Consider the following 528,367-nt stretch of genomic DNA (forward strand, 5'->3'; position numbering starts at 1 on the left):
ATACCTTACATGAGCTTCTCTTTGTCTCTAAGAGTGTCTTTTTTCCAGACACACCCAGCTATGCCTATGGTCCACATTAGCTTGTATATCACAAATTGCACTTTTCTGCTCTTCTCAATTAAATCCAATTTAGATGGTCTTTCTGGGTTTCTTTTATAGAAACAGATTGGATGAGGTCCACCCACACTGGGGAGGGCAATCTGCTTTACTCAGTGTATCAATTCCAACATTAACCTCACCCAGAAACACCCTCCCAGAGTCACCCAGAATGATGTTTAAACAAATATCTGGGCACCCTGTGTCCGTTGAGTTGACACATGAAACTAACCATCAAAAACACCCTATCCTATAGGTTGTTGTAAGTATGTGAGTGAACCCAAGTGTTTTGCATTGTAAGGCCCACCAAGTAAATAAATAAATTGTAACTATTCTTAAATCAGATACATATCCATCTAGGGGTAAAGAGATACTAAGTTTTTGTTGAATAACAAAATAGAAACATTAGCTAGATTTTGTACGCCTCTTTATATAATATCTTTACATCCTTAGTTTCACATAAGGGCCAAATAAATTTTCTCAGTCTTCCTCCTCATTTAGGAGTGAGCTTGGGGCTGGGGTTGTGACTCAGACACATGCCTGGCATGTGTTTGATTCTCAGCAGTGCATATAAATGAATAAAATAAGAGTCTATCAACAACTAAAAATAATCTTAAAAAAAGTATGAGCTCTACAAAGAAATGCTGTAGAGAGTGGGACACTTGCAGAATAGAGGAGGTAACGGAGCTTTTTCTCAGTTGGCGATAAATACAGTTGATAAAATGGAACCAAAATTTGTAGGAAGGAGTATTTAGTTGCCATCACCCACACAAATTCTCCTACTGTCCTGTGATTCACGAAGCAAGAAACCACATTTTATGAAAGGTGAATGCCTCTGAGTTATTGGACTTGTTGAGATCAATAAGGAAAAATTTCCATTCATTTGTCAAGTTTCTTTGTTTTGTTTTCTTTGTAATGTAGGATCCTCTCTGCTCTTATCCAAGGTCCTGATTGCTTATTAAAGGCATACAGAAAGGTAATCTCCATGAGGGACCTAGCAACCTCACCCTTCGTGGGTTTTCGTCAGCATGGAGAGGAAGATGCTCTGTTGGTTCGTTGTCTTGACATTTGGTTGAAGGACATTTGTGGTTCTGTAGAATACCCAGGGGTACTATTATGTTGCAGAGAGTGGTTTTATTCAGATAAAGGGAAAAGAGGGAATTTCAGGCCAAGTTTAGGCTTTGGTACAAGCTAATTAAAAAGCAACCACAAAGAAGAGAGAAAAGGAATCCTAATCAATGTGACTAGGAGGGATTCATCCTTTTTTAAATTATGTCCCAGTGTGGCTGATTTTCTAGAAGAAGAAAATCATGCTTCATAGTTTAAATATCATGAAATTTTATCAAATACTCATGTGCAGTTTATGAAGAAAGAAATTTTTTAAAGATGGAATTAAATAATGGCTCCAACTCCCAAACCCAATAGCCTCAGGTTATCATAAGAAAGATGATAAAATATTCATTTCTTTGTAATTAGTCTAAGTTAGAGGTAAAATGAGAAAAAAAAAGGCCTATAGCTTTGAAGTACTGGTTTGAAAAAGATGCTCTCTGCAGAAGTAGAAGAGTAAAGGGCTCTGTTTGATAAAGACCACAAGGTCATAAAACATATCTACTTCCCTAATCTGTTTTCCAAGTTTCAATTTGTCTGCTAGCAAATATCACCAATTAGTGCCCACTGCATTTAATCATATTTTATTATTATCTCCTATATTCTCTGCTTAAGTTTTCACAGTTTATTTTTTGTTTTCTTCAATTCAAAGGCAGAAATTCTTTGAAACTTAATCTATGCTACCCACCCACCCCCAATAATTATGGAGTGTTTGAGATTATGGCTGTGTTGTTACATCCACCATAAATGTAAATTTCTTAATCTTTTCTAAGTCATCACTGCTTTGAGAATTTGTGGGGAAAGTATGAATATTATCTCTAGGGGGAAAACGTCCATATTTGCAGAGATACTCTAAATTAGTATATAATTTTCAGGAGTTATTAATTCCTTAGAACACACCTATGGATTCCGGCTTGCTGGCCAATGATTCAAAGGTTGGATGACTATTTCCAACTTGGAATACAGGGTAGTGGAGATTCAAGATGAAAGAAAAACTTAATGATATTTTGGGTTTTCTAGATTTAAATACTCAAGCTTCATTATATTCAGAATACTAAATATACCCACATACAAAATTTATTATTATTATTGTTATTATTATTATTGTTAGAAATTGAAGGATTGAACCCAGGATCTCACACAAGCAAAGTACACATTCTAGCATCAAGCTACACCCCAGACCAAATATAATTTTAAAAGGATTATTTCTTGGTACTATACTTTTGAAGGGCAAATTGGTAATATTTATAAAAAAATCTTAACAATATTTGTATTTTAGACTCTCACATTTCAATTTTAGAAATTTATGCTAAGGATCAGAGACAAGGACAAAGATTTATGTCCAGGAAGCTTACAACAGGATTAGTTGTGACCATATGTGGAAACAACTTAGATGTTAAAGGGAAAAAAATGCAATGGATAATTCAGTTAATCACATTCATGCAATAAATTATATGCAACCTTCAAGAATTTGTAACAAGAACATTTAATGGCATAGAAAACTACTTAATATCTAATATCAAACTAAATTAGGTAGGAATGATTCATATTATCTAAATTAGGGAATTAGGCTGGGTGTGGTGGAACACACCCGTAATCCCAAGGGCTCTGGAGGCTGAGGTAGAAGGATCACGAGTTCAAAGCCAGCCTCAACAAAAGCGAGGTGCTAAGCAACTCAGTGAGGCCCTGTCTCTAAATAAAATACACACACACAAAAAAAAAAATAGGGCTGGGAATGTGACTCAGTGGTCAAGTGCCCCTGAGTTCAATCTCTGTTACCCCCGAAAGTAAAATAAATTAGGAAATTAAAAATGGATAGGAGTAGATTTTTTAAGTGAGTGTGTGTGTATGTGATGGGATTATAGGTTATTTAAATTTTTCTTCTTTTCTTCTTTGCCACAATGAGTTGATTTATTTCATCAGTCAAATAACTAATAATCACCTTATGCCTACTATGTACTCAGTTGTATGTTATACATATGACTAAGAGATGTTTACTGTTAGGAAAAAAGTATAAAACTAATGAAACCCACATTTTTAGTCCATAACATTCCTAAGACACCTGGAATTTCTCTGACATTGATTGATTTTCTATATATGTTTAATCTTCCCATTATCATGTAACGTCTTATAGGTAAAGAACTCAATTTAACACACATTTACTGAGTATTTCTTTGAGTTGGAGGCTGTTCTAGGTGCTGAACTCATCCACTATTTTAAAAATCCTCACTCTTTTCAAAGCCCTACAGAGTGTTTTTAAGTTTTTGTTGAATTCTGATGCCAAAGAGAAATACATTTGGACATCAACTGAATGATACCAATCTTAGCTATTCCCCTCTATAATTGGGACAGTAAATACCTAACGACTATAACCATGTTTCTTTTTTTTTTAATGGAACTAAAATGATCTCTTTATGGTAGAATTAAATGCAATATTACTGATAAAATTTCCACCATAATATCAAGCAAGTAGTTGACCTTAAAAAGAGTCTCCTTTCCATTCCTTATTTGTAGGTTGAACCAATTGGAACTGTTGAGATTCAACCACTTTTAACCTACAAAATGGTAGTTTCATATGATTCAATCTAGTAGTGAGTTTCATATGCTTAATCTAATAATAACTATAATATATTTTGAAGTCCTTGATGAATTATATGAAAAATTATAGCCATGAGTTGGAACAGAAAGGGAAGTGTTGATGTTATTATGACAAAATAATTCAGTGACAAATTTGGAGAATTAAATATATTGCTTGATTTTAAACTGAAATAGTATCTATGCCGCTAGTATTTTAAAAACAAAAAGCAACAAAATCTAGTAGACCATATATACAACTAGAATTGAGGGAGGTCTAATAAACCAAAATTGGCAATCCACAAATTTCCTAAGGAAAGTCAGATCTATTTGGCCACATAAAATTTTAAAATATTACATTTAAAGGCTATAAATAGTATTTATCATCCTTCATGGCTAGAATATGAGGTCCAAGGGAGAAGACATTTTTGTCTAATTTGTATGTAGAATGTCACATTGTAGGTATGTGATTACCAACTATACTACAAATGAATTCAACCCCTAGAGTAATAGATGTGGAACAAATGTTTGCAACAAAAGAACAAAGGGTTAATATTTCTAATGCAAAAGAACTGTATTGTGAAGACTTAACAGGAAAGGAAGGTGAGACTCCACAGGGCAACTGCAGGATCTAAATGTTCGTGGGATATATGAAAATATTCTCAGACTTATGTAGTATCACTACTGCAGACCGGTGAAAAATTAAAAAGTGTGACTACCTCTGTTGTTGATAATGGATGTTGGGGCTAAGTGTACCAACCTACAGCGCTGGGGAGAAGGTGAATTGCTTCTGGTATCATGGGTTCCTGGGTGAGGTGCTGACTATTGCAACCCGGGCCTTGCACATGCTAGACAAGCGCTTTGCACTAAGAGGTATCATTGGAATGCAATCTGACACTATCCATTAAAATTAAAAATGCATATACATTTTGGCCCACAAGTGCTTTTTCGAGGTGTCTGTTTTGTAGAAATGCAAGCACAAATGCGTGAGCATATTTTTTGAGGATGTTTATTAAGGCATGACTGTAGAGGAACAAAATAAAATGAGTAGAAACAGTGTAATTGCTCATCAGTAGGGGAATGGTTGAATAAATTACGGCACACTGCCGAATAAAATGTTAGACACTCACTAAAGAGTTATTAAGTGAGAAAAAGCATGATTCAAAAATATGTGTATGTTCCAGTTTCTGTAAAATAATGACAACGCATCTCAATGTGTATATTTATATTCATTTATACATTATGGATGCTTGTACATTATATATAGTCATTTATTTATGAGCATAAGGAATAATATGGAAGTAGATACAGTAGGTTGTTAATATGGATAACTCTGTGTCCAGGAGGAGATGATGTAGATGGAGAGGGCAGGATATGGGGCACGAAAAGCTAAACCAAAACAATGTAGTGCATTTTAAAAATCAGTATGGGTGATATGATCACCCAAGTTGACTTTATGAAAAATTGTAGGTGATTGTTTAATACGTACAAATACTTGCAAAAAATAACAAGAAAAACGAGGCAGGTGAGTTCCACTGAGCCCCGGGCCATTTCGGTGCAGTCTGCATGTCTAGGTGTGGCCATAAAGAACACAGCAACATGACACTGGAGGTAGAAAATAACATAAGGCGAGAGCTCCCGTTTTGAGGAGGGAGGGAGGGGATACACTTCCACCATTAGATAAATCAAAATGAATTAAATCAACCTGAAGAACGCCTTCCTGGAGACCATAAAAAAGTCAACAGGGAATTGCTAGTGGGAAAAAAAATGAAAATAGAAAATAATAAAACCACTGCTGTGAAGCACTTTTTTAAGAAGCCAGATTCAAGCCTCCAGTTACAGTTTATGATGGAAAAAAGCCCTAGAGAGGAGCGGAAGACCTGAGCTACATCTTACGTTGACCGACTTCTACGGTGTGTGCATGCTGTAAAAGTCCACGGGTTTGGAACACAGTGGGGATGATCATGAGTCTAGACTGAAGAATGGCCATGGCCTGATATTTATTAGTTCTACAACCATAGAATTTTGGAGCTAGTCAGACCATGGGGCAATTATACATTTGTGGATCCAAATGGTCAGGAGCTGTTTTATATTTTTATGGTATTTTATCATCAATAGCATAAAAATCTACTCTTTTAATCATTTCAGGTATATATTCAGTGGCCATAAGTATAGTCTCATCTTTCACCAAAGAATTTTTGCTTCTTGTTGTTGAGGTTTTAAATGGGGCCACTGGCATAAGCTGGGTAAAAGTACCCAGGATCTTATTGTATTATCTTTACAATTCCCCATAAAGTTTTGATTATTTCAAAGTTAAAAGCTACTTTTACTTCACAGGGGAGGCTGTGAAGATGAGTCTGAGGTTCACCCCTTCTGCACACCTTCACCACTACAATGCCGCTCAGTGCTTTACATGTTGTGCTTCCACGTGAGATTTTTGAAATTTCATGTTAAGAAATGGTCTCGTTACAAAATAGTTTCAAAAACTACTGAATTTTCCCCTTGATTTTATTGATGGAGAAGAAATGAATTTAATTTTGGAAGGCTACTAAGCTAGGAGATGTCTGGGCTAGGACTCAAATTTCCATATGTTGTCCTTAGCTTCAGAACTCCCTCCACTAAATCCACACTGGCTCTTTTAAATCAAAGGTGTTTTGATTTTCTTCCTGGCTCAGCCACCATTTATTATATTCTAAAATGAACATTTTCAGATGGCAGCACTGGTAACGTGTGTATTATAGAAATGGAGGAAACCCTAGTTAACTATAGACCTGGAGACTTCGAAATGTAGGATTATAACATATCTATTCCAACATATCTAGTGACAACAGCACATCTGGTCTGCGTCTCAGAGATATTTAGGATAAAAACAAAATGAATCCTTGCTTCTCCATTCACTCAGCAAATGTCTGATGAATGTCTTCTTAGTCCCAGGGGCTGTGATAGACACTGGGAATGAAATGGTGAAGAAAACAGGACCTGGTCTTTGTTCTCATGAGGTTAATACCTGCAAGGCTTTAGTATACTATCATCAATCCAATAATAAAAGTAATGAATAGATACTTCAAACGGAGGTAGAGGAGAGAAATGAAAGGAAACAGTACAATGTGTATGTACAATAGAAAAATGACCTAAAAATGGTCAGGTCAAGCTTTCCCAAAGAAGTTGTGTTTGAACTAATCCTACAAGATGAATAAGAGCTAACTGGGACATGTGTGTGGGTAGCTATTTGTAAAGAAAATTATAGTTTAACGGTATTTTATTGAAAAGATGACTTTGGTAAGAAAAGGTGGTGGTGTTCAGGGTCAGCCAACACAATGTGTTTCTGCTGCCGAGCTCCCCACCTCTCAACCACAGCAGATGTCACTGATCTACGACCACACTCTTCTGATCAGTCCTGATGCACCTTCTCCATGGAGGCTCCAGGCTCCCTTGACAATGAGACAGAATGGGCACTAGGAACGGTATTTGCCATGTTGGGTATAGTGAAAAGATCTCTGCCCCCAAATGTAAAAGTCAGGAGTTGCGGCTGGATGACATTATTATTATTAACATGAGTAATCTAAGGGAATTATGTAAAAGGGCCCATGTGGTGAAGCCTTCTTTCACTCCATCTCCCTCCCAGCTTCTGGAAAGGAGAGGAAGCCCAGAAAACGTGTCCTTGGGCCAGACCAGAATTTGTGACTTTTCTGAAGGATTATTCAAGCATTTTGCTGAGACTCGCAAAACTAAAGCGAAGAAGAATGTGAGTACAGAAGGTATTAAATTTCAACCCAGAAGGGCTGATATTAAAACTTTACAGAAATGTTGAATCCACATAACTTAAAATTGGTGAAAGCTCCTGGCTCTGCAGGTCACAGGGCGATGGCAGTACTCTCTGAACTGTGAAGAACTGATTATGCCTCAAACTCTGGTTGATTTGAAATATGACTGCTTTCTAGAACTTCTGTTTATTTTGTATCTTAAAATGCAAATTGATATCATTCCCCCACCCCACCATTTTTCTCCTAACCTCTACTTTCTATAAGGACACGAGCATGCCAACTGAAGTTTTGCCAATCTTGATACTCCCAGCGACTGGCAAAGGATTACTGGATTTCAAAAGGTTTTTTTTTTTTTTCTCTTTTGAATTTTTCATCTCGACACATGGTAATATTTTTAACGCTAAAAAATACCATTGCAAAAGATGTGTTACATATCGAATTTTCTATTTAAAACCACCCTGTTCCCTATCATTCAATACCTTCACTATCATATACCTTCACTAGTACAGTCCTCTTAAAATGGACCACACATTCCAAAGTGGACCTAACTTCACTTTGTCTCGTTGAAGAAAAAGACATTGCTGCTGGATGAAATTTTCATGCTTCTCACTTCTATCATCTTATGATGGAGAATTATTATGCGAATAATAATGATTGCCTTTAGCATTTGATTACATGTCTTCCCTGGCTAACCATTCTTTGACTGAAGTCTTTCATATCAGTGTCATGTCATGGGAGAGCTACAGAGATTTCAATTTAGCAAGCGGATGGATGCTAATGTTAATTCCACTATGAAAGCGTGTTGGCAAATGAGTCAAAATAACACAAGTGACTGGATGTTGGCACAAGTTCCTTTACTCCCAAAAAAGATGAAAGCCGAATCTTCTGTTTAGCTTTTGTAATTTCCATCTTCTTGTCTTTCCTCAAGCGCTCAGCGAGAGAGGGTGAAGCCTAGTGGATGGATAACAATTAGAGGTGGTGCTCACCAGTGTTGGAGATGAGAATGGAATGTCCCTTTTGGTGCAGGAATTGAGAGTTCAAAGACACAGAGACAACACACAGCTGCTCCTGTGCCTAAACACTTAGGAAGCCATACCCATCTGTTTATTTTGTATATTTGGTGTACATGTGTGTGTGTGTGTGGCGGGTGGGGGTGATGGTGGTGGTAGGTGTATAGTGCTTCATGATTTGATTATTGTTGCCCCACCTTCTCTCATTTGTCACACTTGTACCATTTTGATGTCACCTGCCTCCAAAGTTTCCTTTTGTGTTCATTGCTTCTCCCTTCTGCTGACTGCTCATCAAACCTCAGGAAAGCCAAAACATGTGATCAGGGTGTTCTCAGATCCCCATGATAAAGTGTACAAATGTAAGACCCAAAACAGCTATGGGCCTGTATGGAGCAGCCCTCTAGATTACCCGTAGGCATTTAAATAATAATAAAAATCTCCAATTTCCCTTACATTGCAAGTTGGGAGCATACAGAGGTCCCCCAAGGAGGAGGAGTCACAGCCACAGCTCCCTAGACCCTACCAGAAGCTCTTCTGCCCCCTGTTGGGAGTACTTGGTATCTCAAGGTGGATGGTAGGACTTGAATGTATAGAAATCACTGGTTTAAGAAGTATGCCTTGTTAAAGACAGAGTAATAAGATTTCAGAGACAAAATGATTTTAGTTGGTTAAGTGTTTTGATCGTTCCAACTGCACCTTTATCTTGCACTAAGGTGTTGTGCATGTTTTTGTCTCTCACCTTGACCTCTAATGATCACTTTTTGGGGGGTCTCTATCAGCAATACAACTGTGAACCCTTTCAGGTGTTGTATCTCCCAACATGACCTAGTATTCAGGGACCCTCTGTCTAGATGCTGAGCTCAGAAGCACTTTCCCACCTCACTTTACATGAACCTTGTTGATGGGACCTGCTGAATACGTCAATGTCAGTGTAAATTTTTTCATGCTGTTCACTTTCTGTAATCTTAAGATGGACAATGATGTGATTAATAATGATCACCATTAGCATTTGCTTACGTATTACCCAGCTACTCATTCTTTGGCTGAAGTTTTCATATAAGTGTCATTATGGGAGAGCTACAGAGGAGATTCCAATTCAATAAGTGGAATGGATGCTAATGTCCATTCCGCTATGAAAGCGTGTTGGCCAATGGTCCAACTTATACCATCAACTGCATATAACTGGGAAGATCCATGGATAAGGATCCATGCCTTCAATTAAATTTTTAATGTCTTTATTAACTCTAGGGGAGCTTATAGAAAAGAACACAGATTGCAGAGGTAGAACTGAGTTTCAATCATGAGCAATTATGATTTACAGTTGCATCACCTATGAAAAGGTGATGATAAAATAGTATTATTCACATCACAAGAGTTTTATGAGAGTGAAGTGATGGAGATAATACACTAAGCACAGTGCCTAGCACACCCTAAGTGGCTCCCAAATAGTAGACATGGTTACTTGTGTTATTATGTTTTGCAGTGGATGTCGTTGGCAGCTGGCCTTAAATCCATTGTCGCTTCACTTTCATTCTTCCTGACAGTGCCCCATTTATTCGTGTCTGCCTGAACAATGCCAATGATACATTTAGGGTGAGGAACTGATCCAGTTCTAGCTAATGACACATGAAGGGTGTTCTGCAGGGGGTAATAGAAAGGTTCCACTGAAAGATGTAGATGGAAGGAACACCTTGTTTTTTTTAGTTGGATGTTGTGGTGTCTGGATATAATCATTTAAAACAAGTCAGGGGAATTAGATGATAAGCTTTCCTCCTTCCCTTTCAGCTTGCTGTACAGCTGGAGAAGAAAGTTAAACTCGACTAGACGTGTCCCCCATGGGACAGGGTAGCCATACCCATCTGTTTATCTGTCTCCTAGGTTGAGCAGGGAACATCTGTAAGTAGATGGTTATAGTGTGCCCAATCAGAATGTAATAAGGTCTCAGGCCCTGAATTTAGATTCCGAGAGGTTCCTCTCCAGCCTAGAGCCTCGGTCATGTGCTCAACCGGCTGTAGCAGGGCTCTGCTCTATGAGTCCTGGGCATGTACACCAACAAACCCGGCAGGAATTTTGATTGTTCCTGCCCTTCCTCAGACATGGAACTGCCTAAGCAGAGTTGTTCCAGATCCTTCCTTAAGCCATAAAAATGCAGCCTAATCACACCAACTCCCCGACTCCTTCCTGTCAGCCTGGACACAAATTGTCTACTTATTCAGGCTGATTAGGGAAATGAGGTATGCTGTACAGATAGGATTTGCCAAGTCACTGAAGCTGAACCCTCTGTTTCAAGACTAATTTTTAACACAATTGTGAGGAACTATTGGGAACTGTGGTTCTTATTTTTTCTTTCCTTCACTCAGGGTCTAAACATATTTTACACATCTTCCTGATGATGTAGAGTCAACTTTCTGACCCTGTATGGCTGGCCACAACCCACTGTGCTTCCTTTGAGATGTTGAGCTTTGAGGCATCCGAGGGCACAGGACACATGCTCATGAAGTGTCAGAAGGCTGTGCTGAACAGAAGGAGCCCGGACCAGGAGTCAGGTACTTCTTGTCTGGAAAGTTAGATCCTCTTGGTGGAGAACGGACTGGGCTTGTGAGAGGCAGGAGCTGGACAGAAAGGAGAGGGAGTGATCTTTGGAATCTCCCTATGGTAAGGATTTGGGGAACGAGGGAGAAAACTTCCAAAGAGAGCCCTGGAAGGACTGAGATTGGGCGGCCTGTATGGAGGCCACATTGCTAAAATGGAAGAGTAAAGAGTGGAGTGGGGAGAAGGTCCCGGTATCCTCCTGATATGTCTTCTCCGTGTCTCCATTTTATTCCCACATGCCCCCCACCTCTCCCCACACACCTCAAGCCTTTTGATAGGTGAGGTTTGAACGTCTCAGTCCTGGGGTCCAGTTTCTACTCTGGCTTCTGGTCTACCCGACTTGTTGCGCCTCCTTCCCCTGCCCCTATCTCTCACCTCCTGGGTCCTCCTTCTGCAGACCAGGAGAGTGGGTCTGGGTCCAAGCCAGCCAGATACAAGGCTGTTGGATGTCACTTACTTATATACAGGATGAGTTCTTTGAAATTTCACAAAAGAGTCACTCCGTAAGTTTTAAAAGAGGAGAAACTAAATCTATAAACCAATTAAAAAAACACACACACACAACAACTTGTTAGCTGACCTGTAGGAATCTCCATTCTATCAATCTCCATTCTATCAAAAGTGTCACTTCTGAAAACTGCATTTGACCACCCTGTTATTACTCTGCACAATCAATTAGTGGGTACAGCCAGCAATGTAAAAATAGAATTGAATAGGGCTGAGGATATAGCTCAGTTGGTAGAATGTTTGCCTCACATGCACAGCACCACAAATAAATAAATAAATAAATAAATAAATAAATAAATTTGAATAGATCAGAAATTGTCAGAGTGCATCATACATAGTAAGAAAAAGTATTGTTGCATGAAAAGTTTGATTCTGTATATATCAAGTTAAATAAAGATAGGCAGGGAGAGAGTATATATATATGTAATATATATATATAATACCTTTCTCTCTTTTCATAGCCAGGATAAAGCATATTTTTGAGGATCATAAACATAACTTCTGAATTTGCCTGCATAGGTCTACTGAGTACCCATCCCAGGCTCAAGAAGTCATGCATCACTAAGACCCAAATAGTACACTCAGGCTCTGAAGGTGACTTCTACCTGCCATTCCAACAAGCATATAGCATTCTTCATCGATGCCACACAGTGACCATTTAGAATATTTATATGTTCTAAAATCCAATATGATTTTTACCTTGGCTATGAGGCTTATAGATTTTTCTGAACTTTACTGGTCAACCTGCCCTCATGATATAACCTTTCGTAACAAACCATTTGATTATGAGATATGCTCAAAGAACAGATATCAGTTTTCTATGAATGAAGATCCCCTTTTAATCTGCAACTTTTGACAGGCCAATCAAAGGTCCCCAACTACTTGAGTTTTTGTGAGTGTGTCATGATAGAAGTGGACAGTCAGTGGAGGGCACATCAAGCTCACACCTATTTGAGACCAAGCCATTCTCTTTATATTGCTTCTTTTTTTTTAAGTTATACATGGCAATAGAATCCATTTTGATATGATTGTACAAACATGGAATATATCTTATTCCAGATAAGATATATTCTGAATACACCCACAAGTCTGAGTGTGTAGAGTGAGTGGGATTCACTATGGTGTATTCAAATTAGTACATGGGAAAAATATTTATGATACATTCCACTATCTTTCCTTTTTTTCACGTCCCTTTCATTCACTTTTGTCTAATCTACTGAATATCTATTTTCCCCCCTCCCTCCTTATTATGGGTTGTCTTCTGCATATCATCAAAAATATTTGACCTTTTTGGTTTTCTGAGATTCGCTTATTTCATTAAGCATGATAGTTTCCAGGTCTTTCATTTACTTGCAAGTGTCATAAAGTTATTCTTCTTTATGGCAAAATAATATGCCATTGTGTAAATATACCACAATTTCTTTATCCATTCATCTGTTGAAGGGCATCTAGGTTGGTTCCATAGCTTAACTATTATAAACATTGATGTAGCCATGTCACTGTACAATGCCAATTTTAAGTCCTTTGGGTATAAACCAAGGAGTGGGATAACTGGGTCAAATGATGGTTCCATTCCAAGTTTTATGAGGAATCTCCATACCACTTTCCAGAGTGGTTGCACCAGTTTGCAGTCCCACCAGCAACATATGAGTGTACTGTTTCCCCTACATCCTCACCAACCTTTATTGTTACTTGTATTGTTGATTTTGCCATTCTGACTGGAATGAGATAAAATCGCAAAGTAGTTTTAATTTGCATTTCTCTAATTGCTAGAGATGTTGAATATTTTTTCATTTATTTGTTAACCATTCTTATTTCTTCTTCTGTGAAGTGTCTGTTCAGTTCCTTAGCCCATTTATTGATTGGGTTATTTGTTGTTGTTGTAGTTGTTTTTTTGGTGTTAAGTTTTTTGAGTTTTTTATACATCCTAGAAATTAATGCTTTATCTGAGGTGCAGGTGGCAACAATTTTCTCCCATTCTGCAGGCTCTCTCTTCACATTATTGATTGTCTCCTTTGCTGAGAAGAAGCTTTTTAGTTTGATGCCATCATATTTATTGATTTTTAATTTTACTTCTTGCACTTTAGGAGTATTGTTGAGGAAGTCGGTTCCTAAGCTGACATATTGAAGTGTTGGGCCTATATTTTCTTCTAGTAGGTGCAGGGTTTCTGATCTAATTTCTAAGTCTTTGATCCACTTTGAGTTGAGTTTTGTGCAGGGTGAGAGAGAGAGGAGTTAAATTTCATTCTGCTACATATGTATTTCCAGTTTTCCCAGCACCATTTATTGAAGAGGCTATCTTTTCTCCAATGCCTGTTTTTGGTGCTTTTATTAAGTATGTTTATGTGGGTTTGTCTCTGTTTTCTATTCTGTTCTAGTGGTCTTCATATCTGTGTTGGTACCAATACCACGCTGTTTTTGTTACTGTAATTCTGTTGTATAATTTAAGGTCTGGTGTTGTAATTCTGTCTGCTTCACTTTTCTTACTAAGGATTGCTTTGGCTATTCTGGGCCTCTTATTTTTCCAAATGAATTTCATGACTGCTTTTTTTCATTTCCATAAAGAATGTCATTAAAATCTTGATGGGAATTGCATTGAATCTGTATAGCATTTTTGGTGATATGGCCTTTGTGACAATATGAATTCTGCTAATCCAAGAACATGACAGGTCTTTCCATCTTCTAAGGTCTTCCTCTATTTCTTTCTTTAGTGTTCTATATTCTTCATTGTAAAGGTCCTTCACCTCTTTTATTAGACTGATTCTAAGGGTTTTGTTTGTTTGTTTTGTTTTGAGGCTATTCTAAATGGAATGGATTTCCTAATTTCTCTTTTAGATGTTGGAGTATAGAAACACACTTGATTTCTGGGTGTTAATTTTGTGTCTTGCCAAGCTACACAGGCTACAGGAGAAAATTTCAGGAAACAATTAATAGTCTAACTATGTGCTGTTGGTGGTAAGACCTGGTTTTCAGGACTTTGCAGGCAGCACCTGCATAGCGCAAGACCCATTTTTAGTGCTTAATAACAGAGTTATTTTTATGGTTTAGATGTGAGGTGTTCCCTAAAAGCTCACGTGAGACAAGAGCTTTAACCCAATCAGTGAATTAATCGTCTGATGGGATTAATTCAGTGGTGACTGAAGGCAGGTGGAGCATGGCTGGAGGAGGTGGGGCATTGGGGGTGTGGCTTTGGGGTATATATTTGTATCTGGTGAATGAGGTTGCTCTCTATGCTTCCTGATCATTATCTGAGCTGCTTCCCTCTGCCACACTCTTCTTCCGTGATGTTCTGCCTCACTTGGAGCCCCAAGGAATGGAGCCCACTGTCTATGGATTCAGACCTCTGAAACCAGCCCCCAAATAAACTTTTCCTCCTCTACCATTGTGCTGGTTGGGCCCTTTAGTCACAGCAGTGAAGAAGCTGACTAAAACAGTTTTGATCCTTTTAATTTCCTTTGATTATTCTTTTAAAAATTTTTTTTAAGTTGGAGATAGATACAATATCTTTATTTATTTATTTCTGTGTGGTGCTGGGGATCGAACCCAGTGCCTCACACTTGCAAGGCAGGCACCGTACCACTGAGCTACAGCCCCCAGCCCATCCTTTGGTTATTCTCATCACCCCTTACCAGGCACACTGTAGGTATGTTACTTTCTGTTACAAAAGGGATTCCAGATTATAGATGTCTCAATACAAAATCTTTCCCATTTAAGAATTAAATATTTCAACTTGAGCGTTTCACTATTGGGCCACCAATCTATTATTTTAAAATTTAAAATTTACAGTGTACATTACCACAAAAGAAGGAATATTATTGTAAATGGGGCTCAGATATTTAAACTCTCAGGGGTCCATTTCTGCTCACAAAGTTCTGAGTGACATGGATTCTCAGTTGGACATTTATCAAATTTACTGAGTCAGAGAAAAGGCTTATATCTCAGTGAGCTGACTGCATTTCAACAGCTTCCCCTGGAGCCAAGTTTCCTCACAACCTTTTCAATAAAACATTCCAGCGGCAGTCTTATTTATTTCTCTCCTTCCCACAGACTCAGGCTTCTTGAGAAAATGGCTTCACATTCGCTACTTCTAGTTCCTCACCTCCTGTGTTAGTTACAGTACAGGCTAAGTAAGCTGCTGTGACAAAGAGATCTGAAAATACAAGAGCTTACGTAACTCAGGGTGTCTTTTTTTTTTTTTTTTAATCATAGCATTCCTGAGGTGAGTGGTCCAGCCTTGCCAGGTGGTGTGGTCCATTTAGAAATGCAGGTACGCAGGTTCTTTTTATCCCCAGGCTTCTCCAAGTCCTAGAGCATCGTCCTCAACTCAGTGATGAGAAGAGCATGTGCCTATTACAAAGTAATATGCAAGAAGAAGGAATGATGATAAATGGAACTTGAGTATTTAAGTCCTCCTGGGTCCATCCTCTGCCCTTGAAGTTCTGAGTAACTTGGAATCTCTGGTGGACAGTCAGCAACCACTTTACCTGAGCAACTAACTAGCAGAATAGGGTTGCCATTAGGCGGAGTGGGAAGAGGACAGAGATGAGGAGCTGGCTTTGTCCTGTTAACATTAGAGCTGGCAGTGACACATCCGAGGAAAGAGGAGTAGGTGGTTAGAGAAACAATTGGGAGTTTCAAAGGAGAATTCCAGGCTCCAGATATTGTTCTTGGCATACCCCCACCCCACCCCCAGCCAAAAAACAAGCAGAAAAGATAATGGTGAAAGCAGAAAAGGACACTTAAATCGATGTGGCCCTATTAGGAAGGTGAAGTGAGATCCAGCATCTCAGCCCTGTCTTTGGGGTGCTGATGTGAGTGGAGATTGAAATAGAGGAACAATCGGGGTGGGGGTGGTAAGAGGCTTGAACTGTTGAGCAGTCTCTGTCCAGCTGTGGCCTGGGTGATCATGCTCTCAGCTCTGGTTCTGAAAGGTGGCTTGAAAGGCGTCCTTGTCACTGGAGGGGGCAGGTTGCTCTTGCTGCTCAGGGTGTTTATCCATCAGGCCTGGGATTCTGGAAGGGGGCAGCTCAGCTCTCATGAGACATTGCTCCTGCTGTTTCTGGAAGATGTCCGTCAGTGACTGAAGACTTCTAGCCCCCACTCCAGGGCTGTGAAACAGGACACAGCCAATTATGCCCCAGTCTTGGAAGGGACTTAGATAAGTGAGTACATTTAGGGCTAATAAACCATGTATTAGCTGTTTTTAAATGAATGTTTAATATGCCTACAAGCAGAACTGAGCAGATCACAAAGTTTTAAGGTAATAAATGAGATTAGATATGAAATGAAGACAGAGATGTCAAGCTTCATCTTACTTTTAGTTGCCTTTGGGGCACATGCAGGCTTAAGAGAGGAATCTCTGCTTGTAGCAAAGGAGGCCTCTCTGAGTCTCTGTTACAATACCATCTGAGGAGTCATCAGTCACAGGTTTTGATGAGATTGACAAGGGACTGTGCAGGTACTAAAAGAAAAAAGAAAAAGAAAAGGATCAAGACTGAGCCCTGGGTCATACCAAAATGTGAAGGCTGAGAACATGAAGAAGAATCAGAGAATAAAGGGGGGAAACTAGTAAGGTCCAGGAAAATCAAGAGAGTGTGGTCTCTTCAGAGCCCAGGAAAGAGCATGCATTCCAAAGGAGGGGGTACTGACTTGCCAAAGACTGCTTGTGAACCGGGTAAGGTGAGCACTGAGATGAGATGATTTTGCCTCTAGTGCAACGTTATCTTCAGAGCTGAAGTGAAACCCGGTGGTTAGGAGGACCCCACTTTACTGATTCATTTAATTTTTTTTCATTCTTGGATTAAAGAATAACGAGCACACATGTATTGTCCATACACGACGTGTGCCTTAGGTGAGTAATTTAAAAAGACCATTCATAAGTGGCATCATGTGCTTTTGATTCAATCCTGAAAAATAGTCCTGTTTCTCTTCCAAAGTCCCCTCCGTTCATGCCTTTTGCCGTCAGTTCCTTTGAGTTACTGGATGTAACAGCTGCTCAGATAACGACCCGACAGGTAGAACCAAAGGATGAAACGATCAGAGAAGACACAAACCAATTTGGCTAAGTGCTGGATAGAGAAAATGCACAAAGCCCTAGGAGTAACTGTGTCACAGATGAATATCTTCCTTGGGTTTCACGGGTCGGAGAGTAACAGCCTGGAGGATTTCCACACAATAGAGGATGCACAAGCTTTCGGTCCTGGTAATTCACTGTAATGAGGTGGAACAATGGCGTAATTTAGCCAAATCAGCTTTAAAATCGCTACACGTGCTTATGCTTATATAGAAATGAGCTTGCTTAACTGAAGCCATAACCACATGGCATGTGGGTCTGCAGTCAGGAGGGTGTCAGGAAGACCATAACCACAAGGACAGGACATCAAAAGTCCCCAGAGGAAACCTATAAGGCAATAAAGACAGAATGGGGTGTTGATCGTCTTGCTGGTGGGTGGTGATTCATGAATCACCATGTGCCCTGAGGAAGTAGGTCATGGATTCAAAGGACAGAAGCCTCTGCTTCTGATAAATACTCAGTCATTAGCTGCGTGACCTTGGGTCTATGTTTTTCACTTTCTTGGGTAAAATGAGGGAGTTGGATCAGACAGCCTTTGAGATCTCTTTCATTTCAAAACAAAAGTCACCCAAATTTGCAAAAAAAAAAAAACAAAAACATTCACTTTGTTTTCATGAGAAATTGCCTTTCCTGTCCCACCATTTTGACCCAGATGCATGCGTTAGTAAAGGTGTGGATGACTTTATTCTTGTAAATCTCTTGTAAAGAAAGCCACACATGCACACACTATTTTACAGACTTGAAGGCCTAACGACATGAAGACATTTGCTGCTATAAACCCATAAGCTCAGAAGGATTTGTTTCCCTTATGCCTGGCCAAGGCAAGACGGTGGATGCTGTTGCTAAGAAGTGGAAATACTGTGTTACTCGGCACACACACAGCAGACGTGTGGGGTCAGCTCAGTGGCCAAGATCTGACTGTAACAATACTCCTAGTGAGTGCAAGTGTGCAGCTTAATTTTTTCCTTTGTGATATTTTACATATCCTTCCAGATTAATTCTTGGTGGGCTTTGTGAATAGATGTCATTGGACCCCTGTGCTGGGCTCTGTGTTCATTGTCTACTTTGCATACAACATAGGGGAATTATTGGGCTGTTTGTTTATTTGTTTGTTTTTAAATTCAAGTTTATTAGTAAAATTCAGACAAAGCCCCAGTGGCACATCATTCAATTGTGGAAATTGAGAGAGCTTATAAAAGATGCATTCTTGAAAAATACTTTAGAAATACATACATACATATATATATATATATATATATATATGTATGTATATACATGTAAATATATAATCCTTATATAATAAGTATCCAAATTTATTTATATGATCCTAATATAATATATATCCTAATTTATTTTTCACCTTTAGAGATAAATTGGAAACTGATTATTAGAAAAATGAAATATCAACATGTGATATGGTGTGTTTTAATCAAGCACAAAGCAACAGAAACACCGTATAACCTTTAGCCGTCTACAAAACTCTCAACCATACATTGGGTTGTCACCTCTACAATAAACCTATATTATTTGGAGAAGAAAAACCAAATTTTAGAGAAATTAATTTGGGTCAATCAGTTTTATGACTCACTTATAAAACTCACTTGGTCCCAGCTTCCCTCTGGATTCTTTATGGGGACAACATAAATTTCAGGATGCTGAAACATTCAGATTGGAGGTTAATCAAAAGCTTTTCTATTAACAGTCAGGGTCCCCACACTGCTTCCTCGTTCTGTGAGAGGGTGTGTTTTTTCCAGTCAGCCAAACAGTTTCTGACTGCAGACCTGAGTTTCTCCTCCAAGCTGCGTGGGGTGTCAGGAGAGGATGGCGGAGCCTGTGTGGGTCTGCTCGGGCCACTTCCGGGAGTCCCCTTTCCTCCTTTCACTAGGAACAAACATGCTTGGTCCCTGGTGACCTCCAATCACTATTTGTCTGTGTTCCATGAGACATTAAAGAACAGATTCCTTTTATAGAAACGAAAAGCAGGCTGCAAGATTTCTAAATAAAGAAGACATTTAAATGGAAGATTTATAGAAACTACCTCGTCTTCTTTCTTTTTTTCTTTTTTGGCACTGGGGATTGAACCCAGGGTTGCTTAACTACTGAGCAACATCCTCAGCCTTTTTTAATATCTTATTAGAGACAGGGTCTCACTGAGTTGTTTAGTACATTGTTTTTGCTGAAGCTGGCTTTGAACTCGTAATCCTCCTGCCTCAGCCTTCTGAGCTACTGGGATTACAGGTGTGCGCCACCTGTTTGGTCTTCTTTCTTGTATCAGATATGCAGCCTCTTGTAGGAGGAAGCATATGTCTCTGTGTCCTTTCTAGAAAACATCCTGCTTGTTTCTCCCCTAGCTACATGGGAAAAGAAATGATCCCGTGGTAGTGAGATCTCAGGCCCCAGGGAGGAGATTTTCCCTCAGCTTCTCAAACACAGGTATCAACTGTCCCAAATTCATAGATGGACAATCCAATTGGGATTTGAATCCAGACTTTTTGACTCAAAGCATTCAACTGTCTCAGACATCCACAAATGACAATTATAAAACTCACTTGGTCCCATTTTTAGGCAACCAGGACCCTTTCATATCATCTGAAGGTTGGAACTTAACCTCTAAATCCTTCAGTTTAATAAGTTAAATAAGATAACAAATGACATTCTTTCTTTGAGCTACTTTGACATTGGTTTTTTGTCATTTGCCAATATATTTTCATAATGATATATGAGTTTTCCAAGTCTGCAACCAAGCATGTGTGCCTGAGAAGTAATAATAATAATTAACATGTTCTAAGGGTGAACCACATATCAAGTGCTATGCTAACGCTTTGCATATGTTTTCACATACCCTCAAAACAATCAGGTAGATATTGTTTTGTTGTGCTCATTTTCAAGATGAAGAAACCAAAGCACATGGCGTTGGTGTACTTCACAAGGTCATTATCTAGTGAGATTCTGAGCCAAGATTTAAGCCGTGGCAATCCGAAGCGCTCTCCTCTTATAACTGCATTAACATATTTACTTATGCATGTGGGTACACATGTGTATCTTAACTTCAGTGTTCAAGATAGGTCAGGGGGAAGAAGCTGGAGCTTAGTCATCTTCTGCAGAGGGACTGATTCCAGGATACCTAGCCACAGATCATGCTGAGAACTCCTTATGGGCAGAAGTGGCTGAGTTGAGACTTAGCCTATGGACCATGGATCAAAGCAAGGTTGCTTAGGGACTCGGAAAGTGATGTATTATAGCACTACAGGAAGCCCCAGTAAGACAAGAGGAGGATTTCTGGAAGTAGAGCCTAGCCCAGGGAAGGCCACAGGAATTAAATTGAAAGGTGTGTCAGTCTAGCCCCCTGGTGCCCACCCTGCTCTGTATGTACACTTTTAATTTAAGCAGTATTTAATTTATGGCTCTACATGATTTGTTTTATATCATCCATCATCTATTGTTAGGCATTCAGAATGTTTCTCCCTTCTAGTTATTATTAGTGATGCCACAGAAACCTATTTCAGAAATTCCCCAATTATTTCCTACATATAAAGTCCTTGGAGAAGACTTAGTGGATGAGAGAACACACATTTTCAATATCTGCGCTTGTTGCTGAATCATCCTTCAGAAAGTTAACCAGGAAACTTCTCTAGCATTCTCTGTAAATATATGCTTTATGTACTTTTGTAGTACTTATCAACTTTTTTTTAATCTTTGAAAATATAATTATAAGACATCTGATTTTAATTTGCTTTTTAAAAAACTGCACTTTTTTTGAGAGTCTTCCTATATTGGCCATTGGATTCTCAGACGTTTAAATTTTTTCTCTTATTTATTGTGCAGCATTGAATGTATTAGGCTATATTCTTTTCTTGCAAATGACAGAAATCCAATAAACTCAAGGGTTTATGGGATCTAGGAGTGCACCTGCTTTTGGGCAAGGCTAGATCCAGGATCTCAATTTGCATAATCACATAATCTCAATCTCTCTCTCTCTACCCCTTCTCTTTCCCCTCCCTCTCTCTCACCCCTCCCAATCCCCACCCATTTCCCCCCTTCCTCTCTAACTCTTCTCTTAGTCATATTCTCTGTGTGTAGTAGCAAAATAACCTTCGGCTTCCAGTTTTATAAGATGAAAAGAAAGTTAAAAATGAATGATGGTGATGGTTGTCCAACTGTGTGCATATAGTTAATAAAATAACTGTGTGCATATACTTACACATATACACTATTGAACTGTAGTATACTTAAAAGTGGTTGAGTTGGGAGCAGTGGTGCATGCTACATGAGTTCAAAGCCAGCCTCAGCAATTTAGTTAGCAAGGACTTCAGCAACTCAGCAAGACCCTGACTCTAGATAAAATATAATAAAAGGTCTGGGGATGTGTCTCAATGGTTAAGCACCCCTGGATCTAATCCCCAGTACCAAAAAAAAGTGATTAAGATGAAAAATTTTATGTTATATGCATTTGACCACAATTAAAAATGAAAATATTTTAAAAGTAAAAGAATATTACTCTATTATTTTCATTGTCCTTGCAACTAGTGATTCAGCAAAAAAAAATGTGGGTAGGGATTGGTGGGGGTATTAGTAATATTCCTTTCATTTTTCAGAATATACAATAGCTTAGAGCACTGGAAAGAGACCGATTGATTCATGGGGAACATGCCAACCCTGAGGATTCAGCCTGACTAAGGAGTGAGGTCTTCTGGTCATGTGCTTGAGGTAGGCAAGTTGAAATCATGCTATTGACAGTTTCATCTAGAAGTAAAGGATATTTTCCCAAGGGAAAATTATGCAAAGGAGAGAAAAAGCTTACTAAACTAACAAAAGATGACCTCTAAAATATTCTTTTTTAAAAAAAATGAGACATTTGCTTTTTTATTGCTTTGGAAAAGCTTTTACAAATTATTAACCTTTGAACTGTACTAGATAAACAGCATTTGTTTTCAACTTTTCAATTGTCTTTTCTCCTCCTATGAAAAGTTAACATTCTTGCACATGTCCTTATTTTCTTTTCTTTTCTTTTTTTTTTTTTTGGAAATGCACGCTGAGTTTTATTAATGCCTGTGATCTAATTGGATCTGATTAGAAATGGTTCGAAAATGAATAGAGAAAGAGGCGGAGATAATAAATAGGTTAAATTGTTAACAACGTTGAATCCAGGAGGTGGATAAGTGAGTGTTTATGGACTAACATTTCTACTTTGAGGGCAAAGAAGAAAGAATGAATCAGTCAACAGCTATGGGGCAAGTGAGCTCTGTATTGCACCTATCCTGCTCTCTGTAAGTCCCCCTGATGGTCTGTCCCAGTGGCCAGGTGGGGTTGGGGTTCTAGGTGCAACACTGTGGATTAAGCTTTGCATCTATTAGCCCTGGTGGTGTCATTGCTGTTGAAAGTCGTTTTTATTTTCAGGGTAGGGGTACCAGTGCCATGGAGAGGCCCTCAAAGCCTTACTTACAGGCAATCCTTGGAAAGATGTGCATGATGGTGGCCGTGGTGCTGCCCCATGACCCCCACATGCACTAAAGTACCATTTTTCATAGACTTCCATTTCGTTCAGAATATTTAGGTCAAATGAGAGCTAGCTTGTTATTAAAAGGGGAAAAAAAAAATCTTGCCCCGGAACTTGCTAACCTTGATTCAGATAAAGACGCGCAAACACTTTGGCAGAGTTCGCCCTGTTCAAAAGGAGTATAAAAAAAAAAAAAAAAAAAAAAAAAAAACTGGAGTCATCTTTGAAGAACACCAGCTTAGAGAAAGCAATTCTGACCCTGGAGGAAAACGATGAAAAGTTAGAGGATGAAATAACTTCCCAAGAATAAGGCTTGGATGAAGAGGGCTCTAAATACACAGAATGAAAGGAGCACTTAGTGGCTGAAATCAGGGGTCCATTCACTAGGCGAAGAATCAAGAGTCGCCACATCACAGGCACCATGGCCAGCTGAGCATCAAGCCAAGGAGCCCAGCCCCTTGGGGTCCCTCTCCCGCAGATGGACTTTTCTGTTAAACACGGTGTTTCCCTCTCCCTTCCCCTCGGGTCTCACCTGTCTGCCAGGCTATGTTCGCCCATTGCTCCCTCCGACCTGAATTCATTATTGCCAGTGGGTTCATTTCTGTAGGAGGACCTTCTTCCTCCTTCTGCTCCATCTCCCCTTCCTCTGGATTCCACACACCACCATCGCCTTCTCCTCCCGAAAACACAAGTGAATTTATTCAAGATTAACTTGGCCTGCAAACAGATCAAACACTGTACTTCTGGAACCATTCTGAAAAACTTGGTACCTCCTTTTGTCTCTTTTTTAAAAAAAAAAAAGTGGTTTGGGGCCAGTGGCTTGGGAGGCTGAGGGAGGAGGATCTCAGTTCAAAGCCAGCCTCAGCAAAGGCGAGGCACAAGCAACTCTGTGAGACCCTGTCTCTAAATAAAATACAAAATAGGACTGGGGATGTGGCTCAGTGGTCCAGTGCCCCTGAATTCAGTCCCCAGTAGCCAGAAAAGAAAAATAAAAGTATGGAGGTTATTTATCTCTGTTTATCATTTTAAGAAACTGCTGCTACCTGAAACATTATGGGACTCTGCTTCTCAGTGTCTTAAAACTAATATTTATATACCACTTGTGAGTATTACACCCATTTATTTTATCCTTTAAATATTATATTTTAAATTTAATCTCAACAATCATAGGAGTAATGAATGAACATGTAGTTCAGATGTAGGAGTTGCTTGAACTGACAGAATAGTTTTTATTTGTCCAGAGATGTATATATTATAGTCATAAAGCAACTGCAAATTTATTATTTAAATAAATAATCATCAGTAATTGGCCCCCATGAAATATCTGCATTCCCATGTTCATTTTAGCATTATTCACAACAGCCAAGATGTGAAAGCAACTTAATAAGTAAATGGCTAAATAAAATGGTATACAAATATACAAAGGAATTTTATCCAGCCTGTAAAAGGGAGGAAATCTTGCCATATGTGTCAACATGGATAAACCTGGGGGACAACGTGGATAAATCTGAGAACATTATACTAAGTGAAATTAGTCAGTAGCAGAAGAACAAATACTGCATGATTCTATTTACATAAGGTATCTAGAACAATCAAAATCATAGAAAATAAAATGGTGGTTGCCAGGGATTAGAGAGTCAGGGCAAAAGGAGTTGCTGAGCAACAAGTCTGAAGTTGTGGTTTAGCAAGATGAATAAGTTTTAGCAATATGCTGTATGTACAACATGGTGCCTATATTGGTCAACTTTCTGTTGCTATAACAAAATACCTGAGATGATTAATTCATAAAGAAAAAATGCTTATTTTTGGCTTACAGTTTTGGAGGTTTGAGTCTATGATTGGCCCCATTATTTGGGCCCGTGACATGATAACACATCATGGTGGGAACATGTGACAGAGCAAAATTGCTTACATCAATAGTCAGGAATCAAAAGGGAAAGGTGATGATTACAGGGTCTCACCATTCTCTTCAAGGGCACATACCCAATGACCTAAGGACCTCCCACACACTCCCATTTCTCAAAAGTTCACAACACCTCCCCAAAGAATCACCTTGGGTACAAAGTCTTTAGCATGTGAACTTTTGGGGCATACTTACCCCTGAACCATAGAAATGCCTATAGTTAACAATACTTCATTGTGCACTTAAAATTCAGTTAAAAGGGCAGATCTCTACACTACTGTTCTTGCTAAAATAGTAGGTAGGTAACAAATGATAGATAGATAGACAGACAGACAGACAGACAGACAGATAGGATGATTTAGAAGGGTTTTGTATGATAAAATCTATCAAAATATCAATGATTTTGTTCGCTTTTCTTCCATGTTTAGGAACATCCTTTACCTCTATGTTATGAAATCTTTCTTACAAATAGTATTCTAGAACATTTGTAATTTTGTAGCTTAATCCTTTATTGAAGTCATTGTGTGTGTGTGTGTGTGTGTGTGTGTGAGAGAGAGAGAGAGAGAGAGAGAGAGAGAGAGAGAGAGAGAGAGTGAGAGAGTGTTAAGGTAACACTAGCTACTGTAACATACAAAACTCCAAACTTCAGTGGTTCAGCAAAATAAAAATGTTATTAAAAATATTTCTCACTCACAATCCCAAATAGAGGCTAGCTGGATAGCATTTTGTATGTACATGCAAGCCTCCAGATTCCTTTTTTAAATTTTTCATTGGTGCATTTTAATTATACATAGTAGCAAAATTCATTATGCCAAATTCACACATGCACATAACCATCCTGGGTCTATGCCTGCCTTCAGGTCAATAGAATCCTCTCCAATATCCTAGGGGAAAGAATATGGCAAAGTGTTTATGAAAGCTTTATAAGGGCCAATCAAGGAAGTGATATTTGCACTCCTGCCCACATCCCATAGATTAGGACTCAAACCATAGACACAGTGAATGTCAAGGATTTCTGGGAATTTAGATGTGGTAACAGGAGAGAAAGAAAACAGGCTTTGGGGAACTCAGAGAATTCTCTGGCACAATGCTGTACCACTTAGATCTAAGATGAGAAATAGGGAGGGGTCTTTATTTGAAATTTGGGGCCACTTCCTCAATTCTCATCACTTAGCTTTAACTAATGTATATTTTTACCTCTCACTTGAGGTATTTGGTTGTTTTGGATTTTTAAAATTATTTTTGTAGATGCTGAAGGACCTTTATTTTATTCATTTATTTATATGCAGTGCTGAGAATTGAACCCAGTGCCTCACACATGCTAGGCAAACGCTGTACCACTGAACCACAACCCCAGCTCTTGTTTTGAATTTTTGTTTTGTTTTAATATAGGGTGAGATCACTTTATATAGTGAAATCCAATTTTTCCAATACCATCTAACTAAATAATATAAATATGTTTATAGTTCATTTTAAAATGGAAAAACATATCAAGTTTCCACAAGTCCTCTCTATGTTCTTCCAATGTTGTATTTGTCTGCTTGTTGTTCATTGCTACAATTTTTTTTTAGTTTTATTGATTTTATTTTTTTAAAACATATGACAGTGGAATGCATTACAATTCTTATTACACATATATACCACAATTTTTCATATCTCTGTTTGTATATAAATTATGTTGACACCCAATTCAAGTCTTCACACATGTACTTTGGATAATGATGTCCATCACATTCCACCATCCTTGCTAATCCCCTGCCCCCTCCCTTTCCTTCTCACCCCTCTGCCCTATCTAGAATTCATCTATTCCTCCTATGCTCTTCCTCCTTATCTCACTATGAGTCAGCCTCCTTATATCAGAGAAAACATTTGGCATTTGTTCTTTTGGGATTGGCTAACTTCACTTAGCATTATCTTCTCTAACTCCATCCATTTACCTGCAAATGCCATGATTTTATTCTTTTATTGCTGAGTAATATTCCATTGTGTATATATGCCACATTTTTTTTACCCATTCATCTACTGAAGGACATCTAGGTTGGTTCCACAATTTACTACAATGTTTTTAAGACAATAATTCTCAGGACTATAACACAATGTCCTCTAGGGCCAGGTCAAGGGAACATGGATGGCAGGCAGCCTGTTACTTCATCGTCCTCTCTGGATTGCAAAATTTCTAGACTAGATCTTCAGTTATGACATCATAATAGAGGTAGCATCAAGGCAAGCAAGGTGGAACACACGTGGTTTTCAAGCTACACAATGAGGATACAACAACTGGAGGATAAGGTGGGTGCACTTATTGAGCCATGACTGTGACAACCAGAATAAAGATTTTTTCTTCTGCCAGTGGAACAGGATAACATCTCCCATGTTGGTTTACAGAATTCAGAATTCTCAGTGACACATCATTTCCTTCAAAATCTGGCTCCAGCTACTTTTCCCAGTCTTGCTGCCAGAGCTCGCATTGTGCTCATGATCTCCGGTCCCTTATTTTACCTTGGTCAAGGCCAAGCACTTAATTTGCTCCCAGATTATTCAGCAGGGGTTGGGAAAATCCAGGAACAGAACACAAATATGCCTTTCTTTGGGTCTGCTGTGTTTCCCGCCATCATCAACATGGATCCTGCCTGGGAGATTTGTATATCTCAACTCACTATTTCTGAGCACTTGAGAAATATTGCATCAGCGAGCGCAGATACTGAGACTAGGGAGGGAGGCCTATTAATCATCTTCTTCCTTCTGAGAGAGTCCAGATTCTAGAACAGGTAGGGCACAATTCCTTCATCCTCTTTTCCTTCACTAGGTCATGGAGGTGAGGACAATGGCCTGATGTTACCTGAATATCTAGCATTAAAATCTACAAGGATTTACATTTAAAAATGCAATGGTGGGAGTCTCCTATTCACATCAGTGAACACGGGGTCCTTTATTCCCCTATCATATCACCATTCTGCGATATGTGTCTTGGAAAAAATGGGTACACAGTGGAATGTACTAGACTCAGGAACCACAAGTGTGATGATGTCCTTGTTGAGAATGTGGTTTCTTCTATGGAACAGAAACTGTGCACGGTCACAAATAGTATGGAGCACCTAGGGGTGGATAAGATTGAGCTGGAAGGTATGTGTCATATCTCGACCCTCATGCCTCTTCAAAATTCTAGAAGAATTCCTGCCCAATCATGAGAAAAAGGGAGTACGTGTCAAAATCTAAGATAAAAATCGACCATTTGCCATGCCCTTGGAGAATCGCAGGGAGCTCTGGATAAAAGGGAAATCTTCCCCAAAGTGTTTTATGAATAAGGATAAGAAACCAGGCACGAAGAACAGAAGCAGAAAGACAGAACACATTTGAATCCCTGAGTCTTTGTTTTGCTCCGGGATCATTTTCATTAAGGTCAGAGGTCACCCATCGAGGTCTCCTTTCTAGAAAATAAGATATGCTTGGGGTACAAAAATGTAGTCAGGTTGGAGAGTTCCCACATTGCCCCTGGTTCCAACATGTATTTCTTGGAATGTTCTTTTAACCTTCTTCAGTGAGAAGGAAAATGGTGTGGGGCCAGTAACAGTTGCTGACATGCTAGGGTTATTCTTGGCAGAGACCACGTTTAGCATCTTTCAACTTAGGGCCTTAAAATTCCTTCCAGGCAGAAGTCAGCTGGGTTCTGGTCTGGGAAAGCTTTGAGCTGCCTGAGGATATGATGCCGAGGAGAAATGACACAGAGTCACATGTGGGTCAGCAATCTGGGGCTGACTGAGGCGTGCGGCACCAGCACCTGACACTATTTTTAGGAATTTCAGCTTTCTATTGTTCTATTTGATAGCCATCTCTGTCTGGGTGTATTCCTTTGATATGAATTAAAAGTCTAAAATGAAATCCATTTTTTTACGTGTATGTTTACTGATCTTCTGATACTGCAGATATTTTTTATATCTATAAAATTCAGGTTCAGTTTTAATAATTCCCTTCGAGGAGAGGTCAGAAGTTCCTTGGCAGCCAACCTGAGGTTTGTCTTATCTCTCTTAGATGGTTCCAGGAATAAAGAGACTGCTCAGGCAAGTTTTGTGGAGTGACTAGTTGTCCTTATTCCAGAATATCTTTGACAGGAATAGAGGCCTCATCTTTCTAAAGTAGTTTGGATACCATTCAACAGATAGACTGTTTAACTAAGGGTCAGACACTTCACCCATATTTTTTTTCTTCTGTACTAACCAGCACCACCCTCTAATTCCGAGAAATGTCATAGTATAGCAGAAAGACCAGGAAATTTTGAATCCTGAAATTACCACCCATTATCTAGGAGAGATTGAAAGAATGGCTGATTTTTCTGAACTTCCCTTTTTCATCATGAAAGAGTTGATAGAAGAATTGACCCGCATGTACAGTATGTGAATGCGAGAGGTTTCATAAATTATATTTTCTCCCTCCTCTCCAGCCCAAATTCAAGAAGTACTGAATGTCAGAGGTGAAGGTCAATGTAAGTCCTGGAATAAACAAAACCTAGCATTCACTTAATCATTCACTCATTCACTCTATATTGAGTGCCATCTTGGTATTGTGCTGAGACATGGGAATCAGAGATCAGGAAGACTTGGACCCTGATATCCTACTCCCACCTCCACCCCTAGGGAAATTGGGCAGATGCCCCTGAACAGTGAACTAAGAAGAGCTCAGAGGCATCGCACTTGTGCAGTTTGAAAGGCAAAGTAGGACTTGGGTACCAAGGCCATTCCTGCTGGTTAGCATCCCCAGAGCCAGCCCTGAGCCATAGACCCCTCAGCCTCCTGGTGACGATGCAGGACCACTATTTTGCTGACTGACCCCTGCAGGGTTCCTGAGATGAAAGCAGCCTCACACTGCTCTGACTCATTGTGCAAACTGTAGGAATGGCTGAGACTTCCTTCTCTTTTTCACGTCCCTTTTCAAAAGCTTTTTGAGGGCGGATAAGATGACCTCAGACTAAAGCTGAAGGAGACCTGCTGGGTCTGCATGAATGTATTTGTCTCTTTCAGGCAGGCTGGGATTTAGCAGGGGAAGGTGACTGTGTGCTGCATGCTCTTGCCCAAGACATGGAAAGTGTTCATTTTTGTGTGAAATCACAGGAAAAAAAAAATGAGCGTGCCCTTTTTCTCTGGATGCTATAATTGATAACATCTTTAAGCTGTTTTTAGAAGCATAATTTTTGCTTCAGACCAATTAAAGTGTAAGTAGGAGAAAATAATATCATGCATTTTGTTTATGAAGGAAAAGCTTTCAGGGCAAGAATATCAGTTATTAAAGACTTACTAGTCGTCTACTAGTTGCTTTCCCTCAGTATGTACCTTGATCTTCAGTACCACAGTACAAGATAGCTACCAAATCTCCATTTTGTAAATTTGAGAGGTAAACACTTTGTCCAAGGTCACACCGTGAGTAAATGGTGAATCCAGACTCTACATGACTCCTAAGCCCATCACCTAGATGGCACTTTCTGCCCATGGTACCCAGTGCTAAGTAATATCAATAAAATATGTGCACAATATGTGGGATATAATTTATAATATCAGCATGGACAGAGTTCCACAGAAACCCAACCCTCAGAACAAATCATTCTCCAAATGGAGGCCATAAAATGCTTCATAAGTCTACCATCTCATTTCAGAAGCAAGACAATGAAGCTCAGAGGGGTTGTACCTTGCCCAAGGTGACAGAGTGGCAAAGTTGAGACAGAACTAAATGCTTAAGTAGTGCCTTTCTTACAAATAGGAACATGTCATCTCATTGTGCCCCAAAGTGTTAGAGCCTGCAGAGCAGCTAAGAATAATTTATAGGGTAACTAGACAGTAAAAAAAAAAAAAAAAAAAAAAAAAAAAGACTGACATTTGAAAGTGCTGAAAGGAAATTGCTTCCCAAGCCATTCAGTTTACCAGTTAACAAATGGCAGTTAACCCCTGCCTTGGGTCAAGTGTGAAATTAGAAGTTGAATGTGATTGTGACTCGATGATGCTTTAAAAGAGTTAATCTGTTTCCAATGCCAAGATGAGGGTGAGGAAGTTTGGGGAGCAGGTGGACTGGCAGTGTGGGGGATAGTAAGCACCCAAGCACTAGTAGATTCGTTGCTATGTGCTGACCCAGGTGCTTTCTCACCAATTGATGTGTCTGAGTGTTTGCAGCCATCTGCTGATTCATAACAAACCCACTCCAAAATTCAATGGCATAAAAACAACACTTAAAAAATTATGATGGATTAGGCAGGTCAAGAATTCAGAAAAGGTATAGCAGGGATGACTCACCCCTATTCCATGATGTACAAAGCCTCAGCAGGATAACTCAAAAGTCTAGTGGCTGGCTAGACACCTCCATCTCCACCTGACCTCTCCGGTGCACAGTCCGGCAGTGTCAGGGTAGTGAGACACTTTGTCTGGATGCTCAGAGTTCTCAACGATTAGGGCAGAAACTGCCAGTCCTTAAAAAGCTGGTACCAGGTCACATTTCTCATGACTTCAGCTCCATCCCACAGGCAGGGATTCCCTGGAGAGGAGCATGGAGGAGCAGGCTTTACCTAGTGACTATAGTAAGAGAAGAGGAATTATCACCTATGGGTGTTTACGTTCTCTTACCATAGTCATTAGGTGAAGCCTGCCAGAGGGGAGGTAAATTCTCATGCACTTTCAGCTCCTCTTGAGGCCAGAAAAGCATGTTCCAATAGCCTGAGGGCGGCCCTCTAACAAACAAAAAAACAACAACAACAATAACAAAAAAATGCAGTTTTAGGGAGTAAATACCATAAGGTCTGGCATGGTGGGTAGCTCTTGCCTGTAATCCTAGCTACTTAGGAGGCTGAAGCAGAGAGAGCAAAAGTTCTAGGACAGCCTGAGCAACTTAATAAGACTTTGTCTCAAAATAGGAAAAAACCTAGAATACAAAAAGCTGGGGTTGTAGTTCAATGGTAGCCCAATCTTGTGTCAATACCAAGTTACTGCCAAAAAAAAAAAAAAAACCTGTATAAGAATCCAGGGTGCAAAAAGACAATAAATGCATTGGAAGGGATCTAAGCAAAGCCACCATGTTCTATATAAGTCACTCAGTGTAGTGCATGGTCCATGGTAGCCCCTCAATAAATGGTAATGATTGTTGTTTGTTTGTTGTTTTCTGACACTGTTATTGGTATTATAAATTACTTCTGCTCCTCCAAATCCTGCAGGAAAGAACCTGGGTGAATAAAGTAAAATAGTTTCCTTCAAATCCAGGGCTCTCTTCAGCTTTGTTAAAGTCCCTCAGGCCCCATGACGGCTGCCTGTATCATCTGCTTCACATCACTGTTTTGACAAAAGGAAAGCTACCATTCAAATTCCAAAGCCAAGGTAAGAAAATAGGTTTCCATCTATTCATCTCCTTCCCAAGCCCCACAGCTCTAGTGATGTGTGTATCAGCCAAGCTGGCCCTGATCGGCCCAAGAGGCCTGTGCGATTTAGTCATCACCCTTTAGATGTGATAGTGGGGAGTTGGCACCAGCGTCTGACATTTCTCTGGAGTCACTTGGATCTCTCTGATGTCACTGCCTAGCATTTATTTTAGCCTAGTCATCAATATTTCAGTAACATGAAGGCAGCATATTGCATATGATCTTGGTTGCTTTTCTCTTTGAAATACCTTCAGAGCCTTGACTCAAGTTTATCCAGTAGAAAAATATCTTCAGTGTAGCTGCTGCTTGTGGTTCTTCTCATCCAGGAAAATCTCTTAAGATCTCCTTGTCCCATGGGTTTCAAAGATCATGGTGTTCAATGATGAATCAGCTAAAAGAGAAATTAGGAGATCCATTCCATTCAGAAGAGCCTCAAAAAAATATAAAATACTCCTGAATCTAACAAAAGAAGTGAGAGACCTCCACAATGAAAACTACAGAACACTAAAGAAAGAAATTTAAGAAGACCTTAGAAGATGGAAAGATCTCCTATGTTCTTGGATAGGCAGAATTAATATTTCCAAAATGGCCACATTACCAAAAGCATTGTACAGATTTAATGTGATTCCTATTAAATTCCAATAATGTTCTTCACAGAAATAGAAAATGCAGTCATGAAATCTATTTGGAAAAGTAAAAGGCCCAGAATAGCCAAAGCAATCCTTGGCAAGAAAAGTGAAGCTCCTCATAATACCAGATCTTAAATTATACTACAGAGCTATAGTAACAGAAACAGCATGGTATTGGCACCAAAACGTACACAAAGACCAATGGAACAGAATAAAAGACACAGAGACAAACCCACATAGATATAGTTGCCTCCTACTAGACAAAGGCACAATAAACATGCACTGGAGAAAAGATAGCCTCTTCAAAAAATGGTGCTCAAAAAACTGGAAATACATATGTAGCAGAATGAAATTTAACCCCTGTCTCTCACCCTGCACAAAACTCAACACAAAGTAGATCAAGGACCAGAAATCAGATTAGATCAGAAACCCTGCACCTACTAGAAGAAAATGAAGGACTCCAACATGTTAGCTTAGGAACTGACTTCCTTAACAAAACTCCTAAAGTGCAAGAAGTAAAATCAAGAATTAGTAATTGGGATAGAATCACACTAAAAATCTTCTTTACACCCAAGGAAAAAAATCAAGAACATGAAAAGAGAGCCTACATGATAGGAGAAAAATCTTTGCCACCCACAACTCCAGTAAGGCATTAATTTCCAGAATATACAAAGAACTCAAAAAGTTTAACACCAAAAAAACTAGACCAATTAATAAATGGGTAAGGACTCATCTCAAAAGAAGAAAAATGAATGGTCAACAAATATATGAAAAAATGTTCAACATCTCTAGCAATTACAGAAATGCAAATTAAAATGACATGAATATTTCATTTCACTCCAACCACAATGGCAATTATCAAGAATACAAGTAATAATAAATGTTGGTGAGGATGTGGGAAAAGGGTATATTGCTGGTAGAGCTGCAAATTGGTGCAACCATATCCACTCAATGTTGGTGGCTGCACAATTCACAGTAGCTAAGCTATAAAGCCCAACCTAGACGCCCATCAACAGATGAGTGGATAAAGAAATTGTAGTATATAAATACAATGGATTATTACTCAGCCATAAAAGAAGACTATCTCCGTAATGGACAGTATCATGTTAAGCGAAATAAGCCAGTCCCCCCAAACCAAAGGGCAAATGTTTTCTCGGATATATAGAAACTAAGGTGCAATAAGGGGGAAGAAGGAGGGGAAGAATACAAGTTCAAAGGATTAGACAAAGGGCAATGAAGGAAAGGGAGGGGCCATAGGAATAGGAAACACAGTGGAAAGACTCTGACATAACTTTCCTATGTATATACATGAATACACCACAGTAAATCCTACCATTGTGTACATCCACAAGGCTGAGGCCCTAATTAGAATAATATAGATTCCATGAATACATAATTTTATCAAAATACTCCACTGATATGTATAAGTAAAAAGAACCAATAAAAACTAAGAAAAATAAATCATGGTGTTATGGATTAAATAGTGCATGGATTAAATAGGATCTGATGAAGTTCAGATCCTATGTTCCTTGGAATATGACCTTATTTGTAAATAGAACCTTTAGAGAAGTAGTCCAGTTAAAATCAGGTCATTTGGATGGATCCTAATCCATACAACTGACATCCTTATAAAAAAGAGAAATCTGGACACAGACGAGGCAGAAATTGGAATGATACATCTACAATCAACCTGAGTTGCTAAGTCCTGGCAGAAGCTAAGAAGCGGCAAGGAGAGATTTCTCCCTTAGAATCTCTCCTCTGACTCTTTCTGGATGTCTAGCCTTCAGAATGCTGAGATGATAAATTTCAATTGTTTTAGATTACCCTGTTTGTGGTGTTTCGTTATGGTAACCCTAACAAACTAATATATGTGGAATCTCTGAGAACTCCAGACAGGTTGAAGGACCTTTACAAGTTGCTGCCCTAGTTCTCTGAGCCTTAGAACCTTATCCAGAAAATACAAAGAATGGAATTAACAGCCACAGCAGACTGTTTTACAAAGATGTGTACAACAATCCTTCATATCCCATGGGCTTTTCTCAATTGGTCATCTGGGCCCTTGCTAAGCCCTCCCCTTAATATGGTTGAGCCTGTGGCTCAAATGTAACCAACAGAATGAGGCAGAAGGCACTGCATGACTTTTGAGGCAGGACATAAAATCATTCACCCTCTCTCCTTGGACACTTGCTTGGCCTCTTGAGCCACCATGTAAGAAGCCAGACTCTCCTCAGGTTGCCATATTGGGAGGAAGCCTAGACCATGTGTAGAGGTCATAGATAGGTACTCCAATCTACAGCCCTAGTGGAGAGTCAGCAACTATCACCAGACACATCTATGAAGGTGTTCCTGATTATCCTAGTGGCCACTCATGAAGTCTCCCTGCCATACTCTTCCCATTTGGGACTCCAAATATCCTCAAACAAAATCATTTCTACTGGGCTCTTTCTAAATGCCTGACCCACAGATTCCATGATCATAATGAAGTGATTGTTCTATGCTGCTAAGCTTGGGTATAATTAACTGGGCAGGAATGTCAACTGGGGCATCAACTCTCCAAGGTAATTGCCAGATCTTACAGCTTAGAGTCTTAGAACTGGTCTGGAGTTTTCTGAGCAGAGCATAGAGAGACTCTGGGGAAACCAAGCCTGTCTATAAACCACATGAGGAGCTTGGGGTAGGCCCTGTTCCCATGGTCTTCTCCTCTCCCCTGCAAAGAGTTGAATAGCTGATACCAAAATAACTGTAAGCTTTCCTGACACCTTTGGTTTAATATCACAGCATCTCCATCAAGTGGGTGTGACCCTGCTTTCCACAAAAATTTTGAAGTATCTCTCATTTCACATTCTATTCAGTCTACAACTTCTCAGTAGCTTGTTCGATGGTTGAATTTCCTCTGTGCTCACTCCCTTAGTAACACTACATTACAATCATTTGGGATTAGATTTATTCATTCAACTTATTCATTTGTGTGCTCGCTATGTACAATTATTGTGCAAGGCTTTGGGGGCCATTGACAAGGTATACAGAGACAAATCAACCACTGATCTTGCTTTTAAAGGAATTTCTATTTGAATCAGAGATTAAGGTTACCCAAAGATCCCATTCAAGGTAGAAGGTAATATGCACCATAAAAGAAAGCAAAGAGGTGAAATTGCACTTCCTGATAGAGTGTGCCAATTATTCAGTTCTTGCCTCTCAGCTCCAAATCCACCCTTCCACCATGCTCTGCTTTCTGATATGAGACTACAAACTACATTTCTGTGGGCTCCTGGTAGGACCTGCCAATAGGGGGCGCCAGAGTCAGACTGCAAGCCTGGAGAGGGGAAAGAGATTTTCTTTGCAGGTTTGCTTTCTGTTCCTGTGAGCATCACCTAAGTGAGGCTTCTTTGCCCTAAGAGCTGCACTTTGACAATGAAAGTTCATTCCTGTAGCAGCGGCTGCATCAGTTTGCAGTCTCTCCAACATCACAGAGTTGCCTCATTGACCCTCTCAGTTCATGCTCATTCCCCCGAGTTCTGGAGCCTAGCCTCCCAAGACCCTCTATATTTGAATAATTCTGACCTCTTCCCATTGTTCCCTCAGTCCAAAGAGTGATTGCTGCAGTTGCTCTCTTAGTATTCCCTTTAACTTTTCTGTTGCCTTGCTTAAATTTCTTTATGTTAAATTCTGTTTACAAAACCTGGCATGATGTTGGTGAGCATATGGAGGAACTAGAATCTTTTGCACTGTTGTGGGAATATAAAATGGTGCAACCATTGTGGAAATTAGCATGGTGATTTATTAAATTAAAAATAGAATTACCATGTGATCCAGGAATTACCCTGGGTATGTACACAAGAGAACCAAAAGGCAGGTATTCAAAGATATATTTGTACAACCATGATCGGAGCAGCATTATTCACAATAGCCCAGAGATGGAAGAAATCCAAGTGTTCATGAGTGTATGAATAGTTTAACAAAATGTGGCACATGTATACAATGAAATATTATCCAGCCTTGAAAAGGGCGGAAATTCTGACACATGCTACAACATGCATGCACCTTGAAGACATTATGCTACAAGTAAGTCAGTTATAAAAAGATAAATACTGCATGTTTTCACTTCCATGATGTTTCTAGAATGGTGAACCTCATAGAGACAGAAAGCAGAATGGTGGTTTGTAGAGGCTGGAGCAGAGGAGAGTGCAGAGTAGTATACCTTTGAATTTTGCAAATGAAAAAATTCTGAAAGTTTGTTTCACATATGAGTATATTTAATGCTACTTAGCTATCCTCTTAAAAATGGCTACAATGATTAATGTTAAGTGTATCTTTCCATGGTGTAAAAAAAATTGGTATGATTTATGTCTTCTAAGTGGACACTAAATAGTGTGGCGATCAAGGAAATCTTTGTATTCATGGGAAAGATGGTGGTGGGGAGGGGTGGGTAATTGAATAAAACAACAGTGGCTTCACACCATAAAATGTTAATTGTTTGATCCTGCCACAGTTTGATGTGGCCAGAAGTGTGCATCTTCTCTATGGAGGTCACTCAAGGACTCGGCCTCTTTTTCTCATCTGAGACTACTGACTTCAACAAGTGGCCTTTAAGGTCACATTGAAGGAAAAGATGGTGTGTGGAGAACTGTCCAGAGGTTATATGGCCAAACTGGACATATAGACAACATATTTGCCAGATTTTTCAAGGGCCAGAGCTTAGTCATGTGACCTATGTGTCTAGGAAGGAGGTAAGTTAGTTTTCCCTGAAAGCACAAGAGGAAAATGAAATGAATTGAGCAAACACACAGCATGCCTGCCACAACTTCACAGAGAAATGTAGTATTGGGCTGAGCCCTGAAAATGAGTTTTATCCCATCTTCTTCCTCTGTATATTTCCTAGACATCAAGTTGCTTCTTGATAAGCATTTATTGTATAAATAGATAGTTGGATGAATCAAACTATAACTACCGAACTACAATGGGACTAGAAAAGGAGAACCGGTCTATTCTAATGTCCAGCAGAATCATTACCAGGTATCTTCTTCCAGGTTCTGAGAACGTAAGGCAAAGCTGATTGCCATTGCTCAATATATTGTTGTTCTTTCAGCATTTGACTGTCTAGGAAGCTGGTGAATGACTTGCTTCCACAGCTGAATGAGAAAATGGCTGGTCTTATGACCTAGCCTCACATGCTCCTAAATATCACCTGACTGACTACTCTGTTGGTCAAAGCCAAGAATCATGACTTCAAATTGAACATAGCCTGCTAGACAATGTTGAGTCCAAGCAAGAAGTCCCTTGCTGCTCACACTGATGTGTGAATTCTTGGTCTCGCCTAAATCCTGGCACAGGTGCTGGAAATGCTGAGAGTAGGTTGTGCCTATCTTGAGACATGCCTATCTTGATTCATGAAGTCTGTGGAAGCCTGCCCGTATATGAAGGCATTTGTTCTTTTCTTTTTTTTGGCCTGTTTGAGCACATATTAATAAAAATAAAGCCAATACAAGCAAAATGATGGTAATTAATGCTAATAAAGCAAAGAGCCAGATTGCTGAGTGCATCTGTTCAATCTGGCTTTTGAGTAGTTAGCAGGGGTTTTACCATGGGTAAGTGGGAGATAGTATATTTAGGGCCATTATCCTTTCCTAATGCACGTGCATTAGGAAATCTGGACAATAATGGCATAGTTTCTGTCCTTGGACTGGGCATCTGCCCAATAGGTTCGGTACAACAATATGATTTGGTCTAATTTTTTTATTATACCATTTCTTTCTTTCTTTCTTTGTTATTTGCTGTTGATCTTTTTCTTTAATTTATTTATTTATTCTAATTTGTTATTTGTTATTCTATTTATTCTAATGTTATGACAGCAGAATGCATTTTAATTCATAGTACACATAGTACACATAGACATGCACAATATTACATGTCTATGGTTGTACACAAAGTAGAGTCACACCATTCGTGTCTTCATACATGTACTTGGGGTAATGATGTCCATCTCATTCCACCTGACCCCCTACCCCTACCCTTCTCTTCCCTTGCCTTTGCCTTATCTAAAGTTCCTCCACTCTTCCCATGCTCCCCACCCTGGATCCCCATTATGGATCAACATCCTCCTATCAGAAAAACATTCTGCATTTGTTTTTGGGGGGGATTGGCTTACTTCACTTAGCATCGTATTCTCCAACTCAATCCATTTACTTACAAATGCCATGATTTTATTCTCTTTTAATGCTGAATAGTATTCTATTATGTATATATACCACGGTTTCTTTATCCATTCATCTACTGAAGGGCATCCAGTTTGGTTCAACAATTTAGCTATTGTGAATTGAGCTGCTATAAACATTGATGTGGCTGCATTACTATAGTATGCTGTTTTTAAGTCCTTTGGGTACAAACCGAGGATAGGGTTTATTCCTAAAGGTCATAGCTAGGTCAAATGGTGGTTCCATTCCAAGTTTTCCAAGGAATCTCCATACTGCTTTCCATGTTTTTTGCACCAATTTGTAGTCCCACCAGCAATATGAGTGTGCCTTTTTCCCCACATCTCACCAACACTTATTGTTGTTTATGTTCTTAATAGCTGCCATTCTGACTGGAGTGAGATAAAATCTTAGAGTAGTTTTGATTTGCATTTCTCTAATTGCTAGAGATGTTGAACATTTTTTTCATATATTTGTTAATTGATTGTATATCATCTTCTGAGAAGTGTGTCTGTTCAGTTCCTTGGCCCATTTATTGATTTTTTTTTTTTGGTGTTAAGATTTTTGAGCTATTTATATATCCTAGAGATTAGTGCTTTGTCTGATGTGCATGTGGTAAAGATTTACTCCCATTCCACTCTCAATTTACCTCACTGATTGTTTCTTCTGCTGAGAAGAAGCTTTTTTATTTTGAATTCATCCCATTTATTGATTCTTGATTTCATTTCTTGCGGTATAGGAATCTTATTAAGGAAGACATGAAAATTTGGGCCTACTTTTTCTTCTGTTTGGCCCAGGGTCTCTGGTTTAATTCCTAGGTCCTTGATCTGCTTTGAGTTGAGTTTTGTGCATGGTGAGAGATAGGGACTTAATTTCATTTTGCTGCACATGGACTTCTAGTTTTTGCAGCACCATTTATTGAAGAGGCTATCTTTTCTCCAATATACGTTTTTGGTGCCTTTGTCTAATATGAGATAACTGTATTTATGTGCGTTTGTTTCTGTGTGCTGTATTCTGTACCATTAGTCTACAAGTCTATTTTAGTGCTAAGACCATGCCATTTTTGTTACTATTGCTCTGTAGTATAGTTTAAGGTCTGATATAGTGATGCCACCTGCTTGACTCTTCTTGCTAAGGATTGCTTTAGCTATTCTGGGTCTCTTATTTTTCCAGATAGATTTCATGACTGCTTTTTCTATTTCTATGAGGAATGTCATTGGGATTTTGATTGAATTTGCATTAAATCTGTAAAGTGCTTTTGGTAGTATGGTCGTTTTGATAATATTAATTCTGCCTATCCAAGAACAAGGTATATCTTCTAAGGTCTTCTTTAATTTCTTTCTTTAGGGTTCTTTAGTTTACATTGTAGAGGTCTTTTACCTCTTTTATTAAGTTGATTTCGAAGTTTTTTTTTTTTAGGATATTGCAAATGGGGTAGTTTTCCTTGATTCTCTTTCAGAAGATTTGTCACTTATATACAGAAATGCCTTTGATTTATAGGTGTTGATTTTATATACTGCTATTTTACTGAATTCATTTATTAATTTATTTCTGGTGGAATTTTTTTGGGGTCTTCTAGGTATAGAATCATATTGTCAGCAAATATGGCTAATTTGAATTCTTCTTTTCCTGTATGTATCCCTTTAATTTCTTTTGTCTGTCTAATTTCTCTGTCTAATTTTTAGAGAACTATGTTAAATAGAAGTGGTAAAAAGAGAACATCCCTGTTTTATTCCAGTTTTTAGAGGGAATACTTTTAATTTTTCTCCATTTAGAATGATGTTGGCCTGTGGTTTAGCATAGATAGCTTTTACAATATTGAGATATGTTCCTGTTATTCCTAGTTTTTCTAGTGTTTAAACATAAAGAGGCGGTGTATTTTGTCAAATGTTTTTTCTGCATCTGTTGAAATGATCATATGATTCTTATATGTAAGTCTATTGATGTGATGAATTACATTTATTGATTTCTGAATGTTGAACCAACCTTGCATCCTTGGGATGAATCCCACTTGATCATGGTGCACATTCTTTTTGATATGTTTTTGTATTTGATTTGCCAGAATTTTATTGAGAATTTTTGCATCTACGTTCTTTAGAGATATTGGTCTGAGGTTTTCTTTCTTTGATGTGTCTTTGTCTGGTTTTGGAATCAGGATGATATTGGCCTTATAGAATGAGTTAAGTGTTCTCTTTTTTCTATTTCATGAAATAATTTGAGGGGTATTAGCATTAGTTCTTCTTCGGAGGTCTTGTGCTTTTCTTGGTTGGTAAGCTTCTAATAGTCTCTTCTATTTCAGTGCTTGAAATTGATTTGCTTTCCTAGTGTATATTATCCTGATTCAGTATGGGCAAATCATATGATTCAGATTTGTTGTACCTTTGATATTTCTATTTTATTGGAGTACAATTTTTCAAAATATTTTCTAATTATCTTCTGTATTTCTGTAGTGTCTGTCATGATATTTCCTTTTTACTCATGGATGTTAGTAATTTGAGTTTTCTTTCTCCTTCTCTTTGTTAGCATGGCTAAAGTTTTGTCAATTTTATTTATTTTTTTCAAAGAAACAACTTTTTGTTTTGTCAGTTTTTTCAATTGTATCTTTTGTTTCAAATTCATTGATTTAAGCTCTGATTTTAATTATTCCCTGTCTTCTACTACTTTTGGTGTTGATTTGTTCTTCTTTTTCTATGGCTCTGGAATGTAATGCTAGGTCATTCATTGTTGACTTTTTCTTCTTTTAAGGAATGAATTCCATGCAATGAACTTTCCTCTTGATAGTACCTTCAGAGTGTCCCAGAGATTTTGATATTATATCAGTGTTCTCATTTACCTTTCAGAATTTTTTAATCTCCTCTTTGATGTCTTTTGCAACCCTTTGTTCATTCAGTAGCATATTATTTAGTCTCCAGGTGTTGAAGTAGTGTCTATTTTTTATTTTATCATTGATTTCTAATTTTATTCTATTATGATATGATAGAATGCAGGGTAGTATCTCTACTTTTGTTTTTGCTAAGAGTTGCTTTGTGGCATAATAGTAGGGACTATTTTAGAGAAGGATCCTGAGAAGAAAGGGTATTCACTCATTGATGGATGAAATATTCTATATTTGTCTGTTGAGTCTAAGTTATTGATATTATTATTATTGAGTTCTATAGTTTCTTTGTTTAGCTTTTGTTTGGAAGATCTATCCAGTGGTGAAAGAGGTATGTAAATATCACTCAGAATTATTGTGTTGTGGTTTATTTGACTCTTGAACTTGAGAAGAGTTTGTTTGATGAAAGTAGATACTCCATTTTGGGGGGGATATATATTTATAATTGTTACATCTTGTTGATGTATGCTTACCTTGAGCAGTATGTAGTGTCCTTCATTATCCCTTTTGATTAACTTTGGCTTGAAGTCTACTTTATTTGATATGAAGATGAAAACCTCTGCTTATTTCCACAGTCCATGTGAGTGGTATGTTTTTTCCCAACCTTTCACCTTCAGTCAGTGGATGTCTTTTTCAATGAGGTGAATCTCTTGAAGGTAGCACATTGTTGGGTATATATATATATATATATATATATATATATATATATATATATATAAAATATGTTAGTCTATATCTTTTGATTGGTGAATTTCAGAATTTAAGCCATTAACACAGTGTTATTGTTGAGACATGATCTGTATTCCCAGTCATTGATAAATTTGGTCTTTTTGTTTATTTTTGGTATTTAACTTGACTTGGTTTCTCCTTTGATTGATTTTTCATTTAGTGTAATACTTCTCTTTGCTGATTTTCACTGTTGTTTTGCACTTCCTCCTCATGGAATATTTTGCAGAGGATGTTCTGTAATGCAGGCTTTCTAGTTGTAAATTCTTTTAACTCTTGTTTATCATGGAAGATTTTTATTTAGCCATCAAATCTGAAGCTTAATTTTGCTGGATATAAGATTCTTGGTTGACATCCATTTTCTTTGAGAACTTGATATACGTTATTCTAGGATCTTCTAGCTTGGGTTGAAAAATCTGCAGATATCCTAATTGACTTCTCCCTATATGTAATCTGATTCCTTTCTCTTGTGGCTAAAATTCTCACCTTGTTCTGTATGCTAGGCATTTTTATTATAATGTGCCTTGGTGTGGATCTGTTCTATTTTGTACATTTGGTGTCCTGTAAACCTCTTGTATTTGATTTTCCAATTCATTCTTCATGTTTGAAACATTTTTTGATATTATTTCATTGAATAGATTGTTCGTTCCTTTGGTTTATAACTCTATGCCTTCTTCTATTCCAATAACTCTTAAATTTGGTCTTTTTATGTCATCCCATAATTCTTGAATGTTCTGCTCATGGTTTCTTATCATCTTCACTGTGTTCTTTTCAAGATTATATATATATTTTTTGTCTTCATTGTTTGAGGTTCTATCTTCTGAGTGATCTAATCTGTTGGTGGTGGTTTCTGTTGAGTTCTTGATTTTAATTAACTCTTGTTTATCACGGAAGATTTTTATTGTTTTTTTTATCAAATGAAACATTAGATTTGCACATTATTATTGCCCAAGTATTTAACTCATTAGCTAATTCATCAATTTGATTCATAGTATATGGAGTAATAATTTTATGGGGAGAAATTCCAAACACTGCCTTTGCTGTTTTTATTCCTTTGAGTATTAATTGTCCTACAGCCTCAGGATATCTAGTAAGAATAGTGTTAGGAGAATAAGATAAATGTATCCATAATAATGGACCTTCTTGCCAAAATACTCCTGTAGGAATATTTTTTGTTGGTAGTACAATAAATAATAAAGGCAAACTTATATCAATTCTATCCAAATGCATATTTTCCATATATGTTTCAATGATTTTTAATGCCTTTCTTGCTTCAGGCGTTAACATTCGGGGTGAATTTGGATCTGATGGACCTTTTAGGATATCAAATAAAGGTCCCAATTCTCCTGTTGGAATACCTAGATAAGGCCTTATCCAATTTATGTCTCCTAATAACTTTTGAAAGTCATTAAGTGATTTGAGTTGATCTACTCGTATTTGAATTTTTGGTGGACGGACCATGGTTGAGGATAATAGAACTCCTAAATAATTAATTGGAAAATTTAATTGTACTTTATCTATTGCTATCTCTAGATTATAATTTTTTAATAAGTTTGTAAGTGTGGCATAACATTCTAGCAATGTGTTTTTAGCTTTGTGTGCTAATAATACATCATCCATATAATGAAATATTTGTAGTTCAGGATTTTGATTTCTAAGTGGCTGGATTACTTTGTTAACATAAATTTGACACATAGTTGGGCTGTTAGCCATCCCTTGAGGGAGTACTTTCCATTCATATCTCTGATCAGGACCTTCATGATTTAGTGCAGGGATAGTAAATGCAAAACGTGGACTATCCTCAGGATGAATTGGAATTGAAAAAAAACAATCTTTAATATCTATAACTAAAACATACCAAGTTTTTGGCAAAGCAGACAATTGAGGAATCCCCGATTGAGCAGGTCCCATAATGACCATTTCATTGTTAATGGCTCTTAAATCTTGCAGTAATCTCCATTTACCAGATTTCTTTTTGATGACAAAAATGGGAGTATTATGGGGAGATACAGAAGGTTGTATATGTCCTTCCGCTAATTGTTGTTTGACCAGATCATGGGCTACTTGTGTCTTTTCTTTAGTCAAGGGCCACTGAGGAACCCATACTGGTCTTTCTGATTTCCATGTAATTTTTATTGTCTCAGTGGCCCTTTGTGAAAATCCAACCCATGTCTGTCTGTTCCTTGATCTATTTGTATTGGTGCTGCTATACATTGTTCTTGTCTTTCTAATCTTTTTCCTTTCCTAAAACCTTGTCTAGCCATAATAGTGGGTGCATTTTGATTGATATTATTTGTTAATGTCAAACCTAATTGATCTAAGACATCTCGTCCCCATAAATTTACGGGAAGATGATCCAATACATATGGCTGTATAGTTCCTTCACATCCTTCAGGATCCTTCCAATCTAATAGCATTGCACTTCTATCGGGATTAGTCGCCACTCCTAGGCCTCGAAGCGATTGAGTGGCTTGTTGTAATGGCCAATGTTTTGGCCATTCTTGACGAGAGATGATGCTAAGGTCTGCACCTGTATCCAGTAGCCCATTAAATTCATGTCCTTGAATATTTAGTTTTAGCATGGGGCGAGAATCTAAATTTAAAGAAAGCATAGCCCAATCTACACCTGTGGAGCCTAATCCCTTGGAACCTCTTTCTACAACATGACTGGAAAATTTATCATGTAGGCTTGGTATTATTAGTAACTGTGCTATTCTATCTCCTGGTGAAATTACTGATATACCCTTTGGAGAACTGGCTATAATTTTTATTTCACCTTCATAATTGGAATCAATTACCCCAGGACTTATCAAAAGTCCTTTTAGAGTAGAAGAGCTGCGTCCCAATAATAAGCCTACTGTTCCTTTGGGAAGAGGTCCTTTTACCCCTGTGGGAATAATTTGAACTCCCATCTCTGGAGTTAGTACTGATTTGGTGGAGGCGCAGATGTCCAACCCTGCGCTCCCTCTGGTTTGTCTGATGAGGGATCTGATGTGCTGGGCACTACCCTGACGGGGTTGCTGGGGTTGCTGGGTTCCTCCAGTGCTCCATATATTTGTGGTTTGGGGCCCCGGAGCATTGGGGCCCCCTGTCCATTTTTTGGCAACGGAGCCCGATGCCTTTGTCCACGATATTGTGGATAAACACCTTGTCCTTGTTCGTTTTTTGATAATGGAGTACCCTCTATGGTGGTTTGAGGACGGTATTCATTAGCCCAATATAATGGAGTACCCTCTATGGTGGTTTGAGAACGGCATTCATTAGCCCAATGTCTCCCTCTACGGCATCGTGGGCAAATACCCGGTATTCTACTTGTTTGATACCTAGTTTTGTTAAACCCTCCTCCTATGGGGCAATTCCTTTTAAAATGTCCTGTTTGTTGACAATTGTAGCATGTTCTTGGCCTGGCATCTAAAGCCTGTTTTACTGCAGCTGCCACAATTTGCCCTTGTTCATTAATGTCTCTGGCATCTAAAACTTGTTTTACTGCAGCTGCCACAATTTGCCCTTGTTCATTAATGTCTCTGGCATCTAAAGCCTGTTTTACTGCAGCTGCCACAATTTGCCCTTGTTCATTAATGTCTCTGGCATCTAAAGCTTGTTTTACTGCAGCTGCCACAATTTGCCCTTGTTCATTAATGTCTCTACATAATTTAATATATGTGTTTAAATCTTCCTGTTTCCATGGTCTAATGATATCTCTACACCAACGATTCGCTTGGTCATAAGCCAGTTGTTTTATTAATGGCATTGCTTGTTCTGTATTCCCAAAAACTCTGGTAGCTGTTTGAATAAGCCTATCTACAAATTCAGCGTAAGGTTCATTAGCTCCTTGTATTATCTTAGATAATTGACCTTGTAAACCTCCAGGTTCTTGTAAAGTCTTCCATGCCCTAACTGCATCTACAGCAATTTGTAAATATACACCAGGATCATATGCATTTTGTTGCTGCCGATCCTCATAAGGTCCCTTTCCTAACAACATATCTAGATTTCTCTGAGGATAACCAGCTGCTGCATTTCGACTAGCCGTCTCCTTGCAAAATTCCTCATTGGCAACTTTCCATAACAGGTATTGTCCTCCATTTAGCACAGCTTTACACAAACTAGCCCAATCTGCTGGCGTCATGCTTAAGTTGGTAATGGATTCGACCAAGCTTATAGTGAAGGGTGCTTGAGGACCATAGGTTGTTACAGCCTCTTTTAGCTCCTTTACTGATTTGAAATTTAAACCCTGGTAAGTTCGCTGCCCTCCTACCTCAAATACAGGGCATACTTGAGATCCTGTCTCAGGATCCCAACTATCAACTGCGGGGGTTGGGAGTCTCTTAGCATATGGAGGTGGTGCTGTTGATTGGACACTTATGCCCTCTGGTGATAGAGTGCTGTTAGTAGCAGTCTCCTGTAGAGGTGGCGCTGTTGGTTGAACACTTACGCCCTCTGGTGATAGAATGCTGTTAGTAGCAGTCTCCTGTAGAGGCGGTGCTGTTGGTTGGACACTTACGCTCTCTAATAAAAGGGTCTTATTAGCAGTCTCCTGTTTTAACTTTTCCCCTGATAGATTTTTCTGCTCTAAACTTCCTTCCTCTGTCTCACTATCTCGAAAGACCTTCTCTTTTACTTGAATCTTTTCCTCTTTCTGACTAGCTCGAGCTTTTACTTGAATCTTTTCCTCTGTCTGACTAACTTGAGAGACTTCCTCTTCTACTTGAATCAATATGTCTTCTTCTTCCTCTACCTCTGTCTGAACTGAAGGCTTTGGACTAAGCAAACTAGATACCAACGTCCACAATGACAATGTGCCAACTGGCAGAGTCCCTGGGTTGTTCTTTTCTATTCTTTTTAAATCTTCACCATGATGGTTCCATTGTGATATATCTAACAACTCCTCCTTAAAAAGCCATGGGCTATATTCTTGTATTATATCAACGTATGCCCTGACTGCTCTTGGTTTTACTGGGAAGCTTCCTTCCTCTAACAATTTACTTAACACTCTTTCGGTTTGTTTTTTACTAATTGCTAATCCCGTATTTCTACTATAATACAACCCAACAAGATGACGCCAAACAAAACGGAGACAGAATCCAATAAAAAGGGAACCACACAAAATCATTATAACAGCCTTTCTATCCTCCTGACATATGCATCCGTCCTTTCTCCCTATCTGTTCCTCAAACGCAAATAGTTTTTCCTCAGATGTGAGTGGTTTTTCTTCCCTCTCACTCATCTCCAGGGACAGGCAAGTTAAAACAAAAACGAAGCAAAACAAAAGAGGAAACTTAGAATGGCTACCCATCCTCTCGCCCTGCCCTCAGGGGCGAGCAGTTTACTTACCCTCAGTTGCTCCCTTGCTCCCCGTGCGAGCCACCAAATGCCGAAGTCTGGCTTGGCACAAATCAGGAGCCACTTGTCAAAAAGAAACTAACTTTATTTTTAGAACTACAAACGCCAAACAAAACAGCTCCAGGGAAAAACCCTCAGAGCCCAACTGCCACCACCGGCTTCCACAAGCCTCTCTCTCCCACACCCGCCCCTCAACCTCCCCCAATCCTCCTCCTCTTGAGGCCGATTGGCTGGGTTGCGTGGGCAGAGCCAAAGAAGTCACCCAATGAGCAGCTCCGTGGAGGAGCCAATCAGCTAGATGTTGCTGGGGCCGCTGTGAGCCAATCATCAGCTGGCAGTCTGAAGGGCAGGGAAACAGCCCAATGAACATCACCGCAGAGGAGCCAATCAGCTAGATGTTGCTGGGGCAGTCTGAAGCTTGCTGGCAGCTGGAAGTTTGCTGGGGCCCCTTTGGCTGTGGCTCTCAACAATCTTGGTTTATTTGGGGCATTTTCTTCCCTTGTTTTTTCCATGTTGTTCGTGGGTTTTCCCTTCTAGCACTGTGGATCAGAGGCATCAGAGTTTTTACCCTATAGGATTATAGTGCCCCTGCAGGGTTCCAATATTTCTCCTTGATATTACTTCTAAGCTGGTGTCCCAAGCTGAGAGTTGCCCCATCTTAAAGATGGTGACAAAGGTGTCCCAAGATGGAGGCAGCTGCTTTCAGTGATGGAGTGTCAGGTCGGGTGGCGATGGGCGGTGTGTTCAGAGATGCAACTCTGTGGAGTGTCATATTGTGGCTGGTGGCTATTTCCAGTCCCTATGTGGTATCCTCAGGTGCAGGCTACCATGTGTAGGGAACTATGGCAGTGGTTTCAGTGTCTCAAGACGGAGGCGACCAGGGGAGGCCCATGGTGGTAGATGGGGCTCCACATGGGAGTGGTAGCTGGAGGTCCTGCACCATGGGCAGCGACCAGGATTCCTATGTGGGAGTAGCTGTTGGGACCCTCTAATAACTCACAGAGAAATAGTATTCCCACTATTTGAATCCCAGGTCACAGAGTGACTGAATTGGTGTAATTTTGGTGAGGAGATTTTTATTGATGTTCAGTATAAGTACTCAGTCTACATAAAGTCTATGTTTTAGTTATCTATTGCTGTATAACAAATATGCCATATTTAGTGACTTAAACAACAAACATGCTCATAGATTCTGTGGGTCTTGAGATCAGAAGGGCACAGTGGAAATGCTTTCCTCTTCTCCATGTTGCCTGAGACCCTAGCTGAGAAGACTTGAATGGCTCAGGAATGGAACCATTTGGAAGCCTCTTCATTTCCATGCCTGGTTCCAGGGCTGGTCTCAGCTGGGAACATCGGTGGGAACACCCAGCTATGGATCTCTTACAACATGGAAGCTGAGTTCTGAGAAGGAGTCATGCAGTCCAAAGAAGAAAATGAAAATCAGTGGACTTTATAACTTAAACCTCACAGGTCCCCAACACCACGTCCACTATTTTCTTGGTCAAAATAGTCATTAGCCGACCTGGATTGAAGAGGAGACATAGACACTCAAGACTGTGTCATGGCAAAGTATTTTCTGCAGCTTTTAAGAGCCACCACCCTTGAAGTCACTCAAATTCTTTGGAACCTAACTTCAAAATGTATACCAAAGCCAAACACTTCTTACTGCTTCCATTGTCACCACAGTGGTCCCAGGATTCCTACCCCAAGATTATTGCAACCAACTATTAACAAGAATCTTTGTTTCCATTTTGCCTCCCTAAATTCCATTTCCAACAGAGCCACAAAGCGATACTATTTAGCCTCATGGCATTCCTTGGCCTAAACCCCCAATGGCTCCCCACTGCCCTTGGAGTAAATGAATGTTGGTGCACAGACTGCACCATCTGGCTCCCTGTTACTTCTCTGTCATTCTTTCCTACAACTCTCCTCTTTGCTCCTAGGATTTCAGCCACTTAGTCCTCTTCTTTTCCTTTGAAACAGGAATATGATCCCATCTATGGGCCTCTGCATTGGCTGTTCCTGTGCCTACAATGCATTCCCCCCTAGATATCTGTCTGGATACCTCTTTCAGGGGTTGAATTACAAGCCACCTCCATGACACCTTGGCTCACCTGTCCTCCTGTATTCACTTCTGTCCTTTGGTTTTTCATAATGTCAATCACCACCTATCACAGGATAGAGTCTATTTAGTTTCTCTCTTTTTGTGACTGTTTTCCCCATTAGGATATAAGCTATGGAAGAACAAGGATTTTTATCCTTTTTATTCACTGTTTTCTCTCTGGAAAATAGAACAATACTTGGCACATAACAGATGTTCCATCGATAATTGGTAAGTTTGAATTAATAACAGAATTAATAATTGATAGATCTTAATGAATGAATGAGAAAGGAAAACACTTTCAAACTGCTCAAAAAACTGTTCTCGTTTGGTAAAATGTTTCCAAGAGTCTCAAGGAAAGGGGTTTAGCTCCATTGACAGAGGATTGGTAATGGCCTTCTTCTTACAGGGATAATGTCCCAGTTTGATATCAGTTAATTGGCTGTACTCCTTTTCCTTATTTATATGTGTTGGAAGGGTGATTTGGAGACATGGCCATGTAGCAAAAGGATTTATAGGCCCAAGCTTCCATTAGCTTGTTCAGTGATCAAAGGTAACTCACTAAGTCTCCCTGGGCCACAGTTTTCTGTTCTACAAGAAAAATGGTATTTCAACAAAATGCTCAAATCACTCAGGTCACTTCCAGATGTGACATTTAATTCTCTGTGTTTGCTCACAGGTCATTCTCCACTGAATTCCAGGGAGAACCCACAGATGGCATCTCATACCCTGGAAATGAGGAGGAGAAATCAGGAAAGAGAGAGAGGGTAAGCCAAGCATTCAGTGTAGCCCTGGGCACTGTGCTGGAGTGTTGGTGAAGGGAACAGCTCTGGACATCCAGTTCTAACCTTGGATGGAACAGGATATTGATCAGGGGTGAGTGTGACTGGGAAGGGGGTATAAGGGAGGTTTCTAGGATATAGAGATACCATCTTTTTTATCTCAGAGTTGGTGTGGTATGGGTGTGGTAGTCTGTGAAATTCCCCATGTTCTTTAGATACACTTTTATATTTTATTTTAATTTAATTTATTAGTTCTTTTTAATTATATATGACAGCAGAATCCATTTTTATATAATTATACAAGCAGGGGATATATCTTATTCTAGTTAGAGTCCCATTCTTATGAATGTACATGGTGGTGAGATTCACTGTGTTGTTTTCATATATGTACTTTTCTATGTGTGTGTTATACTTAAATATAAGGGTACAAAAAATCTCCAACCATGAGCAGTTTGCATGGATGGATAGATAGATAGATAGATAGATAGATAGATAGAAGGTGTCTTTTCTGTAGATAAGTATTAAGGAGAATTTGGACATTTTACCCTGGATAAAAATACAAAAATGACTATTTAAGGGTTGGGGCTATAGCTCAGTTGGTAGAGTACAGTACTTGCCTTGCATGCACAAGGCCCTGGGTTCTATACCCCAGTGCCACAAAAAAATAATAATTGTTACTATTTAAATGACAAGGATTGGCAGGGAGTGTTCTCAACTTCATATTTAAAAGAAAATTATGATGACAAATCTCAAAGCAGTTGAAATTGGACGCAGAGACACTCTTAAATAGGGACTCCCCTCTTCTTGACCTTCTTGTGCCTCCCTGCCCTTTCTGGTTTATGCAGAGCGGTGAGCCTGAGATGCTCCTGGGATTCCCGATACATTACCGGATTCATCCTTATTCTCATCACTCAGGGCATCATTTCCAATCCAGCCTGGAGATGCTTTCACAGTCTATTTCTGTGATTCTTTTGATCTGTCAAAAGCCTTCAGGACTCTAAAAGGCCATTTGAAAAGCAAGGGAGAGAGATGTACAGATGATGGCCTAAGAGGGAGGCCACAGGCCTTTCAGAAGAAATCCCACAGGTGAAACATTTACAGGTAGTCTTTTGAACCAATTGTCTGGGCAGGATTCGGTTACTAAGTAAGGTGTTTGAAGAAGGTAGTTTGATAATCACTGTGGAACTCCTAAAAATTTTAAAAAGTCATTTCTGACATAATATCTCTCTCCTATTTGACCCCTACATGAGTAAAATACCTTCTACAAAGCTCCCACATACAAAAGCTAATTGCAGCAGTCCCCCATCCTTTTCTTTTATTATTAAAACTTGGAGCAGCGCAGCGTTCTGATTAATAATCAAGCAGGAGTTAGCTGTTTGATGGGACAGAATAACTATTCTTTCATGCTCAGACTCATTCATGATATTCAGTCAGATGCTTCACCCTAATTCTCACAGCTCATCTTTGCTTCAGCTGCCTGTAAGGTTTTTATTATTTAGATATGGTATCAATGATTTACTACTGCAAAACAAATCACCCCAAAACATACAGGCTTAAAATAATAATAATCTTTTTTATTTTGCTTGCTAATCTGAAATGAAGGCAGAGATGGACAGAAATGGCTTATCTCAGATAAGAAGAAGGGCTGGGGCTATAGCTCAGTTGGTAGAGTACAGTACTTGCCTTGATAGAGCTGGGGTAGCTTCATGATAGACTGGATGACATATTTTCTTAATTAAAAAAAATTTTTTTTCTTGTGGTACTGGGGATCCTAGGTGTTTTGCAAATGCTAGACTAGTGCTCTGTCACTGAGCTACATTCACAGCCCTCGATGACACCTTTTCAAGATGGCCCACTGCTATAGTTAGGAGGCCCAATGTCTCTGAAAGGCTCTTGTGGTCCCCAGGGCAGAAGGTGGGGCCTAGTGGAAAGAACTTGCAATACTAGGGACATACCCCTGAAGAGGAGGGTGAGGCCCAGCTTCTTCTCATCCCTGGCTTATGAGGTGAGCAGTTTCACTCTACTCCACACTCCCACCATGACATACTATGTCACCACAGACCCAACCCCTGGGGCCAATCAATCATATACTAAAACTTCCCAAACTGTGAGCTGAAATGACCCATTTCTTTTTATATGCTAATTATCTTGGGTATTTTATTATAGTATAGGAAGCTGACTAATACACCGCGTTAGTCAGTTTGGCATCACTGTGACCAAAATACATGACAAGAACAACTTAAAGAAAAAAATTTTATTTTGGACTCACAGTTTCCAAAGTTCAGTCTGTGGCCGGCTAATTCCATTACTCTGGGCCTGAGACGTTACTAAACATCATGGCAGAAAGGCATGGTGGAAGAAAGTTGCTCAGCTCATGGTAGTCAGGAAATAGTGAAGCAAGAGAACTCAGGGAGAAGGAATAATCCCCAAAGACATGCCCCCAGTGACCTGCTTCCTCTAGCCACACCCAATCTTACTACCGTTACTACTCAGTTCATTCCAGTTATTAATCTATCAAATGGATTAATCCATGGATGAGGTTACAGCTCTCATGGTCCCATCCCTTCACCTCTGAACATAGCTACATTGCCAGACACACAAGATCTTTGGGAGAGATTTTTAGATACAACCAAAACATAAACCTATTCACATGATGGGCAGGTTGATATTGCTCATCAGGTAGGGATTCATTCAGGGTTGAGAGTCAAGGGACTCAATTCTTCTCTACATGGCCTCTCCACAAGGTGCTTGGTCTTTATTCTTGAGTTTCCAAGACATAATCTCCCCAAAGAACAAGATAGAAGTGCGTGACAGACTTTGCGATCCAGTCTTGGAAGTCAGAATGTCTCTTCTACCAGAGTCTTTTGGCTAAAGTAGTCAAAGCCTATGCAGATTCAAGAAGGGGAGTCACAGACCTCATGTGTTGATGAAGGAATGCCAAGTTCTGAAAGCACATCTGGGCTGGGAATTATTGTTGCAGCCATCTTTGAAAATACAGTCGGCCACAGATAGTGAAATAGTGGCTCCTCTGAGGAATGACAAGATGCTCTTGGGGGCACACGTATGTCGATAGGTGTATGAGACGCCACAAGATGCGTGAACTGGAGAGGGGCCTTTATTTCTCTCTCCTCATGGAGTCATGAGGGAATTTCCATTCTCCTCAACAGAGGAAGATATCAAAGGACTGCTTCGGACGTCTCTCTCTATGCTCCCTCATCTTTTCCACCCAAGGAACAAAGCTTGCTGCCAGGGCCACTTCATTGAAGCTTAGGGCTGGGTTTCTTCCTTATCTTTTCTCCCTTGATCCATACATTAGGTAGTTGGAGTTTGTGCTTTTTCTCTTCATGTGGAAAGAAAAATGAGTAGGTCCTGGATCAGTTCTAATAATAACAACCACAATAACAACAATAATGACAACACTACTTGGAAAACACCATTTCCAAATTCTTTACCCATATCCAAGTAGCAACTTAGGGCTCTATGGATTCTTTAAATCAGAAAAAAGGGAAGAAAAGATAAAAACTTGTTATATTTATTAATTCAATCTTGTGAGTAATATGGTGAATAATTACTCACTGCCTCAGTTGGCTTCTTGCTTTTCAATCAAGAACCCAGACCACCTAAAGAGCATAATTCACATCCCTAAGCTTCCAGTCTCTCACTTAAAATTATCCTCTCATACAAAGGTGTGAGAATTTAGAATTCAAAACTGAGTGTTGAACTGAGTGTTGAAGAGACGGGAGGGCATGTTGGAAAGAGGATTTTAGGGCTTGTCTTAACATCATCCCATCTGTTATAGTTTAGATATAAGATGTCCCCCCCAAAACTCATGTATTAGACACTGAAAGAAAGCTTAGAGGTGAAATTATTGGGTTAGGAGAGCCATAATCAAATCAGTGCATTAATTCAATTGAACGGGTGTTAACTATAGGCAGATAGGGTATGGTTGGAAGAGGTAGGTCACTGGGGGCTTGGCTTCGGGGTATATATTTTGTCCCTGGTGAGTGGTCAATGACCTGTGTTGCACCAGAATTTAAGGTCTGTGCTATCCACATCTCTTAAATCCCTCTTCTGAGATTGTGGACCTTGGAAGGAGTGGGCGGCTCTCTTCCCAGTTGACATCTGTTCTAGTAAGTTACTGTTCTGTATTGAGTGTCCCACCATGCCAGGCGCTGTGCTAGATGCTGGCTCTAGGATTGTAAAAAAGACCCCAAAAAACCAAAAAACAAAAACCTAGTCCTTGCTTCATAGAACTTAAACACCAAATGGATGAAGCAGACAATGAACCATAAACAGATTAAAAAACACTAATAACATATAATTGCGAACTGTGATGCTTTGAAAGAACTAAACATTAAGATAAAATAAAGTAAGTGAGGCTCAACTTAGATAGACCCAGCAGCTTGTCTTATTCCACTAATTTTTTGTGGGGCTCTCTCCCTATTTTTCCCATGCCCTGTACTGACTAATAACAATAATGGCAACAACAACAGCATCAAAAAAAGTACTACTCATAATAACAATACTTACAGTTGCATACCACCAACTGTGACCCAAGCATTTCTGCAGGTAATTTTCATGTGTTAGCTCATTTAATATGGTATTGGTCAATGACCTGTGTTGCACCAGGATTTAAGATCTGTGCTTTCCACATCTCTTAAACTTCTTGCATTCCCCCCATCCGCACGTACACAAACCCACCCACCTCCATTGGCTTCTCATTGCAACCTGATCTCTATCTGGTTGAGGAATGGAGAAGCATGTGATTCATACTAAGGGTCTCCTGCTAGGGGCTCCAAAACATGAGAGTTGGGACTACTGACCTCATCTTAGGGTGCTGCTCCTTCCCCTGTGTGTGTCCTACACAATCCCTCCATTCCCTGTTACCCTTTTCTTGCTTGATGTTCCCAGTGTAGGGCACAGATGCAACATTGGTCAACCCTATCAAGAAGCCAAACCTAGCAACATCCAGCTGGAAAGGCGGGTACCTTTTGCAAAGATATGGGAAATAAAATTCAGCCCGGAGATTTAAAAAAAATCACACATAAGAAATGAACATGGCCTTTCCAGTTTTTCTAACATATTTTTCTTTGGTGAAATCTTTTGCAAATGAAATATCATTTGAAAATTCCAGTACAGAAAACAGTTAGAGAGGGAATAGTCTTGGTCTACTCTTCTTCATGGTCTAGGGCCTTCGCATCTTTAGGGGGCCAGGTCAGCTCCATGGAACTCTGTGGTTGTGCAGAACTCAATCTTAAATACTGCACTAAGGAGCAATTCTGAGGAATTGAGTAGAGGACTGACATTTTTAAAAAGTAAATTTCTAGTAAATTATTTGTCAATTATAGAATCAATTTAATATTATAAAACAGAGTTAAAGAAACTCTTAACAGATTGTTGCAGGTTTCTTGATTTGTGGTGATATTTTTTCTTTGGATAGTATGTTCTGATGATTAGAAACCTGTCATGCATATTACTTCACTTGCCCTCACAGTATTACAGTGTGACATATAAGGGGACTGGCATAATCTTTACTGTATATTTGAGGAATATTTATTCCTAAGTACTGTATGAAAATATACAAACTAAGAGACAAAGTTAAACAATAAGATCCTTGTCATGTTTCCAGTTATAGGTTTCATGTGTGGACAGGAACAAAGGACAGATATAGTAATCCCCCTCATTTGTGGTTTCTTTTTCTTTGGTTTCAGGTACCCATGGTCAACCGTGGCTAAAATTTACTAAATGGAATATTTCAGGAATTAAATAACACATAAGTTTCAAAGCGCATGCTGTTCTAAGTAGCATGATAAAATTTTGCAATGGCCATAACCATCCCACCCCGGAAGCTACTGTATCCACATTGTATAGACTACCTGCCTATTAGTCACTTAATGGCTATCTTGGTTATTAAATCAATTGTAGTACTGCAGTACTTGTGTTCAAGTGACACTTATTTTGTTAATAAGCGCTCTAAAGCATAAGAGTAATGATGCTGGCAATTTGAATATGCCAAAGAGAAGTCGTAAAATGCTTCCTTTAAGGAAACCATGAAAATTCTTTACTTCATAAGGAAAAAAAATAATTGTATGCTGAAGTTGCTAAGATCTATAGTCCAATAAGGTATTTTGAGAGCAAGGCCATATTCCCATAACTTTTATTATAATACATTACTATAACTCTTTTGTTTCATTATTAGCTATTATTGTTAATCTCTTACTGTGCCTAATTTAAAAAGTAAACTTTATCACAGGTATATATGTACAGGAAAAATCATAATACAAACAGGATTCTATATTATCTGTGGTTTCAGGCTCCACTGGGGGTCTTGAAACATATCTCCCACAGATACAGGGAGACTATTGTAACATAAGACTTTATTCTTCCATTTGTTCGTACCAGAAACACTGAGGTCACTTTATCTTACCATCCTTCACAATGTTTGCAAAATCATTATACCAACTGTGCTATTATTTTAAAAAGTAACTTAAAGTTGACTCATTTTTCTTTCATTGTAATATCTATGAATATCTACCTGATTCTTCTTCTTTGCTGATACCCCTCAAATTTTTTTTTTGCTTGTACTATCTATCAAAATATACTCAGAGTTCATCACTGCTCCTCATTTCTATTACCACCATCTTGGCCCAAGACACCATGGTTTCTTGCCTGGATTGCTGCTACAGCTTCAGAGTGGATCTGCCCACTCCTGCCCTTCCCTTGAAGTTTGTATTCAATGAGGCAACCAAAATACTCCTATTAAAATGTAAGTTAGATAATATACTTCCTCCGCTCAAAAATGCTACCACAAATTATCATCTCATGTAGAACAAAAGCCAGAGTCCTTAATATTCTAAGTGTTGTCTGTGCTTTTTATGTGTAGCTATAATATATTCATTTTCATTGTTAGATGATATTCTATTGTAAGAAAATAACTCATTTTATAATCCATTCTCTAATCTATTGACATCAGGGCCCTTTTCTTTGTTTTCCTATTATAAGTAATTCTGCCGGGACAACAAATGCAAAAGGAAATTCTTAAGGATGTAAGGAAATGATAAAAGACATGAGTCAGAAATACAGGAAGGAATGAGTAATTCTGACCTCTATGGTCAATTGATTTTCAACAAGGATACCAAGAACATTCAATGGGGAAAAATAGTCTTTTCAGTAAATGGTGGTGGACAATGGGATATTCACTGCAAAAGACTGAAGTTGGGACCCTAAATCATACCATATACAAAAATTAACTCAAAATGTATCTATGGCCTAACATGAAGAGCTAACACTATAAAACTGTTTGAGGTGAATCTAGACATATATGTGTGACTGTGGGTTAGCTGATGATTTCTTAATCTGACACAAAAAAAAATAACAACGCAAAAAAAATTAGAAAAATTGGACTTCATCAAAATGAAAATCTTTGTACTTCAAAGACAACAGAGAACTATAGAAAATATTTGCAAATCACACATTAGGTAAGGGACATGTATCCAAAATAATCATAGAATTTTTCTTTTATTTTTTCAACAATAAAAACACAAATAGTCCAACGAGAAAAAAAATGAACATTTTTCCAAAAAAGATATTCAAGTGGCCAATAAGACACCACTTCACATCCACCAGGATGGCTAAAATAAGAGACAGTAGGAGACTCCAAGATGGCCGAGAATAGAGTGCATCACACCCCGTGTACCGCGTCACTGTGCAGGTGAATAATGAGTTAGAGCGACAACAAGCTATCCTGTTAGGAATTTACAGCAAAATAGGGGTGCACCAAAACCTAGAGGAAGGATTTCCAGCACCGAGGGCCGGTTATTGCTCTAACATGAGCCAATTGTGTGACCGGAGTTCCAGGCTGACTGATCCGCCGCCTATCGCATGGCCCACCCGCGGCTACAGAATGCGGAGCGCCGCTGAGAAGCGACCAGCAAGCAGAGAGAAACAGTGCTACGGATTCTGTGGAATCCTGCTGGCTGTGCCCTCACTGAGCTTCGGGCTGAGTTCGGGATTTGAGTCGGGGAAGGAAGCGGTCCAGTTCTATTCCCCACAACGGCAAGTCCACCAAGGAAGCCAGCGGCTACCATCTTGGAGAGCTGACGTCACCACCGCCAGTCTCCAACAGATGCAACAATAAAACAGGTGTGTGTTACTCAGCCCATCTCACATACAGCGGGGAATTCACATAAAATCTCTCCCAGGCTTTCCGGGGGAGGGATTATCAGAGCGAGCCTGCATAGAGATGCGGGGAAAGGTAGAGACACCTGACCTTCAACTCCCCCTCCCGTCAGCGGCAAAAACGAAACCTGTCTAGCCAACGCTGGGGGAGGGGCAAGCGGAAAAAATTTAAAAGATAGGGTGCCAGGGTTCCCAATAGCCACCCTCCACACCCAGCAAATTGCAGGCCCAGAGGACAGTTTGAACTGCCAAGAGGCATCACACAGAGGAAGGCCGGGCTAGCAGGGGAAACCAGGGCTAGCAGGAGAAGCCAGGGGACGAGAGGCCAGGCCCTCGTGACTGGGTGGCTAGAAATCGCCTGCCTGCCGGCAACTGACCGCCCACTGGCTGCCTGGGCGACCGGGCGGCTGGAGTCCACCCACCTACAGGTGACCAATTGCCCTCCCGCTGCCCGCGTGACTGGGCGGCTGGAGACCGCCCGCCTGCCAGCGACCACCTGCGCAACTGGGCAGCTAGAGACCGCCCACTGGCCGACAACGGCTCGCCCGCTGCCCGCGCAACTGGGCGGCTAGGAACTGCCCGCCCACCAGTGACCACCTGCCCGCTGCCCACACGACTGGCCGGCTAGAGACTACCCTCCTGTCGGCAACTGAGCGGCTGGAGACCGCCTGCCCACGGGCGACCACCCGCCCCCTGCCTGCGTGAGTGGGAGGCTGGAGACTGCCCCCCTGCCGGCAACCAATCGCTCGCCCACTGCCCGGGCGACTGGGTGGCTAGAGACCGCCCACCGGCCGGCAACCAACCGACTGCCCGCCGCCCGCAGGTGACCGCCCGCGGTCCCCGTGACTGGGTGGCTGGAGACCGCCCACCCGCCGGTGACCGCACGGCTAGACCCTGAGGTGCAGCCGAGCAAGTATGGCGCAGAGACTCTAGGAAGAGGTCTATAGCCAGGCCTTCTTGAAGTATCCAACCCGGAGCTGAAATCAACCAGAGACAGACCAGTCCCACCCCTCCCTTTGGACACCCCGGCAAGGAGCCTGGGGCCTGCCATAGCAGAGAGGTGACGTCACCGGAGTTCAGCTGTTGGAACTCCTTCCCAGTGGAATCCACTTTAGCAGGCATAGTCTACCAACACAAAGGAGAGACAACAGAGATATACAAAACCAAAACAAATTTATAGGAGAGAGCACAAACACAGCAATCAAATAGAGCTGGAAAGTAATGTGAACAACATGAAAAAACAAGGGAAAAAAGGATTAAAAACAATGCAGGACAACTTAAATCTACAGGAGGACCTAGAAGCATCAGAAACAGGGATAGGGAAAGAACTCAAGGCATACCTAACTCAGATAAAACGGAATATTAGAGAAGACATGAGACAGCAAGTCTAAGCAATGAAAGTATATTTTGAAAATGAATTAAACAAACAAATTCAAATGGCAAAGAACGAACTTTACCAGGAGATAGAGATCTTAAAAAAAATCAAACAGTAATCCTAGAAATGCTGGAAACTATAAACCAAATTAAAAACTCAAACAAGAATATTACAAATAGACTAGATCAAGTAGAAGTCAGAACATCAGATAATGAAGACAAAGTATATCAACTTGAAAAAAATATAGTCAACACAGAAAAGATGCTTAAATCTCATGAGCAATTTATTCAAGAGATATGGGATGTCATAGAGAAACCAAATTTGAGAGTCATTGGGATAGAAGAAGACATAGAGGTTCAAACCAAAGGAATGGATAACCTATTAAACGAAATAATTCTAGAAAAGTTCCCAGAGATGAAAAATGGAATGGATTGCCAAATCCTGGAAGCCTACAGGACCCCAAACATTCAAAACCGTAATAGACCAACTCCAAGACATATAATTATGAAGATAGCCAACATACAGAACAAGGAGAGAATATTAAAAGCTACGAGAAAAAGGAGGCAGATTACATTCAGGGGTAAACCAGTTAGGTTAACAACTGATTTTTCATCACAGACTTTGAAATCGAGAAGATCCTGGAACAATGTATTTCAAATGCTGAAAAATAATGAATTCCAACCAAGAATACTGTATCCAGCAAAATTAAGCTTCAGATTTGACAATGAAATTAAAATATTTCATGATAAACAAAAGCTAAAAGAATTTGCAGCCAGAAAACCAGCACTGCAAAACATTTTGAGCAAAATACTACAAGAAGAGGAATTGAAAAATAGCGCCCAAAACTAACAGCGGGAGGTATCTCAGTAAAGGGGGAGGAAAAAAAAGAGTAAAAACTAGCCAAACTAAAATAAATAAATAAAAAAAACATTACTGGACGTACAAACAATATTTCAATTGTAACCTTAAATGTTAATGGCCTAAATTCACCAATCAAGAGACATAGGCTAGTAACCTGGATCAAAAAAACAAATCCAACAATATGTTGCCTTCAGGAGACTCATATGATAGGAAAAGACATACACAGGCTGAAGGTGAAAGGTTGGGAAAAATCATACCACTCACATGGCCCTCGGAAACAAGCAGAAGTGGCCATACTCATATCGAATAAAATCAACTTCAAACCTAAGTTAATCAAAAGGGATAAAGAAGGACACTATATACTGTTAAAAGGAACCATCCACCAACAAGACATAACAATTATCAATTTGTATGCACCAAACAATGGTGCTGCAATGTTCATAAAACAAACTCTCCTCAAGTTCAAGAGTCAAATAGACCACAACACAATAATTATGGGTGACTTCAACACACCACTCTTGCCATTAGACAGATCCTCTAGACAAAAGCTGAATAAAGAAACTATAGAACTCAATATCACAATCAATAACCTAGACTTAACCGACATATATAGAATATATCAACCATCATCAAGTGGATACACGTTCTTCTCAGCAGCACATGGATCCTACTTAAAGATAGACCATATATTATGCCATAGGGCAACTCTTAGTAAATATAAAGGTGTGGAGATAATACCATGCACCATATCTGATCATAATGGAATGAAACTGGTAATCAATGATAAAAGAAGGAAGGAAAAATCCTATATCACATGGAAAATGAACAATATGTTACTGAATGATCAATGGGTTACAGAAGACATAAAGGAGGAGATAAAAAATTCTTAGAGATAAATGACAATACAGACACAACATACCAGAATCTATGGGACTCAATGAAAGCAGTTTTAAGAGGGAAATTTATTTCCTGGAGTTCTTTCCTCAAAAAAAGAAAAAAACAAGAAATTAATAAACTCACATTACATCTCAAAACCCTAGAAAAGGAAGAGCAAAACAACAGCAAATGTAGTAGAAGACAAGAAATAATTAAAATCAGAGCAGAAATCAATGAAATTGAAACAAAAAAAACCATTGAAAAAATTGATAAAACTAAAAGTTGGTTCTTTGAAAAAATAAATAAGATCGACAGACCTTTAGCCATGCTAACGAAGAGAAGAAAAGAGAGAACTCAAATTACTAACATATGGGATGAAAAAGGCAATATTACAACAGACACTACAGAAATACAGAAGATAATTAGAAAGTATTTTGAAACCCTATATTCCAATAAAATAGAAGATAGTGAAGATATCAATAAATTTCTTAAGGCATATGATTTGCCCAGATTGAGTCAGGAAGACACACACAATTTAAACAGACCAATAACAAAGGAAGAAATAGAAGAAGCCATCAAAAGACTACCAACCAAGTAAAGCCCTGGACTGGACGGGTATACAGCGGAGTTTTACAAAACCTTCAAAGAAAAATTAATACCAATACTTTTCAAGTTATTTCAAGAAATAGAAAAAGAAGGAGCTCTTCCAAATTCATTCTATGAGGCCAACATCACCCTGATCGTGAAACCAGACAAAGACACTTCAAGGAAAGAAAACTACAGACCAATATCTCTAATGAACTTGGATGCAAAAATTCTCAATAAAAATCCTGGTGAATTGAATACAAAAGCATATCAAAAAATTGTGCACCATGATCAAGTAGGATTCATCCCTGGGATGCAAGGCTGGTTCAATATACGGAAATCAATAAATGCTATTCACCACATCAATAGACTTAAAGATAAGAACCATATGATCATCTTGATAGATGCAGAAAAAGCATTTGACAAAGTACAGCATCCCTTTATGTTCAAAACACTAGAAAAACTAGGGATAACAGGAACTTACCTCAACATTGTAAAAGCTATATATGCTAAACCTCAGGCTAGCATCATCCTAAATGGAGAAAAACTGAAGACATTCCCTCTAAAATCCGGAACAAGACAGGGATGCCCTCTCTCACCACTTCTATTCAATTTAGTTCTTGAAATACTAGCCAGAGCAATTAGACAGACAAAAGAAATTAAAGGCATAAAAATAGGAAAAGAAGAACTTAAATTATCACTATTTGCGGATGACATGATAATATATTTAACAGACCCCAAAGGGTCTACAAAGAAACTGCTAGAGTTAATAAATGAATTCAGCAAAGTGGCAGGTTATAAAATCAACACGCATAAATCAAAGGCATCCCTGTATATCAGCAACAAAACTTCTGAAATTGAAATGAGGAAAACCACTCCATTCACAATATCCTCAAAGAAAATAAGATACTTGGGAATCAACCTAACAAAAGAGGTGAAAGATTTATACAATGAAAACTACAGAACCCTAAAGAGAGAAATAGAAGATCTTAGAAGATGGAAAAATATACCCTGTTCATGGATAGGCAGAACTAACATCATCACAATGGCGATATTACCCAAAGTTCTCTACAGGTTTAATGTGATGCCAATCAAAATCCCAATGGCATTTCTTGTAGAAATAGATAAAGCAATCATGAAATTCATATGGAAAAACAAAAGACCCAGAATAGCAAAAGCAATTCTAAGCAGGAAGTGTGAATCTAGAGGTATAGAGATACCAGATTTCAAACTATACTACAGAGCAATATTAACAAAAACAGCATGGTACTGGTACCAAAACAGGCAGGTGGACCAATGTTACAGAATAGAGGACACAGAGACCAACCCACAAAATTACAACTTTCTTGTATTTGATAAAGGGGCTAATAGCATGCAATGGAGGAAGGATAGCATCTTCAACAAATGGTGTTGGGAAAACTGGAAATCCATATGCAACAAAATGAAACTGAATCCCTTTCTCTCGCCATGCACAAAAGTTAACTCAAAATGGATCAAGGACTAGATATCAAATCAGACACACTGCATCTGATAGAAGAAAAAGTTGGCTACAATCTACATACTGTGGGGTCTGGCTCCAAATTCCTTAATAGGACACCCATAGCCCAAGAGTTAATAACAAGAATAAACAAATGGGACTTACTTAAAATAAAAAGTTTTTTCTCAGCAAGAGAAACAATAAGAGAGGTAAATAGAGAGCCTACATCCTGGGAACAAATTTTTACCCCTCACACTTTAGATAGAGCCCTAATATCCAGAATATACAAAGAACTAAAAAAAATTAAACAATAAGATAACAAATAACCCAATCAACAAATGGGCCAAGGACCTGAACAGACACTTCTCAGAGGAGGACACACAATCAATCAACAAGTACATGAAAAAATGCTCACCATCTCTAGCAGTCAGAGAAATTCAAATCAAGATCACCCTAAGATACCATCTCACTCCAGTAAGATTGGCAGCCATTATGAAGTCAAACAACAACAAGTGCTGGCGAGGATGTGGGGAAAAGGGTACACTTGTACATTGCTGGTGGGACTGCAAATTGTTGAGGCCAATTTGGAAAGCAGTATGGAGATTCCTGGGAAAGCTGGGAATGGATCCACCATTTGACCCAGCTATCGCCCTTCTCAGACTATTCCCTGAGGATCTTAAAAGAGCGTACTATAGGGATACTGCCACATCAATGATCATAGCTGCACAATTCACAATAGCTAGACTGTGGAACCAACCTAGATGCCCTTCAATAGATGAATGGATAAAAAAAATGTGGCATTTATACACAATGGAGTATTACTCTGCACTAAAAAATGACAAAATCATGGAATTTGCAGGGAAATGGATGGCACTAGAGCAGATTATGCTAAGGGAAGCTAGCCAATCCTTAAAAAACAAATGCCAAATGTCTTCCTTGATATAAAGAGAGCAACTAAGAACAGAACAGGGAGGAAGAGCACGAGGAAAAGATTAACATTAAACAGAGACATGAGGTGGGAGGGAAAGGGAGAGAGAAGGGAAATTGCATGGAAATGGTAGGAGACCCTCAATGTTACACAAAATTACATATAAGAGATTGTGAGGGGAAAGGGGGGGAAACAAGGGAGAGAATTGAACAACAGCAGATGAGGTAGAGAGGGATGATGGGAAGGAAGGGGAGGGGGGATAGTAGGGGATAGGAAAGGTAGCAGAATACAATAGTTACTAATATGCCATTATAAAATGTGAATGTGTAACCGATGTGATTCTACAATTTGTATTTGGGGTAAAAATGGGAGTTCATAACCCACTTGAGTCAAATGTATGAAATATGATATGTCATGAGCTTTGTAATGTTTTGAACAATCAATTAAAAAAAAGAAAAAAAGAGACAGTAAAAGTGTTGGTGAGAATATGGAAAAATTGGAACACTCATACACTATTGGTGGGCTTATAAAATGGTATAGTTACTTTGGAAAACAGTTTTACAGTTCTTCCAAAAATTAAACATAGAATTACCCTAGAACCCACATTTTAAGATATACTTTAATGAGATGCTTTGGTAAATGTCCTGTCATGAACATCACTTTTGACATTAATAAAGTAAGAATGGTACTATTTGTTGATAGTTTATATTTTCAGATTTAAACAACAACAATAAAATCCAAAACTTTGACTTTCAAAAAATAACGGTAAAAAAATAAAAATCAAGTCATGGACTAAGAGAAAATATTTGTGATATATCATATAAATCTGATAATAGATTATATAAAGAAAACTGAACAATAGGAAGATAAATCCATTAAAGGTAATCCCATTAAAAATGGACAAAATTCTGAAAGGACACTTCATAAAAGAATATGTTTGTGTATGTATGCATATATGTGTATATGTAGATACACATCTGTATATATATTAAAATCCAATAAGCAAATGAAAGAAATCATTAATCATTAAGGAAATAAGTATTAAAACCGCAACATGCATCTTTGCAAACTTTAGAATGATTACATCAAAAAGACTGATGATACCAAGTGTGGTAATTCAAATCTTGTACACTGTGGAAGTGTAAAATGATAAAATCACATTGAAGAAAATTTTCACAATGTTTTAATAAAATTAAACATATACCTACTTAATGTATCAGAAATTTCATTCCTGGGTATTTGCTTAAAGAAATGAAAATGTGTCCTCAAAGATTCATACAAGAATAATTACAGCAGATTTATGTATAATAATAATATCAAATGGAATGAGCTAGTCATAATTCAGTTTGATACACTTATGTAATAGAAAATTAATTAGTAATAAAAACGAATAAACTGCTGACATGCAAAACTACATGCAAAAACATGAATGAATCTCAAAAACAATATGGTGAGGGAAAGAAACCAACACAAAATAATGCAAATTGATTTCATTTATATGAATTCTAGAACAAGTAAAATTAATCTATGCTGATAGAAATCAGATCAACAGTTGCTTGAGGGAAAGGAATAACTATAAGATGTACAAAGGAATTTTTTTTGAGTTAGTTAAATATTCTATATTTTCATTTTGGACTTGGTAGCACAGGTATATACATTTATTAAAACTCATTGAACTGTATATTTAAAATTTGTGCATTTTATTATAAGCAAATTACCCCTCAATAGTTTATTTTTTAAAGTGCTATTAGAAATGTTTGTATAAATCATTTTTGCACATGCATGGTTGTTTTTTGTTGTTGTAGTAGTTGTTGTTGTTGTTTCTTTGTTTTTGCAGTGCTGGGGATCAAACACAGGGTCTCAAGCATGCTAAGTATGTACTCTCCCACTGAACTATTCCTCCAGTCCAGTACATGTATAACATTGTATTTATTATGCATATGCAAAATTTTTAACACTTGCCCTGAAGTTACAATCTCTATTTTCTTTTGAGTTTTAATATTTCAATTTTTATACTGTATCTTTCAATAGGGAAAGGAGACAAGTTGGTCCAGAACAGCATTTTCCAACAGTGTCATCTGGATCCAATGAGGTGGAGAAACACTTATTTTTTTAACTATAGTAGGCTCAACTTACTTTTTTAACCATAGCACTATTTAGAGGTTTAGTAGGCTAATGTTTATAACTATCTCTAAGTGGAGCATAAAGAATTCCCCATGCTTTTTGAATGAAACTCTCTTCAGGAGCATCTCTTGGAGTTGGTAAAACTCTATGAAATAAGTTTTGTTAATCACCGTTGCACATAACCAACCCTGCTATTGTAGTGTGAAAGCAACCATAGACAATAGGTTTTAAAAAATGGGAATGGTTTTACTCCAGTGAAAGTTCAGGGACACTGAAATTTGAATTTCATATATAGTCATGTACCACATAGTGTATTGGTGGAGGACAGACTACATATATAAAGGTGGTCCTTTACGATTGTATTGTCTATTGAAAATGGTGACCCTCTTGGTTTCATGAGTGCACATTAGGATGTTTGCAGTCACAAAATCACCTAATGGCACATTTTTTGGAAAAGTATCCCCATTGTTAAGTGGTATATGCACATAATTTTTACACCATGAAATATTATTCTTATCTTGATTGTTTTTTTGAACTCCTAAAAATATCAAAACCATTCTTAGAACGTGGGTTGCACAAAAACATCTGATGCTTGGATGCTAGAACTTATGACATTTCAAAGGAAGGACTGTCCTCAGTGGGATAGATGCAGACAAGGACATGAACTCAGAGACACTGTGTTCGGGAAAGAGAGGACACGGTGGTGAAGGCTGGCTTTATCACCTTTGGAATTCTGTCTGGGCTTGATGCTCCCTGTAATTGATATGAGAGCTTCAACTCATCAGAGATTCTTATTTAGACTGGGTTATCTACCTACAGTATTAATGCTTGGAGAAGATTCATCATGTAACTCAGCTAAATCAATGACTCAAACAACAGTTGGAAGATGGTTTGTTGACTGTTGTTTGAGACATTTCATCAACCCTTGTTTCCATCTTGTTACTTTCTCCTGCCCCCTTATAGATACCACTCAATTGTATTTTGACCCTCTTTGAAGGATCCTGGGATCATCACACTGTATATCCCACTTATCTATCTCATGGCAATGTGTGAAAGGAAGTGAATATTTTATTAGTTATAATTTCCATTCCTTCTAACAGAATGGATGCAAAAACATTGAAATACTTGAACTGACATCTCTTTTTTCTCTGTCATCATTTCCATACCATTCTGCCCACAGTCAGAATGTTCTGTTTGGTCTCCTTTGAGGATGAGAGAGCCAAAGAAGCATTTTACCTCTGAACTCAACTCCACCTCCACCCAAGGGCAAATCCAGTAGTTTAAATGGTGTTCTCCCCAGAGTTCATCTTGATGGTACATCGTGGCCCATGGTGCAACAGAAGTTTCTTTTCATTTTGTCCAGAACTGCCTCAAGTCCTAGTTTCACAAGTCTATCCTTGGTGGGTTTTTAAAAACAATAGTATGTCATTCCTGGTCACGGTGGCACATGTCTGTAATCCCAGCGGCTGGGGAGGCTGAGGCAGGATGATTGGAAGTTCAAAGCTACTCACAGCAACTTAGCAAGACCCTGTCTCAAAAATAAATAAATAAATAAATAAACAAACAAATAAATAAATAAAGTGTTGGGGTTGTGATTCAGTGGTTAAGCACCCTTGGGTTCAATCCATGGTTGAAAAAAAATAGTGTGACATGAGATTTGGGGGCAAAATAGCAAGCAGGCCAAACTTCAGGAGGTTGGCTAGTCAGATCCCCTTCTGAGACACTCCTTCTATTGCAAAGGGCATCAAAGCTGGTTAGTTCATGGAAACGAGTCTGGCTCTGAAAGAGTCTAGCCACAGGGAACAGTGATGCACTGATCTGGAAAATTGATCTATGACTTAGAGAGTCAGTGAATATATGGTAGAAGTGGACCACAGAGTAAAATGGAAGTAGAAAGTCACACAAATAGGAAATATAATAAAGTAAAAATGCAGAAACTCATAGTAGGAGCTTCTCCAAATACCAGTACCCCAGTAAGTTCAATTCCATGTTACCATGAGGCCTGCTGTGTAGTTCTCCCTGAATTAGCCTGCCACATGGCTGAGATTCTTGCTTTTGCTAATTTCCCTAGGTATTTTCATAATGAACTCACCTTGAACAATACTGACACTCTTTCTTGCAGAGAGAAGAGCCCAGCTTACATAGTTGCACAGAACAGCTGAAAAAAAAATGTTGGCTACTCTTCTTTCTTACTGCTACCTTAATGAAACATCTGTCCCATTCACCTGGGAGGAAAGGGGGTTGCCTCCTGATCTCTGCATCTCATCAGCTACATGTACCACGGGATTATTCTAGAGCTTCAGATCTTTAGCCTAAGAGTTGCTGCTGTAGGTGGATAGGCTTCGGCACATCTGCAATCTGGGGTGAGGTACTGTTCACAACTTTCTCCAGACGCTCAAAGAGGTCTATGACTCAAAACCGGTTATAGATAGAAAGGAAAATCTAGGCCTGTTTGGTTTTGATTCATGAGATTTTTCTATAGATCAAATATCTTGACTCTCTCTATTGAAGTATTTGGGTTAAATTTTGTAATTTCTCCAAATTCATTCTGAATAAACTGAGTTTTATTTGCTTGGATCTCTCCCAGCTTGACAATATTACTTTTATCTTAAAAGAAACAGGTACAAGTGTCTCTGTTTCTTTTTGATGCATAAATAAATAGCACTGGAAAAACATTCAGAGAGTCAAAATTTCATTTTAAGTTAGTGACTTTTTTTTTTTCCGGCCTCATAGTGTCTCATGCCAAGGCTTTCAAGTTGGAAGTATAACCACCTAGAAAACCATTCACATCTCCCTGTTTGTTCTGTCTCCTTCTCTCCACCCCCTCCCCCCAGTCACTGGATGTAATTCTAAATTCCAGGGCATGAAGGAAGAAAAGGGAAGAGCTAGTGAAGTCGATTCAAATAATCTATCAAAGATCGAATCTGCTAAAAACTCAGAAACAAAACTTTCCCATGATAGTGTTGAAATCTACCCCTAAAGAGAAAGGACAGACAGAGCTAGCAAAGCCATTTTTAAAAATTGAACATGGGAATAAAAATTCTTGAAGATGCCAAAAACACTCGAGAGAAAACAAAACAAAACAAAACAAAACACTGTCTCACGAATGTGTTAAAAATCTACCCATAAAATTAGACATTTTTAATTGAAATAATTTTGGGGACCCTGAAATAATCAATCCATATGCTGAGACATCAAAACATACTAAGAAGGATATGAGCTCAATTTAACAATAGAGAATAAGAAACATGGAATCAAGAGATGACTCAGGAAGAGGGCAGCCCTGCAGGATCCTGGACTCAGTATTCATCTCTCAAGTCTATGACCCATGCACGGCTTAGTGTCCATCAAAGGGAGGTCAGAGAGTAACAGAGGAAAGAACTTGGAATGAATGGTCAACTGAAAGAAAAAGTGTATGCAGAAAGCTCATGAGCCCCGTTGTCATGCAGACAAATCCTTGGCCTGCTTCCAAGCAGTGGCTTTCAGAACTTATTCTTACTCGTCTTCTTTTGGATCAAGGACAGTGATAGTTTTGTTTTGTTTTGTTTACAAGGCTTCCATGTTCTAATTCTTGCCTATTAAATTGTTTTTAAGAAATGTAAACATTCTACTTAGAGAACAAGGGTAAGTGGATTTTTTCCCCCAAAAGAATTTTAAAAATGGCTGATGATTCAACCTTAAAAACTATCACACAATGGATTTTATTGTTAAATTGTCCTGGTAATGTGCCAGGCAAAAATAACCTTGTTAAGGAACCCAAAATATATTTCTCCTATTTTTTTCCCTTTAGAATTTTTGAAGTGCAGCAAACATACTTGCTTAAGACATCGATATACAGCTTAACAAATAGCAGGAAAATGAATTCAGGTTGTCGTCTTTGTTTTAAGCAAGAGAACCTTGTACATGTCCCTCCTTATCATAATTTCTTTCCCTGTGGATATCACCATTCTTTTTTGCATTCCTGCCTTTACTTTTCTTTGTAGTTTCACTAAATGTACTTTACAAAATGACATGGTTTAACTCATGCTATTTTGAATTAGTATGTATTCTGTTGTGCTGGGCTAAACATTTTTGCTCAATATTATGTCTGTGGGATTCATCCACATTGCGGCAGTTTGTTAATTTTTATTGTTGTGTGGTATTCCACTGTGAGAGGATCCTACAATTTATTTATCTATTTTTCTGCTAATGGACACTGGGTTGCTTCCAGTTGGAGACTATTATAAAGCAATGTGCTGCAAACATTCTTATACAAGTCTCTTGGAGCATATAAGCACGGGTGTCTGTAGGGCATAGACCCAGGAATAGTCCTGCTGGGTCATGAAGGTGCTGGGTCTGAAGGTGTGTATACCTTCAGCTTTATTAAACCTCACCAAGCTTCTTCCAAAGTAGTTATGCCATGCTTAGACTTTTCTATTTTTAATTATTATAATGGGGTGCTCAAGTCACATGGTTAAGGATTGCATCTGGTTTTCCTGGCGAGAATTGGTTGGTAAATTGGTTTGGGGACAATTCTGTTTGCCAACTCTTGTTTTCCTTGATTAAATTTCCCCTCAATGATATACTACTTCAAACGTTATTTCTCTTACCTTTGCTCTGATAATACAGTCATCTTTTTATCAACCTTTGACTTGTGTCAATATAGCTATATGTGCAAGTTGCAATTACAGGACCCAAAAGAAAGCCAACATCAGGGAAGTAATTTTCAGAGGACATCATTTCCCTTGGGTTTAAAGCATCCATTTTAAAGCTTCTGTGATGTGTAGTACAATCTGGTTTTTAAAAATTCCTTATTTTTTAAGGCTATTTAAGGGATGCCAATGTAACAGAATGACTTAACGCAGATAAATGCCAAACTGGGATTTTAAAATACCAGTGTTTTCTTCTTTAAAGTTGGCTCCCTGCAGGATATTATGAGGATGCAAGCATCTCCATGGCAGTCTGTCACCTTGTGGCTCCAGAAATTGAAAGCTCATCATGTTCATGGATCAGCACTGTTTCTACTTATTAATATTTTTAGTGTCTGCCTTATAAATCAGGCACAAAATGAAGGGCTTTTAAAAATAGCCTTCTAAGTCTATCTGGGCTTCATATACTTTGCTAAAATGAGTTGTTGATATCAGCATCTCCATCCCCCTTGCTGTCCTGTCTGAATATGGCATGCACCTGGGTTGCATCCAGGATCATCAAAGGTCTCCAAAGATTTCGCCAGCACTGGCCTTGTCTTCTGAAAAACTCTTGCAATAAACATGATTTTATTCCTCCATCGCAGAACAGACTCTAATAATTCAAAATCAGAAACCAGAGTCTGGCTTGCGGCTAAATTTCGGTTCAGCTTACCTAAGCACTGTGCAATAATAAAGAGTTCTTATATAAAATGAAGTAAATCATTTGTATGTTCAATGTGAAGATAAAGATGGTCAGCTCAGTTAGTATTCTGGCATTTTGTACAGTGTTAGGGGTTTAGAGGAATATGCAAACATGGATGTGTTTTTTTGAGTTTTTCCTTGCTATGGTTTAAATATTTGTCCCCTCCAGGAATCACATTGGAATTTAATTGCCATTGTAACAGATTAAAGAGTTTGGACTTTTAAGAGGTGATTAGGCTATGAGGGCTCCACCTTTCGTGGGTGGATTTAATTGTGTTATAAAATGGTGAGTTTGGCCTGCTTTTGCCTCTTTGCCCTTCTGCCTTCCACCATGTGAAGGTGGGATGTGGTCTTCAAGGCATCACCTTGGAATCACCAATTGTGATGCATCTCGATGTTGGACCTCCAAGCCTCCAGAGCTGTGAACCAATGGATTTCCTTTCATTATAAATTACCCAATCTGTACTATTTTGTTATAGCAGCACAAAATGGACTAAGACAGTCACTTTATATTTAAATACATGATACTGTCTCAGACACCAGGGAGACTGACATCTAATTCAGATTAGACAACAGAGAAATCAGAGAAATAACTAGAGTGAATGGCAGGATGTATGGCATGCATTATAGGACTTTAGGAGCTTTGGAAAAGGATGAAGTTCACAAAGATCAGGAATAAAGTGAGTCCTGGAAGAGGGTTTTTTTTTTCCACATGATAATGTGTTTTAAATTTTATTTTAATTGACAAATTAACATTGTATATTTATAGTGTAAAAATGTTTGAAATATATATATACATTGAGGAATGGCTAAATTAAGCTAATTAACATAGGTATTGCCTCACATAATTTTTAAATTAAACTCTCACTATTTTCAAGAATACAACACACTGTTATAACTATGGGCACACAATAGATCTCTTGAACTTAATCCTCCTGTCCAACTGAAATAGTACACCCTTTGGCCAGCATCTCCCTAACTTCCCCTACAGCCCCACAGTCCCTGGTAAACACCATTCTACTCTCTGCCTCTGTGAGTTCACCTTTTTCAGGTTTCCCATTTGGTTTTCTGTGCCTGCCTCATTTCACTCAACGTAATGTCCTCCAGGTCCACCCATGTTGAGACAAATGACAGAATTCCCTTCTTTCTCAAGGCCGAATGGTATTTCACTGCGTACACATACCATAGTTCTCCATCCATTCGTCCATTGATGAGTGCTTAGGTTGGTTCCCCATCTTGGCTACGGTGCATAGTGCCACCATGAGCACTATGTGCAGATACCTCCTCAACATACTCATATCATATTCTTAGAATATTTACCCAGAAGGGGGACTGCTGCATCATCATGCTCACTAAACATTCTTAAACCTGTCAGAATAATCATGGGAGTAACTTCTAGAAAAAATTAATCCATCACAAACTGGGCATGATGGTGCACACCTGTAATCTCAGAGGCTCTGGAGGCTGAAGCAGGAGCATCACAAGTTCAAAGCCAGCCTCAGTAATTTATTGAGATACTGTCTCAAAATACACACACACAAAAATAAAAAGGGCTGGGAACATAGATCCATGGTAAAGGGCCCCTGGGTTCAATCCCCAGTTCCAAATAAATATAGAGGGGGAAAGAAAAGGACTGGAACACCAATATATGTCACAGACACCATGCTGAGCAAAAGAAGCCTCAGACAGGATACGTGCTGTATGATTCCATTCATGTAGAAACAAAAGGCGTATTAATCCAGACAGAGGCAGGTCAGAAGTTGTCTAGGGGCCAAAAGCAAAGGAGGGATTGCAAACGTGCATGAGCAAACTTAGGAGAGTGACCTCTTGATCATGGTGAGTTCAGGAATGTGCACAGTTGTAAAAACTCATCAAATCGTACACTTTAAGTATGTGAAGTTTCTTGTACCTAAATGATGCTATAATACATTTGATTAAAGAAACTAGAATTCCAAATATTCTCCTTCAAAAAAATTATATTGTTTTGACTTTTTAATTAGCCATAACTTTTTTTAAAGCTCTTCAATGTATTTGAACATGACTTCTGTTTTATTCTTTCCTATTAACAATGTTTGCTTTAAAATGTAATCCGATTGAGAATGGTAGAGAAAGGACAATATTTGTATGAATCGGGAAGTCCAAAACAATGAAATTATAGAGTTAAAATTATTTTCCCAGTCATTACCTGTTTTTTCATCTTTAAACATAAATGAATACATTCCTCTATTGCATAATGGGGTGACTAGAGTTCACAACAATTTATTGTATATTTTATAAAGAACTAGAAGAGAGGAATTGGAAGTTTCCCCAAACAAATAAATGATGATAATAAGTATTTAAGGAGAGGGAAATGAGCATTATCCTGATTTGATCATTCTTCGTTACATACAAATATCAAATTATTACATCATACACCCCAAACATATACAACTGTTATGTACCAATTTTTTAAACTGTAATTGCTTGCTAATTTATTCATTTTTATTGATGCTTTATAATTATAATAGTGGGATTTGTATTACATATTCATACATGCACATAATTGTTTGCTAAACTTAACCTAAAAAATAAGAAAAATTATTAAAAATGTTTTCGGAGATCCTATAAGAAGTTATCGTGGTTACTTTACCTGATCTTCTTCTGCTATCATGGAAAATTCAAATTGAATTAATAAACTGGATCATTTCCCAGCTAGTTTTTCTCCTACTAGGTATTTGCTGAGTTGGCAGGAAAATCTATCATGGTTTTGCTCCAACGAATTAAATGACAGCTTGTGACACACTTGTCACAGGAACCAGAGAAGCTGAGGAATGACATGCAAACTTTAAAGGGCTACCTTCACATGGGGTGGCAGTGGCTTTCCTTCTTTATGACAGTCTTTCCCCTTTCTCCACTGGAGGATGAGCCAATTACAGTCATAACTCAACAGGAAAGGCTCCTACACCTTTGATCATAAAAAGATTAATCACCGTTCTGCTAGTGGCTGTCTTTGCTTTGGTCAGATCAATTATTAATTCGTAAAGCGGGAGTTTGTCATTTCTTATTGAAATGCTGGCTGCAGAGATTGGTATACAGTGGAGTGGAGGAGGAGGACGGTGGCTGAGCCAGGGGGCTGCCATGTCACCATTATGAATATGTCAGACCCTCGTTTGAAGAAAAAAAATAATGCAGTTTGGAATATGCTGCACTTTTATACATTCCACTGGTGCCATTCAGGATGGCAGCCTTAAACCTCTTAGATGTACTATTTGTAGCATCCATTATAATGCATTTAGAGCAGTGGTATTCAATCTTGGCTGCATTTGTGAATCACCTGAGGAGCTTTTTAAAAATATCCAGGCCGATCCCTACCCCAAGAGAGTCTGACTTAATTGGTCTGGGATGAGGCCCAGGTAAAGATACTCTTAAAAAGCATTCCAGGTGTTTCAAATGTGCAGGCAGGATGAGGAACTACTGATTTAGAGGCAGGATAGTTGCTTTAAATGTTTTAAATAAATACAATATATAGAAATTTTTATCGTCTACATTAATCCAAAGTGTTTTGAAATGAGTTCCAAAAATATATTTGATCCAAAGATTTTTTTTTTGTAAACCTTGAAATTGTAAATAGGTGAAAATCAAAATAAGAGTGAGGTACTATTCCTCCCCACTGGTGAGCATTTCAAAGTTCAATGGTATCTACTGATGATAATGTGTGGAAATGGTAATGCTGGTACAACACACATAGGAGGGAAAATTGGTGCCAGTTTCCTGGAGGGCAACTTGGCAATAGCTATGAAACCTTGTACCAATTTGTCTAGCAATTTCACTGCTAGAAATTTACTTGCAAAATTTTACCAAGATATAGGTTTAGAAATATTCATTGTAATATTTTTTCAGGGCGGCGGGTGGTGGCTGCTGCGGGGTGTACCAGGGATTGAACACAAGAGCAAATAAGCCACATTCCCAGCCTTATTTTGTATTTTATTTAGAGTCAGGATCTCACTGAATTGCTTAGTGCCATCTTTTGCTGAAGCTGGCATTGAACCCATAATCCTCCTGCCTCAGCCTCCTGAGCCTCTGGGATTACAGGTGTGCACCACTGCACCCGGCTTTGTTGTAATATGTTTGCAATAATGAAAAAGTAGAGAAAGTAAAGGGTCCATCATTCAGGAAGTAAATAAATTTTTTAATGCATTAATGAGAGGGAAATCTATGTATGCTAAAGCCAAAGAATCTTTCAGATATTATTAGGTGGGAAAGAAAAACAAGGTGAAGAAAATTTTGTAGAATATGATGTCTTTTTTTTTGCAAATTTAAATAAATGTGATTTTAAGTACATGCTCCCAGATGCATTTTTTTTTCTTTTTGAAAGAAATGTGCTCATCTTTGGGAAAACAGATTTTAAGAGAGGTGGAAAACTTTCATTTTTATTTTGTCCTTTTTCTGTCCAATTTGAATTTTCCAACCAATTACTGATAGTCTATAGTTATTGGGCTGGTGGGTAATTTTTATTTTTCTTAACTTACCATATAAACCTTTTAAAGTGAGGAAACCTGGAGTGAGAGACCTTTTTAAAAAAGAAGAGAAAATATGAGTAAATTGAAATACAAAAGCACACGTCTTAAGGTCTATGCACCTGCTGAAATTGGGCCAGACATGTAGCTCTAATTTCTCTAGGAGCTAATAAAGAATGAAAACACCATCAAATTATCATAATTTATAACATGATTTATAGCAAAAAAACTATAACAAATCATATGATTTATAATATCTGCAAGATCTGTCAGGGAAGCCCAATAATTCCTGAAACTGAAGTACAATTTCTTTGATGGATCCTCAGGGAAAAAAACAAAATAATAAAACCTTAAACAGGGCTGGGGATGTGGCTCATGCGGTAGCGCGCTCGCCTAGCATGCGTGCGGCCCGGGTTCGATCCTCAGCACCACATACCAACAAAGATGTTGTGTCCGCCGAGAACTAAAAAATAAATATTAAAAATTCTCTCTCTCTCTCTCTCCTCTCTCACTCTCTCTTTAAAAAAAAAAAAAAACCTTAAACAGCTACCTATAGAAACATTGGGAATTTTGACCCATTTTACAGATGAGAAAATAGGAAGACTCCTCAGTTACCGGCCCTTTCTACTGAGACAGTAACATTATCAGCTGCAACAAATTATCCCTCTTCCCGCTAATGTTGCTACTGATCACAGGCCTCAGAAATGGATTTGGAAATGCTGGGACGTGGTCAGGGCTTCCTCCCCTTGCTGGTACCCTCCCCAGAAAATGAAACCCTCTTGTTCTCTTATAAGCAAATCTTCTGCAGTGCATTTGGTTGGTGGAGCCAAGGCCATGTCCAGAAAAAGGACAAACACCCATGGTGACAGTCAATCTTTGGTGTCAACTTGAATGGATTAAGGAATCCCTGGAAAGCTTGTGAAGCGTTATTCTGCGTATGTCTGTGAGGGATTTTCAGAGGTGATTGGTGTGTGAATTGTTGGACTGAGTGAGGAAGATCTGTCATCAAGGTGGGTAGGCACCATCCAACTTACAGGGGTGCCTGGATAGAATAAAAAGGCAGAGGGAAGACAAGTTCTTCCCTTCTGTCTGGGAAACAAACTTATTCTCCTATCCTTGGACATCAGAGTTCCAGGGTCCTTTGCCTTTGAACTCCAGGACTTAGGTCAGAAGCCTTGGAATTCCTCAGGCCTGCAGTCTCAGATTAGAGTGATGTCAGGCTTCTGTTGTGGAACTTATCAGCCTCCATAATCATGTGAATTGGTTCCCCTAAGTCTTTTTTTTTTCTTTCTCTCTTTCTCTCCACCCCCCCCAAGCCCTCCCCTGCCATCCTATCTGGTTCTGTATCTTGGGAAAACCCTGTCTAATATACCTACCAATTTCCAAAGCAGAGCAGAACAAGGATCCAGACCCATAGATCCAACATCACAGTATGTCTGTTTATGTTTTTGATTATACCTCTTGCTTGTTTGCTATCAGGTTAGATTCACCCTTTGCCTTAATTCTAATGTCTGCCAGTTCCAATATAGACCACACAAACAAGTCATTTAGTATGAATTAAAAGTTTGAACATAGCTTCTTCTATAGTCCTGAAGGCTGACAGGCCTTTAAACAAAATAAATACTGAAATTAAAATTCAATGCATAATAAAACCTGGAAACAACCCAAATACCTTTCAACTGGGAAACAAATAAACAAACTTTGACACAATATACAGTGTAATGCAGGGAAAAAAGTACAGGTTGAGTATTCCTTAACCAAAATGCTTGGGGCCAAAAGTGTTTCGGATTTCAGATTTTCTTGGATTTTGGAATATTCACATATACATAGTGAGCTATCTTGGGGACGGAACTCAAGTGTAAACACAAAATTTATGTTCCATGTATATACACATATCTTATGCACACACCCTGAAGGTCATTTTATACAATATTTGTAGTGTGCCTGCACTTTGACTGTGACCCATCACATGAGATCAGGTGTGGAATTTACAGCATTTTGAATTTGGGAAAGTTGAAATAGCAATGCTCAAACTATACTGATTAATGCATCAACCTAGAAGAATCTCAGAAACATCATGCTAAATGAAATAAGCCAGACTCAAAAGGTCACATGATTTCACTTATAGAACATTCTTGTAAAGGCAAAACCCATAAGAACAAAAACCAAATTGGCATTGCCAGGGGCAGAGGAAAGAGGAAGGACTTAACTACCAAGGAGCAGAGGGGAATTTGGGGGAGATCTATATCTTGATTGTGGTGGTGCTTATGTGACTGTAAAGGTTTGTCAGAACTTTCAGAACTGTTCATCTAAAAGGTCAAGTTTTACTATATATAAATGATTCTTTAATTTAAAAAACAAAATAATTCAATAAATAACACCTACATTCATTTATTCAGCAAATACTTATTGATCACCTACTATGTGCCAGATTCTCTTAAATGGTCATATGTATAAGCATACTAATCCTAATGTATACAGTGCATTGAAAATCATCTGAAGTACTCTATGGATTCCATAAGCTTCATTTACAGCCAAAAATGATGCGTTAAGAACTTCAGCAGTGATGGGAAATGATGGCAAGTAGTTACTTTAATCCATAACTGACAAACTATTGAAGTCTGGTGTGAAGACATATTGCTGCCAATAGACTTGACACCCCCTCCCCAACACAAATTTAGAAAATCATTTTTAGGTGATAATTAGCTATGCAAAACTCACATTTTGGTGTAAGGAGGCCTAAAATTTCTGATTGAAAAAAAAACTGGGGAAGGGAGATGGTGAGGGAGAGAGACAGAGAGGGCAGCTTGAAGCACTGAGGAGGAGAAAGCTGAGCATTGAGCCAAGAGTGAGGGTCAGGAGATCTCACTAACCCTACTTTTGATTGGGCCAAGGTCACGTTGCCTTTCAGGACTGCTTTCTTCCCCATCAAATGAATGAACTGGAAAGGTGGAACAGCCCTGACGGTACGATGCACAACTCCTCCATTAAGGACTTAAGAGCTGGACAAGTCAGTTGGCCTCTCCAGGCTTTAGTTTCTTGCTATATTAGAAGAGAGATGTAATGGTTGCCTGATAAGGTTGATGTGGCTGAACTGTGCACTTAAAAATGGCTAAAATGGCAAATGTTGTGTTATTTACATTTTACTACAATAAAAAGATTTTTCTTAAATTGAATTAAAGAGATTTAGATGAAATGACCTTTTTGGGTAATGTAGTTTGAACTTTCCTCTAATTTTTGGCATAAAGTCCAAATCCCCAAGCAAAGCCATTTATAAAATATATAAGTACTGGGCAAATATTTTTATTTATGGGGTCCCATCCATACAGTCATAAAAATCAGCATGTCATCACCTTTATAGGGCCCAATCTCACATGATCCCACACAAGAAATACTGCCCTTGTCATCAGGATCCATCTGCTTTTCAGACAGCCTTCTGGTCCTGTAGACCAGCCAGAGCCCAGTCCTGGAGCTCCAAGACACCCCCAGTGTATGATTCCTGAAGATCCTAGACCATCTATCAGACCCTACACATGGAGTGGAAGGTTAGAAGGCGTGCTGAAGGGGAGACACATCCATACAGGTCCCAGTCCGAATGATTGACATACCCAGCTGAACCAAAATACAAGAAAGGAGCTCTGAAAATCTCCAGAAAAACCCTCCAAAATGTAGGTGCCCTGAGGCATGTACCCAAGCTCAGGCTGGGGTGGGGGATAGGATCTTGGCCATGCTAAAGGGTGATTTGAAAGCCCTACTTGATCTGTCTCAAATATGCCAGGGTGCCACCCACCTTTGGACTATAGCTCCCACATATGGTTTTTTACTTGAAACACACGTTTCTCTCCCTAACCCTATGCTCATTACCCCATTTACTCAACAATCCCTTTTTATGTGTCTTAAAATAGAAAACACTGCCTTCTAGAAATCTGATCTGTCCCCAATTTCTGGTTTAGTGATCCTGATAGGCTAGATTTTTAAGATGGATCTAGGATCTTGGCGAGGCATAGGGGTGCATGTCTGAAGTTCCAGACACTCAGGAGGCTGAGGTAGGCGGATCACTTGAGCCCACAAGTTCAAAGCCAGCCTGGACAACGTAATGAAACCCCGACTCAAATCTTGGAATCTGTCCTCTCTTTCTCCTTCCCAAATCAATCCATCAGAGGACTGGGGCTGCAGCTCAGTGGTAAAGTACTTGCCTAGCATGTGCAAGGCCCTGGGTTCAATCCACAGCACTGAAAACAAACAATTTTTAAAAATCAATTCATCAGAATATTCAAACTTAAAGATAATCCCCCTCCCCCCAGGAATAGGACAAAAATTCTAAGTCTGTTCTGCCCTTTCTGAGGATTGAAGAGGGATGAGGGATTGTGCATTCTACATTCCCAGGAAACAGGGCAGCATCCAGAAGTAGGAAGGTGGATGTTAGCCTCTGACAAAGCTATCTTAAGGCTGCTCCTTCTACACATCATTCATTCATTCATTCATTCATTCATTCATCCATCTCTCCATTCATTCTTCAATCATGCAACAAAAATTTGCGGCTCCCTGTTACATTCAAGGCTTTAAACTGTGTCAGGGATGGGGATTAAACACAGTGATTCCTTCAAGATACTCATAGTATACTGAATATAATTCAATCTGGGATAGCAAAGTGTGGTATTTCAGAGGATCTTAGAGAATCCTGTGGTTGAGAACTTTCCAGACCATTTGCTATAGCACAATGTACAAGTACATGAATTCAGGCAAAAACTTGTTAAGAGAGCACCGTGCTTCAAGGGTTAGGCCATTCCCTTGTGCTGGGAACTAAAGGAAGCATGAAGTTTGAGATATTCCTTACATGAATCCTGAGACTGTTCCTATGCTTGCTACTTTGAAGCATTTTCTGTTAGGAATCAGAACTGTAATTGAGAAGCAAGGCATCCTAACTAGAGGTCTTTACTGCCAAACAACATGATTGAACAAGACATTTCAAGAAAAAAAAGCGGTGACAAGGTCATGTCCACAGGAACTTGACCCCAGACTAACCTCTTAATATGCCTCTCCAAAAACAGTGGTGGGGGGAAGCGGATGGTCTCTAATTTCCACCCTTTGAAACAGCTCAGCAGCAAAAGGAGAGAAACCTCACCCACAGAGGCACTGGGAAAACAGTGTGGATGGTTTGTATGATTAAGAGGCTTTGTTGAAAACCACTTCTGAGTAATGTCTAGCTCTATAATTGATTTTGGCCTGGTAAATAAAAGAATTTTGTCTCCTATTTGCCCCAGATAGCCTTACAAGAAGAATACCAAAGCATTTGTTTCATGGCTGATATTTCTACCTCTGTCCCCAAATAAAATAACCAAGATAGATGAATAGGCTGTCTCTCAGTATCGTGTGCCTGGAAATAAAGTTTTTCAAATCATCACCTCTTTTTACAATGGAATGAAATCTATAGGCTTCTCTACAGAAAAAAAAATGTACCTAAGTCCATACACACAAAAATTTCCACACAATCTCAGCAGCTTCAGAGAGCTACTTGAAACCTCTTCATGTACCCTGGGGTGGGGAGGGTCTGTGCTCCAGGAAATATTAAAAATGTAATTTACTATAAAAACGTCTTCAACATTAGCTGCATTGATTGATGAGTCCACAAAAATATTGGACAGCTGTTCTCAGACTAGAGGGTTGTGCAAAGTTCCAATGGCTGAATTCAATAGCTGTAGAAATAGACACGATGGTGATATCTAATTCTGTGGTGATATGAATACTATTTGTCCCAGCTGGAGTGGTTAGGTGAAATACACGATAACTAGTTACATATTAAATTTGGGTTAAAAAAGAATAAATGTTAGCATCATTATGGCCCATGCAAATTACAGAAGTATTTTGGGGTTATGCTAAAATTACGTGTTGTTTATGTGAAATTCAATTTTAACTAGCATCCTCTGTTTTGATTTGCTAAATCTGGCATCTATACTCCTGGTCAATATTATTGCAGTAGGATCCCCTGCCTTGGATTTATTATATTTCTGTTCCCTGTGTGGTCCTCTGTGTGGTTCTTTTGAAAATGGCCTCCCTTCTCCTTTGACAAGGACCTAATGATCATTGTTTATTGTCACCACGGTCAACAGCCCAGGAATAGTGACATCATGCCTATCTGTGTATGCACACACGTGTGTGAGAGAGAAAGGACAAAAGGGTGGTGATGAATAAATCAGGAAGAAGTTTCAGAATTGTGATTGTGAGATAAACGTGACTATTAGAAGATGAAATCTAACCTTCAGTGACCGAGAGAGTAGTACAACACAGAGAAATGACTCCTGGGAACAAGGTAGGACAAATCCTTGAGATTTATATAGTCACTACCTCCTTGCCAAAAAGGAGTTAACTCTGCAAATGAAATGATTTGGGAAAACTGCTAGCTGCCAATGCCGTACCCATTCTCTTCTTGATCTTGGTCAAGGCAGCCATGTATGTGTCTTACTAAAACACATGTTTCCCAGCATCTTTTGTAGCTGAAGCAGCTATGACAATTGCTGGCCAGTGATTCTCTAAGTGGAAGATTGCTGGGTCCTTCCTTGTTTTCTTGATTGAAGTGCTGCCTCCTCCTCATTCTTATTTCTTCTCTTTCTGTCCAGAGCGTGGAACAAGCCTGGGAGTGGAAGTCACCCTGAGCTCGGGAAGCAACCATAAGCATGCGACACACATGCTAAGCAAGAATGGCTAATCAGAAATGGTGGAGGAGTCTGGGATGTTGACAGCCTAGTGGGATCTGGGCTTCACTGCCTAATCTTTTTCAGGACTGACATCTTTGATCCCTATCATTGGGATTGTTGATAGCTAAAGTCCCTTAGCTGCAGATCTCCCAGGAACTGCCCTCAGCTGGAGACAGATAGATATGTCATCCCAAACCATGCCCCCTTCCTGGTGGGCAGACTGCATCTTGGATGAGGGGACATAAAGGCCTGTCCTTTAACCTCAAAACAGAAAGACTCTGAAGCATCATCTGCCGCAGTCCGGCTGGGCACAATTCAGGAGCCACTTGTCAAAAGAAACTAACTTTATTTTTAGAATCACACACGCCAAACAAAACAGCTCCTCAGGAAAAAAACCTCAGAGCCAAACTGCCACCACCGGCTTCCCACAAGCCTCTCACCCCAACACAAGCCTCACCACCTCCCAATATCCTCCTGCTCTTGAGGCCGATTGGCTGGGTTGTGTGGGCGGAGCCAAAGAAGTCCCCCAATGAGCAGCTCTGTGGTCTGAAGGGCAGGGAAACAGCCCAATGAGCATCACCACAGAGGAGCCAATCAGCTAGATGTTGCTGGGGCCGCTGTGAGCCAATCATCATCCGGCAGCTGGAAGTTTGCTGGCAGCTGGAAGTTTGCTGGGGCCCCTTTGGCTGTGGCTCTCAACAATCATCTTCACAGCTCCCCATAGGATTGGCTGAAGCCTGGTAATCAGAACCCTGTCCCAATCTTTTACCCCATCTTTCTCCTTTCCCCTTACCACAGGTGGTGACCCAAGAGCTCTTTCTAATAATCTTCCTGCAGCAGTCTCCATGGCACAGTCTGTTTCCCAGAAGACCTACAGCAACGGCCTTTCACACCATCGCACCAGGCTTGCTCTGGATTTCTTTTTACACGAGAAGATTAAAACAAATTTTGGACAAGCCACCAAGATGGATTTCTCATATACGTGCGTGGTCCAAAGTAATGTACACCCAATGTAGAAGGGCCTTTCATATCCTGAACTGTGAATTGAAAAGACTGAATTAAGGATTGAATCACAAGACTTAATATGTGTGGCTGAGAGCAAATTCAATATAAGCAAAAGTTCTGGATTGGCAGGGGGAAAAATAACTCCCATCTCATTCCTGCTTTGGAATATTAGGATGAAGAAAAACCATTCCCCGAGGCCACAGGAAAGGAGAGGGCCTTGTCATTTCTCTCCAGAAGAATGATGAAGAATGAACTCCAAATAGACATGGCTAGATTGAAACACAAATATTGGTTCAACAAAAGCTGGCAGTCCTCTTTGATAAAACATAGGAAGGCAGATGAAGAGTTGGTCAGCATGGTCAGAGCACACACTCTAGCACTGGGAATTTAGTGCTCAAATGTGGATTTGTGTGGGTATTGCTGGATTCCTCAGACATCGTTAGCTCTAAAGAATCTTAATGATTAGTCATGTTGAATCACAGAGACTTCATTATTGGTATAAACCCTCCTATTCCCCCCCCCCAAAAAAAAACCCCATGAAAACAAAAATAGCTAGAGATGAATAAAAAGTATATAAAAAAAATCAAAGCAAATGATTTCCCTTTCCTTGCAGTGAATGGAAAATGAGGGTAAGTACACCCTGGATCATCATTAAATATGAAGAAAATGAATTCTCAGTAAAATCAACATGGAATCCAGATCTCTTGAGACCACAGAAAACCTGGAACTTGTTATACCTACTGTCGGCATTATACCTATGTTGTTTAAGGTGAAATCTAGCAAATCTAAAACCAGAGAAAAAAAAATGGTACAGCAGTCCCAAAGATGTAATTAATCCTCACTCATAACCACTGCATCATTCCTGGCCGATTATTGCTTTCTCTTTCTGGGTCTTAAAATAAGTACAATGGACTCTTCAAAGAAGACTGTCATTGACATGAAAATTAAAAATGTGCACTTGACCCATATGAGTTTTGACTTCAAGAATATTTCCCAAAGTAATTTAAATCTAACGGCTTCTCAGACGTTTGCTTGTCTTGAGACGAGGGCAATGACAGCAGAGTTACATCTGTCAAATCATGGAAGTTGGAGCAAAAGCAGGATACATGTTTTAATTTGTGCACCAGGAACTTCTAGTGTAAAAGGTGAGATAGGTAAAGTAGGGGAGGAAATCGGGCTAGAATAAGACAGAAAAAGCTGAGGATTGTGTTGTTACTGGGTTGCAGCCTATTATTGCATTATGCAAGTGAAAGACCAATCCACATCTTATAACTTTTTAAGACATCTAAAAATTTGAATTTTTATGAGAATCTATCCAATTAAGAAAATGTCTACAACAACGAATGACCTTTTCCCATTGTCTGTGTTATGCAGATCTGTACTATATTGAATTTGGACAGTAACTGTAGTTCTTTAATTTAGGGTAGTTACATAACAAAACAGTACAGGGCCTAGTAGACTCAGGTCGATGGCTTGATCCAGAGACTTCAGGGATCATCAAGCCCATGTCTCTCACTCTCTTTCCTTTACTCTTATACTGTTTGATCTGTTCGTGCCTCAGTCCTGGGTGACAGAAGTGTTCCAAAATTTGCAAAGTTATGGGACTGCCTAAATTACTATGCCCAGGCAGGGCTTTCTTAATGCTGGAGCTTAAGTGAATACCTGAATGGGTTATCATTCATTAACTTTGATATTTGCAGTTACTGGTCCTAAGCTCGTATCACAGGCCATATTTGAAAGTGAGGTGAACCACAAGAAATCTAGAGCTCTCAGATGGCTTGCCCAGTCTTAAGGGTTAGAATTATGCCATAAAGCAACAAACACTCAGGGAATATTTATCATATTTCTTTGCCAAAGGCAGCACTAGAGGAAATGTGATAAGGAGATAGATAGCTCTCATGTTAGGGTTCAAGGCTAATTGTTCCTTTCATTTTAATTGTTTTTATCTTTTATCATTTGACAAATATATTTTTATTATCTCCATAATTCTTACATCACTTCAGAAGCTTATGAGTACTAGCAATTATGCCCATCAAATGAAGTAGTACTTTCTTCATATACTTTCCGGAGGTCAAGTTTTTATTGTTTTGTTTTTTTCCTGGTACCATGGATAGAACCCTGGGACACTTAACCACTGAGACAGGCTCCCAGCTTTTTTTTTCTTTTGAGACAGGGTCTCGATAAGTTGCTTAGGGCCTCACTAAATTGCTGAGGCTAGCTTTTAACTTGAGATCCTCCTGCCTCAGCCTCCTGGCGTGAGCCACCATGCTCAGTCCTAAAGTCAAGTTTTGAATACCCTCAACACTGTAGGATTCCATAATTGGATGGTCAATCTGTCTGTACTAATTCTAATGTTAGAGATTTTGGTCATCCCATTTCTTGGCTTCTACCAGTATCATATGGAAACACCACCACCAACAACAACGAAAAACTGTGGAAGTTTTTCATTTGGCCTTATTAGTTAAGTAGGCTACTCTCCAGGGAGTTGTTGCTTTCCAGCAATATAGTTTCCCTTCAAGGCACTTTTTCCAGGGTCACTGTAGCTCTCTAAAATCTCAGTAACCAGAGGAGCTAGTTTTATTTAAAAGGAAATTATATATATATATATGAAGTAGTTGGACACAATACCTTTGTTTTGTTTATTTATTTCTATGTGGTACTGAGGACTGAACCCAGGGCCTCACACGTGCTAGATGAGTGCTCCACCGCTGAGCCACAATCCTAGCCCTACATTTCTTTGGAATAATGTTCAACCTCGGGCTGATCGTTTGAGCTGTAGAGCCATATTGAATTGAGGTGACTGCTGGTCCTTCCTTTTGTCATAACCAATCATAAAGAGCAATTCTCTTTGTACATAGATTTTGGATTATTATTGTTTACTTTCTCCTCTATTTTTTGTCATTCAAACACTGTATTCTTGACACAATAGAGTGGTTCTAAAGTGTGCTCCTCGGGCCAAAGTATCAGTACTGCCTAAGAATTCCTTAAAAATGCTGTTCTCAACCCTCACCCCCAGATCTGTCAAACCAGAAAATCTAGCGGTAAGGCCCAACAATTTTGTTTTTACAGGCCCTTCAGGTGATTCTATGTGCCATCAAGTCTGAAATATAGTGATAGAAAAGATTTATATTAAAGGAATTTTCTACTTAGAAAAAAATTAAATACAAAGGAACATCAATGATATCATATAAATATACATATATATATATGTATGTATGTATATTTTGCTTGTTAGGATACATGGCTACAATATAATCTGTGGCAATGTGTACAAGGGGTCAGTCAATTGTATTTGAAGTAATACTCTGTAGGTTTGATGATTTTGCTAAAATTAGCAAGGAAGAAATGTGATCATGGAGAAGTGAATTTAACCTAAGGAGAAATTTAAACATTTATACATGCACATATTAGCAAAGAGTAGGAAGGGCCCTCAAAGGGAAAAAAAGGTAAGGGAATATTAATGCTAGAGATACTGGAGGTCATGATAAATCTCAAGTTGAGGGGGAAATCAGCAGAGGCACTCACAGAAGTTGAGGGAGGATTCTTTTAACACACGTATATTGAACTCCTCCCCTTGCAGCAGACATTGTTCAAGGGTCAGGACACAAGGATGGACAAGACAGAAATGGCCATTGCCCTCCCAGAATTTAATCTAGTGGGGATCATGAACCACTGAACCACCATTTGCAATGGAGTGAGATGGTGGCCCTGTTGGAGATGTTCAGTGTTGCCCCATACTTGGAAGTGAGAGTCGTGGTAATGACCATTACAATACTTCCAATGGAGACAGATTATAGAAAGCAAACTGGAGTAAACTAGTAAAGTACTTCTCTGAAGTCTATTTCTAGTTATCTCTCTGAGGTGGGAAGCATTCGTCTCTGAGGTTTTAACTGAAAATCTGTGTTATGAGGGCATGCAACGGAGGAAAGGAATCTTGAACTAGGGGAGAATCCAAACTCTTGGCAGAAGCACACGACTGAGTTTGGAGCCCTCTCTGAAACCAAATTTCTAGCCCTTAGGAAGAATAGTCAATCATAACATTGGTGAGGGTTCTGGCCAAGGGAAAATGAATCTTTTCTCTCTTCTTAATGAACTGGCTTTAGATACTCTAAGATTCTCTCAGGAGGAATTCTTAAGCATAACTAGCTATAAGATCGTATGAGAGTTCATAGGAACTTCTGTCAAAGCACTTTTCCTGAGATTAGCAGGAGATTGTTGATAGAATAAGGGAAAGAAAACAGAATGTAATTTACTGTAATTTATTTTGTAATTTTTAAACTCTACTTACTGAAAAAAAAAAGATCTTTTAAAGCAGGTAACACTTGTGAAATGATTCCTATGTGCCAGTCTTTCAGTTTGTTTTAAACCTGCAATTTTAAGTATAATTGGTCAATAAATTCTCAAGGGTTACTGTCAAGAGAGAGAAAAAATAAAACATGGCCACATAAAATTCTTATCAGAACTAATCAAAAATCATCTCACTAAGTTATTTTAAGTTGGGCTAAGTCATGAAGCTCATAGTTGAAATTGAATGTTTAAAATTAATGGTTGAGATTATATTCCTTCAGGTACCTCTTAACCCCTCCACATGAATGGGGCACAGCTATACCTTTGCAGACACAAGCTTCCCATATGAGTGACAGATTCCCCTCTCAGTCCTGATGGTTTGTCCGTATGCACTTGTTCAGCCTTGCAAAGGACCCTGTGAAGTAGAACCTTACCACTACAACCAAGAAATCGTAACTGGTCCATCTTTGGTGATATCACAGGAGAGGAAGTTTCCTCTCTAGTTTCTCAATATCTTAATTTGCAGCAAATAATTCAACCTGTGAAATATGCTCCTCTACATTCTTAAGCAAATCCTTTATCCCACCAAGATCAAAGTATTCTACTTATTCTTTGAGTGACTTCATCCCTTTGACATGTGAAAATAATCTCTTTTAATGGCTTTGAAGACACTTGCAGGGTGCTCTTGAAGTCTTTTTTTGGTTGTAGTTATTATTTCTCCTCATTTATAATTGATCAGGTTTTGTTATTTTCTTCACATGAACTACAGTTTGGAGGGAGGGATGCCCTCTTTTTTTCTCTGATAATTTGCAGGCTTTACCAGTTCCTCTCTTTTCAGTTCCCACCTCTAATGTTTATTATTTTTATTCCTTGTTATATACTTTTTACAAAATGCAAACAATAAAGCAGAGTGAATAGACTTTTCTTGTGGGTTATTGACTTTTTGCAATCCTTTACTTCAATTGTCTCCTAAATGGGGTCTATATTTATCATATTTCCCTTTTAAAAAGCCTAAAGTATATGTGATTTGTTTCTTGGTTCCCCTGTCCCATGAGGTTGTAGAATTTAATTATGTTATCACTTTTTACTTCGTGGTTCACCCACAGCGCTCTCTTGGGTGCATTTCTTTTTAGGATGAAAAGTTCCTTCCATTTTCCTTCCTTGTGGGATTTAGAAAGACATTCTCAATTTGACATCTACTACCCCCTCCCCCCCCCGCCACACCGCTCACCCCAATTCAGCAGTTGGCTACTATATGTTTGGATAATTAAATTCTTTCATTATTATCTGGACAAAATTTTTCAGGTTTCCCAATTCCATTCAGCACTTTTTCATCATTCCTCATGAATAATCTACAATATACATTTTGGGGGATGAATAAGTTTTGACATGGATTGTTTGGACAATTAAAAAAATAATGAAAATCATAAACTTGGCCACTGAGCCATATCTCCAGCCCTATTTCATGTTTTATTTAGAGACAGGATCTCATTGAGTTGCTTAGTGCCTCATTTTAGCTGAGGTTGGCTTCGAACTCATAACCCTCCTGTTTCATCCTCCAGAGCCTCTGGGATTGCAAGCATGTGCCACCGCGCCCAGAGAACACATATATTTTTGAGGGCCAGTTCTACGGATAAGCAGGGACCAGAATCAAACTTCATATGCTTATACGTTAGAAAAGGGTGGGATAGGTAGCGAACAAAGAAATAATTCATCAGATGTTTAAAAAAAATAAAGTACGATAAGGGTTTAAAGCAGCCCTTCTCTCTTAGTTCTACCAGAGAATTCAACTCCACTGCTCTATGCCACTCTCTGTATAGAATGAATTAGTTTCTGTCCTGTAATGAGAACAACATCAGCTGCCTCATCCTTGAACAACTCAGAAAATAGTGCTGAAGTCATTTTCTGTTATCTCAAGGAAGCCTAGTTGAGAAAAGCTGGGTTAGAGAGTGACAGTGGTGACAGACAGAGCTCCCTTGGCTCCTTGACTAGGGAAGGCCTCTTTCACAAGGACTTCTTTGGGTAGAGCCTGTACTTGGGGAGGGAAGGCCCTGCAGATGCAGGCATGGGGCCAGAGACAAGAGTGGGTTTAGTATTCTTGGAGAACAATTAAGAAGCTCAGTGGAGCTGAGTTATTGAGAAGCAGTGAGATACAGAAGTGGCTGCTGAGTGGGGGAAATATAGAGAAATATACCAGAGACATTTCAACTCAAGTCAATTCAACAGAGATTTACTCATCTCTGGCTCATAGCTGGGGGTGATTAAATGATGAATGAATCAGGGTCTCTGTCCTCCTGCAGCTTTCAATACAGAGTATATCACTGAACTTAGACGAAGAAAATATAGAGTGATAAATGCTACACCTTAATAATAAGCAAAGGGTTAGCCATGTGTTGAGTTGTCTCAGAAGCAGATGCTGATCCAAGCATTCAGGTGTAAGTGATTTGTAAAGCAGGTGGTACCAGGAGGAACTTGTAAGAGCCAACAAAGGGTAACAGACGCAGCCTGGACATGTGGGGAACTTTCTAGTATAAATGAACAATAGAATTTGCCATACTTTGAAGGAAAGGAGCAGGGGTTCACACATGCATACCTGTTACTCCCTGGCTATGGCTGTCCTCCACGGCGGTGTACCATCAGGCATTTTTGATTTGCTATCCAGGTGAAGTGGCTCCAAGGTCAAAGGTTAAATTTCTGATGATTAATGCCAAGGGAGCAGAGGCTGGGGAATGGGTGAACAGAGCTGGTAAAAGGGACCTGAGCAGACCTTGATGGGCTACCAACAATGTGCACCCCAGAGATAACATGAAAACCATGCCTCTTTGCTTGATTCTGTGTCCTCCACATCTAGTGTAGTTTTGTACTCGCCATAGAGAATATCCCAGAGGTGTTTCTAGGTGGGAATGAATGTTTGCACAAAAGCCATCCTAGGCCCAGGAATCATTCTTAAGAATTTTCGGGAATACTCTGGTAGAAGCTAAATGCCCTTATATTACATCTTTGCAGAAGATACTAAGCTCTTCTGCATAGGATGGCAAGTTGGTTGGAATAAATTTCTGAATTCCAGAAAGTATACTCATCAAAATGGCATATAAACATGAGTGTGAGCAAGTGAGAAGTGACACATATGAGGGGCAAGTATGGCATGTTTGATTAAAAATTATAAAAAAATTATCAGTGAAAATAATTAAGTTTTCAAGAAAACAAATCTAGGTGTGTTGGTGGCTAGATTTTTTATGACTTTCTGGACAGAAAGGAACTTTTAATCCTAGAGAACTTGCATAAATGTTGGATAAGAATTGGTACCAGTAAGTGGCACTGGGGTCAGCTATAAATCAGAGGCATCAGACACCAGAAATGACAGGGAGGTTCCCTGGGGACCAATTTTGATTGGTTGAAGTGGGATGCCAATAATCCTGGGTTGAGGAGTTTGAGGCTACATCTAGTTTCTAAGAATACTGATAATAGCTATTATTTGTTTTAACACTGCTATAGCACTTTAACTTATTTATAACTCATTCACAACTGTAAGAGACATTGCATTGCCATTATTTCCATTTTAGAGACAGAAAAATTGTGCAAACCACTTATCCAATATCTTCCAAAGGCCAAACTTTCCAGTTTTGCACAGATGGTAAAAGGAGAAGCTGGGAGTTTAACCTAGTTCATATGGCCCTAGGTTCTTCTCATAATCACTGTAGTAAAATTCAATTCCATGGTTGACTAATTCTGCCATATGTCCAAGAAGAGGGAGGAATAACAGATCCTGCATTTGCCATCCTTGAATTCTGGTTTTTGCTCCACCTTCAGGTATTAATTTTTCTTTCTTCTCCTCCCATATCCAGTCAAATTAAACTAGCTTTCCTTCCCCAATGTTCTATGCTCTTGTGCTAAGCTTTGTCTTCTTTGTTCTTTTCTATGGGCTATTCCTTCATCCTATGACATCCTTCCTTGTGCCATTTTCTGGTGGCCTAGTCCATTTGGGTTGCTATGACAAAGTACCATAGACTGGATAGTTTATAAACAAGAGGAATTAATTTCTCACAAGTCTAAATGCTGGGGTCAGGGTGCTAGCATGGTCAGGTTCTGGTGGGCCTCTTTGGGTTGCAGACTGCCTATTCCTTATGTCATCATGTGTCAGAGATCGGAGAGTGGAAGAAAGTCTCTGGTGACTTTATTAAGGGCTCCAATCTCATCCAACCTTATAACCTCATCTAATCTGAATTATCTCCCAAAGATTCTACCTTCCAATCCCATCACACTGGGAAAGGGGTGGAGGTTCAATGTATACATTTTGGGGGACACAAACATTCAGTCCATAACAGCTGGGTAACTTTTCAAGTTCTTGAGAATTTGGATATCACTTCTTACAGAAAGCCAGTCCTAATTTCATGAATGAGAACTGGTGGTCTTTCTACATGCTTCCTGACAGTGCTGTGTGCCCCACTTGGAACGTACCACTTTTTATTTTGGATTCTTATACCTTACTTCTCTTAAAAGAGAGGACTCATGTAGTGCAGATTTATTCAATGAAGGAGACCTGACTCCTTACCTTACCTCTATTCCAAATGACCTCTGTTGTTTTCTAAAAGTGACCTGCTTTCCAGGTCCAAATCTGTAATTGTATAACACAGATGTTGGATCACATGAAATTTCAGCTCTTGTTTGTTTTCCTATATCAATTTGGAACTTCCAAACAAGTTATTCAGTGAGAATTTTGCCCATTTATACTGTGTTTTCTATTACCTTCATACAGTTCAATTTTCTTTCATGGCTAAGTTTGCTAAGCATGAAATCTCCAGTTAACAGATCAACTTTCTGGGAGGGGGTTTCATCTGTATTTATAATGTTTTGTTTTTTTAAGTTGGGGTGGGTATACAGGTGTATATCATATTATTTACATGCTTTTAAAAGCTAAACTATTTTATAAAATATCAAAAGAGTAGTATATTCTTTTATTTTTTGGACCATAGAAAATATCTCTATATTTTCTATAAAGAATATAAATAAAACCAACTTTTCTACAAAAATGTCTTATGGTAGGTTAAAGCTAAATGGAAAGAAAATATCCAGTTATTAAAACATAGTACATAGATATACAATGTTCTCCTAGATGGATTTATATGACTCATAGAATCTTGGGTAATTTGTGGATCTTCATGAATGAAATCAATTAAGTTTAGAGAAGCTATTTATTGTTAGAGAGATAAAAATGTAATTAGTGATTATAAAGCAGTCTTTGGGGGTTCTGATTACAATGGAGCAATGGTGGATTTCTGGGAGTTGGCAAATTGGTAGGGTGGTTTATATCTTATCTCTTTCTTTTCTTTTCAAATATAAATCTCTTGCTGAGCAATTTCTGGGAGAGGGAAACTTGTTCGAGCTAACTCATATCACATACTAACATATCTATTTCCTGAAACAGGATAGTCAGGTTATGTATATAAAGAAACCAAAGGAATGACAGACAGCCTGGATGTTCTTTTTTTTTCAAATTCACATCCTCACTCAAGAACCTCTTTGCTTCCTGTTGCCTCTTTCTGCAATGATGACACCCACAAGGAGAAAAAAAAAATAAATGCTTTTTTCTACTTAAAAATTTACATTACTCATGCTAGTTAAGTATAAGTAAAAACTGTCCTTATTTTCCCCAATAGATAATGCTACAGGTTTACAAGGTGAGAACATTTCTCCCTCATTTGGTTGCTGTGAAATATATTTTTAAAAGTGTCGGAGGAGGGAAGCTAGTTTGCAGGCTCACACATAGGGCTTCTATATTTCTGGCATTGCAAATAAAATCACTCTTAAGCAAGATGACTGTTGTTGGTATAGTGTTCTGAGGGGACCTCAGTAATTCAGTTAAAAACTAGGTCAGACCCCACTACAGCGTATATTTCTCCATGGAAAAACAGTGCAGCAACTGAATTCCAAGATCTAGTTACTGATCACCTTGTTTGACAAAGTAACAGAATTTGGTAAAACTCCTGTAGAGAACTGAGAATCTCTTGGAATCCTCTAAAATAGATTCATTCCTTTATTTAGCTAGCATGACAAGCTAAACTAATAGCACAGCTGTTTTATTTGAGGGTTTGCTTGTATGTAGATGTTCTATATCAGGAGGTACACTTGGGTTCACATTTAACCAGTACTGGCTTCAGAATCTTTACCTAAGGACAACTAGGAGAAAGCTTTGGATTGGGCCCTGGGAATCTGCATTTTAACAGGTACCCCAGGCGATTCTGTCATACATTTTGGGAAAAGCCTCAGAGAATAACTCTTAATAATGCTCAAATGGAAATTGGTTTTAGTTAAGAAGAGCACTTAAGAAGTGAAGCAATAGATTTTTTCTGAAATATTTTGTCAGTCCACTAGAATTAAACCTAATTGTGGACCTAGCTTTTCAATTTGTTCCACTGAATAGTCCTTGGAGTATTTATTACCTATGAATTATTTCTGGCCTTTTAAATATCTATTTTCAAAATTATGGAAATGCTCCTCTGTTTACAGCATGCATATGTCTTTAGTGATTTGTGTTGCAGATTTGATTTTTTTTTCCTTGTTAAAGAATGAGCCCATCAATCTAGCAGCTTATGCAGGTGGTGTCAATCAAGGATATCAAATCACCTGTGATACTTGTTGAACTTAGAGCTATCCTTCCTCATCTCATTCCTCCTCTCAATCAGAACTCCTAGGCATAGGGCCCCATAATTTATTACCCTAAATAGCACGCAGTCAGGCTTGAGAATCACTAGTTCAATGATGCAAAAGAATCTTTCTTTGAGGTTTTCAAACCGATTGTTCTAGCTTAAGCATTCTTTTATTCTGGCGATGCCAGAACCATTGTTATGCTAGGTTCAACCGTACTCTCTGAAACTCCAGATTTGGTGTTATTTGGGCTTCACTTCAGGATGAGAAGCCAGAATTACCAGACACTGACAAGAGTGAAATTTTCTCTAAGTAGTAGTTTGATCACCTTGATGAACAGTGAGCTGTAACTTCTTGAAGCAGTGTTATACTCCTGAGCTGATGAGCTGGTGGAGGAAGGTATTGAAGAATTTAGCACTTAAAACTCTTGAACCTTGCTGGGACACTGTTAGGTAATAAGAGCTTGGTTATGCTCCATACCAAATGGATCTAGCTGGTTAGTCTGAAAACACTGAGGTTTAGGTCAAGTTTGAGAGATGGTCAGAGGCACTGGGCTTCCGGACTTGAAATTAGGGACGGAAGAGTGGACAATTTTTAAGATACCCAAGTAGGCTATCTTATAACCCCTCTGTTTATGCTTGAATTGTCCAAGGTGCCTCTTAGCTGCTTCCATGTTTCTCCTGTAGTCATCTTTGAGCTTGCCTATGTAGTTCTATGACAGACTGTATGTTTCTAGGAAGCAGGGTCCACTTGCATTGGCTTCTCTGCTCTCTGTCCCAGAGTCTCTCACAGACACCCATTGCTGATCATTGGAGCGAAGACCTAGTGGCCTTTAGATGAGCATTCTGTCTCTGCTTGTGGTTTCCACACTCCAATCATTAAGTTGGCACAAGTTGCTCCTCCACAGCCTATGGGTGGGTCATGTGGAAATTAAACACACCTTCCCTCAGCCATGACCAAACTATAGATGTCGTCAGGACATCCCATGTTTTTGTCAGTCACTGGAATACTTTTCCACTGGAGGAAGGACCAAAAAGATCATGAAACTTTCAAATAGCATGTGGAGGGGCTATCACCATCATTTTCTGACGGATGATCCTAAAATTGTGGTCCTCGGACCAGGAGCAGCGTCATCACCACCTGGAGACTTGTTAAAAAGGCAGACTCTCAAAGAGTCCCCACCCCAGACTTTTGGGATCAGAATCCACATTTTAACAAGATTCTTAGGGTGATTCTTACTTAAATTAGAATTTGAGAAATCACCTGACTCAGTAATGGATCAAGCGAGCACCACTCAGCCTGGAAAACAGAGACTCAGCCCTTTGTGCCAGCCTCGCACCGGCTCAGCGCGGTAGCAACCGAACCCCGAGGGACATCGGAGCGGGCGCTGCCGAGGGCAATTTGGTGATTGGCTGGTTTGGACACGTGACCGGCGCTGGGCCTTCCAGGCGACCGGATTGGCTCTCGCGGACGCTGACGGACAGGGCCGGGGCGGGCTAGAGCCCGGTCGGAGGGGAGCGCGCGGGGGCCAGAGGGGCGAAGGCGCGAGAGCGCGAGTGCGCGTGCGCGAGCGGCGGGGCTTTCTCCCGAGCCGTCGGAGGGAGCCGGAGCGCTTCTCCGGAGGTAAGCAGAGCCAGCGGCCAGTCCCCCAGTCTCTCCCATGCCCACTCCCGCAAACCGGGGGTGGGCAGAGCTGGGCGGGGCAGGGGAGGTCTGGGGTCCGCCTGCCCCAGGAGCCCGGCTGTGGGGAGGATGCAGTCCCAGCTCAGCCGCTTCGGTCGTTGCCTCGGTTTCCCTTTTCCTACCCTTTGATGCACCTCCCCATCCTCCCCACGGCGCTGCGGGTTCTGCCCGAGGGGGTTGCCCACCTGGCATTCTCGCCTGCGCCTTTGTTTCCCGCCCGGAGGGATGCTGGCATCGGTCCCCTCCCCAGGTAAAGGGTGCGGGTGGCGGGGCGGGGGCGTCACGGGCGCCGGACTTGGGCTAAACAGAAGGTGGCTTTCGTGCCGTGGGACCTGTCACATGGGAGAACAGTAGGGAAAAAAAAATGTACTGTCACTTTGGCCGAGCCCCTGGGACTCGAACTAATCCGGTGGCGGCTGCGAGCGAAGCCGAATTCCTAGCGCAGCTGTGCGAAGGAGAGCCGCCAGTCTTGGCACGGGTGGGGGCATCGTGGGTGCACGGAACCCGGGGTGCTGCTCCGAGAAGGCTGCCCGCTGGACCTGGAACGCCAGCTCTCAGCCCAGAGTTTCACCGAAATGATCGCCTTGAGCCTGCTGAAGAAATCCAGACATTTGTTAAGAGCCTAAAAAGAAACGAGAAAAAGAAAAAAGAAAAGAAAGAAAGAAAAAAATAATAAATTAAAAGCAGTTGGGCACTGATGGAGCCGGTCTCAAGGAGAGGCTACAAAAAAAGAATTACAGATAGAGCGTAACTGATGGCTGGTAAATGGTGAGGAGGGAAATGCCTGCAGTGAACTGCAGACCAGACCATCGCACTGAGATTCTTCTTTAAGAATATAAGAAGGGGGTGTGTGAGGGGGGGGCGTAATTTTCTGTAAATTTCTAGTGCTGCCCAAGTGACTACTTATTTTCAGCATGTTAATGGGCTATAGGGAGAGGGAAGGCAAGGTCTAAATTGAACCTACTCAGACCTCGTTAATTCTTTGAAAAGTGTATGTTTAAACCATTTGGCTGCCAGAAGAGTTGTGGTGAGGGAGGGGGGAATATCTCCCTTAAGTCATACTTTTTAAAATTTTAATATATTTACGTTTTAGATGTAGGTGGATACACAATATCTTTATTTCATTTTTATGTGCTGAGGATGAAACCCAGTGTCTCACTTATGCTAGCCAAGAACTCAACCACTGAGCCCCAACTCCAGCCCTTAAGTCATACTTTAAATCACACTTTAAAAGGGTGAGGGTGTGTCTAGGAGTTTAGGAGCTGGTTAAACTCTGCAAGGTATCCCCGACTTCTACTCCATCTCCCCAGACTGGCAATAGTAAGGGCATATGGTATATCTTATAGTGAAACATACAAAGTCCCTTCCATGTTCTACTGGTTAAGTATTTGGTTGGATATACCTGGCAATTATCTAGTAAGAAATGGTTCAACCATCAGGACTTACTCTGGTATGAGATGGAACAAGAATCTTCACCAGACTTCTCAGAGTCATCCTGATACCACTTCAAAGCCCTTTGGTACTCTATCCTTCCTACAGAGTTGTGTTTCTTTAGGAAACAATGTGATATTCAGACATCTAAGACACACCCCATACTTGTGAAATGTCTTCCTTTGCTGAAAATTCAATTTACTAAGTGAGTTAAAAAATCTTTTTTTGAGGAAGTGACACTTCAATTTGTTAGGGATATCAGCTTCAGGTTTATCAACTACAGCAAGTCATATTTTGGTGGTTTTCTGAGATGAAGGAATGTGAAAGAACAGAAATTGCTGTGAAGCTCAATGGTACTTCACAAATGACCCTTGTAAAGTGAAATACAGATTGTCACCTGATGGATTGGAACACAAAGCAGATTGGTGGAAGTATTTAAGAACTTTGTCAGTCTTTTTCTTTTTCTTTTTTTTAAGATGGTATGTAGGGAAGAGAATTTAAAGGGTGAAGTAGGTGGCATAGTTTAAGAAAGCCATGCACTTTTGTTTTTAGAGAAAAATGTATTTTTTTGTATATAAACTACACAAAGGGATTATGATGTTTGTTTAAACAGTGGCAGGGTTTCCAATGGTTGAGAAACACTCATTGGGTTATGCCAGGGCAACAGGAAGATTGGCAGGTTTAGTTCAACTCAAGGGAAGCAATATACCTCAGTGACCTATAGGAACAAGGTTTTATTCTCTGATTCAATAAAAGTCCACTAGTGTTACTTTCAAGGGAACAATGAATTTATTTCCTTTCTGCGCTCTGGGTCAGGGACAGGGAGGATGAAGAGCTAATGAGAGAGATTAAAGTCCCACCTGCATGCCTAGGCACTAATGTCCTTTGAGGAGGATCTGTGTCACATTGTGTAAATATAAGAGCCTTCATGTTGAAAAGCTCTGAGCGCCGTCCTTAGGGTGCAGGCTGTAAGATTAAGCTGGAAAAAGCGGCCACAGGTGGGGGCACTGGGGTGAGATCATCTGATAGGGAAGCACTGGGGGAAAGAGAGGCTGGAAATGTTGAGTTCAGTGAGGCTCTGCCGCTTGCCTTTGGAGCCTTGAGAGGGCATTTCCAGACAGAGCTGCCTCGGTATTAGTTATCCTGGCTGGGCTTCATATGGCTTCCAGAGGACCTGTGGTTCATATTACGGAGGGTCCTGTGGAGGTTAGGTGTCTCCCTCGGGCTGTAAGCATCAGTTTTTCTTGCAATGTGCTCTAGAAAAAAAAGCCTCACAAAGACAAATCTCTACTGCTGTTCTTTCCGTCCTCCCTTCATGTTAAGCACAGGCTTCAGAAAACAAGTTGTACCCTCCCTACCAGTAGATGGCACTGCTGCCTCTGGGAATTCCTGGAGAAGCTGGGCTATGGAGTGGTCAAACCAGCAGTGTGGATGGAGTCTCTAATCTGGATTTTGAAAGACTCTGCAAGCTTTCAAAGAGAATCTCAAAGAAAATAGTTGTGCCTGTGTGCTGGGGATTGAACCAGGGCACTGTTCAATCATCTACATCCCTAGTCCTTTTTATTTTTTATTTTGAAGCAAAGTCTTGTTACATTGCTGAGGCTAGCCTCCAACTTGGGAACCTCCTGCCTCAGCCTCTTCAGTGCTGGAAGGTGTGTGCCACCATGCCTGTATCAAAGAAAATGGTTCTGAAAGCCATAGCTCATTATATGAGATAGAGAGTAATGTGCCTTGTTGTGATTACTTTCCATGTGTTTCTGAGGGCAGAAGGCAGAGGGTAAATAGACAATTAAGCATCAAAGCATAAGTTTAAAAGCATTCTGCATGTGTATTGTTGGTTAATGAAACATATTTAGGTAATGATTTGATCAAAATTTCCAACAGTTTCATTATTTGTATTTATTTCATGTAAAGTTAATCTCTACAATGGATGGGACTGTGGAAATAGTCATATGATTTCTAAACTTGACCAACAAGCCAATAATTACATATTCTGAAGATAGCACTGAATGTATTATTAAAACTGCTGTGGAGTAATTACTAGACTTCAGGGCTGGCCACAGAAGCTAGGTCAAAGTTATTTCAAGTTTCTTTTAAACTTGAAAATTTCTAACAAGTTTCTTTTAGATTTTTCTTAACTAAAGCTGATCTTTCAAGATGGTATTAACCACCCAAAACTTGAACTTTGGTTTTATTAACCTTATTAGTGAGGGTTCACATATGTATCTTCCTTCCCCATTTTGAAATAATTATGCTTGTTCTTTGAGATGGATTTTTTAGACATGATATTTGAAGGAGGTAGGTGTTTTTCCCAGTGATAAAGAGGGCACAGTGCGACCAAGGACCTCAGCTCTGACCCTGCCTGTGCTACACCATGTTGCCTCTGAGTGCCCTTACCCCAGTCACCTGCTACCTTGTCCCTTCTAGGTTTAAAGTTATGGTTAGGTGATTCTCAGAAGACATTTCTGAATCCTCTGGAAATTTCTTATAGAGAAGCTTTATTCCTAATTTGGACCTAGGGTAAAAAGAAATCTTATTAATTGTTTCTTCCCAGAGAAATGGTGGTGCAGTGTCAGAATCTTGACAGGTCAGAGTTGGAGAAAATGTTGAAGATGGTCTAACTTAACCTGCTCATTTTTTTTTAGACGGGGAGTTTCAACTCAGAGGTGCATGAGTTGACCTCAGAAGTTGGTTTGTAGCAAAGAATCGGTTGGGGGGATTAGGACCCAAATACAGGACTCACTACAGTCTTGTCTTCTCCAATGTCACCTTCCTTCACCTGTGTCCTGTAATATCAGGACACAGAAAATGCTGTGTTGCAGGAATGGGTCAAGAAAGTCCTTTGAAGAATTTCTTGATACAGGATTTTAAAGCCCCAGCATGAATAGCTTTAGTATAGGCAGAAATCGAAGGTCAGGCTTTTCTTTGCAACTCTTTCTTTTCTTCACTTACTGACCCTGAGCAGTATTTAGCTGTGTATCAATGAGTTTTAAAACTTTTCTGCATATTCTTTCCTGTAAGAAAAAAACTTCCATCATTCTAGAATAGTCCTCCCCCAATCAGATATTCTTAAATTGGGTTCATTTACTCCCCAAATCTGTGTGGACAGGAGAGCATTTACATAGAATTCACTTAATTAGTAAATATTTTGTGCACTTTATCTTACCTGCAGTCTAACAGTTATTCTGAGAAGGGAATCCTTGGGCTTCAACAGTCTAGCAAAAGGGTCTACCACACAAAAATAAGGTAAGGAGTCTAGAGTCTAGAGTAGACTCTGGAAATTGCCAAGATGGAAGACCTCTCAGTTGTGGAACAAGGACATTATGGCGAAATAGTGTTGGGGTGGAGTCTAGGAATAAACATGTGGAAGATTTTAGGAACATTTTACCTTCATTAAAATGTTTGAAATTGGTCACCATAAGAAGATGCTAAGAATAGCATTTTACCCCATTTGAAGTTAATAATGGATATCCAAGTATTGATTTCCATTTTCATTCGTCATTCCTTGCTTAATAGGTACTCTCCTAATTTCCCTCAAACACTTTCAAGTTCACTTGTTTTATTGGTGATGATGTGCATACCAAGGAGCTCCCATCTCCCACAGTTAATTTTATTTCCACATATTCATTGCCTTTCTGATTTATGACTTGGAATTTTGACTCTCACTAGTGAGGTACTACATCTCATGTTCTATTATAAGTTCCTAGGACCCACCAAGATCTTAAAGATGCAGAATAATTTACATGGCAAGGAGTAAACAAAAATTCCTTTCATTCCTTTATTTGTACCTATGGTGTAACATGGAAACCAGTGATCCTCTTTAGCCCATTATTTTATTTCCCTTTACTATTTGCAATCCCTAATTCTCTCTTTTTACTAACTGTCACCAACTAGAACTGACTCAGAGTTGTATATTTTGAAAGTTAAAAAAAATGTGTTTTTCCAGAAGGAATGCAGAAGTTATTTTGTGTTCCACTCCCATTTTGGATACATGAGAAATTAATTTTGGCAGAGGATCATTGCATCGCAAAGGATGTTTTCTTGAAAATCTCTTGATTTGTGCCCTGTGACACTTTGCCGGCACTGAGACCTGTGGTGATCCTTGCAGGTGAATGCCACCTTCTGGGATTTTTTTTTGGAGCATAGGCCAGAGTAATATTTGTTCTTTCTTTAGCTGGATAATTGAACATTACGTATTCTTTAGGAGGTTATTGATTAAGTTCATGTAATAAAGAGAAAAGACCAATTTCTGTATTCTAGTCCTGGCACACTGCTAAGTGATTTTGAAATTGGAGCAGGGGCCAACACTGACTTCTCTGAGTTTCCTTGTCTGACCAAAAGGAAAGAGAGCAGTGACTACTTAAATTTTTTTCCTGTTTGAAAATTTTATGACTCTATGAAATTCTAGTCTGAATGCATCTTTAAAATGCTGGCTAAGCCAGGAACTCATTTACAATCTATTCAGGTGATTGTCACTGCAAGAATTCTTTATATCTGCAAGTCACTTTGTGTATAAAATTTATGAAAATATTCTCTAATCCTGCATCTCTTTTCTATTCAAAGTGTAGACAGAGGACGGCAGTGTTGACATCATTTGGGAACTTATTAGAAATGCAGTAGATCAGGCCTCACCCATGAAATTGACATCACCAAATCAGAATCTGTATTTTATCAAAATGCCTAGACTGTTTGCACACACATGAAAGTCTGAGAAGAGCTGCTTGATTTCATTTTGAATCTTCCCATGACCCTGTGAGGGAGGCAGGGTATTTTACACATGAGGAAACTGAGACCTAGAGTTAAGGAACTTAAGTCAAAGTTAGTGTGCTCATGTCTTACCCAGAACTCCCTGCTCTAACCCTTAAGTTGTCTTCTTGACTGGGCTGGAATCAGCTTTGTATGGTAAAGATTGCTAGTTGCTCAACCCATGGGATTAGGTGTGGCTGTATGATTGTATTTTAACCAACCAATAGAATGTGTGTGGAAGTGGAAAAAAGTGCTGTAAACCACTTTAAGCAGGAAGCGGAGACCACACACAGATGCAAATTCCCTTTCCCATTCCTAGCTGGCTAGAATGGAAAGAACCTCTTGGAACTTATGTTTTAAGGATGCAGACCTGCTTCAGCCTGTGTACCTGGATCACTGTATCATGCCACCCCACTAATTGACCTCCACCCATCCTGTATGCATACAGGAACCAAAACTGAACTTTGATTGTGCCCAAACCATTAATAGAGGTTTGGGTCTGTGTGTTAAGCACTTGGCCTACTCTAACAAACTCACTCAGACAGTGGCTTGAGACTTGAAGTGGTGGGTCCTTGTGTTAGGTAGCAGCTAGCAATGAGCAGTGAAATGCACGGCATGGTCACAAGTGTTCTTTACATTACTTTAGGGTCTTCTTTAAACTACTTCCAAAGTAGAGGAGAAAGCAAACGGTGGTAGTTAATTGTAGAAAATAAACAGGAGCAAAGGAGTTAATGGGAAAATACCTCAAAATAAAAGGATTAATGGGACTAATTCTTGATAGGGTCCACAGAAGATGGTCCCCAATCTCCTGGCAAACAGCAAACAGTAAACAGTAATAAATTTGGAGGTAGCGTTGTCTGCATTGTTGTTCTCTGCTCAGTGACGGCCCACTGTCTCTCTTGAGAGTGCTTTCTGCCTAAGCCTCACTTTGCTTTTACTTTACTTTCACCTATTCTCAATTCTCTTGCATAACTTGTGGTATTTGACTTCCAGTTTTCTTTTGTTGAAACACAAGGACCAAGGTTTGGATTTTCAGCTCCCTGCTTTCCTGTGGCACTTGGACTGACGCAGTCATGCATTTTTTTTACTTGGCAGTTGGTGATCCGCTGGTCGTGGACCAACATGCAGAAGTGAGCGAGTGGCGAACAGCAGAGCCGATGGGTCTTGAGGATGTAAGCGCGTTTGGAGGCTTCCACACCCTCTACTCCAGGGTAAGGCAACAGCGGCTCTCCTTGCCATCATTTCTCTGGCTTTGCCAAGTCACAGGGGCTCTTGTCTCATCAGGCTTCTGGAGTCAGCAAAGTGGGACGCCCTGCCTATGAAAGGCTTTATTGATTTGACTCACAGACACCATGCAAATCAGCAGTTATAAAGAGAAAACTGTGTTCCAGGTGATGCTGTGGATTCTGTGCGTGGAAATGTCTCAGCACAGGAATTTTTAGTGAGTTCATATGGGAGGTGATTTCTATGGGAAGGGTTACTGGGCCTCCCTGTGGGGTACTATCCTTGAAGCTATATCATATTGTTAGCTCTGCTCTCTCAGATTTCTCTTGCCCACTCTCCTCTTTCTCCATGGATCACTCTGCTTAACTTTTCCTTTGCTGATCATTTTTTTTTTTCCTCCACTGAGGAAATAGCTTCCTGGTCTGGAGCATATTAGCACTAACAAAGCACATGGTTCAGTCTGTTCCGCTTTATTTCATCCAGTGTCACCGGAAGCCACATGCCCATTCATTCTCCATCTGCTTGTAGCCCCGGGTGCATGTGGCCACATCATACCCAAAGCTGACTCTGAGTAATTGTTTACGCTGAAGATTTTCAAGACCATCAGAAGCTTCCACTGTTGAGTGTGCCTTTTCAGAGCCCAGGTGGAAATCCAGGAAGGAAGGGTTGAAAAGACACCACTGTCACACTGAGCTCTCCAACTTCTAGAGCTTAAACTCAAACCAAACTAATTGAAAAGAAAATTATGATTAATGCTAATCTAAGCTGACCTAAGGATGGATAATAAAGAGGGACTGGAAGTTACAAAAAAAAGGAGTATCAGCTGAAAAACCAGGTAGAGGATTGTTTTAAGCAGCTGGATTCAATACTGCAGAGGCCTTGCTAGATAATGTTCCATTACCCAAGCTCCAACAGAGGGCACCCAGAAAGGCTGATGTACTTAGGTACCTCATGTGGCTCAGTAATGAGTACAATTTACTGAACAAAATAGACAATTAAGGGCTGCAGATCTCTGGAGATTCCCATAAACGTACATCATTACTGCTCTCAAGTGAGGTGCACGATTGGAGATAAGCAAAACAGGGAGGGAGAGGCAGCTGCTAAGCATGCCAGCCAGGCGGGAGTCCAGGTGAGAGGCCGGGAGTCCAGGTGAGAGGCCGGATGCAGACCTCAGCAGGGGTCTGGAGGGTGCTCTCAAGAGGAACTGGCCTTTGCTAGGTTTTCTCATGAGCCTGAAGCCAGGCTTTGCTAGCCTCCCTCGTTGGCTCACATATATCTCCTATTTTAAAAGAGAGAGCACTTGACTGGCATGTTTCTATGGAAATGCTGGACAAGGATCACATTGTAGAGGAAGCCATATTAAACCATTGATGAGGGGCCAAAGAAAGTCTGCGGGAGATGCCGGGGCACCAGAGTTTTCCAGCCTTTGTGGTATGGATGTTTTGAAACGGGCAGTTCTAGTGCCAGCTGTCCTGTGTCATTGTAGGAGGTTTAGCCGCTAACCACGAAATGCTGGTGACTCCCCCAACTGTTATGACCCTCTAAAACATCTCCAAACATGGCAGAATGTTTCCTGGGGAGCTAAACTGTCCTGATTGAGAACCACAGCTGAAGAATACAGGGATTAATCTCGCTCCGAGTTTCTCTGGGACTGTGTTCTAAACGTTGAACTTTCTTTTGCTTCTGTTTCCCTGTCTGTACCTACAAACACCTGAATACCTTGGCAGCCCCGGGAAGTAATACACATAGTACTGTGTGACTGACTGACGACCCGGGGGCTTTGTAAATGCTTAACAACTTTCCCCCCCAGATTTTTAGGACCCCAGGAGTCACTCCTGATCCTTCTGATGGTAATGACAGGAACTGGGAGAGTTTCAAGAGGGCTGGGTTAGTCGTGGGGGAAATGATGAACAGTGCTGGATTTCTAAATTTCCTTGAAAGTGTCACCTTCTAGATCATTGCAGCAGTCTGTTCTGGAGGAAGGCTTCCCTTTGCAAAGAAAGGAAGGGTGGGTGAGGCAGAAAGGAGGTTGTTTAGAAGAGCAGTCAAGGAAATTGCATTTGGCAGTCAGGTGATCTCTTACTGTTAAAGTGACTCATGTATAATTAGGCCAAAGGACAGAAAGACATAACCTCCAGAAGAAAGATATTTTCCCAAATGACTGCTGTCCCAGACCAATTATTTTTTTTTGCAAGTAATGTAATAAAGACCAGAGACTGGAGAGATTTGCTTTTATTACAGAACCTTTATATTTCTATTCCTTCTTTTTTTTTTTTTTTGCAGGGGGGCGGGATATGGAAAAGGGTTATTGTCTTTAATATCTGACCTTGGAGGGATTAATAAAATTTTTAAATACAGCATGTGTTTTTTTTTTTTTTTTTTTTTTTTTTTTATGTTTCCAGTGCTATGTGTTGAAATGGTGAAGGAAGCTGTGATTTTGACCTCTCAAGATAGGGCCAGTATAGGGATTTGATGTAAACTGTCCTCGCATATTTGAATTCCCCCTTACGAAGTTTCTGGTCCCTGTGGTTATTAGACTTGTTCACAAAATTTATACCAACCGCACTCTACTCTGGATCTAATATGCAGAGAAGTCATTGTAAGGAGTTATTTGCCGTCTGCCATGCACTTATAATCCTGTATGTTAAGCAAAACTTTAAGAATGCTTGAGAAGGATTCTACGTGCCTAGATGAAAGAAGCACTTCTACGTGGAAAACATGTGACAAGTGAAAGAAGCTTTACTTTGGTAGGAGTAGGCTGATGTTTGATGTTGAAAGGGGCTTTTTTTTTTTTTTTTTTAGAGCCACTCAAATTGTGGTCCCTGGACCAGTAACATTAGAGTTACCTGGGTACCTATTAGAAATGTACAGACCTAACAAATCAGAATCTCTAGGAGTGGGCCTTGTAATGGGTGTTTAACAGGACACCCAGGGAATTCTGATGGATGCTAAAATTTGAGAAGCACTGCTCTGTCTGGTGGTTTCTGGTGTAGTAACAACCTACAAAGTGTGTGTGTGTGTGTGTGTGTGTGTGTGTGTGTGTGTGTGTATAGTGAAGAAACTCATAAAGTATTTTTCCAAGTGGTAAGAATGTACATGAAATTTTCTTGTGATAACCCAAATCATGTTCTAAGTCCTTTCCTATAATTATACAGCACAGTAGCTGCTACCCACATGTGGCTCTTTTGTTAAAACTGATTCAAGTTAAAATTCAGTTCTTCATTTGCACTAGCCACATTTCACATTGCTCTGCAGCCACATGTGGTTAGTGGCTACCATCTTGGACAGTGCAAATGTAGAGCATGTTCATCATGAGAGTTCTGTTGGCTAGCACTGCTTCAATTTATAAAGATTCCTATTTTGCTGGAAACCCACATTTGTAGTGATAGTTATTACAAGACCTCTCAACTCCATTAAAACAATTCTTTCAAAACCAAATGTTTCCTTCCTGGGAAGACTTTCAGTCTGTAAGTATACCGTGCTGAACTTTTTACCTTGCTACAGTATCCATCTGCTACAAAAAGTGCCCTGGGTCTGTCTGTCTGTCTGACATAATCGAGTACACTGACTCTAAAATATTTGCCCTTTAATCCAAGGCTGCTGAGCTGTCTCTTTCCATTTGGTCTCTCCGCGTCCTGACCCTCAGTGGTGAGGCTTGTTTGTACAGAATGTCTCTCTTGATATTGCTTAGAGCTTTGCAAAGAGTCTGGAAGAGGTGACAAGAGAATTTTCACCTCTCCCTCTTCTAAGCCCCAACTTGGCTCAAAAAAGTGTTTCATAAGAGAGTATTAATTCACAAGCTCAACCTCTGAGGAGTTATCCCCTGAAGAATTAGTCACTAAAGCAGATTTTCCAACAGACACATTACAGCAGACATTTACTAATTAAGCCCTTTAGCAACATGGAAGAATTTTTAAGTTGATATTATCTACTGATATTACCAGTATTGCTCAGAAAGTGTCCTTATTAGAACAATTGGAAAGATATGGAAATAAGACACACTTTTAAAAATACGTAATTCAAAGCTAACTAAGCCCCAAACTGTTTTGCATGGTAGAGGGAAGGAGAAGGAGTTTGTGTGCCATGAATATTATTGTTAGAGTGGGGTGGGAATTGGCATTGATTCTTGGATGGTCTTAACTGGTACTTCTGATGAGCTACATTTTATTGTCTCTCTCTCTCTCCCTCTCCCTCCCTCTCTCTCTTTCTCCCCCCCCCCCCAGGCAATCCTCCTGCCTGGGCTTCCTGAGTAGCTGGGACTACAGGTATGCACTGTACCTCTGGCTCCCTTTATTTTTAAAAAGACTTCATTTTTTTTTTTGACCCAGTTTTAAGTTTAAGCAAAATAAAGAGAAAGGTACAAGAATTTCCTCTATGATCTGCTTCTACACATGTGTAGTCTCCCTGTTATCAGTATCTCCTACCGGGATGGCACATTTGTAACAACTGATGAGCCTATATTGGCACATCGCCATCACCCAAAGACCATAGTTTACATTATAATTCACTCTTGGGATTGTGTATTCTTTGGGTGTGGGTCAATGTATAATGATGTGTATACACTATTATGGTAACATTTTATTTTATATTTTATTTTATTTTTTTGGTACTGGGGATTGAACTCCGGGGCATTTCACCATTGAGCTACACCCCCATCCCTTTTTAATTTTTATTTTGAGACAGGGTCTCACTAAGTTGCTTAGAGCCTCACTAAGTTAAAGAGGCTGCTGAGACTGGTGATCGTCTTGCCTCAGCCTCCCAAGTTGTTAGGATTACAGATGTGCACCATTGTGCCCTAAAAATACTGTGTTCCCATTCACATCTCCCTTCCCCACTTCACCCCACCAACCCCCTGGAAACTCTTGATATTTATTATTTTCCTGCTTTGGCTTTTTCCAGAAGTGATATAGTTGAAACTGTATAGTATGTAGTCTTTTCAGATTGGCTCTTTCTTTTAGTAATATGCATTTAAATGTCCTCCATGTCTTTTCATGGTTTGATAGCTTTTTAGTACCAAAGAACATTGGTTTATTTTTATACTCACCTGCTGAGGATATCTTGGTTGCTTCCAAGTTTTGTCAGTTATGAATATAGTTGTTCTAAATATCCATGTACAGGTTTTTGTGGACATAAGTTTTCACCTCCTGTGGGTGAATTCCAAGGAGCATTACCACATGGGAGAATCATGTGGTAAGAGTATATTTTGTTTTGTAAGCCAAACTCTCTTCAAAAGTGGCTGTACCATTTTGCATTCCCACCAACAGTGAATGAATTTCTGTTGTTGCAGCATTTGGAATTGTCACTGTTGTGGATATTGGCCATTCTAATAGGTCTGAGTGGTATTTCATTATTGCTTAAATTTCCATTTCCCTGATAACATGATATGGAGCATCTTTTCATGTGCATATTAGCCCTTGGGGTGTCTTTTTTGGTAAGGTGTCTATTAAGATCTTTGGCTTATTTTAAAATATCATGGTGTTTATCTTATTGTTGAGTTTTAAGAGCTCTTTGTATATTGTGTGTATCAATCTTTTTTCAGATATGTCTTTTGCAAGTATTTTCTTGCAGTCTGTAGGTTGGCTTCTCATTCTCTTACCATTGCCTTTCAGAGGGCAAAATTTTAAATTTTAATGAGGTCCAGATTATCAATTATTTCTCTTATGGATTGTGCCTTTGGTTTTGTGTCCAAAAAGTCATTGCCTTACCCAAAGTCTTTTAGATTTTCTCCTATCTTCTACACATAGTTTTATGTTTTGCATTTAAGTCTGTGTTTCATATTCAGTTTTGAAGGGCATTAGGTCTGTATCTATTTTTTTTCTTTTTTGCATATGGATGTCTGGTTGTACTGCCACCATTTGCTGAAAAGACTTTTTGCTCTATTGTATTGATGTCACTCCTTTATCAAAGATTAGCTGCTCATGTTTATATGGGTCTATTTCTGGGCTCTTTATTCTGTTTCATTGATTTATGTGTCTGTTCATTCTTTAATACCATACTCTATTGATTATTATAACTTTACAGTAAGTCTTAAAGTCATGTAATCTCAGTCCTCCAGCTTTTCTTCTTCAATATTGTGTTGGCTATTCCAGTTCTTTTGTTTCTCCATGTAAATATTTGGATCAGTTTGTTGATAGCCAAAAAATAACCTACTGGGATTTTTATTGGAATTGTATTGACTCTGTAGACCAAGTTAGGAAGAACTGACATATTATTAGGTCTTCCAGTCCACAAACATGGGATATCTCTCCATTTATCTAGTTGTTCTTTTATTTTTTTTTCTTTTATATTTTTCTTTTATTTTAGTTTTCCTCATACACTTATGTACTTTAAGATATATACCTGTATATTTGATTACTGGGGGTACTAACATAAATTATACTGTGTTTATTTTAACACATGGAGAATGAACAATATGCTTTCGAATGAGGAATGGTCATAGAAGAAGTCAGGGGAGAAATCAAAAAGTTCTTGGAAACAAATGAGAACAGAGATGCAACATATCAAAATCCCTGGGATGCTATGAAGGCAATTCTAAGAAGAAAGTTGATGGCATTGAATCCCAACATTTAAAAAACAAAACAAAACCACAAGTAAACAATCTAATGTTCCATCTCAAGCCCTAGAAAAGTAAGGACTAATTCCAAAACCAGTATAAGAGAGGAAATAATTAAGGTCAGAGCCTAAATTAATGAAATGGAAAACTGAAAAACACAAAGGATCAATGTAGCAAAGAGAAGATCCTTTGAAAAGATAAGCACAATTGATAAACCCTTATTCAAACTAACCAAAACAAAGAGAAGACCCAAATCAACAAAATTAGAGATGAAAAAGAAGATATCATCGGACATTTCTGAAATACAGAAAATCATTAGGAAAATTTCTTGCAAATCTATATTCCAATAAGTCAGAAATTGCAGAAGATACTGACAGATTTCTAGAAACATATGACCTAGCCAAATTGAACCAAAAGGATATAAAAAAATATAAACCAGCCAATATCAAACAATGATATTAAAGCAGTAATTAAAAGTCTTTCAACAAAGAAAAGCATGGGACCAGATGAATTCTCAGGTGAGTTCTACCAGACCTTTAAAGAAGAACTAGTACCAAACCTTCTCAGATTATTCAATGAAATATAGAGGGAGGGAACACTCTTAAAATTCCTCATAGAAGTAGAAAAAATGGTTCTAAAATTCATATGGAAGGATTAAAGACCCAGGTTATAAGAGCTGATCCTAAAACCACATAAAGGATAAAGGTACATTAAGGTAAGCAAATTATAGACTGATATCCCTCATGAATGTAGATGCAAAAATCCTTAATAAAGTATTAGAAATCTACATTCAAAAACACATTCTGAGAAGATAATACACCATGATCCAGTGGGTTTAATTCCAAGGATGCAAGGATCGCTCAACATACACAAATCAACAAATATAATTCATTACATAAACAGAATTAAGCAGAAAAAAATCCCCCACAAGTTCATCTCAATATATGCAGAAAAAGCCTTTGATAAAATGCAGTACCCATTCATGTTGAAAACACTGAAGAAACTAGAAATAGAAGAAGCTTACTTACATATATATGTAAAGGTCATATATATGACAAACTGAAAGCCAACATCATAATGAAGAAAAACAAAGCATTTCCTCTAAAATAAGGGATAAGACAAGGATGTCCACTCTCAGCACTCCTATTCAATATAGTTCTTGAAACATTAGCCAGAGCAATTAGGCAAGAGAAGCAAATAGTAAAAGAAGAAATTATATTATCTCTGTTTGCTGATGACATGATCCATGATGATTTAGATAGGAGGTGTCCCTCACAAAGCTCCTATATCAGTGTAGGAATATTCAGGGGCGAAATGATTGGATTATAAGAGCTAGAACCTAATCAGTCCATCTAGTTTGAATGAACTACTGAGTGGTAACTGTGGACAGGTAGGTCATGGCTAGAAGAAGAGGGTCACTGGGGGCATACTTTGGAAGGGTTCATCTTCCCTGTGACACCTTTCCCTTTCTCTCTGCTTCCTGACCACCATGGTCAGCAGATGTCCTCTGCTTTTTCCACCCTTCCACCATGATGGTCTGCCTCCCCTCAGGCCCAGAGTGATGGAGTTGGCTGATCGTGGATTGAATCTCAGAAACCTTGAGCCCAACATCAACTTTTCCTCCTCTAAGTTAGTCTTGTTTGGCATTTTCATCACAGAGATGTAGACCTGACTAATACATGATTCTCTAATGAGAAGACCCAGCAAATTCTACCAGAAGGCTTCTAGAGCTGATAAACAAATTTAGCAAAGGCACAAGATACAAGATCAACAAAATCAATAGCTTTTTTACATTTCAGTAATGAATCTACTGGGAAAGAAATAAGGAAAACAATCCCATTTACAATGACCTCAAAAATGTTTTAATAAGACTCGGGAATAAATATAATCAAAGAGGTGACAGATCTTTATGATGAAAGTTATAGAACATTGAAGAAAGAAATTAAAGACCTCAGAAGATGGACACACCTCCCCTGTTCTTGGATAGGCAGCATTAATATTGTCAAAATGACCATATTACTTCCAGATTCAGTGTGATCCCCATCAACATACCAATGACATTCCTCATAGAACTAGAAAAAAACCAGTCTTAAAATTCATATGGAAGGATTAAAGACCCAGAAGAGCCAAAGCAATACACTGTCTTTAATTTCAAATTTTCTTGTTCTTTGCAGGTATATAAGAATGCGATTGACTTTTATATATAACCTTGTATCCTGTAACCTTGCTAGGATCACTTACCTAGTTCCAGGAGAGTTTTTGGTGGTTGTTGTTCTTTAGTTTGTTTTTGTTAGTTTTTTCAGATTTTCTACATAGACAATTGACATTTTTGTGAACAAAGGTAGTTTATTTCCTCCCAATCTTTATACTTTTAATTTTCTTTTCTTACTACTTTAGTTAGCATTGCCTATACAATGTTGAAAATAAACAGCGTTAGAGACATCCTTACCTTCATCCTGAACTTAGTGGGAGAGCTTTTAGTTTCTTACCGCCAAATGATGTTAGCTGTAGGTGTTTTGTCTGCCCTCTTCTCTTCAGTGTAACTTTTCTTATCCACTTTTGCCCTGAATGTTGGAGGAGTATGGTTAGCATTTTGGTAGACTGTTGAAGTTTCCTGTCCAAGACAGGATGTTTAGCATCCCTGATCTCTAAATGCTCATGTTACTCTTAACAAAATAATTATATCAACCAAGTTGTCCCTCCACATTCCCAAATACTTATGCTTGAGAGTAAAGCTGCCTAGAGAGATGAATTTGGTGTGTGTGTGTGTGTGTGTGTGTGTGTGTGTGTGTGTGTGTTTGGGGAAGAAAAGAATAGCTGTTAGAGTCAGATGAAAGACCATGGGCCTCTTACAATGAGAAAGTAGTCTGGCCATTCCTCCTGGAGACAAGACTTATCTCAGAAGCAAGAAAATTGTTCATGATCTGTTGTACCCCCAAGATGTATCTGCACTACCTATTGTTAATTGATCCACATTTTACTTCTTTACCATTAACATGGCTCAGCATTCCCACTTTGGCTCTATTCCTGCTCCTCCTTTTTGTCTCTATAGCCTAGTTGACCATCTATGAATGGACCTACTCTGGAAGAAAGAATGAAGCATTCTACTGGTAAAAGCCCTCGTGCCTGGAAATCTTAGGGATGCTAATGTTCTCTCCTGGTCCAGACAGCTGTGGGTCCAGGACTACTTTGCTTCAGTAAGAAGTGTGGTCCTGATGGTTTCTCTAGAAGAGATCAGTGGAGAGAGCATGCTAGATGGATAGAACATGCATCACCTGTCTAGTTTATAGGCTCTGGGTTCTTAACTCCTAGAATTAATACAAACCGTTTTTATGGGTTATGAGTATCATAAAGAATTGAAAGTCTACATGTGTAGTAGCAATTGTGAAAAAGCCTGAATCCATTCTTTCCTTTGAGATGTTTGGTTATATTCCAGTGCAAAATGGTAGGGAAATTGCTGGGGTAGATGACTGGGAAATGGGGACTTATATTTTTCCATACAGATATATTATTTTTTTTTTGCATCTGTCAAATTTGATCTTCTCAGCCACACATGTATCCTGCAGGAATAATGGCTAGGTGACTCTCTAAATGTTGAAAGACGTTTTGACATCTTTGACAAGTGTTATTCAACAGCTGGGTTGGTAAAGAAAAATAACTTGATATTACTCTAAAAATAAATTGCATATTAATGTTGATATTTGGGGGGGATTATTACCTTATTAAAATGGACTTATAATTCTTTTATAGTATCTTGGGCTCACTTTCCCACCCCTGACTGTAGAGCATTAGCTTCATTTGCACCAGTGATTGAATGACAACAAGGGAATGCGTTCTGCTATTGCAGAAGGCTCCGTCTTTATTTATGATTCTGTGTCAGGGTAGGAAGGATGGTTCCAGCTCCATTTGGACTTACACAGCTGTAAGTGGTGTGATCCAGGGCAGCACAAACAGCTCATCATTTCATTGAATTCACTTAGGTCTCTAGCACTTCTTAAGTAACTGGATCATGGTGGCACCACATACAGAGAATCAGTATTTCATTAAAGGGATACAGCTTTTGTTCAAAGATAGTCCCAAGGAAAGGGAGTTCAACAGGGCTTCTTCAGCTACTGGTTGAGGGAAGAATCTAGTTTGTTATTGAAGGGTGATGAGGATCAACTGTCTTTCCCAGCTGCTGACTGCTGAAGTGAAAAGAGCAGAGATGAATCATTTGCTCCATTTTCTCTTTCTGCCTCTGTGAAGGTCCCTGTCCCCTCTATGGAGTTTTTTTAAATGTAAAGGGAAAATATAGAATTGTGCCTAATTAATTTTAACATATATCCATGTTCTTCTGAACAGGAAGATTTATATATAGATAACCACATGTTGCCAGAAGATTAAAATCTTCCATTTAAATTTTAAGGAAGCACTAATCACACAGTATAAACCAAAGATAAAGCAACTCAAATTTGTGCATATGCAATTTATTTTTGAAAAAATAAAACAAAATTATGTGAGTTCTCACTGAATCGGGAATTTATTTGCAGCCCCTTGATGAAAATTCTGCAGCAACGGTAAAGACATCTGTTCTCCCTTGAGTGTAAAGAGATTCTGAAAGATATCTGAGCGCTTGGCATCCTAAATCTTTGAATCGAGTCCTGCCACAGGCAACTAACTCCCTATTAGGTTACTGGGGGATAAATGTGCTCTGAGGCAGACAGGGACTTTGGGTGCAGATTCTAGAGGGCTAACATTGAAACCCCTCCTGTTGAGCTGCCCTGTTCTTCTTGTGGGCTGCAGAGAGAGGCCACCTTTCCCTCCCAAGCCCACTGAATCTTGGCTATTGCCTTCCAAAGAGGTGAAGCCGTGGTTGATATAATGTCCTCCAAGGGGACACATTCCTATGATTGCATACTTAGTACCCATCAGGCAGGGACGAAGGCAGACAGGAGCACGCTTCCCCTGGCCATCAAGAGCCATCCCCTTTTCATTGAAAAGAACTTATTGGACCACTTCTGAAAAATCTCAATTATTGACATTAGTGCAATATTTGCCAAGCATTAAATGGTAGGATGTTATTTAGAAACGCTCAACTTGGAAAACAGTGTTTTTACTTGGAGAAACGCATACTGCATATAAGTATGGTCCTACTGGATTTTAACTTTTAGTTCCTTATGGAGTGCCTCCATATGCCCCTTCATCTTTTCCTTCCTTCTGTGAACCTCAATTCTCTTTGTCTCTTTTCTTAGGTCTTATTTACAGAGTTCTGTGTCTCCCAGGTGGCTGCAGGACAGATGCGTGGGCATAAAGGCTGTCCTCAGGCAAACTCCAGCTTCCTATGTACAAGTTTATCCTTTACCCAAACTGGTCCTTGGTCCCATTCAGTCCTCTTTGCATAAAATGCCCCTTTCTTAATCTTTTCAGTGACCATGTGTCACTGAATAGATACACTTAGGCATGGTAGATAGACCTGGCATTACTATTACCAAACAGATCTATATTTCCATCCTGTCTTTATCAGGTTTTTTTTTTCCCAAGGTGACCTTGGAAAAAATGCATAATACCTCTCAGCCCCAGTGTTTCTATTGTTAAAAAGGAATTGCAATACCTACTTTCTAGGATGCTTAGGAGCATGGTAGTTGGGGTACTCTCCTGCCCACATCCTCTTTTCTGTCAGGCCCAGCACTCTGCACAGGTACTTGCTGATGAGCATTTCAGAGCTGGTTTCCATCACAGCTCTTGAGTAGCCATCCCCTACCCACTGCTTTCATACCTCCTATAGCCACATCTTTCTTTGATAAGACCCCAGCCCCAAAACACTATCGGGAAGCTCCTACAGGTACATTCTCTTCCCTCTTCTTGTGTTTGTGAAAATTATGTTCGGGGATTCTAATGGCATCCGAGTGTGTCTGGTTACATCAGCATGTCACGGCTACTCTATACAGCCTTGGGCACTGGTTCATTTTCTCAGTTGTTTCTTCTTGTGGAAGGTGAGATTTATCATGTAGATCAAGTGCTGTGGTCATAGCCATTATTGTACGATAATATCACTTTAAAATAAAGTTTTCCAAGGTCCAAACAACCGGCTTTTATTCTACACATCATTTAATAAAATGCAACATGACGTGAACAGGGCTGCCTGGGTAAGCCCTTTGAGTTTATTTAAACTTCACATTGATTCTCAATTATAACATGTTGAGCATGAGTGAACCCGTCAGCGTCCTCAGACAATGGAGATGCTCTCCTGGTGGCTCTGCTCATCTCTCACTGTCCAGATGAAAGCATCTTGGTGTTTCTTTTGTTCATTGCACTTAAAAATTTTTCAACCTCCGGCTCCAATGATGTGAGCCACCTGTGCGATCTGAACATTTTGGTTTAATCTCACAGCCTACCTCCTATCCTTTCTCTTTCTTTTTCTCTATTTTCCATATTTTATTCTGTATCCAATTAAGGCTTTTACATTGTTTTTTCCTCAAAGCAAGAATAGCCTAAGTACTTGTGATGTTTTTCCTAGTTCGATCTTTGGTTTTTAGTTAGTAACATGGGCTGGTAGTTTCGTGTACATGTGTGGTTCCCATTGGATGAACTTGGTCTCTTGTGAGTTTATTGATGAGAAGGCATGAGAATGACTATTTGGTTTCTTCTGCACTCTGTGGTTTTCACATATTATTAATTGAACCCTTAGTGGTTATCTAAATTTTGTGGTGCTATTTTCCCCTCAGGTGTTTGAGTAAACTGTTTAAAATGCCATAGGAATATTGGGGTGTGAAGGGATCTAGTAGTATATATTCTTCTCAGTTCCTTCTTTTGAGGAGGAGTTAAGGCAGATGGTTTTATTTTTGGCGTCACATCAGAAAGTTTATCTAGTCTAACTTTGTTGAATAGCTAGGCAGCAGGATCCCCCTTCCCCCTAACATTGTTACTCCATGGAGTAATGGAAGGGCTGCTTGATTCTGGGCCTTTTAGAGAGGGGAGGGGTGGGTGGTAAGGGTACACTGTGAGACTGGATGGCACAGGTGACTAGTTAATCCTTCTGAAGGGATTAACCCAAGCCTCACCCCTGTGTCCTTCCTCACTAGAAATATTTATAGTTGGAGCAAGTCATGCATTCTTGCAAGCAAGCGAGCATGCTGATTTTATTAAACTATTGATTTTGAATTTTTTTTTCCAAGTGTAGGCACCAGGAGCAGAAAAGTGAATGGCAGGAGAGACGCATGCAGCTGTTGTGCTGACCCTGGAGGGCTGAAGGTCCTGCCCCTCCTGTGCTTCTAAATCCCTGAACCTCCTGCCCTCATGGAGGCTCTCCCTGTTCTCTCAGGAATTAGGAAAAGACCCAGCCTAGGAGGGACTGACACCCCTCAGAGCTCCAGAGGAAAGCAGAGGGCTCCCTGTCGCTCTTCCCTGTTCACCTCTTAGGCTGCAGCACACAGGTGCTGTGAAAGGCAAATAGTAGGAGCCCTGGGTGTGGGAGGCTTTTAGCTGCCCAGCTGTCAGAATCCTGCTGCCATCCGCTGCACTTTCTGCCGCAGCCATTCGGTTGGGCTGCTAGGCAGGCCACTGAGTACTGCGGCTACTCACTTGTGCCTGCGGGCCTCTTCCCAAGGGCAGGATGTGGGGGCTGTCCCCTGGGAGCAGTGACTAATCAGTGCCAACCGCAAAGGCCTTTTCATGGTTTCCTGGGGCCAGCCTGTTCCTGAGCTCTGCTTCTCAGGAGGGTGACTTTGTACCAGGTTGGAATTTCCCTCTGGATCCTGCATCTTTGTATCCACAGTTAGACTCTAGACATGGTCCATGGCCCTGTGCTACTTTTGCATTCTCTGTCTTGTCGGCGCTGTGGAAGGCACATAGTGGGAGCCCTGGATTTTGGAGAGTGTCAGTGTTACCACAAAATATAACCAAAGACAGGGTGGCTGAATAAGGAACTTATTTATCTGTAACCATTCTGGAAACTGCACGGCTGAGCTCATGATGCCAGCACGGTCAGGTTCTGGTGAGGGTCCTTCTCTGGTACTTCTTATTGTATCCTCATATGACAGAAAGCAGGAGAGAGCATGCTGGGGTCCCTTTTATAAGAGTACTCATCTCAGTGGTTCCATCCTCATGACCTCGCTCCTCCCTCAAATCGACATCCTAATGCTATCAAGTAGGGTGGGGGCGGTCAGGATTCCGACATGTGAATCTAGGTGAACAGGAACCTACTAACACTCATCCATCATAGCCGTCTGTCTTACTCACTTCCTTTACTTACGCTCACTTGGCATCATGTTTTTACTCAGCCTGTGTATTCAACAGCTACCTGCCTGTTTCTGCTTGGAGGGGTATTTTTCTGGAAGGGCCCTTGTTCTGCATGCATTGAAAGCAACCTGCCTTCTGGTTGAATTTTGCATATCAGGCAGCTGCATCTTAACCTTGGCTGTTTTTGTAACCTGCATCTCACCAGTCCCACTTCAGACCCCCAGGGCTTCCATTTCTTTCACCACAGGAGATGCAAGGGGCCTAGGTTCTTTCTCATCCAGTCACTTAAATTAACTGTATGACTGTGGAGCAGGCACGTCACCTCTTGTGATGTGCTTTCACTCAGAGGATGTGAGTTAGCCTCATGATCAGATTCCTCTGCTCAGACCATTTGCTCAGGCCCTGGAGTCTCAGAGTAGAGTCATTGTTTTCATTAGTTGGTCCTCATGTTTAATGCATACAGTTTCCCCCTAGCCTGATCCTTTCCTTTGAGGGGCAGGGACAAGACCTAATTCTCATGTATCCTTGGTCACCCTTATTTTCCCTGTAGACCCAGCATAAAGCTCAAAAAAGTAGGTGATCCATAAAAGTTGTGACCTAATTAGGCCCACACATTTATAGAATGCAAGAGGAGAAATGGCCTTAATAACATCAGCATCTAAGCCTTCTTCTGGAGGTGTTCTGGTTTACTGCCTCACTGCTGATCATCGTGTTATTCATTTCCTCCTCCCTCTTTTCATCCCTTCTGTGCCAGGCAGTGTGTAAGGAGTGGGGGGCCAGGATCCAAGTGACCCCCTGGGTGAAGAGGACAGACATCAAACAAATAATTATAAATCTGATGAGAACTTTGAGTACCAAGAGCTACAGAAGCCCAGACTGCAGAGCTACCTTAGGGCCTAGGAAGGTTTTTATGAGGATGAGATGTTTAAGCTGAGCATTTTCAGCCCAGAGAAAGAAGGGATGGTGGGTACGAAGCCCATGTATAATGGAGCACAGCCCTCCCTGCCTTGGGATAACTCCTGTAAGTGTCATAGGGCGACTATGAAGGTACTCATCAGTGAAGTACTTTGATCTTCTTAAATCTTATTGGGATACATGGCTTAACTATTCCATGACTATCTTACATTTTGATAATTATTATGGTCAGAATGTTTGTGTTCCCTCTGCCAAATTCATGTGTTGAAATCTAACCCCAGGGTGATGGTATTAGGAGGAGGGGCCTTTGGCAGGAAAGTAGTTCATAAGGGTGGAGCCCTCATGAATGAGATTAGTGTCCTTATAATCCGAGGCCAAAGAACTGGCTTGCCTTCTTTCCACCGTGTGAGGATGCAATGAGAAGTCAGTACTCTGCAGCCTGGAAGAGACTTTCATCAGAACCTGACCATTCTGCCTCCATGATCTTAGACTTGCAGCATCCAGAACGGGGAGAAATAAATATTTTTTAAGAAAATATTTTTTAGTTGTAGATGGACACAATATCTTTATTTTGTTTACTTACTTCTATGTGGTGCTGACGATCAAACCCAGTGCATCATATGTGCGAGGCAAGCGCTCCACCACTGAACCATCACCCCAACTAGAGAAATAAATTTTTGTTATTAAAAAACACCATCTGGGGCTGGGGATGTGGCTTAAGCAGTAACGCGCTTGCCTGGCATGTGCGGGGCGCTGGGTTTGATCCTCAGCATCACATAAAAATAAGATAAAGATGTTGTGTCCACTGAAAACTGAAAAATAAATATTAAAAAATTCTCTGTCTCTCTTCTCTCTCTCTCTCTCTCTTGAAAAACAAAAACGCCATCTATGTACTTCCTCCTTATGTTTTGATAATAAGAAACCTTATGTGTATTTTTCCTTGCTTGCTAATTATGAAGAAGTATACAGTGTTTTAGAATTCTACCTCCTTCTAGAGTAGTTACTGCATCCTCTTTTGTTGGCTTTCTTAAACCTGTGATCATTTATGTCCTTTATAAACTCAATCTTTTTCAACTTCCCATAGATCACTATTTAATTCATTTGTTTATTTATATTTTAAAAAATTTTAAACCTTATCCTACAGAGTGATAAAAATGAAGGAACCACAATTTAGAGGAATCGAGAGTAACAAAAAGATAAGGGATGACTAAGGAAGAATGTTAATAAAAATTGTAAAATACAGAATAAACCTCAGAGGCTCTGAGACGAGCCCAGAGACTTTCCGCTTGAGAACTGAAAGAGGTTCTTTTGTCTTTCTTTCCTAACTCTTCCAGCCTCTTTGCATATGTGATCTCAAACGTGCCAACTGACATGGCAAACACTCGTCTTCCTACATTCTCACACACTTTTTATATGACATGCATGGGTAAAGGAGGGAGGCAGGGGACAGAGTCTGCCAGAGGGGAGGCGTCAGGAGGCATCTGGCCTGACCTGCAGATACAGTCGGTATCCGTATCATATTTGTACACAGAGTTCTATCAAAGAAAGAGAACTGCTTTTTTTTTCCATTCTCTATCAGTTTGCAAAAAATGATAAGGAAAATGTAACTTTTCCAAGATCGCACATGAGGATGCCTTAATCCTCATCCATCTCATTAATCTGGTTAATGGATTTTTGAGCTCTGAGAAATTGTCCTCAAAATGTAACATTTAAGGGCATTTTTTTCTAGGTAGTTCTGGTTTCATCAGATTCTCAATGGGGTATGATAAAATCATTATAAAGAAAGAAGATCCACATATGAAACTAACTAAAAAATATTTAACAAACATGTGAGTAGAAGTAAATATAGAACAGTGATTATAAAATTCAACATAATGGTATGGGCAAGAATGGGGCCTCCAGAGCACTGTGGTTGCCTGGGTCTGTGGTATAACTGGAAGGTGGTTTGACACCATATATAAAATTACAAAATGTGTATGCACTTTAACTCAGCAGTACAACTTCTAGTATTTGCCCAGAGCAAGTAATTGCATGGCTGTGAAAAGTGTCATGCACAGAGATACCCAATGTAGGTTTGTGTTACATAAGAAATTACTAGAAAATAACCTACATATCCGTTAATACGATACTTGTTATTAAACCGTTGAAGATGGCAACTGTGGAATATGGATGGCTATAAAAAATGATGTTTTAATGGGAAGATGTCCATGACACATTACTAAAGTAAACCATTCTGATCATAGAACAACATAAATAATACGAACCCACTGATGAAGACTGCTTATAAATGTGTTTGTGTAGACACGCAAAGAATTTTCTAGATTGTCCCAAGGAGACTTGTTATCAAGAAGCCATTGTGTGGATAAGTACCTGCTCAGGGGAGATCCTCATGACGGCTTGAGGATTCGAATTTATCCTTTTACCATGAGTGTTTATGAAAATATGAAAAAAAAATCAGTGAGTGCCTCACACTGAAGGAACAGCTTTTCCATAGTTGGTGGGCCTTTTGTACCATTTAACTGAGTGTTGCTACTGGTTTTGACACTGATTTTTAAAAAGAACTAGCAATTTCATTCACTGGTAATTCTTTAGATATCCTAAAAAACGTGCAATTTAAATCTGTTAGCATGGCCACTGAGGCCTCTGTATGGCAATGCTGGACAGGACGTCAGAGAATGCAATTTCTTGGAGAAAAGGTAACTTACTAGTTTTGCACATAATATTAGTGTTTAGTCATTCCTTAGTCCAGTTTTTCTCTTTCTTTCTTTCTTTTTTTTGATTTGGATATTTTCCTTTATCGGCAGCATATTACTTTATGACAACAGAAAATCATAACCTGTTGACTTGGTGTATATACAATATCCAGGAAAGCTTTTTAAAGTTTTTTTTTAAATAATTTTATTGATTCTCTTCTAACATCCTATTATTTAAAGTTGTCTTAATTTTCTTTAGACTCAGAGAATGAAAATAACTGTCTGCAACTAATGGACATTCTTTTGGTCATTATCCATGAGCCCATATTTACGTATCAGGGTAGCTTTAAAGGAAGTTGTTTAGTGAGCTTAAATCTGTAGTATATTCTGCTATCCATTCTCCTCTTTTAGTATTATCATATGTGTTCTAAGAAGAATCTCTAGGAGAATATTCTCACTGAGGTCATCTAGGCTACCTTAGAAATTGGAGTAAATCTTATATAAGATTTACTTTCACAGAATTAAATTTATTGTAGCCTAACATCTAGTGATGCTATTTGATGTCAGTTCCCTTCTACAGAGAATTAATCAGCCCCTGTGTATTCAAGAGGAAAGAAGAAGAGAAATATTAGAGATGGTGCTTCGAGGACTTTGTCGATTGCCTGGGGAGTGTTCAGGGCCCGCCTAGGTTCCAGCTCATGGATTTAGAGTGAGGACATTCAACAGGGTCCTGTGTGTTCTCCCGGTTTGAGTCACCTGTTTGTTGCTGTGACCACAAGGAGCACATTAGAGGAGGAAAGTTTATTTTGCCTCATGGTTTTGGAGGTTTAATCCATGGTTAACCGACTCCATAGCTCTGGGCTAAAGGTGGTGCAGCATATCATGGTAGGAGGGCATGGTGGAAGAAAGTTGCTCATTTTATGACATCCAGGAAGCAGAGAGAGAGTATGAGAGACAGGGAGAAGGTGGAGATGGGGTGGGGAGAGAGATGCCAAGGACAAAATATAAACCCCAAGGCACGCCCCCAGTGACCTGCTTTCTCTAGCTGCACCCTACCTGCCTACAGTTGCACCCAGTTAATCCATCCAGGTGTATTAGTCTGCTGACTAGGTTACAGCTCTTGTAATTGTTTGACCTCTGAGCATTCTTGCGGTTGTCTCACACACAAGCTTTTGGGAGACACCTCAGATCCCATCCATAGCACTCCTTCTGGCCTGCTTATGGATGTATGGAGTGTTGAAGTTAACCAGGCTATGGTTTTTCCAAGTGAACAGGGCCTCTCTAGAGTTGGGAGAGAGTTCAATATATGTGGAAGGGAATAGTGATGACATTTGCCCATGAAGTTTAAACTGATTAAAGAGATGAGACCAGGTAGGAGGGTGAGGGACAGTGGAAAGTGGTGGATCAGTGGGTCACAGCACTCACCGGGTTCAGAGATTTGTTGAAGCAGAGAACTGTCAGAGGGGAGATGGTAGTTGGGAGAGTAACATAGATTACTCAAGAACTGGTGTGTGACCTTGGAATTGGGGTGGAGGTCAAGGATGGAGAAGTGGGAGTGTTAAGGGATTGTCTATGTAGATAGTGAATTCTCCTATGGTCATAACCACAGTAATGATGAAGAGTGACAGGAACCCAGGTCTTCCCAGAAGGAGGGTTAGTGGGTGGTAGAGTCTGATGGTGCATGATTCAAAGCTCAGGACTTTACATAAGAGGAAGGAAGGAATAATGGTCTACATGTGCTAAAAAGAAGCAGTAAGGACACCCACTCCACCCCTAAGCCCCAAAGTTCAGGAATATGGGGAGAAAATAACCACCACAAAAGCACGCTTAGTGGGGGTGGCGAGCAGTGTCCTTGGGGAACATCCAGGTTTCGTTTAGACCAGGAAGATGGCGGGAGCATTCAGAGAAGCACTGGGGGTGTAGGGGCCCTTGCTGACTGGTGACTGCCTGTGAGTTCCAGAGAGCTCAGAAGAGAGGTCGCAGGCATTGCAGAGAGACAGAGGCAGAAGATAGGGTTAGGAAAAGGAATGTAAGGAGCCCTATGGTGGTTGACCTTGAGGGGTGACAAGTCCCAGGCTTCCTGTTGTGTCTGTTGTTGATGGGGATGAAAGCCGTGCCTGACTTAGTCCTGGTACTCCCAGGGATGAGTGTAGGGACTGAGATAAGGAAGGGCTCACTTTTGGGTCTCCTACTTGAGGGTGGTTGTATACAGATGAGGTAGAGCTTTTGTTAAGTCCAGTGCAGGAGGGGCTGTCTTAATTTTAAGTATCAAGCTCATCCTTACCCCACCAGGGAAGTACAGAACCCAGCAGAGTGCCCGGGAGGCTGCCCTGCTGTTCTCAACTCGGAGTTACTTCACGTGTTCCATCTCATAGGCATCCTCTCCTTGGACTGCACCATGTTTCTGCTCGTGACTGTCCATGGCCTGGCGAAGAGCATCCTTCATTCTTTTTTTACTTCCCATGTACCCATTGGTGTTTTTTGTGTTGGGACAGATGAAAGCTGTCTAAGGGCAGACTGTGCCAATGGTGCCCTTGAGGTGCCCTACAGGGCTTTATTCAAGACACTGTGTGGGAAGGCTCTGGGTCTCCAACCAAAGATCCCCTCCACTGGCCTCAAAACCATTCAGCTCTGCCTTCTGGTCAATCCAGAAGGGGTTCCATTATAGGCACGGAAAGAGACTAAACATATGAAGTGATATTTTGAGTAATCTGTTTTGGAGAAATTAATATGTGTTTTAATTCTTTGTGAGCACTGGATTTAAAATTGAGAATGACTCCTGGACAAGTCCTTACGTTTTCCTAGGGACAGAGGCTCACGTCTATTCTTTACACCAGTCTGTTGAGCGCTTCATAAATAAAGAGATTCAAGAAAGATTCTCCATCAGGACCTAACTTTAACTTTGATTCCTCTTTTTGGCTGCCTGGTCCCTTAATAGGGATATCACACAGAAAAAAAAAAGATCACTTTATATGAAATATGTGAGTTGCTGTCACCCTTCACTTTTCAAGGGCCACTTTGTGTGTAAAGAAACTTCTCGCATATGAATCATAATTTGCAAAACAAAGTAAAAGAACACATGTGAATATCAATTTTGGGTAGAGGGGAAAAAAACCCTTTTTCTTATGGAAAATTACAGCACATGGTAGAATGTTCAAAAATGAAGTGAAAATTTTCGAAAATGAAGTGACACTTTTTTAGGAAAAGTGTCGATGGAAGGAAATCTGTCCTGGAGATCACTTACCCAGGAGGGAAAGCGTCATCTGCCAAAACCAATGTATCGGACTTCTTTCCAGCCAGAACTTTGCCCTATACTCCCTCCCAGCTGTCAAGTCATCATGATCATCGCGCTGTCCCTTGGAAGATTCTAGAAGTCCTAAAATTGCAAGGTGAAATCAGATCCCCACCAGTCTGTAAACTCTAGAAGGCAGGGCCAGGCCTTTGTCTTACACAATGCCTTTGGGGAAATGATCTCACTCTTTGGGATGTCCTACATGACAAAGTTGGAGTGATGTGATCCTTGAATATAGATGTAATCAATGCATATTGAGTGAATTGATTGTCACTGCATTTCTACTGCATATTCTTTTTGGTGGAATCCAGAACTGTGGTTGTATGCAAGATATACTGATATAGAGACACAACACACACTGATGTATGCAGAGACACCCACAGTTCTCAATTAGCCAGAATGCCCTAGCAAAGGAAAATAAGTGGGTTTACTGTAAATGTAATTGCATTGTGCCAATTTTTCATCTTTTGCTTCACAGAAGGAATAACCAAACGTATCTTAGGAAATCATAAAATCACAGTGCTGGGAAGGAGTCTCTGACATCATTTGCTTCTGATGCCTTTAACCGAATCTCTCCACCTTCATCCTAGGTTTGACATTGTTTAGCTCTAGTTAATACAGAGGAAACTCCATTTTTTTCATGCTCCAGAAACAGGTTTCCTTCTTGCTGAAAAATGAAAGGACCTTAACACAGGATGCACATTCCTTAGTTAAGTGCTCACGTGCTGCATTTAATTGATAGCTCCTCAAAACCATTCAGCTTATTTTCAACAAGTTGTTTTATTCATAATTAGGCTGATTCTTTTTAAATTAAAAAAAATGTTGTGTCCGTATGGCTTTCTTGTGTTTATGCATATTTGTATGAAGCATTCTAGGAATAAAAGTATCATTTAAAAATGAAAATTGGAATACCAGCATGAGATTGTTTCTAAATAGTTCTGCTGTTTCCAGGGCTTAAAGTGGGTGGGATCACTCTGTTGGCTTTTTCTGTGTAATTGTGGGGTTATTGATGCATGGCAATTTTGGCTCTACAAACAAGTATGTTCTGGAGGTACTTTTGTAATGGCTGAGTGTTGTAAGTTAAATAAGAGGGTTCAGAATGCCCCTGATAGCTGTGTGGAGCTCCTCTGCCTCATCATGTAGTTTCTGCGAGTTGCTACTGTGGTCATAATTTTTTACCTGTGTTATGCTACAAGTATGTTACTTTATTTGGTGGCTTGGACATGACATTCCTCACTAGATTCCCACTGAGTTACTTAAACTCCTCCGTTGTGTGAAGTGAGGAGCTTGAAATTTAATTGGTGTTGTACTGGGACAGCCACCAAGATCATTCCCACTGCCATCTGGTACCAGTCCCTTTAGTGTCTCGTGAGCCTGGCTCTGAGATGATCTCTTCAATCTGTTTTGTATTACCATATTATTATTTCTAATGTATATCTCATTTGTTTTATGTCACATCTTGTTCTAGAAAGGTCTTAGGATGGTTCGCAGAGATGCATAAAATTATAACAGCTTAAAATGTAGTAGTGGAATGAAGTTTTGAAAATCGCAGGCTGTTGGGGCGGATATTTTTGATTTTGCAGGGACGACCTCTATGAAGTTTGGGGCTGCACAGTTGCCATTTGAAGGGATCACTACTCCAATACACAGTATCCTCTGTGTAAAAACAAACCACTCACCTTCCCTATTCTGTGGTTTGATCAGTGTTTTTGAATCTTGAAACAATTGTTATATCATCGTACATAAAATAGTAATTACAATGCATATGTAAAAAATAAATAAACTGGGTGCAGCAGCACATGCCTGCAATCCCAGCTATTTAGGAGGCTGAGACAAGGAAATCACAAGTTCAAGGCCAGCCTGGGCAACTTAGTGAGACCCTGTATCAAAAAAAAAAGAAAAAGTGCTGGGGATGTAGCTAAGTGATAAAGTGTTCCTGAGTTCAATCCTCAAAAATAAATAAATAAATTCTGCTTACCTTAAAAATGAAACACTACCCCTTTCTTTGAAGCCTCCAGCATGCCCTTTTCCACTTTCATTCTCCTTCCTTCCCCCTACTAGATGGAATTTGTACATTCAAATTTGCAGGTGTTCTTCTCTGTTCTTAAGTTTTAGTATCTATTTACCCTTAAGCAAAATTTAAACACCAAGAGTGTATTTTCTGTGATCTTTGCTTCTTGTGACCAACACTGAGATTCCTCCATGTGGAAGTCTGTACCTATTGTTGATCCGTTTTTCCCCCATGTGAGTGTGTGCTATTTATTCCCTTTTGAACAGTGAATGGTGCGCTGAGTGTTCTTACTTGTGTCTCCAGGTGTATGCCTCCTTTGTGTATCTCCTCCATAGGTACACACCCACATGACTTTCTCTAGGTACCATAATTGTCATAATTATCTCTAGGTACTATTATTATCTTGTTGCATCATGAGGACTGTGTGTATTCAGCCTTACTAGACCAAACCAAATTGTTTTCCAAAGTGCTCATGATACTTCATGTTCCCAGTAGTGAAATGGGAGCCCCTGTGCTCCACATCTCCATAATACTTGGTATTATCTGACTTAACCTTTACCATTATGGTGGGTGATTGGTGCATTCTTAATGAAGGTATTGCCAGGCCAGAAGCCCTGGCAACAGAAGTGAATGTCCTGTTCATCTCATCTGCCAGAACTTTTTCACCAACTTCTCTCTCTTACCCTGAAAAGATTGACTGTATCTTACCTGCTTCAGCTCCCTGAATGTTCATCTTCTACCACCTGCTTAGATTTAGAATTTAGGACATGTTTCCAAATGTCTCCAGTTTAGTTTTCTCAATTAAATAACTCCACACATAAATCAGTGTCATCTTTCACAGAAATAGAAACGATCCTGAAATTCACACAAACACTCCCAAACCTCAGAATAGTCAAAGCAATCTTTTTTTTTTTTTTTTGTAGTTGCATATTTAGTTTTTTGGTTTTGTTCCTATGGTTTTTATTGGTGCATTTTATTTATACATAGAGTGGGATTTGTTGTGACCTATCTGTCCATGCATATTGACAAAATTTGATCAGACACATCTTGTAGTACCTCCTGTTTCTTCCCTCTTCCCTCCCCATATCCTTTTTCTTTACATTACTGGTCTACCTTTTATTTTTTTAAATTAGTGCACTATAATTATACATGAAGTAGAATTTAGTGTGGTATGTTCTTATGTGGATATAGCATAATCTGGTCGAATTCATTCCCCAGTGCCTCTCCTTGCCCTCTCCTCCTCCCTCCTCCCTGCAGAAGTAATTTTGAGCAAAGAGAACAAAGTTGGAAGCATCACACTACCTGACTTCAAAATATACTACAAAGGAATAATACCTGAAAGAACATGGTGCTGGTATAAAAATGAAAACAATGACCAGTGGAAAAGGGTAGACCCTAGAGATGAACCTATTTGTTTATAGTCAACTGGTTTTCTATAGAGTATGCAAGAATACACAATGGGAAAAAGACAGTCTCTTCAGCAAGTGGTGTTAGGAGAACTGGCTATCCACATACAGAAGAATGAAATTGGACCCTTACCCTCACACCATATATAAAAATCAACTCAATTAAAGACTTCAACGTTAAGACCTGACACTGTAAAAATACTAGAAGCATTTGTATAGGGGGAGAAATTACACAACATTGATCTGATGATTTTTTTGGATTAGACCACCAAAACTTAGGCAACAAAAGCAAAAAAGAGACAAATGGAGATTAAATCAAACTAAAAAGCTTTTGTGGAACAAAGGAAACAATTTTAGCAGAGTGAAGAGACATCCTACAGATGGAGAGAAAGTATTTGCAAACAACATATTAGCTAAGGGTATAGAGATGTTGTTGATGACAAAAAACAAATAACCTGATTAAACATGGGAAAAGGACCTGAATAGGCACTTCTCAAAAGAGGGCATATGAAAGGCCAACAGATACATGAAAAAAATGCTCAACATCTCTATTCATTAAGGAAATGCGAGTTGAAATTACAATGAAATATGAGCTCACACCTGTCAGAATGGCTGTTATCCAAAAGATGAATGATAAATATTGGGAAGGATGTGAAGAAAGGGAAAGTGTGCATATTGTTGGAATCTGAATGACTACGGCCATTAATAGAAAACTATGTGGAGGGTCCTCAAAAAACTAAAAATAGAGCTACCATATGATCCAGTGGTTCCCTTCTGGGTGTCTGACCTGAGGACTTGAAATCAATGTGTTGAACATCTCCCTGCCATGTTCATTACAGTGCTATTTACATTAGCCAAGACAGGGAATCCACAAAAGTGTCCATTAGCAGATGAACAGGTAAAGAGAATGCACTGCATATATTCAAAGGACTACAGTTCACCTATTTAAAAAAAGAAGAAAATTCTGTCATTTGCAGCCATTGGATGAATCTGGAGGATATTATGCTTAGTGAAATAAGTCAGATAAGGCAAAAACTGCATGCTCCCCCTTATATGGGAAATCTACAACAACAGAAGTCATAGAAGCAGAGAGTAGAGGGGCTGCTGTGGGGGGCTGGGTGTGTGGGGAGTGGGGAGATGTTGGTTTAAAGGGAAAAACAAATGACATGTATTTGAAGTGATGGATATGCTAATTAGCTTGATTATCATTCCATACTATGTGCATATGTCATAACATCACCACATACCCCTTCATTATATATGATTATAATTTGTCAAAAATATTTTAAAATAATCTAGAACGCATTTTCAGATGTCTTCCATTACGGTTTTCCCAATTAACACATAAATCAAATAATGACTTGGTAGTGCACCTGGTCTGTGCTAAGTATGCTCTTTGTTCTCAGAGTACGTCTTTGTCTTGAGAGGGTCAGAGGGGCTTTAATTGAGTCAATGACAAATTGAGATGCTATGAGTGGATCATTGGGGCTGAGATGGGGAGGTATATGGGAATGTATTTCGGGTGGAGCAGCCAAGGGAGGCCTCTCAGGCAGGTGAATGTAGCTGCAGCAGAGGGTGGTGAGGGGTTAGCCATTAGTGTGACCTCTGTGGTGGGGGGAGGGGAGGAGAGACCAGCACTGCAAGCAAAGAGGGGACAATTGCAAGGAACTTGAGGCAGGATAAAACCTAGTTGGTTTCAGAATCTTATGAAGGCGCCCGTGGCTAGAAGGCAGATTCTGAGATGGAGAACTGTGGCAAAAATGAGGTTGGAAATTAAGAGACAAGATCGTGTAGGACCTTCCGGGCAGGGTAAGGAGTGTGAGTTCAAGCCGAAGGGCAGTGGAACGCTGATGAAGGGGTTGAGATGGGAATAGAGGAGCGAGGGTGACATAATCTAGATGAAGTGTTAAGATTGTATACATATGTCATAACACGCAGGCTGATTGATATGTGAAGACTCGATTGAGGGCAGGCAGTATGTTAAGAAAAAAATCACAAAATTGTAAACGTCCAGGGCGCCTGTTACCTCTGATGATACAAGGTGGGGTTTTTACCCTGTGGAAGTTGTCATAATCATTTGAAGGGGTGAAGCAAGCGCATGAGAAGAATGATAGTGCTGTCCACCAAGTGAACTGTACAAAGAAGCCAAATGTTCTTTGGAAACAATCAGAAAGGGCTTCCTGGGGCAGCTGTGAGATTCAGCATGGCCCTGGAAGGATGGGTAGGAGTTCAATCACAGGGAATAGGGAAGGCACTGTTTGGATGGTACAAGAGGACTGCTAGTGTTGCCCTGAGTGGGGAAAGCCCTTGAATGACCTCTCTCTTTTTTTTTTTTCCAAAAATAGAGAGGAGAGAGAGAGAGAATGAGAATTTTTTTAATATTTATTTTTTAGTTTTCGGCGGACACAACATCTTTGTTTGTATGTGGTGCTGAGGATCGAACCCGGGCCGCATGCTTGTCAGGCGAGCACGCTACCGCTTGAGCCACATCCCCAGCCCAAATGACCTCTCTTCCCCAAGGAGCTCAGCACTGGTGGGGAAGTGCACGGGTACACTTTTTACATCTTTATGAGAATGGAGCCATGGCTCTGGTTTGGACATCACTAGAGTTGGCTTCTTTACACACAATATCATCGTGCTTGTAACTGCAGATTTATTTTACTGGTCCTGATTAGTTTCTTATGGGTCTCTACTGAGTTACATGGTTGATTTTCATTGGATATTAGGTTTCTGCATGGAAGAACCAAAGAAGTCACTTGACAATTATGTATCTAGTGAATAAAGTAAGAATACTTAGTCTTGCTCCCTCAGTGCTCCTTTATTTTAGCAACATGTAAAAGTAATGATCAAGGCAACATGCAACTAGAGGATTGATTTATTTAGATTGGCTGGGATTAGCTTGGGTCCATTTTCCTGCAGAAATGTAAGGTCTAGATCCGTGCAAGTCGTTTTATTTACGACCCAAACCCTTTCCCTCTAGATCTCATCCATTATTCAATGCCTAAACTGCCTCCTAGGCAGGAGGTACAATTAGTGATACCAGGGGATGCTCCATTCTGGATTCTCAAGTCCTTCCTTATTTTATGATTTTTGCTTTTATACTATGTGCTGAGCTAGGAGTGATGCATGGTCTGTCCAGTCTTGTTTGTCTATCTTTCTGGTCAAAGTCCAACTGTAACATTGACTCACCTGACTTTTATGCTTCCAAGAATATCTACACAGTTCAATCTTCTTGTCTTCTCTGCTTTCCACAGCATTGTGTGCATATATATGTACATATATATATACATGTGAATATTCTTTTGAATTCACTGATTTAACATATTCTGTTTTTACTAACAAAACCTGAAATTTCCCTTTTCAAGAAAATGGATTTCCCTTTGCTGATTCCCAGCCCCCTCCACCTTTAACATATCTTGCTAAATGTCTTATTTTCCTATAAAAGCCCACTGCTACATTTGGCCTATTCTTCTCTCACGGCTCAGTACCACTCAGGATCTCTCATAAGTGGCGAAGGTGGTGTCAGTGACAGCCCTGAACAGAGCAGAGCACTTGATCCTCTCCCCAGCACCACCCCAGGCCCTGAGCGGCATCACTGGTGAACAACCCTCATTTCCAGCCTTCTCACACCACCTCTTTGCAGTGACTCAGGTCATTTTGTAGTCTACCACAGTCACACAAGTACAGAGTGCCCCATGTATGTGAGCTATTGTGCTTGTCATCTGGGAGACCTGTAGTCTTGGGAGAAGAGGGTTTACCTGATGAAGGAGGAGCGAGTGGATAGCACAGGCAGGAGTACAGAACCGGCTTCACCAGGCCACCTGTGAAGTTAAGCAGCTCAGCCTCAACAGGTGCAGGCCAGTTGCAGAGCTGGGGTGAATCTGCCACCCCTGACCTCTCTCCTCGCAACTGTGGACAGAGATGGAGAAGCTGGAGAAACTGAAAGTTGGATTTTCCTCTGGAAAAGGCTTAGAACTCTAATGCAACTTGGGAGCAAGTACTGTGAATACAGATGTAAGGAAAACACATAATGAACTCCAAAGAGTGTTTATTAAGAAGGGAGCATGATTTAAATCTCATTATTACATTTTATTGCCCGAACTCATTCTCTGTGACAAAGCATTGTCCACATCCTGGAAGGCAACCCACAGAATAAGCATTTTGTCGACCTGAGAACAATAAACCCTTTGCAGTGAATGCTTCTTCTGATTCTTGTTCATTTAACCACCACTTGTCATTACAAGTGAATTGTGTTTTGAGCTGGAGATGGGCACAAGGGACCCAGGTTACTGCAGCAAATCGGAATGTTCTGTTGCCTTTTTATTTGTTTATTTATTTTAATTCAAGATTTACTTCCCTCAGGGAGCTCACATGGAGGAGGGAATACTAGACAGCCAGCTAATGCAGATCTGATCTCCTTGAAGCTGGGAACTCGGGAATTCTTGTGGGTCCTTTCTCTTTGTTACCCATGCTTTATACAGTGCTTCATGTGCAGAAGGTGTTCAGTAGGATTTCACTGTTTTTCATTGTTGTTTGGAAATAACTTAAACATTTTAGGTCAGTTGCAGTGTATTACAGATGATACCCATATGTTCTTTACTTGGTATATTAGTTAGCAAGGGCTGTCATAACAAAGTACCAAGGGCTGGGCGGCTTCAACAGTATTTTGAATGTATTTTCTCATAATTCTGGAGACTACAAGTCTACAGTACCAATGTTGGCAGAGCTGGTGTTACGGTTTGGATGTGAGTTGTTCCCCCCAAAGCTCATATGTAAGGCGACACAGAAGTGTTCACAGGTGAAACGATTATGAGAGCTATGACCTCTTCTCTGCATTAATCCATTGGATGGGTTAACAATTTGAATGGACTACTGGGTGGTAGCTGTAGGCAGGTGGGGCATGGCTGGAGGAAGAAGGTCACTGGGGGCGTGTCCTTGGGGAGTGTATTTTGTCCCTGGCTTCTTGTGCGTATGGGGATGTTCCCTGCTTCCTGGCCACCATGAGCTGGGAAGTCATCCTCCTTCATGTCCTTCTCCATGATGTTCTGCCTCCCCTTAGGCTCAGAGCAATTCAGTCAGCTGACCATGGACAGAACCCCTGAACCCACAGAACTTTTCCTCCTGTAAGTTGCTTTTGTCAATGATGAAAAGCTAATTCGTGGTTTCTTCTCCTTGGTCTTCCTTCCTTGAAGGTCCAAATTTTCTCTCCTTACAAAGACATCAGTCATATCGGTTTAGGGCCTACTCTAGTGACCTCATTTTAACCTAATTACCACTTTCATGATTTTGTTTCCAAATATGATCACATTCAAAACTGAGTTATTGGACTTTTTCTTGTTGAGTTGTAAGAGTTCTAAAAAATATATATTCTGAATATTAACCCCTCATCAGCTATATGACTTAAAAATATTTCCTCCTATTCCATGGGTTGCTTTTTTACTTCATTGATTGTCCTTTTATATACAAAAGTTTTGATACTTGATATAGTCCCATTTATCTATTTTTGCTTTTCTTGTCTTGCTTTTGATGGTGTATCCAAGAAATCATTGCCAAGTCCAGTTGTCATGAAGGTTTTCCCTTAGGTTGTTTTTTTTTTTTTTAAATAGGAGTTTTGTAGTTTTAGATCTTTGGTCTATTTTAAGTTGATTTTTGTATATGACATAAGATAAAGGTTTAGCTTCATTCTTTGGTATCTTGGTATTCATTTTTACCAAAACTGTTTGTTGAAAAGACCATCCTTTCCCCACTGAGTATCCTTGGTACCTTGGTTGAAGATCAGTTGACCATCCACAGGAGGGTGTATTTCTGGGCTGTATTCCATTCCATTGTAGATACTTGCTTTCTAAGCTTAGCAGATCATGAGGAGAGTCTGGATGACATTTAGAAAAGGGGTCTGGCAAATGGCATATAAAGATGCAGTCAGTCCTGTTTCTGCAGGTTCTGCCTTCATGGTATCCATGGGACGTGGTTCCAGGATACCTCCACCCACCTCTGCAGATGCCAAAATATGCAGATAGCAAAATTGCAAATGCTCAAGTCTTGGATATAAAATGGTATAAGGTTTGCATATAATATATACATATCCTTTAAATCATCTCCAGATTAATTGTAATATCTATTTTAATGTAAATAGTTGTTATACTATATTGTTAGAGGAGGAGTAATGATAAGAAAAAAGTTGATACATGTTTGGTGCAGACAGTATAGTGTCGCAACCCCTTGCCCGCAAGGAAGACGCAACTCGGGAATCTTCTTTCAGCAGTTTATTCAGGCCCTTGATATTTCTTCTACTGATCCCTCGGATGCCCCTCCCAGCCTTAATAAAGCATCTCAAGCCCCAATGCGAAGCTGCCACATGGAACTTTCTCATAGGGTGCTGAAAAACCATGCGCCAACTCTCCCAAATAAGGAGTTGTTTGTCACATACCACAGCGGAGCCAGCGCCATCTTGTAATGGCGACCATAATCTGCATAAGCGGCAGAGGCGGCTCACCACAGTATAGTGCTTTTTTATTTTTAAAATTTACAGTTGGTTGAATCCACTAATGCAGAACCCATGGATATGGGTTTTAGACTAAAGCTTTAGGTATATAATTTAAAAAATTTTAAAATTTCTTCTAATTACTTACACATGACATACATAATTGGAGTATAATTTCTCATTCTTCTGGTTGTACATGATGTAGAATCCCATGAGTCATGTAGTCATATATGTACATAGGGGAATAATGTCGATTCATTCTATTATTCTTCCTACCCCCATACCCCCTCCCCTCCCTTTGCTCCCCTCTACCTAATCTAAAGTAATTCTGTTCTTCCCTAGCTATCCCTCATTGTGAGTTAGCATCTGTATATCAGAGAAAACATTTGTCCTTTAGTTTTTTGGGATTGGTTTATTTTGCTTAGCATGATATTCTCCAGCTCCTTCCACTTACCAACAAATGCCATAATTTCATTCTTCTTTAAGGCTGAGTAATATTCCATTGTGTGTGTGTGTATATATAACATATACATATACAACATATACATATACAACATATACAACATATACATATACAACATATACATATACTATATATATATAACATTTTCTTTGTCCATTCATCTGTTAAAGGGCACCTAGGTTGGTTCCATAGTTTAGCTATTGTGAGTGTGAGTTGAACTACTATAAACATGATGTGACTGTGTCACTGTAATATGCTGATTTTAAGTCCTTTGGGTATGAACTAAGGAGTGGGATAGCTGGGTCAAATGATGGTTTCATTTTATGTTTTCTGAGGAATCTCTATACTGCTTTCCACAATGATTCCACCAATTTGCCATCCCACCAGCAATATATGAGTGTTCCCTTTTCCTTACATCCTCACCTACATTTATTGTTGCTTGTATTCTTGAAAATTCCCTTTCTGACTGAAGTGAGATAAAATCCTAGAATAGTTTTAATTGCATTTCTCTAATTGCTAGAGATGTTGAATATTTTTTCATATATTTGTTTCTTGATTGCATTTCTTCTTCTGTGAAGTGTCTGATCAATTCCTTAGCCCATTTATTGATTGGGTTATTTTGGGGGGAAGTGTTAAGTTTTTGAGTTTTTTATATATTCTGGAGATTAATGGTCTATCTGAGATGCATGTGGGAAAGATTTTCTCTCATTCTGTAGGCTTTCTTTTCACATTACTGATTGTTTCCTTTACTGAGAAGAAACTTTTTAGTTTGAATCCATCCTATTTATTGATTCTTGATTTTACTTATTTTGCTTTAGAAGTCTTGTTAAGGAAATCATATTCTAGGCCACCATGGTGAAGATTTGGACCTACTTTCTTCTATTAGATGCAGGGTCTCTGTTCTACTGACTAAGTCTTTGATCCATTTTGAGTTGAGTTTCATGCAGAGTGAGAGACAGAGGTTTAATTTCATTTGTTACATGTGGATTTCCAATTTTCCCAGCACCATTTGTTGAATAGGCTATCTTTTCTCCAGTGAATATTTTTGGTACCTTTGTTTAGTATGAGATAGCTATTTATGTGGTTGATGAACATAGATGTAAAAATTCTCAACAAAATTCTGTAAAATTGCAAACAAAAACATACTAAAAGGCTAGATCAAGTGGGGTCCACAATCAAGTGGGGTTTATCCCAAGGATACAATGTTGGTTCAACATACAGAAATCAATAAACATAATTCATCACATCAACAGACTTAAAAACAAGAATCAAATGATCACCTCAGTAGATGCAGAAAAAGCATTTGACAAAATATAGCACCCCTTCAGTTCAAAACACTAGAAAATGAGGGATAGTGGGAACATACCTCAGCATTGTAAAAGCCATTTATGCTAAACTAAAGGCCAACGTAATTCTAAATGGAGAAAAATTGGAAGCATTCCCTCTAAAAACTACAACAAGACAAGGATGCCTCTTTCATCACTTCTATTCAACATCATCCTTGAAACTCTAGTCAGCAATTAGTTAGGACGAAGAAATTAAAGGGATATGAATAGGAAAAGAAGAACTCAAAGCTCTCACTATTTGCTGATGACATGATTCTATATTTACAAGATCCAAAAAGTTCCACCAGAAAACTTCTAGAATAAATGAATTTAGCAAAGTGGGAAGATATAAAATCAATACCCATAAATAAAATATATTCCTATACATTAGTGATGAATCTACTGAAAGAGAAATTAGGAAAACTACCCCATACACAGTAGTCTAAAAAACTAAAATAAAAACAAACAAACAAAAAATCCTTGGAAATCAATCTAACAAAAGAAGTGAAAGACCTCTACAATGAAAACTACCTAACACTAAAGAAAGAAATTGAAGAAGACCTCAGAAGATGGAAAGATCTCCCATGCTCCTGGATAAGCAGAATTAATATTGTCAAAATGGCCATACTAACAAAGTGTTATACAGATTTAATGCAATTCCTATTAAAATCCCAATGACATTCTTCATAGAACTAGAAAGAGCAATCGTGAAATTCATTTGGAGAAATAAAAGACCCAGAATAGCCAAAGCAATCCTTAGCAAGAAAAGTGAAGCAGGAGGCATCACAATATCACAATACCAGACCTTAAACTATACTACAGAACTACAGTAACAAAGATGACATGGTATTGGCACCAAAACAGATACACAGATCAATGGTACAGGGTAGAAGACACAGAGACAAACCCACATAAATACAATTGTCCAAATGTATTTTTTTTAAATAGGCTTCTTCTTCTTTTTTAAAATAAGAGGTCCAGTAAGATATAATACACATACCATACTATTCACCTTTTTGGTATATGCATAGATTTGCACAACCATTACCACTCTCTAGCTTCAGAACACATTCATCACCTCAAAAGAAACCTCAAACCTGTTAGCAGTCATACCCACCTCCAAGACTCTATCAAACACTAACCTACATTCTGCTGTTTGGATTTGTCTTTTCTGGACATTTCATATAAATGGAATTGTTCAATATTGGCCTTTGGTGCCTTTACTTTTTCACTTACAAAGTCCATTCATGTTTTAGGGTAGCATGTATCAATACTTCATTCCTACTTATTCATTTATTTAAATCAGTAGATACAAATGATAGATATTTATGGTAACCAACATGATGTTTGGAGATATATTTATGTTTTTTTTTTATTTCTTAAGAAAATAAGAATTTTTTCTTTCACCCTGTTATGCCAGAAGGGTGGAAAATTCCAAGAAACTCACGTACTAGCCTCCTGGGGTGTCTCGTTCTTCACAATAGAAACGTTCATTTATGCTTTACACTGCTTTTCCTTGTGCTCACCCTAGGGCAAGTCTGTCCTTGTGTCCCAGGGCTCTCTGACTGTGACAGATCCCTCTCCTCCTCATTCTGGACAGAAGAGACTTGCCCCAGCACCTGCAGAAATTGTGAGTCAGGGAAGAGATTGACAGGCAGTTTTTTACCCTGGGCTGAAGCTCTGTGGACACCCCAGTTCATTGGGTGGCTGGGATAAACACTGGTCAGTAACAGTGGCTAATGGTGGCTGGAAGTGAGGACCAGGACTAGTGGGAAGAGGACGAGAGGGTTAGGTTGAGGATCAAGTCTCCAAAAGAGTGGACAAAGGCCAAAGATGATGAAGCGTAAGAAAGCAATGAGAGAAGGAGCTCGGAGCATTCGGAGGGCTATGCTGCCATTTCAGGACACTTCGGGTCCTTGTCACTCTCCACAGCATTTGTATTCCCCTCCCCACGATGTGCAGATTGTAAGGATTCTAGATTTGCTGTAGTGCAGGCAGGGGACTCTGCACACCACACTGCTCTTTGAATTGTTGGCTCTTGATTGGGGGATCAGGAATGGCAGAGGAGAGGAGCCAAGTAGTCAACCTTGACTCACCAAGGTTGAAGCGCAGGCCCTGAAGCCCGAGTGAATTGCCCCGCATCAGCCGACCCGCAAACCTGGCAGCACCGGGCTTGACTGGCATCTCCAAGTTTCCCTGACGTGTGCCTTCTCTCCTTGGGTTTCCTAGTCATAAGTCTGGGAGACTCCTCTAGTTATTTAAGAGCTAACCTGAGAGGCCAGAGTGAAAGGTTAAGATGGAGAACAGGTTCAAGATCAGTAAAGGCATCAAAGTGGTGCTGTGGATCGCAGGCAGTGAGTGGAAAGACAGTCGAGGCATCGACTCAGTCATGAAGGCTGAAATGAAATAGCCTCAAATAAACTTTCCATTCAAGTCCTCTGCCCATTTTTTAATGGAGTAGTTCTTTGCTTTTGAGTGTTAAGAGATTCTTAAATATCATAGATATTACATTGTATACAACCAAAGAAACCATATGTGCCATCATATCTGTACCTTGGGTAATGATGTCCATTTCATTCCACCATCTTTCCTGCCCCCATGTCCCCTCCTCCCCCTCCCTCCCCTTTGCCCAATCAAATTTCCTCCATTCTCCCCATGCCCCTCCCCCCATTATAGATCAGTATCCCTGTATCAGAGATAACATTTGGCCTTTGGTTCTTTGGGATTAGCTTAATTCACTTAGCATGATATTCTCCAACTCCATCCCTTTACCTGCAGATGCCATAATTTTTTTCTCTTTGACTGCTGAGTAATATTCCGTGTGTGTGTGTGTGTGTGTGTGTGTGTGTGTGTGTGTGTATGTGTGTATAACCATTCTTTATCCATTCATCCATTGAAGGGCATCAAGTGTGGTTCCACAGTTTAGCTATTGTGAATTGAGCTGCTATGAAAATTGATGTGGCTACATCAATGTAATATGCTGATGTTAGGTCCTTTAGGTATAAACCGAGGAGTGGTATAGCCAGGAAAAATGGTGATTATAGTCCAAAGTTTCTAAGGAATTTCCATACTGTTTTTTAATTCAAAAATGCATTTACTACACCTAACTTACTAAGCATCATAGCTTAGTAACACAGTACACAAAAGAGTTTTCAGTTGCTTACCTTTGTTATCACTTGGCTTATTGGGACCTGTGACACCCCGCTGCTGCCCAGCATCACAAGAAAGTACCCTACTGGGGCTGATAGCCTGGGTAAAGATCAGAATTCCATTAAACTTGGTTTCTACTGACTACATATCACATTTGTACCATCATAAAGTCAAAGAATTGTAAATTGAACCACCATAAGTTGGGGATCATCTGAATATTTAAAAATACTGAAATTAGATTCTTGGACAGATATCTGCACCTCCATGTTCATTGTAGTGTTATTCATAATAACCAAGATATGAGGGCAATGCAAATGGCCATGGACAGATGAATGGATAAAGAAAAAACACAACACACATACACACACACACACACACACACACACACACACATCTTATTCCATCTTAAAATAAGAAAAGTCCTATTTGCAACAACATGGATGAACATAGAAGATATCATACCAAGGGAAATAAGCCAGTCACTGAAGGACACATAATGAATGTGTCTAAAATAGTCAAACCATAGAAGTGGAAAATTCTGCTGATGGTTGCTAGGGGATGGTGGGGGGAATAATAAATTGTTCTTAACTGGGTCCATAGCTACTGAAATGCAAGATGAATATATTCTAGAGACCTATTGAATAATGTAGCACCTATAGTTAATAATGTGACATTGTACATTTTAAAATATAATAAGAGGCTACATCTCATGTTATCTAACCCTGAACACACACACACCACAAACACAAACACAAGGAATTTTTTGGAGGTGATGGACATATTTAGTACCCTTTTTGTGGTGAAGGTGTCATGGGTGAATGCATATGGCCAAATTTATCAAGATGCATTAATTAAATATATACCTATATATTTTTGTGTATCTGTTATACTGCAAAGCTAAAAAATAATAAAAAGAAATTTTGCATAAAAGCCAGCAATAGTGGCAAGAGTAACCCTTTACATAGATCTATCATTTCACAGCTTTGCATACTTTGTTTTTACTTTGAGAAGTCAGGAACACCACTGCCATCCTTGTTCTGCTGCAGATGGGCTGAGACTTCGTCAAGGTCTCTCAGAAACTGAGCCTACACCTGGTCTTTCAGCATCTTGTTGCTTATTTCTGTCACATAATGCTGGAGATTGGTGAGGGAGAGCCTTGGACCAGCAGTTGACTGTGAACAGGGCAGAAAAGGAAAGGAGGTAAAAGGGAGAGAAAATCTGCAGAAGCAATGTATAATAAAAAGTGAGCTACCCTGCTCAGAATGCTTTATTTCCCCTAATCTTCGACTCTAAATTGTTCTCTTGGATTTTCCCATTACAAGTAGAATCAGAATGGTAAAACTGATCACCTGTGTTCTAGTTTGGCCATCTTCATTTGGCCAAAGCCCAAAAGATAGCTTTCCAGGTTGAGATATGAGGACCTAGGCAGTGGGGGCAGACCTGTTGGCAAATCTCTGCTCAGGGGAGGTGCTCAGCCTCTTGGGCTGCATGGTCTTCACAGGGCTGGCTGCAGTGAAGTCAGACATAGAGACCCAGATCAGGGAGATGCCTGCCAAGGAAAGGAAAAGACAAGCTGGACTGATCAGTCAGAATGAGATTGCAGCACCAAAGAAGGAAGGACAGTGTTCAGAGCCGAGAAGGTCAGGGGATGGCATTAGTTCTTCATGAGAGATGGTCATGCCCAGGAAAAGGTAGATGCACAGTGCAGAGTCCACACGGGGGGGGGGGGGGGGGGGGCAGGGGGAGGGGGAGGGGGCGGGGTGGTGGTGGTGGTGGTGCTGAGGCTCCTGGACCTTTCTGGGCTTTGACTTCCAAAACAAGACTCAGGCACAAGGCAAGAGGAATGAGTGGGTGGGTCTGGTCTCCTGTGACTGAGCTAGGAGCAAGCAGGGAAGGCAGTTGATGTTTCACACATTGTAAAATTTAAAAAAAAAAGAAAAGAAAAGAAAGTAAATTTTAAAAAGTAAAGTGAGTAAGGTGTTAGTCTATTTTGCAGAGAAAAGGTGCCCATTTGTATGTGTTTGTAGTGATGTCGTGTTTAAATATAACTTGTTTATATATATATATATATAAACAAATATATAAAACATTATATTTTTACATAAATTTTACATATATTTATATATAAATTTTATATACACTTATATATATAAAATTTTTTTTTCAGTCCTGGGGATCAAACCCAGGGACTCGCACATGCTAGTGAAGTACCACTACTGTGCCACACCGCCAGCCCTGTGTGTTTCTTTCATCATAGGATCAAGGGAGGTTGGTGAGGAGCCTGCTGAGTGAGAGGTAGGGCTCTGTCCAGAGCAGGGGCCAGGCAGCAGGGCCAGGCAGAGCATCCAGAGCACAGTACAGGAGGTCACGGTCCTAAAGCACCGATTCCTAAGAGTTGTCCTTCCCGAGAAGGTCAGCAAACTGTTCTCCCCGGGTGCTCCTTGAGGCGAAGGAAGAGTCTTATGAAAAACCTTGGCAGAAACAAAGGCAGACGGTCCCCCAAGAGGAATCAGTTGGGGTGGCAAGTCTTCACTGACCAGATTCTCAAGTGAGAAGGCAGAAGTGAAAACTCTTCCACTTTTCTTTCTTCCGGACTTTTGACAATCAGGTAGTTCCAGTTCCTTCAGGTCAGCTCCTCTGCAGGACAGATGACCCACCAGGAAAGGTCCCATGTGTGTAATGAATAGAAATCTGGCCAGGATTCCTCTTGCTACTGTTCGTCTCAGATTTGTCCCCATTCTGAATGTGCCAGAAGAGCGTCTTCCCAGGGTAGCCGAGGGACATTCGGAGCAGTCAGCCTGATGCTTCTTGTGTGTTGCATATTAAGACTTTTATATAAGGTCAAATCAACCTTTGAGGGGAAAACTCCCGAAAGGAAAGATGTAGCACAAGTTGGATGGGTGGGGGTCAGCAGAATGAGCGGGGGGGGGGGGCAAAGTAGGGTCACCTGCATCCCTTGGTTAAAAGTGGCAGAGTTGACCAGAAGCTGATCTCAAACCTTCAGCCTCCAGAATGGGGAGAAATCCATTCCTGTTGGATATTATCCAATCTCTGGCATTTTGTTACAGCAGCCTGAACAGACAAAGAACCTCACCATTGCCAGTGTCTAGAGATATATGGACCTAAAAAAAAAAAAAAAAAAAGTGGCACAGTTGCATAGCTCATGATGTGTGTATGGATTTCAGCTCTCAGATCACTGCTTGGGAACCTACCTTCCTCCTCTCAACCCTTGGGATCCACTCATATCAACCCAAGAATAGCTCTTGCTTTCCCCTCCAATTCTTAAGTCTGAGGAGACAGGCTACCCCAAACATGCAGCAACCCAAGTGACACTCGGCAAAGCTGCTCCGTAGAGCTGGCTGGAGTTAGATTCAGCCAGGCCTGAGAGACCCAGGAAACATTAAAACCATCATTATAAGACTTTGACTCTCTTCAGAAGCCACATAGTTGTTCGTGATATGTTTTGTTTTAATGATTAATAGTGACTTAATAAATTTAAGTGGTTAATTAGCTGAAATATAAATACAACTTAGGAAATAATTAGAAATTTGAAATATATTTATCTGGAGGAGTTGGAAGACTGGAATTTATTCAGTTAGAATAATTGCACCAAACAAGACTATAAATTATTAATTTATCAAGTGCAGAGTCTCTTCTCTCATATTCGCAATTATATTTATCCTTTTAGAAAAAAAACTACGAAGGGACTAATAGTTTTCAAGTGGTTTATCCATCAAATAGATGTTGGAATTTATTTTGTGTGCAGTTCTCTATTCACAATTGTGAGGGTGTCAAGATGCTTAGGGTAGGTCTTGCCTTTCAGAAACTTGCAGCAGCTAAATTGAAAAGAGAAAACAAACTTGAAAAATAATACTTAGTTGTATAACTGAAGACCACAGGAAGTGCCAGTGGTGTGTAAGCAGGTCCTAGAAAGCAGCAGCTTATGAATTTGTTTCTCATTTGCATAAAAGGGCCTTTGAACCTGCTCAGGTGTGACAAAATATGCAATGCATTTTGCATTTTTCTGGGGCTCTGTGCAGAGAATGGAACTTCTCAAAGCAGAATCTTACACTTCCTCTCAGTGCCCCTTGGGAATTGTTGAGAAGCTCCTGCTGTCTTTCCCTGTAGGGCCTTCTGTCCTTTTGGGCTGCTGTAACAGAATACCAGAGGTTGGATAGACTATAAACAGTAGAAAGTTTCTGGAAAGATCAGCGCACTAGCAGATGTGGGGGTCTGGTAAGAGCCCTCGTCCTGGCTCCATAGAGGCCTGTTTTTCACTGTGTCCTCACACAGAGGAGCCGGGCAAGGAAGTTCTTCAGCACCTGTTTTATAAGGGCACTAATCCCATTCATGGCTCATGACCTATCACTTCCCAAAGGCCCTGCCTCTGACTACCATTACACAGGGTTTTAAGCTTCAACATATGAATTTGGGGTAGGGGGTAACATTTAGTCTATGCTAGCAGAAAAGAAACCCCAGGTCAGGAGGGGTGACAGTTCCTTTAAGGCCAGAAGGGCCCAGGCAAGTTATCATTCTGAAGTGAATGACAGATGGGATAAGCATGAAGCTTCAATGTGGGGAAGAGTACCTGTCCATGGCTGGCATCTTGCTAGCCTGCTGAGACAGAGGTGCTAGGTATACCTTCTCTTCAAAGCAGGGCCTCCCCAGGAATGCAGTGGGGCCTCTAAGAGCAGGCTGAATGCTTTCTCTCTACAGCCAAAGACCTCACCCCAGCGCCTGGGTATGGGGCCTGTGTTTTGCACAAGTGTTTTCTAGCTGCTTGCCAAGGCCATGAATAACCAGAAGTGGACTATACCTACCTTGTCACCTGTTTTCATCTGATCCAAGAGAATTCCAGAACCAGAATTGCTAAAGTAAGATGCACAAGATTCCCTATACATCCCAAAGAAGCTCCAAAGCAGACTCCAGATCACGGACTATTCAACTACAGTCCCAAAAGTCATGACAACCACCCACAGAAAACAGTAGCGAGGTTTCCACTGCCCCTGCCCCAGCCATTTATATTCACTGTTGTAAAGGGAATAAGTAGACGTGCAGGGATGGTGGGAATTTCAGATTCTTTAGTTTGGGACTCATTTCCCAGGGCTTCTAAATACACGGAAGTATGAATCAAAGTCCAGGCTCCTCATCTTCACATAAGGGCATATGTGGGTCACCTTTGGTACATGACAGTGACTTCAGGGAAGGCAAGTTTAGTCTAATCCTTATTCCTCCTTCAAGATCCAACTCCAACACTTTCTACCCTGAGCTCTTTAATAAAAATTAATGGTCTTATGTATCATCCCATGGGCTCTTTGTGCATATCTCTCATGACTACATATCTGGTTATTCATGTGTCCAGTTGTTTTTTTCATTCAATTTTAAGTTTTTTAATGACAGCTCTGAGTGTGTGTGAGTGTGTGTGTGTGTGTGTGTGTGTGTGTGTGTGTGTACCGTCAGAACTAAAAATATACTCAGACCCTAAAATAGACACTCAGTGCCCTATGCTGGAAAAGTGTCTGTCTAGAGGAAAGTCTGTCCAAATTGTCATTGTGAAGTAATGGCATCTTTGCGTATGTTTAAATAGTCTATTATATAAAAGTACTGGGCCCTAATGCCTATGTGGGTGAAAGTTGGTGTTTCTGGTAAGTCTCTACACAGGCTCTCACCTTGTATAAGACAGAACTCATCCTCTTTAGCCCTTGCTCTGGGTTCCTTTACCTGGGAGGTGGAGTGATTGGATGAAGGGAACATGAGTTTTAAAGCTGACCAGGTGAGTGACCTTGGCTAAGGTACTCTCCCTTATTTTGAGCTATTAAATGGAGATGATCACAATTCCCTTCCACAGTTCCAAACGCAGGGTCATGATGGTGGTTAAGCTTTGTCACTTCTCATGCTTTTATCTGTACCCTCATTTCTCATTTGCATATTTCACTAGAAGATGACTGGATCGGTCAGCTCAGACGTCCATCCAAAAACACCATGGCGTGGGTGGGTTGAACAATAGGAATTTGTTTTCTCGTGGTTCTGGATGCTGGAAGTTCAAGCTCAGGATGCCAGCATGCATGCTCTGGAAGAGCCCTTTTCCTGGTTTGTGAATAATTGCTTTCTCTGTTGTCCTCAGATGGCACAGAGGGAGGGAGGACAGGAAGAAGGAAGAGAGGAGAGAGAGAACAGGTTCTTTGGTGTTTGTTCTTACAAGGGAATTGATTCTAGGGTGAGAAGGACCAAACGCCCCATCTCCAAATGTCACCATTAGAGCTTCAACTTGTGAAGTTTTCTGGGGACATAATTCAGTTCATACTAATGTTTGTGCCATTTTTTTTTCAAGCCAGTCTCTAAACTATTGTTCGTGAAACATAGGTCGGTAACCACTTCTTTGCAATTCAGAATAAAGTTCTAGTTTCTTCTTATGATTATTGAGGCCCTCAGACCCTACCCTGCCTATCTAATGCTTCACTGTTTTATCTCTCTGCCTTCTTGTTGGTTGAGTCCCCCACGAAGCAGACACCAACATGGAATTAGAAGTGCTGGAGAGGTAATGGATAGAAAGTTCTGTGAAAGATAACAGGCAGAGGGAGACAGAGTAGGCAGCTAAACTGTAGGTTGCAGCATCAGGCTGGCACCTGTGACTAGGAAGAGAAGATAGAGGATGATGGGGTGGGAAGAGCCTTGGACTGCAGTGCATCTTGCTGAGCAAGTCTTGTCCACCCATCAGGGACACACCTCCCAATGATGAGGAGGGAGCCATGCTCAGCTATGGGCTGCAGCTGCCTGAGGAGGTCATAGGCTCAGCTTGTAAGCTAAGGTACATGGGGAAGACACCCACACAGCAAGGAGCTGTTAGCTAACTATACATGTTGGACAAAGTTGCTCTAGAAAGGAAATTTGAGCAACACACTTCATGGCTGCTGCAGTCTGCTTCGTATCCTCTCCTCATCATGCCAAGGTCTTCAACAACCAACCACTCAACAGATATTTGAGTGCCCACTTTGTGCCAGGAACCACGTTTGCGGAGCGAAACCGGCTCCTCTTCAGCTTACAGTCTAATGGGGGAAGTCAAGGCTAAGTCATCATCATGATGGTTGCACAGTGACCAGCCGCACTTGTGTGCTCCAATGGAAAAGGAGATCATTTCATGGGAGTGGGTGATGACAAAGAAACCTGAAATTCTTGAATTCATGAATACACTCTTGCCCCTGTCATTGCGGGTATTGTTCCCTTTGCAATAACATCCTTTCTCTGATTTGCTTGCCCAACATCCTTCAATAATAACACAGATATAAGGTGACCAACGTCCTTATTTGCTTTGAACAGTTCTAGTTGTCTCCTTTTGTCTCAGGATAATTATAATCACCTTTTTTTTCACGCATAAAATGTCCCAGTTTGGACAAGATATCATGGGGTCACTTATTTGCCAAAATACTGTCCTAAGCAATTTATAAAAAATACTCATCCAGTGTCCATTATCCCTTTGAAAGAATACCTATGTTTACTGATTTTGCAGTGTAAGATGTAAGACAAGAGTTTGAGTAACTTGCTCAAGGTCACTGAGCCAGTGGTGCTGGCATTTGAACCCAGGCCGTCACCCCAAGTCTGTGTTGTCAATTATCAGGCCATTTTCTTGAGGTTTACTTGGGAACTCCTCCTGTCCTGTCCTGTCACACAGTTTTCTGTGTGACCCTTTACCCCTTGATGTGCCTCTGCTATAACACACTGTGACGACTCAGGAGACCTCACTACTCATGCGCCAACCCCCCAGCACCGGAGCCCAGTCTGTTGAACAAATGGATCCAGGCAGTCAGAGGCTCTTCTCTCAAACTGGACAAGGACCTTCAAAGTGAGTCGCTTTGTTCCTTTTCAGATGTTTTTTGACCTTGTCCATCCTTTGTGTAACTTTCTTCCTCCCCCGGCTTCATACTGTCCCCAGACTACCAATTTGAGAACTGTGGACTAAAAATGAGCATCTTCTTTGAAAGAAATCCATACCATAGTTCTTTGTTTTGTTTAATTCTCTTTGTGGCACTGCCTTCATTGGGCAATTTATATTTCTTTTCATGTCCCTGAAGTCATGTTTTATTTTTAGATAGTCTTAACCCAGAGGGCATTCCAAAGACAATGATATTTCTGAGTTGTTTTTTTTTTAAACAGAGGAAAATGTTAAGTTTTTAGAGGCCCATTTTGTAGTTTGCTAAGGGACTTTGAAAGGGATGGGAAAGTTGGGCAATTGAGAGAGAAAGGTGATTTTTTTTTTCACCTTGATTACCCTGTTTCTTCCCTTCTCTCCTTCCATAGTCCTGAGAGAATGTGAAAAGAAGCACAGAACAAGCAATTCTAAGAACTTTGTGATTCCCTTTTGATCGGAACTGAGACCTACCACATAAAATTCTTACAGTACTGAAGATGAACCTCCTCATGTGGTTCTAGGACATAGAAAAATGATTCAAGTTGCTATTTATCTAGGAAGGCATTGGTCATCTGCATAGTGCAGACCCCAGTATCTTAAGGAATAAGATTTTATTTTCAACCTCCTTCTTTTAAATAAATTAGAAAAAGTGATGAGGAAATTTTCAAATAGATAGAAACCGAAGAGAAGTATATCACGAACCACATGTACCCAGCTTCAGCTTTACCCACGTTCTGTCAGTCACACAGCCAGACTTGCCTCCCTGAGCCATGAAGGCTGTATGCTGTGGTGGACTGGATTTTCTTTCAACATTTGACTTTCCTCTTGCATAAACTCCTCTTATTCTCACTGAAAAGAGAAGTCAATCTGATCATCTTATTCCAGCCACTCTTCTCCCTTCTACTCCAGAGAAGAAACGGCATCCTGTTGTGCTTTGGGGTGCTGCTCTGCTGGTGTGTCATCCTGACATTGTACAGAGATCCAGGAGCAGTGGAAGGATGGGGTGTCATAGAACAAGGAAGGCAATGATGAGCTTCTGGAGACCCTTTTGGGCAAGTGGTAGAAGTAATAATAATTGTAGTTTTAGCTATTATTGTCATTATAATAAAAAAATTTATAAGCATAACAAATATATCATCTCATTAATTCTCACAGTGAGAAACCCAATGAGGTTCAAAAATCTGTTAGCATTCCCATTTTACAGATGAGGAGCTGAAGGCCCAGGAAAGTTGAGGTATTCCTGGAAACACAGTATGGGGTTAAAAGTCACTGAGACCAACTCCTCCATTGAGGAGTTCATATTGCAAGGGGCAATAGGGCTTCTCCAGGGCACACTGATAGTGGATGGGGGTGGGTGGGTGGAGAGACTCCCCTCCAGGAACCTGAGTTGGGCCTGGTGTGCTTCAGTTACACCATTCAGTTGTCTTCACTGACAGAAGCGCCTCATGACCCTTCTCCTACTATCTCTGCCTTCTAGGAATTTGAGTTGCTTTATTTTCTTTTATCCTAAATCTGCAATTTATTGAACATTGCAAGCATTTAGAGAATACAGCCCGTTCAAATTATAGTACAAAGACAGTGTAAAGTTAGGGGAAGATCTCTTGCCTCCTCTTCTCAAATTCCCAGTATAAAATGAATTGTTTTCATTTCTTTGTGTTTTTTTTTTTCCATTTCCTCCACCTACAGCCTCGAAAAATAGTGATTGATGTCTGAAGGGTAATTTCTTTCTCTGCTATCAAAGGCATTGCCCACTCTGGTGCTTATTCATGTACTTATTTCCCTTTCATAATGGGAAAAGACTGTACAAAGGAAAAATTCAATGAGAAAGAAGCCCTGAAACACATCACTGATTCTCAATCAGAGGCTGTGAGAAGAGATGGGAATAAGATTGAGTTATAAAGATTTCCCTTTTTTCTTTTTCTTTTTTAATGTATGTCACTACATTCTCGTGGGTTCTTATCTATTCAATATGTTACAATCAATTATAGTCATTGTTATTAGGACTAAATTTGGCCCCTTGGAGCGTCTTCAGTCTGGTTCCTGTGTCCTTTTGACATCGTCCCATTAATCTTTTAGTCCTTTCTTATTTTCTGCGGCAATAAGATATCTCAATAAGATGTCACATTATACTTTCTTGCTAGACTTATTCTTTTTTTTTACTGTTGTTGTAATAATCACTTTTGTTATTTTTTTCTTTTGTGGAAGAACAGAAGGAATAGTTTAGATGATATAGATTTGAGTACCTCTTGCAAAAACTTGAAAGCTTTTAGTTAGATCAATGAACCATTTGTTGGGGGGGGTGGGAGGAAAAAGCAAATTTCAACCTTCAAGAGCATTATTTTTGGAATGAAGTCTTATTTTTGAAATGGAATTTTTTATGTTTTCTAAATTGAGGGTTTCTATTTCTTACTAATTTTGCATTTTCTCTTGTTAAAATTCTTCCACTAAGTTCTCTCTTTGACTGCTGAGCCATAATTAAGAGAGAGAAAGAGAGAGAACACTGACATTGCTTACTAAGGAGATTGCATATGAAGAGAATTGGAAAGAATTTTTAGGCCTGACCTTGTCCAGACAGCGGTGAAGGGCATGCCTTGCCCAGTGGTGGCTATCCTTCACGGCCTTCTCAGCTTCCTGTGTCCAGAAGCCCTTCCTCTGCCCCATTCCTGCTGACCTATCTAAGATTTGCTAGAGGGAAAAGCAGTTTATTCACTCAGAGCTGGGTATGCCTGGAGTAGCTACCTCTTCTACCTAAACTCTGAAGCACTCAAGATTTTTTGTTGTGTTTTTACTGATTTCTTTTTTGCCACATGTCAAGTGAAACAAAAAAAAAAAAAAACACCTTTGTAAAACGAAGTAAGGGTTCAATGGAAACTTCTCCACCGTGGAAGCACGGGACCTGAGGCAGCAGAGAGGGTTCAGTAGTTGTTGAATACCTTCTACCTTATATTATATTTATTTATTCATTTTCTTGGTCCATTTTTTGGTGGTGGTGTTGTTGTTGTTGCTAAAACTGAGTCCTACAGATGAATAAAGAACAGAGATTTATTCTGCATGCTAAAGAAGGAAAAGTCCAAGATCCTGCGGGGCTGGCATCTGTTCGTCCCCTGGTGAGGGCCTTCTTGCTGTATCACAGTGTGGCAGAGGGCATTACCTGGTGAGACAGAGCCAGCTCTCATCAGCTCAGATCTCTCTCTCTCCTCATAAAAGCACTAATGCAATCATGGGGATCCACCCTCACAACGTCATCTAATCTTAGTTACCTTCCAAAGGCCTCACCTGCAAACATCATTAAAGTAGGACTTCAGCACGAGGATCGCGAGTTCAAAGCCAGCCTCAGCAACTTGGCAAGACCCTGTCTCAAAATAAAATATAAAAAGGGCTGGGGATGTGACTCAGTGGTGAAACTCCCCTGGGGGGGGGGCGGGGGGAAAGGAAAGGACTTTGGGGGTCGAGTTTCCACATGCCTTTTGGAGGGGCAAACCAGATCATGGCACTCATACAGGATATACATCTGCCTCATTTAATACACTTTTTTGTTGTTAAATACAAGACCAATATTAAAACTGCGTAAAATAATTGAAAAGTTTAATGATTGTAAGATGAACATTCTCTTCAACAGCATCTATATGAAACAGGCTCCCCCCCTTCCTTGGTCACATGAGGTGCACTCTGAGGTGAACAGGACACACTCTACTTTTGTAGATGATTTGGCAGCACCTTGTACTGCCAGAGGTCAGACGTGGGAAGGAGAGTGGACATTTCATTTAGTTAAGTTCACCTTGGCCTAAACCCAGGAAAGACCTTGTCAGCAGAAGGGAGAGCTGTTTGTCCACTGCCGCGTGCTTTGAGCACTGCTGTGGATCAGCCATGCAGTTGCACATCTTCTAAAGGCCATGGAAGGAGGGGTCTGTTTTGTAGTTTTAGATTACAGAGTAACTGGGAAAAAAATGCAAATGTTTAGAAACCCTTTTGGTTTGTCCCGGAAACTTTAAACTCCCACTTATAGGAGGAAACTTAAAATGTCAGGAATCCTTGAGGAGGAACATTGCACTTTCAAGTGTTGACTCTGCTTGATTCTTACTCTGGCAATCACCAGTGGTTAACGGCAGCCCTCATCTTCCTCTTCCCTGGGCTCCTCCCTCGTATTCTGTGGCTGTGAATCTGCCTCACATCTACTTGACCCACTCCCCACTCTCCAGGCCCCTGGTCTGAGTAGAAAGCCTTGTGAGATAGAATGCCACTACGGGAGATCCTTTGTTCCCCTCCAACCCACATTGTCGTCTTTCATGTTCTGCCCTGTTCGGATGTGGTCACCCTACATGATGGTTCTTCTGGAACTATCTCCCAGGCTCTTATGCACACAGGTGGTGGCAACGTGCTCTGCTGCCATCTAGCCTGGAGATCGGACGCTGGCTTCCACTGGCTGGGGGCTAACCAAGAGAATGTCTTTTTTGCTCTTTCTGATTTTGTTTCCTTGCTTGTGTCATGAACGTCATGAAGCTGTGGCATTATGACAATTAGACCTTGTTGTTAGTGTTGGGGACCAGATGATGGCTAGACAAGAGGAATAAAAACAAGACAAGCAAAAAGGCAGACCTACGTCTCTTTGACTACGGCCGCTATGCACGGTGGATAAATGACAACAATAACTGCTCAGATCCGAAGGAAGGAAAGAAGACAGGCATGGTCGTGGCTCTCAAGAGAGCTGTAGTTCTTTTAAGAGATGAGGCTCAGAGCAGGAGGAGCAATGCCAGAGAAGCAGTCATTGGGGCAGGCAGTTTGGGTGCACAGTTGACAGAAGGAAAGAAAAGGGCCTCACAGAGGTGGTAGAGCATGAAGTCCTGAGTGGAACTCTCAAAAATGGGAGGATTCATAAGGACAGGGAGGAAGGCTTTGACAGAGGAGAGCCAGGAGTTTAAAAAGCAAATGTACAGGGTGCCTTCGAAGGAACCCATTGGGAAAGTTGGGCTGGAGTCGAAAGAAGGTAAGACAAAGTCAGGACAGGTGAATTGACAAGGGTTGATTCGATACAGACCATAGATGACAATAAATGCCATCCTAAAGGGTCTGGAGGTAAGAAAGAATGTTTTAGTGAGGGTGATGTAAAATAGGCCTTCTAAGGCTATGCTGGTATAGGAACTAGGAACGGGGTGATCCTTAGAAGAGGGTTATTGTGGAGGAAGGTTGCTGCTGGGGCTGCTCTTTCGCAAAGTTTGGATTCCTGTGATTTCTTCCTAAGCAAATTCTAATTCATTTTTATAGATTCATGCTAGCAGTTCATCACACAAAGAAGGAATTTTGAATGATTCATGGTACAAAGTAGTACATTTACATTGTATTTTGAATATTTGACTCGGAATAAATAGAGGCATTAATAACTTTCTAAAGGACATTTCTAGGTGATAATAGACATTGGAATAGCTGCTTGCTAGATTGACTCTAAAAGCTATGGCATTACTCATGGGTATTGTGACAGACTGTGGCATTGTTGTTTGGGACCTATGAGGCAAGCTTGCTCTGTTGGCTGTCCCGTGGCCACAAATGCTACAAGCAATCATGCAATGCACGGAGCCCTGTCACTCTGCACATGGACACATGGGGCCATCACCATCGGAATGCTGTCAATTGCCTGGTCAACTTACCAGTTTACATTCTGTACCTTTTCTGTGTAATTTTTACAAATCATTATATTTTTGACTTCTTTATTTAAATAAATTTTATTTTTGTTCTTTTAAAGAAAATGCATGTAAATCTTTTAACTATTGCTATGATTCTTTTTTTAAATCAGCTTCTCAAACAGCTAGGATAACAGGCATATACCATCCTTGTATGTGCCTGGCTCAGTTTTGATAGCTTTCCTTGGTTGACTTTCATCCAGATGCCTCATGGACACTTTTGGTACTCTGGTCAGGTAAGTTTGGTGACAGCTATAGGTTGTCACTTTATGTGGATAGTAGCTGAATAGACAATGAACCCAATGAGACGAGGAAGGGAAGAAAAGAGGTGCAGGAGCAGGAGGGAGGCTGGCTTAATGAACGTCTACCCTCCTTAATCCTAGATTTGTACCAGACCTCATGGTTCACAGATGTATGCTCTCTCTCTTTTCCCGACTCAGAAATTGATGCTAACAGTCTGGTTGAAAATATTGATCATTTATAAACTGACCTGCTGAGGGTCGGTCTAACTATCTTGAATAGACTCAAATTGGATTTTTCAGCTGGCTACATCCAGCATTTGGTAAAAGTTCCATTTTCAGTTAAATGTGAGCTTAGCATGTGTTCAAAATGTAGAATTCATTCTACATATAAACCACCATGGACAAAAACAAAGGGCTTTCACCTAATGGAATTTAGAGGCATGTTCTTATGTCTGCCAGCTTCACAGGTTGAATATAAACAGCAGATTAAAAGGAGATGAAGAAAATTAAGGATGGAAGGTGGTGGCCAGTGAGTCTCTCAGGCATGTTCCCGAAACCCTGGAGAACCCAGGGCAAGGGCCTAAATGCTAAATGGAGCATCACCTAAGAGAGAGATTATTGCTTTTAAAAGATGTAGAGTCACCCTGAAATCTGTACTCCTTACCATTAAAACAAAACAAAACAAAACATAACAGAAAACAGAAACTTCATGGAGTCAGGAAGAAGGTTGTGAGTGAGTATTTCTGAACGCTCTGGCATTTCAAGGAAGCGATATCATTCTCATTGCTTGGTAGATGTAACAATTCTTGAAGAGAATCTTTTCCCTCCTTTTAATTTCAAGGGGAAATATCATATAACTGCTGTTTTCTTAGAGTCTAGAATAAAGGGACTTGAAATCCATCCATCATCGATTCCTTCCCATCTCTGCTGTGGACATAATGCCTTCTGGACAAAGCCATCAATGAGTTATTTTCTGCCATTGTAAAGAAATGATATGTTTGGGTATTGTCCAGCAAAGCTTGTGAAGTCAGTGAATGCGCTGCTGTTCTTACTGTGCTTCTACAGGAAATCCCAATGTTGTACCATGACTGAGACAAGGCAATCTCCCAGGCAGTCAGCATCCAGAGAAATGCCTTTGTTAACTGCGGATTTTTTTTTTCTTCCAGTATCATTGATATTCATGTAGGGAAATACTTTCATTTTATAAAATTAGGATTGTACTGTATATGAAGATATATATTCTACTTCTATAATTTTCCATCTCACTAAATATTACTTGAGAGCATACATTTTAAATGACTTACCTAGTACTGTGTTATATGGCTGTACTAGAATTTATTAATGTCCCCCTTTTGTATGATGGTGATTGTTGATTTTTACTTTTGTAAAATACTGATGTTCATCCTTGGATATTATATCTGGTGTTTGTGATTTTATTTTTGTGGGGTCAATCACTGTAAGTAAAATGAATGGGTTAAATATGCAGATTTTTAATAATCATTGCCAGAAGGCTTTCAAAAGGCTGACTCCAATTTATATCTCCTCTACAGATACGTGATAGTATCAGTTTCATTGAGCTCTGTCAGCACCGTTCCTGTTAAAAAAAATATTTTCTAGTTTCATAGATAAAACATAGCATCTTATTTTACATCTTGATACCTTGATATATTGAACTCTTCTACATATGTATTACTTTTGGCTTATCCTGTACCCCAGAAAGCAATCCTCTTTATGGATGGGCTTCCACAGTGAGCCTGGGGTGCAATCATGGTTTACAACTGTCCACAAACCCAATGAAGGGACATGCTTATGGAGTTGTTGACTAAATCAGTGGTTTTTGTGACTTTTAAATTCACATCTGTCATAACTTTCTGTTCCCTATTCTTTCCCTGTCATGTATTGATTACAGGGTATACTATGGTTTAGCAGTATTACGCAGCACTAAAAAATGACAAAATCATGGAATCTGCAGGGAAATGGATGGCACTAGAGCAGATTATGCTAAGTGAAGCTAGCCAATCCCTAAAAAACAAATACCAAATGTCTTCTTTGATATAATGAGAGTAACTAAGAACAGTCCAGGGAGGAAGAGCAGGAAGAAAAGATTAACATTAAACAGAGACATGAGGTGGGAGGAAAAGGGAGAGAAAAGGGAAATTGCATGGAAATGGAGGGAGACCCTCATTGTTATACAAAATTACATATAAGAGGGAATGGGAAAATAAACAAGGAGAGAAATGAATTACAGTAGGTGGGGTAGAGAGAGAAGATGGGAGGGGAGGGGAGGGGGGATAATAGAGGATAGGAAAGGTAGCAGAATACAACAGTTACTAATAGGGCATTATGTAGAAATGTGGATGTGTAACCGATGTGATTCTGCAATCTGTATTTGGGGTAAAACTGGGAGTTCATAACCCACTTGAATCTAATGTATGAAATATGATATGTCAAGAGCTTTGTAATGTTTTGAACAACCAATAAAAAAAAAAAGAAAGAAAACACAAAAACCTACAAGAAGAGCCAGGCTGATTCAAAAAAATAAGAAGTAAGCAAAGAACACAACACAACACAAGAGGGTCTCATCCTTCTGAGCACAGCCTGAGTCAGGAGGTCAGGCCAGGCCCTGATACCTGTGTGCTCAACGGGCTCCCAAGGTGATTGCAGTACACACCAAGGTGTGCAAGTCACAGTCACTTAACATGAATCAGGCTTGAATGTCACCTCCTTCAGGGAGCCTTTCTAACCTCCCTCTGACTACCCTCACCCTAATCCTCCTATTTTCAAAAACACTTCTTGTTTATTTTTATCTCAGGACACATCACCAAAAAAAAAAAAAAAAGAGAAAGAAAGAAAATAATCTGATGAATGGAATAGTTTTTCTTATGAATGAGTAAATTCATTAGTATCATATTTTTAAACTATGTGATTTTATTAAGTTAAATACTGCTCTCTACTAATCCACCAGCTCCCTATTCAAATTCTGTGACCTGAGGAAGACTGTGAGAGGTCTTGAAGTTCACTTTTCTCGGGGGGGGGGCAGGCAAAGCCTAATCAAACTAGGCTGGGAGAGACTGCAGGGTGCTTTCCAATTGTCTGCTGTCTCTTGCAGATTTCACCTATGGGCAGAGCGTGAACTGATGAAGAGATACAGAAGTTGGTTCCCCCACTTCTAGTGGTTTAATTTTCCATTTTTCAGCTTGATGAGGGTGTAAAAAAGTGATGTGCGTTCAGTAGAAAGTGACCTTCGGATTGGGAGTTCTGATCTTTCCTGGGTTGGCAGCATGCAATATGCTACTCTGGTGATGCTAGACAGTAGCAGTGACCCATAGCTTCTGGCCAGGCACCTTTCAAATGGTAGAGAAGGTAAGCCAGGAAGAAATGGTCCATCATTTGAGTCTTGAATTTATAAAGATGTGATACAAAAAAAAGTCAGCATCATTTGAAATCCATATTGACAATGAACTATCTAGGCAAAAGGCAACAGATTTCTAGAACAGTCTTGTGCATCAGTTGGCTGGCATACCCAGAGTGATGTGAAGCATCTCCAGTGATTCCCAAACTCCATGTCTATTAACTACAGCTGATATTTTCCTTTAGTCCCTTTCAAATACCCAACTGATATTTAAAAGTTTTTCATCAAATTTAAAATTTAAATTTATAATTTTTAGTAGGACAATGTAATGTATTAAAACATGAGGATCATTCACTTTGTTTTCTTTCCTTGTAACAGCAGCTGTGACACAGTGGCCATTATTACTACTTTAATCAGTTTTTTTGTGATCTATACTTTTATTAAATTTTAAATAAATTTCTTAAACTTTAAAAATTATTGATGTAGGGGATTGAACCCAGGGCCCTTGGGCATGCTAAGCACAGACTCTCCCGCTGAGCTATGTCCTTGGTCCCTCTTAAACATTTTCTAATCCTTATAGTCTTTTTTACCCCGTATTTAATTAGTTTTTAATTCTTATTTTAAAACCACAATTTTACAAAGTATAATCATAGTTACATTCAGACTAACTCAAGATTTTTTCACTTAAGCTTAAATCCTAAAAGACTTTCCCAGCACATAGTATAGTCTTAATGATGTTAATAGCAGCAAAATCATTTCCCATTACCTGTGCATAACTGCTTAGTTATTCCCTGTTATGTGTCCATGGCTTCTGATTATGTGCTATTTATTCCCTGAAGCTGTATTGACACGATAGTGTATTTATTCATGGAAGTATCAAATATTTTAAAGGGAAAATCAGTTTTAAGTAGAAGAAAACAGCACAAAGCTGTATAATCTTCTAAAACAGCTTGTTTATACATAGCTGAAAAAGTTACTCTGTCATTATCAGTGGCTTAGGAGGAAAAACAAAACACAACCCCAAGTTTAATATTGTGCATTTGTAGATAAGGATTTGAAAAATGAGCATTGAAGGTCCACTTGAGTGTGGGGAGCTGTCCTTGGTTAAAGCTGAACCTTGGGCACACTGTGCTCTTGCGGGGAGGCTGTGGGTGCTTCCTCCCACATGGCTTGTTCTAGGCCCTAGGTGGACGAATAGAAGGTCCAGAGGAAGATGATCTGCTCCTAGATCATCTTTCCAAAATCACATGCACGATCTTGGTAAATTCACTTTATTTCTCTGGGCTAGTTCCATTCTATGTAAAAACAGAGGCATTGGACCAGATAATATCTAAAATAATTGCCAACATTCTCTAATCCTGAAATGTAGATGTCCTATCTGCTCAAAGCTGCTCTGCGTGGCTGAGAATGGTAAAGGTTAATATGATTTACTGAGTGGAAGAAACTGAATTCCAATGGGGGCAAAGATTTCACATAGTGAATGGATCAGAAAGTCCAGTGTTGAACATTCCTTTAAAATGTTTTTATGCCATTCATAGTATTTCATGCTTGCTTTTCAGGCAGCATACCTTCATCAGCTGGAAATCTAGCTGTAAGTAGAGGTGCTTTTTAATTCGTTGAAAGCTTATGCGCTGCCTTGGTGGATGGCTGTGATTCCTTTTCTTCGGGTCCCCTTTTATCCTGCTGGGAAGTCAATCCTGGCCCAACCAGGAACCTGTCATTTGTATTTATAACTACAGTGATGATGGTGAGGGGAGTTGGCGCGTGAAGCAAGCACCTGGCTAGCTGTCAAGACCCCAGAAGCTCACATGGCTGTAATTCACAGACCAGCTATGTGTAAGGGCAGACGTCACAGCCCAGTGCTTTAGCCCTTCTCTGCAAAGCAGACTTTGCTCGTGATACAAAGACATGCAGGTCTGTGCTTCTTAACCCTCTCATCGTCCCTCCTGAAAAGGCTCAGTAGCAGCCACCTTTCCTCCTTCCATGCTTCTGTACATGTGTACACACATCCACAGGGCTGAGGGCCAGGTCATCATTCATGGTACACATGGAGACTACCAGATTGGCTCCTTTCAGGGCAGCTCAACTGTAGTCTCAGATCAACCCTTACCAGCTCTGTTGCCTCAAAGACCTTTTCGTCTGTAAAATGAGGGCTTTTGCTAGAGAATCACCATGATCCATAAAATTTATACTTTTAGAAGAGTAAGGCCTGATACCTAAATACATGTAGCCCCAGGCATACTGGGAAAGCCTGCAGGCTGCCTGCTTGTGGAATTCCCTCCTCTCTGTCTGCACACCTCACTGCAGCCAGTTGACTCTCCCTCTTTCCTTACCCTCCTCAACCAGGCTCCTGTAATCTGAGGCCTGAGACTCCTGCTGCCTCCTCCTGGCCTGGCCCCTTCCAGCAGGAGATTAGCAGTTTGATGCCATTTCTCCAGTCATTGTTCCCACTTTTTAATAGCCTAGCTATCCTTTAGCACTCAGGTTCAACGCCTTCTCCATGGATCCATGGGTCACTTCATCCAACCTTAATCTCTGCTACCTACTAACTTATCCCATGTTTCAATTCTTGTTATTTATTACTTCTTCCTTTGTAGATACAAATATGTATATATTTTTTTCTCTACTGGATTACAGTCCATTTGAGGGCAGAATTTGAATCCCAATGTCTAGATTGGAAGGAAAGAAGTGCATTAATTCATTGTGTTACCCCTTGGTAATATACTGTTTAGTCACAGACTCTCAATACATTTTCAGTAAGAGATTCTCAATGCATAAATGAATTCTGTTTTTCTGTTCACTCTCTTAGGCCCTTTTTAGATAATGTTCCTCTTAATTTCTGATTATTAATTAATGAGGAGGTTTTTAATGTCTAATAGCCTGATATTTTGTCACTGTAAAGGAATTCATGTTTTAGCAGCAGCTGCAAAGCCATGACTCTTCAGTGGTGTACATTTCAGATAGTGCACTAGGAGAGGGTTATGGGAACATGTGGACGCATGTAGTCAGGGATAGGAATTTCCCTTTACCATGCAGGAGGAAACTACTCAACCTGTGTAGAAAATTGATCTTATTTACATATATTAATGTTAAGCTATTATGCAAAATTCTACATAGAATTCTACATAGAATCCTTACTAATTGCAGCAAAGCTGACAGCCAACTGCCCTCCCTTTGTTCATTTAGAAATATCCTTCCTTTTCAACTACAGTGTTTTAACTTTTGCAGTCTTGGCCCTTCATCTGCAAGCTACCCTGGAGAAGGAAGACTGTCTCATAGTTTCCCTAAGAATAAAGATCAGGTCCTCAAAACATCACCCATAGAGTCTCCCTGGAGCGTGGGGAGCAGTGCTCAAATCCTCGCTCACATGCACTTTCAAGTTTACAGTGGTGGTATTATTTTTCAGCAAGATATAGAAACCAGGGGTACTCTTTGGACATCTCTGCTAAAGAACAGCATAGCTTTCTCATCTCTTCAGATTTTTAATGCTGAATGCCCTCACTTCATACAAGCACAATTCCGATGGCTCTGCCTTACCCACCAACATGTACTGTGCCCTTCCTACAGTGTATATGAAAACAGATGCCAGATGGTCAAGACCAGTGCACATTCTGAATGCCTTCTTGTTCTGCAAGTCTTGTTCTCACGTAATTCAGTCCATGCAGTTTTCTGTGGATTGTATTTCTCATATTCTAGAAGAATATCCAAGTGATTGGATCTCGTGCCCAACAGAGCATCATGGGTGAACTTACTACATAAATAGTTTGTGATGAGAAAATGGAGACTTACAAATATGGTGGCCAAGAAACCAAGCCCAAACCAGGCTTACCTGGAACAGTTGCCCTGGTTTCGTGGTCACCACATTCCAAGCCTCCTGCACGTTCATAACTGTGTATAACTAGATTAAATTAAGACTGAAACTGGATAAATTGGCCATTCCAGTAAAGTCACTGAAGTTATATAGAGGCCATGACCACGAGTCATTGTAGGATAGATAACAGTCTTTGATCTGTCTCTGGAAGGCGATGTGTTTACAAGAGCATTCACACGAGGTTAATAGCTCTGCATCTGTGGTGTTTAGTATTTAAAGCATCAAATTAAATGTCTTTTATTCAAAGAAAAATCTTAGCAGTGTTCCTTGGTGGTTAATGTGTTCCAAATATACTTGAGGCTTAAGGAGTAGGTGAAAAGTGAAAGTGGATTTCTCATGGTTCACATTTCTGATGGTAAAAAAAAAAAAAAAAAAAACCACTTGTCTTAATGTTCTTCCTGTGGTGATTCCAGGAGGCATTCTTTGATGCTCTGTGCTGTGAGCTCAGGCACCAGGGAGTTGACAATAACCCAGCCACGCACTTTACCAAGTATGTGAGTTGATTTTCAGTTTCACATTCTCTGCATGCTTATGACCCCTCCCGCCTCAACTATCATTTTTGAAGGAAGTAGGAAAAAAAAAATAACATGAGTGGAGTCTAAAAGGATAAAATTAGAAGAATATTGTGTATTTCATAGTTTGTTTGGTTTTTTGACCTGTAAAATGGCATGATGATATCTTCCTTGTAAGAGCTAAATGAGCCGGTAACATGCAAAGTCGTTTTGAAAATTAAAAACAGTCTTATGAATTCATCGTATTCTTCTCTTTTCTTGGCCTCCAGTATCAAGAGCAGCATTTCCAGTGGATTTCCAAGTCCTAAGGGTGGCGCAGGGTGGGAGGTAATAGAGATGTGTGGTTAAAACATGATGAGTGGGGTCGTAGGACCTGGGTTTACATCTTGGCCCTGCCTCTCACTCTGTGTCCTTAGACAAGGTTGGGAACCAACATAAATGACTCTGGGCAAGCATGTCCCTCAACTGGGGGAAGCATATGTCTCCTGGTCCAGTGAAGAGACATCTCCTGGCTGAGGGTATTGTCCTTGGTAAGGGAGTACTGCCCCTGTCTTGCAGAGGGAGTGGGGAGTATTTGTTCATTCAGAAGCTGGTTCAGTGGAGGTGAGTGAAAGGAGTCTCTGTTGTGGTCACAAGTCATGCCCCCACTGTGCTCTTGCAAATGTAATCTGTGAAAACCACTTAGAAATGCTTGGCACACAGTATGCCTTCAATGTATGTTAGCAGTCCCTGTCGCTGTTTTTGTAAAACTAAAGAATTCATGGGAGTGATGCTACAAATAATGTCATCACAGAATTCATAAAATGCTTCTATAAATAGTATCATCCCTCTTGCACACTCAGTAGAAGGAATTCAAGGGAAGAGTGCTGATGGGTAGATATTTGACTCTGCAATCTACCATTCACCTTCTGGGATTTTTTTTTTTTTTTACTTCTCTTAGCCTTGATTTCTCTTCCTGTGAAATGGAGTCACGAGAATGCAAGCCTCAAGGTTATTATACATATTAAATTACAGGATGCATGTAAAGGATGGCTCCTTGCAAATAATAACTGCTCGATAAATGTTGTCTATCAGCAGTTATTCATTTACAGACTTGAGTATGCAAAATAGAGCTTTATTTGTTGTCTGCAACTGAATTTTTCTCATTTCTTTTACCTCCATTTCATCTGAGGCAAAAAAAGTAAAAATAAACAAAACAAAAAAAAAACAAAAAAACAGCTTGCTACTTTATGACTGATTCACAACATTCAACCTTTTCCCCTCAACCTCTAATTTGGGTAAACAGTTGATTTAAGATGGTTTCCTCTTTTCTATCTACCTTTGAGTGAGAATCTGGGAGTAGGTTTTATCCTGACATGTGGGGCATCTCCACTCAAATGTAGGGCTCCAGTGACCTTTGGCCCTGGTGAGTACATGGCTGGAGATATTCATTTCCCTTCTGCCTCCTGCTCCATCAGGGTCGTGCAGATTCCTCTAGTTCTCTGGGGCCTGGTCCACCTGCCTGATCTCTGACACTCTAGGAAAAAGGCTCAAGGATCCCTGGCACCTGGCTGGAGAGCCGAGAGCCTGTGAGATGGGTACTAACTCACTTCCGTGCTCACCTGTGGAGCCACGGCTCCCCCATCTCTCGGGATCCCCAGCTGTCCTCAGAGCTGCTGCCTGCCTGGATTTCCCAGGCATCTGCATGCACTTCCTCGGAGCTTCTGTTACCTGAGGATCCATCCCCCACCCACCTGGACTTGGCTCAGAGAGCAGATGGGGTGGGGGCTCTGTTTCCTTCTCAGAAACCCACATCAGCACTGAACTGTTAGACTTGGCATTAGTTTTCTCTTGCTGTGACAAGTTGCATACATTTTGCAGCTCAGAACAATACCAGTTTATTATCTCACAATTCTATAGACCAGGAGTCCAGCTTGTCATGGCTGACCTCAGATTTTACAAGGTTGAAATCAAGGTCCACGTCTAAGCTCCCTAAAGTGTCAGCACAATCTAATTTCTTACCTTTGAGGGACTGAGATCCCCATTTCTTGCTGGCTGTCTCCCTGGAGTCACTCTTAGTCTCTAGAAACTGCCCACACTCTTCCATCTACAATGCCAGCAATGGAGGGTTGAATCCTTCCCAGCCCTGGAATCTCTCCAACCTCCCCTGCTGCCTCCTTTTTCTTGTCCTCATCTGGGCACGCATTTCTCTCACTGCTCTTCTGCCTTTTGAGGACTTAGGTGATGACATTGCACGTGTACCTGTGTGTGCACATCCACACACAGGTGCGCACACACACACACACACACACACACACACATACACACTCTGACAATTTTCCTGTCTTAAAGCCCATTCATTAGCAACCTTAATGATAATCTATCTGCAGAGTTCTCCACAGCAGCACCTAGATTAGTGGCTCATTGAATAACCAGGGCACGGGGAGCTTCACACGTGTGCTTGCACGTGCATGTGCATGCAGGTGTGTGAGGCATATGTGTACATCTTTAGAATTCTACCCAGTACACTCTCACTCCAGATGTCTGTTGAAATCCTCTATAAATGGTGGGATAAGCTAACAAGGAGCGTATTCTTCAGAAACCATCGCCTATGCTAGCCTCTCTACTTTTGGTACCTGAGAACTTTTAAAAGTGTGAAACTTTTTTCTGCACCAAGGACTCAAGATGTCCAGAACTAAAATCAATCTTTTTCTCTACCATAGCAGGTGTGCTCCATGGGCAATGTGGACAGAAAGGCCTCTCTGGCCCTTTAGGTGGTGGCTAAAGGACAGAGGAGCTTCTAAAGGCAGCCAGTTCAGTCAGTCAGACATACGTTCACTGTTCCGCACACAGCGTGGTGGGAGACCCTGCCTTGAGGAACTTAGAACCTGCCGGGTTATATTCCATTTAAACAAATGCTCATAACAAATGTTGGATGGAAAAAGGCCATGTAGAAATACACACAGTGTTGTCAGAGTCCAAGGGTAGAGGCTGAGACTTCCAATAGAGGTGGAAGCTTTTTACAAAAACGGTTTACAGGCAGGCTTTGAAGAACAGATGGTTACTGAGAGATCATTTTACAAATTTGCAATCTACAAAGGATTTTTCTATACTAGATTTTACTTACCATTTGCAGTTCTGTTTCATGGTAGGGATTATAGTATTTGTGTTACAGAAATGGGAGCTAAGACTGAGAAACTAGTTTGAAATCAAATCTCAGTCCTTGACTAATTGAGTTTGAACACAATTTCACCAACGCTCACTCTTGTGCTTTTGTAAAACTCTACCATGTAAAGATGAGCAGACGGAGGGGAAGCAAACCATGTAGAGAGAATCGTGTGGGCAAAGGCATCAAGGTGGGCTTGTGCAGTATGCATAGTGGGTGGCCTCCAATGACCTCCCATGGCCCTCACTTACTGGTATTCACGCATTGTGGTGAATAGGACTGAATAGGACTGGACAGCATAACCAATAGAATATTACAGAAATGATGATGTATGCAATTCTGAGGCTTGGTCATAACAGACATTGCAGCTTGCTTTACTGGGTCTGAGCAAGACAGCTGCCATGTCATGTGGATGCTCAAGCATCTCTGGGGAGGTCCATGTGGCACAGCTATGTGTGGAGCCATCTTGGAAGCATTTATTCCCATCCCAGTCAAACCTTCACAATATTTTGACTACAGTCCTGTGGGAGACTCTGAGCTAGAACCATTCAGTTAAGCTACTTCAGATTCCTGACCTACAGACACTAGTGATATAATCAATATTATTATTGGTTTAAGCCACTAAGTTTTGGACTAATTGGTTTCACAGTAAGAGATAGCTAATACAGCACCGGCTTTCAATGAGCTTTATTTAAGTGGTATTGAAATATTGTAAAAAACGTGCCTGCCTGTCTAAAAGGCTTTTCATTCTGAAGGCGTGAGGGAGCCCCTGAAAGGTTTTGAACAGTACAGTGCTTGGAAAAATAGGCTATTGGAGAGTCTCTTGAATATGAAGTATTTACAAACTAGCTAAGTTCCATGTCATGTGGCCCTGGAGAGCAGTCACTAGGAATTAAATACCCTCCAAATATACCTCATATTTTTGGAGTCTGAAAATCTTAAACTATGTGCCTTTTATTGCAAATGTAAGAATTCTACATTATTTTTAGATTTTTCAAATTCTTGTAGAGCTTACTAATCCTAGCGTTTCTACAAGGCTGCGTGAGTACCTGAAAGATCAAACGGCTTGTCACATGAGTGCCACAGGCAGATCTATGATCTACCACCAGGTTAGAGTACATGTGGCACATGATGGTTAGATTTTAAACAAAAATAGACCTAGCAGGGACAAGTGTGTAGAAGGAAAACTCTGACCTGGAGTCCCCATTCCTATCCTTCTGATGGAATCCAGTGACAAAGCAAATTTAATTTGCCAGCAAGACTTCAATGAAACTCAGTTGCCAAAAGAGTGATTGCTCATTAAGTTAGTCAGCTTTGCTGTCACCAAAATATGTGACAAGAATAACACAGGAAAGATAGGAAATGTTTGTTTTAGTTCATGGCTTCATTTTTTTCCCCTAAAAAATAGGAAATATTTGTTTTAGTTCATGGTTTCAGAGTATTCAGTCCATGGTCAGCTACTCCATTGCTTTGGGCCTGGGTTGATGCAGAACATCAGGGCAGAAGAGTGTGGTGGAGGAAAGCTGCTCAGCTCATGATAGCTGGGAATCCGGGGGTAGGGGGTAGAGATAAGAGGCTAAAGATAAGTGGATTAATCCGTTGATGAGGTTAGAGCCCTCATGATACAATCTCCCCCTCTGAGTCCTGCTGCATTGAGGACTATCTTTTAGATACATAAGCTTTTGGGGGAAATATTCCAAACCCAAACCATAATACTAAAGATTCATTAAAATACCCAGAAAGAATTCAGTGACACATTCTGAGCCTCTGAGACCTTCAGGGTTTGGAGGGCCTCTACATGAACCCTGTCAGTGAATAGCCATAGCCTTATCCTTGACCTTCTCAGGAGAGCAGATGCATGGAGTGAATGCTTAAAGTGAAGTGAAATTCAAAGCTAGAGGAATGGTCTAAATCCACATCTTTGGATATTGTTTGACCCTTCTCAAGTCTGATGATAGCCTATAAAAAGTTTGCCTCTGAAGATGACCTTTCTATATCATGGGTGCACTTGGTTCTGCAGGTGACCACAGAGACCATCATGCCTGGTTGGCTCTGCCTGGAGCTCAGAGACAGAAAAATACAGTGGAAAGCACAATAGGTTAGAGAGTCCAGAGATGGGCGTGCAAGTATCTCACTGTGCCGCCAACAACTGCGATCTTGGGCAAGTCATCGATTCCCCAGTCGTTAAGTTTGTGTCTGGACTCGGGAGTTTTCTTGTCCACAAAGCGAAAGAGGGTTGGGTTAGATGCTTTCTGAGGTTTCCTCTGATTATGTTGATCACTTGTGATTCTTTTTATGGAATACCTTCATCAAAATTGAGGTGTCGTATATCTCTGGGAAGAGTTGAGAGTAATAAGCTATTTTTCAGAGAAATAGGAAAATGTTATGGACAAATATGTCTCTTAGAAACTTTATGAACTGTAATTAGACACAATAAATATCCATTTGCTAACTAGTTTTCCAAGGTTTTTAAGATGAGTATAAATATCTATAATATTTTAATTTCTAAGATTCATAAAGGTTATAGTGGAAAAAAGTAGAGATTCTGCAATTGCATGCATTTGTAATGCATAAATCTGTGCCATACATATTGTTCAGTGTGCTTTATATTCTGTTTAATAATTGCAGTTTTAAAAGTCATTATGATTTATAGCATCTCCTGAACACTTGCAAGGGGTGCAGCCTTCTGCCTAATAATCAGAGCGATCTTTGCTTTGATGCAACATTCATATTCATCTGTATATAGATGATAGTGGTATGTGTATTTATATACTACTATATATAATGTCATACCAGGGAATTGCAATTTGTAACTATTATAGATTTCCTTTTCAGGATTGGTAAGTGGAAACAGGGACCCTTACAGAATCCTTAGAAGATACTTGGAATCCACTAATTAATCACAAATTCTCTATGCTAGCTTGCACCAGAATGACTTCTCTTCTTTACTAGGCACAACTGTTTTACCTAGTTTTTTTTCCTTCCCCCAGAAGATCAGGGCATGGGATTAGACAGGCAAGTAGAGAAGGGAAAAGGAAGAAAACCATGGAACCTGTCTGTCTTGAGAGCTGTGTAAAAATCAAATTCTGATGCTTCTGGAGTTGATTTGAGTGTGCAGTGGGGGAGGGAGGGCAGTGGTCACCAGGCACAGTCCTGTTGGAGTGTGCAACCTTAACTTCAGACACTTTTCGGAGGAGGAGAAATCGGCAGGTGCTGGGTGTGTGTAAGGATGTACTTCTACAGCAGTCCTACTGTGAACCCTGTTTACACACTCCAACAGCCACCCCCCCCCTTCTACACTCCTTTCATTCTAAGAGGAGGATTAGACATCCTCCATTGCTTTCTGTCCAGGAGTCCTCCAATTCCATGTTTGCAACATTTCTGGTTGGATCAGGAGTTGGCCAGGACCTCTAATGGGCTGAGAAATTGTCAGGCTTTTCTGGATAACTAGCATCTTGGTCTCGCGTAGCCAGAGAGTGGTGTGAATCCATTCCTAATCGAGATTAGAGAACAGGGCTGAAAGGATATTGGGATTCTTGAACCAAATCAGACATTTTCTAAACTCTAACTTGACACAGATATTGAAGCAAACAAAGTCTGCCTCCTGTACACTAGTGTAGGTATCAGGATGTCCTGGAGGGTTTGTTAAAATCCAGTTGTACCTTACTCCCAGAGTTTCCATTGTAATTAGCATAACTCACAAGTTCCCAGGTGCTGCTGCTGCTGCTGGTTCAGGACTCACATTTTAGAATCATTGTTCTACAGGTTCTCCCAGGCGAAAGGGTTTGAAATCACGCCTTAGTCCTTCTAACATTTCTCAGTTCTTTGACTTGGTGGGCACAGCTTCGCTCTGACCTACTACCCCTCAGGCCTGGGGTCATGTGTGTGTGCCCACATCTTGTCCTTCAGATCCAGGGTGCTCTGGACAACCAAGACTGTGTCTGAACTCTGAGTGCCCATCCAATCTGGATTTCTGAACACAGTCAAAAGCCAGAGATGCCGGGTGGAAGCCATAATCTCCTTTTACCTCTGTAACGCTATGGCTTACGCTTGGAAGTAAGTCTGAGGTGGGGAGTAGTCTCTCTTTTATTTGAGACTCAACACTCAGGAAGTTTAAATTACTTGTCCAGGAAGTAAATAGCAAAGCCGATGTTTGAGCCTGGGTCTCTGGCTTTGTAGCCTGATTTGCCTTCACTGTGGCTCTGTTTCTCTGAGGTTCCTTTCGAACTGAGGATTTTCTGCCACCCTCCCTCCTCATTATAAAGACCATCCTTTGAATTATGACTCCAGCATATATGCATATACTCACATGTATGAACACATGTACACACATGTATACTTTTGCTTCATTTTAGTATTTTGCACGTATTTTATCCTGCAATGCATTACGCATCTTAGCTGCCCGGAAGCAGTTTGGAATACGGCAAGGAATACATACCTGCCCCCAGCGTGGTGAACACCTGCATATATCCATTATCCATCCACTCACTAGCTGGCTTTTCCTCCGTAGCCTGTGTTCAGTCTAAGAAAATGTCTGTGTGTGTATAGCTAAGGACTTCTGCTAGGTTTTAATTATGCCTTTGACTATCAGTAAACTACCTCTGCTCGCTCTGCCCCTATCCAGTACCTCTCCATAGAGAAGGAGGAGATCCGAGCATGATTTAATTCTGGTGGAAGACAGTTGGCAGGTCTGAGCTGACACATTCCTCTGTTGGAAAACAAGAACAATCCCCGAGGGCTTTGGGAGTGTGTTCTGCAGTGAGGGTTTGTATGCTTTGTCCACATTAAAAACAATGCAATTTTTTTCCCCTTTCCTAAAGAAAACAGCCCGCCCCACCCCCATGCCTCCTCAGCTGCTCCACCAGTGGCTGAGAGGTGGCGGGGGGGGGGGGGGGGGGGGGGGGGCACAAAACTCTTTCTTTCATCTGTGGTAAGGCTGTATTGAAGCCCAGGAGCTGGATGCCAGGAGGAATGGTAACAAGAAAGGAAAAAATGGTGGCTATAGTACCCCCCCCAGAACAAAATGATCCTGGAAAAATACAAAAATCACTTGCTTTTGTTTGTTAAGTATCAGAGAATGGGAAAAAAATCATCATCAAATCTTGCTCCATTCCTGAATCTGCTTCCTGGTAGGGTGGCATTTTGACTTCTCCCTTTTGTCATGTTTTGCAGGTACGTAGGACATTTCCTATCCAGGAACCTCTAGAATAGCAATATTTGTTAAAAATCTGTGACAACTGGTTAGCTTCTGAGGAGTCTCACTTATGCCAACCCCCACCATTATCATAAAGGAACTTTCTGAAATTTAATAATGTGTATGGGGAATGACGAAAAGGTTGTTAGGAACCCTGTGCCATCTGGAGCCGAGAATAAGGATGGTCCACAGGAGTCAAGCCGCCCTCTCATGCAGTGACTCAGCAGACACTAATGTTCTTAGGGGACCTGGCTATCCAGCACCTGGATATCCCAATGGGAAACAACGGGTTCCCTCCGTGAGCAGCCACATCTCTTCAGCGGTTGAAAGCAAATTGTGTGAACATTAAAGCCTTAAGGGAGAAATCAGAATTGAAGTTGCAGAAAGATGCCATCAGTTCAGTTATTAAGTGACCTAAGCATTCCTGGGAAATTCCTGTGCTCTGCAAAACTCCTGTAACAGAAACCTTGCGGCTTATGGGGAAAGCAGAGTTAGTGTCACAACACTTGGAAATTCTGTCAGTGACCCATTACGACAAAAAGATAGAAGCCTAATAAAAATGGCTAACACATTTAAATGCCCAAGGGATACATCAGTACTGGAGTACGGCACTTTTCCTTGGAAGAAACCTTAAGTTTGCTTGCAGAAGGGTTGCAGCTGGTGGGTTCTGTGAAGTGGTGGAAGGAGAGTGTACTGAGGAGGGAAGTAGCATCGTATCAGCAGATGTGGATGGAGGCTCATGACAGTCAGAACTGGGTAGCTGGGAGGTGTCACCAGCATGTGTATGTGCTTCTTTCAGCCAAGTATGGTTTTCAGCAGCCATCTAGCATTTCTCATGAAATCCCTCATAAACACATTTATATCACACTCGTTTATTCTTAAGTTTGTTCCCTAATATATCAATCACACAGAACAAATTCATGTTTTCAAAATAAGCATTGTAGCACCATTGACTTTACTGGTCGATTTTCAGAAGATGATTGGATCTCTACTGCCATTTTTTTTTTTTTTAAATACCCGATGGCTCCATCTTTGGAGCCATCGGGTATTTAAAAATATATATAATGTATTTATATTCTCTTCCAAAATTTAAATAAATTTTAAAACATAAATAAAGACCCACTTCCAACCCTATAAGACAAAACAAATGTTAATTTTTTAAGGCCACATAAAAATCTCTCATGTATCAAAATGGACTTGTCAAGATGACGCATTCCTATGCCATCCCATCCCTACCCTTGAGCTGAGCCAAGTGGGGTTGAGTCATCGACAACAGGATGGTGTTCATTTTTTCCCTAATTATCTTCCCTGACTGAGAGCCTACAGAGGCAACTGTTGAATTGGCTCTGTATTATTTGGTGAAGTAAATATATGTTCACTTGTTCTGAGTCTCAGGGTGGTTCCCAAGGTCTCGGTTGTTGATTTCAGCATATGGCTGTGTCTGCCGGACATTTCTGAGCAGATCCTGTGTGGAGAATGTTCAGTGGTTATTTCTGGGGCTCACTGGGTTTGCTGCTTTTTAGGTTTACTTTGGGAAAAAGAGAAAAATCCACATGGGAAAAGAAGTAGCTTCACATCTTTGACCCTGTATTTACAGAGGACCCATGTCTAGACAAACTATAGTCAAAATTATGTTTTTGAAAGGAGCACTGAGCTATTTTCAATAGATTGAATTCTTGTTTTCTGGAGAGATGTGGCAGCTAGATTCTCTTGCATGTTTGAGTTTCAAAAAGATGAGCATCACACTGCTAATATAACTGCTAGGTGATGTAATAAAATAATAAATTGCACCACCAATATAGTTATGGTAGTAACAATATAAGCATGTAGGAATTTTTTTTTTTTTTTTTTGGTACTGGGGATTGAACCAAGGAACACTTAACCACTGAGCCACATCCCCAGACTTGTTTTTTTAGACTTTATTTAGAGACAGGGCCTCACCAAGTTGCTGAGGCTGGCTTTGAACTCATGATCCTCCTGCCTCAGCCTCCCAAGCCACTGGGATTACAGGCATACACCACCATGCCTGGCCAATTTTTTTGTTTTCAAATCTAAATTTAGACATTAATTACAAAATATAGGAATTTTTTTTCAAATCCATATTCGAGCTTCCACTAGAAAATCCTAGACTTTAAGACCAGAAGGAAATGTGCAGGGGATATTTGGTCCCACACATCATCTTATCATCAGGAGATTGAGGCTTACAGACATAAGCAACAGGGAGGGCCTAGTCAGAAGCCCCAGGTAGTTATAATTAAACAAGTGCTTAAATAGGAGAATTCCTAATGGATCTCTTTGTACCATAGTGTTGCTTTTGCAACTCAGTAAGCTTTGACCACTTACTTAGGATGCCAGGCAGCCCTCCAGTTGTTGCTGCTGGTCCCTTTAACCCAGCATTTGCTCCACCTCCTAGATTTGATTCCCTTGCCCTTTGGCCCCATTTTATTTTATTTTTTAAAAGCTGAGAAAAATGAGTCATTTATACTCCGGTCATGGTTACCATCAGTGATTTTCTTTCTTTGATTGATATCCTCTCTTACTTCCATGGGTAGGAATAAGAAGATTCCTTGCAGGAGGAGGACAGAAGCACCAGCCTACTTCATGCAGACGCCCATTTTCCAGCAGTGTGGTTTTATCTAGCCAGCAAAGTCCTCAGATATGCTACTAGAGCAACAAGGAGGACCTAGAACAAAACAACCCAGAAGACATCAGGGAAAAATGTCTGTCTTTTTAAGACTTTTGAAAAACTATATTGGGGGGAAAAAGGATTATGAAAAACGTTTAGAATTAAATACAATATTTAAGACATAAAGTATTCATCTGCTATTGTGTAGCCCTTACCCTTCAACATGGATTCTAAAAGCCATTGGTGCATGTTGGTCAGAGACTATTTTCCAGCGTCAGTTTACAAAAATTCCATATTCCAAGGAAGCCCTCTGTGCCTAGCTAGGTGCTAGGCCCTTAACACAGGGCCAGCGGGAACTGTTTAAACCCTAAGGAAACTTCACAAGGAAGGTACAGCTGTCAGTACCCCATTTGATGGGCTGGCGGGGAGTTAGGTTCAATGAAGTGACTTTTGAGCTGGACTGCAAAGCCAGGGTGTCTGCTCCTAAGATCACAGTCCTAGGGGAACATGGAGGATCTATGAGTGTGGGTTAGTTGTGACCTTTGGGCACGCACATCAGGGCGCCCCTGCAAGTTTGTTGTCCACAAGAGGGGAATCAAAATAACACGTCTTTCCCTTTTTCACAAGCTTAGAAGATAGGGGAGGGAAGAGGTGCTCGTTAACATCTACTATGTGCCGGGCTCTCTCCTGTTTCACGTACCATCATCCGTTGCTGTCCCTGATGTTGTTATTGTGTGGTTTTCATGTTCCCTGTTGACTGTTGAATCCCTGCCATTTTCAGAAGATGGATTCATTGCCATCTGTTCTCATGTGTGGGTTTTTCTTGTTGCCTGTCTTATTTAACTGATTCACTGGAGTTGGGGGGCGGGGGAGGTAAGGGATTATTTTTGAAGCAATACATGTTATTTGTAGAAAAATTGGGCAGAGGATTTGAACAGGCAGTCTACAGAGGAGGAAACTAAAAGGCCATCAAGCATTGGAAAAGATACTCAAGTCACTCATCATGAACGAAATGTGAGTTCAATCAATAGTGATCTATTTTGCATAGCAGCAGTTTAGAGAGTTCACTTAAACCAAGGGCTTCTGAGGCCTTGCTGGCCCCTCATGCATCGCTGGCAGTAAGTAACCCAGGCTGGTGCTATCATTTTGAAGAGTCATTTGGCACCACTTGTTTAAAGGAAGACTCATTCCCAAGACCCAGAGGTTATAGTCTTAGAAATATGTGACAAGTTTCTTTGAGGAGTGTGTGTATGTGTGTGTGACTAATAGGACATAAACTATTCACATTAGGCTATTGTGGTGATAACTGGTGGTTGGAAGTAACCTAAGTGTCCTTTACTGAAAGTGTGGGTAGTTAAAATTTGATGAATGTGCACTCAGCAGAACCATTGCAGCAGTTAGAAGCCAATGATTAGATGATTATTTATCCAACATGGGTGGATCTCAAGGGTGTAAATGCTCAGTGAAAAAAATAAGAAAAGCAATGAAATACAGTGGAGGACCATTTCCCTGAGTTAAAATATGCACATACAAAATGATACACATTTTGTAAGATTCCCCCATAAAAAAAAAACCTATTAAACACATCAAAATAGTTGTGTGAGGATGGTCCAAGGGATTAGGTTGTGGCGGGGGGAGTACAGACAAAAAGATGAGCAATAAATAGAGAAAGCAAGAGAGAATCTTGCAAGAACTAGTTAAAATAATGGGTCATAAACTGGGGATAGTGATTAACTCACTGAAAAGAAGAAAAAATGAGAAAATACAATCAGAACAAAAAAATCATCCATAATTCTACTGATTTTGCAGATACATTTTCATTTGAATGCAGTAATAGCTCATGGTTGACATCAAGAGCACTTAGCAGAATGCTTTGAGTTAGGACGAACCCAAGTCAGCTTATAATTTGACCGAATTTGATGATATAGTATTCACCCTGAGGAGAGAGCATCTCCAACTCAGAAGGTGTCTTAGAGATAATAGTCCATCTTCATAGTCAGGATGCAAAAAGAGTACATGTGCTCTTGGGGTCAGCTATGAGTTTTCAGTGCAATCAAAGGAGAAGATATCTGTATTTTTTATTTATTTACATTTAACTCTGGTAGTACTCATTTTGACTCAGTATCCCGGAAATGGTTTAAGGTGTGGTTGGACCATTTCACAGGGTGATAAGAACAGAGTGTAGCATCAAATGAATGCTAGTCCCAAATGGAGCAAGTGAGGTTAGAACTTAGTCTAATGTACCAGGGAACCATCCCACATACATTAGGGGTGAGTGACCTAATGACCTTTAATATGCCAGATGGGAACAGCTTTGGGTGACTGCTTAAAGCAAGGAAATCAGTAAGTAACAGAGTTCTGAATCTTTATTCTGTTTGTATGGGGACTATGAACAATCCTTAATGCAGTACATTCTTTCTGCCAGAGGTGCAAACAGTCCTGCCCAGTGAAGACAAGTCTATATAGGCTGCTTACAAAAACCAAAAGAAACTTCCCAAGGGAGACTCAGATCTCAAATCATTGCACTAAAGAGCTGAAAATCATACGCAGTGCCATTGGCTGTTGTTTCCATGGTAATCCCTACTGCCCTTGCAGGTCCTTCCTGATGAGATTCTCAACAGGTTGACTGGTAGTACATTTGCTAAGGTGTGTGGTGAGTGTGTCTGTCTCTGTTTGTATATCCACATGCATTTGTTTGCTGGTGGCTCAGTTGTCAAGTTTTACTCTAAATCCAAAATCAGAAGGCAGAAGGCATGAATGCCTTGCGTGCTAAATGTAGCCTCATGGGATTGGATTGGGTGCACAAGGTTTGGAAAAAAATCAAGGCTATCAGTCAAAATGCCCTTGAAGCCCCATTGCCGGATGCTGTTTCTTTTGAACATTCCAGTGGTCTTTGGAGTAATAGGCATGAGTGTGAGGTTTCTTCAATCCACAAGGTTCCATACCTGGGTAAGATGGAGCATTTCACCCTTCTTGGGGAGGCAACAGTATGAACTCAACAGGCTTCTGACAACCTGCTAGGTTTTCTGGTCTTTGGTGGTTGGTTGATCATGGCCAAATCCACCCAGGTACAAGAGCTATTTAATGGTATAATCCAAGACCATCTTAAGACTTTCCAATCCCAAGGCTTCCCCAAATCCAGACTGATATAATTTGTAAGATCTTTGTTCTCTCCCATGAAAAATTAACCTCCCTCAACTTAATGCATCACTTACATTTGAAGAGTACCATAAGTCTTTGAATGGAATCATCCTTTCCAAGAGGAAGGGAAAAACTAATATCCAAAGTCTTGGAGATAATTATGCTTTTGTATTAAGTTCTGTATTTGCAAAAATATTTTTTCAGTCGCCTGTCATTTATCCTTAGCTACTCATCTACTCCTGTCCCCAGTGAAAATCTCAAATGAACTAAGAAATCAAAATTCAGAAGAGCCGGTACATTGCCCCATGTGTTGCCCTAGAAATGTGTGTTTTACTTCTAGAGGGGCAGGTGCAGATCAAACTGTACCTACATCTAAAAAGTCAACCTAGTAAGTCCCTTGCAAGGCCAAGGGTTGAACCATGGGCGGTTCTTTTACCCAAGGTTCTGTTTCCCCCAGATCTAAGTAGATTGGATGCCAGGGTGCCTATTGATTAGTAGAAAGTGTGAAAGGCCATGTCATTAACTTAGGAAGCGTGGTGTAAGGGGCACCACCATGACCAAGAGTAGGAAGATTAGATTCAATGCTGGGTCTGTCATTTCCTAGCAGGGCAGCCTCAGCCATGTTGCCCTCACTCCTGCAAAAGGAAGGCACCTGCCGTCCCTGTCCCCAGGTGCTTGTATCAGATGAGGTGATGCTCTTCAACACTCTTGGCCACCTCCGAAGTACTTTGGAAATGTAATAGCTTCCTTGCTGGTGTCTGCTGATCACACACACAGGCTGGAAAAAGCATTTGCACATGTGCTTTTCCTGAGTCGGGGCTGTCAGGTGCGTCTCTCCCAGGCTTCTCAGTTTGGAAATGTGGTCAAGGTCTTTCACAAAATACCAGACAGGAGGGGAAAGAAAGATTATAGCAGAAAAGGAACGAGGAAAGGGGCAGGCTCTCCCCTCCACCCACTCTCGGCTCCATTCAGCATACTGACTTCATTCAGGGGTTCTTTCCTGCTTTGTATGCAAAGACAGAGTCTCTGTGATAATGTGGATGAACAGTGGAGTGTAAACACTCACTTAAAAATACATCCAGATGCAGCCCACAGAGCCCTGGTTCTCTCCTCAGAAACGCAGCTCATTTATACTCCATGAATTCATGGTCCTTAATAATTTCTCTAGGGTAAGTCTGAAGTTTACTTTGTTTTATCTGTGAAAAAGGGGCCCACAGAGCAAATGAGCAGGGTAAATATGTCTGCTAGGAAGCACGTTAACCTGCTTGAAAGGAAATCTGCTTTCAAATGCCTTCCTTGCATCTATTTGCATCCTAACTCTGTACTGATGATGAGTGATTTTGGTCATTAAAGTAGTCCCAGGAGGATTGCAACTTGGCAATATTTTATTAGCATTTAATTTGAATCACTCTAATAAAACTCAATTTCTTTAAAATTCATCCATAATTCAATATGTTCACACATATCTTCTATCAGTATGAATTTGTTATAAGGTATTATTATCATTAATTACATGCCCCCTAACTCCCCTAATTACTATCTAGTACAATTATATTTATGAACAAGATCCAGTAATAGGGATCCATTTTTCTTTGGTTTCTTAAGATTAAAAAAAAAATGTCCTCACACTTAAATAGCATCACTAAGGTTTGAATACAGAGGAGAGTTTGCCTATAAGAAACCAAGTAGGGAAGAATACAATTAGTTATCTCCTCTATGACCAGACCCCAGTGCAAGATAGAGGCCAACTGCTTTCCCTAAAAACTTGGTTAGGTTTCTGTACTAAACTTGAATCATGGAACAACTTATGCACCATGCTTGGCCTATAGTGAACACTGATTAAATGCTTAAGGCATGAGTGTGCATATATCTTTTGGGTTTTCCTTTGTGTTTCATATAGACAATATTTTAACATCAAGCACTGCATATTCTGTTAGAAGCTATGTAAGGGGATTATATTGAAAGCACTACCTGTATGCATCCCATTCATCCATTATCCCACCTACCTATCTTTCAAATATTTTGAGAGGTGGGATATATTATGGACCAGCCAGACATGGAGAAGAGAGGGAGTCCTTCCTCCCACAAGTTGCTTCTGTGTTTGCAAGTTCTACCCTAGCAGCCCTCTCGTGGTTAAAGATTGATGCCTGGCTGTTGTAACCCCTTGGTTACAACAAGGCAGGTGCCCGTGAGCTTAGTTGATCCCTGCTTTATGTTTGTGTCTTATTTTTCAATTTAGTTAGAATTCCATCACATCTAGAGTCTCTCTAGTACTAGGGATCAGTCCTAAATAAATAGAATAGCCTTATACCAAAGGTAACAGCTAGCATTTTTGAAGCATTTGCTCTATACCAGAAACTCTTCCCAGAGCACTTTATATGTTGACTCATTTAATCTTCACAATATCCATGAATGAGTTTTATTCCTATTCCTGTTTTATAGAGGAGGAAACTGAGTCACCCAGGGATATGTTTGGACAACACAATTTCAAAAAGGCAAACTGTTTCTCATGTCATTAAAACCTTTTTGGCATCCCCGATCACCCCACATCTGTATGTCACCTCTCTCGATCTGATATATCCATCCCCATTTGTTCATACAGGAGAAATGAGGCAAAGAGGGGTGAGTCTCTGCTCTTCATACTCTGCAGGTCTGGGTCTGAACAGCCCTTGAACCCAGAGCTGATTCTGTCCCAGAATCTGACCAGTAGAACTGAACTAAAGACAGCCAAATGGAAGCTTTAGAATTCCAAAAAACTTGAAGCAGTTACTGGAGGAGGGTAACAACTGTGTTTCAGGGCCACTCCATTTAACCTAGGATCCAGAGCATTCCAAATAAGCTCCAACTCCCCATTCACTTTCCGCTCCTTTGTTGAATGACTATCCAGACTCTGTCCTTAAAACAGCTCTAGAGCCGAAAGTCAAGTCACCAATCAAGAGTCAGTACTAATTGGGAAATAATTCACACCGTTTGCTACAGCAAAAAAGGTGGAAACTCCTACAAATGCACCTGTCATTTTGATTCCTTCTTGAATCATTTGTAGTACATTTTAGGGTCTCAGAGAAGCTCGTCTGTCTGTGAAGATGCTCTGAAGCGTCTTGCTTTACATATGAGGAAAATGGAGAGAGCAACTTCTTTTGACAGGAAACTTCACTTCTTGTTACTGAAAGCCGTCACAACAGTCATTATGTCTGGCTTTCAGAGATTTCCTGGAGTTAGCAGAACAATAGACAGTTAAAATGGCAATGTCAAGAGCGTTGGGGGGTTTTATAATAAGCACCAAGGGAAATTATTTTTTTTTCCTCTTGAGCTTATAAGAAAAAAAGGAGGAGGAATATTTGAGAGGTTGGGAATAATGTGGAAATGAACCTTAATGTTCCATTATTTAAAACAGAGTGTTCTTTCTAACCTTTGGAAATTGAAAAAAAATTAATTTTATGCCACTGTTCTCATCTTCTTGTTACTGAGTTGACGGTGACTAAGAGAAAATTCAACTAGCCCTCCCAGCATACTAATAAACCTCCCAAAGACATGTTTGCAACTTCTTGTCTTTCTCTTTGATTAAACATCATTCAAAATCCTTGAATCTAATTTATTGGTTCTTTTCTTTTTACATATGGACAGAGCTTCTCAGGCTTATGATTTCTAATTTAGTAGCAGGAATTATTTTGCTTCTTCCTTCCCCACTTAAGAAAAATAACTCAAGCATTAGGAAGAGATGTCTATTTTAGCATATTTGTTGTGTTTTGCAGTGTTTAGGGTCTCTGTAATTTTCAGTCTTAATTTATATGGCCCTGATATGATTTCTTAATTTCTAATAAAATTCTGATATATTTACCATGTCCAACCCAGTAAAAGCTCATACCCTGTGAATAGTTCATGGGAGCTGCTGCCCCCTCTTCTGCCCCCCTTCACATGCCACCAGACCTGCTTGTGGCTTTAGAGACCCCTGCTTTAGTTGCACGGGGACACTTGAATGGCAATGGTATGCTGTCATTTTTTTTTTTAAGAAATGTTAATACAAAAGCAATTAAGAATTATTATTAGCATTTCTAAAGTGTGAGCAAGACATTTTTGTTTTGAAAGTCTGCAGTTTTTAAAAAGTTACAAAATGAAAAAAGGGTAGTCCTTCCTATTTTCTCACTCCTTTCATTCCTTAGAGGTAGCTACTGTAAAATTTCCACATACCTGCCAGAAATGATCTAACACACTATTCACACACAAGCACACACCCATACATACATACATACATATATTCATACATCCAACACTCATCTGTGCTTACATAAATGTATGTATGGGTACATATGTGGATTCAGTTGTGTAACATATCTCTGGCATCTGCTCTTATTAGTATGAGTAGACTTTCTGTTGCTTTGTTGAATTACTATCCAGAATCTGTCCTTAAAACAGCGCTAGAGTCAGTACTAATTGAGAAATAATTCACATAGTTTGCTAGACCACCTTACTTTGAATGGCTGTATAGTATTCCATTGAAGTCACATGCCCTAATTGAACTTTGTATTCATCAACATTTAGGGTTTTCCAGATTTTTTTTCTGTTGCAAACAATCCCAGGACACATCTTTTTTTGCATTTTTGCAAATTCAAAGCAAGGGAATTACTGATGAAAAAGCACGTGCATTTTTAGCATCACTAAATGCTGCCAAAATTATCCTCCAAAATGAGTGGACTAATTTATACTTCCAACAATAGTGTATGAGAATGTCATTTTCTCCATATCCTCGTCAACACTGAATATGACAGAAATTTTAGTAAGTATGATAGGTGAAAATAGAATCAAAATTTTTAAATTTACATTCTTAGCCCTTGCTGTATCTTAGGTTCATTGCAGTGAATACTTACTGAGCACTTTGTGTCAGCTTTGGAGTTGGATCTGGTGACCAAGTATTGTCCTTGTCCTTAAAAAGTCATGGAAGTGACTAGGAAGTGATTAAGAAGACTGTTTTTTAAAGAAGAAATGCAAAGTTTGCAAGGATAGAGAAGTGGGTCTTTTGCTCACTGCTTGTAAAGGATGGACATGTCCACCTGCTGATTCTTGATTCTGTTCCCTTCCTAAATTGGCAACTCTCCCCTTCTGCAACGGAAGCCTTTCTTTCCTTGTGGAACGGTAGTGGCTGTAGGTAGCAGTAGAAATGCTTATGCAGTAGCTTCTCTTTCTCTCCAGGACCTGGCTTGTTTAGTTCATTGGTTGCTTTTAGAAGCTAACACCCACTGGTTGCTTCTGTTCTAGAAGAGCCTCAGGCACGCAGAGCACCCCAAGAGCTTGATAAACTGTCAAGTCATTGATTGAGCTGCTCTACCTGTATTGATTCTTTTTTAGAGGAAGCATTTCATTTTAGGAAACCCAAATTAGGTTATAGAACACTTTGAGGACTTCTTTAGAATTCACTGTGTGTGTGTTGGAGGGGAAATATGGACAGCAACATCGATCATCGCTTGGGACTTGGTTGGTTCCTGCTACCAAAATAAACTAGTGAATAAAATACAATCTGTAAGTGGAAATAACTAGTTGCCAGACTGTTCAGTTAAAATGGGAGGGTCTAAAATACACAGCATGATGGATGGATAAACCTGTTTTTTTGACAAGATGCTGCTATTGATAAATCAACCCTTTCTTACAGCTGAGGGTCAGGGAGAGCTGAGGTTCTCTGCTGGAGTTAGCTCAGGGGGAGAAACTGTTCACGTTCAAGCCATTGTTTCAGACCTGTGGACAATTTTTTTTTAGTTTTATTTTTTTAATTTTTTGGCTTTGGTCAAAAGGAAGTTCCAGTTTACCCAACAGACAGCTCTTTCTGTGCATGACAGGCTGGTTGGGCAGCTGCCCTTTCCACCATCAGCCAGGCCCTGAGAATGTTTGAAAAGATAAGAGAAAAAAAAAAAAAAGCCAACCCCTTTTCAAGGGGCTGGAGCAGCCTAGTAGTTGCTAGGCAAGTTAAAGTAATTCAGTGTCCTTGCCAAACGTCTGCCATGCACACGGAACTTTGAGGGAAGGGGAGTGAGATGGTGGTGCTTGTTGGTTGCCATAGGAATGTTTCCCTGATTGGAACAAGACCACAGAGTGGGGAGAGCAAGACGCCAGCCTCCACGCGCTTTCTGCCTGGGCATGGGAGCCCAGAGTGGGTGGTGGAGCAGAGGTAAGCTGGGGAAGGAAGGCGTGGAGCCCACGGTGAATCCTGGGATAGGGGTGGGGCAGTGTGTGAGGACAGGTCATCCTGCAAAGAGGAGAAGGGCCTGAGAAGATGAGATCCTAAACACCATGTGAATTTAAAAATCGGGGGAGGAGAGTGAGTGAGTGGCTAAACTCAGGGAGATTATGTGATGGGGCCTTCTGGGAGGAGAATTCCAATTAGATTCTGGAATAAACCCAGATTTAAAATGGATGGAGACTTAAAATAGTGTAATTTAGTGGGAAAAAAATACTTAGTTTGAAGGTAGGTATTCTCTATTTATGTAAATATTATGTCGGAGCATGCCATTATTTTAGTTGATAAAGCAAAGGTGGTAATTAGAGATGTGTTAATGAATGACACTGCTGGATTGATCAAGTGCTGATTCGCAGGTGGAAAATAAAGCACAGTTGACCAGAGAGTGGGCTGCTGAGATGAAACCTTCATGAGACCCTCTGACCCGGGCTCACTCCCGTTCGCATTGGATGGCAGTTTCCAGCATGACACCCGAGGATCTGAGTAGACAGGAGCAGTTGGAACTTTGAGTGTGTTAATTTAACTTCTCTGTAACTAATCAATTACCCAGATCCGAAAATGGGAGGTGATAGCCTCCCGTCATCTCCCTAGAGTGTTGTGAGCATGAGTGCCATCTCATTTGAACACAGTTTCTAGAGGGTAGTGTGAGATCCTAGGTGCAGAGGGTGATGGTGACTGTCAGGACGGTTTAGGCCAAAGGTTTTCAATGTTTGAGGTCACAATCTTGGGGGACTGTGTTGAACAGAGTTTTACTTGCACATAGGAAGTATGTATAAATTTGTTATTGCTTGCCTTATATTTGATTCATGTTCATAGGGAATTTAAAATTGTTTCTTCTTTGGAGTATGAATGCAGTATTAGGATTATTTACCACTTTCTTTTATTGTGGTTTCTTTTTTAGAGTCCTATAAAAAAAAAGACTAAAGAGGCATGATATTTATTCTCAAATATTTAAATTCTGGTGATGCACACATAGAAAGACTGCCACAGGACTCAGATCAGAGGTCTCTGTGGTTTGTTTCAGGGTTCAGTCAGTTTTTCTGGTCTGGAACCCTAGCATCATTTTTACTTTGGAATTTATCAGAAGCTGACTGATTGGCATAAGTTACCTAATTGGAGGGAGATTTGCAAACCAAATGCAAATTTTTAATTTACTGATAGAGTGTATTCTATTAAGAAAGATTATCCTTGGGCTTTTCAGGTGGTGTACCCTAGGGTGAGTTTGTAAGAAACTAAAATATGCAGTAGTTATAATCTTTAAAAAAGAATGTAGCAGGACACAGTGGTGTACTCCCAGCTACTTCGGAGGCCGAATCAGGAGGATTGAAAGTTTGAGGCCAGCTTTGGTAACTTAGTAAAAAAAAAAAAAAAAAAAGTTGGGGATGTAACATAGTAATACCCCTGGGTTCAATCTCTAGCACCACAAAGAAAAAAAAAATTCTTATTTAGACCCTCCAGAGCAACTCTGTCCAATAAAAGTGTATTGTGAACCTCGACTTTGAGCCTCAAAAGGAGTCCATATCTAAAATTTTACTTTAATTAAAATTAGAAAATTTGAACATTGAAAATGAAATTCAGTTCGTTGGTCACACCAGCCAGTGCTGCTCTTCTTTAGGCTGTGGACTTGACTCCCCATTGCTCAGACGGAGAGCTCCTGTGGGAACCCCTATTAGAGACAGAACCTCATTTTCTGAGTGAGGGACTACAGGCAAGTTCACACCCCGAAGAGGAAATTTCGAATTCAAGCCAAATTAGAACATGCCTGGCGAGGAGCTATCTGCTGGTGGACCTCCCTCCACCCGTGTTCCCAAATACACCCCTCATTGTCTTCCCAACAGATAAAAACAGGCCACCCTTGATGGCCAGCCTCCCTCATCCTCCTCTGGGGCTCTCTCATTTCCATGACATCAGTGGCCCTTTCCTGGATGGAGAGCCCCTTTATCTCTCTCATTGTTTCAGTTTCCACATTTGGCTCTAATTGCTGTTTCACCTTAGTGGAGCATTCAAATGTTCAGATTCCAGTTTAGCCCTTCATGAAGATCATCTCTGTCAAGGTCAAATGTGGTGGACTTCAGTGAATTTGAAAAAGAAAAAAAAAAAATGTCTTCCTTTACTCCTGGCTCCAGAGTTGTATGATACCTTGCCCAGAAAAAAAAAAAAACTCACTTGCCATTCACCTAGGTAAGTAGCTTTTAGGGAGCAAATCAGGGTTCTTCAATATAGTCATGCTGGGGTCGGTTCTTCTATAGGGAAGAAACATCTCTGGTCCTTAGACAGGAAGCATGAAAAAGTCCTTACATCCGGTGGGTAAGTAGGGAGTGACTTGGAAAGTAAAAAACTGTCCATACGTTCCAGAATTTTTGACTTGCACATGGCTTGGGTCTGACACAGGTTTGACTCCTTCTATAATAGTGACCCTGGTCATCAGTAGATGACAGAGCACAGAAGTCCATTATTTCCTATTGGGTATCTGCCATTTGCAAGAGACAGTACTGAGGATAATATTAAAATTCATCCTCCATGTCCTGGAATGTGTCAAGTTTGAAAAGCGCTTATGGGGCTCTTCCAGGTCTGGAGAATGAGAGCCTTGGCACTGAGATGGGCTCTTGTCCAAGGCAGTAACCAGTCCTTTCTCCCTTGGCAAGAAGCTAGTTTGGAAATTGGGAAATAAATACCAACCTGTTGAACCAACCTGTTTTAATCTGAGTAGGAATGCATACTGTACTTCTTTCTCATTACCACCAAACCAAACCACTTTAAAGCCAGCCATGGCTTCGTGGTATAAGTGTCATTTGTCAGCCTGGAAACCTTGGATGCCAGCCCCAAGTCTTTCTGCTTTGAGGAGTATGATGTCAGGAAAATCCTTGAATTGTTCTGAGCCTTACTTCTCACCTGTCGGCTGGGGACATTACACCGAGTGATCTTTAGATCACAAATCTGCAAAGCCACTTCCAACATCTCATGGCAAGTGGGTAGCAGGACTCTGATTCTAGAGTTTCTTGCTTTGCTGACCCCAAGGACCTTCACTGTGCACTTAGAGGCTGAGCGTGAACCAAGTAGAAGAATCGAGAAGGATGACCGGTTCTCTCTGTCTCCATGATAACCATTGATTTAGTCTGCTTCTATTTTGAGGTTGCTGTTTGAACCTCTAAAACCCACAGGTTACCTATCATTTTGTTTTGTTTCTCCTTGACATTCCTCCTTAATGTAGCAGGTCAATAATCGGCTCAGATATCTCTGTGGCATAAAGCTCCCCAGGGACCTCGGAGTGAAAACAAACAAAAACTAGTTCTTTGCTGATTGACATACATGGTAACAAGAGAAAAAGTGGTAGCTGAAATGCAACGTTAAATTGTCTCCCATTTTTGCCATTATAACAACTACGATAAAATGATGCGAAACAGGGCTCTTATAGCCACCCTTGTTGACATTCCTGATATAGGTTGGGGGCCCACTTCCCTGTGCTGGATCATCACACAGGTGGGTGCTGGGCCAGATGTCTTGAGAAGGCTTCCTTTAGCTGGGGGAGATCCAGATCCTGCATATTCCTTTAGCCTGTCATCTACCAAAGAAGTCAGGGATAACAAGGAAAGGAAAGTTGTGATTGCCTATTTTATATATATGCCTGTTGCTAAATAATTCACATAGAGTGGCTTATTTAATTCCATAACCATCCTGCAAGATAGGTAGGTGTTTGTCCTATTTTACAGATCCATAAAAGCAAAATTATATGGCTTGTTTGAGGCCACACAATACATAATTGAGCAGGAACTTTACTTAACTCTAAAGTCTGGTTACTTTCTACTGACATCAAGTAGCAGATGGCAACATGTAAACCCCAGAGATATCATTTTGGTTCTACTTTATTTGAAGATCCCCAAGGTAACCCTGTAGATACCAACATAAATAGAGTAAAATGAAAAGTAGATACAGAAATAGAGTAAATTTTCTTGGTAAGCAGAGGTCATTAACCTGAAGCTCAGAGATCCTTTGAAAATATTAAAAACAACAATACCAGAGAAGCTTTTTTCTTTTTCTTTTTTTTTTTTTTTGTAAATAACGGATTTATAAGCATATTCACTCATCATCATTGTTGGTTGGTGGAAAAATGTACTTGAATTCTAAAATCGAATTTAATTTTCAGGGATGCTGCTTGCTTCTTTGGGGGTGAAACACAGTGCAGTCATTTTGGTTTTTAAAGAAGCCATCCTGTTTGAACTGGTAGTTCTCATTCTTTTACCCTTTGGGGGCAGATGGGGTTTGCCATTTTCATTCAGTGTCCTCCTCACAGATATGACAGTTGATCTAGTTGTCTGCTGCTGCCTAGCCAACCACTCCAACACTTTGTGTCCTAAAGCAACTGGCCCTGTTTGTTTGGCTCATGAATCTACAGTCTGGCCGGGGCCCAGTGGAGACAGCTCCTCTCTGCTCCACTCAGCTCCATTCAGCATCAGCAGGGGGCTGGCAGGCGGGGGATGGAATCCTCTGCAGTTAGCCCATGGATGTCTGGACCCTGGACTGGGAACACTAGAGCAGCTAGAATCCTCAGGCATCTCTTTCTTTGTGTTCTCTCCAAATGCCAGCTTCAGGGTAGCCCAACACTGCCACACTACCTGTCCCAAGAGAGAGAAAGCCAGGCAGGAGACTTGTCATCTTTTGTGACCCAGCCTAGGAAACCACACAGCATCACTCCTCTGCAATCGATTTACTGAAGCACTTCCAGAGGCCATCCGGGTTCAATGGGAGTGGAAATGCATTCCATTTCTTAGTAGGGAGTTGGAAAGTTTCTGGGAAACCCTTGCAGTAGCCATTTTTGGAAAATACAGACTGCCACAGAGATGAGCCAGGCTGCAGGTTTATATGGTAGAAACCAGATGTCTCTCTCTCTCACCCAGGGGAGCGTGTTGGCAAGCAAATGGAATATAACTTATTCCACTATAATTTAACCCACCATAATTTACACTTTTCAAAAAAAAAAAAAGTAAATCACTCTATTTACTGTTAAAAACAAATTGCTTGTGAAACACCAGTGGATGAGCTGGGACTGACCCTATATTTTTCATCACTTTTGAGCTGATTCCTCTTTTGTATTCCTGAACTGGGATCCAATTTTAGATTCTGTGCTTTGCATGTGGAGGTAAGCAGCTGAGCATTTAGGTAAACAGCCTCGTGTTAGAAACCTTTCCATTTAAAACTAAAAAGTGAAGATGAGAACACTTACCATTGAATGTATCCTGAAAGGTTGGTTCCTGAATTTTACAGCAGCTGCTGCCACCTCTTCTAGAAAGGAAATGATTGTTCAAGTCACATTTCTCGAGGTTTACAAAAGCAGTTTCTTCTGTCAACCTCTATTTATAAAACATGGGAATTCCATGGGATGGCACAACAGGCTTAGGGACTTTGGGCATTAATTAGGTTAAGTTTGTTCTAGACCTTTTTTTTTTTTTTTTAGATATATTTTTGCTTGTGCATTATAATGACCCAGAATAGTATGGAGTTCATTGTGACATATTCATACATGCATATAACATAATTTGCTCTATTTTGTTCCCTAGTACCTTCCCTTTTCTTCTCTTCCTTCTTTCCCCTGGTCCTCTTCCCCTATTCTACTGGTATCCCTTCTATTTATTTTTAATTGTTGCATCATCATCATCACAATTTTATATAAAATGGGACTTATTGTGATATGTTCATACAGGCACATAACATGATTTGGTCAATTTCATTCCTAGTACCTACCTTTTCCCTTCTATCCCCCTCCCATCCCCCTCCCATCCCCCTCCCATCCCCCTCCCATCCCCCTCCCATCCCCCTCCCATCCCCCTCCCATCCCCCTCCCATCCCCCTCCCATCCCCCCTCCCATCCCTCTCCCATCCTCCTCCCATCCCCCTTCCATCCCCCTTCCATCCCCCTTCCCCCCTTGATCCTCCATACTAGTCTCTTATATTTTGTGAGATGCTTTTTTTTTTTTTTTCAGTACTACTGATTGAACCCAGGGGCTCCTACCACTGAGATGCATCCTTAGCCCTCTCTTTTTTTTTTTTTTTTTAAATTTTGAGATAGGGTCTCATTAAGTTGTCTAGGCTGGCCCTGAACTTGTGATCCTCCTGCCTTTGCCTCCCCAGTTGCTGGGTTTACAGGCCTGCACCACCAAACCCAGCTATGGGATACATTTTTTTAACTCCTTTTTTTTTTTTTCTCTCTAGCTTCTGCTTATGAGAGGAGACATTTGGCCTTTGACTTTCTGAGTCTGGCTTATTTCACTTAGCATGATGTTCTCCAGTTCCATTCATTACCTGCAAATGACACAATTTCATTCTTCTATGGCTTAGTAGAACTCCATTATGTGTATATCCCATATTTTCTTTATCCATTCATCTATTGATGGATTCCAAGGTGGGTTCCATAACTTAGCTATTATAAATTGTGCTGTTATAAACATTGGTATGCACGTATGCTAATTTAGTTCTTTTGGATAAATACTAAGTGGAATAGCTGGCTCATAAGGTAGTTCCATTCCTAATCTTTTGAGGAATCTCCATACTGACTTCCACAGTGGTTGTAACTAATTTGCAATTCCACCAACAATGTGTAATTATTCCTTTCTCCCCATATCCTTGTCAGCATTTCTTATTTTTATATTTTTGATACTTGCCATTTTCTAACTGTAGTGAAATGAAATATGGATATAGTTTTCACTGCTAGGGATGTTGAACATTTTTTCATATATGTGTTGGCCATTTGCATTTCTTCTTTGGGGAAATGTTGTTTAGTCCATTTGCCCATTCATCGTCTGGGTTATTCCTCATTTGTATTAAGTTTTATGAGTTCTTTATATATTCTGGGTATTAATCCTTTATCAAAAGAGTACCTAGCAAAGATTTTCTCCCATTCTATAGGCTCTCTCTTCACATTCTTTTTCCTTTGCTGTGCAGAAGCTTTCTAATTTAATACCATCCCACTTTTTGATTTCTTGTTTTATTTCTTGTGTTTTAGGAGTTTCTATTAAGGAAATTGATGCCTATTCCTATATGTTAGAGTGTTGACCCTATGTTTTCTTCTCGCAGTTGCCAAGCTTCTGGTCTAATTCCTAGGACTTTGATCCACTTTGAATTGACTTTTGTGCAGAGTGAGAAATAGGGATCTAGTTTTGTTCTTTTTTAGTTATCTTATCCAGTTTTCTCAGCATTATTTGTTAAAAAGCTTGTTTTCACTCCAACATGTTTTTGGCATTTAGTCAAAGGATCAGATGACTGTATCTGTGTGGGTGGCTCTCTGTGTCTTCTATTCCATTGCTCTAAATGCCTGTCTTTATACCAATATCATGCTGTTTGTTTCACTATCACTCCATAGTATAATTTGAGGTAAGGAATTGGGATACCTCCAGCCTTGTTCTTATTGCTCAGAATTCCTCTGGTTATGGATCTTTTACTTGTTCATATGCATTTTTGGACTGTTTTTCTATAGTTCTGTGAAGAATGTCATTGGTATTTTGATGGGGAATTGCATTGAATCTGTAGTGACCCTATTAACTATTAATTCTACCTATCCAAGAACATGGGAAGTCTTTTCATCTCCTAATGCCTTCTCTGACTTCTTTCTTTAAAATTCTATAATTTTCATTATAGATTCACCATGTTGGTTATTAGATTTATTCCCAGGTATTTTATTTTATTGGGACTGTTGTGAATGGAATCGTTAGTTCCTGATTTCTTTTTCATTGTGTGCATTATTGGTATATAGCAAAGATTGATTTTTTTTAAAAAAAAAGTTTTTGGTTGTAGATAGACACAATGTCTTTATTTCATTTATTTATTTTTATGTGGTGCTGATGCTAGAACCCAGTGCCTCCATTTAAAAGAAATATAAAATGTATAAATAATGCTTGAAGAATTTAAAACCTGAATGCTTACATGCACTCTACCCAAGTCAAGGAGTGAGTCATCACCTTTCCCACATCTCTGCCACAGGTCAAACCTTCCTCTATATCAATCATCATGCCACTTCTTCACAATATTACTATCTATGTGGTACAATCCTCATGTTGTTGTTGTTGTTGTTGGTGGTGGTGGTGGTGGTACTGGAGATTGATCCAAGGGGCACTTAACCACTGAGCCAATTTCCCACCCTTTTATGCTTTGTTTTGATACAGGGTCTCACTAAGTTGCTTAGGGCCTCGATCACTAAATTGCTGAGGCTGACTTTGAACTCAAAATCCTCTTGCCTCAGACTCCTGAGTTGCTGGGATTACAGGTGTGTACCACCGTGCCCAGCAATTTTTAAAATATATGTCTTTTATTATACAGTGCCTTTCAATTCAATTAAAAGCATTTCAGATTTTGGTTTGTAACTCAGTAGTAGAGCATGTGAATTCAATTTGCAGTACCAATCAACCAACAATAAAAAACAACAACAAAAACAACCCCCACATTTTATATAAAGAGTTTTGCACATTTAAAAAAATTCATTCCTAAATAGTTTATATTTTTTGTTGCTATTGATAATGGTATCTTTAATTACCTAATTATAGATAAACATGCAATAGTATTTAGATGTATATGAAACGAATGAATTTCAAGTTTAGACCTGGGTCCTGTGCCCCAAAATCTCATGTATATGTAAATTTTTGAAAATCTGAAATACAGAAATCTAAGTATTGGATAATCTGTATAATAATTTATCTTGTTTTATAGCTGCCTTTATATTTTTTTGCATCTTTGTTTCTTTGTCTTATCTGTATGTCCTGGCCAGGTTCTCTAGGACAATGTTGAATACACATGGTGATAGCTTGTACCCTCCTCTCATTTCTGACTTTAAAAGAAGCTTTTAAAAACTATTTATATAACTAAGTTTATAACTTTTTGTAGGGGTTTCTTTGTTTTGGTATATCCACTCTATCAGATCAAGGAAATTCTTTTCTTAGTTTACTGAGTTTTTACAATTGTGAGTGAATGTTGAATTTTATCAAACATTTTTCTATACTAATGATTTGATCATATAATTATGACTTCTCTTTTATTATTGAGATGAATTACATGAACCCAGTTTTCTGATAAACAAGCTTTTGATTCCCATGATAAGCCCAGTTTGGCCACTGTCCAGTTTTATTTACTAATAATCTGTTTAGTCATTATGTGTGTGGTGACCTTCAATGTTGCTTTCTCTGCTCGGACTTAAGACAGATCAAGGTCGCACAAGAGCAGGGAGTGTTCTTTCTCTGTGTCCAGAGTGGAAGAGTAAGACTGGAATTTCTGTTCTACCACTGTGTCATAGAATTTGCTAATATGATAAAGGAAAAGCTGTCTGAACCTAGTGGTTTCTTCGTAAAAATTTCTTAAAATAAAAGTTCAATTTACTTAAAGGGCCTGGGACTATTCAAGCTTTCTGTTTCGTAAGTCATTTGGTAAGTTATCTTTTTTCTAGATATTTATCCATTTCATCTAAGGGCTAAAGTTTAAAATATCTTTGTTTATTCGTTGTAGCTTTTATAGTTATATTTTTCTTATTAAGTCCTATGATTACTCATGTGAGCTCTTTTTCCTTGACTTATGATACCAGAGGTTTGTCTTTGTTTCTTAGTTTTTACTCAAACCCAGTATTGGATTCATTGGTTGTTCGTATTATATATTTATTTGTCTTCAATTTCTTTTTCCCATATTTTTATTTGTGCATTGTAATGGTACGTTAATGGTGAGATTCATTGTTACATACTCAGGTGTGCACACAATATAACATATAATTTCTTATTCTTATTTTCTTCTCTACCTTCTTAAACTGGAGGCTCACCTCATTAATTTTGTGTTTTTCTTCTTTTCAGGTCTGAAGTTTATAGCTTCAGATGTTGATATTAGAAATAAAGATATTGTGTCCACTGAAAACTAAAAAATAAATATTAAAAAAAGAAAAAATTCAAAATTTTTGTTTTCCCATCAATTTCTTATTATTTTCCTTTCTGCCTTCTTAAGTTGAGACCCACCTACCTCATTAATTTTGAATTTTTCTTCTTTTCTAATATAAACATGTTAGGTTATAACTTCCTTCTAAATACTGTTTTAACTCCATTCCTCAAGTTTTTATGTGAGAATTTATTCAGTACTAAGAATGTTCTAGTTTTAATTCTGAATTCATTTTGGGCTATTAGTTATTTTGTAATGTTTGTGTGTGTGTATGTTTAAATATGTGTGGGAATTTTCTAGTTATCTTTCTTAAATTTTAACTGCCAAAAATTGTATATATTTGCAGTATACAACATGATTCTTTAAAGCATATGTACATTGTGGAATGGCTAAATTGAGTGTATTAACATACCTTACCTCACGCTGATTTTTTTGTGTGTGTGGTGAGAACACTTAAAATGTGCTCTCAATGATATTCAAGAATACACCACATTTTTATTAATTATAGTCCCGTATTGTACAATAGATCTTGTGAACTTAGTCTTCCTGTCACACTGAAAGTTTTTTTAAAATTTATTTATTTTTTACATACATGATAATAGTGGAATGCATTACACTCATTATTACCCATTTGCAGCACAAGTTTTCATATTCTATATATAAAGTATGTTCATGCCAAATTATGACATTATACATGTACTCTTTTTTGACTTAAAATTCATAATATACATATATACCACAATTTTTCATATCTCTATTTGTATACAAGGTATGTCTCTTCAAACATATATTTTGTATAATGATACACTGAAAGTTTGTATCCTTTGGATAACATCTCCCCATATCCTACAACCCAGCCAGCCCCTAAAAACCACCATTCCACTCATGTTCAATAATTGAACATATAGGTGAAATCATATGGCACTTGTCTTTCTACGTCTGGCTCATTTCACTTAACAGAACATCTTCTACTCCATCCAAGTTGTCACATATGACACAATTTCCTTCTGTTTTTTCAGGCCCAATAGTATTCCATTATGTATTTTATACCACATTTCTTTGTTCATTATAGTTATATTTAAAAAAATATTTCTAATTTCTAAATGCATCATTAAAAGTACATTATCTTTCATTCCAGCCCTTTGTAATTTTCTGAGGCTATTTCTATAGCCTTTTCAGTTTTTAGAATTGTTTAATATTTCACTAATTGCTGTATTCAATATTCTTTGTATATTTTATATATTTAAAATCTATTATTGTCTTCTCTATCCTTACTAACATTTTATCTTCTGTCAACTACTAGGAGTGATGTACTGCAGTTTTTCCTCTTGTTGATGGATCTGTTTTTTCTAGTTGGCATGTGTGATACAAGGAAAACATATTTGGTCTCTGCCCCAGATCCTGATAACAGAACTCCTAAAACACTTGTAATTTCCCCCCAAAAAAATGGGGTGCTAGGAGTGTGTTTTGTTTTAACATTTGGTCTTTGACCTTGGTTCCTGGCACAGAGCTTCTAAAAATCTTTGTAATTTCCTGAGCAATAGGGATGGTGGGAGCATCTGACAGGAGCTCCTAAATCCCTTGGAATTTCCTGGGGGATAGTGTCTTTTATCTAATAAGGCAATTCTGGATGGGTTTCTGGATAGCTTCAGGATGTCAGCTGTTCACCAGAAAGACTAAGCAGTGATTAGAAGCTTGGAACTTCCAAGCTGACTCTAGAGAGGAGAGAGGGGCTGGGGATTGAGACAGCAGTTGATCATGCACATGTGATGAAGCCTCCTTAAAAATCCCTAGAGGACTGGGTGAGCTTCTGTCACGGTGAACACATCAGTGTGGGCAAACTCAAGGAAGGCATGGACATCTCCCCACCACGCTCTCCCTCTCCTTGCCCTATGCATCATTTCCATTTTGGCCCTTCCTAAGTTGAATCCTTTCTAATAAACCGATAAGTCTAAGAAAAGTGCCTTCCTGAGTTCTGGGAGCCTTTCTGGCACAGTACCAAATCAGAAGAGGGGATCCATCGTGGGAATATCAGAGTGATAGCTGGTTGTCAGAAGTACAGGCTGTGATTGGCATCTGAAGCAGAGAGTCTGTGGGATCTGACACTAACTCTCAGTAGACAGTGTCAGAGGTGAACAGAATCAAAGGATACTCAGTTGTTGTCCATGGGTAATTGGAGAACTGATTGAGGTGGAAAAAACTCACACAGGAGAGTAAGTGTTGTGAGAGTCTAGGAAATGGTTTTCTCCCCTTAACTGTGTCAATTTTTGATTTGCATATTTTGAGGTAATATTAATGGTCGAATACAGATTTATAATTCTTTTTCCATGTTTTAGGTGAGCCTTCCAAGCAACATATTTTTTAATTCATTCTAGAAATATTTAACTTTAATTGGATATTAGAGTCCAGTTGCATTTCTATTTTTAGGTTCTTTATCACCCTTTTATGTTTTTCTTTATTGATGTTTTCTATTTTAGCCTCTCTTTTTGCTGTCTTCTAAATTGATAATTCTTTTTCTCCCCATTCTAATTTCTCCCCATCCTTATGTGGAGGTCATGTGCTTTGTGCCTGCTCCCATGGAAGCTGCTGTTGCTATTGAAACACACAGGCTGTTCTGGAATGACCCACCCTGGTGTCTGAGAACCAGCCCCAAGGGGCCATGGGACCAGGAAGGAGAGGCAGATGGGCCTAGACTGCACTGAATGCAGTTTTGGGGGACCTTAGTGACAGAAAGCATGGTCCTTGGAAGCAGCAAGACCAAAGTAGATCCTGCAATTTGGGCTAGAAGGAAAGGAATATATATTGGTTAGGACAAAAGTGACTTCTGGTCAGAATATCCCTTGTGTATCTTAATAACAAAAAGTCAGGCACATTTCCGGCCCAGGGTCTGGCTGAAAAGTTCCACATACCTCTCTAATGCTTTTGTCATGGTGAACACATCAGTGCTGGGGTGTTGCAGATGTTACAGTTGCACAATTGCAGTGTAACTGGTGTACAGAGTTAGAGGCTGGGATGAAGGGTGAGCACACAGGGAAGGGTGTACAGGGAAGGAGCAGGAAGAGGCATCTTAGGAGAAACTAAAGTGCACATGAAAGGAAGGGAGGCTGGCAGTGTGTGCCTGGATGTTCATCAGCTCCCCAGGCTGGAACTTAAGTGAGATTGGTGGCAGATGGAGCTGGAGAGGTCACTTGGCTGGCGGGTTGTAGAGAGCCTTAAATACCAAAGTGAAGGCAGCAGAGAACGGGGGGTGGGAATTAAGCGGGGAGTGTGTGTGTGTGTGTGTGTGTGTGTGTGTGTGTGTGTGAGAGAGAGAGAGAGAGAGAGAGAGAAAGAGAGATGCACTATTTAAGAGTAAAACATGAGACTGCATGGAGGGCTATGAGCAATTGTCACCTAGGATGGCACTGAATAACTATGCCAGGGCAAAACAAGGGTAATGAAGAGAAGAGATGAGAATTTAAGAGACATTTACAAGGTTATATCTTAATAGCAGATTTAAGGCAGAGAGAAGTGGGGGATGTACTCCAGGGACTGGTTAAGAGGACGGCCAGATCCAAACACAGGAGGGAATGTTTATGTTTGGGACTGAAGAAAAGATGCCACTTGGGAGAGAGAGAGCAGCGAATGAATCCAGTTGGTAACAAAACTTTTGATGTGTTTTCAGGACAAACAGTGGACTGGTTTTAGAAGAATCGATATTTTTAAGAAATCAGGGATATCTTAAGTCAAGATGCCGCTGAGAACTCAGCAGCATTTTCTGGTAATATTTGGTTGTGGTCATGACTGCTTTTCTTTCCTTGACTTTCTGAATTAGAAAAAAAAAAAAAGAACTCTGCTTTTAAGATGCAAAGGGTCTGTTTTCAGCAGTAAATAAGCATAATTAACTGTTGGATTTCAATTACCTTCTAGGTCAGGAATTTCAAATGTAGTGCTGCCTTCGCTGTTGCTGGCTCTGAACTGGGGAGACCTCTCGTCTGGGAGGTCTGTTTTTGTCTTAGTTCTGTTCTCAAACTGCCAGATACATTCGAAAATGTCTACCTGGTATGACAGGAGCCAAAGAAAAGAAGGAAGACAAGGGAGGAGGGGAAGGGAGACAAATCCTTCATGTAATTAAAAAAGTCTTTGCGGGGCTTATGCTTTCTACCTGCTGTTTTGTAGCTAGCAAGATCAGATCCCCCCACAGAGGTTGCCTCCTGGCCTGTGAGCCCAGAGGAGGGCTTTCCTTTTGATGCATGGGTCATGTAATAATTGCAATGGGCACTGCTGAGAGTGGCCGGCGGGGGGGGGGGGGGGGAGGGTCCCCACCAGGGTGTGTGTGGAACAGATTTGCCAGCAGGTATAATCAGTCAGCATGAAAGTTGAACAGGACTCACTCCTGGAGTGTTCTAGCTGGAAGAGGCTCCCATCACCTCCAGGCATCTCTTGACAGAGGAAAAGGAGCTGGCGGGCAGAGGGGAGGGGGTTGGCATCTTGTACCATAAAGTGTTGTGTTTTTTTAAAAAAATGTTTTTTAATTGTCGATGTACCTTTATTTTTTATTTATTTATATGTGGTGCTGAGGATCAAACTCGGTGCCTCACACATGCTAGGCAAGTGCCCTGCACCTGAACCACAACAAGAGCCCTGCATAAAGTGGTTTTTATTCCATAAAGTGAGGAGAGTTGTATTCTGCCAGCAGCCTTGTGATCTGAAGCAATCCCCAGTCTCTTTAGGTTGGTGATGATGACCCATGAAGGCCCTGATGTGTGTGGATCAGCTGTTGTGAAACTATCGGATCAAGAAGTAACTCGGGGCTGGGGCTGTAGCTCAGTGGCAGAGCACTTGCCTAGCATGTGTGAGACACTGGGTTCCATCTTCAGCATCACATAAAAATAAACAAAATAAAGGCATTCTGTCCATGTATAACTACAAAAAAAAATGTTTTAAAAAAATGTAGTAACTCAGAAGGAAAATTGGCAAGTGAAAGGGAATCATACCAACCTAGCAGAAAAGTAGAACTTGAGGTGTTCAATGGCAAAAGGAGACCTGAAAAGATTGCTGGTGTAGTTGGACTTTACAGTAAGAGCAAGAAGATGTGTCCCTCCATCTGCATGGAATCGATGTTGATCGCTGTTCTTTATTTGCACCTGCCTCTGGCAAGGCACAAAGAAAGGCCAGTCACACGTGTAAACACATGTGAACAACTCTGGGTGTTTTAACCAAAATTTCCTCATTTAGTCTGTTGTGCAGTTAAGGAAACTCAGATGCTCAGAGAGACTAAGGAGGATGCCCATGACCCCTGAGCAGGTGTGTTAGGGCCATGGTTCAAACCTGGGTTAGAACTGCTGACAAAATCCATAGCACACTGCCTCCAGTACTTTTCCTCATTTGAGAGAACAGATGTGGTCTCCATGATGAATTTGTCTCACGCAGGTGCTTGCCCTTGATAGAGACACTGTTCTTCCACGCCTGCCCCGGTCCCCAGGTGCTGTCTGTCTTGGAGAAAAACACCTGAGGAAGGAAGGGGTGGCTCCTGGCACAGCAGCCAGCCCTGATTACAGCTTTTGCTTTGAACTCTTTCTTGAATTCCTGTTGGGTCATTTGTCAGCGATGTTTTTAAACTAGGACATTTTTTGGCTGTCCTTATCACAAGGACAATTACACAAGGTTCTGACCGGCAAAGATGTCAGTTGTCTAAACACGGGGATTTGTTCCTTCTTTTTCCTAGTGATTTAAAATTGACTGGCCGCCAAGAAAGAACCAAATGTCAAGCTATCAGGAAAGGCAGGAACATGTAAAGATTGTCTAGAGAGCAGGTTTGCTTGGTGCCAACCTGCAGAGGCTTTCTGCATCCTTTAAAGCTTGGGAATACCGAGCCTTTGATGCACACGGAATGTTCTGGTGTCTCCAGTGGATCTTACAGTCACACCAGCTTGAGCCAGCAGAATTGACAATAAGATGGCTCCGGGACACCAATGAGTAGCCTTTCATGATGGAAAGAAGCCTGTGTTGTACAGGTGAAAACATTCATAATTAATGGTTTGGGATCGTAATGGGAATGGGAGCTTATGTCTATGTCATGGTCATTGCCCCAAAGATTTATAGGTACCCAATTAAAAGAGTAGGTTATTTTGGGCACAGGCTGTCACCTTCACTGCAAATAAAATGAAAAGCCGGAACTAATTGTCAGGAGTCATGAGAAGGTGGAGCAGAAAGTGAGAATCAGAGGAGAGTAATGGGCACACCCCAGGAGGACATTCATGGGAAAGAGGTGGAGTTTCCCCTCCTGCCTGACAACCCACAGGAATGACTTCCTAGAGTCCATATTATTCTCTTCTTTAAAAGACTTCAAGGAAAAAAGGAGTAGAAGAAGGGAAGGGTGACTACATATAAGACCAAGATTGAAGAAGAGCCTGTGTCTTTGCTTCAGTCAGTTCAAACTTAACTAATTTTTGGTTGTTCATTTTATGCTACATTTTTCAGGTACATGGATTTTGGCAAAGCTCCAGGACCCATTTTTTACTAACTTCTGTTGGTGGTAGTGTAACTTTTTAAATCTCATGTCCTTAAAGTGCTTATGGTCTTTAGTTTTCCTGTCTGGAATGAAAAAGGTAATGTCAACAACCTGTAATGTTGTATATGGGGTGACCACAGGAGGTGAGAACATAACGAGTTCAGTTATAGTGTGATGTACTAGACATGCACTGATTAGGGGAAATCTGCTGAGAATGAGCAGCTCACTAAGACAGGGCTAGGAGAGATTTGCAAACCTTCGGTGACTTAGTGTCTAAGGGCTCTTGCAAAGGCTGCCTTTGGGTTGTTTCCTTTGCTGGATCCTCCTATTAAGTGTCTGACTGGTCTGCCATTTGTGCTTATCTCAACTAGTATCAAGAGCTAGACTAGTCTGGACATCAGTCTCTCCTGATCTTTCCCATGAGCTCTCTATTGTTTCTGACAGTGTCCTGGGTGTGTGGTTTACCATGCCCTGCTCCAGATAAAATCATACTTCTCCAACAGAGTGGCACACCCGCTGGGGCTAGGGTGGAGAGGAGGCAGTAGATAGGAGCAGTCCCAGGCTAAAATGTCACAGACTCCCCCTTTAATACTGAGAGTTAGTAGATTTTCTTGAATAAATTCTCATCCTTTTGTAGTATGCTTTTGGTCAATTTCCAGAATCTTTAAAAAGTTTGTTTTGGCAGTTTTCATCCAGTTTTATCATTGGCTCTTGGGGAAACAATTTGCTAAGCGACTCACTGAGCCATTTTTGAAATCCCACCCATTCTTTCTTTCTTTATGAAGCCTTCCTCAAAGCCTATTATCCAATTCCACAACTTCAAATAGTGCATGGACATTATAGTTGTAAGCATCTCAAGTCCTTTGGTTCTCTCCTGTTAGTTCTACAGGTACAATTTACTGTGACTTGGCCTTAAACTACACTGACTTAATGAACACAATCAGCTGCGTATATTTCAGTGTCATCTATTGGTAATTAAAGATCATATCAATAGGCATTATCCTGTGAGTGATAGACTATCTGTGAATTTTGTAATTCAGAGGATAGGTTGATGGGAAAGACTATTATCTACTGGGCAGTTTCATGCCATAATAGCCCTGAAAGTTTATGGTTTTTGTTTTTGAAAAACAAAACCTAAGCAGGTTACTGTTAAGGGGGTAATAAACAGTTTTAAAAGTATCCTCACAAAATAGAAATTAAATACAAAATGGATCGCTGTGATCTCAAGCTATTCCTCTCATTTTTCCTTTTCTAGTCTCTGCATTCTGTAAGAAGCCTTGAGCCTTAATCACATTGGAGATATAGAAAAACATCGCAGTCCCATGAAAAAGAATTAAAATGAAATCCAGTTCTGAGCAGGATAGCAATTTGTCATGACTACAAACAAAGTTTTAAAATCTTTTTCTATAACCATTACAGTGTGATATTGTCCAGCTTCACAGTCAGCTTTTATACCACTATAAATTAAGAATTCTATCAACGCAATTGTAGAGGAGAGAGAGTTCATTTGAGGGCTCATGGTTTCAGAGGTCTCAGTCCATAGAAGGCCAGCAATAGGCCTCAGGGCTGGAGGGGAAGCTGAACACCAACCATGGCAGAAGAGTGTGGCAGAGGGAAACAGCTCACATACTGATCAGAAAGCAGAGAGACACTCCACTCGCCAGATACAAATATATACCCCAAAGCCACGCCCCCAATGCCCCACCTCCTCCAGCCACGCCCCACCTGCCTTCAGTTAAGACTCAATTAATCCCATCAGGTGATCAATTCACTGATTGGGTTAAAGCCCTTGTCACCCAATCCTTTCTTCTCTGAACCTTCTTGCATTGTTTCACATACAAGCTTTTTTTTTTTTTTTTTTTTTTGCGGGGGGCGCGGGGTGGGGGGGGGGAGGGAGAACACCTCACATCCAAACCATAACAGATGTCAAACTTTTATAAATGTTTGCATAGCCCCTCCCTCTCAGCATTGCAGGTGCCAACCATAAGCTCCATCTTGGCAGTAAAATGAGCTGTGCATGCCACCTGAGGATGGAGGAGAGGTACCTAAACCAGGGGTTCACTCCCAAGGGATTCAGCTTACCAAATCACAGTGGTAAAGTCAAGATCGATAGCATACATCTAAGGGATATCCAGGAGAGCCCTGACTCCACACAGTCTCACCTGTTGAAAGAGGCAGGCACAGACCTCTCATGGTCAGGCTGGTTCCAGGATTATGGGGTACTGAGAGCAAGTCCCATACCTGGACAATGTGGTAGGCAGGTGAGAATCTTGAATTCCATTCCAAAGTAAAGCCAGGCAAGGGCAGCAAAATCAGCCTCAGGTGCTGCCTATTTATGGGATGGATCATTAATATCCAGAGGAAAATAACCTAGAACCATCCTGCTCCTGGTCCGAGGCCTTCTGAGCATACAGTTGGATGCAGTGAAAGGTGGGGATTGACCTGTGTAGTCATCTTCTTGGGGCCTATGGGTTCTTACTGTCTTTACATGGTGAGAATTAAACAGTCATTGATTGACTGCTGCTGGTATTATTAAGGGTGGCACCAATAGCACAGAAGCCTCAAATAATACAAAGACAAAATTTGTATTATTGCTGTTAATTATATTGCTACTACTAAAAAGAAAGGAACCCTGGGTTAGTGAAGATGATAGGGAAGTCAAGACTTAATGCTTGGCTCATTGAGATGCTAGAGAACAAAATCATGCAATTAGAATGAATGAATCTACATTTTCTGTGGTCCTAAACACTTTTGGGGTTTTTTTTTGTTTGTTTTTGTTTTTGTTTTTAGTACCAGGGACTGAACACAGGGATGCTCAACCATGGAGCTACACCCCCAGCCCTTTTTATTTTGAAATAGGGTCTCACTAAGTTGCTGAGAGCTTTGCTAAATGACTGAGGCTGACCACAAACTTGGGATCTGCCTGCTTCAGCCTCCCGAGCCACTGGGATTACAGGTGTGGCCTGCTGTACCCAACTGAACATAGAATATTTTCAGACAGGATTTCTCAACCTTGGAACAATGAAAACTTTCACCCAGATAATTCTGTGTGATTAAGACAGAGCAACATTCAAGCAGAAAGCCACAAAGAAAATACCAATACCGGGGAAGAGTAGACTCGTGTTGGATACCTGAAATGTGATTTTAGGGATTTGGAAAATGTTTGGTGAGGGACTCTGGTTTGGGACAGCAGATCCTAGTCAGGCCTCTGCCTTTGTGTCCCCACACATCCATCTGCCCTGAACAGCGAATGTTCTCACAGGTCCCTTACAGAACCCTATGCTTGCTCCCCTGGCTAAGCTGCCCTCTCCATCCCTCTGTCCATTCACGCTGCCCACCCTTGAATGCATCTTCCACTCCTGATTCTTCTTCAGCAACATTCCTTAACTCTGCTTTTTCTTCTTTTTTTATGTACTTTGAGAAGTATACTATATTCCAGACTTTCATACAATATCCATGCTTTCATAACAAGCCTAGTTAGAGCCTTGTCATTTTTCTCAATTGTACATATGAGGAAATTGGGGCATAGAGAGGTTATATATTGAATATACCCAAGATATAACCAACAAAGCAACATTCAAGCATAAAGCCAAGCTGGATGTAGTGGCACATGCTTGTGATCCCTGGGCTTGGGAGACTGAGGCAGGAGGATCACAAGTTTGAGGCCAGCCTCAGCAGCTCAGCAGTTTAGTGAGGCCCTGTCTCAAAAAATAAAAGGGCTGGAGATGTCACTAAATTCTTAGGTTCAATCTCCAGTACCAGAAACCAAAAAAAAAAAAAAAAAAAAAGGAAACAAGTGTGTATGTGGCCCTGAAATAATTCCTAATTCATACCCTGTCTCTGGGTATGTGCCTGAGGCATGGGCCTGTATCCAGGGAGTTTTGAATATTCTGGGCTGAATTAAAAAGAAGTTTAGTATTTGGAATTTGAATAGGTTGAGTATTAGAAATATAATACAGTCTGAGTCTTTTAAAATGAGAGCTTTTGAATTTGTCTTATTTTCAGATTTTGTAGATTAATGTAGTCAATTTACACTCCCCATGGTATTAAGTATAGTACATTCATGTGGTGCTGTTAAAAAAAAAAAAAAGGATGCTTTGTGTTTGTAGAGTTCATTTTTATTTGCATCATTGAATTTTATCCTAACAGTTCCAGGAGCAAAACTGCTTATGAGGCAGAAGAGTTGGCATTAATCTTTTCATTCATTTAAATTCATTATTGCCTTGTATCATCAAAGTTGTTATAATCCTATTTTATAGATGAGGAAACAGAGGTACAAAGAGATGAAGCCAATTACCTAAGGAGGCAGAAGCAAGCATTTAGGTGTGTCATTCTCTAGAGCAGCCTGGGTAGATGCTAATTCTGCTGCTCTGAATCGGGGAGGGAAGCTAGACAGTCAGTATGGCTCGCTCCAGCAGGGAAATCCCAGGCTCACCCTGGGCCCCATGGGTGCATCCTCTTCTGATACTCCAAGTCCTAGACATTCTACAAGGGAGAAGGCAGCTACCCTCTTTCCAGGAGGTGAGGTATTAGCAACTTCCTTGACCTCTTGGGAGCTACTGCTCTCTCACCTGTAAAATGCAATTCCTATGACCTCCTACCTGTGGCCGAGAACATTTTTATTTGAAGAAATTCAACTAATGGCCATCTTAATATTCTCCCCTCTCAGTCTGGCCTAAGACTCATCTGCTTTGAAAAATCTTTTTTTTTTATGAAAATATTTCTCTAATTAAGAACTTCCCTGATCTGAATGCTTGAATGAATCCCGTGGTGCTACATTAAATCAGAGATAAATGATATGAACTCATGTTTGCTTTAATGCATTTACAGATGGATAGATGCAAAACTAATATGTTTACCCAAGTTAATTTACATACGTATATTTTACAGCTGTGTCCCCTGAGAACAATGAGCATATCTAGTAACTCAAATCTTAATTTCTAAATATCATTTTCCAATAAAATGAACCAGGGCTACTTGTAGAAATGGCTGATTCTAGGGCTGAGAGAGGAAATTACAAGCTATAGCCCCTTGTAGAGTAAGAAACTGCTCAAGAAAAAAAAAATTCTTAAGGAATATATTAAAAGAACAGAGGAGCCCATCTGAAAGAACCTCTAGTTGTCAGAACTGCTACAAATTTAGCAATAAAATAAAGTGACATAGTGTTTCATCACAACTCAAGAATAGAATAAACAGCCAATGGACATGAATGTCGAAAAGGGATAGATATTCCCTTAAAAAACAACTTCAATTATCAGATGAGGAAAAAAGAAAATGGCACCATCGTAAATTGTCACAGGCAAGGTCCGTTGATGAATGCTGAAATCAGGGCAAAACTTTTACAAATGGTACCTCTCTGTAGATACAAAACAGTTATTACTACCCAAACAGTTATTACTGTGGTGATTTTAACTTAAGCTAACATTTTCTGATTCTTTTCCCTTTAATAGATGAAGCTTAATCCCCCCCACCCCCACCCCTTGAGCATGCTTTGGACTTAGGGATGCACTCTAAGGGGTAGAGAATGGAGAAGGGGGAGTTAGTAACTTGACAGTGGAGAAGGCCAGCAGACACCACCTTGCCACTTGATCAAAGTGTAAGTCATCACCGTGGACACAATGAGAAGGGTCGCCCACCTGTAGGGTGTTCTCCCCAAAACCCACAACCATAGATCAAGGGTTTACAAAATGCTGGTCAGCTCTTCAAAAATGCCCGGGTCAGGAAAGAGTGAAATCAAGGAAAGATCAGGAAAGTCATGGATTAAGAAGCTGAGGAGACATGATCACGGTATGCAGTGTAGGGGTCAACATTGGATCCAGGAAGAGAAAAAGGACTTTAGTGGAAAAAAAAATGGGGAGATTTGAAATAAGCCTGTAGTTTAGTTAACAATATTGTCCCAATGTTAATTTCTTAGTGTGTAATCACACCATTCTTACGTAAGACCTTAGCCATAAGAGGAAGCTGGGTGAAGCTATCCTGTAGTATCTTTTTTAACTCTTCCATAAGCCTCGATTATTTCAAAGTAAAAGTTTTAAATTTTTCTCATTTTGCATCTCTCCAGAAAAAAACACAGGTCTCTTTATAGACTCTACAGGGCCACAGTCTGCTTCCGTATTTCTTTACTACCAAGCAAGCTCTTTCAAATACATAGGTTGCCTGGTGATTGTATAAACACAACAAAGAAAAAAATCTGCATTTTGTAACCTCCTTGGTTCTAAAAATGATTTTTTTTAAAAAAATATATTCTTCTTTAATGAATGGATGACCAAATGAACAGAATATTGGACAAAACTAGGATGTTATTGAAATATACCCTATAAATATCTAATGCACGCAGGTTAGGGTATTTTGTCCAATCTTGCCTTACTTTGCAGTTGAGGTGGGCCCTTGGTTGGTGTTTTGTAAGCTCACACAGGAAGTGATGGAACAATGTCCGCAAGGACTTTGTCTTGAAAAGATAGGTCAGTGTTTATGTGTATTATTTTACTACAGATAAAATAGGATCTTACTTTACCCTAATTATTAAAGGATCAGATTTTTTTTATTAAGAAGAGCCATTACATGGTGTGTTTGAATTCCCACCAAATATTCTACCAGGTTATGAGGCTCAGCTTTCTATGCAGTAATTAAACTGTGCTGTGGAATGTACATTACCTTAAAAGTTTGCGTCTATTACTGTTTATTTTTTTGGGAGGAAGGGGAGTGATAATTAAAATGTGTATTGTAGCTGTCTTTCTTGGGGGCAGTAAGGATATGCACAGGATATCCTCAGAGCCATAAAGGCCGGTTTTGTTGTTAGTTTTGCTTCTAGGGATATTAATTTTTTAAAGAAATTATCTTCCATGAGGATACTGCTTGCATTATATCATTGTGCTTTAATTGTATGATGCTAACAACTGGAGAAAGTTCTGGGTTTCATTTAAAGGTCTCCTATGCATGCAAAAATCTGTATCATTAACATCATACAAATCTGTATCATTAACAGCAATGGGATTGCTGGATCATATGAGACTTATTTTTTTTTAAGTTTTTGAAGATGCTGCACATTTTTCCATAATGGCTGTACCAGTTCACTTTCCCACCATAGTTCTTCTCAAATTCCTGATGAAAATCATTCAAGAGGGGTTCTCAGCTTTCAAATGTTTGGGTAAGGATTTTTTAAAAGTCCTTACCCATTTTATATAAGCCCATTTTACGTCTGAGAAGAGAGATTATCTAAATCAGTTAAACTTTACTAATGTTGCTGCAGAGAGAAGTACCTCAAATGAAACAGTTCACCCTTGTTCTCAAGGCCTGCCAGCTTTACTGAGATATGACAAGTAAAACTTGCATATATTTAAGGTGAACAATGTGATGTTTGATACGTGGATATGTTGCAAAGTTATTGCCATCATCAAGGGAATCAACACACCATCACCTCATCTACTTATCATGGTTGTGTTTGATGAGAACACTTAAGATCCCGCATAGCAAACTTCAAGTACACATTGCTACTAACTGTAGTTACCATGCTATACATTCAAGCTCCAGAACTTATTCATCTTATAACTGAAAGTTTGTACCTTTTGACCCCAATTTCCCATTTCACCTACCTCCATCATCCAACATCCCCCATTCTTCTGTTTCCATGTGTTCACCCTCTTCAGATGTCACAAGTGAAATCACACAGTTATTTATCTTTTGGTGTGTGGCTAATTTCACTGAACATAATGTTCTCCAGAACACTGGCCATCACAAATGGCAGAATTTCCTTCTTTTAAAGACTGAATAGTGTGTGTGTGTGTGTGTGTGTGTGTGTGTGTGTGTGGACACACACATACATCATATGTTCTTTCTCCTCTGATGGACACTTAGGTTATTTCCATACCTTGGCTATTATGAATTCAAGAACATAAGAGAGCTGCTGTCTCTGAGGTACTGATTTTCCTTTTGTGTGGATCTACATCCAGCCATGGTATTGCTGGATCCTATGAGACTTATTTTTTAAGTTTTTGAAGATGCTGACACTTTTCCATAATGGCCGTACCAGTTCACTCTCCCACCAACAGCGCTCATGGTTCCCTTTCTCCACACCTTCTCTATCACTTGACTTTTTGATCACAGCCATGCTAACTCGTGGAAGGTGATGCCTCTCTTCGGCTTTGATTTGCATTTCTCTGGTGATGAGTGATGTTGAACACCTTCTCACCTACTTGTTGGTCATTTGTACATCATCTTTGGAAAAGTGTCTATTCAGGTTCTTGGCCATTTTTAAAATCAGGTGGCCTTTTTGCTGTTGAGTGGTACGAATTGCTCATATAGTTTGGATATCAGCCTCCTTGCAGATGTGACATTTGCAGATGTTTTTTTTTCCCATTCTATAGGTTCCTTTTTTGTCTTGTTGTTTCTTTTTAATTTGATGTAGTTCTGCTTGTTTGGTTTTGCTTTTGTCACCAGTGCCTTTTGAGTCGTGTTCATGAAATCACAGTTCATCTTTCTTAACCTCTATATACCCACAAGGTGTGATCTTGAAAGACCATGTAGATCAAGAACAAGGACAGCATGGTGCCTTTTTAATAACATAAGAATTATACCAAAAAACAAGGAGCTATTCAGTGATTATGACATGTACAGAATAGCTTTGAAAGTGAGGTGGGACCAGTAGCAGCATCTGTGAAGAGCGGTGTCTGTGGCACAGTGAACATCACTCTAGCAGGTGCCAAGTGGCAGGAGGACCAGGCACAGTCTAAGATGACTCCCATTCTCCTTTCCAGAACCCTTTAGTGCCTCCTTCTACTTACGGTGATGAAGTCAAGTGCCTTCACTTGGCTTCTGCAACTTTCCTTAACTGGCCTCTGTTTCCTCCCTGGACCTTGTTATCCCTCCCCAGGTGTATCGGGAGTGAGTTTCTCTCCATTTCTTCTACTGTGCCCTTTCTCTTCCTGGCCTGCATGTCTTCTTCACCTCTCTTCCCAGAACCCTTTTCTACTCCTTCACTCCTTCTGTTTCCTCACCATTTCCTCCAGGAAGTCCAGGGGACTCTGCCAGGTGCTCCTTAGATCATTCCCTCCCCCCATCTTTCCCACATGTTTTGTGTTTTTGAAGCCTGAATTCAGGGAATATGTTTGTCCCATTGCATTGCCAGCTCCTCACCCAGCTCATGGCACCAAAATGCCCCATAAATACTTGTTGAATGAATGAACGAATGAGCAATATTGAATCAGAACTAGGTTACCAAGGGGACTTTCCAAATTCCACTCCAGAGATCTTCAGTGGGAAAACCACCATGGAAATCTAACTATGATCCACATTTGCTATGAGGCATAAATTTTCCTTCTAGAATTATTTTGTCACTTATCTACCAAGAAACTCTCCAGAGAGTTCAAGTCTAGTAGAAACTTGAGGAGAAGTCGTCACTGGCCTTAAACCATGAGTTTAACCCTGGAAATAAACAGCAGAAACAAAGAGCCTATCACAAAACCAGATTTACAGAATATGACCTAATTTATTGAAGCATTTGAGTGACAGATCTTTCTTTACATTTGTTTGAATAGCAACAGAACAATTATGTTCAGTTTCGAAACACCGTTGATTGCAGGTTGTCACCAAAAGTGTGGTAGGTTTTAACTTTAAGCAGAGGTTTATCTGCAAACATTTCAGAGCATCCTGGTATCCTGCTGTTCACCTATCTGTAGTTTCTTGCAGGGCTAGGATAGAAAAGGGGGCTGAGTCAGGTCACAGTCAAATACCATGGCAAATGCCAACCAGGGCAGACCCAATGCTGTTGTGTGCCTCTGCACTGGACCCCCATCAATAGAGTGATGATGTATTTATTGGGTTATTTTTGAGACTTCAATTGACCGAAGCAGTATCTAACGTCTCAATTCCATGGGCAGGTTTTGTCATTTGAGTGCTTCTAAGGTACAAGCAGGACATTCATTCTCATCAGAATCTAGAGTTACAATTTAGATATAAGGGACAGAAGAAGGTCCTTAGCTCTTCATCCACAGTGCCTTTAAAGAACAGCATGGGTTGCTAAGGAACAGCAATAGCCCACTCTGGCACACACAATTGGTCTGCTGGGAATTCACATCACTGTTTCAACCAGGCTGTCTCCCCGGAAAGAGGCGACGTTTCTTGTTTGTTTCCTGGTATAATGGCAACATGCTGACTTCAGTTCACTTCATCTATTTTGATCGAGAGGAATCTCTGGTAAACCTTTACAAGGGCAAAAGAGAAGTAAGGAAGACATATCTGCTGTCCATTGAGCAATGACTTGATTCTGGAAGGAAAGAATAAAAAGAGCAAACCCATCTTACAAACCGTAAATCATGTTAGTACTTGCACCATCTGCATAAAGCCCCTCCACGTCTCTCCCCATGGTTAGAAGGGTCACGAGTTCCGCTTAATGGACAAGAAAACTCAATAGCTTACTTTGGAAGAATGAAAACTCTTAGAGCCTGAGGATCATGAAAATTTGTTGGAATTTCCAGACTCTTATTAAACCTGGGAAAACACTTTAAAGCTGTTTTCCAAAAATGGCCTTATCTAAGCCTTTTAGAAGAGAACCAATTGAATTTTTTTTTTTTTCACAGCGAGCATTTCCACCAGCTCTTAAAATTCACTCAATGTAGCAGTTTACGGTGACTTAATTAAAAAACAACTGACAATATCATTAAGCTGGTGAGCAAAATAGAACTAATTTCAGACTGGAGTCCTACCTCCAGGCTGCACAGAGCTTTGATTCAATATTTGGGCTTCTTTCCTTTTGTACTCGGGCCAGAATTTAACACTGGGGATTGGTTTGTGTTCTGTGCCCTTACATAGGTGGGTTTTCAGAATAGATGAAAACTAACCAAAGGAAATTGACCATGATTTGTGCAGAATCAAGTAGAATTATTGTGTCAAGCACCATTCTAAACATGATGTTCCTTCTAGCCACAAAAAAAATTGCATAAAACTCGCAGTCAAGAGACCCAGATCCCATCTTGGCTCCATAATAAACTGTGTGATCCCAGGCAAAGCCTGTGCATTTCTCTGGAGCAGGTGGATTCCAAAATTCCTTCCAGCCCTAAAATTCAATTACATGTTACTGTCTGAGCTCAACTGGCTCAAGTGGAAGCACTTGGCAAGCTTCTCAGGAAAGTAATAGCTGTAAAATATAGTGGGCACTTTGCATGTGTTCTCTGTGTTTGCAATGCATTATTTTACTCAATCTCTGTAACAACCCTGTGAAATAAGTACCTGTCAATCATCCTCTCACTTTTGTTAGGAAGGAAAGCAAGGGAGGTTACGCAGCATGCCCACAGGTCTGAGGTTAAATTAACCCAACTGTGCCCTATTCTATGGGACACCTGAAAAGCCTAAACTGACCTGTAAATATTCCACGAATGGTAACTTCAAAATAAATATGTGTGGTTTTAGAGTTCTATCCTTTTGAGATAGGTAATAGATAAATGAATAGAGGTAATATTTATTAATATTATGAATGATACCATTAGTATTACTAAAGATAATAAATTATATAATAAGCTCTAGATCATGAGTTCCAACCTATTTTAGTGCACCTGTGTCAATTTCATCAAAATAGTTGCAGAATTGAGAACTTGAGGCTTCAGGGGTTAAGATGGTCAGAGAAACTGTTAGGGGACCTGCTTTCACCCTGTCACCTCTGTTTTTCATTCAGAGTCTGGTGCTGATCAGGCCCTTGGCTTTTGAGTCCTCTGTCTAGTCTTGCCCAGGGCAGGAGCTCTGCATTCATTCCAGTGATTTCAGAAGAAATTCTGCCTGTAGGGATTCTACAAAAAATGACTGTATGAGGGAAAATGACTTCCGGTAGAGATCCCCATTTCCAGTGTCAAAAAACAAACAAACAAACAAAGACCCCCACAAAGGTAGTCAGCAGAGACTGTATGAAAAAAAACAACATGTTGTCCTAATGTGCTGCATGATTCAGTGTGACAGAAAGGGGAAGCACGTGTATGTAAAGTCCCACTTCCCATAGGAAAGCTTGTACCTGTGAAGGTGGGTGACACATGGATGACATCTCCATGTGCATCAGCTTTGAGCTGTCCCTAACTGTACAGTAGACTCAGCTTCTCCTTTCTCCTGAGATAGACCATAGCACAGCCATGGTCTTCAGAATATAGTGATTTTGTAGGTATTTGCAAGTCAACCAAGACACAATTTAAAAATTGTTTGCGTTTTCTGACTCTCCTCAGTTTGCTGTATTAAGTGCAGAAGACTATGTGACAGTTTGTCCCCAGGAAGCACAGAATTTAATTAGACACACAGTTTATGGATATGATATACATGAAGAGATGATCCTCTCACATAAGGTGTTTAATGAGTAGTGCAAACAGCACATTGGAATGTGCCTCATTCGGCTGCAAAGATGTGTAGCTCAATAGCCTTTTAACTAAAAGATTCAAATATGGAACTCCAAAAACTTTGACTTACTAATTATGTGATGTAGCAAGTCAGTCTCTCTGAGCCTTGGTTATCTCATTTTGTAAATGAGGGGGAATCAAATGAGAAAGTGAATATGAAGGAACTTTCCACCTTTCTCTGTAATGTTGTCATTTTCAACAGCAGTTAATGGTGTTCACCATAAAGATCCATCTGTGCTCTCTTAAGCATGTGGTGGAACTGTACTGCCTTGTCTCTTTTGCAATTAGGTGTGGCCATTTTACTTACTTTGACCAAAGAAATGTGGCCCTAATGGACATTCATCACTTCCAATTAAAAGTTCTCAAGAGCCTGTATGTGAGTTACCATTTTTTCTCCACCATTATGATTGTGGAAGCAATATCTAGCCTTAATCAACCTGGGAGTTTCTGGAGTGGCCATGATGAACAAGCCCCAGCTATTGGAAACACAAGCAAAAAATAAATGGGTCACGATAAAGTCATGTGACTTGGTTGCTTATTAATGCAACATAATCTGCTAGCTTGGTGGCTAGAATATGTGTCATTCATCCTATCACTTGGGTACCTGTATATTTAGGTGCTAGATACGGCATTATGGTACTATCTGCTACATCTTGGAGTTGTTTATATCTTTTTAAAAATCCAATTTTGCAAAAAAGATGTTGGCCTTAAACTAATCATGCCTTTCTCTCATCTTTCCTGTTCTGTATTAAGTTATATACAGACCAAGAATAGAACTGGGTTTTTCTATCTACTTCTATTCACTAAAAACATCTTAATTGAAGCAAAAAGTTACTGGTCAGGACAAGATTCCCGTATAGACCATAATCATAAATGGTAGAGTAAAACCAAAGGCAAATCACTTTTATTGTATATATTTCTTTTTAAAAACATGTCTTTAATTATTATAACAAAAAGTATACCTGTGTCTTATAACTTGGGGCAAAGTAAACTCTTGCACTAAAGTGACACATTTTTTTGATAGAAAAAAAAATTATAGGCCTTAAAGTCAAAAGGAGGGAGACAATCCCTAATTCAGCCACATGTGGTAAAGCATTGTTTGAGCCTTGGTGAGCAGTCCCTTCCTGAGCTCCAGAGAGTGCAGCATCCATGGGAGGAAATGTGAATGCAGTGTCCCCCTCCAGCAGTGCTTGGAGCCTCAAGGTGAGAGGCAGGAGATCAATTGTGAGAGAGTGCCCCTGCTCACTGTCTCCTGTTGACCTTCTCCACCTCTGGCTAATGGCAGCTAGCCCCTAATCAAAGATCGTGAGAAGTTGGCTGATACAGAAGAGTAACAGCTCAGCCCCCAAATATGCTCACCAGGCTCTAGAAATGCCACTAGCCTTTCCCAACCAGGAGAGTGTTGCAGCCAGGAGTGACCAAGTCACCCAGAAAAGGGCAGCAAAAATGAGGGTTTGCCTTATGGAAAAGAGGATCTTGCATCCATTGTCTCCCCAGATTTCACTTTCAGATGTCCACTGCCCCTCACAGACCATCCTCTATGGTTTCCTCCTGTTTGATGGAGCACGTGAGCTATTTCAATCATCCCCTGTCACACCCATTCACAGTGCAGAGTCGGAGCTCCTCACTAGGACATATTTTACATTTATTCCACCTGTAAACTAGTTGTTATTTGAGTTTTGCTAATGAAGTCAGGTAAGTCCCCGCAGCCCATTTCCTTGGGATTTAGATCTCCTAAAACACTTGACGGTGGTGCATTATTTCTCTCCGTTCTCCTTGGCTGCACTTAATCTGTGCTGTAAATGGCTCATTTATTTTCCTCCATCTGCTCTAGAGCATCTACCCCTTCGACTAGGCAATCTTTGAGGGCCCTGGTACCTTACCTGGCATCTCCCCTGGTATAATTCTCTCCAAGAGTAGGACCCCCAGTTTACTTACATTCAGTTTGAAGACCTCCACGGCAGTGCGCTCTGGGCCAGGCGCTGCTGGGGTGTTGTTAACTCAGACCTCGCAACCGCTTGCCAGCCAGTGGATTACTGTGGTCTTCTGCTATCTGCAGGTGAGAAAACGAAGACACAGTAGCCTTCTTGACTTAGCCGAGGGCACACAGCTGACAGTGGCAGAGCTGGGACCCCGCCCAGGCAGTGTGGCTCTCAGATCTCTTTCTTTAAACTGCTGTGCTGTGCCCCCTCTGCACCCTTTCACTTTGCTCCTGTTTTGGCTTCTTCATAACCTATGTGAGGTCTCTTTCCCGTTTTGTTGGGCTTTGTTTACAAGGACCCTCCTAGGACATGGGGAGAAGGTAATAATGGCTATACTCCTGATAGGGCCGCAGGGAGAGTGGGGGTTGGGGAGTGGGGGAAGGGCAGGCAGCAAACAGAGCGTGCCGGGTTCACTGGCACCTTCTCTGCTGCTAGCATGGAGGTCTGCAGCCATCTCCTGAGATGCACTTAGCAGGGTCTGGCCAGTCTGAGCTGGAAGCCCTCCTCCAGGGTACGTTGGCTTCTTCTAGGCCCTCTCTACCTCCGATGGGTCACTTCGCTTCAGGACTTCGCTGTGATGGCTGGTCAGGGCCAGGAGGCTTAGCACTCCATGATGAAGAGAAGATGGTTCTAGAAAGCAACACTGGTGGAAGAAGAGGAGCTGACACCATGCCAGGGGTGGTGGTGGGGTTACCTGAGGAACTGTGCTTTCTTGGTTAGTGGGTCTGAGTGTGCAACTGTGAGAGCATGGGTGTGTTTCAGGTCTCCCACTGAAGCCACAGCTGAAGAGTTGGCCTTAGATCCAAACATGCTCTTGTTCTGCCACCACCAGGAACCAAACAAGACCAGTGCACATATTGGGTTCCGCCCAGTCTTTGGACTTATACCTAAAAAGGTGAATGCTACTCCTCTAGATTTAAGTTAAAGATATTTCAGTCCCTGGGGCCAGGTTTCTTGATTTAGGACAGGGCAGGACATTCGACCTTCAAGTGCTTTCCATTTATACAAGACTGAGGGGCTTTGCCCTGGGTGGATCTGGTCAGTGGCCACACCTCGCTGTCACTGCACTGCCAACCTCTGCTAGTCTGGTCTCTGCAAGTCACTCAGCCCACCCATCGCACCCCACTTCTTACATGTCTGGGTTGGTCTACTGCCATCCTAAGCAAAGCCCTCATCCTTGTACGATTTCTTGTGCCTTTTTAATGTATCCTTTGAGGATTTGATGCCAAGCATGGTACCCAACATTAAAGGTACACCGTCCCCTGTAAGGGCCTCCTGACTGGCCCTCTTGCTTTCATGGTGTCCTCCCCCTGCCTCCAAAAGCAGTGCTCTATGATATTTTAAAAATGAAAATTCATTCATGTCACTTCTTAGCTTAAAATCCTCCAGTGACTTACGAATTTTTGTCAGATTGAATAAAGTCCAGACTTCTCACCAGAGCCCGCAGAGCCCTGCTGGATCGGCTCCCTGTGCTTGTCTTGGATGCCATTTTTTGACCTGCCTTTGATTCAGCCACACTGACCTGGGCCTTGACACTCCCAGCGCCCGCATTGGCACTCGTGTACAGCCCTTTGTTTCCTGGCAGGCTTGTCCCCTCCTCACCTTGTGGCTGGCTTCCTTATACCATTAGATCTCAGCCAACATCCTCCAAGAGGCACTCCTGAGCACCCCATCCAGAGCATCCACGGTCACTCCCTGGGCCTCCCATTAGCAAATCAGCTTCGTGAGACAGGAGTCTTTTATGTTTCCTTGTCTCCTGTGCCTAGAATAGTGCCTGGGACATTGTGGGGTGCTGTTGTTTACCGAATGAGGGACTCACATGATAAGAGCTTGTTATTAGCTGTTATCTGTTAGCTGTTGTTATTAATTGCATTAAAATCTTAATGAAATTGGGGTTCCATTTAGTCCTGGTTCTGTACAGGAATATGTTCAAAGAATCATTTATCCAGCAGAGAAATAAGGCTAAAGGTGAAAACATCGTTACTCAGTCCTTCAGGGGTATATATTTTTCACCTGTAACAAAATGTTAAAATCCTGTCTTGCCATCTCTGATGTAACATCTGACATGCCACAGCTCTGCCAACTGCATCTTCCTATCTCCCGGCCAGCCGCCCCCATCAAAATTGTCCTCAAAAACCTGCTGTAGCCTGGCTGAGTGCCTTTAGGTGTTGCAGTTGCTTTTTGTGTGTGTGTGTGATGGACCCAGTTTCCAATCAGCATAACCAGAGGTCAGGAGTCAGCAGGCATACTTGGACCTGGAGTGAAGTTGGTGGTGGAGGTGAAGCTGAGGACAGGCTGAACAGTTTGGGTTCCTGCTACAGGTGTAACCAAAAGGGGAAACTGAAGAGGTCAGCAGATTCTATATTGAATGCTATTTAAGGAAAACTACAGTAAATAGCTGTACTTAGGGAGCACTGAATTCTAGGTGCTTTTCTCAAATAGAGACCACGTAGATCTCCTAAGTCCTGATGTCCTACTACCGAGTTTTAAAACCAGGGTACAAGGAGGTCTCTATTATCATGGAGCAGGTGCCTTCACACCATGCGTGCACTCCCTAGCTTATTCCTTGGGACCTTATTGACTTCTGATTAGATGTTGTTATAAGCTTCTTTATTATTTTGTTTATAACTTCTGCTGATCAGAAACAGAACCTAAAAGGGAAGGGGAACTTCGAGAGACAAAGGACATGATACCAGTTGGTCAGATGCAAACAGACTAAAGTCAAGAATGATCTCATCCCACCATCATAACAGTGATCCTGATTCCCAAAGTGGGGGTCAGATCATGTTTTATCCCTAAATTGTTTCTCCAGAAATAGATTCTGGCTTCTAGAACCATCTGTGCCACTGTTCAGCTCCCTTGTATCCAGCACACATTTGCAAGGCAGAGTCTTCAGATGACAGGATGTGGTCTGGGGAAGGCAGGGCTTTCCTCTGCAGCAGATCTGGCTCTGCCAGAGCATCCTTCCCGAGCCCTGGGCTTCATTAGCACACTGCTCCAAGCTGACCTCCACTGACTCATCAGGTTACAGAGCAGAGTTGGGAATAGAAATTATTTCCCTGGGGGATCCCAGCTGGATAATAGCTATCATTTGTATGCAGTTAAATGATTTGCAGAGTAGCGAGCAGTCCAGAGCTCCCAGCTGCATTCTGTCTGTTTATTTCAGGCAGCATATGAAGCACTTTGTGGGAATGGTTTCTAAAAGGTAAGGTGGATGTGACAGTGACGTCTGGAGAGAGGTTTTTTTTCTCCCATTCCATGTAGATTTGGGTAGGAAGCTGGGTTTCGGGTCTGTTGCCAACCACAGGCCTGTCCATTCTCCCTCATTTCTACCTGCTGCAGCCTTGAGCCTCTGGATCCTGCCAAGGGAAAGAGGCAGCCGTAAATATTCATGAGGGACAGAGATTCAAGAGGCAGAGGTCAGGGAACCCTTTTGCCAAGATGGGCTGTTGGCTTCCTGCCTGGCTTTCCTCCTCCTCTATCTCATTCCTTTAGAGGAAATTAACAGATAACGGAGCCATTAGCTGCTCCCTCCAGTGGGAAGAGGCGGGACCATGTGGAAGGGGCGGGAGCTTTCCCGTGTGCTGCTCAAAGGTGCAGGACTTCCCTGCCTAACATACACCACTGATGGGGACATCGCCCAGATAATCCCCAGGCACCTGGGAGCCAAAGAGGATGGGACAAGAAGAGCAGACAATTAGAAGTGGCAATGATGGTGCTGGTTGGCCAGGGATGGGGGAGGGAGGTGTTCCCGCTTGTCCTCTCGAGGCTGTTGGAGACTCTGCCCATGATAGGGGACTCTGCCCCTCATAGGGGACTTTGCCTTACAGAGCAAAATGCAGTGAAACCTAAATCACAGGTAATTTAAAGTGTGATTAAGTCATTCACGGGCTCGCCTTGCCTCCTTTCTCCCAAAAGTCAGGTTTAAATGAGGCACAGCTGTAGCCTTGCAGGCTGTGGAGAGAGGCTATTTCAGCCCTTTGCCTCACCTAGGGACAGGAGATTGAGAGCTCAGTGGCCTGGACCTGTAAGCCTTCTAGAAATGTTGCCATTAGGAGGAACATCGCCTTCTGCTCTCCTCTTTCTCTTCTTTCTGCATCGAAATCGACACAGACCATGAATTTCCCACAGCTGACTGCTAGCAGAGGACCCAGTTTGTCCCAAGTTGGGGATTTTGCTCTGACAGCCCCATGCTTCTGCCTCAAGTTCCTGAGTTTTGAGTTTTTTACTGTTCTCTGGTAGGATCCACTGAGCTCTACCCTTCCCTGAGTTTCATCTTCCGAGCAGAGATGCACACTTTATCTCTTCATAACTGCTCATTCGTTCCCTTTCTTGGGAGTAGAGTTGGTGTCTTAAATTGGATCAGTTTACAGAGCAGCCACCACAGCTGTCTCTCTGGCTGCCTTTGCATCAACTGTGCTTGGTTCCCTTTTCTGCTGTGCTGCAAGGAGAGTGGAAGCAGATTCTAGAACAGGTCGCACTAAAGAGCGTCCTGAGAACCATCACATGTAAGCTCCGGGTCCGTACGCTAGGGACAGACTGCTGCAGTTGAACGTGATCCCTTTAAACTGCTCTTCACATGGACTCCAGTCACTTCTCTACCTGGGAAGGGGATCTAGTTCCTTTTTCCCTGAGATGCTTTTCAGGCCCTTGGGACTTGGAAAAGGCAATTATCTATCAAATACCAGATGGCTGCGTAGATTAGCCCTGATGAGTAAAAACACAGGGATGGGAACAAAAGATGGTGATTAGCTGGTTGAATAACAGCAGGCCTCTCTGTGCAGATGTGGGAACAAGGGCAGGATCAGATACTAGTTTCTGTTTTCTTGGGTTCATTAACAATGCATTCATTATTTCAATTCTGCTCTGATGTTCGCAGTGGAGAGATGAGGAGAAAGGGCTAACTTTCGTACTACAGCATTCTCATTTTTATTAAAATAACATTTTCCTTAAAATTTTCTGGTAAGAGATGACTCAATGTTATTTTCCACCCAGTTGTAAAGAATAGTGATGTGTACTTCCTGGGAGTTTGATTTTTTTTTTTTCAGAATTTCAATCTAAGTGTTAAAACTCAGTTTATATGACTACTGTGGAAAAATGGATATTTACCCTTCCCATATATGCATACCCAGGACTATGTCGTATAAAAAAGGAAAGACATTCGAGGCCACCCACATGATTTAGGCCACCATTAAGGTTCTGCTCATTGAAAAAAAGAAAGAAAGAAAAGAAACTTTCTAAGATGCTCTCTTATTCAAAAACGTAAGTTCAAAATTAACTAAGGTCTGAGAGATGATCACAGATCACAGGTCATTTAAAGTGTGATTGAGCCAAAACTAGTAAAATATGGTGCCAAAATGGTAGCTGTAAACACATTTAGTTCAAAATATATTCAATATTTAGAGGCACATTCACATTCTAAAGCATCATTCAGATCCCCTTAGTTATTAATGTTGTACAAGAACTAAACATCATGTTGCTTCTTCCACAAAGAAATTGTCAAACTATTAAAACTAGAGTTTTGGAAAGATCAAATCCACGATTGGCCAATTCCATGGCTCTGGGCCTAAGGTATGGCAGAACATCATGGTGCAACATGGTAGAGGAAAGTTGCTCAGCTCATGGAATCAGGAAGGAGGGGTGGGGAGGGAAGAAGAGGAGACAGGGAGAGAGGAGAGGGGAGAAGGAGAGGGAGGACCAAGACAAGGTACATAATCCCTGAGGGCACACCCCATTGACCTACTTCCTCCAGCCATGCCCCACCTGCCTACAGTTGCCATTTTTTTTTAAGAGAGAGAGAGGAGAGAGAGAGAGAGAGAGAGAGAGAGAGATAATTTTTAAATATTTTTCAGTTTTCGGTGGACAGAATATCTTTATTTTATGTGGTGCTGAGGATCAAACCCAGCGCCCCACGCATGCCAGGCGAGCGCGTTACCGCTTGAGCCACATCCCCAGCCCCTACAGTTGCCATTTATTCAAATTATTAATCTATCCAATGGATTAGTCCACTAATTAGGTTGCAGCTCTTATAATTTAATCATTTCACCTCTGAACATTTCTTGCCTAACATATACCTCATATTTAAAGCTTAACAAATACAAATGATTCATTCTCACAATTTCCTGATAGAGCATCATGAACTTCTTTATTTCAGTGCCATGTTTGCCACTTTTGGTGTGAAAAGTGCTTGTGAATGATATATGACTACAATCTTACTACTAAAGATTCTCTACAGACTTCAAGAATGATTACGATGATGATGATCATCAATACTTATGCATTCTTTACTGTATGTCAAACACTGCTCTGAGTTCTTTACATTTAACCCTCATGACAACTCTAAAAGATACAGTTATCTCCATTGTCCCATTTTTCAGAGGAGGAAATTGACTCATAGAAAATTGAGTAATTTTCCAGAAGACAATTAACTTGCAAATGGCAAAACCAAGATTGGACCCTGTGCCACAGTCTGGCTGGGCACAAAATCACGAGCCACCACACACCTTGTAGATTCAAACAGCAACTCTTTATTCCCGAAATCACACCCCAGCACTCTACACGCACGTTCTGGGGAAAATCCACACTTCCACTGGGCTCTGCATCCCAAAATACTCTCTGAATCCCGCAAGAACTCAACAGGAACTCAAGGAGCGGGTGCCTGGAGGCAGCAGGATACACCTTAAACACCCCCCCACCCGCAACCGCCCTAAACCCAGATCTGCCCTGGTCCTTGAGCAAGGTCACCTTTCATGCAATGTCACTGCAAATGACCTGGGTCATGCCATGAGTCATTCTTACTTAGCTATGGCTCTCAGCAATCCTGGGCAATCTGGCTCCAGAGTTCTGCTGCCAAGCAGGATCTTTTCCTGTTTCTCATCTTAAAAATTATTAAGCATTTACTGTTTACAAGGCCATTATTCACAAAGTCATTGGAGGTGATGTTGGAGAACATGAGATGCTTAGAATAGAACTCAGTGCCTCATACATGCTCGGCAAGTGCTCTACCACTGAGCCACCAACCCAGCCCCTGATTTTTTTCTTTATTTGTAGAGTTAGTAACCCTTACCAATTGTCTTCAGAGAAAGCAATCTGCATTAGGAGACTGGATACTTGAAAGCTACCTTCAGTCTAGTTATTGACCTAGGAAGACAGGTAACCACTGGAAGTCGATGGTGATGTCAAGAGAGGTGTGAGGGAGTCTAATCTGTGGCCGATAGCCCTCGCCTGAGCAGCCTTACCTGTGCCTATCACTCAGATTTCTGTATCTTTCTTCAACATTAGAAGAGAGAGACCCCTCCCAGCAGTCACTCAGGGGCTGTAGTACACTCCTGCATTGCTCTGAACTTCTCTTTTTCTATCAGGAGATATCTGTGTGTTTCATTTTCCTCAAGTTGACAGATTTCTTTCTTAGTTCTGTGTCTTCCAAGGACCAGACGTGCATGGTTTTGAAACCAAACCAAATGTTTCCGGTCATTTCTTTATCACTAATGTTGCCTTTCCTGTATCCTGGACTCAGACAGAGATTGCCTACTTAGGAAGAGACTCAATTACAAAGAGGAACACTTTCAGTCACATTTAAGTGGAACATAGAGGGCTTTTCAAAGAACAGGAAAGCTTGTTTGTGCTCCAAGAATATTAAATTCCATAGACAAAATCCAGGACACAAATTTCAGTTAAACAGAGGAGGGGAGGTTATTTATTATCACCATATTAACCTTGGACTTGGGTGACTGGAATAGAGATTAACCGGCTAGCCAACTTAAAGTCATAGTGAGCCTAGCTTTGAAAGTTCTGTTGCCAAGTAGCTTGGCAGTGATCAAAATTAAACTTTAATTGAATAATGGCTGATATTGAAACAGAACCTAAATATTCAGAGATGTTTCTTTGCCCAGAGCCTTGGGACACAGATATTTTAAGCCGGAGATACGATGGCCTTTGGCAGTAAATTTTACCGTTAAATCCCAAATCTCCCCCATTCAATACTCAGCCTTGTACCTCTCACCCTGTTGGGGCCACCCCAGCTGGCTTGTTCTGTCACCAAGAGGCCACTTATCTGTCCCATATGTCAAGGTCTAATAGTTTCTGCATGCAAGCTTTCATTTCGATTTTAATGGAAGCAGAGTTCTTTATTCCCAGTGGTAGATCCATTAACCAGACTGCATTGAAGGCCAGGAAGGTTAACTTCTTTCCCTTCAGGACTGATGGTCCCAAGTAGAATACAAAAGATGAAACTGCACTTTTATCTAGGAAAATGCATAAGTTTGATTTCTCCCCAGAGGACCTCTTTGAGTGTAAATGTGAATACAGTCTTAAAAGAGAAGCAAAAAGAAAGACCTGCTGGGGATCGCCCTTTAGAGAGAACAGCCTGAGATTCCAGTATGGATTTTTTCACTGGGCAAACACGAGGAATTCCAGGGTCATTGGGTGGCAGCAGTATACTGTTGCCACATTGAGCCTTTTATGTCTGCTGGCTTGATGGTTCATGACAAGGCATTTTCTTTCTATGTTTTAATGGTCTTCTGCCTTAAACACACCACAACCTGTGTTTATTTGTCTTTGGTGTGATGGAAAAATTGCTCCAGTCTGCATACTTTATTCTTCCAAGGCCAGGAGCACAGGAGCATCCTTGCCTGGCTATATGTGTGGTGGAATCCACTTATTCGTATAATGAATTCTTTGGGCGCCAAGGAAGATACCTCTTGATTATAGCTGAATATCTTTTGAAAAGATGGTATTTCTGCCAGAGATGGATCTAACTTAGCTTTTGTCAACTCTGGCACCAGGAACCTCACTGTCCTGGCTAGTCCATTGATCTATAGTAGTAACAGATGATGAGCTTTAACCAAAGGTAGAGGAGACTTTAGGATAATCTCAAGAATATTAAATGGGAATGTTGAACACTCAATGGGATGATAAGCAAGTAGATCTATAAATAAAAACAAATAAACAGGGATATTAAATGATATACCTCCCTCCTCCACTTAAAAGGCTTAACTTATTCCAAAGGCACATCATTCCTAAGGCACAGAGGACTTGTTGCTTTGGTACAGGAGTCTGAAAAGGCAGGGGCATTGAGAAGTCGTGTCCAAATCCTTCATCTGCATCTAGGGATGGAGGGGAGAAGCCTGGAGGGCCCAGCTCACCAAGTTCTCCTGCTGAGGAAAAGATTAGAGTCAGGAAAAAGATTAATACAAGGTAAGAGAGATAAAAGAGAAGCTTACCTCTGTCCTGGCCAGGGTAAAGATGGGAGGAAGGAGAATGAAAAGAAGATAGAAACAGACTGGACACAAGGGGCATCTCCAGAGTCACTGTGAGTTTTGTGTTGGGAGACTGAGAAATCCAGGGAAGCATGCTGGCACAGAATGCTCTCCTGCATTTTTGCTGGGCCTGGAGGATCCTGCAGGGGCCCTCAGAGCCAATGTGGAACAGTGTGGTTAGCAGACAGTAGGAATGCTGAGCAAGCAGCAACAGCAACACAGATGCTAGGTGGACTATTGGCTGGGTGTATGGCACAGACTCCAGGGTCTGCAGCCAGCCAGAGCCAAGGGGAAGCTGAACCAGTTAGTGGGAGATGGCCAACCTCCCTGGGAGCATCGCTGGAGGTAACAGAAAGGGCCAGCCTAGTACTCTACCATCGGAGACCAGAAGGGCACATAGAGACGAGAAATACGAGACATTGCTGCAGAACAGCAGGTACCAGGCAGTACATAAAAAGGGCACGAGCCTGATGCCCCCTCAACCCTCCAGACACTGGGAGGACTGAGCTCCTTTATGGGAGGAAGGGAAGCTATCAGGGAGTCTGAACATTTTCCAAAGCAACTGTTTAAATTATTGTATTGAACTAAAGTTTAAGCTGCATTAAGACATTTAGTTATAATAAAAGCTGTTACATCAGACAGAATCAGAACCAATTTTTTACAAAGTGGTTGAAACAAAATCATAAATAATTTATATGCATATGTATTAAACTTTTTATTTTAACTTAATGTAAATGTACATTAGCAGTCTTTTAGTGCAGGGCCAAAACCTTTCCTTTGCATATTGATCTTCCAGTTAGAATTCTGCTTCTTGTTTCTTGCAATAAACCATGCCTTTTGCATCATGGACAATTTCTAATTGTGTTTTCTTTACTGGGTCAAGAACTCTTTAAGATTTTGGCCGAGACATTTTGAGTGTAGAATCTTAAATTTCTTTTTATTTTATTTGCTCTTATGAGTTACACGTAACAGTTGAATGTATTTTGACAAGAATCTTAGATTTCTACAATTAAAAAAAATTCTTTCTGGTTACCTTGACATCTAATTGAAAGTGTTGGTCAAAGAAACTTGCCTTAATTAAAACTACCCACAGCATTCGACTGGATTTTCATACACTCATCTCTTTCTCGTCACAGCCTCCCCCCCAGCAACACACACCATTTTGTAGTATATATTCAGTTTTGTAGTTCAAATAACAAAATGGACATAAATAGACTTGGAGACAGAACGGACTCCTTGAAAGCAGGGTTCAACAGAACCCTGTTCCCTGTGAGTCCTCCGTGTACACAGGGGAGTGATGTGAAGGAATGAATGGAGGGTACTGGACAGTTCAAGTAGGTTAAGTGGAGGCTGGTCAAGAGTGGAGGTAGATGGTGGAACATTTTCTAATAGCAGATGAGAGCTCCAAAGAGAGGTCAGGTCATAAATGACATTTTGTAAATTATATTTAATTACATACGCTGTGGTTTAACTTCGCAACCCCATATGTTTATTCTGTAATAAGTTAACGAAGCCATGAATATCCATAGCTAATTTGTAAAAAGATCCTCAATGGAACATTGATTTTTTTTTTCTGCTGACCTTTTTCCATGATATTCTTGATCTCATGAATAACAGGCAATAAAGTTGTTCTTTTCTCGTCATGAGTTTATCCTTGTGTTTACTTACGAACCCCTCAAAAGTCTCTAAAAGGGGCTGGGGTTGTGGCTCAGCAGTAGAGTGCTCGTCTAGCATGTGTGAGGCCCTAGGTTCGTCCTCAGCACTACATAAAAATAAATAAATAAAATAAAGGTATTGTGTTCGACTACAGCTAAAAAAAAATAAAAATAAAAAATAGTCTTTGAAAAAGAATCTTCATTGCTGTATTTGTAATAAATACAAATTCTGCCACAAATTCTTCAGAGTTATAGCTATATGTTCTCCCACTTGGCCCCAGGTTGGTTTGTCTTAGCTCTGTGATTCTGGTTCTCTATTTCTCTAATATGTGTCCTCTTTTAACACGATGACTTTTCCACTCTGCCTTTAGACTAAATAACTCCTTGAAGCTACTTTTAGTGGGAAATGTAGCTCTCTGATTGGGGTCCAAGATGGAAACAGTGTTTTCTCCCATTGAATGGGCATAGGGGTATTTTTAGTTGATCACATTTCTGTCTTCCCCTTACCCTACCTCTGCTTCTGCCTGTCTCCAAAGGTGTTCCTGTTCAACCTTTCCATATCCAGTGTTGTACAAGCTTCTCCTAGTCCATGCTTAACTATCGTTTATCGAGGTACTAGACTAATCCCAACTCTCTGTTGCCACCAGAGTCTGCAGGGAAGCAGGTTGAAGGGACGTTCTACGTGTGTGTGTGTGCAGGCGCGCACACGTGTGCCTGTGTGTTTACCTGGTTTGTAGAACCAAAACTCCTACAGGCAACTCCTAAGGTGGAGCAGCCAGAGAAGTTCAATGAGTGCTCATTGAGTTGGTTCTCCAGCTGTAAAAAAAAAAAACATTCACCCAGTAGCCAAACCTTCCCTGCCTTTGGCCAATGGATTGAGGTCCATGCATTTCTAATTGGTCAAATTTGACATCCTTCCCAGGCTGGATGATCAGAGGAAATAACCCTTATCTATTTATTTGTTTCTTTCTTTCATTCTGATACTGTTTTCTTTAGAACCAACATTGTTAGGAACTGTTAGAGTAACTTCACAGTATTGGTTACTATTTGTGATTCGTTGGTGGCACATTCTTGAATTTTCCTGTCAAAACATTGGAGGAAGTTGTTGGTGAACCTCCCTGAAACCATTTGAATGGATATTATTGTTTTTGTTTCTACTGGAAACACAATTTGTGATTTATCCCTTGCTTTCCTACTTCTGAACCAAACCTATAAACTATGTCATGCAAAATAATTCTAAAAGGCACGGTGTACCAGCTACTGGGCTGGGGTCGATTTTTAATACCCTGAAAAGGCTTAGGAATCAAAACCCACTTTAAAACATAACCCATTCTCTTTGTAAGTAGAAACATAACTGTCAGCCGAGAGCATATTTTAACAAATCTCTGGGAAATGTGTCCTCTGTTGATTTGTGCTGTTATCCCTGGAAAGAGCATATAAGGAAATAAGTCTTTCCAATCCAAATTTCCTTTTGATAAAACCTTGGCAAAAGCCTTCTCTAATCCGAAGTTTTAAGTCTTTAAGAAACTTTTGCTGGATGATGCATGCTGCAAGGATATGATATTTTAAATATCACGTTGCATCCAGACATCTGAGAGCTTAGCATGCAAATTAGTACATATCCTTTCTTCCCTCCCTGTGTGTGAAGATGTATGGAACACATATATTCTGTCATGTCAAATCAGTCAGACGTATCAGAGAATCAGACCTTGGCACATCAGCCCTTCCAGTCATGTCTTCTCACATTGAAACGTGAAGAAATTGTGCTGTATTTTTATTTCAGGCTCTTCACTATTCTTTTATTCTACTGGGGAAAATTTCTTGAATCCACATGCTTATTTGTGGCCTGTAAATGCAGCTCACAAAGACTAAAGTTTTATCTCTGAGGGCCTGGAATCAGAGGATCCACGTCTGCCCAAAGAATATTCCCTTGGCTTTCATTGCATTTTAATATATGTGAGTGGGGGAAGGGATTAGGAGATGAAAATCTTTTCTGGCTGACTATCACATCTACACCTAAACTCATTCATCATCACCCACCAACTCCAATGTTCAGGAAACTTGGGCGGGATGTTACCCAGGAGAATGGTGTTACGTGGAGCTTCTGCAGAGTTAAGAGGCTGGGAGGAGAAATTCTGAGCCCTAGCAAGGCTGTAACTGACTCGTTAGCAGAAGGAGTGGTTTTGAATGGGATCCAGCAGGACAATGTGGCTGGCTTCCAGTTCCCTTGCAAACTTTGAGGAAACCATCTTCCTGCTTTACTAGGCTTTGCATATATCAGAACACCAGTTGTTGGAAAAGGAAAAAGATAAGAATAAACAACCAATATGCATATATATATGATCCCTTATGTGCTACTTCTTCCCCAGAGCCATGAAAAGCTGCCGTTAAACTTCATTCCGTTCCTGCCATCCTAGGGTAAGAACCACAGCTCATCTTTCTTCTTTTCTTGATTCTCACACCCCATTAAGATTGAAGCTAATTTGTCACATGGACACTGAGGAATGTTATTCAATGTGGAATTAAAAAGGGAATTTATAGAAAATAAAACCAGTAAGCCCAGAAGCCCTGACATTTAATTTTCTTGGAAACCGTTCCCATTGAACCCAGCCACGCTGCACACAACACATTTGCCAAAGGAAAAGTGGTGTTGTCGTGGGATCATCTCCTCATGTCCACTGCAAGTGAGTCATCTGAAAGAGGCTGGATGCCGTACTGTCCCTGTCCCTGACCCTTGTCCTCCCCCAGCCTTACCTGACATGACACTCCTGGGTTCCAGTTTTCAGAGACAATGTGTTTTGTCCTATTTATCTTGGTCCTTTTTTTTCCCATACAAATGGAATGTTTGAGGAAGTGGATGGGAGAGGCTTTTCTTTGTGCTTTTGGTCGCACATCCCAGTGGTGCAAACTGTAATCCCAGCTACTCAGGAGGCTGAGGCAGGAGGATCGAGGGTTCAGAGCCAGCCTCAGCAACAGTGAGGTGCTAAACAACTCTCTAAATAAAATAAAAAAAAAATAGGGGTAGTGTATGGCTCAGTGGTCGTGTACCCCTGAATTTAATCCCTAGTACCAAAAAATATATATATATTTCTTCCTGTCCTCAAAACTAGAGGACCAATAAACACTGTCCATTTACCAAAAGTTATTTCACAATCCCAACATGAATTAGGCAGGATTAGTTGAGCACAATGGTGAGCTGAGCTCCCAGAAGGAATGGTATTTCAGGAGCCATTTAGTTTCCTGTTTTAGATGGGGTAGGTAAAGCCAGTTGCTTTAACTAAAAGCCAAAAATCTCAATGGCTTGACATGATAAAAATATGCTTACTCTTCATGCCTTGGCCCGCTGCAGCTCGGCAGAAGGTGAGCTGCAGAGGAGTCCTGTACCATATAGTCATTTAGGGACTCAGAATTTATCTTTTATGTAGACCCTCCATCTTCTAAAACTCATCGTCCCTCTGCCGGGTTCTCTGTACCTACCCAGTAGGGAAAGATGATGGATAATGGTAAAGGAGAGGGTGGGTAGGGTTTCCAGGCCACTGACTAAAGCTCAGATGCATCCCACTCCCCACAACTGCAGGGCAGCTTTAGAAATGTGGTTTAGGTCTATGACCTGGAGAAGAGAGACCCGAGTCCAGAGAACATGCAGCATTGACTCCGCCTTGGCGTCTTTTTTCTTGCTACCCCACAACAGGATGTGCAGTCCTGATCCCAGGGAGAGCTTCCCATGATGTCACTAAGACATGTAATTTGGTGGATCTAGGCACACGCCCATCTGTTCCGATTTTATTCCTTGCGCTATTCTCCAGAAGGAGATGACCTTTCCGTACGGAGGGGATCTCTTCTGCTGTCCAAGGTAAATATGTATAAATACTATAGATTTAAGTCCAGTTCTTCAGGGGAGGGATGCCGACTGTATACATAGGAGACGTGAGGGGGGGGGGGAATCATCCATTCATTATCACCCTGGGGAAGGCTTTGAAGGATTTGAACTCTCTATCAAAGTTTCTCTGTAGGAAAGGGGAAAGAATTCTAGGGCTTTGAGATGACCAGAAAATGACCAGATCATCATAAAAAAAAAAAAAAAGCCAGAAGGATTTCAGCATAATGAGCGTGGAATCAAATGTCACCAAGACGTCTAGTAACAGAAACTTCCCTGACGCAAATTGGATGTGCAGTGTTCTAAAGAGATTCATTGACGTCTTAGGAACTTATGCCCAAACTCAGGATGTGAGGAATTCTCTACTCGAGTTGGTTCTTGATTAAGAAGGCATTTAGATAGATGAAAGATGCAAAAAAAAAAAAAAGAAAAGAAAAAAAACAACATATTAGCAAGGAACTGATAGGAGCTGAGGGCCATTTTACATGCACGTAATGTTTTGGCTTGTGAACTCAAATGTTTAGCAGACCTTTTAGCATAGTGTGGTGAAGGGGTGGATTGGCATTCTTATTGGGAAATGCAGACATTTCATGGGGCAAATCCTATATGTGGACAATGGGGGCCCCATCAAACATGGTGCTCTGTGGTTTTCTTGCAATCCTGTACCCCAAAAGAGATACGGAAAAGGAAGCATTCCTTTCTTATTGATTACAGTACTGACTTCCTGTGCCAGGAAAAGGCCAGCACTGCTAGAGGAATTTCATCCCCATGGCAACAGAGATCTCAACTTTTAACTTGCCATCACAGGAAAGGGAAATTGTCTTTTTTGTTCCTCTAGTCTTTAAGGATTGCGATGTTGCGAACATGGGGATGACTTTTGATCAAGGGGTTTTGTTTTGTAGAGCATCTGAGCCAAAGGGCTTGTGTCCAAGTCAAGGCCTTTAGGACTTTAATATGTCAACCCAGCTTTTATTTATACCAGGGCAAGAAACAATGCTTGGATCATGCAAGATATAGTTTTCCTACCAAGAAAATGACCTTATTTTTATTCCAGAGGTGTCTCAAGGGTAAGAAGGATAAGAAATTTCATTTGTTGAACTTCTCTGAATACTGCCAGGCCCCCAGAAATGGGGGATGGAGGGAGGAGCTAATTAAGTCAATCTCTGTTTGATGTTACTGTCTTCTTTTCATGCTCAGTCAATGACCTTCTTCTTCGATGAACCCTCTTAAGACAGTGGGCCCATCCTATAAAGCACACCTGATCACCGTGCTCTAGAAAACTCAGCTCCTCTATCAACAGGGCTGTAGAGAAATCATTTGCCATCTCTATTTTAAGAGCTTAAAATGACAGCGTGTTTGATTGGCTGTCCTTCTTCTGTAGACATGCAAGGCAGGGTCTGGCACTGGGGGAGACATGACATTTGCAGGTCACATAACCTGTGCTGGGTACCGCTCTAGCTTCTTGAAGCACTCAGAGACTCATGTGGCTTTTCTTCCTGGCTCTTGTGAACAAAGAGGCACACTGGCTTCTGCTGGGTGTCATTAGAGACAGTCACTTCTACACGAAGCTCTAAACTAAGAGCTCACACATTCTGTGACTGTCGGTGCCAGAAATGTTATGATTCCATCAAAGTTGTTTCAGGAGCTGGTATTTGAATTAAACAGTAGTTTTTTTTTTTCAAAGGAAAAAAAAAAAAAAAGAAGGAGCCCTGAAAGTGCCAATCTGGTTCTCTTTTTATTCTTGCTTAAAAACATTAAGTCATTTTTCATTTATAATTAATTGGAGAAAGTGACAGCATATACTTTTGTGAAGTACCATTGTGAGTAGAATTCAAGGATTGGAATGGGAGGTTCTGTAAGCAAGATAACCGTGTAGAGATGGTTCTTTTAAGGTTGGTGAGGGGAGGTAAAAATCATAGAAGGGACTCAGATTGCACAGAGTACAGGACCCCACAGTGTGTTAATAACTGGGTTTTACATTCACCAAAGTTTTCTCTCCCACTATAAATTATCTTTATTTAATGAGAAAACTTTCACCTACTTTAGCAGGAAACAGAAATGTTTTTAGAACATGTCTTTTGGGGGTAGGTTGATGGGCACCCTGGAAACAACTAGCCGTAAGACAGCAGTCGATGACAGTCACTCGAGTGTATGTCACTCTTGCTGCATGCTAACAAGCATGGGTCACAGCTCTGCTTGATGTCATCTTACCCTGAGAGCGAGGCTGATGATGTCACCTCTGTCTGGATCTCGGCCAGCTTTGTGGTGAAGGGAAAGAAAATTCCCTTCTGTTAATGGCACACGGGTTATTACAGTTTCCTTCCTGACTTCCTGCCTCTAGCAGGTGGAGACTCATACCCCTGTCAATGCCCAGTGGGGAGCCCCTGAAGAATTGCAGGTGTGCTGGTGTCGGGATCAGACTTGATTGTTAGAAACTAAGAGGTGGAAAGCAGGAAATCAGCAGGTGACCATTACAACTGTCCACTGCTAGACTCGGGCCCTGCTGTGAGTGAACTGGTAGGTGAATTAGGCTGCTGCCACTCTGTTCTTCAAAACCTGATTGCTGATGCACCCAGACTGCCTGAGTGTGTCTGTGTGTCTATGGGGCAACATGCTGGAGGGACCCAGCCTCTCACCACCAGTCTCTCTAATCAGATGAGTTTCCCAGCCCCGACCCCTATCTATCTGCCCCAGCATCTTTGCTTTCCAGATGGCCATTTTGCTGAGATCCAGGCATGTCCCCTGGCCACGGCTACACAGGTTCTAACAGATTAAAGGACCAATGCTTGAGTATGGGAGGAGGAGTGATTAGGCCATTACAGCAGCAAAGGAAGGACGTGTGAGACTTGTCACCTGGTAATGCACACAGGGGAAGGGTTTCAGCGGGGGTCACTGAGAGGAGAAGTCCATTACAAAAAAAAATAACGCTCAAGGATGCATTTGAAGTAGGTAAGAAAATTAGTGTATCAGCTTATTCTGATGGCTTTGAGTTTGAGGTTTGAGAAGGAAGGATGACTTTGAGCAGTCATTCAGCAGGCCAATGGTAAGCTCTGGAAGGAGTCCACAGTCAGAGGCGACTAGCAGGGAGGTAACTAGAATGTGAGAGTTTGGAGGGACTGACTAGGGAGGAAGTGAACAGGAGGAAGTGGGTGGAGACCTGGATGGGCAGGAAAGACTATCCAAGAGATAGCCCAGAAAGAGATAAGATCATAAACTCAGAAGGAGAGAAGAGAAAGGAATTAGGAAAGTAGAATAGACAGTGCTAGAGTCCCCTTTTATGTCCACAAGTAGGAATGAGCTTTCCGTGAACAATGATGATGCCCTTTGTGATAAAGCTCACATAGGTTTTAAAACATCCCCATGGATTCACCTCCAGTCTCTGTCATATGGCAAGACAGTGAAATAAAAATTTTTTAAAGAGAGAGAGAGAGAGAATATTTTAATATTTATTTTTCAGTTTTCAGCGGACACAACATCTTTGTATGTGGTGCTGAGGACTGAACCCGGGCTGCATGCATGCCAGGCGAGCGCGCTACACTTGAGCCACATCCCCAGCCCCTACAGTGAAATAATTTTTGCTCTCCATGTTGTACGTGTACATTCTCATCAGAGGGGATTTAGCCTCAAGGGGATGCAAGTTGGTTTGGGTGATTAGGAGAGGCCTAAGAGATAAACATATATACACCTCATAAAAAGTTAATTGTAACCCTGTCTTTCCTAGTGGGATGAATCCCTTTTTTTGGCAGGGAGGGGCATTTTTAAGTGTTGCATTGTAATGAGAATTTAAATAAATGTTCATTAAAGCCCCATATGACCCTAGGTGTTTTAGATATGTGAAGAATATACATGTGATTGTTGAGGGGGTGTAGGTTAAGGAGAAATTACGGTAGAAATGGATTTTAGTGGAAGTAAGTCTTAAAGGAAATACAATTGGGTCTCTGTATCCATGGGTTCCACGTCGGGAGATTCATCCAACTGTGGGTGGAAAATATTGGGGGGAAGAAGATTGCATCTATACAGAACATGTACAGACTGTTTTCTGGTCATTTTTCACTAAACAAAATAAGCTAATACATAATGGTATTATGGCTATTTAGATAGCATTACATTGTATTAATATTACAAATAATCTAGAGAGAAGTTCAAGTGTGCTAGAGGATGTGCATAAGTTATATGCAAACACTACCCAATTTTATATAAGGAACTTGAGCATCTGTGGATTTTGGTATCCCGGGGGTGTCCTAGAACCAGTTCCCCGTGCATACCAAGGGATAGCTCTATGTTTGAATTGCCAGAATAAAGGAAAGACGACAGTCCCTGTCAGGGATGTGGAAATTAGTGGTGAGAGGCTTAAACATCAGGGCGTATGGGAGGAAGCTGGGAAGGATACCAGTTTTCTAAGGAAGAAGAATGGGTTGGAAAGCAACAAAAACGAGCTGGGAAATGTGGTGTATTAGGCAAAAGGAAGCCTGACTGGATTCTTGAAAAGGAATCTGTGTGTGTTTGAGAAAGAGGGGTTTCCGAGGAAGAAGTCATTGACTTCAATAAAGGTAGAAAATCAGTGAGAAGTCTTTCTCACTTCAGGAATCCATTCCTGAAGTGTCGCTTGCTCTCACACATAGAGCATTCCTGTACTAGGAGAGAAGGTTCTAGAAAGGATTGGGGCATTGCTTTGTAAAGCACTTGTTGTGGTTAGCTATCAGGTGCCCTCCAAAAATTGTGAGGAACAATGCAAGAAAGCTTAGAGTCAAAATGATTGGGTTATGAGTCTTGACCTAACCAGTGGATTAATCCTCTGATGGGGATTAACTGGGTGGTAACTGTAGGCAGGTAGGGTGTGGCTGGAGGAGCTGGGTCCCTGAGGGTGTGCGTTTGGGGTTTATATTTAGTCCTTGTTGACTGGAGCTCTCTCTTTGCTTCTTGGTGATCATGTCCTAAGCAGCTTTCCTCCACCACTCCTCCACCATGATGACCTGAGGAATGGAGTCAGCCATCTAGGAACCGAGACCTCTGAAATCATGAGCCCCATATAAACTTTTCCTCCTCTAAAATTGTCCTTGTCAGGTCTTTTCATCATAGCAGTGAAAAAAGCTGATTAAAACAGCACTTTTTTTTTTTTTTAATGACAAAGGGAAGCGAAAATGTATGAATTCATTTCCAGCAGGGGTGGCGAAAGAAGAGGTAAATTTTTGTCTTTAAGTCAAAGATAAAAAGGCTTTTGAACCATTGCTCTTGCCCTTAAACTTAAAAAAAAAAAAAAAAAAACTGTAAGAAAAATCAGAGGAAAAAAAAAAGGTGATCCTTGTGGTTACTTTTAGAGACCCTAAAGAAACGGGTCTTCAGAGCTCATTCTAGAAGTAAAATGAGCTTATCAGAAGCCTGTGTGCTTATGGACAATACGGGCACTTAGTAGGTGTGAGTTTTCAAGGCTGGTTTTTAGGTAGTTCTGCATGCTTTTATTCAGAGAGAAGCAGCATGGTTTGAAAGAAGGACAGTGAGTTGAGCTATCAAAATCCTGAGTCGGAATCAAGGCTCTGCCTGCCACCAGCTAGTTTTATGACCTTGAATAACTGAAAGTTCTGAGCCCTCCTCCCCCCCCCAAAAAAAAAAAGAGAAGGAAAAGAAAAAACGAAAAGCAAGGCCACCAGTGCCTACTTTATGAGTCAGATGTGAAGCCAGCAATAAAACAGTCCCATCTGGAATGTCACTGGGCAGATAGTCACTGCACAATAAATGTCAACCGGCATTTGCTGCAGGCACAACATGGCACCAGAGGAGAGGGAGGCCTTAGAGGTACCTTCAGGTTGATTTCTCAGATCAGTAGGAATAAAGAGAGAGGCATGTTTCTTCACATTACTAAGCTCTTGTATAAAAATTGAGTTTATTATCAAATGTGTTAAATATAAACATTAGTTGGAATCAGCCATATTGATAAAATATTCAACTATTAGTTGGAATCAGTCATATTGATAAAATATTTAACTATCAGGCTAAATGAAATGCTGATGCTTAGGAATGGCAGGAGCGTTAATTCTCAACTCACACCAACCGCTACTTAATGCAGCCTCACCTCTTTTCCCATGAATTAGTAACATAAGTCATTGCCCTGGACCCTCTCCCTCGAAATCCTGTGGTGTATTTATGCCACTTTTGCTGGGGGCTGTTTTCTGGATTCATCAATAATAATGTTCAGGTAATAATTAAGCATTTCTCTTCCCTAGTTGAGTTGACTCATCTCAAACTCAACAGTGAGAAAGAAGTAAGTTGCTTTTTCTGCTTCTTTTTTTTTTAAATCAACTTTATGCATATCCAAACTGAAAGGTATCAAAAAAGCAAGTAAAAGCCCCATGATGTTTTTCCTCTTGTGCAATTCCACGATTTTATTTTCCAGTCATCAAGGAAGTTCATTCACTTTTTTTTCCAAATTCCCCCATCTCTATAGGCCGGAAAGCTGCCTGAATATGTGTGAGACAGAACATGGGTGAGACTGACTTTCTTCCTCATATGGAGCTTACCTTCAAGCCTTTGGAATCTCCTTCCTGCTTATAAACTCAATCTCATGATGAAATTGCAACTTCTTTAATCCTATTTAATACAGCCCAGACCATAAGAATACAAAAAAATTAATGACAAAGGCCTCTTCACATGTGCCATAGGAGTTACTGTGCACATTGATGGAGAAAATACATTCTCTGACCCCAGGGCATGAGCATTCTATGCAGATGTACCTGTGCAGATGCCTGTGTGTGTGTCAAAGATGACAAACAGCTACATAGCAATCAATTACATAAATTATGTCTGATCTTAAATGTGGAAGGAAGAAACTTGTTCCCATCATACCCTAAACATTTTAATCCTATTCAGAATAATAAAAGCAATCATTATAAGAATAGACAACCAATTATATTTAAACTTCCTTATAATGTATAAGCTACGTCCACGTGTATTATTTAATCTAATACAGAATGATGCCACCCATTTTTCAAGGTAAGCAACTGAGGCTCACAGAATTTAAGTGACAAATGTACAACCTCCCAGTCTTAAGAGAGAGACTAGACATGATCCAAGATCTCCTAGTTTTGCTCTCTATTCTTTCTCCATCAGAGTTATTGCTTTTCTCTTCTGAACATTTTCTTGACATCCCACCTACGCTTTGAGGTTCAGTTCAACAGCCTTCTTCATGTAGGATTCCCCAGTTACCCCCATTGGGAAGAAATTCTTCTTGCTCTCAGCTCTTATAGCCCTACACATTTCTGCAGTTAACCTACAGGACTTTGTGTTGTTCTTATTGCTATAGGTGTCATTACTATTCCCGGATGGTAAGTGCCTTGAGACCAGAAGCTATCTCATACTGCTTATTGCGTAGACCTGCAAGAAAAGGGCGAATGAGCAGTGAATGAATTGATATGAGTAAATGCGCATGCGATGTTACCAGAGTCTCTGCCCTGAAGCAGTGTCATGGTAACTCATCCCAGGATCGTAGAGCTGCCAGTTACGATGGGAAAGGAGCTCAGACATAAGCTGGGCCAAGCTTTGAATACCAAGACATAGGACATGGAAAAACATAGTGGGCACACCTATGGGACACTGATCTTCTCCTTACCTTTTTTGGATTTCTCTTTACATGCTGCTCTTTCTGCAGGCCACGAGACCTCTGGACCTATCAGGTAGAACTATCCCATGTTGTCTTTTGCTATCTAATTGTTCTTCTTCGGTTGGTGGCATGAAATTCCTCCACCCTTTTCCTTCTATCTATCTTTTGAATATGCAGTGGTTCCTAAGCTGTTGGGACACCTTTGGCCACACTGGTCTCCTGGTCATCTTCTACAGTTTTTCATCTTCTCATTGCTCTATCTTGCTGACCACTGTTATCTAATTGGAACAGCAGAGAATTATTTTGGAAGAAGAGAACACTGCTTTTAGGAGGGCTCCCACAGAGGTTTTTATCACCATGTAGCCTCTGAGCTTGGAAACTCCCAGCAGTATCTCAGATTACTAATCAAAATGGAAACCAAGTAGCAAGATAATTAAATTAGAAAATACCTACAAGGTCCCTTTCCAGTATATACAGTTTCTAAGGATGATGTGGCCATATAGATTGATGTGTTTCCTTTGGAAAATAATTCAGCAACATATGTCACAGATTTACATATGTTTATACCTCATTCGATGTGATGATTTCCTTCTGGGAGTTTGGTTAAAGGAAATAATTTCTAAAGTTAAAAATATGAATGCAGTGTATCAGGTAGGGAATTGCAATCACGAGTGTCAGAGATGCCACTGTAACAGCTTAACAAAATAGATATTGATCCTTCTAATGTAACAAAGAAAAAGAGACCAACATTCCAGACTGCTGAGGCAGTTCCATGGTGCCACCAACATCCCAAACTCCTTTAGTGACTTTGGTCCTACTCTTCCCCTGTGGTACTGTTGTGGGACAGACAGGGGTGGATACCAAGGATGTAGCAGGAAGTAGGTTTATTGGCTGCAGCCAGGTTCAGAGGGAAAAAGCTTTCACTTACAATCGATCAATCCCCCTGAACTCGGAGTTCAGGAAGTTTTAGAACTTAATACCCCGTGTATGGGGGGGGGGGGCTCAGAGGTTCACAATCTGCAGAAGTCCACATAGCAGGAGGTATTTTCTCATTCTTCTTGGCTCCCAACTCAGGCCAGGTTTTACAAAAATAACCCCCAAGGAAGCTGTCTGTGAAAATCAGTGCCTGGGAAAAGAGTTTTCCTCCTCCTTTCCCCACCAGCTGGCTTTCAAGGACCTAACTAACTTTGAAATGCAAAGGCCTCTCCGAAGCCCTTGGGTTAGTCTTTCTTATCACACTCTGCTTCTGCTGGCATATCCCCTGCCTGAAAATTTGTTTCCAGAAATTTTGCTGAGCGTCTATGAACAATTATGGTAAGGGTCTCCGGAGAAGCTTAATTAAGATTTTCTGTGGAGGAGGGGGTGCTACTACAAAGCAAACGTATCCCTTTGTCCCAGGTGGAAAGAGAAAAGGACAAGGGGTTGATAAGAAAGACTGACCCAGAAATCTCAGGTGGACTTCCCTTTATATCTCTTTAGCAGAATAGTGTTTCCCCTAACTGCAGGGGAGACTGGGAGGTTAAGATTTGGGTCAGCGGCTTTTCCAGGCTAACCAAAATTGGATTTTGTTAGTAAAAGGAAATTGAGAGTATGGCTATTGGTAAAACTAATAATGTCTTCCACGGTAATCAATAACAAAAATAAAATAATGAAGGCATATGTGTATCCGTAGATAACAGAATGATCTAACACAGAAGGTTACATAACCATATTAATTATAATTTGGTCAGGAAACAGAAACCACTCCAGATATGAAGAATGGAAACTTTTATTGCTCCATTATAGTTATACATAATGTTGGGGTTCACTGTGATATATTCATACATCACGTAACACATTTTGATTTCACACATCCATCCCCATCTTCTGCTCCTCGATTACTGGGCTTGTTTTCCTTCTATTATTATCATGAACCACCACCCCCACCCCTCCCCTCCACCACCTTGTTTCCACATATGAGAGAAAACATACAGCCCTTGACTTGCTGTGTCTGGCTTATTTCAATCAGCATGATGATCTCTAGTTCCATCCATTCGGGAAACATTTTCATACAGGGCATTAAAGGTATTTTGTTCTTGTTCGCAGTCCTGGGGATTGAACTCAGGGGCACTCTATGTCATTGAGCTACATCCTCAATCCTTTCTATTTTATTTGGAGACAGGGTCTTGCTAAGTTGCCCAGGCTGGCCTTGAACTTTCAATCCTTCTCCCTTAGCCTCCACAGTCACTGGAATTACAGGCATTGCTACCATGCCTAGTGAATTAAAAGTTTACATAACCTTTGGAAGGTGGGGCAAGGGAAGGGCAGGAAGGCCACTGTCTTAGCTTGGATCCTCCCAAAGAAGGGTCTGTGGTCAGGACTTACAAGCTGGGAGCTTAACTGAAAGATGATCCCAAGGAACAACAGTATGATAGTGAGGGGAACAGGAATGCCACCATGATCTCATGTTCCAGAGGCTGCACTGGGGAAGTAGAAACTTGATTCTATCAGACTCTAATGAGAAGCATTCAGGTGTCTTCCAGAATGGTCTCCCCAAAGTGTGAAAGGTTGGAGGGTCTTTATGTTAGCTCCCAAGACTTGCCCCCACCTCAGGAATAGAGCTCTGTCTTTCTGAGCTGCACACAGGTATGTGGGCTCAACTAATTCCACATGGCATCTGCAGTGTTGGAGGAACCTAGAACAGAGAGTGGAAATGAGCAGTTGCACCTGAACACTGCCAGCACGATGTGAGCTGAAGTGTATACAGAACTGTGTGGTCATGGCTGAAATCAGAGGTGAAGCCAAGAGGACAGGAGCCAGGGCACAGAGTTATCTGCTACGGCAAATTTGAGAAACTTGAACATGAAAGAGTCATAGAGGAACAGCCTGTAGCCCCATGGGTGGTTCTCTGGGGGATACTTAGGATCCTCTGGCAAAACCCTCTATCTCTTGCCCACCAGAGTCCCTCAGCTGCTACTAGAGAATGATGGTTTATTTTGCATGTCACACGGGTGTTTCTGATGTGGGATCCAATGGGAATCCTGATGGCAAGGGCCTCTCCACAAAGCGGTTTCTAGGCTTCACGCCCCTGAAGTGCAGGGGAGAACTCAGAAGGAGAGGAACCATCCGAAATATCGATAAATGATATCTGACCCACCAGAAACTGATGAATTACTTATGAAGATTTAATAAAAACATCTATAACCTGTTTGAATCATTTCCAATGTGCCTTGCTGGTGAGGGAGCCATGGCCACCCTGAGGTTAGGGCATCTATGGGGAAGGCCAAATGCACTTCACCTGATACTGGATAGATGAGGCCAACAGGAGTCCACTCTTCACGTTTACTCATAGCTTGGGGATGAGGGTGGTGGCATGAGCACTCAGGTTTTATACTATCAAGAGGGGATGGGTGTTCCTGGTTCCCTTGGGAGGACATGATACTTGTATGAATAATTCCACTGGCTGCTCCCTGTGATAAGGACTGTTTGACGGAGGGGACCTTATCCATGAAGCACAGTAAGGAAGGGAACTTGTGATTAGGCCATTTGAGGCTTTCCGGAATTTATCAGATGTCAAAGCAATGCCTACTATTAAGCCTTCATTTGAGGCCTTACACCACATACGTGACCAGCCATCTTCACTAGTCTGGGTGGAAAAGAAAAGGCACGTCTTTTTTAAAAATAATTAAGATCAAATGTCTCTCATTTAATCATCTCATTTTTGCAAGGCAGCCCTTTCTCCTGAAGATTTCCTCTCTTTGGTGGCAAGCCTAGGAACGTCAAGGCGTAACTCCATCCCGAGGGTCAGTCTTTGATTCAGTGCCCCCCTAGAAAGCAGGGGCTGGCTGTTAGCATTAGGAAATATTTGAATGAAGGAAAACAGTTGAAGGACCCAGAAAGCAAGCTCAGCCAAGAGAGAGAAGCTCTTCACTGCATTGGACTCTGTGGGGACTCGTCCCTGGCTGGCTGTCCATCAGTCCCTCTCCCACTGGCCCTGATGAAGAGAGGAATGCAGTCTCTCATCCTGGAATTGGAAACTCAGTTCTCTTCATCTCAGCAGCTACTGCCACAGCCTTTAGCAGGTTGAAGGGGAAAATGCAAAGAACCCAGAGCCTAGGAAACCTTGCCCAGCCCTTGGGCTCTTACCTGAATCACTTCCTGGGTCAGGAGTCCTAGGTAAGATTTTCTGCATTCCAAGCACATTGCTGTTTTATGTTCTTGTTTTCCTTCCACACACACGTTTTCCCCCATCCTCTGCTAACCATCCTGTTCAATAGGGTAGTCACCAGCCACATGGAGCTGTTTAAAGTTAAACTATTTAAAATTTAAAGTTTAGTTCCTCCATTAAACTAGCCATGTTTTTAAGTGCTCAATAGCCATCTGTCGCATGTAGCTGCTATAGTAGATAGCACAACTTATAGAACATTTCCACCATCCCAAAAGTTCTGTTGCACAGCACCACCTACATCAATGTTGTAGGATCATTCATTTATTTAACCAGTATACCAAACATCGACTGTGTGCCCGACCCTATTTTAAGAACTAGGGATACCCCAGGAGTCAAGGCAGACAAGACTTCTGCTTGCATTCTAATTTGCAAAGCTGCAGCTACATGTCAGTGTGTATCAGTGGCTGAAGGAGGGGCAGCACTGGCAAACAGATGGCTGATTGTTTTTTAACTTCCTCGTCCATCCTGAGTCTGATTTCTTGAGGCATAGCTCTTTTTTTTTCCCCCAGCTCGTAGATCTCCAAGTTTTAGACTGCTGATTTGCAAAGCAGAGATGGCTTACATATTTGATTTACCTTTAAGTATTGACTGTCATTGTTAAGTCTTTTAGGTAGCTTCTGGATGAGAGGTTTATTTGATAGTTGTTGTTCTAGGATTTAACCATTTAAATCAATTCTGGCTGCCTGTGTTTAGAATTTCAATTTGATGGAAGGTCTTATTCTGGTTGGGTTACCACAACAGAGACGAGAAATACATTGCAGGCACTCTTGTTGGGTTTATTCCTACAAAACCTGTGTTTTGACCCCTGTTCCATTGGGATTACTTATACGGCATCAACATTACTTTGGGAAGCTGAATCATGGGTAGGTATGGTGTTTCTAAATTAGCCATTAGAATTCAGATACACCACACTGAACGCTTTCAACAAGAACCATGAAGGCCAACACCACCAATCCATTTGAACAGGAAAATTGTAAACATCTCCCCTATTGATGAACTGACAAAATATAGTATATTTGCAGGGACTTTGATGATAGCTCATTCTTTTCCAGCTATCTCTTTTCTCATTTTATTGGCCCTTAAAGATGGGACTGATTTGTCCAAGGACAGTGGTTTGATGAAACCCTGCCATACCATTAGAAATAGAGTCCAGACATTCACGTGCATCAGGCAGGGGTTCTCAACTTTAGCATGCATCCTGGAGAGCTTGTTGAATCACGGATTGCTGGGCCCTGCCCCCAGGGTTTCTGGTTCAGTGGGTCCAGGTAGGGCCTGAGAATCTGCATTTCTAGCAGGTACAGGGTGCTGCTAATGGTATGAGGACCATACTTTTGAGAGCCCCTCTTATAAGCCATATGATTATACTATTGTGAAGTTCCTGAGAGCCAGCTAACACAGCCAGCCAGACTGGAGGTCTCAGGATCCTGCTGCACCTGTCTCATCTATCCAGGTCTGAACTTGGGTTTGGCACCACCTAGTGGTGGCTGTGTAATGCTGTGTAATTGTCATGGGGATTCTGTGTCTTGAAGCTGGTTGGGGTTTCTGGGACACTCTCTACAGCTATCTCATGGTTGGCAGGTGTTTGCTTTGTTATATTGATCTGAGAAGATTGAGTTTTAGGGATCTAGCCTCCATCCTTAGTTTTCTGCTGCTTCTCTACTGGTCTTGCCCTCTCTTGCACATATCCTGCTCCCCCAGCAGATGAGAACTGTAGCCCAGCTCTCTGAAGAGCTGGAGAGACAGTCCCCTTATATCCAGAATGGAACCATTGAGGGATGTTATAGAAGCCAGCAGTACATCTTCTGGTATTTAATATACTCACACTCTTGCCTTACTGACCTACCTCTGTGCTTTGTACACTTTTCTATCTCTACCTGTCAAAATCCTTTTTTTGCTGTGGGAGGGGGTGGGTATACTGGGGATTTAACCCAGGGGCAATTTAGCACTGATCTGTATCCTCAGCCTTTTTTTTTTTTTTTTTTGGAAACAGGATCGCACAAAATTACTTAAGGCCTCAATAATTACTGAGGATGTTCTTGAAGTGCAATCCTCCTGCCTCAGCCTCCCAAGATGCTGGGATTACAGGCATGCACCCCAACATGTGGCTCAATATCTATCTATCTCTATTAATTTCTAAACCTTAGCTCAAATTCAGCCTCCTTCAAAAACGGTGTCCTACCACTCTCTAGAAAATACCTTCTGTTATGGTTTAGATATGAGGTATCCACAAAAGCTCTTGTGCAAAACAATTCAAGAATGTTCAGAGGTGAAATGATTAGGTTGTGAGAGCTTTGGCCTTGGTTGATGAAGCCACTGATGGGGATTAACTGCTGGTAACTGGATGGTGCGGTGTGGCTGGAGGAGGAAGTTCGCCGGGGCTGTGACTTGGGGGCTTATATTTTGTCCCTGGTGAGTGGAACTCTGCTTCCCGGCTGTCATGAACTCCATCACTCCCTTCTTCCATGATATTCTGCCTTACCTCGGGCCCAGAGGTGTGGAGTCAGCCAACCATGGACTGAACCTGTGAAACCATGAGCCAATGAACTTTTTATCCTCTAGGTTGTTCTTGTCGGGTCTTTTAGTCACAGCAATGAAAAGCTGACTAAAACACCATCCTTCCTTCCTCAGAAAGGGACACAACCTGTTCATTACACCTCCACTGCCTTCCAGACTCTGCGTGGATGTGTTGTGTTGTTGAAGTCTCAAAACAACTTTGCAGGGCTAGGATTATGGCTCAGTGGTACAGCACTTGCCTAGCATGAGTAAGGTCCTGGGTTTGATTCTCAGCACCATGTATAAAAAAATGAATAAAATAAAGGTCCATCAACAACTAATATATATATATATATATAATATGCTATATAATATATAAATATATGTTATATAATATATAAATATATGTTGTATAATATATAAATATATGTTATATAATTATATATATATATAATTTTTTTAAACAGCCTTGCAGCATGTGCTTTGTACCTGTTTTACAAATAGGAATGCTGACTCTCCTGAAGGTTGGCATATTTTCTAGTTTTCATAAGTTCCAATATTAGTTGTCTAACTCAGGTAGTGGGGGCAAAGCTGGCAGTAGAGTGATTTTTGACAAAATATTCTCTTCCCTGCTAAAACATAAACTCTTTGAGGACAAGGGTCATGTCTCTGTTTTTTTTTTTTTCCCCTCAGACCCAGCCCCTGCTACTAATGGTTGTCACACTGTATTTTTCAAAGCCATTGATCTCCTGGCTTACCCCTGCGAGTTCTGTAGCTTCCCGCCCTGCTTCTTCTCTCTGCATACTTGGCTCTGGTCCCTGGTGGGGAAGGGGATGCCTTCAGTAGAGCTGTCCCCCTGCCCCACGGTCCTAGTCAGAATATGCAGTCTCAGTCTCTTTCTCCCATGGTGCAGTTTTGGGGGAATGGAGTGCTCCGCAGCCCTTCAGAACGAGCAATTTGGAGCAGAATGGCTTCAGCTTCGTGCCTGGCTGTCAGTCTGCAAGCCTGCTCCAGCTTCCCACACCCTCTTCACTCCCCTGAACCTCATCTTCTCCCCCATTCAGTCATTATCACCTTACTCTTGCAGACATCCCTATGAGTCAGGAAATCGAAACAGTGAGAGGTTTATCAAAGTCAGAGACTAGGTGAGAAACCACCAAGGAGTTTTAAACTGGCGTTGCTTAAAACTGGAACTGCATGACAGGCCGTGGATCTAAATATTTAAGAAACACTGACTCACTCCTTTTTCTGTTTTGAATATAACTTGCAAATGTGGTTTCATTTCTCATCCTACTTCTCTCGTGAAACTGCCACTTTCAGGAGAGAGAATGAGTGGGCCTGGCCTCACTGTGGCTCTGATTCTCTCGGAGGCTGGTGCTCCACCAGGCTGCACAGCAAAATCACCTGGAGGCTTCTCTTGGGATTGATTTCCTTGATCCCAAGGTGGCATGGCATGGGCCTTGGCATATTCCTCCTGTGTTCTAATGGTCTTCATTAGGTTCTTGGTTTCCAAACCTGGCTCATCATTATAGCAGTCTGGGGAGCCTTTTAAAATTGCCTCATCCCCAAACCTGGGAGTTAGAATTCCTAAGGAAAAGACCTAGGAATCAATTTTTAAAATATATTTTGACCATCAACTAGCTTTGGGTACCATCAGTCTTTGGGCTTCTAGATGGTTCTAGCCCTTCCAGTTGTCAAAACAAGGTGGACTAATCAACATGATCATTTAAAGCTACTTAAGTTCTTCACAGATGAGGCCAAATCAAAATTTTCCTCCTGGAGCAAGGCAGAAAAATGAGGCTTATCTGAAATGCATGAAATGTCATGAACTTCATGAGATGGAGCTTTTCTGTAGAATCTAACTTGTGCTTACTCCATACTCCCAGGGAATGGCTGAATCTGATGGCCCACGTCACTCTCACCCGTTTTTTTTTTCCATTTAGTTATACTAATTTTTAGCCCAGCTCTATGTTCAACAGACCACCTGCCTTACAGGACCACTTGAGTCTAATTCTAAAGTTTCTAAGATTAAAATAGAATCACAAGTGAAAACTATCTCCCTAGTAACTCAAGAATTAAGGAGTCCTTCAAGTAGGATGAGAGGCACTGAGGAAGGGGAACATTAAAAGAAAGGGGTTTGAGGTTAAAGGTCAGATTAAAATTGATCAATGACAACTGCACAGATTCAAAGGCACTGCCTCTTCAGAGCAGGCTTCCTGGATTTACATGTTCCTCTCACAGGTACAGCATTCTGGTAAGAGTCTTGCCCATTTCCTATGGCCTCACCCCTCAATTTTGCTGTAAAAACATCAACACATCTCTCAGGACATGTGCCTACCGCTCAAAGAAAATGCCTGTGTTTTTAGGTCCCCAGATTCCGTTTCTGAAGTTATTTCTCAAGCCCTGTGAAAAGAAAAAGAAAAAAGGAATGCATTTCCTGTGGACAAGAATATATATCTCTTTCATAAGTACTGCAGTCAAAATGATAGAACGTGCTCCTTTAGTATCTGACATCTCCACAATAGCATTTAATTCCCTGACCTCAATATTCAGTCTTTAACACCAAAACCATAAGAGAGGAAGTGGGATACATATTCTTCACCTTCCACGAGCACCTTCCTGTCTCCTCAAATGAGATAAATGGTTCTAATACACTTTAATTCCGGAAGAAGGAGGCCTATGTCATTCTAATAAGCCTCAAACACCTGGTATTATTTTTACACCATTGCTGGTTCCACTGGTGGTGGACACAAAACTCTCTCTCTCCCAGCAAATGCAAATAAACAGCCAATTCTCAGTCCTTCAGCAGAATTCACATTGATTGATTCCCTTTTGTAGGATTTTTCCTTAGCAGGAGACAGAACAGTTTTTGCCCTTCTGTTTGCAATTCAACATCTCAATGGATCCGACAACCTTCTCTTTGATCTTCCATTTTTCCAATAAGGAAACATGAAGAGAACAAGAGGAAAAGAGCTCTGTTGGAGGTATTTTCTTGCCTTTAAAGTGAGCCTGGCACGGTGGGTGGTGCATGCCTGCAATCCCAGTGACCGGGCAGGCTGAGGCAGAAGGATCTCAAGTTTGAGGTCAACCTGGGCCACTTAGCAAGATTCTGTCTCAAAAAATAAAAAGGGCCATGGATGTTAGCTCAGTTGTAAAGTACCCCTGGGTTCCATCCTCCAGCCCTGGGATAATTCGAAGAATATGTTTTCCTTCCGTTTTCCCAGTTCTGTCCTCAAATAACCAAAAGCAGCATACACCATTAGCTCAGGAAAAAGAAAGAAACATACAATGTACCAGGTACACAATAGGCACTTTAATTCATTTAATTCTCTAAGAAATCCTCTAATTTAAGCATTAGTCCTATTTATAGATGAGAAAGTTGTGGCTCAGAGAAATGAGGTGACTTTCTTAAGGACACACAGCCAAGCTACTAAGCCAGGAGCCTGTCTTTTCTATCTACCCTACCCCTACCTTGGCGCCTGTGAAACTCATTGAGATGCCTTCCCTGAATTACAATGTAACACAGCAACCCTAGCTTCTACTGTGGGAAGATAAGAAGCAGCCACAAGAGAACATTCTGTTCGTATTCTTCTTTTTTTTTTTTTTTTTTTTGGTATATTCTATACAACTGCTGCTGAGAATACTATTGATTATCAAAAGATCTAACAATCTTTTCTTAGATATTAGTGTCAGAAGTTTGTATTTATGAACAAAATTAAAATGCACTTCTGTTTATACAGCCAGAAATAAATCATACTGTCCTTTTCTTTAATATTTTTTTTTAGTTGTAGAGAGACACACTATCTTTATTTATTTGTATGTGGTGCTGAGGATCCAACCCAGTGCCTCACGCATGCAAGGCAAGCCCTCTACCATTGAGCCCTAGCCACAGTCCCTGATACTGTTCTTTTTATCTTTATTTTTAGGAACCCCCCAAGGGAAGTGTATTGTTCCATTCCACTCTAGGGTGAAATTAAGTTCTCCTTTCTCCACATAATTTTGAATCACCCTTTCTGAATGCATTATTGTGCGTTGACATATGATAATTCTATTGCATAAGTTTTATCTACCTGTAAGCTACATCAGGTTCTTTTCAAAGAACACAGAGGTGTAAAATACAAATAAGATCATAAATAACGTTCAGTTTGCATCCCAAAGAGGAATTTATAAATCCGATTTAAATAAGATACTAGATTGAATAAAAGGGGATACTTGGGAGAATAGTCTGAAAATCCTTGGTTCATTTCTGACTCAGGAGAACTGAGGTCTGGCCTGGTCTGTCAACTCCTGTCGGGTGCCACTTGCTAACTTGCACTGAGCACTTACTGGCTTAACTGGGGCCAGGCACTCGGCCAAGTGCATTACATGCTTTGTCTGAGTCTTTGCAGCAAGCCTATCTAAGTACCATATTTATCCCTTCTATGAAGAAAACAAAAAGGAAGAAAGAAAGAAAAATAAATCCAAGAATCAGAGACATCAAGAACTAGCTCAAGGGTACATAGATTTGTCAAGGTCAGTTTGACCTTGACATCATGGTGTCCTTGTGCTCACACATAACACAGAGGAGAATGTGCCTCTCTAGACTTCTGTGACACTGGTCACTTCAGTCCTTCCCCCTGCCCTTTAAGAAGCTAGATCCAAGATTTACATGTCCATCAGCTCTCCCATCTCCCTCGTTATTTTCTACAGCCTCTCTATACAGCACATTGGCCACCGGCTTAGCCAGCTCTTCCCTTGTCCTGGGAAGATACAGGGCCATTCCTGTTTCACCTGAGCTCTCCCATTGGTCTTGGTGGATTTTTCTCTATAAAGCATCCCACAACCTTCTATGCTTAGGAAACCAGAGAGCGAGTCAGAACTATGCTCAGGAGCCATTTTTAATAGAAAACCAGCAAAAAATGGAAAGGATATGGCCATAAATAACCACAGACGGGGCACTTATATACAATATGAGAGCTACTACAGGAGGCAGAGCACTGCTTTGTTAATCTTCACCTGGGGGGTGTGGGCTCGGGGTGGCTAAATGTTTTGCCACTTTGCATGTTAAAAAATGACTATTGAAAGCCCCCCCTCTTTTTTTTAAATGTGAATGGGATTTTTTCCCTCTGGATTTCTATTTTGGAGATTTTGCTGTTAGTATGCAGAAAGGCTATTGAATCTTTGTTAAAAAATTGCAACTTTACTGATTTCATTTATCAATTCTGATAGCGTTTTCAGGAGATCTTAAGGTTTTCTGCATGTAAGACAGTGCATCTGTAGACAGAATCAGTTACCTTCCTTCTTTGCAATGTGCATACATTGTGTTTCTCTCTCTTGCCTGATTGCTCTGATGGGGCTTCCAGTACTGTATCAAGTGGATGTGTTGAGAGTGGGCACCCTTGTTCCTGATCTTGGAGAAAATGCTTTCAACATTTAGTATGATGGTAGCTGTAGGCTTGTTGTATTTGGCCTTTTTTCTTAAGGTATCCCATTGTATACTTGACTTCTTGCAAGGGTTGTCTTCATTCTGTGGAGTGCAGTTAGGTTTATAGGCTCGCCTACATTGGTACATCCTTGTGTCTTAGATAAATCCCCCTAGATCTTGGCAAATGGTCCTTTTAATATGCTATTGAATGTGGTTTGAATGTATTTTTTGGAGGATTTTTACATCTCTGTTTATCAGGTGCCGCAGTCTGACTGGGCACAAAATCACGAGCCACTCAAGCAGGAACAAACTTTATTTTTTGAAACTGCCGCCAATACACGCCCAGAAAAAGCCGGATCCACACAGGCGGCGGTTCTCCCGGAACCCCAGAACAAGTTCCTCCCCCGGAATTCCCTCCTACTGTACTTCCCCAACCAATGGGAACTCTGCAGGAGTACCATAGCAGGCCTAGGTGAACAGCAGGAGTCCAATATCCATATGAATGCAAATCTTAATATAATCATATCATCTCAATGGCTAGCTGGCCTTACCTTTCAACCAAAAATGCCATGCATCATATTACTTGGCCGTGGCTCTTAGCAATCAGGGATGTTGGCTGGTAATTTTCTCTTCCTTTGGTATCCTAGTCTGCCTTGAGTATCATAAAATTAGTTTGGAAATTTTCCCTTTTCTTTAGTTTTTGGGAAGAGTTTGACTAGGATTGGTATTAATTCTAAATTAAATGTTTGAAGTACATTATGGCTTACATCTTTTCTGTGTCACCAAGAGACTCATGTGTGAGACAATGCAAGAAGGTAGAGGAGAAATGATTGGGTTATAAGAGTCTTAACCCAATCAGCGAATTAGTTGCCTGATGGAGATTAACTGGGTGGTAACTGAGGTGGTAGGTGTGGCTGGAGGAGGTGAGTCCCTGGGGGCAAGCCTTTGGGTATATATTTTTATCTGGTGAGCGGTCCTCTTTCTCTGCTTCCTGATCATGGTGTGAGCTGCTTCCCTCGGCCACATTCTCCTGCTTTGGTGTTCAGCCTCCCCTTGAGCCCTGAGGCATGGAGCCTGCCTTGTATGGACCAAGACCTCTGAAATAGTGAGCCCTCAAATAAACTTTTCCTCTCCTACAATTGTGCTGATTGGGTCCTTTAGTCACAGCAGCAAAAAAGCTGACTACAACAGAGGAGATGAAGCCCTCAGGTCCTGGCCTGGACATTTCTTTGATGAGGGAGTTTTTATTATGGATTCAATGCCCTCATTCGTTACTGATCTGTTCATATGTTCTGTTTCTTTATGATTTGGTCTTGACACGTGTCTAGATTGTGTGTGTCTAGAAATGTATCCATTTCTATCCAACTTATTTGTGTGTAATTGTTCATAGTAGTCTTAGGATCCTCTGTATTTCTGTTAACAGGTGTAATGTCTCCTCTTTCATGTCCCATTTTCTTTGAGTTTTCCTTTTTTCTTAGAATAGATAAAGTTTTGTCAGTCTTATTTATCTTTTAAAAAATACCTTAGTTTCATTGACTTTTTCTATTATTTTTCTATTCTCTTCGTTTATTTTTTTCTGATCTTTGTTATTTCCTTCCCTATGCTAACCTTGTGATTGTTTACTCTTTTTCTGGTTCTTTAAGGTATGGTGTTAGGTTGTTTATTTGAGAGCATTCTCCAATTCTGATGTAGGCATTTATTGCTGTAAACCTTTTTTATTAAAACATATTAATTGTACATATTAATGGGTTTCAGTATGATATTTCCAAACATGCATAAAGCATGTACTTATCAAACCCAGCCTCCCTTTTTCCACCATACCCTTCACTTACCCTTCAAAAAATCTGTAGGAATTACTATTCTACTTTCAGATCAACATTTTTTTTAGCTTCCACATGAGTACATGAAGTATTTGTCTTTCCATGTCTGGATTATTTCACTTAACTTAATGAATAAGAGCAATGGGAGTTGACTCCCTTATCTTGTCCCTGATCTTAGAGGAAATGATTCCAGCTTTTCCATTCAATATAATGTTGGCTGTGGGTTTCTCACATAGAACCTCTATTATATTGAGGTAATTTGTTCAGAGTCCTGTAAGCTTCTATACCACATGGTCATCCATATCTTTCCCAAGATATTTTTTGATATTATTTCAGTGATTAGATTTTCTATGCCCTTATCCTTTTTTCCTCTCACCTTCAGATATTATGAAAAGGCATTATTTAACACTGTCTTACAGGTTTTGAATACCCTCTTCATTTTTTATGCTTTTTCTTAATAGTGTTTTGAGGACTAGGATATTTCAAATGATATATCTTCAAGTTCAAATATCCCTCCTTCCACTTGATCTAGTCTGTTGTTGAGGCTTTCAACTGTATTTTTTATTTGACTTATTGAGCTCTTTCTTTCCAAGGTTTCTGTTTAGTTCTTTTTCCAAATGTCTATCTTTTTGGTGAATTTCTCACTCATATCCTACATCATCTTCCTAGTTTCATTTGACTATTTATCATTCTCTTGGATCTCATTGGTTTTTTTTTTAATAATCGTCCTTTAAATTCTATCTCAGGCATTTCATTCATTTCTATTTATTTGAAATCTCTTGCTAGAGAGTTACTATGTTCTCTTGGAGATACCATATTGCCTCGTTTTTGTTTGTTTTTATTTCTTGTGTTCCTCTGTTGTAATTTGTACATCTGGTAGATAGTTATCTCTACCACGTGTAGGGGGTGGCCTTTGTAGTAAGCAGTTTTCTCCTGAACATACCTCTTGGGGTGTTAGTTTGTTATGCCATGTTGGCTTCAGCTATCCTTGGGCACTGAAGTAACATCTCCCCAAAGCTGCTTTGGCTGTAATTAATAGACTTTGGGCACAGTGCATGTCATGGCAGAATCAGAATCCCTGTAGCCACACAAGAGTGGAGACACTCTATCAGTTTAGACAGGTGTGATACAGGCAGCAGGGGTGTGGGGTACTCACTGTGTGGCTACTCCTGTATGAAGTTAGTGGCCCCTATCAGGTGATGGGGGTTTCTCAGGCTTCTGATGCTATTAGCAAGGGCCTATGGCACTAGCAACCCCAGCATTAGAGAGTGCTTAAGGCCTTTATCTTCCAACCAATCAGTGATACCAACCCAGATTCTTCACGGGGAAGGAGCTGCAGCATCCCTCTGGGCACTCACACCCAGTGTTTCGCAGGCATTGTGTGGGGGTGGGCTGTGATCTGGACAGCAGAGTTCCCTCTGCCTCTTCAGAGGCACTGCCTGCTCAATAGTGGGGCCTCAGCCAGAGCTGGGCATGGTTCCTCTTGAGGACCCCCTTTGGTCATGTGTGCCTGGTGATGGGCAACAGGGGGAGTCATGGAATTGTTCAAGCCCCCTCCACCCAATCCTGTGGGTAGGACAGCAGCAGGAACTGTGGTATCCAATCCCTTTTGTAACAGGCAGAGGAAGGACAGCAGGTAATGGGAACTGCCTTGAGAATCTTTTTCAAAGCAAGAACACTATGCAGATTTCAGATTACTTGTGAGTGTCTGCCTGCAGTCCTGGCACTAGTAAGAGTCCACAATACAATTGGCGGTGCCTTTGGTCTAAAAGGGCAAGTGTCTTGATCTCTTTGTTCTTGAGGGTGGTGCTCTCCATTCTCCATGTGGCAACACCCCATCCCCTATAGTGCAGGGCACCCAGAAGGCTTGGGACACAGCTACCCTGCTGGACCAAGTTGGGTTGGCACAAGGCAGTTACACCTTAAGCCAGTATAAGAGGAATGTCTGCACAGTCCCAAAGATGAAAACATGCAGGGGTTTCTGACCTCTAGAACAGCCTAAATTCAGACATTAGCTCCCTTTTCGAGGTGGCTCCTGGCTACAGCAACCTGGGTGTTCACTGGGAGCTGATAGGAGATCCTTTTTCAAAGCAAGGATACTGTGCGGATATCAGGTTACTTATCTAAGCAGGCTGCAAGCCCATGAGGATCATGAAAATTTCTAGCAGCTAGGATTGCCAGCACCTACATGGGTAGAGTTTGATGCAACTGTTTCATCCTTATCCCTGCAAAGGGAGCAAGGTTGGAAGATATTGGGGTATTTTATTTCTATTACTATGCTGTTGTCCCAGATCTCTGAATCTTACAAGGGACTAGTCTCTCTGATTAGTTTCCAGTGTTTCTTCCATGGTCACTTACCTCACTATGAAGCTATATTCCTATTACTTGGGTTCCTATTTGTGGAAAGGGAGGTGAGTACTGGGCACTTCTGTTCAGCCAGCTTGACTGAATCTACCTAAACTTTGCCTCAAAGTACTCATGAGTTTTGGTATATTACATGTCCATATTCATTTTTCTCAAGATACATTTTGATTTCCTTTTAAATTTCTTCTTAGACTCATTGTTCAAGAGCATATTGTTTAATTTCCATGTATTTGTGAATTTTCTGAAATGCCTCTTCTTATTGGTTCCTAGTCTAATACCACTGTGGTTAGGTCAGATACTGGATGTAACTTCAGTCTTCTTATAATTGTTAGCATTCCTTTTGTGGACTAACCTATGATATGTCTGGAGAAGTCTCCCTGTGGGCTTGAGAAGAATGCATATTCTACCACTGCTGGGTGGACTGTTCTGTATGTGTCCGTGAGGTCCATTTGGCCTCAGGTAAGGCAGAATATCACGAGAGAAGGGCATCACATCATGTAGGGAAGCTGCTTCCCTCATAGCAACAAGGAAGTGGTGTGGAGCAAGAAACCAAAGGGAAATTATACCCTTCCAGGGCACATCCCCATGACCCACTTCCTCCTCCCACACCCCCCATGCCTACAGCTACCACCCAGTCAGTCATTCAATTGCATACAGCTCTCATAATCTCATCAGTTTACCCCTGAACATTCCTGTATTAACACAGGAGCTCTTGGGAGACATCTCCTGTCCAAACCATAAAAATTGGCCATCTTTGTCTTTTTTTCTTTTTTTAAAAAAAGTTCTGGGGTTAAACTAAGTCAGTTTTATCTAAGTCTAACTACCTCTGCTTTCTTTTCATTTCTATTTATAGATGAAAAATGAAATAGGTCTTTTGTGTTCTTTTTCTTTTAATTCAATTACTGTGTGTCTTTTGATTAGAGAATTTAATTCATTTATCTGAAAATGGTTTGTTTTTTCCCTGGGCTCACACATTGCTCAACACCACCACACTGCTGTCCACAGATCAGAGATAGGTGGCATGTGTGGGGCTATATTTCCCCCCACCTGAAGCATTTCTCCAGGACACCCTGGCTAGGTGTTCTATATTCAGTTCAGTTCTGACCCTGTCTACTTGAAGATCATAAAGTTTTGGACTCATTCCCACAAGGCTTTCCCCCAATTCAGGTGTCAGTCACAACTAATAGGCTGTCACCTGTACTTCTGTACTGTCACCTGTACTAACTGGCTATAAGTTAGGGCTCCCCCTGATACCCGTGTTGAGAATCAGGTTTAAGTCCTGTTCCCCCAGTGTTGAAGATGGAACACCTGAGAAATGCTGAGGCAAGTGCAGAAAAGAAATTTTATTTAAAGGTTAGAACATAGACAGACACTCCTCTGCAGTGGAGGAGGTCCAAGTTGATGCCTAAAGGAATAGGGATGTCCTACCCCTTTTATAGACTTCAGATTTCCTTTGTTCTCATGCCCCATCCACCTCTTATCTTACCTATGTGGCCAAAAGGTGGGAAAGGAGCCTTTGGTGGCCCAAGAAGGAAGGGAGCAGCCCAGGGGGGCATTCATTCATTGACAACTCCTTGCAGGGATTTGGAGGCAGGTAACCTTGGCAACGGTTGGAGGAGGGGGAAGTGCTCTCAAGGTATCAGCATTTTATTTCCTATGAATCAGCCCCCATCTTCCTGACCCAGTCATTCATTGCCAGCACTGACTGTCCTTTTGCCCCCTCCTTATCCCTACCCCCTGCTTGGGTTTGATTAATATGCTAGAGCAGCTCACTGAACTCAAGAAGGCACTTTAATTAGATTTTAAATAAATAAGTTTGATAATAAGATATAATAAAGGATAGAGATAAATACCCAGGTGAAGAGATAAAAGTGTGGTCTGAAAGTGTCCCAAGTACAGAAGTTTCAGTCTTCATGGAGTTGCAATAAGTTACCCTTTAAGTATGTATATGATGCCAACCTTGGAACTCTCCAGAGCCTTAGTTCAGGCACCTTTATGGAAACTTCATCCCGTAGGCACTTATTTTCTCTGTTTAGAGTGACTCTTCTGTCTCTAGAGAATGGAGAGTGGGGTGGGATGCACCAAGCTTATGATCTTAGCTTGGTCTTTCTGGTGATCAGCTTCCATCCAAGAGGTCACCAAGGGCCACCCCATCATTAGAGCAAAGGAAACTCCTATCACTCAGAAAATTTCAAATGCTCCTTTCACTTTGGAAATTACACAGGTCTTGGGAGCTCTGCCGGGAACTGGTGCAAAGATCAAATATTAGAACAAGAGATTCTCCTAGCACCCTTGTCTCTCAAGAAATTTGCAAGAGCCTTCAGAGCTTTGTGTAAGAGACTAGGAACAATATAATTATTTCTTATTACTTCACAGCCTTATGAGTGCCATTTTATTAATCATTTTCTGGCTGTTTGTAAATGCTTTGTTATTTCTTCTTCTCTTACTGTCTTCCATTGTGAAAACTGATTTTCACTAATGGTATGCTTTGATTTTTAAATTTTTTATCTGTTGTATATCTGCTGTAGGCTTCTGTTTTATGGTTACCACAAGGCTTACATAAAACATCTTATAACAGACTATTTTTACCTGATAACAATTTAACTTTGCATACAAAACCTCTTTACATTTTATCTATTCCATATTTTATGTTTCATTGTCACAATTCACCTTTTTGTACTATGTGTCCCACATCAAAGTATGATAGCTATTGTTTTTAATAGTTTTTTGTCTTTTGACCTTCATACTAAAGATATAAGTGATTTACGTACTACCGTTAATGTATTAAAATATTTTGAATTTGTGTGCATAGTCTTACCTGTAAGTTTTACCAGTAAGTAAGAAGTTTCCATGTTACTAGTTAGTGCTTTTTAAATTTTTTCCCCCAGCTTGAAAAACTCTCCTTGGCATTTCTTATAAGACAAGTCTGACAGTGATGAACTCCTTTAGCTTTTGTTTGGGAAATTCTTTGTCTTTCACTTCTGAAGAACAGCTTTGCCAGGTACAGTTTTCTTGTTTGGCAGATCTTTTTCTTCAGCCCTTTGAGTATATCATCCCACTCTTAGGCCTGGTCTATAAAGATTTCTACTGATACATCTGCTGTTAGCCTTATTAGAACTCCCTTCTATTTGGTTAGCTTCTTTACCTTTGCCTTCTTTGCCTCAGAGTCCTCTCTCTGTCTTCCATTTTTGATGTTTCAATTATAGTCTTTTAATAACAAGTCTTATGTAGTTCTGTTAGGATTGACTCTAACTGGAGACCTTTGATCTTCCTGCACTACTTATATCTTCCCAAGATTTGGAAATGTTTCTATTACTTCTTTACGTTTTCTCTTCCTTTGTGTCTCATTCTCCTTTTTTAGTCCTTGTAATTTGAGTATTTGCTTTCTTTTTGCTTCCCCATAAATTCCATAAGATTTCTTCTTTTTTATTTTTTTTAAGATTTCTTCTTTTCATTCTTTTTCCTTCCCCCCACCATGTATTTTCAAATACTCAATACATTTTTTTTCTCCTGCTCGATCAATTCTACTATTGACACTTGCTGTTGCATTTGTTTTTATTTCATTTGTTATATTTGGAGGCCAAAATGTATTTTGTTTTTATAATTTCATTATATTAAGTTCTCATTATCATAAGTTATTATTTTCCTGATTTCATTGAGTTATTACTCTGAATTTTCTTAAAGTTCATCAAGCTTCCTGAAAATAATCATTTGAATTCTTGGTTAGGTGGTTAATAAGTCTGCATTTCTTTAGGCTCAGTTACTGGTGCTTTATTTTGTTCCTTTGGTGGTGTCATGTTTCCTTGTTCTTGACCATTGTGACTGTGCATTGGTGTCTGCATGTTTGCATAAACAAGAGCTTATTCCAGTTTTTGAAGACTGACTTTGTTTGGGAAAGCCCTTCACCAGCCCGTCTAGAGATTCTGGGCAGGCCATCCTCTCTGTGGGAAGGCTGGCTGCTGAAATTCTTGAACATCCTGGCCTCGTGCCTGGTCCAGGAGATGGGTGATCTTGGTTCCTAGGTCCAAGTGGGCCTTGAGTCTGGAACCACTGGGGTGGACCTGTGATTTTGACTGCGGAGGTGGGCCTGGAGTCTGGGTCTGTGAGTGTAGGTTGCTTTGCCTTTACTCCATCCTTTTGGCTGCAAAGCTCTTTATTTTCTTAGGATTTCATTTCAGAAATTAGTTGTTTTTCTTAGAGCATTTAAATTATTTCCTGAGGGACCATACTGATGCAATTAATGTTTACTACTCTATGGTTAAAAAGAGGCTTTTGATGTAATCTAATTGTGGCTCACCATCTATCCAAAACAACACAATTGACCCAAGAGACTCTGTGAAGAAAGCATCATTAGAACAGTGAGTGAGTTCAGTCAGGTCACAAAATGAATAAAAAGAACTCAGTTGTTTTCACATGGAGGAAATTAGAAAATGTAATGAAAACACATTCTATCACAGTAGCAAAAAAAACAAACATAAAATGCCTAGGAATTAACTTAATAAGACTGTGGAACTTAAATAAAGGCAAACCACTACAAAAGTACAAAACTCCACAGAAGGACCTAAATAAAGATGAATTTTGAATACACAGTAGGCCATATGGTGCTTCTAATTGAAATAGCCTAGTGTAACCCAGATGATCCTGTGTCTCTCAGATCTACAGGCTACATTTTTTCTTTGGTAGCTGAATAAAATGACTATATTCCATGCGTTGTTAAAAGTCTATCACTTTTTCAAAAATCTCCAATACTTTTTTGGAGATTATTGATCAAAATAAACCACAATTATATTTTTTTGTTCTCCTGTTACTTGATTATCCATTTATTAATTCACTCACTGTTTATTTTTATGTACATTTATCGAGTGCTAACCATGTCCTAAGCACTCTTGTTGTTACCCACTGGCCATTGCTTATGACTGTTGGGCTGCTGCCTCTAAGAGATCCTTGTCTTGCCTTGGGACATTGCCCTGTCAATCACCTATACACAGCTATTTTGTGCAAGACTTTTCTGAGGTTTGAAGGATACTAGAGGTGGGTGAATATCGTGGGAGGGAAGGCATACTGATATAGCATCTATGTACAAATAGCATAAATCAAGAATCAACTAGAAATTAAAGTTCACAGGTCACACCCTGTGGGAAGCTTCTCACTTAATGCTTTGTGTTTGGGTCTCACCTGCTGCCATCTTTTGGAATTCCCTCTCCCCATCACTCAGACATCTCCTATTCATCATGTCAGCCCCTGTGATTTCTATACCCTTTGGCCCCTGTTTTAGTCAGCTGTTTCACTGCTGTGACTAAAAGACCCAACCAGAACAACTTTAGAGGAGGAAAAGGTTATTTGGAGGATCACAGGTTCAGAGGTCTCAATCCATAGACAGCAGGCTCCCTTCCTTGGGGCTCAAGGTGAGACTGAACATCGTGGCAGAAGAGTGTGGCTGAGGGAAGTAGCTCACATGATGATCAGAAAGCAGAGAGAACAACTATACTCACGGATACAAATATATACCCCAAAGCCCTGCCTCCAATGCCCCTCCTCCTCCAGCCAGTTACCACTCAATTAATCCCATCAGGAATTAATTCACTCCAAACCTTCTAGCATTGTCTCACACATGACATTTTGGGGGATACCACGTCTAAACTCTTTCCTAGCATAAGCCTTTGGAAACTCAACTCTTCCTGTTATTTCATAGCTAAAAGCAATTTAGCTGTCTCTCTCATCCTTACTCATATAGATGGGGGCCAGGGTGGTATTAATTTGTGTAACCAAAGAAGTCATGAGCTATTGTGTTCCCTTCCCTTAGGGAAAAAAATATAAAAACACTTCTCACACCCTGGAAAAAAATTGTTTTCTCATCTCCAGAGCAACACGTTTTAAAATATTTAATTTTCTGCTTATCACGTTTGTATTTTGAAGAATTCAAATCTCTCCCAAGCAAACAGAAGATAATTTGAACCAAAATGCCAATGATTTTTTTCCCCTGAAATTCAATAAAATGATCTTGAAGTTAATTTTAAAGGAAAAAAATAAACTCAAAGAACAAGATGAATCTTAAAAGGAAGAGGTATAATAGAGGACTAACTCTGGGTTTAATATTAACACTTTTCTAGTGGAAGAATGAGCAAGCAGAGGGAAAAAAAACCACAAAATCTACAAACAGGTTTAATAATAGGAAATTACTGAGAATGTAATAAGTGAAATAACTCCAGAAGAAAACACAGGCAAGTATTTATGTAATCTCTGATTGAGGAAGGTCTTTCTAACCAAGGTGGAAACATTCTTATTAAAATCATTTAAAAAAACAGCATGGATAAACCTTAAAACCATTATGCTAAGTAAAAGAGCCAGATGCAAGAGATCACATATTGTGTGATTCTGTTCCCATGAACTGTCCAGAGTGGGCAAATGCATAGAGACAAACACTGTATTCATGGTTGCAAGGGCAGTGGGAGCAACTAGTACTGAATACAGGGTTGTCTAGAGTAACTAACATGATCTGTGTTAGGTGGTGACTGAAGGTGGCTGAATAACTTTTGAATATATTACTAACCAGTGAATTATATACCTTAAAGGTTGAATTTTATGATAAGTGAATTAAAAAATTTTAAGATAAATGAGGTCTACTAATGATGTCATAAGAAAACCTGCATGTCAGTAGAGAACAACCAAAGAATATGATTAAAATTTCCCAATGCAAATTAAAGCAATGAGATGGAGTATGTACCTATTTACTGGCCAAGATGAAAAGAAATTATAGATTTCCATCATTTGGTAGAGTATAATCCGTTTAACCTATATTACTGGTATTGATGCAGAGAAATGGGCAATATATTGATTTTGAAAGTCATAAATTGTGTTCTTGTGTTTCCATTTCTACATCATTTTCTATTTAAAATAAAGTAGTAAAGCAATAGAATCAACACAGAAAAATGTCTGCAGTTATAAAGTAGGAATCAGAAAATGACATGGACCAACAGAGGCGCACATTGAGAAGACCAGAGAAATGCACTCCAAAATGAGAGCAAACCATTGCCTCTTAGGGGCAGGATAACAGATAATTTGTACTCCCTTGTTCATTCTTGTCCATATTCTCTGTTACTCAGAACAGTCCCAGGACAAAAGGTGTCTCTGGAGAAGGGTGCTCTGAGAAGTTCCCTAGGAGAACGGGGGGAACTCAAATCAGGACCAGAGGGTTCCTTGGCTCACCTGACAGAAAAGAATTTTCAGCACACACCTGTGGGAGGCACAGACAGAGGTCTATTTAGGAAAGTAGACCAACATTCAAGGGAGAATGAGGGCCATCTAGAAAGTGAGAGATGCATTTTGGGGTTCCCAGCTCCTCTTTTAAAGGAAACTCCGTGGAGGGCGGGTATGGGAAACTACGTAGGAATGATGCCCGTCTGGTGATCTCAAGAGGATTTCTAGTGGCCAGGTCAATGTCAGGATGCTCAAGCCCATGTCATCACTATCTGATCAATAGCTAGCACTGGAGGTTCCTCAAGATAGCATATCTCTCTTTGCTTAATCTATTTGTTGAAGTGTTAATTAATAATATTCAAGTAGATTTACAGATTTTCTAGGAATTTGGGAGTAATGGGCCTGGAAGGGAAACAGGCTTAGGGAGTAACAGGCCTGGAAAAGCATACATAATTTCTCTATTAAATTTTTATTTCCTTGTCCTTCCTTGATGTCTCCTTTCTACCGATTTCTTATTTACTCTATCCTTCCTCAGTCTTTTGCAAATATCCTATGCCGGAAGTGTATTTTTGATCAGGAAATAATTTTTAAAAAGTTGTTTTAGATAATATAACTTCAAGTGTGATGAAGCTTTCTTGTTCTTTTTTTTATTTGAGAGGTGTGTGTATGCGTGTGTGTGTGTGTGTGTGTGTGCGCACGCGCGCATGCACGCATGCACACACACACACACACACCGTAGCAAGAACAAGATTAGAAAAGAAACTTCTAGTTTCTCCTCTAGATTCTGGAGAGATTCATTAATGTTCCAAAGCCAGATACTCTCTCTAAGTCTCACCATATGAGATGCCTTCAGGACAATTCGTGGTTTCAGGATTTGACCAATCGATGTTGTAAAATGGTCATTTTACAACGTGGACCATCGTAAATTAAACTGTGGTGTATCTCAAGGTTTTTTTCTGCTCCAAATACAGGTATATTAGAATTCACTGTCAGGATCACATTACGTGGAGTGCTTTGGATTATTGATGATTTTCTCTGCATGTAACCATTTTCTTCTCCCATTTTCCTAGACAGAATCATGAATAAACTGGAGGATAAGCAGGACCAGATGATACCATGAAGAGAAGTTTACAGGCCCTCTATTGCCAACTGTTAAGTAAGTTCCAAGTGTGTTTCTTCTTCCCTAGAATATACTAATATCACTGCCTGCTGAGTGCCGGAGACTGACATGTGTTCTGGAGGAAGACCAGGGCTCAGTCAGTGAGAAGGGACAGCAGATTTACCCTCTGCTGCATCTAGACGAAATATCGAGCATTAATGGATTCCAGTATTTTGAGTGTCTATTGTAACGTGGACCCCGATATAACGATTCTAACATGACATGTTAAGCATCGTTAAATTGAGAATGCGTCTCCAAAACATTCTTGCTCTTGGTTTTGTTGTAAGATCTTCTGGTATGATCTTCCTTCGGTTCCTCATGGGGAGGAAATGGTAAATTGTGTTTTCTGGATTTTGTTACTTAGAACCCATTAGCATGCAGTGACCATATGGCCTTTGGCTTGGACTGTTTATACATGTTGCATACGATTCTCAGATAATGAATGGTAAGAAATGCAGTTTCTTGGTTTTGTAGTGGAATAAGGAGTATTTGATTATGACATATTCCTCATGGGTTTTGGGGAATGTACCACAAAGCGCTATTTGCCCGTGAAGTGATTGTACAGCCTTTGGGATTGAACTTGTTACTATGCAAATGTACAATCCCGAACCAATTGCTGGTTTGGGTGTTCTGATTGATCCACTTGGTACCACAGGCATTGGCCATTCCAAGTCCAACCAAAGGCCCCGAGTTGGAAAACTTGGGGTCCGATGTGGTGATAAATGGGGAACCTGTCTTTCCTAGACTAAGGCAGCTCCTTGTTAACTTGTACTGAGAAAATAAAAATGAATAAAATGCAAAGAGATTGAGATGCAAATCACCAGCCCAGTCTGCCCTTAGAATTCAGCACTTCAGGTTATATTGTTGTATCCCCAGTGCAAAGCACTTTATCTACAGACAGCATTCTGGCTGAGTGTTTTAATTGACTTATTTCTTCTGCTACATTCTAATCCCTGAAACACAGATCACGTAAGGCTATTTCAGCCCGGTGGAAAGTCGCCAAGACTTGCGGGGACTCTCTTATGTTCTTTTCCCATGTGCTCTATGGACTGTTGGCTTCTTGCCTTTTTTTTTTTTTTCTCTGATAAGCTGGTGGTTTTAAGAAAAGGCTTTACAGATTGAAGAAGCAATGTCATCAAGGAATGATTAACTCTGCCTTGATGGGAGAGGGAACGTTTGAAGGATAAATAGGATTTCACACACAAACACACACACACACACACACACACACACACACACACACACACACCTCAGAGAAGGGGAGGCAGACTTCGTAGGAGGAGGAACAGGAATTGAAAAGGCAGCAGAAGTACTTTTGAAGCAGCAAAATGCTTTTTGAGCTCATCTAGGCTGATCATACGTCCCAAAGTTTGATAATATTACAATGAAGGTCATATATTGTTTGAAAGGTCTTGAGTAAATTATTCTACACTTCAGAGACAAGTCTTAGGCCATGACAGGTCTGTGTTCCTAAACTGAGCAACTATGAAAGCTAAAGAAAGAGGTTTCAATCATCATCCAGATGGCTACCAGCTGGGGCTCAACACCTTGTGGTTTGCAAAGCTTGCTGGGATGTGCAGCTCATGCAGATCAGACAGCGCTTTGCTAAACCACCCCAACTGTTGGCATGCATACACACATATTAGCTCATAAGTGTCATCCGTGGCCAGTCACTAAGTTACACCTATATATACATTGTTCACAAGCAAAACAATTTTGCCATGTCTAAAATAGACTTAAGAACAAAGAGGCAACACCAATTTAAAATGTTCTACTTAATTCCGAAAACTGATATTTTTAATTTTAGGGGGAAAAATCCTGCACATCCAGGTTGTTTATTGTAACATTATAAACTACTCCAAAATGGTGGCTTAAAGCAATAATAATGCTCATGAATCTGCTACTTTGGCAGGGACTCCTATCTCTGCAGCAGTGTTGGGGACCTAGGCTGGAATGACTCCAGTGGCTAAAGGCTGGAACAGCTGGGACTGGGCCAACATCTCTCTCTCCCTGAGGCCTTCTCACATGGCATCTTTGGGCTTCATCGCAGCATGAGAACCTCAGAGTGATCAATCCTCTTACCCAGCACCTCACTATTTTGAGGCTAGAGCAAAACCTATAAGAATTAGCTTATGAATTAGACTTGAAAGGCCTAGGATAATACTGTATTAGTCAGCTTTTCATCACTATAATGAAATACTTGAGGCAGACTAACTTTATAAAGAAAAGAGGTTTGTTATTTTGTCTCATGGTTCTGGAGGTATAAGGTTTCCAGCCACATCATGGCCTTCATGTTGGCAAAGCTCCAGGGATTCACAGAGCATTACATGGCCAGAGACAGGGAGCATGCATATGTGTGTGTATGTCTGTGTGATCTCTCCCCATCTACTTACAAAGCTAAGATTCAGTCATGAGGGCTATACCTAATGACCTATGTCACTGTAATTCATTCTCATTCACTTGCTCTCCAAAGTTCCAACCTCTGAGCAAGTTTGCAGCTTGCCAGTGATGTCACGTGAGGCTGAAAAATCCCAGCTTCTCTCTGGATCACTGTGTCACAATCAGCAGTCACTGTGTCACTCACAGCAGCCTGTGAGACTGATGGGGGTTGAGAGGTGCAGTCTTTGGCAAATAGGGTCAATTGAGATTTTAATATTTTACTTTTATTGGGTTCAATCTCCAGCAGCAACAGCAACAACAACAAAAAAACACTTAACCACTTATTAAAACTATCTCTGCCTTTTATTTCTTGGGCTGCACTCCACAGCACAGAACTGAGCATTTTCATCCTGCCAGCGTGAGCCCTCTGGGGAAGCTGAGCATGTTTTTTATGATACCTTGGAACAAATGAAAATCTGAGGTTGGGCATGGTAATGGGAGCCTTCACGGTTATGTAAAACTCCTCATTTTTTCTTTCTAAGACCTAGGTAATCACTTAGGTGTGAAGCTAGTGGAAGGAATTCCTAGGTTTTTGAACAGGGAGACCAGAGTTCATATCCTCTCCCTACCACTCTGTGTCACTTACCCTAGGTTAAGTGAACGTCAGTGAACCCCCAAAGAGAAGTGAGATATGACGGCCCCACCCTGACTGAATGCATGGCAAGTAGAAGACCCACGATGGATGCCAGTTCCCTTGTTGGCCTTCCTCTCTGGAAGAGAGGAAGGCAACCTCTATTGTGCATTTATATGGGATCTTCTGGTTTGCAAAGCATTTTTCCAAAATTTGATCATCACAACAACCTTATAAGGCAAGTAGGGAATTAATCGTCACTGACCCCATTCAACAGAGACCCCATTGTCAAGGCCACCTTTCCCAAGCCACATCACATAAAGATGCATTGTGTAATGGAAAGCAAGGAGCATCATCACGAGCCCTTAAGAATGTGACGTTGCTGGGGTAGCACTGAGTCATGAATTAGCAGCCTGGTCTTAGCCTGAGTTCTGCATACTGGAAACTTGTTTGCATTGATTCATTGTTCAGGACTAAGGCAATTATTGTGAGTTTGTGAAAATATTAAGTTTTTGTATGCCAACATCCATTGAAATCAGAGTTGGTTGAATACTTGAAATTAAGAAGTAATTATATTTGGTAACTTAAGTCGTTGTAATACACCCACACACATTAGAATTTCTGAAGCCATGCTCTGTGTTATTACTAGTGCATTCTATTTGCTCCTTCCTGCATCCTCTGCATATACTGATCCCTGCTGACCACACAAAATAACCCTTCGCTCAACCCAGAGAACTGCCTGCAGGTCCATGTCTTTCAGGTGGGGGAGGGGAGGAGGAAGCTAAAGAGATTCCCGATGTGAATTTCTGTTCCTTACTTGTAGAATTGGGAAGGGAACATATACTCCCTTTTCTCTACTGGGGCATGGGTCTGTCTCAGTCTTAGATTATGCACTGGGTGGGGGGCTGGGGTTGTGGCTCAGGGGTAGAGCACTCGCCGGGTGCATGCAAGGCCCTGGGTTTGATCCTCAGCACCATATAAAAATAAATAAGTAGAAATAAAGATTATGCACACATGTGCACACGCATGCACATGCACCGTATTACCTGTCTCTCTCAGACTCTCCTAGGTGTAAACAGGCAGGCTTCCCAGCTTCTATTGGTCTGGATGTCCCTGAGTGAGCCATGGGTCTAGAATCTTCAGATCATTTTTCATCCTGGGCTGACTCCTATCTTCTTTGGCCAGCTACTCTCGAGAAATGGTCTTCTTACACTTTATCTGTACCCTTATGTCATCATTATTCACCCAGATTTCTCAACATCCCCACCCAAACCCAAAGTCATCTGGACTTGCTTTCTGCCCCATCTCGGGTGCATCTGGACGTCCGTTCCCATTGATGCCAACGTGTGAATCCATTCAAGTCTCTGTGTCCCCACTGTCTCTGCCTTGGAGAAGGGCTGCCAGGGTTCTTGCCTGGACACTGTAATAGTCTCCCTGCTTCCTGTCCTGTTCTTAAGCCTCCTTCTCATTCGCCCTCACTGGGCTTCAGAATTAGCTGCCTGTCCTCTGCATAAGCTTCCAGGGCATTCATCAAAAGCAACCGCTCTTGTGGTGTCTCCACCAAGGCCTGGGGGATGCCCAAGACCTTCTCAAGAACTCTTTTAGGCCCTCCCTTTCCCAACTACTCATCTTTATGAAGTCATCTTTTTTCCATATATTTGAACCAAAATAACATATCTCAACAGATTGAATGCAAAAGCTGATATGAGAACCAACTGTCTTTCACAAACCAGACATTAATGAGATTTACAAAAATATAAAGCAATGCCACCTTTTTCTTTTTTTGGTCAGAAAATATGGCTATTTTTCACTTAAAAAAAGGTTATTTGTTAAAATGTGAAATTTTGTTGTTATTTTTAATGACTTAATTTGGGGGGGGTGGGCATAATCAGGGATTGAACCCAGGGGTGCTTAACCACTGAGTCACATCCCCAGCCATTTTTTATATTTTATTTAGAGAGAGTGTCTCTCTAAATTGCTGGGGGGGGGCTCATTAAATTGCTGAGGCTGGCTTTGAACTCACGATCCTCCTGCCTCAACCTTCTGAGCCACTGGGATTTGTACCACCATGCCTGGCTGTAAATTAATATTTTTTTGTTTCCCAGGTTTTTTAACCCTTAATACATATAAACAAAGGCTTTTTGGAGTCCTTAGTAAAATTTAAGAATATAAAGAGGTCATGAGATAAAAATGACTGATAATCACTAACCTAAAGGATGAATCTTCCATTCCTTAGGTTAGCATTCCTTAAGTTAAGAGCCTAGTGGCCAACTCTCTCTCCAGCTTTGTCTGTCTTAGCTTTTCTACATTTTATGCCTTCCAGTCCCCGCCCCCGCCAACACACACACACAAACAGTTCCACCCAGAAGGCTGCCACAGTGTGTTCCAGCCATCACAACTAGTGTTAGATCCCCCATAAGATGTTTAGCCCTTGGTACGCATGGGCTTGTTTTCTTGTCTTCAAGTTCCTGGGTGACCTCTGTTGCTGGTCTAGTCTAGAGCTTGAATCGTAATGGGACTCAATAATGACCATATTCTATCAAATCTAAGCTGTCATTCATTATAAGATACACTGTTATTTGACGAGCCTCAAAGAAAAAAAAAATAACTGTTGCTTGAACTGTCCCACGCCATCAATTACATCTCACAACGTGGAGACACAGGCATGGACAAAATAATCAGTAGCTGGGTTGTGGCTAACCCGATAATGTAGTCTGAGTCTGAGTCTCTGTCATCAAATTCTCCTTTAGGAACCACATCTCAGCAAACCCATCTGTCTTCCCAGCTCCCACCCCAGGGAGACTCCATGGAACAAAGAATTTCCCCTTCAGAAGCTTGACAGAGATCAGAGGAGCCAGGCCATCGCTACCTGGAGTTGGCTTGTGTATTCTGTCTTCATGGTTCATTTCTCCTGATAAGGGAGAGGAAATGTCCTCTAAGATCAAACTATCACTGACATTTAGGTCCAAACAAATGTCCACTCTCAGCGGGTGAAGATGGTACAGCCCATCCTAACACTGCTGTTCTCTGTGCTGGGCTGCATTCCCTAGGCATGAGGAGGTGACAGATACTCACCTTTCTTTACAGGTTCTTCCTCCCCTCCTCCTCCCTCCACCAGGGAGCATTTTCCCTTGCCTTTTACATTGCCTGGTGGCAACCTTTATGGAGAGTGACAGTGAGTGACAGCCACGACTGAGGAGCTGGATTCTGGATCAAGACTGCTTGAGTTCAAATCCTGACATTTCCAAATTGTCTTCACCCATTTCCATACAAAAGTAGCAAAGACCAGCTCGTCAACCTGTGATAATGGTGACGACACACTTAGACCTCCAGTGACATCAGGGAAATGAGAGGCATCCATTTCTCTTTTTTATTCCTTTTAAATTTGCTCTTTTTAGACACATATACATCGACATACATACATATAGTATAACTTCCCATGATGTGGAGTTTCACTGATCATGTATGTGTTCATATATGAACATAGGACATTTATGTCCAGAGCTGGGATTGTAGCTCAGTGGTAGGGCTCTCGCCTAGCACTTGTGAGGCACTGGGTTGGATCCTCAGCACCACATAAAAATAAATAAATAAAATAAAAGTATTGTTAAAAAAAAAAGAAAAAGAAAGTTATGTCTGATTCATTTCACTGACTTTCCTATTCCCATCCCCTCTCCCTTCCCTTCATTCCCCTTTGTCTAATCCAGTGAATTTGTTTTCTTCCCTCCCTGCCCTGCTTTATTGTATGTTAGCACCCACATATCAGAGACAACATTTGGCCTTTGGGGTTTGGGGTTTGGCTTATTTCACGTAGCGTGATAGTCTCCAGCTCCATCCATTTACTGACAAATGCCATGATTTCATTCTTCTTTGTGAGTGAGTAATACTTCTTTGTGTATATATACCACATATTCTTTATCCAGTCATCTGTTGAAGGGCACCTTGGTTGGTTCCATACTTTAGCTATTGTGAATTGAGCTGCTATAAATGTTGATGTCATTGCATCACTGTAGTATGCTGATTTTAAGTCCTTTGGGTATAAACCGAGGAATAGGATAACTGGGTCAAATGGTGGTTCCATTTCAAGTTTTCTGAGGAATTTCCATTCTGCTTTCAAGAGTGGTTGCACCAATTTTCAGTCCTACCAGCAATGTATGAGTGTGCCTTTTTCCCCACATCCTTGCCAACATTTATTGTCACTTGTATTCTTGATGATTGCCATTCTCGCTGGAGTGAGATGGAATCTCAGTGCAGTTTTAATTTGTATTTCTCTAATTACTAGAGACATTAAACACTTTCTCGTATAGTTGTTGACCATTCATATATTTTTTCTGTGAAGTGTCTGTTCAGTTCCTTGGGCGGCATCCATTTCATGTCTGAAATTTGATATTTTAGCCAAGTGCAGAGGTGCAGGCCTGAAATCCCAGTGACTTGAGAGGCTGAGGCAGGAAGATTGCAAGTTCAAGGCCAGACTCAACAACTCCAAGACCCTGTCTCAAAAAGATCTGAGGATGTAGCTCAGAGGTAGAGAGCTCTTGAGTTCAATGCCCAATACCAAATAAACCAAGAATAAATAAAATTTGGTATTTTAGACTAGCTTAATCTGATTGGCTCTGATGGGTGTTTCTGAAACCTAGCTGCATATCAGAATCTCCTGCTCAGCCTTTTACAAATCCACCTGCCCAGACCCCACCCACTATCAATTAAATCAGAATCTTTGGGTCAGGGCCTTGGGCATAAGGTGATTCTGATGGGCAATAGGGGCTGAGAATGACTAACATAACTGTGCTTCCTAAACTTCAAGGTGTCCACACCCAGTTTCCGATTCAGTGGATCCGGGATGAGGCCAGGAATTTGCCTCTCTAGGTTTTCAGGGATGCTGCAGCTGGTGCAAAGGTCATGCTTTGAGAATCACGGTCTCAGACTTGAGAAGGCTGTCTGGAACAGGGTCCACTGTCAACTTCCCTGTGCCACTGGGCTCATAGTGGAGAGTAGTTCCTGGAATAAAGCCAAGGTGGATTAGGGAGGCAAAAGGACCGAAGGTGCTGGAGGAGCCACAAGAATCACTCATAAGCGTTGTGGGTTAGGAGCTGTCAGAACTTGGAATTTCTTGCTAGTCTTTTGGATACACCACAAGTGTAGTTTTTCCTCTGTTTTAAGATGCAGAGTGCACGAGGAGGGGTCTGGCTGGGGCTACAAAGCAAAGGTGGGACACAAGAGTGACTCTCTACCCTGACTCTTCATTGCTGCACACCCATTTTTTATTACCTTTTTAAAAATAGATTTTAAATACATGACAGTGGAATGCATTACAATTCTTATTACACATATACAGCACAGTTTTTCATATCTCTGTATATAAAGTATGTTGATACCAATTTGTGTCTTCATACATGTACTTTGGGTAATGATGTCCATCACCATTCCTTCATCCTTGCAAACCCCCTGCCTACTCCCTTCCCCTCCCACCCCTCTGCCCTATCTAGAGTTCATCTATTCCTCCCATGCTCCCCCTCACTATCCCACTATGAGTCAGCCTCCTTATATCAGAGAAAACATTCCGCATCTGATTTTTTTTTGGGGGGGGATTGGCTAACTTCACTTAGCATTATCTTCTCCAGCACCATCCATTTACCTGCAAATGTCATGATTTTATTCTCTTTTATTGCTGAGTAATATTCCATTGTGTATAGATGCCACATTTTTTTAATCCATTCATCTACTGAAGGGCATCTAGGTTGGTTCCACAGTTTAGCTATTGTGAATTGTGCTGCTATAAACATTGATGTGGTTGGCTGCATGCCCATTTTATAACTCAATTTTATAAGGCTATTTCTTCCTCACATTGGTGGCTCATTTGTAAATCAAAAATTTGAGGCTGGATTTTTCCCCCCATTATGAAAAGACTCGCATATGTTCTCTAGGGAGAATGGGTCTCTGTAGTTCAGAAAAGTCTCTGTAGTTAGCAAGTGCCCCTTTGCAGTGACCTTAATCCAGGAGGTGTAGACACACCCTGTTCTTAAAGGTATCGTGTGGATTGAATGCATTTTACATTTTCGATGGTGATCTTTAGATTTGCCCTAAGTCACCAATATCCTTGCAGCTAAAACAAAACCCTAATGAGACCTTCTCATTATGAGCAATACTAGTGAAGACTGAAAAATAAAATATTCTTAAGAAATTCAACTTTTCGACTTTTGCGTACATCCCATTTTCCCCTTGGTGGGGAGTGTGGCTGAAGGAAGCTGTGCTCACATTTAGGAGAGCTGTTGACTTCCACCAATTTAAATGTTAGCTCATCGTGGGTAAATCCAATTTTCTATACAAAAGTACCTCTGCTAGGACTTGGATTTAAAGGATGTACTTTGAGCTCTCCTTTCTTCATTTACAATATATGACTCATTTTTCTCAACTATAAAATGTAGATGACGAGTATGATATCTACCTTGAGGATTATGAGAGTTAAATGAGAAAGGTATAAAAACATTTTATATATTGCAAAATGACTCCAAAATATGGGTTGCTGTTTTATTGCTGTCTTAAATAACTTCATTCTTATTTGCTTTGCAAGTCCTGTTTTTTTTTTTTTTTAACAGTCTGAATGTTCTTACTCAGATGCAAGTTCAGGAGATTCTTCGCTAATCCACAAAAAGCTCATGAACTTCGTGATTTTAACTGTATAATCTTGCTTGTCAGGATCTGGCAAAATCCTGGGAGATTTTTCTGAATAAGAGAAAATTGAACAGAGTTTTTAAAATTAAAAATAATGATTTTTTTTAGCAATTCTATATTCGCTTTGTAATAAATCTCTGAACGTTTTCTGAAACATTTAATCATTGCCTTGACAAACATGATTGACCTTAGGGAATCCTCAGACTGCAACCAAGCAGCCCCTAAACCAAAACACCTTGCCTTTGCAACATCTTTTTTCATTTCCTCCATCTCCCTGCCCCTTTTTTGGGTCATTTCCATCAACAGGTTCGCTCTGCTCCTTGTTCTTTCTCCCAGTAGTGTTGGAGTCTCTGTCCTCCCAGGGACAAATCCTTAATCTGCTACAGGTGTCCTACCAGCACCTCACAGGTGAATTTCTTTGCTCCCGGTGAGCTAGGACCTCACTGGGGAACCCCATGAGCTAAGGCTGACTTGGTACGCATTTCCTTCTGAGTGCCTTCATCACTTTCCCCTTCTGTCAAATGGGCATGTGTATTAGTTTTCTATGGATGCTGTAACAAATTACCACAAACTTAATGGTGTGAAATATTTTTTTTCTCTCCCAGAGGAAAAAGAAGGCCCAAAATCAAAGTGATAGGGTCCCCACTCCCATGGAAGGCTCTGAGGGAAAATCCTTCTTTGACTCTTCCATGCCAGTGGCTCCACACATCCTTGCCCTACAGCGACATGAGTCCAGTCTCCACCCCATCTTCACATGGCCTTTCCTCTTCTCCATGAGCCTCTCTCTTAGAAGGACACTTGTCAGTGGACTTGAGGCTCACCTGGATAACCCAGCACAACCTCATTTCAATATCCTTAACCTCCGTTATATCTTCAAAGACCACTTCCAAGGTTAAAATGTGGACACATCTTTTAGGAGATCACTGTCATAAGGCTGTCAAGCCCTTAGCAAGTGCCTCTTTCAAAGTAGGTGCTCAGTAAGCAGTGGATGTGGGGAAGAGTGGGTAGTGGGTATGAGGAAGCAAATCTGGTAGGATTCCGCAGCCTCTTGGAGAAGTTGGACCATAAAGTGAGGGCAGCAGAGGGCTATCAGGGGATAGAGGGCTGAGTGTTTTATAAAACAGTGACTTGAGCTGGTCTAAAAGCTTCCAGGAAGGGTCTGCAGGGTCCACGTGCTGTCAGGATGTGAGCTTCAAGGGACTCGAGATGCATATGGATGCAGAGCCCCAGCCAGGGCAGGGACAAGTCTGGCTGTGATTCTCACACCCGTGTGGAACTCCTGCGCTCAGGGTCTGTTTTCTGCCCTTGCCAACCAGTGCCATGGCTGTGTCCACGATTGTGCCCTGGTGATAAGAAGAGGCAAGAATGGAATCCCCTGTCCAGAGACCAGTGAGTCCCGTTAACACTGAGCATAAGTATTGATTCCCTGCGATGTTTTCTCAAAGTCAGAATCTCTTTCCACCAGGCAGGCTCTGTGCTCATAGCTGTGGGGTCTGCTAATTGTACTTTCATTCAGAAGAGAACCCCAGGGCCCTCTTTAATGGGAGGAAAATGCAGTAGTTTACTCTGAAAGCCTTGATGAGACGAAGAAAGGAGTGTGTCCCCAAAAAGGCAGAGAAGCAAGGAGCCAGGAGTCACCCAGAGAGGGCCCAGGTACCCGCTAGGTCATGACTAGCATCCCTGGTTGCAGGAGGGGACATTGAGAGGGACGGGTTAGCAGCTCTAGAGTGAGGCACTTAAGCAGAGGTGGTCTGGAGGGCGCAAGGAGGCAGGGACAGCCCTCAAGCCTGGGGTGGCTGGGCATCCTTCTTGTCTGAACTCACTAGAACCACCTCTAAGAAGCTTTCACACAATGTGGGAGAACTTCTGAAGGAAGAAAAGGAAGCTCAGGCAAATTTAGTATCATCATAGTTATTTTGCCCCATAGCCAGTGAAGAACAATTGAGCTTAAAAAATAAATAAATAAATAAAACACAATGACTTCTTTAAATAAGCAACCTATAGACATCTTATAGGGAACCAAAATGTGCCATATAAATATAAATTGTTCTATTGCTGTCAGGATATTCCTTTCTCTTTGGGCAAGTGTCATACATAGGTTGGGAAGCCACCTTGAAACAGATCTGAGGGGAAGAGTCCTGAGAAGTGACTTGCAAAGAGGGGTTCCCAGGAGTTACCCATGGGGTGTGGAGGAGTGGGCATGGTAGGGGCAGGAGGCCCCGCAAGGATGCAGTGTCAAGATGGACTCCAAGATGGACTCTGGCCTGTTCTGTCTTGTGAATTCTGCTAAGGGTGCAAGTCACACCTTCGACTTGTCTGCATTGTGGGTGACAAGAGTTGTGGTTTTACGGTCCTGGATCCGTTGGTCACTGCTTAAGAAACTAAGGGTACTATACAAACACTTACCATGAGTGACTTCCCTGTTGACACATCTAAGACCTACAAAGCATTTGGAACAGTGCCATAAATCCTGGGCCATTATTTATTTCAATCATTGTCACCTCTTCTCCTACTCCTCCCATTTGAGCATCAAGTAAAAGCTCAGTTCTCTGCCATTTCTGAGACCTGGTTCTAATTCTAACGCACCATTATGAATCCAAACCCTGCACCTCCCTCTTCTCCTCTGAGAACCCCAGCTCTTAGTCTCCCTGTCTGAGAACCAGGCTGGAGGTACCATCTGAGTCTAGAGGTGGCTGATTAAGGGCTGATTATTAAGCACTCTGCCATGTGCCCCTTGGTTAGAGATGTAATTGAAATTCCCTCTGGTTATATCCCAGGGGCTTCTCCTCTGTGTTATTAGATTGTAGTGATAAATGAGCGCAACCAGGTATTTTATTCTCTCCCTGGAGATGTGGCTGTTCTAGACGTGGTAGCCTTGGGTGGTCCAGATTGTCAGGCGAGACTCTATCAGAGAGATCGGAGCTATGATTTTATGTTAGTGCAATTTGATAGCCAGACAACACAAACCACATAGATCATTTTCAGTTCTCTAAAAATCATATTTGAAAAAGTGAGAAACAATGAGTGTTGTCAACTCAAATAACACTTTTGATTTAACCCAGTATATCCAAATTATGATCATTTCAACATGTAATCAACATAAAAAAAATGACTAGTGAGTTATTTTTGCCTTCTTTCTTACAGACCAGGCCTTTGAAATCTCATATGTCATTTGTACTTACAGAACGTCTCCATTTAGACACTACATTTTTATCAGAAATATTCAATCGGCATTTAGATGTCCTGAAATCAGTATTTGGAGAAATAGATTTATATTTGTCAACGTTTTCTGAAAAGTGAATTAGTTTTTTTTAGATTTTTTTTAAGATTAAATAAAATTTTAAAAATCAGTTTCTCGGTCACAATGGCAACATCTCAAGTGCTCAGCTTACAGTGGCCAGTGCCTGCAGGGGTCTGTATTAGTTGCATCAGACTCTGGGCTTTGAAGTTCCTTGGCCCCACCTGCCCTGTGTCAGGCCTGTGGGCATAGAGCCGGCACGTGAAGCCCAAAGAGGCAGCACACCCAGGCCGGCTCCTAGGAACCAATGGCCGCAACTCTAGCCCATTAACTTCTTGGCCTTCATGCTGAAAGAGAGGGGTTAGAGAATCCATTGAAGATCTTGAGGGTTAAGTTGCTTTATTCTGATTTGTTCTCAAATCAGAGAATTCTCACAGCATCGTCCAGGGTTGAACACAGAACATGGGGTGCACATGCAGGTGCCTCTGGGTGCATCCCAGGACTTAGCAGAGAGAGAGAGAATCACACACAGCAGAGGACCTGACTCCAGAACAGTCCTCCTGAGGCGGCCATATCTCACATGCACCCACCCCATGGAGGTAGAGAGAGCTACTCTGCAGGCGAAAGCCGAGTCTCAGATCTTTTGTGAGGCCCTTAACTAACGAGGGGCACTTTTAAGAAGAGGATGTTGACATCCACCCCCTTAGAAGACATCATGCTGATTAAATGCTTATTCTACCATAAGCTGGGGGGAGGGACTTTTCATGATGTGTGTGTCCCTTGGGAGAAGAACAAGGGTCAGCCTTATGTTCTGAAACATCCAATGTCACAGGCTTCTGTCATGGCTCTAAGTTAATTACCAAATGACAGTTCTTCTCTGCTACAGCCATCGGTATACTGACTCTAATTGAGATGTCCAGCCTGCACATGCCCAGATCTCCAAGGTGCCTGACAAGTGGACAAAAGCTGGGGTCTGTCATGGGGAAATTGACCTCAAGTAATGTCTTTGATCACAATAATTTGCAGGTTAGCTCTTTCCCAAATGAGCAAGCTATCAAGGATGGACTCCTTAGTAGATAGCCCTACATTAAATCCCCTCTCTGTAGCCCCTGGTTGGCACTAGGCCATTTAGTACCCTTCTATTTTCATTGTCTTTCTACACATTTTTGTTTACGGGTGGGGGGGCGTGTGGATACTGGGGATTGAACTCAGGGGCGCTCGACCACTGAGCCTTTTCCCTAGGCCTGTTTTGTATTTATTTAGAGGCAGGGCCTCACTGAATTGCTTAGTGCCTCGATGTTGCTGAGGCTGGCTTTGAACTCACGTTCCTCCTGCCTCAGCCTCCGAAGCCACTAGGATTACAGGCATGCACCTCCAAGCTGGCTTTCAACACTTTGATGAAAAACATTTTATGTGCCAAGCATTATGCAAGATGTGAGCCGTCTCTTAAGAGCTCGCAGGCTGGTGGAGGGAGAACCTTCCCACAGAGGACTGGGTACAGATGCCATCCCTCACCATCCTTCATCCTACAGAGCACCTGCTGAGTGTCTGGCTCTGCAGAGAACTGCAGGGGAAGGAAGAGATAGAAGACATAATCTCTGCTCTCCAGAAGCTAATAGTATAATCACCATGACAGGTACAGGATATCAAAAGAAAAAGATAGGACATTACAGGACATAGTAAGTAGCCCATGTCTTAAATCCAGCTGAACTAGCAACAAAGATGACATTTTGATCCCCTTTCTGATTTTTCTATGTACCTAATTGGTTCTGAAGTGGGAGAAAGGTGAGGATTATTCCCCATAACTAATATGACAACCAAAGGAGACTGGCAGCAACAGGCCTTTGGCACTTTATTAAATTATTTCCCCTCCAAGATGCCACGGATTCCTCCTAGATAGGCATATTTTAGCATCACAAACCCAAAAAGTCAAGAATTAAGCTCCAGATCCTAGAACGAGGAACTTGAACCATGATCTTTTTTTGGGGGGGGAATGGGGGATACCAGGGATTGAACTCAGGGTCACTCTACCACTGAGCCACATCCTCAATCCTATTTTGTATTTTATTTAGAGACAGGGTCTCACCGACTTGCTTAGTGCCTCACTTTTGTTGAGGCTGCCTTTGAACTCGAGATCCTCCTGCCTCAGCTTCCCAAGTCGCTGAGATTGCAAGCATGCACCACCATATCCAGCTCATGATCCTCGTACTCCAAGTCCAGTGTCTTTTCCAGAATGGCACTTTCTCTCATATTCCCCCAAGTCCCAACCCATGCACATGGAAATCCTGTGCAATCCTTGGAGGAGAGTTACTGTCAGATCATGGCTGCTGCTTGAAGGTTTTGCGACTTTAGCCAGCACCCTGCTCCACTTTCCCCTTGCAGTGAGCCTTGCCTTGATTTATTTAGCTTTTTGGTCGTGGGTCTTTTCATACCCCCGATCCCAGATCTGTTTGAAGAAATAAAACAAACAGAATAGAGGCATTGGCTCACCAGTCAGATATTGGCTGGGTAGTATTTGGGAAAGAAGTGTTGCATCCCAAAGGCATTGGGCCATTCCCTGTAACCAGCTGATGAATCTGTAGCTCATTTTAACCTCATTATTTTTTGGTTAGCAAGCTCTGGTGGTGCCGTCCTTATGGCTATATTTTTAGAAGTCTTACATTATTATAGCAACTGTGAAAAAGAAGGAGAAAAGAAATCTGGCTCCCAACATAACATCCGCTTAATTGTTTCTGGAATTAAATTTGTCTCCATCCAACCCTCAAAGGGAGCCCCAGGCCTGCTGATGACTGAATGTTCTTACCCTTGCATGGTGACTGAGAAGCTGCCAGGTGACAAGAGATGCTTCAGGGGACTGGTGGTGGTGGTCCTCCTCATCCAGTTTATTCTGGGTACCCACTGGGCCTTCTCCCCCACCTGCCCTACTGCTGTCTCCCAGGCCCTCACCAGGGCAGGTGGAGTATACCTTCAGGTTCACTTTCTCCATCCCCTGCTTCAGACCTCTGCCTTGCTTTCTCCATTCCACACTCCAGTTTTCTGCAGACAGTAGAACCTCAGGAGTACCCACCGAATCCCTGCCAGCATCTTCCCAAGGCAACTAGACTCTCTTTTCCTTAAACTCTCAGCACTGAGGTCACCCAGAACTTTGATGGGGAAGCAGACCAGGTCTGGGTCTCTGGGTATTGCCCAAGTTCAGATTCCACGGCTGAGCTCTGGTTACCTTCCCTGATTAATGCCGAATATTCCACATCTCTATGGGCCTGATGAGCCGGCCTTACCAAGTCATCAACAGCAATGTTGTCTGCACAGAGTTAGCTTCCCCCAGCTGCTCTCCAGCTTGACCTTGGCTCTTTCATGTGAGCACAGGTTCATGGCTGAGGGGTAGTGCTTGGGTCCACACACCCTTTGCCACAGCAAAGGAGATCAAGGAGTCAGAAAAGGGCTCATAGTGGAGTCCAAAGTGGTTATGGAGAGATGGGGAATTAGATCAGGGATGTGGACGGTTAGAGATGGAGGCAAGACAAAGAGGAAGAAAAATGAGAGAGATTTAGAGTTAAGAGGACAGAGTTTTTTAGAGCTACCTTCACTCTCACAGAGATCATAATGATGTGGACAGATGGAAGTCATTCTTTTTTCTTCCATAGTGAATATAATTTCCACATTAGAGTAAAAATCCTTAGAAACCCACCACGTAGTTGTCTGAACATCTCCATGGTTTGGCATTTGGTGATTTGCAAATATCTTACAAAAACTCACAGATTGATCATGGAGGGTACCTCTCCTAAGGTGATAGCTTGGAATAAATTGCAGCATCGGACCAGGGTAAGTGAATGTACCAGAAGCCAAAGGTGTCTCAAGAAATGTAAAGCCTAAAGTGAATTAAAGGGGCACCAGATCATCCTCGAATAACAAAGTTCCTCGTATTTGCTGAGTCTGGGAGTCAGCAAGAGAACTACTTGTTGTACTGAATTATTTATATCAGAACAAAAGCAGAGTCCCGGAAGCAGCCAGACCTTAGTGATGTGTTTACAAGTTCAACAGAAGCTCCTACGTAGTGACATCAGTTTTTCTGAGTCTTTAGTTGTTGTCCTGGCCACTCAGATGCCTGGTGAGATAACTCTGCTCATCTGTTTCCCCAAAGTGCTGACATTTCAGAGGTGTGTTCATCCGACTGGGAACCTGGCTCTAGGAAGCACCCTCATCTTCAATTGACGTTCTTTTTTTAAAAAAAAAATATTTCTTAGTTTTGGATGGACACAATATCTTCATTTTATTTGTATGTGGAGCTGAGGATCGAACCCAGTGCCTCACGCATGCCAGGTGAGTGCGCTATCACTTGAGCCACATCCCGAGCCCCTCCAATTGACGTTCTTTAGTGTATAAATCTTCTTTCAATGAATAGAGAACTTTTAAACTTTTGAATAACAACAAGTGATTTTCATGTGTACAGTAGAGAATTTTTTAATAAAAAAGTTTTAAACTATGAAAAATACAGTAGTTTTATGTACTTGAAGCTAAATGAAATATGTTTTCTTGGGATGTCAAGAGACTACTATCCAATAATCTAGAAATAGAGTTTAATAAATATTTAATAAGCAATAACACTTAGAATGGGCTAACTAGAAAAGACCACATACTGTCATTATTTATGTTTCTTTGGTAAGATTTCCCTGTGCTGTCTGACCCCAATCTGCTGATCCAATGGGACTCAGGGATGATTTTTTAGATGTACTAGTTCTTACCACTGTCCCATGGAATTCCAATATTGCACTGTTTTATTAGTAATTTTCTGATGTGGAGTTCTGTTATCATCTCCTATCTTATTGATGAGGGTGCCCTTGAAATGACATGATTGACCAGAAGCACCTGGATTTCAAGTTTTGATAGAACTTTGGGGTAAATATCACTGTTCACAGATTGAAATGCTAAAAGAGGAAGGAAAGTGTGATTCACTTCAATTTTTCCTGCTATAATAGTATTAAAAGAGTTGGGAAAACTTCTAGGTTTAAGAGATAAATGAAAACAGGGGTCACCACTTGAGGTCACTCACGTTGTGTCCTGCACAAAGTAAGGGCATCGTATACGTTTCTATGGTGTCAGCAATGACTTCCTGGAGTTAATGGGTCTCATCTGTAAAGACTTGAATGAACACTTTAGCAGTGAAGTAATTAGGAAAGCAATAACATTTTAAACAGTTCATGATGCTGGACCTGTAAGCTCTTCCAGCTGATAACCTGTCCTTTAGGTTTTCTGGGTATAAGTTCTGGTCAAACTTTTCTTAAAAGGGTATGTTGCAGGAGCTCCTGTTCTGCCCCAGAAATACCACAGAAAACAAGAAAAGTGGTTCTATGAGAATCAGAAATAGCATAACTGGCACTGTTATTCACTTGCTATTGACCATTTCACCTTCCTGGACCTGAATTTACCATTTATAATGACCTCAGTTTACCTACCTATAAAAAAGAGCATCAAGTTATCCATAAAGTTGTTCCTACTCTTGTCTATGATTTTCAAAATGAGTGAATGTTTTATTCTTAAAAGAAATAAAAAATCGTTCCTGAGTGTCAACAGATCTGCATATTGGGATCAGAGAACACAGGAAAAGTTTACCAAATACATAAATGTGGTATGTGGTCTTTTCTAGTTAGCCCATCCCAGGTGTTGCTGCTTATTAAACATTTATTAAACTCTATAACTCTTTCGGTATGTTCAAATTTATATGGAAAATAGAAACATGCTACCCCTTCTGATAGACTCTTCGAATTCTAAATCTGTCTGTAGGAAGATTCCTTATTGCTAATGGTTACTTTACTTTCACTCGTTTTCACTGTTTACCACATTATCATTGGTTGGCTGTTAGTCATCTTCAAAAATGCACTCTGTGCATCTCCTGTGCATGTTGCACAATTATAGTCATTTTGAGTTCAAAAGAAAATAAAAGAAAAATGATAATAGGCCTGACCTCACAGAGCTATGCCTAATTCCAAAAGGTGTGGGAAGAAGCTCATTGGAAAGGTAATTTTAAAGGCTAGATTATAAACCTGACTGCAACATCACTGGGAGTCCTAAACATGCTGTGTAAAGGAAAACACGTCCCATTCCTATGCGAGAACATATAAAAGGTTTTCAATAAATATTTGCAGGTTGTGGCAGAGGAAGCCAGTGAACAAATCTGTTGATGACTGTTGTGGCTTTTGGTGGAATAAAGTAACATCAAGAGTCCTCCCTTGAGAATTGGAAACCACAAACAGGCTACCCATTGGTTTGGCTTTTGAATTATTATTTCATATGCAATATGGGCAACTCCAAGAAGAATGTAAATAAAAATAGTCCCAGTGGCTGGTACCTTCAGAGATTCAGCCAAAACAAATGGAAATCCTTTTGGTAAGAAAGCATCTTCAATAGAGCAACAGCCTCAGAATGCCTACAGATTAACTTCAGCCAGATATGAGCTCTTGATAGAAAGTTACCAAAATTACCAAAGATATAGGGAACAAGGTATGGTAAGCAAGAGTCAACAAAAGAGGGATTGTTTAATTAATTGAGATTGCCAAGAACTTCAAATATTAGAATTATCATGTAGCAATAATGAACTAACTGGCATCCTCATAATTGATTGGTGTTTAATAAGTTACCCCAGAACTAAATGTCATAAAATATCTATTAATTTTGCTCACAGATTTTTCTGGGTCACTTCTACCAGGAGATCAGAATGGTCCAGCCAGTTTTGAGAAAAGGAAAAAACAGACTTTACCTCATCATGAAGATTGTAAAGCTTCTGAGAGAGAACTTGGAACTAGAAATATTGTTGCAGCCATTTTAGAAAAAGACAACCTGTCACATTAAATCACAAAATTAAACAGATAAAAGATTCAGAGTGGAGAGGGTTCATGAAATAATAGACTGTCAAAATTGACCAGCCAGATTTGACAAAGAGAACCAGCTAGAACTTATAAAATAAAATAAAATAACCATTTGGAATTTAAAACTGAGCAGATAAATGAAATAGCAAATTGACCACATTAAAAACAATCAATTTTAAAACACAAAGCTTAAGAATTTACCTGAAGTATATTATGGAGAAATAAGAAGATAAAAATACTTGAAAGAGTGATTGGAATACGATGAAAATACAAGGAGACCTAACACAGGTATAATTGGGGACTCAGAAAACAGAGACAGTGGGGGAGAAGAAGTATTTGAAGACTTAATGACTTAGAATATTTTCTAGGACATATGAGAGATACTCAGATTGTGGGGGTACTGTGAGTCCCAAGAAAATAATAAATAACAAGAGCTATCTGCCTAGATATATAAACAATAAAACTGCAAATAAAATCTTAAAAGCAACCAGAGGAAAATGTTCCTTATAAAGGAGTAACATTTAAACTTATGATTAACTTCTCAGCAGAGACTGTGGGTAATCCAGGGAATCCAGCAGACATCCAAAGTCAATGAAAGACAGCTTTAAAGTGCTGGTAGGAAATAACTACCAACTTGGAATTAAGGAGCCAATGAAATGATCTTTATAGTATGAAGGCAAAAATTAGCATTTTTAATTTTTTGGTAGAGCATTTTCATAAGTGATCCTTATTTCTAAAAGATAGGTGTCAGGAAGAAGAAAAACTTTCTCAGAAGTTTCAGTGGAAGAAGGAATATCAAAGAAATTGGCAAGTGTGGGCATCAAGAATTTTTTTGTATTGAAGCAGGTGACAATGACTAATTTGTAAGGTTCAAGAAAAGCAAGACTAAGAAAGTGTGCTGGACAGTAATAGCATTGAAGTTCGGACGGTTGAACAGAATCAGTCTTTTGAGTTTCTTGTATCACTTGAGAAGATAGAAAATTCATTAGTTAACTTAGACTTTGTGAAGTGTAGATATGGCAGAATTTCAAGGGAACCACTAACAGAACAGAAATAAAATTCATAACTTCCAAACCAGTAGAACAGCACCACTGGAATTAAAAAAAAAAATCTTTAGTCCCAACAAGGGCAACCGAGAAGGGAGAGAAATAGATACAGAAAGCGTTGATAAATAAGGCAAGGCAGAAATAAATCCAGATATCAGTAAGCACAGTAAATATAAATGGACCAAACTAACCAGTTAAATGCTCCAATAACTCACTCTATAAGATTATCATATCCTTAATGCAAAAGCCAGAAAAGGATACTATGAGCAAGGGAAATTGCAGGGTCAGTCTTACTGATGACTCTGGTAGTAGAGTCACAGATTGATGGGAGGGATGATGAACCTGAAAGCTATGAGGAACCCAGCACCTGTATCATCATCCCTGATGTCAAAAGCCTGCAAGGACACCCTGCTTCCAGTTTATTTCTAGGGTAGAGGCGACAGGATATCTTCACTGATCACATCTCACTTGAGGCTGTCTCTTAATATTCATGACCCGAATCTGTACAGTGCCTGTGTTATATAATAGTACCTCTTTTACGACCAAACATGTCAGACTGGTGAGTAATGAGGTGCTTGTGAGGGTTATTGAAGGATTAACTATAGACACAACCAATCCAAGAGTTGCAGGAGATGAGACACCATCATAAAGAATTTATCAAAGTGATTCATCTTTGTTACTGTAGACAGATTACATTCTCATTCTGTCTCTGAAAGTTTATAGCTAGTCTCAGAGTAGTTGCAAATGTATTATTAATAATCCTTAGGAAAGCAATACATGGTAGCACTGTTTAAGCATTGCTCATGCACAGAAATTTGAAACGGTGGAACCTGACCTCATAATTAACACTGCCTCTTGAAACTCGATTCCCCTGGAACAAAACCTAAAGAAGTGGTTCTCCCTTTGAATACAGAGGATCCACCTGTCCTCTGTTCAATGATAATCTTAAAACTGAAATTGGAAAATCAGGGTAAAGTTAAAAACCTAGATATGCATCCTCCTCCTGCTACTTTGAAAGCAATTATTGAGTGAAGGGGCACAGGAGGTGGGAAGAAAGGTCATAGTGGTGTTAGTTGGTGTATCTGAACTGGGTAAGGAGATGCTCCTAGTTGTAAATTTCAGCCAGTACCTGCAACGAGAGAGATATTCGCAGGCACTTTTCACAAACTATACCCATTTGGAATAAGTCAGAGGCACGGACGTTCTTCCCAACATGAAGGGGTCTGGTTAGAGTTATTTCACGTATTCTTACGGTTTGAATATGAGGTGTCCCCAAGATTCATGGTGGGATTTTTAGGAAATGATTGGATCAAGAGAGCTTTAACCTTATCAGTGGATTAATCCATTTGATGGATTCATAATTTGAATGGTTATTGGAAAGAGGTGGAATGAATAGGTGGTAGGACTCAATGGAAGGGTGGAGATCTTAGGGAATGTCCTTGGGGAACTGTGTCTGCTCCCCAGCTTCTCCTCCTCAGTCCTCCCTGGCTGCCATGAACTCCACCACAGATTTCTGCCAGGATGTTCTGCCTCCCCTCAAGCCCAAAGCAATGGAGCAGCTGACCATGGATTGAAACCTCTGAAACTCTGAGCCAAAATAAACTTTTCCTCCTTTAAGTTGTTTGTCAGTATTATAGTCGCAGCAAAGAAAAGCTGACACATGTGTCTTCCTCAGGTACCTTGTAGGAAGGGTTTGGGATAGGACAGGATTCTGATTCCCCTCAGTTCCATGGTGAGAATACCATTCATATCTAGATTGAATATTGGTGTTCCCCTAGAATTCATCTATGAAAATCCCACCCCCACAGTGATGGTGCTAGGAAGTGGGGCCCTTGGGAAGCGATTAGACCCTGAGGGAGGAGCTCTCACAAGTGAGATTAGTGCCCTTGTTAGGGGTGCCAGAAAGCTCCCTCACCCCTTCCATCATGTGAGGACCAGAAGGCGGCTCTCTGTGAACCAGGAAATGGGCCCTCACCAGACTCTGGATCTGTTGGTGCCTTGATCTTGGACTTCCAGCCTCCAGAACTGTGAGAAATCAGTTTATGCTGTTTGTAAGCCACATGGTCTATGGGACTTGCTTACAGCAGCCTAGAGTAAGACTGTACCTCACAGTCATCTCCATCATGCTACCGTGAAGGCATCTGGAGAAGGCAGGAAAGTACACGAGGTGGGATTCCGGAACTGGTGTGGAGGGTCATGTGGTGGGCCCAGGCCAGGGGGACCTGGCTGACCAGCCCTGCTCTTGTATCTCAGCAAAAGCAGAATGGACTGCAGTGGTAGTAGTCCAGAGGAGTCCTCAGATGTTACGTCACACATCCTTGTCTAGGAGATCACTGCTCTCTTCTCACCTCTTTTTCCTGTTGCTCAGGGGGCAGAAGAGATTCTCTGGCATCTGTTTTAGCAGCCCATGGTCTCTGGCTTCCCAGCACCCCCTCTGCTCTTCTCCATCCCCCCAGACTTTGAGTGAAGCAAAGTTTGAGCTCTTCATCAAGAGAAAGAGGAGGGCCAGGAGAGTGATGGTACAACATCTTCTGGTGCTGTGAACCAGGGGCAAAGCCTGGTGTGCTCTTCAAGGAGGGGTAGGGTGTTTTGTTTTATTTTATTTTTTTGCCTTGAAGTGACATCTTACTTTTCTTTCTTTTTTTTAAATGTGGTGTCATTAAAGCCTGAGAAGTTTTAGGATTTGCTAATTATTAGTGTAGCCCAGAAAGTTCAGAACAGACCCTTTCTACGCCTATCATCGACTAGTGCCTGGAAATATTTGGAGATTTTTGCCTTTTCCACTGTTTTTCAAATGACAAGTAATTGTGAAGCAATTAATTCCTCATTCGCTACACTTGTCAGAATTCTTCTGTCTTGTTTTTTTAGATTGCAAAGCCTCAAAGGCTGGTAGGCAGTCAGAAGTAGCCATTGCATTTTACAAAAGAATTTTTTGGTGATTTTTTCTAGCAATTTGATTATTCTTGAGATCTAGCTATTATGCATGTATAGCATGACTGAGGAGGTGAGGAACAAAACCAAACTCTGAACATGATCCTAAATTAATTTGACCTTTACTTTTGCCGACTATACTTTATTTTCAAGCAAAAGTGTCAGTTTATTTGAATCTAACATGCACTCATCTCTTTGTACCTGCCCACTCCTGAGGCTTATTGGTCTACACTGGCAGAGAATGTTTCTCTTTTCCTGGAGGAATACAAAGGGTGTCTGGAGTGTTCCAGTTTTCCCTCTCCAGAGATCCAAACTGCATTAATTTGTCATTGAACATTTCCATTTTAAGAAGCTGTTAATTCCAATAAATGTTGATGGAGGTTTGAAGCCCAAATACTTTAATGAAGCCATAAATCAAGAAACCACAGCAGCTTTCTTCAAATGTCCTTACACACAGTGATCTGCAGGATAGAAGATTTCCTATGGTGTTATAGCGCCTGCTTCAGACAGTCAGATGCCTTCCCTGCTTCAGTTGTAGACAGCGCCAGACAGAGCAGGTGTGGAGAAACTTGACTTTGTAGCTCAGGTGTCAGCCACTTCCTGCCCTTCCCTCCCCCGACCCCCAACCCCTGTCTCAAATCCTAGCTTTGTTCACAATGGCCTTGAAGTTGCACATATCAGAGGACAGGTCCCACAAACAGCCAACTTGTTAGGTTAGCCCTCCCCCTCCTAACTGCAGTGACCAATGCACTTCACCATTCAGGTCATGTCCAAGGTTAATAATACCTAGTCTGTACTCAGCAGAGCCACGTGTTCTCGTCTTTGGAATTCTGTTGCTGTTCCCTTCTGTGCTGAAATAAGAAAGGGTCTTATCTATGGACCGAATTCCCTCTGGTATTTCTTCAGTTGTCTTAAAATATTCACTTAGTTATGATCTCATACTGAATGCAGTTTTCTTGGGCTCAATGGACCTCCGCTTCAACATATCGTATCTCTTCTATATGGTGTCATGTATTATTTAAATGTATTTATTATAAAATGGGGAATGTGCAAGTTTTGCAGATTTACCAAGGAGGTTGCCCTCTGGGCCGATTTTTCTATGAACTGCATCAATCTCATGATCTCCTCCTCCTTGCCATTTTCGTTTACAGAGCATCTCTATACCAGTCATTACCATGGCAACTTAGATTGTTCAAACAAAAATGGGAGAGAGAGAACCCTGAGCTTGCATCTTCACTGCTTCAGGTTGCTGTGAGTCCACTAACCAAAAATACAGGTTATAGAGAATATAGCAATCCTAACCCCAGGGTCATTGACTCTTGTTAGAGCTGAGAGTGTAGGAATACTTATTAGGATTCCTAAGAATTCAGTTCATCAGCTATTGAATAAGCCCTGAAGCCCCTCCGTGTGTCAAACCCCCCTGGATGCCGGAATGCATGCAGAAGTAGAGTTGCTGCCTTCAAAGAACTTGCAGTCTAGTATTTGTGCTCCTTCCATGAAAAAGGGTTGATTTGCAAAAATCTCGACAGTTCCATGCATCTCTTATCCAACTCTCTTGGAAGAATGGACTCTTGGATTGTGATTATGACACAAACTTTTGTCCTGCTAATAAGATGCAAATGGGAACCTCCCTTCTAAATATGTTTGGAGAGTTCTCTACTGCTATAGGTCATGGATGGTGATTATAAAACTCTGTGGGCTGATTGCTTTGTTCCCCTGTGAAGACCTGACCTGTTGAGGATGACCTTGTGAAGTAGAAAGCACTCCAGACAAACTGTGTGATGAACCTGGAAATGCTTCTAGTTTCTTGGGGGGGGAAAAATCATTGAAATACTAAGGTGATAAATTAAAGCAAAGGAATTAGAGTGACAAGTGAGAAATTCACTACATCCCATTTTCTCCATTAAGCAAGTAAGTGGCAAGGAGCACTTATGCCATGTGAAGCTAAGTTATGGCTTGAATGTTTGCTATCTCTGAAAGCTTTATCAATCGCCTCTCAGCCATTTGGCTAAGATCAAGTGTTGAAAGCTGGATCAACTCTTCCGGGATGCTTTGCATGGTACTGTTCTCTACATTTTTATTCTTTCCTAATTACAATTAAAATGAAGTAAGTCATTTCAGTGCTTAGAGGATCTGACTTGTAAGTATAACAACAAATTTTGTTTCCCAAACCCCTGAGCACTGTATCCTTGTTCCTCCAGGCTTTGGAAAGGTGAAGAGAAGCATTTGGAGTGATAATACTTAGAGATATGAATGATACTTTTTTAAAAAAAGAATTTCTCACTGGGTACAGTGGTGCATGCCTATAATTCCAGCCAGGCTCAGCATCTTAGCAAGACCCTATCTCAAAAAAGAAGGGGAGGGGTGGGGGAGAGGTGGCTGAGATGTGGCTCAGTGATTAAGTGCCCCTGGGTTTAATCCCTGATACAAAAAAAAAAAACAGATTTCTTGATTTGCGTTTGAATATTACCATTTTTTCCAGCCCTGGGAAGAGTGGACTTTTAAACACTCATGTGGCCCACAGTTAGCAATGGAAGAATGAGAAGAGCATCGATCATCCATAAACTATGTAATAAAAGCATGCAGATCGTTAGAGAAAAGTAGGGAAGTCAGTCTGTCATGCTGTCCTTCTCTAGATCACACAGCCCCGGTTAGGAGGTGAGAGACAGGACTTCTGCTGCAATTTAGAATTTAGATAGCAATTGTTTTTCATCCTTTCACCTCTCAAGCCTGAGACAAACTATTTCAGAGTAGTTGTTTGGTTTGTTCATGGAATGGTCAGTGTCTCATCCTACAAATGGAATAATGGGTGTCTCAGTCATAGGTGAGATAAGGAGCATCAGGAATCTGGGAGTTTCAATACTCTACCTTCACAAAATAGATAACAGTATGGACTCACCAGGATAAGGCTGTTCTTTGGGCCATTTCCCCAGTTGGCAATGGATGACCTCAACCATCCATGTTCTCTTGTCCAGAATGCTCATGAGCAGGAACCACATTTATAGCTGTTTGTCCATGGTTAGGACTTGGAGCTGGGATTTTCTCAGCAGGAAGCCAGAGATTGGGATTGAGGTAGTCACTACCATTTTGTGGCAAAGATAATATTATTCCTTCAGCAAGCTTCTTGAAAGGTATATTCTGTTCCTTTCTGCTTTGGGTGTCAATTCATCACAAAAAAGCAGCAGTGATATTCTAAGTGCATGTCCTGGCTTCTGAAATATCTATAAAACAGGTATAGGTTTTTTGGAGAAAGTATGAATCTGTGAGTGTACAAAGCACTTATCACAAACAGAACTGAGCTTGATAATCATCTGTGAAAACACGCAAGAGTGAAGTTACCTACCCTAGAGGGTTGCTGAAGTGACTAAATGGGATAATGCAGTTGTGTCAATCAGGAAAACATGCAGGAAACAGAAATCACTCTATGCATTTCAATCAGAAAGGCATTGCATATAAGGAATTGGGTGCTTCCAAAACCATTGGAAAAGATAGGGCAACGGAAGTCCAGGGACCATGGGATCCAAGGACACGCCTCTGTAGCATCAGCCCAGATATGGCTTCTGTCTGACCCCATGAACCACCACACCAACCACCATAGTCATCTCTGTAGACCAGCAAAGCCATGATCAAGGTGCTGAACTTCTGATCACCCGCCTCACTGCTGCTGATTCTGAGCACACATCATGCTGTGGCCTGCTAGCAGCTGTAGGAGCAGGGCAGGGGCCTCCAGCTCCCTCTGCCTTCCAGTCCCCCACAGGGAGGTAGTGCACATTCAGAATGCTGCACACAGGAGCTTGGGAACAAGCTTTTCTGCCTCTCCATCTGGAAAGAGGGTTCAACGGAGGGAGGCTGGGAAAATCAAGTCACATTATTTGCCACCGCAGGAAGGTACTCAATCCAGTGGCTGCTGAAGTCTAATTATGTTACTGTTGCTGATGATATTATGACATAAGGAAGTCGGAAGTCTGGTGTCACATCCTTCTTTTCCTGGTGGTCTTTTGACAAGTTGCTTTTAAATGGCACCGAGAGACCCAGAATGACTGAGGGCTGCTTTCCCCAGCTGAGGCTGCTGCCAAAGTCAGGCCACAAGTCATGAACAAGTTTCCCATGGAACCCGGCTTTACTTGGGAATATCTCTTACCAGCAGGTGAAGTCAAAAGCCTCAATTGACCATTCCATAGGAGAAGTTTGGTCCATAGCCCTTAGAATTCGGCTGTCCAATATGGCCATTGGACCCATGCCACTATTTAAATTATTCAAGTTACATATAATTTTAAGAGTTAAAATGGTCAATAGCTGGTATCAGTATGGCCACCATGTTGCACTGTGTAGATACAGAGCATTTCTGTTCTCCATGCAAGTTTTATTGGCCACCACTGATGGAAAATTTCTTCACACATCAATCAAAGCTTGCAATAATGTTTCTAACTCCATACATACAACCTTTGCAAGTTTTCTGGAATAATAATGGCACAGAGTATCAGTCCTCTCCCAATCTGCACCTGTAGTCCTGGATCTTTTCTGTGACCATCCCAAAAACTGTTTTTTGAGTTTGACAGAGTCAGGTGTGTGATGATGGCTGTGTATTCATAATGACCAGTTGGATTTTAATCAAAGGTTAGACACATGTGATGAGCCAGATTGTCCTGACTCTACTAGGAATCATCACAGTCAGACATGGGCAAGTCAGGATCCTTTGATTACAGGTTCTTTTTTTTTTTTCTTCTTCTTCTCTTTTAACTTATCCCTCCAGGTAGTTTTCTGTTTCTACCTCTGTCATTCTGTGTGCCTTTGAGGCTTGATGTTCAACCTTGAAGTGATAGAATAATTCATTTAAAAATTTGTCCTTGAAGGGCTGGGGTGGTGGCTCAGTGGTAGAGTTTTCGCCTAGCATGTGTGAGGCACTGGGTTTGATTCTCAGCACCACTTATAAATAAATAAAATAAAGGTCCATTGACAACTAAAAAATTTTAAAAAATATTTGTCCTTGAATATCCCCACCTGTAGACAGATGGCATGCCTTGGGTTAGATGTGATCACTGTAGCCCTGTGATATGCAGTATCCAAAGCTCTAACTCCTGTGGATGAAATACAACTAGCCTTCCATGATGTGCTGAAGCTACCGTACGTTAATCCTGAGTCCTGTCTGCAGAGACTTTTGTGAACAGTATTCGTAGCATTTAATCCACACATTCTAGCCTCTCACCTGCAGTGGGAGGACATCCCAGGTTTGGATGCCAAGAAAGGAGGAATGGAGAGGTATCTTCTGATGAGTTTCTAGAAGAAGCTTTCCTGAGACCATCAGAAATGAATAAAATATCCATGCTTTTTTTGCCTCCAGGTTCTGTAGTTCTCTTGGAATCAGGGTAGATGACAGGGAAATGACACTCTTTATTATTAGACTCTCCACAGAAATACCTTCATCAATCTAGAGTCTAACATCATGCTTTTATTTAAAGAGGCTGTATGTAAAGGATTCTTATACTTCGAGGGTTTTTTTAAGCATTGAAAATGCCATTTATTTTGTTTTTCAGTGACTCTTATACAAAGACCTAGAAGATAAGTTCCTCTTAAAAGTCAATACAAGGGAAAAGATCATCTTTATTACAAAATATATATATGCTACTTCTTTCAAATATTGTGCTATGTGTAAAGCGTTCAGATCCATTTTCACCTTGGCTCCAAGACAGTTCTAAAATATGTGTATAAACACACACCCATGCGTGTACACACACACACACACACACACACACACACACACACATGCACATGCACACACACACACAACAAACACTTTCAGCAATTCCTCTAGCCTAGATTTTTCTGGTATAACATTCTTCCCCCATCCAGTCTATCATTACTTGTTATTTTAAGGTGCTTCTCTATATAAGAGTTTTTCATTTTGTTGATATTGTTTTGTTTTAGTAATGTTTTGTACTTGTAAACCTCCTGCTCTTTGGGGCATGGAATAGACATCAACAAGTCAATGAATATCAACTTGGGTATGAAAAGTCACCGATGGAGATGTTTTAACTGCATGTGTCTGGAGCTTACTTTCATGGCTAGTAATATCTAGAGGCAGGACTGGGATGTGAAGACTTTTTTAAGTCTCCACAGCTGATGCAGAGGTGCTCCCCTGATCAAGAGCCACTGAACGCAGCCAGTGAATTAGTGGCATGACCAAAGACTAGAGGTGAAGCAGCCAGTGGACACAGTTAGAGCTGACCCACGAGAGACAGAGGTCAAGTGAGCAGTGGCAGGTATTTCAGGCCTTTCCATGGTGAAGGGATGTGCTGCTGTGGAGTCGTGATTCCAGAGCAGTTGGCTTTATTCATTTCTTCCTCCAGCAGGTAGTGAGTGCATGCCGGGCACCATGACTGGCACTAAGGATACCAAATTGGTAGAGTTCCCTGACCATGAGATGTTCACAGTCTAGTGGGATAGCCATACAGCTAGCTTCTCCCAGAGTGAATGATCTGAAAGAAAGCAAGGCAAAAGCCCAAGTACCTTTTATGACCTAACATTAGAATAACAATCCTAGTAGCTACACAGATCAGCCCTACTAAGTAAGGGAGGGGACTGCACAGGGCATGAAGCAGGGACCATTGGGGATCTGTAGGTAGTAGATATCTGAGCTGCTTGTTGGTAAAGCTGGCCACCACATGGGGACATAGAGCTTGACATGGGGAGTGGCAGAAGTGGCAGTTTGGGTGCAGAGTACAATCATGAATGGGCCCAAAGGCCATCAGTAGGAACAGAGGCTTCAACTCTAGATCTAATCATGGAGCCACTGCAGGACCAGGAAGAAGAGAATTGATGGTGTCAGATCTGTGTTCTAGAAAGACCCTCTTAGACCATATGGGGAATGGGTTTGGAACAGAGGGCAGGTTAGCGTTGGTCAAAAGTCTAGCAAGATGACATGAGTCCTCATTAGGGCCATTGTGCCATGAAAATACAGACCTTTGCTGGTCAGAATGTAATCCATGGCAAGTAGCTCTGGCATTACCCAGAAGCTTGTAGAAATGCACAATTGCAGCCCATCCTAGACATGCTGAATCAAATCGCATTCAGGTACACCCCAAAGATTAAAAGTTTCCACTTCAAAACTGGAATGCAGCTAGGTGCAGTCACAAAAGTCTGTAATCACAGGCTCGGAAGGCTGAGATAGGAGAATTGCTAGTTCAAGGCTAGCCTCAGCAACTTAGCAAGGCCCTAAGCCACTTAGTGAGACCCTGTCTCAAAATAAAAGAATAGAAAGGGCTGGGGATGTGGCTCGGTGGTCAACTGCCCCAGGATTAAAATAATAATAATAATAATAATAATAATAATAATAATATTATTATTATTATTATTATTATTATTATTATTACCCTGAATGCACACTCTAAACATTTGGGGAGAGGGGTTACTGGGAATTGACTACTGAGCCACATCCCCAGCCCTATTTGAATTTTATTTAGAGACAGGGTCTCACTGAGTTGCTTAGTACCTCACTATTGCCGAGGCTGGCTTTGAACCTGCAATCCTCCTGTCTCAGCCTCCTGAGCCCCTGAGTGCCACCATGCTCAGCTAAACATTTTTACCAGAATCTATACAATGTTTTCAGAGACCTTTGGGTATTATCTGCAATGTCACACATGATGTGAGATCATCTAATAACAAGAAGGCTTTCTCTTTTATTATATACTATAACCATGTAAATAAATTTTGCCCACAGAGTAAACCTACTGAATACTTCCCTGCTGCAAAGATTTGCCCTTTTTCCCAAACAACTTTGTTTTATCTCAAAATATAAAAAAAAAATCCTAAATTTTCAGAAAAGAAGCCGCGAGGTGTGGAATAATTTCAGAAACAGGAATTGGGGGAGCTACGAGCTAATGCATATTCTGGAAAACGTTCTGATTTCTAAATGACCTTTCCAAGCACTGTCTTTTCTGGGATCAGATGTGGGGGCCAATTAACTCTTGAGCCTTACACAGTAAATGTCTGCCAGGAAATCCATTATTTGCATTATGGTCAACAGAAGCCACCATCCACGGCTTTTGCACTTGTTAAGTGCACGCGCATCCTGGTTGCTGGCTGGCAAGCTCTGTCTATCTTTGTGTGTCAATTTTTGCTTCCTACCTTCTTCCATGCACCTCTTTACAATTGGGAAGATTGCATGAATCAATTCATCTGGACCTCAGAACTCAGGTGTGTTAGCCAGCTCTGCAAAGAAAGAAAGAGAAGGTGGGGGGAGAAAAAGAGAGAGGAGTGAAAGGGAGAAAAGGAAGCAGGAGGTTTAAAAAAGGAAGGAATGAAATTACCTTCAAAAAAATCCTCCTGAGTAGGCATTAGCATGGGGAGAATATTTTATTCATGGGAGAGAGAGAATTTCCTCTTGCGATGTATTCACCTGCGTCAGTGGCTAATGATTTAAGACCCACCAGAACCTTATTCCATTCTTGTCCAAGAATGAGCTGCTGTCTCTGCAACTAACTAGGAGCCACCTTAGGTAAACTCATCGAAGAGCACTGGGGTCTCTGGTTCCAGGAGCTGCTGGAGATTAAATGGCTTCACTGGGATGTGTCCAGACAGAAGAGAAGCCAAAGGGAAACTGGTTTTTTCTCCTTGGCCCTCCCCCTGACTCCCTCCTGTGTTCCAGCCAGCACCCCCCTGATAGCCTGGGTTCTGTTGAGTTATTGCTCATTTATTGAGTCATTTTTATTTGACTTCTTACAATGGTAAGCAGTTCCCCAGTGCTGTGGCAGTCAGTTAGGCCCAGCCTGACCCATGAATCTGAAGCTAACTGCAGAGCATTGGGTATTAGATCTCTAGCTGCTTGTTGACTATAAACTCCTTCTCTGGGGTTTCAAAGGATCCCCAGTGTGAAAAGTTTTCAATAGCACCACACCCCTCCTGAGCTCCAGGACTTCCATGTCAGTACTTCCACCCCAAACCCTTAGAGGGTGTTGAAAATATTATCTACCTTCTACTCATGGAAATGAAAGAGAGAAGAGAAAGGGATACCAATTAAGGATGTTCCTGAATTTTGTAGAAGATAAATCTCAGTTTCCTCTTTTTATGTCAGCTTAATAGACATCCTACCCTTATTCCTCAGCCATTTACTTTTGAAAACACTCCTTGAGATTTAGGAAAATCAGATGTGAGAAAATTTGCAACATGCCCCACCCCAACTCCAGTTTTGCAGGTCCTCCTTGCCTTATTCTGCTTTTCCAGATCCCATAACACTCATCACCTTCTAAACTACCACGCAATTGCCTTATTATGGTCTACCTCCCTTCAATTAGGATGAAAACTGCATGAGGGCAGGGATTTGGGTCTTTTATATCTATGGTGTGTCTCCAGCACCTAGGAAGTACCTAGCACATAGTAGGCACTCAGCAAATATCATCTGAATAAATTAAAGACCCTAAAGGACCTAAAAACCTTTATAGGTCTAATACCTTTGTTTAGTGATAAAGAGATTAAAAACCCTGAGAGTTTGTGACTGGCCCAAAATCACACAGCTCGTCTACAGAGGCAGATCTAGAGCTTGAACCTAGACCTCCCTCTCAAGTCTATGTCCCTTCCATCAGCCCGCTGCCCATGAAGCCGGATGGAGACTGGATGTTACTAGTCCTGATCCAGAGAAGAGATTTTCCAAGTCCTGCCCAGAGTCAAGTGGACATCATAATTATCTTCTGCTCCCCAGAGGATCTTGACAAGCCAATGTGGCTGCAACCTGGTTATTCTTGGTCATGAAGCCAATTTCTGCCATCAGGACTTTCTCTGTGCTTCTCATGAAATTTCCTGTTTTGAAGAATGCCCATTCCGCCCACACCCAAGCACAGTTCTCCAGGCACCCCAAATCCACATGCAGCCCTGTCGGGCTAAGGGTTGTAGCCTTAGCACCAACTCTCTTTGGTGCAGCTTTGACAGGGAAACTGCAGAAGAAATATTGGCTTTCTGAAGCCCTCATGCCATGATTTTGATACAGTCCTGTTTTGACCTTTGAACCATCTCAGCAACTTCTTTTTGTGAATCTTTGCTTTCTACCATTCCTAGTTACATCAGCTGATTAACACCCCAGCTTGGATTCCCCAGTTACCATACAGGATCAATATTAACATATTGTCATTAGAATATGTGTGTGTGTATATGTACACATATATTTCATAAATTTTATAAATTAGAAAATATAATTCTATAAATCTTATTTTATGTGTGTGTATGTGTGTGTATGTGTATATATATATTTTTTTTTCACTGAATGAATACTTTGAATATGTTCAAAATATTTCTCCCAAGGCCCACACTTTCCTACTAATAGGACTGTCATTTTTTTCAACAGGAAAATTTAAATTCAGTATTTCAAAAGCGATCACTTGGAAATAATTTCTCACATGGTGTTAAGTCTCCAGAGAAAATTGTAAATAGTCTTCCTGCCTGGTAGATGCTGTTCACAAGAGAGAGAACAAAATGGCAGGAATTAGCAGTTCAGTTCAGTTGGCTTCACAGGACCGCCCAGCCCAAGTGTGAGTTCAAGAAGTGTCTCATTTGCAGGGAGAGAGAGATTAACACACCAGGTGCTCCTTTGACTCCCCTGGGAGAGAGAGAGGAGACAAAGTTTCAAGGCTACATTCACAGACCATCCTGAGCCAGCCCCCAGAAGCAGGCTGAGCTTGTGTGCATCATCTTGTCCCTTTCGAGCCCACACGCCAGCTTATTCCTGTCTTCCTGCCTTTGTTCGTCCCTTCCCTCCTCTATATCGAGGAGACAACGATGAATCCTACACAATCTGTCTTTAACGACCTCAGATGCTCATAAAGAGCTGAGTAGATCAGCAAATAATCAACAGCTATGGGCAAAAATTGGTGCATCCTAACAGAAACACATTGAAATTAGGTGCTGAGCTCATCAACAGGACCAAACCGGGTAGGATTTTTCTGTCTGTCCTTATGAGACATCTGATTTGTGTTATCTAACCACTTAGGGCATTGCAGGGACATGCTGGTCCTCTGCCTCTGATTCACCCTTACAAAAATATCAGACTTTTTTTTTTTCCTAAAGGGACATTTGTTATAATGTCAGAGAGGAGACTTCTGGAAACTTCCATGACATGCAGGAAATCCTGTAGACCCTAAGCTTATGACAACAGAGAATCATCTAATTTTAGAGCTGAAACTGACCTTGTAAGGCAACTCATCCTTTTGACAGTTGATGGATGTTAAGGCCCAGGGAGGCTAAATGAGTGTCCAGCGTCCTGCAGCTAACCACGGGCAGAGAAAGTGAGGACCAAGGTCTTAGATCTTTGTCCCTTCTAGGGTACCTTTCAGACCTCTGCAAGGGGCACATGTGTCAGCATAGTGGGGTGACTAAGAATAAGTCTTTACAAGTCTTACTCTCAGAGAGACATGGTGATGCATGCAAGGTGTTATTAAATCATGGAACTGGAAAGGACCCCAGAGTTCATCTTGCCTGCCTTCCTTATTTTTCTGATGAAGAAAGAAAAGCCCAGAAAGTCGATCTTTTTCAACCAGTGGAGATACTTGTCTCTAAGGAAGATTTGGAAATGTGGGAAATCACTTTCGTTGTCACAACGATTGGGAATATGGTGGGACTGGCATTTAGTGGGCAGGTGCCAGGGATGTGAAATAATTGTACTGAGTGGATCAGTCCTACTCAGTGAAGAGCCACCCGGCTCCAGAGGTCAAGAGCACCCGCCTTGAGAACCACATAATGGAAGTGACTTTGCTTCGGGTGTAAGAGGCTCTTTAGGAGCAAGGAAGGGTATAAAGAAGAAACTGGGCCCTCTGGTGGCTTATAAAGCAGCAGTTTGTCACTGCCTGCATATTTGGTTATGGATCAGAAACCCCTCTGAGAATCAAAAACTGTCACTTCATAGACACCTACACGTGCACATGAATTTTGTACTTAATTTGCTTATTTAGTTCCTTTAATTTACCCATACCCCTAGGTTAATAGCCTTATTCTAGAAAGAGACATAAAAGATACCAGAACATAAATATGAACACATTTCTTAGGGATGAAAATTCATAAGAATGAATGAAATGAATTGATGAATGGAATGAAATGAATAATTAATATAGTTTTTCCCCTATTATGCATCCCACAGTGCTTTCCAGACTAGTAAGCTGTCTTTCTTTCATCCATTCATCAGAAACCTTGGATTTTTTCCATCACTTGAGAATTATAGCTATTACTTCCTAGTGATAGCCAAACAACACCCCATCTGCTTCCAGCAGCTTCCTTCCCTGTCCTTAACACTGCATGGAGTCATTAGAGCAGGACTGTTAGAGTTTGGACCTGGAACATCCCTCAAAGGCTCATGTGATAAAGGCTTGGTCCTCAGCTGGTGGCATGTTTGGGAGATGTTGGAGACTTTAGGAGGTGGGGCAGTGGGGTATGTGTCTTTAAAGAGTGCATTAATTCGTTCTCTCTCTCTCTCTCTCTCTCTCTCTCTCTCTCTCTCTCTCTCTCTCTCTCTCTCTCTCTCTCTCTCATCACTGTGAATGAGCAGCTCTGCTTCACCACATGCTCTCCACCATGGTGCTTCACCATAGAGCCAAATAACCTTGGACTGAAACCATGGACCAAAATAAATCCTTCCTCCTTTTTTTCTTTCTGGGAGGGTATCAGGGATTGAACTCAGGGGTACTTTACCACTAAGCCACATCCCTAGCCCTATTTTGTATTTTATTTAGAGACAGGGTCTCCCTGAGTCACTTAGAGCCTCACTGATGCCAAGGCTGGCTTTGAACCCGCGATCCTCCTGCCTCAGCCTCCTGAGCTGCTGGGATTACAGGCATGCACCCTTGTGCCCAGCCAAATCTCTTCTCCTATATTCTGTCACAGCAACAGAAAGCTAACACCAGGACCCAGCTGGGAGGGAGTGCTTACTTTAGAGGGTTCCTCTCCCTGAGCTCTGTAGCATATCTTCTGCAGTCCTGTGTCCTGGCTGAGGATTAGAAGGACTGCAGGTTGTAAATGCTGCTCAGGCTGTGGTTCATACACTGTGTTTCAAGTGTGTGTAAAGTGGGCGTTTTCTGATTCATTAAGTCAAATATCAAAATCCTTCATTTAAGGATGCTCTATTCCTTCCACTCGCAACAAGTGATGGAGCATTCTGCTTGTCGTGGTCTTTTGCAAGAGAGGAGAGAAAGGACGGAGAGCTCACTCCAGAGAAGGGGATGGTCAGGTATAAAAGTAGACCTAATAGACCTGGGAAGGAGCTGCTCTTCAAAGGCTTCACTGCCCACTCACTCCCTAGAGCAACTGTCTGTGGCTTATTGTCTTCTCTTTTACTAGTGAAGAAACTGTGAGGCTCAGAGAGGTGAAGTAACTTTTTTCACAGTCCAGTCAAAATTCGGTCCCTGCCCGTGTGACTCCTCAGCCAAATTCTTGCCACACCTATGCTTCCCAGGCACCGGGCTAGTTTATGTGAGTGAATGCAGCTAAGGATGCTTTAAAACAGCTAAATTTATCTGCCCCTCCCTAGCTTCACTCTGCAGCAGCCACTCCAGCTGTAGAGCCCTGTGCATGATGTTCCTGATCACTGCAGTATGCCAGGGAGCAGGCTACACACTTTGATGTCACTTTTGTGATGATCTGTGCCTTCCCATCAAGGCCAATGACAAGAGGTCATGACTTCATCTGTAGCTCACTGTTGACTTCCTTCCTTCTTTCTTTTCACCTGACCTTTCCTTCTAGACCCATGTGAGAGACCAAGGCACAGTGCCTGGGAGTGGCAGCCACTGAGATCTTCCCAGACCTGGCTTGGACCCATCCAAAGGAAATCTTCACCTCCTTTCACAAGGCACCTTCCTCTTAGCTGGTGGCTTTGTTCTGCTCCCCATGGAGATTTGTTCATCTCTGAATTTATCCAAAAATAGTAGCATGCAGGAGTTCCTTTGCACCACCTCCTGTTGGGGAACCAAAATTATTGCTGAACAGTGCTTACCATTCCCAGTGCTTATCACTGCAGAGTGCTTACCATTTCCTGGGATAAATAGGAGCTTGTTAACTGAATACCCATGTCCAGTAGGTCCTCTTTCTGAAAGTAGTGGGTTCCTGTCCCATTTGTCAACCTGGGGAGTGGACATGTCCCTGCCCTCCCTGATGGGTGTGATTTTTCACGCTGACCCATTTCCAAGAGATCCGAGGAAGGGGCTTCCCTCAAAGTGTCTGCATGAACTCCACTCCTCTGCACGGTGGAGGAATAGCTCTTCCAAATGAACTTGCGAACTAATAGTCTTTCTCGTTCGCCTCTCTCTGGCTGACCCTGACATGCCTTACACCAGTTTCTGAGTCGGTGCTGGATTTTCCTGCTTTCATCAGCAAGAACCACAAATACTCAGTCAGACTCTCAAATCATCTTAGAATTCTAAGGCCAAGTATAAAAGCTTTAGGTCTTTCCAAGGGAAAGTGGAGACTGCACTAGCTCTAGTTCTGCCACAGCTACCCACACGACCAAGTCACTTTCTCATCCAGTTTCCCCAGAAGGAAAACGGGTGATTTATATTTTGCTATTTTCAAAAGCAGTGCTGTCCACTAGAGATATCCACAAGACACTAATCTATCTAAACAAAACCCTAAGAGCAGAAAGATCAGTAGAGTAGAGGAAAGGGAATGGGGAGGAGGGAGAATAGAAGAGGGGGGAGTGCTAGAGATTGAATTAGAGCAAATTGTATTCCATCTCTTATAATTATGTCAACATGAAGCCTAAGGTTATGTATAACTAAAAAGAACCACTAAAGATTTAAAAAGAACACAACTAGAAAAAAAGGAGCCAATGTATAATTTTGAATTTCTCGTAGCCACATTAATCATAAAAGGCAGGTGGAATTAATTTTGATCATCTTTGACCCGATATATAGAAAATATTTTTTAACTCATAAGCAGATATTTCACATTTTTTCCATGTTAAGTGTTTGAAACCCAGTGTGTGTTTATATTTCCAGTACTTCCAAACTCCTACTAGGGGCACATTTCAAGGGTTCAATGTGACCACACTTGGCAAATAGCTACTTTATTGGATAATACAGTCCTGATATCTTTTCTGGCTGTTTTTGTTTTTATTCACCCATGACCTTTTATCTTAAACTCCAAGTTCAAATGAAGAATTTGGAACTTTTTTTGTATTTTAAAAGGTAATGCTATATTTGTCTATAAGCCATTAGCAGCACTCTGTGATCAAACAAGTAAATATTTTTGTAGCAACAAGTATAACAATATACACAAAGTGAGATAAATAAAGACAATAAATAGCACCATGTAGGTTGGGTGTTGCTGCCAAGTGTTTTACAAAAAAAAAAAAAAAAAAAAACTTTCTTTTTTTCAGAAGGTTTTGCCTTTTAAATTACAGATAAAGGATTTTGAGTCTGTATCATGAAAACTGTGTGAACTTAGCTTCAGAGTCCTAGTTGTTTAACTTGTCAAAAATTGATCTAGCTTTGTCCAGTTGCTAGCCAAAGAATTGGCAGGATAGGCCAAGTCTTTATTTTGAGTCTCCAGAAAGTTTATAAAGGGTGACTAATGAGGTCCAGACTTAGGATTGCCAGATGGAAATTCAGGACGCAGAGTTAAATTCAAATTGTAGATAAATAGCAGATACATTTTTAGTATGTGTCCCATCTAATATTTGAATTTGGAATAAAGTTGATCCAGAATATCTGATTTGCCTGGGGTCTTGTACTTTATGGGCTTATTCTAGAAACCCTTCCACATCAAAGGGCTTCAACAAGTGGATCGCTTCCTGTGGGGCTGGCCAAGGAGATGCGAGAGGAAGATCCGGTCGTCGTCCATGCACATCGTGCTTGCTCAGATAAACCCCACGAAGCATCCTGCATGGTGAAGGAGAATGGAACTCTGAGTGTTTCAATTTCAGAATCCAAAAACTTAGGAATGACAAAGAATTCACCTCCACATGTGGCATTTATAATCTTCATTTGAGCATAGATCATTGCAGGGGCTAATGAGCCAAGGGCTAATCTAACCAACATTCCTAAATTCCTAATTGACTGTCTTAAAGCCCTTAAGATTTTTTTTTTTTTTTTTTGAGACAGGTTCTTGCTGAGTTGCTTAGGGCCTCGCTAAGTTGCTGAGGATAGCTTTGAACTCGCCATCCTCCTGCCTTGGCCTCCCAAGCCACTGGGATTACAGGCTTGCACCATCACACCTGGTTTGGTAGTTTCTTGATTTTCACCAGGAATACTGGAAAGAGAACAAAGGAGGGTGGATCAGGAACAACCTCGGGTTTTCTTCAGTGAGGGGTGGAGAGTGGTGGGCATTTGTTGAAAGCATCATTCCTTCTCTAAATGCCTCAGAAATTAAGAGGTGCCAAGAGGAAACACTGCTTTAAGAACCATCTGGGTCACCCGGTGCAGGGACGGGAGGCTCTAGGCCTGCCTCCAGAGTGGACTTTGACTGCCCTGAACAGCACTAGTCCCTGCCAAGAGAGGGCTTTTGCATCTGAGAGAGAGTCAGCAGAAGCAGGGGGGAGTTGGATGGACTAAGGAGTGAATGACATGACAGCCAGTCATTTACCAGGGTCCCAAGGACTTCAGTGGCATCCTTCACAGGGACATCTGAGGTGTTGAATCAGCAGCAGCATGGCTGAGGAACTTTCCAGATGAAAGGAAGCTGACCAACCATAACCAACAAATGTACACTATGACTTTGCATTGAAGCCCGGGTCAAAAAATAAGTTGTGGGCTGGGGATGTGGCTCAAGCGGTAGCGTGCTCGCCTGGCATACGTGCGGCCCAGGTTCGATCCTCAGCACCACATACAAACTAAGATGTTGTGTCCGCTAAATACTAAAAAATAAATATTCAAATTCTCTCTCTCTCTCCCTCCCTCCCTCTCTCTCTCTCTCTCTCCCCCTCCTTCTCTCTCCCTCTCTCTCCCTTTCTCTCCCTCTCTCTAAAAGAAAAGAAAAGAAAAGAAAAGAAGTTGCTCTAAAAGACATGACTGAGACGCTTGGTGCCATGTTAAATATAGATAGTTTATTGGACAGTAGTTTTCTTGTTGTGTAAATTACTGATCATAATTGTCCTGTGGCTGTTAGGAACATGCCTTTGTTCCTCGTGTTGAAGTGCAAACTGATATTTTTGTGGTTTCCAGTGATTCAGGAAATAGTCCCCTCATTTATGTCCTTGGAAACATGACAAAAGTTCCCCACAGGACTAGGGCTACAGCTCAGTTGGTGGAGCGCTTGCCTCACATGCACAAGGCCCTGGGATCAATCTCCAGCACCACAAAAAATAAAGTTCACTACAGGCAAATGTGTAAAGGGTACAGAGTTCATTGTAACTTTTCTGAAAGAAATTTTTTAATAAAAAAGAAATGAGGAAAAAGACGGTAACCAGATGCTGTTCAAAACCAGATGTTCCAAAGTGCTCTGCACAGGAGAGGGTGAGAATCTCTGGGTCAAGAGCTGCCCTACCTAGAGCAGCTTTAGGTCTCTCTGCCCTTTGGCTTCACCAACTTTCGGTCTCAAAGTGTGGTGAAGCAGTAAGAGCCACTCATCAGACTTGGTCAGCCCTGGTGTCAGTTGGGCACTGCAGTGTCCTCGTGATTAACCTGACTGGGCCTGTTTTCTAATCTGAAAAATGGGACTACCATCACTTGCGTAAAAATCCTTGCTGTTAGGATTGGAGACAATGTTTGAAAAGTACCTGGCTGAGTGGCAAGGAATAGGTATTCCCTCCAAATTAAATTTGTCTGTGTCTCCATAGAAAGACTGTGGCTTGCTGGCTCAAGAGTCTTTTTTATTTCATTAGCCATAGGGAACAGCAGTCTGTCTTCAAATCTGTGGACCCGAGACTCAGACTCTGCCCCATTTGAAACCCTCTAATTGCAAACCCCGGTGGAAGGCCTATTCACTTAGTGGCTCTGAGCAGTGTTTCCAAGCATGAATGGTTTCCTGGTGGGCGTAATCACTTTGGACAAAACCACGGCCAGGTTTTTCTAAAAGGCTTTTGAAAATCTTTTCTTCCGCAGCTGCCACACAGCATGAAAAAAGAAAGGTCAGGTGATCATCGGCTCAAAGGTTTCCAAAGGTTGAAATGAACCCTGCGCTTTAGCCTCGAGACAGATGACCTCACGGGACATGAGAGGCAAATGTAGAAAGAAAAATTAGCTGGGGCCGCAAGTGAACGGCCAGGGTGGCGAGCTGGAAACGCAAAATCTTGGATCAGGATGCTTGGCTGGAGCACTTAGGCCTGGCGGTTTTAGAGCAAACCACTCTGAGCCTTATTTGTGAAATGGGGACACTAATGCCTCAAACAGTTGACGGATTCATCAAGTGAGGTCAAGCACATGGAGGCTTTGGGTAAACTGTAGGTAGTCAGACGGAATAACGTGAAGCTAGCTTCTCCAAGTGTCGCCGGGCATTGACATCGCTGCGGGTAACTTGAAATGCTTATCCTCAGGCCCCAGACCTGGACTCAGGATCCACATTTCAACCAGGGCTTGTATGTACATGAAAATTTGAGAGGCTCTGGGGTAAGACGCCACCCTTGAGTTGGTCCTTAAGTTAGTACCTTTCGAGGGGCCTAAGTGGCTTTCTTAGAACGCGGCCTTGGGATAGCCTGGAGATTGCTAGAACCTGTAAGAGCCACGGGATGGTTCAGTGATTTGCTATTCAAGCTCTAAAGAACATCTTGCAAAGGTCTAGAAAACCAGCGTCGTCTCTAAGGGACATTAACCCAGGAACATGCTGATCCAGCTTCTGCCTCGGCACAAAGGCCTGAGCACCCTCTGCACCACCCCTGCCCCCCCCCCCGACACATTGTGGGGAAACGGCAGAAGTCAGCTCTGAGTTCTAGAACACCTGTTGCTCCTAAGTCCTGCTTTGGGCCTGGAGACCACCTTGTCTATCATGAGGGGACTTAACCCAAGTCAGATGCAAGGAGGAATCAGGACAGTCCCTCCAGTGTCCCTTTCCTGACAGAGGTGAGAAGTCATCATGAGCTCCTATGACCCTCTGTACACCCTGAGACCCATTCAAGAGAATGCCCTGGGGCAGCCCCGTTCTCATCCACCCCTCACATCTGCTCTCCTCTGGGCCAAGTCTCAGATGACTAAGTCATCGCCCCCAAAGGCCAGAGAGCCAAGGAGTCTTTCTGTTCTCAGCCCTGAGCTCAGTGTGGGTAAGTAAAGTGGCTGCCGTCTGAAGGAACTTAATGAAGCCTCCCAGCACAGCACTTTATAGATCGTAGGCACTTAATACGTGGCCCCTGGATGGATCGACTTGTACCAGGTGACTTTCCTGTTAGATACTGAAAAGCCGGGAGCCCAGAGTCTGTGAGCTCTTAGGTGCCTACAGAAATGTTTCAGACCTGAACATCGACAACCAAAGGATTAACTCTCAAAATACTACAAGGAAACTGAGTCGTATATATCAGAATGTGTAATTAGCTGGCTGTAAAGTATACCAACCAGTGCAACTTGACCCTTAGAAGGATACATAAAATATATTAAATTGTGGGTTAAGGGCATATTCCTAAGGGCAATTGTAGCCTGAGGAAGCCCCCATAAGCTAGAATCTAGAACCTAAGAGGGACTTACAGCAGCCCTGGTCATAGTAGTGGGTGGCATGGTCCTCCTCCCTGCTAAAGACTCTAGCACAGGGGCAGATGCATTACTGCCTGTCTGAAGGAACCCAGTAGGCTCACAGGTAAGACCCTAAGATAATGGCAAAGAAACAGTGTGGCAGAAATTAGGGAAGCCAAGACATTTGAAAAATTACAGGGCTTTCACCCTGTCCCTAGATGACTTTCCTGGTATGTATTTTGTACAGTCTTTTGTGGAAGAGAATTTTCTACTGCTTGTCTTACTACCCAAGTATTGATTAATGACATGCCACAAATCTTGTGCCTTTCTATTTATTTCCTTAATCACAGGCTGTGGAGGTTTGGGGTTGGGCTAAGTATGGGGGAAAGTGCTTATCAGCCTTCCCCATCACCCCATTCCCTTCAAGAAAATAATTTTTTGTTCTAAATTTCTGTTTAGTTTCTCGTCTAGATAATGAACAGAACAAAGTGGGAAATACAGTCCCTTTACTTTTGGAGGCCCAATTTACTAAACATTCCTACACACGGGAATAAAGGATTCTGGATCAATGAACTTTTGCAGCGTAACAAACCCCACAAAACTTAGTGGCCTTAAATAACCGTCACGTATTTGGCTCATAATTCTGTCGGTCATCCATCAGGCTGGACCTAGCTGGGTGGGCCTTCTGGTTGGGGCTGGGCTCTCTCATGCCTCTGTACCCAGCTGCCAACTGGTTTGGAGGGAGGGCTCAGCTTAGACGGCCTCATCTGGCACTGCTCACCTCTGATCCACACGGCCCCATGTGCTGCAGCAGGCTAGCTCAGGCTCAGTCACGTGGAGGCTGAGCAGGTGATATGGTCTGGATCTGAAATGTCCCCCAAAAGGTCTTATATTGAAAGCGTGGCTCCTAGATGATGGTGCTAATGGGAGATGATGGAAACATCAGGACATAAGGCCTAGTTGGAGGAAATAGGTCATTGGGGCCATGCCCTGGGAGGTTATATTGAAACCCCAGTCTCTTCTCTCTCTCTCTGCTTGCTGGCTGCCATAAAGTGAGCATCTCTGCTCCACTTTGTGCTCCCCGCCATGATGTTCTGCCTCACCACAGGCCCAAAGTGACTGGGCCAACTGACCATGGAGTGAAACCTATGAAACTGTGAGTCAAGATCAATCTTTCCTCCTCATAAGTTGATTATCTCAGGTATTTTATCACAGTAACAGAAAGCTGACTGACATAGCAGGTATCCATGAGGACAAACAAAAATCCACAAGACCTCTTATAAGGTCCTGCCATCTACCGCATATTGGCCAAAAGTCACAGGCCAGCCTGAATTCAAAGGGGTGGGGGTAACTTTACCTGTGATAGGAAGAGTTCCAAAGTCACATTGCAAGGGACACAAACATTGTGAAGGGAAGAACTGCAGCCAGTTTTACAACCTACCGGAGTCCCATAAATCAAATGAATTATCGTCTTCAATGAAATGAGTAAATAATTTTCAACTTCCAGGGCAAAATGAAGAGAGGAAAGGGATCAGAAGATTCATGTAGTTAAATGTCATCAGACCAAAAGGGAAAAATGAAAGCCAGGGCCTGGTCATTCCACTAGAGGTTGCAGGAGAAAGAAATGACCACTTGTCTACCACATAGGAGAATGGGTTTGATCACCTCTATGATTCCTTCCAATAGGAAGCCTGACTTAACGGGGCTGACTACCCCAGCAACCAATGGCTTATCCTAAAAGAGATACAGGGAGGAAAGAATATTTTTAGACTATTTGAATCCTGAGATTTAGCTGTTTTCTCTGCCAAACCTACTTGTGTTGCTCTTCTCTGAAGTAAGGAAATCCTAAAGCAAATAAGGAGGAGCTCTGCAAAGATGTAAAGGACCCCCAGGCACCCCCCAGGGTAGGCAGAACTACACAGGACTCCCTGTTGGATTTCAGAGATTCAGGATCCCAGCCCCACTACAGCACAGCCAGGTTTTCCACCCAGTCATCTTGCTACTTAGTCTTTGCATCCATTCCTCATCTCTGACGTGCTTAGAAAACTGTCTTCACGCTGGGCTGGTGGCACATGCCGGAAATCCCAGCTACTCAGTCGGCTAAGGCAGGAGGATCTCAGATTCCAGGCCAGCATGGGCGATGTAGTGAGACCCTGCTTCAAACTAAAATTTTAAACGGGCTGGAGGTGTAACTCCGTGGTAGAGCACTTGCCTAGCATGTGTGAGGCCCTGGGTTCAATTCCCCAGTGCTGAAAGAAGGAAGGGAGAGAAGGAAAAGAAAGAAAGAAAAGAAAAAGAAAACTTTGTCCAGTTGGCATTTTAATTCACAGACGAGTTGGATCACCAAGAAATTTTCAGATGGTACCAAAGAAGGAGGCCTGATTCTGGTGCTAATTGAACAATATGCCCTTGTTTCCCTACTATGTATTTCCATTTGCCCATCATAAGTTTATTTGTCTTTCTGTGCATATTAGAAAGTTAAGAATATCTTTACTGTTCCCATCTCTATGTCTTTTATAAAAAATAAGGCATATGGGACTGGGGTTGTGGCTCAGCAGTAGAGCGCTCACCTAGCACATGTGAGGCACTGGGTTCGATCCTCAGCACCACATAAAAATAAATAAATAAAGGTATTGTATCCAACTACAACTAAAAATTTTTTTTAAAAAAAAGACATATTGCAGCATTATTTGTAATAATGAGAAGTGAGACAAACCTACATGCTCATAGAAAGAGATGACTCAATTTTTTAAATGGGTACAATTATTCAAGGGAATACTATGCAACAGTTAAAAGCAGCAAGCTTTATCAGTATCAACATGGAACAGTTTCCAAAATATATTGGCAAATGAAAAAATTCTCAGGAAGGACACACAAACAGGTAGTGACAGTTTTTCTCTGGTAGCAGAGTAGATGACAGGGTAGGGAGAGTATTGAGTATTTTTGTCTTTTCTTGTTTAGATTTTTAACATTAAAAATATAGGCATTTGTGCAATTTTTAAAAATAGCAGGATTTTTATAAGGAATGTGGGTAGTAATGGTTTATATCCACCTCTGGATATAAGGAAATACACAAAAGGTAGGGGGAGGGATTCTTTTCTTTCTCTGATTAATTACCTAGCATCCTACTTGCAGAGGTATAGTCATCTTTTTTATTGTGGCAAGGAAAAATGACACTACAGAGATTTCAGGATATAAACTCACGTATTCCAACCTGTACAAGAGACACCTGAAAACTCCTGCATCTCAGGTCTTAATTGCACTGTCATTTCAGTTTCGTCCTCAGAGCTAATTCTGAGAAGTGACAGATTTCTCATCGACGGTGCAATTTAATTACAATTAACTCCTTACAGTTTAATTACAGGAAAGTGCTATTTTTTTAAAAAAAAATCTGGGCATCCAGAAAGCTCACATAATCAGCTGCTTTCCTTTATAGTCTGCTTTTTGAAAGGGAGACAAAGAAGAGCCTGAGATCACAGAACCCTTCCAAAAATATCTTCACTGCTCTGTCATGGGGTCAGTCCACATGAAGCCAAATTTCTTACACCTTCAGCAATTAGGGGACCGTCTGCTGATAACTGATGTTCATAAGGATAGCAATGAGACACCACAAGCTCCTAAGGCGACTTTGGGAATTTCAAAGAAAGATAAAATTATGGATGGTGGTGTCTGGTGTTGCTTTCTGTGTTTTCGAAATTTTTAATCCATATGCCATTTATTTTGGCACCCAGAAAGCCCAGCAATAACATCTCTGAATGGAGCAACATGAGTGGCGAGACCCATGCAAAGGGTTCCCAATAGCACGTGTGTTCATAGCCATGCAGGCTGGTGGCTCCCCTGATGGACAGCTCAATTCTAGAGCATGCTGAGCAGAGCCTTCTGGCCAGTGGGCTCTCGGGAGTTGCATGGTGCTCAAGGGTTAGAAGAGCAGGTAGTTTGCCCTGCAGTCAGCCATGTGTTTCTCATGCTCCCTTTTGGTTTCCTGTTATGTCATCAGCTTCTGGCCAGAAGAGGCTGCAGAGAGCTCCCTGCAGAGCATGCCAAGCCCATGGAGCCCTGCCCTGTTCCTCTGGAGGCACCCCCTCTCTGTCAGCAAGTTGGAAGGTTGCTTGACTCTGCACCATTAGCCTTTTCCTCCACCCTTCCACCCTCTCTGGGAGGGCTAACATTTCCCAGAGTCCTAATTAGTGTTTGCACAGAAAAGACCATTTATTCAAGGAGCCCCACGACTTCTGGGTCGATGTCACTGTCACACCTCTCTCACACAAACTGCCTTCAAAGCACTAGGAGCAGATTCTCCTTGTTACTTCAGCTTGTCCTCAACTGGCTGCCCTCACTGCGAGATGACACGTGTTCCTACTTCATCCTCTTCTGAAGGGGCCGTTACTTCCTCCACTGCCATCAGACTGCAAGGTCAGAGCCAGCCCAGCCCCAGACATGCTGAGTCCCAGATCCAATGTCTCCCGTGGCTAAGGCTGTCCAGTGGTCGACCAGATGTTTTTGAGTTTGCCACTTTCCAAAAATGGCTTTCATCTCTTTTTCCCATGTGATTTTTTTTTCTGAATTACTGCCTTTTTTCATTCAGATCACTTCAGATTAATAACAAAGCGCCTCACTTATTCAAGCCGAGAAGGATCCACAGACCTTCTTTTCCCACTAGTCTTTGCAAGAACATGTCACTGTATCTTTCATTGCTACATCCCGAGTTAATTCTTCAGTTTTGTCATCCCATTCACCAATTATTGAAACACTAACACCTTTTTTCCCCCCTCTCTATTTGCCAACATTTCCAGAGGGCTATTTTTCTTATTTTATTTTTGTTTCATTTTTGCATTCTTCATTGTGTAATTTCTTTCTGTTTTCTAAGTGGAAGACATTACTTCATTTATCTTGTAAGTATCATAAACATATTTATTTTAAAATCTTGGTTGGACAATTCCATAAGATACGTGTCATGTAGAGCGTCACTATCCAAAAACTTGCAGTGATCAAAAAAAAATGTATATCTGCACTGTCCCTATGTCAGCTACTAATCATGTGAAGCCATTGAGCACTCACATTTCATTTGATTTTAATTTACATTTAAATAATCCATGTGACGAGTGGCTACCATATTGGATAATGCAGATCTATAATAAACTTTAAAACTTATTTCTGATTTTGCTTTTGATGTTAGATTTCATCATGGGTTGAAATTTTGATTTATGGACTCATTTTAGGTAGAGAATCATTTATTTGTGGTGTGTGTTCCTCTCCCTATTTAGTGGTTTTCTGTATTCTCCACTGAAGAACCGGCCTAGAACTCATCTTAAAATGATGTGTTGAAGCTCCTGCCCCAGAGAGATGCAAATATTTAAGGACCCACAGGTGGCTTGGTTTGGTTCCTGATCAGACCATGTCTTTGTTCTTCTTCCTCCATAGACTTTCCATTTGTAAAAGTCTACAGTCCCAAGCTATAGCTAGCAATGACAGATTGTCCCATTATACTTTGATGAGAGTAAGAACCAACGTGAGACTTTAAACTCTGAGCCTGGTTTCAAGCCATTGGCTCCTATGGGTCATTTCTCTTCCAGACCCAGGACACCATCACAGCCAGCCTGTTTCAAGTTCAGGCATGCCTGTTGGCTGGTATCTTTAGCTCTTCTCACTACTTTACCTGTCTGTTCCATTTCTCTGGATAGGTTTATCTTGTTTTGGAGTCCAGCCATGTCTTTGTAGTTTTCTTTTCTTTTTTTGTATTATAACTGGCATTGCTATGTTTTTGAGATTTAATTAAGTGTAAGTTCATGACATCAGGACATGAACTTACAAGACTTTCTTAACCAGTGGCACCCCGCTCCAATGATATCTCTAATGATTACACACAAGTAAAGACCTTGTTACTCCTACGTCATCATTCCCAGGTATTTGATGACACACAGAAAAAAACACAATAGGTTCTCATTAAACAGTTGTTGAGTGAATACGTGAAATATCAAATCTGAAGATGGACATTATCTCCAGAGCAGAACCCCACAAGTTTTTAATAAACCCCTTCAATAATATCTTCATAAGAGGCTATAAAGTGAACAGACTCTTCTGAGCCATATAGATCCCTAGAAATAGAGCAAGCACATAATTTATTATCCAAAACCAAACATTTTTATAGAGTAAAAGAGAATATTCTAAATTATTATCTAGAATAGCAGGCTTTAATTGAAGCTGTCCCGGGCAAATCAGAATAAGTGGTCACCTACCCCATGACCAGTTTGGTGTGTCATTACTTGAGATTCCCACATGTTGCTAAATGGCTTTCTTTGCTCACTTCTCCATTGCTACTACAGGTGACAAACCACAGCAGTGATTTTATATTCCCTCTCTCGGTTTGTAGCTGACCTGAGAAGAGTCAGACTTAAAAAAAAAAAAAAATCATTGTCCAAAATAGGGATCTGAGAGATGATTTTTCAGACTTCCTTCCTGGCCCCTCCCCCAAAATATTTAGATGATCTGCTGTAGACACCAGTCTAACTAACCCTCATGCACTGTGATTCCTCTCGAATGCCCTCCCTGACCTCTCATGCTGGGCTTCTCTTTAACAAAGCCACATTGTCTCCGTGGTCTCCTCCAGACTCGCCCTGGGAGGCTCCTGGGAGTGCTCAATGGACTCAGTTCATTTAACCGTGTGCCAGCCATTCTCCCCACAGGCCAATTGGCTGTGTTTCCAGAAGTGGCGGTTTCTCTCTGGTTCTGTGACGCTGTGTGCTTCCTGTCCCAGTTATCGACTGCTGTGTAACAAACCACTCTTCCACTTGGCAGCTTACACCATTTTGTTATATCTCATGGTTGATGCGTCAGGAGTGGGGGACAGGGCTCAGCTGCTCCGCTTCTGCTCCACGTGGCATTGCCTGAGAAGACTTGGCAGTCTTTAGCTGGCAGATGGGCTGGTCTAGAAGTTCTAGAAGGATTTCACTCACATGCGGGGTATCTTAACGGGGATACTAGGGGACTGATCTCAGCCTGAGCTTCTACGGGAGCAGCTCCATGCAGTTTCTCCTGCCTCCTGGCATCAAGGTAGTAGTTTCCCTTCCATGGCAGCTCAGAGTCCCTAGACAGCTCTTCCAAGACAGCCAAGCAGAAACTGCAAAGCTTCTTATGACCCAGGCTCAGGAGTCACATTAGTTGCATTCTATTGACCTCATCACTCACCAAGGCCAGTGCAGATTTAAGAAGGAAAATTACACTCTGCTTCTCGGTGCAAGGAGTAACAAAGAGTTTATGGTCTTTTCTAATTTACCATCTCTGACTTTTTAACAATGGTGAAAGAAACTCTCAGATGCAATCTGCATTTCCACCTGTACAGCCTCGGGCTGCAATAGATGGCAGTGAGGATGGCAGGAGTGAAATCTTTGGGACCTTGGTCGCTAACTGGTCCCATACTTGCCTGTGTGGCCAGTGAACACTCAGATACATCTGAACACTGCCTGACTAATTAAAAAAAGCTTCTCTAGGGCTGGCGTTGTGGCTCAGTGGTAGAGCACTTGCCCAGCACATGTGAGGCACTGAGTTCCATCTTCAGCACCACATAAAAATAAATAAATAAATAAAGGTGTTGTGTTCCTCTACAAATAAAAATGTATTTTTTTTAAAAAAGTTTCTCTTCCCAGGAAAAACAGGCAACAATCTCAATGTGAATTGGATTAGATTAATTTCCTTTATATAGTCTCCACTCTCTGCTTCTCTGATTTATGTCCAGTTCTTCTCCCTATTGGAACATCCTATCTCCAGGACCAAGAGTTGACTCCTGAGCTCCTCTTTGCTTTAAACATAAGCAGGGAAGTTGGAATAAGAGGCTCAGGTCTCTCAAAGACCTCCCTCGTTGTGACTGGCATTGAGAGTATACCTGGCAAGAGGGCCCAGGGTATTTTTTTTTTAACAATTCACCCATTCTAGACTTTTATATAGTGAGGTTCAGAAGTTAATATGCAAATCACTGATAAAGAAATGGATTAAAATTCCCCTGGAACCTTACTTATAAAGCTTTTTTAAAAAAATGAATCAAAGCTGAGTGTATCTATGGGCATGAGTGATGACCTCAGTCAGTGATTCCATTAACCCAGTAAAAACTGTTTAAACAAAGAACTGTGAAGTAGTCAGGTATATAACACAGTATCGTTTCTGTATTTACTCCTTGAATGAGCTATTGACAAATGTGATTTTTATTGAGTCCCTACCCTCTGAAAGTTGTCAAGGAGGTTAATAGAGTTACTTCTAGCCCATTTGTTCTGTTTCAGGAATATTTTCCTTTGCTCCCTCTGTATGAGATTACTGCGCATCTCTGGGAAGAGCTACATGGAAATTATGGTGTGACATTGGTGGCAGATGATAAAATGAATGCTCCTGAAAGAATACGTTGATGAGATTTCAAAACAGCTTCCCAGTCTAAGATATGCTCATCACCTAAAAGTAATAGTTATTTACGATAGATGATTTAATTGTGAATTTTGCCCTGGGGCTAAATAAAACTCAAAGAATTTTAGTTAAGGCTTCTCACAGATCAGTAAACCAAACACTCTTTTAAATCAAAATATACAGATCGATAGCTTGTTCAACACAGATAATCACTAAGCAACTTCAGGAGAGCTGACTGGAGGATTTGCTGCTAGGGTGGCAAGTCAGAAGGATGCTTAATGTGCCCATAATCCCACGCTCACTAGGGAGCCCTGGGCTGGGTTCAGGACGATGGACCCAGGGACACCAAGACAAGAGAGCAATGTAAGTCACATTTTAATCAAGCCCCAGGAGAGAATGGAGAATTATGTGAACTACTTAAAATAAAAAAAAAATAGCCATTGTTTCTTGCCCATGGTCATTTGTCTACCTCACGCTTGAACAACTGGATAAATTAGCAGCTGTGTCCCTCACAGTCAGATGTATGCAGAGAAGTTTCAGGAAAGTTGGACCTCCTGCCCTGTTCTAATTTTTCCTAGTTCTTTTAAAATCGTGCTGTAATGAGTACATAGCGTTGGAATGCACTTAATTAAATGCATAATGTCCAAAGTGCTAGGAGGTAAGAGAGAGATACCCTTAAGCTTCCACCTTACCCAAAGAGCATTTCTACCCAGAACAGAAAAATCGGGCTAAATGTGATCTGGCTTGGTTGTTTATTTTAAAAAAGATTCCATTCAAATGTTATGTTCTCCCTGATGGATCAATGGAAACTCCTCCAGGAGAAGATGCTTGCTAAAATACAGTCAACCGTCTAGCTCTGTAAATTCCTAATCTGCAGATTCGATCAACCTCAGAATGAAAATATTCAGAAAAATCTTGCATTTCTACTGAACACGTACAGCCTTCTCTTTTTTTCTCCTTATCATTATTCCATCAACAATGCAGGATAGCAACTATTTACACAGAATTTGCATTTTCTTAGGTATGATAAGTGGTCAAAGGGTGGTTGAAAGTATGTATAAGAGAGGATGTGCATAAGCTATATACAGGCACAATGCTGTTCTATATAAGGGTCTCGAGCATCCTCAGATTTTAGAACGGAGGAAGGAGTTCTATATAAGGGACTTGAGCATCCTCAGATTTTGGAATGGAGGAAGGAGTTCTATGTAAGGGTCTCGAACATCCTCAGATTTTGGAATGGAGGAAGGATCCTTTGTGGATACTGAGGATTGACTGCACGCCAGTGGCGAGTGCACCTATAGCATCCCTGTTCCCTGTGATCACGGGTATACCTTTAAGTTAAGGCAAATGAACACGAGCATGCCACCCTCTACTTGTATGACCCCCTTGGAGAGGAAGCAGTGAGTGACTTCAAGATGCTCAGCACTGTGCTGAATTAAACCCATGGAATTCTTGCCAAAATAAAAACTAAGAACTGTTTTACATATTAACACTCTTATGTGTCTTACTTATAGAAATATTTATAGGTGAAACCTGGGTTTTACATTCCAATGGTAGGAAACAGAGTATGTTGGGGGTGTGGCTGGAGCAGTATTGGCCATACTTCAGTGGTTCAGGTGCTTGGTGATAGGATATGGGGGTTCCCTATCTTATTCTGAATGCTTTTATACAGTTTTGAAATTTCCCCATAATCAAAAACAAAACAGAAACAATGAAAGAGATACTATTATTTTCTCTTTCTTAAAGATGAGGAAACTCGCCCAACTTCAGAATCTATGCATTTAGGTTATTTTCCATTGTGGGTAGAAGAAGCAAGCAAAATTGGCATCAGTTGGATAGCACATGAACTACTGCTGAACTGAAGTTCACGTTCCACTTTAGATCATGCGACTTGCCTTTTCATGACTTCCTGTCTGTTATGGTTTAGATATGAGGTGTCCCCCAAAAGCTCATGTGTGAGACAATGCAAGTAATTGTAGAGGAGATCTGATTGGGTTATGAGAGCCTTAACCCAATCAGTGAATCAGTCCCTTGATGGGATTTTCTGAGTGGTGTGGCTGGAGGAGGTGGGTCCCTGGGGGTATGCCTTTGGGGTGTATATTTTGTAACTTGTGAGTGGTCCTCCTTCTCTCCTCCTGATCATCATGTGAGTTGTGTCTCTCCACCACACTCTTCTACCATGATGTTCTGCCTCCCCTTGAGCCCTGAAGAATGGAGCCAGCTGCCTATGGACTGAGACCTCTGAAACCGTGAGCCCTCAAATAAACCATTCCTCCTCTAAAGTTATTCTTGTAGGATCGTTTAGTCACAGCAGTAAAACAGCTGACTAAGACACTGTCCTTGGGAAGCTGGGTTGTCAGCACTTGGGATTAAAAACAAGTACCATGTGAAAACAGAACTAATGTAGTGGTGTCTAATCCTATTCCAAGGCTTGAGAAGTCATACAGTGCCCAATAGATGCACATATCCCATTTAGTAAGTAATTGCAGGAATTAAAAACTAAAATATATTTTTTTAATCTATGTGAATTTTTTTCAGATGGCTACTTAGTTGTTAGAACACAAAATTTTCTTAAGTTTTCTGGACCTGTGACTCAAAGAAAGGTGTGGGAATCCTTGCACTATATTATCCTAAGACTTATAAATTGAAATATGGAGTTTCTGAATATCTGTTCCCTAAACTTGCTTTATTAAAAGCAAGACATGGTCATTTCCATGTCTGTTCAGCCAGTGTGTGTTGAGCATGTACTTTGTTTCAGACACTGTAGTGGGAAGTGGGTATAAGAGTTAAAGGCCAAACCAGATCCTGCCCTGCCGAAGCTACTGGGAAGACCTCACAAAGGAATAAAAAATTAATAAATCAACCACTTCCCCCAAAAGAGCCCAAAGTTATACAACAAATAGAAAACTGATAAGAAGTGGCCTGTGTCCAAGTATTTAATACAAAGGCAGAAGAAAATAGCTGGTAAGTTTCCTTCTCTGGGGGTTACGTCACCTCACTTTATAGTGGAACCTGAACTCAGAGGGTGAGGAAACAAAGGTAATAAATAATCATATTGGCTCAGTACTGGACCTCAATTACAGTGGAAAATGAAGAAGGACCTGGAGACTTTATGCAAATAAGAAGTCATGTTATCATGAATGGAGATGCTAAATGAGACCAGCTAGGATGCTTAGACGTTCTCAATGGGATCCATACTGTGCTCGACACCAGCTGCTCACGCAGTCACAACTCAACAATATTTTGCTTCTGTACGGGGTGTTTTATAAAGATGGCAGTTGAGGGCCCGTGAGGGGATTCACTTTATTGAACCACGTGTAGCACACAGACGTCAATCCTGACAATGTTCAGAGCAATCACAACCCATCAGTCAAAACAAGCAGCGGGTTGTTTTCCTTCTGGCACCCTTTAAAAACCTTATAAATGGAAACATCAGAAGAAGAAAAAAGTTCAAATTACCACCACTGAGTTTTTTTTTTTTATGAGACAGCTGCAACCTTCACGGGACTTTGCATTTTCTCAGAGCCTCACCCAAGAGAAAACTGGAAGATGTGTGTATTGTAAAGCCCTCAGACGTCCTGCGTGCCTGGGCTTGCTTGTTGTCTGCTGCAAATCTGTGTCCCTAATGAAACCAGGAAACCCAGAGCTTCTGCTGCAGCTCCAAGGCAGCATTCCTGACAAGACCTTGGCCTTGCCCAGCTCCAGGCTCTCGGGAAGGTGCTGACTCAGATTTTGTCCCCACCACTTCTTCTCCATCCCACCATAAGTCGTGTCTCCTCAAGGCACTGGGCAGAGTAGGATCTGCAGTGGTTCCCAAGCTTGGCTGCCCTTGGGAACCCCTTCCTCACTGGAGCTCCATACCAATTGCATCTAGGACATTGGGTTTGGAGTCCATAAATGTGTATCTGTAACAGGTGCCTCCAGTGATTCTGTTAGAAAACACTCACTTGGTAGAGATCTGGAAGGACGAGTGGAAGTTCACCAGATTGGCAAAGGGAAGGCTGCTCATCCTTCACACATGGAATATAAGACACCTCGCACAGGAGTATGGCTGGGGTTGTGTATGGCAAGTACAGAGAAATCCAGGTTTCCAAACTGTTCTCCAAAGTGATGAGGTGAAGAGGAAGCTTTTATGTAAATATGAATTCTTAATAAGATTTCTTCAAAGGAAGGTTTGAACTGCTGAGCTCCCCGGGTCTCTTGTTTCGATCTCACAGGGTGGTGAGTTCCTTGCCCGGTCCTCATTAGGCCCAGTGCCAGGATCTGGGTTGGTCTCAAGCTTTCCTTTGATCCTACCATGGCTCCTCCTTGTGTGTTCTTTGCTTGGGCACCAGTCTCACCAGAAGAGATATATAAAAGAGGTCATGCAGCTCTGGGTGTGGTGACACTCACTTGTGATCTTAGTGGCTCAGGAGGTTGAGTCAGGAGGATTGCCAATTCCAGATCAGCCTGGGCAACCTAGTGAGACCCTGTCTCAAAATAAAATTAAGGGGCTGGGGTTGTGGCTCAGAGAGTGCTCGCCTAGCATGCACAAGGAACTGGGTTTGATCCTCAGCACCACATAAATGTAAACATGTCCACCTAAAACTTAAGAATAAATATTTTTTAAAAAATAATAAAATTAAATTAAATTAAATAGGACTGTAGATGCAGCTCAGTAGTTAAACACCACAGGACTCCCTCTTTAAATAAATAAGTAGATAGATACATACACACAGACAGACAGACACACACACACACAAAATATTTCAGGCAGGAGCAATCCAACCCAGAGTGTCCTGAAATTTGCAATAGGTTAATGTGGCTTCATTTTATAGCCCACCCACTATGGTGATAGTTTCCATCAAGTTTTTTTCCATGCATCTCCCGCACTTCAAAGCATCTATCCCCATTTTCTTGAACAGACCCCAGCCCCAGCCACAGCTCCCCTGCTGGAGAATTCCACCCTTACCATCAACTTGATTAAGCTTTGTGGAGAACTCTAGGTTTGGAATAGGTAGCACCTGGCTTCCAATTCTAGTTTTTATATACTCTTTTCTTGTTTTAACCAAGCCCCAATATCTGACTAAATAAATGGCATTCACTGGGCCTTAGTTGGTATAATAGCACACTTTCCATTTTGCAGCCAGGAATGACAGATGAGCTCTTTGCATGAATGGAGCTTTGAGAGAAGCATTACATACTACAAGCATTGTGTTTCTTAAGAACAACAGGAAACAGAACCTTGCATAATTCAACCTTGTAGGACGAGCGGCTATTTCTGAGACACAAAGAGGAATCAATTTACCAGCAGGTACCTCTCAGGAGATGTTAACTCTCTTTGATATAGTCCACATTTAAACCATCTGCCATTCACCAAAGGATCCAGCCTTCAACTGCGTTCAACAATCAGACCACAAATGGTGTCTGTCATGCCTTCCTTAGAATTCCTTCCTTTGAATGTAGCAGTTCCCTCCATGAAAGACTGTATCACACTTTTCAAGGGCAGAAACCATCTTCTTTGTGTCTGTCCCCATGCCTAACACAGGGCCTGGCACATAGCAAGCCCTTGATAAATGTTGGCTATTAAGTGAACAAGGCTGGACACCATCCAACACTGGATTAGACGTCCTTCAAGCCAAAGACTAGCACAATACCCATTCCTGAATTGGAATGGATCTTAAGGACTCATCTTGCCAACTTCCTGCCTTTAGCCAGAGCCAACTCTCAAGCACCTAACAAATTAGGACCCTTTATGTTTAGTTTCTTGACGTCGAGTGGTTTTGCTGGCTAACCCATCAAGCATGAGCATCCGCTGTGCAGACGAGTACTTCTTCTTTCTCTATTTAAAGGAAATCGAGTAGAACATGCTCACATCTCGTATACAGGGTTTTTGTTTTTGTTTTAATAATTGAAGGTTCTTCTTAGGTCACAGTGTCTGGTTCTGTTCAGGTTTGAATCACGGATCACCTTAGAATACAGCAGAAGAGCTAAAAGATTATCAACTTGAATTTTAGGATCACTTTCAGTAGCAGCCGGCAACATGGAAATCAGATTCTGTACACTAACGGGAGACAAAGCATATTGGAATGCTGCCTTTCTTTGCCAAAGATAGACCAGACTAGCACGCAGAAGGTCCTAGATTTGTTGTGTTTGAATATTAACTTCCCGCTCTCTGAAGTGTTTGATCCTCTGCGCTTTATTTGATGTGGTTTGAATGAATTTCATTTACTAGAAATGCTGTTTGGGATAATCATTTGTATTCCTTTCTTTTTATAAAAATGCAGGGCGTCTTTAGGCAAAAGAAAAGTGATAGTATTAAACATAAGGAAGAAAGTTTTATTGTTCGGTAAAAATCTTCTCCAGGGCTGTTTAGAGCTGACAGCAACATGGCTCTAAAATTTTTCAAACATCTCATAAGAATGTGGTAATAAAAAGTGGAGCTGGCTGAGGATACAGCTCAGTTGGTAGAATGCTTGCATTGCATACACAAGACCCTGGGTTCAATCCCCAGCACCACCAAAAAAAAAAAATGAAAAAAGTGAAGCCCCCTTTTTTTGTGTTTTTTATTGTTTTACTTTTTTAAAAATCAATTCAGACTTGAGACGCTAAGATCACAAAAACACACAGCCTTATGTCACAGAGCCATTATGCATGATGACTCATCTCAGGATGTTTTATCTACTTTCCTTCAAATATGATTATTTCCAGGCAATTTAATTTACATACTGATATCATAATTATTCCTAGAGATGGGGGATTTGCCTCCTCTGATTTTTCTCTTATCTTCAGAGAGAGAGAGAAATCCATTTAATTCTCACGGTGCAATATCAAGATGTATTTTTATTGGTCTGCGTGATTACTTCCATCACTATTGATGGAAATGAATTAAAATTAAATGCACATCAACTTTGATTCAATGGCTGCTACTGAGATGGTAAAATTCAAGGCATGGTATGCCAGCTCATTTCCTTTAAAAGGACTGGCTGATTCACCATGGGGACAGTTTCAGATTTGTGAGATTTCAAGAATCCATATGTGTGTACTATTTCCTTAAGAATTTTTAATTTCCAGTGGCTTGGGAGGCTAAGGCAGGAAGATGGAGGGTTCAAAGTCAGCCTCAGCAACTTAGGGAGGTACTAAGCAACTTAGTGAGACCCTGACTCTAAATAAAATATTAAAAAGGGGCTGAGGATGTAACTCAGTGATTAAGTGCCTCTGGGTTCAATCCCTTGTACCAAAAATAAATTAATAAAATAAAATTGAATAAGGAGTATTTTTTGCCTGAAGTCAAATTTGGCTTATCCTGGAAGCTTTACTGTGTGTCAAAGCATTTGGGATTTATCTATCAGGTAAATCAAATGCTCTGTTCAGCGATTGATTCATGAAGTAGTATCCCTTCCCTGCTAGCTTTTATTTTAAAATAATGACTTTCAATAAAACTTGAGGTGCTAAGGTCACATAATATTAGCACATAGGTTATACGTTCTTTTATAATGTTTTTTTTTTTTTCGTATAAAGCACAAGTTCAAAGACTGGTAAAAGTTATCTGGAATTTTCATTACAGAAAACTAGACAGAGTTTGCCCAGAACCTGGAGAATCATAGCACTGAGATCTGGAAGGAGCCTTTGAGAGCCACTTCTCTAGAGAGAGAGGGACAAGGAGTCAAGCTGAGCAGGGAACAGGGGATCCCAAGCTCTGGTTCATTCCTGCTCACCATTAAATGCAAGACCATGGCCCCTTAGGTCACTGCCGGACCCAACTTCCTTATCTGTCAGTGGAGATGGTGAAACTCACATGCCCACATGGACATTCCTGAGCACAGAATGAAAGCCTTTTGTGAACTATAAAGCCCAAAGCCAGTATCAACTGTTGTAATCACTGGGATCTGGGAGGTCGGGGGCAGGGCGGGGGGAACCCCTTTCTTTCCAGAGGAAGAGCAGGAGTGTGCCATGACTTGCCCTAAAGCATTCTGTGGCAAAACCAGGCGTGGAATCCGTGTCCACCTCCAGTCCAGGTTCCCCCTGTCCCCATGGCACACCGAGAGAGCCAGGAGGGAGATGAGGGATATAATGTTAGGGCCACTGCTGCTGCTGGGTGCCCAGTTCTAACACCTTGCCTCCTCCATGATGTGTGAGATAGGAGCCAATGATTCCAGGCCAGAGGTGGTGACATTGGAGGTGCAACACCAGCATCACAGCTGGGCCCACTCAAGAGGGAGAATCACACAGTGGGCTTACACACTTCACCAGGGACCCCACGTGGAAATGCGTTTTAGCCAACCAAGAGCAATGGGGATGAGCGTAGGGGAACAACTTCTCATACTAAAGTCAAAGAACAGAGGGTTTTAAGCCAAGAAGGACTCTTGGCCAATTTGACTCTTTTCCCCAAAATTCTCCTCTCACCTTCCCTCCTACTGTTCCTAGCATGCCTCACGTGGGGGTCCACCCTTAATGTCTGGTTCAAAGATTAACAGAAGCCCCCTTTTTCTTGTTTTTTCTCTTAGCAATGTGTACGTTTTCCAAAGAATTTTAATATTAAAGGTGTATTTAAAAAAAAACCCAACTAAAGTAATAAGAATCATTAAAGCTAATTAACAAAGCAGTGGCATCAGGATTTAAATCTCCAGAGTATCCACCCCCAAATCCCTAGCTTTTTATTTTATTTTTTTTAGTTCATTAAATGTAAAATAACCATGGCATCATTGAAACAGAAATTACACATGCACACAGGAGGCGACATGCTTAGAACTCTCATGGGGATTTATATTTATTCATAAAGTGTTTCCAAAATGCAAAATATCAAGTATCCAGAGCTAAACGTGCAAGTATTAAGCTATTAATACTAGGTTGCTAGGGTGCGGACAAACACACACAAACACACAGACACACATACACAGCAATAGTTGGATGTTTTTCATTGAGCTCTATCTTTTTCCAGATCTCTATTCCACACCTCAAGAGGAGGACAGGTGGTTAAAAGGCACATGACCTGAACCAAAGTGACTCATGTGTCGAGGGATAGTGGAGCAGGACAGAGGGTGACATAGGGCCCTTGCTGGACATTGAAACTGACGGCTGGCACAGAAAGGTTGGAAGCAACCCTTGAGATAGTGTCCGGGATGACTGTCAAAAACAAAACCGAATGCCAAGTGTGTCACACTGATTCAGAGGTACAAAATCACAGCACTCAGCTTTCTCTTTGGGTGGGAGGGAGAATAAAGAGTCTGAATCCGTGAAAAAGATACCCCTGAGGTGAGTCAGCCGTCCCAACTTCCTTGGAGTGGGGGGGAGTCTAGTCCTCAGATATCTGATCAAGACAATAGAAGGCGGCCCAGGTCTGAGCTTAAACCCTGGGATCCTCCTGGTCTCGGAAGGGGGTTCAGAACAAACATGAGGCTAAAGGTTGCTTCCTCTTAACTGCATGCAGATACGCTAATAATGCTCATTAGGCTTAGCGCTCACTCCAATTTAATTCAGTGTCTCCCTGCTGTAGTTGCCAGGACAGATGTGTAGAAGGCTCCGGCATCCTCCCTCTGCCTGAGACAGATGTCAGGGTATCAGCCTGCGCTGGAACAGCGCCAGCACATCTATTAGGGACAGTAGATTGCCAGCCTGTTTTCTCTCGACTGAGGTTTTCATTTTTGTAGTTAAAATTTGAGTGCAAGCTCAGACAAAGCGAGAGGAAGATGGAGAAAGTGGAGTGAAGGTAGAGAAAAAAAATATAAAGTGTTTGACCTGTAATCCCAGCGGCTCAAGAGGCTGAGGCAGGAGGTTCAAAGCCAGCCTCACAACAGCAAGGCGCTAAGCAACTCAGTGAGACCCTGTCTCTAAATAGAATGCATAAGAGGGCTGGGGATGTGGCTCAGTGGTCGAGTGCCCCTGAGTTGAATCCCCAGTACTCAAAAAAAAAAAAAAAGTGTCGAGAGGTAAAGAAAAAGGCAGACTTTGGTCTGGTAGTTTCTTCTGACTAAAAATGATCGAGGTGACTTACGATTCCCATGCAGAACTTGGATTCACCTTGGTGGTGAATGCAGACTCCTAGGCCCCAGCCAAGGGCCACTTCATAAAGCTCAGGGGCCTTGCTTAAGCTCCCTGGGAGATTCTGACCTACTCACCCTAGTGGAGGACTCTTGAGAGCCCTTGGCTGAGGATCTCTATGGCTTCTTCCTAGCCTAAGAATTGAAAAAGGAAGCAAAGCGAGTTGGGAATGGAGGACCCAGGCCACTGTGTCCATGTTGCTTTATCCTGGAGAAGAAGCAGCAATGAAAGCTGATAAGACATCAAGATCAGAGAAAGGGGAGAGGAAGGAATTCCAACCTAATGCCAGTGTTGCAGCTGGTACTGATGTTGACCTCCATGTCTCTTGTCCTTCATTAGAGTGACTTATTTCACTACAAGTGCACAATCCACTTCACAAATGAGAGTATTTCATCCCCACCTTGAAACCCTCAAATGCTTTGATCTCTTTTTTTTTCAGCCATCTAATCTGCCAGGATGCTCTAGGTTCCCGCCCTCCCCTGATGGGCACCACCAGCAACAAGTCAGAAAGCAGGGAGGAGAACAGGGTCAGCCCCTCTGACTGCAATGCCTCTTCCTGGCTCCAGCTGCTGGGACCTCTCTCCATCTTTCTCCTTTTTAAGGGTGCTCCTGTGAGCAGGTCTCCATTAGCAGGAGGCAACTGTCTGAGCTCTACTAGAAGGATCAAGTGACTCATTCCAACCAGGAAGAACAGTTCCACCCACACTTCCCACTGCCCCTCTCCAAGGCTCTGCAAAACTTTAAAACTTACCAAAGTGATACAAAATGTCCTCACATCAGAAGATCCTTTTAATCCCAACATACTAGTTTGATTTTGTCTGGTGACTTGATTAATTTCACATTCACTTTTTTAAAAATATTTTTTAGTTGTTGATGGACTTTTATTTTATTTATTTACATGTGGTGCTGAAAATCAAACCCCAGTGCCTCACACATGCAAGGCGGGCGCTCTGTCACTGAGCCACAACCCCAGCCCCTCACATTCACATTTTATATAGAAGACTCACAATCTTCATGGGACCCTTTCTGTTGTATTATAAGCATCTTCCTTGCCACTACACAGCCTTGATGATGATTTGGTGAAAGCCACAGAACGCCTCATCTAGAAAAAGCACCCCTTGGTTCATCAAATACTTCAACAGAGCTTCCTGTGTATCAGGTGCTTCACGTTGAAATATTAACTCACTTCATCCTCATAATTTTGATAAAGGTAAATCATTTCATAGCTGTAAATTTTTAAAATTTTTTAACTGTAAACTCATTTCATGCGCCAGCCTGTTACGCCCATAATGAGGAATTTGAGGCTCAGCGAGATTCAGTAGCCCAGCCAAGGACACAGAGTCAGTGGGTGGAGAGACTCACTCTTTAAACAAAAGAAAACACGTGGTTTTCTTTTGTTATGGTGGAGAAGTACATACAGAACAACCTGTAATGGCAGGTAGATTAACCGACCAGTTAGTAAGTGTGATCTCTCTGTGGGACCCAATGGTCTGAACATCCGGTAAGAACAAGTGACTTAGAGGCCAAGACCTGCTCTAGAGGGATTCTCTGGGGCTGGGGTTGGCGGTCCTCTTGGGGAGGGGTACTCAGCGACTCTTGATGTTATGTTGCAGAGAAGCTTCTGGTTTTTCCTTCTGTGGTGTCTTGGTTTACAGAATGGGTAGAAGATGGTGTTCACTGTTTCCTGTTCTACCATGGGCCACGACCTAGGTCAACCAAACCATGTTTGAGATTTTTGGATGACTTTGGTCCATAACCATCAAAGGTCTTAGTGGATCTTTGAGCATTTGTTTTTGCTTTTCTTAGATATTTCATAGGCCCCTGTTCTTCTTTGCCTAGGATGATACTATACTATCAAAAACCAAAGATGGTTCCATTTGGGACAGATGACCAGCATACCTCTGTAGCCAACACCCACTCCACTAGCAGACACTCCTCTCTGGGACCCTCCCAGTTTTAATCATACATCTGTTCCCCAACTCCCCTAATTATAAATGTAGTCATCATACCCCAGAATCACATTTTATTAAAACAGTCTTTCTGTCACATAAAAGTGATGAATTGGAAAACCAAGATGAGAAAGAAATTTGAAAACCAAAGATGGAGAAGGAATGTCAGCAGGAGAAGAAAATGGGAGGAGCTGATTTCTCCCTTGGAGTGTTCAGGGGACTCTCAGGGAGCCAAAGAGGCTTCAGTGAAATACAATGAAAGCAGTGAGAAGTAGAGGACCCCCTCAGGTGTCCACACCCCCTGCTGCTCAGTGGCTCACTGTATCCCTTATCAAGCCTCAAAAATACTGTTCACCCTCTCCATTGGGATGGGGGGCGGTACTGGTCTTAACCACATTAAAAGAATATACAATAAATACTTAAGTAAAAAAGACCTGAGGGGCTGGGGTGGTGGCTCAGTGTTAGAGCACTTGCCTAGCCTGTGTGAAGCACTGGGTTCGATTCTCAGCACCACATACAAATAAATAAAATAAAGGTCCATTGATAACTAAAAAGTTAAAAAAAAAAAAAAAAGTCCTGAAACTCAGTGTCTCGATGCAATTTGGAATCCACCTGATGGGAACCTACAGTTAGTCCTAAAGCCATAAAATACCAGGCAAAGAGCAAAATTGGGGGTGTGTTCAGAAGATCCAGCATTGCCACTGTGGATCCAACTGGATAAGGGAACCCTTAAAAAAAAAAAAGTGCCTGGAGTCTGTTTTAATCAGGGATGATAAAACAGGCAGACATGGAAATGATTGTCATGAAGGAACAAATTTACACTCACAGATTCCTAGAAGCGGGAGGTGCCACACAGGCCACAGGGGGAGGTCCCAGCTCATCAGGAGGCAGAGGGACCAAGAGAGAGCAGTATGTGAGCCTTCATTGAGGAAGGAGTAGGTGAGGCAGGGGAGACGGATGCAGGGAGATGATTTTAATGGTTCTGGGACTCAGGGGTGTTCCCAGTTGCCTGGGACCTGGCCCTGGGCCATTAGGGCTGTGTCCTGTACCACAGGCGATGATAAATGGTGGAAGGTCATAATGTAGTCTCAGGATTGCTTAGTTTGGGTATCAAAGGTAAGCTCACGGGCAAGTTTCCTACCTCTAAGAGTCAGCTAACCCTGGGGAGACAGTCCCCAGCCAAGTTCAGAAGGCCCCAGATACCAGAGCAGGATGGTACAGAAAATGCCATTGGGGCTGGGGATGTGGCTCATGTGGTAGCGCGCTCGCCTGGCATGTGTGCGGCCCAGGTTCGATCCTCAGCATCACATACAAACAAAAGATGTTGTGTCTGCTGAAAACTAAAAATAAATATTAAAAAAAAGAGAAAATGCCATTAATACACACCTTCACACACACACACACACACACACACACACACACACTCAAGCTGAAGTTCTACTACCTCTTTTGTGATATAAGAAGCCCCTGTTTTAGGGACTGCTTTTCACAGAGCATATAAAGAAACTTAAACAGCCATATCAGAAGGATCTCCCATCTCTTGTCTCTTTGACGCCAGGTACATAGCAAGCCACCCAGTAATCAGATCTAATGCCAAGTAAGAATGATGCAAAAAAAAGAAAAGAAAAAAAGCCACTCTTCTTTCAAGATCTGTTCTGGGGACCAAAGTCCATCCATTCTATGTAGCAGCAGCGTGTAGTCCCCAAGAGGCAGACTTGAAAAGGTGGCTCCACGCAGGGCAGAAAACCTGCTCCCTCGTGGTGGTTGTCTCCATTCAGAAAAGCAGAAGCGTGTTTTCCCTGCCTCCCTCGCAGGTTCGCCGGGGTTCGGGCACGCACCCTGCCAATTCCTTTCATGCACAGTGAGCATTGCTAGAAACCATTATCTGGGAATACTATATTGTGCTGTTATTAAATTAGTTTCAGTAATGAGAATAAACATTTGTAGAGCCTTTGTGTTTGTAAAATGGTTTACAAGCACCAGCTGACTCACTTGTTAATAACTACTTTGGGGGATTCTTAACAATGCCTGTTTAGGAGATAAAAGTGATGGTTTGGATGGGATTAAGGGAAAAGACAAGTAATAGGAAAGCATTTAGTGCCCTGTTTCCAGCTTCATAGTCTGGGGGAAGCCTAGACTGACTACCTTCATCATTTTCATTACGTTTCACTGCACCGTCCTACTATTCAAGACCTATACGTGCTCGTTGGGTCGAACCTTGCTCTGAGGCTTGCATTATCCACTTTTCTCCTTGCCATTTGATGTCTTGGTTTGTGCATAGTATGGGGCAGCTCAGGAAGCGCTCTGTAAATACGTCTTTCTAACCTTTGTGGGGACAGGAGAACGGGCTGTGCTCTTCCTCTGCCTTTGATGTGATAGACCCCCAGACTTCACTACACCCTCAGGCTCCATTAAATGACTGAGAAAGGGGGAAACAGAAAAGGAAACCAGTAAGGTCCTGGACTCATCATCGTGCCCCATTAATTGTCTTGGTGCTTTAATGGGTAATTTCAGGTGTCTCTCTGCTTTATTAAGGTTTTAATTGATTTTCCTAATGACTGATAATATTGAGCACCTTTTCTTTGATATGCTTATTTGCACTTGTGATGTCTTCTGTGGCAAAATGTCTATTCCTATTTCTTTGTCCATTTTTAAATTAGGTTGTTCATTTTCCTACTAATGAGTTTTTAAGTTCTTCATCTAGCCTACCTACAGGTCTTGATCAAATCTATGTTATGCAAATATTTTCTCCTGTGGCTTATTGTTTTGTTTTTTAATGGTGTCATTTAGAGTACCAAAGTTTTCATTTTGATCAAGTCCGATTAATTGTTTTCTTGGACGTGTTCTATATTTGGTGTCACTTGAGAATTTTCTGCCTGACCCAAGTCACAAAGATTTTCTTCTGTTTTCTTCCAGAGTCTTATAAACTCTTATATTCAGGTTTATGTTCCATTCTGAGTCATTATAATTTGCTATGTGAGGCAAGCACCTAGCACGATTGTTTTTGCACAGGGCTATCCAGCGGTCCCAGCATCATTAGTTGAAAGCTCTTTTCCCTCCTCTGTGTCCAAACCTTTTTCCAACATCAGTTGACCACCAGATGAAGGGGCACACACCTGTAATCCCAGCAACTCAGCAGGAGGAGGATTGCAAGTTCCAGGCCAGTCTTGGCAATTTAGCAAGATCCTGTCTCAAAATAAAAAATAGAAAAGTCTGTGGATGTAGCTCAGTGATAGAGCAGCCCTGGGTTCAACCTCCAGTAACACATACATGCATACACACACACACACACACACACACACACACACACACAAAATCAGTTGCCCATAAATATAAGGATTTATTTCTGGACTGTTAATTCTGTTCTGTTACCTACATGTCTATCATTATGCCGATACCACATTATTAATTTCATAGTAAGTTTTAAAATCCATAGTGTAAATACTTATAAATGTGGTTGTCCTGTGTCCCTTGCATTTACATTTACATTTTAGGATCAATTTCTACTAAAAAGTGGAATTACATCTCATTTATAGATCAATTTTGGGAGAATTGACATCTTGACTTCTTTAAGTGACTTTAAAATAGCTACTTATGCCTAAATAATTTCAACTTTATAGAAAAGTTGCAATAGTACAAAGAATACACATATGCCCATTTTTCAAATGTTTACTATAGTAAGAACATTTAACCCGAGATCTACTTTCTTAACAATTTTAAGCATACAATAAGAGTTTTGCTAGATATTGGCACAGTTTTGTATATCAGATCTCCAGAACGTGTCTGGGATAGTTGAAACTTTATGTTCATTGGTTAGTAGCTCCTCATGTCCTGCTCCCACTAACCCCTATTCTGCTCTCCAATTCAGAGTCCTATGTAAGTGGAATTTGTCCTGCCCTTTATCCATACTTACAGAATGTTACCATTTTGCTCAGTCTGTGTGTATGTGTATAAAATTATCATTACCATTGGAGATCGCCATCCATATATCATGCCTTTTACCCTTACATACTTCAATGTACATTTCCTAAGCACAGTATTCTTTTACATAAACACAGCAGACTTGTCCAACTTCAAGAGATTTAATGTTGTTACAATGCTTTTATCTAATCAGTTTTTCATATTCCAATTTTACTAGTTGGAAATGCATTCCATAGCATATTTCCCTCCTGGACAGAATCCAGTCTGGGATCATACTGTTTGCTTAGTTGCTATGTCTCTTTAATCTGGAACACTTCTTAGCCTTTCTTTGCTTTTTTGTATCATTGACAATTTTGAAAATACATTTTCAAAGAATTTAAGAAAATTTCAGTAGGAACATATATTTATAGTTCTGAATATAATTTTGTAATGATTTAATGTATTAAAGAACATTTAATTGTTCTTTGCTTCTTCTTTTGTTGCTCTTGATCCCATTCATGTTCTGCTTCCCAAGTCAGAATACCAGGTGGGTGATGGTGTATCCTTTTTCGGGCACCACTTCTACAGGCACGTTATGTCCATCTGCCCCTCATTGTTGTTAATTTTTTCACCCAATCAAAGTGTCATCCGGTTTCTCCACTATTTAATTACCATTTTCCACTCGCATTTAGTAAGTCCTCTGCTTTCCTTTTGGACAGGCATGCTTAGCTTTGCTCAGCGTCCCTGTGAGACTGCTCCTCTGCTTGCAACACTAGGAGTAATTGCTACCCCCTGTGAAGACAGCATTTATAATGGCATTAAAGCCTGTAGACCTTTTTAATGTGTATTTAAGGCTTTTTCCCTAATGCATGGATGATTAGAATTAGGGAAAGCTGCTACCAACTGGATGACAGTTTTCTTATCCACTGTAATCTAATACAAGATTAACTCCTTTCCCACTGTTCTATTAATATCTCCAGTCAAAGACTTCCCTGATTTGATCCCTGTCATGCTTGTTCATGAATAAATGGATGGAGCTGTGTTCCTGGAGGAATTTTTAAGAGTTTTTTTTTTTTCAATGCCATCAAATCAAGACAAACGAACTGATCTAAGGGAAAGACAGGCCTCTGACTTTATTGAAAAGAGTAATATTTGGAGAAGGGAAATATTTTAATGGCTTGGGAAAATAAGGATCATGACAAATATAAAGTGCGTGCCAGCTCTCCTCAGAATCTCAGCATCCAGCAAATGGGAGAAGGTGACAGCTTTGTTATTAAATTATGTAAATGCTAACTGAAGGCACAACCAAATAGGATCATCAGTCGCCTTCAAAGGCACTTTCATGTTATTAGCTATGGTTTCAATGGTGGAATGAAATTTCTAGACCCAACTCCAGTTCTCAGCGGATACTTCTCTAGGAACATGCATGCTTTAGGAAAGAATGATTGAACTGCTGGTCTTCATGGAGACCCCTCATTCTCAGAGTCTGTTTTGCCTGTGCATTATAAGCATTCTCCATTGTATGTTATAGCCAAAGGAAGGAGAGAGTTATAATGTGTACACCAAAGCTCTCTCACCACTAGTCCCACAGAGGCTGGTGAGGATTTACTGGTGCTTTCTAGTATGAGTTCCATCTTGGTGATTCATGGAAGGATAGACTTGCTTAAAGTCTACAGGGCAAGAACACATAGCATTTGTTTAGGATTTGGAGTGGCCCAATCCTTAGAAATGGCTTAGCCCAACCCAGAGCTCATCACTATTGCTATATCCCTGTGAAGGAAATAATGGTGACAAGAATAACTGGATTTGCATAGCATTTTGCCCACTGAAAGTACTCTTGGGGACCCCCTAAAGCTTAGGAAATAATGCCAATAGTTGATTAATGATATGGCATCAAGTTAAAAAGCTTAAGTACAGCAAAGGAAACAACTAGGAATGTGAAGAGAGAACCTATAGAATGGGAGAAAATCTTTTCGAAGTCCTCTTCTGACAAATGGATTCATATCTAGAATATATAAAGAACTCAAAAAACTTCACACACACACACACAAAAAATAAAGACAAATGAATTAAACAGACACTTCTCAAAAGAAGAAATGCAAATAGTCAACAAATACATGAAAAAAAGTTCAAAATCATTAGCAAGTAGAGAAATACAAATCACAACTACACTGAGATTTCATCTCACTCTAGTCAGAATGGAAACCATCAAGACTACAAATAATAACAAACCCTGAGGAGGATGTGGAGAAAAGGGAACACTATTACACGGTTGGTAGGATTATAAATTGGTACAGCCATTATGGAAATCAGTATGGAGGATCCTCAAAAGACTAGGCATGGAACCACCATTGATTTTTATCCTTAAGAATTAAAATCACCCTTCTACAGTGATACATGCGTACCCATGTTTATAGTAGCCCAGAAATTCACAATAGTCAAACTATGGAACCAGCCTAGGTGTCCATCAATAGATTAATGGATAAAGAAAATGTGGTAAATATACATAATGGAGTTTTATTCAGAAACATGAAATTATGTCATTTTTAGGAAAATGAATAGTACTTAAGACCATTATGTCAAAGTCAGAAGATCAATAATTATGTGTTTTCTCTCATATGTGCAAGGCTAGAGAGGAAAAAGGAAAAGAAAATTGGTGGTGGTGCAGGGGGATGTATCTCATGAAAAACAAAGGGAAATAAATAGAGTAAAGGAGAGGGACCAGAGAGGGGGAAAGACTGGATTAATGTCCTGTTTGCGTAGATGAAGAAGTAGAAGCCAGTTCAGTGAGGTGACTTTGATCACACCGTCCAAGATGGGTGACCTACCATTCTCGATGGGTGACCTATGATAGAGAAGCTCAGAGCCTTGAGTCCTGCTTCAGGTCCCTGGAGAAGCTTCCTCCTCCTTCCACTCTTCATTCTGTCATGTTGTACGATTTTGAAGCATAGAAATCCCAGAGGACCCCACCTGGATAATGGAGCAAGAAATGGACTAGACTGTCACCCTGATTGACCTGTCACCTAAGCCCCAAGGCCCACCAGGGCTTGGGTCTGTGGTAGCTGCCAGAAACAGATTTGGATGAGTCAGTCAAGATGGGGGCACAAGTGACAACCCTCATTGTCCCTGTGTCCTCCAAGCTTGCTGCCCCAGCAGGATTTTACTAAGGTACCAATTCCACCAAGTCCAACAGCCATAGTAGCTATAGCAAAAATATAAAGGCAGTCCCCTCTCAGAAATAAAGACCCATGAGGTAGCCGGGAGATGGATTTTATCACTTCCTGTCTTTAGGGAAAAAGCTTTTTTTTGGCAAAATCACTTTGATGTTACATATTAACATTAAATGAAAAAGAGTAGTGTTCAAATTGAGTGACCACTGGTATCATCTGTGTAGGCAGAGAGAAAAAAAGATACACATATTCTGCAGCTATATCTGGCCCGTGTCCCCAGAGTAGAGCTTCCTACTACTAAGATCCAGGGATACTATAAAGCCCTGAAGCCTTTCCTATAACACATGCAAATATTGAAATAAAAAAAAAACAGAGAAGCTAATGCAAAGATAGATGCTGCTTCCAACAATCAGCTGACTTGGAGTTCCTGTTTCATGCAAAATAGGAAAAATAGGGCTGGGATTGTGGCTCAGTGGTAGAGCACTCACCTAGCACGTGCAAGACCCTGGGTTTGATCCTCAGCACTAAATAAATAAATTAACTAAATAAAGGTATTGTGTCCAACTGCAACTAAAAAATAAATATTTTTTTAAATAGGGAAACTAAAAAGAAACACATGTATGAGGAAGCAGAGAAAAGGACTTTAAAAATAAAAAAGGACTGTGCTCACATTCTTACCAAAAAAATAAAATAAAACAAAATAAGACTGGAATAAATATACCAAAAGGTTGAATGGTTGCCTTTGGATGGTGAGGCTGTGAGTGTTCTGTCTTGTTCCTTCTTCTTTCTGTGGGTATCCTCTGTATTTACAAGAATGTATTTTTCATGGAAATGGGGGGAAACACATTTGAAAAAATCTCCTTATAACAAAATCAGGTACCATTTATCAAGGCATCTTCAGAGCCTACGTCTTCAGCATCGTCTCTAAGGAAGCTGTGGCCATTAAGTTTATCTACCCCAGGAAGAGTGTTGAGCTATCCATTGGTATCACCATGCTGGTACCCAACAAAAGAGGTTTGACACTTAGGACCTTCCCATTATATGATGAGGTGTGGAGGTGAAGAGATTCCTGTTTAATGTTTGAACATCTTTTTTTTTTAATGGATAAAGAGATGCCCCCAACCCCTGAACCTTACTTACCAGTACCTCTGGAATATTTTGACAATGAGCCAAATGTCAGATGCTTCCTCCTGTCCAGACAGGGACCAGCTGGCGAGGTCCTCAGGGACTGAATCAGATCTGGGGATGGACATACTTGGCTCTCAATTTTTGCAGTGTGTGAGACCAAAGCCAAAAAAGCAGGGTCTTGGGGAGATGCCAAATCAAAAAGCCTTGCAGACTGTCCAAGTGAATTGGCGGAGACGGCAGGTAAAGCTGGATAATGATCCAGAAGACAGAGCCTGGGGGGATCAAATGGAGAGTGGGAGCAAGTTCCCTAGGTAGGAAGAATGGATCTGGAGCAGGCTTTTGGAATAGATGGTCAGAGGAATTCCACTGAAAATGCGGCGTGGCTTGGGCAGGAAGGTTCCTATGCCCCTTGGAGCTGGTCGGAAGCTCTTTTCCAGTGTGAACTACACATGCATTATTGTGCATGCTTGAAGAGCAGACTTCACGGTCCTATTATTATTCATTCATCTAACAATAGGGAAATTAAAAGGGACTTATATTGCCATAGAATATATATGCATTGCTATTATTATATTACTTGATGGATTTCTTTTATGGGTACTATACCTTTAATTCAAGATTCTTGACAAGCTCTTAGCAAAAACACTGAGTTTTTAATCACCCTTTACTAAGGAAGCAACCAGCATCATCCCAAAGGGAGGAGAAGGAAGTTTTTTGCCAGATTTTAAAGATCTTGGCAGTTATCAATAACGAGATTTTTATAAGAAATGAGATTCTCTAATTTGTACATAATAGATTTACAGATTGCCCACATGGCTGATAGAATAACAGATAGAAAACAGAACATAAATTAGAAGCAGGAAAATAAACATCAAACCAAATTTGGAAAATAAGCAGAGTGGAAATCTGAAGGGCATTCTCCGATAGTAATTGCTTGTAACCTCTAACATCACCTTGGCCGGGGATGTCACTTGGTAGGGATGCCCCAAAGGATGAGAACCGAAAGAGTTTACTTTCTGGATAGCTCAGTCCAGCGGAGATGAATTGCAGGTCGTTCTGTGTGCCAGACACTGCCCTAGGAATTGGGGACACAGCATCAAATGAAGCAGACAGGTCCAAGCCTTCATGGGGCTGACCTTGGAGTGGGGCAAGACTATTGAACAGGAATAAATAAGCAAGTATATATTTTGCTAGATGAGGACACGTGTAATAAAAACATCAAAAGCCACAGAAGAGAGCAGATGTGTGGAAGGTTGGTGCATCCGCTTGGAAGGGGACCAGCCCCGACTTCAGAAGAGAAAAGAGGGGACAGAGGAGGCAGGTCGCTGCAGGCTCCGTGGTCATTTCCCCCCTCCAACCAGGGAGCAGTTAGACTGCAGGATCTTTGTCACAAACAGGCTCCTGTAGCTCTGGCCGGTGGTGGGGCTTTGATATATGACTCAGGGGAAATTAAGAAACAAATTGGATTTCAGACTTAAAAAGTGACTCACCAAGTAGTGTTCTTCTGTGCCAGTAAAACTAAGCCACTGATTGCCCAGGGGAGAGCGGCTGCATTGGATGGACACCCCCTACTGGCCACCACACTTCCAAGGGAAGGAGAAAGGATATCTGGTGCAAATCTCTGGATATTGCAGACTTATCTGTAATCGCCTCTTTAACTTCTTTTTTAATTCCACCATCCATCAGGCACTGTCATTTCAAGCCCACTTTATAGATTAGAAAATAAAGACTAAGTATCTTGCTCAAAGTCATATGCTTGGGTGCTGTCCACAGATTTACACTCAGATCTCTCTGATTCCAGAATCTTTATTTCTACATAGCCATATAATCAGCTATGTACCTTTTTTTTTTTTTTTTGGTACTGGAGATTAAATCTAAGGGGTACTTTACCACTGAGCTACATCCCTAGCTCGCCCCCGCCTTTTTAAAATTTTGAAACAGGGCCTCACTAAGTCACTAAAGCTAGCCTCAAGCTTGCTATCCTCCTGCTTCAGCCTCCCGAGTCACTGGGCATTACAGGCTTATGCCACTGTGCCTGGCACAGCCATGTTCTTTCTTATCAGTACCTCATTTTGTACCCAGGAAAATAAACTGGTTTTATTTATTTATTTATTTTTACAACAATAAGTTGTGAGAAAAAAGTAAAATGATATTTAAAATTACTTAAGAGAGCCAGGCATGATGGCACACACTTGTAATCCCAGTGGCTTGGGAGACTGAGGTAGGAGAATCACAATTTCAAAGCCAGCTCAATAACTTAGTGAGACCCTGTCTCAAAATAAAACATAAAAAGTTGTGGGATATGGCTCAGTGGTAAAGCATCCCTGATTTTAATCCCTGGTACCAAAAAATAAAGAAAGAAAGAAAGAAAATTACTTAAGAGAGAACCAATTCCAGTTTTTGAAGTTTATTTGGATGTTAATTCAAACTATCAGATAAAAGCAATGTATAATAATTGGTCAACAAATATGTGAAAAAATGTTCAAAATTTCTAGCAGTTAGAGAAATGCAGATTAAAACTACATTAAGATTCCATCTCACTCCAGTCAGAATAGCAGTTATTAAGAATACAGGTAACAATTTTGGCAAGGATATGGGGGGAAAGGCACATTCATACATTACTGGTGGGACTGCAAATTGGTGCAGCCACTCTGGAAAGCAGTATGGAGATTCCTCAGAAATCTTGGAATAGAACCACCATTTAACCCAATTATCCCACTCCTCAGTACATATCCAAAGGACTTTAAATCAGCATACTACAGTGATGCAGCCACATCAATGTTTATAGCAGCTCAATTCACAATAGCTAAGCTATGGAACTAACCTAGGTACCCTTCAACAGATGAATAGATAAAGAAAATGTGGTACATTTACACAATGGAGCACTTGTCAGCCATAAAGAGAAATAAAATTATGGTGTTTGCTGGTAAATGGATGAAACTGGAGACTATCATGCTAAGTGAAGTAAACCAATCCCCAAAATCAAAGGCCAAATGTCTTCTCTGATATGCCGATACTAACTCACAAGAAGGTGGGGGTGAGGGGCAGGAAAGAACAGAAGTATTTTGCATTAGACAAAGGGGAATGAAGGGAAGGAAGGGAGGTTGGGAATAGGAAAGATGGTGGAATGAATCGGACATTACTTTCCTACATGCATGCACTACCAATGTAAATTCCACATCATAACCAGAATGGGAAGTTATACTCCATATATTATAAAATATGTCAAAATACATTCTACTGTCATGTGTAACTAATGAGAACAAAAAAAAACATTTTTTAAGAAAGCAATGTATGAGCTATATCCAAGAATTTGAATATTAAGGAGGTACTTGATAATATTAAAGAATTATTTTTGTGTTTTTTACTTATAATGCTGTGATTAGATCTTTGAGGAGAGTCATTTTAGAGGTACTTACTGATATATTTCTGGAACATATAGGCTGTCTGGGATTCACTTTAAAATAAAGCATCAGGGAAAGTATAAATAAACAAGATTGGCCACATGTTGGTCACTAATGTAGCTGGATAATGGATTCTTGGGAGTACTAATCCAAGTGCATCTCAAAAACACACTTAGAACTGTAGTCAGATGTGTGCTTTCCCAAACAGAGAGCTCTTTTCTCTATCATTTTGAATTTTGGATACTAACATCATCTTTAGGACAGTGGTGTGCACGTAACAGGGAAGTAATCATTTGTTCTGAACATGAGACCACACCATGATCTTCCAGTCACCAGGAAATGAGGTGGTGTTGGAAATGACTCTAATCCTGTCACCTGGATTTAAAGGTCTGGTGGAGATAACTGAGGCCTCCGTAATTTGATTAGCTTTCCTGTTTCTGCACTTCATACAGCTGTATGAGCTCGGTGGCCTGTACACTGTCTGGTGTCCCCTGCCTGGATATCTTGACTCTCTCTCGCCCTGTACGAAGCAAAGCCAGTCTCTGATTATTCCTAATGAAATAGATTGAGAACAATGTTATCAGGCAGTTCCAGGCAGATAGCAGAGGTGGGTTTTTCCTAACCTCATCCTAGCCTCTCTCAGCTCATGCTGTCAGGCTGTCAGAGAGCTTCAGACATGTCAGTCCACCCCAGATACCAGGAGCGGGTGACACCGTGTGGTTTTTTGGGTTTTTTTTAACTTTTAGCGTCCAAGTTTTTAGCACGCTAGATATAATATAGGACTGAACCCTGAATGATGCCAGGTTCCCCAAATAATTGGGAGTGGTCAGAAAGCATGAGGAGGGAGAGGGGGAGGGGTTGTTCTGCATTCCTGTCTTTTCAGCCTCATTGTGCTTAATCAATGCTTCTGTTTTAACCCTAAACCATTGAGGTGGTGTTTATTTATTTCTATGGATGTCCCCAAATCCCTGCAAGCTGTCTACAGTATCAGAATTTTTTCAACCATTTTTAGACTCTAGGATGGTATCTGGAATGCAGAGGGTGATAAGAAAGGGTTTGAGAAATGAGAAGTGTTTGGGTCAACACTTGAACTTGATGCAAACCCCATTTCTGTGTTCAGTCCAGCCACATGGTACATATATAGTAGGTATGCAGAGGAAGGAGATGTCTACTTTTTTTTTTTAAGGGGGGGGGTATCAGGGATTGAACCCAGAGGTACATAACCACCGAGCCACATCCCCAGCCCTTTTGTTTTTATTTTTTATTCAGAGACAGGGTCTTGATAAGTTGCTTAGCCAAGTTGCTAAGGGTGGCCTCAAACTTGTGATCCTTCTGCCTCAGTCTCCTGAGCTAAGCAGGTGTCTCCTTTTAAAAGCATTAGGTCACCCACTGTGACCTAATGCCCGGGATCATTTTCAAAGTCTGTATCACCAGAATCAGAGAAGGCATATGAGATAGAGGCTCTTCCTAAAAAAGATACTGCTTTCCAAGCAGGCGACACCTGACAACCTGAGTTCATTGATGCCCGGAGTCTGTGACAGGCTGACTGGCAAATGGCAGAGTTTTCCGGGGTCCTGTCTCCGCCAACAGGACTTCAGGCCTTGAAGGAAATTTCCAGTGAAAGGAGGAAGGAAGAAAGTCCTTGGAGTGGCAAAGCACCCACCTCCAGTGGCTCCTCAGCCCTGTGGGTCAACTCCCAGAGCTCCGCTCCGCACACAGGAGTACCTTTGGGGAGAGAGTTTACTCACCCTTTCCTTTGCTTGGTTAGCTTCTCTTCTATTTACTTTCTTAAGCCAAAGTAAGTTTTGGTAAATCTTATCATTGCCTGCAGGCACATAGGGGCAGGAGAAAGGTCAGTTGCAAAGTGAAAGCCCAGGGCCCCCCCTTAAGCCTTCTCCCCAAAACTTGAATACATGGTAAGCAAAGGTGACTGAAGGGTCAGGGCCATGATGGGGATTCCCTGGGAGGGTCAGGGGACAGTGTGTGGTGGCATTCTCTCACCCTACAAAGGGTTGAATCAAAGATTCCCTCATGGTGGAAGAATTCAAAGTCAAAGAATTTGAATTCAAAGAATTCAAGTCAAAAATTCCTCGTGCTGGGGAAGATACAAGTGAGTTCTCCAAAGAATAAGTTTCCTCCTATCTTTTCATCCTTTGCCTCTGGCAGTTTTGTTTCTTAATATTTAAAAAAAATTGTCACAACAACCTGAAAGATGAAAAAGAGCATTAAATATGAAATCAATTCCTCCAGCCCTGTACCCACCCTGAACAGCACTTGGATCAGTTCCCTTTACAAATACAACCGTTCAGAAATAAATTGCCCCTAGATAAGCAGCTTTGTCTCTGGGGCTCCACCTCCCCTGTGGAGTGGTGTCTGTGGTTGCTATGGAGAGTGCAGAGGAGGGGAGGGTGGCCAAGGAGGGGTGAGAGGTGGGGAGGGAGCTTTTCTCTCAGTCTGAATCCTTGGTCAGAAAAGGTTCAGCAGGGGCAAACAGTCTTCAGGTGTGTGCAAGTGCGTGTGCGTGTGCGTGTGTGTGTGTGTGTGTGTGTGTGTGGTAATAGTATATGTGCTTTGTTTTATTGCTTTTGCAAAAACAAAATGCTGTACCTTCCAACTGTCTTCAACCTTTTCTGCAAAACGGAGCTTGCTCTGCTAGCCTGGCGGATTCTAACTTGCACTTCTCTGCTGTCCAAGCAGGTATATTCATACTAGTAGACAAAAAAAAAGTTAAAAGAAACCATTGTCCACGTGTCTCTCAGCCCTTGTGTATGGAAGAAATCACAGTAGACCGAAAAGAAATCAGGCTACAGGCGCGTTAGACGTTTTATTAAAAGAAAGCTGCTGACATGTAGCGTGGGTGGTGGGTTTATTTTGGACATGCTCACAGTCATCTAATATCTCCCCAGTAATGAAAAATGTTGGAATAAAGTAACCCTCGGATATGGATTTGATTCAGACTAATAGTTCCCTTCCATTGCTGATTATTTTATGGGTCAATTTAGCATCCTAGTGGAACATTCTATTAGAGATGGGGAAACGACGCAAATGACTCTGTACTTCCTAAAACCAGCAGCAAAACATCCAATACAGACTGCAGTACGTGGGTTGAACAGCAGAAATATTGCCTTCCTCCATGTGTCGTAGCCTTCTGGGGAGCATAAGGCATATGGACTCTTCCCTTAGCTACTATATCAGCACTATTTATAGACTGCAAGCTACATATCCATTGGGACCCCAAGGACCCATACTGATTGTCATTTCTTTCCCTTTGGTTTCTCGGCTTCCCCTGTGTTCTGTGATGCACGCGCTTCCCTGAGGATAAACCTAATTAAACCTCAACGACTCAAAAGAAGCAAATCTTATTAATATCTGTCAGGAGAATCCAACCATTATGTATAATTATGATAAAAAAAATAAAAATGTTTGTCCGAGGAATTCCAGTGATGAAGAATGGAGAGGTCTCAAAAAAAAATATAAGAAGCCAGACCCAAAGTCGGGTCTGTGTCAAAAAAATATGTACTGAACTTTGAATTCAATTTCTTAGCTGGATCATGATCTGCCTGAATAAGTCAGGATTCTCTGAGGGGGTTGAGGTGTCCAATTTACCACTAGAATAGCCACTCCTTGTACTAGGAAGGACAGGGTGTGAGAGAGGAAAGCGGTTCATTTCATCTCTGAGAGGCTTAAGGAAGCTAAAGATTCAACGCAGAGTCGAGATCCCACTGGGAAAAATCCTACTGAAGGGAGATGCTGCATATCTAGAAGTTTCTATGTGAGTCCAAATGCAGCAGCCATGATGAAAATTAACAACAGAGGACTTCCTGCAAACCAGGCACAAATATGAATTGGCCCGTCTATTCCCACCTCAGGGGCTGACTCTAAAACCCACTAACCTGCTCATCAAGCTGGGAAAGCTGGAGTATGTGACAGGAGATACCAACAGTGAAGCAAAGAGACCAGAGAAGCGCATCACAGCCTGCGATCTCACCGAGAGGTTTGGCGGGATGAAATACTGCTATGGTAACCAGCCTTGTTGGGAAATGCTTGTATATTGAAGCCTGGGGCTATAAGCATTTCCCAACAAGTCTGATTATCAATATACCAGATGCTTGTGTATTCTGGGACCTTTCTGAATATGGAAAGGAAAAAAAAAACCAAAAAACTTGTGCACCTTAAAGCCATTCTATTTTAGCCATTATCAATCACCTTGATTCAGTCTTCTTCCTGTCCTTTAAGCTGATTAGCCACACTGCACAGCGTGTTCCTGTAACCAAGGAACCATTAGGGAAGGAAATGGCCATTAGTGCCACTTTTGCAAACTATTTCAGGAGGATAAATTGAGAGAGGGAGAGAACAAGAGAGTCTATTCCCTGTAGCGCCCCAAGGTTGACCACAGCATCCAGCCATTCCTCTGTCCTGACACTAATCCATCAGGACCCCTCGTGAGGCCGTGATGGAATGACTGCATATGTCATCATGACGAGACTCTGGGGAGTTGAGTGGGTGCAGCTCCTCTCCTTGCAGAGTGAGATTCTCTTCTCCAGAGTCTTGGGGATTTTGCAGGAGGCCATGCCTCCACTTCTCTGAAAGTTCTGGACTTGCACTGTCCGGTACAGTAGCCACTAGCCACCTGTGGCTATTAAGTTTTAGTTTTAATGAATTAAAACTAAAACTTTAATAAATAAAAATTAAAACTTTAATGAATTAAATCCCAGCTCCCTGTTCATACTTCAAGTGATCATCAACTCACTTGATCGCATGTGGCCAGTGGCTACCATGTTGGACAGTGCAGATATGGAATGTTTTCATTATCGAAGAAAGTTCTTGTAGATGGCCAGAGGTTGGCCAAATGTAGGTCTTAGGCCAAATCCAGCCTGCCTCTGTTGCTGCAGAAAAGAGTTTTCCAGAAAGACATCCCCACCCACTCTTTTCTGCATTACCTATGGCTGCTATCATGCTTTCTCAGCAGGTTTGAATGGAGCAACAGAGACAATCTGACCCACAAAGCCAAACATTTATTATCCGGACCTTTATAGAAAACATTTGCCAACTCTGCCATATAGCCTTTTCCAAGAAAAAGGTACATGGCTACCCACGTATAAAATTTTACCAACTGTTTTAGGAAAGAGGTGAACCTCCTCACTTCCACACTCTAGTTTATTCCACACTCTAGTTACAAACGTCTTTGCTAACATTATTTCTCTAGACTCTTCAGACCACTGATCTCATACTACCAACAATGAATGCTCTATTTATACTATCTCAAAAGATAAAAATCATCTTGAGAAACTAACACTACTGTAGAGTTTGGGGTTATAGTGTGTGTACACTTTTATGCAGCACCACGGACACTGAGTTTCAACAACACTCCTGCCCCCGTTTAACAATCAGGCCATGTCCTCTACTTAGTAGTTGAGGAATTACCTTCAAGGGTTTTGCCTACTCTTGGCTCTTCCTATAAGAGTCTGGGTTTGATGGCTGTTTTGATTGATTCACTACCTAAATTATTGGTAAACAATTATTTACCAATAAAATAACTAAACTATTATTTTATAAATTTGTCACAATACTAAGTGCTTTATTGCTTTGTCTTTACCACCAACACACCTGTTGGACTCCCTCCTCCAGCCGGTCTCCTTGTACTCAGGTGCATACCTGTCCTGCTGCCCCAGGCACACCTTAAGGCGGCACCTTCGAGTTCCAGAGCACATGCTGGCATTTTCTGTTGGGTTACACATTGGCCAGAAGAGAACTTGTGCACACACATGTGCACTTTCCTAATGGTTCCTTGGTTAATGAGCATGTAGTGAATAATCAGCTTAAAAGACAGAAAGATGACTGAGTTGAGGTGACTGATGACTAAAATAGAATGTCTTTAAAGTGCACAGGGTTATTTCCATCTTCAGAAAGGTCTTGAAATACACCAGCACCTGAACACGTGTACACACACACACACACGTGTGCGCGCACACACACACACACACACACAGAGGCACAAAGTTTACATTAAGTGCCTGGTTTAATTCACCAAGAAGACATAGGTAGAGGCAGTGGTTGTACCAGGAACAGAAGATAAGAGATGATGTCACTCTCTCTTAAGCCCCTGGAGTCCCTCACATCAACACACAGCTACAGGTGACACCACCTACCTACACAAAGATCTTCTAGTTCCAGAAAGCTCAGTTCTTGCTACATCACACTTGATAGTCACAACTTCTATCATAGGGAAAACATAATCTAGCAGTTTTTATGTTTCTAATCAAAGGACTTTTGACCAATATGAGACTTTCCTTTTTTTTTATTTCAGCATGAATGTCCTCATTCGCTCAATGTGTCAGTTTGTGTGTGTGTGTGTGTGTGTGTGTGTGTGCAGTGTATGTACGTGCACACACATACACATGCACACATGCATGCTGGGGATTGAACTGAGGGGCTCTCACATGCTAGTCAAGTACTCTACCAGTGAGCTACACCTCCAGCCCTTTATTGCTTAAATGTTTTAAGTGCCTGTTATTTCTACGCACTAATCTTGATGTTAGAAATGTATCAGTGAACAAAGGTGTTGCTTTGGAGGTGTCTTCATTCCAGGGGAGAATACTGAAAATAAATTAGTAAATATGTAAAATACATATGTGTGCGATCTGCTGAGGTAGTGTTAGGCATTATAGAAAAAAACAAGGTAGGGTCAAGAGATAGGTGGTGGTGGCTGCACTATTATGGGATGGTCATGGAAGGCCTCCCAGATGATTGACATTGAAGCAGAGACCAGTGTCAAATGCAGGAGTCTTCAAGGCAGAGGCAGCTCAAGTTCAACAATGAGGCAGGAGTGTGCTTGGTTTGTCAGGAAGCATCATGGAAGTCAATGTGGCTTGGGAAGACTGAGGGAGGAGGAAGGGGAGGGATGAAGTCAGAGGGCATGTCTGTGACATTATAAAAACTTGGCCTTTGGTTCTAGATGAGCTGCAAGTCTTAGTAGGTTTTGAGCAGAGAAGTAACATGTCCTCTTCCTCCAAATGGTATTTCTGCTCCTGATTTTAAGCCATCTGGGAAATACTATTTAATATTTCTTTTACTTGGACCACACAGGGAAAAGTGGGTCTATCAATGTCTCTGGCATCCAACAACCTCACAATCTACCTGTTACCCCAGCTGTTCATGCAGAAATCAGCCACAGGAAGAAGTAACCTGACAACACCTGCCCCAACTCCACACTGCTCTCCTCCTGCCCCCAACTTCTCTGCCACAGCTGTGTGGATTGATCTAAGGAGCAGTAGACCCTTCTGTTGCACATACAGCCCCAACATTTGAGCAGGTTAACATCCCAGGAGGTGATAAGTGAGGGAGAGAGCTTCCGGGAGGATTCTCCCTGTCTGTCCCTTGGAAGGACAATGTGGTTCATTCTACATAGTTCCTCCGAGGGTCCCCAGCAGAACTGTATCCCAATTTCCCACAAAGTCTTTCAGCTCAGTAACGCTCTCTTGGATTGTGTTAGTTGGCTTTTCATCACTGTGACCAAAATACTCGACATAAACGGTGTAAAGAGAAGTTTATTTTGGTTAGTGATAGCACAGGTTTCAGTTCATCATCAGCTGACTCCATTGCTGTGGGCCAGAGATAAGGCTGAACATCATGGCAGAAAGGCATGGTGGACAGAGCTGCTCAGCTCTTGATTGCCAAAAAGCAGAGAGAGAAAGAAGAGGCTATCCCCAAGGGCACAACCCCAAGGATGCAGTCTCCCCAAATAGGTCCCATCTCCTACAGTTTCCATCACCTCCCTGTAGTCCCTTCAAATCTTGAGTCCCTCAGTGGGTGGAGCCATTGATTTGATCAGAGCCCTCATGGTCCATTTGCTTCCCAAAAGCCCCTCCTCCAGTCCCTAGTGCACTGGGGACCACACCTTCCACACAGGCACCTTTGGGGAAACTTTTATATCCAAACCACATCCTCCGACTTTCATCCTTTCTAATCTCTGTCATTCTTTCTATTCCCTGATACCTCAAAATAAATTGTTTACACTTAAGCCATTTCTCAGACTGCTTTTTTGCTTTTGTTTTTACTTCTGTACTGTTTATCCATGTGCTGTTGCTTTATTAAAAAAATAAAAAATAAAAATCAGACTTAGATCCAGAAAGACCATTATAGGACATTTATTTTCACACCTTTGGATTACAAAAAAAAAAAAAAAGAAAGAAAGAAATGAATCCCAAAGAGATTTATATGCCTCTACTATACATCACCTTTCTTGTGGGAAAGATAAGAGCAAATAGAAAATCAAAAACATAGAAGGGCCAGCAGAGCTTGGCTGATAGGTCTAAAGTCAAGAACAAAGGCTTTTCTAAGAGAGGGAAAAGAGAGTTGGCCTATGGCATGGTGAAAAGCAATGAGAGCTCGGGTGTTGACATGGAGAGTCGACATGTGCATTTTTGCTTTAAATAAGTAATAAGAGATATTCAAAATTTGGAGTCTGGTCAGATTGCATTGTTGTATTGTATGCATGTACAAATGTGTTACAACAGATCCCACCACTGTATACAACTACAATGCTCCAATTAAAATATATTTATATTTGCACACACACACACACACAACAAAAAGGCAAAAATGAAAAAAAGAAATTTGCCTTAACAAAGTTACGGAAAGAGTCTCAGAGCCTTCTGAAAGAATTCCCAGCAGGCTGGGGATCAGGAGATGGAACGTCAAGTTACATTTTGGCCATTAATTGACCCTGTGAACTTGAACAAGTCACTTCCTCCCTCTGGGCTGTGAGCCAGTTCCTTCTTGGCAAAATGACAATGAATCTTGTCATAAGGTCAGCAAATGTTAACTTTAGAAGTAGATTTAGAGCGCATCCTCATTTGGCGGGTCCAAAGAAGTGAGGTGAGTTTTCTGAATGGCACGGAGTTAGAATCAGGTTTGATGCTGTATGGCAGGCTCACCAGATCCTCAGGCTAAGGGGACCTTGGAGAGTCTTCCCAAGCTTGAAGGGCAGTGATTTCTGCCCAAGGAATGTCATCACCAAACTGAGACATTTGACATCATATAAATAGTTATAAGACAACAAATGGGAACCAACAACCACCCCCTGCTTCATTATCCACTCAGAGAAGCAAGCTGTCAGGAAAAGTGGTGAGATTGGAGCTGGACTTTGAAAACATGTGAATGTAAGAGGTCCTTGTGGATCTAGGAAAGTAGACAGCACAAAGCCATGGACAGGGGACCAGTCAGAGGACAATGACTTGCTAACTGGGAAGGAGGCGTGAGATAGGGCTGGTGGGAGAGGAGATGTTGGGACCCATCTAAACTCTCAGAGGGGATCCGACTTACTGTTTTAAGTCCATAAGAAAAGGGTGAGTAGAATGTACAAACTGTGACCCAGATCCCTCTGATGATTAAATAATGAGTTAAGTCTACTAATTTCTGATTTGTCCTCAAGTACTTTTATTTTTAGATGACATTTGAGGCATAACAAATCCATAGTATTCCCAGCACCAGGGCTAGCTAGAAAATCCAGGTGGTAGAATAATGGAGAGCAATTGACATATTTGCTTTTCTCTGGCAGTTCCTTGGAACAGATTAAGTAAGCACAATTGCCCAAGTTGATAAAAAAAAAAAAAAAGGAAATTTTTCCCTTTTTTATAAGGGATTGATGGACAGATATGGAAGATTCTAAATTTTATTTCTGGCATGGATACTTAGGAAAATGTAATTATGGTGGGACAATAGCAATATATATACACTCATATATAATTTAGTAAGTGTGCTTTTGATGACTACTTACAAAGGGAAAAAATAAAATTTGGTATAAGAAAAACATTTAACAGGGGCTGGGGTTGCGGCTCAGTGATAGAGCACTTGCTTGGCACGTGTGAGGCACTGGGTTCGATCCTCAGCACCACATAAAAATAAAACAAAGGTATTGTGTACATCTACAACTAAAAAATAAAATTCTTAAAAAAGAAAATAAAATCATATAACAGATGAAAACATCTTAAACAAGGCTATGCATTAGGCTCCATGTGAAAATTTCAGTGAGGTTTACAATTGTGGGGAAAAATAAAAATTGCTAAAAATCATACAGAGAACCAAGTAGAACTGTAAAGCATAAAGTCAGATTTTAGTTTTTAAGTTGTTATAGATTTCCAAAAAGGGAATTTTATTTTTTTAAAAATAAAGTTTAAAAATAAAGTTGAATGAACAAATATTTCATACGGTATATAAAATGGCCTAGATCACAGAAAACATTTAAAACTTCTCAATTAGTATTACACAGATGATTGTAACCCAGTTAACTAAAATCTAACCTGGAATTGTAAACACATGCACGCGCACACACACACACACACACCAAATTTACAATCTTTTTGTTTGTTTTGTTTTTGCTTTTTGTGGACCTGGGGATTTAACCCAAGGCCTCACACATACAAGGCTTTACACTGAGCTACATTCCTATTGAGGTGTCCCCCGAAAGTTCATGCATGAGACAAGGCAAAAATGTTCAGAGATGAAATGGTTAGATTATGAGTCAGACCCTAATCCACAGATGTGGATTAGCTGTGTGCTATCTGTAGGCTAGGAAGGTGTGGCTATTGAACGTAGATCAATGGAGGTGTGACTTTGGGGTTGTATTTTGTCCCTGGTGAGCAGAGCTCTCTCTGCTTCCTTTTTGCCATGTCCTGAGCTGCTTTCCTCCACGGTGCCCTTCTGCCATGATGCTGAGTCTCACCTCCCACCCAGAACTATGAGTTGGCCAACCATGGACTGAAAATCTGAAACAGTAATCCAAGATAAACTTTCCCTCCTTTATTTTCTTCAGGTCTTTAGGTCACAGTGATGCAAAGCTGACTAAAATGATACCCATCCCTTTTTATTTTGAGTCAGGGTCTTACTAAGTTTTTCAGTCTGTCCTTCAGCTTGAGATCCTCCTGCCTCAGCTTCCTAAGTAGCTATAATTACTGGTGTGTGCCACCATGAAGGGCATGAAAACAATCGCATATAAAAACGCTGTCCTAAAGTTTTATAAAATGATATACATCAGAATCAAATGAGGTTTAGCCTAAGAATACAAAGATGATTTGCTATTACTCTCTGTTAATATATCTATTAATATAGCTCATGAGGTCTAAGGAGATTTGTAGTTCAGTGAATATCTTAACAGATTACAGAAACATCATTTGATCATATTTGATATTCACTCCTTTAAGAAAAAAAAACTCTTAAACATAAGCAAATAATTCCTTCACCTAACACCAATAGCTATTGTTTTGTGATCTCATTTTCATTAAAACCAAGATCATAAATAGGGATGCCACCACCGTCATTTTTATCAAGGCATTAAAGATATGAAACAAGGGTTGCCAACATTATTTTCAGGAACATCATTGTTTTCCTGAAAAATCCTGAATCAGAGAACTAATGAGAGACACTACTAAATCATAGTCACAAAGCCAGTGCACAAAACACCAAGTCCTGATGATTCTACTTACAGGAGGATCAAGAACAGACAGAGCTCATTTCTAGTGATAGGCAGAGAATTGAGAATGAAATCTGAGAGGGGAAATCTGAGAAAGCTGAGAGGGAATATTGCCTGAAAAGAAGTACAGAGCAAGTTTCTGGGAGATGGAGATGTTCTGAATTTTTATTGAAGTGCTTCTTTTTTATTGTTTTTATTTTTGATCAACTTGTATTGATTAACATGGAGGTCAGTGGAAGGTTTCCACCAATGCATATAACATGCACTGATCAAATCCAATCTTCCTTTACCCACCTTCCTTCAACACACACACACACACACACACACACACACACACACACACACACACCCTTCTTGACCTCCATTAATCTCTATTCGACATTCATGACAATTCTCTTCAGCTTTCACTGTGAAAGAACACATGTCTTTCTGTGTCTGGCGTATTTCATTTAACGTAATTTCCTCCAGTGTCATCCGTTCTACTGCCAATGATAGGATTTCATTCTTCTTTGTGGCTGAAAAATATTCCACTATGTGTCTACCACATTTTCATTATTGATTGGAGTATTTATTAAAAGATGTGTCCTCTAAATTGAAGTTATAGAAATTTTACAGCACATACAGGAAAATCATATAGAAGGTTGCCCTTTCAGACTAGCTTCTTTCACTTCGCAGTTTATTTCTAAGCCTCCTCCATGTCTTTTTGTGGTTGGATAACTATTTTCTTTTGACAGCTAAATAACATTTTGTTGTATGAGTGGACCACAGTTTTCAATTGACCTTATTGAAGAACATCTTGGTTGCTGATAGTTTTTGACAATTCCGAATAAAGCTGCTATAAGCATTCATGGATTTCATGTGAATTTTTATGTGAATATAAATTTTCAACTCATTTTGGTAAATATCCAGGAGTACAGTTGTGAGATCACATGTTGCGAATGTTTAGGGGCTGGGGACGAGGCTTCCACCGAAAACTTAAAATAAATATTAAAAAAAAAAATCTCTCTCTTCTCTCTCTCCCTCTCTTTAAAAAAAAAATGTTTAGTTTTGTAAGAAACTGACAAACTGCCTTCCAAAATGGCTATAACATTTGGCATTCCTGTTAGCAATGAATGAGAGTTCCTATTTTTTTTCTACACCCTCATCAGCATTTGGTATTATCAGTTTTTTGGACATTAGCTATTACAATAGCTAAAGTTAGAGTTATCTAATTGATAATCTAATTAGATTTATCTTATGGTTTTAATCAGCAGTTCCTTAATCATTTCATATGCTTACTGGCCATCTGAATGTCTTTATTTGTACAGTATCTGTTCAGATCTTTTACCCCTTTTTAAATGGGCTATTTGTTTACTGAGTTCCAAGAGCTATTTGTTTATTATGGATACCAGCCCTTTATCAGATGAGTGCAAATATTTTCTCCAAGTCTATTGTCTTTTTTTTTTTAATGTTTTAACCTTAACAAAATACAGCTTATCATTTTTTTCCTTAGATCCTGCTTTTGGAATTGATTCTAAAAACTCATCACCAAATAAAAGGTCCTATAAATTTTCTTCTGTTATCTTCTACAAGTTTTATAGTTTTTCTTTTACATTTAGGTCCATTTTGAGTTAATTATTGAGAACGATAATAAGGTCTGATTTTTTTTTTTTTTTTGCATATAGGTAGCTACTTGTTCCAGTACCATTTGTTGAAAAAACAGTCCTGCCTCCAATGCTTCTTTGTCAAAGACAAGTTCACTATATTTTTATGGGTCCGTATCTGCTATACTCTGTGTTCTGGTCCATTGATTGCTTTGTCTATTATCAACACATACTGTCTTGATTACTGTAGCTTTATCGTGAGTCTTGGAGGTGGGTAGTACCAGTCCTTCAATTTTGTTCTTCCTCAGTATTGCATTGGCTATGGTCCTTTTGCCTTTCCATATGAATTTTAGAAATAGTTTGTAAATGATGTTGTGTTTTAGAAATAGTTTGTAAATGATGTTGTGTTTTTAATTTCAAATTCCAATTGTTCATTACTGGCATATAGGAAAACATTTGACTTTTTTTTTAACATTTGACTTTTGTTTATTAACTGTGCTTATTAGTTGCAGGATTATATTTTGGGTTTGTCAGTTCTTTGGAATTTTCTACACTTGCAATCATGTAATTTGCTAATGAAGATAGTTTTATTTCTTCCTTCTCAGTCTGTACATCTTTTCTTTCCTTTTCTTATCTTAGTGCACTAGCTAGGACTTCTAGAAAGATGTTGAATAGGAGTAGTGAAAGAAGACACTTTGCCTTGTTCCCAATCTATTTTGTGAAGTAGATTTCCCTAAAGTAACTTACTAAAATCTCTTCTGTATACAAGCAGTGAATGGATAGAAGATGTAAGGAAACTATTTTTTAATTGCAACACAAAAAAAAGCTCAAATTTAATCAAATGACTAAGACACAAAGAAAACTACAGAAACTTCACTAAAGGGCATAAAAGATTTGAACAAACAGAGAAAGGTGTTTCTTCTTCAAAGGGAATATTTAGTATTATAGAGATTTCCCAAATTAGTTTATAGACTTAATGAAATCTAAACCAAAATTGAAATAGTGAAATTTTTTTATTAACCTGTAGAAAATCAGTCCAAAGTCCGTCTGGAAGTACAAACATGAGTAGTAAAGACATGATTTGAAAGAGTACTATAATGAGAAAGAGTTTCTCTGCCCAAAATCAAAACATTTCTTCAAGTAATACTGATTAAAATATCATCTTACAGGTACAAAAGAAAAAAAAGAAGGTACATTAGATTAGGACAACAGACTCCAGAGACCAGAAATGGTTTCTAGTATATTCAAAAATTTTAAATGTAACAAAGGTAGCAGTCCAAAAACTGAGGGAAAGGTAATTCAATAAATGGTTTTGGAAACGTTTATTGAGTATTTGGGAGAAAATGAAGGAGATCTTCACCATATATGGTATGTCAGAGTAAATTATAAATGGATTGAACCATTTGTCTTAGCCAGGAGACCTGGGGGAGGAGGTTTGGCATAGGAAGTTTCACGCTGAGTGCTCTGGGAAGCTGAGGGAAGCAAACCAGGCAGGAGTACAGCAGCTGCCATGCCACTAACACAGAGTTCAGCCAGCTCCTTGGAGAGCTGTCAAACTGGAACAGCCCTTTAAAGTTGTCCCAAGTCGAAATAAAGACTTCCTTGCCCAGGAACTGACCAGGTGTTGAATATGGGGTATTATGGCTTGGATCTGAAATATGCCTCAAAAACTCACACGTGGAAGACTTGATTCCTAATGCAGCAAAGTTTAGAGTTGGAGCTTTGGGGAAGTGATTGGCTCATGAGGGCTGTCATCTCATTAGACTAATCCATGTGGTGTGGATTAATAATTTGAATGGCCTACTGGGAGGAAGTAGAGACTACAGGCAAGTAGGGCATGGTTGGAGGAAGTAGGCCACTGGGGGTGTGACTCCAGGGACTATACCTTGTCCCTGGTTCTTTTTCTCTGTGTCCCACTGTATGGAGCTGAGCAGCTCTCCTCTGCCATGCCCCCCACTGTGATGTTTCTGCCTTGGTGTCAGCCAACCATGGACTGAGACTTCTGAAACCATGAGCAAAAATAAATCTTAACACATTCTCTATGTGATTTTTATAGGGTATTGATGAGCTGACTAACACATGGGGTTCACCTTGGAGGGGTGTAAACATGGGCTGGGCAGCTTTCTCTGGCAGAAGGAAAATTCCTATTGTAGCCCACCCTCCTAGCAATGTGGAGGGTAAGAGCCTCAGTCTTGGAGAGGGGATCTGAGCGACATAGACATGCACTGCATGGCTAAATGTAAAAAAAAAAAATGAAATTATAGGACACAATTATAGAAGAAAGCATTGGTAAATACTTCCAAAAACAGAATTGGGAAAGACTGTTCCTTGCTTCAAAAAGAATTCAGAACATAACCCCATAGACACAACAGAGCAAATCAAAGCCAAGTAACCTATTGGGGGAAATATTTGCAGTAAACATAATAGTTAATAGGTAATATTCTTGACATAGAATATTGCTTATGAATAAATTTTTAAAGACTAGAACTGCAGAAGAAAGGTAGGCAATGATCACAAGCAAAAGAAAATAAAGATGAATAATGAATTTCTAGATAAGTATCCAACTTCACTAATAATCAAAGAAATGGAAACTTAATACAATTTTTCCTCTTCAAAATCCCAAAGTCATATGACTGAGCCATAACAGAGGACGCATTCAAATCCAGGGTTGAAGTCTGGTTAAATGTTGCACAGTGTAGTACATGCGTTGAATCAAAGCCTCATTAAACTAGATAGTACAGAAAACAGAAAAGCAACCACAGCAACATAACTGAAGACTCTAGAAGACAAATGGAAAAGGTGTAACTTCCTTGCAAACCTGAAAACGTTGAATAATAGATTGTAACCGGGGAAGACCTAGAAGCAACCCCAGTTGACCCTGAAGAATGCCCCAAGGCTCAGGATTGGGCAGTAATCCCAGGAACCTCTAGAAATGGGAGTAAAGGCCAGAGGGTTGGTTGAAAGGCTGCGTGAGAAGCATTTGGATCTCCAGAGCCTTCCCAACTTTCATGCAGCTGCGGGTGTGTACTTCCCCTGGCCCCAGCAGAAGGCTGGAAAGTCACTCTACAAACCCGATCACACCCTGAGTCCCCCAATCTGATTACAATGACTGTGTCATTTCTTCCATAATAGCTGGGTATTTTCTAAATCATATTTTTTTTTTTAGAAAAAGGAATAGTAAAGCAACAATTGTGACTCTTGGTTTTGTTGAAGTGGGGATGTAGGAAGAAGGAGACAGCAGTGGGAAAAGACACTAGGACTTCAGGGGAGCTCATCTACCTGCAGGAACTGGCTTTCCTTCCAGCTCTGCTTTGCCTAAGGCCCTGAGAGGAACGGTCTGCCTTGGTATTCAGCTGAACTTCACCTCCAGCCCCTCTCCTCCCCTCCCCAGAAGTGGGGTTGCTGGAAGTTCCTACTCCATTGTCACTTGGTTGTTTCCCCCGGGCCACCTGCCCCCATCCAGTGCCCAACAGCCCTCAGCCACCAGTCAGAACAGTTTATTCTGACCGGTGTATATTTGGAAACCAAATATACATTTCTTCTTATGTCTCAGCACCTTATCAGCTATGTAACCTTAACCTTGAAATTTCTCTTAACCTGAAGGAACCAGTAAGACTTTTGAGCAGGTGGAAGGGAACCTCTTTCCGGAATACCAGGAAACTGTAGACAAAGATGTCACTAAGGGGTGTAAAGGTGTTGGTAAGGCTGCCTTAGCCCACCGACCCCAACCCCGTGAAGTATGGACAGCAACGCGATGCTGATTTTTATCTTAAGTCAGGAGATCCGGTTCCTGGAAAGTTCCTTCGACAGAAACGTCTAGTGTCAATCTTACTTCTTCCAAAAAAAAAGGAAGATGCAAAATCCCAGCCTGCAAGAGGCATAGCAAGAATTCCACCATGACTTCACATCCTAGGGTGAGGGGGGGAGGGGACCCAGGCCCAGCACTGCCATATCTGCTTCCCTGAATATTTCTCCCTATTGTTCCACCTTCTTACAGATTGGTAACCCAATGCATTAGGACCTTCATCTATCACTCTGCCTGAGTGCTACTCATGGACTGACAGAGAAGGTCTGAGGTGTGAGATCTGAATTGGGAAAAAGGTGGAACAATAGGGAGAAATATTCAGGAGCCTACTTATCTTCCCCAATCCCTTTGTCTAAGCTCTTTCAAAAAAAATAAAAATAAAATAGAGCAGATTATGCTAAGGGAAGCTAGCCAAGCCCTAAAAAACAAATGTCAAATGTCTTCTTTGATATAAAGAGAGCCACTAAGAATAGAACAGGAAGGAAGAGCATGAGGAAAAGACTAACAGTAAACTAAGACGAATGGGGGGAGAGAAAGGAAGAGAGAAGGGGAAAACATATGGAAATGGTAGGAGACCTTCAGTGATACACAAAATTATAAGAGGTTATGAGGGGCAAGGGGGAGGGGGAAAAAAGGGGAGAGAATTGAACAACAGCAGAGGAGGTAGAGAGGGAAGATGGGAGGGGAGGGGAGGGGAGGGGAGGGGGGATAGTAGGGGATAGGAAAGGTAGCAGAATACAACAGTCACTAATATGCCATTATGTAAAAATGTGAGTATGTAACAGAAGTGAGTCTGCATTATGTATTTGGGGAGTTCAAAACCCAATTGAGTCAAATGTATGAAAGATGATATATCATGAGCCCTGTAATGTTTTGAACAATCAATAAAAAAATGGAAAAAAAAATAATAAAAAATAAAAAAAAGAAAGAAAATATGTTTTTATTTGCAAAAATCCCTTAAAAAAAAAAAATAAGTGCTGTGCTTTGCCTGCTAGCCAATTTATAATCACAGAGCCCATTCGCCCAAACTCCCTTTTATCAGTCCAAGGCAGGCAAGTGAGCTGTCACAAACTTTGTTCCTTGACATTCTGGAAGTGTTCATTTGTTGTGCATTAATGGGTCCTGGTCCTTTAAGGTTGCTTAGCAATGAGATCACAGGAGTCAGGGCGAGGGGCTCTTGCTTCTTCCCCATACATTTGTTTCCACTTTGCTTCTGTGCATTTTAGTCTCCTTATTCTTCCGGAAAGACTTGATCTCAATTTTTGTTACAAGATTTACTGCCAGTGGCTCTTCTGTTGCAAACCACCCTGCAGCCCTTTGGAAAGCATACATGACAGACAGATGCTGTCATGTCAGGCCTCTGAGTCCGCCGTGAGAATGTGGCAGACACCACGCCGGGCGTGTGCCAGTGAGGCTCTGAGCTGGGGGCAATGCCCAGCTGTGCACATCTGGAGATGCAGACCCATGTGGAGCCACCCAAGAGATGTGGTCAGGCATCTGATGGATTCCAGCCACATCACAGGGGCACAAAAGGGTGAGCTGGCACCTGCAACATCACCCACCCAGCACAACCCCAGGAGAGCTTCGCCAACAAGCGTGTCTATCTCAGTGAGTCCTACAGAAAGAAATCTTAGGGTTTGTGTAGTGGATTCTAGCAGCACCTCTGTGAATCAGGGTGAGGTGGAAAGAATGGGTTTGGGGTTAGACTACTCGTAATGATCCAGTGCCCTCTCTGCCCCACCAGTGTCCTCCCCCATCACCAGATCCCACTCTGCCAGACAGAATCTGGCAAGCCCAGCTCAGAAAGGGGTTTAAGGAGCCAGGCAGACTTCTAAGCTGGTAGCAGGAGCTTGTCAGATCTTACTTTAAATGTCATCTAACCATTTTTTTTTAACATGGATATAAATTTCTAATTTGGCTTCTTCCTTTACACATTCTTTTGGCATATGTGCTAAGCACATGCTTCAAAAATCTAGCTATAGTTCAATTCTGATTTTCTTATTTAAAATGATCAGCCCTTCACACTCTTATGCATAATTCAGTATGTCAACCAAGATCCTTTTTGAGCTTACGAGAGGGAAGTGGGGTGGGCCGGCAAGTGTGAAGATAGTTGTGTGGGTCACACCAAGTTAGCACCTGCACCTATCCCATAGTGAGACTTATTTCCATCCAGGTGACTTCCAGTGCCCTGCTATTTACCTGGAAGAATCTGAGAATCCCTGCAGAGAATTTGGGAATAGTTGTAAAGAAAAAAAAAATACTACATTGAGGTCTTTGGTTTGGTTCGGTTCATAAAGTTCAAAATGAGGACATTGTTTAAGTAAGCACATACGTTCTTCTGGGTTTATATTGTTAGAGAAATTTCTGTTCATTTTAAATCTCTCTGAAACCAGGATGCATATCATGATCTGCCATCTGCCAGACTACTCTTTGACGCAGTTGTCACTACCTGTGTGGGGCAGGTCATGGTTCACCTCTCTATTTACATTTCACCATTTGAGGCATGTGCATTGTTGACACAATGTGAAACTTAGTGCTTTTTTTTTTTTTTTTTGAAGTTTTCACAAAGATTCCCTGCAACTCAAAATCGAAACAAAAGGTTGTGACTACTGAAGCAGAGTAGCAGAGATATTTGTGGAGGAAACAATAAGAATGGTCTCTAGCGGAGCACAGTGTCACACACCTGTAATCCCTACCGCTAGGCTCAGGAGGCTGAGGCAGGAGGATGGAGAGTTCAAAGCCAGCCTCAGCAATAGGGAGGCGCTGAGCAACTGAGTGAGACCTTGTCTCCAAATAAAATACAAAATAGGGCTGGGGATGTGGCTCAGTGGTTGAGTGCCCCTGAGTTCAATCCCCAGTAACAACAACAACAAAAAGAAAGATCTCCATTCCATGTTCCGAAGCCACAACCAAGCCCTAAATGGGACCAAAAGAAAGAAGACTCTTGCAAAGATAAAGCTGGATTGTTTTGTTATTGAGGTATATAGAAAAGGATCAGCAATAGTACACCCCAAGCCATAATGGAAGGTGGCAGGGACATGTGATAGAACTGTCTAGACACGTCTAAAGGCACTCTTTCCGTCAAGATAGAATAAAAATTGTAAATGTAAGGAAGTGTGTCACAGTTTGATTGACAGTATTTTTCTCTCTCTCTCTCTCACTGGCACAGAAAACCATAGTGTGTTGCTTTTTTATATTTGGTGCAATAAGATTACTTAAATCAGAAGAGCTGGAATTTCCTTAGATAACTCTTACATCTATTGCCCCGTTGTTTGAAGAGAGAACTCATAAAATTCATTTCCAGAATCAAATTGGTGTAGCTCGTATCTGGATACAAGCTCCCTCATCCTCAGATAACTTGACTCGTACAACAAGGAGTTCTTGGGCTGGTAGAATGAGGGTGCTGTAAGGAAATCTGTGGTCTCAGATGTCCAAATCTCAAAATTCTCAAAACCTCAGATTCTCAAACATGAAGCCCAGAATCCAAAGCCTCTGCTTAGGCACCAGACACTCATTGAAGAGGAACATGAAGCACAATGCACTTTCTGCCATCCCAGGGGACTCCTGAGGATGGAGAAGTGGTTGCAGACTGAAATGTCCCTCACTGGGCTCTTGGCATTTCTATTGTCCTCCGTCTCTGCTCTGGGACACCTCTCCCCCCTCCATCCCAGCCTCCTCCGCTTCTCTCCACCCCTCTCCTCTCCTCTTGTACACCTGGAAGTGGCAGATTTGTTGGGGCAGGGAAAGAGTGGGGACATGCAGGGACAAAGAAAACAATACAAACGGCAAGGCTTCGAAAAACAGTTTGAAAGTCAACTGGAACCTTCCCCTACTCAAAGCCTGCCATGCTGTGAATCAGGAGTTGGCCAACCTGACAGCCTGCCCCTCCTCTTGGTAAATAAGGTGGTGTTGAAACAGCCTCACCCACCCCCTCACCTCTCCTCTGTGGCTGCTTACACACAAGGGCAGATTGGAGTCACGGTGACATAGTCCTAAACACGTTTACCACCTGGACAGTCACAGAAAAAGTCTGTTGATTCCAGGTAAACCTGGAGTGCTTTTTAATAAGTGCTTTTTAATCCCAGGACTTGGAAGATTCTTCAATAAGCTCATGTACACACACTCCTTCTAAGAGAAAGCTGTCATAGGTAGATTTTTTTCCCAAGTTTTTATGGGAACCCCTTTTGCGATATTAACACCTGACAGAAAAGCAGCCACTTCAGGAAAATGACTGCTTAAGAGTCTCCAAGACACTGTGGTAGGAAAAGCCAGGTTTGTCTAGGACACACTCATCTGTGTAAAAACTGGGTGGGAGGGCTGGGGTTGTGGCTCAGCGGTCGAGCGCTCGCCTAGCATGTGTGAGTACCACATAGAAATAAACTAATAAATAAAGGTCTGCAACTATTTTAAAAAAATATATATGAAAAAGAAACTGGGTGGGAAAACGTAAGGAAGTGTTCCTGACTGTTCTGATGACCTCTGTAAAAGGTCTCTCAGGGGCGGGTAACGCTGCCCACCTTTGTGGGGTGGAAACTGGGAAGTTAATGTCACACTGTATTTATTTTCTGCGTTTTGACTTTTGAATTATGCTAATATATTTTATTACCTAAGCAATCGATTAATATGTCAATCAACATAATTAAGTTTTAAAATAGGAATGTGAAATGGTAAACCCCTTGGGAAAACAGTTGGGACGTTTTTAACACAGTTAAATATACACTTACCATATGTCCCAGCACTTCTGCCTCTACGTATTTTTACCCAAGATAAATGAAAACATATATCCACACAAAGGCCTGTAAACAAGTGTTCAGAGCAGCTTCATTCATAATAGCCCTGAAGTGGAGGCCGCCCAGTTGTGTTTATTGACAGATGAATGATGGGCAGTGCCGTGTAATAGAATACTATGCAGTAATAAAAAGGGAGCAAGCCACTAATGCACACAGAAAATCAATAGGTTTCACAGCTGTTAGGCTGAGGGAAAGCCAGACACACAGTTCTCTCATTCCACATATGTGAAAATCTAGAACAGATAAAACAAGCCTATAATGATAGAGATAGATTCCCTTGGACTTGTTGGGGGCAGGGGAGATTTGACTACAAAGGGACACAAGGAAACTTCATAAGGGACATGGAAACGTTCTATATCTTGACTATGATTGTGGCTACTTGTGTGTATTTGTCAAAACTCGGCAATCTATGTTTAAAGTTCAAACCAGCTGATTTTCAAAGTAAAAGACAATTAAGGAGCTATTTAACCCTTAGAACACCTTTCCTGGTTGAAATGATATTATGAAGCATTTTTAAAACGTAAGAGGCCAATGTCTAAAATCCCACCAAAGTTCTAGGACAGGACAGCTGTCACCTAACCTGGAGGCCACCGGCATTCTTTGTTCCAAAGCCAAGTGTCCTTTTATACTGGATATAAGAATTAGTCTTATCTGCCAGCTTCTAAGGGTGATGTTCTTTCCTATGACATACTAAAAGACCTACTGGTCATTTCTGCCTCCAGATGTTCACATGGTATCCTTTGGAGTCTAAAAGATGTCTCTCACCTGGGATACAGACCCGCGGGGGACTGCAGCCTGTGCAGGGAATGTGGCTGGGCAGGTCAGGCGTGGCTCTCAGCCTGTGCCAGAGCCGTTCAGTCCTGGGCGTGCATCGAAGCTCTCCAGCTATGCAATTTTAGGCAAATCCCTCAACCCCTTTGCATGTTTCTGCATCTGTAAGATGGCTCGGATAATAATCCTCTGTTTCAAAAGTTATGTAGGGTTAAACAGATAATGTAAGGAGCTCTACAAAAACACCCCCCAAAACTAGCATCTTAAAATGATGACTCACTTTATTTTATTTGAAAATTGATACCTGGAAAGGACTTGGTGGGGACAGCTCATCCCTGCTTCATTCAGCACTAGCTGTGCTGCAGTTACCTGAAGGTGTGCCCACTCACATCTGACAGTGGTCACCAGGAAGACTGACAGCCAGGGCTTCATGGGCATCTGCCACCACCTCTGTCCTCTGTCCAGCAGAGGCTTCAAGTAGCAGGACATGTCAGCCCTCATGACCTAGCCTTGGACCTCACAGTCACTATCACCATAGTCACTGAGCTGCCCAGATGCAAGGAGAGAACAGAGACCCCGCTGCTCAATGAGTCAATGTCACAGGAAGAAGAGCCTGTGGGATGAGATATGTTGGCGTGTTCATGTTTAGAAAATCGAATCCAGCACAGCAGTGAAGTGACGCGTGCAGCACCTGGAAAATAACAGGCTCAAATAAATGATATCTGACCATTTCTTCCTCTGCAACTTCTGTCGCTTCTATAAGCCATATTATTAGCATTGTTGCCAGGAAACTTGGTGCGGCTTTCATGCCGACAATCTGACGCTTGCCCTTCCCTGCTGTGGGTGGGTGACGGCCACAGACTCAAAGCTACTTCTAGGGAATAGAGTAACAGGAACTTTGCTGCCGGCCCAAAAATTCTGCAGCACACTGCATGGTGCCTGAAAGTGATATTGTCGCTGTGAGCAGAGACGGCTGCCAATACATAAGCTGTAAGTGAAAATGAAACCCAGTGGGTGGACAGCAGGACAGGCTGTGCCCTGCCGAGTCAGCCTCCTCCATGCGGTCCCTCCTGCCCAGCAGCTCTCCCCCACGATCCCCAGGGAAAGAAATGTGGCCTGAGCTTACCAAGTCCTTGAATGCACAATGGGTCATACCCACACTACAGTGCATGGGCTCCTCTGGACTCAAGTCCCTGTTTGGCCCCATAGAAGTTCAAGGGCAGAATTTGGACCGTCCCAATTGAAAAGCATCCATTTGGTTGGAGCCCAAAGGAAAATAAAGACCATGAATCCAAAGTGCAGAATCATGGAGTTAGCACAGCCTCCTTTCATGAAGCGACCCCTTCTTCTCCCCTGGCTTACAAGCTCTTGGAAAGTGGATCCCTCGGGAGCCAATCCACTTGTCATTGGCTGACTCCTGGGTTCCTGCCGCTTTTCTCTGGCACTGTTTCTGGACCTCAGCTGCCCCTCTGCCCCGTATTCAGTGGCTGGTGAGCACACAAACATGCCTTTTGAGGTCATGCTTTACAAATGCAAATTGATTCCACCAAGGGCAGACAGGTTAGATGCCATTTGTTCTTGGCTCCCTTGAGCTTTAAAAAAGGAGCAGAGGGAAGGGAGCCAGCCAGCTAGAGGGCGCTGTTTCCAGAAGCAGTGGTACCTGAAGGAGCCTGGGGCACTGCCTTATGGCTCCCCTCAAGCCTCTCTCCCTTCCTAGGCAGTGGACCCTGCATAGCTGGGCCCCGATCCTCTGCACTCCTTAGGCAAGAACCTCCAAACTTTGGCCAGAATCACTGGAATATTTTGTTTGTTTGTTTGAGCAGATTGATGGACCTTTCCCTGGAATTTCTGATTCATTTCCTGTAGAACTAGAGCCCAAGAGTCTATTTATACACATCGCCAGGTGCTAGAGATGCTGCTACTGGCCCATGCTTAGAGTAATTCTTGTGACAGGACATATTCCTCACTTATGATATTTATTATATTCTGCTTTTCTTTATTAATTTTAAAGCAAAGACTTAGATCAGCACTGTCCAGGAGAAATACAAGTCACAAATATAATTTCAAGTTGTATAGTAGCCATAGCAATAAAAAAATATTAAGATTTTATTTAATTCCGTATATTATCATCTTTACATGCAATCAATATCAAAAAATTAAGGGAATATTTTAGATTTTTTTTCATATTAAGTCTCCCAATTTAGGTATGTATTTATACTTAGAGGGCGTAACTACATTGTGAGTGCTCGGTAGCTACATTTGGCTGGTGGCTACCATATTGGAAAGGGCAAACTTAATGTCTACCATGTGCCAGACAGTGTTGTAAATCTCATATATATTGACTCCTCTAATCCTCACAATGATTCTACAATCATTATTGTAGAATCATTGTGAGGCGGGTAGATTCTATTCTCGTTCTACAGATGACATAAGGAAGATAAAAAGAGCTGAAGTAACTTGCCCCAGGACCCCCAGCTAGCAAGGGGGAGAGAAAAGTCTAAAACCTCAGCAAACAGCATCAGGGAACATTATTTCTTTGTCCATAATAAAGGCAATGCTTAGCTCAGATAGGACAGCCAGTCCCCAAATAATTTAAATGAGTGGGAGAGGAAGGTGGGGAAGGGATGAGGGCTGTGTCAGACTTGCCCAGCCAGCAGGATTAAGTGCCTCAATGATCGCTGTGAGGGGAGATATTTTTAAATTAAATTTGAAGTTATCTATTCCCAAGGAGCTTCCTAGCTAAAATAAAACAGGGAAAGGGGTGATCAGAAGCAGTGTGGGATGCAGTGGGGCATGTCTATAATACCAGGAACTTGGCAGGCTGAGGCAGGAGACCAGCCTGGCCAACTTAGGGAGACCCTGTCTCAAAATAAAAAGGACTGGGGATTTAGAGGATCCTGGGTTCAATCCAAGTACTATAAAAAAAAAAGGAGGAGGAAAAATCAGCAGTGTTTGGATACCAAGTATTATAGTCTAGATATTAGGTGTCCTCAAAAACTCACATATAAGAAAATGCAAGAAGGTTTAAAGGAGAAACAATTAGGTTATGAGAGTATTAACCAACCAGTGAATGAATCCCTGGATGGGATAAACTGAATGGTAACTGAGGGTGGGTGGGGCATGGCTGGAGGAGGTGAGTCATTGCAGGAGTGCCTTTGGGATATATGTTTTATATCTGGTGAGTGGAGGTCTCTCTCTGCTTCCTGATCATCATGTGAGCTGCTTCCCTCTGCCACACTCTTCCACCATGATGTTCAGCCTCACTTTGAGCCCCAAGGAATGGAGCCAGCTGTCTATGGACTGAGACCTCTGAATAGTGAGCCCTCAAATAAACTTTTCCTCCTCTACAATTGTTCTGGTCAGGTCTTCTAGTTATAGCAGCAAAAAAAAGCTGACTGAATCACCAAGACCAGATAGAAGCTGGAAATTTGCATACAGGAAGTATTTGGGAAGTGCTTCCACACTGACACCTTTAGGAGAGTAAGGGGAGCAGTCGGGGGGTTGGGGAATAGTTGGGCTGCAGTGCAGTTGCTAATCCTAAGGGGAACCCTAGAGCGGGGTTTGCCCTTCACCCTTAGCCTTGGCCTAGGGATTGGAGCCTTTCAGGAGATGTGCTTCAGCTTTGATTCAGATATTTTTTAGGGGTTCAACTTGGAGGCAGTTCTCCCAAACTGAGGCCAGGGCACCTGTCCTTTTAGCCCCACCTGAACCAGTCACTGGATACAGGTTTTCCAGGAATGGGGTATAACCCTGAGCAGAGCAACTCATTTAAATCCAGGACCAATTACTTGACTGTGTATCAGCTGCCCACACTCCTAGCAGCCAGCAGATGATAGCCTCATGGTTGGAGGGTTGGGGAAGGAATCAAGGTGGTGGACCTGGGAGTATCTACAACAGCAACTCAATGCCAAAGCTAAAAGAAACAGAGAGAAGTCACCATGATCAATGGAGGCAGCAGGCAGAATCCCCCCTAATCAGACAAACTAACGCAAGGTCATGAAGCTGGCGGGTAGATTTGTGCCTTGGGCCATCTACTTCCAGGGTTTGATTTCTCTCCACACCTCCCCAGGAAAGAAGAGAGAGGTGAAGAACTTAAGTGTCCTTTATTATATAATATCCTGTTCCTAGGTCTGTAGGGTCCAAAGACTTTGACTTCTAGATTGTAAAGAACAGCTGGACCACATTGGGGGTGGGGTGCATTTACCTTATGCGTTTGGGGTACCAAGGTTTTGGGGAGCAGTGATTGGAGTGAAGGAGGATCAGCTAAGTAAATCTCAGAAGCAAGGAACCACCTCTCCTTCTTCCCCCTACCTAGGAGATAGGAACAGCCACTTTCCCTTGCTAAGCAGGGTGTAGAGACAACATGGGAATTCTTCTGAGCTGGGCTCTGATAGTCCAGCCCCACTTCACCCCCAGCCTTGGCCTAGGGATTAGAGCCTTTCAGGAGATGTGCTTCAGCTTGGATTCAGATCTTTTTTTAGGGGTTCAACTCAGAGGCAGGGTTTTGGACTTGGAGTGGAGATGGCCAGACAAGAGTGGCATAGCTGTCTCTAGGGAGCCTGACTCTGCTGAGTCAACAGAATCTGCTGAATCTAAGAGCCTTTGATCGGTGGTGAGCTAACTGGAAGCAGAAGTAATCAAGACTTGCTACTAAAAGTGGTTTACAAGTGGCAGCATCCACAGGTAAACCTACTTAAGGGAGTAGGTCCTGGGCGGGGGGGGGGGGGGGGGGCTTTCCTCCCCTATTTCTTTTTTTTTTTTTTTTTTAGTGAACAATAAAATTATTTTTAAAACAGGAACATATTGATACCACTGGTTATCAGTGACGAGTCCTGCTCCCTCACATGTTGAAGTTTGAACATTAGAGAAGCATGCCCAGGCAAGCACAGAAAGCAGGGTTTATTTTAAAAAGGGTAACATTGGGGCTGGGGATGTGGCTCAAGCGGTAGCACGCTCACCTGGCATGCATGCGGCCCGGGTTCGATCCTTAGCACCACATACAAACAAAGATGTTGTGTCCACCGAAAACTAAAAAATAAATTTAAAAAAAAATTCTCTCTCTCTCTCTCTCTCTCTCTCTCTCTCTCTCTCTCTCTCTCTCTCTCTCAAAACAAAACAAAACAAAACAAAACAAAAAAAAAAAGGGTAACATTAGACCTCTCCCCTCCCAGGAGAGAGAAGGGAGCCAGAGCTGGTATCCTGGTATCCCAAGAAGTGCGAGCTTTCTGCCTTTTTATATGTCCTGGGCTTCCTTTGTTCTTCTGCTCTCTTCCCCTTATCTCTCTCCTTCCTGCCTACATGACTAGGCCAGGGGAGATGCTCTGGGATGACTAAAAGGTAAGAAGCAGGGGCCAAGGTGGAATGATCCATGCAGGAAGGGGGCCCAGGGTGCATTAATTAACAACTTTTACAACTCCCTATATGGAGGGACAATGCCTGGGACAGGTTACCTTAGCAACAGGTTGGAAGAGGGGCAGGTTATCTTGATAAGGGTGGAGGAAGGGCTCTGAAGGAATTAACATTTCCATTTCTCCCTTCTCTGGATCTGACCTTTCCCTATCTGCCTGTCTAATTTTTCTTCAATACCCAGGGGAGCATCTTAGCTCCACCTTGAATGTGTGACCTTGAAAAACATCTCCTGAACCTCAGTTTTAGGCAATGAGACCCACCTCACAAAAGTTTTGGTGAGTATTAGATCAGTTTTCAGGGGTAAAATACTTGCAGACATCATAGGTGTTCAATAATGTGTATTCCTATGACGAACACGGCATCCTATCGAATGTTTCCTTCCATGTAGAAACTTACCTTTCCAGAATTTTCCAGGCTTTTCCCCTACCCATATTCATTTTATGGCCTGTGGTGGGAATGAGGTGGTAGCAGCCGTGCTGACACCAGGTGACTAATTACAAAGCTACTACACTCAGCACTCCATAAATGTTTGCTAAATGTGTGAATGAAGAGATGAACAAATAGTGGAGTGATTATAAGAGAACTCAGGTCTCTCCTCTTCCTAGAAGCCTCCCAGGTTTCTCTAGTTTTCATGAGTCCCCTGACAAGCTGCTGCACATAAAATCCACCCAAAAGAGTCCATCTCCCATCTTTCCCTCCCTGTTCTGTGGGTGTTGTTCTTGTCTTTTTGGCTTAGCATGAATGGAATGACTTATTTAGCATTTCTACCACGAACTTACCCTCAGGTCCACATTGAATCATTCAGGTACCTAAATCCACAACTTTATATTCCCCCCCCAAAAAAAAGAACATGTAAAAGGTGGAGGGTGGATACTCCTGTAATCCTATAGATGATTGATATTTGCTTTTAGGACTTTGTGAAGATTAAAATGAAAATGGCTTAGTTACAGTGCCTGGCACACAGTAGGTGCTCAACCAATGGAAATTTAGCATTAAAGACAGTATCAGTATTGGTTATGGGGAGAAGGAAGATGGGGAGGGAAGCTTTAATTCCCCAGCACACACAGCCTGGAGGGTGGAAGGCTGAATTTCAGAATTCAATTGTGAAATCCAACTCATGCTCCAAAAACCTAAATTATAGCGTGGGCTATGGGCACCCTGCCTTGAAATGGGATATTAGGCAATTTCACAAGAATGCACAGATGTGTGGCCCGAGCCATTTTGTTCCTGGCAAACTGGAGCAGGCAGTGAACCTTTGGCAGTGGAGGAGAGCAGGGCCAGACAGCCCTGTAGCCAGCCCGACAGGGAACCAAACGGGAATATCAAGCAGCTTTGCACGAGGCTCCAGAGAACATGGAGCAGATGCCGTTCCCTCCTGTTCCCTGCCTGACCCCTCCTCCAGGATGCTTCCCCACGGGTCCCTGCCAGCTGCCACCCTTCTCCTCTCTCCTTAGAAGCTCTTTTATTGGGAAAGGGAGTTGCTAGAGGATGACACTTCAGACTGTCAACAAATCCATGAGGATGTCAAGTCGAAAGCCCCAGAGCACCGGGCTCTACAGCACACGCCTGTAATCCCAGCTTCTGGACAAGATATAGTCCCCAAGGGCACACTCCTAGAGACCAAGTCCCTGGAACCACAGGTCATAACTTTCCCAACGTCACCTCTATGCAGGTCTCTGGGGAGAAGAGTCACAATAGGAATGGGAACGGAGTGCCCTGGGAGCTCTGGGCAGGGAGATAACATTTCTGCCCTGCAAGATGAGGAAACTCAACTTTGTCAGGATGAGGTGAAAATCAAATTGGGTTTTAGAGGTGAATTCATCATCACCTAACAGGAAAGGAGTATGAGTATGTGTAAGTCAGCTTTCGTCACTGTGACAAAATATCCGAGGAAAACAACCTAATGGAGGAAAAAAATGTTTGGGCTCATGGTTTCAGAGTCTGGTACAGGATGGCATAGGAAGCTACTCAGCACACAGCAACTAGGAAACAGAAAAAGGTTGGGGCTGGGGTGCAAGGAGGAACCTGGGACAAGATATAGCTTCCAAGGGCACACCCCCCAGGACCTACTCCCTTCAGCAACTCCACCACCTCCCAAATACCCATTCAGCTATTCAACTATGAATTAATCAATGGATTGACCTGAAGAAATTAAAACTCTCATCCAATTACTTCCCAAAAGCTTTATCTCTGAACATGGTTACAGTGGGGACCAAACCCTCAACACGTGAGCCCTTGGGGACATTCTAGAACCAAACCATAACAGGGCAGAGACTTTGAAGGAGGATGGGTGTGTTCATATCCCATCCTTATCTGGCCTCTATGTTTAAGCACCAGGGCAGCAGAGCACATGGGGATGAGTAAGCTCTAATTTTCCCTTACCTGCTTCCTTGGTCAAGAAAGTCATGGTTATTGATGGTACATAGATGGCATTGACCCTGAGTGAGCAGTTGGAACTTTTAACCCTGAATGGGTTTGAAAAAGCTGTACGTCGAGGCTGCTAATCTCCCTGACCCTTTCACCTCCAGACTCCACACTGTGATTCCAAAGGAGAATATTAAAAAGATGAAAATCAGGGAATTATCAATAGATGCAGCAATACACATGGAGTCTTTACCCCTTCCTCTCCCTAGAAGGTTCCGAAGCCTTTCCATAGGTAGGTTAGCCCAGAATATAGCCACTTTGCTAAAAAACCATAAGCCAGCAGCTGGCATTTGGGCACGAAGGAACTCAGGCCCCTCCTCATCTGTCTCTCTGTGTCTTTGGGCACATGGTCCCACTCCAGGTTGCTGGGAAAATTAACCATGAACTTCGCTTCAGTTCTGTCCCCTTCTGAGTCCAGCCCATGCGATGGCCTTACGTTGTCCCCGCTATCTGACCTCCATAGAGCATTTTTTTAAAAATTTCTTTATTTTAGAATAGTTTTAAATCTACAGAGTTGAAAAGGCAGTACAGAGTATTCCTGGATACCTGTGATCCGTTTCCTCCGTTATTCATCTCTGACATCCTCTGGTTCGTTCGTCACAATGAATGAACCAATCTGAAGGCACTATCGTGAATGGAAGTCCAGACTTCGTTCAGACTTCCCTCGATCTTTCCTCATGGCCTTTTCCCATCCCAGAATCCCACCCAGGATGCCACGTTATGTTTAGCTGTCACGTCTCCTTAGGCTGCTCTTGGCCAGGACTTCCCTCATTTCTGATGACCTTGAGCGTGTTGAGGAGTACTGGTCAGGTATTTTGTAGACTGTCCCTCAATGTGGGCTTTTATTTCCTCCCCTTCTGGGGTTTATACTGGGATATGTGCTTGAGGGGGGGAAAAGGCTGCAAAAAAGCAGAATGCCATTTTCAGATCGAATTCTATCCCGTCAGCATGATTTTTGTATCATGGTGGATGGTGACCTTGATCACCTGACTAAGGTAGCTGTCAGTCAAATTCTCTTCTATAAAATATATGGAGTGCTCTCTTTAAAGTTTAATTTTGTGGTGGATCAGCAGATCAGCAGCTTTTTCACTGCGGTGACCAAAAGATCTAACAAGAACAGTCAGGGGAGAGAAAGGTTATTTGGGGTTCATGGTTTCAGAGATCTCAGTCCAGAGACGGCTCATGGCTGAAGAGTATGGCAGAGAAAAGGGGGCTCAGCACATCTCACAAAGAAACAGAGAGAGAGCTCTGCTCAATAAGGAGGCAATGTGTACCCCAAAGGCATGCCACGGGGACCCCCCTCCTCTGGCCACACCCTATCTGCTTTACAGTTATCACCAAGCTAATCCCTATCCAGGGATTAATGCACTAATGATTACGTTAAAACTCCTATAACCCTATCTATCGTTTCACCTCTAAACATTCTTACATTCTCTCACACATGAACTTTGGGGGGGACACCTCATATCTAACCCTGTAACAGCAAATAATAATCGTATTCATGTATGGGGCGCGATGTGTTGTTTTGATAATGCTTACATTGTGGAGTGATTCAATCAGGCTAATTAACAAATCCATCACCTCAAATATCTATCATTTCTCTTTAATGGTGAAAACATTCAAAATTCTATTACTTATTTGGAAACACGCCACCCATTGCTGACTGTAGGCCCCGTGCTGTGCGACCGACCAGCGGGACTCATTCCTCCTAACTGAGACCTAGGGCCCCTGCACCAATGTACCCCTTGCACCAATGCCCTCCCCCTTCCCCGCTTGACCTCACACCTGCCTTTGCATCACTTTTATGAGCCTCTTCCTTCCTGCTGGGGAGTGGGCAGGGCCAGCAAGATAGAGCACTTGTGTCCTTTTTTATGATGTCAGCAAGATGTTCCCTGAATACTAACACGTTCCTGGTGCATTTTATGAGAGGCCAAGCTGACCTTGACCTCCATCTCATTCCTCGCTGTGTGACCTCAATCCCCATCACAGCTGATTCTATTCCGTGCCTGCAGGGTAGCTCCTGGGAAGCAGCAGCCACGGCCTTCAGTCTGTGGGCGCCATGTACTGTACCAGCCTCCAGCTTTATTCCGTCCACCTCCCCTCTGGGCCAGGAGCTTTGTGTCACTCCTCATATGCACTTGTTCCTTTCTTCCTTCAGGGGAGCCTATAGCCATGTATCACATCATGGTGCTGTGGGAAGAGCCCAGAATCAAGATGTCTTTCTTCCCCAGAGTCTGGGCAAGAGAAAGGACAGTAAGAAAACCCAATTCAAATATCCAGCACGGAAAGTCCCCTGATGTCTCAATCCATGCTGGTCACTGAAAGGGCTTTGATTTCACTTCTCTGTGGGTGGCGTTCTGGTTATTATTGCTGCCTCACAAACCACCCCAAGATTGAGCAGCTTAAACCAATAGAAACCACTCATTTTGATCATCAGTTTGGGTAGGGGTCACAGGTCTCTGCTTCACCCAGGCTGGGGGGCTTGATGGGTGCTGGGAGATGCTCTTCCGAGATGGCTCACCCACGTGGTTGGCAGGTTGTGCCAGCTGTCATGTGGATAGTCCAGCTGGACTGAAGGCCAGGGGCCTGCCTCAGTTCCCTTCACATGGGCCCCTCCCCGGGCTGCTCAAATTTCCTCCCAGCATGCTGGCTGGCATCCAAGAGGAAATACCCCAAGAACAAGGAAGAAACTGTTCATCTTTATGGCCTGGCCTTGCAAGTCAGGTGACATCTCTTCATCCAAAGTCACATTTAGAAAGAGTAGGTTGAGATGTACAGTGATGGCCATTTTTAAGCACCACCACTGGTGAGCGACTTGAAGAGTTTTCTTCTTTTTCAGCAAATACCTGTTCTAGCTCAGGTGCTGGTCTAGACATGGAAATGTGACATTGAACCTGAGACAGTCCCCGTCCTGGAAGCTTCAACAGAGTTCACATTGGGTGGGCAGACAGACCAGACCGTGGTCATTTCCATTGAGTGAGATGCCAAGGTACAGGTGAGCTTAGAGATCACAAGCACCCAGAAGGGATTCCTAACAAAGTCTCTGAGGCCTGGGAACCCTTCCAAGAATAATCTAGGAAAATGTTTATTCCAAGTCAAAAGACCGAGAGAGAAAGCTGAAGAGAAAAGGCAGCATAGTTGCCTCATGGGTGCGTGTACTTAGGAAAAGGTTATTTTACATTGTGATGCTCAATGATAATAGTTGTTCTCATCAATAATAACAATCTTATTGTGGTCGTCAGCTTTTCTGCTGCTGTGACTTAAAGATCTTACCAGAACAATTTTACGGGAGGAAATGTTTATTTGAGGGCTCATAGTTTCCAAGGTCTTAGTCCATAGAAAGCTGGAACCCACCAGGTGATGTCCCGACTTAGATCCTCAGGGCTCTCGGTGAATCCGGACATGGTAGCAGAGTGTGTGGTGGAAGGAAGCAGAGAGAGAGGTCGCCACTCACCAGTTTCAAATATATATCCCATGGGCACCCCCCCAATCCCCACCTCTTCCAGGCACACCCCACCACTTCAGTTACCACTCAGTTAATCCCTATCAGGGGTTAATTCACTGATTGGGTTAAGACTCTTACAACCCAATAGTTTCTCCTCTGAACCTTCTTGCATTGTCTCACACATGAGCTTTTGGGGGACACTTCACATCCAAACCTTAACGGTTGTTATTATTGTTATCTTTAGCAATAACTCTTCTGCTCATGTAGGACATTTTCCTAGATCAAAAATTTGTCAATCCATGGCCAGCATGTTAGTGGAATGCTCAGAAATAGCCTGCAATTCCAGCTACTCAGGAGGCTGAGGCAGGAGAATCACAAGTTCAAGGCCAGCCTCCGAAACTTAATTTGAGACCTTGTCTCAAATTAAAAATAAATAAAAAGAAAGTTCTCAGTGGTAGAAAACTCGTGAGTTCAATCCCAGTACCCAAAAGAAAAAAAATATATATTTCTCAGTCCCCAGCATCTCTATGTTGAACCATGACACAAAGAAAGACCGCCAATTACAATTTTAAATCAAAATAAAGCAAGCTTATATTGTGTACCAGAGAGAGCTGGCCAGCGACTGTCTCACCCAAAGCCGGGCTAGAGAACAGCACTCCAGCTCTCCAGGAAAAAGATTTTATTGCACAAAAAGTTACAAAATGGGGTGTCTTGGGAACTTATAGCTAACGGGGTTCTGGCAAGCATAATACAAAGGCAGATAGCAGGTTAATGAGCTACGTGGCTTAACATTTCAAGGTAGGGAGTAAATCGAGATTCCAACATCAGAATTTATGAGGCCCCACTGAGGTTTTAGGGAGGGTTAGTATCTGGTCAAGGAGAGCCAGACATGGGTGAGTTTGGAATTAACTTTGTGACGAGATGGCTCCCGATCTTAGGATAGAATTAAATTGGGTTCCTCATCTGGGGCAGCCAGGATCAGAAAAGCCTGGTTTTAAATCCCAGGACTGCCACATGGTGGCCCTTTTGGCCTTAGACTTAGCAGTGAGTTAACTTGGAGATGATGGAGGGACTCAGGCTGCAGATGTGTCATGCTCACTTGTTTTTTGCTCCCAGGAAACAAAAAAAAAGAGGTGTGTGTGTGTGTGTGTGTGTGAGAGAGAGAGAGAGAGAGAGAGAGAGAGAGAGAATGCATGCACAGGGAAATGAAAGGAAGAGCTGCAAGTGTGGGCACATGTGTGTGCATGTATGTGTTTTTGTTGGCACACTGTGACCTGTCAGCCACTCAAAGCTGCAGCACAGGATCGATTCATATTGACCAGAGGCCACGGGTGTGCCTGGGGCCCACGGGCCCGTCTCACATGGTTTTCTTGCATGTGTTCTAGAGATTGTGCTCTGGGAAACAGTTCCCAGTGGAGTCATGGACCTCATCAGTCCAGCTGTTGAACCAGTGATCTCCGGACATTTCTGGAACCCACCAGGTGATGTCCCCAGTTAGCTCTAAGTACGGAGCAGAACCTTCTGTCCTTCCGCCCTGTGGTTGGAGGCCTCTCCCTAGCAGGACTTGATGGGAGGGAACTTTTGAAATGTGGCCCTATAGAAAAGGCAGCCACAAAGATTGGTTCTGAAAATTCTTTGGTTCCATTTAAAAAAAAAAAAAGCACCAAGGTCACAGGTCACAGGCATGGCTTATGCCTGTTGAGAGCAGTCACTCAGCTCACCCTGAGTCAAGGCTACATATTTATTTCTGAGTAAGGAAAACCAGGCTCCAAAGATCTAGGAGTTTATACTTAATCTTGAAGATAAAAGAAATCATTGGAGTTCAGAGGTCAGAGCACACAGGAATCCTGGAACCACAGGGAATGGAGAAACTCTGACTATGGAACTTAGTGGACTTGGCCAGCAGTGAATTGGCCACTGTCCCTCCCAGCCCTCCCCCAATGTGGCTGAGTGCCCAGGGTAAGTCATTTCAATTTCTTGGGCCTCCACCTTCTCATCGGTAGGATGATACCAAGAGAGCTCATCACCAAATAAAAGGTGATGAGCTTGAAATTAGAAAAGGTCATTTCCTGGCAAGGTTTCATATTAATGCCCATGTAGACATCGGCTTCCCTGATGGCCAGACTTGGTGTGCTGTCGACACTCTTTCCTTGTGTTATCCAAACATCACATGCAGAAGCTAAAGTCCCAAGTGTCTTAGGTCCTTTTGTGCTGCTGTAACAAAAATGTCAGAGACTGGGTAATTTATTTTCTCACAGTTTCAGAGACTAGGAACTCCAAGATGGAGGGACTGGCATCTGGTAAGGGTCTGGTGCTGGGTTATCCCATGGCAGAAGAGATCAAAGGGGACCCAATTCATCTCTTTAAAAAGGACCGTCTTCTGCTCTAATGAACCTTCTCCCTCCAAAATGACATGAATCCATGCATGAGGTTGGTGCCCCCATGACCCAGACACCTCCCACCGGCCCACCTCCCCATCTGGAAGTTAACAACTCATGATCTTTGGGGGACCCATTCCACCCATTGCAGCCAGCATGTTCCAATAAAAACAAAAAAATACCCATAAGAGGCTTAAAGCAGTCACAAAATAATTTCTTTGTTCAGGAATCTCAGGGCTGACTGAGCTCAGGGAGGCAGGTTCTCACTGGGGTGGCTTGTGTGATTGCTGTCCAGGAGCCAGGCTCATCTTGTAGACTTCTTTACTGTCAGGCCTGGTGCCTGGGTGGGACTGGGACAGTGGGGGCTTCTCTGGTGTTCCTGCCGTGTGCCTCAGGGTCTACTCCATGTGCCTGCCTTGAGGGCTCTTGACTTCTCACATGGGAGTTCAAACTCCCCAAGAGAAATGCAGAAGCTGTAACCTCTTCTGCCCCAGCCATGGTAAGCATGTGATGTCACCTCTGCCGCACTCTGTTCAAAACAGTCACAAAGACCCACCTAGGCACTAAGGGAGGAAAAATAGATACCGCCACCCCCTGCTCCTCCCCCACCCCACCCAACCCCGGGCCTTGGTGGAAGAGTTTCTGAGAACTTGCAAGCGTGACTTTAAAACACCATACCAAATATTCAGCATGGCTAAGCTGCTGCCTTGCTTACTGAAGTGGAATGACTCCGACTCCTGTGATTCTCTGCCACAGGGATTTCAAAAGGCAATGGCCAAGCTGGGTGTGGTGGCCCACACCTGTAATCCTAGGCAGCATGGGAGGCTGAGGCAGGAGGATCACAGGTTCAAAGCCAGCCTTAGCAACAGTGAGGCACTAAAGCAACTCAGTGAGACCCTTTCTCTAAATAAAACACAAAATAGGGATGGGGGTGTGACTCAGTGGTAGAGAGCCCCTGAGTTCAATCCCTGGTACCCAAAGGAAAAAAAAAAAGCCAAAAAGATCTTGCAGTAGAAACTTAGTTTAATGTGAAAGGAGGATCTACTCACAAGAAGATATTTAAAATTGCAAGGAAATGAGATAGATTTTCTATTTTTATGAATTATCCATGGATCAAATATGGTGTGTGTCTGTGTGTAAAAGCAATTTTAAGAAAAATTTAATTTATGTAAGTAATTTTTCTTCTCCCAAACAAAGGCATGCATGAGATGTCAGGATTGGGAAAGAGGAGTGAATTAAAGCAGGGGTTTCTGATGCTTTTATTGTCCTGATACAAGCTTCCCCACCCCCACCCCCATACATGCACAATAAAGCTAATTAATGAAATTATTTAAAAGAATATCAAATGTGTCAAATGAAGCCCTGGAATCAAGATAGAAGGAAATAGGTAAGAGAGAAGAGACCAGCAGGGGAAAATAATTACCAAAGATTGTAGATCATTACTTTTGACTGTGCGGAGCATCCTGAGGGGGCAGAGGGGTGGGACAGCAGAGCAGGCTTGGTAAGTGAAGTGGTTGATAGTGTAGACTCCGGGGCTATACTTCCCAGGTTCGAATCCCAGCTTGCCATTCCCCAGCTGTGTGACCATGAATGGGTTCCTCTACCCCTCTGGCTTCTTTCTCTCAATTGTTACAGGGACCTAGTAATAGTACCTGCCTCATCAGGTTGCTAGAGGATTAAGTATGTCCACGCAGGTTACCTTTGAGTAGTACGTGGCACATAGGAATTGCTCGGTGTATTAAACAATACTAGACATTTTTTTCTTTACCAATTGCCTTTGCCAGATGCAAATGTCATGCCCACTATGGAGTACAGGCAGCCAACCAAATAAACACACGAGAAGGAGTCCCTTTCCTTCCCTTGGCTCCTGAGATCACGTATGCAGTGGAATTCTAGGAAGAAGGAAGTCTTCCTGAGACATCTGGGCATCTGTCAATCTGTGGGCTTCCATCCCCAACACCTACCCTTATTCTGACACGTTTTAAAAATTGGTTCCACATTTTAAGCATGTCAAGCTAGATTTTCGTTTTAGTCTCTCTTAGATATTTGGAATTAGAGCCTCCAGAGTCCATTATGCAAATCAATGCAAAAGATATGCAAAACAGCAGTAGCCCCAGATTGTGGGGAGGGGAGTGTGTAGGCCAGCACAAAGGGTCTTGAATGAAAATTTGCATGTGTTAGGGGAGCCCGGGTTGAAGGCCTTGCACGTTTATTGTGACAGTGTGCATCACATTCAGTTGCTAACATTTCGTGCCAAGGAGGAGAGGTGAACTCCTGTCTGATTTCCATAATGAAGGTGGCAATGGTGGTGGAAGGGCATGTTGGGGCCGTGATTTTGATACAATTGAAAAGTTGCTTTGAAATCATGGCCGTGGTCCCGTGGTCCCGTGGTCCCGTGGTCCTGGCGGTCTCCCCAGCCAGCTGTGTGTTCTCCAACAAGTCCCCTCCACCAGGGTCTCCCTATGTGCAATGAAGGGATTGCATTAGGTGAACTTCAGGGTCCTTCATTGTGACATCCAAGTGTCATCTCCAGGTAAAAGCCTATGATGGCCGTACCTGTTCGTTATATCAAGGATTCACTCTAATCTCATGAAGCGGCTCACACCCGTAATCCCAGCAACTCCGAAGGCTGAAGCAGGAGGATGACAAGTTTCAGGCCAGGCTCTGCAACTTCATGAGGCCCTAAGCAACTGAGCCAGACCCTGTCTCAAATAAAAAATTTAAAAGGACTGGAGGTGTTGCCCAGTGGTTAAGCACCCCTATGTTCAGTCTCCAGTACTGAAAGAAGAAGAAAAAAAAAAGATTAAAGAAGTGGCTGAGAGGTCATTTTACAGTCCTCCTAGAGAGGACTTATAACTTCCAGGATGCAGAAAAACAGCAGCAGCAAGGGCCAAGAGACTTACAGAGTAAGTTCCAGCAAGTTCCTTGGGCTTCCTGCTGGGAGGCTCTGAGACTGTGCAGTGCTCACAGTGGGGAATTCAGGGCAATTTCTCTCCCTGAGTATTTTGAAGACTAGGCCTTATAACCCCTCTGCCTATGGAGTGCTGAAAAAAATTCTCCTGGAGGCCAGAGTGGCTGCTCTTTCACAGCAAGCTCCAGCTGTTGCAGCCCCACCAGTTGAGGGCAGGCATTATCTGTCAGACCCTAGGCCCAAGGCTTCCCTGACTCAGCCTCATGAGGTCCAGGGAGTGCAGGGGAGGCCCACTCAGCTAGTGCAGGCTAGTGTAGAGGACAGCCCCTAGGTGAGTGAGTATTCTCCAAGCAGGCAATGTGGGGTTCAGCATACCCAGCTCCTCAGACATACCCAGTGAGTTTGAGTTGCCCACCCCATCATCTCAGAGCTGCCCCGGATGGTTTTTCCCTATTTCACTCATCTCAGACCCCGACGGATGACCTCACATCACCTCCAATATAAACTACCTGCACACAAGCCCCAGTTTCTGTCTCTCCCTTTTCAGACAAATGCTTGTATTAGTTTGTATTAGTTGGCTAGGCTGCTATAACAAAATACCTCTTTATAGGTTCTGGAGGCAGGAAGTCCAAAATGAAGATGGCAGCAGGGTTGGATTCCTGAGGCCTCTTTCCTACCACCTACACACTTTCTGCTTTGACCTCACGATTTCATCCCTCTGCAGACAAAGCCCCTGGTGTCACTCTATAGGTTCTAATCTCTTCGTCTTAGAAGAACACCAGTTGGACCAGATTAAAGTTGCCCTATTGGCCTCATTTTAACTTGATTATCTCCAAATATAGTCACATATATTTGAGATTCTTGAAGGTTAGAACTTCCATATATAAATTCAAGGTGGGGGACACAATTCAGGTCTTAACAACATTTATATCGAACCAAGTCACTCATGAAACAACCTGGGGGCTTTTAAGGGAATATTCTATGAAACATTGGCGATTGCCCATCAGCCTCAAGACTGTTCCTTTGGTGCTAAGGTGCAAGGTGTGTGGGGTTGGGTGAAGGGGAGCTGAGATAACACAGAGCCAACAAGCATAGCAACACATTGTTTCTTTTGTGGATGTGATTTCAGATCCTCTTCTTCTTCCTGTATTAATGGGTGCAGTTGACCAGGAAAAGCATACATTTTAGAGATAAAACTGGTTTCACAAACTTCTGATATGATCTCTTCGAGCCTCAGTTTCCCACTGTGCAAAGTGGTTGTGAGGATTAAATCAAGCACATTTTTAGGACTGACTGAAATAAGCCAGGTGCTCTGTTGATGTATGATTGAAGCCATGAATGAATGCCTAAAAGAATAGGCTGCTTAGGGCCGACCAATGGTCCTAGGGATGATGGGCATGGTAACCTTCACTCAACCCCAAGTTCCTTAACCCTTCACCTCTCACTTAGAAGTTCATGTGAGAGGCACAGGGGTCTACACACGTACCTAAGGTGATCACAGGGCTTTGGGTCCCTGCCCCTGTCAGCAGCTCCTGGCCCTCCCAGCCAGTGTGTGAATCCCATTTGGGGCCCCTGCGTTGACCATATGTCCTGCTGGAATCTGGACAAGAGCTCTGACAAAGTTAGTCCAGGGGCCAAAGTCTAGAATCGCAAAGAAGTGTGTTCATAGGGGAGTGGGCAGGTCAGAATCAGGACCTAGGAAATGTCTGCCGCTCCTCAGCAGGAGAGACCAGCTCTTCCTAACCCACGTGCAGGCCCAGTCCGCCTGGCAGTCTGTGATCTGAGGGATCCGACGGTGTATATGAGATATTATTTTTAAAGACTGACTCATGCTGCTAAGATTAATAAGACCATGCATATTTAGAAATGTTTTTAAATGTATAGGTTTTTATCTTTTGCATCTTTTCAATGAACTAAAAAGTACACACATTGACTATCATGCAATTTTTTTAAAAAAATGTTCAAAAGGGCTCTTCCTACTCAAAAAGACTGGATACCACCCAGGAGATTTTTCAGAGTTCAGCCACTTAGGTGCCATCGGAAGAGCTGTTACTAATAACAAAAAATTACAATGCCAGCTGGTTTGTATAGAGTGCGTTTTCCATTCCAAACTCTGTATCAAGTGCTTTATGGGTGTCTGATCTGAATGCCCTTTCCCTGGACCAGTGTCCCCTTCCTTCTGTCCCTCCTCTTTGACACTGAGACACCTCTGCCTTCTTTTAGGATTGTTTGTGGATTTATGCAAGCTCATCCAGAGCCAGGTGCTGCTCTGCTCCATTTGGGGTCCTCAGGGTCAAGGAGAGGGTAGCCCCTCTTTAATTGTTCGGTGATTCGGTCTTGGTGAGCAGAGGCTCGACATTTGTACCTTTGTCCAGTTCAGAGAAGGGAAGAGGAGCTGGTTCGATCTGCCCAGCCGGCCTTCCTCATGCAGTTCTGAGTGGCTCATGTGGCCAAGCTGGCCTTGCTCACTCTTTAGCTGTAGAAGACAAGGTACCATGGAAGCCATAGCCTCTGAAGCTCCTGCCGTGCCTTAGGCAAAGGCTGATGGCCTAAGACATTTGAGAAAGGATGGTCCAGCCAGTTCCACTGGCTCTGGGTCTCCTGGTGCTGGCATCTCTTCCTAGCCATGTCTAGCTGCACATATGGTTCTGTGTCCCCCTGAGTATCATGCAGTGCATCACTGTGAGTCTCAAAAATGCTCCTGACGTATCCCCCGCAATCTCAGAACTTCCTAAGGTCCTGGGTAAAGAGGGCGCCTCTATAGACAGCTCCTCGGGAACCTCACCTCTCCTCTCTGTCTCCCTCTCTAGGCTTCCTCCTGACCTTGGCACTGACCGAAGCACTGGTACTTGCTGTCCAGGAACCATCTCCCAGGGCATCTCTCCAGGTCCTCCCCTCAGGCAGTCCCCCAGGCACCATGGTGACAGCATCCGACAGCCCTACAAGACCCTCCTCCACGGCTCTGAACCCCCATCCCGATGGACCCTCCTCACAGGCCGCAGCTACCACGGCAACGACAGCCCATCCAGATGGGCACCCTCCTACAAACACTGTTCCCACCATCGTGGTGACAGCAACCACCCCCCATCCCGAAAGGCCCCTGCAGCTCACAGGTTCCCCTTCAGTTCCTATGGCAACCACACCCTCGCATTCAGAGGGCCGCCCCCCAGGGGAGGCCGCCCCCACCATCCTGCTGACAAAGCCAACAGGAGTCACCAGCCGGCCCACCGCCGCGGTCCCCCGGGCTACCACCCGCAGGCACCCCAGGCCCCCCGGCTCTTCCCGAAAGGGGGCTGGGGGTTCATCGCGCCCTGTCCCACCTGCCCCCGGTGGCGGCTACTCTGGGAGGAGAGAAGGCCACCGAGGACGCAATCAGAGCTCCACGCACCTGGGGCCGAAGCGACCCCTGGGGAAGATATTCCAGATCTACAAGGGCAACTTCACAGGGTCTGTGGACCCCGAACCCTTGGCCCTTTCCCCCAGGACCCCACCCTGGGGGAACGCCTCTTCGCCACAGCCCCAGACAGTGGCTGTGACCACAGCATCCGGAAGTACCTCGTGGGCACCCCCCACTACCCCTGCGGTGCCTGCAGAGGACAAGCCAGGCCTTAGCAGAGCAGACCAGGGGGGTGTCCCCACCTTCACCAGCCCAGGAGGGGAGCCGGTCGCCACCGCCGCCTCAGGTGCCCCTGCCCGTCCACAACCTGCCCCAGTGCCTTCTCAACGCCCCCGTGGTGACGCGCAGGACAGCCCCAGCCACAGTGACTCTTGGCTTACCGTCACCCCTGGCACCAACAGACCTCCGTCTGGCAGCTCTGGGGTCTTCCCAGCTGCCCCGGGGTCCACCCAGGCTGCCTTTGATGCCAGTGGCTCAGCCCCTTCCCAGGGGATTCCTCAGGGAGCATCCACAACCCCACAGGCCCCAGCCCGTCCCCCCGGGGCCTCAGAAAACACTGTTTCTCCAGCCGAGGAGGAGGCTGCGGCCTCCCCCACCGTGACCGACAGGGTGCCCAGTCCTCTCTCCACCGTGGTGTCCACAGCCACAGGAAACTTCCTCAACCGCCTGGTCCCCGCCGGGACCTGGAAGCCCGGAACAGCAGGGAACATCTCCCACGTGGCTGAAGGAGACAAGCCCCAGCACAGAACCACCATCTGCCTGAGCAAGATGGACATCGTCTGGGTGATCCTGGCCATCAGCGTACCCATCTCCTCCTGCTGTAAGTGCCACCTCGCTTCTCCCCACTCCCCTCCCTCCTCCCTCTCCGCCCACCATGCCAACAGTACTCATCCTTCGCCCTAGAGTTCTCCCACCCCCCCCCACCCAGTGGGCTGCAAGGTTCCCCGAGTCCCAGGAAACCAGGGAGCAGGAGACAATAATCGCTGCGGCTTCACTCTGTCCCTGGTTCTGGGACCCGCCAGGCCATGGCTCAAATGTCCTCAGGTCATAAAGCCACAGTTCCCAAGAGCTGGGGAGGACCTTACAGACAATCTAATCCAACCATATATTTTTCAGGAAAAAAAAAATAAAAATAAAAAGCTTACTCAGGTTCCAAGAGTCACAGGCAGGGCTGGGACGGGACCTCAGAGCACCTTCCAGTGAGTGCTCCTGCCATGACACTGCCCTGCCTCTTGGGCAGCCTGCCAGACCCTATAGTAACATGGCATGAAGTCAGAGGGTGAAAGCTGAGCCTTCCAAAGAAACAGCCTCCAACCAGCCAAGTCCTCACGGACCTCTCCTCCTCCGCATTCCTTCTTGTCTTTTCATTCCTTTTCTCCTCACTCCCTTCTCTGGAGAAAGAAGAGGAGGTCATGCTTCCATGCAGTGGGGAGTTCCATGGGCCTTAGGGGGAAAAAAACAAAAAACATGGCTCTTGCAGCTAAAGGAAGGCTTGAGAGTTATGTGGTTATGTGCATTTTAGCTCCTCTCCACCTGGACGCCACCCCCCAGCCCGCTTTATTTGTTCTTGGGTGGTATGAGCTGGGTGCAGGGTGGACCTCATCCTTCCATTTTGCTCTCGTGAGGTCCACCAGCATCTCCTTACTGCTGCTGGTCCCTGTGTGAGTGAGGAGTCGGGGGACATTTTCCCCGATGTCTCCATAAAGAGTGTGCTGTGGTCTCTCAGAACCTTAGGGCTTCCTTCGTCTTCTCCGGGTGGTTGATCTTTCTATTCTCAGTTTCTCTGGTAACCTTGCAAGAATCTTCACTGGCCTCAGCCCCATCCCACCCCACCTGGTTGCCACCCCCTGGACCCTTCTAGAGATGAGAGCTCCCACCATACTCCTCACTCCCTGGACAGCCTCTTCTTCTTGGACCCTTCAGGATTTCTCTTGCTCTCCTGGGGGCCTGAAGTTGGCCCCCTTATAATTTTTATCCCATGACCCCAAGCTGTGCCTTCGGACACCACACAAAACAGTCCATGTAACAATCTGGGAGCAATGGAATGGCTCTCAAGGGCAGCGTTCTTTGTCCAATCTGCTCATCCTTGACCTTCAAGTCTCCTTCATAGGGCTGCCTTGGCCCTGGTCCTGTCCCCCATCTGTCCCCTCTGTATGGCCACTACTTTATTCCTGTTTATCTAAAAAGGAACACAGTTTTTCACACATGCCCAGCCATGATGGAGGAAGCTAATGGTGGATGCTTTGGCCACAGTCAACCTGCGCTGGCATCAGCCCTGTTGGTTGTACTGACTTGAGGTCACGCCATGGGCGCACCTTGATCTCAACAGGCTTCCCACAGGGCAGAGGCCTCCTCCAGTGCAGGCTGTGAACCCAGGACCCCCCAGATTCCCTCATGCCATGGATTAGTGCAAGCAGTTCATGCCTTTAACATGAGCTGGGATTTCCACTTGGCATTAGACTCCCCCCAGATATTTTCTAATCTGGAATCTAGATTCTTCCCAGGAGCCACTTCCGCCTGCTCATTAAGCCACACAAACTTTTCGTGTTTTCAGGCAGCCTGCTGCTGCTCTAGGACCCTAATCAGGAAAAATGAAAATATTTGCAAGTTGCATATTTCATTCTTAATAAAAGCAGATGTATCGTCTCTCATGGAAACACATAATTTATAAACTGTGATTGCCTACTTCTAAAATGGAAGAATGATAATGAGACAATGTAGCACTCTTGGCCAATTTTTTTTTTTTTTTTTTTGTACCAAGGATTGAACCTAGTGGCACTTTAGCACTGAGCCACAGCCCCAGCCCTTTTCTATATAGATACATTTTTAAAAAAAAAAAAAGGATCTCACTGAGTTGCTTAAGGCCTTGCTAAGTTGCTGAGGCTGGCTTTGAATTCATGAACCTCCTGTCCCAATAAAATGATTAATGGTCGTGTTTGAGAAGGAACCACACAAGAGACAGCTTTTTACTTTTCCACCCTTTACATGTGTCTTGATGGATACTCTAGTTTACAAAGTGAGTTCCCCGTATGTTTTCTTAATCATTCCTTCTTTAAAACATACTAGTCAGAGAAAATAAAACAAAAAAACGGAAACTAGGTACCAGGGTGAACTGTGGTCATCATCCACCCTTTACAGATGGGAATTAAGTTGCTAGGTAAAGTAATTTGCCCAGAGTCCCCATCTTGCAGCAGTCAGCCCCGAGGTGGTGTGTCAAATCCATTTGTCTGATTCGTTGCAGTGTTTTGCAAGTGCCCACTGTATGCCAGGCACTGTGCCAAGCACTCGGGAACCGCAGATGTGCAACTCTCCCCAACTCTCAGCACCCAGTAACCCCCTGGCTGTCCTTTGCCTGAGCTAGAGAGGGCAGGGTAGACCCAAAGACCCTGCAGACCACACCCACCTGGTTTTTGCTGTTCTAAAATGACTCCTACTTCTCCCCCTGTGCTTCTGGGAAGTGTGAGTTCGAAATTAGATCCTGCTGCAAAGCTGAAAATCCTAGAGGCTGCCTACACCATGGATCCAAATGTCAGCAGAGACAGGAGCAAGGACACAGCCCAGGACTGTACCTGGAGGACACTCCTAATGTTCTGAAAGGAGACTTCAGATGCTGGGGGTAGAACATCTTATTTTCTAAAGTGAATTATGAATTCTGTTCAAAGTACAGTACTCTGGTAGCCCCTTGGGAATGACAAAGTCCATCTCCATACTGAAGGTCCCTCACTTCTGCCTGACCCTGGCTGCCTTCATATCAGCTCTGTGTCCTTGTTCATGGTCCCACTCCTATGGGACCATCATTAACTCTGTGAAGGCCCCTGTGAGAGGGAAACTAAGATAAAAAAAAATGTTTATGAGCCTCTAAACCCCAGGCTGTCTCTGGAAATGTCCTCATCTGTCTGGACGATGTTCCCACCAGGAATTATAGGCCATGTGGGCTAGGTTCAAGTGCAGACTTCCTCCCTCTGGCCATTCGGACCCGCATCAACTCTGGCCCTGGTCAGGGGGTGCATGATTTCTCTGCTTCTGGTAGAAGCAGCAGGGAGGGTTAGCAAAACCTCCCCTGTTTTGTCCCAAGAAGGGCAACCACAGTTCACCTGCCCTTCCAGATCCCTTACTCCATCCAGTGACTGGAAGAGTATATTTGTGCCAGGGCTGAAAAAAAAAAAAAAAAAAAAGCTTTTTTTTTTTTTTTTCTGAGTCCTGCCAGACACTCGCAGCCAACAGGGTTTCAGAAGTGCTAAGAACTGAAATTGATTGGATCCAAGCCACAGCCAGCCACAGCAGGGGAGCCATGTGGCTCCTGAGCTGGTCTCTGCTGCCACCATCAGGATGCATGGTACCTACAGCCTCCTACTAGAAGCCTCTGGCCTGGCATGAATTGTGGTCCTCACCCACCAGTCAGTGGTCTGGGTTTTCACAGGAACATCAGTCCGGAGGCCCTACCAGGCTCTCTTGCCTGTGTACATGTGTCACATCCATCCTCCAGAATATTTTCTCCCTGCCCCGCCATTAGCAATGGGGGATGAGATCAGACAGCGAGGCCCCTGGCCGGTGCTGCTCATCTGCCAAGCTGAGCCTGGCAGACAGAGTTGAGCCTCCCAGCAACCCTGGACACCTGAGAGTTCATGTGCACCTTGCTCCAGGGCAGTCTGATTCCCTCCAGACTCTGGAGCATTAGGCAGCATTCCTGAGATAACCTATCGTTGCATCCAGTGATGGGTAGCCATGTTGGTTGTTCATGCAGCCTGCTCTGAGAATATAGGTTCCTGTGTCACTCCTAGGCCTTCAGTCATTTTGTAATTCTATAAGACATCCTGGGTCAGAATGACTCCTAGCAATGAAAAGAATAGAAGATGTTGGGATTAGAAGGAAGGGTGAATGGGAGGCTTTTCTCTTTCGAGTTGATGGACCAATGGAAGAAGAGGGGAGGGGGAAAGCCCAGGGCAAGGTACAGTTGTCCAGGGAATATCACCCTGCCACAGCAGTGTCATGCATTCCTTCTGACAGCTCTTATCAGTGCTTCCCAGCTAGCGCCCCCTGCTGGGCTTCTCTAGGCATATTCCCACTTGCCAGGCAGGGGAGCCAGACACTAAGCCCCACAACCTGGCTTCCCCAGGCCTCTCCGGGTTACCATTCCCCACTTTGTAGAGTAAGAATGTAGGATGGAAGAAGGGACAGGTTTGGTTACCCACCTACTGTGCCCAGGAACAATTTCAAGTGCCTGGTTGCATCTCATCATCCCAGAGGAGGCTGAGGCTGAGAAGGACTAAGTAATTTACTCAGGTCATTCGAGTGATCAACTATCATCTAGATTCTAAATTCTACATCCCCTCCTGCCATATTGACTAGGGGACAGCTAAGACCACATGGGAGGCGCAGATACCCTTCTCCCTTAAAGGGCTGCACAGACTATACAAATCTAGCTCATGGGCACCTTTCCTCCCCTGCTAGCCTGTGTTTGGGGTCTGTGTGACATGATAGGAGGTGGCTCTGAAGAGTTGAAGAGTGGCTCTGTTTGTCCCAACAGAGGAGACCTTCCTGACAACCCTCCACCAGGACGGAGCAGGAGCTGAGGGAGTGTCACTTTGCCCACATCCCTCTCTCCATGGCTTCTGTTTCACCAGTTTGAATTCCCCCACTATTTCATCGTCCCAGGTCCAGGAGCCGGCTGACAGGTAGTGGCCATGAAGAAGAATCGCATCAGAAAATAAGAGAGGGGACTTGAAGTGCTGTCCCAACGCAGCCACTCACAGACCTGTGGCCGGTGGCAAGTCAGCTGGGCTTCCGGCTGTGGTGTTTCACCTGCAGAATGAGAAGGTGGCCTGAAGGAGCAGGTTTCCAGGCGGATCCTTTCTGCACCCTGTTTTCTCCTTTAACTATTTAAAAGAAAAGACTTTTGAGACAAAGGAGGGCAAGAAGGAGACCCACAAAACTCTGAACAATTAGATGCCAGCTAATCTCTAGAATCTCTTTAGCCCATTCAGATATCTCCCTTATGTTTTAGAGCCTTTTTTTAAAAAAGGAACCTGGAAGGATGAGAAGCAATTTTAAAAAGACAGTTCCTAGCAGATTCAAGGAAAGGGAAACTCACCCTATCTCTTGACCTTGTTCAGAGGCCTTTTAGGTTGAGATGCCAGCAAGGCTGGCAGCTGGAAAGAAAACTACAGAATACCCAGTCACCCCCTGGGGCTCTGGGTCTGGCTCTGAGGTCTCAGTCTGCATGGATGCCAGCTTTTGCAGCTGCCTGGTGCACTGACGCGACCCACGGAACGCTGGCCAGACTCTCCGGCTGCTGTGGATGGAACCGGTGCTCTGCTGCCCCCTGGTGCTGGCCTCTGGCAGCGCAACCTGCCCCCGTCAAAGGGTTATTCAATTTATTGCTTATTGCAATTTATTGCCTGTTGTCTCACACAGAAGTGATTGGCACCACCAGAGGTTGGGTGCATGCAGCCCTGGCCATCCCCGGCGCCACACCCAGAGATTCTACTGGTAGAGAACCTAGAGTAGGATGCGCTCAGTCCTCACTTACTGGCTTCTCCCCATGAGGACTTTTATCACCCTGTTGCATTGCCATCCCACTGTGTGAATCAGGATAGGCCACTCCACTCAATGACCTCAGAAGCCTTCCCTGCCAGCGTGCCCAAGCCACTCTGTCCATACCTAGTTCATCCACAAAATCCAGACATGTGCCTTCCTCCTGGGGGCTGGGAGTCCTAGCAATTAAGCGGAGAGAGCCACACGTCACAGTGGGTGCATGCAGTCAGGCCCCTGAGTCCTGAACAGGCCATCTGCACAAGTTGAGCCTCTGTACCTGCCCAGAGCAGAACCATGGATGTTTAAGGGCATGGGCTTTGGAGTCCAGGTATCTAGGTTTGCTCTTGGGCATATCACTTTTCCTCCCCAAGCCTGTTTTCCTATCTATAAAATCAGTAAGCCTGGTAATACTGACCTCAAGTGTTAAATGGAGAATTAAATGAAAAAGAAGATTGGGGCCGGGCAGTACAGAGAATGGAACCCAGCACTTTATTACTATGGCACATCCCCAGCCTTTTCATATTTTATTTTCCGACAGGGTCCCAGATTGGTTAGGCTAGGCTCGAACTTGCAACCTCCTGCCTCAGCCTCCCAAGTCTCAGATTACAGGTGTGTGCCACCACACCCAGCAATGAAGTCATATTTCTAATGTGCCCAGAACATAATTCTTGCATAGATTTTAGCAGGTTTTTTGGTTGCTGATTTTTCTCATGATAGTGCCAGAAAAGCTGTTCTATCAGGGATTTCACTGTGAGCCTCTGCCCTCCAGTTCCTCTATAGAAGTCAAGGGCTTATTTTATAAAATTCACTGAGCCCTGCACCCCTTTCTGCTATACTTCCGCTCCAGCTGAGAATGCTCCCCTCAGTCCACAGGTGCAGCTCAGGGTGCATCCACTCTTATTTGCAGCCAAGCTCTGTGGAGCCTTCCCACCAGATGAGCAAGGGAAAGACCTTTCTTGGCCAACTAAAACTATAGACCTGCGGTAACCATAGATATCAGCAAGCTCCATGCAAGTCCCCGGACCCTCAGCCCTTTGGGGCAGCCTGTAAACACTGCTCTGACCTCACCTCCTGCTCCACACACACTCCACTCCACTGCTGCTCTTCCTGTTCTCATGCACAATTATCTTGTTCCTACCTCAGCCCCTTTGCACATGCTGTTCACCCTCCTAGAACATACTGTCCCATCCCACAATAGAACTGGCTCCCTACTCTAAGGTTACCTCCTCAGGGCAGCCCATCATGGTGATTCTAAATCAGCCTCTCCCCCAACTCCCCTCATCATCTCTCTCACGTTACCCTGTTATCTTCATTGAATGGTTATGACTCCCTGAATTTGCCTTATTTATTCATTTTGTCTGTGATTATTGTCTAACCGCTCTGCATCCCTCCATACTTGTGTTGCAATAGATGCTCAGGAAAGTTAGGGGTCCTTTTCTTCTACCCCTACCTGCTGAGAGCCACAGCCAAGTTGGAATGGCCCCTGGCATTTTGCCAGAAGTAATAGTTGAGAGGCGAGCCATTAAGATGATGCTGGATTGATTCCATCGTATATTAGACCCCTGCTGTCCGCCTCAGCCTGCTACTTTGGAGTTCTCGCAGGGATTCCTGGAGAGTTGCATTGGTTGGGGAAGTGCCAGGAGAGGGAGTTCCCCGGTGTGGTGTGTTCCTGGAGGAGCCGCATGGGTGGTGTTCAGGAGAGTTCCCGGGGAGTGTTCCTGGGAAGTGTGCTGGTGGAGTTTGGAAATAAAGTTTGTTCCTGTTTGAGTGGCTCTTGATTTGTGCCCAGCCAGACTGTGGCACCTACCTCCCCAATAATTTTTAACAGTTTCTGGCACAAGATAGGCACTCGATATACATAGATACCGGTTGGAAGGACAAAGGAATAGAAGAAGGAAGGATGTCTGGCCTTCTCAAGCCCTGCCTGGAGACGGGCATTCATCGCCAGGACCATTGCCTCCTCCGTCCTTGTCCTTGTCACCTCCCTCTCTGACTTGCACTCTCTCCACAGCCGTCTTGCTGACTGTGTGCTGCATGAGGAGGAAGAAGAAGACAGCCAACCCCGAGAACAACCTGAGCTACTGGAACAACGCCATCACCATGGACTACTTTAACAGGCACGCCGTGGAGCTGCCCAGGGAGATTCAGTCCCTGGAGACCTCCGAGGTAAGGAGCCTCACACCTCGAGGACCCCCAGGAGTGCAGGGAACAGCACAGCCCCTAAGAGAGAGCCACAGAGCCCCCGCCCATCCCAGTGCTCTATGCTCAGGCAGCAGCCGCCATGCCCACCCCTGCCCTGCTGAACCAGGATCTGCATTTTAACAAGAATTCCCCGGTGCCTTCTGCACGTGGGAGGAGCGGTGTTCTTAGCACTCCTGGTTTCCAGGAATAATAACAAATACCGATTGAGAATCTGTTTGGTGGCAGGCACTTGGGGGGCACCATGGAGATGACAGCTTCTTCTCAGGGGCTCAAAAGTCTGAGATGTGGCTGGGAGATGAACCCCAGCATCCCTCAGAAACAGACTAGGGGACACAAGGACCGGTTACAGACAAAGAGCTACAGGGAAGAGAAGCATGCCCAGGGGAGGTGCTGGGAAGGACATCTGGATTTCAAGCAGGCATCGTGGAAAAGAAGAAGCCTAAGTCCAGGAAGGGATCCGGTGGGGGTGTAGTACATCAGGCCAAGGAGAAGGCACTGGAGAGGGAGAAGTCACTGGGAGAGCTGGCCCGCAGCTATTGGCTGGCCAGTGAGAAAGCTTGGCCTTGACTCTGTGATCGGAGTCCACACTCTTTTTATTCCCCATGGAGCAGGGGGAACAGCAGGGGGGAGCAAGAAAGAGGGATGAAGAGGCCAGATGAAGCATGATCCTGGATGGGGTATCACTGATTGTGGACGTTACTTTGGGGCAGCAAAGGGTCATTGGAGGTCTCTAGGGCTGGGTGAGCCAGGGTTAGGAGAATTATGCTGTTGCCTGGTGAAGGCTCTCCATGTGTGGTCAGAGAATGAATTAGGAAGGAAAAGAAGGGTGGTTTGGTAGATGGATGAATGGATGGGAAAACAGACAGAAAAACCAAGCAGAAATAATAGTCAACTAGGGCGCGGTGGAGACAGGCCAAGAGAAAGATGGCGGACTTCTGAACAGGCAGGCCGGTGAGAAGAGCTCTTTGGGAGGCACACCCCCCACTTCCCCGGCAGACCATTACAAATGTCAGTGTGGCCACAGAGCTCCATGCTCAAGACCCTTCTGCAGCTTCCCATTGCTCTTTAGCTAAAGTTCAAAGTGTTTTACAAAGTAGACCTGCCTCCTGCCAACGTTCTGGCGTTGCTCTCCCCCTCGCCTGCTGAGATCCAGCCACACAGGATCCCTCATGGTACCAAGTGACATCGCACGCTCTCTAGACCTGTGCATGGGCCATTCCCTCTCCTGTAGCGTCTCCTGTATCTCCCCTTGTTCACCTCAGTGACCTCTGCCATCATTCAGGGCCCCGTCTGCATGTGACCTTCCCTGACCTGCCAGGCTGACCTTGGCCTTCTACCCTAGGGCCTCGGCTCACTGTGCTTGTCCATTTTAGCATTTTAGCATTCACTGGAGTTGTGATCACGTGGCTCCTGGTCTGATTCTGCTCACATGGAATAGCCAGTTGATTCCACACTGCTAACCCCAGTGGTCAGTTCTAAGCACCCTTCTTACCAGATCTACCAGCCGCGTTGCCAGTCAACCAGCCATCCCCTCCTTATTTATTTATTTATTTATTTATTTATTATTTATTTATTTGGTACCAAGGATTGGACCCAGTTGCACTTAACCACTGATCTACATCCCCAACCCTATTTTGTATTTTATTTAGAGACAGGGTCTCATTGAGTTGCTGAGGACCTTGCTAAGTTGCTGAGACTGGCTTTGAACTCACGATCCTCCTGCCTCAGCCTCCTGAACTACTGGGATTACAGGCGTGCACCACCACTGCATGTCCCTCTCCAGCTCTCCCCTACTCCTGGCAGCTCCTTCCCAGTTTGTCACTGAGTCCCTGTCTTTCCCTGGCCTTTTGTCCCTGGAGCCCAGGCTCAGTCCTGCCTTGGCTCCTCTTTTTCTACTTAGTTCCACAATTGAAAAGCCATTGCTATTGCCACATCATTGACTCCAAATTTCTCTCTTGCCTTGACATGTCTCCTGAACACCAGACCCAAATGCCCGGCCACCTGAATGCCAGACCCATATGCCCGGCTACCTACCACACACACGTCTAATAATTGTCTCAAATTCCACCTGCCCAGGTCTGAATTCTTCATTCCTCTCTCCCACCCCCAAACTCAAAACTCTCACGGTTTCTTTGTTACATAGATGCCACAGCAGAGGGTTTTGCCTCTGGCGCCCCAGTCTGAGAAGTCCTGCTGATCCTTCCTTCAGCAGGGCCCAGCCCATCCTCACCCCACCTCATAATGGCTGCAGCCAGCTCTGAAATCGGGGCTCCCCATTACCATCTGGCCACCTGAAATCTATGAAGACAGCCACCACCAGCCAGACCCCGGGACAGCCAAGGCTCCTGACTCTCAGTGGCTCCTCTTCACACATTAGATAAAATTCGGGCTCCTCCTTCCATACAGACTCTTCAGAAGCTGGCCCTGCCCACCGCCATGTCATTCCACACACCCCCAAGCCACTTAGTGGTGCTGGGATTGGACCCACAGGTGCTCTACCACTGAGCTACATCCCCAGCACCACCATCTCCTTTTTTTTAAAATTTTCCGGATTAAGTCACCCAGGCTGGCCTTGAACTTGCCGTCCTCCTGCCTCAGCCTCCCAAGCAGCTAGGCAGCTAGGTTTGCACTGGTCTTTTTGCTCTTCCCCCTACACAGGAAGCCGGCTGCCCTGGCACCTCTCTGGAATGCTTTTCTCCTGCATGTCTCTCACTCCCTTCTGGTCTCTGTTCAAAGGTCATCTCCTGGGGGAGTCTTGCCCTCACTATTCTGAACTGATAAGAGCCCCCTAATGTCACATCCTTATCCCTCTTTTGCCCTGGTTTTGGTCCATTTCCTGCTGCAATATAAACTGCCTGAGGGCAGGGGCCTTGTTCCTTGGGTTCACCGCTCCATTCCCAGCACCTAGGACAGTGCCTGACCCAAGGCAGCCCTCTGGTAAATCACATGAAATGAAGGAACCATGAATTCTGTTCACTGCCGTTTACCCTAACACATAGTAGTTGCTTAATTTAAAAAAAAAATTAAACAAAGGACAAACAGAAGGCCAGCTTCATGGAGGAATAAACTTTGAGTGGAGACAGAGCACATTTTGTATTAGAGTAGGTGAAAAAAATTCTAACTTGGCAAAAAAACTCCCTAACTGGCCCCATTTTTGAGTATGGGCTGCGAGCCCCTGAACTCTTAATTTCACATATGCTTTTTGCATATCTGTAAATGAAAACCAAAGCCAAAGGACAGTGCTCTAGAGCTCAGCACAGTAAAGTCCCCGCTTGCAGAGTTCCACGGTCAGGCATTATTCCACCCTGGAACACCAGGGCCACCGTCCAACACAAGCCAAAGCCTCTGGTGGAAAGGGCCATCCCAGCTACTCGTGGTCTCCAGAACAGGAGGGTGCCACCCAAGTCCCAGCTAAAAGCTCAGCCTGGCTTCAGAGCAGATTTTAGTGCTGTTCGCCTCCCCGCACTCTACTCACCTACTTCTGCTTTATTTAGAGAAATATGGCCATTTGTTCCAATTATCTAAGCTCACGCTGTCTGAGGGCAGAGGAGGGCAGCCCGGAGCCTGGACAGAGACAGCTGGGGACATGCGTGGGCTGCAGACCATGCCAGATGTCCTGGAGCAAATTCCACCGTGCTGCACACTCTCAGATCACCCACCCCCTGCCTTTTAGCCACCAGCCTTAGAACCACCAAATGCTTTGCCTAAGCAAGTTTCTCTGCTCCCTGTTCCTCATCCATGTCCATGGAAGCAGCCAAGCAAATCCAGAATTAGACAGGCAAGATGGTGACAGCCAGGGGTTCCCTGGTAATTTTCCTATTCTCTCTTCTTTTTCCTCCTCCTCCTCCTCCTCCTCCTCCTCCTCCTCCTCCTCCTCCTCCTCCTCCTCTTCCTCTTCTTCATCCTCCTCCTCCTCTTTCTTCCCCTCCTCTTCCTCCTCCTCCTCCTCCTCCTCTTCCTCTTCTTCATCCTCCTCCTCCTCTTTCTTCCCCTCCTCTTCCTCCTCCTCCTCCTCCTCCTGCTTCTCCTCCTCCTCCTCCTCCTCTTCTTCTTCATCCTCCTCCTCTTTCTCCCCTCCTCTTCCTCCTCCTCCTCCTCCTGCTTCTCCTCCTCCTCCTCCTCCTCCTCCTCCTCCTCCTCCTCCTCCTCCTCCTTCTCCTCCTTTCTTTCTCTCCTTTCCTGCCTTGGTTGTTTTCTAAATAACCTTCTTTCTATGCAGTGACACATATGATGTGGTTCACCCAGGGCACACTCTTACTTTGGAAGAACTGTAAACCAGTGGACCACATTTCAACCTCCAAACCCCCTCAACCCAACAGCAAGGTGGACAAAAGGGATTTCTGTCCCCTCTGAGTGCCGCCCTGTTGTCCTTTACTGCAAGGTGACCCGGGCCACCCTCCTCAGCAAAGTCCCACCTGGGAAGGATCTTCTTGTCTCCTGAAAAGATATTTTATCAACAGTGGAGTTTCTTCTCTCCTTGTGATCCATGAAGCAATCAGCCCTCCTCAAAAAGCATCGATGTTTTGTTTAAAAATAAACTACAGAGAATTAATTGTGGCTTCTTAAAAAAAAAAGATATTTGTGGGCAGATCTAGCATGAGCCATTATACCTTAAGTCTTCTCTTGAGTTCATTTGCCCTGAAATGGCTCAGAGGGTCTTAGATTTCACTTGTTTAGTGTTGGAATAAGCTGTGGCTTTTCTTTCTTCCATTTTTCTAAATGAAACAATTAATTTCCAAGCTGTCAATTCTGTGAATATAATAATTATCTCAAAGTTACCATAAGTGCTATATTCATTGCCTCAATTTTAGTGTTTATATGTGTCCCAAATCTGGGACAATGGGACAAAATGGGTTAATACCTGCACCTGAATCTGAGGACAGCCCTTTAGCAACCCACAGGTGTGGCAATCCTTCCTGATTCTTCCCTGCCAATGCAATCATATTGCCTTCTGAGCAGTGGATTGCCTATTGCTAGGCTTTCCTGCTCCTGGGATTGAGCAGACAGGGCTTGAGCATTTTCCCTGACCATCTATTATACAATCGCACAGAGATTCAGGTTCCCTGAGCTCAGCTTCTAGCTATAAGCTCAGCTTCTAGCGCCACAAAAAACTGGGCAATAATCCTGAACAGGCTCTGAGAGGGTCAGGTGGAGGAGGAGAAATTGAACATCAAAGACTCTGATGGGTGACAGGAGAGGAAAGAAGTGAGTAGACATAGGTGCGTTCAGGAAGGAAGAGCAGAGACGTCTCCCAGAGATCTATGAGAAAGACACAAGTAGAGTCTGAGGTCCAAGTGAACCAATGTTTGCCCTTGAAGGAAGCAAGCCATGCACACGATATCTGTCCGGCACAGTGAGCCCCTCTAAGACTTTGTCAAGGAAAGCAGTACCATCTCTGGCAACCTTAGGGTAGGGGTAACTCAGGAAGCAGGAAGCCTTTTTTGGAAGTCGTTAGAAAAAAAAAATCTGAAAGAACAGCAGAGAGCACTCTGCGCCCCCGCCTTGGCAGTAGAGGTGACAAACGCATACCAAGTGATCCTGAAATAAATGTTCCTCTGTGTGCATTTGTTTGAGAACACCTTCCCCAGCTCACAGCATCTCCTCCCTCTCTCTCCCCAGGACCAGCTCTCAGAGCCCCGGTCCCCAGCCAACGGCGACTATCGAGACACGGGGATGGTCCTCGTGAACCCCTTCTGTCAAGAGACACTGTTCGTGGGAAACGATCAAGTGTCCGAGATCTAGCTGCAGCAGCCTTCACTCTGCCGTTCCCTATTTTTCATCTCTAAATGATAAATATACAAATATATATATATTATAAATATAACCTTTGTGTAACCCTGACTTAATGAGAAACATTTTCAGCTTTTTTTCCTAAGAATTGTCAACATCTTTTTTATAAGTGTGGTTTAAAAATCAGAAAAAAAAAAAAAACTTTACAGAATGACCCGTGGCTTTATAAAATAAAGGTATTTCTAAGCAAAGCAGTGGCATCAGTTGCTTCTCTTGATAACTGTCTCTGAGCCCTCGGGGAGTCGCAGGAGCCCGGGCAGGTGAGGGAAGAGACCGACCTCCTGGACAAGCAGAATGCTAAAGTGGTCAAGGGCATCGTCTGTTGCCCGATTCCTAAAGCTCTGGTTCCTTAGATTCGAGACCCGTCTCCTCCCTCCTCATGTGCACATGCGTGAAGGGGACTGGGCCACCCAGGAGGAGCACGAGGTACAGCATACTCAAACCAAAGCAGGAAAAGCGAAAATGTCTTCACCCTGGAGGACAGGAACCCTGGGGACTCTCGGTGACACCACTGGATGTCAAGTTCAATGCCACCCATGTCGTAGGCGGAGGCAGGAGCCGACCACACTCAGGAGATCCGAGGAGGACGTGGAAGCATCCTAAGGCGCCTGCCCTGTGATCACCCCGTGGGTGCTCCCGCCAGGCCAACCACAGGACCTCCCGTCCCTGGAAGCCCCACATCTGCATCCCACAATGTCGCCTCTTCTCTCAGGGAGGGTGTAGGCACAGGTCCCAACCCTGGAGCTTTAGAACCCTCGCCCTTCCTTAAGGATCAGATGTTCATTGGGGTTTTCTCCAAAAGTGATGATGGTGTTGTGTCCCAAGGAACAGGTCTAAGGGCTTGCCACTTTTGAAACCTTCCTCCTGCACTCCTAAAGCAAACCAGATTGCCAAAGCCAGCCACTTGGGAGAAGCCAGAAGCTGGTTCCGTCCACCCGCAGAGGTACTGCAGACCCTCTTGCCCCTTGGGCCCAAGGATCTGCTATGGGCTCTTCTTTTGCCCTCCTTTCTCTCTCCTGCTCCCTGCATCCCGCCAGGCTGCCTCCGGACTCCCACGGTGCCCAGAGACCAGCACCAGTGAGGCTCAGACTCTCAGCCACACAAGAGGGGCTTCCAGAGGTGGCCGCTTCTCTGATATTTTCCTAAGAGTGGCTAGAAGAGAAGAGAACTGCTTTGACGCTTCCTTTCTCTAAAAAAGAAAAATAGTTTGATAGTCTATTTTGAATATAGATGTTCTTATAGGCAGATTGGGAATTGAAATTGAATGTCGGTTCATCCGTTTGTGTTGTTACTTACTGTGGTCTTCTTACCATGACTTTCTCCTTCCCACCCACGTTGCCCTTTTTCAAAAAAAGCAAGATGGCCTTCGAAAATGTGTGTTCTCGATGTCTGTATGAACCTCCTCGACCCGAGTTGTGTGGTCTCTCAGCCCCCAAAGGAGCAGGTTAAATGTTGCCCTGAGATTTGTTTTTTCTGTTACTGTCTATGTTGTTCTCTGACCTTAACCTTCTCATGTTTCTTTAGCTATTGCATTGACTATATCAACGTGTGTGAGTACATAGAGTGAGAAATCTGTTTGTAAAGTAAAATTTATATATAATATATGTAATCAAGGATACATATGTTATATATACATTTGTGGATGTATGACTTATTTTTCCGTACCCACAGAATTCCGCTACCATGGATATATAAATAAACTTATTTTATTACCCAAAGGATTAAGTCGCTAATATATTTTGCCTTCTTTTTCATCGGGAAATAACTTTCAAGTCTCGCTTATACGTGTCCATCTGTGTTTTTTAATCTGCTTGCACGTGAAGTTGGGTTTTGTGAGTATGATGAGATAATAGGATGAGCCGTGTGTCATTGGGTAAAGTGGGTCCTTTAGAACATGCTTGTGACTTTTCCAGAGGAGAATCCTCTCTCTTAGGGTCTCTGGGGTGGGTGGGTGGTGTCCATCTGGGTACCTTCCTTCCCCATTCTCCACTCTGTGGATTTATGGTAAATATCCTTGAGTCAGAAAGACCTGTAAATTAACCTGGCAACTGAGTGTTATCATTTGGTGCAATAACAGTGCCTGAACATGACACCTTTGCCAACATTTTAATGAGTAGCTTGATCCCTTCAGTTAGCCTGGTAGGTACATCCTGGAATTGATAGAGTACAGATCCTCGGGACCCAGCCAACATCACCTGTAGCAGGAGGATGTCATTGTGATACAGTCTCCAGTGCACCATGGGCCCTTCTTGTGCGCTGCAGGGATGCCACACCCAAATAAACCAGGGTCCTATAGGCCTTGACTTATCCAGAGGGCTCCTCCATCTGTTAATCAAATAGCAAACATTTGCATTTATAAAGTACCTTCCATGTCATCTCAAGTAGACAATGTGGAAGGGGGAAATGAAAGAAAGACAGAAGGAAAGGTTATGGTATCCTAATCACACAGAACGTTCTGGTAGGCAACCAGATTTCTTTTTAAGAGAGAGAGAGAGAGAGAGAGAGAGAGAGAATTCTTTAACATTTTTTTTTTTTTTAGTTATTGGCGGACACAACATCTTTGTTTGTATGTGGCGCTGATGATCGAACCCGGGCCCTACGCATGCCAGGCGAGCGCACTACCGCTTGAGCCACATCCCCAGCCCTTTATTTATTTATTTTTTAATGTGGTGCTGAGGATCGAACCTAGCACCCACACATGCCAGGCCAAGCACATTACCGCTTGAGCCACATCCCCAGCACGCAACCAGATTTTTTTTAACACCAGAGAAGGTCCTAAATAAGTTCCTGGAATAGGAGTCAGAAGAAGCCTTCTCAGCTTAGCTCTGCTACTTTCTGAACAAAGGACCTTAGTCGAGTCACTTCAGTTCTCAGGGTCCTTATCACATAGGGGGACAATAGCCAACTGTAGACAGGTGATCATGAGTTGTGCAGGACACAGCCCGAATAGCCACACATGTCAACTCATCTTCTAAGGTAGAATTAAGATTTCAGTGAAACAAAGATGGAATCAGGTATAGCACTGGAATGGAATTTGACTTCCTTCCTCTTGTCTCACCTGAGGCACATTTCCACACTTCATCAATATCCAGCTCTACGTTTGGGCCATCTGGTTTTTCCAGGGCAAAACTTCAGTGCAGTGATTTGTAAGTCCATTTTGTCATCCCTGGGGCTGGAGGCACCTTTCTGATCCTCTGGAAGGGACTGGGGTGTCAACCTTGACGGCATGACTTAGTGACCACTCAGGGTAGGAACTAGAACCCAGAGGATCCCACCAAATCCTAACCTGGAGCTTCCTCGGAGACCTTACCAGAAATCACTCTCTTGGTTGTTTTTATTTGTGAGTTTTCAGATAAATGGGGAAATGGCAGCGTGGGGGACAGACGGAGCAAGCAGGTGTCCAATACGTGGGATCTAAACTTGCTCAAGAGCCCATCAGAGGGGCTGGAATTGTGGCTCAGAGGTAGAGCGCTTGCCTAGCATGTGGGAGGCACTGGGTTGGATTCTCAGCACCACATATAAATAAATAAATAAAGATCCATTGACAACTAAAAAAATATTAAAAAATAAAAAAGATCAGCGAGTCTGAGGAAGTGAAGTCCAGAAGGTCAAGCAGAAGGTCAAGTTCAGACTCTTGGAGGGCAGAGATGAGAATGAGGAGAGGGACCTGAATCAGGGAGGGACCTGAAACTGCTGCTCTGGAGCTGAGAAGCAGGGAAGAAGCAGCAGGCTGCCTCCTGTGGGGCTGGTTCCGGTCCACTCTCCACTTCAATCAACTGTCAGGTATTTGTGCATCTTCCCCCACACCAGCACATGTAGGAAGGTGGAAAGCATCAGAATTGGCTCTGAAACACCTATGTAGAGTCCTAGCTTGCAGCTGAAATCTGGGGAAAGTGATCTTTACACTTGTGATTAGAGGTCCCTGGGCATCAGTTTATAACCTGTGAAATGGGGTGGCTGGGGGGCCTACTTTGCCCTCTGTCCGGTTGTGAGATCAACAAGCCCCGACGAGCTGCCCCCACAGCCTGCACTGACCCAGCCTCCCCCAACACCAACAGAAAACTCTGGGAGGTTGGGCACCTGACTCCGCATCAGAGAACGCATGAGCGCCTTTCTGCACGCAGCCCTGGGCAGGGCCCATTGCTCTTTCAGCTCAGTGAATGGTGGAAGCTCATGGAAGGCAGCAGACAAAGAGCCCCCCCCCCCGGGGTAGGGGAGCTTCCAGAGAGGCCCATGACCAGGCCACAGGGCTGCTGGGGCTGGAACCCAAAAGCCACTGGACTCTAACCCTGCTGGGCGCCGCAGAGGCAGAGGAGGGATGAGTGAGAGGAGGGTGGTGGTGGACTCGCCCGCCGGCACCAGCTCCAGCATGCCCCTCCAGAGGCGCAGGACATCTTTCAGGGGGACACGATCATCATCCTCCCTGGACAGCCCCCCAGCCTCCAGGACCAATGTCATGGGCAGCCTCATCCGCACCCCTGGGGTCTATGTAGGGACCACGCCCAGCGGGGGCATAGGTGGCCTGGGTGCCCGGGTGACCCGCCGGGCCCTGGGCATCAGCAGTGTGTTCCTGCAGGGCCTGCGGAGCTCAGGCCTGGCGGCGGTACCTGCTCCGGGCCTGGAGAGGGACCATGCTTCTGTGGAAGACCTAGGGGGCTGCCTGGTGGAGTACATGGCCAAGGTGCACGCCCTGGAGCAAGTCAGCCAGGAGATGGAGACGCAGCTGCGGATGCACCTGGAGAGCAAGGCCAAGCGTTCTGGGGGTTGGGGCGCCCTCCGGGCCTCCTGGGCCAGCAGCTGCCAGCAGGTGAGTACCAGGCCATGCCCAAGGGCTGGGCAGATAGCTCTCAGAAGGGGATGCTGAGGGCAAGGGGAAGGGTTGTGGGTGCTCTGAGGCCAGAAAAACTGGCCACAACACCCACACTTTCATATTAAAAACGCTAATGGTCACACGATGAGGACATTGGGCCCTCATTTACTGAGACTTAAAGGGGCAGGACCTGCTAGTTCCAGCTCATGCACTTCTTTCTGGAACATTCAAAGCCATGCTGTGTGTCGAATCACCATTGATTGCATTTTTTCAGATGGAAAAACTAAGGCATGGAATTTGGTCATAAGCTAATAGGGAGATGGAGCTGAGATTTGAAGCTGAAGATCCCCAGCTCCAAAGTTGCCTTTGTCCCATTACCCTGAGCTGCCGCTATTGAGAAAGGGCTTTTACAGTCTTCATCTGACTGAATACACTGAATGAATGGGTATTAAAAACTATGAATAAATGGACATGTCACCACTGGTGTGTGGCCGGGTAATGCTGAGCAGATGCCCACAGGGACTCTCCATCAGCCTCCTGCTCCTGCCCCATTTTGCTCTGCAATTGCACTGTCCAACAGAAATATGAACCACGTCAATAATTTATGTTTCTATTACCTACAGTAAAAGAAAGGAAAAAGGAACAGGTGAAGTTAATATTAGTATCATATCTGATTTAACTTAGTATATCCACAATGTTATTTCAATATGTAATCAATAGGAAAAATATTAATGAGATGGTGTGGATTCAAATAGAACCTTCTAGAGAAATGGAAATGTATCTGTATCATCCAATCAGCCAGCCACTAGCCATTTGTGGAGAGAGAGCACTGGATATGTGGCTAATGAGACTGAGGAATAGAAGTTTTTATTTTATTTCATTTTTGTGACTTTAAATAGCAACATGTGACTAGTGGTTATCTTACTGGATAAGGCAGGATGCGGAGGTTCCCGTCTCTTGCTTGGTGGCCCCGGCTTTCCTGCCCTCCAGGGTGATTTCTGCAGAGCATGGCGCTCATCCATCACGTCTGCCTGCAGCCTGAGGTTCTAATGCTGAACTTCTGCCAGCACTGCCTATCTCAGCTGGGCTCTCTGTGGGTGGCTGTCTTCTTTGTTCCTGTCCCTTCCCCAAGCGCTGGCCTTGGGATCCCTCTGAGCTAAATCAGTCTCTAATCCTGTGACAAACTGCTAACTCAGACACTTTGCCCCCTGGGGCATCATGCAGCCTCCCAAGAGGTCACAAACCATTGGTGTGTGGCCGGGTGATGCTGAGCAGATGCACACAGGGACTCTCCATCAGCCTCCCGCCCCCATCACATTTCACTCCACAATGCTGCTTCTTTGCTGTCACCAGCATCTGAAGGACAGCACAGTACACACGATATACAACATTGTCCTCTCAGGCTTCCCCGGGGCTGCTGTTCCACTCCCATCCACCTGGGCTGTGAGAGAGAGCCATCTTAGAACATTCTGGAGCCTTCTCTCTGTTGGGACAAAGAGGTAGCTATTCCTCCAGAGTGTCCACAATAGTCCTGATTCTAAATGTGGTGCCCTAGCAGCCATTAGAACACCCAGATATTCCAGCGTGTCAGCATCTTCTGGACGAGCACATGTGGCCACACAGACATGCCCAGAGGAACCAGGCACTGCAATACCGAGGTTAGGATGTATGGCCACAAAACCTACTCACGCTGAATAGATGCCGACTTGCCTGGCTGAGGCCAGCTATAGAAAGAAGTTTTTGCAACTTACTCCACTGCTCTGGACCTCAATTCCCTCATCTGCAGAGTGGGTGTAATAATGCCTGAATAATCCAGCAAATCCATAGATAAGCAGACTAGAGACTGGAGAGCTGTAAAAGACCCTCGATGACAGAACAGCACAGAAGGACTGCAGGCCAAGACTTTCGACCTCTGGCTCTAGGGCTCAGAATCCCCCAAAGGAGTCATGTTCCTCTTTAGTACCCATAAATGAAGTCCTATATGTGAATAGAGACCTATGATTTTTCTTTTTATTTTTTGAACATGGACTTAAAGATATAGTTAGCCAACCTAAAAAAAAAAAATGGAGTTATTTCTGCCTTGCTGATCTGCCTTCTAGTTATTATAAAGCTCAATTCCATCAAAAAAGAGCAAAAGAATACTCGGCATACCATAAATACACATGATTTTTCCAGCCAGCCCCCAGTCCCTGCCAGGCCTAATGGAGAGCCCACCCAGAGCCAAGTGACCTTCATGAAGTGCTGTTGCCTCCTCCCTTGGGGATCAGAGGCAGCCACGTTGCGCTCAGTGCTCCCAGCCTCCAGGAATCCAGAGCTCCCTCACTGACACTTCTGGTTCTGGACCGCACGTTCCAAACTCTGACCCTCTCCCCTTTGTAGCCTCCTTTTCTCCATCAGCAGCCACCTCCTGCCCAGCCTGTCTGTGTAGAGGAGCACTTCCTCCTTCCAGCTCAGACCCCAGGCGCTCAGCTTTCCTGGTCCTCTTTGCCTTCACCAGGCCCACAGCACAAAATCTCAAAGCAAGTTTCCATTCACCGCCCTGAGCCGGCTGAAAGGTGGCCAGGCACCTGGAGAAAAATCCCACCTACTCCTTACAAACAGCCTCCAAGAGGACCTGAATCCCCCAAGAGCAGGTCAGAGGACATCTGTTTCCATGGCACTGTCTCAGACCAGCCTGGAAGCAATTTGGGAGGGAAATTCAGAGCATTACCTGTATAGATGTGTTTCAAAGGAATCTGTTTTCAGAGAGAATCCAAAAGGGTTGGGAGGAAGCAGACTCTGCCTCCCCTCACCCTCCTCATCCTCCTCACCCTCCGGAATCAGAAAGTTGCCAAAGCCATTCTGGGAAGGGGGGCCACCTCTGTCCTGGAATCTCCTACTACCTGCAAGGAGACAATGGATGGCTTTCAGAAAAACAAGAAAGAGGGCAAGAGGGGAAGGAATGGGTACTATGACTGCAGAAAGTCACGACTCAGAAAGCAACACAAAACTTAGGGACCAGGAGGGCACCACCCACCTTGTCAGAATCAGCAAAGTGTCCTGGGGCGGGGAATCTTCTCCAACCTTGTCACTACCTCTGTTTGTGAGGTTTGGATGGTCATCCCGAGGGACAAGGCTGGCTTCCCAGGAGCCGTGAGTGCAGTCCCACAGGACCCAGTTCTCACAAGGGCCACACTTGGGTCTTGATGGCTCTGAAGTTGCCATCTTGACATTGTCAACAGTTTCATCTTTAACTTGTGTTTTGTTGACTGAAGCCACACACCGTGGAGACCGTGTGGGAGCTCCTGCTGGCTCTCATCCCCTTCTGGTTCTCTGGGATAGGTTCTCGGCTGCCCATTCCCCTGCCTCCTGAAGCACCAGCCCCTCTAGAGTGGCATGTGGCTCCTGGGGGTGACACCAGCTGGAGAGAAAAAACAAACCTCTTGGGCACTCTGATCCAGGTCTACAGGGTGGCCTGGAGGTTCTAATGCTTTGGAGGTCAACATCTCTTCAACTGTCTGCCACCAGAACAGCCCAGTAGTTGGTGAGAAAGATAACCCAGCAGCTGGTGGGCTGTACACATGATGGAGCAAGCCCCCGGGTGTCCACAAGGGTCTACCTGAGTATCTCCAAGCCCAAGAGAGCACAGGTTTAAATAGCAAATAAAATCATAACAAGAGCCAGAACATAAAGCAGTGTATGGTGGTGCACACCTATAATCCAAGCAACTTGGAAGGCTGAGGCAGGAAGATCAGAAGGTGGAGGCCAGCCTGGGCAATTGAGTAAGACCTTGACTCAAAATTAAAAAAAAAATAGAAAGGGCTAGGGATGTGGCTCAGTGGTAGCGCATACTAGGGTTCAAACCCCAGTACCAGGAAAAAAGGGAAAAAAAAAAAAGAAAGAGACCATGAAAGAAAAAAAAAAACTTTATATTTTAATTGTCCTTTTGTCCTGCTATTTGAATAAGGGGCCCTGCATTTTCATTTTGCCTGGAACCTACAAATCATGTAGCCAGTCCCGGGTTCATATCATATAAAATGTCTTTTCAATTCCAAGCTTCTCTCTCTCAGGTCCTCAGCCGTGTTAGCACCGCCCTGTCCTTTCTCCCACTCAGCAGTGGAAACAGATGGGGAAAAGTCCCAGGTGATGGCCCCCAGGAAGACCTGGACACCCTCCCCACGGCTCAGGCAGAAGGTGGCCATTTCCCTCCTGGCCTTGCTCTTGCCAAGTGAACGATGCTGATAATAAGCTCTGTTGGCAACCCCAGGCCTTTCCTTCTCCAGTAGGCTAAACACAAGCTTGGAATGAGGCCATCTCCCTGCCCGGGAGCTACAGAGGGAAGGACAGAGGGACAGCAGGCACGCTGTGAGTCCCAAAGCAAGAGGAAGCAGCCAAGGGCCAGGCAAGGACAAAGCTGCAGGGGGAAGAAAGGGGACCACAGAGGCTCTCAGTGGAGGAGCGGGACGTTGGCCATCTCGGGAGGACACAGCAGCTCACCCCTCTGCCAGCCAAGACTGTCAGCCCAGGCAGGGGAAATCAAAATGACAGAAAGGCACAAGGGCTAGAGTTTCAAATGGGCCTGACAGGACTCGCTCTCCTGCTGCTCACACCCCGTCTCTGTCCCTTGGCAAGGCAGCTCATACTCTGCGCATTTATTTGCCAAATTGGGGAAACTGCTGGAAACTCAAGTAGCTTAGATCAGGGCTAGGTTCTCCCCCACAGAACCTGTGGCCCTAGAATGTATTTTTGAAACCCACCAATGGGGTGGGGTGTAGCTCCGTGGTACAGTGCTTGCCTAGCATGCATGAGGCCCTGGGTTCAATCCCCAGCACCTCTCTGGGAAAAAAAAAAAAAAAAAAAGAACTAATTAATCCTACCCATAAAGGTCATTGTTCATGATTGACAAGCTGATGGCCGTGAAAGGAAGCAGGGGGCCGGGCAGAACAGGACTGAGCTATTTTTGTACCTGCATAAGACTGAATAGGTTTCTCCCAGACAAAATCACCCAGGGGATTTCTTACTAACTGCAGTATGTTTAGCAGAGCAGAACACTATAGTTTGGTTAGAAATGTAATAACAAAGAAGAATATATTCAGGAGACTTTGTTCGTAGGGAGAGAGATGAATAAATTTGGAAGAAATAGTTTGATAGGGCAGAGAGGGACAGGCAGCAGTAGGCTGCTCTCAAAGGTGGTTGCTAAACTGTTTTGCGAGGCAGCAGGTGTCTGGGAATGAGGAAGACGCTAAAGGAGGAAGGAAGAGCCTAAGCCTGGCACTCAAGGCCTCGTTTCCCGCCTTTCCCATAGGCTGCACTTCGCCACCCTTGACCCTCTTTAAATATCTTAAAAGTTGAGTTTGGAGTAATGAAAAACAGGCAGGGGTGCTAGAGAAGATCCCAGGTTTTGAAGCCAGACAGCCCCAAGGTCAAACCTAGGCCCTGACCTTGAGCCAAGTTCTTCATTGATCTCTCTATAGCTCAGGTTCTCATCAGAATAATTACGATATTTGGAGATGTCATTGATTTGATTTAAAAAAATATATATCTCTAAGGAGGACACAGTAGAGACCTTCTGCAGAAATTAGGTATTAGGATTGAGAAAAGGATATCCACTTTCTCCCCTGCTCTGTAACCTTGGTCAGAGGTAGTAGTCTATGTGATTAGACAAGAGAAAGCAATGATGTGAGAATTGGAAAGAATGAGGGGAAATCTTGATCTTTCTGGAAAACCAAGAGATATGTAGGTAAAAACTATATAATAAGCAATAAGATGATTGAGTAAAGTAGCAGGTTCCAAAAAACATGTCAAAAGTCAATGATGTTTATCTGTATAAACAAAGATACAATTGAAGAGGAATTTTCACTTGGGATAGCATAAAATAAAATGAAATGCCTCTGAATAAACTTTTTAAATGTCCCAAATCTCTATGAGACAATAGCAAAACCCTCCCAAAAGACTCAAAAGTAGTCTGGAACAAATGGAAAGAAATCCCATGTGCTCAAATAGAAAGACTCATTAGCATAGAGAGAGCAAATTCTCCCTAAACTCACTTATAAATGTAATGCCCTTAGAATTTTTTAAATTTCATCTTTCTTTCCCAGAGCTAAATAAGTGGAGTATAAATTCTATTTATAAGAACAAAGGCAAGCTGGATTGTGGCTCAGTAATGTAGTGCTCACCTTGCACATCCAAGGTGCTGGGTTTGATCCTCAGCACCACATAAAAATAAATAAATAAATGTATTTTAAAAAAAAGAACAAAGGCAAGAGGAAGGAGAAATTAAAAATGATACAAAATCAAGAGGAAAGACACTAAAACATACTAGTCTCTAGAACTATTTCATTTAGAAGAAGATAGGATGCCCAATGAAACAGAATAGAAAATCCAAAGGCAGGCGCCTTTGCATGTGGAAATGCACTTGTTGATAAAGACAGCATTTGAGGCCAATGATGGATACATGGTCTCAGATAAGTGACATTCCAACAGTTAGATAGTCACAGGGAATATAATAAAACTGGATCCATCCCATGCTGTATGCTAGAATGGATTTTAAGCATATCCTAGATTTAAGTGTTAAAAGGAAATACATGTAGAAATATATGGTGAATTTCTTTATAACCTGCAGATTAAAATTCAAAATCCAGTAGCAACAAGGAAACATATTGATAAATTTCATTACCAAAAATTTAAAAAAATGTTTGCATTGCAAAATAATACCATAAGCAAAATTAAAAGATAAATGGCAAACTAGAAACAATATTTACAACTTTGAAGACAAAGGGTTCATATCTCTATTTTATAAATAGCATTTAAAATTTGAGGTTAAAAAGAGTTATCAGAACTACTTATAAATAGATGAGCAATATGAAAGGTTGACATAAAAATAAAGGAAAAATTCTCTGGATGCTCAACTGGCATAAGAGAAATTTTAAAAACCTATCTGAGATACCAGTTTCACCTCTCAGATTGTCAAAACATTAAAAGCATGTCCACCTATTGTGTGTGTGTGTGTTTGTGAGTGAGTGTGTGTGTGTGTTTGTGAGTGTGTGTGTGTGTGTTTGTGAGTGAGTGTGTGTGTGTGTGTGTGACTCTGGGGAAACAGACATATTTTTGCCATGCTGACAGGAGTAGAAAATGATACAACCCCTATGGAGAAGAATTTGGCAGTATGTAGGCAAATAATATAGGCCTTTATGTGGAATTTGACCTAAGAATCCTACTTTGAGGTCTCTCTGCCAATGATACATTGGCAAAAATCTGATAAGAATGTTCATTTCAATCCTATGTGTAATACCAAGAGACTGGAAGTGATCCAATTGCCTATCAGTAGGGATACTTCCCTGCAGATGGGAAATCATCCATATTATGCAGTGATTCTTTCCAGAATCTCCTACTGAGTTAAAAGACAAGTTAAAAGGGAGAGTGTGGACTTTACCCCTTAAGAAAGAGGAAGAGAGCCAGGCATGGTGGCACAAGCCTGTAATCCCAGAGGCTCAGGAGGCTGAGGCAGGTGGATTATGAGATCAAAGCCAGCCTCAGCAAAATTGAGGAGCTAAGCAAGCTCAGTGAGACCCTGTCTCTAAATAAAATGCAAAATAGGGCTGGGGATGTGGCTCAGGAGTCGAGTGCTCCTGAGTTCAATCCCTGGTAGAAGGAAGGAAGGAAGGAAGGAAGGAAGGAAGGAAGGAAGGAAGGAAGGAAGGAAGGAAGGAAGGAAGGAAGGAAGGAAGGAAGGAAGGAAGGAAGGAAGGAAGGAAGGAAGGAAGGAAATGTTTTTAAATGATTACTTAAAAGAGGAGGGAGTAAATAAATGGAGGGAAGGAGGAATGGACACTGGAGTTTTTAAATTTATCTTATGTGGAGATGATTTGGGAGCCATAAAAATATTTTACATAATTGTTAAGCAAAATTAAATCTTAAGCAAATCCTAAAATATCAAAAATAAAAGGAAACAAATAAATCCAATGATGTATCAAGTTGATGGTGTAATTACACAGAGAAGAACTATTCAAAGTGATGATTTTAAACCACAGTAATTTGTCTGTACATCCCCAAGAGGAATGTATAAGAGAACTGGGGGCGAGGGTGCTTAAGTTTTCAGGGATCACAACGTTGGCAGTAGCACTGGTGTTTTTCTGACACGTGTGTGTGTGTGTGTGTGTGTGTGTGTGTAGATGTATACTGTAGGATAAAGTGAAAGAATCATTATATTTGTGTTATTAAGAACTGAGAATTTAGTGTGGGTGAATGGAGATACCATTGAAAGACTGATTAATTTTCATGGCAATTCTTTAGTCTGGGATTTAAATTTGGATTTATCAGTATAAACCTGTGATGTCTGTGATCATAAAAATAAAAAATATACCTATTTCCAAATCTGAACCACTGAAGAGATCTAGAAACGATGAAAAGATCTAGCAGCAATGGCCAACCGATTGGCAGTGGACAGTTTTAGCCTCCAATTTTGGTCTCTAACAACCATGTTTCATGAAAAGCTGAGTTTCTTGGAGAAGTGGCTGAATCCATGTTTGGGGAACCGTAGATGTACAAGATGAGTCTGGAACATTTTGTTATACCAGAAAGCAAGGAAGCTGTCCAGAACCACTAGAGTCATGTCAAAAGAGACAGAAATCAATCCCAGTATTCCCACTATCCAAAGATGGTTCCGTGGATATGAACTGGGTGGAGCAGTGGCACATTTCGGTAATCCCAGAAACTTGGGAGTCTGAGGCAGGAGAATTGCAAGTTTGAGGCCAGCCTCAGAAACTTAGCAAAACCCTAGAAACTTAGTGAGATTCTGTCTCAAAATAAAGAGAACTTGGGATGTACCTCAATGGTAAATTACCCCTGGGTTCAATCTCCAGTGCCCTATTAATAATAATAACTGGAGTGGGTCAAAACACATCAAATACATTTTAATCCATGAATTCAGTATAAAACAAAAAGCATTAATTAATCACCTTTGTAGTCTGCTGGGAAACCAGCTCATTACTTTGAAAACTGGTAAATATTGAGGAAGAATTAAATATTTTTCCTCACCTACAGATGCATCAGGTGGGGGAAAAAAAAGAAATAATTGAAGACATCATTGTGTAGAAGTATTACAACTAATAAAGAAACATTATTAATCTTTATGATTTTATTAAATAGAATTATAACATCACCACTTTGCAACCATAATAAAACCTTGGCTCCAGATCATAAAAAAATCATTGAATAACTACTAACATCACAAAAAGAGACCAGCAGGCATCTGTACCTTGCTGATAGAGTACAAAAAAAAACACCTAGGAAACAGGCTTGGGGGAAAAAAATCAAAACTAAATGTGACTAAGACTAAAGATTAAACTACTAATTTATAGAAAAATACAAAGATCAAAACAGAGATGAAATGAGCAAAACACAGACTTCAAGAAAATCTACAGAATAAAAGACTCAATTTTTTCATGCATAAAAATTGCCAGGGGAAGGAGAAAAATGGAGGGAGAAAGCTGTAAATTCAGAGACCAAGTTGATGCCAACCCACGGAGATGTTCTTTGTCTGGATCACTATTCAAAGTGTTAAAAAATATATTAGACCAAGGAGGGGAAATGAACATCAAATGGATATTTGATGGTATGGAAGAATTATTAATTTTTAAATATGACCATGTTTGTGAAGTTATAAATTTTTAAAAAGCATTTTTTTATATAAATGAAACAAAATAAGTCACACGTTTACATTCGTGGAACTGGGTGATGGGCCTATGGGGGTCCATTCTTTCTTTTTATATGGGTTTGAAATGTTCTGCATCAAAACAAAGATAGAAGACCTTCTTCATTGGGTTGGTCCATGGGTATTAAATGAAATAACCTATATATATCACTGGTGCATAATCAGTGACAAATTCAAGGTTATGGAATTGAGTGAACTTGAAGATACACACCTTGGGTGAGGAGTCGCATAAACAGCCGTGTTTCTCACATACAGTCATGAGTTCAACCCACACAGGCTGCAGGCATTCTCAGAAAGAGCAGGAGGTAGAGGAGGCTCAGGTGTAGAGACTGACTATGGATCCAAAGAGCATCCCTTCAGACTGAGGCCCATCGTGGACCAAGGATGAGGAGTGGCCACGGCAGGGCAGCCTACAGCTGTGTCCCTCCCCTATTCCCAGAGCCTGGCACTGAGAGGTAATACAGGGCACATAGCAGGTGTCCAACCAATGTCTGCTGTGAGAGCTGAATATGGAGCTACACAGGCTCAAATCAAATCCAACCTGAAGATGGGGGGTTGTTGGGGGGGGTGTCTTCTTTAAAATTCCAGACCAGAAAAGAAAGGGAACAGCTTCAGCATCTAACGCCCCTGAATAACTGGGCAATCCTTTGCAGTTGTAAGAAAAGAACAAGAGAGCTCGGTACATACTGATGTAGAATAGCACCAAGGTGTAGGGGTGGGTAAAAAGCAGACCACCAAACCGTGCCTGTGTACTCCCACTACTTGGGTTTAAGAAAAGCCACAGTGGAAGGGCAGCATACATGGGGGAAATAGCAGTGAGGGATTCAGGGAGAGGGCCGGGTGCCTGAGACGTGGCTGCCTTTGGCTACATGCTCTTTGGCACTGTTAGAACATTTAGCTTAAATAAAATATGTAGCAATAAATAAAACTCCTGACAGCAGCTTATTACTAGTGGTGATGTTAGGAGGTGGACCCTGCCAGGTCCAGAACAGGGAAGCCCTAGTAGCCTCAAAGAACCTTCCATGAGCATCCCCTGGCAGGAGGGGAGAAGACCCTTCCTCTCAAATCAAAAACCCAGCAAAACTCAACATCCATACACAACAGCGGTAGCTCCTGCTAATGGGCCACCCTCTCCAGAAGAAGTAAATTAAAACTTAATCCAGGCGGTTGGCACAAGTGTCGAAGACAAAGGCTATGGTGGCTCTTTCTGGGGAATTTCTAAAAGGAGGGCTGAAGTGCAGGGTCCCCCAGGGAGCCCCTGCAGGGTTCATGCTGAAGTCGAAGTCTCAATTTAGGCAAATAAAACATCATTTATGGTCATCTGGCTGGGGGAATCTCACATAAAGACTCATTTATCTGGTTGTAAACGAGCCAGTGGAGCCGACAATCACAGATGCATTATTCAGCAGAATCGAGAAGCTATTTGAGTATTATGAGGAGGTAATGAAAAGAGAGAGACAGTTCGGCCACAGCCCCGACCGGCTAGGGAAAACAACTTGCAATTTTTATTTATTTATTTCATGGGCCAATGAATCACCATCTGAACAAGTCTCGGGGGTGGGGGTGGGGGTGGGAGTGTGCAGAGAGGAATGACACTAGGCAGGCTCTGGGCACCGTTTCACAGAAAACAATGCGCTGTGCCCGAGCTCTGGGTACCCACCCCTGCCCAGCCCAGCCCCAGCCACCTGAGCCCTGAGCTGCAAAGAAACGACCCCAGCTGCAGATCTCACTACCTCTTCCTCATCTTCTTCCCACCCCCAGGTAAGACCCCCTCCTTCAGGCCTGCTCCCAGCCAGCTCTGGGGACAAAGGTTCCCTGATACAGGAATCTTTCTGCCAACTGACTAGAACCTTGTCCAGTCCCTTAACTTACAAGAGCTTAGGTTCCTCTGCCTAAGGAAGGTGTAGACATCCCTCATGAGTAGTGGGAGGAGTAAATGAGACAAGGAGGTGGATCCCTGGGGCCTGTCAGGGGCTCACGGGTGTCAGCTGGTGGTCTCCAAGTAGCAGCACCTGGGAAATGAGTGGCTTTGGTGGTATTTCAGACAGACTGCAGGTGCGAGGGAGGGAGCAAGCCCAGGCCAGGAATCACCTCCAGGGGCAGCTATGCAAAGGCCCTCAATTCCCAGGTGCAGTGTTGCTAGATCCAGTCACCCCCAGAGTCAGCTCAGGGTAGGATCTTGTTAGGTTGCCCAGTCTGGCCTCAAACTTGCGATCCTCCTGCCTCAGCTTTCCGACTCACTGGGACTGCAGCTGTGCACCACCAGACCTGGCCACCTGCTAGTTTACTTGCTGTGTTTTCTGGTCCTCAGAACAGTGTATGGAGCTACCTAGCATGATGGGGTTAGTCAGCTCGGGCTGCTAGAACAAAGGACCCCAGACTGGGAGCTTCAACAATAGAAATTTATTTCTTGCTTGTCTGACACGGCTGGAAGTCCAAGATCAAGGTGTGGGCAGGACTGTCTTTTTTGAGGCCTCTCTCCTTGGTGCATAGATGGGGCCTCTTCTGCAGGAGCCGTCCAATGATCTCATCTCTGTATATGTGTCCAACTTTCTTTTTACAAACACCCCAGTCACACTGGATTAGAGTTCACCCTCTTGACCTCATTTTAACTAATTACCCCCTTGAAAGACCCTCTCTCCATAAACAGCCCCATTTTGAGATACTGGGGAGTTATGATATGGGTGGGGACACCATTCAGGGCATAACCCCCATTTTATAAAGAAACTGAGGCCTCCAGAGATTAAGTCCCTCACTGAGTTCATGCTCCAACCAGAAACAATTTGGTGTGGTTTCGACCGCCAAAATATTACTTAAGAGCTTCCTATTACAGGCCAGAGGGGCCTGTCCCAAAATGCGTGGGGCTCAGCAGGACCACTGTCTACTTTGACCTCCTTCCGTCTGGTAAACTGGATCAGCACCAGCAAAGAGCCTCCCCAGTGGGTTCAAATCTAAGGGTTGTGCCTCCTTTCTGTCCCCTTCTCTGCCTCCTTTAGTTTGGAAGAAACTGTCAGAAAGGAGGATTGATCCTCATCCAAACTCAGCTGTGGCTGGAAATAACTGCTTGAATTGGGACGCAGGAGGCCCGGGTGGCTTCCAGGTCACCAGAGAGCACAAGACTGGGGCTGGAAAGCTTCATGGCCTTGCTGCCGGGGAGGAGCGGCCTCCCTGGGGATTTCTATTTTTTTTTTTTTTCCTTTTCAGTGATTCTAATGCTCAGGAAAAAATATGCTGAGCAGTGGGCCCTTAAGGCAGGATGTCTTTATCTGTGTAGATTCAGAGATTCCCCAAGGTGCGTGGCTCCAGCTACCGGAAGCCACTCCACCACCAGAGGTGGTCACCTGCCTATGAGGGAGAGGCCTCTACCCCCGCCCCACGACACCTACATCAGGTTGGGATCCCTGTCCCCCACAGGGCCACCATCTCCCACCAGCACCTGGTTTCCTGGGCAACTTGGAGAGCTAAGGGATTCTTGTAGGAGATGAGGCCACACCTAGTATCAGGGACCCCAGATGCTAAATCCCGTGGGTGCTGGGGCTGAGGGGTGAAGCATGTGCCTCTTAAATCCCACCAGCCAAAGACCACTGAGAACATACTTATGGGGGCTGGGGATATGGCTCAAGCGGTAGCAGGCTCGCCTGGCATGCGTGCGGCCCGGGTTCGATCCTCAGCACCACATACCAACAAAGATGTTGTGTCTGCCGAGAACTAAAAAATAAAGATTAAAAAAAAAAAACATACTTATGGAGGGAAGGGGTTGGGTGGGCAAAGTCAGGCTTGGCTTATTAGTTTGTTGTAGCAAAAGAGAAAAATATGGGGCAGGTGCAGTGGCACACACTGTAATCCCAGTGGCTCAGGAGGCTGAGGCAGGAGGATCATGAGTTCAAAACCAGCCTCAGCAACTTACCAAGATCCTAAGCAACTCAGCGAGACCCTGTTTCTAAATAAAAATATTAAAAAGGTCTAGGGATACGGCTCCATGGTTACGTGTCCCTGGTAAAGAGAAACATGGGCAGAACCTGGTGTCCTTGGGAGGAGGAAACAGGAGAGACTTGTGAGGATTGAGTTCATGCTGGGTGGTTCTGGAAGGAAAGGTTGAAGAAGTGAGGGTTTGCTCTGCATTGGATGCCGGCAGGAAGTGGGGTGGGCTGGATGACTGGGGATCTTACTGGAATTTTCCCAGGAGGCCTGAGGAATGGGGGGGGGGGTCATAGAGCCGCCACCACCGGGAAGCCACGTCGCTCGTCCCTAAAGGCCGGCTGGAAGAGGGCTGTGGGGTTTCCGTGGTTGATAATGTCCTTGCCTCTTGTTCAGATCTAATCACAGCAGGCCCTTGTCTCTGTCCCTTTCTGCCATGATCACAGGGCAGCCTTGTCTGATGGTGGCCCATACTCTGTGCGTGTTCACATGCAGGTGAGCGGGGCCTCGCTGTTGGCTGCCAACTCTCAGGCTGTGAGAGTTCCTCACACCAAACCAGGTTCCTCGGCCTCCTCGCCCACAGTGTGGCAGGACTGAGGACACAGAACTGATATGCAGGGACCTCTCACCTCGCAGGGCCACGAGGGTGGCCACAGTCTGAGGTGGAGTCCTGGGCCCACTGTGCCTCACAGGTGCTGAGAAGGGCTCACCCTCCTGCCCGTCCCCTTCCTGCCCTGCAGAGCCTGTGCCAGCGCTCACACACATGAGCAGCTCACAGGTAGAACAGAGCCAAGTCCAAGCCAAGTCCTTAACAGAACAGGCCCTGGCCTGACTACAAACCCCCTCAGATCCTGTTCCTTCTCTATAAATTGAGGGAGAATAATCTCTATTTCATAGAATTGTCACAGAGGAGCTCAAGGCAAGCTGGCTTTCTCCAGCTCCCAGGACGGTGCCTGGCACATCATAATATTTAATCAATAAATATTGATGAAATCAACCAAAAGACATGCCCAGCAAAATCGTAAAAGGCAGCTGTGTCTGCCTCCTAGGGCTGCCATGGCAATGTGCCACCAACTGAGTGGCTCAAATAACAAAATTTATTCTCTCGTAGTCCTGGAATGGAGTTGAAAATCAAGGTGTCATGGAGGTGGGTCCCCCTTGAGGCTCTGAGGGACAATATGGTCCACACAGCTCTAACTCCTGGCAATGGCTACAAGTCCCTGGTGGTGGTGGTCCTGGCTTGTACCCACAGCCCCCACCCCAAGTTCTCTCCGTGTCTGTGTCCAGATGCCCCTCTTCTCATAAGGATGTCAATTGCATTAGAGTAAGATGACCTCATCTTAACCTGAGTTACACTTGCAAAAACCTTATTTCCAAAGAAGGTCATATTCACAGGTCCTGGAGATAGGACTTCTGCTAGTCTTCTAGTATCTGACCTGTACTGGGAGGTGTTGGAGGGGGGGAGTGGGGAGCAGTGTTGTTCTGTTCTGTTCTGATTTTCAACATTTTGTTCTATTTTCTCAAAATCTCCTTAAAAAGTTTACAGAAAAAAAACATTGCTTTTTCACCTGACCCTCTTCCTTTTGCATTTGAAATCAGATCCTACATCCTATTTAAACCACATGGGACTTGGGGTTCAGAAAGGAAAGTCATAATACAGAAAGCCCTGGAGAACGCTACTCATGTAGTAGAAGCACAGCAAATGTCCCTAAATTACTGTGTGACATTGTGACAAGTTATCCTACCTCTCTGAACCTTAGTTTCCTCAACAGGTAAACGAAGGGATTAGATCTCACTGACATCTTTCTGCAGACACAAAGGAAATGGACCAGATTCCCTTTCATGAGTCTGGCAGGCACATGAAATGGATCCTCTTCATGGACATGGACTCCCAGGGTAATTAATTATTTACCCTGAGACAAATCCTTTTCCCTCTGGGGCTCTTCATTTGTAAAATCAAAGGGTAGAATTCTCTGACCTCTCAACCCTTTAGATAGAGATAGTTACCAGGGGTATAGTGCAGTGGTAGAGTGCTTGCCTAGTATGCACAAGGCCCAGTGTTCAATCTGAGAGAGAGAGAGAGAGAGAGAGAGAGAGAGAAACCCTTCCTGAGCCCATTTCTCTAATCCTCATCAGCTCAGCTGGGTGGCTGTTGAGGGCTGGGAATGTTCAGGACACATGGGCCTCCTCCCCATCCCTAAGCATCAGGTGGTGGCCTGTGCCCCAACATTGATGAAGCAATAGTTCTATCAGCCAGAATATATCCCCAGTGTTGCCAAATGAGGGTGAGGGGAGAAATCACCTAGGCAAGGGTTTACTAACAATAAGCAAAGTCCACATCTGATCCAACCTCACAAAAACCCAGGTTAAAATAAACCAACAAACAACTGAGATTTCCAGCTTGGACGACCCGCTGCATCGTGTCCCATGTGTAGCTGGTGCTGAATACCTCTGAACATTCTTTCCCCTTTTGGACACATGACCATGACAGCCCAGGTCCCCCATGGCCATCATTCTCAGTCTACTCATTCCGTTGAGGGTCCTCAAGAGCAGAGGTCTGTTCCCATCATTCCCGAACCTAACGGGTACTTAGCACAATGCCAGATATGAAGTACAGAAGGGAGGCAGGAAGGAAAGAGAAGATGGAGGGAAGCATACCATGATAGCATACCACAGCGGTGACTGGTGCAAGAGACAGGACCTAAAGAAGTGAGTTCAAACTCTGGCTTCGTCATCCACCAACCTCGTGAGCTTTACAACAAATCCCTTTACCTCTTTGAACTTCAATGTTCTTGTTGCTGAAAGCTCGGTCCTTGTCCCCAGTGCCAATCCAGTAATGAGGGCACAGTTTTGAGAAAATGGAAAAAGAAAGTTTATTGCTTTGTTAGCAAAGGAGAAACACAGGAGACTCCTGTCCCAGTGGCTGTGGTTCTGCCCATCAGCCAGAACAGGGGGCTTTTAAAGAGGTGATTCAAAGGCTTGTTCTGTCCCCTGTGTTCTCTGTTGGAATTGTAATTCACTTGTTAATTTGGGAGATAGTCACTTCTGAGATCTTCTGGTGCCATCCCCAAAGTCTGGATTACTTCCTGTGATGGGTGTGTACACAGGGACAGATAACTCTGCCTAGGATGGGGAAGAAAGGTAATCCTGTTTCCCTTGAGATCAGGGAGGGGGAGACATCAGGGAGGAGCCGGGAGAGAAGAAGAGAAAGAGCCATGTCCACTTTAAAAATAAGTCACAGTGGCACAGCAGCAAGGGCCATATTCAGAGCATTAAGTGGACACTGTGACACTCTAATTTGTAAAATGAGGGTAATATTTCATGCCCACAAGGTGGTTGTGGGAATTAAATCAAATAATTTACCTGAAGCACCTAGTATAGGGGCCTGACCATGGTGAGCACTCAATTAACTGTGGGAGTAATTTGTGTCCTTATTTGCAATTGTTAAAATAATCATAATCACACAGGGCCCTTCTATCACCACCTACCCTGCAGTATCTCAGGCATTTGCCCAACAGCACATAGGGGTGGGACCTTGGTGTCCCTCTTTGTGGTAGCAATCCCAGAGCTGCCTCCAAGCCCCTTGGTGGGGGAGTCCCAGGCTCCTATCTTTGACCTGGTTACCTTTGCAAGTGGCGCCACCTGCTGGCTGCTCCTGGACTGGTCTTGCACCCCTAGGTTGCCCTCCAACCCTCCCCTGCAAAAACGTTGTTAGTGTCAAGTCTTGGATTCCTATAATCATCTTCTCACTGCCAGAGCCTCCTTGATCTTGGGAGGGAAGCCACACAATTCTCACCACCCTGCAAATGCTCTTTGGTATCAGAATTTCCATGACAGCTCCCAATTTCCTGAGGATTATAAATCAACCATAAAATTCCTCTCTGCCCTAAGACTTTACATAGATTAGCCCAGCATAGCTGTCCCTATTCTCTGCTGCTGCTGCTATTAGTGACAGAAGAAATCCTCCCAAAGTCCCCTCCCTCCTTTGCTTTTTCAGTTGTATTTCGTGTTGCTTTGGGTGTTTGGAACAGAGATGGGGTTTGGAGTCAGGGGTCTTGAGTTCCAGTCTTGGTTCACCAAAATACTTTGACCAGCTTCCTAATCTTTCCATCAGCCATCAGCTAGCCTCCTCCTCTGCAAAGGAAGGAGATAATTACACTTGCCCTCAGCTGCGGTCCTTTTGAAGCTTAAGGGGAAATCACAGGAGCAGGAAAGGCTTTGTCAGTGTCAGAGTCGAGGCCACACGCCTCAGCCAGTGTGTGTAATTAGTGTCACACGAATTGGCCCTGCCTCCGCCCACACCAGCAGCACCAAGTGTGACATTTGTCATTGTAGATACTACGGGGATGACACAGAATTCGCTTTTATTCCATTCCCCTATGTGACACTCAGTGTGGCTCTTCTATGCACCAGGTCCTGTGAGATTCGAATATCAAAGTGCTAAGGTTCTCAGACTCTGGGCTGTAGGAGTCTAAAGGGGATTACGAGTTAACACAGTTAACACGTCCACACAGTGGTCCAGCCCTGTTAAGTGCCTGCGACGTGCCAGCACAGTGCGGGCTGTGTGTGATGAATGTCAACATGCATCGAACAGCAGGGACTCATGAAGTCAAGTTATAAAGGCAGCTTTGGTCTGAGAGTGCCCTCTCCCAGGATCTCATCAGACTGCTCAGGATGAGGCAGATCCTGCATCTTGGTTTCTGGATAAAAGCAATTCCATGATTTTTCTGATCCACAGTAGGTAACTAAAAATTCTACACTCTCACTTTAAGTCACAAAACACAGTCCCAATTCAGGAAATAGAATATCTGATCAATACCTTCTTCAACACAATCAAACCTTATTTTCACCCCCTTCTGCAGAGTAGGCCTAATGTCTGGGGAGGGGTGATATCAGCTAGGTTTTCTCTTTGGCTGTTCTTCTCAACCCCATTTCTCTGTTCTTTGCTGTATTTAACCCAACTACAGTCTAAGCAAAAAGAGGGAGAGGACAAGAGGGCAGGAAAGTTCTTCCTTGGTAGACACGGCAGTCTGGGTCTGGCTAACGTTTAGACAAGATATTTGCTCTTGAGGACACGTTTTTGTATTCTGAGACGTCTCTGCTCCACCATCTGCAAACACAAGCCCTGCCTTCAGCTGTGTGTGCATGATCCCCCCACTTCTGCCCCTGGCAGGACACCCCACTGACATGCCCTCACCTTGCAGGCTGCCCTTTCAAATGACCCTCCCTGTCCCAGGCTCCACATCTGCCCCCCGATGGGTACACCTAAGGGTCTCTGTAAGAGGAGGGCAGTGACTCAGATCAGGCAATTGAGTTTCCTGTTTCATATGTCTCTTTTAATTATCTGTAATTCAAAGGAGAAAGTTTTCTGATCCCCATTGTTACAGTTTGGATACAAGGTGTCCCCTCAGAAGCTCATGGGATAGACAATACAGGAATGTTCAGAGGTGAAATGATTGCATTATGAGAGCTGGGACCTAACTCATGGACGAATCCATTTGATGGATTGACAATTTGAATGGATTACCCAGTGGTCACTGTAGGCGGGTGGGGTGTGGCTAGAGAAAGCAGGTCACTTGGGTGTGACCTTGGGATATGACCTCAGGGTTTTGCTCTTATCTCCCTGGCTCTTGTGCTCTCACTCTCTCTCTTTCCTGGCTGTCGTGAGTGGAGCCATTTTCCTCGGCCATTCATTTCCACCATGATGTTCTGCCTCACCCTGGGCCCAGAGCAATGGTGTTAGCAATGGACCTCTGAAGCCGTGAACATGAAATAAATTTTTCCTCCTCTAAGTTGCTCCGGTCAGGTATTTTGGTCACAGTGATGAGAAGTTGACTAAGGGAGACTTTCAGAGCGTCAGGCAATCCCTGAGTGACAAAGGTGGGATTTGAGCCCTGTCTGTCTGAATCAAAGCCCATGGTTTTCCCATGAGTCCTTGCTGCTGGGCTTTAGAAGCACAGGACCCACTCTAGGACCTTGCATGAGCCATTAAACCCCTGCCTTGATCAACTTTCGTGACCTCGAAGAGCCCTTTGCATTCTAAAATACTCTTCAGTTCCAGGGTAGAGGTCACCTAGAGGCACAAGGTGGAGAATCCTGCAGAGGTGGGAGGGTCTGCTGCTAGCTCCTCCCCTTTCTGCTCTGACACCCTCCTCCTGTGGGCTTATGGCTTCAGGTAGCCTGAGGACCACCAGCTAAGCCGGGTTGGCACTTCCATTCCCTCCAGGAGATGCCCAAGCCGGGGTGGGGTGGGGCGGCAGCTGGAAGGCACGCATTTGCTTCCCTCAAAGATACTGGGTTCTCTGTGCCTCTCAGATGGGTGGGTGTGCCACACTGGAGCATGAGGCTGGTGTCGCAAGAGGGGAACTTTCCAGATAACAGGATTCCTACTTGAAACCAAGGGTCCCATCTATGGTTCAACCAGAGCGACAGCAATCTGTCCAAATGCTGGCCTTATTGACGGGTCTCTGAGCCCTGCCCTTCTAAAGGTGTCGCTGTGTTCTCCTAGGGCCCTCACTTTGCCAGTGCAGATGGGACTCCAGGGCCAAGCAGCCTAGGGAACCTGGCTCGTTCTCCCTGCCGTGTCCCCTAGCTCTTCACAGCCTCCCTGTGTAGTAAGCAGAGCAGGTTTAGTTACCTCCTTCTGACAGAGAGGGAAACTGAGGCTCAGAGATGAGAAACAGAGCCAGGATTGGCACTTTGGTTTCTCAATCCCCTCTGACACTTCGACTCCTTTACCCTCTTCATTTCTGGTACTTGCACAAAACTAAGTGACTGGAACATTCTTCTCCCCTCCCTGATCCTCAACCTACTAGAATTCCATTCCCGGACCTATGGGCCTCCAAGACATTTCCCTGTTTTTTCTGTCAGCTTAGATCTCGGGGGTCGGGGGGATAAAGTCTCAGGCAGAGCAAAGGTGAGGATTCTTCTATCTTCAACAGAACACCAACCACGTCTACCCTGCCAACAATCTACAACATTGCCCATTCTGTTCTATCAGAATAAATTGAGGTTCTATGTCTGCACAGCAGTGCACAGTTGGTTCCCTGCATTAAATTAGGCTGGCTTTGAAGACCTAGGCTCATGGGTAAAGCATTTCTATTCCTTGATTACTCATAAGTTTCCCTTGGTTTCAGGGAAGAATAGGAAAACTAAAATTCATTGAGCACTTACTATAGAATTTGTTCTGAGGGCTTTGCACATCCTGATTCCTTAACCTCACAACCCAATGAGGTCATGATTTTCATTACCATATGTGTAGGGGGGTGGCGGGTAACAGATCAGGAAACCAAAGCCCAAAGCCGTTATATAATTTTTCCAAAATCCCACAGCTAGGAAGTGATAGAGATAAGACTTTGAACTTAGGTCTTGTATTCCAGAACCTGGGTGCCCAGGTCCACTCCAGACTAAGACTCCAGATATACAGTACCCCTGAGAGTTTCCAGGAAGAAGAGCACAAGGCAGAGAAAAACACAGGGCTCAGGTGCAATTCCCAAGAAGCAGAACCCCAGTCCAGGATGCTGTGGAAGTGCTCCGGGGAGTCTTGCAGGGAGCAGGAAAGGACAGGAGAGGCTCCAGCAAGGGGCCTATCTCTGGCCAAATCCCAGCTTCAGTCTCAGTGTTGCTCTGACCCCAAGCAAAGGTGCTAGGCCTTCACGTTCCCGCAGCTGTCTATCATGTGAACTTAAAGTGGGGTTCTGGAGGCCTGGAGGCCCTGTCCAAACAGAGCCACTGTCCTGGCTGTGGGAAGTGAAAGGACAAGGAAACTGGGGACACAAGAAAAATGATTTTTTTTTTTTTAAAGAAAAACCTAGAAGATCTGTTGGCCACACCTGAGCAGGAAAGGAGTGCCTGTGATCTGGTTTAAGCCTCCACAAGTCCTGAGCGTTTTTCTGAGGACATAAATTCCTCTGATGTTGGCTGAGCGCCCAAAGTTGGGGATAATGGTTTCTGCACGTCCCCACCTCCAGGCCCATGGAGAGGGCCTCCTGGACAACAGGGGCCTCTGTGTTGATGTCCAAGTGACCCGCCCACTGCCTGTGCTTCTGCAGACTCCCTGTGCGCTGCTCCCTGTGGCCACACTCCAGGCCCCAGTGAATCCCACTCTGTTTCACTGCTACCACCTTCACAGGCTCTGGCCTGGCCACCACCTACTCACTCCCTATTGGCTCTGGCCTGCCTTCCCCATCAAAACTGTCCCAGCTGGTCTCTCTACCAGGGACCATCATGCGTCAGCCACTGTGCTTGTTTTTTTTTTCCTCTGGTCGATTTTGCTAATGTCACCTTATATTTTTATTCTGAATTCTTCTGAATGTATAAAAAGGGTCCCCAACACTCAGCATGGTCAAGTCTCAACATCATGTGCTGCAGGCTTCACTTTAACCTAAAATGAAAGGCTTTAGGTACAATAGAAACCCCTTCCTGACCTACCGTGATTCAGTTCCCCTCCACAGAGGTCATTCCTGCTCTTAATGTGGCAACTATCATTCCCATGCATATTGCTCCATTTTTACTACAAATGTATAGAAACCCTTTATAGGATTGTTTTATGTGATTTGAAACTTTATATTAAATTGTATTATACTGTGTATTAGAGCTCTCCAGAGAAACAGAACTGAGAGAGAGAAAGAGAGAGAGAGAGAGAGAGAGAGAGAGAGAGAGAGAGAGAGAGACTGATTGATTGATAGATATTGGTACCAAGGATGGAACTCAGGGATCTTTAACCACTGAGCTACATTCTCAGTCCATTTTATTTATTCATTTACTTTTTAAATTTTGAGACAAGGTCTCACTAAGTTGCTTAGGGCTTCACTAAATTGATGAGGCTGGCTTTGAACTTGCCATCCTCCTGCCTCAGCCTCCGAGTCACTGAGATTACAGGCATGAGCTACCATGCCCAGCATATAGATTGATTTTTTTAGGAAATTGGTTCACATGATCCTTGAGTCCATGATCAAGGTGTCAGTTGGTTGGAAGGCCAGGCAAGAGCTAATGTTACAGCTCAGTTCCAGTCTGAAGACCATTGACTGGTAATTTTGGTTTTCCCAGAGAACCTCAATCTCTGCTCTCTATTCAATTCTGCAACTCATCGCGGAGGAGACCCACCCACATTATGGAGGGCAATCTCCTTGACGCAAAATCCACTCATGTAAATGTTAATCTCATCCCAAAACATCCTCACAGAAACATCTAGAATAATCGGTTGACCAAATATCTGGGCTCTGTGGCCCAGAGAGAATGACACGTAGAATTGACCAGCACATACTTAATTTCCTTCTGAAACTTGCTTTCTTTGCTCTTTCTGTTTTTGAGATTCATCTGTGTTCATAAATGTAGCATTTCATTCTATATGTACCATAGGTGATGAATTTTTCTACTGATGGACTTGGTTTCTTGCAGTTTTCTGTGTCACAAGTAGGCAGGGGTATAAACTGTCTTCCTCATATTCGCATAGCCTAGTTTCTCTAAGTCAGAGGTGTACCATCTGTTTTTGTAAATAAAGTTTTATTAGAACACGGTCATGTTCTGTTTTTGTAAATAAAGTTTTATTATAACATGGTCATGACCATTCTTGTACTGCCTACAGCTGCTTTTGCATTGCAAGAGCAGAGTTGTATAATGGCAATAAAGATGTGTGCCCCACAAAACCTAAGATATTTGCTACCAGTTCCTGGAAAGAAAAGCTTCCCAACCTGCTCTAGGTTAGAAATAGAATCAACAACTTTTTTTTTCCTTTTTTGAGGGACTAGGGGTTGAACCCAGGGATACTCGACCTCTGAGCCACATTCCCAGCCATTTTAATTTTACTTTGAGACAGAATCTCACTAAGTTGCCCAGGCTAGCCTCCAACTTTCAATCCTCTTGGCTCAGCCTCTTGAGTAGCTGTGATTACAGGACTGCTCCACCTTGTCTGGCTACAATCCACAGCTTTTATATGGCATTGCCCAATTTTTCTCCCAAGTGGCTACATAAATTCACCCTCCCAGAAACAATGTGTAAGAGCTCTGATTCCTTCATATTCTCATCTCCCTTGGTTTTTCAGACATGAAAAGATTTGCCAATCAGATAACTTGCGAACTGGTTTCCTCATTGTTTCCATCTTTGGCTCTTTCGAAGTATATCACTTATTGAACAAACATGTATTAGGGGATTTGTATGCACCCAGGACTATTGAGATAAAACTGACCCGTTTTTCAAGGGAAGGAGCAGAGCTCTTGAATGTTAGAATCACAGTTTCAACAGGGCGTCAAGGCAGGATGGCTGAGCATGGATTCCACAGGCCCGCCCTGAGGGAGCACCAGGAGAAATAGTCAAATAGTTGGCATTATTCTGCAGGCCCAGGGATGCTCAGTTGGGAAGTAAAACAACAATTTGGCCATCTTCCCGCAGCTCCTGACAGCCAGGGACACCTACATCGTAATTCTTAGCAGAAAAGACCTTTATTTCACACAGGCAGAAGAACAGGAGTTTAGTAATTAAATTGGGGGGTTTTTGTGTTTATTTTTTTGTCTTCCCTTTTGACCTTAGAAAATAAAACATCTGTGATCATAAAAGAGAGAGTACAAGCAATTGTCTATAATTAATATAAGAAGAAATAGAGCTTTATTATTTAAAGTCACCAAGTTAGCCAGTAGAAAGGGAGGGAGGTGGCATCCTCATCTGCCAGCCGGGAAGTCAGTAAACAATGTCTGGCTGGTAACTCAGTGGACCAGAAAGATGTAAAGTCATCAGGGCAAGCTCTAGACAAAAGAAAAAAATGAAATTTCTGGAAGCAGGTTGTGGGGGAAAAGAAGATGATGTGAGACAAGGAATTGATTTTCTTTATAAGATCTTCAGTACTATTGAATATTTAAAACCAAGCATAGGTGTTATTGTAATAATTTGGGGAAAAGGGCAGAGCTGAGGATTGAACTCAGGAGTGCTTAACCACTGAGCCACATCCCCAGCCCTTTTCATTTTGAGACAGAGTCTTGCCAAGTTGCTTAGGGTCTCGCTAAATTGCTGAGGCTGGCCTCAAACTTGCAATCCTCCTGCCTCAGCCTCCCAAATTGCTGGAATTACAGACAGGAGCCATGGTACCCAACTTTATTTTAAATTAAAAAACAAACTTTTTAAAATTAAAAAACAAAAACAAGAAAAAATAGAGCAGGGACTACTGACATAATTATAACTATTTCAAGTGATGGATGTAGGATAATCTCTGAGATGGAGATAGAAAATGGTATAGGAGATTTTAAAAATTAAACTTGAGATTTCAACCATTGAAGCAGGAAGATGGGGGTAGTGTTCTAGTCTCCCTCTAACTTAACATATCATTATATATATATATATTTTTTTTTTTAATTTTCCACAATAAGAAAAAAAAAGATCATGGGCTGTGAAGTCAGAGAGTTGTGAGCTAAGTTCTTCCTGGGCCACTTAGTTATGTGGGCAAGTTACCTAAACTCTCTGGACCTCAGTTTCCTCATTTGTACAATGGAAACAAGAGACGTAGGCCCATTTTGTACAACCACTTGGCATGAGGTATAGGGGTTAAATGAGATCATGCCTGCAAAGTGTCTATTATTGCAGCACACACAGTAAGTGCTTTAAAAAGCTTGAATTTGGTGGATTCTATTTTAGACTTTATAAAGTTTGACCCTAAAATTTGAGTTCTGCTGCTCAGAAATCTTCTATTTAGTTCTATACCTTCACCTGTGTCCTGCCTTATGTTTACTAGAATAGTGGGTTGATTTTCTCTCTTCAGCAAGCTGCTTCATCCATTCAGTTAACATTTATTGAGCACCTGCATGCCAGTCACTGGACTGGGTGCTAAGGAGGCAGAAATGAGAGATTGTCCCTGACCCCAGGACACCAATGTCAATGGTAGAAAGAAAAAAGATTTAGAATAAAATACAGCATGACGACTGCAGAGACTGAGGCCCACCTCAGGAGGTCTGAGTAGAGGATACCCAGCGCTGCCTGAGTCAGGTTTTAAGGGATAAATAGGAGTTCACTGGGCAAAGTAAAATACAGAAGCAGGGGCTGGTAGGTCACGATGTATAGAAGCAGCAGCATTAGTCAAGGTCTGGAAGCTGGAATGGCCTGAGTCTATGCAGAAAATTAATTCAGTCCATGCAAGCAAATGAGGAAAAGATCAAACTAGAGAGAAAAACAAGCCCTAAATTTTAAGGGGCCTTGTACCCCAGACTAAAGAGTTCATGGGGCATGGGGACCTGGGAGGGTTTGTTCAGGAGCACACTTTGAATAGCTTGTAAGGACATCTAGTAGAAGAGGGGATGATGGGAGGTGGAAAGCAGAGAGGTCCTAGAGGGAGGCCAGCTGGCTGTCCACAGGTCCCCAGGATCCCTGAATCTTGACATGCCTGATGCTTGCAACTTAGACATTGTAAGGTGTCCAGAGAAAACCAAGCCTTGAGAAGCTGGCTCATGACAAGTTCTGCAGACCTATGCACCCAGGAAGGTGTTACAAGTATACAGTGGTGAGACCTCTGTGGTGTCTGGCACTGGTTCCTGTAGCCCAAAGCCACCCTCTGGCTCCAAGGAGGCTCCAGGTGCGAGGCCAGGTGAGCCCCGCATTCGAACATGGAGGAGTGGAAAGGTTCCCAGGAAAGGTGGGGGGATAAGGACCAGTCCTCATCACGGCAGAGGGCAACTCCTAGGAACCAAAATGTTCCTGTTTGCCCAACAAGGGCAACAAATGTCCCCCACCAGTTTCAGCCCCACTGTCCCTGCTCTCCCTCTACAAGGGTGCTCCTCCTTCAGCCAGAGCCCAGCCCGACGCCGTCAAGGGTTACTGCAGTCCAGCCTCAGTAGTGCCCATGGCTCTGACCTTCCAAAGCACGCCCCAGCCTTGACCCTCACGTGTCCCTCATGCTCCTAGGACACCCAATGGCTGCGACTGTGTTTGGGTTGAACTGTCTCCAGAGATGGCTGACCTCCTCCCTAACTGGATGGCGGTTTCCTGGGTCCATTTCCAGGTGCCCTCTTCACCTCAGTGCTTGAGTTTCTTCCCTTCATCCCCAGGTAGCAACTGCCAGGTTAAACCAAAGAAGAGACATTAGGGCTTGAAGCAAGTTGGATAATGGAAGGGGAGTGGATTGGGAAGATAGATAGATAGAGAGATGGAATTGGTTGTGTTTTGACTTAGAGATAAGGAAGGGGAAAGTATCCATGGTGATTCTCAGGTTGGAATCAGGTGGGAACCTGGGAGTTCTCTGAGGGCAAGAACCAGCTCGTCCCCTGCTTTGGTTCTACTTAAGGAGGCAGCACTCTTTGCTGGTCTCATTAACTCCACTGACCCTACTGTACCAGATGCTGTGCTAGAACAGAAAAATCAAGGGGACAGGAAAGGGAGTTTCTCTAGTTAATCACCAAACAAAAACTGATCATAATTACAAGTCATAGCAAGTGTTTGAAGGAAAACTAACAAGACAGAGGGGGACGGAGCCAATGAAGCTCTACTTTAGGTAAAGGAGTCAGGGTAAGAGAGCTACCCAGGCAAAGGAGAGAAGATGAGGGATCCAGGCACAGGCATCAGCATTGCTAGGGATTTGAGGTAGGAGGGAGCCTGGAGTGGTATATAAAGACCAGAGACCAGCATGGTTGGAGCCTTGTGAGCATTGGGAAGATGGACAGGGTCTTAAAGGCCATTGTCATGAGTTGGGGTTTTATTCCACCTCTAAAGAGTTGGATTTAATTAAATCAGGCTGACATGATCTGATTTGGGGAGCTTAAGACAATCCCTCTGGAAGCAAGATGTAGAATACACTGGAGGAGAGAAGAACAGAGCAGGGAGTTAGAAGACGTGGCTTAGGAGAATGTGATGGTGACATGCATGGGTGACAACAGGAGAGATGGAGATGAGCAGATGGATCTGACGTGCCCCATGGGGCACAGCGGATAGACCCCGTGTTGGCTTCAACGTGTAGATCAGAGAAAGTGAGAAGTCGAGATGACACCCTGGTTTCTGGGCAAATGGGAAAAGGAAAGATTTGAGGGTAAAAAAAATCTAGATTTCCATCTTGGGGACATGTTCAGTTTGAAGATGCCAGGGAGAGTGGGTCTGCATGTCTGGAGTCAGAAGGACAGTTTCTGAGCTAGGGATGTAAAGGTGGAAGTCACTAGCATGTGCAATGGCACTTAAGTCCGTGTGAACAGATCAGATCAAAGGAAGCCCCTAAACCTGAGGCCAAGAAACTCTACCACTTAGGGGTCTGGTAAGGGAGAACAACCTATTAAACAAGAGAAAGGTGAGAAAAAAATAATCAATGAAGTGGGAGGGAGAGCAGGAGAGAGTGGTGTCATGGAAACCAAGAGAGAAAAGTGCATCTTCTGCAACCCGTGAAACTGGAAGGTCAAGATGAACGCAGAGAAGCACCTGCAGCTTTGGCCATAGGGCAGGCTCTGCCATCTTGGTAAGGTCAGTGTGGCTAGGTGCTGGGACAGATGATGGCTTCTTGTTCATTTATTGTTAGAAGCAAGTCAGGCTGAGCATCCCTCCTAAACTTGAAAGTCAAAGAAATGTGATAAGGATTTCCAAGGGAATCCTGCCTCTCGCCTCTGTGCCAGCTGAGTTTAATTTCCCAGGAGCCCCGTCTTGCCAGCCTCCTCCCCAAGCCCGCAATTCCAGCTGCTGGGATGCCAATATCCTTAACTCTGAATAAAACGTTAATTGTACTCTTGGGTCCAAATGATAATCTTTTTTAAAATGCTGCTTGTCTTTGCCTTTTTTAAATACAATAATGTTCCAATCCCTCATCTGCCACTACCAGCTCCGTTCGTTTTAATAACCACATCCCTGACGTAGACAGTGGTAGGAAAGGATAAAATCCTCATCCTCATAATACAAATGATCAGGGTTTTTCAAATCACTCTGGACAGGAAAAACTGAAAGAAAGAAAAAAATTATTATATATATATAATTTTATATATATATATATATATCAAGCCACTAGATGGAAATCTTTTTTCAACTGCCTATGCATTCAGAAAAACTGGAACAGTGGAATCTGGGGATGCAGCTCAGTGGTAGAGCATGTGCCTAGCATATGCAAAGCCCTGGGTTCAATCCCCAGCACCCAACAAAAAGAAGAAGAAAGAAGGAAAAAGTGGAGTGTGAACAGTGTCCGACTGTACAAACCAATCTAATTCATTCGACATTCATTGAACAACTGCTTTGTACAAAGACAAATAACAATAATAATAATAGGCACTATTCATAGCATGCTCAGTCTGTGCCAGGCGGTCTGCGAGTGCTTCCCATACATTGGCTCATTGAATTCTCCCAACCACCCCAGGGAGGTAGGGAGTGCTGTTATCCTCCTTATATGGATGAGGAAACCTAATCTTAGCATTACTTTCAGTTATTGGCCCAAGCTGGCGAGTGGAGGAGTTAAGTTAAAGAATAAGAACTGCTGCCATTGACTCTAGAGTACATCAAAATGAATGTGGTAAAGCAGGGATAACAGGCCTCTGGGGGCGGGTGCAGATACAAGGATGATCCATGGAGAAGGAAGAGCATCAACAAAGGCCACACCATGTTTTCAGTTGCTCCGGCTACACACCTAGGAGTCATCCTCCATTCTTTTCCCTCGATCTTCCATGACTACTCCAACCCCAAGAACTGCCCATTCCATCCCCCACTATGTCAAACCTATCTGCTGCTCTTCACCTTCCCTAATCCACCCTCAGGGATGCCACCATCAATAAGATAGACTCCCTGGACTATGCAGGAGCCTCCTGGCTGACCCTCGGCATCCTCTCCAGCTCCCTCCATCCTCCTGTCCTTGGTAGTCAGGGGGTCTGCTTAACACAGAGGTCATGTCTCTTCCCAGCAAATCTCATCTTCTTTCCCTGGTCTCTGGGGCCATCCTTCCAAAATCAGGACTTTGCCTACCTTTTAAACCTCAGCTCCTACATTGGCTGCTAATTCTCCAACAATTGGCCCAGAAACTGGCATCAAATCACCAACAATTACATGCAGAGGAAATGAAGGTGAGAATAAATGGTTTCTCAGGCAAGAATGCCTGGGAGTGCGAGGTGGTAAAGCAAGGTGCTCCAGGTATCATGGACAAACAGCTCCAACGAGAACCAGGGCTTGCTGCTGCACTGTGCGATGAGCAAGCCTGGGGGCGGGGTCTCAGAAAAGCCTGGTTCTCAAAGTCCAGTGGGCATGGAAGCCCCTGAGAGCAGGCTGCCTGGCACAGGAGAAGCATTCCATGAATGGTGGCCATTATGACGATTGTTGCTTGTCTTTGCACAAAGCAGTTGTTCAGTGACTGTCGGATGAATTGTTCAAATACGAGTCGTTGCCACCCACCCCCAGAAATCCTGATTCATACATTGGAGATAGGCTCTAAGAATTTGCATTTCTCATGAGCTTCCAAGTCGTACTGATACTGTGGGCCCAGTCAGCAAATTTTGAGAACCACCGACATGAAATGGGCTAAAGGAAGCCCCCTGTGGAGGAGCAGAGGAAGATGGCCCTAGTGACCTCTTCCTCCTCGATCTCACCCTCCTGGGATCTTGACCTATGACCTTCTACAACCCATTCCCCTGGAACTCAGCCCTGGCTGTCCCCTTCGGACAGCATATTATGCTTTGAAACACTAGTTTTTCTCTCCACTGAAACTCATCCCCAAAACCACCTAATTTCATGTGGCAATTCACACTAGTGATGCCCTGACAGGGTCTCTTTTTAACAAGAAGCCTGGTATGAAATCATGTGGCCATGACGTGTCATCTTCAGCTCTGATTAGGCAGGAAGATCAGAGGAGAGGATTTCTCCACCCAGCACTCCTGGTAACATGCTGCTGGCTGCCCACCCTTCAGATTTACACACAAAGGCCACTATCACATTCATGTGCACTTTTTTCCCATTAGAGAAGAGGATAGAGATGGTTGCAAGGTCTTGAGTAAATATTCTGTTACTCATAGCATCAGCCCAATGACTGGACATCATCACATTTGGTATTTTTTATTGCCTTCTGCCCTGGAAAGAAAAGTTGATCCAAGAGGCAACGTTAATTTGCATCCACTTCAACCAAATATCAGACAGGACCCGATCATTAATGTATATCTCTTGCAGCTTAAGATACAAGTGATCTTTCTTCTCTGGGACTCAAAAGGGACGTGCTTAGTAGCCCAAGTTCCCCGGGTCCTCGTTTGGACCCATAGATCTGTCTCCTGCTCTCCTCAGTTTACAGGGATCTGAGATAAAGCTGAGGGGCTTGAAGTGGGTGCTAGTTTGGTCCTGTTACAGGAAAAAGGCAGAAAATAATTCTGCACAAGAATGTAATGTGCCTTTGAGTTTTCAAAGCTAATGACAAAATCCTGCACATTTTTGAGTCCCATTGACATGGGTTGGTGTTCTGGTTCTGCTAATTTCCAGCTATGTGGTTTGGGATAGCTGACATAAGCTCTCTGAGCCTCAATACACTCGTTTGTGAAATGGGGCTGTTGCTATCAGCTTTAGAGGGATGTCTTGATCATTTAATGAAGCTGTGCATGTTGAGTATCTAGTTCAGTACAGAGCACAGTCAGTGAACTGATGCCTGCTTAAGAGTTGGCTGTCCTTTGCAGGATTGTCTATTATAGTCACTGGAGACTGAGTTAGGAGGATCCAGAGTTCAAGGCCAGCCTGGGAAACTTCATGGGAACCTGTCTGTAAATAAAAAACAAAAAGTTCCAGGGACATGGTTCGGTGATAATGCATCCCTGGGTTCAAATCCCAGTACAAAAAAAAAAAAAAAAGCTGGTATCCATGAATAAGTCTCTGGTTTATAGTTGTTTGCCAATTACCCTGGTGTAAATACTCTCACCATGGCTGATATTGAGCTAACAACATGTTGTTGAATAAGGATTTGGGGAGAGATGTCACCACGGAAGGAAATAACCTTAAGAACAGAACAGACACGTAGACATAGCAAAATAATTAATAAGTGAGGAAACTTACCCTTGCCTTTTGAATACTTCCTGCCTTTGTGTTTTTTTTCCTTCCATATTTTTATTGGTGCATTATAGTGGTACATAATGGTAGGATTTGTTAAGACATTCACATATGCACACAATGCGACAATCGAATTTGATGGCCTTTGTTTTTTTTAAAGGGATTGATTTAATTAAAAGTTTACATAATTTAATTTTTCATGCTGGCTGTATTTCACAAACAGCTCATGAAAACTCCTAAAATATTTAACAATCGAGCTCTCAGCAGCCAGCTCCAGCATGTGGCTGGGCACACGTGTAGTGGTCAGTAAATTTAACTGACCCTCCCTCTTCCTTTGCTGTCCACAGCTCTGGGGGAGATTTCATGAAGGTTTTCCCAAGTGGAGACAAAGACATACTCTGTTCCCCTGCAGGCTCCTTATCTTTGGCCTTAATCCCTCTGGGCCATCATCCCAGTCCTCAATCTGAACTAAACCTCAGGGAAGGTCCAATCCTGCTCCTGCTCCTGCCCCCTGACTGGTCTTTTCTCCAGCTGAGAAGCCAACGAACAACTAACTACAGAGAAGGGGTTGACTATGCTTAGTGGGGAGGACTTCTCTCTATGGCTAGAGAGTGGAGACTGCGGGTTTATTTTAGGATCTCTGTCTGGGAAGGAGATGGGTAAACAGGGCCAGCAAGCTGTACTTTGGCAAGCCAGGGCCTATAATTAGGCTCTGGTTGAGGGTGAAATAAACCCCTGGTTGTTACTAAACAACAGAAAAAGCAGGAAGGCCTCCAGTTTCTCCAGCCATACAAGCCTCCAAGGACAGACATTTGGACAGAGCCGCCCTATCTGCAAGAAGCATCCAAATTACCCTCAGAAGGCACTCTTGTTCCTTCCCAGACCAGAGTGGGAACTCAGAGGTCACCCAGGAGCAAGGACACTGAGAAGCAGAACTCGGCCTCACCTCACCTTCAAGCCCTCCGCGTTTCCTCCCCAGCCCCTTCACGGGTTGACGGCCCCAGGCATCCTCTGCCTTATAAACAGTTTCCAATAAACTGGAGAAATGTCACCAACTCACTCCGCACAGGATAAAGCAAAGCCACAGATTTGTGGGACAAAGTCCAAAAATCCAGCGGTGTTGATTCTGCCAGCAGGACTCTGGGGTGACTAGGTTTCTACTCATCTTTCTGCCTTTCCAGAATTTAATCCCCTCCCCCACCCACAGACACACACCAAGGCTTTGTTTGGGGTTTTTTTGTTTCTTTTATTTTTTGCTGTCTACAGCCTGGGTCCCAAGTTCAAAACGTCAAAACAAATACACAAATAAAATTAAGTTGTACCAAAGCGGAGAACTTAAGAGCTCTGGGTCCTTCACCTGCACACGTCCCCTCCTGGGTCCTGTAACTTATTCTAGTCCCTTACATCAATTAATTAATTAATTATTGGTATCAGAGATTGAACCCAGGGGTGCTTAACCACTGAGCCACATCCTCAGCCCTTTTTATTTTTCATTTTGAGACAGGGTCTCACTAAGTTGTTTAGGGCCTTGCTAAATTGCTGAGGCTGGCTTTTTGAAATTGTGATCCTCCTGACTCAGCCTCCTGAGCCACTAGTTTTTTTTTATATGCATGCACCCCTCAGTCAGTTAAAATTCTTTTTCTTAAAGAGGTTCTCCCAAGTTTTATCAGCGAATGCCCTGCATCCGTCTTCATCAGCCCCTGCATGGCCACTAGTCTGAACCACTTTTGAAGCAACCTTCTTTATAACCTTTATAACCTTCTGCCTTGGTCGTTTTTTGAGCACACAATCTGGACACCGGCCATGACCCAAGGTCCAATGCTTGAGTGGAACATTTTCCAGAGGCATCACTGTGAAAAATCAGCCTCAAATAGTCAACTGTAAAATGTTATCTTGAAAGTACAGGTGAAGAGCCGTGATGAGGGAAGGCTGAGGAGCCCAGGGGCAGAAGCAAGTCCCCATCTAGGGAGGTAGCAATGATTATGCACCCCTCTTGTTCCAATATGGTCACCTGATTTTGTTTCATTCCATTGAATTTCCCACTGGCAAAACTAATCTTTTCTCTGTTCTGGCCTGGCCCTCAGGCACACTGCAGAAGGGATAAACTAGGATCCTCCCCCATTTATTTCTGATCTTATTCCTGTCTTTCGTCTCTGGTGTGTGGAGTCCTTCTTCTAGTCAGTAAAGAACTTGCAACTAAAGATAGAAACCCACAAGTGGGATTGCTGAATCATGTGGTTGTAAGTGTTTTGAGGAACCTGCAGACTGTCTTCTAAAGTGGCTGCACCAATTCACATCCCTGCCGGCAGGAGTCCTTCCCTCCACATCCTCTCCAGCACTTGTGATCCTTCACCTTTTTCATAACAGACATCCTAACTGGTGCAATGTGATATATCTTCTTGTGGTTTTCATTTGCATTTCCCTGAGGATTGTTAGTGCCGAGCATGTTAATTAGCTTGATTTAATCATTCCACAATGCAAAATAGATATTTTTAAAAAATAGATGGCACCAATAAATACATGAAATTATTATTTGTCAATTAAAAATTTTTAAAAGATTTTTTTAAAGAACTTGCTATATATATAAATAATACACATATGTATGTGTGCATATATGTATATATGTTTATGTATATGTGTAAATACACATGGGTGTTGTATATATACACACTAGTGTGTGTGTGCATATATATAAGCATATATATGTGTACATATATAAGCACACTATATTTACATACACTAGTCCCTACCCATGAGGGACCAAATTTAAAAACTACTCTTCAAGCCTCCATGAAACCCTGAGGGGGAATGAAATTCTACCGTCATACTACATGGTGGCCAACTGCCACGTGTGGTTATTTAAATTTAAATTAAATACAGTTAAATTAAATTGTGGTTGTGTAACCGATGTGATTCTGCAACCTGTATTGGGGTAAAAAATGGGAGTTCATAACCCACTTGAATCAAATGTATGGAAGATGATATGTCATGAGCTTTGTAATGTTTTGAACAACCAATAAAAAATGAATTTTCAGCCCCTCAGCCCCTGCTTGCTCCACCTTGAGTGTCAGTAGCCACATGTGGCCACCGTGTTGTACGTGCTGATCTAGCACTTGCCCGGCACCACAGGAAGTCCTGCTGGGCTGCATTGGTCTAGAGATTTCATCTCCACGGGCTTCAGAGGCATCTGTGATCCGATAGTGTTAAGAGCTGCTAAGCAAAGCCAGTGACACTTTGTTTTAAGGAGTCAGAACTCTTTCCTGGAGAGTCAGAGCTCCTCACTGCGAGAGGGGCTGTGGGCAAGTCTGCCTTTGGATGATCCTTTTGTTCCAAACATCAAATTCTAAAAACTCCTGAGAGACCTCCAGAAGTTGGGCCTTCTCATCTCTTCCTCCTCCCCCTTTTCAATTAATTCTAAAAACATGTAGGGAAATGAATTCTAAAAACATCAGCCTGGTGAAAGGTGCTTCCAGTTCCCCAGAGCCTCTGTGTCCCACGCGGGTCACAGTGGTCAGCAACCTCACCTCCCTTGATGTATGTCGTTGCAGGTGGGCGAGGCCGTTCTGGAAAATGCCAGGCTCATGCTGCAGAATGAGACTCTCCAGGCAGGTGCTGATGACTTTAAAGAGAGGTAAGGCTCTGCAGCAGAGGGGACATCCCCTCCACGCCCCTCCGTGTCCTGGGCAACACAGACCGCACTATCCTGGAGTCTGCATCTCTCACATCCATCTTCATGGGAGGCTGGGGTGGGATAACAGAGGCCCAGGAGACTCCAGATCTATAAATGTTAGGCCCCAAGGGCACTTGGTTTAGAGCAGGGTTCTCAAGCTCTTGGGTGCATCCTGATCACTGTGGGACCTTACAGAAATCACCGACTGCTGGGCCCCACCCTGAGTTTCTGATTCCAAGGGTCTGGAGCGGCACCTGACATTTCCATTTTTAATGAGTTCCCAGGTGTGCTGATTCTGCTGATCCTCACACCACACTTTGAGAGCCACTGGTTTAGAGTAAGAACTTGCAACCCTGGCTGCATATTGGAATTACCTGGATTCCTAAAATACCAGCACACCAAACCCTAAGGAATAATTCAATCAAAATCCCTGGCGGTGGGGCCTGGGCTTCAGGATTTTTAAAGCTCACAGGTACCTTACCATGTACCCAGGCCTGAGAACCACTGATATGAAGTTTAACACAGTATTTCTTCATGTGTGATGTGCATACTATTTTTTCAGGTTGTTTTAAGTAATATAAGAACAAACATTTTATTTTTATAATTTTTTGAGAGAGAGAGAGAGAGAATTTTTAATATTTATTTTTTAGCTTTCGGCGGACACAACATCTTTGTTTGTATGTGGTGCTGAGGATCAAACCCAGGCCACACACTTGCCAGGCAAGCGCGCTACCACTTGAGCCACATCCCCAGCCCACAAACATTTTATTTTTAACAGTGATGTATTTATTTTTATAGTTATCTTCTGTTTATGACCCATGAGGTTATTTTCCCACTATAGTAGCACCATTTAGAGTAGCAACTTAAAGTTTATTTTATATAAAGAGATTTTAAACTTTAAGATTTACTGGGGGGAGGGGCTACCAGGGGTAATTAACCACTGAGCCACATCTCCAGCCTTTTTTGTGTTTTATTTAGAGACAGGGTCTCACTGAGTTGCTCAGGGACTCTATAAATTGCTGAGGCTGGCTTTGAACTTGAGATCCTGCCTCAGGCTCCTGAGCTGCTGGAATTACAGGCAAGCGCCACCATGCCCAGCACATTTGCTTTATTTTATTTTTTGTGGAGCTGGGGATTGAACCCAGGGCCTTATGCATGTGAGGCAAGCACTTTACCAACTGAGCTACCTCTCCAGCCCAAGATTAACCTTTTCAGTAGCTATATTTAAGGAAAAATAGAAAGTAAATAGTGATACGGGGGATATGCATTTAGAGCAAAATCATATAGATGAGTGAAGTTTGGGAAACAGTGGTCAAATGGAGAAGCAAAATGAAGAAGACCTTGAGGAAGAGCATCCTGGGAGCTGGGTTCGTGGATGGGCAATGGGATTGTTTCAAGGACTCTTCCCCTAAATTGATGAAGACAAGAGAGGAGAAGTATATGGTTTGGAGTCTCCACAGAAGAACCTGATCCCATTACCATCTTATCTAAGGATGAGGACACCTTAGGGTAAACTTGAGAGTCCAGGTTTCTCCATCTGCTAAATGTATCTCCATTATAAGTCACCCTGGGGTCAAGGAGATTCTCAGCCAAACAGTGTGGCTGGGTCACCCACGTCCTATTCAGAGCAGCCCCATGGAGTGAAGCCACCACCCCAGCCTCTGACAGCTATGCAAAGAGAGACTCCAGTGGACATAAAGCCACGTGCAGTAACTTTTAAATAGCAGGTATGGTGGCACACACCTTGAATCCCAGCAATGTGGGAGACTGAGGCAGGAGGATCACAGGGTTGAGGCCAGACTCTGCTACGTAGCAAGACCTGGGCTCAAAATTTTAAAATAAATAAATAAATAAATAAGACTGGGGATCTAGTTCAGTGGTAAAGCGACCTTGGGTTCCATCCCCAGTAACACAAAAATAAATAAATAAATATATTTAAAATGGAACTTCATAATAGTATGAAATTAAGGGAGGAACTGGCTACAATTTATTTCACTCATTCATCCACTGATGCATTTATTTATTCAGTACGCACTTCTTCCACGCCACAGACTAGCACATGACACACCAAAAGCAAGGTCTTGGTCTATTTCACTTCTCGCTATCACAGTGCCAGGCACGAGATGAATGCTCCACAGATACTTGTTGAATCAATAAACGAATCAATTCAACAAATATTTGAATGCCAGCTCTGTGCCCGGCGCCATGCCAGGTGCTGGGAATGAGGTAAACGGGACGTGGTTCCAGACCTCAGGGTCAATGGTAAAGTTGCTGTAGGGATAATGACATTGCAGGATGGATGAGCACAGGTGAGGAAGGTCATTTAGCTCTGCCAGGTAATACCCGGTTTGGGTCCCAAAGCTCAGGTGGGAGTTGGCCTGGCCACCGAGGAGGCACACGTGTAAGGAAAGAGGTACATACAGCAGAGTGCTTTGGGGCGGGGGGGGGGGGGGTAAAGCAGCTCGTGCACATGGAGGGAATGAGGTGGGGAACACAGATAAGGCTGGAAACCCAGAGAGAGGCCAAATCCTAGGAGACCTTGTCTGTCCTACCGAAGATTGTGCCAATGTAAGAGCAGGGAAACCCACAGAAAGAAAAGACTTGAGCAGACTCATGGAGACCAGATTTAGCTCGAAAGGGGTCTCTGTATTGATGAGAGATAAGTGATTTATTTTGAGACCAGGTCTTGCTAAGTAGCAGAGTCTGGCCTCGACCCTATGATCCTCCTGCCTCAGTCTCCCACATATGCTGGCAAGATGCTCCTACAAGGCCAGCAGGAGAGAAGGGCCTGGGCCAGGACTGGGAGTTGTTGGGAAATAAGGTGGATCCGATTATTAAGGAGGCTAAAGTCCTCTGATCAGAACACTGACCCTGTGTGGTCAATGATGGTCACTCTGGAGCCACACTTAGAGGAGGCAACTCGGAGGCCACTGTAGTTCAGGCACAAGGTGTTGAGGGCCGGCTGAGGACGGTAGCCACGGGCTGACTTAAGCAACCGTCTAAGAAAGTATCAGCAGGATTTGACAATAATCTGCATATTAAGTATAAAAAGAGGAAGCAAAGGTCAATTCCAGGTTTTGAACCTGGGCTAAGGAGAAGACCTGTGATTCCATTTACTGAAATAAGAATGGAGAAGGGAATGCCTGTCCAGCTTTCAGGGCTACACGACGAATTCAGAGCTGAGTGGTAGTGGAGGAGCCCAGGAGAAGTGGCGGGGCTAGGCCAGGCCGTTCTGGGTGTCAGGAGCTCAGAGGTGCTCACCAAAGACTTCAGGGTGGAGGGAAAGGGAAAGAGGGGAGCAAGAAAAGGCTAAAATCTTACATCAGCCTTGGGGGCATCACAGGGCGTTTTGAATCCTTAGAGAAATTTAAAAAAAAAAATAAAAAGTCTATATGGGACCTAAGGGCACAAACAAATCCTGATTGACATGGGTGGGTTTTCACTTCAGCTGGAGGGACAGAATTTGTTTCCCAAAGGGCTAAAATATGAAGGAAGGGGCTGGGGTGTAGCTCAGCAATAGACTGTGGGCTTAGCAGGCATGAGACCCTGGGTTCAACCCCTAGCATCCAAAAGAAGAAAAAAAAAATACAAAATGTCAATGAAAATACATTCCTTCCTAAAGAATACATTTGGGTAGAAAAATCTAATCCTATAAAAAGGGCTTCACAAGAATGCCTCAGAAGCCATCCCCTGAGAGCTGATTCAAGGTGCAGGTCTCCTTGATCCCTTCATTTAACTTTTTGTTTGTTTGGTTGGTTGGTTGGGTTTTTCATGCTGGGGATCCAACAAAGACCTCTACCACTGAGCCACATCCCCAGCCCCGTTTGACTATCTTTAACTTCAGGGTACATGGTCCAAGGTCTGGCTAAATGACAGGTCATACAAACCCAAGAGGAACCGTGAAGACTAAGGATGACAGAATTGGAATTAAAAATGACCCCAACACCTTAGAACAATGGGCCAGGGAAATTGAAAGAGGACAGATATCAACTTCTACTTTGGGGTTTGGGGAAATCGGGCTTTGAGGAGCTCTGGTGGGAATGCTCAGAGGTTCAGATTGACAGGAGGTTCGAAATGAGTCAGCAGCAAACACGGCGGGTCATCAAATGAGCAAATGTGCTAAGAGACGAAAAGCCACAAAATCAATCTTGGGGACCACGATGAAAAGAATTCGAGTCAAACAAAGGAGCAGAGGGCCTCACAGGAATCTGAATTCATCCAGCAGCATCTGGAGTTCTGAGTTCAGTTTTCTGTTTCATATTTTAGAGATAGACACAGACCAATAGAAGCATTTCTGATTAGTCCACAAATATATCTGAAGCCTAAAGTGGGGTGCAGGGAACTCAAAGAGGGGAAGCCACAGTCCCTGCCCTTGACAATTACGTGGAAGCCATCTACCTGAGGAATGGAGGAAGGAACTGAAAACGTTTAATCTGAAAAAGAAAAGGCTTGTGGGGATGGGGTGTGGGGGGAGGACGCTAAATATCTGTAGGACTGCCAATGGCAGGGTCAGCGGACTCTGGGTGTTCCAGATATTAGAACTCAAGAGTTTTACAGGAATCGAGATTTAAACTCTTGAAGGAAGCAACCCAAAGATGGAAAGGTGACCTTAAAAGGTGACCATTTGTCCAGCCCTGGAAATAAGCAAGCAGAGGCTGCGATGATGGTCTGTCAGGAATGCCATCGAGGGATTCTCACGGGGCAGGGGTTTGTCTGTGGACCTCTAAAGTCCCTTATAATTCTAAGACCCTAAGAGGCTTCCTGGAATGAGCAGTGTGCGACTCCTCCCTTTTGGGGAACGGATGGAGGTCAGGTGTGAGGTTTGCCAAGGAAGGGCGGGGAATGCACCAGGAGAAATCAGGCAAAGATGGCAGGTAGTTTCTAGAAAGAAAGTTCTGTTGCAAACCAGCGATTTTGAGAACTAGGATTGAAACAGAACAGAGTAGGCAGTTTAGATGTGTGTGTGTGTGTGTGTGTGCATGTACACACACTGGTGCACACATGCATGTTATTACATACGTTGTAGGTGTTTAAAACTCTGGATATGTCATATGTAAATCCTAGCTTCCTGCTTCTCTGGAAGAGATCTGTGTCAAACCCCTTCCCACACAGTGGAGAGAAACTGGGCAGCAGCGCCCCCTATAGGTTAATCTGAGTTCTGCAGTGTACTTCCACCCCCACCTTTCCCTTGGGGTCCCTCATCCACATTCCCCATTTGGGTTTGCAGCCACAGTTGGGAATTTCAGCACAGTCCCTATTTGGGGATTCCCCAGCCTGGTCCTTAGCAGGATCTCAGTGATGTCCATTAAATGGTCCTCAGGTGAAAAGGAGGACAATTCAGGACAGTGAGGAAGATGCTGGACCCCTTACAGGGATCTGAACTCCTGGAGAAGCCTTCCTCAGAGAGCTGAGCTGCAAAGGCCCCAGGAGGGTGGCAGCCCATGAAGCCAGCTTACCAGATGTTAGCTACGATCGCTTTCATGTTAAGAAATTGACCTGGGAACAACCAACAGGGCTCTCAAAGTTATTGAAACAAATAACTTTTTAAACATTCATGGTCTGTCCCATAATTGGCCTTCCTGTAGTATCTGATTTTTTTTCCCTTTGGGTCAGCCAGATATGCTGATTGAGTTCCTTTATCTGCAGATATGAAAATGAGCAGCCATTTCGCAAGGCAGCGGAAGAGGAAATCAGCTCTCTGTATAAAGTCATTGATGAAGCTAATTTGGCAAAGATGGATCTGGAGAGTCAAATAGAAAGTCTGAAAGAAGAACTTGGCTTTCTGTCAAGGAACTACGAAGAGGTGGGTGGCAGCGGGATGGCAGGGTTGACCACAGGGACAAGGCGCTGGCCTGGCCATAGCCACGAGAGCTCCTCTTGGCCTCTCTGCATTCACTGCCTGCCCAGGTCTGCAGGGAAAATGCCAGTGAAATACTATCAAATCCTCAAAGTGGGTCAGGTTTCCCTAGAAGTCAAAACTCAAATGGCTTCAGGAACCAGGATGCTACATAAATGGGGGAAGCCGCAGGTCTAAGCTGAGGAGAGAGAGAGATGGAACCTGTTTTGACTGAAGGGCATACTCCAGATACTTTTTCAACCCTGTCTAGGATCAACAAGATAACTCTGAGCTCAGACCTAAGCTGTGGATCACACACACACTCATGAATAAAACTAGGTCAGATCTCTGAGTGACCGGACTAAAGGACACCTCCTACCGTCTCTTGGTCCATCCAATTCCCCCAGCACTGCACTGACTCTAAACCACCTCATCACATTATTGTCTGATCCACCATTTAAAGTTCTTCCAGTTAAAAGAATCCAAACCCACTTAACAACACTCCCATCAGGAAGTTCCTCTTTGTGTCCAACCTGGAGCTAACCAGCCACCGTAAGCCCACTTCCTGCTGCTCCTATCTCTATCATTTCAGACCACATTCTGACAGTAACCCTTTAGAGACTCCAAAGTTATCCTTAAATGTCTTTCAGCCCAGCCTGACTTTATGCCTAAGTATTCTTGCATACTTTGTTTTTGTTTTTATTTAGTTATGTATTTTGATTTTTGCTGGGGGCCTGGCCTTGTGGACATGGCCTTGGGCATTTGTAATGCCCAAGAAATGCACCCTTGGGAAGGGAACACGGTTCCTATGCCAGGAGGAGGAGCAGGGACTTTGCCGGTCTTTGTAAGGCCCATGTTTGGCAGAGAGAAGCATTAGGGGCTGGTCTTCTGCTGGCTAGAATCTCATGGCTTTGCTTTTTCTCCTGGAACTCACCTGGGGTGTTCTTGTCGTTTTCAGGATGTAAAGGTGCTATACAAACAGCTCGCAGGGTCTGAGCTGGAGCAAATGAACGTACCCATGGGCACTGGTCTGGATGGCATCCTTGAGACAATCAGGATTCAGTGGGAGAGAGACGTTGAAAAGAATCGGGCAGAGGCAGGAGCCCTGCTCCAGGCTAAGGTAAGAGGCAGGGCCAGCATCCTGCGCCCAGCCCCTCGCCCAAGGAGCCCAGGCAAACATGAAAGGCATCAATCATCTTGCAGGAGAAGAAGCGCAACGGCTGAGCAGCAAGCTCAGTCTCATTTAACATGGAGAAAATACAAATTAACATATTAACTTTTTTTTCAGTATTGGGGATTGAACCCAGGGGCATGTGACCACTCAGCTACACCCCAGAGCTCTCTTCATTTATTTTTTTAAATTTTGAGACAGGGTCTCCCTAAGTTGCCCAAGCTGGCCTTGAACTTGCAATCCTCTTGCCTCAGCCTCTAGAGTCTCTGGGGTTACAGGCATGCACTAATACATGTAAACAATAATAATTGTTTTGTGGACCTATTTAAAAGCAGAAGATGGTTCAAATGATAATCCCAGCAGGTATGCAGAAAAGTAGTTTCTTTGCTGGGTTATTGAAGAGCATGAACCAGTATAACACCCTTGAATAAGGGATTTGGCAATATGTATCAAGAGCCTTAAAAGCTCCATATCTACCAGCTGAAAAATCTATATCCTTAAAAAAATCCTAAAATAAAATAACTGAAAATATAAGGGCCAGAGTGTAGCTCAGTGGTAGAGTGCTCGCCTAGCATGCACAAGGCCCCAGGTTCAATCCCCAACACTGCAATAAAAAAAGAAAATACAAATAGTTAATGCCCAAATACACTCACTGAAGCATTATAAAAGTGAAAAAAAATGGAAGCCAAAGTATATACATGTTTGATAGTAGGAGAGAAGCTAAGCCACAAGCTCACTATGCTGTGTGCAATGAGATAGAAAGCAGTCCTTAGGAATGGCGTTTACAAAGTATTTACAAGAAGATGGGAGAATGTTCATGGTAAAAGAGGAAACAGGAAAAAGCAGAATGGTATATTCTAGGGGCCAACAAGCTTTTTTGAAAGAACTAAATAGTAAATATTTCAGACTACAGAGGCTGAATGGTCTCTGTTGGAACTGCTCAGCTCCGCTACAGTAGCATGAAAGCCACCAGAGACCAAGGGAGGGACAAACATGACTGTGTTCCAATAAAACTTTATTTACAAAAAAAAAAAAAAAAACAGGAGCTTAGCCCTGTTTGGTCTTCAGGTAGCTGTGTGTCCGTGCCTGGTGTGTGCAGTAAAGTAAAGCATTCAAGCAAGGAAACTGAGCCTCAAGAAACATTAACAGGGCTGGGGGTGTGGCTCAGTGGTAGAGCACTTGCCTACCATGTTCAAGGCCTTGGAACCAAAAAAATAAAGAAAGCAAAGAGGACTAATAGATTAATGGTGCTGGCTGGGGTGGCACCTACCTACGTCCCAGCAACTTGGGAGGCTGAGGTAAGAGGATCTCAATTTGGAGGCTAGCCTTAGACAACTTAGCAGGAACCTGCCTCAAAATTTTAAAAATAACATTCTGGGCTGACGATGTCACTCAGTGTTAGAGCGCCCCTGGGTTTGATCCACAACATCACAAAAGAAGAAGAAAAGAGAAGGAAAAGAAAGGTATATTAATGGTATTAGCAGTGGTTTTCTTGGAGTAACGGATTATTCTGACACTTGGAGGTATTTTTTTCTTTTTTGGTCTTGACTATTTCTCTAATTTTTCTTAAGCAGTAAGAATTATACTCAAGGAGGGGAAAGCAACTTTTATTAAAGTCTCATGAACGGCAAAGGAATTAACCAGAAAAATAGAATGCAGAAGATTGTTTTTGGCCGGGAGGGGATACTGGGGATTGAACTCAGGGGCACTCAACCACTGAGCCACATCCCCAGCCCTATTTTGTATTTTATTTAGAGATGGGGTCTCACTAAGTTGCTTTGCACTTCACGGTTGCTGAGGCTGGTTTTGAACTCATGATCCTCCTGTCTCAGCCTCCCGAGCTGCTGGGATCACAGGCATGCGCCACCACGCCCTGAGCTAGAATACAGAGGCTTTGTTCTTTCCTTCTCTGTCTCCCACTCTTTCTTGGTGCTGAATTTTGAGGCAGAGGATGCAAAACAGCAGAAGAGCAAGGAGAATGCAAAGACGTGGGGACAGAAGGTAGCTGTTTGAGTAAAGGCCAGAGAGCCTCCTCAGTGCTCTGGGTTTTCAGTCAGAAGTTCTAATCCTGGTTGCCCAGCAGAACTATCTCAGAGCATTTTCCAAAACGCCAATGCCCAGGCTCCATTCCAGAACAATTAAATCAGAAGGAGCGGAGGAACTTTGTGATTTTTGCCAAGCCCTCTGGATGATTCTAACATGCAGCCAGGCTTGAGAATCAGTGATGGTTACAAAAGCCACCCAAGGAAACCAGGAGAGCCCGTTCTGTGCTTTCTTCTGCCAAGTCCCCCACCTCCCAGACCCCCAAGGACCAACAGGAACCATCAATGATCTTTCCCAATTCTGGAAACCCCTCCCCCATTTTCACTAACCCAAGAAACATCTTATAATCCCCCATTCCTCCACCCCTTGGCCTTTTTTTTGATAACTTCTTTCCTTTCTGTTCATCAGTTCCTTGAGCCAGATCACTACCAACACTTTCTATGGCAAATGGTACCCAGCACCTCCAGAAAATGACCCCCACACATACACCTCTCCCCAAACTGGTAACTGGTGTAGACCAAAGAGGTGAAGTGAGGCCAATCCACGGATTCAGTTTTGCTTCTTCTTTTAAGAAATATGTGATCGAATCCCATGCCCTCTTTTTAGAGGTAAGGAAACTTGAAAGCCAGAGAGCACAGTTGAGTTTCTAAGGTTCCACAGCAAGATGGTAGCACCAACTTCAACCCCCCTGGCTCTTAGTGCAAGGACCTTTTTGCTCGTTGGTCTGCATGGTTTCTTTCCCAAAGCTAAATCCCAGAGGCCCAGTGGGATTTGCAATTTTACATCTGTCCCAGCATTGCTGGGATGTACGCCATACTGTAGTAGCCTTTTCTTTGGCAAAAGGCAGGGCCATCATAATTATCAAAACTAAATCCTGCTAGCCAGAAGTAGTGGTGCACACCTATAATCCCAGCGACTCAGGAGGCTGAGGCAGGAGGATCCCAAGTTTGAGGATCAGCCTCAGCAACTTAGCAAGACTATTCTCAAAATAAAAAGGGCTAGGGGTATGGCTCAGTGGGTCAAGTGCCCTGGTTTCAAATGCCTGATCTGAGGAAGGAAGGAAGGAAGTCCTTAAATCCTGCCTACTATGAAAAAAAGAAAAAAGAAACTGGGCATTATTATTCACACCTCACCCCTTTGAGAATCATTACCAGTCCAACAGTAACTCCAACATTAATTCTGAACAGATTCATTAGTGTTTTTTTAATAGAGTAATCTGAAAGCTACATCTCAGAGAAAACAGACAGTTCTTGTTTTCCTTTGGCCAGGGCTGCCTGGGCCTCTTGCAGAGAGGCAGAGCTCAGAAAATATTTGCAGAATGAGTGAATTCCTCTGATCATCAACAAAGATCAGAACTGACAGCCAGAATTCCTCCAATAAATAGTTTTGTCAGCTGCAGTTCTGCCCTCGGGGGCTGACATTTGCCCGTCCTGAGCGTCTCTTGTCTGTTTCTTGGCAGCAGAGCCTAAATGTGAAATGGCTTAGCGCACACGCCGGCTTTCAAAAGCTTTTGTAAAGAGAATGCAAACATGCATTTAATTACCTTTCAGCCCAAGGAGGCTGAAAATTAATTAACATGATTAATTCGTGTCTTAGTTTAAGTTTCCCCCAGAAGCAGATCTGGAGACAAATATTGGAAGTGGAAGCGGTTTATTGGGAAGTTAGTGAGCGCAGGGAGGAGACCCACAAAATACCCAGTAAAGGAGAAGCAGAGAGGGAGCCAACAAAGAGTGTATTATGAAAGCAGCTACCCCCTGGACATTGGCGCATAGGCCCAGGGGGATTCTGGGAAAGGGTCTAGACTGCAGGAGGGGAGAGGCTGGGAGCTGGGGTATTAATGCTCTCTCCTGTCAGTCCTCCCCCATCTGCTAACAGAGTGACCTTTCAAGAGCTCCAGGGAAAGCTCTCAGACAGAGAGGCAGAATCCAGTGGTGGGAAGCCCAGGAAGCGCTAAACCTTGAGGGCCTGAGGGATGAGGGCAGGTGCATTGAGCACCTGCTACAACCTATCTGCCAACTCTTTTCTGGTTTTTAATTGTTAAAAGCAGTTCTGGCCAGAGTCAGTACAGTGACCACACCCCCTTCAGCCAGGGTGGTCTGGTGTCAGGAACCTTGGGGGTCCAGGATTCTGAGCTGTATGGTTCAGGGGTTGCAGAAATCAGGCTGGTTCAGAGAATGCATGTTCCTGAAGTCTGGCTCTTTGTTGTGTATTTGCTGTGGTTTCCTAACTCCAGGTAACTTAGGGATACTCAGGAACTTCAAACAATGTGCTCCTACTCTCCAGACCTCCTGTTTAGCCTTGTGAAGAAAGAAAGGGGAAAAAAAACAACTTTATTTTTCTTTTGCACGTGCTCTATCACTGGACTACATCCCTAGCCCTTCATATATATATGCTGTAAATGGAAACAATATCTTTATTTTTTTTTAATGTAGTGCTTAGAATTGAACTCAGTGCCTCACTCATGCTAGGCAAACACTCTACCACTGAGCCACAACCCCAGCCCCTCTTATTTGTTATTTTGAGATGGGAGGGGTCTCCCTAAGTTGCAGAAGCTAGCCTCCAATTTGTGATCCTCCTGTCTCAGCCTCCCAAGTTGCTGGGATCACAGGTGTGTGCCATCACCCCCAGTTTAAAACCTTCTTCCTCTGCTCTCACACAACTTCTGACACTTCTCCTGCCAGAGGACAAAAATCACAACTTAGTTTAATGACCCTAATGGCCTTTATTTTCGATTCCAGGCTCAGGCAACACATCATTTTGTAAGACAGAATAGTATTGTGGTGAGCAGAGGAGGTTGGTTTTATAGACAGAAAAAGGGTTGAAGAAAGCAGAAATAACCTCAAAAAAGTAGATTGGTCCTTTCAAGGTTATTTTCCTTGGGAAACAGGACCTGGGAGACACAACAATAGAAAAAAACCACCGATTGGTAAGCATCAGGTAAAGATTATAGCAGAGAGAAGAACTTCATTATCGTATGAATCGAAACTGGATGGTGTGGGGAAATTTGGCTGCTCTCTCTCTAATCCTGATGATTTCTCTGAAGGTCAGAAGCAGCTTAGTTTTTAGCTTTAATGAGGTGGAACTTTAGCGTGAGTGACTCCATTTTGATTTCTAGCCTGGTCTGTTGGGGGCGGGTGCAGGAGTTTCATCTAAAACAATGTCCTCCTGTCATTTTGATTTAACACACAAAACGTGTGGTCTCCAAATGCCCAGCAGCGTGTCCCGCAGTTCAGCTCAATTCTGACACCGGAGTAGCCATCGGGTCTCACGAGTTAAGGGCTCAGTCTCATAAGAATGCCCTGTCATCACAAGTCTGGACCTCTTCCACTAATGACCAGCTGTGTGTGGGACCAAGAGCCACCTTCCCAGCACCTGTTCCCCAACTTGGAAGTTCAAGTTCAAGTTCCCCAACTTGGAAGTTCAAGTTCAGGGTTTTGTGCAGAACTCATTTCCTAGGCAGGATTGATCAGATCACCATTGGTGATTCAGTCCCTTTTTCTCCCTGGGACCAGGGGTGGGGCAGAAAGTTCCAATCCCCTCATCACATGAATGAATTTCCCAAGCCACCAGCATCCCGTCCTTAAGGGTAGCCCCAAAGACATCTCCTTAATCTAAACTCAGGTGTGGCTGAAAGGGGTCTGTTAGGAACGACTTAGGAAAGGACACACTCCTTTAGTTTATCAACCTGAGCTATTTCAAGCCCTGGAGACAAAAACTAATTATAACAAAAGATGCTCCTATGGCTTTCTTTGTTCTTTGCTTTTCTTTGGCGCTGGGGATTGAACCTATGGCACTCTATCAGTGAACTACATCCTCAGCCTTTTTTTAGATTTTATTTTGTGACAAGATCTCTTCTAAGTTGCTGAGGTTGGCCTGTGAACTTGGATCTTCCTGCCTCAGCCTCCCAAATTGCCGGGATTACAGGTGTGCACCACCACCCCAGGCTGGCTCTTATTACTTAGGAAATCGTAAGGATTTTAAGAGTTATGCCCAGGAGCCAAGGACAAAGCCCAAATATAAAATATATATATATTTCTCATTGTATCACAACATCACACCATGGAATGTATTCCCAGGTCTGTAGTCAGGTGGCCTTAAGAAGACCACCCTGAGGCTGCATGCAGTGACACATAATTGTAATCCTAGCAGCTTGGGAGGCTGAGTCAGGAAGATTACAAGTTCAAAGCCAGCCTCAGCAACAGCGAGGTGCTAAGCAACTCAGTGAGACCCTGTCTCTAAATAAAATACAAAATAGGGTTGGGGATGTGGCTCAGTGGTCAAGTGCCCCTGAGTTCAATCCCCAGTACCAAAAAAAAAGACCACCTTGAGTTGAGAAATCACCAAAGGTCTTGCTGTCATTCACCCTTTTCCTAGATTTTTAAACTGAGGCATTTCCATTTTATGGAGGTACAAACAAAAAAGAGAAATCTAATGCTCTGCCTTTATGTTGGCTGTGTTGAGATATCTTAACACCCTTCTTCCCTAAAACTTTAGTGGAACCCATGGGCTCAGACAATCACTCCATCAATCATTGTTAAAAGGCCTAGCTGGGTGTAGTGGTGCATGCCCGTAATCTCAGTGACTCAGGAGGCTGAGGCAAGAGGATCACAAGTTTGAGGCTAGGGAGACCCTGTCTCAAAGTAAAATATAAAAAGGGCTAGGGATGTAGCTCAGTGGTAAAGCCCCCTGGGTTCAATCCCCAGAACCAAAACTTTTAAAAGACCTAAAATTCAGGAATAAAACTAATAACACGATGAGAACCATAAATCTTTGACATCTGAACAATAAACTTTTCCTGCTCATTCAATTCTCATGACAGGGCTAGGGATGGGGCTCATTGGTAGAGCACTTGCCTAGCATGTATGAAGCCCCAGGTTCAATCCTTAAGACCACCAAGAGAAAAAAGAAACAGAATCAGTACAAATTCTTATGACAGCCTCATAAGCAGCAGCTATTGTGAGGGGGGGGATTACCAAGGACTGAACTTGGGGGCACTGGACCACTGAGCCACATGCTCAACTCCATTTTGTATTTTATTTAGAGACAGGGTCTCACTGAGTTCCTTAGCACCTCACTGTTGCTAAGGCTGACTTTGAATGGGAGATCCTCCTGCCTCAGCCTCCCAACCGCTAGGATCACAGGCATGTGCTACCACGCTCAGCTAGCAGCAGCTATCTCACTTCCCATTTTACCAATGGGAAGGAAAGATGGAAAGGAACAGAGAGCTCTTAGCTTCTCCACTGTTTCTGCCAAGGTTTTCTTTCACAGAATGCTGCCATTTCAAAGGTCCATAGGACCAACAGGAAAATGATGCTCTGGGGAGCCAAAAGACACTTTCAAGAAAATGACGCAAATTTCCTCTTTCCTGTGGGTGTCAGTTCGTGATGATGAATAGAATCTAGAATTTCTTCCAACCCACCTTTTTCTGAAAATGTGTGATCTTCCTGGAAACAGGCCACTCGGCAAGCTCAGGGCTTCCAAAGTCTCTGAATGAAGCTGTTTGGAATTCAAAAGGTTGAACTTCCCCACTTCTGTTTCCCATTGATGGGTTAGAATGGCCCCCTCCGGAGTTGCATTCGCTTTCCGCTACTTTGTAACAAACTACTGCAAACTTCCTGGCTCAAACAACAAACATTTATGATCTCACAGTTTCTGTGGGTCAGGAGTTGGGGTGTGACATAAGGGTCCTCTGCTCAGGGTCTCACAGACCTCAATCAAGGTATCCACAGGGCCCATAATCTCATCATCAGATGGCTGGCATAATGCAATTTCTTGCAGGTTTAAGAGAAGGCCTTCAACTCCTAGAAGCCCTCCTCCCCGCCCCGCCCCCATAGACACTTTGTTCCTTCAAGGGCAGGAAAAGAGCATAGAATCAAAGCCAGGCCCACCCAGATACTTTCCCTGTTGATCAACTCAAAATGAACTGACTTAGGAACAGAATTATACCTGAAAAATCCCCCACCATTGACATATAATATCCTCACCTGGTTGTGAGACAATCCCAGAGGGCAGGGGAGGCCATCTTGGGATCCTGCCCACGAGACCAGGCCCCAGCACTGGAGCAGAGAACCTCCTGTGACTCTCCTACCTCCTGTCACTGTCCTCTGCCTGGCAGACAGCTCTCCTTCTCCAGGGGCACACAGAGCCCCTTTTCTTTGTCCAGTTTCTCAGCCTGGGCAAGGAGAAGACTCTGCTTCCTGGCCGTGCGCCTGGTCTGCAGTGTGCTTGCAGCAAGGCAAGCTCTGTTTTGCCCCCTAACATCCTCCTGGAGATGTCCCTTCCATTCTCTTTTGCCCAGAACTGGTTCCACATTTCCTGTTCCTTGCTCACTGCAGCTGAGTGGCATGTACAACAGCCAAAAGTTTATTCAGTGACTCACACAAACTGGTGGTGGGGTGACTGAAAGAACTCAGCCCCTCTGAGTGGTCTTCACTGGCAGGAACCCACTGAGATAGGGTCTCACTATATTGCTGAGACCACCCTGGAATTTGCCATCCTCCTGCCTCATCCTCCCGAGTCCCTGAGATTACAAGCAGGCACCTCCACCCTCCACGCCCAGCGCCACACAAATTACTCTCTTGTGTGGCTCTGATAATAGGTCTGTACTTGCCTTGGGGTTATTTGAGGCATTAGGGGTCAGGAACTTGATCTGAGCTGGGCCCACCATGCCTTAAACAGTCAGGACGACCGATTGTGGAAAACCATTAAGAATGAGAGATGTAGATAGATTGAAATGAATAGTGAATTTCTCAGAACTGGAAAGACATTAGAGATTGTCTGCAGCAGGGTCATCTTCTAGAAAGTCCTATAGTGGTGGTATAGTCCAGTCTCTGTGGTAATCCAGCATGGTAGCAACTGGCCACATGTGCTTATGTAGCTCTTTTTTTTTAATGTAAAAGAATTTTATTATAAGTGAAGGTAAAGTGGAAGCAAATTGAAAAAGTAAGGCTCAAGCAGACTGCTCTATATGTTGTCTAAAAGAAGCACTTTAGATATAAAGACACAAATAAAGCGAAAGTAAAAGGAAGAAAATATATCAAGCAAACAGGTGGTTATCTTAATATCAGATACACTTAAAGACAACATTACAAGAGATAAAGATTGACATTTCATAATGGTAAAGTATCAATTAAACAGTAATACATAAAAGTCATGAATGTATGCTCACCTAATAACTGAACATAAAATACATGAAGCAAAAATGAAAATAATTACTATAAAGAACAAATAAAAAAATTTTAAATTTATTACTTATTACTTATTCTATTACTTATTGATTCACTGGACACAATTGCAGCACAATTTTCATTTCTCTGGTTGTACACATTATAATGTTGCACCATATGTGCAGTAATGCATGTACTTAGGGTAATGATGTCCATCTCATTCCACCATCTTTACTGACCCCATACCCCCTCCCTTCCTCCCTCCCCTTTGCCCCATCAAAGTTCCTCCATTCTTCCCACCCCCACCCCCACCCTCCGCCCACTATGGATCAGCATCCATTTATCAGAGAGAACATTCAGCCTTTGTTTTGGGGGGATTGACTTACTTCACTGAGCATGATATTCTCCAACTCCATCCCTTTACCTGCAAATGCCATAATTTTATTCTCTTTTAATGCTGAGTAATATTCCACTGTGTATATATACCACAGTTTCTTTATTCATCCATCTATTGAAGGGCATCTAGTTTGCTTCCACAGTTTAGCTATTGTGAATTGAGCTGCTATAAACATTGATGTGGCTGTGTCCCTGTAGTATGCTGATTTTAAGCCCCTTGGATATAGACTGAGGAGTGGGATAGCTGGGTCAAATGGTGGTTCCATTATGAGTTTTCTAAGGAACCTCCATACTGCTTTCCAGAGTGGTTGCACCAATTTGCAGTCCCACCAGCAATGTATGAGTGTGCCTTTTCCCCACATCCTTGTCAACATTCATTGTTGTCTATATTTTTGATAACTGCCACTCTGATTGGCAACTATGCCATTTTCATTACTTTAGCTTTGTAATATAGTTTAAGGTCTGGTATTGTGATGCCTCCTGCTTCACTCTTCTTGCTAAGGATTGCTTGGGCTATTCTGAGTCTCTTATTTTTCCAAATGAATTTCATGATTGCTTTTTCTATTTCTATAAGGAATGAGTTTATGTAGCTCTTGAGATGCTGGCTGAGGAACTGAAATTTTAGTTTACCTGATTTTATTTGGTGTTTATTGAAGTAGCTACATATGACTAGAGGCTACCATGTTGGGCAGCATAGGTCTAGATTTACTTGTGAGGAAATGAGAAGCTTTGGGTAGCACTTCTCTGTGTCATCCATATTCATGTACAATAATTTGCCCTATAAAGGTAAATATTCAATATGATCTATCTCCGCCTTGCCTGGCTTGCTTTCACCCAGAAGAGCTGATATTTTCTAGAATATGTGCAATTGAATTAAAATGAGGTTCTGCTTCTCTGAATCTAGTCTATGAAATGGCCTGATGTGATGTTGCCACATTAGCCAACTAAGGGGACCTTCTTTTAAGGAGGATAGAGAGGGCATAGTGGAGAACACCTATAGTCTGGGAGGCTGAGGCAGGAGGATCACTTGAGGATGACTTTGAGGCCAGTTTGGGCAGCTTAGCAAGATCCTGTCTCAAAGAAAAGGTTTCTTTTTCTTTTTTTTTTTTTTTTAAGGACCAGGAGTGTCAATTGTAGAGCATTTACCTAGCATGAGTGAGGCCCTGGGTCCAATCCCCAGTAGATCAGAACCCTGATAACATCTGTAATCCAGAAACCCCTGTATGTGGATAGCTGGCTATAATTCCCCATGGCTCTACAGGGAAATAAGCTATGGCTATACCCATGTGCTCATAGAAAGTCCTAAGGAGAACTGCCTAGCATTTCCATATTTGCTTACGTTGGAGAGAGCTTGGCAAAAGGGCCCCAGTTTACCCTTTTTTTTTGGCACTAGGAATTGAACCCAGGGGTACATAACCACTGAGCCACATCCCCAGCCTGTTTAATATTTTTTATATTGAGACAGGGTCTCTGTAAGTTGCTTAGGGCCTCACTAAGTTGCTGAGGCTGGCTTGGAACTCAGAAATCCTCCTGCCTCAGCCTCCCAAGATGCTGAATTACAAAGCGTGCAGCCCTGTGCCTGGCCCTTTATTTAGGTTTTAAATTATAAATATTTTACTTTAACATTTTTAAAGATAACACATTGACTTCATTCAAAATTCAAATGTACAAAAGTGAAAAGTAGCATACAATCCAGTTCTTTTCTTTGCAGTGAATTAATGTTATTTTCTTGTTATTTAAGAAAAATTATATATATATATATATATATCTTTATCTCTCTTCACAAATAGTAATATTCAGACCAGATTGCTTTACAACTGAATGATATTATATCACAAAGGGCAGCAAACTACAGATTGTAAGTCAAAACCAGGTCACTGCCTGTTTTTGCAAATAAAATAAAGTTTTATTGGAACACAGCCACACACACAGTCATATACATATTATCTATGCCTGCACTTTCACTGCATTAGCAGAGTGAATGGTTGCAACAGAGACCACATGACCTGCTGAGGCTAAAATATTTACTCTCTGGTCCTTCACAGGAAAAGCCAGCGACCCCTGCTCTGGCTAATGGATGCCCCAGAACCCATTTAGCCTCTGTGCTATTAATAGCATGCAGGTGGCCTCCAATCTTTTGCTGTTACAAGTAAGATTATAGTTACTATAATCTATAATTTTGTACATCCATCATTTCCAAAATATAGCAATGGATCTGTTGGATAAATTCCTTGATAAGGAATTTCTGGCTTGAAAACCATGTGTCCTGGTAATTTTGAGAAGCAAGAGCCAAATTACCCTCTACAAGATTTACAACAATATACATTCCCATCCGAAATATTTGATTACCCTTTTCCCCACATCCTCACCAATATAGTACATATGCTCTTGGCCAATATTTTAGGGAAACAATGCTTATTCATTCTATCTCTATTTTGAATTTCCCAAAAGGAAGGTGGAACATCTTTGTATATACTAGGCTTCATACATATTTGCTTCTGTATGTACTACTGGCTCTTATCTTTTGCCCATTTTTCACCAGATTTTGTATTTTTTAATTACTGATTTGTTGTGGTTGGGCCTATGACATAAGTTGCATATATGTCCCCAGACAGTCATTTGTCATTTTTAATTAGTTTATGGTACTAAACTAGTTTTCAAGTCTTAGGTTAGCCAGTGAGGAAGGGTTATTACAAAAATACTTTAATTCAGACTTCTCCAACAATTACTTTAAGAAGGAGAATCTATTCTTCTCCTTTAAGCAGGAAAATCTATTCTTCTCCCTCATGGCTGAGCTCTTCTGCTTCTTTGATCAATATAGTGTGTTTTCTAACAACCCAGGGGGACTGGGAGTCCACAAAGCCATTTTCTCATCTGTATTTAGCAGCTTTCTCAAGAGGCTGAGACTTGTTCCTATGCCCCCAAAAAAGAGCAGCTTCAACAGATAGGCAGTTCTTTTTTATTTTTTCCCCATATTTTTTAATAGGTGGCCAGGCAGTTCTTGTATAAACTCAAGGAGAAAATTATGCTTGCCTTCTCAGGCCAGCTGTTCTGCCAGTAATGAAGTTTTACCCAGTGAGACACACACTTCAATTCCTGCTGAGGAGGACCCGTGTCACCAGAGTAGACTGAATGCCATCCAGCCTTTTCCCAAATAAATCCTACATCTAGCTAGGGGAGATCAGGAATATGTGTGCTACCTGTCAACAGCTGTCCTTAACTAAACACATAACATCCCATGACTGTAAAGTGATATTCAACTGCTGTAATAATGGTAACTGATCCTTCCAATATGAAGATTTGGTCTAATTCCATCCCTGGTACATTCTCCTCTTCTTCCAGTCCCTAGCAGGTACCTGGCACAAACTGTAGACATTCAATAAAAATTGCTGGGTGTGGTGGTGCATACTTGGAATCCCAGTGGCTTGGGAGGCTGAGACAGGAGGATTGCAAATTGAAAGCCATCCTCTGCAACTCAAAATTAAAAAAAAAAAAAATAGAAAAGTCTACGGATATGGCTCAGTGGTAAAGCGCCCCTGGGTTCAATTCATAGTTCCAAAGAAAGAAAGAAAAGAAAAGAAAAAAGGAAACTGTCAAGCATATTCTAGGTGTAAAAAGCCATGTTAGGATCCCCAGGGGGGAAGACAGGGGAGAGGTTGCCTCTGCGTACAAGGTACCCTTAATCTAATGTGAAGGTTGCTAGGGTAGGGACAAGAGGAAGGAATGGATAGAAAAGCCACTGTTCCCCAGGGCAGAAGGAGACACCCAGGAAAGCAGTGCCATCAGAGCATTTATTGAGCACTTAGCAAAGGCCAGCCACTGTTCTATGCACTTGACAGGTCTAGATGGGTACTGCCATCAATGCTCTCAACTGCTAGGCTGAACTACACAGATCACAAATACGGAGGCATTCTGAGTCACCGTTAGAAGGAACAGGTGAGCCAGACATAGTGTCACCTACCTGTAAGTCCTAGTGCTTAGGATCCTAAGGCAGGACCATCACTTGACACCAGGAGATTGAGACTAGCCTGGGCAACGTAGTGAGACCCTGTCTCAAACAAAAAAACAAACAAAAAAAGGGCTGGGGTAGAGCTTAGTGGTAGAGCACTTGCCTGGCATGTGCAAGGCCCTAGATTTAATCCCCCAAACCACAAAAAAAAATTAAAATTAAAAAAAAGTCAAAAATAAAAATAAGCAAGAGGTATCTGTTGGGATATGAGCCTGGGGATGCCTTTGTCCTGAGGACTGAAGATTATGCCAGACTTCTCTCAGGATCTTTCCAAACCAGCCAACGTTCCTTTCTCTTCTGCAAGGTAAGACCAGGAGCCCCTGGGCCTCCAGGGGGCCACTGCTTCCCCTTTGCCTGTGACAGGGAACACAGTGAGGTTAGTATGTTCTTGTGAAAGCTGGGAAGTACGTAAGAGCCCAGGCAGGCAGTTGCTCTCTACAGCAGAACAACGTTTCTTAGAAGGATGTTGTTCACCAGTTTCCAAAACCAGAGAGCTCCGGTGACTTGCTCAAACCCACATAGCAACTGCTTGGGGGAAGGCAGAAGTCACCTTGCAACCCCCGAGTGCCCATCCTGGGTATAAGATCTGCCAAGAATCTACCAGCTAGTTTAGCATCAGGGACCTTCACCGCTCTCCCCACCCTCTGTTTCCTCCTGAGCATCACTCTTTCCTAATGCTGGTGGCACTTCTTCCAGTTCAGAGTCATGGCCAAGGCTGTTTGGAAGAATGGCAAAGGTGGTCAGCAAAGTGGGGCAGGTTTGGAGATGGCTCTATTTCCCTTTTCTTCCTACACTTGTATCCCCCAAAGGCTAAATCTCAAATACTTAACTATGATTAAAATTTTTGAAATTTGAAAATCTTTATTTTACAATACACATATGTGCCAGGCATGGTGAGTGGTGCATACCTGTAATTCTAGCAACTCAGGAGGCTGAGGCAGTAGGACCATGAGTTCAAGGCCAGGCTAGGCAGATTAGACCCCATCTCAAAATAAAAAATAAAAAAGGCTGGGGGATGTAGCTCAGTGATGGAGCACCTCTGGGTTCTATCCCCTGTACCACCAAATAATAATAATAATAAACTCTCCTGCCCCAGAAATATAGATGGAGTGCAAATATGAGCAGCTCAGCTCCTGCACAGAGGAGCCACGATTTCAAGCTGGTTTCAAAAGTTGGGGACCAATGTGTTTGAATTTCATCACACACTCTACCAGCTGCCCTGAGCACCTACCTACAGGGTCCTACCTACCCATCCTCAGGGGCTAATATCGCACACCTCCTATTTGGTCCAAGAGAAGAAATCTGGAGACAGTGTGTTGAAATGGAAATAGAAATAGGGTTATTATAGTAACCAGAAAATATGAATCTAAAAATCCATTGGGAAAAAACATGTACTACTACTCACTTGCACTCTGTTGATGTGAGGCATGGGATACAATATTAGATGACATTGGAGCTCAGTGTGACCAAATGAATTTTTTTTCTCTCTTTGAGGATTAAACTAGAAGAAAGTCTCTGTCCAATGCTGACACCTCTGTTATTAATCTCACCTTTCAACAAATAGAAAATAGGCCTAGAAACTTGGCAGTTTAGCAGGCAATGGTGGCTAAAATGTAAGAGTATTGGTTTTTAATTTTATTAATTTTTCAGTTATCTCCTACCTATGGCAAGCAAGATTGTCTTATCGGTTTCTATAGCTAGGGGAGATCAAGAATATGTGTGCTACCTGTCAACAGCTGTCCTTAACTAAACACATAACATCCCATGACTGTAAAGTGATATTCAACTGCTGTAATAATGGTAACTGATCCTTCTAATATGAAGATTTGGTCTAATTCCATCCCTGTTCTATAATCTAGAACTTTGCTTCCATGGATCTAGTATCACCTAGGAGTGAGAAATGCAGATTCCTGGGTCTGGCTCAGGATCTCCTGCCTCAGAGCCTGCATCTTCGAGATCCCAGATGATGCTCTTGCTCAGTAATGTGTGAGAACAGAGCAATCCACGTAATTTCAGGGGAAGGCCCCTCCCATTTCAAAGGTCTTCAATGGATGGATTGGAAGAGGCAGCAGCATTCAATACTGGCTGGAGGCCAAGCTCTGGGGTCCTGCTGGACTTGCCTCCTGGTCCTGTCCCTATGGGCCATCTGATCTGGAGCAAATAACTCAATCTCTCTGCACCACTGTCTCCTCGGGGACAATGAGAATAATAAGGGCATTTGCATTACAGGGTTGTCAAGGTTACAAGAGAAAATAGACCTAAGGCTGTTAACATGATGCTCAGCCCAGAGTGAGCACCTTATGCATATTAATTAGCCATAGTGGTCTTCAGCTCCCAGTGGTTTTCACACACCCATTGGTTGGCTATTGTTACTTTTAACATATAGAAAACATATGCAGCCATATTTCCATGCTTTTAAGCTCCTAAAAAGCTTCTATAATCATAAAAAAAATGGATGCCCCGTAGTGACCCAGGAGGTACTCATACGATTATCATTTTTCTTTCACTGTCACCTACATTCTGTGGGAAGGGAGACTTTGGGGGTCTGAATGATGGCCATTGACTGACCAGTAGAGCTGGCCCCACCTCTGCTCTCCTTCAGCCACTCCCAGGCCTTTAATGGTCACTCTTGGGAGTTCTTTGAAGCCTTTGAACAGCAAGAGCTGGAGATACTATGACTGAGATGGGAGCCTCTCAGCGTGGGGTATCTCAGCCAGGCAATGAGACTGGACTATTTTTGTATTCTATAAATAATGTTCATATGTGGCAAAAAAAGGGGGGGGTGAAATTCAGGAAGTCAGAAACCTAGAGGAGAAAATGGGATTTTTCCCCTCCTCCCACATCATCAGAGACAGTCCATCAGACTACATTGAAGAAAATGAGGAGGTGAGCTCTCATTTTTCACCTTTTCCCAGCAAAGAGGATCCCAGGAATCTGCATTTCTCACTTCTTGTTTTCATTGTTGGTTTTCATAAGGAAACAGAGACTATCAGATTAATGGAGATCAGGATGGATAATCCCTTGTCTGAGGATGATGTGGGGCAGCTGGCACTGTCTTCTGGTGCTGGAAGGGATGACAGGTTGTCTAAAGGACAATTTGGAAGCGCTCTCCAAAATCACAAATGTAACTGGAGAAATGCCCCCTCAGAGACACACCTTGGAGTGTAAAATGAGAAATGGAAAGTAATTCTTTGCAACACTGTAATGGGGAAAAATTTGGAAACAATCTAAGTATCCATTAGTAAGGACTTTTAAATAAATTACAGTTCTTCCAAACAAGACAATGCTATGCAGCCATTAAAAAGAATGTATTCTGGGATGGGAGTGTAGCTCAGTGGTAGAGTGCTTGCCTCGTGTGTGTGTGTGTGTGTGTGTGTGTGTGTGTGTGTGTAATTTAAAAGAAAAGAATGTAATCCATCTCTATAAACTGATGTAGAATAATTCTCAAGATGTAGTAAGTACTGTGCTAAAGCAAGGGAGGGAGTGATCCACATTTATTTTGTAAATACAACCATGCTCCATATAACAATATTTCAGCAAATGATGGACCCAATATGCAATGGTGGTCCCATGAGATTATCTCACCTAGTGACATCAAAGCCATCTTAGTTTGTACAGGGACACTCTGTGCTGTTCACACAACTGCATAGACTGATGTCATGTTACTCAGGACATATCCCCATCATTAATCAACACATAACTATATGAAATATGGCTGGAAGGAGGTGAAAGAAATGGGAGACAGGAGAACTGTGTAATTAGGGCACAAGGAGAAAAGGAGATTGTCTACCATCTAGTTTTTAGAAGGTTATTTCATTTGCATTCTATGTTTAAACTAAATAGAACTTTGTATACATACTGGTGAGGAAGCCAGTAAAGATGAGGGATTTGTTGTTGTTGTTGTTGTTGTTGGTACTGGGGATTGAACTCAGGGGTGCTTGACCACTGAGCCTCATCCCCAGCCCTTTTTATTTTTTATTTATTTATTTATTTATTTTTTTTAATCCTAACATTTTTTTTTTAATATTTATTTAGTTCTTTTAGTTTTCGGCGGACACAACATCTTTGTTTTGTATGTGGTGCTGAGGATCGAACCCGGGCCGCACGCATGCCAGGCTAGCGCACTACCGCTTGAGCCACATCCCCAGCCCCCCAGCCCTTTTTAATATTTTATTTAGAGACAGGATTGCTAAATTGCTTAGGGCCTCACTAAATTGCTAAGGCTGACCTTGAACTCACAATCCTCCTGCCTCAGCCTCCCAAGCCCTTTGGATTACAGGCATGCACTACTGCACCCTGCTGAGGAGGGGGATTTTTTAATTGGTCAGGGTGTTTTCTTCTGGTTAGAGGCAATCAGGAGATTAGGAAGGCTGGGAAGGGAGAGGGATCCAGGCTCCTGACTCATCCTTGCTCACGCTGAGACCTGCCTCTCCACAGCAACACACGGAGGTGGCCTGCGTGTCCCAGACCCAGGAAGAGAAGCTGGCCGCTACCCTCAGGGTAGAGTTACACAACACTTCATGCCAAGTCCAGAGCCTCCAGGCCGAGACGGAATCCTTACGGGCTCTGGTAAGTGGCCAAGAAGAGCCCCAGCCTTTCTTGTATTAATTATAACTCTGGACTGACAGATTCTAGTCATGCATACGGGTCACGGTTTGCAAAGGAATCCCATCTCATGGCACACGACTTTGGAGTCTGAAAGGTCTTCTAACTCCCAAGGATCATCAGAGATTGAATCCTAACAAGTACAGTGGTCACTGTAGGTGCCCACCAAGACATCCCTCAGTAGGATGCTGCTGGGAATGTTGGTGGCTAACACCCACAGCTGCCCCTTTTCAGTAGCCCACATCCCCAGAGAATGGCCATTCATCAGACAGAAGGATCCTGACCCCAGAGGTCAGGATTGACCTGACCTGACAGGGGGCGTGTAAAAGCCCAGCCCACTTGCTCCAAGGTGGAATGGTTCACACTCCAGAACCTTCCAGCTGAGCCAGGTCCCGACTCAGCACCTTCCCCTTCCCTGTTCTGCTTTCCTCTTCCCTACTTTTCCTGAGAACATTCTGTTGTTTATAAGAAGAGGAATGACAGGTTGTCTGAAATTCCAAAATCCTTGTCCCAGGCTCTAGTTCCGAAGAACTCAACCTAAGACCCATCCCCGGACTCACTGTGCTCTGCAGGCGGGACTCTTGCAGTTATTAATTTTTATGAAAGTCATTATAGTCAGTCCTCTGTACCCACAGATCCCACATCAGTAGATCCTACCAAACCTGGACTGAAAATATTCAGAAAAAAAATGCCCCTGTACTGCACATATACAATTTTTTTTCCTAGTTGCATCCTAAACAAAACAGTATAACAACAATGCACAGTGCATTTACATGGGTTAGGTATAAAAGACAGGAGGGTTGCATAAGTTATATGCAAATACAACACCATTTTCCCTAAGGGATGTGGGCATCCACAGATTTTGGTCTCCCCAGCTGTCCTGAAACCATGCCCTGCAGACTCCAGTGGTCACCTGTGTTAATAATGCTGCAGTCCACCCCCGATCTCCAAAGAACTGAAGTTCTATTGGGGTGAGTCAGACATAGCTCCTCCAAGGTGCCGCTTCCGGGAGCCCTTGTCTTGCTCTACCCCACAAGCACTGGGTGAGGTATCGAGTGTGTAAAGGCGTTGAGCATGTGTCCTTGTGCAGCTGAGAGGCAAAGGGGGGGAAGTAGGAAGAAGAGGTGCACAAGTGCATGTCGCAAGGGGATGAGAGGAAAGGATCTGAGGGCAGCAAAAGCAAGAGTCACGAAATCAGCCAGGTGTGCTCCACTGCTCAGCACCTATGTAAATGGCCAATTCCTGCATCATATTTTCCCTTCTGCAAGATGGGTGAAATCACGATCCACCCACTTCTCAGTGTTTCCGGGAGGATCCCACGAGAGAATGCACATGTGCATGCTCTTCCTACTCCCATGCCTCTCATTGAAAGACGTGCTACGTTCCTGGAACTGAACCAAGTGCTTTGAGGACACAAGACTAATTAATCCCCAAGGAGTCCCCAAGGGGACTTCAGTGGAGGAACAGATATAAATCCCAGAAATGAGAGAGCTCGGCATGGAAGTGGGTGGCAGGTAGGGTGATCACTCCCACGTGGGAGGGAGTCAGCCACAGGCCTCATGGTCAGTTTGGCAGAGGAGAAGGTAGAGATGGGCGGAGTTAGGGCTGGGGTCTGCAGGGCTCCATGCACCATGGCGTCCACCTCTGACTCTACTTTTCTAGTAGGTACAGCAGTCCTACGGAATTGGGGACTGCTGCTCAGATGCTAGAGGGGGTGTGGCTGTGTGACCCCCTCTCAGCTTCAAGTGAGGGTCTACTCTGTTTGGCATATCTATCTGATGGCTTATGACAACAGGGAATCATTTGTTCCCTCCTCCTGTGATTTAGGCAGAGTTCTGCGGGGATAGCTCTTCTCTGTTCCAAGGGCACCTGCCGGGGCTGGGACACCCAGGAGTGGCTTCTTCAACTCACATGTGTGGTGGTTGGGTTATGCATCTCCTTCTCTAGCAGTGTGACCTCTCCGGGAAGCTAGCTGGGGTCTCTCATCTCATAGAGTCTCAAAGCCTTACATTACTTGGACTTCTGATGTGGCATCTGGCTTCTCTCAGACATGTAGCACAGAAGCTACCAGGCCTCTTGACACTTGGGTTTTGAAGTCCCTGAATATGGCTCAGACCCACATTCTCTTGATGAAAGCAATGACGAGACCAGCCACCTCCAACAGGAAAGGAGATTAAACCCCCCCTCTTGATGGAACGGCAGTGACAAGGTCACATTGAGAAAGACCGTGTGGGATGGTGATAATGGTAGCAGCTGCCTTTGGAAATGTGATCCACTGGAAGATCAGAATAGTAATTTACCTCATGAAGTGAAACCAGGAGGATTCGTTAGGTAACGCATATCCAGCCCTAGTGCTGTGCCCAGCACAGAGGGGTCAGTCAATAAATGGCATCTATTATTATGTATCATATAAAATTATAACTAATAGTTCAGTTACCCCGAGTTGGCATGATCAGCTACCCGGTGACCTCATTTAGACCCTGTGGTCCTAACTTTGGGGGGTAAATGTGCACCCCAAGTCCCCGCTGCCCACCTAAACTTCAGATGGCCAAGCTGGCTGGACTTTCAGTCCCCTTTGCCACCAATGCATGCCCCAGTGCTGTGGACTGAAGTCTACTCAATATTCACCAAACCAGGACTGGGAGTGACAGGCACAAAAGCCACAGGCAGGCGCTGTTTTGATTTCTGGAGGGTTTAGAAATCCAACAAGTCCCTTCAAGTCTCCAGAGACCTAGGGACTAAGTGATCTTCTATGAGTTCAGTCCCCTGCTGCAGAGCTGTGGATGAGGTGAAGCAGAAGAGACAGAAGCCAGGACCTGGGCTCTGGACACGCACTGTGCTTGCTGTGTGGGTAATGTTCACAGAAGCAGGGAGATGAGCAAAGAGGCCATTAAGCTAACCCCAGGAGAAAGGTGATGAGCATCTGATCCCGGGTCCTGGAGTCTGGGAAGGACACCAATGTGAAAATCTCCCAGCCCATACAGGAGGGAAACCCCAGAGAGAGTGATGATGGCATTTGGAAGGGAAAAAAGAGCTTTGAGCTCAGCTCTGGCTGATTCACCAGCTGAAGCCCAGAACCCCGGGGGCCAGTTGGCATGATCAGTGACCTCATTTAGATCCTGTAGTCCTAACTTTTGGGGGACTGAGGATATATTTCCAGGAAGAAGTTCAGTAGCCACTCACAGCTGGGGGGACAGGGTGCCAGAGGTTCTCAGGCAGGAGCCTAGGGAAGACCACTAAAATTTCAAGTGAGGTGGAGGCCAACCAGCCAGCACCTCAGGATGGTGGCTCAGAACAGGTGGGGCTCAGTGAGAAGCCCACAGTGAAGGAGCAGGAACATGCTACTGAAATACTAGAAGGAAATGCTGAGCCTGGAAGGCCAGAGACTCCATTCCAACTGCATTGATGTGGGAGAGGGCGCTGGAGGACACGGGTTCTAACCTAAGGATGGATGGCCGGGCCTCAGGCACTAGAGGGCAAGGGCTCCCACAGGCACTCCAGGAAGAGAGGAGATTTTTCTTTGAAAAACATCTTGTGAGTCCTCTCTTCTCTCTCCTTTCCTTCCTCCTTCCCCGACTCCTGCCTTTTTTCCTTTCTTCCCCCTCCTTGCCATTAAATATATATACACACACAGATAGATGGACGGACAGATCCAATCACACTAAACCAAACCCTGGACTCCTGACAATTCTAGATTTTTCCATGAGTCCTCGGAGATGGTTGCCCATCAGTGTCCAAACGGTCAAGGCCGTTGTCCAGAGGAATGGGCAGCCCCCACCAAGCCAGCCCGGGCCCTCCTCCGGCTCTGCACACCCGCCCCTCCGGGACCCAGCCTGTCGGCCCTGGGCGTGAACCAGGTTGCTCTTTCCTAGAAACGAGGCCTGGAGAACACCCTGCATGACGCCAAGCACTGGCACGACATGGAGCTGCAGAACCTGGGCGCCGTGGTGGGCCGACTGGAGGCCGAGCTCCGCGAGATCCGCACGGAGGCCGAGCAGCAGCAGCAGGAGCGCGCGCACCTGCTGGCCCGCAAGTGCCAGCTGCAGAAGGACGTGGCGTCTTACCACGCCCTGCTGGACCGGGAGGAGAGCGGGTACGTGGCGGCTCCTCTTCACCCACAGGGAAAGCACATGCATGCATTAAACATTATTTTTTCCCCAAACTTTATACAAGTCATTAAGGGCGTGGTGGTGCATACCTGTCATCCCAAGGGCTTAGGAGGCTGAGGCAGGAGGATCTCAAGTTCAAAGCCAGCCTCAGCAACTTGGAGAGGCCCTAAGGAACTCAGCAAGGCCCTGTCTCTAAATAAAATGCAAAAAAAAAAAAAAAAAAGCTGGGGATGTTGCTTAGTGGTTAAGTGCCCTGGGTTCAATACCAGTACAAAAAAAGGAAGGAAGGAAGGAAGGGAGGGAGGAAGAAAGGAAGAAAGGAAGGAAGGAAGAAAGGGAGGGAGGATGGATGGATTAAGATTAAAAGGAAAAAAATCACTCAGGAGCTCCCTCCATCCACACCACACTCACATTCCCACTCCCATAGTTTAGCTGTGTTCTTCCAGGATTTTTCTATTCACATTCGTATATTTTTTTCACATATACATACATGTATATTATATATGCATGTGTAGATGTATATGTACTTTTGTGTGTGTGGCCCTGGGAATTGAATCCAGAGACCCTATACCACTGAGTTACATCCCCAGTCCTTTTTATTTTTATTTATTTATTTATTTTTATTTTGAGAGACTCTCTATTTATTTCAGAGTCTCAAAAATAGGGGATGTAGGCTGTTCAATGATTTCACTAAGGACTCCAGCTCTTTCCATCTTTTCAACATAACACAGTATCTTGGCTTTTTTGGTCTTTTTTTTTTTTTTTTAAACCTCGTGGTTGCCCAAATGCTTGCCACTGCTCTAGACATCATATCCTTATTCATGGCCAAAAGAAGAGAGAGGGAAGAGGTAGCAGCAAAACCTCTTACCCCTGAGTGGCTCTCTCTTTTTATCAGTGAAGAAAAAAAAATTTTTTTTTGAGAAGGTGTCCAGCGAAGCTGTTCATGTTTCCATACCTACCTGCAAGAGACACTGGGAAGGCAACTGGCTATTCCAGTCTCGGTAACGAAGGCAGACCAGACACTAGGAATGGTACTTGGGCTGCCCAGCACAGGGACTGCCATCATCACATGCCCCACATACATGAATACATGAGCACATTCGCAGTCTTTTCTTAATAGATAGGGATTCCAGAGTCATCCACGTCAGTGTGGGGCTTAGCTCCATCCCAAACTCCCTCCAGAAATCCAGGACTTTATTTATTTATTGTTTTCATAGTTCTGTAGCCTCCTATGTCCCTCCAGGGTCCCATATATTGGAAAAGGAGCCAGACAGAAGCTCTAAGGGACAGTTAGGGATCATGCAGCCCACCGACCCCCTCTCCATAAAGAGAATGCACAGGCCCTGGCCGGAAGAGATGGGTGAACCATGAGATGCAGGGGAGAAGCAGAACCAGGACCAGAGCCAGGTCCCCCGGTCACTCCAGCAGTGTGTCAGCTCTGCCTTGGGAGGGAAAGCAAGAGAGCCACGTGGAAGTCACCTAACCCTAACCCACAGACTCCCTTCCAACCATCTTCTCATTGAATGGCTTTCTTGGGGTTATAAAAGCCAGATGTTCCTAACAAAGCTAATTCTTTCGAATGCCTGTGAACATCTGAGTAAATACACAGAGTCATTTTAAACAAACACCAGGAGTAGTGAGTAAGGCTGAATCCACTCCAGGAACGTGAAGTGCTCCACTTGGTGAGTGCCTGCCCGGCCGCCTGCGAAGTCCTAACTCCTGTTATCTTCATTTCTCCCCGCTGAAGTCCCTAGGACTGCATCCCATCATCCCCACTGTGCAGACAGGAAACAAAGTCTCAGAGAGGTTAAATCATCTGCCCCAGGTCACACAGCAAAAGGCCATGGAACAGGGATTTAAAACCCAGCACAGTGGTTCTAAATTCTTTCCCATCTGCCTTTCCCGTAATCCTATTATTGGGATAATGTTACTCAGTGTGCTTCACCGATGGCTTCTGATTCACATGTGTTTCTTTTCAGCTAGTGGAGAAACTTCCTCCTGTCCTTACTCACCAACTGAACGGACGCTGCTTGCAGAGTTCCAGTTCCTGCTGGATTGTCTAGTTGGTTCAGTGAGAGCTGAAAATCTTCCTGGAAATGGAGGGGGGCCGTCCTTCTGCTTTCCATTTAAGTAGCCTGTAGCTTGAGCAAACTCCCTGGTCCTTCTCCAAATAAATGCTTTGTGTGCAGCCTCTAGTTCTGCCTCCCGGGTTTAATCACCAGTGGGTGGACGTATCACTTTTCTTTTTCTTTTCCTTTTTTAAAACCTGTTGATGCTTGGGATGGAACCCAGAGCTCTGAGCATGCTAAGCATTCACTACTCTACCACGGAGCCACACCCCCAGCCCGGGGAGCCATTCTTGCAGGTTTCTGGAAGGTTCTTTGAATGTGATACCATCAGCCTCACCATCAAAGGTCAACCATTCTTGGGTTTATCAATATCCAAGGGCTGCTTGGGCAAAAGTCATAGCATACAGAGGGCACAACGGGGGGGGGGGGGATCAAAACGCTCCCACTTTTGCCGCAGAGGGATTAGCCCAGTGCTTGATTGCATATGTCATGACGACGGGTGTCACAGTGTACCCAGACCTCTCTCAGGTGCTCTGCATGAATACTGAAGTGCAGACCCACAGAGGAGTTGGCTCATGGTTTAAATCAACTGATTTAAAGGAAACGTCGCTTGAAACCTGTGGGAGACTAACTAGGTCGTGGTTGTGCCACCCTCTTGGCCTCAGAATTTTCTTCCAGGGTCCCTTCCCAGCCCTCTCAGGTAGGGGGGCTTGGGCCAGCTAAATATAGTTTGTGCATCTGCCCCCAACCCAGGCCAGCTCTCCTCCTGCCTTCTGATTAAAATTGAAACCACCACCTGCGTCCTATCGTGCCTCTAAAACCACAAAAGAAAAAAAGAAAGCCCAACCTCAACCTTAATGTCTGAATTCTTCCCCTCAAGTTTCTGTCCGTCTTAGTCAAGTTTCCTGCAGAATTAGACCAACCTATCCAAACACAGTCTTTGTCCCATGAGCTACCAATCCAGACAGAGGCATGTACCCGATACAGGCACAGTTGAAGACCTCCATACCTGAGGTTCCAGATCACCAAGGCTAACCAAGCAAAAGAAACCTTGTTTGTTTATTGATTTATTTATCTGGGTTATTTTTAAAGAGAGAGAGAGAGAGAGAGAGAGAGAGAATTTCAATATTTATTTTTCAGTTTTCGGCAGACACAACATCTTTGTTTGTATGTGGTGCCGAGGATCCAACCCGGGCCGCATGCATGCCAGGCGAGCGCGCTACCGCTTGAGCCACATCCCCAGCCCTGTTTGTTTGTTTAAATGAATAAAAAAAGAAGCAAAGCAAGAAATGGGGCTGGAATTGTTCCACCTGGCTTTCCTTTCTAGTCTGCAGGATCAAAGGAATTGTATTAATAAGTGACAGGGGCAGAATGGCTTTTCACAGTGCAGAAGGGCTTTTTACAGCGTGCCCAACACCTCTACATAATTCAGTTTGTCATCTGAGGCTCGGCTTTTGGCAAGAGGCCACCTAACGTGACAGCATCCATTTCTCCTCCGCAGCTGCCTGGCAACTGCACACCTGGGTACAAGGGCAGCTCACAAAGACAAAAGCGGCTGGCCCAGCTATGTTGGATGCACCGGACACTGAGGGCGCTTTCTTTGCTTGCTTTCCTGTTACTGTGATTGTTGCCCCAGCCAAAACCTAAATCCCAGGGTCCGCTATCAAAGGGAGGTACTTGTATGTCTCAGTGGCCATGCATGTTGCAGAACTCAAAATCTATCTAGCCATGGAGGGGAGAATGGATGTGCACTCTCCATTTTCCCCCAGACAGCATGCTGCGCAGAGCTGCACACCTTCAAAGAGCAGCTACTGTCAATCATTCAGTTAATCACCTTTTGGCAAGGATAGCTATGGTGGCCTGGAGCTTCCAGTTTTCAGCGCAAGCTCTAGCTGTTTCTAATGAGGCTTCATTAACAGGTAGGAAAAGGCACTGCTGCCCCCCGCCCCTGACTTGGCCAGGGCCTTATTTAAACCAGACTTCCTCTCACAACATCCTAGTACAATTACCCTTTGGCAGCATTCACTGACAGGTGGTAAGGGAGGCGGCTGCTGGTGTTGGGGTCAAGGACACAGCATTTGTTCTGGAGCAGACCAGAGAATGGCCTCCGACAGACTCCGGCTAAGCCAGGGTTGACCCCTCTTTCTACACCAGGCAACCCCACTGGTCTCCAGCCTTACTTCTGGAACACAGTGTGAACTCCCAGAGAGACTGTTGGGACATCCACTGGCTTTCAGACCCCATTTTCTTTTATACTAATGTTTTTAAATCTCACCCTCATGATCATCTCTAATACTTCTTGGCATGCATTGGCGCCCAGTTGCACTTTAAGGGACACCAATAAAAAGGACAGTTCCTGCTTTTTTTGGGTTTACAATCCTGGTAGGGATTCCAGACGTGCCTATAAAAGGGTCAAAATGAAGGATAAACAAAACAAAACAGGTACAGCAGCATATTACAGTTTGCACGACTCCTTCATAAAATTCATTATGTCATCAAAGACATGAAAATACACACACACACACACACACACACACACACACACACATTGATGGGCTGGGGTGCAGCTCAGTGCTAAAGTGCTTGCCTCGCATGTGGGAGGCCCTGGGTCCAATCCCCACCACTGCAGAAGAAAAATAGAGAAAGAAAACAGACATCCAAATCTAATCTCAGTTGCTTTTCAGCAAAATGATTCAGTAAGAACCATCCAGCACCATGCAGGTCTCTGATTATGTCTAAAGCCCCACAGATATTCTTTAATGAACCCTTAAACCATTTCACCTATTTTGAGAAACACTGAGTTGACTCTTTAGGGGAAAATCTAAGATCTTCTCTGGGGTTTCCAGACTTAGCAAATAAAAATGGAGGATGCAGGCTGGGGCTATAGCTCAGTTGGTGGAATTGGTGGAATGCTTGCTTGTATGCACATGCACCCTGGGTTCAATCCCTAGCAACACACACACACACACACACACACACACACACACACACACACACACACACATACAAAGGAGGATGCCCAGATTAATTTGAATTTCAGAAAAACAATGAATTAACTTTTAGCACGACAATATCCCACATGCTGCGTGAGATATACCAAAAAATTATCCAGCAACCTTAATAAGATCAGACAGAAACAGTTTACACTTTGTACCTCCCGCAATGTTCTCTAACCCCATGTGATAGGTGAAGGATTGGCCAAGACAACCCAACAGAATCAAGGAAAGGGGTGACCTAGACTGTGTCCTCTCCCAGTCTCCATTGGGAATCGTCCCCTGACACAACAGCACACAAGTGTTCAAGAGAGAAATCTGCTAGCAGAGTGAAGAAATAAAACAAGCTGTTTTCTCAGCTGAAGGGACTGGCTTAATTAGATCATATACACTGATTATTTTGAACAAAAGGTTGAACAGGACCGGGAATAGATCCCAGCATAGATAGGTTGCAATGCAAAGTCAACAGAAAACCTAATTTTCCCTGACACGCCCAAAAGGAAATTCTGCACTGTTTTCTTCCACTCCTCCAGTGAGTGGAAGGTAATTTATACCATGGGGAGTCAGGCTTTTAGGTTAATTCTGAGATTGGACACAAAAGCCACCTTGCATCTTAGGGAAGGGATTTTTTAAAGCAGATGAACAATTAACTACTGAATTCCTTTGGCCAAGTCAGAAGTGCTTTCATTTTTGTTTTCTGCAACTAGAGTTCTTATTGACATTCGAGACAGGAAAAAAATGTATGAGATTCAATGCACAAAGCTGTGGATGTAGCTCTGTGGTGAAGCAGTTGCCTAGCATGCACGAGGCCCCAGGTTTGGTCCTCAGCACTGCCAAAAAAATAAAATAAATAGATAAATCAACCTAACACAATTTAAAACTCAAGAGACTAGCTGGCAAAGCTAACTAGATTATAAGGCAAGTTGTTGCAACTTTATGATTATTAGTGGTGCTTTGAGTGTTGGAGAGGGAAACAAAGGAGGAGAGACAGGAAATCAAGAGACTGGTCTGAGGTCAGCCCTTGCCATTGGGCTGATAGGTGAGCCAGAGAAGAACATGAAGGAGAGAGGGTGATTTGTCACCCTGAGGAAGTGGCATTGCAGCTTCACATACTATTTTGGGAATTCAGTCCTAGAGAAAAAACTTCCTCCAAGAGTAGATCCCCTTCCTCCATAAATATTTATGCAACTTTTACATGGTCTTATGTTAAGTGACTTTTTTTTTCCAGTACCAGAGATTGAGCCCTGGGGTACAATACTACTAAGTTATACCCCAAACCTTGTTTATTTTTATTTTTTTTATTTTAAATATTTTTAGTTGTAGATGGACATAATACCTTTATTTTATTTATTTATTTTTATGTGGTGCTAAGGATCAAACCCAGTGCCTCACGTGTGCCAGGCAAGCGCTCTGCCACTGAGCTACAGCCCCAACCCTGTTTATTTTTATTTTATGATAGGGTCTCTCTAAGTTGCTGAGGCTGGCTTCGAACTTTCGATCCTCCTTGCCTCAGCCTCCTGAGTTGCTGGGATCACAGGTGTGCGTCACCATACCCAGCTAGGAGCCACATTTTTTATAAAGAGGGAAATAAATAGGTGAAAATGATTTTAATAATACATTTTAAATTATCTCATCATATTAAAGATCTTATCATTTCATCATTATTTTTTTAAAAAATCTATATTTTAAAATCATGAATGAGACATTTTACTTTGGGTGAGGTGCTAAGTCTTCTAATCTGTATTTTACCCTGATAGCCCATCTCAATTCAGATACTATATCTTCATCTCAAATACTTGATCTATACATATTAAGATTTCATAAAATTTTTACTTGAATACAGAAGACTCACATATCCAAGTTGTTTCAAACATAGTTAAAAGTTTTCCAGTAATTGAATTTAGGACCCCCCCCCCAAATTGTTTTCCTTTGATAGTCACGTTCAAATTGACATAACTGGTTCACCTTTTTTAGAAGAATTCATTTAACTTTGAAGCAAAAGGATATTAGTTTCAAAACTTCTCCTGTCCAAGTTAAGTAACTCCTGGTAACCCAGTGTTACCAACATCATGTTCAAAGACGTATTACATATATTGAAAATAAACTCTGAATTTTCAATATAAATAAAACCTTTTGAGTTTTTCTTATAAGTTTGACAGGACAAATGTTTTATGCTGCTTCGGGTGTTTTGTGAGTTTGTCTGTTTGTTTTTGTGGGTTTGTCTGTTTTATTTTGTCTTGTCTTTTTGCAGTGCCGGGGATGAAATCCAGGACCTCCCGCACTCCAAGCAAGGACTCTACCACTGAGCCCTATCTCTAGCCCTTGTGTTGCTTCAATGCCAAAATTCAATTTCGCATCCATGAAAATTAGATAACATTTAAAATTCATTTTCTCAGTCACACTGGTCACATTTCAAAAACTCCACAGCCACACGTGGACAGTGGCTGCCATAGTGAACAGTACAAGCAGAAGTTGTGTAGGAGAAGATGGAAAGTGCGATGGGTTTGGGAGGTTGATCTGTATGTGGGAATGATTGAAGCCATATGGTGGGGTTATTTGTGAGAAATCCTACTTTCCCCCCCCCAATTTCTATGAAATTCCCCAAAGGCAGGCAGGTAGGTACTTCACCTATAAAACTGCCATTCCAACAGCTCCACTGGCTTCCCACTTGGCTTAGGCAACCCTTCCACTCTCCTGCACTGCTTGCCATAACCAGCTCTTCTGGAAGAGTTCATTAACAGAGCTGAGTCGATGATGACCTAGGTCTTCCATGTCAGGCAACACCCCTCTCTCCCTCTCTTCCTTAATCTAATGCAATCCCTGGGAGGCGCGAGCTGAATCCACACAGGCAGCATGAACTCACAGCTAGGCCCTGACCACTCAACACCTGGACCAGTCTGCCACTTTCTTCTCTTCCAAGTGGTGAGGGCCCATAGCCTCACTTTCAGTCTAGCTTCAGTCTCTCAGTTGGAGGGACTCACCTCCAACCACTTCCGGTCTTCAAGCAGATAACCCTATCTCTGGGCTGAATTTTTATTTCCTTTCCATGGAAATAAAAGCAAGTGACCAGGCATCTGTTTCAATATCCCCAAACACTTCCTGTTTTGTTTTTTTTTAACTCTCTTTTGGTTGTCATTAAGGGGCTAATCCACTCCGATTCCAGAGGGACCTCTAGGGGGCAGTGTTGTCCAAACTCCACAAACTTTTGCAGGTCTCAGCGGGACCCCAACCTGAGTACAGACCATCCCTGATTTACCATATTTTGATTTCTGATTTTTTTAATTTTCAGAGTGCTGTGAAAGTGATACAAATCCAGTAGACACTGTATCTCAAATTTTGAATTTTGATCTTTTCCCTGGCTAGTGATAAGTGGTACCATATGCTCATACCACACTGGGCTGCAACAGTAAGCTGCATCTTCTGGTCCGTCACTTGTTCACAAAAATAAACTACCAGTACTCTAGAGTGAACTGTGTTGCTAAGCTATGATGTTTCATAAATTAGGTGTATTAAATGTTTTTTGTTGTTGTTGTTGTTTTTGTTCGGGGAGGGGGTTAATGGGAGAATGAACTCAAGGGCACTCAACCACTGAGCCACACTCAGCCCTATTTTCCTATTTTGTATTTTATTTTAGAGACAGGTTCTGAGTTTCTTACTGCCTCCCTCTTGCTGAGGCTGGCTTTGAACTCAGGATCCTCCTGCCTCAGCCTCCTGAGCCGCTGATTACAGATGCGCGCCACCCCACGCCAGGTTTAAATACATTTTTGATTTATGATATTCTCAACGTAGGATGGGTTCATTGAAGCACAACCCCGTTGTAAGTCAAGGAGCAGCTGTACCCTATAGCATACTATGTTCATGGAACCTAATACCTCACTGATTGTAAAATGTGCCCTTGCTGCATGTGCCACTAAGACAGAAAACCACTTCAAATGGGAGTCTACTAGACCCCGAAGACACTAAACGCCTCCCTATAGGGATAAGTGATAAATATAGGTAATTTGAAACTCAAGTTGGTTCAGACTTGTGGGTACTACTTGTACAGTCATTTACAGAATTTATTTTAAGGTAGTCTCATAGTATTATGAGTTCCCTGGCAGGGATAGAGCCCAAAGGTCATATAACCTGGCCTTTAAGAAAAAAAAAGTGCAAAATATATTTTTCTTGCAAAATTTAAAAACCATGATCACATGAAGCCGGAAAAGGTCCATTCTCAGGACTTGATAGAGATATGCAATTGAGGGTATCCCAAACTCTAGTTTCATTTGAGTCTGCCCCAAAGTGACTGGCAGGCGCAAGTCAAAATCCCCATGTGAATAAATTCAACCTTAATCCAATTTGACAGCAATCATAATACACCATCAAATGTTATTACATCCCGATTTCAGAGATGTTAAAGTGTGAAACAGCGTGCTTCTTAGGATCAGGGAAATATGCTACTTCAAAAAGAAAAGTGGAAATAGTATAAAATTTGACCCAGAGTTGGCTAAAACAATAACAATGATGATAGCTACCGCTTATCAAGCTCTTGCAATGAGCAGACCTTCTTACAAGTTTTTTTCTCTGATTCTCACAGAAGCTTAGTGCCATCAACAAAGACTTGGAAGATGCAGAAGGCTGATTCCTACAGTACCCACAATAACTCATCTGTTTGAGTATGTGTGTGTGTGTGTGTGTGTAAGCCAGGTTGTCATGGAGAATGACTGCAGATTATCAGAGTAATCAGGCAGAGAGATGAAATGCAACAAGAATCACAGAGGTGGCATTTTTCCTGGAGGAAATCCACATGGTCCCTGACACCTGTGCTACTACTGACCTGGCCAGTGCTCTCCCCCTCCCAATCCTCTTGCTACAGCTTAGATCTTGAATATTCTCCCAAAGGCCCACGTGCTAAAAGGCTTGGTCTCCAAACTGGCACTATTGGGAGGTAGATGGTGGAATCTTTAAAAGCCGGGACCTACTGGGAGGTTTGAGGTTATGGAGGGTGTGCCCTCCTAGGGGATTGTAGGATACCTGTCTCTTCCTTTTTCTCCTCTCTATTCCTGGCCATGAAGTGAACAGGCCTCCTCTGTAGCATGCTTCCTCCATGATGTACTTCCCTCTCTTTAAATTGATTCATATGTGGAATTTGTTATAGTAGCGGAAAACTGACTCACACAGTTCTCCTACTCTACTCTAACAGGAACAGAAGTATATCTTTGCTGTCTTGCCTCTGGGCTATGTGAGTTTGCCTGCCCTCGATCAGGATGTCCTCTGGAAAGCCCAGGAAAGAAGTCCAAGCTGTTCCATTACATATTTTCATCATACTAATCGGGCTCGCTAAATTGCCTAAGTCCTCACTAATTTGCTGAGGCTGGCTTTGAACTTGGAAAACCTCCTGCCTGAATCTCCCAAGTCTCTGGGATTGCACCACCATGCACCCTAAGGTTGCTCAGTAAATGTCCTCCATGACTGAGAATGGGAGATAAGCCCTGAGACCTCCCAAGAGCCTAACACATGGACAAAGCTGCTGAGAGTCTGGGTTTGTTGGGATAGATCTTGCAAAGTGAGAGGCAAGTTGTACTTTATACCAACCACCGTGGAGAGAGAGAGACACAAAGCCTGATTTCAAAAGTAACACAAATCAGATTGGTGGCTGTGAATCATTAACTCAGTAATCGATTAGACTACAAGGTGTTTTTTCTTTATTTTTGATTGATTGATTAATATCATGGTACTAAGACCTAAGGGCACTTTCCCACTGGGCTACATGCCCAGTCCTTTGTATTTTTTGAGACAGAGTCTCACTAAGTTGCTGAGCCTGGCCTCAAACTTAAATCCTCCTGCCTTAGCCTTCTGAATTGCTAGGATTGTAGCTACAAACTACCATGCCCGGCTCTTGCTTTATCTTCAGTCTGGCAAAATTTCAGACTTAGGAAGAATTGGAAGAATGAGCAAAAAAATCCCTGTACATGCCTAACTCAAATTACGTAAATGTTAGTATTCTCATAGGCAGCTGCCATAGCCCGTCCCAAAATGCTTAATGCACTTTGGAACTTCATTAACTTTGGAAGCCAAAGTGCTATGAAACCTAACCAAAAAAAAAAAAAAAAATTGTTTTTTAAGTTGTATTTAAATTTCTTTTATACTTATGGACTGGAATTTTCACCAGCAAACATTGCAACAAAAACTTAAGTGTTAAAATTTTAATTATTCAAAGCTAAAAAAATTAAATAATAATTTAAATTATTTTCTTAAATTAGTAGGCTTTATTTTGGAAAGGCTTTCCGTGTCCAGTTGTTCCAGCACCTTTTGTTGAAAACTCTTCTTAGGTGGTCTTCGATTGTCTGTCAATGACGAGTTGACTACATTCATGTGGCTCTATTTCTGGGCCATTTTGTTCCACTGGTTTCTTTGTTCTCTCACAAACCACTCTGTCTTGACTACTTCAGCTATACAGTAAGCCTGGAAGTCAGGCAGTACCAGTATTGTTCTTCAGAATCGTGATCCCTCTTCTGGGTCTTTGACCCTAAACTTTAGTCACTTTGTCAATATCTACAAAATAACTTGCTGTGACTTCTGAACCAGCTGAAAGTCAATAGCAGGCATAATGTTCCTTCACCCTAAAAAATTCAATAAGTGTTTCTTTTTCTTTTCTTTTAAGTTATAATTGGACACAATGCCTTGATTTTATTTATTTTTATGTGGTGCTAAAAATCAAACCCCAGGGCCTCGCATGTGCTAGGCGAGCGCTCTACCACTGAGCCACAGCCCCAGCCCCCACAATGAGTGTTTCTTAAAAAGGAAATGCTTGGGGCTGGGAGGGTGACTCAGTGGTAGCACACTTGCCTTTTATGCATGAGGTCCTGTGTTGGATCCCCAGCACCACAAAAGAAGAAAAGGGAATTCTCTTAACGTTGACAAAAATATTATTATTCAATCTGAAAACCCTATTTAGACTTCACCAGGGGTCTCAATGACATCCTTTAGAGCCAAAAGAAAATCCCAGTCATGGGTTACATTCAATTGCCGTGGATCTTTAGTCTTCCTAAAAAGCCCCGTCTTTGCATGTATGTTTTGTGACATCAGCATTTGACAAGCACAGGTATGCTCATTTCCTGGGCCGGGCCGCCTTAACAACAAATTGCATGAACTAGATGGTCTCAAACAGTAGTCTCACACTTTTGGAGACAAGAAGTCCAAAGTCAAGGTGTCAGCAAGGCCCTGCCCTCTGAACCCTGCAGGAGGGAGAAAGGGGGGGTTGTTCCCTGCCTCTCCCAGTTCCTGGTGGCATCGCAGCATGTCAGCCTCTGCCTCTGTCTTCACGTGACACTCTTCCCCTGTGGATCTGTGTCTCTGCTTCTCTTTCTAGAAGGACACAGCAATATTGGGTCAGAGCCCACCTCAGTATGACCCATCTTTTTATTTATTTATTTATTTATTTATTTTTAGATCCAGGGATAGAGCCCCAAGGCACTTTACCACGGAGCACTATCCCCAACCCCTTTTATTTTTTTATGTTGAGGCAGTGTCTAAATTGCCCAGTCTGACCTCAGATTTGCCATCCTCCTGCCTCAGCCTCTGGGATCATGGGTGTGTACCAACATGCCCAGCAAGTATGACCTCATCTTAACAATGCATCTGCAGTGACCCTATTTTCAGTCAGGTCACATTCGGAGGTACACCAGGAATTAGGACTTCAAGATATCTATTTGGGAGACACAAATTCAACCCACCTCAATAGACTAGTTATTTTATAGAAGCCCCTCCACTTGGATTCTTCTGATATTTCCTCAGGTTGGGTCTGCACACATTAGGTTGGAATACCAGAGAATGGAACAAGAGGCACATGGTATCAAATAAAGACAATTAAAGAGACATGACAACCAAACGGCCAGTGAACCTGGACTGGATCCTGCATTGCAATTGTTTTTTGTTTTAGTTTTTTTTTCTTTTGTTATAAAAGGCATATTTGAAACAATGGATAAAATGTGACTAAAGTCTATAAGTTAGATAACAGTATGAGATTTATTTCCTTATTTTGATCTTTGTGCTACCATCATGTCAGACATGTCCTCAGTTTTAGGAAAACCCCCTGAGGTGTTAGTGGATCAAGGGAGCCTAGTGTCTGCAACCTTCTTCCAAATGGAAAAGAGGGAAAAACAAACACCTAGGGAGATGAGAAGATGAATGAGGTAGACAATACGTCTTTGAGGAAACAGATAAAGGGAACAGGAGAATTCTTTATATTATTTTTGCAACATTTCTGAAAGTCTGAGCTTATTTCAAAATAAAAATCAGATGAGATTGAAAATATTCAGAATGGTCTGGCCTTAAACTCAAAAATCAAAAAAGCCTGAGCATTACGGGAACCTTGCACCATGCTGAGAAGTTTAAATAAGAAACAGTGAAGAGGCACATGCCTGTAATCCCAGGGGCGCAGGAGGCTGAGGCCAGAGGATCACAAGTTCAAAGCCAGCCTCAGCAAAAGTGAGGCACTAAGCAACTCAGTGAGACCCTGTCTCTAAATACAATACAAAAAAAAAAAAAAAAGGGCTGGGGATGTGGCTCAGTGGGTGAGTGCCCCTAAATTCAATCCCCAGTAACCTTCCCACCACAAAAAAAGAAACAATGAAGCACTTAAAATCTCACCATCCATCTCACCCCTGAGAGGGCTTGGGTAATCATCTTCAAAGCCCTCTGTGCCCCAGTGCACAGGAAGGATTGATGGCAGAGAGAGATTCAAAAGGAGCCACTACAAATCACGCCATGCAATTAGGTTTGTGTTACACATGCTGTTTTTAAGAAAACTGAGTTTGCTATTTTTAAGAAAACTGAGTTTTTAGTTTAATTTCACTTAAATTTAATACAAGGATAAAAAGCAAAATGAAATTAAAATACAAAGCCTGATATATATGTATATATGTATGTGTGTGTGTGTGTGTGTATATATATATATATATATATATATATATATATATATATATATATATAAAATCTCAGAATAATAGTTGCTATAGGATTGCTATAGGATTTTTCTTGGCCTAGAATTTTTTAAAGAGAGAATAACACTGTTAAGAGGTTGTAATAGTATGTCTTATTTTTTTTATATTTTTGGTAGTGCTGGAGATTGAACCCAGGGCCTTATGCATGGGAGGCAAGCACTCTACCAACTGAGCTATATCCCCAGCTCCCAGTATGTCTTTTTTTAAAAAAATATAGTTTTCAGTTTTATACAGCATCAATTTTGTCTCTATACTGTAAAACATAATTATTAGCTGGCACCGTGGTACATACCTGTCATTCCAGCAGCTCGCGAGGCTGGGGCAGGAAAATCACAAGTTCAAGGGAGGCTCAGCAAATTAGCAAGACCCTAAGCCACTTAGCAAGACCCTGTAAAGTTTCTTGGAAAATTCCTGAAAGATAAAAACATGACCAAGAGGTGAAGGAAGAAAAGAATCCACGCCAGGAGTGCTGTTGTATGCCTATAATCCCAGCAACTCAGAGGCTGGGGGAGGAGAATCACAAGTTTGAGGCCAGCCTCAGCAACTTAGCAAAACCTGTCTCAAAATAAAAAAATAGGGCTGAGGATACAGCTCAGTGATCAAGCACCCCTGGGTTCAATTTCTGATGTCAAAAAAATGTAATCATGAGCATAAAAACAATTTTTCTTCCCTCTCTTCTCTCCTCTCTCTCTCTCTCTCTCTCTCTCTCTCTCTCTCTCTCTCTCTCTCTCTCTCTCTCCCACACACACACACAAACACACTCCTTACTTCAACAAGGTTTATAATATTCAATTTTCTGCAACTATAATTCCTCTTGCTATGTAGTCTCAGTCTACCTATATTAAGTGAACTATTAATACTATTGTGTTTTGTTTTTTTTTCCTGGATTCTTCTTTTTGTATTTGTTGATGTTTGCAGTACTAGGAATTGAACCCAGCGGTGTTTTACCACTGAGTTACACCTCCAGCCTTAGTTTTTATTTAAGTTGTTAAGGCTGGCCTTGAACCTGTGATCCTCCTCCCCTTGGGCCTCCCAAGTTTCTGGGATTACAGGTATGTACCCCACCCCACCTACTGTGGATTCTTTATTTTGTTCACTTCTTGGAAATGGTTTTATCTTTCAGGAGTTTTCCAAGAATGGCTGATAGGTATTTATACTACCTGATTTCTTTCTTGTTTGATCATGCCTGACCATTTCTGTTATGTTTAAATGAGAACTTGACTAGACACAATGTTCTTGATTCACATAGTTTCCCTCAGAGATGGAAGACTTTGCTTCATGGTCTCTTGGCTTTGAATATTGTGAAAAGTCGGGTCAGTCTAATTCTTTACCCCCTACTGCTTCCTCCCGGGTACTGAATCAATTCTCTTCATTTTTTCAAATTCTTGAGTAAATCAAAATGTAGCTAGGTATGATGGCACATGTATATAGTCCCAGTTACTTGGGAGGCTATAGCAGAAGGATCACTGGAGCCCAAGAACTTGAGGCTAGCCTGGGCAACATAGTGAGACCCCATGTGTTTACAAGAAGAATGTAAAAAATGATCATGTAAACATACTTTGTCATCATTCTTAATCATTTTTTCCCAGTATATGATATGCCACTTCTGCCTGAAAATTTTATTCTTCTTCTATTTCAGGACTACTTTCAAGTATTATATCTTCAATATTTTTGTTTCATTTATTAGAGTCTCTACTTCAAGGCTATCAAAGAACTGTCTTCACTCTCTTCTATGTCTATCATCTCTCTACTTTTTAAAAATTTTTCTCCCTTTTTTCTCTGTGTTAACTGTGACGATCTCAAGACTCTCTACCAAAATTTGACTTTCAGCCACATCCAGCTTCTAATTTAGTGTTTATCTACTTACAAAACTAATAGTGTTCATTTTTCTTTATCTCTGCAATGTCCTCTTTAATCCATTCTGTTCTCTTAGCTTATCATCTCATAGATCTTATTATATAAATATTCCATGGGTTCCTACAGGGTAAACACGGAGGATATGCCTCTGCAGGAGAATGGTAATTGCTTTTCACTGGTGTCTTCCTGTATCTTTTGCTTTTTAAAGCAGGTACCAGGAATTAAACTCATGGGCACTCGACCACTGAGCCACATCCACATCCCTGTTTTATATTTTATTTAGCGACAGAGTCTCACTGAGTTCCTTAGTGCAAATCGCTTGTGCTGAGACTGGCTTTGAACTAGCAATCTTCCAGCCTCCCAAGGTGCTGGATTACAGGGGTGCACCACCACACTCGGCTTGCTTTTGCATTTTAATTATTTATTCAACACACACTTCAGTAACTACTACTAAAAAAAAAAAATTGGCTTTGTTGACATCCCAGAAGAGAATGTCTTTTTTCATGGCGCTTATATTGCACATGTGTGCTTCTGTGTGTGTACATGTGTGTGTTATGTTTGGGACTGCTGTGAATGTTTACAATGTAGCTACATCATTTCCTGCCCTTTTACTGATAATTAAAACTGGACTGTGCTACCCAGGTCTTTCATCATCTAATAAAGTGGAAGTAAATTTTCCTTGACATTGTTTTCACATTATCTGGAACCAGTTTGAATTCCCTTGAGGGCTTCAGATTAAACTCTACATGTTGATTTTGATCCACTTTTCTGTAGCCTAGGGATAGAATTATTATGTTTAAATCAGCAGGCTTCAACCTCACACATGTGAACTCAGTTTGTTATCAGAATAATTTTTTCTTTATAAATTTAATTGTAATTACAAATAATAGACCACATTTTTTAATTGGAAAAAAAATTGCCCATACATGATTCTATGGAAAAACAATTTTTTTTAGTAGCTGAACTATTACCTAAAAATAAAAGCTGAGAGACCCAACAGAACTAGCCTATCGTCTCCATGGTAACCTATAAGAAGATTCATCATGTGACTTTGAAAACTCTTTATTGATTGTTTAGAAGCAAACTACGAAGGTTTTTCTAACAACTCCAGCAAATGAATGATTCTGAATGGGTTCCAGTTCTTAGCTTTATTTCTTATGAAAACCAACCTTTTCTGTTTTGTTTTCATTTCTCCTTTGTGGTGGTGCACAGGATGTGTTCGACCTTGTGCCTGTTAGGTGCACCCTCAGTTCCCAACCGTACCTATGTCCACATGCAAGCATAATTTCTTGTGTTCTAACTGGAAACATGACCTCGGCCTTCTCATGGGTCTTCCTCTTGGTCAAAAATCATGCTGGTTTCTTGGGTGGAATGGGAAGGAGTGGTGACAAGTTTGGGGGTGGAGGAGGGGAGGGGGTGGGGTGGAGATCTTTTTTCTCTAGGGTATCTCCAAAGCCAAAAAGGGAAACCAAGAGTCAAGACCATTAAAAAAATAAAAATAAAAAAAATTAAAAAAAAAAGTTGCCTTAGGTAGCCACAAAGAGCTGCTTCAAAAAATGTTACAAATTCTCAAAGGAATCAAGTACAGAATGAAAATATCAACCTGGAGTAAAGAACATTCCTGTATCTTAGAATGTTCCGGTATCTTAGCAGAAAATGTATTTCTAGGTTTCTGGCAGCCAGGGCAAAGGGAGAAATAAAGCAGGAAAGGTATTTCCTTTTGTTTTTAAAGGAGTTAAGTCCCAAAGTATAATAGAAGACTCACATTTTCTTCCAATCTTTGAATTCTGAAAGGACAAATTTTTACATGGATCGTTATGTATGGGATTGTGAGCAGTGGGCAATACTCTCAGCAACCATATTAACACAAAATAAGTAGAGAGGCTGGGGTGGTGGCTCAGTGGTAGAGCTCTTGCCTATCAAGTTGTGAGGCACTGGGTTTGAATCTCACACCACACATAAATAAGTAAATAAAATAAAGGCCCATCAACAACTAATAAAAAATATTTTAAAAAATAAGTAGAGATTTACTGGTCACTGTTTCTTCTATACCCCAGGAGGGGAAGACGTTAAAGCAAGAACTAGTTTTATAAAGTCGATGCTACAAAAAGAATTCTTAGAAGTCCTGTCTGGACTCCTGAATCTATCCTGCAATATTATTCTTATTCACTGTTCCTCTTTCTGCTGCTTCTGTGTTCCTACTTTGTCTCTGATCCTGTTTCTCATCTGGGGACAAAAGCATTGCCTGTTACAAGCCATCATTTTACAAACCACCTTGACAAGTCAGAAGAGAATGAGGAGGAGACTGTGCTCAGAGAAGGCCCTGGTAAAAACAGAAAGCCGAGAGCATTTTGCCTTTGATAACACTCTCACTTCCCATGCTTTGGATTCTTCCAATTCCTGCTGGTCCTTACTGCTCACTGGGCTTACCACCTTCCAGGGAGACTCACCTTCTCAAACACGGCCACCATGTTTGTTTTAAAATTAACTCCTCTTGGCTGGATGCAGTGGCACACGCCTGTAATCCCAGCGGCTCAGAAGGCTAAGGCAGGAGGATTATTAGGTCAAAGCCAGCCTCAGCAAAAGTAAGGCCCTAAGCAACTCAGTGAGACTCTGTTTCTAAATAAAATACAAAAAAGGGCAGAGAGTGTGGCTCAGTGGGTAAGTGTTCCTGAGTTCAATTCCCGGTAACATAAAAAAAAAAAATTAACTCCTCTTTTTATTTTCTTTCAAAACCTCTCCTTCCTCGGGGCTGAGTACAGCATCAAAAAGGAAATTATTTCTATCAATCCAGGCTCAGAAAGGCAGACCTGCAGAGAACAGGGGAGTTATGCCTCACACAGTGATGGAAAAGGAGGGTCAGAGGAGCAGCAAGATGAGAGTCAATAACCTGTTAACCTGAGAAGTACATCCCACTGTCAAAGTCAAGGGGTAGAGAAATCTGTAAGAAGCTGTTGGCAGCATTGGTTATGCGCCTACAGCCATCCATCTGGTAATGGGTCTTAGAAAAGCAGGTCACAGAGTGCAGAAGGGCAAGGACAAGCTGGTACCTGCTGGCCACCTCTGCATCTCTCTGCCTCTAGCCCTGTGATGAGCCCCTGAGACTAATGGTTGTCACTTCTCCTCCATTTTTGCAGTTCCCTGCAAGCAAGTTACACTATGGCCAACTCTAACCAGAAATCAGGATATTGAATTCTGGAAATCAAATTCCCAGTTATCCAAGTTAGCAATAGAACAATCCAGATCAGTATGTTTCAATAAATTTCCAAGTTGTAAATGAATTGTATTCTCTGATACTTCTACTCAGGGGGATGCTTTCCGGTTAAGGAAGATTTTCAGCTCAAAGGAGTCTCAGACTCTACAGTCTGGTAAGGAATATAGGGGGTAGGAGGGTTAAGATATTTTCCTGGTGGCATAGTTTTATTTTTTCCAATAACCCCTTGATTATAGAGAAAACTTACTTGTCTAGACAGACTGGGATCATAGCCCAATGGGGACTACCACAAACTGGGATCATAGCCCAATGGGGACTACCACAAACTGCAAATGATTTCTGCAAATCTGTATCTTCGTTTATGTTGTATGGGTGCTTGATTTAGTATAAAAGTAAACTTTTAAGTGGCTTCTTGGATATAGCTCTTAACTTTTTATCCCTTGACACTTTACTTGCAAGAATATGCACCCATTTATCCTGTGGCTTCAAAAACCCAAATCATATCACCAGGAGCCCAGAAAGTGCATAGCCAACACTGAGAAATGAGCTTTCCCTATGCTCCCCTGCCCTGCTTCAAACCTTCACAGGCTCCCAGTACCCCCTCGGGATGGAGTCCAGCTGCCTAAACCACAACCCCAGGCCTCCCTAATCTGAGGCCCATCCATCATCATGCTTTTTCACAGGCCCTATAAAATTCATTTTTTTCAATGATGTGAGAAAAAAAAATCAAAACATCTTCAGGGCTAAAGTTTTGCATTTTTTTCTCTTCTGGTTTTGAAGGAGTCAAAGCATTATAGTAGCCTCCCCAAAATATCATGGACCCTGCTGTTGTGCCCATGTGTCTCCTGGGCCTAATGGGCGAATTGGCCACAGGTCAGTTCTATCACCCTCCCCATTTCACAGAGAACTTCAGACCATCCCAGAAATCCTTCATCTAGAATGTGGTGGAGGCAGGATTTGACTCTGTTCTGTGTAACTCCAGAGACTCTTCTCTTAACTGGTACTTCAGTGTGTTCCAAATATTTTTTTAAGATGACCCTTAATAAAAAATCAATTTTATAGCACAACACAATGCTCATATGCCCATACGTATACATATTAAATCAAGAGTTTCATTCAACTGTATTGATCCTTACCACACAGGTAATTTACACTGATGTTTTCTATTCTATTTTATTTAGATCTATTGCATTGCTTAAAATGCTGCTTGCAGAAACAACAAAACAAAACAAACACTGCTTGAATCTCAAATATATAGAGTTCATGACCCAGCAATAATACCGTGGCCCACATCTTGAAAACCCCATACAACCCTATAATATCATTTAATAAATATTTCTTGAATAAAGGTCTTGGGTACAAGGACAGGGTAGGGACATCACCCAGCAAAAATATTTTCAGCCAAACAGCCATCAGTTTCATCAGTCTCTTTAACAACTGAAATAACATGAAAAGAGAACATGTGTTATCTTAGAAATAAGAAACCAGTGCTTGATTTAATATTTGCCTGGAAAGAATGTCGTGAGTGCTCTGATTTTATATGGTTTTGTCTTGAATATGCCTTGACATCCCATCAGTCTTCAGCTGTTCTAAAGGCAGGAGATGAATATGTGGTTAAGAAAATCCACGTACCTGGGATGGCTCACTCTCTTAGGCCTATGAATGGCTGTTTTCTCCTTGATTAATCAAACACGAGCCTTTCACTGAGTTTCCTTACCTGTGCACTAGGGGGGAAAAGGAGAATGTCAAAATGGCTAGTTGGAGAAAGAATCCTTATTAAACCAGATCCAAAATGCAGACCAGGCAGTGTAAACATGCCACCTGGCTGATCTAAAGTCTCTCTGAAGCCTATAGGACTTCAGAACCCTGAAATGAGGGTGTTTATAAGTCCCTAGGTGGTCTCAAGGGACGGCTTTCCTTCTACATTTGGGGACCAGTCTCGATAATGGAGATGATACATAACCTTCATTCACTAGGACCTCTGACAGTCAGCTCTACACCCAGTGCCCAGAGTGGTACTGGGTACCAAAGACCAGTCAATGGGTGATGGGTGGATAGAGGCCTGCAGAAAAGAATGCATGAATGTTGGGATGAGAATGATGTACTCAAATCAAGGAAGTTCAGACCCACTCCTGAGAGCGAGGCTCAAAAAAATGGGGGAAGGCAAGAAGAGAAAGTACAAAGAACTTCAGGATGCAGGGATCGTGGTGTGAGAGGAAGGGTTCAGAACAGGCAGGTAGGGGGCTGGGTTTGGTTGATCTTGTTGTCTAGTTTGCTGTGCAATTTGGGCAATAGCCTTCACCTTTCTGGACCCCTATTCCCTCAGCTCTAAGTTGTCTGGGCATTGGAGGTCAGCTGGTGGTCAGAAGGTTCTAGTAAATAAAGACCCCATGCTACTTTCACGATGGAGACTAGTCCTCAAATATAGGAGGAAATCCATCTCCTCCGTGTTATTTGAGAAGGTCTTGTGATGTGTTAGCCTCTATTTGGGGATGTGTCCAGCCAATGATATTTAAGACTCCTTTCAGTCTTTGATTTCAGAATTCTATGTAATCAGAGATCTGAACAACTATGGAGAGTGGTAACAAAGAATGGGAGAGCAGTGTCTGAAATTGGGGTCTCTGATGACCTTATGGCTGTGGCATGCTTAGTGCCTGGGAAAATTTCTGTGCAAAGGTGCAGGATGCCTAGCTGCTATGATAATGCCCTCCATAAGGAGGCTCTGTGTTAGAGTCTTATCAGCGGCGACCCTGATCTCGGGCACACAGCTCCAGAGAATAGAGGAACTCTCATGCTAGACAACCACAGTGTTTCACCAGCTCCCTGCTCCTGAATCGGCCTGTAGAACAGTGGCTTTAAACAATGGACTTTCTTGAGAGAAACACAAAGCTCCAAACACTGCATGTTGCAACTGTAGAATGTAACTGGGGAATAAGCTGCATAATGCTGCTAACTCGTTAACATTCATGAGTACAAAGAATAATACTTGCATAGTCTTCAATAATGAGACATATATAAAGACTGCATGCATAATTCCTTAGACCTGCTTCTCCATCAGAGAGCAGTGCCCCACCTGACCCCAGCTGTTATCTTCAAAATCTGAGTCTGTGAGTCTTTATTTTTCTTATCCCCCTTCGCCCCTTGCCAGAATCTGTTAGATTGATGTGATGGTCATAGGTCCTGTCTGTGTTAGGCCATGAGCAAGGAGGAGGGTCAAAATTTTCCCTTTTTGGAAATTTTGACTTTAGAAGGGCATCCTCATGCCCAAGAGGCTGGGACTTACACTCACCTCTTCACTGTGTGCACTGTTTTATTGAATCTGGGTTCTAGAATCCAAGTTCCAGCACTGAGTTCCCAGATAACCTAGGAGAAGCCCTGGCAACACTTCTACCTTTTGCTTTATTTATTTATGACAGTATAGAGGATTGAACCCAGGGCTCTCACACTCTAAGCAAGTACTCTGCCCCTGAGCTACATCCCCAGCCCCTGGCAACCCTTCTAATTCTTTAATGTTCCTGATTATGATTTTAAGTACCATTGTGTCTGACATTGTACTAATTCCTTTTTTTTTAATGGTACTGGATATTGAAACCAAGGCCTTGCATATTTTAAACAAGCACTCTACCATTAAGTTATGCCCCAGCTCTTTTTATTTTTTTATTTGTAGACTTTGCTAAACTGCCCAGGCTGGCTTTATATTTATGATCCTCCTGCCTCAGCCTCCCAAGCTGCTGGATGACAGGTGTGCTCCTTGATCCTGGCTTTGTGCTAAATTCTTCATCTGTGTGAACTCATTTTGTTCTTAGAGCTGAAGACTATTTACTATTCAGCTGATGGTAGTAGAGTGGAGTCAGGGAGGGCAAGTGGCCTGCCCTAAATCATCTAGCTGGGAAGTGGTACAAGTTAGATTTAAACCCAAATAAATTGGTCTCTAATTCCCATGAGTCCTTTCTATAGCAGCTGACTGCTCAAGTTTCAATGTTAACAAAACGTGAATCCCTTTCACGTGAGAGGAGTAAAGATATATCCTATTTGGTACTTTCATTCCTTTATAATCTGTAGTCCCTGAGTTCAATCCTAAGCAGTGAAAAAAGTATTACAATACCTAATTAGAACAGTTTTTTTAAAAAACTAAGGTAACACAAATGCAAGTTTTAAAATGATGAAAACTACACAAAGTGTATAGTCAACCATTGTCAATTTCCTGGTTTATTATTGTACTACAGCTATATGAGATGAGTCTTTTATTGGTTGGGAGTGTGATTAAATGGTAGAGCACCTGATAATGTACAAGGCCCTGGGTTTGATTTAAAAAAAAAAAAAAAGTCTCTTTTGGGAGAAACTGTTCAGGATGCATGAAACTTTTCACGGTATTTTTGTAACTTCCTATAGTTTATAAATATAAATGTGAGTGAGTGAGTGTGTGTGTGTGTGTGTGTGTGTGTGTGTGTGTGTGTATTTAGTACTGAGCATTGAACCCAGAGGTGCTTTACCACTGAGCTACATTTCCATCCTTTTTTTTTTTTTGACTCAGGTTCTCACCAAATTGCTGAGGGTCTTGGTAGATTGCTAAGGCTGGCCTCAGACTTGTGATCCTCCTGCTTCAGCCTCTCAAGTCACTGAGATTATAGACATGTGCTATTGTACCTGGCTGGAATACTTTTAAAAATAAATTGGTAACAGGAACCTTGAATGTCATATATCAGGATCTAGTAGTCAATTTATTTTCTGTTCTGGTTACACAGACTATATTTCCCGCTTCTTTGGAATTTAAAATGGCGGTATCAGGGAGTTCTAGCCAACAGAAGGAGGAATGGATGGGAATGGATGGGTACCACTTCCAGCTCTGATCTATGAAATCCACCCAACTTCCATGCTTTTTCTTGCAATGTCCCATGCTCTTTCCCTTCCCAATAACCAAAAGCAAAAGATTGACAGATTCTAGAGGATGGTAGGGCTACAGTACATGGAAGAAGCTATAGTGTCTCATCAGTCAGGGGTGATCGGTTCTTGCTCTGACCCAGTACATCAATAAGAAATAAAACCCTTTTAGGGACTGAGGTTGTAGTTCAGTGGTTGAGTACCTGCCCCGCATGTGTAAGGCACTGTGTTTGATCCTCAGCATGACATACAAATAAAATAAAGGTATTGGGTCCATCTACAACTAAAGAAATATATTTTTTAAAACCCTGTTAGTTTCAACCATAAGCCCTTTACACTTCTGTAGTGAAAAGGGGGAGTATTTTAATAGCCATTTTTAGAAAATTGTGGATATTCTTCATTGATACTATATCTAAACCTGCAACCCTCCTGCCTCAGCCTCTGAGTCACGGGGATCACAGGTGTGCACCACCGCACCAGCAACAAGTGATAGGTTCTTAAAGGTTATTTTTGCAATGTGAGATCTGAAAACACATTGACGAACTTTTTCTTATCTCATTATATGAAAAAATCTATTGGTTTTTATCTTGTACTTAGAATGGATCTTTTACCCAGGCATGATTTTGTGACATCATCCATCGCTCATTTGGATAATGAGTTAGGCAGATCTTTCAAATGTTGGCACATTTTGTTGTACAATATTTGAAGAAATCACATTTGTTAATATCACCACCAACCTGATTTGAAAAAAAAATCTTTAAATATGAAGAAAAAGCAAGGTTCAAAATGGTAGATACAAGTTTTCCATAATTCTGATTTTCACTTGAAAGCATGAGTATTGTCACTGGTGACATATACTGTCTGTTATGGTTTAGATGTGAGGTGTCCCCGTAAAGATCACTTATGAGATGGTGCAAGACGATTTAGAGGTGAAATAATAGAGAGTCTTAATCCAATCAGTTGATTAGTCATGTGATGGGATTAACTGAAGGCGGGTAGGGTGTGGCTAGAGGGGGCGGGTCCCTGGGGGGCGTGGCTTTGGGTATATAGTTTGTATCTGGCAAGTGGAGTCTCTGCTTTCTGATTATCATGTGAGCTGCTTCTCTCTGCCACACTCTTGCACCATGATATTCTTCCTCACTTTGAGCCCCAAGGAATAGAGCCAGCTGCATATGGACTGAAACCATGAACCCTCAAATAAACTTGTTCTAGTTTTAAAAATTGTTCTAGTTTAAAATTGTTCTAGTCAGATCTTTTAGTCACAGCAGCGAAAAGGCTGACTAAAACACTGACATTTGTTTTCTTTAAAGTGACAGGCTCACTTTGTTCCGTAAAATGTCTGTCCGACACCCCAGCTTGAATGGTGATAGTTGGTCTGTCATTTATTCTTCCAGGTACAACTGATGTGCCTTGTGAAATCTCTAGCTCATTCAGGTCACAACTCCATTGTATTAGTGCATTTTCCCCAAGAAAACCAACCGGGGACTCTGGTAGATAAGATCGCTGCTGTGTGAACACTTCCCATTCTGTCTGGTGGAATATTAAAAACAGACATTCGAAGGTTGTGGTCTAACAGCATCAGCAACTTTTCTTACTCATCACGGACCCTCTTATGTGAAACTGGCATTTCTCTCCACTGTGAGTGCATGATGGGAAAGAATCTAAGGATCACCAAAACCATGGGATGGCATCAAATCTCAATAAGGATCTCAGCCAAGGCCATTGTCTTCGTCAGCGCTCTTTTCAAGGGTACCTGGGGCAAGTCTGCACCAAACCAGCAGCTGCAGTTGCTTCCATTCTCTTTTAGCTCCATGAAGTTTCCCTTGGCCAAAAACAAAGTAAACCTTCTCCAAGTTCAAAGCATTCAGCAAACCATAGCAAGGCAGAGCCACCAGACTCATAAACCTGATTTCCATGACAAATATGGTAATTCTGTATTAGCTGGTGGAGCCACTTTCCTTATTGCTGTCTGAACTTAGGCCGCAACGGGAATTGGAATAGAACAGAACCTGTGCCCTGTTGCCAGAGTCATCCTAAAGGAATGGAGAAGTCAGTAATCATGCCAGCTGATGTAATACTGAACTGTTTCAAAACCATCTCATAATTGATGCCAAGTAAAAGCACCGTGTGCCTATTAAATATGGCATAGTGGAAAAATAAAGTACACTTGAGAGCTTAAAAAAAAAAATGGGATGGGTGGTAGCATTGTCTTTATTCATCCTGAACTTCCACCCTAGCTTTTGCACCAGCAGTGCAAATACACACACAGTGAAGAGGGCAAATTAGGTCCTAGTATTGTTATAAAAAAAGGTTTGATCTTGGGCTGGGGCTTAGCTCAGTGGCAGAGCACTTACCTAGCACCTGTGAGGCACTGGATTCCATCTTCAGCACCACATAAAAGAATAAATAAATAAAGATGATTAAAATGGCCACGGGTATCAAGGTTGGGAGATCCACCGTGACCACACAGGTCCTGACCATCTACAACTATAAAAAAAATTTTTTTAAAGGTTTGATCTTATAGACCCCGTTAAACACTTGTGAGGAATCACTCCTCTCCCCCCAGAGTTCCTCGGACCACATTTTGAGAAACATTAGAAGCCTCATGGAGGGCCAGCCTTGAACTCTGTTACTTTCTTTTCCTCTTCCTTCTCTTAATCATCTCAGCTTAGTCATTGGCAGGTCCTCAAAGCAATGAATTCAAGGATGACACAGTGGACTCTGTTTAATATCCTCAGAGGTCTGAAAATGTAAGCTGGAATTATAACTTATATCTTTCCCTTTTTCTAGTGGTCAGATTTTTTAAAGTGATACCTTTTGGCTGGTGTTACTCATATTTTATGAGGTTTTTCTTTTCTTTTCTTTTCTTTTTTTTTTTTGTTGTGCTGCCCAAAAAATCATCAGGATTTCTGATTTTCATAACAGAGATTCCAGCAGTCCCAAAGGCTTCTGGAAAATTCTTGAACTGAAAGGAAGAGGAATGTCCCTTCTCTGGAAGGCTGTCTGATTCTTTCTCATTAAAATGGCCACGAGTATCAAGGTTGGGAGATCCACAGTGACCACCCAGGTCCTGCCGAGCCTCAGATGGGAATTCCAGACCCTCTTCCATTCCACTATTGCGACTATCTTCCCACCTGGACGAATTTAATTTTCTAATTTTTGGCTTATTTTCCCCCCTTATTCCCAGCTTTCAAACTCCTTGCATAGGCCCCTGCCTGACCCCCTAAATTTGATTATCCTTCCTCTCTCTTGGTTAAATCAACTACAGAAATCACCCAACATTCTATTACTTGATCCCCTGATACAGTGTTTGCCCCCCCATGCTTTACTCTACTGTCCTTCGGGTTTATCTACTCTTGTTGCTTTAGGAATTCAACCTGAGCCTCTGGTATTTACTACTCTCCATCTTATGTGCTGCCAGATCACCTGAGTGATTTTTAAATTAATTGTTCAATTCCTCATTCTTGAACACTGTGAAAACACCCTGGAGTGTAAGTGTGGCTCCCCCGCTCCCTGAGAATTGCCTCATTCACCTTCAGGGATGTGGCCTGGCAGCCACTTTGGCCCTCCCTTCCCTGAATCATAGCAGATGGGCCAAGGGTCATGTGATGGATATAATTTTAGGTATCAACTTGACTGGATTAAGGAATCTCAGATAGCTGGGAAAGCATTATTCCTGGCTATGCCCATAAGGATGTTTCTGGAAGAGACTGGCATTTGACTCAGTGGGCTAAGTAAGACAGAGACAACCACCACCCACGGGAGCAGGCATCATGCTGTCCAGGTCCTGGATAAAACCAAAAGGCAGAGGAAAGCTGAATTCGCTCTCCCTCTCTTCTGGAGCTGAGACACTCATCTTTTTCTGCCTTTGCACATCAGAAGTTCTAGGTTCTCAGGCCTTTGACCTCAGACTGAGAGTTCTACAGTTGGAGCCCCTCATTTTCAGGTCTTTGGACTTAGACTGAGCCATGTACCAGCTTTCTTAGTTTTCTAGTTTGCAGGTGGCCTATTGTGGGACTTCTCATGTTCTACAACGTAGAGTCAATTTCCCTAACAGATCCTCTTTCATATATGCATATATGTAAGTCATGCTCTGTTTAACAATGTTTCAGTTAATGATGAGCCATATATACAACCATGGCCCCATTAGATTATAATGGAGCTTAAAATCCCTATAAAAAGACAGGAAAATAAGAAGGAAGAAAGAAAAAAAAGGTAGGAAGGAGGGAGGAAGGGAATGAGGGATTAGGGATATAACTCCATGCTTGAGCACTTGCATGGTATGCAGGAGACTCCTGGGTTCAATCCCCAACACCACAAAAAATTTTTCTATCACCTGGTGATGTCATAATCATCATAGTGTCATAGTACAACACATATTCAGCATGTGTGCTGATGCTGGTATAATCAAACCTACTGCACATATAATTACATAGAGTACATAATACTTGATAATAATAAATGATCACAATACTGACTTGCATAACTTTACTATGTATACTTTTGGGGGGGGTGCTGGGGATTGAACCTATGGCCTTGTACATATGAGGCAAGCACTCTACCAACTGAGCTATATCCCCAGCCCCTATACTACATTTTTTATCATTACTTTAGCATATACTCCTTTAAAGCAGCCCCAGGCAGGTCCTTTGAGAGATAGCCCTTGGGAGACAGTGACATGGATGATCCTGATCCTTGGCAAATGTGTCTTAGTTTTTAACAGCAAAAAGTTAAAAAAAAGTAAAAAATAAAATAAATGGAAAAAAACTTTAATAGAGAAAGGCTTTTAGAATTAGCATATAAAGAAAATAATTGGCACAACTTTACAATGTGTAGTTCAAGCTAAATTTTATTACAAAACAGTCAAAACATTTTTAAAACTAAAAAGTCTATAAAGTGAAAAAGATTTATAGTAGGGTAAGCTTAATTTATTACTGAAGAAAGAAAAATATACTGTATACATTTAGTATAACCGAAGTGTACAGCATTTACAAAGTCTACAGTCATGCCCAGTAATGACCTAGGCCTTCCCACTCACTCTTCACTTATTGAATCACCCAAAGCAATAACCAGTTCTGCAAGCTCCATTCACATTAAGTGCACCTTTTCTTTTTCTTTCTTTTTCTTTTTTTTTTTTAAGGTGCTGAGGATTGAATACTGGGCCTTCTGCATGCTAGGTAAGCACTCTACCACAGAGCCAATCCCCAGCCCAAGAGCACCACTATTTATCAGTGTTGAGAGCCACAGCTGAAGGGGCCCCAGCAAACTTCCAGCTGATTGGCTCACCATGGCCCCAGCAAACTTCCAGTTGCCAGCTGATTGGCTCCTCTGCGGTGATGCTCATTGGGCTGTTTCCCCGCCCTTTCAGACCTCAGAGCTGCTCATTGGGGGACTCTTTTGGCTCCACCCACACAACCCAGCCAATTGGCCTCAAGAGCAGGAGGAGTGGGGTGTTGAGAGGCTTGTGGGAAGCTGATGGCAGTTAGGCTCTGAGGGAATTCCTGAAGAGCTGTGTGGTGCAGGATGTGTTCTAAAAATAAAGTTCGTTTGTGCTTGACAAGTGGCTCCTGAATTGTGCCCAGCCAGACTGCGGCATATCAGGATTTTTATATGGTATTTTTACTATACCCTTTCTATGTTTAGATACAAATACCATTATGTTGCCGTTTCCCTCAGTATCAGCTCATAACATGCTGCACCAGTTTGTAACCTAGGAACCATCAGCTATACCCTATAGTTCAGATGTGCACTCTATGATGTTTGCAGGACAACACATGTTGCAAGCCATCCCTGGGCTGTGTGCATGAGCTACGCACATTTGAGCGTATGAGGGGACTGGTCTGGCGTTGGGTGCTGTTTGGGCTGTGCAATGCAAGTGTACCTCTCCTCTTGCTCTGCCTGTGATCCCTCACAGCACCTGAGATGGGTGTAACTTGCCAAGATGTCAATCAATCTGCTGACGACCAGACATCACCAAGCAAGATTTCACCTTTCAAAACCCTATCCCTTGCTTTATTTGGGTGGAATATTCTATGAATGTCTTTTCCCCCAATAAACAGGGGTGGGGGGGGTTGGGGTGTGCTCCATCTCTTGCTCCTTCCAGAGCTATACAGCATGGGGTTGACCCTTGGGGTCACAGAGCAGTCCCACCCTTGAAACTCGTGTTCCTGTGTTGCGTGGTTTCTTCACCGTTTTCTTAGTTTGTTGTTGCAGCCAGCTCCTTTGAACCCAGCTCATCTTGTCAGCCCCGTCAGTTGGTGAAAAACACATTTATCAGAACATATCCTTGGCATCAAGCAATGCATGGCTGTGTATATCCCGTTGATTCTCTCTGGAAAACCCTAACTCATGTGGATTTTGGTACCGGGAGTTCTAGAGGAACAGAATTTTAAAGGTGAGTTGAAACAGGCCAAATCCATGATATGAGCCCATGAAGCAGAGATTCTGCATTTCATATTGTGGCTTGGGAATCTAGAAAAAGCTCTACCTGTGTGATGATTGACTGGCTGAAACTTGGATCAAAAGCTGGCCACATGAAGTTAGAGAGGCTCGATCTCCTCCAGTTTAGCACAGAGAAAGTAACACAGAGGCCCCTGGGGAGATTGGAATACTAGTGTGGATTTGTCCCTTAAGACTACTACTCACCCAAAGGGCATGATCCAGAACATATACCTTTCACCAATACTCCAGACTGTGGATGGGAGCCCCTGTATCCAAAAAGCAGTTGGTTTGCTCTTCTCTCTAGGCTAGACCTGAGAATGTTATAGTTTGTCCCCCAAAAGTTCACATGCCAGAAGCTTGGTCCTCCATGTGCTAATGTTAAGAGGTGGTGGGACCTTTAAGAGATGAGGCCAAGTGAGAAGTTACTAGGTCCTTGGGGACATCCCCTCAGAAGGGATCCTGACATTATTCCCATGGGACTCCAGTCTCCCTCCGCTTCTTGTCTTACTATGTGGTTTCTCCCTCTCACACATGCTTCTACCTTGATAACATTCGCCACGCTAGAAGACAAGTCAATGTAGCTGCCCAATCTTGGACTTTCAGCTTCCAAAACTGTGAGTTGAAGAAACCTCTTTTCTTTATAAAGTACTCAGCCTCAGGTATTTCATTATAATAATGGAAACTGACTAATACAGGTAGGCACCACCATTATTCAATTTGGAAAACTTAACTAGATACCAGGATGTCAGGGGGCAAAAGACAGCACTAAACTCCCAAAGTCAAGGTGGGCACAGTTACCAAAATGGACAAGGAAGTCAAAGCAATGATCAAAATAATCTGACTCTTATATACCTAGGGCATTGCGTAATCATCGTATTCCTAGAAGTGAGACAGGAAGACTACTTAATTCTCACTTGATCTATATGAGCAGATAACTGGACTGGAGACCTTATTTCCATAATCCATTGCCTCACTTCTCCCCACTCATTCTGACCAGAAGCCCTTGGTAAATTATTTGCCTTGGTTCTGGCTGAGGCAAAAGAAAGAAGGAAGTATGATTCTGTTAAATCCTGTGATTAATGTTCACTGAATGCTGAGTGGGTCTCAAATATTCAGGAGTCATTGGATATAGAGACATGAATTCCATGCTCCTTGTCACATGACTTGGTTTATGGAGAAAACAGTCAATTTCTACTGAATTAAAAACATAACTGCTGGACATGGTAATACACACCTATCATCCTAGCAACTCAGGGGCTGAGGCAAGAGGATCACAAGTTCAAGGTCAGCCTCAGTGACTTAATGAAACCCAAAATAAAGAAAAAAAATTAAAAGGACTGGGGATGTAGCTCAGTGGTAGAGCACTTGCCCAGCATTCATGAGGCTCTGGATTTGATCTCCAACACTGCAAAAAAAAAAAAAAAAAAAGGCTATACTTCTCTCCCCAAAGGCTAACTCCCAAGTAGTTATAGATACATGCACAGATTTAGATAAATTTATGTAAACCGAAGATGCTTATAACAACATGGTCTATAGGTTGATCTCCTAGGGCTGCCATTGCAAAGTACCACTGGTTGGATGGTTCAAACAGCAGACATTTATTTCCTCATATTTCCTCCCTGGTAGCTGTGAGGCAGAGGGCTGCAAGTCTAAGGTGAAGGTGGCAGCAGGTTCAGTTCCTGGGGCCTCTCTTTTCACTTGCAAATGACTCTGTTCTTGCAACTTTGTCCTCCTCCCCTGATGTCACTCTGTCTGTCCTGTGCTCTTTTTAGGACACCAGTCAGACAGGATTAGCACTTACCCTGATGGTTTTCACTTAACCACCCTTTGAAGGTCCTATCTCCCAATACAGTTGCACTCCAAGGCAGAGAGGGTTAAGGCTGGAACTTGGATAGGAGGAACTCAGGGGTCCATAGCAATATGTAATAGCTGAAAACATAAGAACCAACTCAAATACCCAACGACAGGGTCATTATTAAACTCATTCAACAAATACATGCTGTGTGCACTGGGTGCTGATCCCTGCCCACAGTCTAGTGGAGACAGGGGAGATAGGGAAAAATGAAGAGAGGGGTCTAGCATGGTGCTTATCAACTTGACTCTGGACATGGATCCTCACTCCTCACTTACTAGCTGAGTGATGGTGGGCAAGTTGTCTCTTTGTCTCAGTCCCTTCATCTATAAAATGGGTTAAAAATAGTTCTTATTTTATAGGCCCTTTTTAAGGATTAAACCATCTTTTTTCATTTTGCAGGGGGGAGGGGGTAATACAGGGTGCTGAAGATGGAACCCAGGGGTGCTTTACCACTGAGCTACAACCCTGGCCCTTTGTATTTTTTGAGACAGGGTCTCACTAAGTTGCTTAAGTCCTCACTAAGTTGCTGAGGTTGAACTTGAACTTGTGATCCTCCTGCTTCAGCCTCCCAAGTCACTGGGATTATGAGTGTGCACCTTCATGCCCAGCAAGCACTAAACATTTATAAAGCAGTAGCTGATATGTTGCACTACATGACTGGTAAATAAATTTGCAAACACCCGTGTGAATCTGGCATAGAAAAATGAATTTTGTTGTAATTTGAATTATTGACCCTGGTTTTAACCCTCTCCCCGCATCTATGCCCTTCATTATATACCTACAATTTCTCCACAAATAGTGAAGTCTGTTTGTTTGCCCCATAGCTTCTGACTGACCCATGTGACTTGCTCTGACTGATGGGATGTGAGCACATGTGAAATGAATAGAGATGAGTGTGTCACTTGCAAGTCCCCTTGTGCTTCTCTCATCATCCTAAGTGCATGCTAGAACTAGCTTGCTGATCCTAGGGAAGCATGAAGACGGAGGGACGACGGTCACCCACACTGATCCACAAGCACCTGAGAAAGAAATGCTTCCTGCCTTGTATCCTGCGCTTTTAGGTTGTTATGCAATTATAATTGACTCATAGAAGGTTGATCGAAACTATCTGATGGCATGAGGAAATGTTCCCAATGAATTATTTCAGTGGTAGAAAGAGCAGATAAAACAATGTTATACATTATGATCATATTTTTATTTTAAATAAGTTTGTGTGTTGTATCCTAATAACAAAAAAAAAAAAGAAAGAAAAAGAGCGAAAGTTAACTAAATATTTGTAGTGATTTTTATTTGGTGCATGTTTTTCTGTATGCTTCAAATGAGCCAAATAACCAGGTTTTATAATTTGATTGTGAAATCTTATTTGAGAAAGATCTAGATGGATGACTAAGGAGACGGTAGCTGGGAGGCAGAGGGCAGAGGCAGGCCCCCTTTGGGCCTCGTCTCATGTCCCCAACTTTGACTTGGATTCTTTTAGGGTGAATCTCCACTGTGGTTCCATTACGGTGGGGCTGGGAGCCCCATGGAATCTGTGATTGTAGGAGTCTGGAAAGCGATTCCTTCAAGACAGGCTTTCAAGGTGACTCGAGTTGTTAAGATTTGTTGCCACACACACCCCCCCACCCCGAATAGTTCCTATGGGCCTTGCAGCACCGAATTTAAATGCATTTTGGACCCATGCCAGGTCTGTGCTGCAATCAGAGGTTAACATTTAGTTTAACAGCAAAACAGGCGAGGGCCTGAGGAACAAGCTTGAAATATTTGATCTACTTGGAACAAGCACTTCATTTTCAGCCGTACTGTGATTTCCAAGGTGGCCTTCTCATGGAAGGGGCGTGGCCTGCAGCCAGAGGCACCCAGAATGCAGGTCCTCCCTAATGTACCCCAGCGGATCCGCGTGCAGGTTCCAAACCCTCCAGCCCCCTGCCTTCCAGGCCTAGGTAGGAGAGAGACTGTTCCTAGTTTTATTTATTTGTTTATTTTTCTTTCTTTTTTCCTTCCAGTCAACTTTATTGAGGCATAATTTGCAGACAACAAAGTCAGTGCATTTATAATGTATACATTTTCATGGTTTGAAACAACTGTGCACCTTTCCACCACCAGAATTAAGATCTCGAACATTTCCGTCACCCTGAAGGGTCCCCACTAGCTCCTTTGCAGTTAATCCCACCCCCATTCCTGGCTTTAAGCAAGGACTGATGTGCTTCCTAACCATAGACTAGATCTGCCCTTTCTAGACTATTATGCAAACAAAACCATGTATTATAGTATGTACCCTTTTGTGTCTGGTTTCTTTTGCTCAGCATAATTTTGAGATTCATTCAAATTATTTCATAATATCAATGGTCTCTTTTTTATTGCTTACTACTATCCCACTGCATTATAGTCTCTTTATCCATTTACCTTTCTGATAGAAACTTGGGTGAAAAAAAAAAAGAAATGTGGGTGTTTTCTGGTTTTAACTATTATGCATGATGTTATGCATAAAGCTATTTTTTGTTTTGTTTTTCCTTTCTTTTTTAGTTTCCACTGTTTTAATTCAGGCTTTTATTCAAGCTTCGATAGGCATTAAGGGGGCTGACTTACTATTAGATGAATAATATTCCCTGAAACTTGCTTTTAGAGTAAGATAAAGCAAAAAGCTCTGTGATCAAACAAATTGATAGTTTATTCAATCAATCACTCATCTACTTGGCCAGTCACCTATCACCTACTATTACTTCTAGGAATAATTTGGTAATATCATTTATGGAGTGTTTAATAAAAGGCCATCATGCTTAGAGTAGTATTGGACATCACATTCATTTCTCACAACAGTCCTATAAGATGGCTTATTAGCTGGCTCTGGCTTTAGTTTCTTTTTCTTTTTAAGAGATGGGGTCTCAAGTCATCTTCCTATAGCTGGGACTACTGGGACATGCCACCGCATCTGGCTTTCAGGCATTTTTTTTCCCTCTACTTCTTTTTTTGGGGGGGTGGAGGGGTCATGTTGCTGAGAACAGAACCCAGGACCTTGCACCTGTAAGTTCTTTTACCACCAAGCTACCTCCCGGCCCCTTTCAGAGGCTTTTTTTTTTTTTTTAACCATAAAGTACTATATGCAAATAAGATTGGATTATTTTAAGCAAAAGGATTTTCTAGACAACTCAGGCTTTTTATTTATTTGCTGGCCTTCCCTCTCCTCGCTCATCCACTTGAGGTCCTTGAATTGATGAGGTTTTATTGCACGGCTCTTTTTAATCAGGACTAAATGGTCCCTGCCATTGCTCAGGCTTTTATGTTTATGGGGGTTGAAGTGGCGCCCTGCTCACATGGGGGGGAGCACACCACACTCCCAGCATCCTTAGTGTCAGAGAGAGGTGACTTTTTACTGCAGGAGCATGCTGAGCACTTCATCTTCCGGACACCTGTTTACACCAAGGTGCTATAGAGGTCAAATAAATAAGAGAAGCCAAGGAATGCCAAGGGTAGTTCTGTCCCCATCTGGCACATGGGAATGTAGTTAACTTTCTCTGGATTCCCACTGAATGTTCATGCTGGCCAGGAACTTTGGAAAGAGAAAGGAAAAAAAAAGAAGATTGTGAGAAAGACAGAGTGAGAGAGAGACAGAGAAAGAAAGAGAGAGAGGGTCATGATTCTTTAAAAGAGTTTAATTCATGAATCAGCAAAGAATAAGCTGGAATGATAGAGGAAAATATAAATAGGGAAAGAAAACCAGCATTTACTGAGCTTCTACCATGTGGTATAGAATATGCTAGTCCAGTGGCTCTTGAATCTGGCTGGTCATCAGAATCACCTAGAAGCCTCATTAAATAGATTATTCTCACACACACACACACACACACACACACACACACACACACACACACACTTGCACTCCCAGGTTTCTGATTCAGTGTGTCTGGAGAAGAGGTCCAAGCGATGCTAACACAGCTGATCCAGAGATCACACTTTGAGATCTGTGGAAATTTGAAAAATATGCACTAGACACACATTTTTTTTTTCATTTGAGCATCTCCAAGGTACTATGAAGTAGGTCTCGTTATCCCCATTTATTATTCACAGGAGGAAGTCCACGGCTAGTGAATGGCCAACCCAAACTTTGAGCTTCAGTCTGACTCAGTCCAAAAGCCATGGTTTTCCCCCACTATTTCAAACTACCCCTGGACACTTCCTGGAGAAGTGGACCTAGAATATTATGTGAGCTGTTAGATAATGTTATTGTTAGCCTCTCCAGGCCTGGGAGTAGACAAGCATGGTACAACCACTCAGGGCCTCATGCTACTGAAATAATAGGATGGTTAATAATAGGATGGTTTGGAAGGGATCCAGAATGTAGGAGTCAATGACCCTGACCAGAATGTTCTGATTCCTGAAGCTAACCAAAAATGCAAACAAAAGGGGGAAACAAATAAAAACACATGTAAACACCACTTCTGCTTTCTCTTTTCACAATGACAGAGACATGTTACAAATCAGACTTTCATCTGACTGTATCCCTTCACCTTTCCATGTGCCTCCTGCTACATTAACTCAGTATAAGAAACAGTTCTATAAAGACGTGTACAAGCAAAGGCTTCATACTGGGCATGGTGGCGAATGCTTGTGATTCCAGCAACTCCAGAGGCTGAGGCAGGAGCATCACAGTTTTGAGGTTAACCTCAGCAATTTTGTGAGGCCCTGTCTCAAAAGAAAATACAGAAAGCATGCTGGGAATGTAACTCAGTTGTATAGTGCCTCTGGATTCAATCCCTGGTACTGAAAAAAAAAGTTAAAAAAGCATATCCCCAGCCCTTTTGTTATTTTATTTTATTTTATTTTTACTTTTTCAGTTTTGAGACAGGATCTTGCTAAATTGCTTAGGGCCTTGCTAAATTGCTGAGGCTGGTTTTGAACTCACTATTCTCCTGCCTCAGCTTCCGGAGTTGCTGGGATTACAGGCATGCGTCACTGTGCCCAGCAGCCAAGGCTTTTTAAGTAAATTTTCTTCTTATTATTATTTATTGGTTGGTTGGTTTGTTTATTTACTTTTTGGTACTAGAGATTGAATCCAGGGGTGCTTAATCACTGAACCACATTCCCAAGCTGCTGGGGTTACAGATGTGCACCACCACGCCTGGTTAAAGTAGATTTTCTTATGTGAACAAAGGAATCTTATCTTTCTTTTGTCATCTAAAAGACATTAACTTAGACATAAATTACCATATAAGAAATGAGAAAAGAGATACCACTATCGATTCTACAAAGATTAATAAAAGGATAATAAGGAAAATCCATGAGCAACTTTATGCCAATATATTCTATAACTCAGATGAAAATAAAAATGTCCTGGGAACACACAAACTCCCATAGCTTTTCCTGGGAACATGCAAAGTACCATAATAGCTCACTAGAGAACAAACAGAAACTGGGTGAGGGGGTGCACACACATAATTCTAGTGAATCAGGAGGGTCACAAGTTCAAGGTCAGCCTGGGTAACTGAGCAAGTTCTTGTCTCAAAATAAAAAATAAAAAGCTCTGGGGACGTAGCTTAGTGATAGAGCACCCCTGGGTTCAATTCCAAGTGTCAAAAAAAGAAAAAGAATGAAACTGAAGCCTTTGTAAAAAGCAATAAAATTACTTGGTGTGGCTTAGGGACATTGGTGGATGTGATTAAGTCATCAGGCTCAGAATCAAAGAGGAGGGTTTTTTTTTTTTTTTTGCCAATTTTGTTTCCAGTGTTGATAACGTGCAAGGAAATGGGCATTTTCAAATAGTGTGTTCCCAGGAAATTTGTGAGAGCCTGAGATGACCCAAGATTCATAACCACAAACTTAAAAGTCTGCTTACCCTTTGATCTAGAAATCTTACTGCCAGAAGTTTACTCCAGGAATGTGCAGAGAGACTTATATAAGATTGTTCACTACAAAGTATATAATAATAAAACACTGGAAACAGGTAAAGGGTTTCTACTGCAGGGGAGTAGCTAAACACAGTACACTCCATTGATGCTAACCTCAAAGGGCTTGGCTCCTAACGAATCTGTGAGGACACAGAAGGATGTCCAGAACATATTGTTGAGTGAAGGAAAGCAAGTCTGATATCTCATTTTTAATTTTCTTTATTTTATTTCATTTTCTATCTTGAAAGGGTAATGTATGCACACAATTATATGCATGAAAAGAAGGTCACAATGGATATCCAAAATATTAACAGAGGTTGTTGTCTCCTTGTAAAATTAAGGATAATTTTTAGTTCTTTATTTTGTTTGTCTAGCTTTTCAAATTTTTATATAAGGAATCTTTTTTGTTTGGGGTTTTTTGTTTGTTTGTTTTGTAGTGCAATGACGAAACCCGGGGTCTTGCCCGTACTAGGGAAGAATTCAACTACAACTACGATAATTCAATTCAACTACAATGACCCCAATGATCCCCCACTTTTTTTTTCTTTGATCCTAGGGATTGAACTCGGATCATCACACATGCCGTATTATTTTTTTTAATATATTTTTTAATTGTAGGAGAACACAATACCTTTATTTATTTATTTTTATGTGGTGCTGAGGATCGAACCCAGTGTCTCACACATGCAAGGCAAGCGCTCTGCCACTGAGCCACAATCCCAACCCGCCATATTATTTTTTAGGGAAAAAAAAATTCTAATATCTAGTTAGGGTTATCATATAAAATACACCATTGTCAAATAAATACATACTTATTGTAAAACTTATTCATTTTTTATCTGAAATTCAAATGTAACTGGGCATCTGATATTTTTATTTCCTAAATCACACAAACTCACTGATTTGTTTTTTGTTTGTTTGTGGTTTTTTTTGTACCAGGGATTGAGCCAAAGGGTACTTTACCACTGAGCCACATCCTCAGCCCAATTTATATTTTATTTAGAGACAGGGTCTCACTGAGTGGCTTAGGGCCTTACTGAGTTGCTGAAGCTGGCCTTGAACTCACTATCTTCTTGCCTCAGCCTCCAGAAACATTAGGATTATAGGCTTGCCCACTCTCACCTGGCACAAATCCACTTTTTTTTTTTTAGTTGTAGTGTAGATGAACACCTTTATTTTATTTATTTATTTTAATGTGGTGCTGAGGATTGAATCCAGTGCCTCACACATGCCAGGCAAGCACTCTACCACTGAGCCACAACCCCAGCCCAACAAACCTACTTTTAATGTAAAGTAATAAAGAAAACTTTAGGGTGCTAGATCCAGAAGGATTGTCCCCAGCAAGGACAGGTGAAGAATTGATTATTCCAAGTCTTTTAAACTAGGTAATTAGGATTTAGGTAGAATAAGAAAGGAAGATCCGCTTGCCTGAAGCCTACTTCCAGCACAGCCACCACCACCTCTGCCACCATCCTCCCGTCCCACCCCCTTCCCCACACTCCCAATCTGGATGTCTTAGAGGAAATTACTTGTCTCCCCCAAATCTCAGTAATGTTGCCTGTCTTGCAAGGATCAAACGAGAACATATGTGCAAAGCCACTTTGTAAATCGCAAACAGCACATTATTATCACGTGAGTAAATTATACACACAAGGACACGTTACACAGGAACAAAACATCTGCTACAGAGCACTGCAGAATTCGTTCCATTGCAGCAGATTTTTGATGGCTCTCTGAGGTCAAAACAACTCAAGGTTTAGTCACTTTAGGACCAAACCCATTTATTAACATCTATCCAAATTGTTCTATGAACCTATTCATAGGCACACTGATCTTTAAGCGTTGTGGGAACAGTTTGCTGCAAGCCGGTTGTTAAATTGCTAGGCCAGTTGTGTGCATCGCGTGGCTCAAAGGAAGCTTGCGTGGTTTACGAGTTTGGCAGCTCGTAATTTCGGGGCCTCACCTTATCCTCACACACTAGCCGTGGTCACCTTGGAAACTGCCCTATTCTAGATGCAGAGCACAGAGCACCCTGAAGGACACAGAATTAATCAGCAGCTGCCTTCCTGACTGGTCTCTGTGATAGAAAAAAAGTCAGTGCCCCTCAAGTCACCTTAACGGGGAACCCGTGGTGAAGTTTTAAAGATCTTCCAGGCAAGAATTAATACAAGAAGGTGGGGTTTGGGAGAAAAAGGAACAATGAGAGAGAATGTGGAGAAGAGTGGTGCCCACCTGTAATCCCAGCAACTCGGGAGGATGAGGTAGGAGAATTGCATGTTCCAGGCCAGCCTAGGCAACTTAGCAAGACCCTAGCTCAAAATAAAATGAAAAGGTCTTGGTGGAGTATCTCAGTGGTAGAGTTCTCTTAGCAAGCCCAAAGCCCTGAGTTCAAATCCTCAGTACTAAAAACGAGACAGAGAAAGAAGAAAAGTAAAGAAGGGAAGAGGAAAGGAGAGAGCAGGATAAAAAATTCAGAGGGAGAAAATTAGATGATTATTATTCTAATGAGGAATAGAATAATAATGAGGAACAGATGAGGAAACCGAAACCCAGGGGCCCAAGATTACTTAACAGCATCAGAGATGTGTTCCAAATCCAAGAGAAATAAAATCTCATCAGGAGGAAAAAAGAATCCCCCAAGAAGATTGGATTTTCCAAATGTCCACAGATGTGAAGAATCACCTGTGTCCATGTCCTTGACCCAGATGAAGTCTATGGAAAGGTATGAAGAAATAGCTAGCACCGGATGGACACTTCTAAAGTGAAAATGCTCAAAGTCAGCAAAATGTGTCACTGAAACGGGTAAGCTGGGACATTGCTAGTGACCTTGGAAAACAATTTGCAATCATATCAAGAGTCAAGAAAATATAATTGAAATTATGGCATTTGCCAGTAAATGGATGGAAGGGGAGACTATCATGCTAAGTGAATTAAGCCAATCCGAAAAAAACAAAGGCTGAATGTTCTCTCTGATTTGTGGATGCTAACCCACAATAAACGCTGGGGGTGGGGGATAGATGTTCATTGGATTAGAAAAGGAGGAATAAAGGGAAGGGAAGAGGGTTCGAAATAGGAAAGCCAGTAGAATGAATCAGACATAACTTTCCTATGTTCATATATGAATACACAGCCAGCGTAACTTCACATAGTGTACAACCACAAGAATGGGATTCTGATTAAAATGTTATACTCCATTTATGTATAATATGTCAAAATATACTCTACTGTCATGTATACATAAAAGAAAAATATTATAAAATACAGTATTATATACCTGCAACCCTAGCTATTCTAGAGGCTGAGGCAGGAAAATTCCAAATTCGAGATCAGCCTGGGAAGCCTAGTGAGACCCTAACTCAAAAAAAAAAAAAAAAAAAAAATATATATATATATATACACACACACACACACACACATATATTTTTTTTTAAGAGGAGGCCTGGGGGCATAGCTCAGTGGTAGAACATTTGCCTAGCATATGCAAAGCCCTGGGTATAATCCCTCCCACCCCCTGGCCAGTACTTTTTAAAAATTATGTTTATTCCAGTTATTATTGCATAATAAATTACCTCAAAGGTTAGTAGCTTGAAACAACAATTTTATGATGTTCCTGAATTCTGTCAGGAATTGAGATAAGGTGCAGTGGGGTGGCTCCTTTCTCTCTCTCTCTCTCTCTCTCTCTCTCTCTCTCAATACAAATATAATTTTTCAGGCCAAGGCCTCTCATCCGCTATAACAGGAGATACTTTCTAAACTGGGTGAGATTTTAGAGGTCAAGAGGAACTCTCTGTACATTCTTCTTCCTTTTTTAAAAAAATATTTTTAGTTGTTGATGGACTCAACACCTTTATTTTATTTATTTTTATGGGGGGCTGAGGATCAAACTCAGTGCCTCACACATGCTAGGCAAGCGCTGTTCCACGGAGCCACAGCCACAGCCCCTCCTTCCTGTTTCTCAATAACTAGGGAAGGTTTTAGCTGAAAGACTTTATGGCTAGGGAGTCTCCATGGCTGGCTTTGGGACAACCTGAAGGTTCAACTGCGGCTGGGAGAATAGCTCTTGTAGCTCACCTGCCTAGCATGCATGAGGTTCTGGGTTCCATCAATGGGGGGAGGGGGAGGGGAGGGAGGGAGAAGGGGGAGGGGGTGGGGAGGGGGGAGGGGAGGGGAGGAAAGTATGGGAGGGGGGAGGGGGGAAAAGTATGGGAGAAATGAAGTCTCTCTGGGCAACAGGTCCATGATAGTCCACTGATATGCCAATCAGTGGTGGTGGCTGACGGTTGGGAGTTCAACTGGGCTAATGCGGTATAACAAATCTCCCCCAATTCAGCAATCATTCCCAACTTTAAGCTCACTTGTGTGGGTCAGACTGTAACCCGTTTATGCTGAGCCCATTTGCGCATACTGAGCTCATTTGCGCATGCGTGAGTTCCTGTCTGGAGCCACTCGGTGGGTGCAACTGCATCCCTCATCCTCTCCCTAGAACCAGTGGGCCAAGAGGGGCCACATTCTTTTTATATTGATGGCAGATGTGTAAAAAGGAAAGCGGAAATGTTTGAGACTTGAGCTCAGAGCTTTCATATTTTCACTGCTGCATTATTGACACAACCAAACCCAAAGTAGAGAGGTTGTTCTTGTTCGCAGAGGGTTAAAAGCACTGTGAAGTCACATGACAAAGGATGTGGCTACATGGGGGAGTGATAGGAAGGGACCAAAAACATAATCTGTCACAGGGAAGGACAGGAAAATGAAGAAGTAGGGTGTGAAGCAGCTCCTGGGAGGGGGTTCAAGGGCACACTGGATAACAGCTACAGCTACTGTCTTGGCCCAACCCCCACCCCACCCCATATAGAAGCATCTGGTCAACTACCCAATATCCCATTGTCCATTGCTTTCCTCCTTTACAAGAAGACATTTGACCCAATCCCAGCCAGAGGGGACTCTGTTCTGAATGGTGTAAGCCAATGAGAAGCAGGAAGATATTTGGACACAGGAGAAGAGGTCTTAGAAGACAGACGGAAAGATGTGGCTGTGCTCTGATTATCCTGTGAGATCTGGATCTGCCACCCTTCTCCTGCTTGGCCAGGTGCAGAAAAAAGCCCTGCCTCTGAGCTTTCTTGACATCCAAGATGAACTTTATTTTCTACAGTCTAATCTGCCCCAGACTCCATAAAGGGAAAAGGAATTCTGAGGTTAAGTAACTTTGGGAAATCCTGCAAGACTTCCAACTGTTTGTTTGGCTTCTGAATTCAGATGTCTCACTTAAGTCCACATCAGCTCCTCGTGGGATTTGGTGAGATTCTCCAAGAACAGAACGGGAATTGGACACGATGCCATAAAATGCAGCGTATTAGCGAGATGGCGTGATACAGAGAAGAGAATACCAGGGTGGTGTGTCATGACCAGAATCTCAGTTCTATCGCATCCTGATGTGAGAGACCTTCTTTTTCTACCTCTCTGGGTCTCAATTTCTTTATTTGCAAAATGGGGATAATAAGATGGGGGAGAATTACAAAGAGGGCATAGGAAAACTAGTGCTAGTGCACACCTGTAATCCCAGTTACTCGGGAGGCTGAGGCAGGAAGATCACAAGCTCAAAGGCAGCCTCAGCAATTTAATGAGACTCTGTCCAAAATAAAATAAAAAGGACTGGGACATAGCTTAGTGGTAGAAGGTCTCTGGATTCAATCCCCAGTACCACACACACACACACAAAAAAAAAAAAAAGAGAGAGAGAGAGAGAATGAAAAACTCCTAGCACAGGAAGATTAGCAAATGCCATGACAGGTATAATAAACATATTCTACTTTCTGGATGATTGTAGCAGGGTTTCATATTATGTGAAGTGCCCAAACGACTCATCATTGTTTACTGCAGGGGGCAGTGGGCAGAACCAATTCCCCCTGGAAATTAGGGTGGCATGTCCCAAGTGAATTCTTAAACATATGATTGAGTGTTTTGAAAGGGAAAAGGAATTCTGAGGTCAAGTAACTTTGGGAAGTCCTGTATTAAATGATTCCAAAGGAGGTTTCTTTTCTGCAAGACTTCTCTTGAGCATAGTGGTGCATTTCGAAATCTCCAGTGAGGGCTGTGTCTGCAGCATTTCCTAAACCTCCTTATCTTGGGAGAGCTTTCCCAGTTGAGCAAGGAAGCCTCAGGAAATGAGGCCTCTGTCCATACGTTGGTGAAACCGCATGCGGCCCACCAGGTTCAGCCTAAACCTTGAGTTCTAAATCTTCACCCCCAATCCCTGCGCTGTAGAAATCCTTTCCTGCTTTATCCCAAATGGGAACTTTTTTCTGTCCTGCAGTCCCCATTCATCCCTGCTGTGAGAAGCCAGTCTCCAGAATTGAGGTGTTAGAAAATTTTCTGAGGCTGAGACAGTGGATGACCTTCTCAGGAATTTGCTTTCTTTCTCTCCCAAAGCAAGAAGCCCTGAACACAAGGGCCGGGCTGCCTTTCCCTTCTCAACGGGTCTCTCAGCTGCTGTGTTCAGTAAGTTTCCAGAGAACTGGCTTTCCAGGGTTTTACAATTGCCCTGTTGTATGTTAATGAACTTCAAAAAAAAAAAAAGTCTCTAATAACTTTTGAGACTAAAGGAGATGTAAGAACAGGTCTGAATCTGGGACCTTAGCAAAATCTTGAGATGCTGGGGAGAGGGTATAGCTCCCCCAGAAAATGCAAACGCAAATGAGCTATTTGCTTCTGTTACCACTTCCCGGAATGGTGAATGATTCTACTTTGGAAAGCGACCAGACGAGGTGACTCTCATTTCTCATTTCTGGAGCACTGAGAAATGAGGCTTTCCCTAAACTCTTTAGGCTGAGGAAGACTTTCCCAGGATGATCCTCAAGGCAGGAACCCTAGGCACCAATGAATCTTTATTAAGCACCTGCTATGCGACAGGTGCATGTGGTCTCACAGCTGGAGAGACAAGAACCAACTGCGCACAAACAACGAATGGTTGGGATTCATCCTGGCCAAACCACCGGCAGCACCTCCAGGCTGTCTGCCCAGTTGCAGTTTGGGAAACTGAATAATGTCTGCAATGTAAGGAATCCTATCCACCTAATCCTTATCAGCCGCTCAGGCAGCTGCAGCTGCCATTGAAGCCCTTGGGAAGATTTACTTAAGTATGAAGTTAAAAGCGGGTTTATCTTTCATTCATCATACTTGAAGGGAGCAGGTTCTGGGGATAGCAGAAGAGAGACTAGTGGAGTGTGGGTGGGCAAGGCAGGCATGCAGCTCTGGCCTTTGCATGCCTCTGAAACTTTGCTTTTGGGGCAGGGGATGGTGGGGAGGGGGGATTTGAGGAAGAGAGCCTGCTGTGGTGGACTGGAGATCAGTGGTCCTGGTCTTAGTTTTGACAAAGCTGGGCCATCTCAACTTCCTTGTGGGTAAAAAGTAAAATGGTTGTTCTAGTTCTCATTTTAACTGTGGTCATATACAATTAAATGTATCATTACCAATATTTTGTGTATCACAATGTTGTACAACCATTATCACTGTTTAGTCCCAGGAAATTTCATCAAACCAAAGGAAATCGTAATGATTTAATCACCATGCTAGTTGGGCATGGTGATCCATGCCTGAAATTCCAACTACTTGGGAGGCTGAGGCAGGAGGATTGCAAATTTGAGGGCAGCCTCAACAACTTAGTGAGACCCTGTCTCAATATAAAATAAAAAGGGATGGGGATGTAGCTCAGTGGTTAAGCACCCTTGGGTTCAATCCCTAGTACCAAAGAAAGAGAAAAAGAAATCCCATATCTATTAAGGGTCACTCCTTATTACTTCCTCCCTGCAACCTCTGGCAACAACTAGTTGGCCTTCTGTCTCTGGATTTGCCTGTTTGGGAAATCTCATATAAATGGACAATATGTGGTCTTTCGTATCTGACTTCTTTCAATGTTTTCAGTATTCAATATTTCAAAATTGGGGGGGGGAGACCATCAGTTGTAATTCCAAGAGATGAACTCAACTGGTAAGAAAATATTTGTTTTCTGGTTTTCAGAAATAATTAAAAATACCATATTGGAAAAATTGTCAAAAAAAAAAAAATCACCCACATCCCAGTACAGTGGCCCCAGGCCACTGGGAGGCTGAGGCAGGAGAATCCAAGTTCAAAGCCAGCCTCAGCAAAAACGAGGTGCTAAACAACTCAGTGAGACCCTGTCTCTAAATAAAATACAAAATAGGACTGGGGATGTGGCTCAGTGGTCTAGTACCCCTAAGTTCAATCCCTAGTACCTCCCCAAAAAGATTCAACATCTTATGTGTGTGGTTCTGGGGATTAGAACTTAGCCTCATGCCTGCTAGGCAAGTGATCTACCACCGAGCTAGGCCTCCAGCCTGTACATCTCTGCTTCTAATAAAATCTTTCTTAGAAATCCACTACAATAAAACGGAGCATTTGCTGCAGCAGCACACATACTAAAATTGGAACCATACCGAGAAGATTAGCATGGCCCCTGCACAAAGATGACTGGAAAATTTGTGAAGCATTCCATTTACAATAAAATAATAAAGTAAAGCCAATTAAAAGAAACTGCTGAGATGGTAGTGATGGAACTTCTGAAGACCCCTTTGGGGCTAAAAACCCCTTGCTCCAAATGGCTTTGTTAGATCCTTCGCTGCTTAGAATCTGCAGGCCTCAAATCCCTCCAAGGTTTTCCCCATCCTGATTTCTTGCTTTTAGAGATTAATGGAGGTAACAGTGCATCTCAAGCTATGCACCTGGCTTTCAAGATGTGCTATAAAGGGATCACCTGGTTCTTATTAAAATGAGAATTCTGGGGCACACCCTAGACTTGTACAATGGGAATCTTCTTGGGAGAACCCTGGAATTTGCAATTTTAAAATGTACTTCCAGGTGATAGTGATGTTTTAAAATTTGAGAACCACTGAACCGGAAAACACTGGGAGGTGAAAGTGGGAGTAAATGACTGAGGCTGGTGAATGTTGAAAAACCATCATCTTCCAAAGCCATTATGAGCATCCTTCTTGGTTAACTGAGTGGAAGGGAGGAGGTGGATTTTCCCTGGGGATCCAGATGCCAACTGGGACTGCCTCAAGGTCATCTTGAGGGACTACAAAGACCAGTCCCCAAGGACAATGGCCTTCTTATGCCCTGGGAACTGTGCTCAACAGTGTTTAGGCTTCTCCAAGTGTTGCTTTTTTTTTTTTTTTTTTTTAATGATGCTTATAATGGTTACTTTTCTGAAATTAGAAAATTTCAAAAATAGGAAGTCAGTCATGAAGCAAAGACTGTTTATGTGAGTTTAAGAAGCATTAGGCAATGCCTCTTTTGTGCTGAAAAAAAATCAACATTATTTACTTTGGGAATCTTACCCGGATTTTTGTTAATTCGCTCATACAGTTTCTCCTCTCAGTTTATGACTCAGAGCAGTTTTTCCCAGCCCAGGCAGGGAACAAGAAAAGCCATCATATTATACAGACCCCACCGTGTGCACTGAACTCATTAGGTATGATTGAAGGTCCCCACTCCAGCCACATCCTAGAATAGAAATCCCCTCTTCAGACTCTACTGGGACTCATCTAAGAATGAGGCTGCCTGGTTTGGGTTACTCATTGCTGTGTGACAATCTTGCCAAAACAATGACTTAACCACCATTTCCCCTTCTTTTGAGTTAGGGTTTTGCTAAACTGCCCAGGATGGGAGCTCATACTTCTGCTTCAGGCTCCTGAGTAATTGGAATTGCAGGCATATGCCACTGTGCCCTACATAGACTCTTTTTTTTTTTTCCTTTTCTCCCTGTGGTGTTGGGATTGAACACCAGGGCCTTGCACATGCTAAGCAAACACTACCACTGAGCTTCATCCCCAGCCTTTAACCACACACCATTTTATTAGCTCTCTGGATTGATGGTTCAACTTGAGCCAACTGTTCCATGTGATCTCAGTTGGGGCTGTAACCATCTGGGGACTTAACTAGGCTGAAAAGCCCAAGGTGGCTCATTCACATGGCTAGTAATTGATGCTGGCTGTCAGCTGGGAGCTCAACTAGTGATAAAAACATCCACACCTGGCCTCCTCCTGGGTCTTGGGTTTCCCATGATGTAGCAGCTGGGATTGAGAGGAGTGTATCCTATGAGCAAGTGTTCCAAAGGGGAGGAAGTGCTTCAAAGCACTGGTTTAGGATTCAATTAATTAATCTTTTGGAGGCTCAGTCTCCCCATTCATCAGATTGATATGAAAATTGAATGAGGAGTTGGGCACAGTGGCTCATCCCAGAGGTTCTGGAGGCTGAGGCTGAGGATCGCAAGTTTGAGACCAGCCTCAGGAACTCAGTGAGGCCCTAAGCAACTTTGCAAGACCTTTTCTCTAAATAAAAAATAAAAAGGGCTGGGGATGTGGCTCAGTGGTTAAGGGCCCCTGAGCTCAATGCCTGGTACCAAAAACTATAAATAAATAAATTGATCAAAATATGCTATACTTATATATAATATAAACTTATATATAAGTTTATATTATAGTGAATTTCACCTTTATGATACCTATAAAGTACTAATGTAAAACTATAAATAAATAGAAGGAAGACCAATACAGTAGAGGAAGGGGAATATGAGAAGAAGGGAGGGAAAGAGGAAGTACTGGGGACTGAAGTAGAACAAATTATATTTCATGCATGTATGATGATGTTAAAATGAATCCCCATATAATTTATAACTCTGATGCACTTAGTAAAATGAAAAAAATGGGAAATAGGTGGTAAAGTGCTTGCTTAGTATATTCAAAACCCTGGGTTCAATCCCCAGTACCCAAAACAAACAAAAAGAATGTCAGAAATTAATTGAGATAATATATGTGAAGCTCTTCACACAGTGCACCATAAATAGGAATGGATTATGATTGTGGAGACACATAATTTTAAAAATTATTGGCACCCCTGAGCCTCGGTGGAATTTTTACATTTACCAGTAAAAGACCAGAAAGGAGTATGATATCTTTATATCTTTAAGGAGTATGATAATCCCATATAATTCTAATTCCTCCTCCTCCTCCTCCTCCCCCTCCTCCCCCTCCTCCCCCTCCTCCTCCTCCCCCTCCTCCCCCTCCTCCTCCTCCTCCTCCTCCTCCTCCTCCTTCTTCTTCTTCTCTCTCTCTCTCCATACACACACACACACACACACACACACACACACACACACACATACATATATATGATATAGAGATAGATATAGAAATAGAAAACGATAGATAGATAGATAGATTCTCACATCATAGTATTTCTCTCTCCTCGCCTAAATCTGGCCCAGCCTATACTTGCTTTGGTAACAGAATGCATCATAAGATGTTCAAGGACTTCTGATATTAGTTCTTTTTTATTTTTGATTTTGAGACAGGGTCTCACTAAATTGCTGAGTGCCTTGCTAAGTGGCTGAAGCTGGCCTCCAACTTGTGATCCTCCTGCCCCAACCTCCCAAATCATGGGGATTACAGGTGGGTGCCACTGCACCTGGCTATAAAAGACCTTGAGACTACTGTTTTGGTCACTATCTCAGTTCACTCTTCATGTTGTGAGCAGCCCCAAGGAGAGGTACACAGGAGAGGTAACTCGTCCCAGGGTTACCTAGGACTATGTTGGCTTTAGCACAAAAAGTCTTGCACTCTGTGAAACTCCCTCAGTCTTGGACAAACCAGGATGAATGGTCACCATAGGCCCATGTGGCAAGAAACCAAGGCATCTATACAGCAATGATTGAGAAACTGAGGCCTCCCAACAAGAGCCACTCGAGGAAGCCATCTTGGAAGCAAGTCCTCCAGCCCAAATCTCGGGTTGATTGAACCTCCTCTGAAACTTCACAGCATCCTGTGTGAGACCCTGAGCCAGAACCACTCTCTAAGTTGATCCCAGAAACCCAACCCTCACAAAATGTGGGATAATAAATATCTGTTGTTTTAAGCCACTAAATTTGGGGTCATTTGTTAAATGACATTAGATAGTTTATATAGACCACTCAACACAATAGAAATAGAGGACAGATCCCCTCTATTTGGGCATGTCCCCCATCCTGTTTTAAGCAGCTGGGATGATCTTTTCACTTGGGGGCCTTCTTTTGCTTTCCTAAAAACCACCTTGAGGGGATTTGACTCCTTGCGTTCCTAGAGAGCAGTGCCAAGCAGGCCCTGGCTGCAGCTGAGTGAGCTCACTGCAGTGTAATTGTTTTCTAAACTTTTAGCATAAATCCCAAGGGCTCCTGAGGCTCCGTTTCCAGACTCGCTCTGAGCGGTCCAATTTCCCTGGAGGCCCCAGGTGCCTACCTGGGCGGCTTAAACAGCCAGGAAATCTCCCTGACGTGCAGCAGGACAGGTGGCTGCGTGCAGACAAATAACAATCAGCACCGTGGAGGCCCCACAGGGCATGCAGGTGGTTTGACAGGGCCTGGGCGGCCCCTCCTTGACCTCAAATCTCTTCCAACCAGGTACCTTGGCCTCTGAAATTTTACCTTTCCACGGTGAGACATTCACTCGGGTATTTGTTCATGTATTCGCCCACATGTTCTTCTGAATGAGTTATTTGAAGACCTTCCCTGCCCCAGGTCACATGAAAGCAATAGAAGGGAGCACAGAAGATAGGAGGGACCTCAAAAGGCTGATCTTGGCTCCAACCCATAGTGTCAGGTTAGACCATAGTATCAGGTTAGACCAATCCTGTCTATTGCATTGGGCTGCAGTCATGTAGAGCATTCCAGAAAGCTCAAGGTAGGGACCCAGAGACCCAGAAAGTAGGTCAAGATACAATTAACATGTGCTGAGCATATTTGTTTCCTAGCACAGTGTCACAAGCTGGGTGGTTTAAAACAACAGAAATGTATTCTGCCGGCAGGTGTCAGAATGGTTGGTTCAACTGAGGCTACGAGAGAATCTGTTGGAGGCCTCTCTCAGCTTTAGGGATTTGCTGGCCATCTTTGGTTTTTCCTGGTCTGTTGATGCATCAGCCCAAATCCTTCCTGCACCTCCTGTGACATTCTCCTCGTGGGCACATCTGTCTCCAAATTCAAATTTCCCACTCTGGTGACTTCATCCTTACTTAATCATCTGCAGAAACTTCATTTCCAAATAAGGTCGCATTCACCGGCGAGGGCGCTTAGAATTTCAACATCTTCAGGGGGACATAAACCCGTGACACAGAGCATTCGGTTAATATCCATGAAATGCCAGGCACTGCTCTGATAATTATTTTATATACATTTATTTTCCTAATCCTCACAAAGATTTCCACCTTATAGCTGTAGGTGCCAAGCATTAGAAAGATTATGGGACTGATCCTAGATTACATGGTTAGAAAGTGTGGGCTCTGGAATCAGGCCGGGCTTCCTTACCTGGGAAACCACACAGAAGCTATCTGAACTCTCAATGCGTCCGTTTCTCTGTTTGGAATATGTGGATAATAATAATCATACCTTCACCCATGCTGAGTTGGTATAAGGATTTTTAAAAGACAATGCACAGAGCTGGAACACAGTAATCACTGAACTTGTGGTGGCTGTTTTTATAAGTAGCAGAATCCAATCTTTTTGTTTTGTTTTGTAATGCTGAGGTTCAAACCCAGGGCCTTCACATGCTAGGCGAGTGCTCTACCACTGAGCTACATTTCTCCAACCTGTGATCAAAATTCAAGTCCACATTTCCTTAGCTCCAATGCCTTCCTTACTTCCTCTCTAATCCAACACATATTATATATATATATATATATATATATATATATATATATATATATATATTACACCATATACATATATATGTGTGTACATATATAGCCCTTAGAAAATGACTTTTGGAAGCCAGCCTCAGCAACAGAGAGATGCTAAGCAGCTCAGTGAGACCCTGTCTCTAGATAAAATACAAAAGAAGAGCTGGGATGTGGCTCAGTGGTTGAGTGTCTCTGAGTTCAATCCCTGGTAACCCCTCTCCCCCGCCCCCCAAAAAAATGGTTTTTGGAGACAGAAAACCTTGGGTTCAAATCCTGGCTCCAACAGGGAGCAGTGAAGCATGCCTGTAATCCCAGCAACTCGAGAGGCTGAGACAGGAGGACTGCACATTCAAGGCCAGCCTCAGCAATCAAGCAAACAAATTAATAAATAAATAAAAGATAGATAGATAGATAGATAGATAGATAGATAGATAGATAGATAGATAGATAGATAGATAAAGTAAAAAGAACTATGGATACGACTCAATGGTGAAGCACCCCTGGGTTGAATTTCCAGTACTGAGGGGAAAAAAAAAATCCCAGCTCCACCATTTACAAGATGCTTGATTGTAAGTGAATTAATTGTCTGAGTCTCATTTGCTTCATATATAAATGGATATGCTCATGATAAAATCTATAGCAAAGGGTTCTTGTGAAGATGAGTTGCAACACAGCTAAAATATCAGTAAAGATTGCCAAGTGCTTCTCTCTATCTCTGCATTGGCACTACTTTTGTATAATTATTTGTAGGAATCTGTTCCCCACAAATAATTATACAGTCTGTGGGCTTCAGGGTAAGGACTATGTCTTGTTTATCTTTCAGGTCCTCAATAAATAAGAAATGAATGAACAAACCAACTCATTAATGATGTATATGTTGGTTACCTGACCTTTCCTCGAGGATTCATTCCATAAGGTTGTCAGTTGTTTTATTGGTGGGGGTGAACACAGTACACAGGGGTGCTCTACCACTGAGCTACATCTCTGGCCTTTTTTTTTAAATTTTATTTTATAGTTTGAGACAGAATCTTGCTAAATTGTGGAGACTGGCCTCAAATTTATAATCCTCCTGCCTCAGCCTCCCCAATTGCTGGGATTACAGCAGTTGGCCACTGTGTTGGCTAATTGGAGTTTTCTTTTCATGATATAATTTCCATGTTCCTGCAAGGCCCAGCCCAGAATCAATAACCCCTTGTCCAATCCAACTTTCCAAACATGGCTGCCAATAATTCCTCATGTCCCTACATGTACTCGCCACTCCTCTTAACTAGCAGTGGAATTTATTTGTCCTACCCTTGAATCTGGACTTGCCCCAGGACATTGCCAACGGAATGCAGCCTAAGTCTGGGTTTGATCCCCATTACCTCAACAAAACAAAGAATACCATCTAAATAATACCGTGCCATTTCCAGGCCTGGGCCACAAGAGGCCTATAGTTTCACTGTTGCCTCTTGAGATCCAGTTGTCTCCTTAGAATATGCAGCTCACCCTGCTCAATGAGGAGAGATCACATGGAGACAGAGGGAGCTAGCCATCTAGCTGTTCCTAGCCCCCCACTGAAGTCTTCAAACATTCTAGAACATTCTCTGCTGGACATTCTCTCCCTGGCCAGACTCTCACCTGAATGTGGTCACTTGAGTGACCCCAGCCAACACCATACAGACCAGAAGAACCACCCTGCTGAGCACAACTAACTCACAGAATCGTGAGAAATAGTAAATAACTATTGTTGAGTGGCTAACCTTTAGGGTAGTTTGTTACCTAACAATAGACAATCAAATTCCCAGCCCCAAGTCCTCTCCCAGCTTTACCCTCCAGGTTATCAATGTAATCTCTACAGGGGACCCAGGTAATAAGAGAACTGTGAAGAAGAAGTTTATTTGCACAGTTGGCCTAGCAACAGCAGCCTTGGCAACCAGATTCATGATATAATTCCCAAGATTCAGAGACCCTTGAGAGGTGACTCCAGGCTTTGGAGATGGTCACAGTGGCAAATAGATAGCTTCTCGGTGGGATTCAGGAGATGGAATAGCCCGGCTGACCTTGTCTCCTACCTCAGCCACCCTCCTCTATCTTAGACTGGTGAGAACAGAGACTGGGCTTAAAGGCTTTAGCCAGCTTCCCTCAGTCACTGGTGGCCATCTGTTCCTTCCATATTTGATGTGGACCAGGATTAGAGCCCCACACAATTGTCTTTTACCAAACCAGGCTCTCTTTTCCATCATGGAGATGACAAGCTCTGCAAAAGGGATTGTTCGTGTGGCTACAAGCATGTGGAAATGGGAGAATTGGTCTCAAATTCACCTCCCCAGGCATAGAGTTTAGGGGCATTTGTGGGTGATCTAAGACATGAGGAAAGGTGGTAAGGAAAAGGGAAGTAATCAGTGGTCAGAGCATGTGTGGTCAAGCTTCTTGGTTCTTCCTAGGTCTCGTGTTGAGAAAATGGCATGTTGGCATGAGCTGCAGGTAGAGTTTTTGGTCCCCTGATGTCAAAGGGTCACCCATTGGACACTTGCACAGACCCAGGTGAAGGATCAGTGGGTGATTGCAACTGGTTTGAACTAGGCCACTTCTGAAAAACAACCTGAACAACGGTTATCATGGTGACCGTATGTCACTGGTGTTATCTGTAGCAAAGGTAGTAGGGATCTATTATTACTTTATTGTTTAGCTAAGCTAAAAGCAAGTGAAGCTGGATGGCTTATTTTGTTTTTTCCCTCAGTTTCATGTTCAGAAATAAGGAACCAGAATAGTTATATATATATATATATATATATATATATATATATATATATATCAAACTGAATTTGTAGTTTAAAATTCCAGGCCCTAATGGTATCTCTGGTGAATTCAACCAAAATGGTGGGAGGATCTAGGTTATATATTGAAAATCACTAAAGATTGAAATAAAATCTGGGCATGGTGGCACATACCTGTAATCCCAAACACTTGAGAGATTGAGGAAAGAGGATCACAAGTTCAAGGCCAACCTGGGCAACTTAGACTCTGTCTCAAAAAAAAAAAAAAAATTAAAAGGGCTGGGAATGTAGTTTAGTAGTAGAGTGCTCCTGAGTTCTATCCCCAATACTGCAAAACAAAAGATAATAAAATTCACCCTCACATTAGCTAAGAGGCACAGGTCTGAGCTATTGGCCTGGTCTTCTTCTAATTTGACAAGTGACTCGCAGTAAATCTCTTTATTTTTCTGTACTCAGGATTTTTAGGAGGAAAATGTTAAGATTCTGAAAGTGCTCTCCTATTTATCATTCATAGGGAAAACAAATGCCCGCCTGATGCCTAATATTTATTGAACTTCTTTATTTTCCCTTTCCACTTTTTTTTTCTTTTTTTTTTTTTTTTTTTTGGTACCAGGGATTGAGCTCAGGGGCACTCTACCACTGAGCCGATGCCCTCAGCCCCCTTTTGTATTTTATTTAGAGACAGGGTCTCACTGAGTTGCTTAGCACCTCACAGTTGCTGAGGCTGGCTTTGAACTTGAGATCCTCCTGTCCCAGCCTCCCAAGCCACTGGGATTACAGGCATGTGCCACCGCACCTGTCTCTTTCTACATCTTTTACTGGTGCATTATAGTTGTACATAATGATGGGATTTGTTGTTACATACTTGTACATGAACATAATGTAACAATATAATTTGGCCAATATGGCTTGCCAGCACTTTCCCCCTTTTTCCAATCCTTTCCTCTACTGATCTCCCTTTGATTTTCCTAAGATCTGCCCCCTCCTTTCTTTTCCCTTTTCCTCTCTAGCTTCCACATATGAGAAGAAACATATGACCCTTGACCTTCTGAACTTGGCTTATTTCACTTAACATAATGATCTCAAGTTTCAGCCATTTTCCCACAAATGACGTGATTTCATTTTCCTTTCTAGCTGAATACAACTCCATTGTGTATATATACCACATTTTCTTTATCCATTCATCCATTAATGGACACCTAGGCTGGTTCCTTAGTTTGGCTATTGTGAATCGTGCTGCTATACATGGGTATGCATGGGTAACTGTAGTATGATGATTTTATTCCTTTTTTATATATTTATTTTTTGTTTTAGGTGGACACAATATCTTTATTTATTTTTATGTGGTGCTGAGGATCGAACCCAGTGCCTCTCACACGCCAGGCCAGTGCACTAACACTTGAGCCACATCCCCAGCCCCGATTTTATTCTTTAGAATAAATACTAAGGAGAGGTATGGCTGGGTTTACGGTGGTTCCATGCCTAGTCTTTTGAGGACCCTCCATACTGATTTCCATAGTGGTTATAGTCATTTACAATTCCAATAGAGTAGATGTGTTCCTTTTTCTCCTCACCCTCTCTGACATTTATTATTGTTTGTATTCTTAATGACTGCCATTCTGACTGGTGTAAGATAAAATCTCAATGTAGTTAGTTTTTTTAATATATTTTTAAACTTTGTTGTTATTTATTTATTTACTTTTTGTTGGTGCTGGGATTTGAACCCAAGGCCTCACACATGCCAGGCAAATGCTCTGCTATTGAGCCACATCCCCAGCCCTCAATGTAGTTTCGATTTGCATTTCCCTCATTGCTAATGATGTTGAATATTTTTTCATATTGGCTATTTGTATTTCTTCTTTTGAAAAGTGCCAGTTTAATTTATTTGCCCATTTATTAACTGGGTTACTTGGTCTTTTAAATCCATTGTATATATTCTATATATTGATCCCATCTGAAGACAACTAGTAAAGATTTTCTCCCATTCTGTAGGTTTTCTGATGGGAAGACATCCCTAATTATTTCCTTTGCTGTGCAGAAACTTTTAAATTTGATACTGTCCCATTTATTAACTCTTGGCATTATTGCCTAAGCTTTAGGGTCCTGTTAAGAAAATTGTTGCTTGTGCCTACATGCTTATTTATTGAACTTCTAATTTGGTTTCTGCTTGGCATTTTTACATGCATTATCTTATAATACTCAACACAATCCAGCTCAGATTATTATCCACATTGTAAAAAGGAAAAAAACAAAACCCACAGAAGTTAAGGAACTTGCAGATGGTCACCCAGCTTGTGAGTTGGGAATGGGAACTGAAGTCCCAGTCTGGTCTATGCAGCTGGAAAAGTTTATTTGCCATCACACACCCTTCCTGCATCTGTGCAGGATCCCAAGGTGATGGTAGTTTACAGTCACTGAATATGGAATCATATGTGCTTTTTAATTTTATTACAAAGACTTTAAACTTCTTCCTTTAGTTGGTTGCTTATTATTCTAACTTTTGTTTACATCTATTCCCCCATTGAGTATTGACATTCCTCCCAAATGTTTTGCCATTAAAAAGAATTTTGAAATGAACAAGTTGTGTTATGTCAATACAAAGCAGAAATTCTAGATGGAGGGGAAGACCATTCTTTGGCATTATCAGGAATCTCATCTACATCACTTCTCCCCCCCACATCTGCTCCTTCTCCGCCCCCACTGCCTTAATGCACCTGGGTCCCCCATCACCCAAGGAGTGTCCTGACCTCAAGTTGCAGGGTGGAGAAAGGAAGGCGGAGAGAACAGTTCTTTTGGAATTCACACACCATTCAGACCCAATGAATTACTCACCTTTTAACAATTTAGCGCTGACCTCGTCAATCTTAAATAGCTTGGACAGCCAGAAAAATTAGGATTGTCTCAGGATGCTTATTGGTTTTGAAAAGATTATAAATCCTCTTATCTCAAAAGGACCAGGTGAAGGATTTGAAAATCCCATTAAGAATTTGAGCCTTTATCCCAAGGGCAATGGGTAGCCACTGAATGATTTTAAACAGAGGAGTAATGGCCTGATCAGATTTTTTTGATCTAGAAAGAATACAGTGCTTGGAGGGCGGTTGTAGGATTTAGTGATTAATAGGATGGAGGTGGAGGAAGTGGGGGAGACAGCAGGACCCCAGGACTCTGCCCAGGACAGCTGAATGGGAAGGGGGGAGGAGAGGGAAGGGAATGACAGCAAAGTAGCTCCCTCTGGGCCAGATGAGTTGAGGTCCCCAGGGGAGGCCACTAATAAAGATGATTTATGCTTCCAGGAGCTCCCTACCCAGGGCTCTGTGAGCTGCCTGCTTGGTCATATAGACCCAGGCCACAGGCCAGTCCAGCCCAGGGAACTGAGGCTTTGGGGAAGCCACAGCTGGCCTAGCCAAAGTGGAACATCAGGTAGATTCTAACATCATGAAGGTGATAAATCAAGAAGACTGCTAATCTTTTCCCAGTAGGGAATTCCGAGCTACCCCATTTAGGGGCTGAGATTTAGGTTTTCAAGTCCCTGGAGCTTTTCAATTCAAGAATTCGGAGAGATTCTTTTCTTTTTCAGTGCTGGCTGAGCTAAATCCCCAGTCCTATTTTCCCCCCAGTACTGGAAATAGAACCCAGGGGTACTCTTCCACTGAGCTACATCACCAGCCCTTTTTATTTTGAGACACAGGGTCTCACTAAATTGTCCAAACTGCTCTTGAATTTGTGATCCTCCTGCCTTGGTCTCCCCAGTCGCTGGGATTACAGGCTCACACCTCTGCACCTGGTGCTAGCCCTATTTTAAAATTTTTTATTTGTTTTTCTTAAATTCTTTATACTTGAGCAAAACACCACCCCCAGTACAGTACAGTCAATTGCTAGCAGGAGGCAGGTGTCCACGTGGAAACATGGAGCAGATCTGGGTCAGTGCTTTACAAGAAGTGCAGAGAGAAGGGAACGGTGGCACACACTGTAATCCCAGGCACTCACCTGTAATCCTTGAGGCAAGAGGATCACAAGTTCAAGGCCACCCTGGGTAACCTAGTGAGACCTTCAGCAATTGAGAGAATCTTGTCTCAAAAACAAAATCTAAAAAGGGCTAGGAGTGTAGCTCAGTGGTAGAGCACTCCTGGGTTCAATGCCTAGTACCTCAAAAAAAAAAAAAGAAAAGAAAAAGAGTGTGTGTGGTTAAGGCCTAGGCAAGCCTGGGAGACCTACAGTTTAATCTGGAAAGTTGTGGAAGGCTTCCTCTAGCCCTTAAAGATCCAGCTTCCTCAGATGGACAGGAGGAGAGCGGGACATTCTTGGAAGAGGGAATACCTGAGGATCCAGAGATAGAAGAATATAAGGCAAATCGGAGCCCAAGGAGCTTTGAAAGGCACTAGATGTAAGGAGATAGAATTGTTTGTATTTCCCAGATTTGCAAGATTGTGAGGATCTGGGACAATAGTCTAGCTTTAGCTCTGAAGTCAATATCATATTCAGTGGCAAGATAGAAAATCCTAGTGACATCATCTAGGGAAAATGCTAGGAAGCTCAGTCCCTAATTTGCCCTGTCCCCACCCCCAAAGAAGCCAGTTTCCAGAACATAAAGACATGCAATTTTTTGTAGTCGCCTCATGTCTTTTTGCACCCGACTTTCATTTCCTTCCTATATTTTTCCATTTGTCTTCTATCTAAGCCTTTAGAGGAGGAGATAAGTACATAAATAACCCTATATAACATTAGATGTATTATATTATCAGCCTAAGCACTGTGGCACATGCCTGTAATTTCAGTATTTTAGGAAGCTGAGTCAGGAAGATTGCAAATTTGAGGTCAGCCTCAGCAATTTAGTAAGACCCTTTCTCAAAATTAAAAAAAAAAAAAAAAGGAATGTAGCTCAGTGTTAAAGTGCCCCTGGGTTCAATCCACAGTCCCTAAGAAAAGTATCACATTATCTTTCAAAACAAATCTAGTATCCACCAAATTTTCAGAGACACCAAGGGAATCCCATGATCTCATGGATGAAAACAGATGGGACAGAACAGGCAGGGTCCAGCAGAGAGCCTAATAGGTAAGTCCACAGCTCTAACTGAAATGCAGGACAGAGGAAGCCTGGGCAAGCCTGTGACTCTGAGGACAGTGTTTCCAGTGAATTGAATAGAGCACAGAAAGTCCTTGGGGACCTCAGCAGGTTAAAATCTCCTTGCACTCATTGAGGGTTGTCTTCTACTGAGGCTGGTCAGGTAAGACCAGATGCAAGGTAATTTTCAACCAGATACTATAGTCAACACTAAGAGAGGAGATTTTTAGGTTTCACATTTTCTACACTTAGAAAATGGAGCTCCAGTCACCCTGGGAAATATGAGGGCCTGGGATTGGGTTAGGATACAGTGATACCCAGTCCTGCAGCAATTGCAGGTTTGCTATAGTCAGGCAGTGAGGGGAAGGGGAGGTTGAGATCTGTGCTGCTCTGCCATGGACATGAGGGTAGAGGGCAGGGAGAGACACCACCATACAGAACCTTTGATTGATATGGTCATTTTACCGGAGACTTACAAGTTGAGCTATTCTTCATTGACCTGTGTTTGGAAGCAGGTTCAATGTGGAATATCATTCTATCCTATTGATTTATATAAACTCACAATGGTTTACAAGAACAAAGCATGTACTTTGTTCCTCTGGGGCCTAGAACGGCAGATGCCCATAAGAATGAGATTTCACCAGTGACAAGAGAGAAAGCCCCGGAAATTCTGCAAAAAACCCAAAATGTCCAATTTCTATCCTTTTTTTTTTTTTTGCATTCCCTTTCTGGACTTCCCATCAGACAGGAGAAGCCTGTCTGAGACCAGGCATGGATTTAGGGGCAGAGTCCAGACCCTACCATCTATGACTGAATTCATGCAGGGCACTTGGGCCACAATCATCAAAATGCTATGTAATCATTGGACAGGAGGATCATCAATGATTACCTGAGGCTGTCTCACCCTCTCTCTCAAACCATGACTTGGGAGCAGACCAGTAAACCCAGGTCTATTGAGGCTGAGAGGCAGAGTGACTCCCAAGTCTCAGAAAGGGTGAGTGAGAAAGCAGGTGCAGTGTGGTACTAAGAAGGAGCCACAGTGTCACAGACACACAGAGAACTTTGCACAGGTCATCATCCCATGGTCAAGTGCATGCTTTCTGGATTCAGACCTAGGTTTAAATTAGCTCTGTCTCTTCCTAACACTTGATCTTGCTGCATCTCAGGTGTTTTCATATGTAAATTGGGGATGATAAACATCTTCCTTGTGATATGTGAGGATTAAATGAGAGGAAGAATTTATGAACTCTCCGCTTGACAAATGGGAAATCCAATGAATTACACCTAATGGTGGGGAGGGTTATGACGGTGATGATGGTGTGTGTTCTGATTTATGTGAGGGGTTTTGATGAGCATCCTTTTATCTGTCCTCTTTCTGATCCTCATTCATCACTGGATCCTCAGTACCTGCTGAGTAACTGTCACATGGTGGGCCACCCATAAACACTGGTTGACAATTAAGGAAAAAACAAAACCAAGAAAGAATTAAAAATTCATGCTCTGTATTTGCAATTACTAAATATGAAATCGCTTATTATTTGGGGCTCTTCAATGTTCTGACTATATATAGTTTATTAGCCTTCATACAAAAAGTGACTATGACCTCAAAAATGGCTGAATCTAAATGGTCCAAGGGAACCACTCAGACATGGTGGCACATGCCTGTAATTCTAGCTATTCAGGAGGCTGAGGCAGGAGGATAGCAATTTGAGGCCAGCTTCAGCAATTTGATGATACCCTGTCTAGAATTTTTTAAAAAAGCAGGGGAAGAGCAGGGTTGCTGAAGATGATGTTCAGTAGTAAAGTGCCCCTGGGTTCAATTCCCAGTACAAAAAAGACAATAACAAAAGAATCCCAAAAAGCCAGGTATGGTGGTGCACGCCTATAGGAGGCTGAGGCAGGAGGACTGCGAGTTCAAAGCCAGCCTCAGCAAAAAAGCAAGGCACTAAGCAACTCAGTGAGACCCTGTCTCTACATAAAATACAAAATAGGGTGGGGGATGTAGCTCAGTGGTCCAGGGTCCCTGAGTTCAATCCCCAGTGTCTTGAGCCATCCATGGGCTGTATGTGTGAGCTATGTGCATTGGAACTATATGAGGGGACAGTGCTGGCATTGCACACTGAATGGGCGTGTGATGTAAGCGCGCTTTCCTCTTGCTCTATCTGTGATCCTACAATGCACCTGAGATGGGTGTACTTGCCAAGATGTCAATCAATCTGCTGACCACAAGACATCACAAAGTAAGACTCCACCTTTGAAGCATCATCGCCTCCCTTATTTGGTGAAGAACATTCCATCGAATCTCCCTTGTGGGTCCCCCCTATAAAATAGATTTCTGGTGCATGCTTTCTTTCCCAGGTCACAGAGCAGTCCCACCCTCAACCTTAGAAACTCATGTCCGCGTGTTGTGTGATTTCTTTGCCGTTTTCTTAGTTTAATGTTGCAGCCAGCTCTTTTGAACCCAGCTCATCTCGTCAGGGTGGGCAGCTGCTAAGACCCTGGTACCCACCCACCCCCCCAAAAGCCAAAAATGACAAAATGGACCTAGGGAAATTAAAGGAATTGCCTTCATCTGGGTATAGGGAGATGTCCCTGCACTTTGCCCTCCTGTTCTCTCTGCTCTTCTTCCCAAGACAAGATCATTGGCCTACTAACCTGGTAACCAGGACTTGGGGAGCTGAGTCAGAAGCAGAAAATGCTAGAAAATTTTCACACCTACTTGGTGGGTCATGGAGTCGGGGTCAGGGACAGGATAATCGTGCCTTGTCAACATAATTATATCCCTTGCACTCTATGATCAAAGTGCTTGAGTCAGAAGATCTTGCTGTGCCAGAATCATTTGACTGGCTTCCAAAGAGGCCACTCAGGGTAGCTTTTCCTCAGTGAATTTACAGCAGAGCTAAACTTGATACACGGCCAAATCATCATCTTGGTGGAGGGTAGGGGCTCATCTACCTGCAGAAGCCTGACTCCCAGCTATCCAAATCAGAGGAGCCTGAAGTTACAGCCACACACCAATGTTTTCATTGACAATGGGTGTTACGCCTTCAGTAACTGGAATTCTCTTGTTGGCTGGGTTACCCTTTTCCCAACATTAGCAATCCCAGAGAGCTAAATTAGTCATCAGTAGGCTGGGTGGTGAGTATATCCCAAGAGTTTAGGAAGGCAGACATTTTGAGGGCTGTTTTATCCAAGTCGGGGTGGGGCTGGGTGACTCATCTCCACCTCACAGCACGCCACATCTGTGCGAGCACATCTGTTGCTCTTTCCTGGAGAGAGGTGGGAAGTGCCAATTTCCATCTCTTTGCTTTCATCTTCTTCTTTTTCCTTCCTCTCTATTCTCCAGCCTCATTCCTCAACCTTCAGTTCACCCTCTCCATATCTTAAAGGCAAGTAGGCTGCTCTTCCTTCAGTTGTCAGATTCCAGCCCCGCCACTCCTCTCTCCAGACACAGAGAGAGACACCCCATGGCTTAGTTGTTCCCCAGCTCTTCATTCGTTTACGGAACATTTTGGTTTATTCGCCAATGTATTAGCTTGAACTTTACAAAATGTTTTGGTCAAAAATGGTCCAACAGCTGGGCGTGCCTCTAGTCCCAGCTACTCTGGCTGAGGCGGGAGGATTGCTTGAACCCAGGAGTTCAAGGCCAGCCTGGGCAACATAGTGAGATCCTGTTAAAACAAACAAACAAACAACAACAACAACAACAAAAAAAAAAACAATTGAGTAAGTACAACTTCATGTGGCTCAACTAAGGATAAACCAGACCCCTTTGAAGTGGATTTACTGTGCTGGACTCCCTTTCCCAAGCTTTGCTGGTAGGAGTGGATGTGTCTGTATGGGGGTGGGGCATGCATGCCTTGTTCTTCTGCTCCCCTGCCTACTTTGACCAGGGACTTAGTGCCAGGGAGGAGCTTAGGAGGGACAGCAGGTTGAAGGTTGAATTCTTTGTTGTATGTAAGAGCATGTGTTCAGAAGCCAACAAGGGAACCTGTCAGATAGCCCATGATTTGCACATTTCTCTGTTAATATAGAAAACTGGGGATTAATGGAGATATCTTTCATTTTATAAACATCAGTCAAAAGCTTGTGTGATGTGAGCTGAATGCCCAATACTATTCCTACCTTCAAGAGTTTTAATGTGTTATAATTATATGTATACTGTGTATCTGCTTCTACTTACCAGCTTATTGTAGAATAAACTGTAAGGATACAGTCTGTATTCTTATTCTTTTTTCTTTCTTTCTTTCTTTTTTTTTTTTTTTTGTACTGGGGATTGAACCTAGGGCCTTACAAATGCAGGCAAGTACCTACTTCTGAGCTACACCCCCAACCCAACCTACTGATTCTTAACTCATAAGGCCTGGTAACATAGTAGGTGCTCGTTAAACAAAGATTTTATGTGAATGAATAAGTGAATGAATGAAAGTGACTGAACAATAAACAAACCAGGGGAATACCAGGAAGGCATCAAATATATCAAATGAAAGAGCTCTGGGCCTCTAAAGTTCAGGAAACCACAACACTGACAGAAAAGTCAGGAGAGAGAGGTCCCGCCCCCAGGAGGTGATCTGTAAGTAGTTGCTGGCCAGTTGGAAAATAAAAGAATAGCTCAGGCAGCAGCACAGTCTGTCTCACAGATGTTAGAGAGGAAGCCACAAATGAAAAGGTGGATTCTGGCCATCAGCTTCTTAGTGTTCTTCTCTGGCCAGCATGGGCTGCATTCCTTTGAGCTGAGAGAGAGTGGGATTTCTAGCCTAGGTAGCAGAATGGAACTTGGAACATACAGCTCAGCAGAAAAGAACCCAGGGACAATGGGATTGGGCCCAGCTGCCCTTTACCAGCTCTTGAGTTCACAGAATATTGAGCTCAGCAAGACTTTTCAAGGGAGATAACTTTTGTCCACTGAATTTTACCACTTCAGAGGACCCACAGAGAAATCCCCATGTTAGGACAGCATTAAGAACCTCCAAAGACATGCTGAAGTGTCTGGAAATGGTTGAGGTCCTTGTCAGGGTTCAACTTTTTCACCTAGAAAGGACAAGTGAAGGCCTGTTTGCTTTAAGGATGGGAAGGTCCAAACCCTTTGGAAGGTAGAAGGGAAGACATCTTCATCAGGAGAAAGCTGGAAGATGCTTTGGACATTGGGGCCAGGTAATGATGAGGAGGGTGGTGAAAACAGGTTTCAGAGCCCAGTGTAACCAATCAAGAGGAATGTGGGCAGGGGAGACTTCTGAACAACCAATAGGAGTAGATAGATGTTGTTGGTTTCAGGGCAGGGGAGTCAAGTGGAAGGGACCAGCTACACAGAGGACAGAATAACTACAGACAATGACCCTACCACAAATACACTGGTCTCTCTGCTGGCCTGATCTGAACTTCTTACACATGATCAAGTTCTGCAAGCATACCATGAATCATGCTGAAAAAATGTGGGAAAGTTTGCTGTAAGCCCTTGACTGCTCTTCCTTCTTCACATTTTCTCATTAATTCCTTCAAGACAATGTTGTATTATTTATTAGTTAGTACTGAGGATTGAACCCAGGGGCACTTTACCACTGAAATACATCCCCAACCCTTTCTACTTTTAATTTTGAGAAAAGATCTCCCTAAGTTGCTTGGGGTTTTACTAAATTGCCGAGGCTGGCCCTGAACATGCAATCCCCCTGCCTTAGCCTCCAGAGTCCCTGGGATTACAGGTTTGTGCCCTCATGTCAGGTTTGGTAATGATGTGTTATTGATGGGACTTAAGAAAGGGACTGCATGCCAGTTATTGGTATCTATCTCTTCCA

At 42.3% G+C, this 528,367-nt stretch overlaps 2 protein-coding genes, 3 long non-coding RNA genes, 1 other non-coding gene and 1 pseudogene across 18 annotated transcripts; 6 read left to right on the forward strand and 1 right to left on the reverse strand.

Annotated features, from left to right (window-relative positions):
* Positions 1 to 22,335: 22,335 nt before the first annotated feature.
* Positions 22,336 to 90,329, forward strand: LOC144376262 (uncharacterized). Its single transcript, XR_013436527.1, has 3 exons — positions 22,336 to 22,430; positions 51,052 to 51,139; positions 84,041 to 90,329. It is a non-coding gene; the product is annotated as an uncharacterized LOC144376262 (long non-coding RNA).
* Positions 90,330 to 97,530: 7,201 nt separating this feature from the next.
* Positions 97,531 to 395,210, forward strand: Tmem108 (transmembrane protein 108). Of its 13 annotated transcripts, XM_078043329.1 has the most exons (8): positions 192,734 to 192,939; positions 227,557 to 227,605; positions 228,879 to 229,040; positions 261,214 to 261,299; positions 371,663 to 371,758; positions 378,377 to 379,783; positions 387,509 to 387,663; positions 393,319 to 395,210. In XM_078043329.1, exons 4-8 carry the CDS (start codon positions 261,260 to 261,262, stop codon positions 393,439 to 393,441), a joined length of 1,821 nt encoding a protein of 606 aa, XP_077899455.1. In that variant the 5' UTR covers positions 192,734 to 192,939; positions 227,557 to 227,605; positions 228,879 to 229,040; positions 261,214 to 261,259; the 3' UTR covers positions 393,442 to 395,210. The 13 variants fall into 13 exon arrangements, with proteins under 13 accessions (XP_021583223.2, XP_021583224.2, XP_021583225.2 ...); XM_021727548.3 differs by lacking the exons at positions 192,734 to 192,939; positions 227,557 to 227,605; positions 228,879 to 229,040 and adding exons at positions 97,531 to 97,678; positions 105,011 to 105,126; XM_021727549.3 differs by lacking the exons at positions 192,734 to 192,939; positions 227,557 to 227,605; positions 228,879 to 229,040 and adding exons at positions 97,531 to 97,678; positions 105,011 to 105,126 and having other exon boundaries at positions 261,218 to 261,299.
* On the forward strand, positions 148,378 to 150,084 carry LOC144375845 (uncharacterized). The gene is made up of 2 exons (XR_013435695.1): positions 148,378 to 149,485; positions 149,941 to 150,084. It is a non-coding gene; the product is annotated as an uncharacterized LOC144375845 (long non-coding RNA).
* Positions 395,211 to 397,091: 1,881 nt separating the features above from the next.
* Positions 397,092 to 465,057, forward strand: Bfsp2 (beaded filament structural protein 2). Its single transcript, XM_021727576.3, has 7 exons — positions 397,092 to 398,296; positions 433,406 to 433,488; positions 439,174 to 439,330; positions 440,322 to 440,483; positions 458,586 to 458,717; positions 462,626 to 462,846; positions 464,842 to 465,057. The coding sequence occupies exons 1-7, from the start codon at positions 397,808 to 397,810 to the stop codon at positions 464,843 to 464,845; spliced, it is 1,248 nt and encodes a 415-aa protein (XP_021583251.2). The 5' UTR covers positions 397,092 to 397,807; the 3' UTR covers positions 464,846 to 465,057.
* An 8,657-nt stretch (positions 465,058 to 473,714) lies between these two features.
* Positions 473,715 to 483,701, reverse strand: LOC144375846 (uncharacterized). The gene is made up of 3 exons (XR_013435696.1): positions 483,612 to 483,701; positions 477,201 to 477,319; positions 473,715 to 475,271 (listed from the first exon to the last, which is right to left on the reverse strand). It is a non-coding gene; the product is annotated as an uncharacterized LOC144375846 (long non-coding RNA).
* Positions 483,702 to 488,640: 4,939 nt separating this feature from the next.
* LOC101968917 (cytochrome c oxidase subunit 7B, mitochondrial pseudogene) lies at positions 488,641 to 488,917 on the forward strand (annotated as a pseudogene).
* A 20,533-nt stretch (positions 488,918 to 509,450) lies between these two features.
* On the forward strand, positions 509,451 to 509,553 carry LOC120884570 (U6 spliceosomal RNA). Its single transcript, XR_005727004.1, has one exon. It is a non-coding gene; the product is annotated as a U6 spliceosomal RNA (small nuclear RNA).
* The last annotated feature ends 18,814 nt before the right edge of the window (positions 509,554 to 528,367 follow it).

Source organism: Ictidomys tridecemlineatus, chromosome 3 (assembly GCF_052094955.1).
Source record: "Ictidomys tridecemlineatus isolate mIctTri1 chromosome 3, mIctTri1.hap1, whole genome shotgun sequence".
Lineage (NCBI taxonomy): Eukaryota > Metazoa > Chordata > Mammalia > Rodentia > Sciuridae > Ictidomys > Ictidomys tridecemlineatus.

Coding starts and splice junctions, on each gene's coding strand:
- Tmem108 (XM_021727548.3), top strand. CDS start 261,260: ATGAAGAGAAGTTTACAGGCCCTCTATTGCCAACTGTTAA. Junction 261,300..371,662: donor CCTCTATTGCCAACTGTTAA/GTAAGTTCCAAG, acceptor CATGTGTTCTAG/AGATTGTGCTCTGGGAAACA. Junction 379,784..387,508: donor CGTACCCATCTCCTCCTGCT/GTAAGTGCCACC, acceptor CTCTCTCCACAG/CCGTCTTGCTGACTGTGTGC.
- Bfsp2 (XM_021727576.3), top strand. CDS start 397,808: ATGAGTGAGAGGAGGGTGGTGGTGGACTCGCCCGCCGGCACCAGCTCC. Junction 433,489..439,173: donor GCTGATGACTTTAAAGAGAG/GTAAGGCTCTGC, acceptor CTTTATCTGCAG/ATATGAAAATGAGCAGCCAT. Junction 458,718..462,625: donor CGGAATCCTTACGGGCTCTG/GTAAGTGGCCAA, acceptor GCTCTTTCCTAG/AAACGAGGCCTGGAGAACAC.